The sequence below is a fragment of the Eublepharis macularius genome, chromosome 12 (assembly GCF_028583425.1).
Source record: "Eublepharis macularius isolate TG4126 chromosome 12, MPM_Emac_v1.0, whole genome shotgun sequence".
NCBI classification, from domain to species: Eukaryota; Metazoa; Chordata; class Lepidosauria; order Squamata; family Eublepharidae; genus Eublepharis; species Eublepharis macularius.
In genome coordinates this window covers 32,585,449-33,130,723 of record NC_072801.1, presented here as the reverse complement: position 1 = coordinate 33,130,723, position 545,275 = coordinate 32,585,449, and the positions used below count along the sequence as shown (strand labels likewise).

The 545,275-nt window shown below is 45.8% G+C and overlaps 14 protein-coding genes across 17 annotated transcripts; 12 read left to right on the top strand and 2 right to left on the bottom strand.

The window, feature by feature from the left end:
- Positions 1-42,883: 42,883 nt before the first annotated feature.
- Positions 42,884-45,736, top strand: FZD2 (frizzled class receptor 2). The gene has a single exon (XM_054995273.1). It carries the CDS (start codon positions 43,210-43,212, stop codon positions 44,872-44,874), a length of 1,665 nt encoding a protein of 554 aa, XP_054851248.1. The 5' UTR covers positions 42,884-43,209; the 3' UTR covers positions 44,875-45,736.
- A 70,403-nt stretch (positions 45,737-116,139) lies between these two features.
- MEIOC (meiosis specific with coiled-coil domain) lies at positions 116,140-153,828 on the top strand. The gene is made up of 8 exons (XM_054995216.1): positions 116,140-116,304; positions 117,502-117,630; positions 120,458-120,618; positions 122,652-122,756; positions 123,159-125,007; positions 136,278-136,412; positions 149,148-149,328; positions 153,140-153,828. The coding sequence occupies exons 1-8, from the start codon at positions 116,299-116,301 to the stop codon at positions 153,367-153,369; spliced, it is 2,796 nt and encodes a 931-aa protein (XP_054851191.1). The 5' UTR covers positions 116,140-116,298; the 3' UTR covers positions 153,370-153,828.
- A 6,438-nt stretch (positions 153,829-160,266) lies between these two features.
- CCDC43 (coiled-coil domain containing 43) lies at positions 160,267-168,087 on the bottom strand. 2 transcript variants are annotated; one of them, XM_054995477.1, is made up of 5 exons: positions 167,895-168,087; positions 165,287-165,374; positions 162,949-163,100; positions 161,732-161,837; positions 160,267-161,002 (listed from the first exon to the last, which is right to left on the bottom strand). In XM_054995477.1, exons 1-5 carry the CDS (start codon positions 168,057-168,059, stop codon positions 160,815-160,817), a joined length of 699 nt encoding a protein of 232 aa, XP_054851452.1. In that variant the 5' UTR covers positions 168,060-168,087; the 3' UTR covers positions 160,267-160,814. The 2 variants fall into 2 exon arrangements, with proteins under 2 accessions (XP_054851452.1, XP_054851453.1); XM_054995478.1 differs by having other exon boundaries at positions 161,732-161,805; positions 162,965-163,100.
- Positions 168,088-174,495: 6,408 nt separating this feature from the next.
- On the top strand, positions 174,496-183,361 carry LOC129339090 (protein DBF4 homolog B-like). Its single transcript, XM_054993693.1, has 6 exons — positions 174,496-174,523; positions 177,026-177,195; positions 178,272-178,466; positions 180,444-180,494; positions 180,979-181,051; positions 183,282-183,361. The coding sequence occupies exons 1-6, from the start codon at positions 174,520-174,522 to the stop codon at positions 183,359-183,361; spliced, it is 573 nt and encodes a 190-aa protein (XP_054849668.1). The 5' UTR covers positions 174,496-174,519.
- A 1,900-nt stretch (positions 183,362-185,261) lies between these two features.
- On the top strand, positions 185,262-192,545 carry LOC129340345 (uncharacterized). The gene is made up of 6 exons (XM_054995072.1): positions 185,262-185,323; positions 186,865-186,910; positions 187,463-187,570; positions 187,812-187,926; positions 189,905-190,029; positions 190,866-192,545. Exons 1-6 carry the CDS (start codon positions 185,284-185,286, stop codon positions 192,151-192,153), a joined length of 1,722 nt encoding a protein of 573 aa, XP_054851047.1. The 5' UTR covers positions 185,262-185,283; the 3' UTR covers positions 192,154-192,545.
- A 4,612-nt stretch (positions 192,546-197,157) lies between these two features.
- ADAM11 (ADAM metallopeptidase domain 11) lies at positions 197,158-266,522 on the top strand. 2 transcript variants are annotated; one of them, XM_054993007.1, is made up of 26 exons: positions 197,158-197,263; positions 198,635-198,846; positions 218,798-218,874; positions 224,495-224,561; positions 227,751-227,836; positions 230,759-230,825; positions 235,916-235,982; positions 237,362-237,429; positions 238,479-238,553; positions 239,955-240,026; positions 240,405-240,571; positions 243,972-244,056; positions 244,590-244,680; positions 245,387-245,438; positions 247,244-247,343; positions 249,646-249,717; positions 250,514-250,606; positions 251,918-251,998; positions 253,204-253,254; positions 254,052-254,115; positions 254,530-254,629; positions 254,782-254,901; positions 257,379-257,547; positions 258,176-258,290; positions 260,084-260,174; positions 265,703-266,522. In XM_054993007.1, exons 1-26 carry the CDS (start codon positions 197,200-197,202, stop codon positions 265,746-265,748), a joined length of 2,352 nt encoding a protein of 783 aa, XP_054848982.1. In that variant the 5' UTR covers positions 197,158-197,199; the 3' UTR covers positions 265,749-266,522. The 2 variants fall into 2 exon arrangements, with proteins under 2 accessions (XP_054848982.1, XP_054848981.1); XM_054993006.1 differs by having other exon boundaries at positions 198,629-198,846.
- Positions 266,523-282,890: 16,368 nt separating this feature from the next.
- Positions 282,891-378,263, top strand: SCN4A (sodium voltage-gated channel alpha subunit 4). The gene is made up of 26 exons (XM_054992505.1): positions 282,891-282,981; positions 303,888-304,208; positions 306,790-306,908; positions 308,659-308,748; positions 310,006-310,134; positions 311,831-311,922; positions 313,606-313,908; positions 316,426-316,489; positions 319,022-319,163; positions 320,883-321,095; positions 327,482-327,637; positions 330,111-330,234; positions 331,396-331,634; positions 338,836-339,009; positions 339,967-340,323; positions 348,576-349,148; positions 361,398-361,530; positions 361,783-361,937; positions 363,170-363,343; positions 363,653-363,775; positions 364,389-364,667; positions 366,424-366,477; positions 366,799-366,936; positions 367,418-367,522; positions 370,439-370,709; positions 373,276-378,263. The coding sequence occupies exons 2-26, from the start codon at positions 303,942-303,944 to the stop codon at positions 374,559-374,561; spliced, it is 5,760 nt and encodes a 1,919-aa protein (XP_054848480.1). The 5' UTR covers positions 282,891-282,981; positions 303,888-303,941; the 3' UTR covers positions 374,562-378,263.
- Positions 378,264-381,151: 2,888 nt separating this feature from the next.
- CD79B (CD79b molecule) lies at positions 381,152-396,686 on the top strand. The gene is made up of 5 exons (XM_054995270.1): positions 381,152-381,266; positions 391,401-391,697; positions 392,080-392,198; positions 394,741-394,782; positions 396,412-396,686. The coding sequence occupies exons 1-5, from the start codon at positions 381,206-381,208 to the stop codon at positions 396,508-396,510; spliced, it is 618 nt and encodes a 205-aa protein (XP_054851245.1). The 5' UTR covers positions 381,152-381,205; the 3' UTR covers positions 396,511-396,686.
- Positions 396,687-408,880: 12,194 nt separating this feature from the next.
- On the top strand, positions 408,881-417,124 carry LOC129339089 (somatotropin-like). Its single transcript, XM_054993691.1, has 5 exons — positions 408,881-408,890; positions 411,546-411,712; positions 412,379-412,495; positions 414,368-414,529; positions 416,837-417,124. The coding sequence occupies exons 1-5, from the start codon at positions 408,881-408,883 to the stop codon at positions 417,032-417,034; spliced, it is 654 nt and encodes a 217-aa protein (XP_054849666.1). The 3' UTR covers positions 417,035-417,124.
- Positions 417,125-421,043: 3,919 nt separating this feature from the next.
- RUNDC1 (RUN domain containing 1) lies at positions 421,044-431,746 on the top strand. The gene is made up of 5 exons (XM_054995457.1): positions 421,044-421,397; positions 425,508-425,666; positions 425,793-425,991; positions 428,010-428,123; positions 429,276-431,746. Exons 1-5 carry the CDS (start codon positions 421,056-421,058, stop codon positions 430,139-430,141), a joined length of 1,680 nt encoding a protein of 559 aa, XP_054851432.1. The 5' UTR covers positions 421,044-421,055; the 3' UTR covers positions 430,142-431,746.
- An 8,673-nt stretch (positions 431,747-440,419) lies between these two features.
- RPL27 (ribosomal protein L27) lies at positions 440,420-444,051 on the top strand. The gene is made up of 5 exons (XM_054993312.1): positions 440,420-440,509; positions 440,916-440,998; positions 442,675-442,844; positions 443,033-443,143; positions 443,962-444,051. Exons 2-5 carry the CDS (start codon positions 440,918-440,920, stop codon positions 444,008-444,010), a joined length of 411 nt encoding a protein of 136 aa, XP_054849287.1. The 5' UTR covers positions 440,420-440,509; positions 440,916-440,917; the 3' UTR covers positions 444,011-444,051.
- A 2,148-nt stretch (positions 444,052-446,199) lies between these two features.
- Positions 446,200-456,722, top strand: IFI35 (interferon induced protein 35). 2 transcript variants are annotated; one of them, XM_054995307.1, is made up of 10 exons: positions 446,200-446,250; positions 446,829-446,885; positions 448,681-448,755; positions 448,994-449,146; positions 451,187-451,303; positions 451,863-452,016; positions 453,504-453,613; positions 454,378-454,567; positions 455,818-455,924; positions 456,085-456,722. In XM_054995307.1, the coding sequence occupies exons 2-10, from the start codon at positions 446,871-446,873 to the stop codon at positions 456,343-456,345; spliced, it is 1,182 nt and encodes a 393-aa protein (XP_054851282.1). In that variant the 5' UTR covers positions 446,200-446,250; positions 446,829-446,870; the 3' UTR covers positions 456,346-456,722. The 2 variants fall into 2 exon arrangements, with proteins under 2 accessions (XP_054851282.1, XP_054851281.1); XM_054995306.1 differs by having other exon boundaries at positions 446,201-446,443.
- Positions 456,723-464,315: 7,593 nt separating this feature from the next.
- On the bottom strand, positions 464,316-496,212 carry VAT1 (vesicle amine transport 1). The gene is made up of 6 exons (XM_054992461.1): positions 495,663-496,212; positions 480,715-480,922; positions 480,018-480,188; positions 479,184-479,273; positions 477,846-478,087; positions 464,316-469,116 (listed from the first exon to the last, which is right to left on the bottom strand). Exons 1-6 carry the CDS (start codon positions 496,068-496,070, stop codon positions 469,012-469,014), a joined length of 1,224 nt encoding a protein of 407 aa, XP_054848436.1. The 5' UTR covers positions 496,071-496,212; the 3' UTR covers positions 464,316-469,011.
- Positions 496,213-517,380: 21,168 nt separating this feature from the next.
- RND2 (Rho family GTPase 2) lies at positions 517,381-544,336 on the top strand. The gene is made up of 5 exons (XM_054994594.1): positions 517,381-517,560; positions 518,044-518,131; positions 534,411-534,520; positions 537,410-537,544; positions 539,490-544,336. Exons 1-5 carry the CDS (start codon positions 517,459-517,461, stop codon positions 539,736-539,738), a joined length of 684 nt encoding a protein of 227 aa, XP_054850569.1. The 5' UTR covers positions 517,381-517,458; the 3' UTR covers positions 539,739-544,336.
- The last annotated feature ends 939 nt before the right edge of the window (positions 544,337-545,275 follow it).

Genomic DNA, 545,275 nt, shown 5'->3' with positions numbered 1-545,275 from the left:
TAGAACAATTAAAGTTGGAAGAGCCAAAAAAAAGTTAAAATAGCTCCTTGTACGCAAAGACCCAGAATCATGATGGAATCAACGAAAGGTGAAAAGTGGGTCATGGTGTGCATTGCATTGCATTGCACCAATTATGTTTCGTACGTGGCAGTCCTCTAGTCCATGCTGGGCTTTGATGTCTGATGTTCTCCTTGCAGTGAAATCAAAAGTGCAATAAGTAACAGTAAAAACAAGAACAAACACAGGATGGCAACAATCAGTATGCGATGGTGGTGACATCATTATTTATGCTGTTTCATACCCTCTTCCCCTCAAAAGGTGGCAGCATATCCCAGGAGGGACAAGCAGTTCCTCCTCCAGCCCACCTGCACAGCCCACACTATATCTCTGTAGTTAGGATGGCAGCTGTGCCCACACAAGCACTCTTTCAGCTGGATTTAAACCTTGGCAACCATGCTACAAAGAGCCAGCTTCTTTTGCTAGGGACATTACCAGGGAAACAATAAAAAGGAAGGGGCTGCCACAAGAAAGCCTTATACTCTGACTAGGAGTTATGTCCTTTGGCTCCCCAGCAACAAGGATCAAGTCCTGCTGTGAGACGGCGCACCTGAACACTCCATACAATACACATCAACCGATGCTTAGGAGAAGAGAGCACACTTTTGCAGAGTGGAGAGGCAAAGCAAGAACAGCAAGCTGCCTGAATGCTGGGGGCAAGGTCTGAATTCTGCCCAATGAGCATTGTGATAGGTGACTCAGCATGCCTTGGACACTGGGGGACACAACATTGGGTGTACATTTTACTCTCTGGATAAGTAAGCTGTTTCTCATTGTATAAGGTAGGAATGCCTCTTGAATCCTCCTCTCTCTTTCTGTTTCCTTTGAGAAATTCTCTCTTGTTGCCTCATAACCTTCCAAGGGGAAGGAAGGGCCTTTTCAGAGCTCCTACAGGGAAGGCTTCATCCACATATCTGCCTACAGCCTTGATGCTGAACTAGTCAGCCATGGTTACAGGGAAAATAATGGTTTAGACCAGGACTCTCTTTCTTCTACAAGAAAAATTGCTGTGAATGGAATCTGCTTCAATAAATGTAACTTCTATCTTTTCTACAATTTAATTGCCTGAAGATTAATTACTGCACATTGGGGAAAATGCTTCTGACTGGGTGACTGCTACTAAATGAAATATGATTATTTCTATTAAGAAGATGGAACCCTGACCTTGCCCCAGTCTGACAGACAGTTTTAGATGGGAAAGGGAGATACAGCAGGAAAGAAAAGTTAGCTTTATTGTAATGTTTCTTTCTTTCCAGCTCTGTGGAACACAGCTGGAAAAAGCAAAAAGCTTCCCTCTGCACTGCAAAAAGCCAGGCCAATAAAATCTTTCAGGAGCAAGAAAAGCCTTCGGAGTCTCATGGCTTGCCAACAGCTCCATAGGAAGAAAATTGCCCTAAGCAAGAAACTGCCATGTAAACTAGTTCCTGTGTGGGACTCTGAGGGGTGAGGAAGACAGAGAAACAGATTATTCTGGACCAGACCAGTAAAGAGGGGGAACATTTTACAGCCTCTCAAAAGGAACATAAACCCAGCCTGCTCACTCTCTCAGCTCACGTGGCTGAACTGAAAGGAACTTCCTATCAGAATGTGGGTGGCTGCAAAGGGAAATCAAAAAACAGTAACCTCTCACACACTGCCTTAACCCCAGTGAACCGAATCTGCTGCAGCCCCTGAGGGCTGTCATCTGGGGAAAAGGAGTCCCTCTTCTCAAGGTGGATTGAGGGGGCAGGTAGTAGACTGGTGCTGAACACAGCAAAATAATAATGATAATAACAACAACATTTGATTTATATACTGCCCTTCAGGGCAACGTAACACCCACTCAGAGAAGTTTACAAATTACGTTATTATCCCCACAACAAACACCCTGTGAGGGGTGGGGCTAAGAGAGCTCCTCGAAGCTGTGACTGACCCAAGGTCAACCAGCTGGCTTGAAGTGGAGGAGTAGGAAATCAAACCCAGTTCCCACCGCTCTTAACCACTACACCAAACTGTACTCTCCGTACCCAAAAGAGCTGTGATCTGGCCAATAGGAATGTTAGGCCAAGGCACTACGCTCTGTGATCCACCAGCCTAATGGCCATCTTTAAATAAAATATTAGATATTGGATAACCTAGTATTTTGGAGACTCGCAGGTTGATCTTGAGAACATGATGGGCATTGAGTTTAAGCTATCACCTGCCTAGACTGAGGTGACTTAAACTGAGTAACCCAATTTCTGGACTACAGTGGAGAAAAAGAAAGGATTCACTAAAGGTAGGAAGGAAGGTCCAGTGCCTGCAACAATACAGCTGTGGTAAAATCATGTCTGCCTTTCCTTATCCCTTAAGCTGCCTAGCCTAGGTCAGAGTTACAAGGAAAATCACCCCCAAATGAGTTCCTGAAGGGGAATAGAATGAAGTGGTTCAAAGGGCAAGTCTCAAGATGGAGGAAAAGCTATGGACAAGAGGAGGACAGATTAAAGAGGGAAGAGCTTTGCACTCTGCTGCTTATACTGTGCAGTAGCCCATGCACTTGCACTCTGGAATGCTTTCCCATCTCCCACCTTGCAGATTTTGTTGGAAAATCTGCAAGAAGCTAGTAAGGTCTTAACAGCTTCTGAAGATTCTCCTTTTTTCTTTTACTTGTTCAGTTATTTTACTGTCTTTTACTTCTTCAATCCCCAGGTATTGTTCTGGATAACTCTGGTAGCTTTCCTACATCAAATAATTTTACTCTGGGCAAGAGGTATGTCACAAATAACATTTTAAGTTTGTTACTCGATATAGTACATGAGTACCTAGCCAAACTGGCCTGGGGAAAATTACTACCTGACCCCAAGCTGGTGATCAGCATTACCCTGGGCATGTAAGAAGGGCCACAAGAACTAAGCACTGATGTAACCCTTCCTGCCCTCCCTCTCCTGATCTGCCGAGGTTCATGGAATAGGGATGAGTACAATGGCTTCTCCTGTAACAGCTCTGTAGTGCAAATAGAGTAGAACTCCCAGAAGAAAAAAAGGCACACTCTTACAAATTATCAAAAAGTATTTTCAAAGTGCAATGTGCTACTAGTTTGTGACAACAGTGCAAATCAACAATTCCACATATGAATGAATGACCAAACCGGGAAAGAACAGAGTCCCAGAACAGAGTCTCTCCCCATGGGTATGTAAACAATATTGTATCTTCTTCTGTCTTTTTGTTCTCCTTGTTAGCAGCGAAAAGCAGAACGGATGGAAAACAGTTCCACGCCCAATTCAATTCCACGCCCTATCTGGGGCCGGCTCATAAGCTCAGATTTCGTCTGTCACTTCCTCAGGGGCATTGTTTTCCACTGTAGTCCTAATGGAGACATTCATATTTCCAGAAACCTGGACAGTGGCGGCTGTACATTCTCTCACGCCAATTTGCACTGATTTGCACTGTTGTATAATTGTCACAAACTAGTAGCACATTGCACTTTGAAAATACTTTTTGATAATTGTAAGAGTGTGCCTTTTTTTCTCCCATAGGTTCATGGAATAAGCATTGCTGTCAGACGGCCGTCTAGCCCCTGCTTTAAAACTTCCAGCCTATCAAGATTATCCTGTATCCTGACTCTGTCTTCAGCCATATTTGCTACCCCTCCCAATTTAGTATCATCTGCAAATTTAACAAGCATTCTCTCTATTCCTTCATCCAAATCATTTATAAAAATGTTGGACAGAACAGGTCCCAGGACCGATCCCTGAGGAACCCTTGGGTGCAATTCATCTGACCCTGAGAACTTAGAGCCAAGCTACAAGTGACTTTTTTCATGTGGAGAACACTTGATTGTTTTTGCAAATTTTCCTGAGAACTGAAGTCCCAGTGTCCTTCCCTTCTCTGTTAGAATCGCTGCCTGAAGAGCTAGAGAAAGCCACCGGCGGCAGCAGCTTTTGCAAATCGTTTCTCCAGTCACAAGCCTGCTGCTCTGGAGAAAGCCGCTGTGTCAGTGAAGCTCCCTGGGAGCAGGATGCCCAGGAAGAAAGTAGCAGCTGCCCACTCCCAAACGATCGTTGAGAGCCCTCTTGTCCAGCAGGCTTGTGACTGGAGGAACGATTTGCAAAAAGGAAGGACACTTGGACTTCAGTTCCCAGGAAAATTTGCGAAAACCATCAAGTGTTCTCTACGTGAAAAAAGTCACGTAGCTTGGCTCTTAGTTTCATTTAAAGAAATTAACAGTGCAATCCTAAGAAGAGTTACTCCAGCCTAAGATCATTGATTTCAATGGGCTTAGACTGGAGTAACTCTTTTTAGGATTGCACTGTAAGTGTTTATGTGCTACCTCTATGCTGATCCTAGGCGGTAACTCTCTTCCCCTTTCATGTGTTCTGTCTTGTCTCAGGTGCTCTACCACTGAGCCACAGCTCTTCCCACCAATGTGATGTGAACCAACAGTGGTCTTCAATCTCCACATAGGGCAGACAGGTCAGTCCTAACATTAAAAAAAAATCAGTCCACACAAATCTGACAGCAAAATTGTAATATGCAGTTGGAGACCAATCTTCTGTGACACACTGTTGCTGATCTCAAGTCCCTGTTCTTCAACAAAAGAATTTCAAAGGGCAGCTCCAGTGTGAAATTTCTGAATTAGAATGCCTCAAGAAATTTGACAGCATTTTCTGAAGCCTTATCAGGGGGCTGAGATTCCTTAGCCATTTCGGGGGTTGAATGAGTTGTTTTATTGCCTATTGGTGCCATTGTGAAGAGTCTCAACTTTTCTAGAGGACATTTGAATTTGACGTATTAGGAGCATGCCCAGTACTGCCTGCATTTCATGGCTCTCTGACCCTGTCTTGGACACCTATTTCTTCATTGCATCTTTTGTGTCTGTGCCCTCACACTGACCCCTGGTGGCCAGAAGAAGCCCCCAAAGTGAGCTCTACATCACAGGAAAGACCATTCAAAGCCTTGATGTACTGGTGGTTTCCCTTGATGAGGAAGAGTACTCGGTTTCAGGAGCTGACTGGTCAGTTAACTTACAGGGAAATTTCTTTGGGACGGCGGCCACTACCTTTGAATGCTATTTTCCCGGTCAGTATGTTCCTGCCTGGTTTCTTTGTTTATTCTGTTTCTCTTTCCACTTTACTGCCAACCAGGGCCGGAGCCACCATTGAGGCACTGAGGCAGGCACCGCGGGGTTGGAGGGGGTGCCAGAGGGGGTGCTGGGGGTGGAGACGTGCACCACGGAGCTGGCGTGCCTGGCCCGTGGCTGCTACAGCCGGCCAGCCCCACGTTGCTGCTGCCGCCGCCGCCACCACCACATGCCCCTGGCTGGGTGCAGCAGCTATGGGCCAGGCACGGCAGGCGGCCAGGGTGGCGTGCGGAGCACGGGCAGCCTCCGCGCACCACCCCAGCCACCCACCAGCCAATGGGCCCGGCTTTTGCTGCGTGATGATGTCATCACATGATGACGTTATCACGCAGTCTGGGGCACGCGCGCAGTGCATATGGGGACCGCCGCAGGCACCAGAAACCCTAGAGCCAGCGGTGCTGCCAATAGACACTCAGTGCAGCATTACAGTCCAACATTTTCAGTATCCGTGATGTCCACAACAAACTGCAACATGAAAACAACTGTCCAGACAATCTCAAGATGTGCATCAGATCATGTTAAAGACTTGGCAAAAGAACAAAGTCTTCCAATGCCTTCATGGAAATTCAAAGGGTTTGGGCCAGGCAGGCAGCCCTGGGATGGGAGCACAACCAAAGAAGCCCTTCTTGGCACAGATGCCATTCTAGCCTCTGATTTCAAAAGCACAGGGAGCAAGGCATCTCAGGGAAATCGACACGGCTGTGAGAGGAGCAACTCCTTCTGATGCCTTTCTCCAAAGTCATCCAGGACTTTAAGGACTGAAACCAACACTTTGAAGTGGCCCTAGGAGCTAACTTGCAAGCCATGTGCCTCTCCGGGATGGGTATGACATGTTTCCCAACAGCAAGCATCAATTTCCAAGGCAGCCATATTTTGACCCAGTGGCAGCTTCTGAATAGTTTTCAGTGGTAGCACACACACTGCATTGGGCTTAACAGTGTTTTAAAATCAAAAAGCCAAGCGATGTCAAAATTCAGAGCAAGGGAGCTGTAAGCCGTCAGCTCGGCCTCCACCATTTTAATAGCAGTTTTATATATGGCTGCTTGTGATATTGAAGATGTTCAGGCCTCTGGGATTAAAATGGCTGCGGTATTGCCACTAGAGAGCTTCTAATAGTTGCTGAGTCCCACCCAGGAGAACCAGGCATGCATGGAATGCTGCACAGGAATGCGGAGTGACCGAGAGGCGATTGAATTTACTATCCTTCTAGCCCCAAAGGAATCCAGTGCAACAAAGGTCTCGCAGAGTCATCCCCACTTAGCACATTCCTTTCCCTCCTTCTGTGATGAGATCTCCTGTCCTTGATTGAGGAGCTAATCAAATGACATTCGTAAGTATATACAGTTGTTCCTGAGAAAGTACATTCCCCACATACATTCATCAACTCAGCAACTACATTCCCCACCAACATTCATCAACTCCAGTGAACTTCATTAATAAACGACCCCTTTTGTGCAGTGCTAGAACAAGTTTTACATTTCCTTTCACACACCCCAGCAGCTACCCATCAAGGCAATCAAACCTTTTGTTAAACCCAGGAATCGACCGTTGGAGACTTTGTTCTAACGGCTAGGTGGGCTATCCCACCTCAGGGCACATTTTACCTATAAAAGTAGAGCCCTGGCCTCATTCAAATTGTGCGTGCTTCCTGAGTCCAAGCGCTGCTCCCTTAGGGTCACTTTCCTAAGCCTCTCTCTCATTGTACATGCTTCCGTATCCATAAGCGCTGTTCCCTTGAGGTTTGCCCAAGCCTCTTGCTCTCTTTGCCGAGGATGCTGGCCGTTCGAAGCTACTCTCTTCTCCCACGGACTGGACTCCTCTTCAGGATAGGTAGATATATTTGCTCCCCCTCTGTATTCCCAATTTCTGACTGAGCTTCCTAGGACTCTGTGTGTACAAGAGATTATTTTTACCTCTTAATTGTGAGTGTACGTGCATGTCATTTGTTCTTAATAAAAGTTATTGTTGTACCTTAAGAACCAGCCTCGTTTGCTGTCTTGAGAAGGGACCTGGTAGAAACTGGTGACAGACTCCTGCAGTTACCGGCCTCCTGCATAGCCATTCTCCTTGCTCGCTTAATTCCCCCACAAATCTTTTTAATGCATGGAGACCAGTTCCGGTAACAGAGCAACAAGCAACTGGTATAAGAAACAGGAAAATACAACTTACTATTATTGATATATGTTGATCAACATTCTATAAAATTTGTGCAGCCCAAACACTGGTTGTTACACCTTTTTGACCATTTGGTCCTGGCTGACCACCTAACCTCACTGGAGAAAAGAGCCACCACCTTACAATGGTTTGCCTCTTTCTTCCAGGGACACTCAATGAAGGCAGTCATTGGGGATGATAGTTCATCCCAATGGGAACTACACTGAGGGGTCCCACAGAGGCCGATGCGCACCGTCTACTGGATGTTGTTAGGTTTGGGGCTGGATGCCAACAGCATGCTGATGACACCCAACTCTACCTTCTACTTGATAAGCAACCAGAAGCGGATCTCTCTTTCTTGGTCCAATGCCTGGATGCCATAATGGAATGGTGAGGGGTAGCTTGCTGAAGTTAAATCCTTTGAAAACAGAGGTCCTGTGGCTGGGAAGGACTTCAGCTGTGGGGAATTTGTCACTCCCATTACTCTATAGAGCCCAGCTTTCTGCTGCAGGCTCCGTGAAGTTTTTTTGGGGGGGGGGTTGACTTGTTTCTAAGCTTTCCACAGACAAACAGGTGTCCATGGTGGCTAGAACAGCATTTTCCCATCTTCTCCAGGGCCGACGACTTTCCCCATACCTATCTCAATCTGACCTTGCCACATTGATCCAGGCAAGTCACCTCTTGTTTAGACTACTACAACTTGCTGTACCTAGGGCTACCCTTGAAGATGCTCCGGAGACTTCAGGTGATGCAGAATGCGGCTGCTCAGTTGTTGACCAAGTCACAATGGTCAGCTCATATAACACTGATTTTGAAGCAGTTGCACGGGTTACCTATTAGCGTCCAGATCCAATTCAAGATGTTGGTCCTCACCTTTAAAGCTCTTCACAGTCTGTGACCCTCATACCTTTAAGTCTGCCTCCCATTATGAACCCCCACACCAGCTTTGTTCATCTTTGCAGGGCTGGCTGGTGGTTCCTGGCCCTGTGGTTGCACAACGTTCTTCCACCAAGAATAGGGTCTTTACAACTGTGGTGCCCTCCCTCTGGAATGTGCTGTACTGTTGGAAGGCACTCATGCTCAGCAGGACCTGTTGATGTTTTGGAAACTATAAGAAAGAACTATTCCAGTGTGCTTTTGCTATCTACTTGCAAGTTTTATGTTATTTGCAGGGTTTTATAGACTGAGGTTGGTACTAGAATGGTTTTTAATTATTATATTAGGCTGTTTTATTGTGATTTTATTGAATATTATATTTTTGTATTGTTTTTAACCATTGTAATTGTGGTGAACCGTTTCGAGATCTTAACAGAAGCGTTTATAAAAATTGAATAAATAAATTTTATTAGGAAGTAGCACAACCAAGGCCTCACAGTACGTACTAATAATACAGTGTGCACCTTGCACAATTTATTGCATAGACTGACATGGCTCACACTTGGGTGACTGGTGATTGCTCAGTAAAGCACCTGTAAACCATCTCTTTAGACACATAACCATCTGTGCCGGTTAAACCCAAGACCATCTGCATGCCAAGTAGAGGCTCTTCCACTGAGCCTTGTCCCCTTCCCTCTCCACCTACCCCTCCGAGACTCTTTAAAGTGAAGATTACATTTTCTTTATCAAAGGGACATTATTGGGTTTTTATACTGAGCCATAGGTTGCAGATCTCCATGATGGTTAGGGACGTCAGCTGGTTGTTTGGGAAGCACCTAAAAAATATGAGTTTTGACCCCTGCTTTGATCATCCTCCACTGTAATTCATTTTTTAAAAAATTAAAAATGCAAAAATATGCTCTGTGCACATGGGCATGAGGAGGGTCCAAAACTTTTGGGAAGTGTGTACATGTGTGTGTACAATGCTAAGCATAAAACAATGTGAACAACTGCTTCTTCCACTTGAGAAGGAGCCCACTGGATTGCTCAGCTGCTCCTCTTTGGTGCCAACCTCCCTCCCATTATAGGACAGAAGTGGTGGGGAGCAGCGCGAAAGCTGTGGGAAGAGAGGAAGGAGAAGTGTTTTGTAACATGATGTGCTCCCCTCCCCACCCTTACCAGCCATTCTAGACATCAACCACCAGGGGGCTGCATTCACCCATCATGGAAAGCCCACGCCTCTTCAAAGCTGCCACCACTCTCAACCCCTTGTTTTGAGTGAGGATGGATTGGTGTGCTAAAGACTCAGGGCAAATTCGGTGACTCTTTTCCTCATAACTGTCTGCAGAAACAAGGTGAGGCAGTCCCCTTCCTGGGTAGACTTTGGGTGCCCACAAGGGCAGCAGAATGAGACACAGACGGATCTGAGAGGGGCAGGGTCATGGCTCAGTGGCTGCCCCTCTGCTTGGCATGCAGAAGGTCCCAGGTTCAACCCCAACGTCTCCACTTAAAAGTGGGAAATGATGTGAAAGGCCTCTGCCTGAGACCCTGGAGAGCTGCTGCTGGTCAGGGTGGGCAATACTTGGATGGGCCAGTGGCCTGATTCGGCCACTGGCCCATTTCATCAGACATTTCATCAGGAAATTCTTCCTGTTGAATTGACCAGGAGCTACACCTGAGTACAAGACTCCTTACAGTAGATTGTGACCCATTCTAATTCACAGAAAGAAGGCTATTTGATTTGGTGCACCAGGCACTAAGATATCCTGTGAGCGAGATGTGATGGGCAATCTCCTTTTAGGTCTTCCTCTTGTCCTATTACCTTCCACTTTTCCTAGCATTATTGACTGTTCCAGAGAATCTTTTCTTCTCATGATGTGACCAAAGTATGATAGCTCAGTTTTGTCCTTTCAGCTTCTAGGGAGAATTCAGGCTTAATTTGATCTAGTAACCCACTTATTTGTCTTTTGAGCTGTCTATGGTATCTGCAAAACTCTCATCCAGCACCACATTTCAGGATATGAGCAAGTCTGTTAATAATAGGACATTTTGGAGGTCTTTCATTCATAGGGTCACCATAGGTCGGAGGCAACTTGGCGGCACATCACACACACATACACACACACACACAGATGTGATGGGATAGCTGTGTGATCCTCCTCACCATGTACACATCTTGCAACACAACCTTGGTTTACTTTGCTGAAAGGAGGGTGGGCAGTGGGAGTCAGGCATAGAAAACTAGCTTTGATGTACAGGACGCATGTTGACTGGCCGCTTTACTGCACACCAAGGTGAGTACAGATTTGCAACACACCATTTGGCCACCTTCAAAATGCTCTGGATAAGCATTGGTGGATTGGACAGATAACAGCTACCCTCCTGCCATTCACATCCAGCTTCACCTGTTGGTTTATGTTTTTTGTAGAGTTGTTAACCACACTGGAACTGATGGCAAACACATGGCAGCTCAGAGCTTCTGGCCAGCCATATCAGACAAGATCCTAAGAGGAGATGCTTAGACTGCTGTCAGAGGGCCTCGTAAATCAACATGCTCATTTGAAGTTCCCTTTTCTTACACAGCTGTTCCTCAGGTTGCTCTCTGCCCCATGTCCACTGTGTTATAGCATGTTTAGTGTCAGACTAATGGCTAAGCTACAAGAGACGAATTACATGAGGACTCACATATGAAGGGAGTCACCATGCTAGTCGGGAAGCTGAATTTTAAAAGAGATCGGAAGGCTTTGTCAATTTCCCCTCTCTACAGAGCCTGCAAAGATGGCTCCTCTGAGGGTTTATTTCCTCTTCACCACCTAGAAGGGGAGGTGAAACTGATAGAGCTTTCTGGAGGTGAAGAGGAAATTAACAAACCCTCAGAGGAGCCATCTTTGCAGGCTCTGTAGAGAGGGGAAATTGACAAAACCTTATGATCTCTTTTAAAACTCAGCTTCCTGGCTAACATTGCAACTCCCTTAACTGGAGCGTCCTGGTGTAATTCGTCTCTTGTAGTTTAGCTCTAAGTTCTGGGAGACCAGATTCAAACCCTATGCTGATGTAGAAGCTTGGTGGCTGACTTTGGGCCAGTCACACACTCTCCGTGTCACCTACCTCACAGGATTGGTGTGAAGATAAAGTGGAGGAGAGGAGAATCAAGTAAGCGGCTTTGGGCCCCCACTGGGATGTCCACTGCAGGAGCTGTCTGCCAGACACATGCTGGGAGTTCTGCACTCAGAACTTGAATTTGGGGGTAAACAGGAGCCCATTTTGAATTAGGACAGCTGAGCACAGGCAGAGGAGGTTTAAGCAGCGTTTTTGCCACCTGAAATAGCTGGGGAGCCATTATTTGCTCACATGGAGGTGACATGCATACTACTAGGTCACATGTCAATTCCCCAGTGACTCGAAGAACCATGAAATAGCAGCTCCTTGGGACAATTTCAGGTTGGGGCAACCCACTCTCTGAACTGGATTCCTGCACACCTAAGAATCTCATTGCAGTTGGGAACTCCCAGCACAATTTGGTGAATAGGACCCATGGCTAAGGGGGAGGGGTCGAGGACAATATCTTCTGCGGTTAGGTCCCCAGCTGTGGTGGGAGATACAAATGGCTCCTCTTTGCTGTGTTTCTGTTGGAAGAAGGTAATATTTCTCCTGCAGACAGACAGGAAGACACACACAGTTGGAGGTAGCCTGCCTCTGAATATTGGTGTTCATTTTTAGCAATCTCCTTGGAGTGTGCTTCCCCTTGGATTTATCCCCTTCTTCCTTAAAGTCAGTTGAGCTAATGACCTTATAAGAGGAGCCTTTTTTTCCTGCCCTAGACAGTCAGTTTCGTTGGGTTCCTTAACACCCTGATTGTGGGTCAGCCTTTATGAACTGGATTCTAACCCACAGAGGGGAACACATTAAGAAATCTGTTTCTTTTTCAAGTGACGCAAGAAGTGTTGCTCCCTTTCTAGTAGCAGCAGAAGCTAAGAGGCCAGGCTGCTCTTTAGGATGCTGTGAGGGCAGCAGCCATCCACCAGGCAGGAGGGTTTTAAGGACAAGGCAGGCAGGAGGAGCAGCAGTGGGTGCCCTGACAGTCCTTGATACGATTTGTTCCACAACTGGGCAGAATGAGAGGGACTAAGCTAGGTGGGAATTGGGCCAACTGCAAGTCTGGATCCAGCCTGCAGTGGCGCACAGTCAGGAAGGGCTGCCAGTCTGTGATGCACCAGCACTCCAATCAGTGGTTTGGGCAGCTTGGTTGTAAACCAGGCCCAATGGCATGCCTCAATCCTTTGACCGCCCCCCTCCAAGACGGGGGGGGGGACCCCTCTGGAGCCTTTCCCAACCCCAAGTCTCCCTGCCCCCAGGAGAGATGTCCCTCCTGTACGTGTCCCCAACAGCAGCCTCCCTTCCAGAATGGTCCTTAGGGCTGCCATCCTCCAGGTGTTGCCTTGGAGATCTGGAATTACAACCGATCTCCTGGCCACAGAGATCAATTCCATGGAGCAAACGGCCGCTTTGCACCCTCTTTGATATTATACCGGCTGAGGTCCCGCCCCGCCCTCTCCAGGCTCCGCCCCCAAATTCCCAGGAATTCCCCAACCTGGAGCTGGCAACTGTCGCTCTTGGCCGGCCCACGTGGCTGGCAAGCGCGCCTCCGTGCGCCGTCCTCCGACGGCCCCTCCTGCCTAATCCCCGGCTCTTCGCCGCAGGAGGCCCTAAGCTGCCTTTTCAGGCGGCGGCGGCGGCGCGCTCTGGCGCGGGCGCTTTCAATGGCCGGCCCTGGCGGGAGCCGTGTCGGACAAGCGGCGGGCTCCGTCCCCTGCCAGCAAGGTCAAGGTGCGCGCGACGGAGCCAGGCCGCCGCATCCTCGCGCGCCTCGCCCGGGCACCTGCCTGCTCTTCTCCGGCAGCGCTTGGAGCCAGGCCGCCGCCAGCCGCGGGGTTCCGACGGCTGCCGAGCCATCGCTGGACGGCCGCGGTCTTTCCCCCGCGGGCAGCAGCAGAACTGGCGTGGATTTGCTGCACCGTCGGAATCGCGACGCGCGGTGGCCTTGGAATGGCTGCGAAAATGGCTGCGCGCCGTGCGATACGTGTGCGCACACGCCTCCGGCTCGCGGTCATTTTTGAAGACCCCCGCCCCTGCGTGTGTCAGTCAAAAGCAAAGCTTGGTGTGTCCTGACCGAACCAGGGAGGCGCTCTTAACCACCTTCCCCCCATATCCTTGTAACTGGTTTGCAGCACTACTCGGCAAAACTAAGAGGAAACAGTGTCACGGGGAAACACCAAAGCCCCCCCCCCTCCGCCCATGCTCTCGGTGGTGGAGGAAAGTACCATCAAGTCATCGCTGATTTATGGCGACCCCTGCTGTTGTTTTCAAGGCAAGAGACTAACCGGTGGTTTGCCATTGCCTGCCTCTGCATAGCAACCCAGTGGTTTAACAGAATTAAATGCTGTACATATTTAGCAGTGGAACAATATCCTGGTGGAACAAGAGGTCACAGGAGAGAGGATGTCCCCCTAAAGAAGAGCCTCCTCTTCCTCCCTCTGTCTGCGGTGGGAGCAGGATGGCTGGCTGCTTCCACACTGGGTATTCTCTGCTGTTATCACTGCTGCACATGCAGAGGCATGCAGCATGCACGCTGGAAACAGAGTGCCATAGGTGGAATTTTCTGCTCATTTTCCTCTACCTGTTTCCAACTTTTCCCTTCCGTACAAGCTCCGCTGCAACTCCTTGTTGGCTCCTGGAGGTGCAGTTGTCAGGGCTGCCACTGTAACTCACCACTCTGCTGTTTTTCACGCATGCACTATAGTAGCCATATTAAGATTAGGAACAGAAATAGGTGAGTGGAAGCAGGTCATTTTTGCGTTATACTACTATAACACCATGGCAGTTACCTTTTAAAAAATTCTCAAAAAGCCATCTGCACAGCTGGGAAAAAATGCTGGGAAAATGACACACAAGGCCAGGGAGACGGGAAGAGGTGGCAGAGGGGTTTTGCCTTTGGCAGCCACAGGGGGTATGCACAAATTACCATTGCATGCCATTGTGCAGTTCCAAATTTCCCCAGAAAAAAATGTCTGCTCTTAGCCATCCTATTACAATTGCTCCCAGTAAGCCGTAGAGTGGATCGTCACTGCTGAGCTTCTAAGGACTGCTGAATTGAACGATGAAAACAGAAAACAGACAGCATCTTTTGCTTGAATACCTTTGCCAGTACTCTACCCTCAGTGATAAATGTGGGTGAAATTTCAAGTTCCACTCAGTTCCCTGTGCATCCATGCACATGAACATCCAATGCCCATCTGCCCTGTGCCAGTAAAGCCACCCTCTCCTTTCTGATGTGTGGGAAGGGGGTGGCCTACCCCCTCCCCAAGGCTAGGCTGGTAATCCATCCTCTCCCATTCATTCCCATAGCAATGAGCCTCTCTTTCTCCTGGCAGGAGCTAGCCAAGCCTTTTTGAGGCTGGTTTTAATTAAAGGGTGAGACAAAGACAAGGCTGAAGGGGGTCTGCGCTGGAGAAAATGGGGACGGGGTTCTCCTTTCTTCTAGCCTGGCATGCAACCAGTAGCCTTAACCCCTGCCCCAAACCACTGGCCATTACTATGCCTCTCCAAACGAGGACACAACAGTGCTCTCAGGCCTAGTTGCGTGCCATGGATGGCGCTGGTGGAGTTGCTGACCAAGTGGGGAAAAGAGAGCAGTGAATGGTGGGGGGTGGGATTACGCTTTGAAGCATCTTTTCATGCAACAGCCCAGCCCAACTGTGTGCGTCAATGGAACCGTCTCCCCATCTTTCTTGAAAGAAAATCTAAGGGTGTGGGGTTTTTTTTGCAATTAGAGCCAGACACATTTGCATGCGAACCCTTTACTCTGTGCTGAGTTCTCAGCTCTGGGCCAGGTGTCACATGAAAGTCCATCATCACCAAAGCACTTTGTATACCTGTTCTCTTTTTAAAGTGGAGAATGCCCTGAGACTGCGTAAATCCATTTGCTCAGCCCCAATATGGTGTATTGGTTAGACCATTGGACCTGGGTTCAGTTCCCCACATTGCCATAAAGTTCACTTGGGGACAGTTATACACTCCCAGCCTAGCCTACCTCACAGGGTTATTGTGAAGATAAAATGGGGACGAGTCCCCCTGAGCTTGTTGGAGGCATAGACAGGGCACAACTCAGCACATTTAAGCCTTAGTACTTAACTGTTTTTCCTGTTGAAATCAATGAGACCTGAAAACATTTGAATTCGTTGACATCATCCTGTTAAAAGTTGCATACCATTTTATAAGGTTGGTTCCATTCATAAAAGCACTATCTATTAAAATATATGTTACACAAACAGTCACGGCATACTTTACTGAAGGATGGGAAATCAATGCCTAATCTTATAGTTTTCGAGGCTGGAGCATGAAGCAGGCAAGAAGAGCATTCAGATCATAGAAGAGAAGCACGGCTATCCACCGACACCCGCCCCCCTCCCCAGAGCTGTATCCTCATCTACTATGTGAAAATAGAATATCATACTGAAAAGATGGATGGAGTATGCTTGGAAGTTTCATGACCCAAGCAGAGAGGCCCAGGCACTCTTGAATAGGGCAGGGTAGCAGGACAGGGTGCATAGCCCCTTGACAAGTCAAAAGGAGCCTGAAGCCTCTTGCTTGATGGAAGGTGGGTGCCAGCAGCCCCCCACCTCCCTACCTCTTCTTAAGGGGGTGATCCTTGGACTGCGCAGTGGCTTTCCTTCCTTCTCTAGCCCAAGCATTCCTGATAAGGCTCAGACTCCTTGAGATGCCTTAAGACTGTTATGGACAGCAGAAGGGGAACTTTCCATCATGCCCTAAAATAGCTGTTTCCCTTCCCACATTTTTTACTGATCACTCTGATAAAGAGTTCTAGAAAATGTGGAAGGAGTGCACTGCTTACTACCTTGTGGTGGTCCTGATAAAAGAGCCAGCATGGCTACCTGAAAATCTGTGATGAATTTAGTGAATTCCCATTGCAACTAAATTAGCAAAATTGACAAGTTTGATTAAGATATGGGAAGGTCTAGAAATTCTGACTTGCAGGAATATGTTAACAGTCTTACTTTTGACTTGAATGCGATGTTGCCTTAAAATTCTACTTGAATTATGTGTGTAATAAATGCTTTGTTCTCCTTCATTTGCTTTAATCATGTAAGAACTGTTTATTCTTTGGGAATCAAATCAGGAATCCCACTGTGATTTTTTTTTTCAATCTCATCCTATTTAGGGGCTAGGGGACCATTTCACAACAGAAAACTGGAGGATAAAAAAAAATATTTACATTCTCCCAGCTGAACCCACCCACTCCCAGTCACCAAGATTTGTTTCTTTCATGCATGGCAACCAGAGTTTGCTACCAAATGCATATTTAGAGATAGGCCAGTCTCTGGCACTGTGCCATTGTGATGCCTGTATTTGCATGTGTATGCATCAGTCAATTATTATTTTGTTATGCGTGTAATTCATCATAGGTGAAATTTGGACACCCAAGGATACAATATATAATGAGAGAGCCAGTATCCAACAAGACCAGGGTCCAAATCCTCGCTCTGCAATAAAGCGTACTAGGGGATCTTGGGCCCAGGAGTGAACCGCGAAAGTGACTTCAGTTTCTTGCAGGTGCAGTATCTTTCAGAGAGTTTGAAGTAGAAAGTGGAAGGGACCACACCTACCATTTTGTTAGGGATTATGCTCAGTACTGGCTTGTACCAGTCTAGTTTCACCCCTGCTTGGGTCAGACCTTCTCACCCACAGAATTCTTCACAAAGACAAAAAATGGGGAGGGGGAGAGAACCACATATATCACCCTTCTGAACTCCTTTGAGGAACACTGGAAATTGGCACGCATCACAACAGATGCTTTAGGACTCAGCTGTGGCAAGGCAGCCCTCTTTGTCCATCCACCTTGCCGGGCATCCCTTGAGTAAAGCAGCAATCACTCATATGGCGAGCTACATTTAAACACATCCACAGTGTTGGCATGAGCAACAGGAGGAAACAACATTGTGTATCCTATTACACAAGTCCCAGTGATATCCACAGGAAATTAACTGTGCATATCTGGGCACAAGCCTGTGTCTAAAGATGGTAGATGGAACGTAAGGAAGGAACACTTGGAGCTTGCTGGGGATATCAGCGGTCAGAGCAATGCTGAGTCATCTTCAGTTGCAATAAGATAAGTCTTGTTTCCTGTATTCCTTGGGAAGCTCAATAACAGCCATTCTCCTCAGCACTTTAAGAAAAGCATCTTCAGCTCTGGACTGTGGCATTTGACAAGGATGGTTAGTGACAAATGGCTAGTAGCCGCGGAGAGCCCTATCCCCCACCAATCTATGTGTGTCTGAAGTGCTGTCAAGTCACAGCTGACTTAAGTGCCCCCCCACCCACCCCGTGGGATTTTCAAGTAAAGAGACATTCAGAAGTTGTTTGCCATTGCCTGTTTCTGAGTTGTGAGTGACCCTGGACTTCCTTGATGGTTCCCCATCCAATTACTAACCAGGGCTGACCCTGCTTAGCTTCTGAGATCTGATGAGTTTGGGCTAAACTAGGCCATCCAGATCAGGGCCCATGAATCTACAGGGACCATTTATGTATGTACTGAAGTGGATTTTTAATTTTTAAAAAATGTTCGTCATCTTGAGAGCCCAAATCAGGCAGAAAGGCAGGATTCAAATATTTTAAATAAATACATAAATAAAATAATATATGCATCTGTCCAATCTCTTTTTAAAACCGTCTATGCTCATGGCCGTCACTACAAACCTGGTCCCAGTTTCGTAGAGCAGGGGCCCCCAGCCTTTCTGATCCTATCACCACCTTTGGAATTTTGAGGGGATGATGAGCGGCCCTCTCAAATGGCTGCCGCAGGAGATGAAACCCAACCCCAAATGGCTGCTGCAGGAGGTGAAGCTGAATGCAATAGCTCACTTAGCAAAAGAATCACAGGATGAAAAGAAATGAAGGAAAGCTGGATGGAGGCAGGGAGAAAGGGGAACAAAAAGAAAGGAAGAGGGAGGCAAGGGGGAAAGAGATTGGGGAATAAAAAGAAATGAAGGAGGGAAGGCTGCACACAGGTGAAGTCAGCAGCAGCCCGTACACGGACTTTCTCTGTGGTGTCCCGTATCCTGTGGAATGACCTGCCTGAGGAAGTCAGAAGAGCCCCCACTCTCCTGGCTTTCTGTAAATGATGCAAAACCAAACTATTCAAAAAGGCTTTTTACTCAAATGGGAGGGCTGCATTGTAGGGATGGGGTTTCAGGTGCTTCACTAGCAAGTTGGGGATCATAGACTTCATCACCATTTTTGCCTCATATATTATCTGCTGCTTTAAATATGTACTCCTATGTACAACCATCGCTCCATGCTATCTAATGTTAGTCCTAGAACTGATGATGTTTTGCTTCAGTATCTCTACTATGTCTTGGAGCCTTGCTAATGCTATGTCTTTAAACTTGTATATGTTTACCTCATGGTATTGTATTGAAATGTACTTACTTGATACTGATTGTATTAACCTCATACTGTGTAATCCGCCTTGAGTCTCAGTGAGAAAGGCGGATTATAAATAAATAAATAAATAAATAAATAAATAAATAAATAAATAAATAAATAAATAAATAAATAAATAAATAAATAAGGTTGTTGTGGATTTTCCGGGCTGTATAGCTGTGGTCTTGGCATTGTAGTTCCTGACGTTTCGCCAGCAGCTGTGGCTGGCATCTTCAGAGGTGTAGCACCAAAAGACAGAGATCTCTCAGTGACACTGAGAGATCTCTGAGTGACACTGTCTTTTGGTGCTACACCTCTGAAGATGCCAGCCACAGCTGCTGGCGAAACGTCAGGAACTACAATGCCAAGACCATGGCTATACAGCCCGGAAAATCCACAACAACCATCGTTCTCCAGCCGTGAAAGCCTTCGACAATATAAATAAATAAATAAATACATACATACATACATACATACATAAATACATAAATAAATAAATAAATAAATAAATAAATAAATAAATAAATAAATAAATAAATAAATAAATAAATAAATAAATAAATAAATAAATAAAGAGAAGGGAGAATGGAACCATGTATTGTCTAAGAGCAGAACCACAAGTGACAAAAGGCACAGATTGGACACTTGTCTGCTTCCCTCAAGTTTTGATGGGAAATGTAGGCAGCTTGGCGGAATGTTGGACAAGTGACAGTTGAAAAGTCCATTGGACAGCAGTCGGAGAGCCAATCTGCAAGACCAGGACGCCTACATTTCCCATCAAAACTTGAGGGAAGCTGACTAGTGTCCAATCTGTGCCTTTTGTCACTTGTGGCTCTGCTCTAAGAAAAGCCTGGGTGCTTAGCAGTCCTCCTGATCATTCCTTTGAATACTAATACTAATACTAATACTAATACTAATACTAATACTAATACTAATACTAATACTAATACTAATACTAATACTAATACTAATACTAATACTAATACTAATACTAATAACCACACATATATACCACTCTTCTATATAGATTAATGCCCACTCAGAGCAGTGAACAAAATCAGTGTTATTATTAACCCCACAATACAGCTGGGGCTGAGAGGGCTTAGCCAAGGCCACTTGCTGAGCTCATGGCAGGAGTGGGATTCAAACCAGCAGAGTGCCGATTGGCAACTTGACCACTTTGCCACTATCCTACAGCAGCTCTGTAACCAATAACAAGCCCTTCCTTGCAGTGTCCCCATCTACTTTCCAAAAAGCTCGATGGGCGCCAGGGAAAGTATTGGTGGGTGCCATGGTGCACCTGGGAGCCACACTGGGGAATCCTGGGCTAGAGCTTGATGAATAATAACCAGCCCTTTTGAATGTGGCCCATCAGCAAACCAGGAGCCAGCAAAGATCTTTTAAAACCACTGAGATGTGCTCCTTAGAGCTTACCACTGCGGGGAGCACAGTTACATTCTGAATCACTGGAAGCTTCCAAAAATTTTCAACAGCAGCTCCATGCAGTGGTGCAGTTATGTAATTTTAGACCCTGGATTTAATGGTCTCATAGGGCACCCTTGGATGTTAATACATACTTCAAATGCAAAGCTGCAGCCTGCTGGCAAAGGGGTGCTGCTTAGCTGTGTGAGCCAGGGTCCCAGACTTCTTCCCCACAGTCCAGCCTTCACAGCTCCATTGGCTCCATTTGGTCTGCACCAGGATATTCCAATCAGTGCATGGATAACTGGGATCATATCGTAGCTCTTGAAGAAGGAAGGGCTGTACTGGTAAAAGGCACCACAAACCCATAAAGCTGCATTTCTTAACTTCTGGGTACCAATCCAAAATCAGGTCCCAAACCTGCAAAAGCGAGTTCCAAACTTTTGCAGTTTTATTGTGCATGCTCTGTTTTTTAAGCTATTCACTTATGGTTGCCAACCTCCTGGGGATCTTCTGGAACTACAACCAATGTCCCGACTAGAGACATCAATTCCCCTGGAAAAAATGTCAGTGTTGAAGATAGCCTCTATTGTGCTCATCCCTGCTGAGCTCCTTCCACTCCCAAACTTCACTTTTCCCAGGCTCCATCCCCAAATCTCCCAGAATTTCCCAAGCCGGAGTTGGCAACCTTAGCATACCAAGTACATTTGGACTTGTGGGCCACTAGGAATGTATGGAACAATGGGAACAGATAGGAGATTTGCACCACCATCTGCAAGTCCAGTTCTAATAATATCTCTCACACAGAGAGACAACAAACTTGCACCTTAAGCAGGAGAGCAGGCCTGCCTGGAGCGAGCTGACTTGGCCGTCCTTGTTGGCCTTATTATCTATGGACTCACTTATCTGAAGTGAGTGTCAGTTTATTGGCCCTAATCCTTTTCTGACTCCAGCCATTCCCTCACCCATTGGAATTGACTGGAGGACCTCTTTGCACTTCAGAAGGGTTGTTCTCCAGCTCTAAAACCAAGATCCTTACCAGCCTAGGTGGACGCGGATGGTTAAGAGCAACCTAGAAAGATTGGGACTCTCACCTGCCGACCTACTGACTCAGGGCAGTGACCAGACAAAAAATATTGCTAAACAAAGGGTGAGAGACATAGAGCGCCAACGAGATTTAGCTCAATCTCCTCATTTTATGGCCCCTAGGGAATCTAGATATGTTATGGGCATGGCCAGATATCTCACTCATTTGGATGTCCCATCTTATAGAAGAGCTTTCACCCTGGCCCGATGTGAAGTTATCCCCTCAATGGTCATTGAAGGGAAATATAGAAAGATCCCATATGAGGACAGACGCGGCCATTGCACCATTGGTGAAGTGGGATCACTTATTCATATGTTCTTTCGTTGTCCTTTCCATCAATTCTATAGGGACAAGTTTATTTCCCCACTCTTAGACACACCAATTGCAGACGCAAATAAGGCCTGCCTGGAGAAACTCTTAATTGATGAAAACCCAACTATCTCCAGGCAAATAGCCAAATTCTATCTCTATTTGGTTAAATTCCATAATAAAAAGAATAGCCATACATAGTCTCCTGCTCTTTTTACGATTTTAACTATTTTAATGTCAATGTTTTAAATATTAGAATTCCTGCGGTTCCCAGAGAACTATATACATTTTAAGATAAGATTTTAAATGCTAAATGTATTTTTATGTCCTTTACATTTTTACGCTGGGTTTATTTTATTGATTGATAAGGATGGATTGTCATTGTTATGGTCTCTGACCGCAAATAAATTCATTCAGTTCTCCAGCTCTAATGTCAAAGCAAGTTGACGGCAGTATTTCCATGCTGTGGGTGAGACATTCCTCCACTAATATTTCACAATTCTGTATCCCACAAACCTGGCAGTGCATTTTCAATCGGCAGGATCTCCGATGTCCCTCAACCAGGTAATTTTTTAAAAAGCTATTCAGTTGCATGACCACCAACAAATATTCTCTTTGGATTTGGATCCCTGTCCAAATATCCATATGCAGATGCTCACAACACAACCACACCCGCTTAACTGCCTCTTCCATACACAGGGGCTGGGCTAGAAAGTCTCTGGACTGGAAGCAAGAAGGACAAATGGGGGGATTCCAATTTGGTGGCCAGTTCCAAAGGGAGCTGGTCCAGAGATTGTCATTCCATAGACTGCACTTGACATTTCTCTTCACTCCGATTTGCTTCTCTTCTCTTTCATCTGCTTTGATATGAACTCTCCGCACACAAATATCAGCCCCAAGATATGTGCCCTGATTGCATGATGGTCTTACTTTACTCAGCTTTGGTTAGAATTCATTGAGTTTTGGGCACTGCAGTCTAAGAAGGATGTTGACAAGCTGGGACATGTCCAAAGGAGGGCTACAAAGATGGTGAGGGGGTCTGGAGACCAAGTTCTACAATGAAAGGTTCAAGGACTTGAGCATATTTAGCCTGGAGAGGAGATATGATAGCACTCTTCAAATTTTTGAAGAGCTGTCAGATAGAGGAGGGAGTTTTCTGTTGCTCCAGGGGGTCAGACCAGAACAAATGGGTTAAAATTAAACCAAAAGAGTTTTCGGCAAAACCTTAGGAAGAACTTCCTAATAGTTAGAGCCATTCCTCAGTGCAACAGGCTTCCTCAGGAGGTGGTGAGCTCTCCATTGGAGGTTTCTAAACAGAGGCTAGATGGCCATCTGTCAGCAATGCTGATTCTATGACTCAGTATAAATTTGGGCAAATCGTGGGAGGGAGGGCAGGAAGTGGTGAGACAGGACTCAGCTCTTGTGGCCCTTGCATATATGCCCAGGGAAACAGGGCCAGTTCCAGGATCTGGGCCCCCCCTGGTCACAGAGTGCTTAGCCTGCCTCCCCCCACTACTAGGCTCCCCCCCTTCTTGCTCTCCCATCAGCATGCTCCTACCTGCTCATGTGTCCATCTTTTGCCCACTCACAAGCTCTCCCACCACTACTATTCACAGCTGCCCATACTACATGCACATCCTTTCCCTGATGGTGCTGGGTGGTGGGTGCAGCTAGGAGTGCCACTGCCATGGCCATCAGGAACGGTGATGCTTTGTGCTCCACCCCCATGCCCTTCTCCAGCAGCACTAGGCAGCATATGCAGCTGGGAGCAGAGGTGAGAAAGCACTCGTAGTGAAAGGATGTAACTGCAGGCATCAGAGAAGATGAGTGAGTAGGGTGTCAGCAGCAGTGGGCCCCACCAGAAGCCAGGAGCCCTGGCAGCTGCCCCACCTTGCCATGTGTTGACGCCGGCCCTGGGGGGTCAGGGGGGATTTTCCTCCAGGCCAAACTGGCCAGAGATCCTGGAGGTTTTTTTGCCTTCCTCTGGGCATTGAACAGGGATCACTGGGGGAATGGGGGGGGGGTCACTGTAAATTTCCTTCAACGTTCAGGGGGTTGGACTAAATGTCCCTTGGGGACCCTTCCAGCTTTGTTTCTATGTTTCTGTTTCTCACAGAGTGCCACATCTGCAATTACCATTAACCCAAAGAGCTGCATGACTAATGTATGCCCCTGTGCATCACCCCACCAAACAATATGATAAGATGTATTAAGTATACAACTATAACCTTTTAAATTACCAAATTACTTCTGAGGATTGGGGAGGATTGTGTCTCCCGGTTGCTGTTGAACCTTAGCCAGCCCTTGTGTATCTGGAGTGAGGGGAAGGGCCTCCCCCTCCCTGCCTTCCCACTCTCTCCTCCGCATGAGGCAATGCAGGTCAGGCAAGACACTGATTGCCAAGGCGCCTGGAAGAGGGCTGGCTGGTCCTGGAGAAAGCGGGGCAAAACACCAGCCCCACAGTGGCTCTCTTGCTCTGTTCTTTTCCCAGGTGTTTGCCATGGTGGTGGTAGGTTTTCCTTTCCTTCTCTGTGGCCAGTTTGCTCTCCTTCCAGTAGCTACCTGGGTGCTGAGAAGAGACTGCAGAGGCTGTCAAGAAAGGTAGAGGGCTGTTTTAGAGAGTGGGCACTTTACTGCCATCCGGCAAACAGCTCAGGGAGGCTCTCAGCTTTCCTGTCCTCTGGTGGTGGCAGTTTCAAGGTACGGACTGTCTGCTAACCAGAAATCCTACAGGGCAATGGCCTCGCCCCCTTCCCTAGAAAATGGGATAGGTGCCACACTGGGAAACAGTGCCCAGAAGGACCACAGCAGGCATGTCAAAGAGCCACTTTAAGAAACTAAGCTCTGCCTCCACCTCCTTGGCCAGCTTAATCTACATAAAACCTCCTTTTCCTCCCCAGAAGCCTAACCCTGGATTTCCTCCTACCCCCTAGCAAAGTGGCTGCCCCTCACCTCCCAACTGGCAAACCCCTCCATTCTTGGCCTCTGTGTCTCCACTCACGGATCTGTTTTCAATATCAGAACTGAATATAGATGGAGAGCCTAGAAAAAGTCACCTCTGCGGTCCCCTTCCTCCACACCTTTCCAGCCAGAGGAGGAATCCTCAAAATAGGAAGCAGAAGAATGGCTTGGTAGATATTGGATAAGAACTTTGGCTGTTTCCTCTGCCCCCCCTCCTCCAACACACATGCATGCACATACCCTGTGTCCTTGGAGGCAGTAAGCAGAGTCAGGCTCTGGGGCCACACACACAAGGCTCCACGCTTTCATCGGTAAGCACCACCCCCTGGCTGCTGGTCTCTACATGTGCACACAGCATGCCAACCTTCAGGTGGTACTCAGAGAGCTTCCTGAATTACAACTGATCTCCAGATCACAGAGATCAGTTCCCCTGGAGAAAGGGGCTGGTTTGGAAGGTGGAACGTATAGCATTATGCCCAACTGAGTCCCCTCCTTTCCCCAAGTAGGGTTGCCAGCTCCAAGTTGGGAAATTCCTGGAGATCTAGGGGGTGAAACCTGGAGAAACCTGGAGAAAGTGGGGTTTGGGGAGGGAAAGGACCTTGGCATGGCAGAATTCCATAGAGTCCACCCTCCAAAGTAGCCATTTTCTCCAGGTGAACTGATCTCTGTGGCCTGGAGACCAGTTGTAATTCCGGGAGATCTCCAGCCACTACCTGGAGGCAGGCAACCCTATCCCCAAGCCCATTCCTTCCCAGACTCCACCTCCAAATCTCCAGGAGTTTCCTAACCCAGAGTTGGCAACCATAACACATGCTCCCCATCCATTAGCCTACTAATCAGGAGTTGACCTGACTCCCCCATCTCCCTCCTTGACACTCAGTAAACTGTTTATGGAGTCACTTCCCTCCCACAGGGACATAACTCTATGAACTACACTGGCTTACTTTATATGGCTGTTGTTTATATGGAGATAACAAAGGTGAAGGAGTGTAAAACGCTGTACATGTATTTTTATTCACATATCCTCTTGCTATTTCTGGATCCTGCAGCAATTAGATCTTCTGGGTTAGGCTTCTGGGGAGGAAAAGGAGGTTCTAGTGCAATGCTGTACACTTTGCAGATAATAAGAAAAGAAAATCCTTGCCAGGTAGCAATGTATAGAATTTGATTAAGAAGAGGAGTTTGCTTATACCTCTATAAATTGTTTCATCAAATAAACAAATAAAAAGCAATAATAAAGAAAGACTAAGCTCTGAAAGGAGGGAAGATAAAAGACATATGGGGGGGAGCTGACTTTGCAGCCAATTAGCTGGAAAAGAGTGCCTCTAAGCCTGTGCAGAGTGTTTTTCATTCACCATTGAGTAACTAAACCAGCTTTGATGCTTCTAAAATTCCAGTTCTGACGCTTCCTAACTCTGGATTAAAAAGTGTCAGCACTACAATATTAAGCAGAACTATAAGAGGCAGAGAGGAGCATAGCAAGTAAAGGAGGAAGGAGTGGAAATTGCTGCCTCCAGGGTGTAGAACACAGCTAATTATTTCCCAGGCAGCAAAGCTCTTACATGGCATAAAATTTGTTGCAGCAATCCAGGAAGATCCCAAGCTCTATCAATAGCTGTCCCCTTTGGCATTGTTCTTGCCATCTGCACATTTGAGGGGGTGGAGGGGAATTGAAGGGGAGCTCTAGCACAAGGCATTCTCCCCTATGCTATTGAGCATTCTTTTTGCCCCCTTCTTTGTGCACCATGCTTCTCCCATAGAAATCTGGGCTTGTTTCCAGCTGCCCCATCCATTGGGCACATTTCTCTAAAATTTGTGGAATCCTATTGGATTTGATTTATCAGGCTTCCCATGATCAACTGCAGGGATCAGAAACTGAATCCTGCCACTCCAGCAAACACACACACCGCAGAGTCAGGAGGCTTAAAGGGATCAGGTTACAGAGTATTTGATGTTGTTGTGACTGAGCTTGAGCCTGGAGCCTCCTGTTCTCCTTTCAGTACCAGGGCTCAGGCCTGGAACATGAGGAGACATAATTCAAAGGGTGCCTTTGAGCATGTGCCAAGTGCACCACCCTGACCATGGAGTAAGCTCGTATCTGGAAAGGAGACTTTATCGGCCCTACACTGCCGAACCTAGACACGTTGTTTGTTTTGCACCAAACACAAACTCCCCAAAAGGAGAACTAATTTAAAAAATGACTGTGTGATCTGGCCATCAGGCTTGGGTTGCCAGATCCAGGTCGGGAAATTCCTGGAGATTTGGGGGGCGGGGTTGGAACCTAGGGAGGGCAAGGTTTGGGCAGGGAAGCAACCTCAGCAGGATCTCTTTGGCATGGAGATCAGTTGTAATTTTGAGAGATCTCCAACCACATCAGGCTCTAAAAAAAAAGGTGCACATTTTGTGGAACCAGCCTATGGACTTCATGGTTGTGTCTCTGGATTGCCAACTCTGGACTGGGAAATTCCTGGAAGTTTGGGGGTGGAGCCTGGGGGGAGCGGAGCTTGGGGAGACCAGGGACCTCAGTGGGATGTACCATAAAGCCCACCTTCCAAAGCAGCCATTTCTTCCAGGGGAAGTGATCTCTGTCATCTGGCTATCAGTTGTAATCCTGAGAGATCTCCATTCTCCATGTCTCACCTGGAGGGTAGCAACTTTATCACATTTGCTCATTAGCAAGATTGGCTCGGAAGGAGCATGAGAGGCGGCCTGTAAGACTGGTCTCTTCGATGAACTGACAACTGACAGGTCTCTTTGATGGAAGGACAATCAGATTTGGTTTTTGGAAATCTCTCAGACAAAGCCAATGTGTTGTGCAGCCAAAGCAACCTGTGTTCTGTTAAAACAATTTTCAGGTGTGCAGAGCTCGCCTGAGGGGTTGGGGGTTGACATGGGGAAAACACTGGACATGCCCCTGTCAGGAACAGAGTGCAGAACTAGGTGGGCCTTTTGCACATGACAGTTCACATCTGGGTGGTTGGATTCTCCAGAGAGATCGTGGAGATGGCCAAGGATCAGAGAGCAAAATCCTTAAAAGGCAGAAGAAAGATGCTTCACTTGGGGAGGCTGGGCTTTCCTGGACACTCATTTCCATTTTGCTGCATACCAATCCAGCCATTCCCCCTTAGAACCTGCCCACTATATCCACCATGCATCACGGAGGACGGGTAAACAAGGTCCCTTGCCGGCAGTCTGTCTGCCATTGCTGACCTGCTGACACCTCCCTCCTCCAAGCTTCCAAGAAATCCTTCTGTGGAACAAAGGCTTTAAAGCACTGGAGCAGGTGACCGCTTTCCAGTTCCAAGGGCCTACAAAGAGACGCTTTGGACAGCTGGAGAGTCAGTGAGCTTCTGGGCCTATGCTGAGCACTCTCCCGAGCACAGCAGCTTAATGGTAAATCCCAGTCATATGAGAGTGCGAGAGAGAGACTTTGCCTCTTTTAAGGAGCAGCAGACCACAGCAGGCCGAGACCCCTGCTTGTCCTTTCAATTAGTCCTCTCCAGGCCCCTCCTTTCCCTGCAGCTTTGGCTTGCTTCTAAGGAAGCTCCCCCTCCTCCCCTGGAACGAGTGAGGATTCCAGGAAGGTCTAGGCTGACACGCACAGCTGCAGGAGCCAGACCCAGAGCTGCTATCTGCTGGACTTTCCTTTGGGCAGCCCCCCTCCAACTGGGTCATATGAGGGCCGTCAGCTGTTCTTCCTAAGCAAGGGGACAGCTGGAGGGGGGTGGTGGAGAAGGCTGAGGCAGGATGGTTTTGTCCACCAAGTGTGTGGTGGTCAATCTCCCCCCGCCCCATGAGTCACAGTCTCGGAAGTCAAGGCAGGAATCAGGTTTGTGTCTTGCCCCCCCCCCCAGCCGCCAGCTCTGCACGAGGGCTTCTCCAAGGATGTCTGCCAGGTTCCTTAAGGGCACCACAGGAGTCACCAAAGCAAGGGCATGAAAAATATGCCCAGTAGAGCTTGGACTAAAGGCAGAAGACCGCAATCCCACGCAGATCCCCTAGCTGCCCCCACCCCTGCTCCCCACTACGCTTTTCACTCCCTTTCACTTCCTCCAGACTTTTCAAGCTTGGCCATCAGCCTTACCGTGCTAAAAGCAAAAGGAACTGTAACATCTTGGTCCGCATTATCTCAAGTAACCAGACACCCCCCCCACGCTATCTGCAACAGAAGCTAAGGTTCCTTGCCTGGGGCAGGCAAAACTCATCAGAAAATGAAGCTAGGAGTTTCCAGAAGAGCCACCAGCTTCAAGGTGATGATGAGAGTTACAGTGCCAAAAATGAAGGAAATCGGAACATCCTGGCACAGATTAGCTACCCAGCACACCCTCGTATTTGCAATGGGAGCAAAGGTTTACTCATGAGAGGCCAGAAAGGGCAGGCAGCACAGACAGGGAAATATCCCCTCTGTTATAAAACAAAGTGGGGGGGGGGGTAACAACTTTCCTCACCTATCAGTGTCTGCTTGGTGTAGTGGTTAGAGTGGGTGACTAGGATCGAAGAGACCCGGGTTTGAATCCCCAGTCTTCCAGAAAGCTTGCTGGGTGACCTTGGGTCAGTCACACATTCTCACAAGGTTCTTGTTGTGAGGATAAAATGGAGGAGAATGATGTGAGCCACTTTGGGTCCATATTGGAAAGAAAGGCAGCTCAGACAGGGAAATATCTCCTCCTTTACAAGAGAAAGGGAGTTTAAGAACCTTCCTGAGCTCTGAGAGTCTCTCTACACAAGACATCTTACACGGGATGCTCAAGTGAAAGATCTTACATTTGTTCTCCCATTGTGAATAAACACGCACTGCTACAGAGTACACTTGAATATAAGAGTCTCTCTATACGAGAGTTCATCAAGCATAGGGAGATGCAATGTCAGACGGGAAGCGTAGTTTAAAAAGACCGAGCAGGTGAGATCGCTCCTTAGAGGGTCAGTTAATTTCATCTTTGCCTCCCTGAAGGCTCTGTCAATTTCATTTTTCCACTCTAAAACTGTGAGGGATCATAACCAAAGGGCACTGAGGAATGGAAATGGGATGGAGCTGCCTTCCACAGCCAGGCTTGGACCTGGAGAGGTTATCAGTAAGTCTCTTGAGTGTCCCCACGTAAGATGTCTTGTGTAGAGAAACTCTCAGAGACAGTTTTGTCTAGTGGTCAGAATTATTATTATTTATTACATTTCTAACCCGCCCTTCCCACAAGTGGGCTCAGGGCGAGGTACAGCAGTTATAAAAATATAATACAAATATTAAAAAAATAGTTCATCATAAAATCAACAGATAATAACTGTCCCAAGATGGGGTCAGTTCCAGATTCCTGCCCATCAACATACAGGGGAAGGGAAGCAGACAGATAATGTACTGCAACCCATAAGTGGGTCAGCAAATGAATGGGCACTACATAGCCCTGTGCTGTATCCATATGTTAGGCAGCCAGCCGGTGGACACTGTATAACCCCACACTTAGTGGGAGGCCGGTGGGAGGCTCAGTGAGGATCTCATGCTGGCCTCAACCATACGCCTGGTGGAACATCTCTGTCTAATGATAGAAGATCCTGACGGTCCCAGGTGTCCTCAGACATAGAGTTCCACCAGGGCCGTTCCCACACGGCTTACCTGAACCTGGAACACTGCGCAGCATGCTGAAAAAAACACGGAAGATCGCATTTTCTTTCGCAAGTTTTGCGCGATGTTGTGCAAAACTTGCAAGAGAAAAAGCGATCTTCCACATTTTTTTTCGGCACGCTGCGCAGCGTTCTGGGTTCAGGTAAGCCATGTGGGAACAGCCCTGGTTGGGGCCAGGACTGAAAAGGCCCGGGCCCTGGTTGAGGCTAACCAAGCCTCCGAGGCCAGGGACCACCAGCAGATGTTTTCCAGCTGATCGGAGTGTTCTCCAGGGCACATACGGAGAGAGGTGGTCCCTTAGGTATGAACTACAGACTAGGGTCAAGGAAGTCCAGGTTTGATTCACTACTCTACTACTGAAGGTTGCTGGCTGGACTTGGGCCAATCATACACTCTCAGCCAAATCTGCACAATGGTTGTGGTGAAATAGAGGGGAGAAGAATGGACGTATGCTGCTTTGGGTTCCCATTATGGAGAAAGGCAGCACAGACAGGGAAGATAGAACATATCCCTTCCCAGGGCTTTTTATCTGGGAAAAGAGGTGGCAGAACTCAGTGGGTTGCCCTCGGAAAAAATGGTCACATGGCTGGTGGCCCCGCCCCCTGATCTCCAGACAGAAAGGAGTTGAGATTACCCTACGTGCCGCTGAGTGGCGCGGAGGGCAATCTAAACTCCCCTCTGTCTGGAGATCAGGGGGCGGGGCCACCAGTCATGTGACCATTTTCAAGAGGTTCTGGAATTCCATTCCACCGCGTTCCTGCTGGAAAAAAGCCCAGTCCCTTCCTTTACGGAACAAAGGGAGTTTAAGAGACTCCCTGAGCTATCACAGCCAGTGTCTGACTAGGATCTATTAGACCTAGGTTTCAATCCCACCTCTGCCCTGGAAACTTACTGGGTGACCTTTGGCCAGTCCTGCACTCTCAACTACAACTTGACATGGTTGTGGTGAGGAAAAAATGGAGGAAAGAACAGCGTAAGCCACTTAGGGTCCCCGCTGGGGTGAAAGGTAAGATATATTTGTTATGAATCTTGTTGCATCGTCAAGGATTGCTGCAGCTGTTTTGGCAGGAGGCAGAAGAACTGCTCATTCGGCATTCAAAGTACCATGAAGTATCATGAGTGCAGCAAGCTACAGGGTTGGTAAGCAGAGCTAGCGGGCACGGTTCTAGTAAATAAATAAATGGCGCCTGCAGGGAGTGTCTTTGGCAAGAGGAGAAGTATGTATATGGTCAGTCAGGATCAAGAGGAGCCTGAGCAACTCACTTTCCCTGTGGCTATCAGTCCTTTTTAACATCCATGAACAGCACACAACTTTTGTGTGACTTAAAGTTTTGAACTGCTCAGATCTTCATTTGGGAGTCGGACACCACATGCTCCCCCCTCCCATTGTTGCACATCTTTTTAAAAAAGCCCTGATTGGCAGGGGCTGCACTGATTCTCAGCTTTACATGATGGATGCTTCCTGCTGAGATTAATTTGTAAATATTTGGTAGATCTTCAGTTACTGAACCGCTAGGTGGGAAGCAAATTCAGGACTCACACCTCCAACTGCCCTTTTCACTTCCTTGACCCATCGACCCCCCACAGACCTCCAAAGTCTAGTCTCTCCCTGGCAGCAGCTTAGTGCACCTCCCACACCTAAGTCCTATGTGCCTTTTTCTCCCCATCCACTTTCTCCTTGGCCCCTAGTTCCTACCTCTCTGCACCTACTGCATCCCTCTTTCCCTTCACTCCCTGCTTCTGAGGTTGCTGCCTCATCTGTCCCACGTCCTTTTATAATCACTGCAGCAGAGCCTCTCCTGTGGTGGCTCCCCAGCACACAGCTCTGGAGTAGCCAGAGTGCTTGTGCCCCATGTGGAAGCTTTGGGTATTGAGCTACCACTACATATGCACTAATAAAAGAACTTCCAAGGAGCTCTGGAAAGAGGCAATTCTAGGGGCAATTCCAGAGATGAATGACAGAGGGAAGCATGGGGGAAAGGATTCTGTTGCCCCTACCAATGCCTTTGCATTGCAGCCCCAAGGAGCGTGTAACAGAGAACTGTTGCCCTGTGAAAGAACTGGAAAGAATGGAAGCAAACAGGGAACAGGCATTCAGCATCTTGCCCAGAGGGCAGAAGGTGAAAACGTAAGAATATCTAAATGGCCCTGCTGGATCAGACCAGTAGTTCATCTAGTCCAGCATCCTGTCTTACACAGTGGCCAAGCAGTTACTATGGAGGGCCAACAACAGGACATAGAGGCCGAGGCCTGATGTTGCCACCTGGCACTGGGTTTTGCGCCTGAGCGTGGAGGTTCCCTTTAATCACCACAGCTAGGAGCCGCTATCCTCCATGAATCTGTCTAATCCCCCTTTAAAGCTGTCTTTAAATTCCACGGCCAAAGCCCATCATGGGAAAGAGAAAGGGTGAAGATGCGAACTAACGTGCGGCATGAATTTCTGTCTGCGAAAGGCACAGGAAGCTTGTCAGGAAAAGGGTGGCCATTGGAACAAGCACACAAAGGCCTGCGGGATTGCTCTCCCTCTCTGCTGCCCGGGGTTAGGTTGGGGGAAGCAGATCGGCTGTCTGGTGGGCAAGAGGACCACAAATCAAAGTTTTCTGGAAGGGTCAAGTGATTCCCGCAGCCGCCCGGGCGGTCTTTGATTCCGGCGCCCCCTCCCCTCCTGACAGCGCGATGGTTTCAATTACGCCCTGAAAGGCAGCCGGGCCTCTCTGCGACGCGGCCGGCCCTTCTCTACTCTCAACAAAAGCTTAAGTTACAGGAAAAGGGGCGAGCGAGCGAGCGAGGGAAAGAAGTGCACAGAGAGAGGGGGGGGGCCGGGATGGGGGCGGTGGGGACTGGGAAGAGAACCCCCAATGGGGGGAGGGAGCAAGGCAGGGAGAAAGCAGCCGGGTGGGGCGAAGGGGGCTTGACAAGGCCGGACGTCGAGCAAAGACCAGGCGTAGCTCTCTGCCAGCAGGGCCTCTTGGCCGGCGCATCTTCGACGGGGCGAGCCGCAGTTCTTTATCTCCGAGCGCGCACGATCCCCGCCTGCCTTCTCGGCAAAAGCGAAGCGCCGCGCTGCAGGGCGGCTCATTGAAAGCGGGTTGCTCCCTGAGAGGGGCTGTGCGAGGTGCCCCGAGGAAGCGCCTTTTGCCTCGCCGGAGACACGCTGAACTCAAGCCCCCCACCCCGGGGAATCGCATTCATTTGCAGCCAGGCACGTTTCACGAATCGCAGAATCCTCGCATTTCCCTCCCCCCCCCCCAAAGTCCGGCAATAGGAGGGGCCCAAGTTTTGCAGCCGGAGTGAAAGTTTGCAAACTGGTTACATATGCACATTTACTATTTTACAGCATGAGATTCCTTGGTTTTATTTGTACTCAACATACTAGGCACTGAGGCGCTGCTGCTTCCCAGAAATCCGACCTCTAAGATTCACTTGTCCTTGCTTGCAAATGTTGGAAGCCTACCGTTACAATCTTGCAAACCAGAAATGTAGCAAATGTCTGCAATTGCGGCTTTGGAAAGGGGGGGGGGGGCGGGAAGGGATTGTGCGGTGCGGCATTACACTTGACAGCTCCTGAGGAATCTGGGTGGGGTGTGCAGACAGAGCTGGGGAGGGCAGGGTGAAGCCCAGCAAAAAAAATGGTCGGAGGCCTTCGAAAACGCTTTCAGCATCCAAAATAAAACACCTGTCTCAGGTGCTTTTCAGGGGTCCTGCCACTAAGCAGCTCCAGCACTAAGCACCGTCTAAATGCCCAGCTCAAGCAAGTGAGCCCAGCAGTAAATGTATCATCTATGAATCTGCCCAGTATTTCCGGAAGTCCACTCTAAAGGACTGCCTTTGGGTCCCTCAGCATCTGAGATCACAGCTCTGACTGGACAGGGAGGCCTTTTCAGTAATGATAATGATACCTCAGTTGCAGGCAGAACTGTGAGGCACAGCCAAATTCAGGCCATTTTCTTTTATGCTTTGTTCTTCAATGGAAGTTTTACTGTTTTTCTGATTTCAGCTAATTTGATGCTCCCGATTAATAATTTTATTGCTCTTCTGCTGCTTCATTTAGTTTTTGGTTCCGCTCTCAGCCATCTGGTGAACTTTTAACGGAAAAACAAGCAAGGCATTTTCTTTAAAAAAAAATAAACAGATATCTATAGAATATAGTTTCAGGTGGGTAGCTGTTCTGGTCTGCACTCCATTGGCTCCCCTTGCTTACTTAACTCATATTGAGGACCATAAGCTCAGGAGAGTTTTCACAATAGCTAGGTGCTCAGCACTTCCCTCGGCAGTGCTAGAGGGTCGGTATAAGGGGATCCCACTGGCACAGAGGATGTGCCAGTGTGACGCAGGGGAAGTCGAAACCATAGAGCACATGTTTTTTAGGTGCCACTGGTGCCAGTCTGCTCGTGTCAAATATATTTCACTGCTAACAAAGGCATGGCCAGGCTGGCCAGAATCAAACTGTATCAATTATTTGTTATTTGATGAATCTCAGACTATTACTGTCAATGTAGCCAAATTCTATGCTGCTCATTACATAACTCAAAAAGATCATGTAAATTCCCTCATGTTTGCTAATGGATGAGGCCTGGTTGCAAGTCTCTTTGGGGTATTTTAACAACAGCACCTTTTGTCAGATACTTTTAGAAAATATTTACACATTTCACAGACTGGGGACTGCAGGTTCATGGCTGGAATGAGTCGGCGATTCCCTCCTTACAGCACAAGTATTCTGTCCATACCTTCATCTGTCCTAGGGCCCCCTCCCCAGCAGGACAGTGGTTTTCGGTGGCCCCTAGGGCACTTTACTGGCCTCTGAGAACCCCTGAGTCTCCATGGGAGGAAGAGCCAAGGGCCAAGGATGGCTGCCTAACACTGGCTCTTTCTTCCCATCTCCTGTCCTCATCCCTGCTCCTTAGCAGTCTGCCTTCTTTCTTTCTCCCTTCTGCCACCTCCTCTCCCCCTAATATCTCCTCTTCTTCCTGCTGCTCCCCAACTCTCACCTCTCCTGCTCCTGCCCTTTAAATCTCTGGCCTCCTTTGCCTCCTCAACCTCTACCCACAGGCAAGGGTCATCTGCTTCCTCTGGCTATGATTGATGGGTGGCCCCGCCATGGGCCACCTGGGTGGTGGCTTGTGGCAGTGCCCTTCCGGTGCTGCCACCCACTCTGCCCCTTTGCAGTTGCCGGCCTCCCCATTTCCACCTGGGGCAGCTCCTTCCAGGTGAACTGGAAGACCCCAGGAAGGCCAGAGTCTCTTGCCCAAGGACAGTGAAGGAATCTATGGCAGAGAACTCACATATGCGGAACAGATGTCTGGCAGAGCGCGTAGCTCAGGAAAGGGAGCCAAGCCACAGGCTACAGACTGAGTAACACGCATGCATTCTATCTTGAAGGAGATTGTTTATATTTTATTTATTATTTAAAACATTTGTATGTCACCTTTCTATCCAAAAACGGATCCCCAAATTTAAACAGTTTAAATTTAAAACAATGTTTAAAATCGTATTTTAAAAAAGAGAGAGAAGGTAAGCCTCCGGGAAACAGTTCCCTAAAATGGGAAATAGTGAGATCAAGATGATCCACTCTCTCAGGCTGCAGAATCCACAGCAGAACATTCAAGCCCAGCCACCCCCAAAGTCGGCTACAGTTGGACAGAGCATTGCCACAGAGGCAAGAAGGCAGGTCAGGGAAGGACCCCACACGACAGTCACCACCAACAGGGAAGGAGTCGCCGTTCTTCAGCCTCCCTCTTCCACTGAGGTGCCTCCTGATGCTGTACCACCCTGAGCACTCCAGCCTGGCCAGAGTGGCAGCCCTTAAGCCAAGCCAGCCCAAAGAGCAACAGGAAGGGCCCTGCTGCCGGTATCCTGGGAGGAGGGTGAGAATGAGATTGGCCCGCTTCTGCTTCAAGCCCCAAGCAAGCAATGCCCATCACCTCCTGGGTCTGCAGTGCTGCCACTGGCTGGATCAGTTTGGCAGTGCATAGGACCAGGAGAGGCTGTCCATCTCCTTCTGTGCCACTGACAGCTGTGAGCAAGCACAGCTCTTGTGGTGCCACAGCACCCTCTGCACTGGGCCACCCCAAGCAGTTCCTCATGTGGTTTGTCCAGAGAACCAGCCTCAGATTGTCCTCAGTCTTCCTGCTGCTGAGCTTTGCTGTCTGTCTGGACATCACCTCCACCCTATAAGTTGTATTTAAACAGCCACCTGCTTTCTCCAACTCCTCCTCCTCTCTGGCCTCTTCTCCTCCCTGCCACTGTAGGCCCAGTTGCCACCAGCCTCATTCCACAGTGGTGCCAGGAACAAGTGACCAAGAGCTGGCTTCTGCTCACGCTTCCTTGGGGAAACCAGGCTGTGGGCTAGTTTAAATTCTGCACACACAAAAGCCCCATCTTCCAGAAATTTGGACTGACCTCCCTCATGCTCTGTAATTTTTTAAAAAAGCAATGGTGGAGGAAACCAGAGCAGGAAACAAAATCTGGCTTTGCCTCTCAGAGAGACCACTCCCCCAGTTGGCAGCTGGCCCAGGCAGACCAAAACCGGACTGTTTGGCAGTCCTTTTTTTCTAGCTTCAGTGTTTGTGCACAAATACACAAAACCACAGAAACACAACACAAGAAGTTGCTTAAAGCCTGGCATGTAAAGGCTGGATGTTAAAACTAGTCGTGAATGTGGTGCAGTGCTCAGAGCCGCTCACTCAATGGTCTCGAATGGCACAAAATTTTCCTGACATTATAGAGATGCTTTTTATTAAAACTCCAGCAAGAACAGGGAAAGCCCCAAACCAAAGTGCAATAGAAAGGAATGTACATTAAATTTCAATACCAGATTCATAACTGCTTCCCAGCAGTCTGTAGATCAGAGCCTGGCTGCATTAAATTGCAACGCTTTTGTTATTTAGGATTTAATGTCTAGAAGTTTTAATTAGTCTTTAAAAGTTACTGTTTCTTTTGTTCTGTAAAAATAGAATAGCTCCATGTTTTATCTTCTGGGAAGGAAGATAAAAACAGCAAAGAAAGAAGAGAATTTTAACCCCCCACACATCCCTTCAATTCCAGAAATATTCAGTTGCCTTCACCCAAGAGGCGGGAATACCGTAGAGCAGGGCCCACAGAACGGCTATGTTTTTAGGGTGATTAGCCAGCCTATAAATTTACATGAACAGCCACAAGGATCTATTGCAAAATATTTCAGAGGCACCTAATAAAGAAAGTGAAGTGTGAACCTTCACATGTGGCTGCGTTGATTTCTCTCTTTGCCCTGGGAACGTTGAAAGATGAGAAAGCAAAGTACCTGGGTCAGATATGAGACTTGATAGAAGATTCCCATCCAGTCCTCACTCAGAGAATTCTGCAGTTTCCAAGGCTCAGGAAAATTAGAGCCTGCACTTATCCTAAGGGACAACTCTTTCCCACAATGTGAATCAGCTTCCAAATCGCATCTGGTTAGACTGTAAGATAAGGCTTTGTACTTTGCAAAACAGTAGGAACTTTTGGCTCTAGATATGATACAGAATAAAAGGGAAGCTCTGTGTACAAGGGGGAAGGGGCAGGGAATTGCAACCACCTGCAAGAAAACAGGACATCCCAGGCGGAGGGAAATCACCAACCTTTGTGTTTCTGAGTATGGAGTTCCAGTGTAACTTGCAAACCCCAAAGAATCATAGACGCTTAAATGCTTTACAAAACCAGTTCATTATTTTTAACAATACCAACCCTATAGATCAAGATAAGTCATCCCCAAATGCAACATTGGATAGCCCGGGCTTGCTTTCATTTAGAAAAAAATATCAGAGATGGCCTAAAACAGAGGAATCAAAGAGTATTCTGGGATGGGGCAGTCGTTGCAGCAGGGACAAAAGCCCAGCTCTGGGCTAGGTATCAGAGAAAACTTGGAAGGGGAGGGAGGGAAAGCAGAGAGGGGAAGGGATAGGGGGAGAAATGCTTTAAAAGGGTCAGATTGCATGGAGGGGGAAAATGGGCTCAGATGAAAGGCCAGAGTCAGGCAGGAGAGAACTAGGAAGGGGGGGGAGTGTTTAGAAATATGGCAGGAAAAGAATTACAGCCACTAGGAGAGAAGCTGCAAAGGGTAAGTGGAGATGGTAGTGGTGAGTGGGGGAAGGAAGGAGAAGGGAAGCAAGTGGTGGTAGTGCGGGGGGGGGGGGTAGGGTCACTTGTTTAGAGAGAAAGGCCACCTCCAGGCAGCAAAGCAGATGGCTGGTTCCTCTTGCACATGCTGGATTCCTCTGTAGTGTGTGAGTGTGTGTGTATTGGTGGGGGAGGATTCCTTAGGGCAAGAAAAAGACAGAAACTGAACTTGAAATAAAGAAAAATGAATGCATGAGATGTTAATTGCATGGGCTGATTTGGGTCGGGGAGGGGGGATAGCTGGTTTTGGGTTCCGGAGACACAAGCTTTGCTCTGAGGGTCACTTTCATGATTCCTTTGCAGATGTGACAAACTGCATGCACACAGGCACACAGGCGCACACAGGCGCGCGCGCACACACACACACACACGGCCTGAGCTCCTTGAATGTAGAAAACGAGCACATCCAAGAGAAGGGCTTGCCTTTTGTTCTGCTGTTCTGTCTTCCTATGTACTTTTTTGGTTTGTTTTTTGTTTCCTCATGGGAAACCAGTCAAACACACACAAAGCATGAAGACGTTCCTGGCAAGTAGCATAAATGACTCCAAATTCTAGAATTCAGGTAAAACAGGGAGTGTGGGGGAGGGGTAGGATGTGCAAATCTGGAGGCTTGTATCTGCCCCAGATGTGCAGTCTGAGGGCATCTGTGCAGCATGTTGTCACTGTGGCAGGATGAATCAAAGGAGCTGCCCAACCAACCCCAAAGCCTCCTGGGATGCTGAAGCCCTGCCAGCCGGTCAGCGGCAAAAGCAGCCAGCAGTGAAACCTCTGAATGCATCTCCATGGGGTCAGGATTAGAGAATGCATTCCTCTTGTACCGGATGCATCGGTTCATTCTTATTTTGCTCCATATAAAAAGAGGATGATGGATTCATTTATTTCAACAGCGTTTACACAAGAGATCATGCCCCAATCTATATCACAAGGAGCCATTTAAAGAGATTGTGTCATGCTAATGACCGTCTTGATGATTTGATCTCTCTGTCATTTGAAAGAAAACAAAGTTAAAGAATTGCCTTCAAAGAAAATAAAAACTTCTCCGCATCTTTTCAAATGTCACAGTTTCAGTATAGACAAGAACAAACAGAACTGAATCAAGATTCATGAAAGAAATGTTTAGTCTTTTATTTTAAATTGTGGTTTTTCAGTTCAAAATTCTTCTCCTACCATACCTGGTTTAGTATTTGAATCTGCCCGGCCCCTCTCCATAAAACACTATAAGACCACAAGATCTAATTGTTCTAAACAATTACAATGTCATTAGCTTTGCTTTAAAATCTCCTTGTTAATGGCCAACACATTTTGCATAATTAAGATCTCTCCTCCAGCTTCTCCTCTTCCCATCCCATCCTAAATCTTTCTCTCCCAAATAAACCCTCACAGCAACACGTGAAAGACTTTTCTCGCTTTGAGGTGCCACTGAGGGAAAAAAGGGGTCATAATGGATTTCTTTGTTAGTGAAAAGGGGCAATTATATGCAAGGAGCAACCTAGCCATTAAAGAGACCTCTTAAAGGGACAGCCCAGCTCACCGAAGGGCGGAGGCTACACACTTCTAAGTTGATCTTTATCAGGTTTGAAAAGAAATGCCCCTACAATGATGAGCTCTTTGAAAATAAACCCAGAGGGAATGAGAAGCATAAATCAAGAGAAATACCATTTCCTGGACCAGCCAGTCTTTAAAACATTGGAAGCAAGATTAGAAGGAGTACAAAATCTCATCTGCAGACTCTTGCTGTTCCCTGACAAGCAACTGTGACAGCAGGTTAACCATCAGCTTGGCAGTGTGATATGCGTATTTTCTGATGCTCTTTGCATTTTTAGAATTGGGAGAGTAGTCTCCAGATGCTGTGCTCTTTCCTTCTGCCTTTTTGGGGAGAGCCAACACCATTATAAACCTATGCACAGTGTTGGAGACCCAAGTTCGAATCCTCCCTGTCATGGAAGTTCTCAAGGTGACCTTTTTGAGATGGGGTGACCTGTAGACATTATTTCAAATGTGACCACCCCCTAGATGTAGACGTTATTGGTTATTTTGTTTCTTAAAACCTCTCCTAATACTAAAGTTTGCCTTTTTCACCACTGCTGTGTGATCCTAACGAAGGCTGCAGGAAGTTCTTCCAGCCTGATAAAGCCTCCCTCCAACTTAACTGGCTCTTCCTCCAACCTCTCCTTCCAGCGTTGCTCCATGGAGTGGTGGGCTCCAAGCTTGGCATCTGCCACAGCCCCAAGATCACTTTCCTGCTCAGTCTTCCATTGGACCCCATCAGCATATGCATGAAGTGAAGATGTTGTGCTGCAGACAGTGTCTCTTCATGGTGACTCCCATGCGCCAGGCTGTTGTTGACGCACCATGTCTGACAAGACTCTCTTGGTGTTATGACGAACCTGCCTTGGCTTTCACCTTTTTTCCAAGTCCTCACTGGCAGAGACTGTGCTGCAAGTGGCTTGCTCAGAGCCACACAGAGCAAGGACTTGAACCCGGGTCCCTCATTTCTGCAAACTCCCTACACTTGACCACATGAGACTACATTATCTTATAAGATCGTGTAAAATAACTGAAACTAAATTGGTATCATGCCAACACGCTACAGCTTCACTAGGCCAGCCATTTTGCAAACTAAACACTGGAAATTCACAGGACAGCGTACTATTCCTTCCAGCGCTACCAAAGCCAGAAACATACCCCAGAGGAAGACCACCCACTCACCAGCATTCCAGGCATCAATCAAATCAGTCCTCCACAGAGATGATGGGAACTCTCACTTCAACATGATTCCCACCTTGATCAAATGCTCTCGGTTCCATGCAAAACAAACCCCTGAATGGATTGCTTCAACATTGTCTCAAGCGCTGTGCCAAGGAACTTTGTATCTGCACAGACTGTGCCTTAGTAACAGGTAACAACAACTAAGCATCACCCCTTGAGGGCCACTTTTACACTTGCGCAGCCTTGATCACTAAAGAAGAGCACATTTTCCTCAGGGTCATGGTTGGGTCATTAAAGTGACCTTCTTGTCCAGGTGTAACTCGAAGCATCCTTCAAAGGATGCTTATTGTATATGGAATAGTGTTTTAATGTTTATTTATAATGTTTTAATTGTTTTTAAACTGTATGTTATTAATTGTATGTTGTCACACCACCCTGAGCCCGTCTGATAGGGAGGGTGGTTTAGAAATGCAATAAATAAATAAATAAATAAATGGACCTCTGGAGAGGATACATGGTCTGTTTTTGGCGCCTGTGCAGTCAGCAGCATCTAGCTTGGTAAAATGGCAAGAACAGACTGTGAGGTCACTGAGAGATGGTGAAGAGGAATTCCAAAATAACAAGCCTCAGTGCAAAAATCTCAAATGCAATCTTTTCCTGTTAACTATGTGTCTTTTAACAGTGTAAGAAGATTTAAGGTGATAAGGCAGGCTACAAATCTTTTAAATAAACAATTGGAGATGGGGGCTGCTGCACAAAAGCAGCCTGTAATCATACACATTCTGAACTGTTGGGGTGCAGACAAAGAGCCCCTGGAACAACCGTTTCACTGATTGTGGCTGGCAAACAGGATGTGAGCTGAGCTGGCAGGCAGGTAACCAAGTATCCCCGGTCTTCCATGTGCCACGAGAAGCGAACAGGCACCCTGCAGAACCCTGGGGGCAGAGCAAATGGCACCAGGTGACTCACACGAGCAAGCAAACCAGCCAGCCAAGCCCTACCCTGAAGAGGAAGGGTGAACATTTCCATGGCTACCAAACCAGCCTAACCATGGAGAAAATTCTTGGGGTACAATTAAGTATCTGTTGGTGTTATTCAGAGTCTCAAAGCCAGGGCTTTTTTTCAGGGGGAATGGAGTTCCGGCACCTCTTGAAAATACTCGGCAATAGTGCTTGAAAATAATATGATGTCAAAGAATCCCGTGTGTTTCTTCCTCATTTCCCTCTTGAGAGTTCCGCCACCTCTTTTCCCAGAAAAAAAACCCAGCTCAAAGCCATTCCCAGTTTTTGTCCCTGACCAAAGATCACCAGTTATGGTAGAAAATTCCTTCCTATAGGAGGAAATGAAGTAGCAGATGAACTGTTAAGAGTGCCTCTGAGTCTAAGTAGAGTGCATTCCCCTCAACATCTATGCTTCCAGGAGACTTAAAATCTCTCTCACCTTTCTTTTCAAATTAGGAATTGAAGGGGGGGGGATTTTTTTGGACACATTTTCATTGGGTTTGAAAAAAAGTAACAGACTCGAAAATGGGTATTCATTCACATAAAACTCCCTCTGCTGAGCAGCAGGCAGTTGCATTTTACTTGGAAATTGTTTGCATGGAGTAGAGAGAAGCAGCGCCTTGTGCTTTGTCTGTTAGAACTTGGAAAAGCGGGAGGGGGTTCTGCTGCCCACACAGTCAAGGTAATCGGGCTGCTAATAATTATAATAGGGCTGGCGGTGAATAATCATCATCCAAAGTAAATTATTTCTCTTTAAAAGCAGCCACAGGCTGGGAGGGGGAGGTGGCCTCTGATTCCCGATGTCGGTTTTTTTCCCTCTTGGGTGGCTGACCAATCCCTGGGAGGGGGAGGAGGGCTGGTCCCTGGGTTTGAATCTGATTGGGCAAAAGCAAATTTTGGGAAGGGGCTTAGTCCAGGATTCTTTGGCGGAGGTGGGGGTGGGGGGAGGCGGCCTGGAATTGATTAAGTTGGGAGGAGAAAGAAGGGAAGGCTGGGCGAAGCTCGCCTCAGCCCGGGGGCCCTCCTTTGAAACCGACTAATTGGGGAGGGAAGACACAAAGGGAGGCGAAGGGCGCTCCGGAGAGGCGAGCGAGGCAGAGTGGCTGGCGGGTGAGTGGAGTCGCCTCCCGCGGATCACCGGGGCCGATCCCCCCCGCGCCAAGCTCGCAAACTTTTGCCAGGACTCGGGGCGCCGAGGGGAGGAAGCGATCCCCGGCCAGCCTCGGGGAGGGGACCAGGCGGCCGGGCGCCCGCCAGAGCGGCGGCGGCGGGGAGGGAGGCGAGCACCATGCGCCGCGCCGCCGCGTCCTGGGCCCTGCCGCTGCTGCTCGCGCTGGGGGGCTGGGGCCGGGCCCAGTTCCACGGGGAGAAGGGCATCTCCATCCCGGACCATGGCTTCTGCCAGCCCATCTCCATCCCGCTGTGCACGGACATCGCCTACAACCAGACCATCATGCCCAACCTACTGGGGCACACCAGCCAGGAGGACGCCGGCCTGGAGGTGCACCAGTTCTACCCGCTGGTGAAGGTGCAGTGCTCGCCGGAGCTCAAGTTCTTCCTGTGCTCCATGTACGCGCCGGTGTGCACCGTGCTGGAGCAGGCCATCCCGCCGTGCCGCTCCATCTGCGAGCGGGCGCGCCAGGGCTGCGAGGCCCTCATGAACAAGTTCGGCTTCCAATGGCCCGAGCGCCTGCGCTGCGAGAACTTTCCCCGCCACGGGGCCGAGCAGATCTGCGTGGGGCAGAACCACTCGGAGGAGGGCGGCTCGCCGGCGCTGCTCACCAGCGCGCCCCCCGCGGCCGGCCACGGCACGGCCGGCCCGCCGCGCTACGCCACGCCGGAGCACCCCTTCCACTGCCCGCGCGTGCTGAAGGTGCCCAGCTACCTCAACTACCAGTTCCTGGGCGAGAAGGACTGCGCGGCGCCCTGCGAGCCGGCGCGCCCGGAGGGCCACATGTTCTTCAACCCGGAGGAGCTGCGCTTCGCGCGCCTCTGGATCCTGGTGTGGTCGGTGCTGTGCTGCGCCTCCACCTTCTTCACCGTCACCACCTACCTGGTGGACATGCAGCGCTTCCGCTACCCTGAGCGGCCCATCATCTTCCTCTCGGGCTGCTACACCATGGTGTCGGTGGCATACATCGCCGGCTTCGTGCTGGAGGAGCGCGTGGTGTGCAACGATCGCTTCCAGGAGGACGGCTTCCGGACGGTGGTGCAGGGCACCAAGAAGGAGGGCTGCACCATCCTCTTCATGATGCTCTACTTCTTCAGCATGGCCAGCTCCATCTGGTGGGTCATCCTCTCGCTCACCTGGTTCCTGGCGGCCGGTATGAAGTGGGGCCACGAGGCCATCGAGGCCAACTCGCAGTACTTCCACCTGGCCGCCTGGGCCGTGCCGGCCGTCAAGACCATCACCATCCTGGCCATGGGGCAGATCGACGGCGACCTGCTGAGCGGCGTCTGCTTCGTGGGCCTCAACAGCCTGGACCCGCTGCGGGGCTTCGTGCTGGCGCCGCTCTTCGTCTACCTCTTCATCGGCACCTCCTTCCTGCTGGCCGGCTTCGTCTCGCTCTTCCGCATCCGCACCATCATGAAGCACGGCGGCACCAAGACCGAGAAGCTGGAGCGCCTGATGGTGCGCATCGGCGTCTTCAGCGTGCTCTACACCGTGCCGGCCACCATCGTCATCGCCTGCTACTTCTACGAGCAGGCCTTCCGGCAGCACTGGGAGCGCAGCTGGGTCAGCCAGCACTGCAAGAGCCTGGCCATCCCCTGCCCGCTGCAGTACGCGCCGCGCATGAGCCCGGACTTCACCGTCTACATGATCAAGTACCTCATGACCCTCATCGTCGGCATCACCTCCGGCTTCTGGATCTGGTCCGGCAAGACCCTCCACTCCTGGAGGAAGTTCTACACCCGCCTCACCAACAGCAAGCACGGCGAGACCACCGTCTGAAGCCGAGGAGCCTCGCCAGATCGGGGCCTTGGGGGTTTCGCCCGGCTGGGACCGCCTGACAATCAGAGATCGAAGCACGGGGCACTGGAGAGAGAGGCCCCTGGAGGAAAACCGAAGTATTTAAAACTCTTCTAATTAAAAATCTAATTTTTTTTGCTCTAGGTTTTTTTAATTAACTATTAAAGGGTGACTTTTGTAATTAAAATTGTAAATAGTATTTGTAAATTGAATTATATATTTCTATTTAAAAGAGAGAGAGAGAAGAGAACACCAGCAATGATCCCCAAACTTATGGAGAGAGTCGGGAAAGAGGGGAAAAAATTCCCCTCCCCCTCCTTTGGATACTATTTTTTTTCTTTACCTCTACCCTCCCTTCTCCGTGGAGCCCGGGGGACTTCGTGCTGTTTGGCTTGGCCCTTAATGGGACATTTTTGCCTGAACTTTTCATAAGAGCCAGGTTTGTAATCACTCCTCTACCCCCCTCCACACACCTCCCACCAATCCCTCCTTTGAAGACCACAGATACTGGTCTAGTTCCAGGAAGATTTCTTCACGGCTCCTCAAATTTTCCCTCTGCACTTTGGAAGGTTTGCAAGTAATTTTCAGTAATCTACAAAATGGGGAAGAGAGGCTGGGAGCCTCCCCCACTTGCTAAAATTTGGGCCCTGGCTGTGAGGATCTACTTATGATGGTTAGTTGTCCTAAAGAAACTTCTCCTCCAAGGAAGATTTTCCTGCCTTAAGCTGCAGAGTTCTCTTTGTTCCATTTGTACATTTATATTTTTTCCCAAAAGTTTTGTACAAAAGATTTCTTTTTAAAACTACATTTCCTTTATTAAACAGACTTGTTCTTTGCACATTCAGTTTGAGCTTTTTTGTTTTTTAAAACAGCAGCAGCTTCAGATTTCTTTGAGAGGCGCCCCTCAGTCAAATCAAGCAGTTTGATTTGCCAAAGGGATGGACATTTGGGGGGAAGAAAGAAAAGAAAGAGTGCCTACCCCGTCACTCCACACACATGCACAGATAAGAGCTTTTGGTGTCACTTTAGTAAGATGTTAGGGATAAGTATTTTTTCAAGACTGAATAAGTTATTTATGTTTCAGAAGAACTGAAATTTTATTTTACAAAGAGGTTTTTCTTCTTGAACAAGTAAGATACAGAGAGAGGTGTTTTTTTTTAAAAAAATCTGCTTTCAAGGGAAAAGCCCCCTAACTCTTTTTCTACCTCCCATTTTAGCTGTTCTAGTGCTACTGAGTAATTTCAAAAATATTGAGGGGGAATCTTAAATGCCTTTCAGCAGCTTTAATTTCATTTTATTCGATTTTTTTTAAAGCAACACAATGGCAAAAGAGCATTTGTATCCTAACACTGAATTCTAATTTTTATTTGGAAGCCAGTTCCATTGATTTCAATTAACCCAGATTCCGAAAAGTTGAGTGAAATGTCTTTGACCAAATAAGAAGATCAAAATTAATGTGCAGATCTTCCTATGTGGTAATAGCTATGCTTTCCCCTAACACACACTGTTTGCTGAGGAGCTACTGCTACTGGTGCTGTATTTCCTTTGTTTCTTAGCAAGTAAACCTGTTGCAAATTCTGTAGCTTCACTTGGGGAAATGGAAATACCTGATTCTGTGCTTTTTAAAAGAATTCCGACATGAGTGCCATTAAACTTACTGGATCTTATTCCCAAACAGAGGAGAGCAGCTTACTTTAAGAAAGTGCTCCATTGTGAGAAACCAATTTCTTGTATAAAATTTTCAAACCAGTGATTTTTTTTAAAAAAGTTGCAAATTTGTAAATTTGCGATAATTTTTTTAAATGACTTATTAATATCACTCTTTTCTAGCCTTATCCCTCCTCTTTTAAAGGGCTTCATGGAATTTTGATAATTTGATTGATCAGAATTAAGCCACAAACAGAGACACTACTCAACGCCTCCTCAAATTTTTGCGTTAGTGTCTAAAACAGTTTTACTAAGCTCGCTCCAATCCTAGCCAGAAATTAACTAGAAAATTCCATCCATTCTTGTGGGATGGTAACAACTCTGGTGATGTGCCTCTTTAAAGCTGGGGCAGACTGCTGAAGGGTCAGTCTTGGAGTGGGTGGGAGAGACAGCAGAGATTAAGAAAAGAGGGAAGGGGAAATGGCCATTCTAACTTTGCAGTGTTGTCTATATATTTTACACACACACACCCTGCAGCCAAGTTTCTTGCTTCTGGCAGAATGATGCCTGGGAAGTGATACGGTGGCATTTGTTTTGCTTTTGATTCAGTAGATTTTGAAAACTTTGGTGGGGGAGAGAGTGCAAGAGAGCATTGTTGGTGGCAGAAGCATCTTGCAATGCTAGCATGGAACAAAGAGGAGATGACAAAGAAAGGGCATCTTAAAGTATTGTGGAAGTGGGGAGGAGAAAGGGGGTACAGCTGCAGATTCTCTATTTTTTACCTGCTTAATGGAATGAAGGTGAAAAAGGCAATTGCCAGTCCCCCCTCCCCGCAATCTTCTGCTTCTGAGAAGGGAGTGTGGTTGAATGCCAAAAGTCGGAGGGTGACTAAAGCAAACCAGATGGACCCTGCAAGGCTACAATCGTGGGTCTGGTATCAAAGCGGTTCCGCTAGAGAGAGGAGGAGCAAATTCCATCTGGTCTCTTGCGGGGGGGGGGGAGATACACAGTTGAATGGGATGCCACTCTCTGGATTTTCCCTTGGTGTCTGGATGCTTCCTGCCATGCAAGCAGGGACCACTAACGACCTGTGTCAGGCCAGAGAAATCCCTCTACTCCAAATCCACATTCTAGTGTCCTCCCCACACAAATAAATGGTGGTTTGGGGAAAGTCTGAACATTGGGGTGTTTCTCACAACATTTTAAAAAAAGCAGCCCAGTACTTTTGGCTACATAGGCCCTTTATCCAACCCCCCACCCCACCCCCACCCCACAGAAAAGGGTGTGTGTGAGTATGTCTATCCCAGTATTTATTTACGTGACCCAGTTTTGGGATTCCTCCTTCCTTTCTTGTTTGACATCAGCGCCACAAACATCACCCTCCAGAGGAGCAGAGTGTCATCAGACCAAAGGATCAAGGCCTCGAATCCTCTGCTGCTTTTTATCCCCTTCATTTATTGAACAAGAATGGTGTGGACTCTCTTCTGAACCGCTCCTCTTCGAGTGCTTTTACAAACCCAGCCAGAGCGTGGACAGATGGATCTCATTAGTTTCCTTTCTGGCAAAGGCATTTCAGCCGCTCGCCCCACACAAGAAGGGACTACACCCAAACTTTTTGTACACCGCCCCCCCCCTTTCTGGGGCCTGTGCACAGAACGCTTCAGCACAGACCCAAGGGGAGGGAGAAGGGACTTCCTTTGCCAAGGAATGTGGGGGCCATGGTTTGGGCTCCCCTCCCCCTAGTTGGTTGTTAATTCAATCCTTCTGGTTCTGCACGCTTAGAAAAACAAGACCATCTCATGTCAAGACAGTTTATATCAGGCGGGTGCCTGGGTGCCGGTGTTTTTTTAACAAAGGCCTAAAAACATTCCCTCCTGCCCAGCACTGTATGTGTAGCAGCCCACCCCTCCCCTCGCTCCCCCTGGCAAGTGTGGCTCTCGCTGCCAATTTTGAAAAAATGCCTGCAGGGATCTAGTTGGGAAGAAAATAGCTAACTGTCCTCTCTTTAGGACCGATTGAGATTTTTGCCAGATGGCTAAATTTTTAAAAGCGTTTGTATCGTTTTCTTCAAGTTAAAATGGAATGGTGGCAAAACAAGAGAGTAGTTGGGGTGGGGGCATTCTTGCTTAAAGTTGACACCCAGGCTTTGAAATGGAGATTTCTCCCCAGCAAAGAAGCAGCATGCTTAACACATTAAGAAGCCCAGCTGCCGGTAGAAGGGAGAAAAGCTTGGGCAATTTGCAGAGGATTTCTCTACTCCTTTGCCCCCGCCCAGTTCCCCTCGTCCTCCATTTGTGGAAGACAAGAGTGTGTAGCTGTCCATGCAGTAAACTGTTGCAGACCTGGAGCTATTTGGAGGTGGGGGAGGAATATGAAATTCCTCTGCAGCAGACGGGAAGGCTGTCCAGCCCCGCAGACAAAAAAGCCCTTCTTTAAATGACTCACAGTTGCAAAGAGTCCACCAGAGCCTTTTAATGAAAGAGCATAAGGGAGGGGGCGGCTGGGGAGCAACTGGATTCCCAGCCAGGCCTTTTCTTCCAACTCCCTTCTGGGGCTGGAGGTGCTCTTGATTTTACCTCCACATCCTCAGCAGCCACTTCTGCAAAGCCTCCACAGCGTGCAGGACCCCCTCCCTGCAAGAGACCCTGAAGGCTCCTTCGGGGGGGTACTCGACATTCAGGCATGGGCCCCAAGAGCAAGAGACCAAATCTGTCCCAGCAGGGGAGAGACCAGAATAGCACCTCCGCCTCACAGCTGCCAGGCTGGATCCCACCCCTTCAGCACTTGAGATGGGGGAAGTGAACATTTCCAGTGCCTGGGTTCAACCCTGGAATGTATGAAGGGATTGGGGAAGGTGATGACAGACAGAGGAGAAAGAGGAGAAAGTGCTCAGAGGGAGGGCTTCTCCCTCCCGTCCTTGAGGGCAGAGTGATGGGCAGCAGTATTAGCCAATCCAAGGCTGCTTCGGCTGCCAGGCTTGGCCCCTCCTAGGTTTCAGGTGGGCTATCCACCTTCTTGGGTGTTTTAAAAGCACCACAAGAACATTTCTCTGTTTACCCACTCATTCATTGCTTATTTGGAAAATCAAAGGGAACTTATTTTTCAAAGGAAAATTGCTCCAGGGCTTTGGAGCAGGGGAGGTGTCTGGGTGACCTCAGAGGGGATTAGCCAACCAGCTCTGTGCATAGCTGGCCCTCCTGTCATGCTCGCAGAACTGCACCTCCCACCCTCCACCCCCCCATGCTCAACTATAGGGAGGAATCAAGCAATGAAGGGCAGCTTCCTTGCTCCAAAAATGTCACCTCCCCTTTCATCCAAGGAGTTGTCTTTCCACTCACTGCTCATTAACCATAGCAAATACCCAAACATCAAGACCTCACCCCCTGAAACTTAAGCGGAAAATCTACTCTTTGCATTTTAATGTAGCTGTTCCTTTTGGGAAAGTGTGTGTTTAAAAAGTAACATTCACAGAGCGATCATATCCTTGGGTTACACTCACTGGATTGTTTCTCAACTCCCTTGTGGCAGCCTTCAGAACGCTGCGCTGGTGGGACAAAATGACACCAACCCTCATGCAGCCAGGAGGCTTCACTGGTGAATCAGGAAACTTGGCAGAGCTGGGGGCGTGCAAATGAGTCGCTCACAGGTCAGTCCTGCCCCTGATGGTGGTGCAACAATGTACCTGCTAAAGAGATGACACGGGCGGGGGGGGGGGACACCCATAGAAAGCAATGGAGAACTTCAACCTCTGTCCCACTTCTACCCCGCAAACAGAGCAGAGGATTGGACTCTAACCAATTCTACAGCTATCACTGGCAACTCCACCAGCGGTAATGGTGAAATCAAACTTTGTACAATCAGGAAAGCTTGAGGGGGTTAAAGGCAAAGAGTTTTCTTCCCAAACACCCAGGGTTTTTTTCCAGCTGGAAAGCGGTGGAACGGAGTTCTGGAACCTCTTGAAAATGGTCACATGGCTGGTGGCCCCGCCCCCTGATCTCCAGGCAGAGGGGAGTTTAGATGGCCCTCTGCGCCACCGAGCAGCACAGAGGGCAATCTAAACTCCCCTCTGTCTGGAGATCAGGGGGCGGGGCCACCAGCCATGTGACCATTTTCTCCGAGGGCAACCCAATGAGTTCCGCCACCTCTTTTCCCAGAAAAAAAGCCCTGCAAACACCTAACAAGTATTCCTATCTCAAGGCCCCGGCTACAAACACCAAGAAGAAGCTGAACTGCTTTGCTGCAAGTGCAACTAGAATAGCAAGAAGACAACACCCCAGAGAGCTAAGGAAAGGGAGGGACACACAAGCAAAGGGTAGGCTGGGCCTCAAACCACTTCTTCTATCCTCTCCCCCAAAATCCCTCAAAAAAACGAGACGGGAGAACACTCAGCTGCTCATAGACATCCGGTGACTACACTGGTGGGAACTTCATAGTGTGTGGTTCCTTAGGAGAAGATGCTGGTGTCTGTGCCAAACAACTTGCCCAACGCTCATTGAGAGATGCCTCTGAAGTTCAGGGCAGTGCTTGCATGCAGAATTTAGGAGCACACATAGACAGACAGACAGAAATACTAAAGTTGCAGTTAACCATTCTCACCCTGGTAAGCTTAAAGGGAAGCTGTCTCCCAGAAGGAAGACAGTTAATTTGGGCTGCCATCCGAGTAGTTGGGCGGGAATCTTTTAATCTTGTTTAGCTGATCATTTGGAATTTCTATCTTATTGTTATTGGGATTGAGTCAAGGAATGCCACTCCCTCTGCATTCTGAGACTTCTGGGTGATCAGTTGTTTTCATCCTATTAAAATGGAAGCCTGACCTTGAACTCAATTGGTGAGGACCTGAATTCCCCCCATTCCTGGTCTTTTCATGGGTCTCCTTGGGGGCTGCACAAGCTACTTTTTAGCAGCTGGTGAGCTACCAATAGCTCTCAATCTACTTGCTGGAGACTTCTCGTCTATTTTATAATATCATCTCTCTTACCAGGTATCCTGTGTATTAACTTTTGAGGATTTGTCCTGGGTCATGAGGATCTCAGGTCATCCAACCTGTTGCCCCCTAACACACTTGAACACATGAAGCTGCCTTATAATGAATCAGGTCATTGGTCCATCAAAGTCACTCTTGGCTACTCAGACTTCCAGCTGCTCTCCAGGGTCTCAGGCTGAGGTCTTTCTCATCACCTGCTTCCTGGCCCTTTTAAGTGGAGGTGCTGGGGATTAAACCTGGGGCCTTTTGCATGCCAAGCAGAGGTTCTACCATCAAGCCAACCATCTCCCTTCCTGAGTTGTCTTTGCTGGTCTTAGCATCGATGCTTGAGACCCCTAGGTTCTTGGTCCTGGGGGACTTTAATATCCATGGGGAGGTGCTGCTATTGGGTACAGTTTATGACTTCAAGCCTGGAGGAAAAACCCTGGCCAAGAACAACGGAACATAAGTTGCAGCTCATTGGAAGGCCTAATCTGTGGTAATGATGTCAGCAAAGAAACAATACTTTTCAACCACCATCATGTTGGCACAGACCCATCCAACAATGCTGTTTGGGGTGGTCAGTGGCCTTTTGCATGCTCAGCCCCAGGAGCAGGAGCAGAAGCAGAAAAAGCAGAAGCAGAAAAAGCAGAAGCAGAAGAAGCAGCAAAAGCAGAAGAAGCAGAAGCAGAAGCCTTACAGCTTCTGAGCAATTGACTAGGCACCTTGTGGATAGGATTATCCAATCCTTTTTTATTTTGTTTATTCTCTCCTTCTTACTGTCTTCTATTCCTTTTTCAATTTTTGTTTTTAAAAATCTTACAACAAAATCCAGTTTAAAAAAAGATAAAATTATCTAATCCAATGTGGATTCCATATTAATGAGAGTTACGATGCATTTTCCTGAATTTTCCATTTGCCTGGTGGTGGCCAAACAACTCCAGGCATTCTTGGAGGAATTTGAGTATTTAGATTCAGACCAAGCGATGGCCCAGAAATTGGCTTGGCTGCCGTGTCGGATGCCCTGATAGACTGACAGAAGATCATGGGCTTGTTGGTTCTCTAGGACACCTCAGTGGGCTTTGATACCATTGACTCTGGTATTTTTCCCAAATGGTCTGGCTGGTCTAGGCCAGGATGATTTAGTGCCACACTGCTTCTACTCCTTTCTTGAGGGCATGAAAGAACTTCTGCTCAATCCTGTGACTGTAAACCTATGGGGGTGCCACAAGGATTATCTTGTCTTTGATGCTTTTTAACATCTATAGAAAGCCACTGGGGGAGATTATCTAGAGATCTGAGGCATGGCACCATTGGTAATGCGCAGCTCAATCTCTCTCTATCTCTCCGTTCCAAGAAAACTCAGGGAGAGAATAAAAATGCTAAACCAATATTTGGAAATGGACTGGATGTAGGTTCTAATTAAAAAGGTAAAGGTAGTCCCCTGTGCAAGCACTGAGTCATTACTGACCCATGGGGGGGGGGGGGAACGTTGCATCATGGCGTTTTCTTGGCAGACTTTTTGTTACGGGGTGGTTTGCCATTTTTATTTTATTTATTTTTATTTACGTCATTTATTAGTCTGCCTTTCTCACTGAGACTCAAGGCGGATTACACAGTATGAGGTTAATAAAGTCAGTATCATAAGTACATTTCAATACAATACCATAAGGTAAACATATACAAGTTTAAAGACATAGCATTAGCAAGGATCCAAGACCTTCCCCAGTCATCTACAGTTTACCCGCAGGAAACTGGGTACTCATTTTACTGACCTCGGAAGGATGGAAGGCTGAGTCAACCTTGAGCCGGCTACTTGGACCCAGTTTCCGTCAGGATCGAACTCAGGTCGTGAGCAGAGCTTGGGCTGCAGTACTGCAGCTTACCACCCTGCTCCACAGGGCTCTTTTAATAAATTGAATTGAATCTTAATCCAGACAAGACAGGAGTATTTTGGGGTGAGCACTATGGTTGATCCAGGAACAGTTCTCCTAATCCTGGATCAGGTTGTGCTCTTCTTGAAAGATCAGGTATGTGATTTGGGTGTAGACTCAGTGCTATGTTTGGTCAAATGTCGGAATGTGGCTAGAACACATTTTGTCAGCCAAGTCTTGTTTGTCAGTTTTGACTGAACATTTTGAGGAAGGCTGGCTTGGTTGCATTCATACAGGCATTCATTAGCGTACAGACTTGACTACTCTAACACGTCCTAAGTGGGGCTGCCTTTGGCAACAGTTCAGAAACTTCAGTTTGTTGAAAATGCAGCAGTTACGGTCCTTATGGGATTGCAGTGATCTTATCAAGCAGGGATTGCAGTGATCCTATCAAGCAGTGATCCTATCAAGCACAATTGATCCTATCAAGCTGCACTAGATTCCAGTTTTTTCTGTACTCAATACAAACTGCTGGCTTTGACTCTTAAAGCCCTACATGGCTTTGGCCCACAGTACCTAAAGGACCACTTCCATCCATATTATCCAATCCAAAATTTGAGGTCTGCACAGGGTGGGGTGGGAGGTTTCCTCTGGAAACCAATGCAAATTTATCTGATAAGGAACTACGGGAGGAGGGCCTTCTCAGTTGCTGCCTCCCAACGATGTTCTGACAACAACTACATTTCTGCAGGCTTCCGGCAGGATCTGAGGACCTGGCTTTTCCAGAGGGCCAGTGAGTTAAATGAATTTGTCAGATGGCCTTGAAGGAGGGGGAATTGAATGCAGACCCTAGGGTCTTTATACTGTTGCTTTTATTTTACACTTTAGCAAAGTGATTTCACTTTGGTTCTGTGGTTTTAGAATATTTTGTAAGCCTCGCTGAGGACCATTTGGTTGAAAGGTGGTCTGTAAGCACCACTGATGTTTGCCTGATCTGCCTGCTGGTGGGGCTTGCTCTGTTCCCATCTTCACAGAAACATTCTTGGTGCAGCCAGCCACAAAGGGTGGTGCATGGACCATGCATTATTGGTTGTATGCCTATACAATCACCTGTGGCCACAGTGTGTCTCCTTTTCTTCCCTTGCAATCAGGGATAACTGACCAACCATCTGGTACTCATCCTGGTACTCATCCATGGTAGCAGTAGTAGGTAACAGTGTCCCCCATACAGGATGAGGATCAATTGTGCCAAACTTCCCCCCCCCCAGCCTGAAATGAGGAATGGCAGGAAAGGTGGGTAAGAAAGTGGCCTGAAAAAATAACCAGATGGGGCAGTTGTGCCAGCCACTTCAGCACTTTCTTGGGTGTGTGTATGACCAAACTGCCACACTCCTTGGGACAGAGGGGCAAACACTGGACCTCTTACATGCTCCACATGAGCAGCTTCATAATGCCCCATGAGTGAACCATATAGTGTTAGGGTTGCCAGCCTCCAGGTAGTGGCTGGAGATCTCCTGGAATTACAACTGGTCTCCAGACCACAGAGATCAGTTCACCTGGAGAAAATGGCTACTTTTGGGGGTGGACTCTATGGAATTGTGCCATGCCAAGGTCCTTTCCCTCCCCAAACCCCACTTTCTCCAGGTTTCTCCAGGTTTCACCCCTACAGATCTCCAGGAATTTCCCAACTTGAAGCTGGCAACCCTATATATTGTCCCCGTATCATTTGCCTGTTGCTGCATGGAGTAGGAGCCTTGGATCCTGGCATGGCTGCTGACATCTTTTCCCTCCTGTTATTCACAGGACATCTGCATGCAGTAGGCAGTACCCTGTGGAGGTTACCTACACATTTCCCAGGAGAGGCTGAAAAACCACCTCCTATTTTTCCCTTTCCTTTTCCACTGCAAACTCACAGGGCTGATGGTTTGCGGGTTCATTCTTCCTTGTGCTCTTACTCTCTTCCCACTTGGCCACAAAACTCACCGGGTGACCCAGGGGCCACTCACATGTCAAATGCTTACCTTGGAGGATTGTTGTGAGGATAATATGGAGGGAAGACTGTGTATAGTGGCACCTGGAGCTCTTTGGAGAAAGGGCAGGAGTAAACTTTTTTTCTTTAGCTGCTTGCTTGCTTTTGGCATTTGGAAGTTTTCATCTTATCCACCCCTCAGCTAACCATTTTTAATCTTATTGATCTTCTTAACCCTGCCTCTTGTATGCAGCCACATTTTAATCCATTAGCTGACTGCTTACCAACTGTACTACATGTGAAGGAAACAAACTAAATATAGTACAAAATGAGAAAGAAATTTAACTATTGTAATGAAACTTGCTTTAGGCACAGTGAAAGGACATCAATGGATTCAAAATGTAAGTAATAATAAACAATAAAGCAAACGTTGCAACAACTCAAGCCGCTGTTGTAAATCAACAAAGTATGAAGTCCTTATGGTCAAAATAATTCACAACACCAAAGTCCACGTGGACCTGATTGTTGGATGGATGGGTTATGTCCTTAGGGGTGTCCCGACTTTCTCTGCACCACTTGTAAAAGAATAAATAGAACAGGAAGAAATTATCAATCAATGTATGGATTTGATGGTTACTTACCTTGGAGACTTACCTGTGGGATGTTCTTAGGGTTGCCAGCTCTAAGTTGGGAAATTCCTGGAGATCTGGGGGGCGAAACCTGGAGAAAGTGGGGATTGGGGAAGGAAAGGACCTTGGCATGGCATAATTCCATAGAGTCCACCATCCAAAGTAGCCATTTTCTCCAGGTGAACTGATCTCTGTGACCTGGAGACCAGTTGTAATTCTGGGAGATCTCCAGCCACCACCTGGAGGCTGGCAACCCTAGATGTTCTCCTCATGTGGACTTTACCGCTGTGAATTATTTTGACCGTAAGGACTTCATACTTTGTTGCTTTACAACACCTTCTTGAGTTGTTGCAACGTTTGCTTTATTGTTTATTATTACTTACATTTTGAATCCATTCATGTCTTTTCACTGTGCCTAAGCAAGTTTCATTACAATAGTTGAATTTCTTTCTCATTGTGTACTATATTTAGCTTAATTTGTTTCCTTCATGTGTAGTACTCTACTCATTTGTATACTTGCTGTGGGTGAAGGTGCCTCTCTTTTTTGTTTGCTTACAAACCATGCCTTGCTTTAAGACTCTATATGCAGAGTGGGTGAAGTTTTGCAAGGAATCTGGATTTAAAAAAAAAATATTTTATATAGTGTAATCAGGGACGATGCTTTGAATTATTGTTCTTAAAGTGATACATCACTGTATCTTAAAAAAAATTGAAATTTTAATTGAAAAGAAAAAAAGCCTTGTAAACAATAAAAATAAACATATGATAACAATAGTGTCTTATATGGTGTGGGGGGACACCACTGAAGGAGGGTTGGGGTGGGGAGGAAAGGAAACGTGATCTTTCTTTCTCCATAGTGGGCAGGGGGCTGTTAAGGAAATGCTGGCCTTGCCTGGCTTGGGATTTAGGTGAGGTGACTGGGCTTTGATGTGAACAAATTCCCCCTGCTATGTTTTCCCAGCTGGCCTGGCCTGGCTTCTGGGAGAAGTCAATTAAAATGCAGAAACTGTCTCCCCTTGCTCCTGCTGCCACTATCAAATCACTGCTCCACCCTCTGTCCAACGCCCAATGTGTCATTTCTCAAGACTGGCAAAGTAGTGAGAAATGTCCAGTTCATCACACTTTTGGCCCTGCATAAAAAATGTCAAGTAGGGCGAGTCAGAGAAGATGCAACTGGTTTTGCACAACTGAATATTTCCCTGATGAATGCTAATTTGGGAAGGAGAGAGAGGGTATGAGAAGGGGAATCAGGGTGTTCTGCTAGATGGGGTCACAAAGTGCAGCAGAGCAAAAATCACCAGGCAATGTAGACACCACCCAAGGGCTGCAGTTTCTCAACAGAAGCTTTCCAGTCACCCTTTTGTTGTGGTCAGAAGTCATGTGTGATTCCCTCTCCCTCCTTCCTCTTCTAAAAAGAAAGAGGAAGAAAGAGAAGATAATGACAGTACAATTTATGTTAAAAAATACAGGCTGCTAGCATCCTGGGTATACTGCTATGATCCACCTCTTCCCTGAACAGGCTATGGGCAAGCGGTCTCAACTTCAGTTTTCCATCTGGAATATGAAGATAATGATATTGTATGGATTTACAACAAAAGTACAAATATTAGTAACTTTGAATATAGGAAAGCATAATATAAGTAAATATTATTTAGCACCTTATTTTTGTTATGATATTATAGAGCTGAGCAATAGATTTAAATCTTTATAGTTTTGTCTTGGGGATTTTCTGTTTCACTTGCTATGAAGAACTTACTAGAAATGAATGAAAAAAAGTTGCTAAAATTGAAGGACCATATTACTCCAATTTAAGATCTTGGAAGCAGAGATTACGAGGCAGTAGAGATTGTGTGGCTAGATTTAGGCAAGGCAACTCATTTGCAGAGGAGTCCAGCAGTCTTGCCTGGTTGCAGAGGAGTCCAGCAGCGTTGCAGTGTGCTGTGTTTTCTGAGCTCTTTACTGCCACTTTAGAAAACGAAGATAACATCAACAAAAGGGCAGATTGAAAAGGTGGAATGGGGGAAGAAGTCAGTGTTAAAACTGGTGCCTCCAGTTCAGTACAGAAAGGTTAGCACGTGGGGATGTGGGAACTAGTCTGCATTTGTATATCAGAAACTGAAAGAACGGCTATGAACAGGCCCACAATGAGGTGAAAGAGAATGACTCAGCAAGCATGGAAGACTCAGAGCCAGACTACAAGTGATGCCTGACATAGGTTGGACACTTGTCAGCTTCCCTCAAGTTTTGATGGGAAATGTAGGCAGCTGGGCGGAATGTTGGACAAGTGACAGTTGAAAAGTCCATTGGACAGCAGTTGGAGAGCCAAGCTGCAAGACCAGGACACCTACATTTCCCATCAAAAATTGAGGGAAGCTAACACGTGTCCAATCTGTGTCAGGCGTCACTTGCAGCTTGGCTCTCAGTGTTAATGGATGTCTAATGTCTAATGGATGGAAAGCTGGACTGTGGTTCCAGCCTCACCACTGCCTGTATCCACAGAGCAATCTGGGCCACTGTTTCTCAGCCTCAGAGAGCTAGCCAGTAAAATGGCAAGCACAGGGCCCTGCTACACTGCATTCTGGAGAGGGCAAAGCAGAGACAAGAAGAGAAAGTCTACAAAACAAAAGCAAATGGAAACGGCTCTGAAAACAAAGGATATCTCCCTGAGTTCTTTAATGGAAGAGCAGGATAATATAAGTGCAACACAAACCTCTTCTTGCCTTCTGTTCTGTCAAATCCCATCAAGCTGTTCCTTCCAGGTACTATTTGCAGGGGACAAGGGCCCTAGAGAGGCCTGCGGAATGACGTCCTTCCTGTGGAGGCTTGTAGAACTCCATCTTGGTTAGGCTACCTTTCAACTGGTTAAGGAGATGTGGGGACCCTTTTGGTCCATTTTGATCTAGCATATTGTTTTAATCATGTAGGTATGAACACCACACTTGGGATAGAGCGAGGTACCAGACTGAAGGTTTGGCAGGAGCTCTGTTCATAAACTGAATGAGAAGTTGCTGTTCCATAAATTTCGAATGGGATTGCACTCCCTCTGAAAAATGAGTTTTGCAACATCAAGATACTGTTAGATCCAACCTTGCAATGGCATGTCCCAACAGCATCCACAGCTCAAAGCTTTTGCAGTTTTGCCAGACTCGTGGCCCTTCCTAGTGGCCTTGTTCTAGCCAAGTGCTTTTCAGATTAGACTGTTGCAGTGTGTTACACATGGGGCTGCCCATGAAGACTGGAAATTTTCATGGATAAAGAATTTGGGTGTCCAAATCTGCACTGGCTACTGGTTTTGGACATGATTATAAATGCTAGATTTGATCTTTAAAGCCCTACATTTATTTTTCTAAAGCATTTGTATGTCAACTTCCCACCCAACTTAGGGTACTGTGGGAATCCTGTTGATGTTACAAATCACCTGTTCCCATATTATCCTTCCTCCACATTAAGCCCATTCCCTGAGGCCCTTCTAAGTGTGTCCTCCTTAGTGGGTGGGGGAGGGAATGGCTGAAACAGCTAGACCAGTGGTACTCACCTGGCACCTCACAGAGAGCCACATTCACAATGGTCATTGACCAAAACAGCCATAGTTACTCCCATCCTTGGCATGAATCCTGCCCCTCAGGTAGGCTGGCAGCTTACCCCTTCCTCTGGCTGCAGTAGTTTCAAGGTGAGACCCACCTGCCAATCAGAATCCCTACCAGGCAAGGGCCTTTCCCACTTTCTTGAAACACTGGCTAGGTATCACACTGGGGAACAGTGCTCAGAAGAGCCACAAGTGGCATGTCAAAGAGCCTCATGTGGTTCCTGAGCCACCAAAAGAGTATAATCAAGCTAGACCATTTGACTTCATTCCAAACACTGTCTCCCAGGCCCCTGGACTGTTATTTTTGGCATCCCTTATAAAAAATTGTTCTTTAGCCAGGTCCATTTGATTTAACTTCTATCTTTTCATTTGCCTTGCTGAAAATTCTTGATAATCCTTATGTTGCTTTTTATTCTTATGTTTTTTTTTAACTTGGTAAGCCATTTTGAGTAGGTGTTTGGAGAGGCAGCATATGCATTTTCCAAATGTATAAAAGTAGCTTGATAATGGGGTGGATCTATCTACGTTTTAGTTTTTTTGGGGGGGTGAGGGATTTGTTATAGGTTGTTCTTAAACTATTTTATGAACCTTCTTGGAATTCAGGTTTGATAGAGAGGCAGGATATAAATGTGGGGGGAGTAGATAAAAGACCCCCCTCCCTTTGGGGTTTGCAGAATGTGAAGATACTCCAGTTGCCAGAATAGATATGCAGAGAAATCTGGCGTCTCCCAGGAAAAGGTCATGACCGATAACAAAAGGGCAACGAGGCCAGTTCCACCCCACAGCCAGGGTGGAGAGGGGGCTTGAGACAAGCCTTCAGGACTGGCTGTCCCCCCCTCACCTAGAAACAATGTGGGGGCTGCTGTGTCAAGCAATTATCACCCCCAGGCCCAGGCAGTGTGATAAAAACTGAAGCAAGTGGGAGAGCAGAAAGGCAGCATCCACTGCCCTTGGTCTCCCATCCAGACTGCAGCGGCTGCCCTGCTCCCCCTCAGCTGAAGGAGGTTGCAAAGAGAAGAGGAGCCGCTGAAGGCAAGACTCCATGGCAATGAGATCAGTCCTGCCCAGGGCTTTTTTTCAGCTGGAACATGGTGGAACGGAGTTCTAGAACCTCCTGAAAATGGTCACATGGCTTGTGGCCCCGCCCCCTGATCTCCAGACAGAGGGGAGTTTAGACTGCCCTCCGCGCCGCCGAGCGGCATGGAGGGCAATCTAAACTCCCCTCTGTCTGGAGATCAGGGGCAGGGCCACCAGCCATGTGACCATTTTCAACGAGGGCATCCCTCTGAGTTCCACCACCTCTTTTTCCGAAACCCCCCCCCCCTGATCCTGCCCCTCTGCTAGGTCAAGCTGGAAGCCGTTCTTCTTCTAAGTCAGTGAGTCCCAACTATATGGGTATGGTGGTGACCCACATTAAAAACCCTGCACAAATAAAACTGCAGAAATGTGTAACCCACTTTCATAAGGTTATTATGACCAACTTTTGGTTTAGGAAACACTAAGTGGCTCGAAGAGGTGGAAGAAGGTTTCCAACTTGGCTGGGAAGAGTGGTAGGCAGTTACTCAGCTCCCCTTTCCAGTATTGTGGTGCCAGATCCAACACATAATTTTGGACTGACCATACAGCCATGAACTAGGATGTTAGACAACTAAAACTTGATTGTTGGATGCATGTAGCACACAACCAGGGCTCATTTTGAGGGGGAGCGCACAGGAACGCAGTTCCCGTAGTTCCCCCAAAAGGTCACATGTCAGGTGGCCCTGCTTACCTGACTCTCAGCCATTTGGGGCCTGTTTCGGCCTGGATTAGGCCTCTGATGGGTGGTGGTGGATCACTCTCCCATTCAGCAGCGGCTGGATCCTGACCATTTTGGGCCCCTTTTTGGCCATTTTCATCTCCTTTTTGCTATTTTGGGCCCAATTTCGGCCCTGAATGGCCAGGATTGGGTCCAAAACAGCCAGGATAGGTGATGCCAGGGGGTGTGGCATATGCAAATCAGTTATGCTCATGACACATTTCCGGTGATGTCAAGGGGTGTGGCACATGATAATGAGTTATGCTAATGAGTTCCTCCCGCACTTTTTCTATGAAATGACCCCTGCACACAACACATAAGTAAGCTATTCCAACATACCAAGGCAGATTCCTTCCCCTTCTCAATAACTTGAAAAAAAAAACAAAAAACTATTCATACATAGTATGATCCATCATGGGGCGAATCCACATTACTCATTCTAAGTCGCATGTTCCCCACATTCCCCACGCAATCCCGAGTGCCGGTCACATTACCTCATTAAACAGACGCATTTCATTCGCATTTCTTCCGAATATGTGGTCACAGGTTTTCAACGGGAGTTTCACGGTGGCCGTGAATGGGCCAATGCGCAATTTACGCGGTTTTTTTAAAAACCACCCCCCTTCCTGTCTCTCCGGCCGTTCCGAGAGTTCCTATTGGCTGATTCAACTTGCAAGTGCTCCGTAGTCTGCAAAAGACGGTTTTTGACTTCATAGCATTGGATTTATGGATTATGCTGTTTCTGAATCAAATCTGGTAGTTTGAAAAATCATTTTGGGGTGAATCCATCCTCAGAATGGACTCGCGAAACTTCCTTTTTAACTGTTTTTTATTTTTTTTAATTTTATATTACTGTAATATCGAAATTACAATATCCTTATAAGGAAATACAATATCCTTATAAGGCAAGATCAAAATAACGGAAAAGTAATTTAAAAAAAAAAGGCAGGAAGATTTGTTCCCTCCCTCAAAAGCGGAAAATGCGGGTGTGAGGTGAATGCGGATTCGGCCAGTGACTATTGGGAACATAATGACACTCCAAGGAAGTGAAACGTCAGTAAAATTCAGGCACTGAACTGTCCTGCATAGGAAATGCCCACGAAAGCTTCCTACATGCTTCCAAATTTCCAAAAAAGAAACGGGAGAGAGCCATCAGTGCTGTCAGTGGGGGAAAGAGAGGCATCATTATCTTCAATGATGTTTCTTTATAAGGCAAGATCAAAATAACGGAAAAGTGCGCTCAAAAAAATTTAAAAAAATGGGCGGGGGAAAAAAGGTCCCGCCCAAAAAAGTGGTTTTCGAGCGGCCGTGTGACCGGAGGGACGCGCGAGAAAGATGGATTGGAAGCAGGAATGTGAACGAAGAGGAAAAAATCGCGGATTGGAGGCAAACGGAAGATATTCGATAAACATGCGGGTAATGGGTGAATGTGGATTCGACCATGGTGTCCTGGTTAAAGGAATTAGGACTAGGGAGACTCAGGTTCAAATCTCTCCTCTGTCGTGAGGATTGCTGGATTGTCCTGAGAAGAATAAGCAGGAAGGGAGACCCAGGCATGCCCAAGTTGCTTAAAGGACTGGCAAAAGAGAGAGAGAGAGAGAGAAAGATTGTACCATATCCTGATACAGTAGACCAATCGTAGGCTGATGGAATGGATTAGGCATGTAAAATCACCTTTTTTCCAGGCTAGCATTTTAGTATTTTAGCTGTGTTGTGCCATGTTAGGGATGGCACAACACATAGGGAATGTTATTGTTTGCAAATCCTCTTTGAATTTTTAGGAAAGGGCAAGATATAAATTCTCTTAAAACAAAGAATGAGTACTAAAAGAAACTGGTATTTCTATGGAAATGGAGAATGTTTTGACTATTTAAAATAACCTTATATAGCCAAGCCACAATTCTTCCTAGCTCCCTCTGGGCCAAAAAGCATGAGGGTGTTAAGGAAGGTTGATTTACGCTACACCCCAGGAAAGGAAGGCCAATCCAAGAACTGTTGAGACTGCAGCAAGCACCCCAAGAGAGGGGTGTGGACATTGACTGTGTCTCTGAAAGTGGGGGCAGCAGTGATGGACTATTGGATTCCTGTCCAGCGCCTTGCTCTTCTTTTTATTCCCTGTCCTCCCCCAATTTCTTTTAACCAGCTCCCCTCCTTCTCCATCAATTCCTTCCCCCCTTTCTGCTGCACCCCTCAGTGCCAAGACAACAGGGGAGAGGGAAGAAGGGAGAGGCGGGCTGAAGTCCTAGAGAACAAAGCTCTTGTAAGGGGGGGGGTCTATTTCCTCTCTTCAAACAACTCCAGATGCGGGGAGACAGACTGGGCCAACAGCTGAGGCCTGGGAGGAGGCCAGGAAAGGGGGGGAGGGTGCTGGTGTGCGTGTTTGGGGCGGGAGAGATGTGCAGGTGAAAATGAAAAAAAAAAGAGCAAGCAAGGAAAAAAAGTGTAAGATGACGGAAGAAGGAAAGAGTTTAAAAAAAAAACAGAAACAGCAGAGGGAACAAAGACAAAGAGCCAATCCAGAAAGAAAAGGGGGGAAAGGCCCAGGTCTGTGGGGAAATGAAGCTATTGGTGGGGGGGAGCGTGAGAGGGAAGCTAGAAAGGGGAGGAGGAGTGAGAGAGGGAAATGTGGTGCTATGTATAGAAAGGGGTGATTGATGAGTGCCCAGCATCGGAATATGTGTCTACATTCCACAACATTTTCCTCAGGCGAGGAGAAGCCCGGAGGGAGGGAGGGAGGAGGGGGCTGTGGCACATGCAGCTCTCCCAGAGACGTTTACAGCAGGAAGGGAGCCTAGGCTGCCAGCACACGCTCACACACAGACACACAGCTCACGCACAGGAGGCCACAGGGCATGTGGGCACCTCATGGGGGGGACACACAGGCCAAGCTAGGATAGACCAAGAATCCTTACTATTCAGAGTGGCATTAATTTTAAATTGTAAGCCCCCAAGCCAGTCTTTTGACTGTGGTTGGGGAATAAATACAGAGCAGACAACTCCTCTGATCCGGCAGCAGAAATGACAACAAAACACAACAAAACACTCTTAGGCTCAGGACAGGCCAAAGGCACAGGAAGCTACACCAGGTCACAGAATTTGTTTCGAATCAAAGATGGGCGACAAGGTAGCCCTATTGTCCACTTAAGATGGCAGCAGCCCCCACCCCTGACCCTGACAATTCCATCACTATCCAAAAGTCACAAAGATGCTCCTGATGAGTCCATATTATTGGCTGCCAGGAAAAGCCTACCAATCAGGTTGCCAGCTCCAGGTTGGGAAAGTCCTGCACCATTGGGGGTGGAGCCTGGGGAGGGTGTGGTTTGGGGAAGGGAAGGACTTTAGCAGGTTATAATGCCAGAGTTCACCCTCCAAAATAGCCATTTTTCCCAGGGGATCTGATCTCTGTGGTCTGGAAATCAATTGAAATTCCAGGAGATTTCCAGGCTCCACCTAGACAATGGCAACCCTTGAGTGCCAGCTCTACCACCACAGGCTTCCATAGTTCAGTCATAAAGGAAGAGAGTTCCCAGGTCCCTATACCTTCCAAGGGAAACAAGGTACAAGGTGGGATCAAGAGCTTCCAGGCACAGAGGCACAGGTCACAGGGAGTGGCGAGCTAGGTTGCTTCCATGCGTCTTCCTTTTATCCTTGCACTCAGGTAATAGGCTGCGATGCAGGTATTCCCTCTTCGCCTGATGGCAGTGCCTCGCTCTCAGACCTCAGTCCTGCCTGGTGCTGAGCTTGCAAGCGTGCACTCCTACGTCTTTCCCAAACAGCTGCCCTTGCTCGGTTCCTCTGTCTTGTGGCTGACTTGCGGGGGCTCAGGCCTCCCAGGTACCAGTTTCTCCTCTGCTAGTGCGAGCCCTCATCCAACGGCTTCCTCAGAGATCTCTGGCTGTGTTACTTGCCGCTCCATCGAAAGCTCTTCTGGAGCCGCGGCAGGCTCCGTTGCAGGCTTCTCTGGTATAGAGGCTGGCTCTGCCAGCTCCTCTAGCTCCTCGTCTTCCGAAAAGGACTCAACCATGGGTGGTAAGGCGATGGGCCGAGGCTGGCCCATGACACCATGTAGGATTGCCAGGTCCCCTTACCCTCCTGACGGAGGGTAAAATGTTCTACTGTTTTACTTTGGGAGCAATCCTGCTCAAGCAGATCTCTGGAGAGGCAGCCTTAAACATGTTCTAAATAAATATATCGAGCCCCATTCCACACCCTCTGGCATCCAAGATACAGTTTCCATGGCTAGAACTTGTATCTTGCTTGAGGTAGGCTATAAAGGCTGTAGATTTCATGAGGTTATTAGTCTCTGACTTAGCTGAGAAGAAAAGATTAGGATGTCCCAGTTATCTTGGGCTCACCATTCACTCCAAAGAGTGCACATTTAGTTACTAGAGCTACTTTGCAGGCATGACTTAATAAAAATAAGAACGTAAGAAAAGTCTTGCTTTCGGATCAGACCAACAGTTGTCTAGTCCAGCATCCTGTTCCATATAGCAGCCCACTAGTTGCCCTAAAGGGCCAACATCCAAAACACATAGGCCAAGGCCTTCTGCTGCTGCCGCCTCCCACAACTGGTATTCAGAATTTGACTGTCTCTGAATAAGGAGGTTCTCTTAATTCACCATGGCCAATTTGGTGTAGTGGTTAATAGCAGCAGGACTCTAATCTGGAGAAGCAGGTTTGATTCTCCACTCCTCTACTTGAAGCCAGCTGGGTGACCTTGGGTCAGTCACAGCTCTCTCAGAGCTCTCCCAGCCCCACCCACCTTACAGGATGATTGTCATGAAAATAACAACAAATTTTGTAAACCACTCTGGGTGTGGCATTAAGTTGTCCTGAAGGACAAAATATAAATCGAATATTGATGTTGTTGTTATTATTCCACATTTTAATCACTCCTTTTTGCCAATAGAAGAGGAGGGACAAGCCCTGGGAGGATGGCAGCTAGGCGGGGCATTCTTTTGCTGCTCCTTCTCCTGACACGCACCCTGAGCTCTTGAATCCCAGATGCCATCATACTTATAACTGCCTTATATTTAACATACAGTTCTGAAGTCAAAGCCCCCCTACCTCCCTTTCACTCTGTGGGTGCTGCTTGGCCTTGCTGCATCTTGATGACCTAAGGGCATGTCTGGTTCTCCTTGCATCCTTTCTGGGCCCACTGCAAGGCATTTTCCCAAGACTTGATTTACATGTTCTGCGCTTGAAGCTCAAGTCGGAAAAATAGTGCAGTGGGGAAGTTGAAGCCCCCAGCTCATGTGCTGTGGTCGGTCCCCAAACGGGCCCCACATGTTTGGGCATTGACTCCCGCATACAAAATCTGTATAACATGTTTGATCAAAATTCTCCTTGGCAGACCTGGGGAGGATGCAAGGATAATGGAATATATAATTAGGTCCTGAGTTGCAATGCTCCCCAAGGGTTTTTTGGTTCATTTGATTGTCTTTTTGCATGCAGGCTAGAAAGGAGATCTAAAGTTTTGAATACATTTTGCGATGGGTACATGTCCTACACTGCATGCCAAGGAGAGGGACCCACCCACAAAGTTAAGAAACATTGAAATGTACATCCAAATCAGAGCTAGAAAGGCATACTTAAAAAGAAAAAGAAAGCTAGGACACCAAGGAGCAGTTTCTGGCCTTCTCCAAGGCATGCAGCTAGTGCTTAATTGACATGGGCCAATGCTTAGTCTCCAAGAGTCCTTGGGAGCAGTCCTTGGCTATTGAGACATAAGCTCCTGAGCCTGTGCTATGCTTGTGACACTTGCCAGTTTGGTGTAGTGGTTAAGAGCACGGGACTCTAATCTGGAGAGCCGGGTTTGATTCCCCACTCCTCTACAAAGCCAGCTGGGTGACCTTGGGCGAGTCACAGTTCTCTTGAGCTCTTTTAGCCCCACCCACCTCACAGGGTGATTGTTGTGGGGTAATAATAACACTTTGTAAACCACTCTGAGTGGGCATTAAGTTGTCCTGAAGGGCAGTATATAAATCGAATGTTATTATTATGTTATTATTGCCAGTATAGGCCACAAAGACAAAGCTCAGACAAAAAGCTCTCTTGCTCCCATCCAAAATGTTTCCATCCTGGGGTTCAGTAGGTCATGCGAACACCTTTTTACCCTCCACCCCCACCTTCCACATGTTTCTTAGCATTGGATAAGAATCTGTTTGAAAGCTTTTCAAGTTCCTGGACAAATCCCAGAAGAGATAAAGAAATTTGCTGGCTGAAAGCAGCTTGGAGGAGGAAGGCAGAGTGGGGAGGAACCAGGATAGGGATGGAAATCCTTCTCTTTGGGCTCATTTTTGGACTTGATTTTCCTTTCTGCCATCTATCTGAACAGAGAGGGCATCTCCCATGCCTGAGGAAGGCTGATGAAGTTGTAAAAGCATGTCCCTGCCAAGACAGCAGCAGCAAGGGGTGTGGGTGCAGGTTTGAAGGCTGTCTATGCACACTGTTCCTTCACCCTTTGCTGCTGACACCAACCCAAACTTCTCCCCTCCTGCCTTGTTGAGCCTGCACAAAAGCAGACACAACACCAGTTTTGCAGGCACCCCTGTGGCCTAGGAACCACCACCCCTTCCCCAGTGCCCAATGCTGTAATGTTTCAGCACAGCTCAGCAGGGAAATGATAAAAATAGCCCTTTAAAGGAGTAATGGGGGATGATACATGGCAAAGAGGAGTCCCACCATGCCATTTTGAAAGCAAAGCTTAGCCCTCTCCTTCCCCAGGGCGCCTGGTGGTGAATCATCCATCTAAACAGACCACCTAAAGCCATCTTGCAGTTCCACCTTTACACCAGGAAAAAAAACACCCAGTTTTAGTTCTTCTTCATCTTAAAAGTAAAAGATCCGTGATGTCATACTTGAATTAGCGGGACATCATGTGACTGCACACCTTTAATCCAGGTGCTTCCATACAGAGGGGAGTCCCCCTAAGGAAGCAGCCTGGGAGATGTTAAATGGGGAAAGAAGTACTTAATTGTGGGAGGCTAATATGGCTGGGTGTCACACTCTGTGTAATCCCAGATTGACAGAGTCTGTTATGAAATGGGGAAGGAAAGGCACTCTACATATGCTTCAAATACCTTTATGTTGTCACTTGTCACTATCTACATATGGCTGGAAAGAGCACTGCCAATGAAGCCAGGTTCCAGCGTTAAACCATCTCCAAACCTGACAGAAAAACTGACACAAAACCAGAACACTTTGGGAAAAGTTATTCTTTTTCCACAATAAGCTGCAAGCAGAACTGGAATTTTGCACTGATCTTAGTGTTTTTAACATATTTCCCATAAAAACCCAGCAATGCCTGCCCCCATCAGCAAGATCGTACAATTACATCATCTTGAAAGTAAATTCTATTGGCAAAGATTCTGCTTTTCTGTACAATTCTTGTTTTGCCTAATTCATTACTTCCTGGTGTTTCTCTGGCCACTCCTGAATTAATTGTTCATTAGGAGGGTGGAGAGTGGATTAAGTACTTCACGTTGTAATCACAGCTCATACTACTATTATTATATTATCTCTATTTTCCACAGTCCACTAGATGTTTGGGCTGGAATTTTTGGTTCCTCACTGACTCCGACTTTATCCAAGAATCTAGCAGTCAGTGAGGTATCACCCGAGTATGTGGTATGCTCCAAGAAGTGTAGCTGTTTGCAACTGGCCAGTTGTCCATGCTGATATTGCCTAAGTGTTTAGTTCTTTTGGAATCGCACCTAGCACTCCTGGATGTTTCCCCCAGAGACGCTGAACTTCGAATCTTAGCTCTTGATATTTTGTTATCTTTTCACTCTCTTTTTCCTCAATTCGACTGTCAACTGGGATTGTTACTTCAACCAGTTTGACTGTGGGCTCTTCCACATGGTGAACTTTACATCAAGCTTTCTGCGCATTCAACCCATAAGGATTGGCTTGGCTTTATTCATCATTTCTGGCCCCATACTGCTTCGATTCTTTAATTCTACACTTTGAGGGAGTTGAACTGGGCTCTGTCTGTTTTTTTATTTCTGCACTAGAAAAATGCCCTGATTCTGCAGTAGGCTTTGAGGACTCCTCAGTTTCCTCAGCAGATTGGCTGAGGAAATTTACAAAGGTTTTTTTGGGGGGAGGGGTCTTTTTAATGGCACCAGTCTTGCAACCTTGCCATTTAATTTTTTAAAAAATCAGGAAAAAATTGATTGGTTGCTGTCCAGCCAATCAGGATGCAGGGGGATAAAGGGGAGGGCAGAAGGCAGGACCAGGGCCAGGCCTCACACCAAAGAAAGCATTCTGCACTTCAAAAAAGCTACAGTTTGACTTTTCTGGGGGGGGGGGGAATTGGGTACGTGAGCAGGGAGAAAAGCTGCCGAAAATCCAGAGAAAGATTGATTCTGTGGTAGCTGCAGCCATTCTCTGTGCAAAAAAGGCTGAGAAGCAGTTTGAAGACTGAATCCGGGTATTTTGACTGTGCATGCAGAAGGCTGGAGAGAATCAATGCAGCATGGGGCCATAACCAATGAAAAAGCCCTGTGCAGAGAGACTCTTTTTAGTTTCAACCATATTACTATCTGGAGTATTATGTTCTAGCTTCTTATCTGTTTGGATTCTGAAATCCCACAAGATCTTAAACTTTCTCATTTTCAACAACTTTCTCAGGCTAGATTCCCACCAGTATTTCATGGACAGTAGCTTGTACTTTCTGCAAAGATTCCAGTGCTGCATTGCAGCTACTTTCGGTCCTTTGCCTTTATCTTACATAATTAACCCTGTTTTACCAGCTATCATCTGGTTGTCAATTGGCTGATTGCAGCATGGTGATAAACTGCTGGGCTAATCATGGGTGTAAGTTGGTTAATTTTTTTTTAGTCAAAACCGATCTCATTCATCTTTTCTTGTGGCTTTCCAATTTTACCTCTCTTTGCTTGCTTTGCCACAATTTCTGTGGTAATTATCAAATCCTGCATATTCCTAGACTTCAAGTCATTCTGAACTTGATCAATCCATGGTACTTGTGCATAATGCTTCTTTGGATTGTCTCCTAAGCCTCGTCAAAAACACAATGGTGTCTTTTTTCTCAGGAAGCATACTACTGCTACTACTACATATTTCTGCTACTACTACCAGTCAGAGCTTTGTAGAATTGCCTTTATTACGTCTAAGTTGAGTGTTCAGAATGTACTGCCTTATATGGGCCTTGGACCTGGATGTCTTTCACAACAGCAGTTATCTTCAGTATCTCCAGCACTCCATTGTTCTTGATTTCAGCAGGTATTTTTCTTCCAACATCTTGATTTTTTTGCTTTAATTTTTCATGTTTCAAACTTTTCAAGGAATGTAAGTATGCCGGCTTTGGTCCGGCATACCTACGGGACCACCTCCCTCCCTATGTTCCTCCACAGCGGTTTCGATCATCTGAATAGGATCTCCTGCAGGTGCCAGACTGCACACAGGTGAAGTCAGCAGCAGCCCGTACATGGACTTTCTCTGTGGTGGCCCCTATCCTGTGGAATGACCTGCCTGAGGAAGTCAGAAGAGCCTCCACTCTCCTGGCTTTTCGTAAATAATGCAAAACCGAACTATTCAAAAAGGCTCTTTACTCAAATGGGAGGGCTGTATTGTAGGGAAGGGGTCTCAGATGCTTCACTAATGAGTTAGGGACCATAGACTTCACCACTATATTGCCTTACATATTGGCTGCTTCCACACACATTGGATAATGCACTTTCAATGCTCTTTAATGATAATTTGGAACTGGGTTTTCATGTGTGAAACACAAAATCCACTTCTAAAGGATTACTAAAGTGCATTGAAAGTGCATTATTCAACGTGTGTGGAAATGGCCATTATCTGCTGCTTTAAATATGTATTCCTATGTACCACCAGTGCTCCATGTTGTCTAAAGTTAGTCCTAGAATTGATTATGTTCTGCTTCAGTATTTTTTCTACTCTGTATTGGATTCTTGCTAATACTATGTCTTTTAAACTTGTATCTATTTACCCTATGGAATTGTTTATGAAATGTCCTTGATACTGATTATACTAATCTCATACGGTGTAATCTGCCTTGAGTTTCAGTGAGAAAGGCGGGCGATAAATGACAAATAAATAAAAATAAATAAAATAAATAAACGTGCTGCCTTCCAAATTTCATTGAGCTTTAGATCAAGGCAAAGTTTTTATTTCAGTATCTTTCCCAATATGTTTTCATTTGTCAATGTCATACCCAAACTCTCTTGTTATATGACCATGGCTGAATTGTATTGCAACTGGTTTGTTTGCTGGGTGGTGGTTGGTGGTATTGCAACAACAGCAGAGTTGATATGGTTGATGATTTCCTTTATTTTTCGGGACAAGCGTCAAACATCTTTGCCTACTCATGCTTGCCATTGTTTCAAGGATTCTCCTTCTTAAGTCTTCTTTCTTCCTTGTTAAAACTGGATGTCCTTCCACCATGTTATGAATATTGGCTTGATGGCGAGGCATTGGTCTCACTGTTTCAGTTCCTACTGTTTCACCTTGAACTTCCTCCATTTCTTCATGTTTTTCATTTATGTTTTGGTCTTCTGGCTCAGTTGTTTTTCTTCAATATCTGAAGATATCAATATCTTCTCGTTTCTTATTATGAAGCATTTTTGGTCACCCAAGCTCTGCTCCATTAATTAAGTCAGGAAACCTCTGTTTCCAGATAGCAAACATTCATTTTCGGTGGCCTCAAACTGAAGGATTTGCTCTGTAATAACATTCCATTATTGCCTTATTTTTCGATGTCAATTTCTTTCTCTATGGTTGTTCTTCCAGTAGCCTTACGGTGCCCTGCCCAAGTTGCCTAGCAGAGGTCACTTACCCACCTGATGTCCAGGAGCTGCAACATCCAACATGGTCCTTGTTGACCTGGGCAACGACTGATCCAGTATGGATTTATTTTTTGAACCTTTCACCGTATTGAATGGGCTTTGGACACTTTTAGGCCTTTTTTGCACGGGCAATTTTTGCTATGTTTGGCCTCATATTTCTTCAGGTTTTCTTCCGAATTCTGGATGATGAAATCTCCCTTCAAATTTCAATGCAGTGTTTCAAGGGTTCTTTTCCAAGTTTCTCCCTGCACAGAAAAAGCACAGGCAGAAAACTCAGAAGAGAACCCCTGGAACGCCACATTGAAATCTGAAAGGGGAGTTAATCATTCAGAATTTGGAAGAAAACCCAAAGAGGTATGGGGCCAAACATGGCAAAAATAGCCCATGCAAAAAGACCTTAGTCTTGATCTTCAGCCTGGCTTGGGTGACTCTACCAGTAGCCATGCGACCATCAGCATTGTCTTTTGCCTCACAGAAGCACACAATCCCCACCACAACAAAAAGGTTGTGTCCCATATTATTATGTGATGTTATCAAGTCCACCAGATGTGTCGGCTGGAATTTTTTGATCCTTCACCGACTTGGATTTTATCCAAGAATCTAGGAATCAGTGAATCCTTAGTAGGTGACATGTTCCAAGTAGTACAGCTGTTTGCAACCAGCCAACTATTATCCCACCTATACCAATATCGCCTAAGTGTTTAGTTAGCCCTTTTGGAATCGCCACTAGAGCTCTTACGACGATTGGAATAACTGTTGTATGTTTTTCCCAATGACACTGAACTTCAAATTTTAGATCTTTTGTTTATCTTTTCAATCTCTTTTTCTTCTGACTGTCTCCTGTGATTTCCACATCAATCAGTTCATTGCTGTTGTTGTTTTGGCTGTAAACTGAAGGGGACAAAAATATAAGAGCCCTCCTGGAACAAACCACTGACCCATTTAGTCCAGCATACTGTTTCACACAGTGGCCAAGCAGTTGCTGTGGAGGGCTAAATGAATATGACATAGAGGCCAAGTCTGAGGCTCTCCCCTGCTGCTGCCTCCCATCTAGTACTGTTATTCAGAGTCAAAAAGAGTCCAGTAGCACCTTTAAGACTAACCAATTTTATTGTAGCATAAGCTTTCGAGAATCAAGTTCTCTTCGTCAGATGCCTGATCCAAACTGGCCACATACAGAAGAGGAGGGGAGAGAGGGAAAGAAGGGGACATGTGGCCAGTTTGGATCAGGCATCTGACGAAGAGAACTTGATTCTCGAAAGCTTATGCTCCAATAAAATTGGTTAGTCTTAAAGGTGCTACTGGACTCTTTTTGATTTTGCTACTACAGACTAACACGGCTAACTCCTCTGGATCTGTTATTCAGAGGTTTGCTGTCTCTGGATATGGAGGCTCCCTTTAGTCACCATAGCTAGTAGCCACTGATGGACTTCTCCAATATGAATCTGTCTAACCTTTCATTTTCCACCTTCAAGTTTTGATTATTAACATTTGACTCAATAGCATTGTGTAATACGTTTATTAACACTCATGAAGAACTCCAAAAGATAGGGGAGGTAGGACTTCCCTGTGCAGAAGCTATGCTGGATTTTCCTCAGTTTTTCCTGGTTTTTTTTCCTTTTTAGTGTTGCCAACAGGCCTGGAGAAAAATGTCGGTCTCTTTAAACACCAGCTTAATGTGTGGAAATGGACAGCTGAAGCTTTTCGAGACGCGGAGGTAAATAACACCGCCTGGATAAATAAGAACTCATTAAGCCTCTCTTAAAGGGACAGGACAGCAACCCTATCTTCTGTGCACATAATAATTCTGTCTTTAATAACTGTTCCTACCAATTTACCTAGAACAGATGTTAGGCTAACTGGCCTTTAATTTTCCAGTTCCCTCAAGGATCCCTTTTCAATAATACTTGAATCTGCTATTTTCCAATCTTCTGGTAAGGAACCCAATTTTAGTGACAAGTTTTATATTTTGTTAGGATATCAATAATTTTGCATTGGTCTTGCCTCAGCTTGTGCTCCTCTGTGTTCTTTCAATTTTGAGAAAGAGTTCCATTTTTAAAAAGAAGTCTGTGTGCTTTTAACGGCTGCAGCCACCTAGCAAAGATGCTGCATTTTCCTTGTCACGGCCCCACAAATACAGAGGCATTCACACTGACAATAGAGCACACACATGGAAGAAGATTTGTGTCATTTTCTATTAGAAGCTATCTGCATTTTCCCTTCCCACACCATTGGGCATCTTCCACACCAAGAATTTCCAAAGTTGAGCAGGTGAGCTGGAGTATGGGTGCGCTTCCTGCACAGAAGAGCTCTGCAGAACTTTTTTGCTTCTTTCAAGAAGATCAGGAGAGAGACTACAAAAAGAACAGAAAGAGAAAGAGGAGTTAGCAGCTTCCAGATCAGACAAAAAGAGGCATCTCACAAACGCCCAGTTTGCTTGTAATGTAAAGGGAAACATAGTGCCCCTGCTAGTGTCTAGGCATGTGGAGTTGCTTCTGTTCCAACATTCCTCACCTCCATTTTATCTTCACAGCAACCCTGTGAGAGAGCTTAGGCTCAGATTGTATGACTGGCCCAAGTTCCCCAAGCAAGCTTCCATGGTAGAATGGGGATTTTAACCCGGGTCTCCGAAATCTTAATCAATACTCTAACCACTACACCACACTGGTTCTACAATGAAAAGGGCTAGAGACTTTTAAAAAAACAAAATATGGGAAATCAAAAGAACTAGTAGATTGTGGCAATAGATCAATATGTTGTTGTACTATAGCTCAACAACAATTGCCAATTTTAAAAGCCCCCAAATGCCTCCTAGTAAAGTGAGGGGGGAAAACGGCAGCCATGAAGGGCCAACAGATGGAAAATGGTGCCAGTAAGTGTGGGACCATCCAAACTGTGCATCTTCCTGTGCAAACGGCTTGCTAATGGGGTTGGACTGCATTATTTCCAAAAAGATCATACCAAACCAGATTTGAAGAACATACCAAGGACAGCGAAAGCTTGGAATTTAGACAATTAGAGCAAGACTACATCGTGTGGGTGCTCAAAAAAAACCCAAAGCAAAATACAATGCTGCAGATTGGAAGCCAAGGTGAAGGAAAAACTCCACGTGGGTGGAGCCTGTGTCTTTGTCTAAGGGTGACCTGCTGTGCAGGGCTATTGTGAGGAAATATGCAGTCAAGATTCTAAGGCACTTTACTCATTTTGCAAAGCTGCTCTGCAGCTGAGAAAGGAATGGAAGAGGGGAATGGAGGTCCAGGATGCCTCAATAGGAGTGTCAGCAGCACATCTCTTGATCCAGTTGGATGTCAACATTCCAGCTCCTCCACTTGCATCTAGTATTCTTTCCCCACCCCACAGCCACTCCTTACGGGTCAGTGCATGACCTCTCCTTCCACCCCAGCCATATCAACTTCAGGTTGGGGCCAGCTTCACTCTCGCCATCCCATTAGCACTAGCAGACACAGCCATGCCTCCTGCCCTGATTCCTGCAGCGCCGCCTGTTGTAAGAGGGCAGAAGCGGAGCAGCCCACCCAACGTCACTGCTTGCCCTCTAAGCCCATACAGCGTAAGCATTCCTGCCTGCCGCTTGTAGCCGTCCAAGGAAGCTGAAAGAGCTACTTCTAAAAGCCTTCCCCAAGACCTGAAGGGGAGCAGCCAGAGGCCCAATCAGCTTGCAGACGGTGGTTTTGGCAGGCGCGAGGCCCAGCTCCCCTTTCCCAGCATGCACCTCTTCCTCCCATGGGCTCTCACCTTAAGCAAACAATGTCCTAATGGAAAGTGAACCTCTCCAGGCTCACAGACTTGGTGGAGGGAAGTTCCGGAGCAGCTGTCACTGAGTTTGTGGCAGGGGTGGGGGTGGGGAAGGTGGAATTTGCCTTGATTTGAGTGTTTGGGAGGGAGGAGGCTTCTGGAGACAGGGCTGGCTATGAATTCTGGGAATGTTTATGCAGCTGGAGTCTATTAAGGGAGGAGGGAATCTTTCCTTTTATTAATCCCAGCCTTACTGCTCAAAAGGAGCCGGAGTCTCCGAAAGGCAGGCATGCATGCATGCGCTTGCTTGCTTACCCACGTGTGTGCTTGGGTGCATAACGGATATATGGGGATCTATGGGGCACACACTGCATGTGTTTATACAGCCATCTTGAGGTGTAGCTGGCTGACCCTTCATTTCGGAAAGGATTGGAGCCTCAGCCTTGAAGCCCTGACTTTGAATTCCACATGTTTTGGATGGATCTATTTCCGTGGCTGAGTAGAGAAGGAAGGCACACACCCCATGCTTAAAAGCAATCTTTGTTCTTATTCACAAGTGGAGGCCAGTCATTGGGGGCATAAAAACAAAGGCTTCTGTGCCTGAACTGAAGTTAAACAGTAGACTCAAAGTAGTTTTACTTCATCACTTGGAAATGAGAACCAGCCATCAAAAACGGGCAAAGAGTGATGGCCCCAGTACCACTAGCTGTGGCAACAAGTGGTCATTCCCATGCAGACTTCAGGATATGAGCAAAAGGAATGCCCACGCCTCCCAGAACTCTCGCCAAATGCATTTCAGCTCCAAGCACAACACACCCAGAATTCTACGCAGCAGCAGCAGCAGCAACAGCAGCTTGTGCCATTTGGAAAGGGCAGGGACCGCCAGCCAAGATATACCCCAGACACGCCTGCAGTCAAAGTCCAAAGAGCAGGCTGCAGAGACCCTCCCTGCTTTGCCTGCTGCCGGGGCATGCCCTTCCCCTGTGCCTCAGCAGGGACTGGATCCCTCACATTGCTGCCTTTCCTTCTTTCAGACTTTCCACGTGGAGCCCAGCTGTTGTACCAAGGCTTTCTCTCGGGCCCAGAGGCCCCTAGCGGCAGGACTTTGTCATGGCTGGAGCTGTGGGCATTCAGAAATTTAGCACTAGTTTAGAGTGTAGGAATTAGTATTCTGCAAATATCACTCCTCTTCCTTCAAAATCAAAAGGGCTTTCCAGCCCTTATGGGCTTCCTGACACTGACCACTAGCGATGGTGTGGAGGCTGTCAGGCTTTTTACGGAGACGTTTTGCGATCCGAATTAGATGCCATTAGCAGTGCTTAAGCAGTGCTTAGCAGAGCCCAAACCGGAGCCCAGGCTGGAATCTTCTTGGAATAACAAGAGCTCTTCTCTGGAATATCTAGGGGGAGTAGTAAGGAAGAATGTCTTGTAGGGAGTGAAAAATGCGTTTCCTTTACAACTGAGGGATAAATGGGATTGAAGAAGAAGCTCCTGGAAGTCAGCCACTGGTTTATTGCCTTTCAAAACGAAGCCCACCTACCAGAAGATGTTTGCATTTCATCTTTAAACTTTTATATCCATGCCACATGACAGATAACAATTAAAACAATGTACAACAGCAAAGCCTACAAAATACAGTAAACCAATCCAGACCCCACCCCCAAAACTTGGCATCAATCAACACTGAAAAAAATTCAGCAGATCCAAGAGGGCTAAGAAAAATAAACAGCTTGCCCCATTTTCTTGGATGTTGATAACAACAGCATCCCTCTGATCGCTCCCGGGCCCACCACTCAAAATGCCTGTGGCCAAGCCAAGGACGAGCACAACAGCACACTAAGAAGACAAAGGGACTCATCTCACAAGAGACACATGTATAGGTCGTAAACAGCTGTACAGTTAAGAACCAACTCCTTGAACTACAGCTGTTTCAGAAGAGGTATGCTATCTTCGTAGAAGAAGATGAGGAGCTGCTATCGGTATTAACCAAAGTCTCCGAGCTGTCTTTAAGGGCAGCCTCACGCAGAGTATGTTACAACAGTCCAACCTAGAAGTTACATTAGCATGAATTCATTGACTAGGAAAGGCTGTCTAGTTTTTATTCTCCATGCACAGTATATTGTTTACTGGAGAGTAGCAAGACACCACTCTCCCTTAGAGAGGAGCAGAAAGAAACAATCATCATCATTTTCATTCATGGAAAATTTGGCATGGCCACGAAGTCTTTAAGTCAAAGGCATTTTCAGTCCAGTGCACTGAGTGGATTAAAGGATAACTCTACTAAAACTAGTCCAGAAGATGCTGTTTGAGCAGCACTGGCCATCAAAGAACCGATGCAGACTATCATGTGACCCTCAGGGAGTTTTCTTGGTCACCCATATCATCCTGGCAAGGAACCTGGAAGATTTCACATACAGAGGTGTGGCAAGATTACTGTTTTATCTACAAGGAGTGATTTTATACTGGAACACCACTGAGATTTCTTTCTAATTACATGAGACCACTTCTCTCTTGTTTACACATAAACACAGATGTGCCCATATGGAACCTGGGCAGCCTGGCAGGCTCACCATCTTGACTGCTTTCTATGCTTGCAATTTTTTGGATAACCCACCAAGAACTCTCCCCTGGGGAGATCCGGTCCAGGCTTTGTGGGTACCTCTTTAGGCTGGGTTGTCACGTGAGCTCCCAATGGAAAACAATGTCAGTAGGAAGGGGCCACCATAGTCAGCCAACAGCACTCCAACCTAGTGGATTAGAATTATGTGCACCACGGAAATTGAGAGAAATATTTCAGCTAAGGGCACCAAAATCTAGATATGTACTACATTTCAGGAAACCTGCCACTGCAAAAGATTAGACTAGATCAACGGCCTTCAGCCTTTCTACATCCAAGACCCACTGTCATGTGACAGGAAGAGGGGGAACCAACATTATGACCTCATGAATGTCAGGCCAGGACTGGAGACCGCAGACCAAGAGAACTGGGAAATGGTCTGCTGAACTGCCTGGAAGTGTATGCCACAGTGAGGAATTAGCCAAGAGTCAGAGTCGTGGAAGAAACCTCACTTTGCTGTCCGGCCTCTCCTTTCAGTGTGCATGCAAAGGGGAAGTGGGAGCACCCTTGCTGTCTGTGCAAGCATTCTACCAACAGGTCTTTCCAAAAGGGGCTGGGGGAAAACCTGGTGGCTTGAGGAGAGGCTCCACAACCCACATGAGGATTCTGATCGAAGGCCTGCAGATTGAGGAATCCAGAGGATCTCTGTGGACTATTGTGGTCCAGCCATGGAACCAGCTAATCCTCTTGGGCCAAGCCGCAAGGCACATAAAAGTTATATTTGCATTTGGTTTCCTTTGCTAACCCTTCAGATCTTAAAGGCCCCTATAAAGCTAACATGCAATTATTCTATCAGTGTAATGACTGACAATAGCCAGGTCATTTGCCATTAAACAAGACCCACTACCACCTTGTTACAACCCCAACTTTCCCTTTTTAATAAGTGCCCTGTGGATAGAGTCGCCATGCCGTAAAACCTAAACAGGCACACTTTGCGTCCTTGTAGAAATTCCTTGTTCACCATAAACATTTATATAAATTTGCACTGAGAAAGTCTGCACAGCTTGCAAGGAATGTCTCCCAATTCTTTATAGATCAGGACATGGGAAAGGAGAATAGGAAGACTCGAAGAAAGCAGGTGAAGAGGGAAAACCTGAGTTGCGCAACACAGCCAAGAGAGGGATCAGAGCCAACAATTAAAGCTGGAAGCTCTTCCCTTGGCTGGCAAAGGCATCCGCTCAGAAATGGCCAAGGGGCAAACTGGATGTAGGAAATACACAACTAGGCCGCAGGACTGATAGAACATTTCTCTGTTCAGAATTTCTTTGTAAAGTATGAAGAAAATGCTTTCAAGCCTCACATTAAAAATAAACTTGCCCTAGACAGCATAGGGACTATTCAAGGTATTTTGTCTGTCGCCCCCACCTCCAGCAAGGTGCAGCAATCCCCGGTGCTGGGCTTTGGCTTAGACCCAGCTGGCGATGATACAGGCTCTGGAGGGGATGCCAGTCCTCTCTTATCTGCCAGTTATGGTTAGGAGTGAGATGCAGAGTTCTCTTCACTGATCTGGCCGCAGGGAGGCTTAGCCAGAGAGCTAGTCCTGGTATAGCAAGTAGAGAACTGACCTCGACTTGGGACAGCCAGGTTCAGTCATCATTTCTGCATTGCTGCGAGGTCTTTACAAGTCACTCTGACTCAGTTCCGCAGCCTCTAGTGTTCTTCAAGTGATCAGTAATCTCCTTAAGCTTTACAATAGCCTGGCAAGACAGTAATATGGCCTCAGGCCATATTACCCCATGTTCTAGTGAGGGAGCGCTGAAGTTGAGAGAATAGTGGCTTCCTTAAAGCCATGAAGTGAGGGTGTGACTGAGGAGAGATCTAATGCTTTCTAAGATCTAAGCCAGGGAGTACCTGGCCTATTCTCTTTGTTGCTGTCCTGTTCCCAGAGCCAAAATAATGCTGCCAGATCTTTGTCCCCTTCCCATCACAACTCCTCTATTCTCTCATGTGGTTACTACCAAATATGAGAAGAAGTGGCATCTCATGCTCCCAGGCTCTCCAGTAAATGTATGGATTAATAAAACTGCCCAGCATAAACCTACTTGGCCTCTACAATGTGGTGGCTCACTGCAGCTATTAAACAGCCAAGCAAGTCACTGCAGTACAGATGACTCTGCAAAGGGAGGGACCAGACTGTCCGATCCGTTGAAACTCCAGGAGCAATTTCAGAAGAATGATACTGGTGTATTTGGTGCTTGTCCAAGATGTCCTAAGTGCCAACAAAATGCCTAGGGTACGCAGTGTTCAGCAACACTGGAAAGGGACTGGAGGGAGGACTTCATTGGAACTAGAATTTACTGGGTCTTTACTGGGACTGGAATTTCATGGTCCACTGTGGGTTTCTTGCATGACCCAAATAATCCCATTAAATGCCTTGTGGAGCCTTACTCCATATGTTCTAAGAGCCATCAACTCTTCCAGAGCCAGGAAACACTTTGGCTGCTTCCACATGGGATTTCTTCTCCCGAATGGAAAGCAGCATGCTCCACATTTAAAAGAGCTTCCACATGGCATTGTGCTCATTGCAAGCATCACTGGTGGGACTCCCAGGGCTTTTTCCTTTGAGCCAGATCAAAGGAAAGCCTCCTTTGATGCAGATCAAACAAGCGTGGCTATGGGTGGATCGTCCATGTGGACCCTCTGCCCATAGCCAACAGAGGGAGGCGTGGAGCTAAGTTCAGCGTCCATCTCCACCCTTTGAATGGCTTTTGCACCACAGCTAGCTGGAAAGCGAGGGTGACAGACAGGAAGGGAGGTGTCCCAGCATGATTGACATTGCATTGGCCAGTGCAAGGAAGACAAGGTCAATAGAGAGTAACAATGACAGCAGCAAGCTCAAGGGGGACACCATTCTCACCTGTTTCCTGGCTACTGGCTGCTGCTTCCACAGCAGGGGTATCTTTGCCCACCCCTGTGTGGAAGTAACCCCAGTTAACCTCAAATTTTAGCTCTTCACACCCCCTTTTAAACTTCAAGACTGCATCTGCCCAGGACTTCCTCCAACAAGCTCAGAGAGCATCCAAAGCCTTCTCCAAACATCTCTATGTCAAGATTCTGCATGTGTCCTGCACCTGGTCAGTTGTCCACCTCTGGAGCCAGTCACTCACTTGGCCAGCTGACCTCAGAGGCACAGAGGGGCTGGAGCTGGGGTTGGATGCTGGGGCACAGGGCTTGGGCCTAGTGGACCAGATGATCCAACACGGCAGCTCTCTCAAGCCTCAGCCCAAATAGACTGAGAGGTGATCTGGCTCAGCAGCATTTGCTGGCAGATGTGGAGCTCCGGAGGCTCTGTTGTGCTCTAGCCAGGATCCCGTGAGGAAGTATCCAACTCAGCAGTCTGTTCTGAGTCTTCGGCAAAATGGTACGTTGCCAGCCCTGCACTTCACCTCCTTTGTGCCACTTCTGCCTGGGCCTTTCACTGATGTTGTTTTTCAGAGGCTATGAGCCCAGCTTTGTGTCCTGCCTGGTGGAGGCCTAGTGGTGATATTTGAGGCAGGTGGCAAAGGCTTGCTTGCAGGCTATGGCAGGATAGTCTTTGGTATTGCAGGGGCACGATCAGCTAGACCCTGCTGGTTCTCAGGCTCTTCCTCTGAGCCCTCCAGGTCTGGGTCTCTGGCCTGGTCAGAGGAGGTCAGGACTGTCCACCTCTGGCCTCCATACATTCAGCATAATGTCTGAACAGAGCTAATGCAAGCTCAAACGAAAAGATGGAAGTCAGTGTCGGGACAGCACCAGGTTTTGAGGTCCCCTTACCCTCCCAGCAAGTGTGTGTGTGGGGGAATCTGGCATTTTCAGGAAACTTGTTCTCGTGTGTGTGCTGTGCACAGGTGCACTCTCCTGGAGGGCACAATGACATCACTTCTGGAAGTGACATCATCGTTCCTGGAGTCAAACATTCTGCCACGCTTCACAGAGGCCAATTTGAGCCTCTGTGAAGGGCAGGACAATGCCCACAGCCAGGCGTGATGTCGCCCCTGGAGGAAGTGACCTTGTCATGCTCGGAAAGAGTACAACTGCTGCATGTTGGCCCAGGAGGTTTTTTATCTCCTGATTCTGTTCCTTGGGCCTTTTCCCAGGTGAGTGGAAGTAGCGGCTGGGAGCAGGGGATCTCGCACCCCCACCAGGGGACCTGGCAGTCCTAGGCAGCATTCACGATTATGACCGCTCCCAGCCCTGCACTCAGTGTTCAGATATATGGTCACAACTATGGGCATTCTTAGTAATTCTGAGGCCATGGGTTGAAGATGGGACCCCAGAATCATGCAAACTGGGGGTCGGGTGTTCAAGTTGCAGTTGCCCCCCCAACAGTTGATTGCGCTCCCACCCCCACACTGCCTGAGCCTCAGGTAGCCCAGGCAATCAGCTGCAGAGCAATGGCGGTTCCCATCAGCTGCCCCAGTTGTCCCATGGCTAAGACTGCCCCTAGTTCGAACGTGGCTTTCTTGGAAGAAAAATGGTGTCACATCTCTGCAGGTCAGAGAAGGTGCAATGCAACCATGGAAGAGCAGAGGGCACTGTGCACCCATCAGCGCTATAGGCCACAGGCAAAGCATTCACAGTCATTCCTACAATTCATCATCTTGACTACTTCACCGACTTTTTTACTTACATCCACAACACAACTCTTCCAGTTTACTTTTATTGTCTGATTACAGATGAAGAAGTAAGGTTTAGGCTTGAGGTTCACTGGAGGTGAGGCCAGAAAACCTATTTTCCACATAGATCTCCATTTGGAGGCTTAGAAACAATGTTTCTGAGCATGTACAGAATGACTTTTCTGTACAGTAGACTTGCCAGTCCCATAGGCTCCCAACAAGAGAGGGCACCTGGTACTTACTGGAGGTTTGTTCTTTGCACACATGTGCTCCCAGCCTTGGAGTGATGATGTCACTTCTAGAAGTGACATCATCCTGCTGGCCTCAGAGTGCTCCCAAGCTTCACATGGGCCCAATTCTTTCAGAATTGGCATGCTTGGGGCCAAAATCAGCCCCCATGAAGTGTGGGAGCATCCCCACGGCCACTGTGATGTCGTTTCTGGAAATGGCCCTGTTGCGCCCCACTAAGAACGCTCCTACCACATGCTGCCCAGGTTGCCTTATAGTTTGTATAAAACAGGTAGCTAACAAACAACTTGACAGCAATCAAAATATATAAATATATAACCAGCAGGTGCCAAAAATCAGCAGGTACATCAAACCTGTTTGTAAACAATTCAAGGTTCATCCTCCCTTTTCAGAATTAGGCTACCTACGTCCAGAAATAGAATAGCATAATGAACCCCTGTTATTGCAGTTGTCTCCTTCAATTAGCAGTGTACAGACATCATCTCCTGCAAGAGCTCTGAAGTGTGCAAACAAAACATTATCTTTTCCAGTGTCTCAGCAGTGAATAAACAAATACTAGCCACCAAGAGACCCACTTGATTCAAAAAATCTGCACAAGTGTTAAGCAATCTAGAAAGCAAGCATATGTGCATAAAAAGTAAGGCTTCTGTTACTACATGATCATACCACCAGTTTAAATTTTCTGCCTTCAATGAACAATATGCTTCTTAAGTCCTTATACTGTCAGAGGATAATTTATAAAATAAGGGAAGGGCTGCCAATAAACGGCACAGCATAGGCACGCTGGACAAAGGTACCCTCTGCCCACTTTTAAAGAAACACAAAATTAAAAGGGAAGAGGAAAGAAAGGAATGAGGGAGAAAAGGTGTGAAACAAGCACCAGTGGAATTCATGATCTTTCACCACTTCCTCTCAACATAAATTAAACCAAAGAGAGGCAGCAGGACACATCAAACCCTTATGGAACAGAGCAGGAAAAATTATCTCTAAGAATCAAGAGTCTCTCACTTGCTCTTAACCCTTTGCTTAACTGGAAAACAGAACGAGCTCTCCCGCTACAGAGCAACAATTATTATGGGCTGTATCCCACCTGTTTTTCCACTAGCTAAAGAGGAAGGAGGGGAGGCCCTTTTTGACCTGGCTACACTAGGAATCTTGGGATCCAAAAGCCATGTGGGTGGTGACTATAGTTAGGAGGGGAATCAGAAGAGATCAAGCAGGAAAGATGGCAAGATCCAATCTGCTGGCTTTCTGAAGAGGCATCTAGCATTTGCTGAATCAGCTGCTCCCTTTCTCTTGTGGGGTCAAGTGGCAGAGCCAAGAGAAAGAAGTGAGGTGGTGGTGGCGGCAGGGGCGGCTGTCTGGACTCCCTGAACAACATGAGGCTGGGAAATTTTGTACCCCAGTCCCATCCTCAGTGGCTGTGCCAAGAGGCTCCAATGCGGCTTGACTGGCCATTCCAGTTTCCAAGCAGCAGCCCCTAGATAAGGCTGCCCGCTACAAAGTGACTCCCCTCCTCCAACTTGTAGCCCTGCCACCTGTTTGTCTGTTTGTTTGTTTGCGATTTTTATTCCACTCTCCCCGCACAGGCAGGCTCAGGGTGGATGGAGCTGTGCATCTCTAGTCTTTTTCTTAAATTGATGCTCAGGGCTCCCTCAAAGTTGCATTTTCTGATACACAGACATACTGCCATGTTTGTTTACATGGAACACTGGTGCTTTTCTTAACCACACATAGACTATTGCACTAATTGCCATATGTAATCGGGGGCTGGAGCACAGGAAAGTCGAAAGTGTCCCTAGAGCACTGGCATTGGAAGGAACTAGGACGTAGGGCAAAACCTTGTGGCCTCATCTGTTGCCCAGACTTTCTCCTGAGTAATAGAAGCAATGAAAGAGATCACTTTGTATCCTTCTGCCAGTGAGGTCAGCTGTACTTCCTTCCTGTACAGATTAGAGAGAAATGCTGGAAGAACTTCAGGCAGGTCTTATTTTCAGCCTGGGTTTAGCTCTATCAAAAGTTGCAGTCCCCAAACAGGTAAAATGACAAGGAAGGAGAAAACCTCTGGGTATGTGCAATGTCGATTTCTTGACTGTTAAAACCATCAAACACAACTGGCTCCCATGTGTGCATGTGGAATGCAGTGCCCAGGAGTGCAACTTCCAGGCAGCCTTTAGTCCAGAAAGTGCGCTGTTTAGAAGGGAAGCAGCAGACACTATGGACACATCTGTTCACTGTGGTGGGTCTCAATGGCTGATCTCCAAGTTCCATCATACAAGCCAGGAACCCAATCCCAAAGACTTACAGGAACAGGAGCCCAGCCTTGAGCCAGATGAAGCCCTGCATACTAGAGGCTCTGCAGGGTCAGTAGCCTGGGAAATCCCATCTTTGAACTTTATCCGATCCTTGCTCAAAATTATTCTCCAGCATCCCTCCTACCATGACTCAGAAGGGATGGTTGCCTCTCATGGGACACAGCGCCTGCCAAGTGTGGGGAAATTGTGGCATTTTTACAAGCTATGTGTTCCAAGACTACAAAGAAGGCACATTCCTATGTATGCTCTTATCACTTGATGCGTAAATAGGGGGAGGGGGTATACAAAACCAGACAGGGAGTCCAAAGTAACTTGAAAGAGAATCAGATGTCTGGCTACAGTCAGGACTTCTTGCATCTTTCACCCCAGGATGTTACCTCAGGAACAAGAGGAGGGTGGCTTGTTCTTCTGAGTGAACTTCACAGTCCCCTAGAGAAGTTCAGTGATCTCTGAATGACCCAAGGAAGACAGCAGGGGTATGGACCAAACCTATTTACATTCAGTAAGATTTCTCATCACATGCTTCCAGGTTACATCCTGGCCCCAGTACCAACCCCCTGCCCAGTGCAGGATCAGCCTAAAGCATCTCTGACAAATATTCATCCAGCCTCTTCTTGAAAACTGTCAGTGAACGGGAGCTCACCACCTCCCTAGGCAGCTGATTCCACTTTTGAACTACTCTGACCCTGGAAAAGTTTTTCCTAATATCCAGCCGGTACCTTTCTGCATGTAATTTAAGCCCATTGCTTTGGATCCTATCCTCTGCTGCCAACGGGAACAGCTCCTTGCCCTCCTCCAAATGACAGCCTTTCAAATACTTAAAGAGAGCAATCATGTCCCCCCTCAATCTCCAAACTAAACATTCCCAAGGCCCTCAGCCTTTCCTCGTAGGGCTCAGTCTCCAGACCCCTGATCATCCTTGTCACTCTCCTCTGCACCCTCTTGATTTTGTCCACATCCTTTTTGAAGTGAGGCCTCCAGAACTGCACACAATACTCCAGGTGCGGCCTGACCAAGGCAGCATAGAGAGGGGCTATGACCTCCTGCGATTTCGATGCTATGGCCCCTTCGATACAACCCAAGATTGAATTGGCCTTTTTTGCCACCACATCACACTGACTGCTCATATTTAGTTTACAGTCCACTCTCACCCCAAGATCTCTTTCACATATATTACTGCCCAGAAGTGTATCCCCCATCCAGTATTTGTGCTTCCCATTTTTGTGGCCCAGATGTAATATTGTGCACTTGTCTTTGTTGAATGGCATCCTATTCAAAAATAAAATGGTGCTGGGGTAAAGCCAACATCCAGTTGCATCTTTGGACTTCTGTGAAGAAAGAAACAAAAAGCAGTATTTTATCATTGCTATCTGAAGAGAAGCTGTATTGTATAAAGTTGTTTTAATGTTATTTGTATACTGTTTTATCTGTTTTTAACTGTATTTATATAATTTGAAATATTGTACTCCGCCCTGAGCCCGCCCGGCAGGGAGGGCGGACTAAAAATTTAATATAACAAATAAATAAATATCTAGCTTCCTTCAGAGTCCAGCTATGGCAGTAGGAGCAGCAGCAGAGAAGGAGCAGCCCTACCATGCTTGGCTGGCTGACTTGTTCTGCCTCAAGCAAACACTATTAGGACAGCCGTCCATTGCTAGTCCAGGCAGTGGGCCCCGATCTGGGGAGCCAGACCAGTCATCTGAGAAGCCAACATAGGTGGCTTCTGGGCTTCTCCCTGGATGGATCCCAGAATTGCCAGTTTTTGGGAAGCAGAAACCTGGCAAGCAGCAAGGCCCAGGTAGCTAGAGACAGAATAGAGGGGTCAAGAAGTAAAGCCAACAGAGGAGATAAATTCCTCCCAGGTGTACAGCTCTCCCTTTGTATGGCTGAGGAGAAATGAGGAGGGGGAATGAAACAGGAAGGGAAGCCAAAGGCAGCTGCAGAAACTGCTTTTGAAGCACAGAACAGCCTGGCCTAAAAAATAAAGTACTGCTGCAGAGGTCTTAAAGGCACAGAGCAGCAAGCTCCTTTGTCTTCAAAGGCAGCAGACAAAACCTGGCCTTTCTCCTATTCCCTCCATAACATGTCCTGGCAAATGGGCAGAATGGGGGGGGGGAACATTTGTGCCAGTGGGGAAATGGCCATTTGACAACACTCTCTGGGTCTCAGGCTCTGCCCCTTGACCCCAGAGGGCTCTGCCTAGGCACTAGAATTCTGTTGTTCAAGCAGCATTGGAAACGCTTTGCTGATGGACCCTCTTCTGCTGCACCAATCACTCCCCCCCCCCATCTGCTATATGATGCAGTCCCTGCCCCACCAGGACCCATCAACGAATTTAGAAGCAGAAATTAGTATATTTAAATGCAGAACAGATAAAACATCACAGAAGATAAATAATCTTGAATTTTAGACTTCAGGAATATTTTCCCCTCAAGCCCATTATTTTTAATTAGTTCATTCTTAAACATAAAAGATTAATCGTGTTGCCGATGACACACATTTTAGCCTGGTGCACCTGCGCAAGAGTACCAGGATAAAAAGTGCATCGTGGCCAATACAACCTCCAGAGGTGGAGGTTGGCGCTGCGGTGGGACGGCCAGGCGAGCCAGCCCATCCCTCCAGAGGCCGCACTGTTTTCTAGGGCCCATTTTTTAAAAAACGGGCTCTGTTGCTAGTATTAAAATAATTGGCATAAATCACCTCCTGGTAAATGAAACACCCTGTTGGGTTGTTCTCTCCTCCATGGGCAAGGTGAACCACTGTCTCCCCCTCATAGCCCGTTAAAGACTCGAGCATTCTCTTCCGCACACTCCCTGCCTGCAGAGAGCCTCTTTGTTCTAGACAGGCTATACACATATCCACTTCCTTCAGTTGGGCATTTCAGAATTTGCACTCAAGACCTTTCTCTGAATTCTTTTAAAATTAATCAGTGTTCTTAAGAGTTCCCCCACCAATAAACAGTAATCACACATATTGCCTCGAAACACCCCAGAGTCTGTGTGTGTACTCTTTAGGGGGAAAAAAAAACCAGGTTCAAATCCCCATCTAGCAGTGTACACTAGCACAGTATTGACCCAACCCATAAGTGACCCTGGTAGAGCCATCAACTGATCTTCACAGGATGCTGTAAATGTAAATTACAGCCACAGGGACCCTGAGTTCAGAAGGCACAGTGGGGGGAAGAGGGGGTTTTAACCCCTCCCCACCCAATGCATTTTGGTGATCAAACCACCACTACTATTACTATTAGCCAGTTGTATGCCTTTATCCCTTCCAGTGTTAATAACAGTTCCATGGAGGTTATTAGTATGAAACCACTTCTTCCCCTGTGCTACAGCCTCAGTTAGAATGCAGAGGAGTTAGCTGTGTTAGTCAGTAGTTGCAAAATAGTAGAGTCCAGTAGCATCTTTAAGAATAACCAACTTTATTGTAGCATAAACTTTCAAGAACCACAGCTCTCTTCGTCAGATGCATCAGTTAGAATGGAAACTCTGCAATTTTCCTTCTAAAAGTGCTGAGGAGAGCAGTTCATAGAACTCTCAGCACTGCATCTTGTTTGATCCACAGCATCTAAGAGGATTCAGCCACAAATCGAGAAGACCTTGGTTCCTATCTTGCATGAATGCACTTGGAGCAAACTGTGCTTTCTCTTCTTCACCCCATTCCCCTCTCTGGAATATGGGGACTGGCCTAAGAACTGGCCCACTTCACGGTGTCGTAGAGTCCAAAATATGGTAAGGCACGTGAAAGCAATTTGAACACTTCAAAGTAGTGTCTAAATGCTAAGTAGAGTTAGTGTGGATTAAAAAAAAATAGCTGCTGAACTATGAATCTGAAAACCATGCTGTTAAATCTATGGTGAGACGTGTTGGGGTTCCCTAGGTTTTACATTTTGTAAGCCACCTGCAGAAAGGTGAGGAAAGACAATATGAGGGATTTGTGGCCAGAATGGTGCTCTTCTTCAGTATAAGTTTGCATACTGTGAAAACCAGTAGAGTTGTGCATAGAGTATTGGGCTAGGAACTGAGCAAATCCATGTTTGACTCCCCATTCTGCCGTGGAAGCTTGCTGGGGGACCTTGCGTCTCACAGTCTCCGCCTTATCCACCTCAAAGGCTTGTTGTGATGATAAACTGGAAGGGACAAGAATGATATAAACCACTTTGGACTCCAATGGGGAGAAAGGCAGGGTATAAATGAAGAAAATAAATTTAAAAATAAATCAATATTCTAGGGACAATTTTGGCAGTGAAAACTAGCTGTGAGGCTTAAATGGAAAACAGACCTCTGTGTATGCTCAGGGATACTCTAGCCTTCTTATTATTGCTTCACACCAGCATGGGAGGTGCAGAGCATTCTAATAGTTGACTTGCCACATTTTCGGAGTGTACAGTTAACAAATTCCTTGTTGAGTTTCAAGCCACCACGGTTTTCTAAGTGGCAGCTTACAGGAAATGGTCCTCTGTATGTAAGTCATGCAACTGGGAGGGGGTCTTTTTCAGCATTGGGGTATCTTTCTTCTCTCTCCACAGTTCTGCAGACTTCCCAGTTGGAGCCAAATGTTTTATTTTTTTTTCTTTTCCCCCTAAAGGCAAGCCAACGGAAAAACCCACAGGGGTGTGAGAAGTGGGAGGGGAGAAGGGAGAGGAGGCCTACCATGGCCTGGACACAGACGTTTTTGTGGGAATTTCCAAGCATCTCCTTCAAAAACACTTCATATATCAAGTGCCCAGGAACAAGGAATCAAAGGCAGCAGTGGGCCAGCAGAGTGGGGTGACCGAGAGGAGCAGGAGTCTTTGACTACCTCCCCCATCTTCCCCTCTCCCCCTTCCTGCCAGTCACAAAACACCCTTTGTTGTAACCTGATACGTCCATACCACAAAAAAGGTGGCTATGGTTCCAATCCTGATGCTTGCTTTCACTGAAGTCAACAGGGCTGAAGGATTGTTTTTGTTTCACTGTAAGGAAACAGGCTATGTATGTTTGCCAAGCTTTGGTACTAGATGACGGATTAAAAGGGTGCATCTCATTCAATGAATCACATACTCCTTTCGAATGAAATCTGACAAAGTCCCAGTGAACTATTTAACAAAGTACAGACTAAAGTTGCTAACTTCAGATTAAAAAAATACCGATACCTGAGTAAGACAGCGAATGGAGCCAAGGGTTCCCCCGGCAGACTTTTGCAGGAGCAGATCTATAAGCCAAAGGGTCTGTGTCCCCTCCTCTGGCTGGTGCCCCCAGACAGGCGGCTCAGCCTGTGTTTGCATGGTAAAAGAGTGATGTAAGCACAGGTGGGTGCAGATCTCTGCTAAGAACTGCAGTGCTGAAGCAGGACCAATCCGTTTGGCTGTCACTGCCAAGTTGTCATATTGTTCTGACATCACCACCTTTCTCGGCTCACTAAAACCTGTAAAGCACATGCATGCGCTCTGCTGTTTCTCTCTCAGCAGTGTGTGACATTGTGTGCTGTGACTGAGCCAAACAACCATTATTTCATGTTGAAGATGTTTTACAAATAGGTTTGTGATCTTATTATTGCAAGATGCCTAGGACATTGTTGAATGGAAAAGCATCCAAATGTAATGCGGCTGTACAGTTCAAGTGTTCACAGTATGATGTCTTTCAGGCAGCCTTATTGCTGCAGTTCTGGTCCTGAACTGAATTTTTTTTCACAAGCTTCCACATGGCTTCATTTCAGTTATGTAACTGTGCCATGTTTTCCTCATGTTTCTCCCAAGGTTTCGCAGATCTCCTTTGCTCCTATGTTTTCCTTGAAAACACTTTCATTGCATTTCCCCCCTTCCATTGAAAAAACTTCCATTGCATTTTCTGCTCCATTTCCAAAGGTTATTTCCTCTCAGTGCCATTCTTTGGTGCCAAGTCACAATTTTTAAAAGTTTGCATTTAAGCAATATATCATGGCCAAGAAATATCATCAGTGGGCAAGTATGTATTTCATTTTGGCTACCGCTTAATTGGTTTTTTTAAAAGGCCACTTTTTGTCAATTGTGTTTTTTTCCTACCTCCATGTTTGAGGTAGGGGTTGGGTGTCGGTCTGTCTTGTGAATTGCTCTTGTCCCCATCCGAGTTGTCAGTTAAGCATTTACACTTCTCAGCTCCCAGGCACCGTTTTTAGGTGCAGAGAGCCTTTCTTTAAAGATTGCATTTTTTCCGCAATATATCGCTGCAGAGAAATAACTAAACATTGCTTTCATCTTTCCAGCATTTTATTTTTTTAAAAGACCATAAAGAGAGAGAGACCAATAGAAATAGGTATGGGCCAGCAGGAAAGGAGACATCCAGTCATTACAGAGACCCATAGACCAGGGAGCGGGCGGGGAGCTGGAAGGAGGTGTTCCTTTGGAGTTCCTTGCTGATGCTATCCTGGCATATTGCTACAGCACATGAGCATTAAACATTTCTTTAAGGGAAATGGTAAAGAGTCCAGTAGCACCTTTTAGACTAACCAACTTTATTGTCGCATAAGCTTTCAAGAGCCACAACTCTCTTCGTCAGATGGGAAATGGCATCAAGTCGGGGATGTGTAATGAAAATGTTGGAAATCACACAGGGTACTACACGTTATGCGGAACTGCTGTCCCTGAAGCACTGCCGAGAGCCACCTCCACAGTGAGCTAAATGCTGAAGAACGCTGCAGTCTGGAAAACACCTAAGACTGTGAAAACGATCCTGCTGCTGAACCAATTGTAGCAACCAGCCCAAAATTCAGGCTTTTATATACAATGTTCAGACAACAAACTCACAGGTCAAAAAAATGGCTGCTCCCTCCCTCCACTTATTTTGCAGACCTATACATAAATACAGCTATTTCTGTTTTATGTGTGCATGTTGTGTTTGTTCCACATACAGAAGAGGCTGGGGAAAAGAATGGCGGTGGAGGAAAGCGCTGTCAAGTCATAGCTGACCCGTGCTGGGGTTTTCGCGGCAAGAAACTAACAGAGGTGGCTTGCCATTGCCTGCCTCTGCATAGCAAACCTGATCTTCCTTCTGACCTCCCAGGACTTGCCAGCTGTTGGGTTTCCTGCCCTGGTCAGTCAGTTGCTTCTTCTGCCTCTTGCTCTGGACTCTCCCCTCTCCCCCTCCCATGCCTATGCCTTGGCTCTCTTGGCCTACACTTGAGTAGGACTTTACTCCCAAGGCAGCCTTTACTCCTGAGGAGGCTGCTACTGGCCATCTTTGCCCTACTTGCTTTTTAGGTGCCGTCAGGGCCCAGTTCCCACCTGATATGGACCTCTGGGTTACAATTTGGCATTTGAACCTGGAGTTCTTTTATTGCAAGCAAAATGCAAAATAATCCACAACCTTAGCTGTCCCCTGGGGGAGGGGAGATGGTGGCTGCCTTTTATTGGAGAAGGATGGAATGCCTGGGCAGAAAAGCAGCCCCTGGCCCTTGGGGTTTGAAAGGGGGTAACACTGGTGTGACATTGCACAGTGTGGTGACATAGTGCCAGCACTTCTGTCTTCTCTGTGTCCCCCAATTTGCTGTCTTCTGCATATGGGCCGAAGGTGTCAGGGAGGCACTGTATCAGTGTGCACTGGCTGGATGTTTCTATCTGCCTGTCACATGGACATCATTGGCATGCTGCTCCATGATTGGTGGGTCAGGTGGGATTACTACGGACTCTGGTCCGACTCCTATGATTCTGTGCCTTGGTAAGGAGTCTTCTTTTCACATATCTCAGGAGCCAATCCTCAGGAGCATTTTGGGATGGAGCCTGATTTGGGGGATGATGTCATGGACATTGTGGAACAGAATTCACATCACAGCAGCTGCAGCACTAGGAATTTCCTCAATCTCTATGTTAAAGACTGTAGAGATTTGAGGATGCTCCTAGAGAGTCTTAGGCACTATGGCTTCTTGGTGCATCCAACCCATTGTCCTCCCATTTTTCTCCTACTGCTCCATCAAGTGAGTATGAGGGACAGGAGCATGAATGTTGGATGTTGCCTGCCACAGGTGGGCAACTGGCAAGACTGTGTGTATAAAGTGCCATCCAGTTGCAACTGCCTTATGGCAAACCCATAGGGTTTTGAAGGCAAGAGACCATCCTGCTTCTGCATAGCAATCCTGGCTTTCTTTAGTTGTCTCCTACGTAATTATTAGCCAGGATCAGCCTTGCTTAGCTTCTGAGATCTGATGAGATCAGACTAGTGTGGGCCATACAGGTCAGGGCAGGGCACTGGCAAGATTAGACAGGAGCAAAGGAATAAATACCAACTAGCAGCATTTAGGGGTTCAGGAGGGGGCTGCTCAAAAAGTATGAAAGCAGCAACATGTTTCCTCAACAAATACTGGTTTCCAATCTTGTTTCTAGGGGAATACAGAGAATGCTTCTGCTTTGTGTTCTTGTTTGCCCTTCAGCTGTGCTCTGAAAGCCTGCCCTCCCGACAGCTGGGGCGGGGGGGGGGGGCATCTGGAGCAGGGAGAAGGAAGCAGCAGTCAGAGGAAGGGTTAACTGATGCCAGCCTGCCTACTCTTTGCTTATCTGAAAATGTTTCCTTCTTCTTGCATTCCTCTTCAGCAACACACAAAAACATGGAATGTGTAGCTTTGACACAAGAGAGATACATGTACTATTATGCACAAATGTGTAACTTACCATTTTTTAAAAAAAAAAACCTGCCACCTAAATTCTTAAACCTGCCCCTCAAACTGTAAAAAATGGCCTGCTGAAACATTATAGGAGAAGGAAAAACAGGCGTTGTACAGACAGAGATCCACACGCAGAACTCACGGCAGGCCAAGAGGGATGATGCATGGGCCAGTCATAAAATACAAGGAAAGAGAACATACTGGAATCGAATCAGTGAGGGCACAGCTTTACGAGAACTGACTAGCACGTTTGCTGGCCATGCTGGAATCCAGCCAGACTTTCTGCAGGTTGCTTAAGAGCAGTCTTTTTGAAGGAGCCCTGTCATTCTGGATTCAGAAACTGAGACCTTTCGGGTTTGGAAGGCAGATTTCTCAGAGGAACAACAGGCAGGAAAAAAGTTCTTTGATTTTTCAGAATGTGAAAAGGAGCCAGCATGCCTTTTGGGTGATTTAGGTTTGGCCTTTCTTCTGAAAGATCCCAGAATAAATTGCTTTGGACACATTGCACAATGTAGGAACTTGGGTATCTGGCATCCTGAATATTGGCAAGGTTACAGTGACAAGCCAGAATTTAAAGGCTAAATCAGAAGCTGGGCCTTCCATCTATAGAGCTTCCAATACGCGTAGGAGCATTTGGACCAGGGAGTTTTAAGCCTCGCCTCACCACCATCCTAAACCCAAAATGACCCTAAGGGGCTGCTATTTGCCTGCTGGAACAAATATAAAGGCCCTGTATTAGCCCAGGTTGTCCCCATATCTCCAGAATAAATATTGTTCAAAAGGGAGATGCCTCAAGGGTATGAAATCATCTAGCAAAGGAAAGAGTAGGAAGTTCAAGTTATGAAAAACCGCCAGAACAGCCAAGTTCTAAAGGAGGGAGAATGAGACTTCTTTATGGGCCAGGGTTCTTACTCTTTGCACAAGGGACATATTTCCACGTGCAAAAACTTGGAAGCAGACTGCTGAAAAGAACCAACAGGAGGCAGATTTCAGGGCACTGCTCCTCCTACATGCAGAGCCCACTGCCAGTCTAAACTCAGCTGCAAGAATCATTGTGCAGGTTAAGCAATAGTATTATTTCCTGATTTTGCACCAACAGAAATTATTTTTAAAACTCCACACATGCAAGCAAAATTAACAACAAAAAATCAAGCATTCACTCCTTCCCCCTATAATCAGCTTTTGATTAAATATTTCCTAATCTTGTTTCCTTTTTGTAATTGCAACTGTGAAAATAAAGGATGTCATCATCCTGACCACACCTGCAGTCAGATGCATCAATAGCATTCTGCCAAGCCACAGCTGGGCAAGCTAGCGCTGCAATTTTGTTCAGTGCCAAAAATCTCACTAAACACACCAGTATGTGACACAAAAAATGCTGTACGCTTGCCTAGATTGTCATACTTACTGCATGAATGAAATTATAGTTATTCCAGACACAATGGTTAGTGTAGGAGTTACCAAATAATGGACAAAAGAGGAAGGAGGAACCAACTGTCAACTTGGCCCCTTTTCTTAGGAAATTCATCTGAAACTTCCAGTACTGGAGCTAACTAGACTTCTCATGCAGAAGCAGGTCTCCAGATCCCACTGAGCCAGCTTCCATGAGATTTATATTTTTCTCTAGTATGCAGACTTTCTAGAGTTTTCACACACACAAGGTACAGCAGGTGTCTGCTCTTACTTTTAAAAAAATCCCTAGTAAAACAAGATCCTATGATGTGCTAGAGGCATAGAACAACAGGTACTTGGTGCTTTTGGGTCTGCCTTGGTCTACTGAGGGAAATTCCAGACACTTTCTTCATTTATTTTAAAAGACTAACTCTTTAAATTATTTATTTGTGGAAATATAAGGAACAGCATATAAGCAAGATTCTGCTCAATGGGAATAAAACCAGTTTCCACTCTCTAGTTTTTCTGTCAAAGGCACTAGAATAACATAGGCATTTATCTGTAAATCTGATATATCTCAGTTTTATTATGTTAATATTTAACTTCAATAAATCCCTGAAAACATATTAAGTTACTAACTATATTTGTGCTCTTTTCTGTATAGACCTCCCACCCCCCAGTGTTAGGCCCTTTATCACAACATTCCTGGCTCCGGAAGTCAGCAACCTGGAGGGAAAAAAATGTCTCTTTCCCTTAACAGAGGCTTCATATGTAGAAATGGGCAACTGAAGTTTTTCATGGCATGGAGGTGCATAACATCACCTCATAAATAACATCCCATTAAGCCTCTCTTAAACAGACATGTCATTTTCTTCTCCAGGTTGTTGGCAACCCTCTATGGGCCTGAAAGTTCTCTGTGCATACAGCAACTCTATGGCATGCAGGAGGCAATCACGGAATTGGGCCCCGGGTCTAAGGATGAGAAGTATCAGTACTGAGAGAGCATCTTAACTGCCCCCCCTTCCTCCCTGCATCTACAGCCACAGCAGTATCTGAATAGTTCCAAGTACCTAACTAGGCTTTGGATTTCACCCTGGCAAGTTGCTCGGTAAACTTGGGGAGTTTAAACAGCAGTTTGCCATAAGGCACAATGGGGAAGGGGTCTCCTGCCCCAATGGAACAGAAGTATAATTGGTGTACAGAATCAGCTCAAGCTGCTTTCTGGGTTGCAGCCAATTAATATTTGCGCATATGAGCGGGCGCAAGATATACTTGTATTTAAATCTGACTGCTAACTTTTCATAGATGAAATTGTAACATTTACTCTTTGGACAGGCAGTTCCAGGGTGTGTGCGTAAAAGTGAAACTGGCATTTTATATCTGTGTGCACATGTTTACAAGTGTGTGCACAAGAGTCAAGATGTATCCCTCCCCCCACTGTGATTTTCCAGAGATCAGATTTGGGGAGTGGGGAGAGTGACGCCTGAAGACTTCTAGAGCATAAGTGTGCATCCACTAAAAATGGTTTTTATCAGGCGCTCCATAAATCTTTCCAAAAGGCAAAAATGGGGCAAAATACTATCAGGGGCAGTATAAAAAAGAAAGGGCTTCCCTAGTCAACAGAGAAAGTTGGAGATATGATATATCATCATGATATTGCTGCCTAGAAATTCCCACAAGGAGGTGATTCTTAAGAGGGAACACTATTTGACAGGACTTGCATTCTGAGAGAACTTGACAAAAGTGTTTAAAAGTTCCTAAAAGCTGCAGCAGATTAGGAACAGAGAGCTCCTCCCACCCCCAAACTAACAATTGTAAGATGGACCCCAGAAAGCTAGGGACATACATGGCAACGATGCAAATACATTTTATATGAGAGGGGAGGGGAGCCACACTTGTAACCAAGCCATTAAACTGCTGGCTTAGGACTGGGGAAAATATTTGTGCGCCTGAGCTCTGATTTGAAAGTTTGGGGGTCATGCAGTGCTGAAGTGATGGAACAAGGCTGGAAGGATTCGACCCAGATCAAACCAATCTGCACCAAAGCCCCAGAATGTAAGCTTGGCTCAAGATGCAACCAGCAACATTACAAAGGAGTGCACTGGGATAACACTTCAAGAGATGGAGGGGCTGGGGAAAGCCTGGAACTCATTAAGGAGAGCTTGAACACAGCATTCCAAGATTACAAGGAAACGAATTGTGAGGGGAAGGGCTGGGAGGAATCAGGCAGGCAACAGGATCCAGGTCAATCTTCCAATAGAGACCGTCTCTAGTGGGCATGCGAGTCCTGAAAGCATCAAAGAGATCTGGGACAGTCAACTGAATGCAATTAAGAGGCTGCATTCTTCAGGATCTAGTAGAGCAAAAATACTATCTGCATCTGCTACTTTACCGTTTCTTTCTAGATTCACTTAACGTGTTATGAGGCAGATATATTGCGATGAGGGGGCAGAGCAACCAGAACCCAGACAAGACAGTAGCCTGATACATCATAAATATTAATATCATGTAATTTTATAAGGTAATATATGTCCCATACATGTTTGGTTATCCCAGTGCCGCTGCATGTAATATTAATAAAATATGGGAAACATGGGGAAATGGGGATTTATGTACTTATTTTATCTATCTATATACCCCCACCTTTCTCCCCAATGGAGATCCAAAGCAGCTTACGTCATTCTCCTGTCCTCCATTTTGTCCTCACAATAATCTTGTAAAGTAGATTAGGCTAAGAGGGTGCGTGGGCTTCTATGGCAGCGGGATTCAAACCTGGGTCTCCAAGATCACAGCCCAACACTTTAACCACTACACCACACTGGGATTGCTTATTAAAAAATTGGATATAATGCAAGCTGCACATTTTCTTTATATCTCTGCAAGTAACTGGGCTAGAGAGTTACTTTGGGGGAAATGAAAACAGAATGTTCGGGGAAGGCTCCTGAACTCTTCCAGAGATTAGACCTCATCTGTTACTCTGGGCAGAAGCAGTGTCTTTAATCCAGTCTGCAGGGGTCATTTCGTAGAAAAAGAGCTGGAGGAACTCATTAGCATAACTCATTAGCATATGCCACACCCCTTGCCATCACTGGAAATGTGTCATGAGCATAACTGATTTGCATATGCCACACCCCTTGGCATCACCTATCCTGGCTGTTTTGCATCCAATCCTGGCCATTCAGGGTCAAAATTGGGCCCAAAATGGCAAAAAGCTGAAAATGGCCAAAAAGGGGACCCAAATGGTCAGGATCGGGCCGCTGCTGAGTGGGAGAGTGATCCTCCACCACCCATCAGAGGCCCAATCCAGGCCGAAACAGGCCCCAACGGCCGAGAGTCAGGGGGGCGGGGCCACCTGATATGTGACCTCTTTGGGGAACTACCAGAACTGCGTTCCTGTGCGTTCCCCCTCAAAAGGAGCCCTGCTTGACACAACCAAAGGTCTATTACCAGAAGCAACATAACTGAATTGGGAAGGTAGAAACATTGCAACATAATGGGCCTTTCAGGGATAGTTCCCTCATTAAGCCAATGGGAACCTACTGATTGAGGTATCCTCCAGGGTAGCTTCACCAAGAGAAAAGGCAGTATCAGTTAGGGTTGCCAACTCTGGGGTGAGAAATACCTGGAGATTTTGAGGGTGGAGCCCGAGAGGTGGGGGTCGGGGAGGGGCAAGAGCTTAGCAGGGTAGAGTCTAGCAACTGAAACAGCCAATTTTATCAGGGGAAATAATTTCTACTGCCTGGTTATTGGTTGTAATTCTATGAACTCTCCAGGCCTCACCTGGAGGTTGGCAACCCTAGTATCAGTTTTCAGACTGACAAAGGAGTAGAGTATGAGGTTTAATTGTAAAGGAGGTGAACCTTAAAAGAAGCTAAATCTGTTCCTTTTAATTTCCTGGGAATGTTGCTGGTGAGCCGCTGGCTAACAGCAAGCCGCCACAAACAGTGCCTCAGCCAGGTCCACTCACCTCCAGACAGCCACTGAGACCACAGCAAAAGCTGTTGGCTGGTCTGCCATGGTCCAGGCCTTAATTGAGCAGCCCCTGTGGAACAGTGAGCAGTGCAGGGCCCATTTGCCCCTGCCCTGTTCTAAGGCCCCAATCTAGCTCTCTTTAAAGTAGTTCTATTTCTTGACTGAAGTACACCAAAAGCCAGTGTGGTGAAATGGCTAGAGTGTTGGACTAGGATCTGGGGACCCAGGTTTGAACCCTGCTCTGCCCTGTAAGTTTGCAGGGTGACCTTGGGCCAGCCACACATATGCAGTCTTACCTACCTTAGATGTGGGTGTGCAGGGGTCATTTCGTAGAAAAAGAGCTGGAGGAACTCATTAGCATAACTCATTAGCATATGCAATGCCCCTTTACAGCACCAGCAGTGTTTTATTAGCATAACTGATTTGCATATGCCACACCCCCTGACATCACCTGTCCTGGCTGTTTTGGACCCAATCCTGGCCATTCAGGGCCGAAATTGGGCCCAAAATGGCAAAAAGGGGCTGAAAATGGCCGAAAAGAGGCCCAAAATGGTCAGGATTGGGCCGCTGCTGAGTGGGAGAGTGATCCACCACCCGTCAGAGGCCTGATCCGGAACCAATCCAGGCCCGAAATGAGCCCCAAATGGCTGAGTCACGTGGGCGGGGCCACTTGTCATGTGACCTCCTTGGGGAACTGCTGGAACTGCGTTCCTGTGCATTCCCCCTCAAAATGAGCCCTCTGTGTGTGTGAGAAAGAGAAGACCAAATGAAGATGAAAACAATGTAAGCTATTTTGGGTCCCCACTGGGGAGAAAAGTGGGGTATAAATGAAGGAAATAAGGATTTTTTTAAAAATCTCATGTAGGGGACATGCAAATCTCATGTAGGGCAGGGCTCTTTTCGAGGGGGAACGCACAGGAACGCAGTTCCAGCAGTTCCTCAAAGAGGTCACATGTCAGCTGGCCCCGCCCTCCTGACTCTCGGCCATTTTGGGCTTGTTTTAGCCTGGATTGGGGCCAAAACAGCCCGGATCGGGCCTCTGACGGGTGGTGGATCACTCTTCCGCTCAGCAGCGGCCCGATCCTGAACATTTTGGGTCTCTTTCGGCCATTTTCAGCCCCTTTTTGCCATTTTGGGCCCAATTTCGGCCCTGAATGGCCAGGATTGGGTCCAAAACAGCCAGGACAGGTGATGTCAGGGGGTGTGGCACATGCAAATCAGGTATGCTAGTGAACCACTCCGGTGATGTCAAGGGGCTTGGCATATGCTAATGAGTTATGCTAATGAATTATGCTAATGAGTTCCTCCAGCTCTTTTTCTACAAAATGACCCCTGATGTAGGGTATATGCAACATGAAAAGAGTGCCAGACAAGGAAACTGGGAGCACTTCAGTGAATAGAGAAAACTACTTTATGCAGCACCTTTGGAGGCTCACCTGTTTAATTTTTATTCAGCAGTGTCAGGTCCCCCTTGCTCACTCTTGGTCATTTTAAGCTAACAGTTGCCGATCTGTAACAGTGAACTGCTGTCCTTGGAGAGATTGCAGTAGTGATGAGAATTAGCCCATTTTATGTACCAAGGTGGCCTAGCATTTATATATTTGATATTTATTTAAGGTAAAAACAACAAATTACTATGCAAAAATAATTTTCTATTTAAAAAATTAAGACACACAATTCAAACAGTAAAGCCAGAGTCCATCTCTATCAGCCTCCATGTGGGGCCTGGAGATCTCCCAGAATTACAACTGATCTCTTTGGAACATGGGCTCGGTATCATTATTTCCCACGGAGGTCCCTCTTCTTCCCAAACCCTGCCTTCCCCAGGCTCCCTTTCAAATTTCCAGGAACGTCCAGCCTTGCTGGAAAGTTCAAAGCACAGGTGCCCACCTCACCCCTTTTGGGAGGCTCTTGGCCCACAGCAAGGCAGTAACAGAAAAGTCTGTCACAGACCATATCCTCCATGGGGAGAGGCCTCCTAGGATCCCTCGGGCTGAGTAGCGCAATCGCTGGGCAGGTTCATATTGGCAGAGAGGGTCCTTCAAGTCTTCCAGCTTCAGGACATGATATGGGAAGGGGAGTGCAAAGAGATGCTGGGCATGCACCCTCCCCCGGGGGCCGTGCAGTTCCTTTCCCGCTTTCTCACATACATCATCTGTCAGAATGTCAAACAGGCTTCTCGGAAAATAATAATAGATAACAGTCTCGTTTTTTATTTCACCCTGTGATAAGTTCTTAATTATTTCACCCCCTGGCAACTTCTGACAATGCACATGCTTGTACACAGCTGATGGTAATTATAGCCAATTTCCTCCCTGAGACGTAAATAAATCTCTCTCCTCCCCCTCCTCCCAGTTTATCTATCATCTTTGCAGATGAAGGGAGTCTCAGTTCTGTCTTCTTATGAAGACAAAAAAATAAATAAATTACAAGTTCATTCTCCCACCCCTTATAACCTGGTCCTAGGCATGTTTCTCAAAAGCAAATGTCACTAAGTTCACTGGGGCTTAATTCAAGGTAAGTATGCAAAGAATTGCGTTGTTAACTTTCTTTCCCCTGACTGGACCATGGCCTATGTGTTTAGCATTCCAAAGTCCTGTATACGGTACACCTCTTGAAAAGGTGCGTTTCTGCTGTGCTGGTACAAGGCATTTTGCATCCATGTGGAACGAGGATCTCTAGAAAGGAGTACCAAGTCCTGTATAATAAAACAATGCCTACTACTGGAAAAGAGCTACAGTTTAGCTAAACTTTAGTGATTTCCTGACCAAAATAATATATTGTGCTTTACATGAAGGTGGCCGAGAAACTGCAGCTCATATAGAATGATGTTGCACAGATATACTTGTTCTGCAACATAAATGTTGGGTACTAGTTTGTTCCCATGGCCAAAGTGTTGTTTTGGACCACTAAAGCCCTATGTGGCCTGGGTCCTAAATACATCTGGGTGCACCTTCCCCTATATGATCCCCTCAGAATTTTAAGATCTGTGAATGAGGACCTGCTTTAGGCTCCAGCTCTTTGGGAAGAAAGAGCATCATCTACCAGGAACAGGGCCTTTTTTGTGGTGGGCCAAGAACTGTGCATTTAAAGTTGCCAGCTGGGCTGGAGATAAATATCTTGTCCTTTTAATTGAGTCTTGTCATATGGAAACAGGCAGTTGAAGTTTTTCATGGAATGGAAATAACTTCATCTGATAAACAGCACCCCATTAAACCTCTGTTAAAGAGGACACAACATTTTTCTCCAGCCCAGTTGGCAACCTCATGTGGAATGCACTCCCATGGGAAATGTACCAGTGTTTTTTTTTTGGCTTGTTTTTCAGGTGGATAAACAAATTATTATTACATCAGCAGGGTTCTGGAAATCAAAGAATATTTTCCCACTGCTGTTTTTATGTTCTTAATTCCTGCATCTAACAGGTGGCCTAGAAATATTACTAATAACAAATGAAACAAGGCAGCAGAGTCTACCAGATAACCACTGTAATACTTACTTGTCAGTCTGGAATGATTTGCTGCAGTATCAAAGCAGGGTGCTAAGACAACTCTTTGGCAACTAGGCACTCGAGAGCCAGTGTGGTCCTCCAGGCCAGGTGTCTGGATCTGGAGTGGACTCCAGTAAGAATGCAGGATTGGTTGGACTGGCTGGGGTTAGGAGGGCGACTCTTTGCCTGGGCCTCCAAAAGGGAGGGGTTACAGTTGCTGATCTTACTACAAGAACATGATTGGTAGCGATGAGGAGGAGGAAAGAGTCCAAGGGGAGGATTTGGAACAGCTGGGGGATAGCCTGGTTAGGGGAAGAGTGACTGAGGAATTTGTGGGCTGACATGATGTGCCTCACACTGCATAAGATTGTGCCTCCAATAAAATCTGCTTTTGACTGTAGTGTCCTCGGAGGCATGATGAGTAAAGGGTAAGCATAACTATCACAGCACCCCTCAGTCTTTCTCAATAGCAAGCACACAGAGGACTGTGGTAGCTTCAATAGCAGGTCCCTTTATTACTTCCATCTGAGAGAGAACACTTGCCTATGGAGAATACTAAAGACAGGCATTGAAAGACTGCACTCACCCAACCAACACACAAAGAACAAGACCTAAGTGAGGTCTTTCCCATACAGGTCTTTGCTGGTGGGGACTCTTAAAAGTATATGCATATAAATACTTCACAGAGAACTCTTCAGAGCTTTTTGCTGTGGCAAAGGAGAGAACAGAAGGTCTGGGACACGTGCTCATTTTTATGCCTACACGTTCCCTTTGCTTCCAGCACCCTCTGCTGTCTCTACCAGTTCACAGCTAGTACATTCACTCCCTCCCCCCAAAAAACATTCCTGGCGTGTGTGTGCACATGCAGAAGGTGCCATCCAATCATAGCTGACTTATGGTGACCCCTTATGGGGTTTTCAAAGCAAAAGATGAACAGAGGTGGTTTGCCATTGCCAGCCTCTGCAAAGTAACTCTCAACTTCCATAGTGGTCTTTCACTCAAGTACTAAGTGGGGCTGACCTGAGGTCTGACAAGAGGAGGTTCAGCTGGGCCATCCAGGGCAGGGTACATTTAAATTTGTTGTTCCACAAGGAAACTGACTTATAGGTGGAGTAGATCCCAGCAGAATTTGTTGTGAATTTACTGGTCAGTGAACATTACTATGCATCAACCGGTCTTTCAAATAAGATGTTTTTTTGAATGAGATGATGGGGGTTTTGTCACATGCAGATATATCATAAAATATGTTCCAATTTCTATTTCATATATTTTGATACAATAGATCATGCCATCCTGTTGAGGTCTTTAGAGGCAGAAGTAGGTGTCAAGGGATATGCCTTACATTGGTTTAAATAGTTTCAGATACAACAAACTCAAAAGGTTGATATTTGGAGACACACTGTGAGAATTATCTTGCGGTGTTCCACAGGGCGCAATCTTATCCACCATGTTATTCAACCTCTGTGTAAAGTCTTTAGGAGAAATAATTTGTAGCTATGGAGTTGGATGTCATCAATTCTACCAGCTCTATATCTCACAATCTAAATCATTGGTTGATGCAATACATATCTTGGGTCACTGCCTGACAGCTGTGGTCAAATGGCTGAAAGCAAACAAACTGAAACTGAACCCAGTGATGCTGGTTGGAAAGGCAGATATATCAAATGGCATTGTGTCCCCACTTTTGATGGGGTTCAGTTGACCCTTGCAGACTCAGTTAAGAGCCTAGGAGTTATAATGGATCCAGCACTACTGCTAGAAAAGCAACACAGCTGCAAAAAATGCCTTCTATAAACTCAGTCTAGCCTGGAAGACGGCCTCCTACTTTGACATGGACCGTCTGGCCACCTAGATCAATGGCATGGAAACATTGAGACTAGACTACTGCAATGCATTCTACATAGGTCTCCCCTCAAAGTCAGCTCAGAGATTCCAGTTGGTGCACAACACCACACTTTGTTATTGTCAAGAGCTAGACAGAGCATGCATATTACTCCCTTTCTGCAGTTACTGACTTGGCTATCCATCAGTTACCATCCTCATTTCAAGATATTGGCTATCACATACAGAGCCCTTCATTGCGCCCTCATATCTGTAGGACTGCCTCTATGCTCCACCATGGGAGTTTCGCTCGTCTGAACAAGATGTTCTGCAGGTGCCACCCTGCAAATGGACAAAACCAACAGCTGCGTGTACATACATGTTCCCTGTAGCGTGGCACTACATAACAGTCTGCCTGAAAAGGCTAGGAAAGCTCCTGCTCTCCTAGCTTTCCATAACTGTGTAAATCAGAATTGTCCAGCAGGGCTTTCTTACACAAGGCTGTGCTGTAAGAAAATGGTTCAGAGAGACGTGGTGGTACAGAGATAGGATCTGTAGATTCTACTGCTGTGTACTGTCTATTGCTGTGAATATGCTCCTACTGGATAGTTCCATGCTATTAATATATGTCATGTCAACCAAATTTCTGCTATCCGTACCCTATTGTATTGTATATTCAATGTCTCAGCCAGGACTTTTTTTCTGAGAAAAGTAGTGGTGGAACTCTCAAGAGGGAAATGAGGGAGAAAACACGGGATTCTTTGAAATAATATTATTTTCATGTGGTATGGACTTATATCAACTTTAAAGCATTTTCCAAACTTTAGACATGTCACCAACTTCCTGAGTTCTTTTTCGGGTCTTGCTTTTGGTGTCTAGTGCTGAATGATGACCTTGAAGCAACCATGTTTTAACATACTTTGTTGGAGCAAACATTGTCAAGGGAGGTCTAACAATTCTTATAAACAATAAAGATGCTATGGTTTTGACTGACAAGGAGGACCTTTCTGGAATGACAATCAGGTTCATCTGGGGAGATCCCCTTTCACACTCACTGGAGGAAATAGCTGTGGTGTTGAGAGTGCGCCGAATCTGAGACAGTTCCTTGGGCATCTCTTCTCTGAGTTTTAGATGTTCTCTGAAGGCTCAAATGGCTTCTCTTTCATTGAGCTGAAATCTTCTTGCCAGTGTGCTTATTTCTTCTTCCCCACAGAGAACGTTGTCCCTTGGGTTTGCTGGCCAATTTTTAGAATCCGGAACTCTTCCACACCTTGACAGTTCTGTGTCTTCCTTTGAAAGCAGTCTTTTCTGAAGAGAAATTTTAAGTTGTTCATAAAATGCAACTGGGGAGATTGGTGGGTCATCGACTCTATTTTTTCTATGCAGTGGGACACCCTTAAATTGCAGATCTTCTGTTGCGTGCTTCCTTATAGTAAGGACCTGGAAAAGTGCCTTTCTTCCCACAAATATCAACAAGACACTCAGTCTTTCAGAGGTTTTTGTAAAGATCATATTTCTCCCCTGCAAATCTAAACTCAACTCTGACAGTTCTTGCAAAGCATCACAAATCAATCCGAGATCCATAATAAATTCAACCAATGTGATCTTTCTATGAAGACCTTCATATGTGCTCTTCTCCTTTCTGTCTTGACCATCTTTTGATCTACCTTTTTCAAAATGAAAGCACTAGGGCTTCATAATCCTGCCAAACAGTCAAAACAGTTCTGTAGCTAGATGCAACCCATCTTGTAGACAGAATCCTTCCAATATTTAAAATGACTTGAGCTGCCTTGCATTTTTGGTAAATGAATGATACATGACATACAGCTTGTCCAAAATACTCTTAAATCTATGGATGCCAGAAACTTCTTTGACAACATCATGTACTGATAACTCCAGCCTATGGCTAGCACAATGCCATACAACAATGGCAGGGAATCTGTCTCTGAAAAGTTTCGAAACTCCTCCACAGGATCCCAGCATCGCTGCAGCACCATCACATGTCAATGAAACTAGATTTTCTTGTAAGAATTCTTCAGTGAACCCTAGTGACTCAATATGAGACATCAAACTTTGGTATGTACCATTTGCTGTTATGTCTTCCAGCTCTATCAAACCACTGAAGAGATTTACAAGCTATTTCCTCAATGTAGGTGCGAATATATACTATCAGTACAGATTTCTGACTCACAGTTGTAGATTCAAGTCTCAGAGCCAAGCTACAAGTGATGAATGACACTTGAACAGCAAGTGGATCGAGTGGAGCGCAAGTGGAGGGCAAGTGAACAGGTAGAAATACACTTGCTGTTCAAGTGTCATTCGTCACTTGTAGTTTGGCCCTCAGTGAGATTTTACTCTTTGAATCAGTAATCTTTCTGATCAATGTGGTTCTCATTTCACTGCCAATGTGATTTATTATATTTACACAGCCATTGGTTGAGCACAAAATTCTCCTCATATCAACATCATTTAATTCCGATAAATCAATTTCAGCTTCAAAATCATTAAAAGACTGGTTCTTTTTAGCCGCCTTATACACAGTACAGAATATCTTGGTAATTTCCTTCTCTTTAGCTAGTGAATTCAGATATACTGTCTTGAATCTTTCCTTTTTTCCTTCTTCATTTATTGTAAGTGGAGCTTTATGATCTGCACTTTCTCTGTGGTCAAAAATCGTTTCCCTCAAAGACATTAGCTGCTGTTTCCTAGCTTCACCATAAGATGTTATCTCACAATTTATCCATTCTCTAGAAAGTCATATGCCCACTGTTAAGCATTGCTTGAGTAGAACTAAGGCTCCTGAGGGTTTGGATACTGGCACGGCCAATCAAAACTGTTGCTTTGTAGTCCAATTGCTGTGCTCAAAAGTAGATACTTGTATATAGTTCATGCAAACGAAGGATTCTAGCTGCTTACATTGTATTGGTTGTTGTAAAAGTGGGAGTGGTTTCTACAAGTATAAATTGGTTACTGTTGAGCCTGAGTCTTCAGTCTGTCTGCTTCCAGTCTCCAATAAAGATGTTTATTATAATAAAGAGCTGTTAATCTCAATATACAATACCCACATGTGTCTGTGTCTAAGCATCCAACATTTTTGCACACTGAGCAACCTAACTTGCCATCATGAAAAAGTAACCAATCATTTTTTTCACACAATCATTCCCCCGTGGATTTCAATCTGCGAGCACAGCAGAAATATTTGTATACTCTCTCCACACACATGCACGCACACACCTGTATTCTAATACCGCAAAGGCCTCCTCCCTCTCTCCCCCACGTTTTCCAAGCTTCCCTCCTTGAGAGAAAGAGCTAGAATTAAAACTGCCCTTTGCCAGCCCACTTGTTTGCAGCTGGGGGAAAACTAGGCATTCAAACAGCCTGGTGGCAACATTGAGTGAAGTCACTATGCACTTATGCAAAATGCCACAGCACCAAGAAAAGGAAAAGGAAAGAGAAACAAGGCAGTGGTGCTTTCTCTCCAGTTGGAGCAGAGCATGAGGTGGAGGCAGTAGAATGGAGAACCAGGGCTGTTGGTGTGGTCTTGCAGGCCAAACCTATGCACACTTCCACGGGAGTAAGCACCATGGAATAAAATGTTGCTTGCTCTCCATAGACATGTGCTGTGGAGACCCAAGATTTGAGTCCAGTAGCATCTGAAAGACCAACAAGATTTCCAGGGTATAAGCTTTTGCGAGTCAAAGCTCCCTTCCTCAGATACAAGTAGGAATGGAGCTCCCTGAGCCCTTATATCCTAGTCAGTGGGAGGGGTGTTGCAAAGAAGGGAGTCAGGATGCAAAGGAGCAAGATTTGGGTCTCTTTGCATCCTGATAGTTTCAGGGTAGCAGTGTTGGTCTGTAGTAGAAGAGCAAGATTCATCCAGTGGCACCTTAAAGACCAACCAGATTCCCAGGGTATGAGCTTTCCAGAGTCAAAGTTCCCTTCCTCAGTTATCCTCAGAAATTGAGTTAGTCTTTAAGGTGCTACTGGATGAATCATGCTCTTCTACTACAGACCAACACTGCTACCCTGAGACTATCAGGATGCAAAGGGACAATGCAAAATGTAATCAGCTTGACTGAAGCAGGGAAGAAATGTCCTGGGATCGGAGACCGGGTCTCTGTTTCTTCAGAGATCTGACTCTGCATGCTGTTCTCTCCCCTTTTCTCCTAGGGTCTGAAAAGCGAAAGGCAGGGCTTTTTTCAGACAGAAAAAAAAGGTCCGGCGAAAGGACTTGGGGGGGGGGATGCGCCAGCTCTGCAAAACACCAGTAAAATTAACAAGCATCCCTGCGTTCACCTTTGGGGCCGGGCTTGTACCTACACTGCCACTTGATTTTTTTTCACACGCTTCTAATCGCATTAGCACACGGTGCGCACCTGCAATAATAGCCTTGGCGGGGGGGGGGGATGCTGTCCCCTTGCGGTGTGTGGGGGGTGTTTTCCTTTTCTGGTAGAGAGAAGGAGTCCCGCTGAGGATCAAAGGAGCGGGTCCCCAGCCCACTTTCTTCAAAGTTGGTGCCTTTGGAATCACTTCCACACTGGGGGATGCAGGGTTGCCAACCCCAGGCTGGGAAATTTGTGGAGATTGGAGGGTAGTGGAGCTGAGAGAGGGCAGGGTTTGGGGGAGGGAGGGACCATACTGGAGTATGATGCAATAGAATCCCCCTTCCAAAATGGCCATTTCCTCTAGGGGAACTGATCTCTGTCTGGAGATCAGTGGGGGCAGAGCCACTAGATACGTATTTTCAAGAGGTGCCAGAATGCCGTTCCACGGCATTCCAGCTGAAAAAAGCCCTGGATTGACTTATACTATGTAATCCACCTTGCATCTCAAGGAGAAAGGTGAACTATAAATAATGTAAATAAAAATGAAATAAAATAAATATTATCTTCTAAAGGCTGACACTGATAGGATTGCAGGTCAGAGGGAAAGTGAGACTTCAAGGACTAAAAGATTGTGATGTATCTATACAAGAGTATCTATACAAGAAACCAATTGATAAAAATTCATTCCTTAGATATGATAGCCACCGTCTACTTTATCTGAAGAATAATCTGCCACATACTCAGTTTTTAAGAATCAGGAAAAATGTAGTAATTTAAAGAATTTTTACTGGGAGGCTACTATTCTAGAACAGAATTTGGTATCCAGAGATGTTGCAATCTGCCTATTCCAAGGCCACTGCTTGAACAAGGAGAGAGATGTTACAAAACAAGAAAAAACTTACCTTGGGAGACTCACAGTCAGTCTGACCTTCAATACATATAAAACTACCACAGTCTATATTCCCATTCAGCCACAAAAGCAAGAATTAAAAGGGCATCTTATTTAACTAAAGGATAGCACTACGGTAACTGATTTACTTACATATATAATACATATATTCAGTATAATTTTAAGGAAATTAGCATCCAGCATTCACAACACATTCTGGAAAACAAATAAACAGAAATCGCTGCCAGGGCAATCCTAAACCTGTTGCCTTCCGTGTATTTAGATGAAACTCTTCTTAAGATTGCACTGTGTTTCAGCATAGCACTCTGATGATATGGACCATCAGGGCCACAAGTTGTGGCTGGGCTCGATAGCCAGTCATGAACTTCTGCAAGCCAGCTGTAAGTTACCACTCTCACCACAATATTACCTATAAGACAATTCTAGACTAATTGGATGTTAGTAAGTGTGGGCCAAATTAGATGTGACGGCATCCTTGTAGCTGCCACAAGGACACCACACCACTGAAATTTTAAAGTGCTTCAAGGTTAGTGCTATGTGGTTAGACATTCTTGTCCCCCCACCTCCTTATCAAGCGCTGAAACAGCTGCACCCCGACCCCGCAGCTGTTTCACCACTTGAAAAGGCATGCCGGGGAGGGGGGGCACAAGAGCACTACAGGCTAACTCAGCATAAGGCAGTCAGAGCATTTTAAAATGACTTTAAAATGGCGGTGGCTTTCTCATTTCTCAAAAGCTTTTGAGAAATAAGAGACTCCTGACACTGGAAGGTCATGACCTGAGATTTGGATGGCATGCCTATTTGTAGTATGACAAAGGTCAATGCAGACTTTAAAAATCTTATCAGGAGAGCCATTTTGAGAACCTGGAACAAATATAAACTGAGACTAACACAGAAGACACCACTTTGGATTTCAACACAGGAAGCATTTTATAGAAGAGAGTTAGATCCAGAGGAGTTAGCCGTGTTAGTCTGTAGTAGCAAAATCAAAAAGAGTCCAGTAGCACCTTTAAGACTAACCAATTTTATTGTAGCATAAGCTTTCGAGAATCACAGTTCTCTTCGTCATGCATCTGACGAAGAGAACTGTGATTCTCGAAAGCTTATGCTACAATAGAATTGGTTAGTCTTAAAGGTGCTACTGGACTCTTTTTGATAGAAGAGAGTTGATTTTCAAACAGGTATGATTGACATGGAGATTTACTAGAATTCTCACAGGGAGATTGCAGATTGAAGGGAGGATTTAATAGCTAAAGGTTATAAATTTCAATGGTTTTCCTATGCTCAACGTTTAGAAAGATTCAAATTTGATAAAAAGTTATGGGGCTTTGAAAAGAACAAGACTGAGTTGGAAAAAGAGCTGTGTTTAAATGATGAACATGTTATTTCTAAAATGTATAAGCTGTTACTGAAATTTGAAACAGAAGAAGAATCTGTGAAAGATTGTATGGTAAAATGGGCTAAAATTTTTGGGTATAATATAATGATGGATCAGTGGGAAAATACATGGATAAAGGGTGTTAAATTTACTTTGAGTGTTAGACTTAAATTTTTATAAAATGATGTAGCACAGGTATATGTCCCCTGACAAATTAGCTAAAATGAGTAAAGGTATGTCAAATAAATGTTGTAAATGTGAGAAACAAGAGGGAATATTCTATCATGTCTAGTGGACTTGCCGTTAGGCTAGGAAATTTTGGGTTCAGAACCATATGATAATACAAAAAAATTCTAAAGACCACTATACAGTTTAAGATAGAAGCCATTTTATTGGGATTAATGGACAAACAGCTGGAAAATCAGCATGGGGGATTAATTTTTGTATATGACTACAGCAGCTAGGCTTTTATATGCACAAAAATGAAAAAGCACAGAATTGCCTTCAACTGAAGATTGGATTATGAAAATGACGTTAGCGGAGATGGCTAAATTTACAGCTTTGATCAGAGATAAAAAATTGTCTACTTTTTTGGCTAACTGGTATCCCCTTATTGACTTTATGCATGAAACAAGGAAAAATGATTTGATGATATGTGGCTTTGATTTTTAAGAATATAAATCTGGGGAAAAACAAATAGAAGGAAGGCAGTAGTGGAAAATAAAATTTTGGAGAGATTAAATATTAAGTATTATGTTTGTTAAAAAAGATAACTGTTGTAGAGAAGAATGAAAATGAAATATGTATTGTTTTCTTTTGTTTCTAAGTTCTGTCTTTTCTTTTTCTCGTAAGCTTTGGGTATTATCCTTTTCTATATTTTTGCTTTCTGCCCTTTTATTGGGCTTTTAATTCTATGAATAAAATAATTTTTTTAAAAAAAAACACAGTTGGAAGTTCCATAAAAAAAAAAAGGTTGGGGTCATTCTCAGCATGTCTAGTTTGCCCATGTTAATAAAAGAATTATTTCACAACCTGTATTTCCAGTTTACCACAAGCACAAAGTATAAGGTTGAACAAAGTCTGCTAGCTATCTTTATTTTTTTCTGATGAACATTTGAAATTATTTTTATATTTAAGCTGTACTTAATTTTGCAACTTTAACGTTTTTGCCCTTTCAGAATTTGACTTTCCCCCAGCAAATGCTGCGTGATTGCATCATTTTATATTCTGCAATCCACTTTGTGTCTCAGTGAGAAAGGCAGGCTACTTATTTCATATTTCTTTCTGGTGTAGATAATTGCTTTAAAAATGTGCAAAGTTTGAACAATCTGTAACATAGATGGGATTTTGTTTTTTTCTACAAAATGTACATGCAGAAATTTGGTATTAAACACATTTGAGTTTTTTATGAGCACGATGTATTTGCTGTAGAAGGGCCAGTACAATGCTTAAATTGCTATCCAAAATAATATACTGTAAACATTTTCCAAGAACAGACTGTGTTGTACGTTAAAGATTATCATGCTTCTGTTGGCAAAAGCTCATTTAACAGAGCCTGCTTTGGTAGAGCACATGCATAGGGTTGCTAGCTCCTGGTTGGGAAATTCCTGGAGATTTCGGGAGTGCAGCCTGGAGAGGAAGGTGTTTAGGGAGGGAAGGGACATCAGAGGGTATAATGCCATAGAGTCCACCCACCAACGCAGCCATTTTCCCCAGGGGAACTGATCTCTGTGGCCTGGAGATTAGTTGTAATTCCAGATCTCCAGCCACCACCTGGAGGCTGGCAACCTTAGCTTTGAATGCAAAGAGTTCTCAAGTTCAGATGCTGGCATGTCCAGGTATGACTGGAATGACCTCTAGTTGAGACACTTAAATCCATTGCCAATCAGAGTAGACAGTGTTGGGCTGGATGAACCAAAGGTCTGACTCAGTATGACAGCTTTGTATGTTATGGCTGCAATAGAGTAAGTCATTATCCCCAGTTAAGGTTACCAGTACCCCGGTGGGAGTAGGGAATGTCTCCACCCCCCCACCCCCCTGGACAGCATGGGGAACAGGCCCAGCAGCTCCCGAGTGCGCTCCTGCACGCTCCAGAGTTCTTCCTTGTCATGTTGGGAAGGACATCCTGGTCATGTGACAAGGAAGAGTTCTGGAGTGTGCATGCGCTTCGCACGCATACGAGGTAAATTCCCCCTGTGTGACCCCCTCTGTTCCCCAGTTTGGGCTACAGGGGTTCTGACAACCCAATCCCAGTGGGACTTCTGAATAATTATGCATAGGATCAGACTGAACATCACTGAAATTCCTTGGCCACTAGGTTCAAATTAGATTTCTGTTTTTTAGAACAACACTCTTCTTACCTGTCAGCCAGCACAAAATCAGGGACAAAACACTGGTCCTGTACTCTCTCCAAATCTTGTTTTAATCTGATACAGAAAATATCTGGAAAAACAGAGCTTACTTTTGAGGCAAAACCTCCAATGAAAAATGAAAGTAAAAAAACCCAAACCCACTTGCAAGGCCAGTTTGCAAAACTCCTAGTGGCAGAGTGCAGCAAATTCCTGTGTGTTCAAAGTCACTGAACAGTTAAAAACTGGTCCCACTTTTTTTCTCAGTGTCCGATCCCCTGGAGCCCAAACCGGGAGACAGAGGGGGTGATATGAAAAAAATTCATCTGGCAACCAACTAGAAAAGGCAAAGTCTAGTCCTGTCAATGGAAAACTGTACAATTGGCAGCACAATATTTGAACAGTATAAATAATCATTGGAGCCATTTGAGCATTCCTTGGCAAAGTGTTCCAGAGGTTTGGTGCTCAATGCAACTGGAGTGGGGCCTTTGCATAAGATTCGGGAAGGCTGTCAGGGAAAGAAGGGAACTTCAAATACCTTACTGCCAGGGCACCAAGAACTTTATGAGTAGGAAAAATAATTGCCAGCAAGGTGTGATAACTGTTGCATGGTTTCACTGAAATAAATACTTGCTAAAATGCTCTCTCTTTTTTACTGGTATTCTAAATTCCTACTCTGCCATGAAAATTCGTTGGGTGATCTTGGGCTAGTCACACTCTCTCAGCCTAACCTACCTCACAGGGTTGTTGTGAAGATAAAACAGAGAAGAGAATTAGGGAAGTTGCTTTGGTTACCCATTGAGGAGAAAGGTGGGGCATTCATGAATGAATGAATATCTGATGATTGAGCTCTGACACAGAAAAACAATTGCTGGGGCTGTGCTCAGAGAAACACATGGAGGGTACTCTTTCCTTTATTGTCAATATATGTCCCAGGCGCTTAGATTTGGCAGATTGGAAAAATGAGTTATTGTGCTCAACTTCATTTGCTTGATCTAGATTTCTGCCTTTTGTGTAGCCATAGATGCAAAAGTTTGCTTCACCCATTTCCTGCCTCTTTTTTGCAGGCTACAGCTGAGTTGCGTACTAGCAATCCATGTCTGTAGCTAAACACAAGTGGAATATTTCTTTCTCTTTCTAGTTAAACAGAAATATTTAATTCTTATTCATGATTTTTTTGAGGAAAATACTATTATTGTATTGTTTTTAAATGCATTATTAATATTCATGAGACATTGATTTATTTTAAATTAAATACAATATTGGGAAAATGTGTTGCTATATTTAACAGGCATATATTAAAGAAAAAATTATACCGAGTTGGATGTGGAGAAAGGGACAGTGCATGGCTGGTTTGAATCTACAATTATTATCAAGATGTATGAAGGATTGTTCATTTGTGAAAACAATTGATAATAATTAAATAAATTATTTTATTGGCCATTTAGAACAGCAACAATAATAAGACATGAACTTCCTCAGCCTAATATCCAGATAAATTATTATTATCTGGATATATGGCTATTATTAATATACATTGCTATTGTTTATTACAAGGAATCACATAATAACAACAATAATACTCTCCTGACAGGGTTATGTGGAGGTCATTTATTCCATTGCCCACCCCCTTCTTCTATCTTTAGCCAATAATTTTTCGAATATTCGCGTCCTCGCACCAATCAAGAGTCTCTCCTTTTTTTGAGCGGGAAAAGGGACGAAATCATCCTATCCTCCTTTTACTTATTCTTGTCTCCGGGTGAACGCAACCATTTCCCGTCGTATTTCCAATTGGTTGTATCGTACCCAATCGTCGGCCCGGATCAGCTAACAAGATAGGTAGCGAGAAAACACCGAGAATAAGAATCGGTTGTGAAAGCAGCCTAAAGGAGAGCGTGAGGAATTGCTGTTAAAAGCAGACAAGAAAGGGGAGGGAGCCGAAACGTTAGGGCGTTCCTCATTGGTTACCCTGAGTGATACAGTTTCTCAGGACTCGAATAGGAGAGAGGGAGGGGAAAACCCTAGACAAGAAGGTGGGGAAGCGGTCTCTTATTGGCTGTCTCCTCATCGGCAACAACCAATCTCCTACCGGGGCAGGGAGGGAGGCGAAGTAGCGCTCTGCGAGTTCCCTCCCCCTCGATAGTCAGTCAGGAGTGGTAACGGCCGTTCTGGTTCTTCTTTTTCTTCCCGGCGCTGTCTCAGTTTAGGCCGGTTGCGCCCCCTCCTGCCCCGACTCCGGTCATGGCAGGGACTCCGCGCCGCTTTCCCGTGGTTCCTGGTCTCCCATGAGGAGAGGGAGTGAGAGGCACCGTTAAGCCTGTGTAGGGGAGGGGATGGAGGTGAGGGGGTGGGGCTGGGGAGGGGAGGGGAAGGGAGGAGGCGACAAAATGCTGGTCTGAAGTGAAAAACGTTGGGAAGGGAGAAGAGTGAGGGGGCGGGGGGAGAGAAAAGGAAGGTGAGAAGGGGTTTCCTCCCCGTTCAACTTTTGTTCTCTGTTTTATCCTCACAACTGTCCCATGAGACAGGTTGCGAAAGGATTTCTCTTTTATCCTCACACCAACCCTGTGGGATAGGTTAGACACAGCGAGAAGGACTCCTCCGTTTTAACCACTTATTTTATCCTGAGAAAGACTTCTCAGTTCTATCCTTACAACGAGGTAGGTTAGGCAGAGAGAAAATGACTGGCTCAAGATTATCCAGTATATTTCACAGCCAGTGGGATGTGTACCTCGGTCCTTATCTGGTAGATTAACTAGCTCTCCCATATGATGTAAGGCAGCTCTTAGAGTGCTTTCAAGCAATGAGAAAGAGGGGTTAAGAAAATTCGGAGAGCCAGTGTTTGTGATTAGAGCAGTAGAGCTAGGAATGGGGGAGACACAGGTTTAAAGTCTCTGCTGTGAAGCTCCTGGGGCAGTTGCACTTTCAGCCAGTGTGCTTCACAGGGTTGTTGGAGGGGAGAACTATACAAGCCACGCTGAGTTCCTTGGAAGAGGGGTGGGGGATAGAGAAGTAAAATAAATTGAGAAAGACATAGAACAGGAGGGAAGAGAAGAGGGAATGATGGGACTGAAGATTGATTACAAGGATTGAAAAGATAAAATAATATAAGACAAGGTGTGAAAATAGGACGGGGAAGGGTGATACTTATATTTGTCATGGAAAACCAATGCCTATACACACTCACCTGTTTGCTAGCTGGCTCCTCACTTTTTCTCATGTGCCTGCTGTTTCTCGGTGGACAAGCATATTCTTTCAGCAAAAGTTTGGTTGTGAGAGACCATATTTCCTGTTTTGTGTAGTACAAAAGAAGACCAGATCCTTGAAGATATAAAGACTATTTACACACTTTCCATGCTTCATGAACATGACTGTAGTTAAGCCTTTAAACGAGAATCTAAAGGCTTTTATTGGTATATCAATTCCCAGCATAGTGGGGTGTGCAAGAAATCCGAAGGGCTAAGGATTTGGTAACAGTATAAAATAATTTAGATTAAGATGTAATTCCTTATCTTTTCTACATTCCTGTTTTGTCTCAGCCTAAAATAGCTTTCAGAGGTACCAGTCGCTATTGGAATAGTGCAGAGCCCACTGGAAAACTGACAGATGTGTTCAATAACGTTATCATGACAGGTTGCAGCTCCTTCTATGATTGCTACAAATTGCAGGTTCATTCAGTTACTACATTTATTTATGTGTGCATTTTTAAGCTGAGATATTTTTCCTTTAGAAATACACCAGGAGTATAATGAAACCTTGTGCAGCGATAATATGGGTTTGTTTGTACTTGATAATAAACACTGCATTTGCAATGCATTATTTTGATGTGATTTCTGTGTTGGGGTTGATCCTGTTTCTATCTGTTTTCTGTGCTTCTCTTACAATTGCATCATATGGTGATTTCGCTGCAAACATACAGGCTCTTGTCATGCACTGAAGAGCTAGAAAAGTGCCTAAATAAAAGATCCATGTCTCTCTTCCACTGCGCTTCTACAGGCCTAATTTTATTCCCAAACTCTTATTACTCCACTTCTGAGAGAGCCATACAGAAAGTCAGTATATATGAGCTTTATCATCAGAGTGGACTCTGAGATAAGGCCTAAATGAGCCTATCCCAGTGTATGAATAAAAGGTGATTTTATTTGCTTAAGATAGTGTTTATGGACCTTGTTTATGAAGGAATCCCTAAATTAATTTTTTCAAATCCTGAGGAGCCCCTACCTATGAAAACATTTACAGGCCAGAAAAAATTTATGATTGAGAGCGCAATTAAATTACTGCTAAATTATTGTCAAGAAAATTTGTTTGTAAAGGAGCCTCCCTCTCTCTCATTTTTTCCTGTCTTTTTGTATTATCTTCCCTCCCCCCAAATATAAAAATATCAATTAAAAATAAAGTTCATATCCAAAGTCAAAATAATTTTACTTCCAGTGTGATTGGATATTTGAAATTTTTTGCTGTATTTCAAAAATTTTATTTATTTTGTAGTTTCTTGCAGAACCTCTGAAGATGTCCTGTGGAACCCCAGGGTTCCATGGAACTCTGGTTGGGAAACACTATTTTAAGGATTTCAGAATAGTATATAAGCATTTGAGGCTATTTGTGTCTCATCCAGACACTGACCATGCTCAGGCTACTTAACTTAAAAATGAAAGTACAGGTGGTTGTGTACATTCAGTGATTTAAAAAAAATCCTCTTACATTAGTGCAGTATCATGTCTTTGGATATGATGAGCTGATGCAGGATATGAAGGTGCAGCCATGTATGTTGAACTCTGCATACAATTACGTTGAAAAGTTAATATATATTTTTTAAAAATTAAACTTACGAAGTACCGAAGTACTCAATAATCCTCCACTTGCTTTTAGCTAGCCTTCATTTTTATAGATTATTTTACAGCATCCTAATTTATGAAGTGATTTAAAAGGATGCAGGTTTAGTGAGAACTAATAGGTCTCATAGCCTCTATAGTACATAAAGATGGCTATATGCTTAGATATACTACTAATCATACCTTAGATGATGTGCAGCAAGGGCCGTACACAGTGAATTCTGTCACCATAGCTGCTTAAAGCTATGGATATGAAACTATATCCTCGCTTGGCCATGAACTGTAGGTGATTTGGGGCAAGTCTCGTCTCTTCAGGTAGATTCTCGGAAGTCAGTAAAAACTTTCAGATCATTTGACTGGGTTGACATCACATTGCCTGGACAGCTGAAATCTGATGCTGGTATGCAGGCTAGGAAATAATTCAGTTGCTGTTATAAAGACAAATTGAAGATAATGGTAAAGTTATTTGCTCATTAAAGGTACCCTGTGATGAATAATAATATATTTCAGCGGAAAAACATGTAAAAAGAATAAAAACATCACGGCAGCAATTCATATTCCAAGCTTTAGACATGATCTCAGTCTTCATCTTGATTGATGTATGTGTAAGATGTTAATCTTAATATATTTCACAGTGCCCTAATGTTTAATATTTGAAAAATACACCTAAATTTTTCTAATCAGAAACAGCAGAAGGTTGTGTACAGACTGACATTTGTAGAAACAGTATGCATGGTGCACAAACCTGTATACAAAATCAAAAAGAGTCCAGTAGCACCTTTAAGACTAACCAACTTTATTGTAGCATAAGCTTTCGAGAATCACGGTTCTCTTCGTCAGATGCATGACATCAGATGCATGACGAAAGGTGCTACTGGACTCTTTTTGATTTTGCTACTACAGACTAACACGGCTAACTCCTCTGGATCTAAAACCTGTATACAGGCTTCCTCATAGAGTAAGCCAGACAGCTGTATATGATTTCCCTCTGGAAGTGGCTCTAAGCAGCAGTCTTTCATGTACTCAGTATAAAAATAATTTGCTTATGTGGACTGTGTTTGCTGGATTAGTATCATATAGTGCACATTATCACTTATTGTTGTGGAAAGGGTGAAGGAATAAAGCATAACATATTAGTTGCACACAGCACACTTAACTACCTCAGTGGTAAGTGAAGTAGAATAGACTAGTAAGAAGTGCTAATATCAATAATTTATCCAAAATGTTGGAAATACTTTCTGCTATTTCTAGGATTAATGAGAACAAATTAGATCACTTACTGTTCCCTGTGCAGACTGTGAATCAGAGACTTAATTATTGGAGGTGTGAAATAATATCACTAGAACAGTAGGAATAAAAAGTGTCAAGGGCTTTTAAGACAAGAGTGATACATTTGTGAGTGATTTTTGCTGGAGCCCATGAAGACTTCTGCAGAGATCACACTAGCTGATTAACAAAGATATAGTAGTTTGTGACAGTGGCTCATTTGTATCAGTCATATGAACCTACCTAGTAAAGTACTATCTTGTGTCAAGGTATTGAACCTAACAGCTTTTGATATTTTCCAAGCCATTGATTCTCAGTTAGCGATGACATTGTATATTAAAATAAATAACATGCTGCTTTTTATAATTAACAATCTCTTCTTGTATTTAAAATACAGAGTGAAGAGAATATAGATTTGCGTCAGACTTACAGCACTTCGCTTTCTGCAGCTTCTGAATGTTCAAACCATGCTGACTCTTCTCTTTTCTATGTCCCATGGTCTACGTATACAGATGACATTAAACAACCCCTTAGTTCTCAGATTAATGTAAAGAACAGGTATATGAATTAACTGAATAAATAGGAAGAGAAAATTACATGGTAGATTGGTTATTGGTTGGTAAATCTATAGGATTGAAGGGTTCAAATTAAGAAAAATATATAGTTACCCAAATTAATCCAGTCACTTAGTAATTTTTTTTTAACCACTGTCAGAGGCCAGCCAGTTTCCTTTTATTTGTGGCTGGAGTGGAATTCTCAGGTCAGATTGCCTAGCAGAACTGACAGAATGCAGCATTGCTCTCTTTTAGCTATCTGGATGGTTTTCCTAAACGGTCTTCCCAGCAGCAGGAGACAATGTGTTCTATTCTTACCATCTGTTGTAGCAGTCTGTGTTCTGGAAGATGTAAGTTATATCTGGAAGAAGGTTAATGTGTGGAACGTGTTTTAGACCAGGGGAATGTGATTTAGATGATTTTGAGATTCCTACCAGCCCACTGAATCCACGGCTTGGTTTTGATGTAACTGCGAAGCATGAATTGGCCCAATGTGAATGAGCATAGTTAATTTGGAGGCTTGTTTGCTCTGCCCTCCTAACATGGTTTCCAGGGGCATTTTGGGCAGCTGCAGGAGAGGGGCAGGTGAGAAAGTCATGGTGCACAATGGAAATCCTTGTATTCTAAGAAATGCTAGTCTGGATCCAAGTCAGTGGTTGCCATTATATCTGCATCAAGTCTGAGTGTTCCATCTGTCAATCAGGCACTTTCTTCTGTCTTTTTTTACTACTTGTTCAGTGTGTTCATTATTTCATACCTTGTGGGTATGCTTTATCCATTCATTTTTCCTTCCTGGTGAGGCAGAAATATTGACACAAAAATTGTTATTGATGTTTAATATAGAAGGAATCACAAGATACAGCTCAATGTCTGTGACAGAAGTCAAAGCTTCGATAGGGTATTAAATAATTAATTTTTAATGGAGTGACTTAAATGCATTTCATTTGGAATCACTTCTGAAAGATAGTACATAGCAGAGCAGACTGGCCATTAAGGCCACTGGGGAAAGTCCCAGGTGGCTGATGGCAATAGGGGGTTGCTTCCTCCTGTTTGGGCCACCCCAGACCCAAATGAGTACCATCCCTCTTGGGGTGATATTTGTAGCTGCCACTACAGCAAGCTGGCATCCTTGCAGCTGGGGCAGAGAGTGAGCTGTTTGCCCCAGTCTCGTACAGGGTGGGCGAGCAGCTGCCACCATAAGCAAACTGGCTGCCCTGACTGCGCACTTACTGTGCTGCAGCAGTAAGCAAATGGGCTTTTGCTCCTTTCCCCTCATGTGTTGGGGGGAAGAGCCCTTTACAGGGCCATTTTTGCTTCCCAGTTCACTGCAGTACACAGAAAAGCTGCTTGTACACTGAGAGTTTATTATTTTATTTATAATACAATTACATCATTTTACTTCCCTATGAGATTGTGTTTCTAATCTCTAAAAAGATTGGTGTGTTGAACTCTCTCAAGCCTTGTGAGTGTAGCTACAAAAGAGGTTAACATTCTATATGCCAAATGCACATGCAATGAAACTAAGCTGAAATGGACAAGTTAAATCATTGAACTATTCTTTGATGTTACTTTCTGGCAGCAGGTGGGACATATACTAATCTACGTGGATTCTTGACAGTACTGTCTGTTGGTATAAAATGTATTAGAACAAATCTGAGCAAAACTAGATTTATCAGGCTTCAAACTGATTATAAATTGAGACTCTGGCTGTTAGAAAGTCAGGACTGTCCAGTTGTCTAAATGATTTGGATCTCCATTTCCTTTTTCGTAGATTAGGACCTGTAGTTTTCTCACAGCTCTGTCCTAGATCTTCAAGAACATATCCATTTTTTAAATCTTTTATCTTTATCTGTACTAAAGCCCTCATACACAGTGCTGTGAACAGTGACATCTCTCTGAAACATGATTGGTGCTAAACAAATAGTATTTCAGGGTATATCTTCATATTTTGTGTGCAAGTAATACACTGGGAGAATACTTGTGGATATAATAAAATAAATTCTTAGCTGGTACTTACCACACTCTATTTGTTCTTAGAATTCAAGCAGAAAGAAATGACTATGGCAGTGAAACAGACTTGTATGGACTTGTGTCTAACATCTTGGAAGAACAAGATAAATCGCAGCCATATTTTGCAGAGGGGTTAGTATAATATTGGGCTAATAATCTCTGTTTCTCAGACACACATACACAAAGCTCTCATGCATTTGCCAGCAGTGGACGCTTGCAATATTAACTCCCAATTCCAAGACAGTTGTGTTATATGTTAACAGACATACTTGCTGTGGGCAGACCTTGGAATACATTGTTGTGCTGCCCATGTGCTAACTAAAATCTTGAGAATCCTCCTAAAGGCTGCAAACCAAATTGTTTCTTTTGAAGGTTTTAGTACTGAGGTGGCTTGATATGTGTCTGTATCTGAAATTCCAGTAGCTCTGATAGCTCATTGATTGTGGGACTTATGAAAATTAAGACATAGTATAATTTATTGGTATAAAAACCAAGAAAGGAATTGTACAAATATTTGTTTCATTTTTTTTGTAGGGCATGTGCCTCTAGTTTAAAATCGGTATGGCCTGTGAACACTACCCGATTTACAGACCACCCTGACCTGCTATCAGAAACAAAGAGGCCAGTAGATGGAGCTATCCCTCAACAGGCTTTTTATGGTGGAGAAAATTTATCAGTTTCGGACAAACAGTATCTGCATGCTGGTAACCTAACCTTGCAACAGAAAGTGGATGACCTTTACCATGGGCTCACTAACATGGACCTTGATGAACAATGGCTGTACCCTTGCCGGAGCGATAATGTCAGCAGTTATAATATTCAGACCAATGATAATGCAAAGGCACCATTGTTTCAAGATTTTTCATATGTGAAAGCATGTTTTACTCATCAAACCAGTCTTTCAGAAGCAATAAAAGAATCTGGAGCAGACACTTACACTTATGGAAGGGATAAGGTGGGCCCTAAGGGGCATGATGCACAGGTGAGCCAAAAAAGAGCTGAGATATTTCTACCACAGTTTAACAGATACAATGAAAGTGCTGATTATTGTAGATACCCGGAATATTCTCATCCAAATAAAGCAAAGAATAATAAAAATGTAAATTATGGTGTGCAAGAGAATAAAAAAGTACCAAGTGGAACACCTGAGTTACCAGCCTTAGATACGGATAATTATAGTAAATTGTTTCAGAATAAACCAGCTGTTCAGAAGAAAATGGAAGATGCCTCTATGGAACAGCAGAATTTTACATTTCAAAAAACTGCAGGACTCATGTCAGAAAAGCAATTTGTGAATGAAACTTCATTTACCACGGACCTTGGTTTAAAATCAGATTTTGCTCTAAAACCTCACACAGCTGTCCCAGGGAGTGGTGATTTTACAAATGGTGCAGAAAATTCTGAATATTTTAAATCACTGAATATTTTATCAACAAACACGGTAAATGCTTCCTCAGCCACAAATACAAGGCCAACATGGAACAGCATCCAGACAAAAGTCAACAACTCTGTCCCTATTCGAAATCAAGGCACCTTGATAAAGCTGAATAATAATTTATCTGCAGGTTCAAAAGTTTCCAGTCATTACGATTTTTCTCAGTTACCATCAACCAGTGTAAATTTAAACAATAATTTGTTGCTTCAGAAATATTGTCAAGAAACTCCCACAGTATTTTCCAGTTTTGATTTCAACGATGGCAGTGCTTCAGATCGAGTTCAACCTGCTAGTCAGACAGAAGGACTAAGTAAAGCGGGAGAAGAAAGCCTCTTTGAGTCCATTATTGAAAAAAAAATGAAGTCATCAAATGGTTTTTGTGATAACTATTCACAGCAATATGGGACCATTGAAAATGTGAACAAGCACAGTTTTCAAGCTAAGCCACAAAATGGATATTATGATGCTGAGGAAGGAGAAAAGCATTTGGATGGACTGTCACAAAATACTTACCAAGATTTAATAGAATCTCAGGGCCACTTCAGTAGCCACAGACAAGGAAGTGGTGACAGTAATACTGTCAATAATCGTGTGAATCGCACTCAGCCTTCATGCTTTTCAAACAATTTCATGATGGGAGACTTGAGGCAAAGTCCAGGTGTCTCACAGCTTGGTTCCAGCAGGTTTCCTTTGAAATCCACTCATCCATTTGGACACTCAATCATTCCCCTAATGGACTCCTATGATTTGTTCTCCTATGATGATTTAAGTCACTTGTATCCGTATTTTAATGATATGATGTATGGAGACAGTTCTTTCACAGGCTTCATGCCAACATTTGGGTTCCAAAGACCGATGAAAACTCGGAGTGGACCAGCGAGTGAACTTCATATTAGGTTGGAAGAATGTTATGAACAATGGAGAGCTTTGGAAAAAGAACGGAAAAAGGTAAGGGACATATTAGAAAGGAGTTGTTAATTGTAACTATACATGTGTGGGTAGGAATAAGGAAAGATAAATAATTGGAAATCTCCTCTCATTTATCCCAGATCTCCCCCTCCAGGATTCTCAAAGCCCACTTCCCTGATTCAGGCTTATAAAAGTCGCCTTCAGGAACAGTTCTCAGGAGACTTCTTTGTGTTTATTCTTTTTCTGTTTTAATTTTGGTTAATTTACAAAGCAGGTTTTTTTCTTGTATGCTTCAGAAGACTTCTTGAGTATTTTGAAACTTCACTCTTCTCTGTGGGTGGGTGGTTTGTTGCTTTTGTCATCAGCTTGAGCCACCCAGTTTTCTGTTATATGTAACAAGCTATATATGATAAACTGGCTGCCTATAAAATTTCTCAGGACGAGGAACAATTTGGAGACATCCCCCATCTCTCCCACTAGGAGATCCAGGTACTTGAGCAGGATAATTTCCCCCTCCCCTCACACTTTTGCCTTCAGCAGACTCTCAGCTGCTAATGATACTTTGTGTCTTCTGGAGTAGTTTCAGTCCCTGTCAATCTGTATTTGGGTTCTTTTTCTTCCTTTTGATTAATCATGTCATTTTCCCATATACCCGAGGAGTCCTTCAAGAAATGCCTCTATTTTATCTGTTGGTAGCCTGGTTACAGTGTTTTCATGATGATAATATGGGCCACTTCACTATGGGATATAGGAGTGGTGATAAAAACTGTGACAACTGCTAAAGTCTGGTCACTGTAATATAATCAATGAATCCAAAATTGAACTAGACAAGTAGAACCAGGATTAATTCTCATAGCTGAGGTGAGGAGTTACAAATTGTGACTGGGCCTAGTAGCCAATAAGCACTTTCTACTAGCAAGCTGGAAAGTCCAATCTCAACATAATACTGCAACAATATATAAATTTATCAAAAATTGCTTTTAATATGTGAGTTTTTCCATGATTTTTTATACTTTTTTACTTTTGAATTCTTATAGCTGATTGCACCCCATGTACAATTTTTATAAAAAGCTTGAATATTATACAACATACTACATTTTGGATACATAAGTCTGAATTATGAGAAAGTATGAATTGGGGCTAATAGGATGCCTAGTTTAGTTTCCTGTCCAATAAATGTAGTTTTAAAATTTATGAATTTTTCAGGAATAAGGAGTCTTGTTGCTCCTTAAAGACTTAACAATTTTTGTGATGAATTTTCATAGACTAGAATTTTCTGCTGTAATGTGATTTTTTTCAAGCTAGATCACTGAAGCTCTTCTCACATGAAAGAATGCTCTGGGATTTATTTTTAAATCAGAATTCATGATGGAAATCAGACTTCTGGCATGTAAGATCTCATGTTTAGGACCTTTAGATTGATTTATTTCTTCTTTCAACTGCTTGCATGACAACAAATATGATCCAATTTATACCAGCATAAGTAAATACCACTTTACTCATAATTATGGAGAAATCTGTAATTTGGCAGTAAGAAGCAGAACTAACCTACACAGTTTATCAATCAGTCAAGTTTAACACCTCCATTAGTGCAAAAATGTTTATTTTGTATTTCAGTTGTAGCACTTTCTTATTTTCCAGCTATTTTAATTAAAAATCTTGCCTCCAGGTAGAATTAAAAATGTGGACAGCTTTCCTAAAAGCTCTAGTAGAACATTGGTCTTCTCCACACAGGGTAATTGTGTTTGATGCTGTTGGGAGCCCTCCCCTTTTTCTTACAGCATCATGGTATATTGCTGAATTTCCCAGAGTTTCCAATCATTCCCAAACTTGCTTTGTTGCAGAGTTTTGGGGAAGTTTGCAGCATGCCATCTGCATGGGAAAGTATCGATTTTCCTAGTCCCACCCACATGGCAGCCATTTTTCTTGCAGCCTCTCCTGTCACCGTGGGTGGGGTGTTAAAAAGTGGTTATAACAATCTGTGTACTAGGTTCTTTGAATTTTCAGCTGTCATTTTAAATAAAGTAAATCTCTAGCCCTTTATGTTGCAGAGATATAAGAGGAAGGCATATCTCTCCAACAAAATGGGATAAAGACTTACTTTTTAAAATATGAACGGTGCAGATTCAGCGAATTGGTTACACAGATTGTTATATTGCTATAACAATATTCAGTGCTTTTTTCGTTAAAAAAAGATGCCAGCATTCATATATAAGCTTGTGCTGACTTCCACAAATACCTCCTCCCCTTCCCTCTGCAGATCCTCACTTGGCTGTTCCTGAGGGTTCACTGAGTAGGGCAGGTTGGTGCATGAAGATCAGGGCTTGAGAGAGCCCCTAAAAAGGTGCCAGTACTCAGTAGTGGCGAGTACCATCACAAAAAAATACTGTCAGTATTCAGTTGATGATTAAAAAAAAAACACTGGAAAAAGCCCTGGCAGCATGGGGGTAGGATGGATGGCCACTGCTGGTGGACTGGGCCTGTGAAACTGCCATGTTGAAACAACATGAGGAAAATACATAATAAACCTGTCCCAATGTAGAAAAAACTTTGTTCCGCACGCCTTCCTTATTGTGTTTTTCTAAGACTGCAGTTCTGTGCACATACCTGGAAGTAAACACCGCTAGAAACAGTTGGATTTGCTTTGGAGTAAACAGGCGTAGGATGAGCCTGTAAAACAAATTGAGTATTTGCTTAACAAAAGCTCTTCAGCCAACTGTAATGCAATATTTACATTTCTACTACGATACTAAATCTTATAAAGATGTATCACAAAATTACATTGCTTCATCTGTTCTAAAATTTTAAACTAGTGTGAGTTTTAATGAATAGTTTTAATGTATTATGTTTTTATTATGCTTTATTTTGTAAGCTGCCTCACACAGTCTCCCAAGAGAGGTAGCATAATTTTTTGAAAAATAGATTATTTTAGGCTGAGCTAGGGGCTTTTTGAAAGAAAGAGAAGTATCTGGCCAACCTTGGAACCACTCAGTTCTCTTGGTCTTTTCATATACTAATTGCATGGTGCCTTGACAGCACAAACTGTTTCAGGTTATGATGATGTGCTGGCTTTTAACTTTGCTTGCATGAAGTACAATTCTTACACATTTTGATTGATTGGATCTGTTTCCCACCATTTTGATTCAAAAGAGCCTATGGAATCTCTAATTAAAATTAACAATACACAACAATATTCCTAGCATCGCTAATTAAAATAAGTTGAAACACCATAAAACATTTAATAGATTCAGAGGAGTTAGCTGTGTTAGTCTGTAGTCGCAAAATAAAGAGTCCAGTAGCACCTTTAAGACTAACCAACTTTATTGTAGCATAAACTTTCAAGAACCACAGGTTTCTTCGTCAGATGCATGAAGGGTATGAAGAAACTGGCCAGAGATCTATAGATGGGGAGGGGAGGGGAGGGGAGGGGGGAGTAGATGCAAATCAGTTGCAAAAGTCATGAAAGAGGTGGAGTGCACAATTCAAGCTGGGTGTGACCCCTCCCCTCCATAGCTGAATCTGAATGGAATGCTTGAAAGGCAGTTACTTCTGATAATGAGATAACCATCCAGAGTTTCTAGTCAATCCAAGTCTGTACATAGGATAAACCAGCCAACCTCTGTGCAAAAGAAACAAAATGGACGCAAATCTGACATTAAAAATGGCAATATCCAGAAACCAGTAGAACACTTCAATCTACCAGGACACTATCAAGGACTTAAAGGTCACCATAGTTCAACAGAAACATTTCAAAAGCAGAATCCAATGGGAAGCTGCTGAATTGGAATTCATATATAAATTTGACTCAATCAGACTTGGATTGAATAGAGACTCTGGATGTAACTGACTTTCAGCCATTCTATTCAGATTCAGATGTAGAGGGGAGGGGTCACACCCAGCTTGAATTGTGTACTCTACCTCTTTCATGACTCTTGCAACTGGTTTGCATCTACTCCCTGCTCCCTTCGCCACCTATATATCTCTGGCCAGTTTTTCCTTACTTTACATGCATCTGACGAAAAGAACTATGGTTCTTGAAAGCTTATGCCACAATAAAGTTGGTTAGTCTTAAAGGTGCTACTGGACTCTTTGCTAATATAAAACATTTAAAAACTCCATTAAAATAGAAGAAGCAAAACATGGGTCACTTGCTAGTTGTCAAAGCCAGGTGGAATTTAAAAAGTTAGCATTTCTAAAAACTCCAATAGAACAAGCCTACATTGTTCTGGGTAAGTATTTCCTACAGGAGCCATGGTTTATTTATTTTATTTATTTATTAGATTTATATCCTGCCCTCCCTGCGAGCAGGCTCAGGGTAACTCACAACATCATAAAACCACAATTTCAAAAATATATGTACAATAAATACAATAAATTACAGTTTAAAATCATAAAACAATAAAATATCAATACATATCATTCTGGGTAGGTGCAACAGATCTCATTAGACAGTGGAGCAGAACAAAACAGGCAAGGAGCCAGAAGGATAATTCGCCAGCTTCTCAACACTCTTATAGGCCTGGTGGAACATCTCAGTTTTGGAGGCCCAGTGGAACTGTGATAAGTCCCGCAGGGCCTGGGTCTTGACTGGGAGAGTGTTCAACCAGGCCAGAGCTGAAAAGGCTCTAGCCCTGGTTGAGGCCAAGGGACTATCCTTGGGGCCATGGACCACCAGCAGATGTAGGTCTGCTGAGCGTAATGCCCTCTGGGGAACATACAGGAAGAGGCAGTCCCAAAGATTTGCAGGTCCCAGTCCATTAAGGGTCTTAAAGGTTAACACCAACACCTTGAACTTGACCTGAAATTCAACCGAGAGCCAGTGCAGCTGGCACAGTACAGGTCGAATATGTGTCTTTAATGGGGTTTCCATGAGGACATGCATCGCCACATTCTGGACCAGCAGCAATTTCTGGGTCAGTTTCAAAAGTATCCTTGCATAGAGTGAGTACCAAAGTTCAAAGAAGGCAGTAGTTTAAGAGAAAAAACAGAATTTGAATTATTAATAAGTGGTGACCTGAAGCATCTATTAGGGAAAATTTACAAAATTTTATTGCAATACCACACAGAAATGGAACAAGTTAAAATCTGTATGTTAAAATGGATGAAAAACTTTGGAGAAACTATCCCTATGAACCAATGGAAAGATATATGGGCTAAAGATATTAAATTTACAGATTGACAGTTGTTAAGAGAGAACTGGTATAAAATGTTCTCTAGATAGTATACTACCCCCAAAGACATCGTGAGAATTAGTAAGGACTATAGTGGACAATGTTGGAAATGTCAATGCACGGATGCAACATTTTATCATATGTGTGGGACATGTAAGAAAGCATGAAGATATTGGATAAAGATACATGAAGAGATGCTCAGGTTTGAGCTAATCCAAAAAATTTGCTAGTAAACATTTTACCATACGCTATTAAACATTTTACCAAATAATGTAACAAAAGAACAGGGAGACCTTTTCCGGTACATGGTGTCAGCTGCAAGAGTATTCTATGCAGTGAAATGGAAAACAAAATTATGCCCTAACATGCCAGAGTGGATAGACAAGATTTATAAATATGTATCAATGGCCAAATTAACTTCTTATGTGCACAATAGACCAGTAGCAAAATTCTGGAAAAAATGGAAATATTTCTTCGACTACTTAGGTTAAACTAAGATAAATTAAGGTAATATGATACAAAGATAAAACACAGGTGAAATGATTGATTAAATATTATTGATACTAAAGTTTGGGTATAAGCAACTAAGGAGAGGGAATGAGAGCTATTATATAATTTAGTTCTGTTGTTATTTACTCTGGATATATCTTTCTATTAGCCTAATTTAAATTCAGATGTAGTGCTTGTATAAGTTCTTACACACTTTCAATTGTTAAATCTTTTTAAATAAAACCTTAAAAAAATTTTTTTTAATGGTGGTGGGTCTGGAGACCAAGTCCTATAAGGAAAGGTTGAAGGAGCTGGGTATGTTTAACCTGATGAGACGACTGAGTGGTGATATGATAGCCATCTTCAAGTATTTGAAGAGTTGTCACTTAGAGGATGGAGCAGAATTGTTTTCTGTTGCTCCAGAGGGGCGGAACAGAACCAACTGGTTACAATTAAACCAAAAGTATGTCCCGCTAAACATTAGGAAAACCTTCCTGACGGTTATCGCAGTTCCTCAGTGGTGTGTATCCAGCCATTCATGGAGTTTGCAAAGTGTGACTTTCTCTCTTCTCCCACCCACTGCAGTCCACTGAACCCCTCCCCCCCACAAATTAGGGAATAAAGCGGTAATCTGCAGTGAGGAGGAAATCGATCAAAATTGCCACCTCCTCTCTGGAACTGCATTGTTGCATAATGCCATTGTCTGTTCTGTTTTTCTTCTCCCATGCTCATAGATGAACGCTGCATGCTTTTGATTTATGCAGTATGCTAATTACCTCTTTGTCTGCTATTTTGAACCAAGAAGTTTTGCATAACTTTCTCAGAGATTGTATCTCCCATTCGCTCTTCACTGGCATCTAGCTAAGCATCCTCTGCCAACTGGCAAAAACAGCCATAGAACCAGAAATTTGGCTTCCACCTCTGCCACCTTGAGTATTTCTGTTACTGATTTGTGTAAAGCTGCCACCTAATCCATGCAGTTGTGTTTGTGAAACATGACATGTTGGATGCGCATGCAAGAGCAGGTGTTATGTTTGGCAGCATAGTCTCGCATGCATTTTTTTGATGACTCCATCTTCCTTAAAGTGTGTCAATCACTATTGTGCAGCAGTGTGTGGAAATCATAAAGAGCAAAGACAGCTTGCTTTCCCCGCAGTTGATGTTCTTTTAATCTGTGTGCAGTCACATGACCCGTCCTCTTTTCCCACTGCATTTATTTATTCATTCATTCATTTCTTTCTTTATTGTCCATCTTTCTCACTGAGACTGAAGGTGGATTATATAGTGGAAGTCAGTGTGATCTACATCTGGGACAGTCAATAAATAATGCAATAGGGTATTAACAATATTTGAAAACAAGCAGAAAATGATACAGAGCTAAAAGAATGTTGAAACAAAGCGTAAGCAAGCAAGAAACTGATACAAAGCACAAGCTATTTAAATACATTAAACAATGCAGAAATGATCTAGCAGGCAATGGACAGTACACAGTCCCTATCCCTTTACCAAAGTATCTTTCTGAATACTTTCATTAAAGTACAGTCCTCCTACCTGTGTAAAAAATCCTCCTGAATAATTCAGCTTTGCAGTTTGCAGAAAGCCAGGCAGATGGAAGCCTTCGTAACTGAATCAGGCAAGCCAGTCCATAAAGTGGGGGCCACAGTAGAGAATTTGTTTGTACAGGCAATTCTTGATTTTGCACATTTGCAGGGTGGCACCTGCAGAAGGCTCTGTTCAGATGAGCAAAGGTGCCATAGCAGAACATAAGGAGAAAGGTGGTCCCGCAGATATGAATTCTGATAAGACAGAGGTTCTGTTGGTTAGTAGAAAGGCAGACCAGGAACTTGAGATCTCTCCTATCTTGGATGAGGTTATACTTACCTTAAAAAGCCAGGTTTGCAGCTTGGGAGTACTGCTTGACACAGCAGCCATCTTAGAAAACCGGGTAGCTCTGGTGGTTCAGAGTGCTTTTGTCCAACTTTGGTTGGTGTATCAGCTGCATCTGTTCCTAGTTCGGTCAGATCTGGCCACAGTGATCCAAGCCTTAGTTACATCTAGACCAGACTGTTGCAATGTACTCTACTTGAGGCTTCCCTTGAAGATTGTTGGGAAACCTGCAGAATGTTGCAAGCTGGTTAGGGCCAGCTTTCAGGAGCATATGACCTTGATATTACAGCAATTACACTGGTGGCTACCTATCTTCTCCTGCGCTCTAGTCAAGGTGTTAGTTCTAGTCTTTAAAGTCCTACACGGCTTGGGACTGTGGTATCTGAAGGACTGTCTTCTCTCCTATGTTCCTGCCCAGGAATTAAGATCACAGGGAGAGGCCCTTCTGACAGTCCCATCAGGTAAAGAAGCTCACTTTGTGAGTTAATGACAGAAGACCTTTTTGGTGGTAGTCCCACAATTATGGAACAGCATCCCCAGGGAGGTACACCTAGCCCCCTTATGGTCCAACTTCAGGAGGCAGCTGAAGACAATTTTTATTTAGGACTGCTTTTAATTAACTTTGTTTTTATTTTTATTGGTAGTTTTAAATGTTTGCTTTTATTCATTTTATGATTTTCTTTATATTGTAAGCTGCCCTTGATTTCCTGCAAGGAGGGAAAGTGACAGATAAATGTTGAAAATAAATAAATACCTTGAATTGAGCCTAGTAACTGATGGTGTTACCGGGAATAGGGCTCCTTGTGAGTAAGTCGGGGGAATTAGCAGCAAGGAGTAAGGATATGTGAGAGGGGTTACTGCGAGATAACTCCACCAGTACTGGGGTCCTTTCCCCATGGTAACAGATGAGAGTTGGTGCTTTTAACGCCAAAGAGTGTTTTTATTTAAAGAGGAAAAAACAACACACACAGAAGAGGCAGTTAAAAATTGTTGGCACGCACAAACACACAGAGTCCTAAGAAGCTAGTCAGAAATTGGAATAGAGTGAGAGAAGGGGGAAGTATATTTACAAATCATGGAGTAGAGTAGTCCACAGAGGAAGAGGACTTCAAATGTCCAGCGTTCTCGGCCAGAGAGAGACTTAGGGAAGTGACTCCAAGGGAGCAGCACTTGGATCCAGTAAGCATGCACAGTTTGAATGGAGCAAGAGCCCTGGTTCTTATAGGGCAAATCATGTCCTGAGACTGGGGAGCCCCCTCAGCCATTGGAACAAAGACTGACCATAAAGGTCAGTCTCTGGGAATTACAAAGGTTTGATTACCTTGATTACTTGCTGCCAGGGTGTGTGAAAGGAAATGCAATGTCTCTCCTGCTGTCTCACAAAAGGGCAGTTTCGTAATGAGTCTTCTCAGAGCTGAGTTGATGAATTTAGATATGAAAATGCCTGTTTCCAGAGACAAACTTATCAGTGCTGATTGATTGATCCTCGATCTCAGGGTGGGAATTTCATTATGGAAGGAGAGTATTGGAATGTGCTAAGCGGGGTGACACGAGACCCTTTCTTATCACAGCTCATGCCCGTCTGCAAATCACCTCAGTCCTCTGCATTAGCATGGCATTCCATTCATGCCTTAATCTCCTGGGCAGGACTCAGCAACTCTTACTAGAAGTCCTCTGCTGCAAACCAGGCTGCATTAATCCAGGGGCCTTGTGATTTTTATATCATAGGCAGCTATCATACAGCTATTAAATATGGCAGAGGCTGGGGCCGACTGCTTACAATGGGTAGCCAATCGAGTGACTGCGGAATGGGAGTAATATGCATGATCTGCCAAGCTCCTGATAATTAAGCTGTGGCATTCTGTACCAACTAGAGTATCCAAGTTGATTTCAGTGAGAGAGACCTATGTCGAGTGCATTACAGTAATCTAGTCTTGGAAGTTACCGTGGTATGGGTCAAGGTGGCCAAATTGCCAGTGTCAAAGTAGAGGGACCATCTTCTGGGCTAGACTGAATTGGAAGAAGGCATTTTTTGCAATGCATAAATTTTCTTCTCTAGGAGCTGTGCTGGATGCAGTATAACCACTAGGCTCTGTACTGTGTGAGCAAGGGTCGTTTTAACCCCATTGAAAGTGGGGCCCACAATCAAGATCTCCCTTTTCCTAACCAGCATCACTTCTGGCTTGATTGGATTCAGTTTCAGTTTGTTCACTTTCAACCATTCGACTACAGCTATCAGGCAGACCTCTACTGCATCAGCAAGGGATTTGGATAGATATAAAGCTGGGTGTCATCTACATATTGAGGACATTCAGTTCCAAAGCTGTGAATAATTTCTCCTAAATGCTTTAAATAAAGATTGAATAACATGGGGGATAAGATTTTACCTTGTGGAACCCCACAAGATAATTCTCACATTGATGATGGCTGTTCTCCACTCACAACTCTTTGTTTCCTTTCCATGAGGCACACATGTTTATTTCCTCTTTGCCTTCCCAAAGGCTCTGTCAATTTCACCTCCCCTTCTGGGAGGCTGAGAGAAAATAAACCTGAGCAGAATCTTTGCAGGCTCTGTAGAGGGGGGAAATTGACAAAGCCTTCCAGTCTGTCTTTTAAAACTCTGTTTCCCTGCTAACACTGTGTCTCCATTCACTTGAGCATCCTTGTGTAAATTAGTCTCGTGTAGAGAGACTCTTTGAAGCATGACCTTTGTCTACATTCAGATAGAAGTCATCCACTAAAGCTACTAGAGTTGTCTCTGTGCTGCTTCCCATTAGCATCCATGCTAATCTAGAACAAATCCTGAATGTAGAAGCAAGTTGGTCTTTCTGTTTTGCTGACAGAGAGAAGAACAGAGCTCACCAATTCAACTTCCACAATTGCATACACATCCTTGTAGTGTATTCAGATACTTCCCCACTCCTACTAGGCTTCAAATCACTGAAGGAGAATTTAAAAAACAGATAATGCAAATTTGAGAGATGTGTGTGCATGTTATTTGTGTGCTGTCAAGGTGCTTTTGATTTATGGCTACTCTGTGAATTAGAGTCATTAGTACTTGTGGTGGTTATTAGATCTCCACAATATCCTATAATTGAGAGATACCAAACATAAAACAGCAGTTCTCATTGAACTAGCAAAAAAAGAGGATATACATTTTCGAGCTTACATAGACAGCATTATATAGACAGCTTATTATATGTATATATTATATAGATAGCTTATTACATAAAACAGCTTATATAGACAGCATTTTCAAGATTTTGTGAATGTTGAAGTCGCTAGGGAAACCACCCATTGCCCTTAGTGGATTTGAGGTGTACCCTTTCTGTGTAATTCCAACATCTGTATTTTTCTACATCAGTGGTGGTCAAGTTGCAATATTATTTTACTCCTATAATAGATGTTCTCTTGAACAATATGGCAGTACCAGTAAATACCATACATTAGTATTATGTAGAATAAAGTAGCACATTTGACTGAAGAAGGGACGTGTATTTTATTAAACTTGGAACCATCTGAGATTTCCTTAGCTAGAAATGTAATGTAGATATGTGCTGGAGGACCCAGACTTTTTATTTTGAAATTCAAGAGCATAGGTGAATGGTTTTACTTCATGATCAGAATCTAACTAGTAACTATATTTATGGCTGATAATGCCATCTTTTGCATCCCAAAAGAAGAAAGAAAATAAACTTCCTCATCACAGAAAGATCATCTATCATTTTAATTTGACAAATTAATTATTCTAATATTTTTCAGACCGAGTCAGCTCTTGCCAAGATTTATCCAGGGAAGAAGGTGTCTAGTACTAATAATACTCCAATTCCCAGATTGACATCAAATCCATCCAGAGTTGATCGTTTAATTGTTGACCAGTTGCGAGAACAAGCCAGAGTGAGTTATTTTCAATGTCTAAATAATAATAACTGTGCTTATATACTGCTCTTCTAGACCGATTAGTGCCCCACCAGAGCAGTGAACAAGTTAGTGTTGTTATTATCCCTACAATACAGCTGGGGAGCTGGGGCTGAGAGGCATGGCTTACCCAAGGCCACCTACTGAGCTCATTACAGTAGTGGGATTCGAACCAGTAGAGTGCTGATTTGCAGCTGAAAACAACTGTGCTACAGCAGCTCTGTATTTTGACAGATGTAACAGTCCAAGTCAGGATCAACTCTGCAAGTCCCATAAATGGCACAAGCAGTCTTCCATTTCAGCTTCTCCGTGGTATTAGTATTCTGATGCAGATGCTTCAGCACACAACTAAGCTCTTCTCCAGCCTCTGCTAGTTGATCCTTTATTTCCTAGGGAACTCCAACAGAACTTCTGACTCTAGACTATTTCGTGATGAAGAAAAAGAGTTAAAATGGAATTTCTGCCTTCATAAAGATGTCATGCTCCCAAATTGGCCATGGGTAGAGATCAATCTGAAGCCCCGGATATGAATGCATTACTGGCATAGCAGCCAGTAGGCTCACTCAACAGGGAATATCAATAACATGTTTCCTTGGAGGAAGGTAGGAATAAGGCAAACCTCACTAGATAGTCAGAAACAAGCCAATCAGCAGCAGAGTAGCAAAAAAAGAGCTAGAATATAAAAAAAGCCCTGCTGGACCAGACCAGTGATCCATTTACTTGAGTATACTGTTTCACATAGCAGCTAATCAACTTACCTGGAGAGCCAACAGACAGGGCTGAGGCCTTCCCCTGATGTTGCCTTCTAGCTTTGGTATTCAGAGGTTTGTTGTTTTGTATATTTATATGTTGTACATATGTATATGCTCTGTATATCTGCAGAAAAACTATCTTGCATCTGGAGACTGCTTTATCTGCTGTGACCCCATAATTCAACATTTCACTGGTTTGCACTTTGAGCAATTTGTAAGAGTTGTGCATAGGTATAGTACAGCTTGTCAGGTTTGAATGTACTCGATCAGTTCATTAGATCCTTCTCTTGTACTGTGAATGTTTCTTGATTGGCTAATGGATTAATACTTTTAAATTGTGATTTTAAATTGAGGTCTTTTATGTATTTTATGTATGTTGTAGGCTTCCTTGTGTACTGTAAGGTAGAAAGGTGGCTAATAAATGTTTTAAATAAATAATAAATATGGAGATTCCTTTTAGTCACTATGGCTATGATGCACTTTTTCTCTGTGAATTGCCCATTACCCTGGTGTTGAAATCAGGGTAGGAGGGAAAGGAAAGGTATAGGACTGTGGAACAGCATGAAGTCTTCAAACCCTGTCTGACGCTAGCTACAAGAATGCTATGAAAAGAGGTTCTAGGCACCATTGAGCTTTTGCACCATCACAACATTATAATAATAACATTCTATTTATATACCGCCCTTCAGGACAACTTAATGCCCACTCAGAGCGGTTTAAAGTATGTCATTATTATCCCCACAACAAAACACCCTGTGAGGTGGGTGGGGCTGAGAGAGCTCCAGAGAACTGTGACTAGCCCAAGGTCACCCAGCTGGCTTCAAGTGGAGGAGTGGGGAATCAAACCCGGCTCTCCAGATTAGAGTCCCGTGCTCTTAACCACTACACAAACTGGCTCTCTTACTTAAGCCTTTGTTGGGTATCTGTGAATATGTGCAAAATTTATTGGCACTGAAGTAAATTGACAATATAATCAGCATTTTCCACAATCAATCCTCTAAGATAAGCCCTTTTAATTATAATCATATTATCTCTTTTATTTTCATATTTTGTCCAGTAGTTCAAGAAGTATACTGTATAATGTAGTCCATTGTTCTTATCCCTGCATCTTCCCCCTCAATTGTAAGTGGTTTATGATAGTCCTATCTCTGCTGTCACAGGCTTTAAAATGCATGCAGAGCTGATCACTTGAGGAAGTGAGTATATTACAATTCAAGTTACAATATGGATTTTCAAGTCAAATTATTAAACACGTAGAAAACATTGAATTTTATAAATAAAGATTAGAGATAGAATAGCTAGATGAAGGTCATTTTGCATTGCTGAAGGACTAACTGCTCCACAATCATCTGGAAGCAGTATTATAGTTGATTCCACATTGCATTTTAAATAATAATAATAATTGTGCTTATATTTTTTTAAGAATTTTTATTGGATGGGTTTACAAACATAAACATAAAAAACATTATCATTATCCACCCCATTACATTTTCCCCCATCCTTCCCCCCCTTTTTTTCTGGTGACTCCCCGCAGTTTTCCATACCCAACTTAATCTAAAAAGTATATTATATACATTCTTAAAATCTATAATATATATCTATATTATACATACTAATCAAATCTCTTTACTTATCTTAACTACCTACACTAACTATATTGCTTATCTTAATTGAAAATATAAAAATCATATAAGTACATATACTAACTAAAGCAAAACTACATATATATATATATAACCTACTATTCCTTACATACCAATTAACTATATTGTCTATATTTCACATATACTCCCTATAACCTTATTACTCATACTTATACTCCCCTATAAATATAAAAATACAGTAAAATATACCCCTTTTTAAGCTTAAGTAAGTTACTATCTCCCCTAATTCTCCAAAGACCACAATTTCCCCTTCATGTCCCACTTTTTCTCCACATATTTCTTGAATTTTTCCCAGCTTAATGTATAGTCCAATTCTTCTTGTTCTTTCAATTTCCTTGTTAGTTTGTCCATTTCTGCCATGTTCAAAACTTTCAAAATCCAATCTTCCATAGATGGTATCTCCTGAGTCTTCCACATCTGTGCATAACACTATACAACATTTTGTATACATTTTCACGCACAGTGGTACATACTGAAATCTTAACTACATTTTTCCATACCTTTTCCCAAGCTTCCATTGAAATTTCCTTATTACAATTTATTGCCCATTTGACCATCTGAACTTTAACAACTTCCTCCTCTGTAAACCATTTCAGCAATATCTTATATATTTTAGAAATTATTTTCTTCCCCCCCTGAAGCAAACAGTTCTCAAACTCAGAATTTTGTAATCTAAAACCATTTTTCCTTTTGTCCTTCTCATATAAATCTTTTATCTGCATATATTGAAACCATCCATATTGGAATGGCAATTCATCATTACCTTTAAGCAAATAATTGTTCTGCTTTATCTCAAGAATCTCTTTATATGTCAACCAGTCTTCCCCTGCATATTCTGTTCTTGGGTTTACTACTTCCGCAGGGATAATCCACATTGGTATAGACTCTTCCATGTATTTCTTGTATTTGTTCCATACAACAAACAAACTTCTTCTTACATAATGGTGTAAAAACATAGAGTCTGCTTTCACTTTGCCATACCATAGATATGCATGCCATCCAAATAATTTATTGTATCCTTCCAGTGCTAATAGCTTCAAATGCTTCAATTACAACCATTCCATTAACCAGTCCAAACATACCGCATCATGGTATAATTTAAAATTTGGTAATTGCAAACCTCCTCTTTCTTTTGCATCGTACAATATTTTCATTTTAACTCTGGGTTTCTTTCCAGCCCAAACAAAATTTAAGATCGTTCTCTGCCACTTTTCAAATTGTTAACTATCTTTAACAATAGGTATTGTCTGTAGTAGAAACATCATTCTTGGAAGAACATTCATCTTGATTACTGCAATACGACCTAACCATGACAAGTTCATTTTATTCCATCTAATCATATCTTTATCTATTTGTTGCCATAACTTGTCATAGTTATTCTTATATAAGTCAATATTTTTCAGTCACTTCCACTCCCAAGTATTTAACTTTGTTCACTACTTCACATTCCACCTTATCCATCAACTCCTTTTGTTGTTGTTTAGTCATATTTTTACACAGTATTTTGGACTTCACCTTATTTATTACAAATCCCGCTAAATCTCCAAAGTCTTTCATTTTCTTCATCAATTTAGGCATGCACTCTATTGGATCCTCCACTATCACCATTATGTCATGAGCAAAAGCTCTCACTTTATATTCAAATCCTTTTGTCCTCAGTCCTCTTATTGAATTATCTTCTCTTATTTGCCTAAGTAAAATCTCCAGTACCATTACAAACAGAAGTGGGGAAACCCTTGTCTTGTTCCTTTTCTTATTTCCAGCTTTTTTGTTACATCCGAGTTAACAATTATATTTGCAGATTGGTTTTTGTATATTGCCTTTATTGCTTGCATAAATTTCGCTCCCAACTGCATCTTCTCCATTGTTGCAAACATAAAATCCCAGTTCAAATTGTCAAACGCTTTCTCCGCATCCACAAAGAAAAAACCAACCTGCTTCCCTGGATTTTTGTCATAATACTCAATGGCATTCAGCAATACTTGTAGGTTATCTTTTATTTGCCTTTCCGGTAAAAAGCCAGCTTGGTCTTCATCTATGAATTCCACTAGCCACGCCTTGAGTCTTTCCGCTAATATCTTTGCATATATTTTATAGTCATTATTAGTTAGAGATATTGGTCTGTAGTTCTTAACATTACTTAAATCTAATGTCTCCTTCGGTATCAGTGTAATATTAGCCTCATTCCATGTATCTGGCATCTCAGCCCCTTCCAATATCTCATTCATCACTTTTTGCATCAGTTGTTTCAAATCCTCCGCCATCACTTTATAAAATTTTGCTGTAATTCCATCTGGTCCCGGAGCTTTACCAACTGTAGTAGCTTGTATTGCTTGTAAAACTTCCATTATTGTTATCTCAGCACTAAGCTTCTCTCTCAACTTCTCCGGCATTTTTGGTAAATCAATCCTGTCAAAGTAAACTCTTTATCTTTTCATAGTCCACTATTTTTTTCTGATATAGCTTGGCATAGTATTTATAGAATGCTCTCTCAGTTGATCCTTGATCATATAATCCCTTCCCCTCTTCTATAATTCTACTTATTGTTCTTTTCTCTCTTTTTCTTTAATTGCCACACCAAATATCTCCCTGGTTTATTAGCTCCTTCGAATGATTTTTGCTTCATTTTCTTCAGCTCCCACTCCACTTCTTTATTTTCCATAACCCTAATTTGTTCTTGCAATAACTTTATTTCATACAACAATTTCTTTTTACCTGGCCTCTTTTTCAGTTGTTGTTCTACTTGAATAATTTCCCCCTGAATCTCTTTTAATTTCGCTTCTTTTTTCCTCTTCTCTCTGCCATTTAAGTCCATCAACACACCTCTAATTACAGCTTTATATGTGTCCCAGACCATGTGCATTGGCACCTCTTTGCCCACATTACACTGAATAAAAAACTTCGTTTCTTTTCTCTGCACCTCAACGCATTCTGGGTCACTCAAAAGATCCTCATTAATTCTCCATCTCCGTTTCTTATGTTTCATTCCAAATCTCCCCATCACAGGATTATGATCCGAGCTAACTTTCGGTAGTATGTCAGTCTCTTTTGTAAACACTACCAGTTCTTTAGACGCCCAGATCATATCTATTCTAGAGAAAGATTGGTGACTAGTTGAAAAAAAAGTATACTGCTTCACTTTAGAATTATATTTTCTCTAAACATCTTCTAAATTTTCTTGTTCCTGAATTTCAAAAAAAGACTTTGGTAATTTCCCCGTCCTTACTTTACTTGTTGATGAACTTTTATCCAATTGCAAATCTACCACTCCGTTAAAATCTCCGGCTATAATTACCTGATCATAAGTCCATTGCGCCATTTGTTCTCGTAAATCTTTAAAAAATATATCCTTGGAACCATTTGGCACATATAGTCCGAGTACCAAAGTTTTCTTTGCATTACATAAACATTCCACAGCCAGGTATCTTCCATTTTTATCAAACACTATTAATTTAGGTTGCAATTCTTCCTTTATATATATAGCAATTCCCCTATTTTTTTGCTTTGTTGCCGAAACAAATTGTTTTCCTAACTTTTTGTTAATTAAATATTTAACATCTTGATCCCTAATGTGAGTCTCTTGTAGACAAATCAAGTTACTTCTTTGTTTAGATAACCAATGTAACACAGCTTTGCGTTTAGAGGGTGAATTAAGTCCATTAACATTCCATGAAATTAATTTGTACTCCATAATTATAATCTGGATGAGCTAGGAAAGTCTTTTCCATTCTCCATCAGAAAGACATCCATAGCATATTTCGATTTAATCACTTGTCTCCCTGATTGAAATTCAAAAGTCACTCCTTCCGGTAGCTCCCATCTATATCTAATTTCCGCTGCCCTCAGCTTTTGTGTTAAATCTCTATACTTTTTCTGATCCTGGAGTACTTTACGTGGTACTTCTTTCATGATTCGAATCTGTGTCCCGGCTATTTCCAGTGGAGTTTCAAAGTGTCTTCTAATAATTTCTTCCTTCATTCTCCTTGTGGTCAATTGGACAATAATATCTCTTGGCATGTTCTTTTGTTCTGCATATTTTGAATTGACTCTATACACGATATCCAAATGAGTCATCATTTCCTCCTCTGTTTGCCCCCAAAATTTTGCCAGTATTTCAGCTACTTGTTTAAGAGCAGATCCATCCATTTTTTCCGGAACTGCCCTCATATGAATCTGTTTGTCCATTGCTTTGCATTCCATCATCACAATTCTTTCGCCCATACTCACAGTCTCATTCTGTATAGCCTCTGCTTTTTCCCCCCATCCTGCACCATCTGTTGCATTTCTTGCACCTTTTGTTGGGTATTCTGTAAATCTGTTTTTATTGCCTCCATCTCTTTTTTAACTTCCATAATTTCCGATTTAATCGCTTCTTTCATTTCCGTCATTAAATTTTGCTGTAATTGTTGTATCATCTCCCGAATTTCTTTATTTCCCTCTGTTATTTTCTTATCCAAGTTCTCAATGGCAACCTGCCAGTCCTTTTCTTTTTTGGAGGCCATCGGACTTGCCTTGGGTCCCCACGAATCAGCTCTCTTTCTTAACTCCGTCTTCTTTTTAATGCAAGTCTCTATTTTTATATATCAAAATTTTTAAACATTTGCCCTCAATTAAAATGGCAATTGAGGCTTCCCTTACCCTTAAAATGTCGGGCGATGTTTCTCTATGATTTAAAATGTCGGGCGATCTTTCTCTATGGTAATGCTGTCACACCGATGATCTTCCCTTACTTTCAATGGTGAATCCTTTACTTCCGTTTCCTTTCCCTTACTTTCAATGGTGGGTACTTCACTTCCTCTTCCAACTTTATTTTTCTTCCGGGTCCTCCTGATCTTCCTGACCTCCCTCGCCGCTCTTTCTCTCTATCTCCTCTCCGTCTATTGTCCTCCACTTCCTGTCATGCGGCACGCCTTTCAATTCCCACGATCCGCCCACCGCGTCGCTATCTCCCCAACCGCAGGTATGCAAAACAATATTCTTCTTAGCTCTTTTTAACTTTTTCTCACTCTCCAAACTTCAATTAAATTACTCAGTCTTTTAATATACTTTTTCAGCTTGGTAACTCAGTCTTTAGTTCTTTTAAAATTACGGTCTTTATTTAGTAAAACGGTCTGTTGGGGGAGATAGTAATCTTAACTTAACACAAACGTCTTGGGATGTACTCACTGCTTCAAACGTCCAAATCTGTTCAATTCCGTTCCTGAGGCTTGGGGAACGACGAGCCTATGTCAATTTAATGACTCCCAAAGCTGCTGCAGAGATTTTGGCCGCCCTTCTCCGAGGAGGATCTCAAGGCTTGGGAGGAAAGCCCTTAATTCAGAGTCTCCCACCCGCCGAGACCCTTCACTCTCAGGGCTAAAAGCTTTCCTGCCGGATTTCTAGCTAAAATCTGGGGGCTGTGGGCGATCTGAGAGCCCCACCAGCCCAAAAAACAGCACCTCGGATGATCCAGAGCTCCGAATCACATCGGTCTCGCCATTACCCCAACCAGAAGTCCTCTTAATAATAATTGTGCTTATATACCGCTCTTTTAGACAGATTAGTGCCTTACCCAGAGCAGTGAACAAGTTAATTTTATTATGATGCCCTGACTTGCATAGCCCAGGCTAGTATAATCTCATCAGATCTTGGAAGCTAAGTAGGGATGACCCTGATTAGTACTTGAATGGGAGACCAGGATCATTATGCAGAAGCATGCAGTGGCAAACTATCTCTGAACATCTCTTGCCTTGGAAACCCTATTAGATTGCCATAAGTCACTTGTGACTTGATGGCATTTTCTACCACAATATGTTATTTATAGTCTGCTTTTCTCACTGAGAATCAAGGCAGATAAAGTCAATACCATCAACAGCTGGGGCATTCAATAAACAATACAATAGGGTAAAGATAGCAGAAATCTGAAAACGAGAAATCTGATACATAGGTGAAGTACAATGTTGAAACAAAGCATAAGCAGATTACTATGACATATTAAACATTGTGGAACTATCCAGTAGGACCATACTTACAGCAAAAGATGGTACATAGTAATATCGTCTCTGAACCATTTCTTTACAGCACAGCCCTATTACCTGTGTAAGAAAAGCCTCTTGAATAATTTGGTTTTGCACACTTTGCAGAAAGCTAGGAGAGGGGGAACTTTTCTGACCTTCCAGGCAGACCATTCTATAAGGTGGGGGCCACTGTAAAGAATGTGCATGTATGTGCAGCTGTTAATTTTGCCCATGCACAAAGTGACACCTGTAGAAGGTCCTGTTCAGATGAGTGAAGCTGCTGTGGTTAATACCGAGGCAGTCTTTTAGAAATGAGGGTCCAAGGCCATGAACTGCTTTGTATGTGATAGCCAATAACTTGAATTGGGCCCAGTAACTGATGGGTAGCCAATGGAGTGTCTGCAGGATGGGAATAATATGCATGCTCTGTCTAGCTCCTTATAATAGATCAGCTGCAGCATTCTGCACTAACTGGAATTTCCAGGTTGATTTAAAGGGGAGACATATGTAGAGTGCATTACTGTAGTCCAATCTTGAGGCTACCATGCCATGGATTCAGATAGCTGAATTGGCCATGTCAAGATAGGAGGCCATTTTCTGGGCTAGACTGAGTTGGAAGGAGGCATTTTTTGCCGCTGCATTAACTTGCTTTTCTGTCGCTAGTGTGGAATCTAGTATAACCTCTAGGCTCTTAACTGAGCCTGCAAGGGTCAGCTGAACCTCATTGAAAGTGGGGATCATGGTGTCCTTCAATATCTCCATCTTCTTAACGATTATCACTTCCATCGTGTCTGGGTTCAGTTTCAATTTGTTCGCTTTCAGCTGCTTGACCACAGTGACTTAGGACTTCTAGTGCATCAGTAGGGAATTTGTATAGGGAAATATAGAACTGGGTGTCATTCATATATTGATGACATCCAGTTCCATAGCTATGAATGATTTTTCCTGAAGGCTTTACATAGAGGTTGAATAACATGGGGTAAGATTGTACCCTGTGAGCCCCGGAAGATAATTCCCACCCTGAACATATCCGGTCTCCAACAGATAGTTTCAGGTGGATGGTCTGTAGTAGTTGAGCAAAGTTCGAGTCCAGCATAGTATTGCAGAAGGCCTGGAGTTGGGCTGCCATTGCTCTCTTGATCAGTTTGCCTAGAAAGGGTGGACTAGAGACTGGGTGATAATTGGCCACAGCTCTCAGTTCCTGGCAGGTAAATCCCTCAGCCCCTCTCCAGTGAACACGCATTGATTCCAGTAGAAAAGCTTTTATTAGGCTCTTTACAGTTCAGGTTTGAACTCCATCATGGAGCTTGGTAGGAGTGACAAGGCAAAACAAAAAGTCTATATTATACTTGAGTTTCCCACGCTCCAGCAACTGTTAAGGTTTTGGCGCACAAGGTTACATGGGTCCTGTGAGAACCCTTTATAGTTATGGCTAAACAGTGAGTACACAATAATAGGTTCCCAGCGTCTGGGCAAAGTAGCAAAAGCAGGCGTCTGGAGTCTCCAAGGTCGTCTCTAGTTGGGAGATGCATAGTTCTGTGAGATAACATGAGAGGCCCATCCTGGCTAGAGGGTCTGGAGAAATAACAGTTACAATATGGAAAGAACATGGCTAAGGAGAGAATACATCAGGTTAGCATTAAACATTCAATATACTATGGCATCAGTGACATAACCAAACAATCATGGCATGGCTGTACACAGACATAACATAATTTTTGTCTAGGGATGATTTTTTAAGTAGCAAGTGGCTGGGGAAAGGCAACTTGAATTAGACTGATTTATGGTAGCCATCAAAGGCTCATTTGTGTGGTGTTTACATAATTTCAGCAGCCAGAATGGCGAGGATGCAATCTATATCCGTGACTAACTGGGTCAAAATGGTCCATAGGTGGACCAGACAGTGTATTAAGCATTTCTCCCACCTTGGCAAAATTTAAGCCAGCATCCAGGTAAGAGCATAGTCATGCTGTTTTGTCAGCAAACAGCTTTGCAAAGGTGTCACACCTAATTGTTTGTTGTTGAGACAGTAAAGGTTCAGATTTATGAGGCAGAAGGTGTTGAGATACCTTAAATGACTGGGATGGTTGTAAGCCAGCTGATCTACCGGTTGCAGAGAAAGCACGTTTCTTTGCCACTATCACTGTCACTTCATAGGTGTTCTAGTAGGCTCTGTAGCATGTTGTATCTGATTCAGTGCAAGTTTTTCAGCAGCATCTATCTAGATGTCTTTAGGTCACCCAACTTTGTGGTAAATTGTGGGACAGACTTCTGCCCCAAGTGTGGGAGAGGCCAACAAGGAACAGTTTTGTCAGTAGCTTGGAGAAGCTTCGTATTCCAAACTCCCACTGCAGCCTCAACAGAGAATGTGTTAGGAATTCTAAAATCCTGCAGAACATTTTGGAATCCAGAAAGATCCATGAGCCTCTGTGGGCAGATCATTTTAATGGATCCTCTTATTTCAGCATGTCAGGGTCATATTCACCTTTGCCTTCAGCAGACAAGGGTCAGACCATGGTTCAGGTTGAATATCCAGTTCTGAAAGAAGACCTCTTCTTAAAGGCTCAGTGCAAAAGATTACGTCCTCTTTCATTTCTGGGGCTTGTCACTGTTTGAAAGAGGCTCAGGGCAATCAGAGAAGCTATAAAATCTTGGGCCAGCCCTGATGAGGAGTATTTGGCATGAATGTTGAAGTCACCACGTCCAAGAGCACCTCTGCCAACTCAAGAAGGGTGCCTATTAGGGAACTAGGTGGCTGATAAACCAGCAGAATACTTAATCTATTCTTAATTCCCTATATAAGGAGTGTACAATCAATGCTAGCTATAATCTGCATCAGGATTCTAGAGAAGTTAAAAGATTCACAGAAGATAATAGCAACCCCTCTTCCCCAGCCATCTGTGTGTGGGTTTGGTGGAGGATTGCATAACCAGGTGGTGTTAATTGGGATAGACACACCACATCATTTTCTTCCAATTTTCTGGCATTTCATAGTATGAAGGAGTGGAGGGAAGAGGGGGACCTGTACTGTCAACTCTAGGGATGCTGCAGAGGTTAGGTAGGCCACGAGCATCCTTGTCTGATAATGGCCGTCTTTGATAAAGCCCACTCTTGTATCTGCCAGCTTCCGTCTGCAATGAGATAGTGTCTTCGCCATATATTCTAGTTCAGATAAAGATTGCCCCTACAACCACAATAGTATGCCACAAACACCTTACATTCAGCATGCTAGAGACCATAAAACAGTACAAGACTACAGCTGTAATGTGTTGATGTTAGCACTGTCCAACAGGTAGCGTTTCTGTGCCAGTTGTTCCTGATCTCCACAGATGTAAGTGGTGAAGCTCTTTTTCTCCTGGGCCATTTCCAGACGGCTTACCTTCTGCCGCTCCATGCTGCAATGTCGCAGCTCGTGCTGGGGTGAACGCGAAATACCGCGTTTTCTCGCGCGAGTTTTGCGCAATGTTGCGCAAAACTCGCGCGAGAAAACGTGCTATTTCGCGTTTTCTCCGGCACGAGCCGCGACGTTGCGGCATGGAGCGGCAGAAGGTAAGCCGTCTGGAAATGGCCCTGTAGTGGGGGACTTTCTTCCAGTCAGTGTGTGCCGTGGTTGGGCTCTTGGCTGCTTGTCTCAGGCTGAGTCATGGGCCAAGAGCCATTGTGCTCTTGCCCTTCAGGTCACACCAACAGTCTTGAAAATGATCTTTTAATTTATTAATCATATTCTGATCTCCCCCTGCTTGGAGGCTCATATACTTCTTTCTTGCCAGCTGCTGCCTCCCTTCCTCCTGGCAGTGGAGCAAACGGATGAAATTAAGAATTTCTGATTGCTTTCTCTTCCCAAGCTGGACAAAAGCATACAAACACACATCCTTTGCTCTCTCATTTGATCTCTCATTTGCACTCATGCATTCTAATGCTTTTTACAAGACAAAAGAGCTTGTGTTCTCCACTCCTTAACTGATTATTTCCCTATCTTCTTTCCCACACCACCACACACTTTTGCTTGCTGTTGCCTCCCTACTTGCAGCAATGGAAACGCCAGGCAAGGCAACTAAGGACCAGCACATACTTCAGAGGGGTTAGTATGGGGGATTGCTGTCAGATAATGGAATCTCAGACCAGCTTAGACCTACAGAACTAATTGTGTACTACTTTTGCTTAAATTAGAACATTCTAGTTGGTGACTAGGTCATGAGTGTTAACTTTATTCTAATAGCTGCCTTTAAGAAAGAAAGATCAGCTTTTTTCTTCCTGACAGCATATCAGAATTAGAGAACTTCTGTCCTTTAATATTTGTAGGTTGTGACTTTGCTAGGAAAGATGGAACGTCTTCGAAGTTCTCCCCTTCATGCAAATATATCTACTGCTCTTGATAAACACCTGGATGCAATTCACATTGTGCAGTCCCGTAGAAAGGATGAAATTGTCAATGCTTCACATCGACAGAGGCAAGGAGCTCCACGATGTCAAGATGACAGAGGTGCAGTTTTCTTTTAGCACTTGGTTTATCTACAGCAAGACCAGATGAGACAGTGGTATCTATGTATATTTATGTAGGTGTTCACATGGTGTCTAGCAGCACCGTCCTCCTTTCCACCACCCCCACCAGTATTGCAACAACAAGCGTCTTCCCAAAGCTCTGTACTGGTCCCTTTGTTGGTCCATCAGCTGCAGGAACAACTGCAGAGGCCCAGGCCACCTTCCATGCTGGAAAAGCAGCAGCTGATGCTCATGCCCAACCCTGGGCAGCATCTCCCAACCCTGCAGCTGACTCACCTGCTTCTTGCAGCAGTACAGGCAGCCCAGTCCCTGCCAGGGCCACAGGAGTGTTTTGGCAACCAGGACAGGGCAAGTTCAGACTCCAGACCGCCAAAGGAGCCACTGAGGAAGCTTCAGCAGCAGCAGGGACAAGCAAGGCAGAGAGCTGAGCAAATGCCCCACCCTAGGCTGGGGTGGGGAAGGTGGTGCCAGGGAGCTGCAGAGGCTATCCCACTCTCCTTCTGGATAGGCTGGGAGAAGCAATAATCAGGAAGTCTGGGTGAGGACTAGGAGGAAAGCCAGGGAAGTGTGGGGAGGAATCCCTTAAAAGCTGGTTCCTGTGAGGGCCAGAGAGGAAAAAAGAACAAAGAAGAGACAGTTGGAGTGTGCTGCTGTTGCTAGGGCAGGAGAAGGAACAAGGTGGTGCAACGCCTTTCCCTTCCCATCTGAGGCCTGAGGACACCTGCCTTGGGCATCTGACTGGCCAGCTGATAGCCAGACAGGGTCATTGGTGAGGGAAGAACCTCACACATGGGAAGTGTATGTGTGCATGCATGCATGACTATTCTTTTGTACAAAATAGAGTGCATGGATGAGGTGAGATAAACTCCTTGCCTTGCCACACTTCAGTGTTTTAAACATTTTTCTTTCAGCCTTGCTCCAATACCAGAAGAGAGCTGGGCTGACAGAAAAGTTCTTCAGACCATGAAGGTCTAGTAAAGTAAGACTGGGGAGACTTCAACTCCCTAATCTGCACTCTTTGCTTTGAGCAATAAAATAAACTCTCCAGTCTTCATTTTACACGTGAACAGGCAGATGTGACTTACTGTACAGTTGTAAGCAGATTTACACCTGTCTAAGTTCATTGGACTTTGAAGGTTGTAACTCAGTTTAGGATTGCACTGTTAGTTTTTGGTTCTTTGTTTCTTAGTGATTATCGGTATAAAAGATGTTTTGTTTATTTTGAGACAGTTTGGGGATTCTGCCTAGAGGAAAGGGGAATTTTTAAATATTGGTTTGTGACTTGCAGAATAAATTATATATTGAATGGCAATTGATTTACAAAATAGTGTTGTATTCAGTAGGCTTTTTGCAAGATTACTTTATAGTACAAGATTTGAGAACTGCAGTCCAACTATAAGACTTGCTAGTGATATCTCCCATTTTGGATAGAGTTACACTCCCTTTGAAAAGTCAGGTTGACCAGATTATTGCAGTGTGCTCTATTTGGGGCTACTCTTGAAGAGAGTTCAGAAGCTGCAGCTACTGCAGCATGCTGTTGCTAGACTGCTGGTTGGGGCCAGCTACCAGGAACATGTGACCCCAGTATTACAACTATTATATTGGCTACCCATCCACTCCTGAACCGAATTCAAGGTGTTGCATTCTATCCTTTAAAGCTCTACATGGCTTGGGACTAGGGTAACTGAAGGATCATGTTCTCCCATACATTCCTGCCCAGGACTTAAGATTACAGGGTGAGGCCTTCCTGACCGTTCCATCAACCAAAGAAACTCAGTTGTTGGGTACATGAAAGAAGGGCTATTTGGTGTCAGCTTCACAATTATGGAACAATCTCCCCAGAAAAGGGCACTCTCTATCTTCAGGAGGCAGCTGAATACGGTTTAATTTAGGATGGCATTTGGTTAGCCACTTTTTAATGTATGGGTAGTGTTTAACAATGTTTTTAATGTATTTTTGTTTGTTTTTGTTTCACACTCTAAGCTGCCTTGAGCTCCTCTAAGGTGGAAAGGCAGCCAATAAATGTTTAAAATAAATAGTCTAGTACATAATTACTTTGGATAAAATGCACTAACTCCTGATTGCTGAAGATGTTTTCACAGATTTTTTACTAGCATGTCAAAAGTTTCATATCAGAGCTGAACTCCAATGTAGAGTTCAGGGTTGGGATACTAGCCATAGTGATTTCAGTGCCCTACGTCTCTTTCCCTTGTTTTCTTCTAAGCCATCATTATTTAAATGTATTGTTAGCGGTAGATTGTGATTGCGCACATTTTGCAAGGTTTTCCTGCAGTGCATTCATCATTTCTGCAAATGCTGATGCCTTTGTGTTGGCAATGGAACTCCGTCATATGGGAGGGAGTCTTCTGTGCACTTTCTTCAGTCTTTTTCTCCATTCCATGCATGCTCCCCAGTGACTCAGCTTTGGCTCCTGGCAGTGTGGTCATCACACTATGGTGACTTGCTAGACCTTTTGTAGAGTTCTTTTTTCATGCATGTGCTATAATTGTTTGGTTATAATTTTAAATAGATAATTGGCAGTAGGTAGTTATAGTGCTATATTAATATAATGCCAGTTAAACATTTTTCATTCTTTAATAGAATCTTTATAGTGTTATAGCAATAGATGCTTAAGGGTTTTATAGTGCTATAACAATTACTGATTTTTTAAAAATGTGGGGGGAAATGGCACCCATGAGGAGCTGACTGCAAAAAAGGGCACCATGTGGGTTGAACCTTTATAAGACAGCAAAACATGCACGGTTCCTTCCAGATGGTATACTTACACACTTGGACTGTGTGCTTTCCTAAAATATCTGTCTTGCAAAACAGTGTATTGAGGATGCAGAAAACCTGGAAAATGGGCTATTACAACACAGTCTGCTGTGGAAGCTCAAAAAAAACCCCAACAACCCTGCTGCAGTTTGAAATCCAAGGTGAAAAAATGACTATTCTCAGGCTATTCATGACCCCCATTCATGACTTCTTTTACAAATATCTTGACACTGAATAGAATTGCAAGATACCTCATGCAGCATTTAGTCCAGCCACATATGATATGGATTACCAGACGGTTATTTGTGGTACTGGGGGAAAAAAAAGGATTGTGGCACATTAAAGACTAACAGACTTATTATGGCATACACTTTTGCGGAAGAGAGCTCACTTCATTAAATGAGTATGCTTCAGTTGGCAGATAGAGCCATATGTGGGTATAGGAGGCCAGAACTGTCTCTAACATTTTCATGCAAAGCTGAAGAGTATGAGAACAGTAGTCATTCACAAAAGCAGTGACTTGTAATAACACAATCTTTCTAGCTATGTTAAACTAAGGAAGATTTATAGTGGGGAAGAAAATCTTCATCTGCATTCACACCTAGATGAATACAATAAAATCTCCTGATAAATACTGAACCAGCAATTTCACATTGGAGTCTGCCATGGGTTCACTGTCGCCATTTTAAAATGTATTTAAAATTCTGCGAGGGTGCAATCCTGATTGAGCTTATGGCATGGAGTCCCCCTCCCCCTTTAAGTTCCAAAACAGCTGTGAGAGGTTGCCATCACATTTAGTTTTGCTCTTAAGGAAGCTCCCAGGGGAGAGGGAGAATTGCCATACTTTTGTGAAATTCACCATATGGATTCTTGCAGATCTGCTACGTGCTCAGAATGCCAGACATTGCTTTTCCAAAATCCTAGTGAAAATAACCAGATTTGTTTCCTAAATGGTGATGCTATGAGTCAGTTTATGAGACTGTAGGAAAATAAAATACTTTTTCCCTACCCCACAGATGTTTTTGCTCTTGCACTGGCCATTAAAGAGATGTGCACAGGAACACGCAAAGCACGCACTACTCTGTGGTGTGCTCTTCAGATGACCTTGCCAAAAACAACCCCTCCAGCTGGACCAGTGGAGATGGAAAAAACTTTTCAAGAGATAATGCAGCCTGAAGATAAGACCTATGAACAGATTAATAGTGGCCATCCTGTGATCCAGAGAGGAGAAACCAAAAAACATTGAGGAAAAGTAAAGAAAGTAAACAAGGATGTACTGTCACACTGTACTAAACATTTTAAATGAACAAAGCCTTCTTCCACATTTTAAGTAGAGATAGGGGAACAGAAGCTTGCCTACCCTAATTCCAGCCACTATCTGAGTAGCTGTTACCACAAGACGATATTAACAGCTGCCAGAATCAAAATACTGATGAGGCAGAATTAATAGGTTAAATAAATCAAAATATTTTAACTGCCAAAATAGAACTTATTCTATTCTGTAATGCAGGCATGTGCCAGTGGAAATTTTGCCTGTATGAAAAAGGTTTTTTTTTAGGTTTCATTAGTAAATCTGTTTTCAAATAATGAATTTGAATTACTGTAACCTACTTCTGGCTGCAGTCTAGTACTATACTAATTTTGATTGTGATTTAAATAACCTGTTTTCTGTAGACTGTGCATATCTGGAAACAGGAAGACAGAACTAAACAAACCGAGTATGAATGTTAAAAAAATATATTTAAAGTACTTATTTATGGATTTCAAGTCTTAAGAATTTAAATGTAAGTAAAGAAATTGACCAAATTTTCTTAAATTAGTGATATTATAATAAAGCCATTATCCAACCATGCATGTTAGGGAATATTACAAAAACACCTTCTGCAATCATTTTTCTCTATTCTTTTAAATAGCATTCAGTAAAATATTGTCTGTTTAAAATATACAAATGTAATCAAAATTACATTTATATAATCTGGATCTTTGACAGTTGCACTGCAACTGAAATAATGAATATTATTTTAATACCCTTTGTTTACTATTTTTAAGGAGGGTATCAAGAAGTTATAAAGCGCACTTTCTTTAAAGTTATTCTTCAGCCAGTTTGGTTTGAGATTGTTTGGTGTATACTTTGTTATCTTGGTTTTCTTCTGCATTCTTTAGCACTGTTGAATGCTTGGGGTTTTTTTTCTGCATTTCTCTTAATATCTTTTTATTACATGTGAGTAATTTATTCAATTAATATGTTGATATTATGTGGCTCAGGAGATCTTGGGTTTTAACAATCTAGCATGAAGTTAAACTATATAATGTCTGGATAAAATTTACGGTCCTACCCTTGGCTCAGTACATTGCTCTTTTAAGTGTGTGTTCCTCCAGCTTTTAGAAATCCTGGCATGCTGAAAGATATAATCAAACCACATGAATTGTTGTAGATGATGTAAGGAACTGATTGATGTTGCAGGAGAAACCATAGGGAACCCTTTTGATCATTGATACAACTTTGCATGCTGCCAATATAAACTGTCTCTGGCAGCAGACTTTTACCACCACACCATTACAGCCACTGCACAAAGATGGGTTGAGTTTGACATTGAGATATGTTATGTGTTATGAAAATAAAATATTGTACTAATTTTAGCCTCTGTCCTAATAAACTTGCTTTTGTTGCTTAGATTGCTATGATTTTCTGTGTTTGAAGTCCAGTTTTCTTCCAGATACAATTCAAGTTTTTGACTTTGACCTCTGAAGCTTTAAATGCCTGGCATCTGGCATAGCTAATATAATCTCTCTGTAGGAGCAATGTCACAGTCTCCAAGACTGACAACCAGTCCCTTCTGTGATTGGAGTCTTACTCCCTGCTAGACACACATTGGTTCTTTTCTGTTTGCAACCACATGTAGGGAGAAGAATCTGTAGCCCCTCCCCTCCGGCTGCTGCTGTCCTCCAACAGTCCTGGAGCTGCTGTTGGCTGCACTGTAAAAATCATGTTCCTTATATGGCTACATGTAAGTTTCACAACAGAGCCCGTAGTGGCTCCAAGGGGCAATTTGTGGTTGCAGACAGAAAAAAGCCAGCACGTATCTGAGAGGCACAAAACTCCCATGACAAGTGATACCAAGTCCGTGTGTGGTTCCCCAACAAACATATGGACTTTGTGATGTGTAGATGGCCTGAGTACCTGAGCACAAGTGGTGTGAGACATTGCTGTTGCAACTTAATTTGGGAGTACAATTCAGTCTCAAGCAGTATAGCATACAATGGTGTTTAAGTGCTCTCTCTGCTGCAGTGTCTAACCCACTATTCTTTGGAAAGGTCTACTGTGCTAACATAATGTGGTCCTTCTGATGATCCTTCTGTGCTGAGCTTTCCTGTTCTTCCTTGCATGACACACTTTGCCTGAAATCAGCTTCCCTGGACAAGTACTTCCTAGAAAAGAAGTAACTACAGCCAGTGTAAGGTTCTTGGGCAGAAACTTTCCATAATGGTAATAATCTCACATACTGTTCATGAAGAGAGGTAAGGGTACATCCCATGACTCGTTCAGAAAACTTCCAGCCTTCAGATGTTCTTTAATTCCATTAAAATATTTCCTTTATATTTCTGGTCCGATGATCCTCAATTGAATTTCCTAGTCTACACCTTTGGTTTATGTAAGCTAGGCACGTATGCTATACTTCAGAAATAACAGGTTCACTTTGTATACACGGAGGTTTCTACAGAATGCTTCCACAGTGGTAACTTTGAGACACAGGGTTCTTCCATTCCTAGTTTGTTCCTTTCAGGCACTCTTACGTTCTTAGCAAGAAGCCAGCCATTAAATGGTCTTGGTTGAACCCAGATATAAGTCACATTACCTCCTATTTGTTGCAGTTCCTGTCCAATATGAAGTTCAGTTTCAGACCATGTAGGGAAATGTAAAGTCATTTATGTTCCAATATTTATTGTACATACTGATCATTGTAACTGTGAAATCACAAGGAACCAGAAAATCCGTGACTCAGATCCCTTGCTGAAATCTGCAGTTGGCTGCAACAGTAGACAGTCTGATGGAGTGTTAAGCAACTCAGTGTGTCCCAGCACCAGACCAAATGTGGTGCAACAAAATGTAGTGTGCTACAGTGGTTAAAGTCTCACACTAGGATCTGGAAGACCAAGGTTCAAATCCCCACTGTACTTTGGAAGTTTGCTGGATGATTAGACCAGTTGCACGTGCGTGCACACGCAACCTAACCTATCCCACTGGATAGTTGTGAGGAGAAAATGGGAAAGGGGAGAATGGAATATAAACAAACCCAGCCGGTCCCTGAACCTTGGCACTGTAGCACAATTGAACCGTAGAAGAAAGCTGGAGGCCTACGGGGGGGGGGGGGGAATGGCTTTGAAATAATGGAAAAGCAGTTAAAGCTATATTCAGAATTAGTCACGGGAAGTCTCCATTTGAGTGCAAATACTGATATTTTCCAAGACTACTGTAATTGGTACTGAGATAATGTGCTTGAACATCATAAAAACACTTAGTCACTTTAATACCATATTCTGGTACAATGATTTTTAACCTTGAAGAACATGAAGACCCCCCCCCCCCATTTGTATTTTAAAAAATGGTTAGTGTGCCTTCCCCCAAGCATTCCCCTCCTCCCTCACCAGTACATGCTGGCCAGCCCCTTTTCAAAGTGCAGCAAGCCTCATGTGCCCTCTGGAGGCTTACATCCTCACTGCTCAGCTACATTTTTAAAAGCACGTTTGAGAAAAATGTCTTTATTGTCGGGCCATGGTCTGTGAGGTCAGCTGTTAGAGGATTGCTGATTCCATAGGGCTACAACTCAAAAGGCCCTGACCCAAGTTCTAATTGCTACCACCCCTTGATAAGAAGGGACCTCATGTCGCAGACAGGAAACATTCTTACTGGTTAACAACTTTTACATAGAGGAAAGTGCCTGCAAAAAAAAATTTCAGACATTTTCAAAAATAGGCGGGGGGCGGGCATGGAGGATACAACCACATCTCAGAAAACTTGAGTTTGACCTTTATGTCCCCACCCCCCACCTATGGTAGCTCACTTGGTATCAGAGGCTGTGGTTTTTCCATCATAGTTTCTGTTGAATAGGTTCCCTGAGGAGGAAAAATTTTAGGAGGCTCTGCAAGGCCATTCCATTGGGCCAGGTATTTTATGTGGGCTGTGTTTTGTGTGTTTTAAACTGTAAATTGTATGCCACCCTGAGCCACAAAAAAGGCAGGATAAAAACATTTTAATAAATAGTAAAGAAAATGACCATTGGCTATTACTGTCTATAGATGCACGGAGGGTCCTCTCTCCTTGCAATTCTTTGCATTGGAAAACGGTGAAAAATGGTTCATTTATACCCGAAGAAACTATGACAGCTTTATCAGAAGTGTATTTCCTCAGGGCAATGGGACCAGCTAGTTCCTTGGGCTGAGATACTGGATCCTAGCAACCAATATGTGCATTTTCTAGCTAGTCCTCTAAGGTGACCCAGAAAGTAGGTGACTAGATGACAACAGTTCTGTGACCTCCCACCCTTTGAAAAATAGGGAAGCCAATTCCCCTGAATTCACCCCCACCTCCATTCCTAGAAAACGGTGGGGGCTTCATTTCCAAGTTAGCTGAATAGGCAAGAGAGAGGCTCACCCTTGCAAAGAACTCACAAGCCCTGAAGTACTTCCATAGACTGGAAGTACCCCAGACTCTATACTGAGGTGCCCCCATAGACTGGAAGTACCCCAGACTCCATGCTGAGAAATGCTGTTTGTATACTAGATAAGTGACTCAGCCATCTTAGTCTGAGAGATGCAGACTGTAAATAAATATTCTAGACAGACGGAAAAGCCTTCTTTAGGAAGCCAGAACAAAAGCTAACGTGAAGATGCTAAAAGTATTTACAATGGATAAGAACAATTCCTCTTGCTTATCCCTCCACCTCTCTAGGCTTCCAAATTCCCATCTCTTGTTTAGTTATCCAACAAAGCTTAAACCCTGAAAGGGCAGTCGTTTCAAAAAACAAGCGTCCATCCTAACTTATCTGCACGTCATGTTGTAAACTGCAAGTAAGCTGCTTGCAGTGTGCTGATGTCCTGAAGTTGAGGGGGGATATGGCCTTGCCAAGCCCTTTGGAGAGGATTCTTACTGCAGATTATCAGGCAAGTGGCTGTTATTTCACAGGGGTATTGTGAATATGCCATCTTGAGATACAAGCAGAAAGTTGAGAAATAAATATTAAGTTGGAGCTTTTTGCCTTGCCTGTGTGGAGATCCTAGCGACTGTGCCACATTTGCACTGCTTGAGATTCTGCGGATAAAACTGCCACAGATGCAGTTTGTCTGCAGGGCTCATTGGGAAAAAAATAGGAAAGACTTTTGGGCCAAGGACAGCGGTCATTGCTACAACCTGCAGAAATGCTGCCTTCTTCCCTTCCCTCAAGCATTCTGTTTATTTTCAGAGCTAGCCACAATAGGTAACAAGTAAGTCTCCACCCGGCCCTATATCATCCCAGTCTGGAAAGGAGGCAGAGGGTTCTAAAATGGGATGAACACCAATAACCTGATACATCAAGAACCTGGCTGATCCATTCCAATCAATATGTAAACTTCAGTAACCCCTGCCCCCCCACCAACTCCTCTATAAGCTCCTGACTACAATTTTGGGTTCTCGTACCCACAACTTTCAAGATATCCCTTATGTTCCACTCCATTTCATTGATACATCACATCACAGAACTCCTATCCAAAGGCTACAAATAACATTTTCCTTCACCCCCTTTTCCCACAGGCTTACTACCCTCAGTCCCCTGAGCTATAAACTCTGTTTGGGTTTGGATCCCCCCAGCACACAAACTCCAGCCCCACACACAGAAAAAACATGCCCTGCAAGCACAAACTTTGACCTACATTTCCAATGTGGGGACTGAGTCCTTTAATATGCATGCACAGTATGCATCTTCCTCACTACTGAACAACTTACCTATATCTACCCTATGCGCACACAACCCCCACTAAAGATGCAGTCTTATGGGGCCTACAGCATGCCTTTCACCCTGGCCTTAGCAGCTCTGTTTTACTCACCCACCTCCCATAGCGTCAAATGAGCAGAAAAGCCAGTTTTCATCTACAAAAAAATCCACTCCTGGCTATCCTGCTAGTCTCAGAAAATTTCTTCCCCAAAGAGATGTCCTGCCCCACCTACTACTGTTTTGCTCAGGGCTTAGCTTAGAAACCAGTTTTTAGTGCAAGGCATAACCGTGCATCTCCAGGTATCACCCACCGCCCTTTCATTCTATCCAGTGACAACTGTGCAATCAGTCCCAAAATATGCTTCTCCCAAGCTCGTCCCAAAATCAACTGAGGAAGGATAAAACTGGCTTGGTAGGAACTTCAGTTGCCCCAGGAAGAGAAAGCTGCAGATAAAAGATCTATAGACTGGGGAGTTAACCAGCACTACTGAGATGGGAAGATTTAAAAATGGCCCAGCCACACCATGGCTGACAACATCAGCACAAGCTCTTTGCTTGTGTGTGCATGTGCATGTTTATGTATAGTTGACACGAAAAGCATTTTGGTCAAGCACATCCTTATTCTCAACTAGTAGCCTGGATTATTTTTTTAGGGCCTAGCCTTGGTGTGGTTCAACAGCCTTTCAAACAGTGATCCATGCCTGCTCTTTGTAAGAAGGGGAAAAAAGGCTGGTCTGTTGTCCAGTCTGAGTGTGGTTTCACTCACTGACTCTCACGGCTCTGTCTTCAGAGAGGAAACAAAGCTAAGCTTTGCTTGAGCCCCAAATCCTTTCTTCAGAGCCGTATCTCCCACCGGCCCTTCCCTTGAGTTCACATGCCCCCTCCCTCTGTGTGCTGTACCCCTTTCCCTTTAGGCCTTGGCATCTCTAACCCTTAGGGATCACTAACTCCTGAAAACCTCTGCCCACTGAGGAAACCAGCCTGCCCGCCCCCAGCTCCTTCTTATGACAGCCATGCAACAGGGCAACTCTTGAAGTGGGATTGTAAGCCTTTTGCTGTGCACAGCTTTGCCTTGGATGCTCTGTGCTGTGGAGATGCCTGCAGACATGCCAGAGGCATAACCCTCCCCACTTCCCATGCCACACATGAGAAACAGCTGCATGGGTGGGAAATTCCCTAAATTCACAGAACTTTACTTAGACATCAGTATCTGAGGCTGGTGGACATCAATCGCTCAATTTACTTGCCCCATCCCCACAAGAAGAGAAGTCTGGGGTGCTTTTTTGGCTGCCGAGGAGCAAGTGGGGTGTCCCTGGCTCTGAAGTCAACTTCAAAATGTCTCCCTGGCTTTTGCACACCGAAAATGGGGTTTTCTTCAAGGCTCCAAAGCAGCTGCTGTCCAGAGGGAACACTTCAAGCTTCCCCTCACCTTTATGCTTTCCCCTGCAGCAGCTAATAAAAATAGAAAAGGAGGAGGGGAGATGTAGCCACCATATAATTCTTTGGTTACAGACGTGGCCACGACCTTGAGAGTCACCTGCTGCTTTATAATCCCACAGCCAAGTGTGAAAGTGAGTTCCTTGCGCTGGGCTGGGAAGAGGTGAGTGGAGAACGTGTGATGTGGCAGCCTCTGGCCCATGCTGCTCTGTAGACTCAATGAGAGGAGCAAGGGGAGGGGCTGTCCAGCAGGTGCAGAGAGGTCTCCGGCAGCTCTGCCCAGCTACCGCTTCCTCTCCCCTTTCTGTGTCCTCTTCTTCTCCTTCTCCTTGCGCTCCTGCTTGGCCAACTTGTCCTTCTCCCTCTGGAGCTTGTCTTGCTCCTTCTTCCGCTGTGACTCGTCCCGCAAATGGTCTCTCTCCAGCTTCCGGGCATTCACCACATCTACAAGGTTGGTGTTTCTGAACAAGGCTGATGGGAAGGAAATTGAGGAGAACAAGGAACTTGACAGCCACACTTTCAAATCAGCCTCTCCGGGGACAACAAACGGGGGGTTCTCCTGAACAACACTCTCTCTCCTCCACTATACACCTAATCAGGGCAGCAGAGGTACAAAAGTCAAGCTCATTTCTCAGTAGAGAAAAGGGATCTTGCCTCACCCTAGGTGAGGCAGCATCAACCCTGGTGTATGAGACTTTTGATATGGCTTTGTTCTAGTATTATTCCTTTTTGAGGATGGATGCTATTACTAATTTTTCTTCTATATTATTCTTAAATAAATAGACAGGAAGTACATTTTTCTATACCAGATAAACCTACATGGGGCTTATCTGAGGAGAAATACCAAAACAACAATGGAGCAGTTTACACATTACAAGGGCAGTATATGCATGATTGGTTGTCATCACATGATCTAAAGCTGCCCATCCAATATGTCTCATTTGTAAGGTGTGAAACAAGCAGTCCTTTCATGCAAAAGGGTACTCCACAGCTCAAGAGCTCCCCAACACTGCTGCATGTGAGACTAAAAAAAAACCCTGCCAGAGGTCCCACACTATGCAAAGACCCAACCCAATAGTCTTTTCTCCCACCACAGTGCTGTTTTAGCTCTCAAGCCAAATCTCCCTCCTCACATAGGAGATTCTGGAGCTATGTGCACTAACTGCACATAGCTCCAGAACATCAGCCCAGAAAGGATACATTGTTCAGAGTTGATGGTCATTACTGCTGCTGCTGCTGCTGCTGCTCCAGATCCATCTTGACCGTCAGCCTCGGTGGGATGAGTTAAGGACATCCAATAACTAATCTGTTTACAATGGATAAAGAGTGCTGTAATGGAAAGGAGGTTATGGGTGAATGGCAGCACAAATACAGCTCTTGGGGAAGGTGTAGTATCTGAGGTCCCCAGGTCTACCTAGGCTGTGCTCCAGCCATTCCTTGCATCCCTGCATCCCTCCAGGCCTCAGTCCAAGAGGGAACAGAGTTGCTGGGCACCCCGCTTCTCTTTCTCCCACCAGCTTCCATCATGCACAGTCTGGAGCAGGCTCATCTTCCTCCAGTTTTACAGAAGATGTGCCAAGCCATGCATGCTCTTCATTCACTGCTGACGTCTTGTGAGATTGCTAGCTCTCACAACAAGTTTCTGCTGACCCAATGGCAGTCACAGCCATGCACACGATGTGCCTGTTTCTTGGCTGCCACTGTCCAGCAGACATGATGACACCTCAAAGGGAACTGCTGGTGGATCAGCCACTGAAACACAATCCCCGCCTTCCCCTGCAGCAGTGTAGAGAAGCATCCCTTGCAGACATAAGGAGCATGAATATGGTGAGGCACCAAAGTTCCATCGCCCCCCCCCCCCACTCCTGGCTTCTAGAACATTCAAATTTTTCCCAATTCCATTTGCGGTTACAATCAGGACAACCTGTTTCATCTAGCACTATGAACACAGAAGACCCTTTACCAAGTTGTCCTGGATAACCCATGAATTTTTTAAAGTCATCCTTGTGAGTGGCCAGCACAACATCTTATAGTAGTTTCCTAGATCATTTATCATTTCATGACTTCATCCTACCTGATGTAACCTTGTTGACTTTCATTCAGAACTCGGCTTGCCCCTCACATTCATTATAAACATAGCCGAAGGCCAATCAGCAATGGCTGTTCTTGTATGCACTTCACTTGAGAGCCCTTGCATACAAGGACCTCATGCCATACATTCTGCATGCTCATCTGCCTCCCCCTGGCCCATGGGAGGAAGTGGGGAGGGGGGGTTCTCACAAATAGATCTCTGTATTTCAGACTGTTATTTCTTACCCATTCTGAAATACAAAAATGAGACAAGAATGACCAAAGGCCTTTGGCCCCAGGAATGATCTGACCACCACAAGAAAGACTAAGAGAATATCAGAACCCACAACACAGAAAGGATATTCTTCTTCATCAGTCACTTCAGCATACTGGGCTAGAAGGGCAGCTTTCCGGAGCGTCTCCTCCTTCGAGACCTCCTTGGGCTTCACCACAATCTGTGCTTGCTTCTCAATCATGCTAGCAATTGCTTGGATCTCATCTGCAGAGGGAAAGGGATGGACCAAAGAAGGGAGTTTTGCAAGCAAGACCTCAGGGCAGATCTTGCCTTTAGAACCAAGGTAAAAAGGTTGTGAAACAAACCTCATTCACTCCCAACTGACAATAGCTTGTCCCAAGGCTCTCCAATCATGGCCAGACCATGCTTTGATGGTGGCTTGTTCAGAAGACTTCATGGCACTTGTTACCAAGGATCCCACCCTCCCAACACTTGCTGTCTGCCTCCATCTTGGCTCAACTCCCACCTCTGCAACCGTTTTAAGAGCTAACACCACCTCACTTTGGAGAAGGTGAAGTCACAGCTCTCTTTACTCAGGCTATGTTAATGAGTGGCCAGAACCTCAGGTGGGAGATCGAGCCACTGATAAGGCAGCTACCTGTCTCTGTGAGGGCTTGCAAAACTGGGCACCCACCTCAGTCTTTCAATGTAATTTCACCAACAAATGCAAGTCCTCCTGATTTCAAAATCTAATTACTATTAAGTCACCGAACGGGCTTGATTACCTTCTACTGACCTTGCCTGATTGTCTCCTACCAGCCTGCCTCACTAAAGCCTAGGCCCTTTTCTTCACCCAGGATATTCCCCTGCCATTTGATGCCCTCCTGAGAAGACACCCTTACCCATCCAATCAGAGGCAAGAAATCCATAGATGCTCATATCCTGGACTCACCACAAATTCCTGCCATTTATGATCTTTTTTTTAAATATATTCTTTTATGCTGGCTCCTCTATTGTTGCTCCACCATCCAAAGTGTAGTCTTATCCTCTCCACTCATTCTGAGATTGCCAACTCTGCTTTTCTTTCTTTAGGACTCTGGGATGTTTCCTTGCCATACAGAAGCATCCACCCACTGCCTTATTTTTTATTATTTTCTTGGGTCATTTGGATGCTCTGACAGTTTGGTGTAGTGGTTAAGAGCGGCGGTGGCGGGACTCTAATCTGGAGAATTGGGTTTGATTCCCCACTCTTCCAGTTGTAGGCAGCTCAGTGACCTTGGGTCAGTCACAGCTCTCCGGAGCTCTCTCAGCCCCACCCACCTCACCGGGTGATTGTTGTTGTGGGGATAATGATAACATAATTTATAAACTGCTCTAAGTGAGTATTAAGTTGTCCTGAAGACAACTGTATATAAATTGAATATATTATAATACTATTATTATGCCTAAGTCCCCTATGCCTAAAATTGATGAGTGTAAATCTTCTGAGCTAGCCAGGCTGTGGAAGCAGAAAAAGTTTTCTCATGACACTGAACTTTAATTCCTCCAAACTTGCCCACAGTTTATGGGCAAGTGATCCAAACCCAAGTTACAGAGTCAACACATGTCTAGGGACACACATGAAAGGGAACACATGTGGTAACACATGTGTATCTTTGAAGGAGGACCAGCTAGGCTTCACACTGAAGAAAGCATTCTGCACTTTAAAAAAGCTCCAGTTTGACATCATTGGGAAAAAAACAGGGTGCGTGCGCAGGGAGAAAAGCTGCAGAAACGCCAAGGGAAGACTGATTCTGCTGCAGATACAGCTTTTCTCAGTGTGGAACACAAAAGTCTGGAAAGCAATTTGGACACTGAATTGGGATATTTTGACCATGCATGCAGATCCCTGGAGAGAAATTGATGCAGTATGTGGGCAGAACTGATGAAAGAGCCCCGTGCAGAAATGATCCACATCAGGAACTCAGTCATCAAATTAAATTACTCTTTTGTCATACAGACTACATGGTTCCTCTCTTTCAATCCTTTCCTATCCAATCCTGGATCTAGCATAAAAAACCTCTTCCCAAAGTACTCCTGCCTTTGCACCTGCCATTTCACCACCCTTGAATCATCCAAAGATCTGTTGCTCCTGTAAGCAACTCAATCTTCCTCACTTTTTGCACTTTATATCAGGAACAGCACTCACCCGCCCCAAAACACCAACATGACATTGCCTAAATCCATCCTCAGAATGTCTTTTCCTTGGATACAGAAACAATCTGGAGAAGGTATTTCAAAAAGGGCACAGGTGGCATGATTAATAGAGAGGTAAGCTGTCTCAGGAAAGTGTGAGAAGGGAATTAATGGAAGATGGAATAGGAAGTACAGACTTTTTTGACTAGGCACTTGAAAATAACACTGAAAGCAATTGTCAATCATGACAGCAATGTTAGAGTGGCATGAAATACCTTCTTTCTTCTCTTTGGTTCCAACATCCTGGGCCTCTGACCACCTTTGTACTATTTCCCTGCAAACTTCTTGCAGCACATCTTCATCCTGGTTAAGAGGAGAAAAATGTTTGCAGTTGAAAGAGAAAGGCTCATCCAACATGAAAATAATAAGCTCTTAAGCACCCTCATGGGGATTCTCAGAAGCCTACAGGCCAATTTCCCCAGATCCTGTGGCACTACCCAAGGTGAACTAAGAGAAAGTCAGAGGCTTGACTCCAGATTCTGCTATGAGGAAACAGAAGTTGGTCTTCAATACTTGTAAGAAATACAAGAATGCCATTCTTAAATTTTATATCACTCTTTCTGACTTGGTCTGTAACTTTTAAGTAACAGGTAAGTACTCATATTTGTGTATAAGACTATGGCTTAGCAAAGAGGTTCTCTAATCAAGTTGACACCTTGTAGCTCTTAATGTTAGAGTATGACATCTTTACTAAAGAATCAGTGAAGGGACCAGTGTGCAACAGACATACCACCCAGCCCACAGCCTGGAGAATACAAAGAAGTCTGTCCTCCAAGCTCTCTAGACTGAAGATCCAGAAGCATCTAACTCATGGACATACTTCCTAACAAAAGACAGTACTCTGTTTTTTTTTAAAAAAATACAAGAGCTGGTGTTCACAGTCTATCTGTGAAACGTATTGCAATGGAAACTGGCTTTTTTAAAGGACGGGAAAATACAGGAAGGAGGATTTTAGGCTGTAAGCCTAAACATATTTACTAGAGAGTAAATTTAATTGAACCTGGCTGAACTTTTGAGTAACCATGCTTAGGAGAGTCATGTTGTTAAAACAGTTTCATAGATAACATATCCAATACAGTACGTGCAAACCAATGAAAAGTCATACTGCAATTAACAAGCTGGCCTTTAAAATACCACAGTAACAACCTTTCTGTGTGGCATTTGTATAGAATTTTGGAGCATTTAAATAAAGCGTTTGACATACATTGCAGTAATCTTTACTGTAACCCCAGAGATGGGTCACTGTTCTGGCTGGCTGCAGCAAAAACAAACAAGAGTTGGACACCTAACACATTTATACACTAGCATAAACTTTTGTAGACTACAGCTCACTTTGTCAGATGCATATTGTGGGTCTTCTTTAAGCAGACAAATGCACATACAATAAGGAAAAATGTGAACTGCAGGGCAAAAGGCCATGTCAGACAGGTCACTGTTGCTGATGGGGTGAGAGACAGAGAGAGAAAAGATGGTCTTTGATCATGTAGTGAAGTCATGCCAGAGGCGATATTTTAACTACAGACTTTCTAACTCAACATTTAGCATCTTAGCTAAATGCAGATCCCTGGAGAGAAATTGATGCAGTATGTGGGCAGAACTGATGAAAGAGCCCCGTGCAGAAATGATCCACATCAGGAACTCAGTCATCAAATTAAATTACTCTTTTGTCATACAGACTACATGGTTCCTCTCTTTCAATCCTTTCCTATCCAATCCTGGATCTAGCATAAAAAACCTCTTCCCAAAGTACTCCTGCCTTTGCACCGTTTCAAGTAGGTAGCCATGTTGGTCCACAGTAGAACAGCATGATATGACAACAGCAGCACTTAAAAGATCAACACAATTTTCAGGGTATAACCTTTCAAGAGCCAAGAATCTCAAAAACGTATAACTTGAAAATCTTGTTGGTCTCTAAGGTACTACTGAACTCAAATCCTGACATGTTACACAAAATTCATTAGTTACTACCAAGCCGGTACAGCAGACGGACACAACTATGCATTCAAAATCTGTATAGCTTTAAATATTTCAGTTTAGAAAAAAAGCAACAAATGAGAAAACATGACAGACAAAATTATACAGTATGCTGAAAGCTGATAAAAAATTTCTCTCTCCCTGTCCCAAAACGCTAGAACTCAGGATTACTCTAAACCGATTGGCAGTAGATGGAAGACAAACTAAAAGTAGTCTTAATTCACACAACGGGCAGTTAGCTTGGGACCATGAGTTCCGCAGGAGGTAGGCACATAGCTTGGTGAACTTTAAAAGTAGAGTAGACAAATCCATGGCAAATAGATGCATCAGTGGTTTCTTGGCCCCAATGATTAAATGGAACCTCTAAAGACCTGTTACCGGGTAGCAACAACAGGGGAAAGCTTTGGTCTGTGTCTGACTAGAATCAGAATCAAAAAGAGTCCAGTAGCACCTTTAAGACTAACCAATTTTATTATAGCATAAGCTTTCGAGAATCAAGTTCTCTTCGTCAGATGCCTGAACTTGATTCTCGAAAGCTTATGCTATAATAAAATTGGTTAGTCTTAAAGGTGCTACTGGACTCTTTTTGATTTTGCTACTACAGACTAACACGGCTAACTCCTCTGGATCTATGACTAGAATCAGGATGCTGGACGGGAGTCCAGTGGCTCGACCCAGCCCTGCTGTTCCTTAATTTGGCATATGAAAATGATCCCAAAGATGGGGGCAGTTCCTCTTAGAGCCTGGGAAAGTGCTACAGGGTCCCCTCATGCAGCAAAGGAAAAGAGGGATCCGTCGCGTACGGGTGCCGGGCGGGGACAATCTCTCCCCGTTCGTTCCAGCTCTCACCAGCTCCCCCGCCGCCAACGCCGCCTCTAGCCCTTCCAGCCGCTCTGCGTCGTTCTCCGCCTCCCGCAGCAGGCCTCGCACGTATCCCCCGTACACGTCCCCGTCCAGCCCCAGCGCCTCCAGCCGCCCCTCCAGCCACGGCTCGAACCCGCAGGGCGCTGCCATCTTGGGTCGTCTCCAGCCCGAAGGCGAGGAACTGTCCCTCCGCTGCGCCTGCGCAGTCGTAGAGACGCCGGGCCGGCTGCACGCAGGCGTAGTGGGGAGGGAGACAGTGCCTCAAAGATGCGCACGCGCTCTGGAAAAATCATTGCAACTTGGGAATTTAAAATATTAAGGGTGAGGGTTGAGGGACGATAAGGAGCTCGGTCTTGACAGTAACAATTTTATATAATTATTTTATTCGGGTTTTTCCTTCAGTGTATGTTTACATTGCTTCTTTAAATTACTAACAAAAAGCAACACCTAAGAAGACGTCGTCCCATGGGTCAGTAATGAGTCGGTGCTTTACCTTAAGAAAAGAATTTCGTAAGCACATAAGAAGAGCCCTCCTGGATACTAAGGCGTGTTTGCCAACCTTCAGGTGGTGGCTGGAAATCTCCCGGAATTACAACTGATCTCCAGGCAGCAGGGATCAGTTCCCCTGGAGAAAATGGCTACACTCTGCTGAAGCCCTTCTGCTTCCCAAGCTCTGCCTTCCTTTGGCTACACCCCCAAAATCTCCAGGAATTTCCCAACCCAAACCTGGTAACCTAGAGGTCTTGATCCTGCCTCACTCAGTTAGTAGTCAACCATTTGCTATGGAGGGCCAACAATGGGGCATAGAGACTGAGGCCTTCCCCTGATGTTGCCTCCTGCCACTGGTGTTCTCTTTAGTCACCATGGCTAGTAGCCACTGATAGACATCTCTTCCATGAATCTGTCTAATCCTATGCTGCATATGCCTGTGGCAATCATGACATGCTCTGGCAACGAGTTCAACATTGTAATAACTTCTTGTGTAAAGCAGTGTTTCCCACCCTGTGGGTCGGGACCCAGAAGTAGGTCAGGAAGCCTCTGAAAGTGGGTCACAAGCCAGCCCTCTATGGTTGTCAGTTCCTAGGATGGGCGTGGTTTGGGGAAAGAGGGACCTTAGCTGTGTATAATGCCACAGAGTCCACCTTCCAAGACAGCCATTTTCTCCAACGGAATTCAGCTTTGTGACCTGGTGATCAGTTGTGATTCGGAGAGATCTCCAGCCACCACCTGCAAGCTGGCAATCTACAGCCCTCTCTAATGGCCATCCCTGCCCTTTCTCTCCCTCCTTCCAAACTGTTCACATTTTCATCCCCCTCTCCCTTTGTAACAATAAGGGGGCGGGGCATCCAGAAAATAGTAACGTTACAGGTATACACATTTCCCTTATAGAATAATATTTCTGTGGGGAAAACATCTTGTGGGGAAAACAGACACCAGAATACTAAACCAATATAGTGATAAAAGAATCTCACTCCAGTCACAAAAATGTCCTAATTTTAGGCTGTGTTACTAAAAGGTAAAATGCCAGTGACCTGGTTATGTATGGGTCCTTATCTTGTAAAAGAAAAGAAAGGCTCTGGTTAATATTTGTGTGCTCATTCTTCTCAAGTATCAAAGTAATCCATCTTTGTCTCTCCTCACTGAAAATTGGGCATTCAATTACTAGGTGAGCCAAGGTTCCTATCTTCCCTGTATTACAGAAATATTTACGTTCTGAAAAGGGAGTTTTCAAAAAGTGACCTTTCATTTCCAGAGTTAGTACAGTGTTCAATCTAGCAGCCAAGAAAATATCTTGATATCGAGGTATTGTCAGGGACTTTAAATATGCTGGTAAAGTATCTGGAAGTTCGAGTCCATTATAGGCAAGAGAACAGACCCTTCTTACTCGCTGATTTGTGCTTCTGAAATCTAGCAGCAATAACTGCTTTTTGACCCTTTGGGATACGGTTTTCTCACTTCCTTCAGAAAGTAGTAAAATTGTAATAAAGTCTAATTGTTCCAGTCTCTGGTTAACCAGCCTCTTCCATTTACTCTGGAAGGGATCTTCTCTTAATCTAAAAAGTAGTTTAGATCTGTAGTTAAAGAGGATCTTGATTTGAAGTCTAAATGCATCCAGCCAAGCTAGTGATTCTAATGAAGAGATTGCAAATTCTTGATGGATAGCTATACTGGATACCCACTTTGGTAACCCGGTTATTTTTCTCAGGAATTTTAATAAAAAGGAATCAATAGTCTCAGATAGACCTTTGACCCACACTCCAGCACCATAAAGTATTATTTGATTAATTTTACCCCAAAAGGTCTTTATAGCTGCTGGGTAATATTTCCCTCCTTCTGTGCGAAAGAAACATGTCAAGGCAATTAAATATGGTGTTATCTTGTAGGAGATGGATTGGAACTGATTTTTCCAAGATAGGTCTTGGGAGAATATAATGCCGACTCTGTGACCCATCAAAGGGTCAAATCCACATTCACCCATTACCCGCATGTTTATCGGATATCTTCCGTTTGCCTCCAATCCGTGATTTTTTCCTCTTCGTTCACATTCCTGCTTCCAATCCGTCTTTCTCACGCGTCCCTCCGGTCACACGGCCGCTCGAAAACCGCTTTTTGGGGCGGAACCTTTTTTTCCCGCCCATTTTTTTTTATTTTTTTGAGCGCACTTTTCCATTATTTCGATCTTGCCTTATGAAGAAACATCATTGAAGATAATGATTCTTTCCCCCACTGACAGCACTGATGGCTCTCTCCCGTTTCTTTTTTGGAAATTTGGAAGCATGTGGGAAGCTTTCGTGGGAATTTCCTATGCAGGACAGTTCAGTGCCTGAATTTTACTGAAGTTTCACTTCCTTGGAGTGTCATTATTTCAATATTTCGTAATTTCAATATTACAGTAATATAAAATAAAAAAATTAAAAAAGTTAAAAAGGAAGTTTCGCGAGTCCGTTCTGAGGATGGATTCACCCCAAAATGATTTTTCAAACTACCAGATTTGATTCAGAAACAGCATAATTAATAAATCCAATGCTATGAAGTCAAAAACAGTCTTTTGCAGACTACGGAGCACCTGCAAGTTGAATCAGCCAATAGGAACTCTCGGAACGGCCGGAGAGACAGGAAGGGGGGTAGTTTTTTAAAAAAACGCGTAAATTGCGCATTGGCCCGTTCATGGCCACCGTGAAACTCCTGTTGAAAACCTGTGACCACATATTCGGGAGAAATGCGAATGAAATGCGTCTGTTTAATGAGGTAATGTGACCGGCACTCGGGATTGCGTGGGGAATGCAGGGAACATGCGACTTAGAATGAGTAATGTGGATTTGACCAAGGTCAGAAGCACAATGTCCTTCAAGATCTCTGCTTTTCCAACCAGCATCACTTCCATCTTGTCTGGGTTCAATTTCAATTTGTTTGCTTTCAGCCAACTGACAACAGCTGTCTTGGGGATTTCATATCTCATAATCGCATGGATTATTTTTAATACTGGGGTCTAGAATTTCTTGGCAAATTGATCAACCCTTCATGCCCGGCACTGCCATCATGCTGGGATCTTATAGGAGCAGGAGTCTGCGTGGGGTGAAATATCATCTAAATATCATTTCAACAAAAATGTTCTTTGTTGTTCTTTGAGGTCAGTTTCCTTGGGCCTGACCCCCTCCCTTTCTTTCTCTCCCACCCCCATTTGTGTTCTTTTCCTTTGATTTTCTTCATTCAAATTTTCTCCTAGTTTTAAAAAAGGTTTTAATATTTGTATTGGGACTGAGAGTTTTAAAAATGGAGGGTGGGTGGCATTTTAGGGCACAGATGGTTGGGAACAGTGAGCACCTGCCAGCAAACTGGAACCTTTGGTGCTTGTGGTGGGGATTGTAGCTTTCAAAGAAGAATGGAGCACAATGAGGCCTGAATGTGGGGGAGGAGGGGAAGCTAAAAGAAAATTATTTTGTGTTCCTTAGGTCTTGGGGTAAATGAATGGTGCAATCATGAGCCCTGGATCATGATGCATTGCTTGGCACAGCACCAGAGTAGCTAGCGGATAACCTGTGCCTTCTCAGCAGAGACAAGAAAGACCTAACTCCATAGAGCTGAGAGCATGGCAACTGAATGGGAGACCACCACAAGACTACACAACACATGCCAATGTCAGCATGCCATGCCTCTCAGAGACTGGCAGGTGCCAGCAGAGTTGCTGTGTGCACCAGTGCTTTTGCTGTGCTCTCCATTCTTTGGAGTTACATGTTACTCTGGGGCTGGGAGGACCAGATGGGGCTTTGGTTGAAGACAAAGCCCACTCCTTCCCCAGCATGTGCCAGATGCTGCCCATCTCTTTCCTAAACTGATGCAGCTGTTCTAGAGCCAGGTTTACATCTGCATGGTGTCAGACACTCTGCCAGTGTAGCTCTTGAACTGCACCAGAGTATTGCTTATTATGTGGGTAGGGGACTTAGCTGCCATCTTACCTAGTTTATAGATTGGCATAAGGATTTCACTAATTTGGTTTTTGCTTTTGAAACTAACAACATCTCATTCAGGATTTCTACCCATTGTGTCGCTTCCCAGCATAGCTGCAATAGCAAAAGGACAAGTTTGGTTTTCTGGGAAGGATTAAAACACAGCTCCAAGCCAGGCAGGGGTTGTCAATTGCCAATGCCAGAACTGGCACTGAGTGACAAACTGGTCTAAGTGGGGCAGGGGTTGGGAGACACATTAGAAGTGTATTTTGGAATCTGGACTCTGTTTCTGGATTACTTCTGCAAGGCTTAATCTAAAAACCACCTCCATGCTTTAGATAGTTTAATGCTATAGAAACTACTATACTGTGACTGAGAGAGGAAGCAGCAAGAGGCGTTGTGAGAAACTGGGGGTGTGTTTTCCCAAAATCCCTTTAGAGTCATCCCCAAAGAGGATAAACATGCTTGAGCTTCACCACGCTCATGGGTGATGCAATTGCCTCACTTTTTCTGGTGCTAAGTCTAGTCCACACCAAAAGACATGAGCATGTTGGTGCCTGTTAGGGCAACTTAGTATGACTGCTGGGACTGTCAAAATAAGATCCTACGGAATTCACTGCCACAGGATGTATTGGTGGCCTTGGACTTAGATGGCTTTAAAAGGGACTTACACAAATTCGTGTATATTAATGATGATCACAACAAAGCTAAATGGAACCTCCATGATGAGATGTAGTATATCTCTGAATATGAGCTACTGAGCTGATGCTTAGGAAATCTAGCTTGCCATTGCTGGAGACAGGATGTTGGACTGGATAAACAACAAAATCTGCTCCAACACAGCTCTTTAAAAAAAAAGTTCTTATGATCAATAGAATGTCTTGTCTAATCAATACTGTTATTGTTTGGGCTGTTGAGCAGGGGACAGCGGATGTGAACTCAATGGGACTTGCATAGGACGGGGCTGTTAAGGTATTTGTCTTTGTAAACAGAAAGCATGAAACATCGAATCACTAAGGCAGCAGCTACTTCAGAGTTTTCAGTACTGCAATCAAAGACTGGAAGTGAAAACTTGCCTGCTGCCCAAACCTGACCTGTCATTAATGGACAAATGAGATGAATGTTTAACCCTTGTCCTGTCGACACTTCCCCCGTCCACTCTGAATAATTCACTATCAAGGAAAGGAAGAGGCCTGACCAGGGCAAGGCTAAGTCTAAAGGCACTACTCAGATTACCCATTTAGAAAACATATCCTCCAGATCATTTAGCATAGATTAGTTACCCTTTAGCACACCTTAACCTGAGCCCCTTATCCCCTTTTGGGTGACAGTCTGAAATCCCAGTCTGAAAGAGCAACACTTGTTAGATCTCTGCCTCCCATGCAACCATGAAAAGCACAGATGCCCACCCCCACTCCTCACCCCCATAGTAAACCTACTTACAAACTTCAGGGTTGCCATCTGACCAGAGAAAAACTAGCTGGCCTACTCTTGTGTCCTCAACAGCCTGATGTGCATGACCAACAAGCGAAGCTTTTCATAGAACAGAGCCAAGTGTGATGCGCAGAAAGCTGCCCCCCAATGGGGGGGTGGGGCAACATGACATGCAGGTCCCCTGGAAAGGCAGCATTAAATGCTCCAAATAAAATAAACGAATAATAAATGCACACATAGGGCTTGTTGTATATGCAAGCAAAGCAAACTTGCTAAAGCTCTTAGGCAGAGAAACAAAACAAAACCACATATGGAGCTTGTTGTATATGGAACCTCTCATCTCACAAACCGAGCAAACCAGCTAAAGCTCTTAGGCAGAGAAATAAAATAAAATAAAAGCACACATGGAGCTTGTTGTATATGGAATCTTTGATCTCACAAACCGAAGCCTGCAGGGCCCCGTGGCATCCGGGAGTCCATGCTTTCCCACCTCCACTTCTAAATCTGTCTGTCATCCTACAGATGGGGGCAGAGTTAGGGTGGTGTAGCTGCGCCACTTTGGGAGTGGGGAGGAAGGCTCTGGCAGACGCAGAGCGCGTTGCAAGCTTCCGTTTGGACCTCTCCGCCTGCCGTAGCGGATCAACTCTTACGTCGCCACCCAAGGCAGGAAATTTAAATCTGGTTCCGCGTCAGCTCGACGGAGAGTCCGGGGAGTAAAGAAGGCCGTGATGGGTGAGGCGGATTTGAGAGTGCTGCCGTGCTGGGGGGGGGGGGGGGACGACGACAGGGTCCCTTTAGGGGTGTGATTCGCGTGCAGAATCCCTGCTGTGTGAATGCAGTTGCCCGTCTTTTTGTAAGATCGTTTTGCTAAACCGCTCACGCGCTGTCCCCGTTCAGGAGCATAGAGCCCAGAAAGAACTCAATGGGATGGTATTGACCAGGCAGTGTTAACTGACTTCCATGCCACGAGAAAGTTCCAGCTGCCCATTTCCACACGAGAAACCTCTGTTAAAGGAAGAGACACTTGTCTCCAGGCCTGTTGGTGACTCTGCCCAGAAAGGTCATAAGTAGGGTTGCTAATCTCCAGGTGGGGCCTGGAGTTCTCCTAGATTTACAGCTGATCTCCAGACCCATAGAGATCAGTTTCCATGGAGAAAATGGCTGCTTTGGAAGGTGGGCTCTGTGACATTTATTTATTCTTATTTTATTTTTGTTATTTATAGTCTGCCTTTCTCACTGAGACTCTAGGCAGATTCCTCAGTGTAAGTCAATATGATCAACAGCTGGGACGTTCCATAAGCAATACAGTAGGGTATGCAAGTGCAAAATTTGCATACATTTGAAAACAAGCAGCAATCTGATACAGAGCCTAAGTAATTAAACATGACATTAAACAGTGCAAAAATTACACAGTAGGAACATACTTACAGCAACAGACAGTATACAGTAGTGTAATCTGTAGTCCCTATCCCTTTACCAAAGCATGGCTCTGAACCATTTCCATCCTGTGTAAAAAAAAAAGTTCTCCTAAATAGTTCTGTTTTGTAGTTTGCAGAAAGTCAGGAGAGTGGGAGCCCTCCTAACCTCATCAGGCAGGCTGTTCCATAAGGAGGGGGTCCACAACAGTGAATGTGGGGGGGGGGGCAGCTGCTGATTTTGCCCATTTGCAGGGTGACCCCTTCAGAAGGTCCTGTTCAGATGAGCAAAGCTGCCATGGCGGAGCACAGGGAGAAAGGCAGTCCCATAGACCAAGGTCATGAGGGGCTTTGTATGTGACAGTCAGTACTTTGAATTGAGCCCCATAACTGATGAGCAGGCAATGGACTGACTGCAGAATGGGAGTAAAATGCAGGCTTCATCTAGCTCCCGAGAATAAATGAGTTGTGCTGTTCTGCACCAGCTGGAGGCTCTGAACTGACTTCATAGGAAGTCATATGCATTACAGTAGTCTAGTCTTGATGTTACTGTGATGTGAATCCAGGTGACCAGATTGGCATTGCCATCTTCTAGGGAAAACTGAGTTGGAAGAAGGTCTTTATGGCAGCTGCATTATTAACTTGCTTCTCTTACAGCTGAGCTGGATCCAGTATAACCCTTAGGCTTTTAACCGAGTCTGCTAAGGTCAACTGAACCCCATCAAAAGTGGGATGCACAATGTCATTTAAGATCTCCACCTTCCCACCCAGCTTCATTTTCATTTTGTCTGGGTTTCGTTTCAACTTGTTCATTTTCAGCCCTTTGACCACAGCTGTTGGGCAGCAACTGAAAACCTCTACTGCATCAGCAGAGGATTTGGATAGCGAGATATAGAGCTGGGTGTCGTCACTCGTCAACATATTGATCACATCCAATTCTAATTCTAGGTAGATCTGGATTATGAAAATTCTAGTAAGATTGGGAGCAAAATGGGAAAGAACGTATCCTAAAATGTATAATCTCATAGTGAGGGGGATACTTCGCTGAGATCCCTCCCCAATCCCAACCCCCATAGTTTCCAGGAATTTCCCAAGGTAGAATTGACAACCCAAGTCTCAAGGACTGTTTCTCCAGGTGGGCAGTTTACCTCTGAATGGGGTAAGTACAACACATGGCTGCATCCATGTGTTGTTATTATTGAGCTATATTAATCATTTTCAACAGCCAAATGAATGTATCCATCTTAAAGTATCTGGCAATAGGAGGGGGGATCCATCTATAGATCTTTGGGTACTGCACTATTGTTCCTGTATAGCTGTCATTTCCAACAGGATTTTCCTGTGCAGACAAGCCAAACCAGTTGTGAGTGATTGCTTTAGCATACTAGCTAAGGACATGTGGCTGCAGCTTTTGTGTATGAGAGAAGGTAAAATGCCCCTCCCCCTTGTCAGACTGCATCACTCAGATTTGGAATTAGCTGAATGACTCCATGCTCACCTATCCACAAGGCTCCATAGCCGGCACTAGAGGGCAACTATACTGTAGAAGAAGACCAGTGGTGCTGTCCTATAGGGGCTTTCCAAATGTCTCCTTGCCTCTCTTGTGATTCCTTGTAGGCTGCCAATTTGCTGTGCCATACCTGGCTCCCAAAGCACACCCAGTGTAGCGCATGCCACTGCCCAACAGATCTGTCTGACCTGTACTAAGCTCTGCTGCTTCATGCCTCTTAGAGGCAAGGAAGCAAGTGGACCCTGTTGGTGGGTGCCTTGGAGAATTGCTGTCCTACAGAGTCCTTTTTCATATCTCTTAACTTAACAGCTCGAGTGGATGGCACAGCCCAGAAGATTCAAAGTAAACCAGCTTGGAAACAAGTTCAGATAGGGGAGTCAGTTAGGAGCCAGCCTTTGGCTGGAAAATCTTTCTACTTGGACCTTCCCAGTGGCAAGAACCTGGAGTTTCTGGTGAAGCATGTGAAACGACTTGGCGGGGTAAGTATTTCGCTGTCTGGCCTAGAGGGGAGAACCTGCAATCGAGATCCAATTAGGTATAATAGAAATGAGAATGGTACGGGCTTGACTGGGAGCAGCCTAATGGAGAGGGCTCAAATAAGCATACCCCTGACCCCAAGCAGGATTTTTCCTTCTCCAATAAATCTGAGATCAAGTGGGTGGCTGGAAGTCTGTGACAAACTCACAGGAGCACAGTTCCTCTTGCTTTGCAAAACGAGCGCTTAATACTGGGCCTTCAGCTTTTTTTCTTTAGCCTTGATCTTAAACACACCAGCTTGCTGTTGTTGATCCAGAATCTGCCTGCAATTCCAGCAGTGCTGAGCACCCTCTTGCAACTTCTGCAGAGGAGAACCTGGGACAAGAGGTCTGGGGACAGGGTCTGAACATCACATGCAGATCTTGTTGTGGCTGCCAAGCTGATCCTGGGCTATGTTATCGTGGGCCAGGCAAGAAGAGGCTTTGCCCCAAGGGCAGATCAGCGTCTGTTCTGCATCATCTTTGTAGGTGGCAGGGGCACTGTCTCTCATGGCCTGCCCCTTGCAGCAGGCAAACAGCTGTAAGCCAGAGAGCTGGCTCCTTGTGCCTTCCCCTTCCACCATACGTCAGTTCCTTTTCTGTTTTTATTGTGAACCGCTTTGGGAACCATTATGACTTCTGTAACTCTTAAGTTCTCAAATAACAGAGAAAACACCATTTGTTTATTTGAGTTCTTTGTCTTTTGCATGAAGCTAAAGTAGGTTTGAAAGAAGATGAGACAGTTCCATGCAACTGTTTCCAAAAGCATCTTATTTGGAAAATTTGACGTTCTGTAACTAAAGGTTTGCTAGATCAGTTGCAGAGATTGCTGTCTGTAGCCATACTGAGGAGCAATTCTACTTGGCCTTGTGTGAGCATGGGGCAGACTCAGATCTTTCCCCTACCCCCTCCCTGGCTTTGGGCAGCCTTGCCAGAAGAATCTGAGGGCTCCTGCCTGCTGTGTCCCCGACTCTGCCAAGTAGCTACTTAAACACTATTGTCCTCTCTCCTCTGTTTGCTTCCTTTGTTTCTGGCTGCAGGTTGTGGAGAGTTTTCTCAGTAAAGAAGTGACGTGTGTTGTCTCTAATAGTCAAGAAGCCAGAAAGGAGAGATGGGGAAAAAAGCAAACTGCTGCTGTCTTAAGGGATACCCGAGCAGGAAGACATACCACTGTGGGACTTGAAAGAAGATATAAGGATCCCTTGTGCAAGCCAGCAGATGCTATAAGAGATACTGTAAGAGGACTTGCATGGAAGGGAATGTGTTGGCAGGGCTTTGCACACCTGTGCGCTCTCTCTCTCTCTCTCTCTCTCTCTCTCTCTCTCTCTCTCTCTCTCTCTCTCTCTCTCTCTCTCTCTCTCTCTCTCTCTCTCTCTCTCTCTCTCTCTCTCTCTCTCTCTCTCTCAGTCTACATTGGAGGTGTACTGTGTGCCTTCAAAGGACTCTACACTTTTGTGTTTCTGCTTGAGTCACTGTTCTGAGCATAACAGGAAGAAGGCCAATCCAAAGCAGTGACTCTTGCTGGGACACAATGGGAAGCCGCCTTTGAGGGCAGGTAATTGTTGCATTGACAGTGTTCATATTGCATCCAGTGCCAAGATGTGGCCTAATTGTCCACTTTCTGTATTTTCTCCCCTTTTGCCTCAATTGTTCTCAAGCCTGCAAGAGGGAAATCAAAGCACCTTGTGTGCTGTGTGGAAGGGGAGGTGCATATTTTCGGTAACTGATGCCGCTATAGATTAAAACCGGTCATTGACATATCGCTATAGCTTAACATTATAACAATATGTCAATTATTCTTTAAAGCCCCCCTCCCCCAAACCCTCAGTTGGCAGTAGCAGCTGTGGGGGCAGGGGCAAGGAAAGCGGTGGGAGAGACTGTCGCAGAATTTCTGTTGCTACTGCAAATACTTCTATATTTGCAGCAGCAGCTTAAGAAACATAGAAAATCCTTGCCCTGTGGATGCAGTCTAATCACAAAACAAACCTGTGGCTCTATAGCCCTTGAGCGGCAGAATGCTTATTGAATAAAGAGGACACGTCTGCAAGCAACAGACTGCCTCACTTACGCTCGTCCCCAAGGCTCTGTTGCCTGGTGGTGCTGCATGTACTGAATAAGGAGGGCCATTGGGCTTCGAAGGCCACTTCAGCCCCTTCCACGCTTCTGTTCCCAACTCTGTCATGCCCTTGATGCACCCCCATTAGACCCTTGCTGGTGTTCTGGTCCGATGTCTAGGGTGACACAGCCTGTAGGGTGGGCTCCCAAGCCTCTCCTCTCCTTTCCCAGGAAGGCCAAGATGATGAAGGGAAGCATGGAGGAGCTGCTTTCTCTGCTTGGTCGTCTTATTCTCTCCAATGGGGAATCTTTTCCAAAGAAATCGGCAGTTCTGTACTTGAAATTGATTGGCACGGGGCATGCAGCTTGCAAGCTTTCTTTTTCTTAAGAGCTGATGTGGTGGTAGAAAATAAATGATGGGATGTCAAAATAGGAGCTGGTGCCTGAGTGCTGCCAAAAAAGCTGAGGAGGAGTATTGGGGTGGGTAGCTGCATTGCCACCCCATTGCGGAGTCTAGCAAAACGTGGTTCTCTACCTGTTCCCAGTATAGCAGAACATAGGATTGAACTCTGGTCAGTATTTGCACATTTTGTTCCAGAGAACATGCTTTTGCTCTTGAAAATAAAGGTATGAACAATGAAGTCTTAAGATTTTCCATCTCTCCTTATTTTTTTAGCTTTCGATGGTTAGTTCAGAACATTATGCAGTTTTTTTCTGTTACCTTTGCCTTATGAAATTAAGCTAATTGAGACTTTTTTTTTTTGTTCTGAACCAGTGTAATTTATATCTCTGTGATCAGAATTGCAGAAATAAGAGCAGGAATTTGTAAATCTACCAGTAGTTCTTTTGGTTAGTAAACTATTTCTGGTTTTGAGTTAATTTTTATGCAAGCAAATTATATGCGGATGGATGCATTTAAATCTTGTTTTCTGGGAATAGTGTGAACAAGTTTTTTTTTTTTTTTAAAAAAACCTGCATTGGCATAAGTAGCATGATGTGTCAACTCTTTTGGAATTTGGACGTGTTCTTGTCTTGGTCTTAATTGGCATACAATGGTATATATGCTTTAAAATATGTTTTAATTAAAATACATACGTAAATGAGGACGAAGTGGAACCTTATGGGAGACCCCAACCCTTCCTCCCCTTTTTTTACAGATCCTGGTCACCCGTGGGAGGGAGCTGTTGCAGAAGGCTATCAGGAGTCAGGTGAGCTTGGCAGAATGCCCACCCCTGTCCTTGTGATGGACCATTAGAGACGATGTAAAAGCAGAGTGGGTTTGGTACCCTATAGCTCGTTAGTCTGACCTCCCTGCTATAAGACAGATTATCTCTCTTGCTCCAGGGAGCAGACACAGTGCCCAGAAAGATTCCTACTGATAGGCTCCAAACAATGAAGCTGGAAACTGTAGGGAGAGGCAGAACATTCTAGGGGTAGTTTGCAAAAAGAACTGGGTAGGTCTGAGCAGTTGATGATCCGGGGAAAGTTGGTGAAGGGGAGACCCCTTCCTAAGACAGCAGAAGGCAGGCACCAATGTAAGCTCTCAGTTCTGTCTCCAAGCTAATGAGTTCCCCACTCTCAAAACTTTTCAAGAAAGAGCATCCTTTTTCCCTTACACAAACTGTTCCACAAACTCTACTCCATAGGTGTCCTTTATGTTATCTGGATTTCCCCCCTTTCCCTTTCTTTCAGAGTAAACCTTGTGGCAGCAACAGCATCCTTGCCAGTGCACGATCCTGGGGAGTACAGATTATGCATGCAGATGGTATCTTTTTCTAATGAGGTCTGGGGGAGTGGGTTTGAACAATGAATCCTGTGTGGAAAAAGAAGCATTCTGGCCAAACTTTGGAGGTATGTGTTCTCCCTAAGGTCTGTTCTTAAATTAAAGGATGGTTTTCTTGTCCACTACATTCAGATGACATGACAAACGGAGGTTGGTCCACAATGGGCATGAACACAGCTTATTGTTGTGCTTGCTCCTCCCTCCCCATCCTTGCACACAGTACAACTGAAGACTTTAGGTTTGGGAAGGTTTGAGTCAAGTTCAGACATCATGGTAACATGATGTCTGAATACAGCCCCCTAGATACATTAGAGCCCCCCTGCCCACAACTGCCTAGGCATTCTAAGAGAGCAAACCTAAGCAGATGTACTTGAAAATAAGTCCCATTTTATACCAGGAAAGTGTTATTAGCCTTGCATCCTAAATCACAATTTAGAATAGTGGGTTGTGGAGAAGATACAAACTCTGGTGCACTCAGACATTTGTGCTTGGACATTCTTCTGTAATGGAGACCAATTCAAAGTTTCTCATACTCAAAAGCTGTGTTTTGTGTACAAAGAGAAGATGGGGAGTGTGTGAACCCACTGTGTCTCAGAGAGTCGCCTCTTTGTCATGTAGCGGTTGTGTCAGTGGGCATTCTTGCAGAATTCTGCCTATTCCTCTTAAAACCAGTTTTCAGGATTCTTAAGCCAGTTTAATACCTATTCAGGTTCCAGCTTTGCTGCTTGCTCAAAAATAACAGAAATAATTTGTTGCAATTGTGCTATTTTTTTCCTGTGTGGTCGGAATATATAATTATGTGTTTTTCCCCAAGTGCCCTTTACTCAGGGGTAGGCTAAGATTTATCCTTTCCATGGCAACTTGGCAATAATCTGTGAGGTCAGGTGGCTCCTGCTTGGAACTACCCAGAGAGCTTTGTAACAGAGTAGAGATTTGAGCTGGGATTTCATGCATCGAGGTTACCTTGGTTCCATACCCTGATTATAACCCTGAGGTGGGCGAACAAGAGAAGACGAATCAGATTTCGGAGCTTGCAAGCTGGTAGAGAGTGAGCAACCAGAGACTCAGTCCTGCTGAAACAGAAGGCACTGGTAATCTAGATGAACAGCTCCTCTTTCTGCCAAGGGGAGTGCAGTGCTTTCATCAGACCAGAAGGTGATGTGTCTGAGCTCCCATCAATCAAGGTAGTTGCTGAGGGAGACGCAAGTTCCTCCCTCACTCCCCTCTCTGCACAGCTTCAGGAAGGTAGACAACTTCATTGTTCTTTGCTCTGATGTGATAAGCTTTGCCTACTGATTTGTGGCAAAGCAGGCAGCTATTAAAGTCATAGGAGCAGGTCAAGCTTTCTTGTCAATGGGCAACTGGAGTTTTAGGCCAAAAGACAGTGTTACAATCTTTCCCCCTTATTGTAGAAGATGCTGTCACATGGACATACTTAAAAAGGGTTCCTGTGGTGGGAATGTGGAAGGAAAGGCCTCCCTTACTCACATAAACACACAATAGTACAGGGGAGTGATGTGGCTTCACGTTTAGCTAAGCTTTTTTAGTGACAGCTCTGTGGAGGACATGTGCAGCCAAGCCAGTGGTAATGAATTAAAATTGCACATTCCACTTTAAAAGGAATCTCACATGCAGCCGCTAGGATTGCCAACTAACTTGCAGGTGGGGGGGGGGGTGCACAGCCAGGGCAGAAATGGGCAAACGAAGCTGCAACATTTCATAACGTGGAGATGTGCAGACATGAGCAGTTGACTGCTGTTAAAGGCACAGCTGCTAGGGCTGACTGAATCACTGTTAGGTCTGTGAACTTTTCAGTTTGTGAAGTGGATGCTTTCACTCTTGTGCTGCTCAGTCATTCCTTTCCCACATCTAGCTGAAGGTGAAATTGAAATTGGGGTTCCACGCAGCACAATATAGCCAATCTCCAGAGGCAATATCCTCCTCTATTTACTCAGAAGTAAGTGGCTTTCAACAAGGTTTGCATTGGGTTGCTAACAATGTTGTCTGGATTCTCTGTTAGAACTGAGTGGAGGGCAGCTGTTCAGCATAGCTCTGCCCATGGGGAGTGTCCAGCGTGAGCCTCATCTCCCCTCCCATCGCTTACACATACAGGTGTAGCTTAGGTAGGTTTGCGTTTTTTTGTCTTTCCCCCCCTGCCTTTTCCTACAGGGCTGAATTTACTGTTGGCTCCTTAATGCTGGTACTTGCTCAGAAATGTTCGCGTACATACAATGGCAGGAAGAGAGGCATCATTCCACAAGACAGGTTGGTGGAGCGGGGAGTGCCGTTTAATGGGTCCTATGCTCTCTGAATCCAGGTAGGACTCACTAAGCCAGGCTTAAGTTGGAGGTGGCCCGCTTCAGATCCTGTCACAGTGGGAAGGGGTTACATCACCTCCTGACCGACCCTCAAGCGCCATGGTCCTCCCTCCACCACTCGGGGAGAGACAAATTAGCAATTAACATCTGCAGAAAGAGCTGCATGGCTACTGTATGTCCTGTGTGCCACCCCACCAAATACACATACACTACATAGGACTATTAATATTAAGCAAGTGGGGAGAGGGAGAATCATAGCGGGGAGGAATCCCATCCTCATCCCTGGAACTTCTGCTCCCCCCTTCCCTACCCACCCGCTTGCAGTGCCTCTGCCTGCCTGATTCACATGATGGGGTCTGTGGGTCCCTCTCCTCCTCCCCTGCCCTCCTCACTCAACATGGCAACTCAGAAGATGTGATGTAGCATCGCAAGAGCTCAATCGTTTCATGATGTTTTTAAAAAATCTTTTTGCATTTTAATGCAAGTGTGTGCGTGCATGTGCGCATTCCCCTGCCTCATATTTGTAGAGAAGTACCTCCTATCTCTTTTGTCCCCCTTCTCTGGACTTTTTTGATCTGCGTAGAGGCCAGGTTCAGAACAAGATATATGGTATGTAAATGTAAACTTTTTTCTGCATATGTAGGAATGTGTCTTCCCACTCATGTTGATCCTTAGCCAGCCCTTGTGTATCTGGAGTGAGGGGAAGGGCCTCCCTCTCTCTGCCTTCCCACTCTCTCCTCCGCCTGAGGCAGTGCAGGTCAGGCAAGAGAGTGATTGCCAAGGCGCCTGGAAGAGGGCCGGCTGGCCCTGGAGAAAGGGGGACCAAACCACCAGCCCCACAGTGGCTCTCTTGCTCTTTGCTTTTCCCAGGTGTCTGCCATGGTGGTGGTGGGTTTACTTTTCCTTCTCTGTGGCCAGCTTGCTGTCTTCCCAGTAACTAGCTAGGTGCTGAGAAGAGACTGCAGAGGCTGCCAAGAAAGGTGGAGGGCTGTTTTAGAGAGTGGGCACTTACTGCTATCCCTGCCATTTGACACTCAGCTCAGAGTGGCTCTCAGCTTGCCAGTCCACCAGTCCCTCTGGTGGTGATTGTTTCAAGATGTGAACACTTGCCTGCCACAAGCTTGACCTGGCACAGGCCTTCCTCGCTATTCTGGAATATGGGGGGTATGCCACTTTGGGAAATAGCAGGTGGCTCCCAAGTCACTGAATAAATGTAGCTCAAACAAGTTGTCGTCTCTGTGGTTAGCAGACATGTTTTTTTTCCTGGAAGGGCTAATGCCTGAATGATTAGAACGATCATTTACTTATTTCTTAAACTATTTATACCCCTCCCCTTTGGAAATGCATCAGACAGCCAGGTTTTGCTCTGAAGTGGGGCAGCAAATTCAGCTTACGGCTCTCCGAGGCCCTCTTCTAGCTACTCGATGGCACAGTACTGGGTACCTGCCCAAGCAGTTGCTCTGGCATAGACCAGTGAAACTTTTCCCTCCTCTTCACGGGCTCAGGTTCTTTGTGATCTTGATAGTTTGCAGCTGGATTTTCCTTGTGTGGGTGAGACAGTCCGGTGATGAATGACTGCTGTGGAGCCATTATCCAACCATGATCAGATGCCACTTGGGTCCCCAAAGCACAAACTAGTTCCCTGTTTGGGTGCAAGTGTGAATAAAGGCTGATTCTACACACATTGGATAATGCACTTTCAAAGCACTTTATCAGTCGTTTGAGGTGGATTTTTTGTTCCGCACACAAAAAAATCCGTTCCAAATGATCTATAAAGAGGATTGGAAGTGCATTATCCAACGTGTGTGGAATCACTGAAAGTCTCCTAGCTTTCTTAGTGGTGGCAGCAAGTGTCCTGCCCGTCCTTCTCTTACTGTTTCGTTCTCCTTGGTTTAGATGGAACATTTTCCTTCCCGGTCGCAGTACGCTTTGAAAGGTGAGTGTGGTCATTCTCTTTGCCTCTCACTGTTTGAAATCCTGGGCCTGTGCTGTGACTTGCTGCCTCCCATTGTGTCATGTACACTCCAGCATTGTGGCTTGGTTATGTGCCCCAATGTGTACGCCATGTTTAAATGTATTTTTCATGGCCAGCCCAAGACATTCGCTGCTCTCTATGTGTGAGACTAAAGAAGTGGGTCTGCCAAGTGCTGGGAATGTCATAAAGGGTGCTGGGGACAGAGCTCTTGATTTGGGCATGTCTGGGTAGGCTTTGCAGTCCATAAGCAGAATTAGTGACTGCTTGGCTCATATCTGCAGCTGCAGCTCCAAAGCTAAGTAAAGATTAGAGTGGCAGGTTGGCTTTCTTCTGCATTCCTATTAAGGCAGCAGAGCCATGGTGTCGATTAGGGGAGAATCTCTACCCACATGCTTAGGGGTCGAGCCCTATTTATTGGGCGCTGGCCACCATTCAAATGCCCATGGTCACCCAGGACCAAGGGAGTGCCCATCAAACTGCCTTGGCCACCAACCCCTGGGCTGAGCCAGCCCTAGCAGTCCATTCTGTCACTGTTGGAATTTTGTACTCGTTTCCGTGCCTGAGACTCAGTGGCTGTCCTCTGCCTACTGGGCTAAACCCACCCCCGTGTCTCAGCCTCGATAATGTTTTGGGTGCACGTTTCTGTCGGTAACGTGGTGTGGTCTACTCACTGAAGCTGTTTGTATCCCACCTCATTTCACTGAACTGAAGGTGAAACGTGTCCCTCCTTCCCTTCCTCACTGGGGGTCACAAAGCAGGGCCTGCAGCTGAATGCGCCTCTTTGCACAGAGGTGTGCCTGCAGACAGTCTGCTGTATGTGGCTCTCGATCCAGCCAGAGAATTTGCCATGAGAGCTGCTGGGTCAACGGAGGGTGGTTTTTGTTGGATTCAGTTCAATCCCTTCTTAGCTATTTCCTTTGAAGACCTCCTCCATATAGGACTAGAAGAACCTTGAGTCATGGCCTTGATATGTCTAGGCCTTCCCCCCCCCACCCTTTACCTCCCCTTCCCGAAATCCTAAACATTTCTCTGACACTTGAAACTGCCGATAGACTCTCTTTGTGTAGCTAACAAGGTCTGTCTCCGGCTCCAGTTCCCCGGAGTTGCTGTTGCAGGTGCCAGCCCTGGACCGCATCCCACTTGCTAACAATGCAGCTTTGGCACCACACTGGCACTGTGCCCACTGGGTAGACAGGCTGTCATTTTAATAGAATAATCGCTTTGTTGCACATGGCTTAAACAACAATCACCGGCAACAGCTTGCGGAGCTCTTTTCTCACGCAGCTGGCTGCTTAACAGCAATACTCCTCACAGTATTCTCCACCCCTTCAAATTTTCTGTGCTGATCTTCTGAGGAAAATTGCTTGGGTCGAAAAGTGACCTGGAGTTGCCTCCTTTGACCTTCACTCTAATCCTAGAAGAGGTTATGTGGGTTTTTTTTCTTTTGTGTCTTCTTATAATGCTGATAGTTTGTTTTCCCCACCCCCTTGTTTCCTTCTTAGTTGTGAGGCTGCAGTCACCCTTTCTGAAAGTTGAAGATGAGAGCCGGTAAGGGCCCCATGGTAGTGTCTAGGGGAGGGGGCCATTGCTCAGTGGAAGAGCCTTTGCAGAAGGTCCCAAGTTCAATCCCTGGAATCTCCAGTTCAAAGGAGCAGGCAGTAGGTGATGTGAAAGACCTCCACCTAAGACCCTGGAGAGCTACAGCCCAGTCTGAGTTGACGGCACTGACCTTGATGGACCAATGGTCTGATCTGTTATAAAGCAGCTTCATATTATTTGTATATCTCCCAATGTGGAATTTCTAAAAGTTGGGCTTGCCTGAAGTCCTTGCCCCTTGGGCTAAGAGACTTCCCTTGCAGGATGAAGTTAGTTAGTGGCAAAAGCAAAGGACTCTGCACATGGTTGAGGGCCCAGCCCTCTTCTTTGGTGTTTCATTTGTTGTGCAGGATGGACCTTGGTATTGGTTCTGGGGTTCCAGCTCCAGTTAAATCCTGGCTGCCCCTCTGTGTCCCAGCTTAAAAATTCTGCAGGCAGAAATACACCCAGGCCTTCTGCCCTGTCTAGCTGCCCAAGACTGATCCAGACTTCTTGTTCCTGTAGGCAGCTCCGTCCCCTCCTTCAGCAGTTCAAGAACTTCCCTGAATTGTATTTCCTGGCACTACGAAGACACAGCCCATTTGACCCTCCACGATCCCCTGCCATCACAGAGTAAGTGCGGGAGAGGGTGGGGGAGACACACAGAGGGCAAGAGGCAGCTGTACCAGTCAGTACAAAGGAATCAAACTTTGCATGTGTGGAATGGAACCGGAGCTCCACCGTTGGCAGGGTTCCACATTGCAGTCTCTTTGTAGGACTTGCCAGACTTGGGGGAATGAAGTAGCAGGTTTGGGAGCAAGGGAATGTCCCGGATTCACGTTGCTCCTCTTTCCCTCTCTCCCACTCTCTGCAGAGCACCTGGAGGCCAGCCCGTCCACAGCGATCCGTCCTCTGATTACTGTCGAGTCCCCAAAAGGCAGAGAGGCTACTGCGAGTGTTGTGAAGAAGCCTTTGCTGAATTGCAAACAGTTACTTACCGATACGATAATAGATGTTCTCCCTGCCCTTCTAACTTTGAAATAAATTATTGGGGGAGGTTTAAAAAATAGATTTTAACATCCTCAACAACATTTTACAGAAAAATACAACATACTAAACCATAAGCTCAAAGGACAAGTGACAAAAACAGTATTTCAAAAAGAGAGAGCCTAGCTTAACTAAAAATCTTACAATGTATATCCCCTGCCCTCCACCCAGTAAAAGAGCATTCCCTACAAGAAGCAGAAAAATGAACCCTGGCACAAAGAATCAACTGGTGGGGTGGACAATTTAGTCCTTTTTAAAGCTCTTGGAAAATTATTGATTTAACTGATCTACAGAAAGCCATCCAGGTATTCTAAAGCCTTGGGCGGGGGGCACCTGCTGCAGATTTGACATACAAAGTAGACCAGCCTTAGAAGATTTTAAACTGCAGACAGGTTGGTACCGGCAAAGATAATCCCTCTGATGGTTGTTGGGGGTTTTCCGGGCTGTATTGCCGTGGTCTTGGCATTGTAGTTCCTGACGTTTCGCCAGCAGCTGTGGCTGGCATCTTCAGAGGTGTAGCACCAAAAGACAGAGATCTCTCAGGTCAGGTGAGAGATCTCTGTCTTTTGGTGCTACACCTCTGAAGATGCCAGCCACAGCTGCTGGCGAAACGTCAGGAACTACAATGCCAAGACCACGGCAATACAGCCCGGAAAACCCCCAACAACCATCGTTCTCCGGCCGTGAAAGTCTTCGACAATACATAATCCCTCTGAGCTTGAAAGGTCAACAACCAGCACTTCGAATGGGGCCCAGAAGCAAACAGGAAGCCGTGGCAATATGGTGGACCTAGAACTTGACCCCAGACCTTCCCCATCAAGGCCCAGTTCATGTACTGGTTGCTTCATTCTGCACCAGATGTGGCTTCCAAACCATTTTCAACTGCAGCCCTATGTAATGCTCACTACAGTGGTCTAACCTTGATGTTAAAAGGCATTTGTGATTGAGGTTTGTCTCCTCCGCCCTGGCTGAGTTGACTTAGAAATGCCAAGGTTCCTCTAAAGGAAGAGGCCTGCTATATGCTTCTGTTGGTTTCCTGGCCACCAACATGAATTCTTAGCTGCATATACTCAAGTGGCCTTGACAGTTTTGGTCCTGGAGGATGCAACTTTTTGATTTCTATGGTCTGGTCTGTTATTTATGGAGTGTGAAATTATGTGCAAAGAAAAGCTGACCTTGGTACATTTGCAGAACTTCCTCCTTTTGCATAATTCTGCTTTTGCTAGACAGGGGATGGGACAAGGAAAGGTGTAAAGCACCTGTCATAGTCTTGTTCAGTCACTTCTGTAACATCTGAAATAACCAATCTGCACACTTCTTGCAATCGTGAGGCAGAAACTTAAGAGTGTGTCTTTAAACAGAAACGGAACTTTGTGACTAATACTGCACTCGGTGCTCCTGCAGAATTACAGTGCATGTATAGTTCTGGGTCCTCCTGCCTGGAAGGCACTGAGGCCTTATTACACTTGTTGGTGCATAATCTGGGGGTGGGAGTAGCTACCTTTACCCTTCCACACACTGCAGAATCTCATAGCTTCCCAGTGTTCCCTTGTTTGGATCTTGTTAGCCAAGCAGAGTGAGTTGCTAGATTTCATGGTGATAGAAACCTGGGGATGTCACAGTTCCTTGGATATCCTCATATCTAGCTTTAGTAGGGCAGCTGTTTAGAGCAAATTCTCCTTGGGAAGTCCAGGAGTTTGTATGGCTGTGGCCTCTTTTTCCAACTCCCCAGAAAAGCAACTGTGCTTGGTTGTCGCAGGTGCCAAGGCCGTATCAGACTTTTTGACTCCCCAGTAGAAGAGGGTGTCGTCCCTTGCTAGTGGGAACCAGTGCTGTTTGCTGGCTCTTTGCCCATGCCTGCCTTCCCATCTCTGAGCCTTTTGTTCCACTTCATGCCTTCTTACTTATGTTTCCTTACAGCACCTTCAGAGCCCTCGGCATACAGCATTTAGTCTGGATGCCTCCCACTACGCTCTGGTGGACAACCTCATCTCCCAAATGACCAACGATTTCGCAGTGCCCTCTTGGTTGTCGCCGACACTGAGGTAAAGTTTTGGAAGTGGTGCTCAGGAGTTCGTGTCAGGTGTTCCTAGCAGTGAGCTGTTGGATCGCGGCCTACTGGCTGTTGCCCTTCTGTTAGGGAAGCTGACTTACACCAATGGACCTGCCAAGTGGGTGTTGTGAGGGTTTATCCCTCTCTCCCCCTGCAAAAAATGCCTTTTGCCTCTTCAACCTGTGAGACTTGTTCAGCTTGGGGGAGGTGTGAAGCTAGGTGGAAAGCGCTGAGTGGAAAGTTTATTCCAAAAGCTTAAAATACCCCAGAGATCCATTTGTGGATCTCCCAGTGTCTCCCCTGGCTTGGCCCTTTGAGGTGTTGGGAGTAAACAAAGGATGACTATTTCCCATCATGCTTTGAGAGTTTCCTGGAGGCAATGGGCCAGGACCAGTTCAAGTTGTTTTGGAAGTTGAGTTCAGCACCCTCTCGTTTGTGCAGCTGCTTGGATGGGCAGGGCAGAGGAAAGTCTGTGGCTGTTAGTGACCACACAGAGTGTGTCTGCCAAGCCACTAAGTGTGGTGATGCATTGTGTTCATTGGGTGGGGCCGCAGGAGTTAAGGGGGAAATTATGGTACCTGACCTAAATTGTGTGTGAACAGGTTCCTCCTTCAAAGTCTTTTCCTGGTGGACCAATTGGGGGATTGGTTCCCACCTCCTTCTGTCATGAACTTCTTCAGCAGCCTTTGGTAGTTAGCTGACTTTCTCTCTTCAGCCTCTGTCTTCAGAGGTGCTCAAAAGGGTGCAGAAGAGCAACAGGACAATGATGCGTGTGAAATGCTTTACCCGTGTGAGAAAGTATACACTTGAAGCCTTTTCCCCCCACAGGGTGCCTCCACCTGCTTATGGTGACCTTTTTGGATTTCAAGAGGACATTTTGGAGAGAGCCGATGCATCTGGCCAACCTGAGAGATACTGTGTTTCTAGTGAGGGCTCAGTGGCACAGCCTGTGAGCACAGGGAGTTCGCCCCACTTGCTTGAGGACCAAAGCTCTTTCCAGCAGATCAAACTCCCACAGGAGACACTCAGCACCGCAGCACCGCTCACCTCACAATCCTTGCAGTCTCCATCCGGCTGGGCTGGTGGCAGCAGCTGTGCCGAGCACCATGGAAGAGGAGGAGGGATTGAAGACGCTCCTCTGAAGACTGCAGCCTCCCCTGATGTTGGATATTGGCCTACCTCACAGCAAAAGCAGCTCTGGACACCCCCCACCATCCTGCCCCTACCGCCTCGTAAACGCAAGCTCTCATACAGCCCACGTGGGCAGGCCAAGAAGAGGCCTGCGGTGACCACAAAGTCACCAAGCCAGCTGCTGCCAGACACAAACACAGTCCATAGGATCCCTGTTGTTGGTGCAACAGAACTCTCCTTTTCTCATGAGTGCAGCACCCAGACAAATCCAGGACACCTCCAGCTGCCTGCAGTTCCAGTTGTCAACCCCCAACGTCTTCATGCCCCTACTCAATTCCCTCAGGAAGGGTCCTCTTGGCTCCCTCAAGAATGCTCTGTTAAGGACACCGGCTGCCTCAATGGGCCAGTGCAGCAGCTGGAACATAAGGAGGGGCCTGCTGTCTGTCCCAGCGAGGAACAGCACGCATGGACTCCTTGCAAATTCCTTAGTATGGATGCTGAAATGAGCATGTCCGGCTTCCCTGTGGGCAAGAGCATGCCCTCACAGCTGCTTGGTTCTGAGGTCCAGCCATGTTCTCGTGGCATCGCCCCCTCTGAGTTTGTTCAGGTGGTAGAGCGGTTAGGCCCAGGCCAGCCTCCCCTTTCCTGCTCTGAGGAATCCTCTTCCTCAGAGTCAGAATGGGACAGGCCACTTCTGTGTGCTCTGGAAGGTGCCTCCCGTCTCCCTTTTGAGCGCCCCATAGATTCTGCACTGCTGGGGACCTGCATCAGCATGCGGGACAGTGGCTATGAATCTCACCTTTCTTCTGTGCTCTGGCAGACCCTGGAGCAGCATGAGGCATGCAAGAGAGACTCAAATGGCAGCCACAGCCACATGGAGGTTGCACCAACTCCCTTTGGGGCCTGCCTGGACAGGCTAGGCCCTTTTTTAGAAATGAACATACCCTCTCCCCGACTCTCCTGGCTGCCTCCACCACTTAAGTAATGTACCCCTGGCACCAGGGTACTCTCTGGATCCCCTCTTTCCCTGGGGTGGGGGAGGCGGGGGAGTCCAGCCAGTGGCCAAGGACAGCATTTGCAGCACTCGGCTCTTCCTTCAGGTGAGAGAAGGTCAGCCTGGTGAGGGTGTGTGTGACCCTCTGGTCCAAAAAAAAGCCAGGGTGAGATTTGCAGTCACCCTCTGCCTCCTCACCTGCTTCCCACTGATGGGTGGGAAGGGCACAGTTGCCAGGTAGCAGCCCCGGCTGTTACTTGAATATGATTTTCCTCCCACCACCTTTTCTGTTTTCTGCCAAATGCCCCCCTCCCACACGCTCATTCATAGACAAATGAATTATTTTTAACTGCTCTTTTTAAAAATAAATTTCTAAGCTTCAAGGTACTGTGTGGCTGTCTTCTTTCAAGGAACTCAGGTTTGAGCGCACAGTCTCCCCTCGTTTTAGTCACAACAATCCTATGAGGTAGGTTAGTGTGTGTGTGTGTGTGTGTGTGACCGGCTGTAGGTCACCTACAGTGCAGTTGTAAGCAGAGTTACACCCTTCTAAGCTCATTGATTTAAATGGATCTAGAATGGCATAACTGCTAAAAAGTGCACTCCAACTACTATATTACCTATAAGCGGCAATTTGGTAATTGTGGGGGGTGTTTCCTCTTCAGAGGTGGTGCCTGCCACCTGCAATTTTCGCCAGTACTGTATTTACTCAAAAGGAAGATGAGCCTGAATGTAAGATGACCCTTTTAAAATGTTACCTTTTGAACTAGTCAGCCTCAGCATTTCTGGTCTTAAAACATTTTAAATGCTTAATACTAAATACTTAATTCCTTAACTCTCACCTGTTTGAGATGCTTTTTTAGTTCTTGCTTAGTGTTCATGGCAAAATAGGAATTTAGCTTGTGGTATGTTGACCTGTTAGCGGATATTGTTGAATTTCTTGGTGGGCATTGTAAACATGTAGGATAGCTGTGCACCGTGGCAGATTGGAGCATTTTCTGTCGGCCCTGCCCTCTTACATGTCAGCTCTGCCCCAGACTTCCAGCCCTTCATTTCCTCTGGGTGTGTGGGACCTGGATTACACGCCAAGGTGGTTGATCCACACCATGCCCCTTGCCAGCTTTGTGTCTTTTAAGGTTTAACAACCCTTTATATGCCATTTCCTGCATTAAGTAAGCTCTCCAGAATGCTTTGTGTCTTTTACTTGCCAATTTGAGTAAGCAGCAGCCTGCATATGGTTCTGAAGGATGGTGCTTTTTATGTCATTGAGCATATAAAATCCACCCCATTGCCTCGCAAATACTGACCACTAACAACTGATTGTTTCCTCCTAACACAAAAAAATACCAGCTACCCTTCACTAGTGTAAACTGATCCTTTAAGTTATATTTACAGAGGGTCTTTTATCCTTAGCCTAAAAGGGGCAAAATCCCATGTTAAAACCAGACACAATCCAGATATGATTTAACAATTTTATTTTAGCAATACCCTAATGAAGATTTTAAGGCAACAAGGTTTATTCCTTTAATTCAACTTTTTATTGATTCCTCAACCCAAGAGGAAGTTTCTTCAGAAACTTCAAAAAATTCTAATACATTTTACCTCAGTACTTTATCTTAATGCTAACTCTTTACAATACCAGATTACAATAATCTCACCAGTTCTTGAGAGCAATATAACAATAGAATGAGTTGGCCACTTCTCATTTAACTGGAAGAGTCAGATGAGAGCTTTTACGCCAGTGTTCCTTAAACTCATTTAGACGGATGTAGAGGACAACATATAAAAAAGGAGAAAGTGAGGGAGGCGCCATAGGCTTTCTCTCCTGACATTCGGGACGTTGTAGCTAAGCAATCATACCACTAATTTTGGATTGGCACTCATTTGTTGAGCATCTGCTGGTAAGGATAAATTTTTCTGAGACTTTTCACAAATCATTAACTTTCGTTCAAACAGGCAATATTATAAATGAAACAGTTTCTAGCACAAGCTATCTCCTGCTCATAGCTGATTTGTTTTTGGCAATCAGAGTGCCCAACTCCTGTTAAACTTATAACTATACAAGATTACTTTTATTTTTTTTCGTTTTAAAATGTCCAATTTAGATCTGAATTTTTCTGCCTCCTCATGGTACAAACTGGCCCTTTGCCTCAGCTGCTTTCAGTTGTACTCTTGCTTGCCGATTCTTGACCATCCCAGCACCCCGGGCTCTTTGCCCAAGTCTCTAGACAAGCCTTCATTCTGGGATCTCTGCCCAGACTAATGACGGGTCAGTGGTGGTCAGGTAAAAGACAATGTTCTCATCGAAACAGGCGTTTTCAAAAAGGCCTGAAATTCCATATATTAACGTGGTCTTGAAAGACCTGTAATTCTACATACATACATTTTCTATAGTTTAATATTAGGGGCATCCTGATCTCTGTAAATAACAACAACATTCGATACCGCCCTTCAGGACAACTTAGCACCTACTCAGAGTTGTTTACAAAGTATGTCATTATTATCCCCACAACAATCACCCTGTGAGGTGGGTGGGGCTGAGAGAGCTCTGGGAGAGCTGTGTCTGACCCAAGGTCACCCAGCTGGCTTCAAGTGGTGGAATGGGGAATCGAACCTGGTTCTCCAGATTAGAGTCCCACTGCTCTTAACTACTACACTAAACTGGCTCTGAAGGGGTGGGGAGGGGGACTGTACAAAATCCTTTAGATCCTAGAAAAAAGGAATCTTCTCCGTACATTCTACACTGACCCCCCGCCCCCTCTCCTTGGGCCGTGCACAGCTGAACTAGCAAGACTTTTGGAGATGTGAGTCTAACTTTAAGTAGGGACTGTCAGAATTGAAACTTTTTCTCTTGTTTTGCCAAGCATCCTTTTCCTCTCAGTGCCTCCCCCCACCCAATGTTTATGAACTCCAGAACGTCTCGGCCAGAGGCAAAGAGAGGGTTCAGTGAGGGTTGCCAATGCCACCTTGGGAAATTCCTGAGATTTGGGGGCAAAGCCTGGGGAGGGTGGATTTAAGAAAGGGGGGGAACCTTAACCGAATATTAATACCAAAAAGCTCACCCTCCAAAGCAGCCATTTTCCCCAGGGGAACCAACCTCTGTGATCTGGAGATCAGTTGTAATTCCAGGAGATCTCCAGTCCCCAAATGAAGTTTGCTAATCTTAGTACCTCCTGCAACACCTATAACTAGAGAATAAGATTATTTCAAAGGTGGACAGTAAGCCAGAACCCTACTTCTAAAACTTCAAGAAGCTCTGTTGCAAAACATCTCCAAACCATTCGGATGTTGTCTCAGTTTATCTATGTACCAGATTCCTAGCAGCCACAGCTGGTGGTATGAAAGAAGACTTAACTAGACAGGTGTAACTTAATAATAAGAAAAAGAAGGCCAGGTGTGGTGTACCAATGAAGGGGCCCAGCAAAGGTTTTGAGTCGTTGGAATGGAACCCTGTGAAGCTTAGGTAATTCAGTTTTTAGCCTACTGGGGGAAGGGGCCAAAGGCTAAACATACATGGACTTACCACCAAACATACATGGACTTACCACCATAATCAGGCTTGAGCTAGGGCACAGTTATTCATTTACCTCATTTATACCCTGCATTTCTCCCCAATGGGAGGCCCCAAAGAGGCTCCCATCATTCTCTTTTCCTCAACTTTATCCTCACAACAAACCTGTGTGGTAGGTTAGGATGAGAGCATGTGACTGGCCCAAGATCACTCCGTGTGCTTACACCTTGAAAATCTTCTAAGTCTCTAAGGTGCCACTGGACTCAAATCCTGCAGATCCTAGTCTGACCCTCTAACCACTACACCAAGTAAGACAAACAGCCCAAACTTTTCGAGCTACTGGGTTACATGCCAGAGGGATTGAAAAGCCACTGGCCCTGATGCAGTAGCAGCTCTGCCAGTCTCACCATACTGAGAGCAACAGCCTGCAGCAAGAGCAGGGTTTCTCAGCAGCTGCACCCAGCCAGCCTGAATTTCTTCCTGCCCTGGAGACATAGCTTCAGTGAACTGGGGCACATCAAAAAGGAACGGCCCAGGGGCAGTCCTCAGAATCAAATGATAAGGGTTGCCAACCTCCAGATGGGGACTGGACATTCCTAAAAATGCAACTCAACTCCAGACTACAGGTGTCAGTCCCCCTGGAGGAAATGGCAACTTCGGTGGGTCGACTTAATGGCATCGCATCCCCACTGAGCTCCCACCCCACCTAGAGCTGGCAACCCTATTGCTATGGGTAACTCAAGCAAGTGAGCCAAGGTGCAAGGGGGGAAACACATACCCACTCTGCCAGGCTTGCTAACTCGTTTGACTTCGCGCCAAACTGCCGGATTTGGAAGCGCCAGGTTTCCTTTCCGGAGTGTCAGTCCCACAGGTGTGCAAAGCAAAGGGCGTGGCCTTGAGGACAAGGCCCTCTGCCCACGGCGTTAAATACCAAGACTCGATCGCCTAGAGAGCAGCGCTGGCATAAATGAAGAAGAGGCTCCCGATTTCTCCCTCCGTACCGGCTGCCCTGTTTGGCCCGTGCAAAGGGGCCTCTCGCGCGCAGGGAAGGTTGTTCTACTGATGCCTTCCTGTTGCCTTCTTTGATCCCGGTCTACAGGGAAAGAGTGCGAGCGGGGGAGGGGGAGGCAGAGCCCTCCCTTGCTAAAAAGGCTGGAGGAGGGATCTTCGCCGCTCACGTGCTCTTTTGCTTCCCCCTCCCTCACATCATGTTGGGCGCTTGTATCCATCACTGCCGCGCCAGGATGAAGAGGTTGCAGGCGCCCGCCAGCCCACTCCCAACTCTGCCCTGGGCTTGATTTGGCTTGGCAAGACGCCCCCCCCTCCCCTCCGGCCGCCGCGCCGCCGCTTCTTCCTTCTCTCGCTCAGCAACAGTCCCCCCAAAGGGAAGAAGAGCGGCCGAGAGGCGACCACCCGGGGGAATCCCGCACTCTCAATGCAAAGCAAAAGAAAGCGAAGAAAGGGCACCCCCGAGATCCGTCTGCCCAGCACGCCGCGCCAACCGGTGCCAAGACGATTATGAAGGCAGTATGAGCTGCCCGTTGCAGAACTGGGTGTTGACAGCCGCCTTCTCTCTGCTGCTTTCTCATTCAGGTGAGGGGTGCCTCTCTTGGCCTCGAACCCCTAAGTTTGCTCCCCCCCCACTTTGTTTCACGCGGGGCAACATCTGGGGTGGAGAGCTGGGCACAAGCAGGAAAGAGCTGGCATGGCATAAGGAGTAGGTCTCCCCAGGGCGAGCAGGGAGCGCCCTACCCACAAGAATGCACGGTTACTCCACCTTGCCTTTCTGAATGGGGCTCTAGGGAGGAGAGCTGGGGTTTATGGATGGTAAACAGCCCTCTGCTTTGCAGACCCCCCACCCACCCTTGCCAAGCACAGGTTTCTACACCACCTCAGTGGGGACTGCAGTCTTTTCTGCTGCATCGACACATTTTTCTGCAGTTCCTCCCAGCCCCAAGGTGGAGATGGTTGAGCAACAGCTGGAGGGGGGGGGGCTGCAAGCTCTGAGCTCTGAAGGGGTGGGGGTGGGGTGCCCCTGCCGGGAGAGGACAGGACTGTCTGCCTGTGGCGCCAGAGCACCAGAGGCCAATATTTTTGGAGGGGATGTGGGTTTGAAAAGGCTATGAATGAATTTGCTATGGGCTACTGAAATGCTTGTGATTAAGCCAGGAATATTTTTGAATAGTCTCAAGAATATCTTCAGTCCAGAATGACTTATGCTAGGACTCAGCTTCTCATGACAAAAGATGAACAGGTCCTGGAGCTTGCACAGAATACGTTATCATCGCCATTGTGCAGGCCCTGCGTACCCTCTCCAGGACTGTACAAAGGGGCTTCCAGGTCAGGGGTAGTGAGCTCTAGAAAGACTTGAGCCCCGGGGCCTCTTATTTTTAGTTATTAACTAAGTCATTGATCCAGAAAAGGAAGGCACATGCCCATTGCAAAAGGATTTGTCTCTTGGAAATGGGATGGGGGAACTCTCATGAAGGTTGCTGAGGCTCTTGAGGGGTGTGTGTGTGTGTGTTTGAGTGCTCCCTGCCTAAGGGGTTGGACCCTCTCCCTTATGCCTTCTGGATGCAGGTATTCCCGTTGTGTACTAAATTCCTTTTCTGATATCCATGGCCAGGGCTTTTTTTCTGGGAAAAGAGGTGGTGGAACTCAGTGGGTTGCCCTCAGAGAAAATGGTCACATGGCTGGTGGCCCCGCCCCCTGATCTCCAGACAGAGGGGAGTTGAGATTGCCCTCCGCACCTTGTGCAGAGGGCAATCTAAATTCCCCTCTGTCTGGAGATCAGGGGGCGGGGCCACCAGCCATGTGGCCATTTTCAAGAGGTTCCGGAACTCCGTTCCCCCATGTTCCCCCTGAAAAAAAGCCCTGTCCATGGCATAATTTGACCCAGAATGAAGTTCGTTTTTTCCTTTTCCGTACTGTGCTGTGATTACTGATCTTCTTTCCTAGGAGCAGGTTTCGTTAAGGCGGATTTGGAACCTGGGGATTTGCAGAGGCGGATCTCGAACACCAGCTGGCATGAAAGATGGGGTGCTTTGGAAATCACCTACCCTGCCAGGCTAGTAGGACAAAGTTCTGGGGGAGAGATCCAGAAGCATCAGTTGGACACAAGGGTGCGAAAAGAACCTGGTGGCAAAGGAGGAGGAGGCGGAAAAGGAGAAAGTCCTGTAAGTGACCCCCGCTGGTTCTTGTTTCACTCTTTCTTTCTTTTTTCCACTCCTGGGCATTGTGCCTAAGCTCTCAGCATTCTCTCAGTGTAGGGGGGGAGGCTAGACTTCCAGCTCTTCCAGGAAGCCAGGTGGCATGCACACATGCCCATAACAGTTGTGTGGTAAGGGCTCCTTCCAACTTTTTAATAGGATGCTGTCATTCAATGACACAGCAGAGCTGGCGTGCCTGTTGGACAGCTGGGGTGTTTGCCTGGAAAATTCTCAAAGTTCTGAGTATCTCCATCTTGGCTGGCATCCCTCCTTAGTGCTCTGGGGGGGGGGGCATCAGTTTCCCCCACTAGAATGGTGAAGAGGAAAAAAGTTAGAATGTCCTGATAGCCCAGAGGACATGTGCACTCCCAGGAGATTAGGAAATGGATCCCCATCCAGCTATACTATACTTTCTGCACCCTGTACCTGCATGGCACAAGCAACATGGTCCTCCTGGACAGGTAACTGATCTACACAGGTGACCCCTTGGCTAGTAAGAGGAAATGGGAGGTTAGGGAGGGGTAAGCAGTTGTGCAGGATCCTGCCCATGAGGGTTCCAAGGAAAGGAGGGCTCAGAAGTGTGGCGACTGTGTTGGAACAATGCTGTATTTAAGGAAGCTGTTTGTATTGCAGCCCTGATGACTTCTGCGCTTTGAACAGGAGGAGACCCCCCCCCCCAATTTGAATCTTGAATGCTTCTTTCCACCTTGAAATCTGGTCTCTTGGATTTTCTTTTCTCCAAGTCTCATAAAGAATTCCTTGCAAGATTCTTCCTGTCCCCATATTAATTTTTAAGATGACCTTTACTAAACCTGACTTGCCAGAAAGCAGGATTCTAAGGTTTTGCAAGAGATCCTTACAAGACTTTAGCTCTTTTGCTGGCATAGATAAGTAGAATGAAATCTATAGCAGAATTTAAATTTGCAGCAAACTAATAAAGATTCACACCATTCTGCCATTTGTCTTTAAAACATGGTGACATGAATCACTGGCTTGCTGTGCTGGCTTGCTCTACAGCATGTTTGGAATCAATACTTAGGTCAAAACATCTGCCTTGGTTTTCCAGGGAATGGTGGGGAGTGGAACATTTTGGGGCGGGGGTTGATGTGCTTGTGAAGGTTCTTAACTGATTACTAGAGAGACGAAGGACCAGTCTGAGACTCAGGGGTGGCTCATCAAATGGGGTTCAGCAGATAGCACAGTCAAATGGAAGAAGCCACAGAAATGCAGATGAGCTTTTCACAATGTCAGGGCTGAATGGCCCTCTTCAAAGGTCCCTTTCAGTCATGCTCTTTCTGTCTTTCTGCTGCCTCTCTGCTTGCTTTCCCTGCTGCCCGTTCACTGTCTTCTTCTCTTTCCGGTCCCTCTGTAGTTCTTTATCCACACATTGTCTGCTCCTGTTCAGTGTTTGCTCAGGTTAGGGGGGTCAGCATTATATGTGGCCACTCCAAGGTCAAGACTTGCTTTTAATCCCAGCGTGCCTTCAGTCTCCTCCCCTCCGTTTTTTGTCCATCTTTTCATTTTTCTTTCTCTCTCAAGGAATCTCCTGGCTGGTGCAGTCTCCATCACCACCAGTTGTAGGCTGCAAACCATCAGTTCGATATAACTGGTGGAGTTGGGGTAGGGGGCACAAAGAAAGGCTAGAGTCGGTTTTATTTGAAGGACAATTGCTGTTCAGCTATGGGAAAGCTAGTTTAGATTGCCTCTCAGAGCTGTGCACTTTCAGTGGCAGTATTTGATCAGTTTTATGCTCATGATAGCCATTAGGCTCATACTGCAAGCTTCCCCAATGTGCCAAGCAGAGAGTTCCACTGGTTCACCATATGGACTGTCCTTGTACCATTGCATACTTTGAATACTGCTGTTTTGATAGTGGCATGTTTCATGAATGGGTTGATTTGTATAGTGCTGAAGGTGGCAGAGCGTTGATTTGATTTTTTGTTTGTTTATTTATTTATAGTCTCACCTTTCTCACTGAAATCCAAAAGGCATTACATGTTGCAATTGAATACGGCATAACCAATACCTAGGACATTCACTGAACAAAATACAATATGATCAACAGTTAGAACGTTCAATGAAAAGAGATACAATAGGGTATGGGAGTAAAAAAATTGTAACTAGCATAATGAAACTTTTCTAATGTGGTAGGAGAAAGTGCTTTAATATGCTGTGGTCTTTTCTGCATTTCAGAGCTAAGTTAAACGTTCCCTGGGCTGATAGATGTTCCCTGTAAACTTTCTTACCTGTCTCTGTTGCTCCATGTTCTTGGATTCTCTTCTAACTTGGATAATCCAGGTCTTCTTGCGATATACAACTTAACTCGCGGCAACTATATGCAGTAATGGCAACTGGCTTTAGAATAGCAGATCAGACAAAATCGTGAAGGACAAATGTATCTATCAATAGCTATTAGCCATGGTAGTTTCTCGGAGCGTCCAAATTCAGAGGCAGGTAAGATGCTATGAAAAAACATTAGGTGACAGCTGTTCTCACCATGCCCTACTGAGAGCTTCCCAAGATGGGATCGAGGTGATTCTTATCAGGGCTTTTTTTCTGGGGAAAGAGGTGGCGGAACTCAGTGGGTTGCCCTTGGAGAAAATGTTCACATAGCCAGTGGCCCTGCCCCCTGATCTCCAGACAGAGGGGAGTTTAGATTGCCCTCCGCGCCGCTCAGCAGCGCGGAGGGCAATCTAAACTCCCCTCTGTCTGGAGATCAGGGGGTGGGGCCACCAGCCATGTGACTATTTTCAAGAGGTTCTGGAACTCCGTTCCACCGCATTCCTGCTGAAAAAAAGCCCTGATTCTTATAGATCTCTTAGTGTGCGAAGCTGTGTATTTCACTGATAAATTTGGGGTTATTTTGGCGGGGGGTTGTTTTGTAAGCAGAAGATTTCATTGTACCAAATACTCCCATGAAATACACTTGAGAAATACAAGTTATTCTCATGAAGAATAAAAAGATGTTAATCAATGAAAAATCATTGGGGCCAGGAAGCAGCTTCACACAGGTTCTCACATTGCAGAGGTGCATAAGCCCACCCCGCATCACCAAAGCTGTGTCTTCATCTTGGTTGCTCTCCAGATTTCAAATGTAAGCAAAATGTTCTTTCCACTCCACCTTTGGGTCTCCTCATGTTGCACTTGTCTCTTTCAATGGAAGCTGTTCCAAAACTCTTTGTCAGGTTATTAATACCTGGGGCTGCCAAGCCTCTGGCCTTTAGAGTGAGTTCTGGAGTATATTTTTGCTTAGCCATCCTGGAGCAATAAAAAGATCTAGTGGGAGTTATTTTCTGGGAGGAAAAGGCACTAGAGATCCCTGGCCAGCAAGATTCCCTGTTTTATTTCTCCTCCCTCTGACATGGCAGCCACCCAGAAGAGCTGCCCGAAGAATCAGCCCCTTGGAAGCTGGAGGTCTGGCCAGTCCTCTGAGGAGAAAGAGGGGTACAGGCTGTGCCATACCTGACAGAAGAATGCCTGGGCCCCATTCCCCATGCAAAGAGGCACTCAAAGGAAGGCAAGGGGTTGTTGACCAGACAGAGCATCTTTGGACGGGAAGGCGATATCCTCCCTGAAGACAAGACATCCCATGGTCTCTTCTTATAGCCAAAGGCCAAATGAGATTTGAAATTCAGGAGGTCTGCAAATGGATCTCCTGGCAGACTCCCCAATTAAGACTGGGACCACAGTGCTGAGGGAGCCAGATTTGGCACCGCCCTCACAGTGCCATTTTCCCTACCTCAGTCTCCTCTCGCTGTTGATATTTTCCCAGTGGGAGAAGTCATACAGGTATACCCTCCCATGCACCTCGGCCTGAATCTGATCTGGGCCCTCTGATGGCCGTTGCAAACTTCTTAATAAAAAAAGTAGAGATCTGACAATGGATCTCATTGTGCCCTTACACTCAAAGAGAGTAAGAAATGCCCTCTATGGAGCCTTCTCTTTGCCTTTCGTTATTCCAGGCATGCCTAGCAGAAACTGGGCTGGTTCAAGGTAGACAATGTTTTATCTCTGATCAGGGCTGTAAGTTTAGCCATCTCTGCTAACTCCATCATTTTCACAATCCAGTCCTCGATTGAAGGCAATACTGTACTTTTCCATTTTTGCGTATATAAAAGCCTGGCCGCCATGGTCATATGTAGAAATAAGATACCATGTTTATTTTTCAACTGTTTATCCATTAGTCCCAGCAAAAAGGCTTCTGGTTTAAATTTTATATTAATGTTCAATACTTTTTGTATTACCATATGAATTTGTGACCAAATTTTTTTTGCTTTAGGGCACGTCCACCAAAGATGATAAAATGTTCCTTCATGTTGCTCACATTTCCAACATTTGTTTGACACACTTTTACTCATTTTTGCTCATTTATCAGGAGTGATATATCACCAATACATCATTTATAAAAATTTTCTTTAACTCAAAGTGAATTTGAGTCCCTTTACCCACGTATTTTCCCACAGGTCCATTTGTTTATTATGCCCAAATTTTTTAGCCCATTTTACCATACAGTCTTTCACCTAGTCTTCTTCCATTTCAAATTTCAACAAAAGTTTGTACATTTTGGAAAAAACATGTTCATCATTTGTACAAAGCTCTTTTTCAAACTCTGTCTTTTTGTAATCGAAGCCCCATAATGTTTTATCTGATTTATTTATTTATTTTATTCCATTTATTCAACTTATGACCCACCCTTCCCGCAAGCGGGCTCAGGGCGGCTTCCAACAAATATACTGTTAAAATACAATAAAAACCTATTCACATATTAATAAAAATCTATTAACAATTAAACCTTTCTAGAAGTTGGGCATAGAAAAACCATTAACATTTATAACCTTTAGCTATTAAATCTTCCCTTGTCTTCAATTTACAGTCTCCTTGTGAGAATTCTAGTAAGTCTCCATGTCAACCATCCCTGTTTAGTAGTCATTTCGCCTCTATAAAACGCTTCCTGTGTTGAAATCCAAAGCGGGGTCTTCTGTGATAATCTCAGTTTGTATTTATTCCAAATTCTTAAGATGGCTCTCCTAATATAATGATTTTTGAAGTCTATGTTGACCATTACTTTATCATACCACAAATAAGCCTGTCATCCAAATCTCATGTCATGATGACCTTCCAATGTCAAGAGCCTCTCATTTCTCGCATCCATTCCTTCATCTACATTAGACCTGTGGCAGCATAATTGGTGTGCTCACATTACTCCTGATGCAGAAACATGGCAGAATTGCTTACCCCAGCAGAGGCCATTTGAGAGGCAACCAGGCCAGAACACAGTGGGCATCCTATACTTGAGAAGGGTGGTATAGGCTTATGGGGCCTTATTTTTTTTCCCTTATGTTACAGTAGTACTCAACCAATACACTAGTTTTTGGGGCCTAGTCAGGGACAAACCATTACCTCATCATACCCCGCCTAATGGCAAGCTACTCAATCCTATAAGCAGAGGTGGCCAAGGCATTTTGGTTCCTGAGGCATAAAATCCAGAAGATTTGTTCCTGCTTCACTAAAAATATTAAGTAACCAAAAAAAGTGTCCCCAAACCCTACCCTTAAGGCTCCTACCTAGAGTGCCTTTGGGGGGGGCGGGTTTGACCCTGACATTGATTTTGTCATGCATGTTTCCTCCTTACTGCCTTGGTGTATTTGATGAGGAAAGTCTGAAATGGACTGTAAGGACCTAAGAGAAATACTCTCCAACCTGGATAGCCCAGGTTGGGCTGAGCTCGTCATATTTCAAAAGCTAATTAGGGGCAATGCTGGTTAATACTTAGATGGCCAGTGGGGAAGACCAGGGCTGAGTCGTGATGCAGAAGGAGGCAGTGGCAAACAACCTCTGTTAGTCTCTTGCCTTAAAAACCACTGCAGGGGTCACCATAAGTCAGCTGTGGCTTGACAGCTCTTTACAAGGGCAACCCTACTGGATCAGACCAAAGGCCCAAACCAAAACAAGTATCCAGGCCAGTATCTAAGCGATCTCTAAGTTATTTTATTTCTTCAATAATACCAGCAATGAGAATTACCTTTAATTCAAGAGAGATTCCTCTGGCTTGTAAAATATTGTCTCTGTCCTTAGTACTTGAAGAATTTTGTACCAGAAGATGGCCATCAAAAGGCATAAAAATAAATTGAAGTACTTTTTCTGTTATTTTACTTTACACACTTTGTGTGTCAAATTTAACTCTAAAGCACGTTCCAGTGCTTCTAGGGTACCTAGAAGATGCTTTGTCAGTAGACGGGCAGCAGGCACATGTGCACCCACTGGGTATCTGGCTGAGAGTGGAGTGAGCAGTGATTCCTGCCTGTTACAATCTTCCACCTCACAGAGCTAACACTGAAAAACCCATAAAGTTGCTGAACATAACGAAAAAAAGCTAATGTTTCAGTACAGGCTGCAACAGCATTAACCCCTCCAAGACTAAGTGAATGGGAACCACAAGGAGAGCTTACCGCAAGTTCATCTGGGGACGTAATGCTGACCTGAATGCCTTTTATCTTCTCTGACATGTTAGAGCCATTATCAAATCCTTGAGTTCTACAGTCATTCAGAGGAATATTATGATGCTTCAAGCTGCGCATTAGCATTTCCGCTATCTTCTCTCCTTTTTAAAGTTCAAAGTTGATAAACTCAAGAAAACTTTCTTTAATGTTGTTCCACCACCTTGTGGTAAATGACAAATCACAGTATTAACACATGTTGTTCATGTTTAGAGGCATTGGAAATGGCATCACACATGAGAGAATAATAAATGGCCTTTTGTTTTTCTGCTAGTATGGCCTTCTTCACATTCTTGCCATATAATGAGAGCCTGTGTGGTGTAGCAGCTAGAGAGACAGACTGGGATTTGGATGACCCAAGTTCAATTCCCTGCTCTGTCACGAACTCTCAGTCAAACCTTCCTCACAGAATTTGTTGTGAGGAATAAATGGAGGAGAGGAGAATGATGTAAGCCACTTTGGGTGCCCACTCGGGAGAAAGGCAAAGTATAAATTAAGTAAAAATTTTTTTAAAAAAACCAATAAACTCATTCTAACACTTCTACAACAGATAATGAGCCTGTCCTTTCAGTGTTCAGCTCTCCACTTGCTTCTGTTTGACTTTAGTCAAATGGTCACAAGGGATGTTGTCATAATAAGGTATAATCTGAGATTCCAGGAAAGTTACCATTATGTGGGTCACCTATCAGATTATTATCTCCTTGAAATGCTAAACCTCTTGAAGCAAGGAATAAGGTAACAGCCAACAATCTCCTATATTTCTTTCTATCTTGTAGCTTCTGTTATTCATTGTTGAATCTCACTGTCTGCTCCATGTCTTCATGACAGTGACTGCCCTAATTGCTTCCATTGGCAGTAACAAGATTTATGTTCTATGCTCTTTTCATGTTCAGAAAGTTTAGTGTATTGTTTATGCCACTTTTTCACAATTGGTGATACCCTTCCTTTTTTGCCGGCATACCATGTTGTTTATACCTCCCTTCAGGAAATAGCTGACATGGAAAACAATACAATACATATTTGGTAGCACTCCAAACAAGCCATTCTCTTGGTGTCTTTTGTCTCCTCTGTTGGAAGTCTTGCAGTTCTGAAGAAATTCAGGAAAATTATGCCCATCAACATCTTTTGGCATTGACCTTGCTAGTTCCGCAGTTCTTCAAAGTCAGCTAGAACAATTTTTTGACTGATGGAATCTGTAATATTTTCAGGCCAGAAGCCTGGGTCTTTGAAAATAAGAGAATCAGATAGTGCAGGACTATTCATTCTTTCCTGCTTTTTGTAAACCTTCTGAATGTGGTGGTGGTGGTGCTGACGATCTTCAGGTTTTACAACGGAGTGACATGATGCATGTCCTGACAGCTTTTCTTTGTTATCAGTTGCCAGTGCCACAGACTGAGTCTCTATATTGAGATAATTTTCATCTTGGTTTTGTACATCTGCTTCCCCCGATACCTTACTGTTGCCTGACTGCAGAAAGGCCTCATCTGATTTGGAATACTGTAGGATAGATTGGCGTCGTTTAGCTTCTTTTTGTTCCCTTTCTTTTACCTCCTTACATTTTCTGGCTGCCTGATTTGTTTTTATAGTAGAGTCACCAAGCTCCGGGTCATGGCTGGAGTTCTCCAAGAATTGAAACTGATCTCCAGACCATAGAGATCACTTCCCTTGGAGAAAATGGCTGCACTGGAGGCTGGACTCTAGAGCATTATACCCCATTGAGGTCCCTCCCCTGCCCAAACCTCTGCCTTTCCAGGAGCCACCCCTGAAATCTCCAGGAATTTCCCAATTTGGAGTTGGCAACTCTAATTAATAGCCACCATGAGACATAGAAGCCAGAAGCATGTGTGTTTGTGAGTGAATTAGATACTTGTTCATATATATTTTGGGCCTGCAGATCCTACTAGAAGCAGCAGCAATATTTCCTCCCACTTTCTTATGGTGCTTTGCTTTGCCCTTCCCACCATGTGTCATTCCCTCCTACCTACGCCAAAAGCAGAGTTGGGACTGTTAGTTCTTGATATGCCAGATCCAGGAGGCCCAGCAGTTCAGCATGTTGTTTGTGATTGCTACTCTAACACAGCATCTGATTGGCTCTAGCAAATCTCCCAAGATCTGGACAATAAATATAAGGGGAAAAAGTTTCCACGTTATCTACTTAGTAGAGGTCTTAAGCCTCTGCCTGACAGCTGCAGTCAAATGGCTGAAAGCAAACAAATTGAGACTGAACCCAGACAAGATGGAAGTGATGCTGCCTGGGAAGGCAGAGATATTAAAGGACATTGTGCTCCCCACTTTGATGTCAATCAGTTGACTCTCACAGACTCGCAGTTAAAAGCCTAGAGTTATTCTGAATCCAGCACAGTTGCTAGAGAAGTAAGTTAATGTAGCTGCAAACATGCCTTGTCTAAGTTCAGTTTAGCCTGGAAAATAGCCCCCCTACTTTGACATAGCCGACCTGGCTACCGGGATTCACACCACAGTAACATTGAGATTAGACTACTGCAATGCACTCTACATAGTTCTTGCCTCAAAGTCAACGCTCAGACTCCAGTTGGTGTAAAATGCCACAGCTCCGTTATCAGGAGCTAGATGAAGCATGCGTATTGCTCCCATTCTGCAGTCCCTCCATTGGCTTCCCAACAGTTACAGGGCTCAATTCACGGTACTGGCTTACTAAATCCTTCATGGCCCTAGTCCCTCATATCTCCAGGGCCCCCTCTCTCCCTATGTTCAACCACAGCAGCTTCACTCATCTAAGCAGGCCCTTCTGCAAGTGCCACCCTATACATAGGCAAACTCAACAGCTGCCATACACAGGTCTCCCCAGGGGTGAAAGCAGGGGATGGGGAGTTTATGGGGTAAGTATAGTGGGCTGACACTCAACTTGCATGTATCCTATGGGAATGATGTCATTCCCAGCATGATGTGGAAGTGATGGGTCACACCTGGGGTCAAATTGATCCTAAATACTAAATTGGAGGCCAATTTTTAAAAATACCCACCCCACCCCCCAATTTAGTATTTGGGATTGGTCAGATCCCCGGTGCGACCCAGTGTTTTTGCATCACTCCAGGAATGACGTCATTCCCAGCACGATGCAGGATGTTCCGGAACGCATGGGAGCACACTTCACCCCCCACTGCTGCTTTCCGGCATCTCCCCCCCCCCACCAGCCAGGAGTGCAGAGGCTGGGGGCAGGGACTGACAAACCTACATGCATTCTCTGTGGTAGCCCCTACCTTATGGAATGGCTTGCTGAAAGGGGTCAAGGAAAGCTCCCATTCTCCTGGTTTCTTGCAAACTGTGCACAACTCAGTTATTCAGTTGAGCTTTTTGCACAGGTAATAGGACTAGGCTGTAAGGAAATGGTTCAGAGAGATGCACTGGAAAGGGATAGGGACTGTATACTATACTACTCTGTATCAGATCTCTGCTTGTTTCCAACTTTCTGCAATCCTTTATTGTATTTTTTATTGACTATCCCAGCTGTTGATCATATTGACCTACTCTGTGTAATCTGCCTTGAGTTTCACCGAGAAACACAGACTATAAATAAGTAAATAAATATCTATAAGTATCCTCAGACCTGATCCGACAGTTTATCCTCAGATTTTCCCTCGTGGTAATGGGAATTGCAGCCTGTGCTTGGCCCCTCTGGACCCCATTAAATCATATCCTTTTACCCCCATGCGGGGGTCTTGCCCACCCCAGCCACTTGTGACAGAGAATCTCATAAATTAAATTATCTGTGTCAGTGGACCAATAATTTCTTTACGGACAGAGCTATTTTTCTGGCTGAACCCCTAAAGTGCAGTGCTGCAGAAGGACACCGATTCACTGAGCGAGCTCAGCTGTCTTCCAGTTGTCCATAGTACGGAAGGTGACTGGCTGGCATCTCCTCCTGGGCTGACACTGGCTTGGCTGGAGTCAGGACAAGTCCTACTGGGGGAGGAATGTACCTTTCTTTGAGGTGACAAAAGGCCTTGGATGAATTCTCCCTGTTTTTATACTGGCATATTTTTCATGGTATGCCTGAGTTTTGTGTTAAAGTATCTGTACCCAAATGCAAACAAATCTGCAACAGATCACCTTTTATAAAAACAGGTTTCTAGTCCTCATGACTTCAGAGAATAACTTAAGCAGTGCGGACAGTGCCTGCAGAAAGCCAGAGAAAGTGCTAAGGAGGCCGGTGGTCTGCAAAACATCATGTCCCTTTGAAATTAATAGCAGAAGCAAAATTATGCATCAGATATGAGAGAGGTGTTATTATTTTCTGGGGCAGAACTTGAGCAGGCAAGGATGTATTTGCATGTTACCTGGGCTTGGATTTCAGTGGCACATGCTTGTCTACAGCCTTCTCAGGGCAGTGCTGGGACTTGAACCTTGCCTTCCCAGTTCTTGCCCAACTCTCTGTCCTGCAGTCTGTATGGCTTTTCCAAAAAGGGGCTGTGCCTCTGACGAAGGCATGGCAGGAGGCTGTGCCATGCCTTATCCCTAACTGCTGAGCCACATCAGTTCCTCTATAAAGAGCTCAGCAGTCCTCCTGATAAAAGCACTTTGTTGAAAGATGTATACAATGCAGTTTGAAGCGTTTATTTGGTGCAGATATTGACTTGGACTGCTTTTGTCTCAGGACATTGAGCGCTGGAAACTCTCTGCTCACAGGAGACTATCGCCCATCCATCCCACATACAACCTGCATCCACTCCTTGTTGCATATTGTGCTATTGCAATCATTGGCCACTGGATTGCCCTGACCACACGATTGCTACAGCACAACAAGAGCTCCCTCAGTGTTTTTTCTCCCTGGTGTTCCAAGGCTTCCATCTCTATAGACGCTTCCAGCCCACACGTCCCTCCTCCCCCTCCCAAGCCCCCTTAATGGATGCCATTAAAATCTGTCCTCAGAGTTTGAGAGTGTTAAGCTAGATTAAATGGGAGGCGTGCAGAAGACCTCATCCATAATGAATAAGATAATCACTCAGCGGTGGTGGGAGCAAAGGTAGAATTGCTGTTCTGCTAGCTGGGGGGGGGGCGGGGGAAGGGAAGGATGGCAGTCCACCTGAGCCGGTGCAACACACAGCTGCCTGCATGAAGTAGGAATCCAAATCTTCAGGTTCTCTTTTGAGATTACCATTCTCTCCCTGCCTGGTAGTTGCCTATCCAAAACTAAATGCTTGCATTATATAAGAGAGGCAGGGAAAGCCACGTTCTGTTCAAATTCCCAGTTGTGCCCAGTGCCATATGGGTGTAGGAAATACTCCGTTGTCCTGATTAAGTCCTGCAGCACCTTCTAGCAGAGATGGTTGAGGAGGGACAGGGAGTTGACCTTGTGCATAGGAAACAGGGTGCCTCTGAGCACGTACCGATTAACCACAAACCAGCCTTTGTGCCTTGGGGATTGGCACACAGGGCTTTTGGAGCCAAAAGGGAGTAGCTTCTAGATAGGCTTGAATCAATCATACCTGTCTTTTAAACTCCATTAAGAAATGCATATTTGTGCAAGCAAGAGGACAGGCAGCATTGTTCTTTTTGACATGCTTTATGTTGTATTGGATGTTTGAAAGTTTTTGCTTGGTTTCGTTTTTGCATTTTGCAAAGAATCTTAAAAAATGTTTGGGGGCAGAAGTAGGTATCGGGATATGCCTTGGACTGCTTTAGATCATTCCTCATGGAACAGACTCAGAAGGTTGCTGTGGGAGACCAACTATCTTCAGTGTGGAAACTATCTTATGGGCTTCCACAGGGTGCAATTTTATCCCCCATGTTATTCAACCTATATTCAACCTTAGCCTTTAGGAAAAATCATTGTAGCTTCGGAACTGGGTGTATCAATATTCGAATGACAGCACTATATCTTGCTATCCAAATCCCCTGATGATGCAATAGAGGTCTTAAGCCGCTGCCTGACAGCAGCAATCTCGTGGCCAAAAACGTACAAACTGAAACTGAATCCAGACAGGACAGACATGATGCTGGTTGGGAAGGTGGAGATATTGAAGGACATTGTGTTCCTTGCTTTCGATGGGGCTCAGTTGACCACGATAGTTAAAAGCCTTGGGGTTATATTGGCTATAACATTGCTACTAGAGAAGCAAGTAAATGCCGCTTCAAAAAAATGCTGTCTTCAAACCCGGTGCCTTCTTCAAATTCCATCTCAAGTCTCAGTGAGAAAGGCAGACTATAAATAATGTAAATAAATAAAATAAAGGTAGGGGGCATAGGAGAAGCAGTGGAAATTTTGAGGACGGAGGCTATAGCTGGTGGCCCTGAAGTAGTGCTGCATTGCATACAGAAAATTTACCACATATCAAGAAAGACTTTGGTTGGCCATGTCTGTGTATGCCTTAATCAGGGCTATGAACTTTGTTTTTTGTTTTAACTTGAAAATTAGATACTCAAAGGATTCCCTAATTTTGCATGTACTGTATTGGCAGAAGATGAGCAGCCCTGGACACGGTTCTCATTTTAAAGAAGAACCAGGGTCTATAGACCGAAGCCCTTGCTTTCGATTTTTTTCAAATTTTGTACAGAGTACCAGGAGACAAAACGGCTTGGTTACGAGTCACATACTAGTCCTGTTTACTCACTGGGTTATCCTAAACACTATATTATGATATGCTTGTATAGGCTAAAATTAGTTGAGACTGATTTTTAAAAGCAACTAACAGAGCATAGGTTGTATGAAGGCCCTTTTCATCAAGCTGACCAGGTGCAAAGGGGTCTAGAGCTGCTGTGTTGTTTAATAAGAGAGAATTCAACAACTACAGCTTTCCTTCCCTTGCATGGCAAATTGAATTTGCTGAAATACACACAGCAACGCAAGTCACAGAAGCCTTCATCTCATTTGCATCTGGTCAGCCCAAACTTTCATCCCAGAATAAAAACAAGAGCCCTCCAAATGTAGTTTGTGTAAAGAAATCTCTCTCTGGTTGCTTCGATGTTTTGCTCTGTCAGTCAAAGAGAGGGGGGCTTTTGGGGACGGGGGAACATCTACGCTATGTCATCCTTTCATTGTCCACCACATCCCATTGTTTCCTGTTTGTTATTCCCTGACCTGGTTTGGTATGATCTTTTTGGAAACATTTCAATTAAAGCATGTTTGTGTGCCGTGGGGATGGGAAGCTGTGAGTTTTTGTAATTCCTGCCCACATCAGCACCTTTTCCCTTGTATCAGCCCTCCCGCTATGGCCACTATTGGTCTCTGCCACAGTAGGGCAATTTGGGGGCTTTTAAAAAGCAAGTGGCAATTGACATACTGCTATAGCATTATATTAAATCTTTCTGCTAGTTCCTCTGAATTTCCAGTTTTCATTTTTTTAAAAAAAAAGTATCTAGCCCTTTCTATTGATATGCCTTTCCCCTTATTTTCCTGCAATGAAAATATCATGTAAATTCTGGACATTCAGCGGACCTAGCAGATAGATAATGTTATAATGCTATAGCAATATGTTAATTGCCATTTTTAGATGCCCTCCAGTGGTGTGGGATGTGGGTGTGGCAACAGTGGGAGCTGAGGCAAGGAAAGGGTGGATGCTGTGTTGCCACTGTGAATGCCCCTATATTTGCAGTGACAATGAAAACTACATGGAGTATTGTTCCCATGTGGAAACAGCTGCAATGTCTGAGCAGATCTACACTATAGTACACTTGTAACAATTTCATACTACTGTAATGGCGCATATCACCCACTTATCCCCAAGTCCTGGCAATAGTACTTTTCATGAGTGAGCACTGAGAATTCTCTGTTAGACATCTGTAGATCTTCTCAAAGGACTGCATTTCTCAAAGTTCCCTGGGAGGAAAAAAAGAAGTGATTGAAGGATCCTACTCTTTGCAGCTTTTAAAAAATAGCTTTATTTTATGCATGTCTGGGATGAGAGGACCCATCTCATGCATATGACAGCTCATGCTAGAATAAAAGTGTGTTAATCTTTAAAGTGCGACAAGATTCCTTTTCCTGTTTCATTTCTCCTCTGCCTCATTTTAGCCCTCCTCCACCTGTAAGCAGATTGGAAATTGGAGCAATCCAGCAAACATCAGACCGTGTATGGTATAGTGGTTAGAGTGCTGGATTAGGTTCTGGGAGACCCAGGTTTGAATCCTTACTCTGCTACGGAAGCTCGCTGGGTGACTGTGGGCCAGTAACACACTCTCAGCTTAACCTACCTCAAAAGGTTATTATGAGGATAAAATGCAGGAGAGAAAAATGATGTAAGCTGCTTTGGGTCCCCAAGGAGTAGAAAGGTGTAGTATAAATGAAATAAATGAATGCAGCCACCAAAGAGAGAGTTAAAAACCAGTGCCTTGTCTTTGGAATGCATTCAGCTCCAGTTCCCAGGCAGTATCCCCTCCAGTCTTGCTTAATTTCACCTTGTGAAGCTCTTAAACAGTGAAATCATCTCATCCGTCTTTTGGATTGCAGCTAAATCTATATCGAGCTCTTGATGTCTCTCCCTGGAAATCTTGTTTTTCAGCCCTTGAAATGTTCTTGTAACTCCACTCTAAATTGTCTCTTCTTCCTCCCTACCTAAAGGAGAAAGAGAGCAGGCAGCAGAGAAACCAGAACTGGATCCAGCTTTTGAGTAACCTTCATAATTAAACCCCAGCCTCCTCCTCATTATAGTACAGCCAAGAATTGCATTAGCCCATTTTGCTGCAGTAGCATCTGCACCAGGGCCAGCACCAGGAGCTTTTAGCCTGCTGCCTACCCTTCCAGGTTTCCTCCAGGCACTCTGCTTCTGATTCCTCTTCCCGCTCAATTGTCTAGTATCCAGCCTTCCTGCCAATAGCATACAGCCTCTCCCTAGATCTTATTGATTTACTTGCAATTTGTCTGTGCCTCCCTTGCCCCAATGTGGGATTCAATGCATTAAAACCCATTTAGAATTTAAAACCACCAATCCAGAAACTGAAGAGGAGCTTACAGCGGGGTCAGGAACAGTGCAATAGCCAGCATGGCACAGGGCGGGCAAGAATAGAAAAAAGAAGAAAGTTACATTGCAGAATGTACAGCAGATAGATCAGAACTTGCACAGAAGGCACCAGGCCGATCTTCCTCAGGATGGAGTTTCATGACTGAAGTGCAACTACTGGAGAAGCCCTTTCCCTCTCAGTGGTGGTAGAAAGTGCCATCAACTCATGGCTGACTGCCTGTGCTCTCCAAACAAGAGACTCAGAGCCAAGCTACAAGTGACGCCTTACACAGGTTGGACACTTGTCAGCTTACCTCAAGTTTTGATGGGAAATGTAGGCATCCTGGTTTTACAGCTTGGCTCTCCATTACAGCTGCAAGACCAGGATGCCTACATTTCCCATCAAAACTTGAGGGAAGCTGACAAGTGTCCAACCTGTGTAAGGCGTCACGTGTAGCTTGACTCTAACAGAAGTGGTTTGCCATTGCCTGCCTCTGTAACCCTGGTCTCCTTTGGAGGTCTCAAACAAGGGGGCATTTGGAGGAGGTCCTCTGAAAATCCTCTTAGCACAATGGTACGGATGAAGCAGTCCTTCAGGCTCATACCAGTGCTATATAAGGTTATTCTCTCAGCCAAACTGCTATTACATTTTCCTGACAGAAAGTATAAATTTTAAATGATGGGACTTGGATCCTGAAAAACATATGCAATAATTGTATTGGCATTAAATTCTGGACTGACAAGAGAAAGTCCTTCACAAGGCATATCATTAACTGAAATTCATCAGCATGTGATGTTAATGTCTGCTCATTGAGAAGGCTTAAAACAAGGATTAGACAAGTTGATAGAGGACAGATTTGTCAGCCGAATTAGCCATGATAGCAAATTGGAATCTCCATGTTCAGAAGCAGTATATCTCTGAGTACCAGATGCTCGGGACAAACAGTGGGCTCCATGCGCATTCTGTGATCCTCAGAAGGCATTGGTTGGAAACGGAATGCTGGGATATGTAGACCTTTTGGTTTAATCTGGTCAGGCAACTTTAAGGACTTACGAAGTGGGATATGAATATGTATGTCTTTATCTCCTGATAGTAATTTCCCCAGACATTACAGTTTGCATTTTAGAGGGATACACATTCACACACAAACACGGAGTTAATTTTTTTTGAAGAGTATATTTAGAATCCGAAACACACAGAGGTATGTGGAGATGGTGGGTTGCATTTAGCAGGTGAGGAAAAGGCACTTTGTATATTCTCAGGAGTATTTTTTACTTCGTGCATTCTTACCCTGAGTTTTGGTTGCTGGGAACTCTGTCTTAGAAGAACTTGTGGTGGCTACCCTTCTAAGATGTCCTAAAGTTTAGGATACATCTGCATTTAGAGTAAATGAAACACATAAGTTGTGCATGTGGATGAGGGAGCGGAACTCGGCACTTCCTCCTCCCCAGTCATCTTATATCCTCTGGTTTGTTGATCGATTCCAGTGTTTTCTTGCAACCTGCTCTAATCCTAGAATTCACTCATTCAATCAGGACCTTTAATGGCATAATAATCCTGGAATTCAGGCAGGTTGAGAGAAAAATGAGGCAACCAGCTAAGCAAGGCTGGGACACAAAAGCAGGGTTTAGTTTCCATTTACTCTGGCCGTTTCCACACTGCTCACCGGCCACGGAACATTGCGCCGAGGTCCGCAATGTTCTGCAGTGCGCTGTTCCGTGGCCAGTAAGCAGTGTGGAAACGGCCTCTGTTTTGTTTAAAAATAAGCTCCCCCATCAAGGATCCTGAGAAAAGAGGGGAAATACACGCCTGTATTCTCTGTGCCCACTTTGCAAATGAGAATATGGATAGCCTATGAAACAGGGACCCTTCCCCCTACCTCCCTGAAATTTGGGAAGGAGGATCCCTTGGATGAAGCGTACAGCTCATGAAAATTGCATCCCAGTTGGGTCGGGGAAGGTTATGGGGGACTTGATTTCTCATTGAAACCAATGGACAAAGAGAAAACATTAAAAATGAATGAAACCAAAAACAAACTGCACTTTTTCCGGTGCACAGCCCTAATGTTTTCCTCAGCAGCAGCTTCATAAGAGGGTTTTTTTTTAATATTGGGAAAACAGCGCAAGGGAGAGAACAGGGCTAACTTCCCTCCCAGCAGCTTTTTAAAAATTTTTAAAACCCTCAAGTCATGGATCTCTCCCTGTCTCTTGTCTAGTTTGACTATAATTAGTCTTTTTTTTTACATGAAATAGAACAAAAATATAATCAGGTAGTGTGAAGATAACCAGGTAAGACTTAAAAAGAAATAATAACTAGCATACTGAATATACTATGAAAATGTGTTTAATTGTATGTGCTAAAGAGTACAAAAATTATAGGAAAAAGTACATATATATATACACACTAGATCATTAAAATAATATCAAACCAAACACATAAAAGATCTTTCACCCTCAAATCAGGCTTGGATTTGGATTTCAGGCTGTAATTTCCATCAATCATTCTTACCTAAGAAGTTTTACTGTGACTATGATACTGAAACCATGATGTTTAAAGACTCTATGAAGCCAAAGACAGGCCAACACTGTTGAAGGGGAAGGCATCAGCAACAGACTGCTGACAAACACCCAAAGTTCTGAGGGGAAGGTAGAAGGTTGATTTGTCCGAGACCAACCTCATACAAGGCTAAACAAAAGGAGAGCTGCATTCTCAGAAGACTACTTTTTTCTTAACAGAAAAGAGGCACTGTGAAATCCAGAAACTTGCAGCATTTTTAAATGACTTTGGACACGTTAACTGCGAACCGCAGTGTCAATTCACATGTGGCAGAAAATATTATTACACGGAAACACATATTATGAATTCTTGAACACCATGGTATAGGCCTAGATGGCTCTGCTGTCCAGTCTCTGTGAGTGCCATCTACCTCTCTTCCTTCAACCCCCATCTCAAGACCTTCCAGTCTAAAATCTTTGGGTTAACCTCCTTCCCCCCATCCTTAGTTGAAATGAAGGATAAGTACTTGTAATTGTTGGGGGGGGGCGCTAGAAAAAACAAACAGCATGCTATCAACACCTTCTCCAGGATCTGTCTTGAAAGCAGGTGGCAAAAACTCGACTGATGCAGCTACCTCTTTGCAATATACATGAAGTTGTACATAAACAGGAGTTGGTTAAATTGGATCACTCATTATTCAATTCTTAAAAACAGTAAGTCAGATGCATGCCCATGAGAAGCCACACAGTGATACAGGTAGGCCAGACATATGCAAAAAACCTAGATGCCTAAAGAGCTGGACCTGCAGCAAGAATTTGGGTTGCATTGTGGTAGAAGACAGGAAGCAGGTTTCTCCTGTTATCTGCCTTCCAGAAAATCTCTCTGGCTCCTATGTAAGATTTTGCATACATCACTGGAAATGATACCATCTCTCTAATTCTGCATTTTCATTGGTGTGTGTATGTCTGTTAACTCTTGCAGCTGGTCAATGGCAGTGCCAACTCACACACACACACACGTTGTTCTGTTTCCCAGCTGCTCCCAAGACCCAGATGCCCAACCTGTGTTCCACATCGGTGTGTTTGACAGATGGGGCATTTGTACTTACCTGCTCTTCCACTCTGTCCCCCTATATTAATCAACTCCATTGTTACACAGCTGGCCTAGAATTTCAGCTAGTAGTGCCTGTCCCCTGCCAAGGCTGCTCTGCTTAGATCATTGCCCAGACCAGCTTGGCCATGGGGCTGGCATGCTCCCAGGAAACCAGTGTTGCCAAGGGGTTCCCATTACTTCTTTTCTAAAATTAGAGGTACCAAGGCGCCACATGGCCTGGAAGTCATGCCCTCTGTTCATGGTTCACTTTTTTTTCAGCATGGCAGGAGTGGCATTGTGTGTCTCTTGGGGGTGTACAGAAGTCATGCTGCATGCATTTAAACATGCATTTTCGAGAGTAGGTGGCTAGTCTGGATTAATTAATCCAGAATATAAAGGAGGTTGTGAACAAATACTGTGTATGTTTTGTGTGTAATGTATTAGTGTTCAGCACCATCTGTGTGTAAGACACTTGAGAGCTGCTGTAGCATAGTGGTTCTGTGGTTGGGCTGTGAATCAGCACTCTGCTGGTTTGAATCTCACTACTGCCATGAGTTTAATAGGTGGCCACTCCTCTCAGCACTAGCTGAGGATAATAATAACACTGACTTTGTCCACTGCTCTGAGTGGGGCATTAATTTGTCTAGAAGAGCGGTATACAAGCACTATTGTTGTGATTGTTATTGACAGGACTGTTACAGGAAATATAGGTCTCTTTCCCAAAGAGATTACAGTGTAATTGATGGGGGAGCTGAGGGGAGGGCTGTGAGAGGCTCAGATGAGAAGGGTGAAATGTACACAAAGGCATTAGTTTGTAGAGAAAACCAATGCCAGGGATGATTTCTCCTTCACACTCAACCAAATGTCCCTGAATGGATCCCCCCTGACCCTCCTCTGTCTGTCTTTGTCCTCTGCAGGTGATGCACTTGGCCCAAGTGACTTTCCTCATCCATGCCTTTGGATCCACCTTCACCCTGGACCTTGAACTCAACCAGTAGGTATTCGGGATGTGTGTGGTCCTTTAAGCTGAGATGTGGGAGCATCACTGGGAAAGGAGGGTTCGGCATTGGCTGGGCAGAACCCCACAACTCTGTGGCATTATATATAAATGGAGGTCTGTAGATCCATCCCAGCCAGATGGAGAGAAGGCCTGGAGCTGCAGGTGTGCAGAGCTCTTGGAGGACTGTGCACCACTTCAGCATCCAGGTGGGAGGATGGCAGGACCCTCCATATTTAAAAACACATGTGGAAACGTGTGTATTGCATTACAGAGAAGATAGGGCTGGCCCAAGGGATTTGGGGTACCCTCACCAACTGGCTTTGCTGCCCCCCATCCTTGCACCATAGGGACCCCCCCCCCCAACACACCACATTCACTGGGGCCTTGGATGTGGCTTGGATGTTGGGAACAGGTTGGGAGATAAAAGTAATGGGCGAAAGAGCCCCACTTCCTGGCCCACCCATCGCCCTGCCACCCTACAGAGGGGGGAGGGAAGAAAAGGGCCCATCCCTGAAGGAGGGAGGGAGGGAGGGAAGAAGCAGGTTTGCTGCAGGAGGCAGCACCTCAAGCTGCCACTTGCTATGGCAGACCCCAAGGCTACAGGCAGGCGTGGGGGGGGGGTATAAGTCTGGTATTGGTACCCTTCCATTTCTGGCATCCGAGGGCCAAGCTAGAAGTGATGAATTGCACTTGAGTGGCAAGTGAACAGACTCACATGTATTCCTCGAGTGACCGAGTGGAGTGCAAGTAGAGTGCAAATGAACAGGGAGGAATACATGTGAGTCTGTTCACTTGCCATTCAAGTGTAATTTGTCACTTCTAGCTTGGCCCCTAGGCAATTGCCTAGGTGTGCCTAATGAATGGGCCAGCCCTGAGATAAGACTATAGACATGTTTTTCTTCGCCCACTAGTTTCCATGTGCAGGGAACGTCTTTTAGGTGGAACATTCGGAGAAAGTCCCAGGTTCAGTCTCTGGTCTCTCAGGCTGACTTGCAAGTCAATTTGGCACCAGGTCTAGGAAAGGCACGTCTGACCAAGACCTTGGAGAACAGCAGCCAATCAAAGTACATGGTGCTGGGGTGGAGGGACCAATGGTAGAAGACAGGTTTCATGCAGCATTTTCCCCTCCAGCAGTCTGACATAGGACAGTCCAGGAGGAGTTCCATGTCACCATGCTCAGCCTGTGGCTTGGCTCTTAGTCTGGAATGCCCCCCCCCCCCTTTTTAGTGCCAGAAGGACTTCGAGATCTCTTTCGTAAACTAGCTTTACTATCCAGGAAAGGGAGCTTTGATGCTCCCTGTAAACACCGAATGAGGGGCAAAACAAGGACAGCTGAATTGCAAGGAAAGGGACCACAAGTTGGTGAAGTGAATATCCTAGTTTCATTATGCAATCTTTGATGTGGCCACCATTAGACTGTTATATTTGGTTGTGGTTTTCCCATCTCAAATTGGTTATGAAACAGACAGAAAAGATGCAGAGGAGGGAAACTGAAATGATCACAGGGTAGAGAGAGTGACTAGAGACTCTCTCTCTTCTCTCTCTCTCTCTCTCTCTCTCTCTCTCTCACACACACACACACACACACACACACACACACACACACACACACACGATTCAGGACAGATGTAAGAAAGCCCTGCTTTGCACAATGAAACGTAAACTTACAGAATTTGTTGCCACAAGTTGTAGGGGTGGCTGCCAAATGAGAGGCTTTTAAAAAAGGTTTGGGGGAGTAGATAAATTCCACACAGGTAGTTTCCTGACAGGCTCCTGAACCCTTTTTCTACATTAAAAAAGCAGGCGCACAGTTTCTCTATTTGAATTGGGGCTGCTGCATGAGGTTTTCCCATTAACCTCTGTGGGGCTGTTTCAGATCAGGTCAGCGGTTCTGGGGGATGCTTACCCCACCCCCCTTCACTGTGATGCTAAGTTGAATTGGAATCCCAGGAACTGTTTTTGTTTTTATTTTTGTTTTGTAACAGAAAAGAATTGGGTACTTGTGCATAGAGCTTGTAGCTGCACCTCAAGTTTTGGCCCTGAGGAGCAAATCCTGGCATAAACTGTAGCACAGTGGTTAAGTGGTTCGGCTGCGAATCAGGGCCGTTTCCAGATGGCTTACCTTCTGCCGCTCCATGCCGCAACGTCGCGGCTTGTGCCGGGGAAAACGCGAAATATTGCGTTTTCTCGTGCGAGTTTTGCGCAATGTCGCACAAAACTCGCGCGATATTTCGCATTCGCCCCAGGATGAGCCGCGACGTTGCGGCATGGAGCGGCAGAAGGTAAGCCATCTGGAAACGGCCCAACACTCTACTGGTTCGAAGCCCACTACTGCCATGAGCTCAGTAGGTGGCCTTGGATAAGCCACTCCTCTCAACCCCAGCTCCCCAGCTGTATTGTGGGGATAATAATAACACTAACTTGTTCACCTCTCTGGGCGAGGCACTAATCTGTCTAGAAGAGCGGTGTATAAGCACAGTTATTATTATTATAAACTATGTGAGACAGTGTTGTCAGAGTCATACCTGCAAAACTCCCAGGCATTCATAAGTTTCTCACTGCCGTTCTCAGATGAGAAAAGAAAATTCAGGGGTCAGATGGATTTTGATTCGATGCTGCCGATTAATTCTGATGCTGAAGTCTGAGCTTTGAGAATGAATAATAGAAGTGAGAGTGCCTCTGAGCAAACACAGAATACTTCACTCTCCTCATTGCATAACAATAACCAACCACTGCACACTGCAACTGAGACGGTGGTGCAGGACTTTCCGGGTCAGAGGTTATGGCAAGCCTTGCTCCTTGTTCGAAAATTAACTTCCTGAAATACCCGTGCAGCTCTGTTTCTGGAAGTTACCTCTGAAGTTGTTATGGGAATGCAGGCGCTGACAGAATGCACTGACTTGTTTTCAGAAACTGAACATGGAAAAAACTGGCACTCCAATTCCACATGCACCACTTTGTCTCTGCAGCAGAAGTCCTGTGGGAGGGTTTTCACCTCCTGTCCTGTGCGGATGTGTGAGGTGGTGTGTACTGGCAGACTTCATGTGGGGGCGTGCAAGGCTGCAAGTTAGTGTGTGCTTGTGTGTACATAATGTTGGCACATAACTGCAGCTGAATGTGACAAGGAGAGGGAGCGACGGGGGGGGGGGGGTGAGTGTTTGCTGGCTGCTTTTCTGTTCCCATTGGCATGCCACAAAGGCGTGGGGGGTGTCTGTGTGATTACATGAAGGAGTTGCATACATTTGTCTGATAAAGTTTTTATTATGAGATTATGCAAGAGAGGAGCTACTGCACATGAATTCCTCTATGTTTATTGATGGGGGCTGTTTAGGAGTAAAGCGGTTGTAGATGGTAGCTTGTGCGTGTCCCAGAAGGGGACTGGGTTCCAGCATAGTTCTGTGCAACTCTTTTACTATGTTGGTGGCTCCTGATATTAGTCTGAAACAACCAGAAGATATTTAAGAGGACAATCAGTGCTTAATTCTCCAAGGACAGAAGGTGAGGCTGGCCAGAATCTGTACCTTTGGCTCCTTAATCCTGGAGACTTTCTGACAGGCTGTGGTTGCTCAGCAGTGTGGGAATATCATCCTGCCCATGTTAAGAGGCTCTCTGGTCTTGATACTTCACATATATTCTAGAGCTGAGTCCTACCAATGGAAACAGGTTCAACAGGTAGAGTCTTCACATTATACCCTCCACCTTAGACACAAACTGACTTAATGCACAAATGATTGACATACGTATGTGATCATGTGTGTAGATGTAGGCATGTAAAGCACAGTGCATAAAGTTTAGTGGCTATGATAACTTTTGTGTGGTTGTATTTTTGCCAGCGTTCATGAGGATTTATGCATGTGATTGTGCTAATTGATTTTACACGTGTGGCAGAATGTATGCCTTTGTGTGTGCCTCTGTGCGCATGCATGTGTAAGACTAAGTGAAAGAGGCTGTGATTGTGTGCATGACACCATGTTCAGATTTGTAAGATGAGCATTTTTAGGAGACGTGGTGTGATAATACACGTGCAAATATTGCATGAGTCTGTATAAGTGGCAATGTGTGCATAGATGATAGGGTGTCTTGTGAAACTGTCTGAGGTTTTGTGTGCTGATTCGATATTCCATAATCCATGTATGCCATTTTTTCATGGCAGTCAACAGTTATGTGTGAGTATGTCTGACTGTGGGAGGTGGTGGAGTCCCTCTTCCCCCTCTGAACAATGGCATTAAGTGAGTGTCCTTGAATATTTAATGGGGCCTCCAGAGCCATTTCTGTCTCCCCTCTCCCCGACAAGTAAATTAAACTCAAGGCACACGGTTACCTGTAAAACGAGGTGGCTGCTGAGTCTTGGGTCGTAACCAGAGACGGTGTGATTAACCAGAGTGTCTGGTGATTTTATTTCATGCCTTGCTGTGCCTGCTTTTGCTCTGGTGAGCAGCTGCCCTGATACCTAGGGAATGCCTGTTTTGAGTGCTGGGATTCAATCTTGGAATATATCAGATAATAACAAAAGAATGCCTGTTAGGCATGCACAGAGTACATTTCCATTTTCACCAACCAGCCTTTAGACATCTGGAAAGAGCGCATAGGACCTTGTTACCCCTAAATTAGAGTTGCCGAGGAAGTAATTTTATATCTCAAAGGCTGAGTTAAATTAACTCATCCATCCCCCAACCTGAACTTTCTATGTCTGTTCAAAGGCCACCCTGGGTGAGGCCCAGAAGTGTTACTTTGCATCTTGGGAGGTTTTTATTTATTTATATTTCAATTTATATACCGCCCATCCCAGGGGCTCCGGGCGGTGAACAGTTTAAAATCGATAAAAACAAAAAACAACAATACTAAAATCAATATACAAAACAATAATGAAATAAATTAACCAAGTGCATTGGTGGGGAGAACCCTCCCCCACCCCAAAGGTGGGAGGCCGACATGGCACCGCCCCCTTCAACCACCGAACGCCTGGCGGAACAGCTCTGTCTTACAGGCCCGGCAGAACGATAATATGTCCCGCTGGGCCCGGGTCTCCATTGACAGAGCGTTCCACCAGGCTGGGGCCAGGACTGAAAAGGACTGAAAAGGTTGGTGGCCAACTTGTGGGTGCAGCCTGGAGATCTGATCTCCCAGAATTATAACTGATTTCCAGGCTACAGAGATCAGTTCCACTAAAGAATGGCTGCTTTGGAGCATGAACTCTATGGTATTATATCCCACTGAGGTCGCTCTGCTTCCCAGACTCCACCCTCAAATCTCCAGGAATTTCCTAATGTGGAGCTGGCCACCCTGTTGGGAAAGCTGAAGTTAGAGGAGAGCTCCCTTGTGTGGATTCAGAATTGGGGATGAGATTGGGCCTTGCATTTGATGTAGACTGTACTGGAAGGCTCTACAAACATGCCAAGGAGAAACCGAATGCTAGACGTTATCCTGAGCAGTGGGGAAAGGTGAATGGGGACAGGAAGAGGCACGTGAGGAGAGTAGTAGAGAAACTTTGATTTTGTAAGAAAAGGGTGGGAGAGAGGAAGGCTGGGAATGTGGCCCCACACATCTGTGCATATGTTTGTGTTTCTTTCCTTCTACCCACCCCCTTTACCACTCCCATTCCTTCTCTCACCAGCCACCTGCTGTCCTCGCAATATGTGGAGCGTCATTTTGGACAAGACAGAAATATGAGCCATACCACGGTAAGGGGAGGAAGACTATTCTGAATAACGCTTTGGAGCTATGCTAAGTCTCCCCACCCCCATCATGCCCAGAGTGAGTAACTGAAGGCAGCTCCCAAAACGAAAGGCCAGAGGCCCTGAGCTTTTAGGCCAGAGAATTTAACTTCCAGGCAGGGGGAATGCTAGCATGTTTCTTTTCACATTACTTCTTTGTGCCCTACAATCATCATTTATTATCACGTTTTTATCTCACTCTTCCTCCAAGAAGCTCAGAGGAGCATTCTTGGTTCTCCCCTCCCCCATTTTATCCTCACAACCCTGTGAGGTAGGTTGGGTTGAAATAGAATGACTGACCCAAGTTTCATGGCAAGTATAGATTTCAGCCCAGATCTCTCTGGTCCTAGACCAACACTCTTAACTGCTATCCAACACTGGATCGCTCTTCTGATGCCCCTGTAAGTATGGAAAGGGCTGTCAGGGTAGAGAGGAAGGCCTCTGGTTATCTGCAGTTGCAAGTGGAAGAGGGGGCTTGCAGAGACTGAGTAGAAAAGAATGAATGGGCGCTCTAGAAATAGCCCGCTGGCAAGCTGGGAACTTGTGCAAAAGGCAGCTTCTCATATAGAGCATCAATAATGCTAAGTGCTTGCTAAGTGGCCAGACCTGCGCACTCTCCCAGGCCCAGCCCAAGCAGCTTCAACCAGATCCTTTGGGGCCTGTCTTGCCCCCTCCCTGCTTTGCAATGAGCCCCGGCTTCACTCTTCCCTACCTAAGCTAACCTGAACCACACAGTCTTCTATAAATAGGCAGGAGGAGGGCGGGGAGGGGAGTGTTGCTTCTTTGCTTCGCGTACTGCAGCAACCTGGAGCACCAGCCTGTACAGAGGAGGAACAGCAGGCACACCTGTGAAGTGGTGCATGAAAAAATGGTGTCAGGAGAAGAGAGGAGGAATGCCCAGCCATGGAGCAATTTTGTGTGTATCGCATGATTGGGTGCCTCCAGTGCGTACTTCCTTTGTGGGCCGACTGGCTGGATTGGATGGTGGTGGCGTCCTCCATCCATCTTCATCACTCTCTGTTGGGGCATCGTCAGCATCCAGGCGTGACTTGATCCCTTTCTCTTGCCTGCAGCAACAACTTCTTATACCACAGTAGTGCAAAATCCCACCCCCTCCACTCAAGGCTTGGTCCTTGCTCGGACTCTCTCTCACCTCAGCTGCTGCATCTTTGGGGCCCTTCTGCAGCTGCTCCTCAGGCCTCTAAGGTTGATCCAGAATTTTGTCACTAACATCCTTCACCTTGCTCATCACTGGCAATGTAGCACCTCTTCTTAACAGGGACAGTTCTCGGGCCAGGCTTTCCAAGCAGCTGACCTCCCCTTCTGGGCTTCTGCCAGCTGGGTCAGAGCCAGAAGCCAATGAGTGTAGCTTGCTTGGGTTAGCAACATACCATTAATGGGCCCTTTCCCTGTCCTCCTGTTGCTTTCCACATCCCATACAATCACCCTTCCAAGTGCTCCACAGCATGGCTTCTCCCTCTCTTGCTATCTTGTCCTACCCAGATGCCCCTGACCTCATCCTTTACTTCTCCATCTCTGCTATCCTCCGCCACCAGAAGAGCTCTTGCTCTCTTCAGCAACCCCACCCTGCCCCTATGCTTGAAACTCCCCTCTCAAAGCACTGTTGTGGCACCGTTTCTCTCCTTCTTTCCCTTCCTTCAAATCCCTCTTCAATGCCTGCAAAGACATTTGCCCCTGAAATGAACTGAGATCTAACTGAGAGTAAATTGCACATATTCCTGGAGCACTTCTAACCCTTCTCTCCCACCTTCCTCCCTTCCCTTCATTGTATCCCCTGCTGTTGAAACTGAACTTGCAAGCTCCTCGGGGCAGGATTCTGCCTTTCAGCTGGGGTTATTCTTTGAAGCATACTGATGGCACTATAGAGCTAAAGAATGGCCAGTTCTTTCTTAGCAAGCATCTCCTTCATTCGTGGAGCCAGAACAGGCATTAACAGATGGGTGTGGGGTGGGAATGAATGAACATCAAGAACAAAATCTTCCCTCCATCTAAAAACAATGGAAACTCTTGCCAGTTTTGAAGTACAAAACTTCAGCTAACTTGACTTCTGTTCCCCAAAACCATGCTCGGCAAGAAAATTTGTTTATTTGCTTATTTACTTCATTTATACTTTGACTTTATCCCCAGCGGGGACCCAAAGTGCCTTACATCATTCTCCCCTCCTCCATTTTAACCTTAGAACCACCCTGTGAGGTGGATTAAGCTGAGATCATGTGACTGACTCAAGGTCAGTCACCTTGAGCTTTGATGGCAGAGCAGGGATTCGAATCTGGGTCTCCCAGATCTAGTCCAGCACTTTAACTCCTGCACCGCACTGGCTCTCTAAGGGCTGCAGACAATATGGACGGTAACAGCCCAGCCTAAGCCCCAGTTAGAATGACGATGAAGCACCATGTTGGAGAAATGCCAAGTTACACTGGTGTATTCAGAGATACACTCGTGTATCTCACAGATTGGCCTGAATATCTGGAGATTCACCAGTGGAAAGTCATGCCACCATGGCTGCTACAGCACCACAGGCTGGGCTGGGACTGCCTGTCTTGATGAGGAGGGAGGGAGTTTTTAATGAAGAGCAGTCTCACATCAGCGACTGGTAAAAGGCTCCTCTCTCTGTTAAAGGGCCCTCTCCAATCCTTTTGAGGCTCTATAGGTTAAAGCCTGCGTTCAAACCAGAGTGCAAAACCCCAACCTTGGAGACTACAAAGGAATGATTTAGCCTTTGCACACAGGCTTAGCCCTGAATCCCATCCCGTGTTCTATAGAGAAGCCTGGCAATAATAAGCAGAAGGCTTCTGAGCATGTAGAAAGGGCATTTCACCCACTACCAGGCACACCCTTGCTTCAGGGGTCCGGCCAAGGACAATAACGCATCTTCTAGGTATGTTTGGGCTCCAGCACTTGTCTTTCAGGAAAGTAACCATTGCCAAGGATCCTCAAGCCCAACCTAGAGGGCTCCTTGCTTGTGGTACCTCTCTAGGGCAGGATTTAGCCCTGGGCCGAGGGTGCTGGTGCCTCCCCTTTAGCAGGTGCCAGGATAAGGCTTCACTGGACCTGGTTGGGCCATTCTGACTGTATGCCCTTGAGCAGCACAAGGAAAGCTCACACTCACTGTGGCCTGTCTCTGCTCTGTTTCAGGGAGCCGGTGAACACTGCTACTATCAGGGGGCTCTCCGTGGGGAGGCAAACTCTTTCGCAGCCCTGTCCAGCTGCCACGGCCTGCGGTGAGTAGCCAGTACTGCCAGTGGGAAGGGAAACATCAAAGGGGGAGCCATGTTTCCTGTGGTCCAGGATACGCAGGATGCCAAACCCGCGTTACCATTCAGGTGGCCAGTCTGGGAAGCTGGACTCAGAAGGTGCTTGTGTGTTGCCAAAGTACATGCTGCTAAGATGGATTGCAGCTTAGAACTCAGGACTTCCCAGCTCCACAGCATGAACGGTCTGCAGGCTCTGTGTCCTGACGGCATGCTGTCTGTGGTACCATAAGCCTCACCAGATCATCTGGTGGCTTTGTACACAGCAAAGTAGTGCCATCTCTCACAAGCATCTTAGCAAAGTAGTGCCATCTCTCAAGCAGTCTGTCTTGCAAAGGGTTGCAGGGGCATTTAGGCAAAATATCTCTTGCATCCCTGTTCCTGGTGAAGTTCTGCTTCAGAACAACTGGAACAAAATGATTGCATGGCATGGTACGGGTCTAAGGGGCAGGTGTTGAACCGTAGTTCATAAGCTGAGGTTTTGGCCATTGATGGTTGGCTGCTCGACCATTGACCACTGCAGGCCAACGGTGCTGCAGTCAACTTCTGTTAACAGACACCCTGCGATTTCAGCTGGAGCCCATAGAATAGCTTGACCGTTTGGTGCTTTTATAGCAAGGACTTTGTAGTTTTATTTCTATAAAATATTTGTGTTCTGCTTTTTCAAATACAGTGTTCAAAGCAGATCAAAGACCAAATGCATACAATAAAATCAACGAAATTAATTAAGCTAAACTAAAACTTAATCAGTTAAGCTGAGCTTAACATCAGAAAGTTTCCAAAATCATACAAATCCAATGGCACTTTAAAGAGTAATAAAAATTATTCTAGCATTAGATTTCATGAATCAGAACACCATCAGATGCATGAAGGCTACATTCATAATAGGAATATTTATACTTAAATTTACAGGCAACACAAAAGTTGGCGTTGGGGGATGTTAACAGAGACAGGCTGGTTTGAAGAAAAACAACCAAAAAGAAATCAATTAATTCAGAGTAGATGGGGACCATTCCTGACTGTTGAAGATGGGCAGAGTAGGAGTAACATAAAATCAGATCTTATCAAGGAAAGTACAGTGGGAGACAGGATAAGCAGAATGAATGAACATCCATACAGTGTGGGTCATGCAAAACTATTAATGAATGAGGAAACTGAACAAAGCCTGATAGGCGGATAGTGTTGAGCCCCTGGATGAGACCTAATCCAGCACTTCCACTGGGATTCTCCTTGTATTAACATCCTTCTCAGTTTAAAAGCCCACCTTTTCCCCTTTAGAACGCTACGAACAGCATGGAGAACCTGGTTTCAGTTGGAGAAACTGAGTGAGCGTGAAGGGTTAAATGCCCCCATCCCTTCCTGCGCTGCCTCAATCCAAATCCCAGCTGTGCTTCCACACAATTTACCTTTTACATATTGATGGAGGTCTGTGATCTTTGTCTTGCCTCTTTGCACCGTAAAATACATGCCCTTTTTTGGAATCCATTATGGTGCCCCGGACAAAGACGGTTACTGCTTACAGTGAGGTTTGTGGCCCTGTTCACAGTAAGAACCAATTGCTCATTTCCCTAAAATAACCCAGTAGACTACATTATATCGTGCTTACAAACAGTATTTTCTTTAGCATATGATACTTTTATATCCATATTTTCCATCCAACCTATCACTTCTACAATCTGCCTTGTTCTCATCTGCCTAAACCTTTTTGCTGCAGGAGTGACCCTCTTTCAATCTTTTGGCAAAGAGGAATTCCAAAAATGGCAACAGTAGCTGTGATATAAATCTCACATGCAGTGAAAATGAATGTAGTGCTGTTCATATCAGAAGGTGTGATTGGGCATTATGCCCGTGCCGAATAAATTGGATATTTTTGTGATAAAAGACACGGCTCCAAATTAGCTCTGGTTTCAGACATGTGGTTTCTGACTTGACTGTTGTTCTGATCATCGCCATAGGAAATGTCTGGAATCTGTTTATTGATTTATTCGATTTTTATACCGCTTCTCTTCAGTTAAGAGCTCGAAGCTGTTCACATAAATAATCAGTTAATCCCTGTTTGGTCCTGCCCAGCTTCTGGCCAGACCCAAGCCATAAGGACAGAAGATCAGACCAGGGAGGGTCCAACTAGTCCAGAATCCTGTTGAGCACAGAGGTACATCAGTTGCCCTGGAGGGCCAATACTCAGGTTGAGACCTTGTAAAATACCTTGAACTGATGCTGGTACCTTATCAGATAAATATCAAGCACAATTGCCCCATAAAACTGTCAATTCTGCGGATGCAACAGCTTTCTTTTTTTTAATAGCATTTTTCTTTATTTAGACTATAAACAATAACATAAAAATTATAAACAACAAACAGATTTTTTAAAATTCTAAAAAGAAGACACACTAACAATACATAAACAAATGAAAAAAGAAAAAGAGAAAAGGAAAAAAACCTCCTAACACTAAACTACAGATTAAGTTTTGATTTTCTCTGCCACAAATATGGATGACATTCAGAGTCTCACTTATTCCAAGTTAAACATAAGAGCCCTCTATTTTCTATTGTTCATGATTCTTAATCCATAAATCCAGATATTATCAAGTCCTTATTATCCATTTCATGTAAAAAGTCTATAAATGGTTTCCATTCATTCAAAAATGTAACTAATGTCTTTTCCCTAATCAGTGAAGTAAGTTTTGCCATTGACGCGAACTCCAAGAGATGCCACAGCTTTCATAAGACATTTAAATAGGCAATCTTTCTTCTCCTTATGAGGCAATATCTTGGCAAACCAGATGCTAAAGATGCCGTTTCATCACGGTCTGATAGCGGGTGCTGGGATGGTCTTTCCAATAGCTCTGCCCGAGTGATTAACTTGTTATTGTTTCTCTGCACCCCTCCTCAGCGGTGTTTTCTCCGATGGAAAGGCAACGTACCTTCTGGAGCCTCATGATTCTCTTGAGCAACTGGAGGTAAGGCTTGGACAGGGCTGTAATTCCATCACTGCCATGGAGACATCTAACTTGGGTTTCAGGCCCAGAGGTGAAGGGAAGGCCGCGGGAAGTGGAGCATGGATTAGCTTGCCATTTGTTTATTCCCCTCATCTCTAAAGCCCTCTTTGTTTTCCAAATTTGTTTGGCTTGCACTTAAAGTGGAGAGGTGGAGTTCAGTTCCCTACTTTTCGTGATGCTTGCGGGGTGACCACAGCCAATCATTTCTCTCTGCCTGACTTACCTGACATGGTTCTTGTGAAAACAAAATAGGACCACCTCCTTATCTTTGGTGGAATGGTGACATATATGTATAGTACATTTTTATGTTACGGGTTTTTGGTTCGGTGAACCTAAAAGAGGGATGCCAGTTTCGAAAACCACAGAAACAGAATAACCTAAAGGCCATTTCAGTTGATGCTTTTAAAATGATTTTGCTCCCTGTTTTTCATAATACACACTATAGCGTTCAGTTTAAGATTTACATAAGGGAAGTTCGTTTTTTAAATAAGCATTTTTCCTTCCTCCTGAGGGACGTGGTGATCTTATGTCTCTGCAGTGTATGGTTGCAAACCCTCTAACATTTCACAAAGGAGAACAGGTGTCTGAATAAGTCAAAACCTCCAAAGGTCCAGCATTCAGTTACAAAAGCAGTATTTCTCTGAAGCCTTTCCCCAGAGAAATCAGGTCTTTCCAGAGCCATTTAAGTGGAACATCTGCATGATGTGTGTTGGGCGTTCGGCATCTCTGAAGCGGCATTCTTTTCCCCATTCAGCCTATCACATTTCCACACATCCATTTGCACAGGCACTGTTAAGGAATTTCCCAGGATGCCTCCTCTCACTCTGGTTGCCATAGCAGCAAATGGAAGGAGATTCCAATTACATCTTTCCTTCCCTCTTTGGAGAGCCTTAAGCCTCCATGTTCCTGCCCCTATCCGCTATTATGTATGAATATTAAATGCATATGCTCTCCTCTGCTCCTGTATTCAACACTATGACATTTAGTGTGAATATGAAAAGAAGCTTGGTAGAAAATGCAGAATTAATAGCTTACCACCAACACAGGCTGGAGTTGGGGCCTGACCTCAGGGCTTAGACCTGAAACTTTGAACATTAGGGTCCTCTGCGCTGCAATGTTTGAAACAGTCATGCAGGAGGGAATTCCTCTGCACATAAGGAGGTTGTTGCGTTATTACTGAACTAAAATTCAGGGACACTCGGTGCATGAGGTGGGGCAATGGAACTGTGTTCCATTGATCTTGATCTTCTGGTGGGCCAAATTAAATGTGACAGTGACCACAAGGTGGTCATATTAAAGTGATTTAAAAATGTTTTAAGGGCCCGGTCCTGATCAGGCCTGCAGCACAGCTCTCTTGTTCACCTCAGGACTTTTTCAAGTACCAAAACTGCTTTGGGTGGTGCAGCCATTTTGGCACCATAAAGTGTGTATGTGTGTGTGGGGGACGGGGACGGGGACAAAAGCCCCTCAGAGCCAAACTACAAGTGACGTCTTACACAGGTTGGACACTAGTCGGCTTCCCTCAAGTTTTGATGGGAAATGTAGGCATCCTGGTTTTACAGCTTGGCTCTCCATTACAGCTGCAAGACCAGGATGCCTACATTTCCCATCAAAACTTGAGGGAAGCCGACTAGTGTCCAACCTGTGTAAGACGTCACTTTTAGTTTGGCTCTCTGCCCACTGTGTTGTGGGCTGAGATTGAGCATTTTAAAATCACTAAAATAGCAGTGACACCCCTGTGGTGGCCATGAATATGCTGTCATGTCTACTTGGGCCCTAGATGTCTTCTGCATACACTTGTAAGCTCTGTGCAGAGGAGCAAATGGGAGCCAAGAGAAGGAACTCTATCTCTCTGTCAGTCTGCCTGCCTCTCACTCTCTCACAGACATACTTGTAAAACACTCGTAGATTTTAATGTTTCTGTGCAGCACTACTTTCTATAGAATTCCCATTCCTTTATCTACGCCAGTGTTATTCACGGTGCGGCTCAATGATCACCTACCAAAAGAGTCACATGACTACCATACACCTTGTTAGCCACCAAACACAGACATAGAATAGATATAATAATATTAAACAAGAGGGGAACCATGAGACACATGGGGAGAGGGATCCCATTTTCTCCCCCCCCCTTCCTTGACAGTGATGGCAGCTCCTGCTCCCATACCAACTTCCTTTCCGCACCTCCAGCTGCCTGGTTCATGCAAATGGCAGCAGCATGTGTGGTGGTTGGGGGCGGGCAGTTCCCCATCCTTCTCCTGCTCACTTGTACACTGCAGCCTTTGCCTGCCTACTTCCACTGCTGCCTGCCTGGCTCATGTGGTGGCTTCCAGTCCTCCTCCCTTTCCCACCTCCCTCAAAAAGGTAGGCAAGATCTTGGCTGTTTCCACACTACTCACCTTCATCCGGAATGCTGTGCAACGTTGTGAATGTTTCATCCAGAATGCTGTGCAACATTGCGAAAAAACTGCAGAAGATAGCATCTTCTAGCACGAGTTTTGCACAACATTGTGCAAAACTCGCACGAGAAGATGCTATCTTCCACATTTTTTTCCGTGACGTTCTGCAGCGTTCCGGATGAAGGTGAGTAGTGTGGAAACGGCCCTTGTGATGTACTGTTGCAAGTTCACAGTATCTTCTGTATTTTAAACAGAAATCTTCTTTTTGTATTTTTCTGCAAGCCTTTTCTCTGCACGTGTAGGAATGTGTCTCCCAACCAGTGTTGATCCTTAGCCAGCCCTTGTGTATCGGGAGTGAAGGGAAGGGCCTCCTCCCCAACTTGCCAAGCTGCCTGGGCCGGCTGGCCATGGAGAAAAGGGGGCAAAACCACCAGCCCCACAGCAGCTCTCTTGCTCTTTACTTTTTCCCAGGTGTCTGCCATGGGGGTGGGGTTTACCTTTCCTTCTCTATGGCCAGCCTGCTCTCCTCCCAGTAGCTACCTGGGTGCTGAGAAGAGACTGCAGAGGCTGCCAAGAAAGGTGGAGGGCTGTTTTAGAGAGTGGGCACTTTACTGCCATCTCTGTCATTTGGCCCACAGCTCCAGGAGGCTCTCAGCTTGCCAGTCCACCAGTCCCTCTGGTAGTGGCCGTTTCAAGGTGTGAATGCCTGCTAGCCACAAGCTTGACTGGGCAAGCGCCTTGCTCGCTGCCCTGGAATATGGAGTGTATGCCAACCTATATATCGCCTTCACCGCCTGGTTGGCGAGTGTGTGTGCACGCATGGGAACAGGACAAGAAACCCCTGGAATATGCCCCTATGTGCTCCAGTGTCATGCTGGGAATGACATTGTTCCCAGCATGACGCAGAAGTGTGGGGTTGTGCCAGAGGCTGATTTGATAAAAATTGCCTCCAAACAGTAGATTAGTTAGCAAAATCAAGGTCAGAGTTAGATTCAGAATAAACAGTAATCATTTAGTTAATGCAGTTAGAACTGGACTCTCCCAGGCCAGAGTACCTGTAGCACTGAGCTTTTAGCCAGGTTGGGCAGCAGACGTGTCTCCATCCAGGCTGAAGTTACAGAGGGCATACTTTATTGCCAAGTTTTGTCAGAGTCAGGCAGGCCGACACAGAGGGAAGCTGTTCCCCTCACCTTTCCCTCTGCTCTTGCTCTCTATTCTCCTCCTCCTCTGTCAGCTGCCCCAATGACTGCCATACAACCACTTTTAAGGCCTACTCCAACAATCAGGCCCGCCCTACCCAGTGGTCTCTGGCCCGAGCCTGGGCACCACATCCAATTGGCTGTCCTTCAACCCAGAAGCACACTTTCTCCACCCACCACTTAGGTGGAGGCAGCCAACCAGCCATTCCCTATTGAGAGGGTATCTGTCCACACCTGTTTCGCAGGTGGTTTCCCAGCTTCACTCCATTCCTCCTGCTGAATCCTGTGGCCAGACACCACCTGGCCCTGTCACAGTTACAATAAAAGGGGAGAACCAAAACTAAACCTTTCCTAAAGGCTTCAGCAAGCACAGAGGAATCTATTGCAGCGCTGTTAGTTGCTTTTTGTCTTTGAGAGTGCTGGATTTCATATGTTCAAGGCTGTGATCTTGTACACGATTATATAGGAGTGAGCTCCATTAAATCCAGGGGGCTTACTTGTGAGTAAATATGAATATGATCAAGTTGGTCAAGCCCTCATGTTTGGTGTTGAGTCACCTTAGAGGCAAACTCCTTCTGAACAGATGAGAATATAGCAGAGGCTGTGGGGTGGGCTTTCGTCAAGCGATTAAAGCAGGGAGACTTTTGCTCTCCTGGCAATTTTTGGTGAAGTTAGTAGTATCAAACAAAAGTCCAGTAGCGCATTATTAATAATTATAACAACATTTGATTTATATACCGCCCTTCAGGACAACTTCATGCCACATTCAGATCAGTTTACAGAGTATGTTGTTATTATAATAATGACTAACAATATTTGTTTCAGTATGAGCTTTCTTGAGCCATGGTTCACTTCAGATAGGAGGAGGGAAGAGCAAACTGGAGGATATTTTTACGGGAAAGGTTATGAGAGGGTTTAAAGATTGCTGTGCCATAAAAGAAACATGATTATTTCATAGCAGGGGCATTGGTTACCCCCCTAGGAAATCAGCTTGAGCCCCGCTCCTCTCCCAAGTTTACTCCTAGGGGTTTGTTGTTTTTATCCTTGGGAACTGGGGGACTGTGAAGTGTAGGCTTGTATTATGCAGGGTTAGCTTTGCAATGAAGGGTCTTAATGAGAGCCAAGAGGAGTGTTCAAAGAGATTTATGGTGGTGCAGAAAGAGAAGAGTCGAGTGAGAGAGAGAGAGAGAGACATGCTTTCTCTCAGGTGACTTGTGTGATACACCTTTCTTAAGTTAAATTGTAGACATTGCTCTTCAAGAAATTTATATTCTGCATTCCTTCTGAGCCAAGGGATGTGTAAAGTGTGCTTCAGATTCCTAGGCAGAACGCAGGAAATTTAATTTAATGTTGACATTTGTGTGACTATTATCCAGGATGAGAATACCCCCCTTTAAAAAAGAGGCATTCCCCAGCTGAAGCAAAAATGTCATTTTCTTCTTGCCTGTTTCAGGGGCCGCTCCCTCACTGGATCCACCAGGCACCAATACCTCGCTCTGCCCAGGGCTGCACCAAACCAGGTAAATTTGTCTGCTCTAAAGCAATTGTGGGGTGCTTTGTTTGTTAGGATCTGGAGCAAATTTTAAATCTACGCATGGATAACCTTTTCCAGGCCTCTTCTTTCTAATACCTGTTATTCCCAGTAGGAAGGCAATTAGCATAATCATATGAGAAGTACTAAGGTTTTAAAATTTAGCTGTGTTTATAGTTTCTTTAATTTGGATATTGGAATGGAAATGCATGTGGGGAGGGCCAAAGCATTTCTCAGAACTAAAAATGGTTGTAGAGATTTTCATTTCCGAATCCAAGTTTTGAATTTCTTAACGCAATTCTACCTTTGTTTTTCCTAGTGCTTACTTTAAAATAGTAATCATTATTTCTTCAGATGGTTTCAGTGAACTATAATATGTGATCATAAAAGGGGTGACTGTGTTAGTCTGCCATAGCAAAAAAACCAACAAAACCCGACAAAGTCCAGTGGCACCTTAAAGACCAATATTTATTTCAATGACTCACAAAATCTCATATAAAGTTGTTAGCCTCTAACTGGCCACTGGACTTCTGTGGCCTCTGATCATATACAGAATGTCTCTTATTCACCTCTGAGCAGAGGGGCTATTTCAGGTTCTCATTGCCCAGGTGGAAGTGAGGAAGAGAGGGGACAGCTTCATGGCTGAACTTTGAAAACTAACTGCAATTTGAGGGACCTTAGAGATTATTTTTGTTTTCCATAAATAACCACTGTAATGTAACACATGTTCATTTTTACTATAATATAGCAATGCTGGAATATTAGCTTCAGTTCTTTTATATGTTTGTCTCTGGAGTTTACTCCACATTGAGTTGTCAATGTGAAGACTAGAAAAAAGAATACTTCAGTACTGAAGTTGCTGCTGAAATAAACTGTGATTTTTTTGAGAGAGTAGGGATCAACTTCTCCTCTGCACAAGTTACGTTGCTAGCCATCTTGTCTGGAATGCCCTTTTGGTTGTTCTTGAGGTAAAACTACAAATAGTCTGAAATATACCTCTCTGCTTGAGGGCACATCTACTGAAATCAGTTTTTAAACTGTAGGTGTGGGAAGGGGCAGGCTGGAGGCTGGCTTTAAATCTCTTAACAACATTCTCAGCACCTCACAAGATTCTTTGAGGGAAGCCATGACAGTTAAAGTGGGGGTATCAAACTTATGTAAGGTTGCAGCATGCCTATAAATTGCCTGTGTCCCCATACCTGTTTTTCTTCTTCAGGTTGAGGACAAGATGTGACTTCTGGGCAGGCTTGAAGCCCAGTGCCCAGTTTCCTATGAATTAAGCATCTGTTTCCCTTTTTCTCCAGTCCTGCCCTCCTCCTTCTCCTCCCCCCATATCTGATGTGTGCCCCCTTCTTGCCCCCCACCCAGGGTGTGTATTTGCTGCACTGAACTCCTACATTCCTTCCAGGCTGCCTAAACTGCGGCGTCGAAGGCAGGTAGGGTCACGCCTCAGCCAGCTGACTCCGTGGGACCCCCCTCCCCAGGTTTGCCAGGCCCTTCCTCTCCTTAGGGCAGGGCTCACAAGACACCTTGTTTATACAATCACTTGTCAGCAGACAGTCTAGTTCAAGGCACTATGTCACCCCAAACAAGGTACGCCCATCCCGAATTTGAGACCAAGGCAGAGTAGGTTTGCGCAGGGGTGCCAGTCACCTCCCCTGCCACTGATGGCAGGGGGTGAGCTGAGTACTGGTGGTGAATTGGCACCCTCCTGACTGTGCCAGCCCAAGCAGTTCTTTGGGTGGCTTGGCCAGACAACCAGCCCTGACTGTAGGATAGAGCCTGCACATTTGTCTCTCTTTCATTTTACCCAAAATTATGCCACAGATGGGTTTGTGTGTTGTAGGAGTGTCATTTTTTCCAGCCCTCAAAGCGTAATGTTTTTGTACTTGGGGAAATGCAGTTCTTTGCTCTTGGGAAGTGCGTTCATTGCTGTGGGGAATGAACTTCCTATTGGATTGTGTTGGTGACATCCCCTGCTCATAGATCTGAGCAGTGCCATGCACACCCAGAGGCCCACACGCCATTTTGTAAGCAGCAGAAACTTCGCAATCTGTGGGAGTATCATTCTCTAGCTATAATTTTAAGAGGCCAACACTGGCATTGTGATGCCTTCCACATAAACAACGACCTGCCATTTTGTAAGCCTTTCATTAGAGTACATTTAGTTTTATTTGGGAAAAAGATCTGGGGGGGGGGGTCACTCTCTCTGCTTCGACCTATCCAGAATTGTTTTTAAAAGGGAAACAGCAACTTGACATCTGTCTCTCTGGAAGCAAGGCTGCCTCCAGTGCCCACACAGGACGCAGGATTTGGGGGAGCAAATATAGTCAGGGCCTCCTTTGAGGGGTGGTTATGCAGAAAGATCTGCGGGTCCTTCCAAAAGACACTGTTTGCAGAATCTTTCATATGGGTAATCTGATTTCCTAATATGAGGCCCAGGAGGAGATCCCTGTGTGATCTTATCTGCTTCTGCTCACCCCAGGTTCATCGAGGTCACCGAACAGTTCATAGTGAGACCAAATTCATCGAACTCATAGTGGTGAACGACCACCGGCTGGTGAGTGCCTCTCATGGTGGGCTCGGCCTGTGAAGAGTGGTGGAGGTGGGCATATTTTTTTGAAACCCCTTAATATGGGCCAGCATAAGAGATGCCAAGTGGGAATTTTTAAAAAGGCAGCAAAAGTGCAGCTGCCAGCTCTGCTTCTTGGAGCAGGAAATTATTTCTGGGCTGACCTCTTTCTCCATCCCACTGAAATTTGATTTCCTAAAAAGGGGAAGGGTGCTTTTTAAAGTGCTGCTGTTGGTTAGGTCTCCTATACAGTGGTGCTGGCAGCCCAGGTATGTGCAACAGATGAGGGGTTTGCTGAATCAATTGCAGTGCTCCGGGCAGGACATCAGCTCCGTTGCTAGCTAATTAAAAAGAGCCTTGCAAGGCCCAGAGCAGAACACCAGCCAAGGCCTCGGCTCCTTTGAAAAATCTATAGGGTACGTCAAGCCAGAGATCCATGCAGAAACTTCCGAGTGAAGGCAGGGTGGTCATAGCTGGTTCTTTCCCTTCTGTGCAAGTTTGGTGTCACCACTTATATTACAAACTTACATACCAGCAAGCCAGCCTCTGAAGTAACATTATAAATCCTTTGTGTCGCCCATTGTTCTTGTTGATCAGACACGCTCCTGGAATTCTATAGTTGCAGCTTAATTCCCAGGTGTACACAGGCCCAGTTCAGATTGTTCACAGCCATGTTGGTAGAGGGAGTTTAACCTTTTCCTATCTGCCATTTTCCTAACCTGAAACAGCCGTGGGGAGCTGGTATTTGTGCTCTCAGGAAAACCATCATGCAATGAGGGCTCCATTTAAGCTTCAGGCAAATAGAGGCTCCCTGGGAGGCAATCAGTGCGGGGCAGGCTTAAGCCCCTGTCCCTGCAACTGTGGTCCTGATCCAAATCAGGCCCACGCATGCCTGGAATGTATGTTCCCAGCATCGAGTTCCTTTGGCATATCAGTCAACTGGCCACATGGACAACACACAGACTTTATAACATATAAACTGGCCAACATAAATTAGTATGGCAGACCTCTTCTGTGTTGCCTCTTATCTCCTATGATCTGCAGAAATGCTCATCTTAAAACATCTACCTTGGTTTTCACAATTTTAGTTTTGTCTGAACAAGGGCCTTCAGAGGCACCAGGTGGAACTAAAATGTCTGTCTGGGTTGGAAGACAGTGCCACAGACTCAAAGTCCGAATTTGCCTGAGCTAAGTGTGTCTGGGACTTTGATTGTGGTTCCTTTTCCACCATAGGAGAATGGCTGGTTTTTCCCTCAAGGGACAACAGGAGGGAATGCTAGAAGGGGAGTGTGTTGGATCAGGAGCCCTTTGCTTGGCTACTGTGGGCTCTTTTCTTTTAAAAGGGCTAGTGCCCATAGAACCCTGCTTTCTGTGCCTGCTCTGTTCTAGTTCGAGCAACTGCGCCGGTCAGCTGTCCTTACCAGCAACTTTGCAAAGTCTGTGGTGAACCTTGCTGATGTGGTAAGTATGGTATACTTTGCAAGCCTTCCTCCCCATGCCTCAGTGAGATGCAGTGGGACCAGTCTTTTCCACGGGTGGTTCTTCTTCAAAGTCAGTTGGGAAGGAATGCTCTGGCACCCAACTTTCTATGAGGTCTTTCCAAACACAGGCTGGTTTGAGGACAGCTTGGGACTCCCTACTTGCCCTCTGTAAATATTGCAAGGCCTCTTGCAACAATGAGTACCAAGAAGGAAATGCTCTCTGCTTCCTTTTGGATTTGGAGCTCAGTTTCTGTACTGATGGCCCATGCAAGCTGCACTGGTGGGATTGGTCCTCTAGATAAAAGTGTGGTAGTTTCTTCCTTGAAGCTGCACCCCTGATTTCCTCTTCTGGGTGCAGATTTTTAAAGAGCAGCTGAATACGCGCATCGTGTTAGTGGCCATGGAGACGTGGACATCAGGGGATAAGATCCAGGTAGATGAAGATTCCCTTGAGACACTGAATGAGTTCATGAAGTATCGCCAGGACGCCCTTCCTGAGCACAGCGATGCTGTGCATCTCTTCTCGTGAGTTCTGAATGAAAACTTGCCAACTCTACACTGCGGGGTGGGATGGGGGCAGAAAAATTGAAATGTCAACTTTTCAGCTGGCCACTGTTGCTCTCCTTTAAAAGCAGTGTAATGTGGAGAGAGAGAAATGTTAAAAAAACACACACACCAGGTTTTATTAAAAGCTTACCTGGCTGATTCCTGGATGTCAGGTTTCCCTAAAAAGTATAAGGTCAGGCAAATTGAGTTCCCCCGCCTGGCAGAGGCCCAATCCTGACTGTTTTGGCCCTGATCCTGGCCATTTGGGGCTCGATCCTGGCCATTTTGGGCCCAATCCTGGCCGTTATGGGCCCTAAATGGGCCCCAAATGGCCAAAACAGGCCTGAAATGCCCCAGATTGGGCCCAAATCGGCCTGGAATGGGCCGCTGCCGGGCAGGGGAACCCAGCAGTGGCCCAATACTGGCCATTTTGGGCCCAATCCTGGCCTTTTCGGGCCCAATCCTGGCCCTTTCGGGCCCAAAATGGCAGAAATGGGTCCGAAATGGCCCGGATCGGGCCTGAATCGACCTGGAACAGGCCACCTGAAATGGGCTTAAAATCACCAAAATGGGCCCAAAACAGCCTGGATCAGGCCCAAAATAGCTGCCAGGTTGGGGAACCCTCCTCCACCTGGCAGCGGCCAGATCTTGCCTTTTTTGGGCCTGATCTGGGCCCAAAAAGCCCAAAATAGCTGGAACGTTTTAAAAATACGAACGTGATGTGAGTATTTTTTAGAGATACTGGAACACCGTTCCAGGATGTTCCTGCTCAGAAAAAGCCCTGCTACGAATCACCTGATACTGCTTTTTCAGACAGGTGTGATATCCAAGATGGCAGCCACTAGTTATTTAAGATTGGAACCCACAGATGGACCATGCTAAAGCAAAGCAAAAGCTGCCTACAATGTGAATTTTCTGTAAGCGATCAGGAGAGTAGGCAGCAAGGGGTTAACACATGCTTCCCAGTAGAAAGCAGCGCTAGTCCCAGGAGGAGCACTCCCCTCTCTTCCTCCATCTTGGCTTTGCCTTTCATCAGAAAGCTGGGTAGAGTCAGGAGCTCCTTCTAGGGTCTTTCCCGGCCCCTAGCTGCAAGGTCAGGACAGCAGGGTAAGGCAGTCACATGGTCTCACTCTGGCCACTCTTTGCAGAGCAGCTCCAGCTACCAAAGCCTCCCTAGTTAGTAGTGGTTCTGGCTGCCCACCCCCACCCCCGGAAAAGCTCAGTGAGGGGCAAGTAGCCCACTCCTCAGTTGTCCTGGCTGTGAACTCATTCTCTTGGCATCTGTCTGATGTTTGGCCTGGTACAGCCAGAGGGGGCTCCTTGAGTGCATAGAAGATCCTGGCACCCCTCCTGGTACCAAGGCAGCCTCCATTGTCCCTGTATGGAAGCCTCCACTCCAGGGCAGACCAAGTCTACACCTGCAGACTACCCAGGTACAAGAGAGTGCTATGTGGGGCCCCCCATTTGCTTCCAGCCTTAATCTCCCAGGCCTCTCTCAGAAGGAGAGAGTGAGAAGTTCCCACCTAGAGGCCCTTGAAGCAGTTTAGTTCCAGCAGCAACTCCTCTAGTTATAGCCAAAGTCACCTGTAGTTATTAAGCTCTTTAGAGCTCTTGTTGCTGGAGATGATCAGTTGAAGTCAAGGTCTGAAATTGGGGAGATTCTTCTTGAAAGGGATCTCACGTTTGCAACCTCTGCCTTAGACCTTTTCTAGCCATACTCCTGTTGGCTGACCAAATGAGTACCTCATGAAGTCTCATTTCAGTCTAGGTAATACAAATCTCTTCCCCTCCTGGCTTTAAATCTATAACTGTGTATAATGGGTAGGTTGGGAAGCAGATGTCTGATTTCTACCTCAAGGGGAAGAGTTCTGTGATGGTGGACGTGTTCACACATGCAGCAGTGTGGAAATTGCTTGTGTCTCTTCTGTCCTGCAGAACCAGAAGTAATGAATCCCCACTGCTCTGACCCTGCCAGGGCTGTATTCATTACGGTGGCTGCAGCAATGGCACCCACCCCTCCCCATTCCAGAAACACTGGGTGCTGCCCCGCTCTTACCCCTACCCCTTTTTTCTTTGCAAGGAAAGAGGGGGACCTTTAAAGGATTGGAAGAGGTAGGGAATACAGAATTTAGCTGTGCCATTTTGAAGGCAGAGCTTAGCACCCCCTTCGTAGCTGCGGCAGAGCTGCCCTGCAGTATCCATTTTTTTCTGGGAGAAAATTACATTTATATTTTATCCAGGATAAAATGGTGGGGGATGGGAACCAGACAAGCCATGCACAGATTGGGCATGATGTCATCTGGACGCTCTGTTTGATTGTGGGGCTTTGTGCAGACCCTGCTGGGATCAATGTTTGGCTAAGCAGGCTTCCTTAATACATGCTTGCATTAAATCACTTCCTTTGTTCAAAGCAGTGTTCAAAAGGGTGCCATGAGTTCCAGCGAACAAAAGTCAGCCACAGGCAGGAAGTCAGGGCATCTTGGCATACACCTTCTCAGGCACTCTGAATTCCCCAGAAGGTCTTGAGCGCTCAGAGAGGGAGGAACCATCTCCAAACTCTGGAGAAATGATGGTTAATCTGTTCCCAAACTCCTTGGCTCTTTCCTATTAGGGGGTGAAGGGCTCTTTACCAAATAAGGGGAATCAAATTGCCAATTACAAAGGTGTGAAATCTGATAAGAAGATAAGCACAGCCCTGCTGGATCAGATCAATGGAGGGCTCATTCAGTTTATAGCCAACATAGACCTGTCCACCGTGAACGCAGTAAGCAGGGATGAATAATGTACTTGAAAAATACTAAGTTGTTCTTTTATTTGAGAAAGATAGAGGCCGATTCCGCACGGCTTACCTGAAGCCGGGACGTTGTGGAACATGGTGGAAAAAACATGGAAGATTGCATTTTCTCACATGAGTTTTGCGCGATGTCACGCAAAACTCGCGCGAGAAAACGCGATCTTCCGTGTTTTTCCCGGCATGTTCCATAATGTCCTGGCTTCAGGTAAGCCGTGCGGAATCGGCCACAGACAGCTACATCCCCACTGTGGTGTAATTTAGCAGGATAGAAAGAAGACTTCTTAAAGAATTTTATAGCAATTTTATCATGTAAACAAGGAAAGAAGTCTGGTCCCATGGAACTAGACAGACACAAATGGAATTCCACATTGACATACCAGTAAACAAACTCAGCAGTGTAGTGGAGGGAGGCTTTGGTCTATAGACAAAATGGAGCCAGCCAACTTGATCAGTTTTCCAAAGAAAATATAATCCAAGCTGGGTTTTCCAACAGCCTCGTTCCCCTTTTCATCCAAAATCAGGGTTCCTGCCCCCTCTTTCTGACCATGCAACTGTGCATTGCTCCTCTCTCTTTCTTCCCTCCAGTGGGCACACCTTCAGAAGCAGCCGAAGTGGCACTGCTTATATTGGGGGGATCTGCTCAGTCTCCCGGGGCGGAGGTGTCAATGAGGTGAGTTGGGCGTAGGATTGCCAACTCTGTGTTGGGAAACTCCTGGGGATTTGGGGATGGAGCCTGGGGAGGGCAGGGTTTGAGGAGGAGAGGGGGCTTAGCAGGGTATAATGCCTAGAGCCCACACTCCAAAGCAACCATTTTCTCCAGGGCAACTAATCTCTGTTGTTTGGAGATCAGCTGTAATTCTGAGCGATCTCCAGGTCACACTTGCAGTCTGGTCCCCCTAGCTGGGCATGATACCTAGGCCCAGAGCGGCTGGAGCTTGGAAGGCAGGGAACTGCAAACAGCCATGGCCTGTGGCTCTGAGTCTACCTCCCTCCTCATCCCTCCAAAAGTTCTCTTGGTCCCATAAACTTCTCCATCCATTTTGTCCTGCTGTCCCTTTTGGAGGCTGTCTCAACTGGTGACAATGTGGACCTGTTCAACAAGCCCCTCACGAAACAACTCCAGCCCACAAAAGCCCATTAAAATGCTAGACGCTTTTCTGCCTCCCCCCCCCCCAAGATAATTCCTTCTTTTCCTTCTCAAAGTATGGCAATGTGGGAGCAATGGCTGTAACATTAGCCCAGACTCTGGGGCAGAACATCGGGATGATGTGGAACAAGCATCGTGCATCTGCGGGTAAATCTCCAGGGGTTGGATCAAGTGCGGGGGGAGGGGGGCAACCTCTGAAGCTGGGTTCACCAGCAACTCCAAGTAAGCTGCTGAGATCGCAAAGTGTATGCATGGACTTCTGAAATGGGAAAATGTAGTTTTGGAACGGGTCTGCTTTTGTCTTTTTGCACCGAGCTGGCGTGCTGCCACAGACCTGAGTTTGCTGGTTCAAAGACAGGGGCTTTGCTAGACTGCTCTGCTGTTTTGTGATAAATCGCTCTGCCTTTATGGCTCAGCATCTACACACTTTCCCACTTATCATCTGATTTGCAAACAAACTAAAGGTTAACTTGGCTAAACCTTGGTGATTCCTACCTTGTCGTACAGACACTTTTTTAAAAAGCCAGAGTCTTTGTATAGAATAGGACACAGATTGGAATACCTGTAGATAACTTCTATGGAATACATTTACTGAATCCTGCAGCTCCAGAATGGGACAGATAACCCCCTCCCCTTGAGGTTGTCTCAACTTGGGAAAATGGTGCTGGAAGGGGAAGGCAGGAGCCCCTCCTCCCATGCTGCAGTCCTGAGCCTACTCAAGCCCCAACAGTCCTTTCGAACGCTGTTCCCTTCAGCTGCTGTGTGTAGTTTGGCTTGGAGTGGGATACAAAATACAAAGCCCATGTTCGTTCCTGAAGCATCTCCTATTCCTTCTTATCCCGTTTCTCTGCAGGGGACTGTCGCTGTCCTGACTCATGGCTGGGCTGTATTATGGAGGACACTGGGTGAGTGAGGGGAAGAAGGGAGGAACCATGCGGGGGGGGGGGGGGAGAGCATGTCACATTTTAAAGCTGAGAACAGATTCTTTACTAAAGTAGTCCTCAAATTTTTAAAGCTCAGGACTTGCCCTTGCCCCCAACTGTGACATGAATTAGGTTTTTTTCCCCCTTTTACTGTTAGATGTCTTTCTCTTTTTGTCTCTGTTATGGTAAGATGGATCCTGGACCTTTCTTAATTGCATAGGGGACGGGTTTTTGCCAAGTGCTATATGCTAGGAAAAGTTGAAGGCAGTAGGAAAAGAGGAAGACCCAAAATGAGATGGCTTGACTTGATAATGGAAGTCACATCCTCCAGTTTGCAAGATCTGAGTTAATGATACATTTTGGAGGTCTTCCGTTCATAGGATCTCCATAAGTCGGAAGTGACTTGACAGCACATAACACACACACACACACACACACACACAAAGGTGAGAAAAGTTGCATCTACAGAAATTCCCTCTTCTACACAGCTGTGAACAGATCAGGAGATGTAGGAAATAACATTAAAGACCTAATGCTCAATACTTATGCTGTATTCAGATTTCTGCAATCCGGGTCCTATCACATTGTTTATTAGACATCTCATCCTGTTGATTGCATAAACATACACTGTGTAACCCGCCTTAAGCCTCTGTGTGAAAGATGTAGTATAAATAATGAAAATAAATAAAAATAAATAAGAAATTTAGACCGTATGCTCTCCCTTTCAGTGGCTGTTTTTGCTCTTACACACCTACATAACGTCATCTGTCCATCAGGGAAGGGAAAAGGAAAAGGGAAAAGGAGTCTTTCAATACTGAGTTGAATCTGAAGATTTTTTCACAACTAGAAGTGCTCTCCTTGAAGGGATGGGGGGCGGGCAGTCGGGAAGCAGCACTAATGGAGGAAACAGCATAGCCACCACAAATCAGGAAACCACAGAGCTGCAATTAGCCGCTAAAGATTTACAACTCCTTTTTGAAAACCGCATAAGACAACAGGAAGGGCTTAGCTGCAAACAAGAGTGGGAAATTGATTGTCTTATTTTGGAAACTGGGTCAGTTCAAAGTATTTTCCCACCCCAAGCAAGGTATGCTCATCACCTCCCTGGACACATGCTGGCAGTGGCGTGGGCCCAGGTGGTCATGTCAGTGACCTTCCAGAACAGCCGCCCATCAGGAACTTTACTGGTAAGGTAAAGGTCCAATTCATCCCCACCTCAGAAGCATGGAAGTTGGAAAAGATGTAAATAAATGGAAGGAAGTAAAAGCTACAGCCAGCTGCACACATTTCAACCCCATGATTAAGCTGAGAGATTCTCCTGGTTAAAGTGAAAATTAAAAGAAAGGAGTACAGGTTCAAGCAAACTTAAGACCAGTAAAGGGATAAAACTAGGAAAATCCCCTACATACACATTTTATTTAGAAATTGGGAATCTATTGGATGGGACCTCTTTAAAGCTGTTTAATTCTTTTTATAATACTTTTAATGCCTGGTAAGTTGGGGAGCCCATAATTATGCAGGAATCATTAGGAAATTTCCCCTGACTCAAGTAAGATTGAAGAAGTCTGAACAGGCCCATTTTTGCCTCCCCCTTTCACTTTTTTTCTCCCCAAGTAACTGTTTTTCAACTGCCCTCTGAAAGTAGAGTCCTCATGTTGCTGGTTTATGTTTATTTATATACTTCATTTATAACCCACCTTTCTCCCCAATGGCTTCCCTTCTTAAATAGGGCCACAGGTTTTTTTTCCCAATGGCCCTTTAACTCTCCCCTTTGGCTTTCCCCATAGATATTACCTGCCCCGGAAGTTCTCACGCTGCAGCATTGACGAATACAATCAGTTTCTGGATGAAGGTGGAGGCAGCTGCCTCTTTAACAAGCCCTTGAAGGTAGGTCTGGCCGCCTCAAGCAACTTGCCAGAAAAACACTGCAAGTGTGTGTTCTTTCCCTCTCCTTCCCAGATGGCTGTGGAGCGTCTGTTCCCTCAGCACCTCCCATTCCTGGTCACAGACAGGATCCTCCCATCAAGCTTTCTTCTAGTAGGAAGAAGTCCAAGCCTTAGCCACAGTGATCAAGCTGCTGTCCAAGATCCCCATAGCCATCTTTTGGCCCAGGCCCAAACCCAGCTAAAAACCTCCCAGGCAGAAGAAATGGATGGCACTCCTGTCCTAGCAGCCAGCTCTTGGTCACCCCATTCCTCTCCTCAGATAAGCAATGGGCTGAATCTGGAGTTCTTCACAGTAAGAGGAAAGAGATTCCTCTGTGTGGGTACACAACCAGAGCCAACTTGATTCTTGCCACAGAATTCTATGCCAGGTTCCTAATGAAGGCTTTGAGCATTCTTTGTCACCTTAGCTGACAAAGAGATCTTTCTGGGGCCTTTGACTCAAGAGGTCAGCTTTATGTTTTCCCTCCGGGCAAGAAGTCAGTTGTAGAATTTTGGGGAAGGGTTGAGTGGGACAGCTCCCCTTGATGCATCATGGAGTTGTATTTTTGCCCCAGGAAATTCTGGAATGTTTAAAGGTTTCAGTAATTGATCCTCTGGTAGCAACTGTCATCTCTAACGTGCTTCTTCCAGCCAGGGCTTTTGATTGTTTTCAGTAGCAGAAGGATTGAGGCAGCCCTCAAATAAAGCTTTGGAGGCCTCAGGGATGGCTCTTAGAACTTCAGTTACTAACAGTTGCCCCAACGAAACGCACCCGGATTTTTCATGCATCCAATCCACTTATCCAGTTAAGGATTGCAAGGGAGATCAGCCCAAGTAAAATATTAACAAATAAAACCCACTTGTGTTCCAAAAGATTTTCTTCAAGACAACCTATTTCAACTGCCACCATTTTCATGGAAACCAAGCAGTTTAGTATTGCATGATGCCAAGCTAATTGGTTTTCCCAGAATCTACCATCAGGTGATGTCAGAACAGTTGGCTCTAGAAACTGTCCCATGATTATGTGTGGCAATGCTCCCAAGAACCAGTTTCAGGTATCCCCAACGTCCAAGTCTGTTTCTGTATGGAGGCAGGACGTCTTGGACATCCCTTTCAACTTCTTTCTGCATCCCAGAGAATTGCAGGCAGATGCATAATCTGTATGGGCCCAATGGAAAAGTTGAGGATAAGAGTGCCATTTTCAAAATAAAATAAGATATCAAAATAAAATAGTTATACTGCTGCCATTTGGAAGGGAACATAATAGCATTGATTGATTTGACAGAGACATGTTTGATTTGGCTGAGTCACTACAACTCCACAGGTTTGCTTACAACCCCACGTTCTGCTGGTTCGATGTTTTGCTGTTTTGGTTGTCTTTGTTTGTTTGTTTGTTTGTTTCATTTATATACTGCCTCTCCACCATATTTAGTGCTTGAGGCGGTTTGCAGCATAGAATTCTACAATGAAGCCAGTGAGATACAAATTGTGGGCAGAGAAGAATATGGGGTCTCTTCAGATGGAACATGTGGCAATAGGCTTAAATGAGTGGCTGAATTGTGAGACTCTGGTCAAGGAAGAGTGGACATTAAATCTCCCAGTATTCCAGAAAATAATTGGACTCATTGGGCATCCAGAAGTGGACCTTGCCCTCCAGTGGGCCCCTTGAATAGGTCTGTCCTGGATGGGACCCAGGCAGCAGTGTACAGAGTATGCCCTGTACATATACTTGGCCAGGTCAGTTTCACTCGGGCAGCCCATACTTCTTTCTGACCACCAGAGTGCTACAGAAGATCAAGGGCGGTTGAGTGGAGGTGCTGCAGCTAGTTGTTCTTCCCCAGCCTTGGAAGACGCAGTTCGTGGATCCATCATTATAACTTGCCTGGAGAGTTCTGATGTATTCAGACTCTCGGTCTCATCTGACACATTCAAAAATATTTCTCCTCCTTGAGGTTTAACCTCCTGGATGTTGAGGGACAGTAACTAGAAGGTGTTAGTCCTTACTTGCTATTCTTCAGGACTCCAGAAGAACCTAAACTTAAAGGATTTCAAAGGAGTGCCGAACCTGTCTCTGGGCTTTTCTACTTCAGGTGGAGGGTGGTGGTGATGGTTACACCCATGAATCAGGCCTAGAGTGAAATGTCCTGTTCCTTTAATTGAGGCTTAGTGTGTCTATGTAAAAGCATGCAATCATTAGCATGATGCAAAAGAGAATATGGCTTGCAAATTCCTAATGATTCTCTATCACCCCTCCCTTTCCACAGCTTCTCGACCCCCCTGAATGTGGCAATGGATTTGTGGAGGCAGGTGAAGAATGTGACTGCGGGTCTTTGGCGGTAAGCAGGGAGCAGAAGTGCCATCTAGCTTGGGATGGTGGCTCACCCAGGAGGCTTTACCTGGGGATGAGGATGGCTTTACCAGATTTTGGTCCCATGCTGGGCTTTGGTTGGGACAGTGTGGAGGGATGGCCCAGAGCCAGTGTGGTATAGTGGTTAGTGTGTCGGAGTAGGATCTGGGAGACCAAGGTTCTAATCCCCACTCTGCTGTGGAAGCTAGCTGGATAACCCTGGGCCATTCACACATGCTCAGCCTAACCTACTTTACAGGTTGTTGAGATGATAGAACGAAGGAGAGAAGAACAGTATAAACCTTTGGGTCTCCAATGGGGAGAAAGGCAAATGAACAAATGAATTGGGTTGAAAAGTCAGGGTGCTTCAGGATCCAAATCCTCCAGTTAGTGGCTGTATGACGTCAGCATTCGCTGTGGCTTGGCCCTGCTGGAGTTGGAAGCAGCAGCAGCAGCAGCAGCAGGGTGGGGTTGGGTGGAACAGGCCGTGAGCAGGAAAGTCATATTGGTAGGAGAGATTCAGTACTGGGAATAGGAGAGCAGGTGGGGGTGTTACTTGGAGGTCAGACATTGTTCATCTTCCTGGCTCAGACCCTCAAAGATCTCCTGCATCTTTAAGGGAAAATTCTCCTCGTGCAACTTTTCTCATTGGTGATGTACCATGAAGCAAAGATGCACCTGCCCAAATCCTTCCAGACCATGCTCTGTCCACCAATCTCAAACAACTTCCCATCTGCCTCTTCTCTTCTTTCTTCTTCTCTCTGCCTCCCCCCCCCCCCGCAAAGGAGTGCTCCAGGGGCGGAGGAAACTGCTGCAAGAAATGCACGCTGACACATGACGCCATGTGCAGTGACGGCTTGTGCTGCCGTGGGTGCAAGGTAAATGTATGTGTACAAACTATGGATGGGGTGGATGGGAGGGGGGTGTCCCCCATCCTGCTAAGTCCATTTGGCACCACTTTTAAACACCACACCTTTACTGGGAGGCATGTAGAAAAGGACAGTTGGCCAACAGGCTGCCAAAATCTTAGACGGGCCAAAGTTCAGAGGTGATCAGTTGATACATGAGTTTGGGGGTCAGATTCCATAAGAGTACAAAGTTTTCTGCAAAATACCTTTGGGCTGCTAAAGCATCACACCTTACACAAGTATGTGTTTAATATATAATGCGGTATTTCCAGGTCTGGTGTCAGGAGTAAGTGTCCTTGGGCAGCTGCTGAGAGCCTCCCTCTGGTCGTGAGAATTGATGCCACCTTCTAGCTTTAGGCAGCAGCAAGAATTAACCCCCCTCTAGCTTTGCCCTCTGCACCCACTCCTCTCTGACCTGCTCCTTCTCCTTCTCCCTCTAGGGCAGGTGTCAGTTTCTGCTTCTTGCTACCAGCTTTTGCCCTCTTATTCACTCCTGGGCATGCAGTTGGTAGTGGGAAACTGCTGCCCAGCCAGAGGGGGAGGGCAAAAGAAGGAGAAGAGGTGGTTGCTCCTCTTCTTGGGCATCGGTGCCCTCCTCATTATGGTGCTCCAAGCAAGTGCCTGGGAAACTGGCCCTGACACCTGGAATCGGAGCGCAAATTGCACAAAGCAAAACGGTAAAGCACCTCCCTGCCCTGAAAGCTTGTGTTCTGATCTAACTTGAAGCTCCCAGTGGTGGTTTAAAAAAACAAATAGAAAAGCCTGGCTGTCCAGTCATAGATCTGCATTGCATCTATTCTGGCTTAGAATTGGCACTGCAGGCTCATCAGGAACAAAGATGGCAGTGGGCCATTCTGCTCTTGGTATGGTGAGGAAGGAATTTGTCTCGGAGCTGGTGTGGCTAAGAGTTACTGCTTGCGAAGTTACAGCCCTGATCAAACCTTAATTCTGGTAGGACCATAGTTTGTGGCCTTTAGGAAGCCTCTAGTGAGCAATATGACTATACCAATGCTGACCTACCTTACTGGGCTGCTGTTACAATGTCATGCTTGAACACTAAAAGCACTACATAAAAGGTTACGTGTCTCCATCAATCATCTTGTTCTTGTCTGTTTCTACACGGGCGGTGGCGGAGGAGGGAGAGCTGGGCTGGGCAGTGGGCCAGTGCTGCTTTCACCCTCTAGGTCTAGCAAAAGGAGGTCAGATTGCTTCCCACCTGGCCTCTCTGTCTACCTGCCACCATTCACCTCCGCTGCTTCTCTCTCATCTCCTGTCCTGCAGTATGAGCCACGGGGCGTCATCTGCCGAGAAGCTGTGAAGGACTGTGACATTGCTGAAACCTGCACTGGGGACTCCAGCCAGGTGAGAGAGGAGGACTATTAGGGGAGGGGAACTGCTCCAAAGTCCTGTTTTGCTGGCTCTTGTTCTCCATAGCAGACGCAATGGGGCCCTCCAGAAGTGGTTCTTTAGGCTCTGGATCCCGAAAACGAGAGATGCCTGAGCCAAAATTCTCCAAGGGAGCTGGGAGGCATTTTTTATTATTTATTTTAGTTTACAAATATACATACAAAGTAAAAACTATAATCATTTATATTCAAAATTCAAAATCATACATTTATATAGAACTTACTGAAATATTACTATTAATATTTCACTTCTCTTTAAATATCTTTATTCTATCCTTTCCATCTGTCTTCATATCTAATAACATTTTTGTTATAATCATATATTATCTGACTCTTTCCATCATTCTCTGTTTTAATTCAAATTTTGTTCTTAATTTTCAGCTATATACTTAAAGAAAACTTTCAATTTATTTTGAAATTCTGAAGTCGGTCTGTTATGTATAAAAGGTTAATTGTGCCATTGTCACATATTCATTTAGTTTATTCTTCAGTTCTTTCAGGTCTGGGCATCCCTCTACCATTTTGCTGCAAATATTAGTCTTACTACTGTCACCATATACTTAAATAATTCATTGTGTATTTTTGTATATCTAGGTATAATATTTAATAGCATATTTTTTTGGATCCAGCACAAACTCAAGTTTTAATATTTTTGGCATTTCTTCATGTATCTCTGTCCAATATTTTCTTGCTTTCTTGCATGTCCACCACATATGATAAAATGTTGCATCTCTGTACTGACATTTCCAGCACTTCTCATTATAGTCTTTATTTATTTTTGCTATATCTTTAGGGGTAATATATCATCTAAAGAACATTTTATACCAATTGTCCCTTAGTATCTGACATTCAGTAAACTTAATTTCTTTAGCCCATAGATTTTCCCTCTGACTCATATGTATGTTTTCTCCAAAATTTTGCATCCATTTTATCATACAGTTTTTACTTGCTCTGTTTCCATATCATATTGCAACAACATTTTATAATTTTTTTCCTAATAGATGTCTTATATCCAGTGATTAATTGTTTAAAAGTTGTTTTCTTTCTTGGGAGCTGAGAGGCATTTTGAATTTTTCACTGTACCATATTCTCTCTCTCTCTCTCTCTCTCTCTCTCTCTCTCTCTCTCTCTCTCTCTCTCAATTTGTGTATGTGTGCCCAGTGTCCACCTAATCAGCACAAGCAAGATGGTTATTTTTGTGACAATGAGCAGGTAAGGCTTGATAGCTTAGCATCATGCTCTCTCCCTCACATAACAGGTGCTCAACATCCCTTGCTATGAGTGACAAGTTCCTGGCCCAGTGAGTAGGGAACCCAGCCAGGGTCCCTGGGCTATGCACTTGCTACTGGTGGTACAAACACTACCCTATATATTTCTCCATGCCAATCAAGGTGTTGGGGGAGTGGGAATTTGGGTAGGATCCAGTACAAGGAAAGGAATGGAGCAAAGGTGTTCCTTTCACATCCACCACATATGATAAACTGGTGCTGCTACCTGAGCAAAGGTGCACAGGACATCGAGGCACAGTTAGGGCTGACCAGTTTAGGCTCAGGTAGGATTTCTCTACTGTTTGGAGGCGCATTGCAGGTGGGCGGTTTTCCCAGCCACAGTTTCTCCCTGCACTGCAGTGTATCACAGCTCATGAACTGCTGGTTTTGGAGGGATGACCTGGGGATGCAGGTGTTACATTTTCCTTTGCTGGAGAACAGGCCTTATCCTCTCCCTGCCCTTCTTTCCTGTAATACCAAAAGAAATTTTAAAACACCTATCTTTTCCAAATATATCAAAAAGCCCCACTGGGAAACCAGAGCATGTGCTCTGATTTAGCTAGGTCTGTGATCAGGAGTAGCTATTGTAATGGTTAACACAACCTCAGTTTGCCAGAGATCATGGACACTGAACCCACACATTCAGATCCCATAAGTTAGAGTTGTCCTGATGTCCATAAGCTCATGCAATCAGCCAGGGATTTTGTGACTCTCTAGCAACTTCCACTTTCTATTCGGCAGGGACGGTGTTACGGTGGGCGTTGTAAGACCCGGGATCGTCAATGTAATGCATTGTGGGGACGTGGTAAGTAAGTGCACAAGTTGATGTAGTATGGGAAGGGGAAGAGGGGAAGGGGTTCCTGTGAGTATAAGGTGGTGATGGAGAAGGCTGGGAAAAGTTTGAATGGCCCCAGACCATCTCTAGGACTTACCCAATCCAGAACTGGCAACTATGCTCATCTGCTATGGTTCCAATTGAAAGGTCCCCACAGGCCTGGAAACTGACTTTCCATCATGGAAAATCAGGTGCCACGTGGACTTGGTAATGTGTGAATCATCTCAGAAAGACAAGAATGGAGAGAAAGAAGTACCAGGGACAGAAGCTGCAATACTGGGATAGGTAGAGCCCACCGGATGTTTGGGCAGGCTCTAAGTGTGTGGAGTCTGCCTCCTTGGGACCTTTCCTGACATCTCCTTTCTCTCCTCCTTGGGACCCAAGTGTCAGCAGAACGGTTTTGCTATGAGAAGCTGAATGTAGAAGGCACAGAGAGAGGTAACTGTGGGCGTGAGGGAAACCGCTGGGTGCCGTGCATCAAACAGTGAGTAACCTGCAATTTCTTCTTCCCCATCATGCACTGCCTTCCCTTTCTAGCATGGAAGCAAAGGGCCACAGTGCCACAAATGATGAACTAGCCTAAATTGCCACCCTCCTTTTTCTTGCATCGTTCTTGCTCTTTCCTCCTCAACTCAGGGACGTGTTGTGTGGATACCTGCTCTGTGCCAATGTGACAGGATCTCCCCGCGTTGGTGAACTTCTTGGTGAAATCACCACCATGACTTTCTACCACCAGAAACGCTACATCGACTGCAGGTGGGTGGGTCCTTTACTCCTAGACCCATCCCTTCTCTCTTGTGCCTACAGGGAGGTTTGTGAGTACTGGGGCGCATCCCCAAACAGGCCGGCAAATTCTCTTTCCCATTCCCCCCAGGTACGCACAGCCAAGTAGCATAGTACCTCCTCAGGCACGTTCCTTTCTCCGCTGAGAAAATGTATGGCAGCTGTAATGTTGCCTGCATTTTTCTAAATGTGTAATAGAGTCAGATATATATTTTTCAGAGGAAAAAACTCAAGCACGTTGAACCAAAAAATGTTGTTTTCCATTGAAAAAAAATAGAATTTCAATTTGGCATTTAAAAACCTAGAAGTGGCATCAACAGCATGCATATCTGGTGGTGGGGAAAAGTGCTGTCTAGTTGCAACCGACTCATGGCAACCTTGGAGGGTTTTCAAGACAAGAGATGAACAGCGGTGGTTTGCCATGGCCTGCCTCTGGGTAGTGACCCTAGACTTCCTTGGCTGTCTTCTATCCAAGTACTAGCTTCCAAAGACATACATCTACCCACTTAAATATTCATAGGTCAGAAATATTTTGCCCACACAGCTTGCCGCTCCCAGAGTGGCGGGGAGTTCCAAGGGTTAGCTGCGACGGGGTTGGTTTCTTTTTGAGGACAGAATACTGAGAACTGATACTGTGTCTGCAAGACCTATAAATATCCAGCTTGTTTATGAGGGAACTTCCCGTGCCTCCTCTTTGCAGCCAGCAAACCACCATCCCCTTTGGGGGCAACATCACAGCTCCCAAACATCTTCCAGACCCTCCCTCCAAGTGTGTGAGGGTGTTTGCATTCAGTCGCCAGCAGACCATTAGAGTTAACTGAAGAAGCAGTTCTTAGCCATCTAAAGCAAGCATCCGTCAGCCCCTTCCAGAAATATTTTCTGCCCATAAGCAGTGTTTGAAGCACTCAAGGCAGAGGGTAGAAGGGTGGGCAGGTGGGATACTCTTCCCCAGGGCTTTTTTTCTGGGAAAAGAGGTGGTGGAACTCAGTGGTGGAACTCAGGACCGCACAATGACGTCACTTTGGGTTAGCTGGAATAAGGGAGGAGTTTTTAAAAGTTTAAATCGCCGTCGGTGCTCGGCGCAGAGGGCAATCTAAACTCCCCTCTGTCTGGAGAGCGAGGGGCGGGGCCACTGGCCATGTGACCATTTTCAAGAGGTGCCAGAACTCCATTCCACTGCGTTCCTGCTGAAAAAAAGCCCTGCTCTTCCCTCTCCCTGCCTGCCTGCCTGCCCATCTGCTAGCCAGTTGGCCCCCTACTGTGTGTCATCTGCACAACAGCAGGAGCACCAGTGGAGTTGTGGTGGAGAGACACAGGGAGAGGTAGAGGGTTGGAGAAGGATTTGGGACAGCTGGGGAGGCTTCCCGTGATCTCATCGGGGTCCTTGGGGCATTCCAAGCATTTCTGAGACTTGGGCATCCAAGAAACCCAACTCCCTGCTAGTTGTATGCGAACCAGGTCAGTTTACTGGGCCCAGTTCTGAATGGAGATTGAAGTGCCTATCTTTAAAACCAGTTTTTCTCCAAATTCTTTCCCAGTCTTTCGACCTAAGACTTCAGCCTTGCATGCCAGGGCTTGATTTAAAGACGGTCTCAAGCCAAATCAGGCTTGATGTGGATACAGCAGATCTCCAGATCTGACTGGCTTTGCTGCTGCTCTTGAACAAGCGGCAGGAGATCCATGCCCTGCATTGTCTGTTTGTGTCCTTGAAGCCCCCTAGGGTGTGATGTGTCTAGCAGTAGGGTGGGATATGAATACACACACAGGAGCAAATGCAATGAGAGTGAATGTAGGAGAGTAGCTCTTGCAGAGGGTAACGTTTGCAGAGTCTGCTCTGTTCTGCACTGAGCGAAGAGAATGGCCCTGAAGTAGTCAGTGGAATGGGAGAACAGGAGGCTGGGACCCCAGTGACCCTTTCTGAAAAGAAAAATAAGTTGTTAGATGCTACATAGGAGAAATTGTGTCTCATCTCTTGGGGATGCCTGCTTGGCCACATCTGGCAGTCCTAGCAGCTACACTAGCCCCACACTTGTGTGTGTGTGTGTGTGTGTGTGTGAATGCCTCTGCCTAAGGAAGAGAGGCATTACCGAAGACAAGGGCAGTGCTGGTTCAAGATGTTTTGTTCCCCCAAGCAAAATAACCTTTCCCCTCCTGGTCCTGTGGCACTGCCAGCTGAGCAGTTACCTGGGAGCAAGCTGACTTCCTGTGGTGCATTGGCACCCTATTTGTTGTGGCTCCTCCCCAGCAGGCACTTGTGTGGCTTGGCTGGGGAACTTGGTAATACCTTGATGTCACTGATTTGGAGTACAAATTCCCACACTGGCTTGTTAGCCCCAGTGCTTCTGCAACAGATCTGTCTCAGCTCTTCTTTGGCATGATTAAGGAGGCACATCTCTGCCATGTGCTGGGCACTGTGGCATGCACCTGAGCTCTTTTTCTCCCTCTTCTAGAGGCGGCCACGTGCAACTTGTGGATGGCACTGACATAAGCTACGTGGAAGACGGGACGCCCTGTGGGCCCAGCATGCTGTGTCTTGATCACAAATGCCTTCACGTGTCGGCCTTTAACTTCAGCACTTGTCCAGGCAGCTGGGGTGGCCAGATCTGCTCTGACCACGGGGTAAAGCTTTCAGAGCTGGCGTCAGGCTGTGTGCTGCTGTCAAACCCTTGGCTATGTCTTGCCTTTTGTGCACACGGAGGAAGACGGGTCTGCATGAATGCAGATCTTGAACTGGTTTCCTGGATTTCTTGTTCCTTGTGGGTCAAGGCACCAGGACCAGGGCAGAAGATGTGAGACCAGGGGTGGGGAGGAGATTTCTTTTGGCATAAATCATGTTGGAAGTATGGCACATCCCAGTTCAAATATTTATATGGACATAATCTACTTATTATTTATGCCCAAATGTAAAATGGTGGATGAGCTATAGCTATTTTGCAATAGTGCCACAAGTCAGCATTAAAAAAAGTGAACCATCCCTTGAGAACTGTTGACAAATATGCTTTTAGAAAGCTAGAAAAAGCAGTTGGGAGGTCTTCTGACTATTCATTCCTTGTGCTTCTGAGGAAGGGGTTGCCATCTCAAATTTGAACTGTGTGTGTGAGACCACAGGAACTAGGAACTTACTTTTTAAAACAGCCTTTACAGAAATGTTCAGGATTTCAGCCAGGCACCAGTGGAATGCCCTCTGGGACTGCCAGATGCAGCCTCGGTGGTTGTGTCACTACCACTTCCATCTCCCTCCCTACAGGTCTGCAGTAACGAGGGCCAGTGCATCTGCCATCGGGAATGGACAGGCAAAGATTGCAGTGTCCCTGACCCCACCCCGGAGCCGAAGACTACAGGGGAGACAGAGAAGTACAAGGGTGAGTTGGCAGGATGAGGCTCTCGAAGCTGGCCAAGTGCTTTCTCACTTCACTGCTTCCTAGGTTCTGGGGCAGAAGATCTGGAATCCCAGCAGAGAGGCCTTGTTTTGTTTTCCTTTTATAAAGGGCTCCCCTCCTCTCTCCATTGGAACTCCAGCCCTTTAGGTGCTCCTCAGCGTCCTGTCACAGTTTACGACTCATGTTTGTGAAAACGCCCCCCCCCCAATTACAGACAGTGTAGGTAGCCACGTTGGTCCAAATCCAAAACCAAAATCCCCACAGTACCTTTTATTAAGGACAACAAAATACCATAAAACGATGTGTGAGCTTTTGAATTTAAAAGAACTTTTATTCAGGCTGGATGTTAAAAAAAATAGTGGGAAGAAAAGCAGGTGTTTCAGGTAGGGATGCTGGAACCCACTCACGTCCTATTTGGTCACAAACTGGGATCAGAATCTTTGAAGATTGGTTTGATAGTTCATTGATCTGTTTGTCTGTGTTCGATTAATTATTTCACTGCATTCCTTCACCATATTCCTTATTTAACCGTGCAACTGGCTTTTAGCACATGTGTGTTCTCATACAGCCTGGCTGAGTTCTGCTACCCCCATCCTTGCTGTAGCACCTTTAATACTAACCAACTTTATTGTAGCATAAGCTTTCGAGAACCACAGCTCTAATGCATCTGACGAAGAGAACTGTGGTTCTCAAAAGCTTATGCTACAATAAAGTTGGTTCGACTTAAAGGTGCTACTGGACTCTTTACTATTTTGCTACTACAGACTAACACGGACAGCTCCTCTGGATCTACATCCTTGCTGTGTGACTGTTCCACTCAGCCAGCAATGGTTTAAACAATTAGGCCACTTACACATTATATAAATCCGTCATCAATAAATGCTGTGTTCCAATAAAATCCCAACCCTTGTCATTTGTTTAAGTTTCCTTAGTGACTCAGATGGCTGCTAATCAGTTTGAATCAGCAGCGTCTTCACACATGCTCAATTTGGTGAAACCCTGATACAAACTGATTGACAAGAAGGCTTTTTGGCACCAACTGAACAGAATGTGCAATCGATTTCTGTTTGACTGATGCCTTTGAATGCAATAAGTTCAACTGTTGAATGTGTTTGTGGTGAAAGTCACAGCATCCCTAGTTTCAGGCCCTGACCTTACAGCCTCTTGTAAACATCCCAGCAGGTTTGCCTAAAGATGGTGTCAGGTTGAGTGGGTGTAAGGTTGTACCTTTGATATAGCTGGAAGAAGCAGCCAACATGGAAGCTATAAAAACCTGGAGATAATGGTCATTTCCACACGGCTTACCGCTGCTCATAACAACCTGGAAGATCGCGCAAAAAACACGGAAGATTGCATTTTCTTGCGTGAGATTTGCGCGATGTCATGTGACATCGTGCAAATCTCGTGCGAGAAAACGCAATCTTCCGGGTTGTTACGAGCAGCGGTAAGCCATGTGGAAACGGCCAATAAAATGCTCTTCTAAAATTTGGCATCTATTATATTTTAGAATTGAGGGACCCTTATATACAAGATCGATTTCATCAGCTCATCCAGCTCTGCTTTGAGCACAGTGAGGTTCCTGTTCAAGAAAATTCCAGATCCAGCTTTTTTAAAACTCAGGATGAGTTCCTCAACCCCCAGCATAGATTTAATTCAATCTCTCTCCCTCACTTAGGCTGCTCTGAGTGAAGATGCCACCCATCATATTGTCAATCAACCTCCCCCATCCATTCCCAGACCACCCTTGACATTTTCTGCACTCTTTTCCTCCACAGGTCCCAGTGGAACCAACATAATTATCGGCTCTATTGCGGGAGCCATCCTGGTTGCTGCCATTGTCCTCGGTGGCACTGGATGGGGCTTTAAGTAAGCAGCGTCGACATGCACATGATGTGCCTCCTGGACTGATGTGCCCTTGCGCTGTGTTGCCTGGGGGGGCTGTCTCTCGCATGCTCTGCTCCAGGCGCTCTTTGCAGGGGGCCCCTTCAGCTCCTCGGTTCTGGGGAGGAGTGGACCAAGCCCCGATGTGGCCCACTGACCCCAAACACCAGCTTTTGCAGTTTCTCTCAGGGTGGATTCACACAACCATGGCTTGCATGCAGCGGTTGGAGTTGTCCTGCAGGAGGACACTCACCAAGTTATGCTGCCTCTTCCCTGCGGAAGGTTTGGGAAATCCCTACTTGACATGATCGGGCCACGTGTCTGGATTGAAGGCAGGGGGATTGGTCTTGTTGGAGGCATGGGGATTGCCTCGCTTTTCCTTCTCTGCAGAAAATGGGAAGCTGGGGGTTGATTGAAAGCTTGGCTAAGATGTTTTCCACGCAAGGCCTAGTTCTTCACAGCCTGTGCAGGAAGCAGAAATCAGAGGGTGGTAGGAAAGGGAATGCTTCTCAGCAATACCTTTTATCATCAAGGAAATGGGGCACTGATTGGTTGTATGTATCCACCTGTAGGCACGTAAGGGATGGCTGCCACATAGACAGGGGACAAGCCTGGGCTGTGGGCTTGGGGAAAGTAAAAGTGACACCAAGCTTTTGGGGAGGCCAGCTTATATAGATATTTTATAACTTCACTCCCCCCTCACCTGTACCAGGTGTGGCCATCCCATTGAGGTTCCAATACAGGCCTTCTAAAAGCCAATTGTCAAGTTTATTTCAGGCATTTTGTTTGATGTGTATTTATATAGACAGAAGGCAATGCCTTCTAGCAAGAGCCAGAATTTACAGCAGCATGGCTTAGTTGTTCCTTTTCTACAATCAGCTGGAAGCAGAATGAAAACAGTGATTCCATATGACATTTAATGACACTTTCTTCCCATAAAAATCTGGCAGTGACTGTCCCCATAGGCAATATCCAACTGTATATTTACTCTGAACTAAAGCTTGTTCAGCTAAAGTTCCACTTCTCCCTGTAACTGTCCCTTTTAATTTCCTCTTTGCTTTTTCTTTTAAACAGAAACTTCTTCTGTTTCTCAGCTTCTTAAGAAGCTGTTTCCTTTTAACTTGCACATCTGTAGCATTCCTCAACTGGCATGTAATTAGTCCCTTGGAGTGGGCAGCTTTAGAGATTCTTGCCAAAGCAACTGCCTGTTAATTTTTTCCTTTTCTTTTTCGTAATTGAAATCATAATAAATAAAAAGTGGGGAAAGGAATGAGAAATTGCTTTGACTATGGACAGTAATTGAAGTCTCCCTGGGTGGAAACCGGAATGGACTAATTACAAGCCAATTCAGAAATGCCACTTGAGTTCTCAGGAAGCAATTAAGTAAGCTGAGAAGCAGAAGTCACTTATTTATTATTATTTATTTTTATTTATGTCATTTATAGTCCGCCTTTCTCACTGAAGCTCAAGGCAGATTACACAGTGTGAGATTAGTACGGTCAATATCAGGAACATTTCCATAAACAATGCTATAAGATACACGTTCACAAAGACATTGCATTAGTAGGAATCCAATACAACATAGTGATGATGTCTATGGTTCCTAACTCATTAGCAGATCATCTTAGATCCCCTCCCTACAATACAGCCCTCCCATCTTAAGTAAAAAGCCTTTTTGAATAATTCAGTTTTGCATCATTTGTGGAAAGCCAGGCAAGTGGGGGCTTTCCTGACCTCCTCAGGCAGGCCATTCCATAGAGTGGGGGCCACCGTAAAGAAAGCTCGTGTACGGGCTACTGTCGATTTCACCAATGTTCAGGGTGGCACCCGCAGGAGACCCTGTTCGGAAAAATGGAACTTTAAACGGACAGTACTGTCAGGAAGCCTTAAAGGCGATCTGGTAGTTCACACTGGACAGACAGGTGCTGCAATTACATTTTAAGTTTTTTTGAAAATGCTACAAATCAAGTGTGATGAGGGATGCCGGGGAGGGGGAACATGAAAACAATGCCCAGGGAAGTCCTTCCTCCAGCAGTCAACATGTAGCATTGAAAGGGGAAGGGGGGAGTGGTCAGGCAAGCAAGCAGGCTTCCTCGTGTTCCTAGAAGGGCCAGGAGTACAGCTTTCCCTGCCTTTCCAGTGGGGAACAGGCATTGCAGGATTCTGCTCGGAATATTTCCTGGAATTAAGTGCCCTGTGGAACCCCATTTACGATTCTGCTTCCCTCGATGCAGTAGCAGTACTGAAGGATCCTAGTGAATGATGTGTCAACATGACCAAGTGGTGACTTTGCCAGCTGTATAAACAGCACCCCATGGGGAGTGAGAGGTAGGGCAGGAAACCAGGAGCCTCACCAAGAACTGCCTGCTGGGAGACGCTTCCACTTGCAGGGCAGTTTTGGTGTATGGGTAGAGTTCTCTCCACCCACACCCCAAAAGGTGGGGTTTGTCGATGACTGACATTTAGTGATGGTGGTTTCAAAGCTCTTATCAAGCTTGTTCTAAGAAGCTCTTCTGCTGGCTGTGAGCATCCAGTTAAACTCCACGCCCTGCATGCCAGACTTCAGACTGCTCTTTGGCTTTGAACTGGAGTATCTTTCAACGTCCCTTTTCCCTTAATGAATGGGGCTGTCCTGGCTGCACTTTACAGGGAGAGGGAGACACAACGTCTTGTGGCTGTCCCTAGAGAGGTCCTTGTGGCCTCAGCTACAGGCAACGCAGTGCCTCTTGTTGAGAGAGGGCTACCTGGAGGCAGGTGGCCGTCACCCAGTCACAGGTGGCACCGGAGTTCCCTCTAACCCATGCCATACCACTTGTTTGTGATGTTCTGCATGGACTGATTCTTGCATGGATGGCAAGGGACCATGTGATATGATGACAGATGCATGAATCTTATCCTGATTGGCTCCACAGTAGGGGTGAGAGATGCTGGCATGGAAGCTAAGCGGGAAACAAGGGAAACCTGAAATCTGTAGTAGGTGGATTCTCCAAGGCACACAGCAAATACCAAAGGCAAGAACGGTAGACCCTTAGATCTGGCGCACACAGAGTACAGCCTGCCCCGCTCAGACCCTGTCCTCCAAGACACCCTCTCGTCCAGGGTTTGTGAGCAGGATTACATGCCCCTGTCTACATCCATGCACTTGAAAGCAGGGCCCTGTCACCTCCTGCTGCTGCGCTGCTGCTCTGGCCTTTTGGGGAATGGAGGTGGCTGGCGGGTGCTGTAGGCCTTGATGTTTCTAGAAGGGTTAGGGGGTGGCATTTGTGGGGGGCTGCAGCCTTCTTTGCTGGAATTATAGACATCTTCAGATCTCACTCCCACTTTTCCCCTCTTCTATTAGCCCCAGTTCAGTTGCTTGAGGGGATGATCAACAACTGCAAATTCCTTCATTTTATCAAAATGTGCATTGAGGGAAGCCATGGTTATGACATGTGGATCCCCCCCGTCCTTGGCCAATTAATTTACGTCCTCTCTTGGGGGAAGTCAGCTAGAACTGGGGTGGGGAGGTGAAGGTGGCACAGGGGAGCAAGAGGTAGAGACGTGCAGTTGGTCAGGATCCAGTCAGCCCAAACCAAACACACCCTGTTCTTTAACGTCATTATAACTTGCCCAAATTGAGAAGATAATGACAGTTGGTAATATTTGAATATAGCTGGTGCCTGGCTTAGAGATCAAGAAGGCCAGAGAAAATGGGCAAGAGTGAGGAGGGACCGGATATGGGGCAGGTAACAAAGTTAACACCCAAGTTGTGTATTCATAGAGTGGTCTTCCAAAGTGTTGCTTATTCCCATCACTATGAGATGGGGTGTGTGTGTGTGCTGGCTTTGACATAGTTGTATGCCAGCAAAGGGCCTCTTATATTGCTTGTTCTTCCTGTGTCTACTCGCCACAAGGGCAGATGTTTTGCTTGAGAATACAGGCATGCCCGCAAGTAGTGCTGCAGACAGGGTGGGTGGGTGGAGGTTGTAGTACTCTTGCTCATCACCCTATGAGAGGCAGTGCTTGCCTTGCCATCTGAATGTGCATGCATTGCAATTGGTAGCACACAGAAAGACAGAGGAACCGACCTAGGTGAGGTGCCAGGGACAAGAACCAATCTGAGAGCTCTCCATGTCTTTAAGGACCTCGAAAGCAGCCATTGGGTAGGAAGAAATGTCAAGAGATTAAATTTCTTTGAGCAAAATCGTAGGTCCTCCCATCCCTGCTGGTTTTACCGATATTAGCCTGGTAGGGAAACAAGGCAAGCAATCTCCTGTTTGCATGAAAAGAAAGGGGAATTAGTGGAGGGGGCTGTTAAAAATGGACCCCAGTTTTTTTTAATGGAGCATGTGGGTGAAGGGAGCTCAATGAAATCCCACATTGTATTTTCAGTGCACTTTTTTTTCAAATTCTTCTCCCAGCCGTGCTCAATGCTGATATTAGAACCTGGCTGGGAGAAAAATGCTATATTCCCTGGAACACACCAAAGTATGGAGTGGAAGAGGATAGAGTTTGGTTCCCCTTGCCCAGGGGCTCTGCGTCTGTTTCAGAACGCACGCGCGCACGCACACACACACTGCTTTCGATGGGAATGGATGGGCTCCAAGAACGGGACCCCTTCCTTAGGAGCCGTGGTTTGAGCCTGTCTACTTTCTTGACTTGCCAGATGCTTGCCTCTGCATGCTCTGTAGGCAAGAATTTTAATTCTCTATAAAAGGAGAAGTCTTTCTCCTGTTTGCTTGAATGAGGCACAGAAGATCTCTTAAGTGTGTGTGTGTGTGTGTGTGTAGGAGGGGGTAAAATCTCTTGGAATTGCATCCCATCTGGATGCAGGGGAAACATTACAGGCAAAAATAGGGATCTCATTGAAACAAAATAATACAATGAAGAATGCCTGTAATCATAATAATAATTCATCTTTAAAAAAAACAACTAAAATGAACTGCTATCCCCACCACCATCATTGTGTATATGTTGTCTAACGTGGCAGAGGCCCAAGAACTGTAGGTGTGGCACAAGGAAAACATGGGGCTTTTGCTGTGTGGAAAATCCTTTCTTCTGAATCTTTGGGGAATTTCTGCCGGGTGCACTTTAGCTTCTGAATGTTTAGACCTCTTGTATAATTGTTCAAAAGTCAATGAGAGCACTAGAAACTTCTTTTAAAAACTGAAAGCTCAGATTGAATGTTCCCAGTAAAACCTTAGGTCATATATAGGCTGGGCCCCTGCCTCATGGAGACTGCGCAGCGGGAGAGGCTCAAATGAAGATGTTTTGGCATTTCCAGCCCCCCCCCCCCTTTTAAGTCCTGGCAGGAACTGTGTGATCTACTGACACTGCCTGAGAACAGCAGTGCCTGGACCTCTGCACAAAAGCTGCCCTGGATGGTAAGGAGATGTTGCATGCATGGCTGCGGTTTGCATTGCCGATCACGGCATGTGGCACCAAGACTGGAGGCTGTTGACCACGATGTGCCCACCTGGAGTTACCTGCTAACATCCTCCCCCTTTCTTTCCTTCTCTCCTCGGCTTGCAAAGGAACATTCGCAGAGGAAGGTACGATCCAGCTCAGCAGGGGGTATAGCACCCCACCACCTCCATCTCATCCTCTTCATCGACTTCATCCTGTGCTCATCGCTTGCACAGATCCTTTGGGTGGCTGGGCCAGATCCTGCTCCCAAGGAGGCCCCCTCACCCAGAAGGATCTCCTTGGGCCATCGCTTGGTTCCACGCACCCATCCATGCCAGTTGCTGCTGCTGCTCCTCATTTTCCTGATTAGTATGTGTGTCTGTGTGTTTGGGGCCAGGAGCAAATGATGGGAAGGGCTTTTATCACACAGTGATTGAGCCATCTACCCGCTCAGGTTGGCTGAGTTTTCACCTATTGCTTCTTTTTGCTCTCATAAAAGCATTCCGGTCTCCTGAAATGTCATGTGAAAAGGGTGTCTGTCATTCTAACATGGCAAATGTCAGCTTTTACTACAGACTGACTGGCACATTCACATAACCCTCCTCAAAGCTGCATGTAAATCACTCATTGTGTTTCCAAGGCCAGTGAACGATACTTTACCCAACTCTATTTGAGCTTACTACCCCCATCCTCTTCCTTTCTTAATAAATATTTCCAAACCTTAGTTGTAGTCAAGTCTCTCAGCAATGCTGCAAGGCAGAGCATTTATTTCTCCTTTATTGAAATCAAGACAGTGTGACTTGTTCTAGGCAAACCCATCAGTAGCTGGGCTTTAAGCCCTCATCTCCCAGGCCCAGCCTCGCTACCACTGAATACTCACTGACAAAACAGAGACACTTTTGTGTTCACTTGCCAACCTTGTCCTCTGCCCCTGTCCTGGCATGCTTATTCTTCCTCTCTTGGCACAGTGCTGCCCAGGGGAGGGTTTGTGTGGCTTTCCTCCACAGAACTTTTTCCTTGAATTAAGGCTGAACTCATGTGATGCTCAGTCACAACCACCCACCCACCCACCCCACAATTTCAGATCCCTCTCCCATGTTTACCCAGAGCATATCCAAAGGCAACAGGACTGATTCCCCTTTTCAATCCAGGCCACTTTTCTGTTTTTCATCAACCTGTATAGCTCAGCTGCACAAAGATCTTTAAAGCAGAAACCAGTAGGAAGAACAACTTTTGAGTGAAAATTTTCAAGGGGAGGAGTCCTACTGCTATCCTACCCAGGATTTTAAAAATTCTTCCTACATTTGGAAAGATTTGGGGAGGGGGGAAAACTGTTCTGGAAGAGGAGCGCTGAATCATTAGTGCCTTCAGCTCCCCCTGGCAGTTGGCACTTTGTGAGAATGAGGCCTGGCAGGCATATTTGTGTTAAACAAGAGCTGGTGGTTGCTACCATGCACATTCCCTGCGAGGCAACTTAGAACCTTATTGATATGCCACTGAGAGAAGCAGGCAAAGGGCTGAGAGAAACCCTTTGGAGCTTCTCTAGAATTGGCATGATTTTCTCCAGTACTGTCTTAAAGGCATTATTATCAGCTTCCCCGTTTTGAACCCTAAGATCACTGGAAAATGAGACAGGCTTCTCCCTGCTGTGTGCTAGATCTCCATCCCACCCTTCCACATTGCTGCCAAGCTTACCTGCTGCTCTCTGTGCATTAAGTGTTATTTTTGCAAGCTGGCTACATACATGACACCCTTTCCATCTACATGGCTTCTCTGCTTCTTGGGAGTTTAAAAGAGCCAGGGTCTTGCGGGGAGGGGGGATTGTCTCTTCCTAGTGGAGGACCCAATGAAAGTTGTTTTTTTTAAGGTGGAAAAAAAGTATTAAGTGTACTTAAGTGCTCTTTGCCTTCAACATGGTAAAGCTGTGGTAGCATATACCAGGGAAAAGTTCCTGACAAACCATCCCCTTTTCCAGGTTATAATTGACATGTTAAACTCGGTCTTAAATATGTAAAACAGTAGGAGATGCCTTTGGGCATGTGCAGGGGGCATTTCCTCCATAACAAGCACTACTCACATATGTTGGATTAAGGGACAGGAATTCCAGTTCAAGCCCCGTTCTCATGTTACAGTAAACACATCTTGTCTATGTATGTGTACACTTGTTTGTAAGAAAGAAAGCGCTGAGTGTTTACTTTACAAATGAAACCAGGCACCTGTACTTGGATAAATGTGCCATTTCAATCACACATTCCAGGTATATGTGGGGTAGAATACAACACAAGAATCACTTGTTGCACATAAATGAAAAATCATGGATTATACTTGCATTCATTGTAACTTGTGAACAGGGCTTCAGAGGCAAAGTTTTCCAGGAATTCTTCAGCACCTGCATTTCTTTTTGGAGAGCTTCACCACAGTGAAGTGCCTGAAAAAACACTTAAAAGGGCTGTGGTGACTTGTAGGCGTATGTTCTTTGGCAAATCATTAATGTATATGAAAGAAATACGTTCCCCCTACTACCTACTCCCCTACCCATGCTTGCAAGGCTTTTGTACACCCCATTCGGTCTTTAAAAGGAATTACCTCCCCCACTTTGGGTAAATGATAAGACTGAAAATTGGACTATGACCGATCACTTTTTAAAAATAATGTTTGCAGGGATTTTGCAACACATAATTTCCCCAACGATCCCCATTTTCACACTTATGTAGCATAATTGTGCACTGCTGTCTTGCTGTACAATAAATCAGTAAAGTTTTGAAAAGTTTGAATTTCATATGCCAAGGGGTGAGGTCCAGTTCCCAAGCAGGAGAGCTTTTTTTTGCGTCAGTGAAGGATCTATAGTGAACAGGTACAAAGTGAGGGTTAAATGAAAGTAAGCTAACTTGTAAAAATTCAGGATTGGAAGGGTACTTCCAAATCTGGATCTGGTCACAGGGATAAACTTCAAGAGGAAAGCAACTAAGCCACAGAAATCTAATTTTTTCCCCTACTGAAATAGAGCTCAATGGTAAAGAAAGAATCAACTTTCAATTTGTGTGAAGGAAGACCAGCAACAAAAAGGGTAACTTGAATCTGGAATTTTGTATCTTGCTTCCCTAACCAGAAGGACATTCCTAACTGGGGACATTGCAAAAAGTAAGAAAAAATGAGAAAACGTGAATTTTTGCACACAAATTTGACCTGGTAATTTTTTTCTTCGGGAGGCTTTTAAAAAATTCTGTTTAATATGCATCAGCAGTAGCAAACCTATACAAATTGTTAGTAAATAGATATTGGCATCTATCAAATTGCAATGGTTAATTTCTAGAAGTAGGGAATTTTGGAATAGTTGCTTATCTCTGCTATTAGCAGGAACAAAGGATGAAATTAATTCAATAAACGATTAGGTATAGTATAAGGAACTATAAGGAAGATAGTTTTTCTCCCTATTTCCATACCACATGTACTGGGGAGGTCGGCTGTGTTGTTCCTTGCTGCACTTTCTAGCAGCCTGTTTTATGTGGTAACTTCACAACATTTTGGTAGCACTGTGATTCTGCAAGAGACAGGCAGTGCTACAGTCACCAGCTAGCTGCTGTTCCATCTGTAGGGGTCAGAAGTGAGCTAAGCCTACAGGCCAACTTGGAAACAGAGAAGTGCTTTGACCTGTGAAATCAAGTCCAGTTCCATGTTGCTGTTTTTGAGCATCACTCCGATGCAGTCTTCGCAGAGCCTTGGTTGCTAACAGCAATTCTTCAAACAAAATGCAATTCAGCCTCATGCTCCTGTACCTCTCTAGTGTGGGAATGAGCAACCCAGAGCTACTCGACTGGCTCTCTCTGTGTGGCCCTCCTTGCAAGCAAGAAACACAGAACATGGCATTCATTTTGTCATGTTGCCCACCACAACTTGAAGGCATAGATGGATTACGTGGCTCTGTTTAATGAAGATGCAGCATTTGATGACGATGACCTGACTTCTCAGTGTTTTGGAGCAAGTGCACGTTGATGGAATCTGGGTGATGGATTTTTCTCATATACGATGTATACTAAGACTCCAAGTTAAATTTGGCTCAGGGAAGGCAGCACTGGAGTGCTCAGTCTTGAACCCCATATAAGCAGTTCTGAGGCAGACCAGCCAATTCACAACATTATGAAAGCAGCTGGGTCTTGCACTGCCCTCACTGGCTTTTGGGGTCTCCTTTTAAAGTGGAAGTCCTGCAGGATTCTAGACAGGCTTGGGCAAAAAAAAAAGCCTTCAGCAGGTCAATTGATTCACTGTAAGGGGACAAAAAACCAGCAAAAGTCTTAAGTCCCAGAAACAGCACTCTCTGGCTTCCAAGTACAAAGAAATGAAATTAATTCAGCCCTTCAGTCCCAGCTTAAGGTGGTGTCTAAGAGCCAAGCTACAAGTGACGCCTTACACAGGTTGGACACTTGTCAGCTTCCCTCAAGTTTTGATGAGAAATGTAGGCGTCCTGGTTTTACAAATTGGCTTTCCATTACAGCTGCAAGACCAGGATGCCTACATTTCCCACCAAAACTTGAGGGAAGCTGACAAGTGTCCAACCTGTGTCAGGCATCCCCCTATCTACTCCAATGCCGGCATTTTAGCAGCAGGAGGATGAGAGGATAAGAAAACCCTTCCCTTTCCATGTGGTCTCCAAAAGTTCTCAAAATTTCAGGGTAATTGCAGCCAGGAAGATTCTGAAGGAAAGTTAGAATGAACAAAAGAACTAAGATGACACTTCTCTATTTCCATCTTTGTCTTTGGGACTAGGTCTGAATATCACCTCTCTCTACAGAGTCTGTTAGATCGCTCCTCAGAGGGTTTGTTAATTTCACTTCTCTACAGAGGTGGCAAAGATTGCTCCTCAGAGGCAGTTGGGGAGGCAGCCTTTGGGGAGGCAAAGAGGAAATTAACAAACCCTCTGAAGGGCGATCTAGCCAGCTCTGTAGAGGGAGTTGAAATTCAAACTGCGCTTCCCAGCTAACATGGCATCTCCCTTCACTTGAGCATCCTCTGTGTAATTCGTCTCGTGGTTTAGCTCTGAGAGCATTTTAAAATATGACCCTAATGCCCTTTTCATGTCTCCCACATCTGTAATATAAATGTGTCTTATATGGGCCAGACTGCACATCTGAGTTAAAAACAGTTTCCTTTAGCTCCCTGTGGCACATTAACAATGTTTCCCTTTGCGCACAATGCACCCCAAAGTGGTCCCACACTTCAGTGATCTGTGAGAGAATGACTAGAGCTCTAGGCTGTCGGGTGGAGCACTTAATAACCCCTCGCCTGCCATTGCACCATTATGCATCAAATGTCACTGCCACCACCTCATCCCGCCAAACAAATGAACCCTACAAGTCCCTGGTAGGAGCAGATGCACCACAAAACAGTAACTTTATAGAACAAATTGCTACAGATGGCTCCAGAATTGCATTGACCAATCCGGGAAGGAATACTTCTGGCTCTTTTAATCATGCTAGGGGGTCATTCCATCCATTTCCACCTTGCATTGGTTCTTCACTGTGCCCTGCCACTAAACTGCCCCCCTTGCTTCTGTGTTTCAGGTCGGGAGGGGCTTAGCCCCAAATCCTTACCCTGACCTTTGTGCTGCTGGGTCTGTATTCTCGCCGTGGGGTGGGGAGGAAGGTAAACGTGCCTCTCTTGCCTCTTCCTGGTCAGCAAATAATCAACTAGCCACCACGTCTTCCTTTGCCTCCTGGACGGACATGCACAGTAGAGACATCCTCCTTTACAGGGGCAACTGGCACTGCACTGCCTTGTGGGAACAGACCCCTCATGGAGGACCACCACAGGCTATTTGGTAGTTTCCCAACTGCACTGTGTCGTCTCCTCATAATCTTTCTTGAGAACAGAGACCAGAATAAGGATATCACAGCCACTGTCAGAGGACTACAATGGTGCCTCACTTTGCCAATGCCACCAAGGAAAGTACCACATCGGAATCATGAAAAAAGCCACATGGCACATGAGCATAGAAGGCTCGTCTCCTCAACTCCTGTGGCTAGAAGACATGTTGGCTCCTTCCCCTTGGAAGAGTGGGCATCAGGGGCCGCTCGTGCGCACGTGGACTCAGCTGGGCCAAGCTACCTTCTGGGGTTTCTCTTCCACACAGGGCCACCTTGGCTTTTGATAGCCTCTTGCTACTATTGGGAAATGATGAATTCATTCGAATTCCTAGGCAGTGCTTGCAAAGTCACGTGGATGGTGGAAATACCATGTGCCTCGGCCATCTTGTTGCCTTCCACACAACAGTTCCTAATCCTGTAGGATTATAATGTTCCCATTGTGCTGTTCACAGGCCCAGCATCCTCACCTTGACTTGGGGGTGGGGTAGCCATCTATAGGAACCACAAATGTCATAAATAGGCTCAGTTAAGAGCCACCTTAGACAAGATGCCAGAGATCCATAATTAGACCTTCCAATTTTCCCTTAAAATGATTTGTGAGTGGGGTGGGGGTAGATGGGTGAATTCTATCTGTATGTTTTTTTACCAATGGAGCAAATAAGAGCTGGGAGGCACAGATTTGGAAAAATGGCATACCGTGAGCTAATCCTCCGCATTGCCCAATCGAGTTCAGAAGCCTCTTTATAAACAGATATAGTCACTTGGGGAGATCCAGTGGCGGTTCTCCTGCATCTTGTCTAATGTGGCCCTTAAAGCTAGGTGGGTTTAAGCAGTTTAATATGACCTATTCCTATTCCTCCCTACTCCCAATCCCATCTCAAGGTTTCCCACATGTTATTTGATAGACATTGTTTCTTCTTCCATATGACAGTTATGTGTTCATCAAGACCCATATTTGCAGGCTACTGTGAGAAACACCTCAGGATATACCCCACTCACCCACTCACACTCCATTCACACATAAATGTAGCTCAGTGACGTTGGTCGGCAAAACAGCTAAATTTTAGTGACAAGAGTCACATCCTGGCTTCCCCGATGCTGTGCTTATTCCAGGCCCAAAGACTCATGAGAAATCATCTCTAGGAAGTGGCAGCAAATGCTTTTTTAAAAAAAATTAATGCTTGATTATTTCTTAATCCATAGTCTGCCATATAATCTGTGCCTTTTATTTAGCAGAGTTTCATATCAGAGGCTGAAAAAATAGTTGCACTTAATCCTAGAGAGACTAAAAGATACACTCTTGTCTACATTTTCTCATGCATGAGTGTCGATTGTCACACACACATGCATTCACACGCCGGCACACATGATTATGGGAGACTCATCCCAATCTCTCCCAGAAACAATTTTCTCTGCATGCATTAAGAGCTTGGAGCAGAGATTCTCTCTAAGCATGTGCTGAGTTCTTTTTGTTTGCCACTAAGTAATCTTGCTTTGGGGATTAGGTGATTTCTGCAAGAGAGGTTGTGGCAGACATTTCTCTCTCTTTAAATCAGACAGTATAGGAATTCGGGTGAGTATCCTTGAAGAACCGAGGAAAGTGGCTTCTTAGAGGAGAGCAGCTGTTGTTCCATGGATGGGCACATGTTTTCATTTAGAAGGTTCTGGGATTAGTTAACGGGTCTCTGAGATCAGATCTGAGAACACCCTCTGCCCAGGCAACCCCCAGCCCAGGACGTTGCCAGGTGCCTTGGTCCCCAAGATTTGCTCTAAAATGGGCTGCACCTCTCCAGGGGGAGCCTCTGAAATCTGACGGGCCCCATCCAGTGGGATTGCGTGCTCTTGTTCCTTGTGCAGTTGGGGCCAGTTCTGCCTGCTTGAGAAGATCTGCCAGTCAGCAGAATGCACAATATTGACTAGACACCCCAATGGCCAGACTCTGCAAAAAGAATCTCCCGTTTCTCTCTAAAGAAGCAATCCTTAAACCATGTGGCAGGATAGAACCAAGGAAATCTTGAAAGTATGGCCTGGCTTCCTTCCTTCCAGTTACTCCTCACTGGTGGAAGTTCACTGTGCCCCATCTCTGCATCAGACATGATGAAATAATTCAATCATTCCAGATGCAGAGATGCATCAGATGTGTATGTCCTTAGAGGAGGTGGCCTGTTGTGTCTCTAGGCATATATGCTCATATGAGTGTTTTACAAAGAAACACTTGAGAAAAGCTTCCTTGCAGGTGGAAGTTTTTTACCTTAACAGAGATTAAAAGTAAATCTTTTCTGATGTAAGTGAGAAGCAAACATTCCATTTTAATTCGGAAAAGGGCCCCAGCCTGCAGAGATTTGGGAAACCGTGGCCTAGTGTTTGCCGCTGTGCCTGTCTAGCACATTTTAAATACATCTCTGGTGGCTTCCACAAGGAGAGGTTGTCTTCCAAACTGCAGTGCCATTTGTTGGGAACATCCACATGATGTCAGGACGGTTCTGGTTATGTGCCAATCGTCCTTTCTTCATCCTCAGCACACTTTCCCCAAACCTGATCTTTTTGTAAAGAGCATAAACCAAGCCATTAGCAGGGCCGTTTCCAGACAGCTTACCTGCCCCCGGAACGTCGCGCCATGTTGCGGGGAAAACGCGAAATATTGCGTTTTCTCGCACGAGTTTTGCGTGACATCGCACAAAATTCACGTGAGAAAACGCGATATTTCGCGTTTTCCCCGCAACATGGCGCGATGTTGCGGGGGCAGGTAAGCCGTCTGGAAACGGCCCAGGTCATGGAAGGGTGAGCATCTTTTGCCTTGCAAATGCCCCGCCCATATTGGTGTCATTTTCCCTGCTGCACCACCAGAGGGCTTTAGAGGGCCTTTTCCCCCAATAAAAGGGTAATTGATTCAGTGCTATAGCACTCAAACACTTTAGTTTTTAGCATGTTTAAAGCCCTTTTAAAAGTCCTCTGGAGCTGTGGTAAGGAATTAGGGGAAACGGTGGCTGACAGAGGAAAGTGTGCAGAAAACTCCTGTGCCAGGGTGCATGTGCCTGCGCTCACGGTGGGTGACGAAACGAAAATGAAGAGTCCTCGCCGTGTGGAAGAAGCCACAGTTTATCTTAATTTTTATGGAGGTAAAATGTTCTTCTGGGTGAAAGTTACAACCTGAAGGGAAGAAAAGAGGGCCTTAAGATTCTGCAAACATTTCTTCTGGCAAGGTTGCTCAACATCTCCCATTGGGAAGAGCAGGAAATAGACTTCTAGCTTGAGAGAGGCCAGACCCTGAGACGGGAGAAAGCCCAGCCTCCTGCCTCACACCCTCACCATCCCACCTGTTCTCCCCCCAGCCCACCCCCCACCCCAGTGCACCATTTCAGATTTCAGTAGGGTGGAGGCAGTCAGAAGATCCAAATCTCGGCTCTTGAAAATATTCATGATTAAATGGCTTGAAGCTATGTACAGGGAGGACGTTTTTAAATAGTACTTCTTACAGTGTAGAATACTTAGCAGAATTTAGTTTATAGGGCAGTCTTCTAAGCAGAGCTACACCCTTCTAAGATTTAGGTGTAACTCTGTTCAGGATTGCACTCTTCACCTTACAAAGACTGTGCCTGGAAAACTGCCTGGGAGCACACCTGGGCAGCCCCAGCTGGGCCCTCTGCCAGATGCAGGAGCCACCAGTTAGCCCCTGTACTCATCTCAAGGGTGGAACCTGGACTGCCAGCAGAAGACATGCCTAAGTTTACTACATCTCTTGGCTGGGAGAGGAAGAGAGAACTGCACTTGTGGGGAGGGGACAGCTACCCTTTGCAAAACCAAAGTCCTCTGCACAGTTTGCTCAGATCCCAGAAGTTGATGACAGGTGAGGTGGGGGGGGTCTCCAAAATGTTTCCAGACAAAAGCATTTCATTCACTCTGTGTTCACCCCTCTACTGGCCTACACCTTCCTTTCTCCATCCCCTTCTACAGCTTCACTGACTAAAAAGCTCTGCAGAGTAAAAGCCAATATTAATGGACCAAATCTACCCCAGGGCCTGTCCCAACCCTTTGCTACAACTCCTGCCCTTCTCACCCGTAAGGCCATAACAGTAAACTGAGACAGAGGGTTGTAGTTTCCTTGGGACCCCACTGGCTGTAGGCAAACTGAGATACAACACAGGTAAGTTTTTTTAAAATGGGACCAAAGTCTGTTCATGTTAGGAGCAGGCAAGCTTTTGGATTACACAGAACAGTCAGGCTGGGTGATTTTTATACCTGGGCCTTGTTTGAGTGTGTTGTGAAGTTATTTGGGGCAAGGGTTTAAGGGCACTTTGCCCGCTGAAGCACTACTAATGTGCGTGTGTGTGTGTGCAAGACAGAAGGAGAGTGGATGTTGAGGTGTGTTTGTTTTGTATATGAGGGTGGTATGAGCGAATGTGCACAAGCTAATGGCAGGTCTTGGTGCGATGGGCAACTTGAACCATTTTTTAACATTCGCACAGTAGCAAAGACCAAGGCTCCTAAAAGCCCCACGGCAGAGCAGTGAGGAAGAGGAGGAGAGAAGGCTGCCCTGCCAAGAAGAGCACAATGACACAGGGAGCCCACTTTGCGCTGCGCTCACCTCGAACTGCCACCATCGCCCAGCAATCGCCAGCTTCCTGCATCTCCGACTGTGATTTCTGTTGCACATGGGTTGTTTGTACACATCAAAGGGCCTCCCTCTGGGTGAGGAGCCTCCTGTGTATATTTGTGATGTGCCCAAAAAACTCCAGTGCCATTTTGGGACATTCTTGTAGATTCACACTTTACTTCTGTTGCACACTCTGAATGTTGAGGCTGGGCCAGTCGGCTTCCAACCCACGGAAGAAAGAACTTTGGGTCTTCCGCTCAGACAAGTGCTGCCGACGGCCTTCTTGTTTTGCATTCTCTGCTACGCTGCTGCGCACATATTCACCTGCCAATGTTTGCTAAAATTCAAAGAGGGCCATTTCAGCCCATTCCATGACCTGGAAATTCAGGCCGTTGATTAAAGAAAAGACAGTTGAAGATCTGAATACATTCTATGAAATGAATACATTTTAGTTAACCTGATGTATATTGCGAGAAAAAAGCCTCTGAGTGTTCAGCTGCCATACTTTCAGACCAAAAAGTAAAATCTTTCTTTGTTCAACCCTCACAGACATGCCTTCTATTTGCTTGTCTCTATTAACTTATAGGGGAACTGAGCTCTTTCAAAGACATCTGGTTTGAGCAGGGTGTGTGTGTGTGTGTTTTGCACAGCCTAACTAGCAAGTGCTCTGTCCTGATTTAGCAGCCCAGCCCCTGCAAGCTGTATCTTGTGGGATATTAGTTCACTCACGAACTTCAAATGTAATCCCATAGCCTTTGAATTTGATCTTGCAGGTTCTTTCTGACAAAGTTTGTTTTGCTTATCTTAGGCTAAAATCGAACATACTGTAAAGTGAAAAAAGATTGAAATGCAAGTGTAAATCACTCTTCCAGCATAGTCAGCAATAGAGTTCAACACCTGGTTAGAACTGCCAGACTGGTTAGAGAGAACTCAAACTGGTTAGAGAGCCAGTTTGGTGTAGTGGTTAAGAGCGCAGGACTCCAAGTTTGATTCCCCACTCCTCCACTTGAAGCCAGCTGACCCACTGACCCACTGACACTGACCCACTGACCTTGGGTCAGTGTCACAGCTTCTAGGAGCTCTCTCAGCCCCACCCACCTCACAGGGTGATTATTGTTGTGGGAAAGGCATCAAAATAAACCTGCTAAGCCGTAGGGAAAGGGAACTACGCTCATTCCAGCAATTCCCTAGTGTAAGTTTTAGTACCCTACTTTCCCCATTTTAAAAGCAAAAGAGCCGCTGAAAATTATGCCCTTTGACTTGGAAGCTCTTTTATCTAGTTCACAGATGTGGGAGGATAAAGTTATTCAGTGGTGAAGGAAAAGCAAGTTCTTTAGCTGGCTGAGAAGAGCACTCTGCTTATGCTCAGAGGCACTTTCTTCTATATCGTTACTTCACATGATCCAGAACTGAATCCAAGAATTTATAAACAGCAAGCAAGTCAAGACAGGCTGTGCAGGCCTGCCTTCTGCATAATCACAGAGATAATTCTGTGCTTCCTTTTATAGGCTTGCCAGGTCTTTCCTGGTGGGCGTGTACAGGTGGGATGTAAGGTGTGGGGATGTGTAGGCATTTACTGATTCCCTCCTTCCATGGTGCACTCCAATGATGTCACTTCCAGTGTGACCATTTTCACTATGGGGATGATTCTGGTCCTTATGCAATGCCATTGCTTCTGGTCACACTGGAAGTGACATCATCAGCTGGCACGTTGGAACGCACGTGTGGCCACTTCCGCAGTCTGCCTGCTGATCCTAGGGAGATTGCCTGCCACTGGTGGCACCTGGGAACTCTATACTAGAGTAGAATACTGGCTTTAAAAAGAGACTCGAGGCACTCCTTTGAGTTGTTCTTCAGATTTCACTCTGGAAATGTATTTATTTGAAACATTTTTATGCTGTCTTTCCACCCAAATAGGGTCCAAGTAACAAGCGGGTTTCTACAACAGGTGCTTCAGGTGGGCAGTGGTCCTCTTCCAATGACACAGGAAATGTCTCAGGCAGCAGTCACCTTTGGGAGTTGTGTTGATTTTTATATTATTATTTATTTTCTTTAAATCCCAGATAATGTATCTGATGAAGACCAAAGGGGGAGTACGGTGTGTGTGTAGGGGGGCGGGGGGAGTATAATGTTAAAAAAATCAGTCAAGTGAAATTGGCTGTTTGCTTTTTCTGTATTTGTGCAGCAGTTCTAAAATAACTATAATCAATGACATAATACATAGGAGCAGAAATCCATGGGTGGCAATAGCTCTGATCTGAACAAGGCATGCACCAGACGGTCCAGGGTGGGATGACAATGCTATTACTCCTAAGGGGAAAGGCAGAGGCAAGTCCAAGTTGGCAGGAAGAATCTGGCACTCTTTCAACAAGTCCCCCTCTGGTGCTGGTGAGTCTTCAAGTCAAAGCATACCAAGAAGAGACCTTTCATACAATTGATTGACGTGACATCAAACCCACCCATCAGCAACCTGGTCTGTGTATGAGTCAGGCCCGATAACTTTGGACCTCACTCCTTCCAGTGCTCATTCAGATTCTAGTAAGGTACTAACTGGCTGCAATGGAAGATATTCAGATGAGACAACTATGATTTGAGCTTTGCAACCATCTAAAAAGGCAGCCAGCGGCTGCAAGCAGCATTGACTTGGGTCAAGGAGGTTGCAAAGGCTTCATACTTCTGTCTGCCCAGGGGCAAGCATCAGAACTGAGATCCGTCATGTAGAGAGATAGTAAGGAAGGAACCTGGAGGAGGTGGGAATTAGCGAAGCCATTGGCAAATCGCAGCAATGCCTGAAGATGGCACTGTGGCCCCATATCTTTCTGTGGGGCTCTGATATGGCAGCCAAGAAGGGGCAAACAGCAGCATTGCCTTTGAGGAGAGGAAACAGGCGCCTCCATCCTCTGAAGAAGCACCTGGGAGCCACCAGGAGATTCTCTCTACTTTAACTTGGGGTATCTAAAGAAAATGGATGGGAAGAGATTTGAGAGCACCTCAGAAGTCAGCCTAAGGCAGCCAGAGGTTCAAGACCAGAGATATAATCTGAGAGGGGGCCATTCAATCCCACAACATGAGAATAACAGAAAGAGTGCCTCTGAGCATGTGCCGCTGTGTTAGTTTCTTGCACACTATAAAAAAACTCCACAGTTAATAAAATTCAGATGTTCTTGGAAAAATTCAAGGGTTATTAAGGATGCCTTGGTTCTGTTGCATTGGGATGCAACAGGGACTCATTTTCACTGCTTGAAATCAAATAATTCTTTGGATCCTGAAATAATAATAACAACAATAACAGCAGCAGTAGCAACAATAATGCCTTCACTTTAGAAGAAGCTTGGCAAAGCTTGCTGACTTCTTTCCACCTACTCCCAGAGATCTTCTAGCACAGAACTAAGCTGGATCAAGGCCCTGCCCAGACAAAGCTTGCTCCTTTCTGGCTCCACCCCTCCATTTCCAAAACACCCTGGGCCCTTTTCACACTACATACCTGCTTCCAGCAGCACAAAAAACACAGAAGATGTTCATGTTCTGTTCAGTAGTCATGAACAGGGAGCCGATTTTGGACTGTCCTGTTCATTGACCCTTCATGGCTTCAACTATTCCTGCTCAACATCCAGCACAGCGAAACTGGCTTCCATGCATGTGCATTCTCACACAGTCCAAGTCAGGTCTACTCTTTACACCCTTCCACACACACACACTTCTAGGATTGACACCCCTAGTGTCAGGCCTGGCTAGGGGATTCTCTCAGACTCTCCACTTCATCAAACACCGTTGTATGAGTTAAAGGTCTTTATTAGGGATTACTCCCTAGAAGTGTACTTGTACATAGTAATTGTCTGGAATGCCAAAGTAAAGTCTTCCCAGAAAGATTATAACCCCAGTCTCCTCCCCCTCCCCCAGTTCAAATGACAGTCAGTTAAAGCTGGCCTGGAGCTCAGAAGCGCGAAAGTCCTGGAAAAGATGCAGAGCTGAGTTTCCCAAGGTCAGTTCACAAACACTCAGTACTGATAACCCAAACAAAGCATAGCAGAGGTACAGTGACGCAGGAAAGCGACTACACTTCTCTGCACTACTACCCATTCCGCCCCCCCCCCAGTAGATCTAAATTCACAGGTATGGCAGACAGGTTGGCTTGCTTGTCTGACACCTAGGTGGAGCCTGGAGATCTCTGGAGATCAGCTGTAATTCTGGGAGATTCTAGGTTCACCTAGAGGAAATGGCAGCTTTGGAGGGTGGACTCTATGACATACTCCTCTGAGGTCCCTCCTCTCCCCAAGCCCACCCTCCCAGGGTGTGCCCCAAAATGTACAGGAATTTCCTGACCCAGAGTTGGCAATCCTACACACTCCTATCCTTAATATGCCACTGCTCTGCTCAACAGGTGGTTGTTTAAGTAGACAGGGGGCAAATCCACACTCACTCATCTTCTGCTTATCTTGCAATGTCATGGCAATCGCCTTCATTCCGCTATCAGGCTGTGCATCCTCACATCCACCCTTCTGGTGCGTTTTCATGGCGCAATCAGTTCTCCGCACGCCACTGAGTAAAGCGTCACAGTGGGCGGTTCCATCCTCCGCCGTTAGAATTGACGGCGCTCGTCACTTCCCTTTTTTTTTTTAAAAAAGGGTCAATTATCCGGTATATCGATATCTTGACTCCGGTGACCGTTTCTTCCCGTGCAAACCACTGCTCACTACAGTTGGTTTACCAGTATACCGACCTTTATGCACTGTGGAAAAAAAGGGGAGAAAACGGATTTCCGTGAATATCACGTGGTTTGGAGGGAAGGCGCAATAGTGGCGCGGTGATGGCAGGGAACACGCAGAATGAGAAAGTGTGTGAGTATCTGCATGAATAGCGTGCCAATTGCGAAAAAGCCGTGGAAACAAATAGGTAGTGTGGATTCGGCCAGTTTTAATCAGTTACAAATCATATAAGCCATTCATAAATAAACAGTGTATTTTTAAAAAATCCTACTATTCTGTGTTCATTGAAGCCGTCCTTAGCAACATTAACTACTGCTAATCTGTTTGCCTTGGCATCATCTTCACACATGCACAATTTTGAAAAAAAATTGAAACTGATGCAAAACTGTTCAGCAGGCATTTAAGTTGTTTGGTGCCAAACTGAACAGACCCAGCACGTGGACTCCTGAAGACCAAATAGCCCAGTGGTGGTTTGGCCACAATGCATGCTTGGATCACATCCAGGTTGGATTACTATAATGCACCCTCCATGAGGCTGCCCTTGAAAACTGTTCAGAGCTTTCAAAATACTGCAGCCACAGAGAACAAGATTATACCAGTCCTGAAAGAACACCAGTGGCTGCCTATTTGTTTTCAGGTCCAAATCAAAGTGTTGGTTGTTACCTTGAATACCCTAAGCAGCCTGGGTGGCCTTATTCCAGATTTTCTTGTCCCAAAATCAGGGCTTTTTTTCTGGGAAAAGAGGTGGCAGAACTCAGTGGGTTGCCCTAGGAGAAAATGGTCACATGGCTGGTGGCCCCGCCCACTGATCTCCAGACAGAAGGGAGTTTAGATTGCCCTCGTGCCATGTGACCATTTTCAAGAGGTTCCGGAACTCCGTTCCCCCGCGTTCCCCGAAAAAAAGCCCTGCCCAAAACCAGTCCCCCCCCCCTCCTGTGGAAATAAGGTGGGTAACCACAAGGGGGAGGAGATGACCCCTCCCTCTTCTGATTCCCTCCCAGTGCAGGCTTGCTTGCTGCTTTGCACTGCTAGTTTACACCCTTGCTCCTTTTCACCCAGGCATTTAACTGAGGTTCTCTCTCTTGATCTTTTTATCTTGTATTAGTATGATATTTTCATGACGGCGAGTGTCTCTTGATACTATACAGGCTGAGAGTATAGGACATAATTTTTAACCAATAAATAATGCCAACAACCTTTTGTAATGTGTTGGACGAAAGGCCTGGGAGCCATTGTGACCTCTGTTTTGTCTAGTCTGAGCCTAAGTTGAGTGCCCCAAATCCACACGCCAACCGCGGGCAAAGAACTGGAGGGGGTGGTATTGAAAAGGAAGGCAGAGTGATAGGCAGTCCAGAGAACATGGACGCCACTAATACCAATTGAACTATTTGGCAGCCAGAAGGCTGCCTCTGGTCCCCAAAGCTATTTTATCTGAGCTCCCTGTGACCCTATTGTCTTTCATTCAAAGTAGGGTAAATAATTGGTAACTATATATGTATGTAATATTTCTTTGTGTGTGACTTTGTGTATATATAAAGAGGGGAGAAGGAGGTTTATAAAGATATACGAAGTCTGGCCAATATATACATTTTCACTCCTTTTAAAAAAACTAAACCTGGATCCAAAAGCGGAAAGTTTTACATTTCATTGCTCTTTGGGTTTTGTATGCAATGTCCCCCTCTGCTCCAGAACTGAAAAGCTTGTAAGCAATGCTGATAAACCAGTTTGTGGAGTGGAAAGCTGCCTCCTGTCTCTGGACCATGTTCTGGTGGATGCAGCAGACCCTTCCAGCTTCAGACCATCTTGCCCCATGGATTCTTAGATGTGGGAGAAATGGGGGTGGGCATTGCAGGATTCAGGCGAATAGAAGGCTGTTCAGGCCTAACCCCTGCCAATGCGTCCTCTTTCTGTCTTGCTTTCGAACATGCAAATGTTCCTTTTCTTGTGCATTCTTGGATGGCTGTACCATCCCCCCAACACGACAAGATGGAGCTGCAGAGTTGCAAGAACCGTCTGACACTTGACCAGCTGCCCAGAGGGGCGAGTGCCAAAGCAGAGAGAGGGCGATACTACCTGAAGAACCCTCCGGTCCTCAGGTTTCAGCACGACCATCTGACGGCAGCAGCTGTTCTGCCAACAGGCAGCAACTCGGCCTGAGGCTCCCACACTTGGAGAATCTCTGAGGGGAGTGAAAAATTGGACCCTAAAAGGGCCTTTCTTTGGGATCTTGCTCCTTCCATCAAACAGTAAGTAGGCGATGAAGCCCCCAGGCTGCTGCCTTGCTGGGTTTTTACGTTCAGAAATGTCTCTTGGTGCTTTCACCTATCGGAGGAAATTGAGTTCATTGGAAACCTCCCCCCACCCATTTGCTCATATCGCTGCTTAATTCATTCTGGTTTTGACTGACCTGTGGAGAGCTGTGTGCTGCTGGTGTGACACCTTTGGCAGGAGTTTGGTTATAGATTTGAGATCATTTTTTGCTAAAACCAGGTGACCTCAAATCCTTCAATTCCCAGCCTGTCAAGTTAGAAATGCACATAAAGGCGGAGGGGGGTGGGCTCAGAGGACAATCTTGACTGGAGTTTGTGCGCGTATATGTATGTGTGGGGTACATGGGGCCATAAACAAAGCTGACAGGCGGGACCCCGTGACTGAGCCTTGTGACAGCATTAGGATGGGAACAGCAACGAGTCTGCTGGGGCTTTCCAGCGTGGCACGGCTGTAAGGCGAGAGGAGCTAAGAGGCCATCTTCTTCATGCTCGAGAGGACGGCTAGAATCTTGGCTTTCAGACCAGAAATGCCCCCAGCTCCCTTGGTCTTCATCTAGCACTCTAAATATAAACTCAGGCCAGGCTACACGGGGGTAACATGAAAGGACTGTGAACTCTTACTCGCACGGGGAATGCCTGGGCGGTGGAAAATGTTCTTCACTCTGAAAGTCAGATTTGGCCCCATATGGAATTACACCAATACTATGAAAAGCAGAAGTGGTGGACTTCTTTGGTGCCATCCACCTGGACCTCTTCCTCCCCAATGGACCAGCAGTGGTGGCTTCAGTATTAGTGGGAGAAAGGAAATCTGTTCATGCTCAGGGATTCGGCCCTGTGTGTTGTTTACTGTTCTTGTTTCAAGACTGAGGGCTGACACTAAAAGCAGGTTCTTAAGACTGAGATCTGACTCACTTGGAAACATTCAAAAATGTGCAAATGGACTTCCCAATTTCTGGCTAGTAGGGATTTTTTCTCCATTGGTGTTTCTCAGATTTCTTGGCACTTTGATCTCCCACGCTTAAAGTAGAACTGGTGGATATAGACCTATTTTCTACCACCCAGCAGCAGAGGGAATGACACGCCTAACCCTTGCCTCTTGGCCCCATCATAGAGGAGAGATACAATTTCTGTGTGTTGCGCAAGGAGCATGATGCGCTATGCCAGGAGAAGCTGTATTTAAAGCTGAGCCACTGATGTAAGCTCCCCCTGGGTTTAACAAATGGGTTGGGAAGGGGGAAGGAAGAAAACATCTTAGAGTCCGTGCATGAAGGAGGGGAACTAGTTACCTTGCCCAGGGTCTGCAAGATGTCCCAGCAGGCATGCTGGAACCAGCAACTGGGCAGAGTGGCAGGAATAGCAATAGTCATGCTCCAAAGTCTCCCTGTTGAATTACCGCCTGCAAAGATACTAAACAGAAACATATGCAGTGATTGCAAATAGCACAGATGCTGTGCTAGCCACAGATGCCCGTGGTATCCCAGCAGGGTCCACAGTCCCACCTCCATGTAGAGGCCATTTGCCAGGAGACCTCCCCCCCCCCCGAGTCACATGCTGTTGCTATACAAATGACACCAAATCAGTGAGGAAGTGCTCTGCTACTGCAACTGATCAATCTACCACTGGTGATGCTGCCACATAGGGCCTGCAAGGCAGTGGTCCCGAGGTTGCTTGGTCAGCTGATCCACAGAGCACAATGCAGCAGCTGCCGGGCACCCCAAATCACAATTGTGCCCTGTCCCCTGCCAAAGTCTGACCCCTTTGCATGACATGGGCCATGGTGCTAGAAGGGGCTGGCTCAGGCCACCCCACATGAATACACCACTAGTCTTGGATATGGGAGCTGACATTGCTAGGAAGTGCCCAGCCTCAAGTGATGGAAATGGACAAGGCAGATGAGGACTTCTGGGCCAGGGCAGCTGGATCCCCACCCCTGCTTACCTGCCTGTGCTTGAGGCTCTGGAGGAGGGTTTCCAGGTCCCCCCTACATAAAAACAGCAGAGAGAAGTTCAGGAGTGTGCAATAGGTACTTATCTGTGCATGCACGCATCCCCTGGCGATGACATCATTTCCAGCATGGCATGGAAGTGTCTGGTTGCACCAGGGCTGATTCAGTAAAAATTGATCTAAAATATATGCATACCCACATCCCTGACCTGCCATAGTGGGGGACCTGGCAAGCCTGCTCCAGAGGGATGTGGAACCTGTTAGGGCTCTGTAAGACACGTCAGCCACACGGTGTGGACTTTGTTCTCCCCCTTGGGTGTTACTGCTCATTGCTCCCCCCATAGTGTTAAGTGTCCACTCTGTGCCTCTCCTGCCACCATAGTGCAATGCTGCACACTCTAAGTCTGCATGGCTGAGAGTTCTGAGACAGAGTCCCATGCCATACACCCCACCTCCTGACCTATGGAGTACTCTGGCTGGGATTTACGTAGTGCTGGGGAGGGGGTTTGTCTATCGATGGGCAGGAAGTTCATTGGTTGCAACTGCAGCCAGCATTTTGTGCTCTGCTGGGCCCTCTGGGTGGGGCCACGGTGCGGGGGGGAGGTGGCTTTCTCCATTGCATTGGTGCCTATGGGTTATGCCATGTTTGGGGACATTCCCAGGCAGGAGGCTGCAGCAGGGCTGTGCTGGCAGCCAGGACCAGCATGGTGGCGCCAGGATGCTGCATCGATGCAAATCCATCTTCTGCTGGCATATCCTGGAAATATGTTGGTGTATTACCTACTCAGCTCCTGAGTGTTCGCCCACCCTTGCCTGGTTTGTTCTGAAAGTGGCTTATATGTGGGGTTGCCTGGGGAGACTGCTTGGAAATTACAGCTGTGGTAGCTAGCCTGCTAAGCATGTATAGCATAGATGGGGGTTTCTCTAAGGTTGCCAACTCTGGTTTGGGATATTCCTGGTGATTTGTGGGTGGAGCATGGGAAGGCAGGGTTTAGGGAGGTAAAGGACATCAGTAGGGTATAATGCCATAGAGTCCACCCTCCGAAGCAGCCATTTCCCCCAGGGAAACTGATCTCTGTCATCTGGAGACCAGTAGCAATTACAGGAGATCTCCAGGCCCCACCTGGGCCAAATCCACACGCACTCACCATCCGCTTATCTTGCGCAGTCATGGCAGTTGGGTTCATTCCGCTACCATGCTGTGCATCATCACATTCACCCTCCCAGTGCGTCTTCGTGGTGCAATCAGTTCTCCACACTCCACTGAGTAAAGCGTTATAGTGGGCAGTTCCCTCCCCCATCGTCAACGTTGATGGCGCATGTCACTTCCCTTTAAAAAAAAAGAGTTAATTTTGCGCTATACCGATATTCCGACTTTTAAGAAATGGCAAGGCCCCCTCCCCCTCATCTTTGATTGGCCCATTTTTTGCTCGTCACAGACCACTTTCTAACAATTGGCTGGTTGTTAGGGCGGGCAAATTTGAACATTAAAACATTCTCCGGAAACCCTGTCGCTCACAGTGGTGTTCTGCTTGTAGTAGTCGCCAACATGGATGCTCAGAGCTTGATATTTCTAATGATGGCTCAGATTGTGGTTGGCATGCTTCGCAGCACAGCCAATATGTTCCTAGCCTTTCCCCATGCAAACCGCTGCTCACTAAAGTAGGTTTTGCAGTATACCGACCTCTCTTTATTGTGCAAATGCGCTATGAAAGCCCATTTTTTTTAAAAAAAGGGCCGGGCAAAAACAGATTTCCGCCATTATCACGTGGTACGGAAAGGAGGCGCAATTGTGGCGTGGTGATGGCAGGGAACACGTGGAATGGGAAAGCGTGTGAGTATCTGATTGAACAGCACCGCGGTTGTGAAAAAGGTGCAGAAAAAAAAAGGAAGTGTGGATTCAGCCCTGGATGTTGGCAGCCCTGGTTTTCTTTTGCCTTGTAAATTAGGGAAGCAAGAAGGAGTGTATTTAGGAGATGAAGCCTTACACAGTCAAAAACAATTGTAAGTTAATCCTTATCAAATTTCTGCCTGTTACGCATTTTATCCATGGGAAAATCCATGTGTAGGGAGAGGGGCAGAGCTCAGCTGTAGGCTTGCCAACCTCCAGGTGGGAAACTCATAAGGGCAGATTTACAAATTGATTTAGACACCAACAACCAGCAACCATTCCTCCTGGAGCTCATGTAAAGCTCATATAATAGCTCAATGACCCAATAAATACTATTACAATAAATTACAATAAATAGTCATACATCAATAGAAAAATAGTTTAGGGTATACAAAATTTCTTTTTTTCAATAGTGCACAGAAAAACAGACTGATAAAGTTACAGTACAATCCTATGGAGAGTTACTCCAGTCTAAGGCCATTGACTTCAATGAGCTTAGACTGGTGTAACTCTGCATAGGATTGCACTGTTAGTCTTGTAAACAGTCCCTTCAGGAAAAGTTCCTTTCAGGAAGTGTTTACAAGACTAACTTTATCGGCCTGCTTTTCTGTGCACTACTGTACTCTTCAGGAACAGTTCCTTTCAGCTATGGTAATCACAACCAGTTGGTAATGATCAATTCTAGTTTGGAAGCAAGGTGGAAATTAAGTACTACTTTTCACTCTGCTGGGCAGGCAAACCCACTAATTTTTAAAAATTCTTATTATTGTGTTATTGCTAGTACAATAATAAACAATAAAATTAAATATAATGAGCTGTGAATTTGGCTGCAAAATGAAAAGTGGCACTTAATTACCTTCTCCCCTAGCTGATAAATAACAATTAATTTATGAACGCTATGCTTAGGAAACCATGCATTAGGTCATACAGCAAAGGAGAATGGCAAGAAGTGCAGAATCTTTGTCAAACAGAACATGCGTCTGCCTCTGATTAAATGTATAGTATGCTCTTGGTAACAAGGGCCGTTCCCACACGGCTTACCTGAACCCGGAATGCTGCGCAGCATGCCAAAAAATGCGGAAGATCGCGTTTTCTCTCGCGAGTTTTGCGCGATGTTGCGCAACATCGCGCAAAACTCGCAAGAGAAAACGCGATCTTCCATGTTTTTTCCGGCATGCTGCACAGTGTTCTGGGTTCAGGTAAGCCGTGTGGGAACGGCCCTGGACAGGTTTTTATGGGGAATATAGATCTATACTGAGAGCTAAAAGCGGGTACCATCTAAATTCTGCTGGCAGGTGATTATTTAAAATTGGTAAATTTTATGCTGCTCAGTTGTTTTAATGTTAAAGCTGCTCCATTTTATAATAATAATAACATCCAGTTTATATACTGCCCTTCAGGACAACTTAACACCCACTCAGAGCTGTTTACAAAGTATGTCATTATTATCCCCACAACAATAATCACCCTGCGAGGTGGGTGGGGCTGAGAGAGTTCCGAGAAGCTGTGGCTGACCCAAGGTCACCTAGCTGACTTCAAGTGGAGGAGTGGAGAATCAAACCCGGTTCTCCCGACTAGAGTCCCGTTCTCTTAACCACTACACCAAACTGGCTCTAATTTCCTTCCGCAAAATTACAGCAAAGGGCCTTAATTTCAGGGAAGGAGAAATGGGAGAATGATCAGAGAATGGGGGGAGAGATAGGAGGAAAGTAAGAAAGAAAATGAGATCATAAAAAATGGAAGCACTTCAAAAAGAATGAGGAAATAAGGGAGCACTCCCAGGGCTTTTTTTCCATGGGAACACGGTGGAACAGAGTTCCAGCATCTCTTAAAAATGGTCACATGGCCAGTGGTCCCGCCCCCTGATCTCCAGACAGAGGGGAGTTTAGATTGCCCTCTGCACTGCTGAGTGCTGAGCCAGGCAAGTGTAATTCGTCACTTGTAGCTTGGCTCTCAGTTGCTACCAATTTCTAGCCTTCAAAGAGCATCTCTTGCTTTAGCACTCTTTAGCCAGCATTGCCATTAAAAAGGGCTCTGGTCTGTGAGTGCGTCTCCCATTTGGCTCTTTCACTCTTGCCACTGCAGGGATTAACAGACACGTACGCACTCAGGGATTGGTGGGACCTCACCTCCCTTCCCCTAGTTTCTCCTGGGTAAGGGTGTCCAACAGCATTGGGTTGCAGGAGCCATTGGGCATGGAATGATTACAGAAATCAGGCTGCCAACATCCAAATGAATAAAGAGTTGAATAAAGTCATAGAAATGCATACACGCATATTTACCCAGCAAATCTGAGCAAGATCAAATGAAGAACAATATAACTGCAATCCTCTGGTGCTGTTTTTTCACTTGTCCTTAAAATGTTAAAGTTAGGATAGTTTCCTTCTCTTGGAGTTGCAAGCATTCAGATGATGTTCATACCTCTGGTTCATGTTGGGTTTCAGTTGCATGTGGTCATCACAGCCATTGAAAAAGGTGCTTAAGTAGGTCTGTCAACTACTGGGGATCTGGGGATGGAGTCTGAGGAGGTCAAGATTTGGGAGGGGAAGAACGTCTGCCAGGGTATAACACTAGACATGGGCACAATCTGAATTACGATTTCAAAAAAACCCCGATTTTGGCGTTTGCACCATTGTGACTCAGCTAATCGGTTCCGTCCACGGCAACCAATCCAGCAGTCAGGGGTTTGCTTGTTCGGGACTTGATCGGATATATCGGTTTCTGTTCGGAATTGCAGACACTCTGGCGCCAGTAATTTATTCCTGGGGCAACGGAGCCAGGGAAATGAGCTGTGTTTGCCCTCCTTTTGTCGCCCTCGAAACACGAATGGAAGCCCAGCTTTCCTTGATTAGCAGGCTTCCTTCCAACCACGGAGCAGCAGCCCAGGGGAGGGAGGGGGAAGGGGGTGTTCTGAAGCCATGGGCACAAAGGAAAGGCAAAAGGCAGCGCGGGAGGCTGGGAGGCCGCCTGCGCTGTTCGCCTTTCCCCAGGACAAGGGGCGCATGGGCAAGCCAGCCGCCCCTTGTCTTGCAGGGCAGGTGAATGGCGTGGGCAGCCGCCGAGCCACTCGCGCTGCCGCCAGCTCCGAGCGCGCCGGGACAGCCGGCTTGCTGCATGGGCGGGGGGGGGGGGTGCGACCCAGGAGCGTGCACGTGCACGCACGCGCAAGAGCCTGACTACAGTTGCCCTGGGCGCTGGCAACCGTAGATCCAGCCCTGGGAATGTCCCCTCCCTGAAGGGAGGTGGCTCATCGCTGCCTCCCCCTGCCCGCCGGGCCTGGCGGCTGCTGCCACCAACCACCATTCCTATATCGCTGGAAACAGCGGGGCGCCCTCCCGCTTTGGCCTTCCCGATTCCGGATCGGAAATGGGACTTGATCAGTTAGAATCGGTGGCCTGGGTTCGGCAGCGGCCCGGATCCACGAACGGCTTAATCAGTATTTTTTTTTTATCGTGCCCATCTCTATATAACAATATAGCGTTTATCCTCCAAAACAGCTGTTTACTCCTGGGGAAAAGATTTTGTGTTGTCTGAAGTTCAGTTGTAATTCTGAGGGATCTCCAGGCCACACCTAGAAATCGGTAACCCTAAGAAAAGGTCTGAGATAGCTCCCTATCTGAAACAATTTGCTAAGGACAAAAAATAAAAGGCCCTTTCTTTTGTCATTCTGTTTAACATCTATATGATGTTTAAGCTAGACATGCAGGTTTTTAAAGAATTCCCTGCAGCTACACAGCAGCTTTGGGGAATAGAGGTTAAAAATAAAGGAGATCCTAAATTGCCTCAGAACGCCTCCTCCCTCCCCCTATGTCAAAACAGAGGAGAGGGAGGTTTCCCCCTGTTTTTTCTGCTCTGCATGGAGAATTCTGTGCACATGGAGAAGTAAAAACAGAGGGGAAAACCCTTCCCGTGCTATTGTTACATGGGGAAATTCAGATGCTTTGGGGGCTTTCTTTTATTTTTTAACAGCCATTTACTTTTTAACTGCTGTGTGGCCGCAGAAACCTGAGTTGGGTCTGGGGATAAATACTATCACAATTCTTCCAAAAGGAATTAGTTATCGGAATCTACATCAGTTTGGCTAATTTATGTCAAAGGGATTGTCAATGGTTACATGAGAAAGGATTGTTTGGAACAGGGTTTACCCAGAAACCCATAGTATGTATTAGTATTTAATCAGATGTCTATGATGATACATTTAAAATTGGTGACTTTTTAAGATTGTGGGCTTATATTTATTAACTGTGACTTAGCTGTGCTTCATGGGTACTTTTGCCTTGGGGCTTAGTTCCTGATCCTCTCTGTGTTGTAGGGTCACCGTCTTAGCTTTCTTCTGTCTTCTAAAATTTAGGTACAATTTGTTCTGTACCGAGAGGGCTATGCCTGGCTGGACTATACATGGCTGTCACTTTTTAAACCTGTGTTCCGGATGGGCATTTTAATACAGGCTCTTGTTTCACCTCCCAGGATAAAATTCACAACAGCTAGCAGCAAAATCAGCTTCCCTCCGGGTGTCAGATAATCCTGGAAAGTGGAAGGATGTTCTTTGTGCAAGTTTCAGGGCAGGAAGTTAGAAGGAATAATGTATCCCATTTCCCTCTGTGGTTTTGATGCACCCTGCCAAATAGCATTGGGTTGCAGGAGCCATTTTACGGGTAAAAGAAGCCAGCTTACTATCCTTAGTTTTCAGCCCGCTAGCTACAATAAGAGGTGCCCTGGGTTCAATCAAGCCTGTCTGCCCGGAAGCTCCACCTCTAGCCCTAAGCAACTCAGTATGGGGGTCTGGTAGGGCTCATACATGTAGTGGGCAGGAGGGAGGGAGATGGTTGGGTCTCTGGGAACATGCAGAGTGCTCCCTCTTTCCCACAGCCTTACCAAAGGCTTTTACCTTTAGCTGCACCAGCAAATTCCTCTTAGGTGACTGGCACAGCAGGAGCAAAAGAAAGCCTCAGTATCACCAGGGAACAAACACTGAGAGCCTGCTGAAGGCAGGAGGCTATTGCACAGAAAGGAGAATCCAGAGAGGCATTTTTCAATTCAAAACGAAAAATTGTGAGTTTGAAATCTGGTTGCTGTCAGTGGGTCAATTCTCTAGACTTGGCCTAAGGGGGCAGGAGCCCATGACAAATAGAAGGGGATTGCTTCTTAACAATGGTGGATACTACCCTCAGTGGGTCTAAATTATTAGGAAATGGCAGCTGTCAGTCCTGAAAAAACCCACACACATTTAAAACATTCTTGCGTTACCTGGTGCCAGATCAGATTATTTATTTATTATTTATTTATTATATTAGATTTTTAGTCCGCCCTCCCCGCCGAGCAGGATCAGGGCAGAGCACAACATTTTAATTTACATAAAAGCAGATAAAACATTACAATAAAATGTAAAACACTACATACAATAAAAACTTCTCAGATGGCGATGGAAGAGTTACTTCATTTCAGACGTGGCCCATATATCCATATCTATAGATATATATAGGGTGATCGACAGATCTTTTCAAGTCAAGTCAAGTATGGCCGGTGCGGGCCCAGATTAAAATCCAGACAGAGTCCTTAAGATCCTTTGTTCCCAAGTGGTCCCAGAAATGTGGCTTCTCTGTCTTGGAGGAGATTCTCACACATGCAGTCCCCATAAGGACTGCCAAACTCATCCATTGTTAGGGGCCGTTTCCAGATGGCTTACCTGAAGCCACTCCATGCCGCAATGTTGTGGATCGTGCCGGGGAAAACGCGAAAACGCAGTCTTGGCCCCAACCTGGTGGAACTCTCTGTCAGAGGACACCTGGGTCCGCCGAGACCTCACATCTTTTTGGCGGGCCTGTAAGACAGAGATGTTACACCAGGCATATGGTTGAAGCCAGTCTTTGATTGTATTAGGAGCCTCCCTACTGGTCTCCCGCCAGAAAGGCACAACAAAATCATCTGCCACCCCCCCCCTACAAGTGCAGTCATAGAAATATTAACTGTGCTCCCCTCTTTTGTTTATATTTGACTGGGGAAATTGGAGGGGACCACCATCTAAGATGTTGCTCTATATGCATTTTGGGAGTTTGGGATTTTAAATGTATTTATCTGTTTTATTGTGTACCGAGCATTTTATTGTACCCAGCCATGAGCCCATTCGTGGGGAGGGTGGGCTAAAAAACCAATAAAAATCGAATCAATCAATAATAAAGGAAATGACAGCTTTTGAGAGTGGACTTCCTAGCATTATACCCCATTGAGGTGCCTCCCCTTCACAAACCCTGTCTTCCCAGGCCCCACCCCCAAACATTCAGGAATTTCCCATCCTATCCATTGCCCTAACACCTAGCAAACTTTGCAAGTGGGTTGAATTCTCATCCTTTTAAGCAATGATAGATAGAAGCAGGACAGCTAAACCAATCTATACCAGTCACCTGTGAACAGGTGCTTTGACTGGTTGATGGGGACAAAATATTAATTGTCTAGGTCTACAAAGGAGGCAAAGATCCTTTGACAATTAAGCTAGGGAAGGAGATCTGGCCACTGAGAGCGCTAGATGCAGGGGAATGTAAACAGTTTGGCCTGTCATTAAAGAGGCCTTCTGTCAAGCAAAGACGTCTAGCTTAGTTTTAAAATAGAGTCTGAACCTCTTGAAACACTTAGAAGCATAGAACAGTGGTAGCAAGCTTCCCTTCTGCTACAGCAGAGAGACAAGGAAAAGACACACGCTGAAACTAACTGGGCAAGTTCCACAGCTGCTTGACCAGAGCAGATTGCTGTTCTCTTTCCAGTTGCTTACGGTAAATGTGCTAAAGCAGAGCTGGTCTATAGCCCAGATGGAAAGGTTTACAAGGAGGCTGCGACTCTTTTGCCAGGAAGTTAATGAGGAGACGTCTGGACTGGAATTTATGATGAGAATAGAATAATAAGAGTGTTAATCTCTTGTAATGTAGACATCAGGAAGCATTTTGTGGTTACAGTTATGCATAGTATTCCCAAGCTGATCTCTAGACCTTAAGACAGTTTTCAGGGTTGGAGTCTGGCTCCAATGTAGCCCAGATGGGAATAATCACAAAATATTTAGGTACTACACTACAGGACATTGGGGTAGGTTGCCACAAGGCTCAATGACTGGGAAATGGTGTCTCAAATTGTGGATGGTTTAGATAGGGACGTGGGTCCTCCCAGTATCAGCTGTGTGGAAGAGGGAAGCTCCTGAAACGATCTGCAAATAGCAAAAGGCAGAAGGAAAAGGTGACTGACTCCAGTCCTAAAAATGGATGGTACTGAAAAAGCCAACAGTTGTTCAGGTCTTTGGAAGAGAATATGAGAATGGGCCCAGCCTCGGAAAACAGAAGCTACAGAAGGCTTCTTTGAATATTTGGGGTGTTTTTTTGTATTTTAAAAACCACCTTAACTACAATTACTTGTCATGTGCAACAAAAACCTTTAAAAAAATAACTTTTCTCATGTAGATGTAATAAAGTAGAAGAAAGGATGGCTGCTGCTTCCTTACCCAACTGGTGGTTCTTCTCTGCTACCCATTGGCTATGCTGTCATGATGTAAAGCAGGGATCCTGAACATGGTGCCAGTGGGCACCATGGCACTTGTCAGGAGTCTCAGGACCTTTCCTGGTGTTTGCCAAGTGCTTTTAGAAAGTGGGCAGGGCCATCTGGGGCTTTTGCCCAAGAGACCTTCTGATTGGCCATTAGAAACCTGATTAGCTCAACAGATTTTTAAAAATATTGCTTTGGAAGCAGCTGCCACAACAACACAAGGATTTTCACTCAGTGACTGAAGGTAAGCTGTATATGCACAAGAAAATGCTTGTAAACAGTATGTTTATTTTAAAAGGAATTCTGTTAAATGGAGCCTCTTCCTAAAACATTGAAGTTACTAGTAGTTATGCCTAACCTCATTCCCTGACATTTTGTGGTTGGCTTTGCCTCCTGTAGTGGCCATTTTGTGGTTGTGCCCACCACTTGTGTTACAAATTCTAAAGGCATCTACAGACTCAAAAGGTGGGGGGCCCGATGCAAAGGAAAGTTTGTGAAGACGTTGAGTGCTGTGATGGCTAGTTGCAGAAAGTTGAAAGCTGTTCAATAGCATGTCCTGTTTTCAAGGCAAGGGTGGGGCTGGTGGTCCCCTCCAGGCCTATGGATGCTTTGCCAGAATTCTTAGCATCCTGAACATTACCCATATTTCCTGCACCCTTAATTCAAAAGGAAGTCAGAGAACATGTGGCCAAAAGCGCTGCCTATCTTGGACAGTTTGGCACATGTTTGGTAGCCAGTTTGGCCTGAGAATTGACCTTTTTGTGTGTGTGTGATCACTAGAAGCAATAGATGTCATCTGTACTGGTTGACAATTTCTGGGTCCAGTTTCACATGCTGGCAGGGTTGGCAGGTCCCCATACCTTCCTGGTGGGAGGAAGGATCTGGCGCTTACCTTTTTACCAATCTCAACATGCTCCTTGCATGCACACCCCTGCAATGATGTCTCTTTCAGGACGTGATGTCATTGCACAGGCACAGAGGTGCGTGTGTGCTTTGCAGTGGACCAATTTGAGCCCAAAACGGGCACAATTTGGCCCATTTGGGGGGGGGGGGTGACACAATGACATCACTACCAGGAAGTGACATTGTCACACCACCCTGGGAGCTAGTCTGTGAAGCCCATTCCTGCAACTCTTCTCCCACACTGGCGAGAGGCGGGGGGGGGGGGGCAGAGAATGAAAGCGGGGGTTCCCTTTCCCCACCAGGAGAATGGGATCCCTACATGCTGGTAATTCTCTTGAAAGTTCTAAAGTGAATCTCCCCCATATAGATATCCCTAAGTCCTAAGGTCATCCCTGGAGGTCCAGCGCTCCTCCACGGGCTGATCAACTGAACCACCAGGCAGGCAAAGAAGGCACTTCTCGAGAGAAGTACCACAACAGGGAAGTGCCCTCCTAAGGGAATTTTACCAGCTCACATCTTTCTGGGTAGTCCGCTTAGAATGCTTTTGGCTTAGAAATAGTTTTGCATTGTGGGAATTTTTTTAAGAAGCTTTATACTGATCTAGTATATGGATCATTTACTAATTTGAACTATCTATAGAACTGGATTATTTATTTATTTGACATTATTTATAATTCTCTTTTCTCATTGAGATTCAAGGCAGATTACACTGTGTGATTCAATACTGTCAACAGCAGAGAAATTCAATAAGCAGTAACATAGGGTATAGAAGGCAAACATTTAAAAAACAAGCAGAAATCTGATACCGAGCTGAAACAATATTGAAACAAACATAAGCAATTTGACATGATATAATAACTGACAGTAACAGACAGTGCGCAGTAGCATAGTTAGTCTAAAGTTGCGTGCTACCCCTTTACTGAAGCATCTCTTTGAACCGTTTCCTCACAATATAGCCCTATTGCCTGTTTTAGAACATCCTCCTGAATAATTTGGTTTTGCACAGTTTATGGAAAGCCAGGAGGCTGGGAGCTTTCTTGACTTCTTTAGGCATGCCATCCCATAAGGTGGGGGTCACTACGGTGAATGCTTGTGTATAGGCAGCTGTTGATTTTATCCATTTGCAGGGATGCACCTGCAGAACGCCCTGCTCAGATGAGTGAAGCTGCCATTACAGAGCAAAGGGAGAGAGGCTTTGTAATGATTTTAAGTAAATAGGTGCATGTGTCATTAAATGCTTGGTGTGATATAGGTGAAGAGTGAGGTTGAAAGAGAGGGATGAGTGAGTGATATGATTGGTTGATGATTGAGAGTGTGGGACGAGTGAATGCAGTTTGAGACTGAGAGTGGGGAAAGAACGTTCAGTCAGAAAAAGAAAGGCTAGCTGCGTGCTGCCTGAGCATGTATTACTGAGAGAAATATAACCTATGTGGAAACCTGATCTGAGTATGTTTGTGAAAGATCATTCAGTCAGAAGAAAGCAGGCAAGCTGTGTGCACCCTGAGTAACTTTAAACAGTTCTGTGAATAACATTCAGTCAGGGAAAGAGAGGCTAGCTGAGTGCTGCCTGAGTAACTTTAAGCACGTCTGTGAGAAATAGTGAGTTAGAGAAAGAGGCTAACTGTGTGTGAAGCCTTAGAAGAGATCTGTGTGTTTAAATGAAGTAACTTTAAGAACCAAGAACTACTTTTATGAAACCGATACACTGCTTGAAAAAACAAAAGTTTATTTTGGTTTTGTTATATCCCAGAGTAGCTATCATTGCTATATCCCATTCCTATCCTCAGGTTCACACAGAACCATGAAGGAGCCTGATGCTTAGGCACATTACTAAAGGGAAAACTTAAATAAAATATCTTGGAATATAATATTCCTGGTGGCAGCAATCTACCCAGAGGGTGTAAGGGAAAGATTAAAGGCAAAATCTACCCTAGAGAAAGTAAGGGTCATAACAGGCACCCCCCTGCCATAGATATAGGGGACCAAGGCCATAAAGGGCTTTGAATATGATAGCCAACACCTTGAATTGAGCTGGTAACTGATTGGGTAGCTAATGGCGTGGCCACAGAATGGGAGTAATGTGCATGCCCTTCCTAGCTCCTGATAATAATTGAGCTTCTGCATTCTGCACCAACTGGAGTCTCTGAGTTGACTTTAAGGGGACACCTGTTTTCCATTCCATTTCCATTTATAGCCCACTCCCCTCACAAGCAGGCTCATTATGTAGAGAGCATTACAGTAGTCTAGTCTCAATGTTACCATGCCATGGATCCAGGTGGCCAGGTCAGCTGTGTCAAGATAGGAGACCATCTTTCAGGCTAGACTGAGTTTATGGAAGGCATTTTTTGCTACTTCATTAACTTGCTTCTCTAGCAGGACTGCTGGGTCCTATATGTCCCTCAGGATCTTAACCAAGCCTGCAAGGGTAGCTGAATCCCGTTGAAAGTGGGGAGCCCAATGTCCTTCAATATCTCCGCCTTCCCAACCTGCATAACATCTGTCTCGTCTTGGTTCACTTTTAGTTTGTTTCCAGCCAACTGACCACAGCAGTCAGGCAGCAATTTAAAATTTCTTCTGGATCACCAGCAGATTTGGATAGAGATATATAAAGCTGTGTGTTATCCGTATATTGATGGCATCTGATTCCATACCTACAAATTATTTCTCCTAGAGGGTTTATATAAAAGTCGGATTACACGGGGGATACAATTGTGCCCTGTAGAACCCCAGAAGATACCTCCCCCCCTTTAAGATAGCTGGTCTCCCACAGGAATCCTTTGAGTCTGTTCCATGAGGAACAATTTAAATCCATCCAGGACACATCCCCCACAATTTCTGCCTCTAAATGCCTCAACAGGATGGCATGATCTTCTGTTTGGTGTAGTGGTTAAGGGCATGGGACTCTAATCTGGAGGGCTGGATTTTATTCCCCACTCCTCCACTTGAAGCCAGCTGGGTGACCTTGGGTCAGTCACAGCTTCTAGGAGCTCTCTCAGCCCCACCCACCTCACAGGGTGATTGTTGTAGGGATAAGCCACTCTGAGTAAGTGTTAAGTTGTCCTGAAGGGTGGTATATAATTCAATTATTATTATGTGGTTAATATATCTTTTAAATGTAGCTGATGGATATGTTATTGAATTTGGGAACTTGAGGATGTTTTATATCGGTTGCTGTTTCTTTTAAGTGATTGTTATTTTATTTTATATTGTTTTAAGTGTATTGTACCCACTTGGAGAATCAGTTCTTAGGATGGGAAGGTCGAATAGGAATGCTTCTGAACATTGTTTAAGCACTTGTTAATGATAAGTACCTGTTGAGGGGCTTGTAGCTTGAACGGGTATTCTCATGAAACGACAGAGTTTCCACAAGGAATGCCCATCCATCAGATCCTCTAATTCATATGTATGTATGCATGTTTTTTTATGCATGTACTTTTTAAATATTTGCATATGTATGTATGCATGTACTTTTTTATGCATGTATTTTCTCCTCAGTGGGAACCCACAGTGGCCTACAATGTTCCTTTCTCTTCTGCTTTATCCTCATAACAATCCTGTGAGGTAGGTTAGGCTAAGTTTGTGTGACTGGCCCAAGGTCACCCAGCCAGCTTCTATGGCAGAGTGAGGACTTGAATCTGAGTCGCCTAGATAGAGTCCAGTACTCTAACCACTACACCAGCTAGAGGCAGATGAATGTTCGTTCTATGAAGTAGATTAGTGAGTCAACCAACACTTTACATAATAGGCAAATATCCCAGGGTCTTTAGCCATGCAGGTCCTGGGAGTGGGCTGGACCTAACCAGATTTCCTGCTGGTGAAAAAGGAAATTGGGTCCCCTTTGACCACCAGAAAAAGACTATACTGGGGATCGGGGACCTGCATGCACAAAAGTGATATAATCCAGAGTGTCTCTTATTAGGAGTAGATTGAGATGTAGATCAATCCCAATGGACGATGACTATTATAGTGACTCTCTTAGCGGCAGCCAAAATTTCCATAGCCTTTTGCTGGAAAGCCTCTACTGCCCCAACCTTACAGATGTGGCATACGTGATTATGGAATCAGTATGTCTTAGCTAGACTTACTTTTAATTTGAACCAGACAACATCAGCTAAACCCTTCTAATTTAAGAAAATTTGGTCACCAATTTTAACTTATCTTTCTGAACAGAAGGAGATTCCAAAGGAATTATATCATAGTTATGTTTAGTATATTTCGTTACACACTGTATAGTTAATTGATACATTCTCAATTTATATCCATCATTCCTATGTTTCTAATTTTAATAAGATCTGTATGAATCTATTGGTGTTTTAAGAGGTATTGATATATTTTTATGTATTGTTGTTTCTTTTATGCTCTGTATTTAAATAAAACATTTTTTAAAATTTAAAAAAAGAGAGATAGGATGGAGGCTGTTGGGAGACAGAGTGAGAAATCTGGCTGGATGCAATTCCATCTTTTCAGATCTCAAATATGACACATGACCAAACCAGGGGCAAAAATGTATGTAAAAGTCTTCACTAGCCCAATCATTTACTTGTACAGATTTAGCCTGATGAGCATGTCGTTGTTGGCGATGCTTGATCCTGCTTGTTCACTGAGCCAGGCTGCGGGAAGTGTGCCAGGTGCCAATCTGTTTCTAAGTGTGGCCAAATCAGTTGAACTAACAGAAGGAGAAGAGATTAATTTTTATCTGGCCTAATGGGCTGAAGAGTAGATGCGGCTAATTATCTGTGCAGGGAAGGGCTGAGGAGTGGGGACAAGAGAGAGGCCCGTCTGTGGGGCTGGCCTCTCAGGCAGTGGGGCCAAGTCTGGCTTCTTCCCCCCTTTTCCTTGGGAGGAATGGCCTGAGTCATCTTGTTGCTGAAACCCTACCCCTCCTGTGATGGCCCAGGGCAGCTGGAGAAACAGCCAGATTCCAACTGCCACTGAAACATCTCTACCTGTATTCTCTCTCTGTGGGGTTAAGGGCGATCTGTAGTGATTGAGAGAACCGCATGGGGAGGGTTAAACACTGTTGCTGTCGTGCACACAGTTTCTCTGATCAAATCTGGAACAACCTCGTGCCTGTTTTAAGGTACAAACAAGTAAATACTGGGGCATGCGATCATGGCTCTCTCATGTCACATGTTGTAATCAACTCTATTTTGAGGCAAAAATGATAGAGAGAGAAAATGGGTCTGCCTTATAGAGTTGTAGTAAGGATTCACAAAATTAGTGGTGAGAAAAGTTTTGAACACTCAAGAACATCGTATAAAATGATTGAATAATTATTATTTATCTGTCCACAAGGCAATACACTTATGGCAGACGTATGTTGTTTTCTAGACTAGGGTTGCAAGCCTTCAGGTGGGGCCGTTTTAGATCTCCTGGAATTACAACCAATCTTCAGGCTCAAGAGATTAGTTCTTCTGGAGAAAATGCCTGCTTTGGAGGGTGGATTCTCTGGCATTATACCCAGTTAAGGCCCCTCCCCTCTCCAAGCCCCTCCAGGCTTCACCCCCCAAATATCTAGGAATTTCCTGACCCATATTTGGCAACCCTATTCTAGACACCTGTATTTTTTACCTCAGAAAATGCTACACCTCTCCTCCCTCTCCAAGCACCACACCCCCCCAGGCTGCACTACCAAAATATCCAGGAATTTTCTGACCTATATTTGGCAACTCTATTCTAGACACCTGAATTTGTTACTTCAGAAAATGCTACACACCTCCCCTCCCCCTCCAAAGACCACTATTTCAATTACTATGTGGAATGGAGAGCCCGTGTGGCCTAGTAATTGGACTAACACTGGGGAGACTTGGATTCCAAACCCTGATTGCAGGAATACTCTCTCAGCTCAACCTACCTCACAGGATTGTTGTGGAGATAAAATTCAAAAGGGAAAAAAATTGTGTCGTTTAACCTGACTACTTTGGAATAAAGATGGGATAAAAAAAAGCTAGGCCAATGAGTCAAGAATAGTATTTGAAAATTCTGAATAGCTTTAAAAAATGAGTAAAATTATTGAAGAAAAAACTGAACAAAATTGAAGGACAAAAATGGCCTGAATTAGAAATGTCTGAGCACTATTTAATGGCAAAAATGTGCATATTTCAAACTTCCTACCCGTGACCTTGCTGAGAGGCCTTGAGGCCTGTGATGGTGAATGATATGCAGGTTCATAGGGGCTTGAACCACTGCTCTGTTTAGGGTTGCCGGCTCCAAGATGGGAGATTCCTGGAGATCTAGGGGGTGAAACCTGAAGAAAGTGGGGTTTGGGGAGGGAAAGGACCTTGGCATGGCATAATTCCATAGAGTCCACTCTCCCAAAGTAGCCATTTTCTCCAGGTGAACTGATCTCTGTGACCTGGAGACCAGTTGTAATTCCGGGAGATCTCCAGGCACTACCTGGAGGCTGGCAACCCTAACTCTGTTCTAGCCTTGAATTCATGTCCACATAGTTTATGTTCATTGACTTTCAAAAGGCTGGGTTAAAATCAGAGTGGTGGGGTGTTTTGCAAATCTCTTTGCCTTCTGGGAAAAGCACCTGCCATCCCTTTGATCTAATGATCTCTTGTTCTTTCACCTGCTTTCCTGAGAAGCTGCCTTGCTCAGGGCTTGGCAACTTGATCCAGCAAACTCAGCTTGTGGGTTGTTGACGTTGCTTAGGAAAATGCAAAAGGAAATGAACTTCAGCAGGACAAAGGCCAAGCCAGGGAGCTGCTGGGTCTGTCTAGGACATGTTTATCCCACAGTTCCCCCAAGGAGCACAGGGAGACACATGTGACCCTCTCTTCCCCATTTTATCCTCATAATGCCTCCAAGAAAGTGTGACTGGCCTGAAGCAGCAACTCACAAAAGCTATTGAAATAAATGTTGTTAAGTAAGTCTCTGAGGTGCCCCATTGGACTTTGTTTTATTCCGTTTAGGTCAACCAGCAGCAACCTTCATCCCCAAGTGGAGATTTGAACCTGGGTCTACCTTAGCCTAGCCTGGTTAAGTGCCATACGCACTCCTCCGGGTCTTTAGGTTTCAAGGTTTCAGCCTCCTCTTTGAAGTATCCAGGCAAAGGAATAAAATCTAAAGTGGAGAGCCAGAACAAAAGGAAGTGAACTATTATTCTCATAAGGATTCTCCCTATTCTGAAGAACTGTATGCCAAAAGTGTTCAAGGACTGCTTTTACTCTTGGTTCTGACTCCTTTCCCATTGGGCTTTACATAGAGTTTCCAACCTCCATGTGGTGGCTGGGGGTCTCCCGGAATTACAACTGATCTCCAGACAACAGAGATCAGTTCCCCTGGAGAAAATGGCTGCTTTGGAGGGTGGACTCTATGGCTTTATACCCCACTGAGATCCCTTTCTTTCTCAAACTCTGCCTTCCTCAGGCTTCTCCCTCAAATCTCCAAGAATTTCCCAACCTGGAGCTGGCAGCTATGGTTTCACCTTTGACCAAACACTGCCAGCTTCTGCCCGATTCACAAGGCATTCGTTCATGCTGAGCACCATAAGATTTTGCCATAGGAGGCAGCCCCTTTCTCTGGCAACCCAGGGAGAACAGATTTCATAGCAACCTGCAGGGATGTTAAGAGGCCTCTGGGCATCACCAGCCACAGATCTAGGATGTGTATGTGGTAGGGTTGCTGCTAATTCCAGCTTGGGAAATTCCTAAAGATTTGAGGGAGGAGCCTGGGGAAGGCAGGGTTTGGGGAGGGACCTCAGTGGGGGAGTCTATCCTCCAAAGCAGTCATTTTTTTCCAGGGGAACTATTCCCTGTAGTCTGGAGACCAGGAAATCAAATTACAGATCTCCAGACCCCACCTGGAGATTGGCAGCCCTAGTCATGTGGGATTAGCAGACAGGATTAATTAAACAAATGCAATTTCTTGGGACATGAATCAGGAATGAAGGGCTCCATCAGGGTGCTGCAGAGCCAAGAAGAGATGGCAGTGGATGGAGAGAAGGCACTGAAAGCAATTTTGCTGGTATGCTCTTCTTATGCAGGGCAGTGCCTTTAGCTGGAAGAAGGGCAGAAGGGGACTCAGTTGGGTATAATGCCATACAGTCCATCCTTCAAAACAGCCATTTTCTCCAGGGGAACTGATCCCTGTCATCTGGAGATCAGCTTTAATTCTGGGAGAACTCCAGGCCCACTTGGAGATGGGCAACCCTAACCACATGGCTGGAAGATCTAGGTTAGATTTCCATGTGGGGCAGAAGAATAGTGGGACGGTGGTGGTGAGGAGCAAGGTGCTAAAATGAGCTGTGCCACTTCAGATTGCTAGTATAGATAGCATTTTTGCATCTTCCCAATATAAATAAACAACTCCTTGTAAGAGAAATTTAGTACAGCAAAGAGGAGGGCAGAGCTAGAAACTTTTGCCCACAGGAGCTAGTTTTGCATTTGGACTGCTGCTTGGTTTTGTTTTTCACATAAGACAGCATTCTACCACCACAGGACTAGTATCTCCTATGTGTCAGTCCATCTATAGATAACCACCACCTCGTCTGGTGATGTACACCACTTGGTGCTTCTGAAACAGCTGTTGCTTGGTTGTCGGAATCCATCTAAAGCCCATTATGAATTAGCATTGGTACAGTCAACCTCATGCTTTGTCTCCTTTATCCTTCTAGCCTTCTCACATTGTGTGAGGCCAGGCAGAGGTGGTCCAGGAGCAGAATGCCGAGATGGCAGTCGCACCCCACATCCCTGGTCCAGACTGCTTGCGCCGGTTCACCCGTGAGTCCTTGGCAGCGATAGAGAAACGTATTGCAGAGCAGGAGGCCAAGGACAAGAAGAAGCAACATGAAGAGGTTCTCGATGAAGCTCAAGAGCCCAAACCCCGCAGTGACCTGGAACAAGGGAAAAACCTCCCGATGATTTATGGGGACCCACCCCCGGAGTTAATTAGGGTGCCCCTGGAAGAGCTAGACCCCTTCTATAAGAATCAAAAGGTGAGTGGGAAGTGTTGGGTGGGAAGGAAAGAGAAGTATTGAGGCCCTGAAGGACTGGCCTTAGGATTGTCAGATATGCACATTCTAAGAGCACATTATGGCTTTCTAAAGTCCTTTTGACCTGACAGTGGCCCCATAAGCCTCTCTCGGCTCTTTCTTGCTGTTAATCACTAGTTTCTTGATGACAGCAGAGAACAAAGATGGCTTTTTGATAAATGCAATGAAAATGGCCAAAGCATTGTGTTGGCAGCATGGCTAGGAAGAATGAACCCATCAGGACAGTCAGTCTGGTGGAAGCAGATAGTTAGAGCTGAAAAGCAGGGGATGGGGGAGCAGTCTGGAAGCTGCTCATTGTTTATCCAGTTGCTCACAAGCTTGTATAGGACATGGTGGAATTATGTTGCCAACAAAATGGAGAGTGAGGGGGGGAAGGATGAGCAAAAATAGAGGGGACTGTGAAAAATAAGTACCGCATTAAATGTAATGCAAATGTGGGTGTGCTTGTACTGCATGTACAAATACATAACAGAATTATGCAGAGAGTCCAGCTTTTTAGGGCTGCAGTCAAAGGTCCAATTTTTCTAATCAGATTGCAACTAAAGGTTACCTTATCTCTGGAAATGCACAGTATTGCTACAATTTTGTCTATCCAGTTTGATCTTATTCTTTATGAGCTTTACAATTCCATGTGTATTTCTGTCTATACACATGCTTTGGTATTATATTTAGTGCGCTGGTAATTTTTCACTCCCCTCCCCTTGATGGAACTATCTTGGCCCATTGCGTCACCTGACTCCAACTGAGCTGAGAGTGGTAATACCACCATCCATCCATCCACCCACCCACGCACCTGCACTGATACAAAGCAGAAAGCACATCTGGTGCTCCTGCCTAGGGCTGCCAACCTCCAAGTGGTGCTTGGAGATCTCTTGGAATTACAACTGATCTCCAGACAACAGAAATCAGTTTCTCTGGGGAAAATGGTTGCTTTGGAGGAGGGACTGTATAGCATTATTGCTCTCCAAGGTCCCTCCCCTCCCCAAACCCCTCCCTCCCCAGGCTCTGCCCCCAAATCTCCAGGAATTCTCCAACTTGTAGTTGACAACCTTGCTCCTGCCACTGGCAAAATAGCACAGTGGTTGAGAGCACAAAGGACCCTTTTGCCCTCCCAGTGTCAGAGTCCCAAGTGCCTTCATCTTCCATCCATAAAATGCCAATTGCAAGCACGTGAAGCCTGGATTTGCCTCAGGGCACTGCAGGCAACTGGGTTTAACTCTTCATCTCCAATGTCCTGTGTTCAGATTTAACTTCTTGGTAGCCACGGAAAAATATACCCTCCTCTAATCTGCTGCCCCCTCAACTGTGTGAAGTTGGAAAAGTTTTAATTCCTTCCGCTTGGTCTTGGAACTCAAGGCAACAGGCCCTGGAAGTCGGCATCTGGGCGCTGACCACAACCTGCGTAGAATCAGCGTTTTTGCTTTCCATCCATACCCTGCGAATAGAACTCCCACTGCCCTGCAATCTACCCCCACATGTGTCTTGGCTGGCTGTTGACCACTCTTTTGAAATTTATTTTACTTATTTAAAATATTTATATGCTGCCTTTTCACCCAAATAGGGTCCCCGAGGTGGTGAATATCACACATTAAAACATTAACATTTAAAATGTCTGTGTGTCACCAGGGCACCTCCTTTCTTCTACCTGCCTCCTTGCTCCCTTCAGGGAAGCATGAAGGATCAGGGCAAGGGTAAGCTGAGGGACAGGGCCCTTTTCCAGGGCTGTTTTGCTTTCCCCATCAACCCCACAGGGGATGCCAGTCACCCTCCATGCCACTGATGGCTAGAAATAAGCCAGACTCCTGTGGGGCATTAGGACCCTCTCTCACCTTACCCCCGTGGTGTACAATAAATCTCAGTCAACACTGATAAAGCAATATATTACAAACAGTGCAAGGAAAAAGTGCAAACCTGCTAAAGTGCTACTCATACAATAAATAATCTTCCTGAACTCTACTTGAATGAATGTATTCCTTTATCAAATTGTTGACTGAGATTTATTGTACACCATGGGGGGAGATTCCCTTGCATCATAGCCAGGGATTTTTTTCTGGGAAAAGAGGTGGTGGAATTCAGTGGGTTGCCCTCAGAGAAAATGGTCACATGGCTGGTGGCCCCGCCCCCTGATCTCCAGACAGAGGGGAGTTTATATTGCCCTCCGCGCCGCTGAGTGGCGCGAAGGTCAATCTAAACTCCCCTCTGTCTGGAGATCAGGGAGTGGGGCCACCAGCCATGTGACCATTTTCAAGAGGTTCCGGAACTCTGTTCCACCACATTCCCCCTGAAAAAAAGCCCTGATCATAGCTATTTATACTCATGGCAGTTTCTCCATTGTACACCCTCCTCACCTTGCCAGCCCAAACACTCTCATAGCCTGCCTTTCTCACTCACTGAGATTCAAGGCAGATTAAAAAATATAAAATGATTCAATCTAGATATAAGAGACAGATGATTCCTTGAAGATAATTTGTAGTTGGGCTGGATGCTACTAGAACGCTTTTTCTTTCTCTCTTCACTTTCTTAGACGTACATCATTCTCAACAAAGGGAAGACCATTTTCCGTTTCAGTGCTACCCCTGCCCTCTATATGTTAGACCCTTTCAATATTGTCCGGAGAGGTGCCATCCAAGTGCTGATACATTCATATCCTTTATGCTGGTTGGGACAATGATATGGGTCCAACTGGGGAGGTCACTATGGGGATTTGTTTCTAGAGAATATAGACCTTGACAAGATGTTGGTAGGGTGGTGGGAGTGCAGATTCAGGACCTCAGCTTCACGTTTTGTGAAGGTGCCCTTTACAGCAGCAGTCTTCAACCTCTCCAGATCTGGGACTCGCTGAGCTGCAAGCACATGACAGTCGTGTGACAGGAAGAGCGGGAACCAGATTTACGATCTCACCAGTGAGAAGGCTGGGCTGTGGGCAGCCGACTGAGAGAGCCCAGAAACACAAGCTGGGCACCAGAAGGTGTACCATAGCAAGTAATGTCCAGGGCCAGATCCATGGAGGAATTGGAGGAATCTATTGCATTGCTCTGTGATCTCACCTTACTGTCCTGCTTGTTGCAGCTTGCATGCATGCCAAAACTGGCAGGTGGCATGGGCACCCTTGTTCTCCACAGAAGATGTTCTTCTGAAAAGAAGCCCCTCCCAAAAAAGCAGCTCTAGAGGACCTTGTGAACCAGCCAGAGGTCTCCACAACTAGGCTTGCCAACCTCCAGGTGAAGCCTGGAGATCTCCCAATATGATAACTGATCTCCAGATGACAGAGATCAGCTCCCCTAGAGAAAATGGCTGCTTTAGAAAGTGAACGCTCTGGCATTATACCCTGCTGAGCTCCATCCCCAAATGTCCAGACATTTCTGAGCCTGGATTTAGTAACCCAATCCACAACCCCGCTGAGAGTCTCAGTGCATGAACTGAAGACTCCTGGCTTAGAGCTGTCTTTGTCTGACCCTGAGATGTTGGCCATTAATGCTGGGAGGGAGTTTGGAGACAGCTACTTCATGCCATTTTCTTGACCAACAATTTTTGCTGCACTGTCTTTAGTAGTCTTCTTGCTAACATTTGCCCATGTTTGGCAAATGGTGATTATTTTTAGGGCCACACGTGAGAGCTTTATCGTGGATAATAATGTTATGTGGCATTTGTGCTTGCCTTGTGCCATCTTGTGCAGGTGCTTGGGGAAGCAAGGTGGGTCGGATCCAGTCGTCAGAAAGGCTGATTTGCCTAAACTATCAGTTTGTTCCCCGTAGAACTTCAGACAGCTTTCCTCTGAACAGCAAGCTAGCCTGCAGTTTTTCAAAATCCCTTCAGTTGTAAATGCTGTTTGCCTTGAGTATGCTTCTTGAGAAGTACTAGCCCAGGGGTCACCCCAGGTGGTGCCTGTTGATACTTTCTCTGGTGACCACCTGCCAAGTGTTTTTTAGAAAGTGTGTAGGGGCAGGATGGGGCTGCTGGTTTGATTGGATGTGCACATTAAAAGGCACCCTGTTAAATAAAGATTCTACCTGAAATGTTGAAGAGGTACTATTAGATTGAGGCATTGCTCCCTGATATTTTTTGATTGGCTCCATCTCCTGTGGCAGCCATTTTTTGGTTGTGCCCACCATCCTGTGTCAGAATTCTAAATGTGCCTGCAGGTTCTAAAAGGTTGACTAGCTCAAAGCCACATGGGGGGAAGAATAACAGAGTTACACTGCTTTCTTCAGCAGTGTTGCACCCTTCTATGTCTATTTTGAAGTGTATCTTTGTTTAGCATATCACTGTTGCTTGTGCTCCATCACTTGGAATCCCTGCTGGCACCAGCACTAATGTTGTCCCAAGTTTATCAAATGGGTTTGTCATAAGAATTCCAGTAAAATTCTAGTGCATTTCCTTGACTTCATTCCAAATTATTCAGCATGTTTATAATGATAACCATCTTAACCAACTGTGTCTTCATGGCCATGAGTGACCCACCATCTTGGGCCAAGAACGTGGAGTAAGTATTTTCTTTTTCTTCCCTCTCCTTCCCTTTGTCCTCTACAGATTCTTTGCCTAGTTCCTATAACTTCAGGTGGAGGAATAAAGGGAATCTGAGTGGAGCAGGAATAAGCAGACAATTCAAAAAGGGGATGATTGACCGGATGAAGAATTCTGTATGGTCTGAACGCTTTTAGAAACTATAATCACCTTGATCTCTGTCAAAATTTCAGGATAAAGATCTGGATAGGAATTCTATGTGAAACAGCTAGGGTCTAATTATGTAAGATGATCACGATGAGCTGGGTTAGGGCAAACCCCCACCCAACTTACATTTAACATGTGAACACTCACCTTCAAAATGATGCAAGGGGTGGGTGGGTTTCTGAGCATGTGGGCGCAGCGCTGCAGAAGAGCTTTCACTGGTACCTGCTTTTCATCCAGCATGCTTTTGCAGGTAAAAAAAGGAACATGGGGGCAGGCTATTTGTCTTATTTGCAGATGAATTGGCAGGCACTCTGAATTGGCAGTAAGAGGAACAGCCCCCTCCATGGACCTTTTTATATGCAAAAGCACACTGGGTGAAAAGTGGAGACCAACGAAGCCTCTTCTTCTTCCACACATGCTTTCTTGAATGCACCCCTCCCCCCAAACCATTTTGAAAGCGAGTATGGTCACATATTAAATGCAAGCTAGGTTGGGGTCTCCCCCAACCCAGCTCACGTTGACCATCGCATGTAATGAAACCCCTTGGGTAAGGAGGAGACAGGAAGATGGCTCCCCTCCCTCCAGCTGCTAGGCACATGGACTTTTGGGAATGTGTTCCTTGTAATCTCAGATGGTGTGTGGGAAAGCTGTGGTTATTCAGAGGTGAACAGAGGCCATTCTGCAGCATGAAAATATATTTTTAAAAGAACACAGCACTTCCTTCAGCCATGGGCTGAGGCTGGTTTTGCAATGGAAATGACATGTGTGCATACCAACAAATCAAATTTGGGCTCAGCTGTCTGGTTTGTCTCTTTCCCCGTTCTTTGGGTGGGCTGTTTGCCTTTGTGGGCAGAGCCCTGCAAGGCAAAGCTCATAGCACATGACCATGCCAGGATGAAACAGTATTTTCACCTGGGGTCTTTAGCAAGCAAGCAACCAAACAGGGAAAGGGAAAATGATGCAAAATGTTTACTAGCAAGCTGAAATGTAATTTTCTAAAATGAATATTTTATACATCATGTGATTATTTCTGGCTTCCCTCACTTTCTGACTCTTTCCCTACTTACAGATATACTTTTACAGGCATCTACACCTTTGAGTCCATGATCAAGATACTTGCTCGGGGATTCTGCATTGACAACTTTACATTCCTGCGAGATCCATGGAACTGGCTGGATTTCAGCGTCATTGTTATGGCGTATGTTGCATCCAGACTTGAGGGAGGAGGTGGTTGCATTTTCGCACAGCTGGGGGTCCTGGGTGGATGTGGCCTGGGTTGCAAGCCCCCTTACCATTATATGGCTTGTTCATGTAATGTCAGGAATAAAATTGAAAACATTCCTTCTTGACTCAGAATAAGGTAGGTGGGATGGGGCAGTGTGCATGGGAGGGTACATCTGCACTGAGCCCACAGACACACTGCTTTGGCCCTGCTTGAAGGATTGCCAACTTTGGGTTGGGAAATTCCTGGAGATTTGGGAGTAGAGCCCGGGGAGGGGATGGACCTCAGCAGGTTATAATTCCATAGAATCCACTCTCCAATGCAGCCATTTTCTCCCTGTAACATCCATTCAGGCCTATAGATTTAAAAAATTGGGCTATTTTTGCTTTTTCATGCATAGCCTGTGTACTGGATGCTGGGACCTCATTGGTGTAGTGGTTAAGAGCGGCAGGACTCTAATCCAGAGAACCAGGTTTGATTCCCCACTCCTCCCCTTGTAGCCAGCTGGGTGACCTTGGGTCAGTCACAGCTTCTTGGAGTTCTCTCAGCCCCACCCACCTCACAGGGTGACTGTCATGAGGATACACACTTTGTAAACTGCTCTGAGTGGATGTTAAGTTGTCCTGAAGGGCAGTATATAAATCAAATGTTGTTGTTGTTGTTATAGCATCTGTTCTCCCTGTTTGTAAATAAGAAAGTTCTCTCAGAAACCTTGCATCCCTCTGCCTGCAATGTTCCCTGTTGGCCAACAGCCAACAGGGGCAGCTGCTGTGGGGGGCCCAGACCATCCATCGCCCTGCACCCCCAAACTGAGGGAGGGAAGAAGAAACAGAGCAGTTTCCTGCTGTCACCACTCACTCCCACTGTGCCCAGGCTCCTGCTGCCACCACTCACACCTGCTCTGCTCAGAGTCACCCACTTGCAGTGATAGTCACTTGCACCCCCTCCATTCGGGGCTCTGGCAGCCAGCTCAGAAGCAGCTATTGTGCCTGTTCCACCAGAGGCTTCAGCAGCTGGCTCCTGGAAAAGGCTTCCACTAGTCAAGGCCTGCCTCTTGTTTTGCCCATGCAAGGGGCTGGGGTTGCCCAAGGGAGGGGTGTCAGTGATTCTGCAGCCCCATTCTAGATGTTTGCCTAGGGCCCCAGAATCACTAAGACCAACTCTGCTTCAAAGGAAACATACCAACAGATGTCCTACGATGGGGGAACAAAGGTGCAGGTCCGTGTCCCTAATTTCCCTGTGAATTGTGTGCAGTTCTGTGCATTTTCAGCCAACCCAAAGAGCTGATTAAAGGTGGTTCATTACCCTGACCCAGGGCCAACCCAGATGGGACAGGAGTCTCAGTCAAGTGGGGATCTGATTTCTAACTATAGAAAGGATGTGTTTGTGGAGAGTTCAGCTAACAGAAAAGCACAAGAGGAGAGGCCATGGGCAGGTAAGCAGCAGGACAGGGCAGGGTTCTGCTCTGATTTTGCTGTTAACGTTGGACATATGCCCATCTGTTCTACATGACTGGAGCAGATGCGGGTTTTAGCCTTAGACTGGTTTCACCTGTCCAGCTTCAGAGCTGTTCTTCCAGATTTGCAAAAAAACTCAGCTATCTTGACAGCTCTTATTACCCCTTCTGGATATTGCCTCTTAAGTAATGGCTATCTCACCCCTTCTTTTCTAGTTATGTCACAGAGTTTGTGGATTTGGGCAATGTCTCTGCTCTACGGACGTTCCGGGTTCTCCGAGCACTTAAAACTATCACAGTTATTCCAGGTGAGTGATCCTGGATGGGCACATGGAGACTGTGTTTCTAGGTTTAAGAATTGCTACATGACGGAAGGCAGATCTTTTTTTCTGCGAAAAGAGGTGGTGGAACTCATGATGATGTCACTTCCAGGAAGTGACATCATTGCACAGGGCGCAGCTACCCCTGGGAGTGATCCCGCAAGGGGGGGAGTTTAAATTGCCCTCCGCGCTGCTGGTGATCTAAACTCCCCCCTTGCTCCAGCTGACTGGCGCCAGTCAGCTGGAGCAAGGAGGGGATTTTAAAGTTTAATGGTCACAGGCCGTTCTACCACATTCAAGCTGAAAAAAAGCCCTGAAGGAAGGTAATGACAAACCACTTCTGCACCTCTCTTTCCTGGAATATCCCAGGACTGGAGTCCCCCTGAGTCAGTTGCGACTCAATGGTATTCTCTTCTTTTTTATTTTATTTACATTATTGATCATCTGGCATTCTCACTGAGACCCTAGGCAGATCACACAGTGGAGGTCAATACAGTCATCATCTGAAGCATTTAATACATTCTTACTCATTTGTGCAAGTCAGTTTTCTCTTTTAGGGGTGTATCTGCTGTGGTTGCCCCTCATCCAGATTCTTTCTTGCAGAGGCCTCAACTTAAGATTTGGTTTCCATTTTGTTCCAATTGCTTCTTGTTTCCTTTAAGGGTGAAAGAGAGAACATAACCTGTAGAACACGTAACCAACCAAAACACTCCTTTTGGAAGGAAAAGGGAAATACAAATAGTGAAGCAGAAGTAAAAATTCAATATTCGCACAAACTGAAAACATTTTCAAAATTGAAATCCCATATTTAAAATTTAATTTAAAAAACTTTACAATTCCATTCTGTAAGGAACTTTTTAAAAAGCCTTACTCGGCTACTATTATTATTGAGAGGGGAAAAGAAAGGACAGTTCTTTCAGAGCATCTATCAGTATTCACACCAGAGAGAAGTGAGTTTTAAAAGACTCTTTCATGAGTTTCTGATGCATGCAATGTAATTATTTTTAAATTACATTGTATGTCATTTTCAGAACAGGGGAAGGTGAGAAAGAAACCTGAAGCCCCCCTGCCTCCCTTTTTCTCCAGTGTGGGTGGTAGCAGTACTTCTTGCCACTCTCCCCAAACATCCTTGCTGTGCTGTACAAGGGATCCTGGGGGGCCAAATAGGGATGCACTCAGCTCAGGAGCCATTGTCTAGTTTCATCCCTTGTAGCAGGGGAACCACCAGAGCAGCGTCTGGAGGGGGTTACACAACCTGCCATCCTGCAGTTGGTGCCCAGCAGGTGGGCTGGGGTACATGGCACCATTGAATGTCAGTTGGGTTGTTCAATGGCTGGATCTGCACCCTATGTTGCGCCAGTGCTCCAGTGACGGCAATCAATGAAGTTGTTGCATGTTTTACCCCAGATATGTGTACTTGTCTTCTTTGCTCCAGCGCTCAATGCCTCACACCACTGATGCCACAAAAGCTGCTAATGCAACTGCAGATAGAGCCTTTCTTTTGCTCAAAATATTGTTCCCTGCTGTTTAAAAGAACAAAGAAAAACACATTCACCAAAGATTGACAGAAGACATAGCTGAACATGTAATACATTTAAACTGTCGGAAGCCTTGTCTTATTGGCTGTAACCAACACCAGTGCCTGTTTCTCTTCCCCCCTCCCCAAACTAGGGCTGAAAACAATTGTGGGTGCTTTGATCCAGTCAGTGAAGAAGCTCTCGGATGTCATGATCCTGACTGTGTTCTGTTTGGCTGTTTTTGCCCTCATCGGCCTGCAGCTCTTCATGGGGAATCTGAGGCATAAGTGCGTCCGATGGCCACCCCCCATCAATGACACTTTCCAAGAGGATGCCTTTGGATATGATAGTGACCCCTTTGGCAATGGGACCTTTGGCATGTTGGCGAATGCAACTCTGTATAGTAATGTGACGGTCAACAACACTTTTGAATGGAATGAGTACATCAATGATGAAGGTAGAGCTGGTGTTCAGATGGGGGACTTGATTTTTGTCCTGGCTTAGTACAGGTGTTGAGTGGGCATATTCAATCCTACAGCCATTTGAGCACAACTCTAGCCCAGGTATTCAGGTGTACCAGGTTATCACGTGACTGGTTACTTCAATGTATTTTGCCGCCCCAAGCATCCATTACCTCTTGGGTCTTTGTTGCTGCCAACCAGGTCCAAGCCACATCTCTGTGGCAGCAGGTGACATCAGTCACCTCTCATGCCACTGTTGGCTGAGCACGAGCAATGCCCCTGCAGAGCATCAGTCCTCTCCTCCCTATGCCACCCCAAGCAGTTGTTCAGGAGTGGCTTGACTAGAAAGCCGGTAGTTCTGTTCGCACACCCGCTTTTCCTCATCCAACAGATCCTTTGAGCTGTGCAAGCTGTTGGGCAGGCATCCTTCGCCATTTACATAGTCCTTGGGGAAAGGGGTATTTTTAATCAGAAGTTTTCCTTCCAGTCACAATTAAACTCCCTCAAAGGGCCATTTAAGCTGGTTTAGAATTGTGGGGGAGGGAAAATGAGGTGGGGATTAACTGGCACACCAGCGGAGTTTCCCAAGTATGTAGAAATCCCTGGCTTGTGCGTGGGAGAGGGGACCCAGTTGTACTGTGTTCATGTTCATAATATGGGCCAGCAACTTTACTACTGCAAAAAAAACCCCCAATCTGGAGCCCTGTGAGGTTATTTTATTTATGTATTTAATACTTGGAGTCCGCCTTTCTCACTGAAACTCAAGGTGGATTACACAGTGTGAGTCAATATGATTGACAACTGGCACATTAAATAAACAGTACAATAGGGTATGCAGAGCAGTAGCATAAATTTGAAAACAGGAATATAGAAATGAAACATTGCTGAAACAAAACATAAGTAATTTGACATGAGCTATTAAACTACATGGAAACTACCCAGTAGGAGCATATCTACATCAACAGTAGCATAGCCTCAGTACACAGTAGCATAGGATCGAACCACATGAGACAAAATACACTTGAATTACGCTCAAATACGCTCGAATTACAAAATGCACTCGAATTACCTGTGTAATTCGAGTGTATTTTGTCTTGTGTGGTTTGACCCATAGTCTCCATCCCTTTACCAAGCCATCTCACTGAATCATATCCTTCCAGCACAGCTCTTTTGCCTAAGTGAAAAAGCCCTCCTGAATAGATGCTTGTTTTTATGCCTTGATGATAAGTAACAAACAGTAATGGAGAAGAAGAATATATTCCCCAGGGTCATGGTTAGTTTATTAAAGTGACCTACTTGCTGAATGACAAATTGGACACAGTTCACTCCATCTACACATATGCATTGTCAGATGCATCCTTTAAGCAACCGATATGGGATACATTGCGTTGCCAGTCAGTAGTTTGTTTTTGTGAAGTGGCTGCAAGAACTGAGCTCTAGATTAGCTAGGTTCACATGCAGACACCAAAAGCATACAAACATATCTAAGTAGTACGTTTCAATTCAAAAATCCATAAACGGATTTGTTTTCCTTTTAACAAGTGGAGGCAATGGTGACAGGCAAGTGTGGGGTTGCAGAAGCTGCAAGAAACCAGTCTAATTATGCAAAAGAACACAACCAAATTAGTTTAAATGCATCCAAACAGCTTGGTAAATGTTTGGCTGTCTAATCACAGCCAGCAAGCATGATGTGAGCTGAAGGGGTAGATGATCAAGCAGAACTTATTTTCAGCTGCTTTCAACATTCCATGCCTGGTTTAAGTACCCTCCGTTATCATCCTGCCAGTTGCTTTTCAGAAAGATTCTTTTTCTTTCTGTTAATTTACAAATTACATCTTCCTACAAATCTGGTTCTCTTAAGTAGGCAGAGATACCTGCCTTGTTTGTGGTCTGGATAAAAATGTCCTGTCACTTTAATAGAAGCTTAAAGGGATGTTATTTTCCAGATAATATTTTTTACTCCCATGCCCTGAAAAGTTTCAGTTGTCCATCCCCAAACTTTAAAGGCTCAAACTGGAGGTGACAAATCCCAACCTGAGTCATTCCCTGCAGTCAGATGGCAGCTATGGAAAACTAATTTCCCAGTGTCACAAGGGCCTGATTTGGATTGGGACCATGGCCCAGGGAGAGAAGGGCCAGTATCCCAAATAGTGTAAATAATACCCTTGGGGCCATTTCAGATTATAAAAACAGCAGGGGGATGAAGGCTGAAGCCCCCCTCTCTGTACATACTCTCATCTCAATCCAAATCAGGTCTGTGTGCAACTTAGTAGCTCAGAACTCCCAAATGACACCTATCAGCTAGGTCTGGGGACATACACAGGGAAAGCATATCGAGTAGTTAGGCCCTGAGTAAGTGTTCAAACACAGAACTTCCCTGGTTAAGCCCAACACGCTAGCCACTGTACCACACTGCTTCTCAATACCTGCTGTCTGGAAGGTCAACTAGCCATTGCTCCGAAGTCTAAACTTGCATTTCCCCCCTCCCTCTTTTTTATTTCTTGCTTATGAAGCCAATTACTACTTTCTGGATGGCGCACTTGATGCCCTGCTCTGTGGGAACAGTTCCGACGCTGGGTGAGTGAGGTCTGTCCTGACTGTGGCCCCTCCTTTTGGGTCAGGGAGGGAGTCATAGGTGGAGAAGGAATGCTCCATGCTTGGATCTCCCGCTGTTCGTTTGGATCAGCTTGATAATGTAAGGAAGGGCAGATCTACCTAGTGGGGTGGATCCTTTCTCCAAGTCCCATTGGCCTCCAGGCTGATCAGACAGCACATTAAGGATCCATAATAAGATTTTCTGATGAATATTTCAATTGCAAAAACAGTCTGTGGTTTGGTGCCATGTGGATTGGTGGTAGAGAAGGAGGGAGTTCGTTCTTCTCCCTGTCTCCTGTATCTGAAGAAGGGAGCACTGGCTCTTGAAAGCTCATACTCTGAAAATCTTGTTGGTCTCCAAAGTGTCCCTGGACTCAGATCTTGCTGTTCTAATGCAGACCAACCCAGCTACCTACCTGAAACCCTCCTCTCATGCTGTCTTTCCCAATTGGAAATTGCCTACTTTTAGCTCTGAAAAAATGCAGTTATAGTGTCTGTCTTTTCCCCTGCCAGGGCTAGAAGCAGCTGCAGGGGACATTTTTGTTTGGGAAAATGGCATGGCGGGGGAGTTAACCCTCTCTTCCTTAACTGTACAGTCCTCCTGATCCATTTTCCCCCCACTCACAACTTCTTCTTGCAACTAAAGTTTACATGTCAGAGGATTTCAGTCCCAGATCTTTAGCATCAAGAACTTAAGTTGATCAAAGCTTAGGGTGTTTCCACATGGGCTATTTGCCCCACGTTCAGTGCTGTTGGGAAGTGCATACCCCATAGCATTGTGGTGCACTCACGTACCTCTTGGAGTTTCCCCTTTTCTCTCAACCTTCTCCAACCTGCTTTGCTGTTTTGGGGGAAGACCCAAGGCTGGCTGCCCTGTGGGTGGGAAAGTTTGGATCTTCCTGTTCCTGCCCACAGCAGCCGCCATTTATCTCCCTACTGTCGATGGTTTTTCTTTTTTATTGCCAAATAGCATTACATCAATATACCACTATGTCCAAAATATGCATCTGAATTCCCAGCTCTTGTTTTCAAAGAAGAATGTCTCTATCCCCGTCTTTGTGGAGATATGGGGGAGGGGAATATCTCCACAGTGAAACAGGCTTGAGACTTACTCTTTTTTTAATGAAAGCTGGGAACTCAGAGGGCTTGATGGATATATTAGTATAATGGTATATTGATATGCCATGACCTGGACAGCTCAGGTTAGCCCAGTCTCATCAGATCTTATAATCTACACAGGGTTGGCACTGGTTAGTACTTGGATGAGAAGCCATCAAGGAACACCGAGGTCCCTACGCAGAGGCAGGCAATGGCAAACCACCTCTGTCAGTCTCTTGCCTAGAAAACCCCGATGTGTGTGTGTGTGGCGGGGGGCGTGTTTCATTATAAGTCAACTAGGACTTGACAACACTTCACACACACATCTCAATAGAACAACCTGGATAGCTCAGGTGAGCCTGATCTCATTAGATCTCAGGAGCTAAGCAGGGTCGGTCTTGGTTAGTAATTGGATGGGAGACCTCCAATGAAGATGCAGGTTGCAGAGGCAGGCAATGGCAAACCACCTCTGTTAGTCTCTTGCCATGAGAACCCCACCAGGGGTCTCCATGAGTCAGCTATGACTTGAGGGCACTTTCTACCTATCTCCAAATCACCAATTAAAAGAAATACACCAGGGAAACCTGCTGTGTGGAAGCCCAGTCAACTCTACACAGTATTAGCAGCCATAGCTGCAACAGGGAATCTACACAAGCCTGTCCTGTACTTGAGCACCAGCTTAGCCGGGGCTAAGGAACACTGTCAGGAACAGACACTGAGATGGCTTCTGTGCCTTTAAAATTGGCACAGAAGGAAGAGTTCTGTGGGCTTGAGGGCAAGAGTTGCACTGAAAAGAATTCTCCCTTCTGTGCAGCTTTTGAAAGGCACAGGTTCCTTTCAGGGCCTGAAACAGCCTTATCAAGTCTTGAGGCTAGGGTTGCCAACTTTGAGTTGGGAAATTCCTGGAGAAATAGGGGTGGAGCCTGGGGAGTGCAGCTCTTTGGGAAGAGAGGGACCTCGGTGGAATATAACGCCTTAGAGTAACCTCTCCAAAGCGGCCATTTTCTACAGAGGAACTAATCTCTGAAGATCAGTTGTCATTCCAGGAGAACTCCAGCCCTCTCCGAGGGTTGCCTCGTCCCCTCATATAAATACGGGGCAGTGGGAGCTGCAGCTAATACAGAACATTTTTGCTGTGTTTTGAGCTGATTTTACTGTTCTGCCAAAAACAGAGTCATTGGCTGGAGATGTGGGCAGGCACAGGAGTGGAATCTGTGGGAGGAGGTGAAAAATCATAATAAAGATAAAAGCGCCCATTAGTTTGTCATTCCCTCACAACTGACAAGCCATACCCACAACCCCGGGATCCCAGTTCTGGGCATACTTCTCATGTATAAATGAAGGCCAGAGACTTTTCAGGTGATGGTGGTAGAGCATATGCTGATATTTTCTTTTTCTTCCCATGACCCCTGGCAGACAATGCCCAGAAGGCTACCTCTGCATGAAAGCTGGTCGGAACCCAAACTACGGCTACACAAGTTATGACACCTTCAGCTGGGCCTTCCTGTCACTCTTCCGCCTCATGACTCAGGACTACTGGGAGAACCTCTTCCAACTGGTAGAGCAAGTTTGCATGGTTTTTCAATAAAACAGCAGTTTCCAGCCTCCAGAGAGTGGTGAGGGTCATCAGAAGGGACTTTCCAAACAGAAAATGAATCACACTGGAGAAATTTCTCTGGCATTGCAGGCAAAAGCTGGCACAGGGTGATTATAACACTCCCCCCTCCTCTAGGCCTGATCAACACTTCAGGTGAATTAACTCTGCACCTTTGCATGTTTTTCCATTACTAGGGGCAGACAACTGGATGTTGAAAAGGTGCCTGATGGTAAAAAAAGAGTGGGAAAACACCATCCTCATTCTTGCCAGATAGTAGTCGTACAGTTTGCCTTAGAAGAAGACCCAGCAGAAATTTGGATGCACATTTAATTTTCAGTTTTCTGATCACAAAATTAGATTTTCCTTCCTGCAGAACTTCTGAGAGATTCTTTAATTCCCCACTTTTCCTCCCTTTAACAAGAAAAAAAGTACGTTTTGACAAAAAGCTTTCTGAAGACACAGCACATTCCTCAGCCACAGGCTGACACTGGCTTTGCAATGGAAATGACGTGTGTGCATACCAACAACTCAAAACTCAGGAACAGCTGTCTAGCAAATGATGCTGTTCTGCAGATCACAGTGCCAGTTGGTAGCACTTGCTCATTATAATGGCATTTTTCAAAAGGCATCAGTTTGTCAGGTGAAGAAACTCTGGCTCCCTACCCCATACCCCTGTGTGTTGCAGAGGGTTATGGAACAGGGGACTGTGCTTGAGCTCATGGTCATTTCATGCAGAATGCAGGCGAGGCATGTTGAGTTGCATCATTATCTTGTACAAAAGGCGAGTGGACCCTAAAGTTCACCATGCACACTCCTTTGCAGCTATGAATTTCAGGGGGAGATGGGGGTGATGGCAGGGTGCTTTGTTGCCCCGAACAAGGCATAGCCATCTTCTCCTGGGCCCATTTGGTGTTGATGTGGGCCAAAGAGGGGATACCAGTCGCCTTTTGCACCACTGAAGTCTGAGAGTGAGCCATGCTTTCACAGCACGTTCATGCTCTCCTTATTGAGGCCAACAAACATGTTCTGCCATTGCCTGTGTTTGCCCCTGAGCCCTGTAGGGCAGCATTTCCCAACCTGTGAGATCCAAATATGGGTTGCAAAGTGTGTGAAAGTGGATCCCAGGCTTTCGTAGTTTTATTGACTTCTGCATTTTTTTAAGCAGTTCACCATACCAAGAAAATTTGGACTGGAGGGTCACTATACCAAAAAGGTTGGGAGCTGCACATCTAGGACACACAGAGAGCTTTGGAGGGTGGGTGGCCCTTCTTTCATCTGCACCGGGGTATAGAGAAGGTATCTCTTATTGCTCTGAAGAAACTCCTTCTGTTTCTTGCCTTTTTCTAGGAGAGGATCCATTTAGTGATGAGTGTCTCACTCACCAGATGGTCATGACTTCTGATGACCTGGCATGGAATACCTGTTCAAATGTATTTTGAAGTTCTGGGGTTTCAGCCATGCTTGCAAATGCCTCTGAGTATGAGCAGGATTGCATTTACCGCACCAGAAAAATTTGACCCCAGAACCTTGTCTTTGAATGCCACAGAATATTAGTAGTAGTAGCCCTTGAGCATATGCAAAGTATTTCTGAGTAATCAAAGAAAGTCCCTTGTGATTGGGTGTCAGGGCCAGCTTCCAGGTGAGGAGGGTGACATGTGCCTTTTCTTCTTCCCCCCACAGACCTTGCGAGCCGCTGGGAAGACCTATATGCTTTTTTTCATTGTGATCATCTTCTTGGGCTCCTTCTACCTGATCAACTTGATCCTGGCCGTGGTGGCAATGGCCTATGCTGAGCAGAACGAGGCAACGCAGTTGGAGGAGCAGGAGAAGGAAGCAGAGTTCCAGCAGATGATGGAGCAGCTGAAGAAGCATCAGGAGGAACAGCAGAGGCTGGTGGGCCACTCTCTCTTTGTTCCTCCAACTTTTGAGTAGGGTCTCCAACCTCGAGTTGGGGCCTGGAGATCTCCCGGAATGACAACTGGTCTCTGGACAGCAGAGATCAGTTCCCCTGGAGAAGATGGCTGTTTGGGAGTGTGTGTGTATTTTTGCCGTGTTTACTGTTTGGGCAGATAGCAGTAGGCAAGCACACAGACCTAGTAGTACTAGTTTCAATGGGACATTCCATTGATGCCCACTGTTGCCTTGGCAGGAAGAAAGGCCTGGCGCACCAGATGTCCCTTCCAGTTTAAACTGGAAGTGACATGAGCATGCTGGCACAACACTGGCATCCCAGGTCCCTCCCAGTTGCTCCCAGGGGTTGCTAGCTGTGACCTGGCAACCTTATTTGCAACCCTACTTCCCTCAATAACACTTTTAGACACTCCACCCACCCACTCCAGAATATGCACAATTGCTTCCTTTTTCTGATCCATTGGCAGGTGTTCCTTTTTCTTCAAGCCAGGCTTTCATCCTCCAATCAGCCAGGTGGATGTGGCATTCTAACCTGCTTTTTTAGTCAAAGAAAACCTCAGTGGTCCATTGATGATCAGATCTTGCTGAAGCCAGGCAGAGCAGAGGAGCATGTCAATTAACAATACAGCTCAGACCTGTATTAGACATCAAACACAGCCCAGAAGCTTAGGCTATTGGTCTAGCTTCCACCCTCTGCCCCCCTCAGCCCCCCATATCCACATGGCAGAATGATGAATAGCTGGCATTTGTACTCAGGATGAGGAGATACTATAGACCTAAGGGGGGGGGCAGCTGACTGAGAGCTGATTCTCCCTGGAGGTAGAGTTAGTTGGAATGTTGTACTGGGGGTGGAGATAGGGGTGGTCTTGGTGATTCTGGGACCCTGTGGAAAAGCCCCAGAATGACTGCCACCCCTACAGCTGTTGCCAATAAAGGCATGGTCCTCACTTCTTGCAAGGTGGATGGGTACCACTGATGCCTCCAAAAGCCAGCATTGAGTTTGCTGTTCTTCTTGAGCCTGCTGTCCCCCCTCTGCCTTTGAGGAGGCAGCACTGTGGGTGGTTGGGCCCCCCCAAATATGGGGCTCTGGGTTGCTGTCCCTGTTGCCCATTGGCTATAATTACCCCTAGCTGGAGGACTTTAGAATGCCAGCTAAATCCCATTCCTTTTCTGATACATACACAACACTGCCCAGTGTTGAACATAGCTGAAGACATGGCACTCCCTTATATCTACTGGTATCTCAAGTTCATCAGGGTCTACTTTGATGGGTGGCGGCTCTCCAGAGTCTCAAGCACAGAAAGGTCTCTCTCAACACCTTCTGCTTATGATACTATAATTAGAGACACCAGGGACTGAACCTAGGACTTTTTCATGCAAAGCATGCCTTCTTGCACTAAGCCATGCTTCTCTCTCTGGTCCCTTGGGTGATGCAGTTGTAGCAGTATGTTGTATATAAGGGCGTGGGAGTCCCACCAACATAACATTATGCCCCTTACCCCTCTGGTGACCTCCTTTCTTAAAATTCTTTCTTCCAGCAGATTTTGAACTTATGCCAGGGCTGGAGAATCTCTGTCCTACAGAACTCCATCCAGTGTAACTAGAGTCTAGGATTGCATTGTTAAGAGTGGCAAGAGGTAGATTACCACCACACTCTTTCAGCTGGAGGTATTGCAAAGTCTGCACTTCAGTTGTGGACCAGAGTCTCATTCCCTCATTGGGCTGGCCTTTTGAGCTCCCGATTTGGGATTTCAGTCAAACTAGGCCTTCAGTTGTGAGCCTGAACATAATCTCAGAAGTGCTGGAAGACTTTCTCATTCAGGCTGGTGTTCACTTGGGCGTAAACAGTATAGGATAGTTTTTAGTGTCAACAGGGCTTTTTATATTTAAATGCATTCAGTTTATTTGGTTGGCTTCATTTCATTGCCATTTTAATGCCCCCCCCTTGTTTCAGGAGGGGTTGAAATTAAAAAAAAACTTTGAAGGGAGTAGGTTCCATGTTTAGAGTTGTGGTTGTAAGGCATTAGCATACGATGAGATTGAAAACCAGTTCTCCACCTTGGAATCTTAAGCATGAAGCTCTGAGCCAGCACTTTGCAACTTCATTCCTGAAGAGTGACGCAGTCCCTCGGCCTCCCAGCTTTGTTTACTGACAGCAGAAATACACCTCGGTGTTGGCAAGGCTTGTCTTTTGCTTCCTGAAGCCCCACTGTGGGACTGTTTAAATTGAACAGATATAGAAAGAGCCAGTTCTCCCTCCATCACTGACGTAGATGAACACACCCACACAGGCCCCTCTCTCTCAAACACAGACTGGGGCCAGGCAGTCATGTTTAAGAGAGCTGAAAGTGCTGTCATCTGTTCCCAAACAAGTTCAGTGAGATTTTGAAACAATATAGACTCCCTCAAATCCTACTTCACCAGAGGCAAGTTAATACATACCTCTTTCAAACCATCCCGTCTTTTAGAAAAATTATGGTCCCATGTCTGCCCTCGCCCCCCGCTACCGCTGTGCATGGAGACATGCTCTTGGGTTGTTTCATAGCATCCTATCAGACCCTGTCAGTTGTAATTTTCATTTGGCTGCTGAATTCCAGACACATTCACCTCTGGAAGGGGAGTTTGATGTATGCTTGCATGGACTAGCTTTTGCCATCTTACAGATATTCATAAGGCAGCACTTGCAGTGGGATACTCCAAAAACAGGATAGGACTGAATCCACTCAACTCAAAGTAGAAAAAGGCCAGCAGTACATGCAAAGAGGAACATACGCCTAACATGTTTTGAACCTGAAAGTTCTTCTTCAGAAGAAAATGTAGAGGGGGCTTTTTAAAAAATCAGTGGTTGCTATTGGGCACTTTTACACAGGAGTTACCACCAGTCACTCACCGCTGCAGTATAGCTGCAAGTCCCCATAGCATAACATGTAGGTACTTTTCTCACTTACAGTTTAAACTGCCATTTATGAGGATTTGCCCCGTGTCAGCCTTGATTTTGCATCTGAGAGCCAAGCTACAAGTGACGAATGACACTTGAACAGCAAATGAAAAGACTCACATGGATTCCTTCCTGTTCTCTTGCGCTCCACTTGCTCCATGTAGTGATCAAGTGGAGTGCAAGTGAACAGGGAAGAATACATGTGAGTCTGTTCACTTGCCGTTCAAGTGTCGTTTGTCACTTGTAGCTTGGCCCTCAGACACAATTTGAAGCCTCAGTGCAGTTTTGGGTTTTTGGGGCTTTGAGGTACACGTCAATTTTTTTAAAACTGCACATGCATTGTAATGTTGTGACGTTGCTACCTCATCTGCCCGACAGGATCCCACACACCCCATGCCAATCATTCCTACATTGGACTGAAAGAATCCCACCAAAACTGAAACAGCGAAGATTGGCTGTAAACCTTTGGCAGGAAATATGCCATATAGGTACTGCACAGCCTCCTCAAGGTGCACATCATCTTTTTTTTTTTAACTTTGCGCAGGCGTTGTAATGTTGTGATGTTGCTACCGCATCTGCCCAACAGGATCCCGCCCCTCCCATGCCAATCATTCCTTCATTGGACTGAAAGAATCTTTGATCTTTGAGCCACCGTGATCAGCAAAATGGGGCTGAGGGGTGAGAAGAACGGATTTTCCCGTCCTGCAAATAGCAACTCACCAATGGTCTCAAGCAGTCACATGAACTCTTTTGGGGTTGAGGAGGGATATTTCCTCAGCATGAATGCAGCCGGCAGATGTTCTTCAGGCTGCCATTTTATACGTCCTTAGAAAACTGATCCCCCCCCTTAGAAAAATAGGAAGCATCTAGCAGTAAGCATATGTGTAGAAAGCACTCCCCATGGGAAAGAGCAAACATCGGGGAGTCTCTGCAAAAGCTTTTCCTCCCACTACTGTAACGCTTCAGCGTTGCTTTCTCCCCACACATTTAAAAAGTAAGATTCAGTAATCACTGAGAACAAACCTGCTTGAGTCTCACCGTTTGCTTCTGTCTTCTTAGGAGACGTGATAATTTAAAATTACCTTCTGACATTGCAATGCGGCAATGCTACTGTCCTTTTGAAAACCAAAAAAAAAAAGGTGGAAAAAGCAGTCCAGGAGCTGTGGAGGGTAGATGTGGTTAGTTCCGCATGGACCAATCACCGTGAACAAACCCGCTGGACTCCAACCATTTACTACTGTTTTCTTTAGGAAACGTAATAATTTAAAATTACTTCCTAACATTGCAATGCAACGTTGCTGTCCTTTCAGAACCCGCCACCCCCAAAATGGCGGAAAAAGCAGTCGAGGAGCTGTGGAGGGTGGGTGTGGTTAGTTCCACATGGACCAATCAGCTCCCGGAGTAAGGGAGAGAGGGGAGAAGAGAAGCAGAATGGGAGTATAAGCGTTCACACTGACATTGTTCGCTTTAGCTGCGACTTGCCTGTGGTTCCAAAATAAACTCACAGTATGTGCGCAGGGGGGGGGAAATCGGGGATACCACGGACAATGTTCAGTTCTGCGTCCCAAGTCATGCAAACATGGGAAGCAGAAACGGTTCTGAAATGATTTAAAGTCCCAATGTGAAAAGTATCGTAGTTTGGTGTATGATGCAGTAGCAATTAGCAAACTCCTCCAAATGCCTTCTGGTGGCGTGGCAGGGAAAGTGCCAGCCATGAGGTGCTGATGGAAAAGGAAATAATGCTGATGTGAGAGGGATTTTAAAAAATGTCCACCATCCTGTCCAGCCAGTGTGCTAATGTGCTTGGACGGCATTCTTTCCGGAAAGATTGTACCAAACCACGTTTGAGAGGAAAAGTCCTGAGGATGGGGAAAGTCTAGCAAATGGATGATTAGAAGACAACTTTATGCAGATGCTGAATTTAAAAAAACATACTGCAGTTTAGAAGCCCAGGTGAAGGAAGTCTTCCCTGAGGACATAGTCTGTATCAAATAACGGCCGTGCAGGAATGTCAGCTTACAATCTCATCCTAGGCTTCCTGCACTTTGCAACGCATGTGTGATTTTGGCATTAAACGTTCAAAGAATGTTTCCTTTTGCCTTGCCATAATTTGACTGAAACCCTGGACAGTGCCAAAAGTGCCTTATGAAGAAGCTTTCTATCATGCATCTAAGCACCAAGGTATATTTTTCAAGGTGAATTCAAAGTGACCCCTTCCTGGCAACCTGATTTACATATCTTTCCCCTTATGGATCCCAACCTGTTATGTCAACTTCTCTTCCGGTCTTCGGTGTCCTCTTCTGTTCTTAAAAAAAAACCTACAGGGGAAGGCATCTCCAGCATGCTGGTGCTCCATGACAGCTTCTTGCCTGGCCAGCTGCTTCCGCCTTCTTGACCCTGAGCCACCCTTCCAAATCTAATTTTCAGGTTGAGCAAACAATGTCCTTATTTATAAAAGGCATGTGCAGAACTGTGCCTCTATAATCTACCACTATTTGGATGTGGATTTTCTGTTTCCTAACAGCGGATATCATCTTGGGCTGAGGGGGAAACTGGGCTTTAGGCTTGAAGCAAATTGTACAGATGATTCATATTTTACAGAACTGCAGTTGTATTAGACTACACATCACAAAGTCCTTGTGTTTGTTGTTGGACAGCACGAGAGCTTTGAATCAGACAATCAGTGGAGTTTTGTGCCTTGCAGAATCACGCAAGCCCCTTTCTCCCTGCAATTGGAGTGCACGAGGAGGGGGTGGGGCTGAACCCTTCCCCTCCTCACTGTTTTCTTCTCCTTAAACTGCTCTGTGGAGTTGCTATTGGTTTTACTCAGGGGCCCCAGTTGCGAGAAAAGAGCTCCTGTGAGCCTAGGTGGCATGAACTCCCAGTGGACATCACTCTCCGTCAGTATTCTCTTATCATCACTCAACAAATACAAGGATTTCATAACAATGCAGATTGTATGGAAAAAGACTTTGAACAGGGTTATAAAATTCCTCCTTGTTTTCAGAATTCATGAGGTTTTACTTCACTCCAATATTCAGTGGCTATGATTGGTCCTTCAGTTTGTTAAAATATCCATTGAATTGGTGTATGTTTTATTTTGATGTTCAGTAGCTGAGAAAGATTTAGGATTTGTTCAGTTGCCAAAATGCCCATACCATTTTACAGGACAAATCATATCACCTTCCCGTGGAAGAATGGTGCTGTAGGATTTAGGATATGTTGGTTTTTCTTTTAGAGACCAGATTTTTAAAAATACGGTGATTGTTTGTTTTTTTAAATTCATTAAGTCTAGTCACCTATGTTAGAAACATATAGACATATACAGTCATTCTTCTCGGCTTGGAAGAGCCAAGAAGTCAGTTGTACTCAACCCCCAGAAGGAACTGTCAAATGCGTCTTCTAACTGAATTCTGTGGTGTCTCCGCAGCTTCACGAACAAGCAGCAAACAGCAGCTCTGCAGACAGTATCATAGCAGAGAAGAAAAAGAAGGGGGAGTCAGATCAAGAGGCACCCAGTGACCAGGAGTGTAATGGTCGGGTCATCCCACGCTTGGTGCTGGAGCGATCAGCCACAGTAGACGAGGTGCGTTGTTTATGGAGGAGGAATAGAAAGGCCCTATTACAAATGTGAAAGGACTGTCTTCCCTTCCTGCTACTTGCTGGGAAATGAGAGAAGTCCTGTTTTTATGAGCAGTTCAGTAGCGGAACTATTTGTCTGAGTTGTCATCAGGGAATTTTGGGTTGCTCTGTGATTGGAGAAATATAAGAATCTCATTGAGAGAAATGGCAGAATCTGAGCTGTTGTTGGTAGAGATGCCATGAATTTCTCAGTGAACCTGTTCAGCAGGTTCAGATTGTGTCAACTTGAACAGCTGCTGGATGAGTTTGCAGCTGTTGGTCAGAAGCCAAATCACAGCTGATTGGGATGACCAACAAGCAGTCTTGTTGGTCAGAAGCCAACTCACAGCTGACTGCGGATTACCAGAAAATTAGGTTTTGATCCATGCATGTGTGCGCGCATGCACACGCACACCCTCCAGTAAAATAGGGGTGAGGTTGCAAAAGTTAAGTTGCAAAAGGGAGAAGAGAAAGAACCTATTTTTCTTCCCTCCAAGCTGGATAGGGACACAATGTCATTAATCTCTGTTGCAAAAGGCAAGAGACGAAAAAGCTCCTTTCTCCCCTCTCCCCCCCACGCTGAGCAAGAATAGATGCAATGCTTTTAATAATCTGTATTGCAACAGAAGCAATACTTCTGAGCTCCCATTGTAAGAGTGGAGAAAGAATTCCTTTCTCTCCTTTTCTTGCAGCCGAAGTGGAGAGCTTAGGGTGGGGAGAAGAGAAGGGAAATCAGCTGAGCTTCTGATCACCTCCCCTCCCAACACACACTCTCTAACAGTGAAATCCTAAGTGGAGTTACTCCAGCCTAAGCCCATTGGAATCAATGGCCTTAGACTGGAGTAACTCTGTTTAGGATAGCAATGTAAATTTGTTGTGGCAAGTATGGCAGGCAGCAAAGTATCCAAGATGGGAGATTAGAAGAATCCAATTTCCAGCTTCTGAGAGTCAGATCCTGATTCTGTCCCTGATCCATCATCAGCTGGGAGTCAGCTTCTAATGGCTGCAAGTAGCTTGTTCCTGCAAATACATACGAAGAAGTTGTAACCCGTCAAACAGCCTATTGATTAATTGGTTGCCTGATCACCACTGGAAATAGGAAGTAATCACACTGGCAGGTGTTTGAGTGACCTTAGAAGACCTGAAATTTTCTTTATGGGAGATGTGGGGTGTGTCTCCGTGATGTAATGGGAGGGGGAGATGGGTCTGGCTGGGAGAATTACTTGTCGAGCAAGTATGATCAACACCTGGCAACGGTAGGTAAAATGGGTAGAAGGGCCTGACTGTGTATTCCGTTAGGCTTCTGGAGAAGTCTACATTGGAAAGGCGATTCCTTAGTGATCTGAGAGGGTAAGCTGTTGTCCTGCAAGGCCTAGTTGTTAAGCATCATCAGAAAGCTGACGAGTTTCCGAGGAACACAGAATAGACCCTTTGGCTAGGGTTGGTCAGTGTTATCAGGCGAGTCAGGCCACTGCGCCTAATCTTAATTCCCTAGCTTTAACATCAAAGCATGATTCTTTCCTGTAGCTCAAACACCGTAAGCTCTTAGAAGTCTATTGGTACCAAAAGTAGGCTTTCTAACATGAGGTGCAGGAATGGGGGTATCAGGATGGGATAAAAATGAATGGCTAGTCTCACTGCAGTTTCTTCCTTTGGCCAGAGCAGGATGGTGCCACACAGGCCAAATCCCCTCTCATCACCTGTTAAAGACCCATATTGAGCTTTAGTCCTGACACGCACCAGAGGCAGCCCTGTTTCTTTAGTGAAGAAATTGAATGTTTAAAACTATTTGCTTTTAAATATTTCTACAATGCCTTTCCATCCAACCCTGGGTCCTTAGGCAGTCTTTTTCCTACTGAGAGCTAAACTACACAAGATGCCTGACATGTGTCAAGTTCTTGCAAGTTTACCTGGGTAGTGTAGTTGGCCGCAGGACAGGAGGGAAAAAGTCAGCAAGGGAAGCCTGAAGCTGCCAGGTGACTAGCAGCAGCTGAAAGAGCTGATTTATTTATTTTATTTTATTTTTTTAACCCGCCCTCCCCACAAGCGGGCTCAGGGCAAGGTACAGCATTGCTTAAAATACAACTTAAAATCAATTTAAAAACAGATAAAATACTGTGCCCCTTTTGGGGCAACCAGCGGGAGTGGACTCTCCATACCCCTTGTAGAGGGAATCCGGTGGAGTGCTCACTGCTGCTAGACTCTACCATCCCTTCTCACAGATGGTTGAATCTAGCAGTGGCAGTGGTAGCAGCTCCTTCTGCTGCTGCTAGCCTCCTGGCAGCTTCAGGCTCCCCTTGTTGACTCTTTCCTTCCTGGCCTGCTGCCGACTACACTACCCAGGTAAAGTTGCAAGAACTCAGCAACACGTGTCAGGCGTCTCATGTAGTTTGACCCTCAATTATCCTCTTACTCTGGATCTTGTTTATTTCTTGCAGTCAGGTTCTTTGGAGGAGCATGAGAAGTCCAACCAGAACCACCTGCAAGTAGGCAGTCAAGATGGGACAGGTTTACAGAAACGAGCAGAGAGTGCACTCAGCATTGTCTCCAACACCCTGGAAGGTAAATTCCTGCATGCGTTTGGGCACTGCTGGATTGATTTGGGTTTTTTTTAAAAAGATTGTTTTTATAACATTTATCATTTTGAATATTAGTCTGATAAAGATGAAGAAATGTCAATTAATTTAACAATAAACAGTAGAAATAGCAAAGGAGAATAGGATCTCTTTTAGATTTCTAAGGCTAGAAGCAACAAAAACTCCTAACACCAATTTGGCCACTGTGTCTGCCCCATTGCCTTTTGTTTCATGCTGTTTCAATGTCCTTCTGCACCTTTTTCATCTTTAATTCTCATGTGTGCCTCTTTCTTTCTCTTTTTTAAAAAATAGCTTTTTATTAGTTTTCTCATATAAGAATAGGGGAGGACAAGGGAAAAAGTAGGGAGGGAATATCAAATATATATATCATAGAGTCTGCTCGCGTTAGAATTCTACTTATCGATGTCCTTTCAACATAACATTTCATCAAACATTTGACTGTGATTATTGATAATACATTACAGTAGTGTCTTCATATAGTTACTACATTCAAGTCAATATACTTATTTTTTATCCATTCATAAAATGGTGTCCATGGGGCTGCAAAATCTTCTTCTATTTGTCCTTTCATTAATGAAGTTAGTCAATTTCTGCATTTTCCATTATCTTCGCTATCAATTCTTCTTCTCTGGGTATTATTGCTCTTTTCCAGAAGGATGCCAATAGAGTTCTTGCTGCTGTTATACGTCTTTCTCTTAGTGGTTTACTAGTGCCTAGTCTCACTACTGGCATGAAGTTCACCCAGGGACAATCACCATCAGTGCTTTTTATAGCTAAAAGGAAACAGTGGCTTTCCTGTAAGATGAGAAATACGTTCTAGCTTTGGATATGAACCGAAAGCAAATATAATTTGCCTTTTCATTGAATTCAGAAGGAATCCAATGCATCTGTGGCAGCCTCACAGACGATGGCCTTCTTAAGTCTTGCAATTCAATCCAATTCAAATACCTTTACTGGCATACAAAGATCTCTTAAGTCTTGCATCAGCATCCCTGTGTGAAGTCAGTTGGAGAGGGTTTTAATCTGCAGTTACAGCTTTAAATGATTGACTTCACTGACCTATTAATTGAAAGTTGCCCTTGGTAACTAGTTGTTTGCACTTAAGTCTCTTGGTTTTTGCTTTCAGAGCTGGAAGAGGCACACCAGAAGTGTCCACCCTGGTGGTACAAGTTTGCCCATGCGGTCCTTATATGGAACTGTTGCCCACCATGGGTAAAGTTTAAGCAATTTATCAGGCTCATTGTCATGGACCCCTTTGTGGATCTGGGGATCACCATCTGTATTGTCCTCAACACTGTCTTCATGGCCATGGAACACTACCCAATGACCGAGGAGTTCAACAACGTGCTGAGTGTGGGCAACCTGGTGAGAATGGCATACATTCTGTTCTTTACACTTTGGCTTGGCAGCCAGGGAGTTTGGAAAACTGGAGGAGTGGGCACTGGTACCATAAGACAGTAAGAATTGCCATGTGGTGGTAGCTCTACCCTATCATTCTGTCTCCATCAGTAATCAACTAGATGCCCTTGAGAAACTCTCAAGTGGAGCAACAAAGAGATATTTTTTTAAATGGAAAAGCCATCTGTGCTAGCTACCATTGTCCATTTTGTAAGTTAATTAGGCATTGTTTGCAGAAATCCTATCTGAGTCCGTTTCATTGAATGACCCACTGCTCTAGTGGTTTGAAATTAACAATGAGCTTTCTTTTCACACTATTTATAATTCTGCAAACTTCTATCATGCCCTTCTTCCAGTACTTTTATTGCTAGGCTCAAAACCCCCAACTTCTTACACTGTCTGCCTGAAACATGACGACGCACAAAACTCGCGCAAGGAAACGTGATATTTTGCATTTTCCCCGCAACGAGGCGCGACGTTCCGCGTGAACGTTAGCCATCTGGAATCGGCCATGCTCCGTTCTACATTAGTGGCTGCTATAGTTCTTGGACAGACTCTTCGGAATAAAGGGACAAGCAATGCTATTACAAAGCTTGAGGAGGTACAGAAAAATCCTAACTTGTGCACTTGATAAACATTAAATGATAATGAGATAAAATTCTGCACCATAGAGAAAAGATACTGGGATCTCCCCCCCCCCCCACCTTAGACAAGTAGCTGAGAACTGAGGGCAGGTAATGTACCACAATCTCTCTCCTGGATCTCCAGCTGATCACTGATGCTTAATAATGGTTATGTTTTCCTTGAAACAGTATGTAAAGTTCATAGTTTTAATGATCAGCCTCCTATAAAAGAGATGGCATTAACAAGGTAAAATAAGAAACAAACCCAGCTTTTGACTGCTTTTCACCCCTTTCCAATTGCTGGCTTGCCTACTCATATCTGACTGCAAGGGAAGTGATAGGCATCCATCCCACATGGCTCTAATGTTCAAAGAGATTCCTCACAAGGAAAGCAGTGGGAGCTGACCCAACTGATTCAATGAGGCTTCTTCCTCACAGGGATTGCACCCCATATGGATAGTAGGAAACTCATGCGTTTGTGGACTTCTTGGGGCTTCCCTTTCAAACTAGATCAGACAAAACCCTCTTTGATCCATTCAAAGGGGGGACTGCAGACAAGATGTCCATCTAGATGCTTTACCTGCAGCTGATATGCAGAGAGGAATCTCAACTCTGCTTTCAAAATAAGTATAAGGCAGCTCAGCCACATGCCAGACACACACCCATAACCCTTTGAATGAACTGGACCTTCCATTTTCATATTGTAAAACACAAAACAAAACAGTAGCATCTATTCAGGGCTCATTTCGAGGGGGAACACACAAGAATGCAGTTCCAGCAGTTCCCCAAAGAGGTCACATGTCAGGTGGCCCCGCCCTCCTGACTCTCGGCCATTTTGGGCCCATTTCAGCCTGGATTGGGGCTGCAATGGCCTGGATCGGGCCTCTGACGGGTGGTAGATCAATCTCCCGCTCATCAGCAGCCCAATCCTGACCATTTTGGGCTCCTTTTCAGCCATTTTCAGCCCTTTTTTGCCATTTTGGGTCCAATTTCGGCCCTGAAAGGCCAGGATTGGGTCCCAAACAGCCAGAATAGGTGATGTCAGGGGGTGTGGCATATGCAAATCAGTTATACTAATGACAGACTTCCGGTGATGGCAAGAGGCATGGCATATGCTAATGAGTTATGCTAATGAGTTCCTCCAGCTCTTTTTCTACAAAATGACCCCTGCATATATCCCATTACTTTGTTCAGCCAAAGTTGAAACCTTCCTCTGGCCAAGAAGCCTTCCTCCAATGGGCTTCTGCAAGTGGAGATGCAGCTGGTGGGACCTGCAGGAGACCTGCTCTTTCCCCTCTCCTGACTGTGGACCTGCTTTTCCCCTGAAGTCCTTCTGGCTGGGTCTGAACTTGACCCACCTTTCTTGGAGAGCCTTTGAGTTGCATTACTGAGTAATGGCATGGGGAGTGGCAATTGCTTTCACGACTGAATTGTGGTTTAATGTGTGATTTTTTTTTGAAGTAGTTGTATTGATTTTTGTTGATTTTGCAGAGTATGTTGTAAATTGCCTTGGGGGCTTTCAGGGTCAAAAGGCAGTTTTTAAATAATCAAAATAATAAATGCCTATTTTTAAAGATGTTATTTAAAATTTAGTTTTCTAAACCCAATGGGTTGGAGCTAACCAACCTTTTCCACTGGTGAAAAAAAGGTGGAGGGGGCCACAAAAGGGCTTTGCTGAGGATTGGGTGGCCTGAATGGACAAAGGCTATGCGGGATGGAGGCTGTAGCAAGGTGAGAAATCAACTGAGATGGAGTCAGAGGTTAGCTGGATCTAACCCACAGTTAGCACAACTAGGAATCTTCTTTACAAGGCTTTGAGTTCTGCCACAAAAGTATTTGATATCCTCTTTACTAGTGGCATAGGAGCCTCGTGGCGCAGAGTGGTAAGCTGCAGTACTGCAGCCCAAGCTCTGCTCACGACCTGAGTTTGATCCTGGCAGAAGCTGGGTTCCAGCAGCCAGCTCAAGGTTGACTCAGCCTTCCATCCTTCCGAGGTCAGTAAAATGAGTACCCAGTTTCCTGGGGGTAAAGTGTAGATGACTGGGGAAGGCAATGGCAAACCACCCCGTAACAAAAGTCTGCCAAGAAAATGTCGTGATGTGATGTCCCCCCATGGGTCAGTAATGACTCGGTGCTTGCACAGGGGACTACCTTTACCTTTTTTTTTATTTGTGGCAGTTAGACAATCTCTCGCTCCATAGTGGAAAAAGGCTGCCCTCAACAGAAAATGTAATATGGAAGATCTGGGACACATGCCTGGCAAATTAGGCTTGCGAAAGACCAATCCAAACCTGAAAACTTCATGACCACATGCTATTTTTCCCATAACTGTACAGATCAGTTTAACAGCCTGCAATCTCCACCTTAGCTATGCCAAGTGGTTCTTTCAGTGGAGATTCACTGTCATACATTTTTGCTGTCTTCTCCTCCCCCTTTCAATTTTCATTCTCTCCTGCCCATTGTACTGTCTTATATTTTCTTTGTTTATTTAGAAGTTTTCTATCCCACACTCCAGAATCTACCCTAGTCACTAGAAACTATCAGCTAGGAAAGGCAAGGGATGAGCCAAATCATGGTGGGTCGCACTCTTCTAAACAGCCTGTCCACCTTGACAAGCTTCACCAACTAAAAGTCAGCCATACAACTAGGACCACATTGTACTCAAATAGCTGCATTAACGACAGAGCCCAAGTTGTGACAGATGCAACCCATATTTATCCACAAAATGACTCACAAATGAGTCACAACCAGCTGGTATATTTTCCAGATCCATTGTCAGGGACCTGAGATACAAGTCCTCTGGCAACCCAGAAAAGTTCTATCAGATGATACAGAGGTGGCAGAGAAGTGAGCCCACTAGGGGTGTGAACCAAGAGCATTTCCATTTCAGTTTCAGGCGTTCCAGAATTACTCTGTTCCATTACTAGTTTGTCATGGTTTGGCTGTTGCCTGCTTGGAATTGATCCATTTGGTTTTTTTCACTTTGAGTTTTGGTCCATTGCGTGTGTTGGTCACACATGTGCAAATGCACTCTGTTCTTTTCAGGGAGGGTGGAGAAATGAGGCTCTGGGACAGCTTTTTTCATGCTTAACCAAAAATGACATCAACCGTTAGTCCCTGCCCTAGTTTAAAAAGTGTCACTCCAGCCAGGTCACATTAGCTCTGAGTTCTCCTCTTCTCGTGCTCTAGCCATTTGCCTAATTGATTCATCTCTCAAAGCTCCTTGGTAAACCAATGAGCATTCTACACTCTGTAAAAAGAGAGCTCAGGAGCAATCGTGTCTACTGCCTTGCTCATCTCTGCCTTCGAAAGTCAGACCTGGGGCTTTGACTAGAGCACCAGCTTTGCAAACCAGAAAATCCCCCAGAGCCATGAGGAAGCCCTCCAGATCCTCTTAGAGCAGACCATCTTAATAGGTTCCCCAGAACTGTTGAGGTAACAGATGTATGAGTCAAAGCCTCAGCAAGTAATGATTGGTTTTATATCTATCAGGTTATTAATGGTGTAGTCCTAAGCACGGTTACACTATTTTAAGCCCATTGACTTGAATGAACTTCTATGTAACTCTGATCAGGATTGCACTGTAAATGGACTTTTTTGTTTGCAGTATTGTATGCTAGTATTTATACTTCAAAATGTTTTAAAATAAAAAAAGTTTCAAAGATAAAAACAAAAACAATTAAACTAAATACCAAACAGATCAGTGTAGTTGAGTTTAGGCTTTTTCATTAACTTCTGATGGCTTTCCCAGGATACCTCCAGGGCTGCTGTCTCTGCTGAGTTGTTCAAGTTGGCTCCACAGCCAGCTTCCAGCTGCCATTAGGAAATGTAGTAGACAGACTTTGTCTGATTAATTCCCTTGTATTTCCTTAATGAAATCCGATCCAAAGCAGGATTGCCTGGTGGCATCTGCCAGGTCCCCAGTAGGATATCAAGTTATTAACACTTCACCAGCTTGGGAAGCAGATGCAAAGGTATGCCACTATTGTTATTTACAAGGCATGCCTGATGTATGTGGCACTTTGCAGGACAACGTGAAAGGGAGGTCCCTGTCCTGAAGAACTCCCAATCTAAGTTGGGTGGGGGGTGGGGGGCAACAGAAGGAGAAGAAGGAAAAATGCAGTCAAAGACCACAGAGGGAAGGATGAGCATAGATAGATTAGACTTCATTTATATAGAGGATGACCATTAAAGTCATTAAAAACACACGCATTAAAGACAAAGTAATTAAAACAGAAGTATTAACCCTCCCACACACGCCCCAAACAGGCTATTGAGGTGGATGCAACTAGGCAGTTAAGAAAGGGAGGTGCATCTTTAGCTTCTTGAACCCTCTGTATTGTTGTCATTGCTTTGGGAATGGCATGAGCTGTAGGAAAAAGTAACATGAACTTCTGCAAGTTCTGTGGCTGCATGAATAGTTGACACCTGGTTGCAAGGATGGCTTGAAAAATTTTCCTGCAGAGTTGCCCTTACCAGAACAATATATCAGTGTGTAATCATAGCCTTGGAGCCGCAGCATCCAGCCTTCAATCTGAGCCGGTGGTTGGGAGGAAACACTGGTGAACATACGCTCTGATGGCTTGTGATTAGTGATGATCATGAAGTGATGTCCATATAGGTACAAATGAAAATGTAAACAACACAACATGACTGCCAAAGCTTCTCTTTCAGTTTGCAAATAGTGACATTTTACTGCTGAGAGTTTTACTAGTGTAGCAGGACCTTTTTCTGAGAAAAGAGGTGCTGGAACTCATTGGTACCATATGTGCACACACAAAGCGTGCATGTGCTCTTGGGACCCCGGGATGATGTCACTTCCGGGAAGTGATTTCATTGCACAGGGCGGAGCCACCCCCCAGAGGATATAAAAACAAAAGATAAGGAGGCCAGTCTTAGCTCTAAAGAATTAGAAGCAAGATGGCTGGGTTTAAATGCCCCTTTCCATGCTGCTGCGCAGTGGCACGAAAAGGGGCATTTAAACTAGAGATGGGCACGAACAGGAAAAAAAATGAACATGATGTTCATTGTTCATTGCCATCCACTAACAGGGATTCATGAACATCAACAGACATGACATGTTCATGAACATGTTCGTAGTTGGAGGTTCGTGGGAGCCAGAATGGCCCCTTTGGGACTTAGCTGAACTTGAGCCGGGGAGAGTCTATGGGTCTCCCCTTTTCATGTCATTTTCTCTTCACAGTGGCAAAAACTGGACTGTCTGCTGGAAGCTAATTGAGGAGTTACAAACTGACCTTCCCAATGTCCAATACCCACCAAATTTGCAGGGGGCATAGTCCTTACTGTCCTCTGAAGACCCCCTAAGTTTCAGAGAGATTGCACCCCAGGAAAGGCATGATCCATGGGTCCCTCCCTTACCTGTCATTTTCTTTTCACAGTAGAAAAAATTGGACTGTCTGCTGGAAGCTACTTTGAGGGGTTACAAGCCAGAAGGAAAGCCAGGAGTTCAGACAGTTCATGCCTATGTTGCCAGGGGAATTGATTGAAAGGCGCCAGACTGTCTGGCTTTACGAATGGCTGACAAACGCCATGAAGAGGGCTTGGAATGAACACATGTTCACCGGGAATGGGGCCTCACGAACAGCTTGCTTGCAAACAGCAGATTGGACTGTTCATGGCTTTTTTTTGGTTCGTATTGCTGTTCGTGCCCATCTCTAATTTAAACCTCAGCTTTTCAGATGCCTGGTGGGGACTTTCCCGCCAGGCACCTGAAGCGAGCTGACTGGATTTAAATGCCCCTTTCCATGCCCCTGTGCAGCAGCATGGAAAGGGGCATTTAAACCCCCGTGTTTCAGCTACCTGGCGGGGACTCTTTGGAGAACACATGATCTCTTTGTAGAACTGCTGGAACGCCATTCCACCACGTTCTGGCTGGGAAAAAAGCCCTGAGTAATACTTGGCCATTCAAATCTGTTTTGTCAGTATAGCTCCAGGCCCCACTAGGCTGACGTCCACTATAAGATCAGTGTTTTTATGTGGAGCCAAGTATACCATTGTACTACTAGAGGGGAACAACTTAAGGCAAGATAAAGCTGCTTGATGGTTAGCCGTCCACTCCTATGCTTTATGCTTGCTTGTGAGTTCTCATAAGGGATGAGTAATGGTTGTGAGGTTGGAGATGAAACACTCACAGGATGTAGCAAGACAAAGTAAACTTCTGAGTTCAGAGGAAGTATTTGGAACTGTAGCTTCCTGTATAGCTGCCATTTTCTTTCGATTAGGAGAAACACCGTTCACAGAGAACAACGTATCCAAAAAAATCTCATTTATCCTCATTATAGTCACACTTCTCAGAATTTAAAGTGTGATTGCACTGTTGTAGCAAATCTAGAGCAGCTTCAAGTCTGCCATCATGTTCAACAGCATCCACAATTGTAAATATTAGGATATTAGGAAAAGATAAATTTGAATTTATGCAAGGCCATGTATATAGGAAGTATTTTGCTTCAGGAAATTTCATTATCCCTCTTCTCAGTGCAGTTCAGCTTAGTTTCTACTACTTCCCGATGCTTTTCTCTCCATAGGTCTTCACGGGGATATTCACAGCAGAGATGGTGCTCAAACTGATTGCTCTAGACCCCTATGAGTACTTCCAGATAGGATGGAATATTTTCGACAGCATCATTGTCACCCTGAGCTTGGTGGAGCTTGGCCTTGCCAATGTCCAGGGGCTGTCTGTGCTGCGTTCTTTTCGGCTGGTAAGTAACTTTGCTCTGTAATGTTAGTCTTTTGCAAAGAACCTGTGTTCAGCTCTTAGCATCAGGCCTAAGCCAAGATCTCACCCTCTTCCCATGCCCCAGGTACAGTGAGACAATAGTGTTCTTCTTGAACAAACTGAGAAGATAGTCCAGAACTCCCCGAACATAGCTGGGCATGTGCTCTGCAGGGAACTGGCCAAGGCCAAGGAGGGTCTGAGAACCTGGGCCAATGGTGCCCCTTAGTTTTGCGCCTACTCTGCTAGTGCCCTGAAGGTAGTAGGTAAGCAGGTGCCATACCAGTCTCATTTGTGAGCTGTGTGGCCCCTCCCTCTAGAGGAACCTCCTGGCAAAGGTGTCATGGCAGATCCGTGCTCTTTAAATTCTAAGAAAGCCTTTCTTGTTCAGAGGGCCTTCTGCGGATATATTGATTTGTGTGATTATATGCTACTGAGGTCCTAATGAGTTTTTCTCTGCAAGCAGTTTTTATTTGGGTTGGGGTTGGATTGTTTTAAATATTTATTTTTCAATATGCTTTTAATGTTTCTTTTTCAGAATGCAGGACCTATGTGTAGTAGGTCACCTTGGCCCCTTTTCAATAGGGAAGGTGTGGTGTAAAATATTTTAAATAATAAATAAGGGCTGCAGGGTCCTCGTACCTGCTAGGCGCAGTAAGGTTCACGGTCTGGGAGAGAAATCCAAGAGAGTCAGGGGAGCCTGTGGCTGAAAGTCCTGCTTCATGTACAGTGTAGACAGTCTTCTGCTTCAGGATAACTAGGCGCAGGTGATAATTTTTGGATATTGATCAGCTAAATATTTATTTATTTACAACATTTGTAGGCTGCCTTTCTTCTCAGTCATGGCCACCAAGCCAGCTAACAACTAAAAATATGTATAAGACTTAGATCCTCTAGGGCAGGGAGTTCTGTAGGCTAACGGGGCTTCCTCTTCCTCTCCCAGATGAGAGTTTTCAAGCTTGCAAAATCCTGGCCGACCCTCAACATGCTGATCAAAATCATTGGCAACTCAGTGGGTGCCCTGGGCAATCTGACCTTAGTGCTGGCGATCATTGTGTTCATCTTCGCTGTGGTGGGCATGCAGCTGTTTGGGAAGAGCTACAAGGAGTGTGTCTGCAAGATTTCCTTGGACTGTGAGCTGCCACGCTGGCACATGCATGACTTCTTCCATTCCTTCCTTATCGTCTTCCGCATCCTTTGTGGGGAGTGGATCGAGACCATGTGGGACTGCATGGAGGTGGCCGGGCAGACCTTGTGCCTCATCGTCTTCATGATGGTCATGGTGATCGGGAACCTGGTGGTGAGCTGCTTTTCCCAGCAAGGGAATACTATCGTGGTAACAGCACAAAGCCCCTTCCGGGTCTCATTCTAGAAAGCACTTCTGGTTTCCAGCTGAAGGTACACAGTGCCAAGCAAATGGAGACGTGATCACAGAGATCCAGCAGTGAAGAGCAGACCTGCCTGTCTGGTTCATGGTTTGTGCCTCAGGTTCAGGGCTGGGTGGTCTTCATGGGGAACACACTGCTGGCACATTTTCTCCTGCTGGCCCTGCTGTTAGCTCTCTTCCCGTGAGTTCCACCCAGGCTTGACTATCTCCAAGTTCCTCTCTCTTTGCCTTCCTACTCTGCCTGCAGTGTTTGCCATGGCAACAAAAAATACTGCTTGAAACTTGGTGAATTTTTTTCTGCAGCATGTGCCCTTGTGCAGATGTTATATGTTAACTATATGAGAGGGTGAGTCCCAATTAAGGATCTTTTATTAGGTCAGGTGTTTCTGCTGACCAGGGCTGTTTCCACACTACTCACCTTTATCCGGAACGGGGCACAACATCGCGAAAAAACCACGGAAGATAGCATCTTCTCGCACGAATTTTGTTCGATCCTGGTGGAAGCCGCGTTTTTTTCGCGACGTTGGGCCCTGTTCCAGATAAAGGTGAGTAGTGTGGAAACGGCCCTGAGTGTTTCCCCAGGTTTACAGAACCCTAAATCATAGTTCTGACTGCCCCTATTGTGCCAATCGGCCTGTTCTCAGAGGGGCCAGCCTTTGCTATTTGAAACAGGGACAGTTAGAATTAAGTCCCACACAACTTTTAAGTGCACCCCTAAAAATGTAAGGTTGCGAAGATGAGAGACATTGGACTGGAAATGCATAATACATATATGCTTGTGAGAGAACCAGTCAGTACCGGTGACTGTAGCTCTCTGACAAGTGTATACTTGTATTGCTTCCACACAACAGTTTTAATCTGGTTTGGAATCCCAACTGGAGGGTTTTTTTCCTTTTTAAATATCCACATAATATTGTTCCCTAACTGTCCAATCCCTGGCCTGGATAGCCCAGGTGAGCCTGATCTGGGCTGTTTCCACACTACTTACCTTCATCCAGAACGCTGCGGAACATTGTGAAAAAACACGGAAGATAGTGTCTTCTCGCACGAGTTTTGCACGATGTCACGCAAAAGTCGCACGAAAAGATGCTATCTTCTGCGGGTTTTTTGCGACGTTCCGCAGCGTTCCGGATGAAGGTAAGTAGTGTGGAAACAGCTCTTGTTAAGTCTCAGAGGCTAAGCAGGGTTAGTAATTGGATGGGAGACCTCCAATGAAGACCAAGGCTGCAGAGACAGGCAATGGCAAACCACCTCTGTTAGTCTCTTGCCATGAAAACACCACCGGGGGTTGCCATAAGTCAGCTATGACTTGAAGGCACTTTCTACTCCATTATCTTTTTTGAAGAGTCCCGTGACGCAGAGTAGTAAGCTGCCATCCTGCAGCCCAAGGTCTGCTCACGACTTGAGTTCGATCCTGGTAGAAGCCGGGTTCAGGTAACCGGCTGAAGGTTGACTCAGCCTTCCATCCTTCTGAGGTCAGTAAAATGAGTACCCAGTTTCCTGAGGGTAAAGTGTAGATGACTGGGGAAGGCAATGGCAAGCCACCCCGTAACAAAAAGTCTGCCAAGAAAACGTCGTGATGCGACATCCCTCCATAGGTCAGTAACGACTCAGTGCTTGCACCTGTACCTTTTTTAAACTGTCCGATATCTAGATTTTCCTCCATTCTGCATCAGTCTTTCCCAGACTAGGTTTGATATGGTCTTTTATAAAAAAGGGTAGTCAAACCATGTCTGCACATCATGTGAGTGGGAGTCAGTGTATTTTTGCAGTTTCTGCTTACATCATGTTATTTTTTTTTAACTCGTTCTCCCACAGCTGCCATTCCCCCTCCCATGCACCACTGGATGGCCTCTTGGGGATTTTTAAAAAAAATTGGTAATTCTTAGAGTGATACAGCAATTGCCAATTAAAAAAACAATCTGTAAGAAGTTGTACTATGTGGGGTAGGCTTAGGATGCTATCTGCTGCCATGTCCTTTAGGGGGTACATGTATATTAAAAGGGCCATTACAGCCAAGAGACAGGGAGATAACCACACGCCAGTGTACGAAATGCTTATATGTATGTGTACTAGAAAACTGAATAGTGCTTCCAGTGACATTTTAATGGGCAGGTCAAGCTGTGTAGGAGAAAGGAGGGTACCTCCCTCCCCACTGTAGCCAAGCATCAAAGTCCATCCAATTCCCTTGTGTTACACCAAGAGCCTCTGAGAATGTACAGAATGCATCTCCATCACCACAAAATAAGTGCATATGCACTCATCTGGGATTGGGGGAAATAATTCCACATCAGAATTTGTTGCTTTCAGCCTGGCTTCAGCCCCTCCCAACTCATTTTTGGAATTTTGTGTTCTCTGGCCTCAACACTTGACATATTTTTGGCGTCACTGATCCAGTCGTCATTTTTCTTTTGGCATTTCCGTTGCAGGCTATTAAGAGGAAAGATGCGGAAGTCACTTGGTAGAGGAAGGAACCAACTTGAACAGCCTTTAGGGTTACAGACAGCAGCAATTTCTTGTAGCTGATGCTTAAGAGAAGCATCCAAGAACTGCGATGAAAGCAAAGGGGGTTATATAAAGGTCCGAGTTAAGTCATGAGGCATGAGCCATGTGCAAACAGCCATGACCTTGAATATCAGCAAAGCCCCGTCTCAAATGTGCTCCTGGCAGGGGAGAGGCACAAATACTGACAGCTGTGGGAGGGCAGGACTCTGGCTTCTCACAGCAAACACATTCCACTTTCTTGCTGATGTTACTGTACATGGTAGACCCAATGGTGCCTGTTGTGACAGTGATGGGGGCAAGCAGGGGGAGGGATCTTTGATGGGGTGGAGAGGGAGCCTGCAGTTGACCTCCAGCACCTCTGAAGAACTAGCCTTGCTGGTCAGACCATGGTGCCTCCAGGAAGTGTCCTATTGGCAACAGGAGGGCATAGTACTCTCCTATAGCTTGCCCCACCAGGAGTGTAGAGGCTCCATTTAGCGGTCATGGCCAATAGTAATTGCCAGATGTCTTGTCTGCCATGAATTTGTGCCAGCATGATAGCCCATATAGGCCAGTGGCTATTGCCCCTCCAGTATGCATTGTGTGAAGGACTGCATATGTCTGCGCAGAATCTACTACCCAATGATTTTCACTGGATGGCCCTGAGACCTGGTGAGAGAGAGAGAGAGAGAGAGAGATATGCTATGTTATCCACTCTCCTTCTATATCAGCCGCACTGCCATTCTTACTTCCATGCCCAGTTCTCTGGCATAACCTTTCCTGCATTGGCTTGTATCCTACCACTCTGCTCAGCCAAGCTGGGACACTTCCTCCAATGAAAGCAGTTCTTCCACAAATGGAACAACTACTTCTGTTGGAGGGATGCTACTTAGGCCAGAGGAGAGTTCCAGACTTGGCTGAAGGTCACTGTACACATTACGTCTTTTATGAGTTCTCCATAGAGCCACCCATGCTTTGCACAGGCACACATCAGCTCAAGGGGAAAACTACCCGCCCTGTGCTGTTTTTGCATAGGAGGGGGGACTTGGGAAAAAGGCAGGAGCTCTCCCTTCCCCATAGGCAGCTTTCTGAGCCCATTTGTATGTTCGTTTTTTTCTAGAAGCCAGTCTCCTGAGGTGACATGTTTGTGTGGGGCATGGGTTGGCTCTGTGGAGAACTTGTAAAAGAAGTAATGTGTGGAGTGACCCTGAGTGAAGTGGCTGGATACTGGCCGCTGTATCCCTAGCCTCTCCTTTCCTGCTCTTCCATTGCCTCCTGTCCCAGTTTATTCCTCATTGTCACTTGCTTGCTCTTTGTCTAACGTTGTATAGTCTAAGTTCTCTGGACACGGACTGTGGACCTTTTATATTGTACAAACAGAGAATTTTGCTTAATACTAAATGAGCTGGGGTGAACTTAAGCAGCAATTTCTGTTCCTGCCATCTCAATGTACACAGCATAAGTTAATGCGACATCTAATAAACAATGCAATAGGCTTTGGATAGCATAAAATTCAAAAACAAGCAGAAATCTGATACAGAACTAAACAATGCTGAAACAAAGCATGGACAATTTAAACATGGCATGTTGAATGATGCAGAAGTTACCTAGTTGAAGCATATTAACAGCGACAGAGGGTACGCAGTAGTATAACCTACAGTCCCTAATCTTTTACGAAAAATCTTTCTGATCCATTTCCTGCCAATACAGCTTTTCCTAGGTAAGAGAAAGCTAGTCCCCTGTGCAAGCACCGAGTCATTACCGACCCACGGGGGGATGTCGCATCATGACGTTTTCTTGGCAGACTTTTTCTTACGGGGTGGTTTGCCATTGCCTTCCCCAGCCATCTACATTTTACCCCCAGGAAACTGGGTACTCATTTTACTGACCTCGATAGGATGGAAGGCTGAGTCAACCTTGAGCTGGCTACCTGAACCTGACTTCTGCCAGGATCGAACTCAGGTCATGAGCAGAGCTTGGGCTGCAGTACTGCAGCTTGCACCACGGGGCTCAGATGACTGGGGAAGGCAATGGCAAATCACCCCATAAATAGTCTGCCAAGAAAACACAATGATGTGACATCCCCCCATGGGTCAGTAATGACTCGGTGCTTGCACAGGGGACTACCTTTACCTTTACAGCTTTTCCTACCTGTGTAAAAAAGCCCTCCTGAATTACTCAATTTTGCATAGTTTGTGGAAAGCCAGGAGAGTGTAAGCCTTCCTAACCTCCTCAGGCATGCCATTCCACAAGGTGGGGGCTGCTACAGAGAAAGCGTGTGCATGACCAGTTGTTGATTTTACCTATTTGCAGAATGGTACCTAGAGAAGGCCCTGTTCAGATGAGCAAAGCTGCTGTGCTGAAGCATAGGGAGAGGGGCAGTCCCATAGATATGGGGACCAAGGCCATGAAGGGCTCTATAAGTGATAGCCAGTACTTTGAACTGAGCTCAGTAACTGATGAGTAGCCAATGGAGTGACTGCAAAATGCGAGTAATATGCATGCTCTGCCTAACTTCTAACAATAATTGAGCGGAGGCATTCTGCACCAGCTGGAGTCTCCAAGTTGACTTTGTAAAGCGCATTACAGCAGTCTAGTCTTAATGTTACCATGGTGTGGATCCAGGTGGTCAGACTAGCCATGTCAAGGTAGGGGGCTGGGGGCCATCTTCTGAGCTAGACTGAGTTGGAAGAAGGCCTTTTTTGCTGCTTCGTTAACTTGCTTTTTTAGCAGCAGTGCTAGATCCAGTATTACCGAGTCAGCAAGGGTCAATTGAACCCCATCACAAGTCGGGAGCACAATGTCCTTCAAGAGTTCAGTTTTCCTAACCAGCATCATTTCCATTTTGTCTGGGTTCAGGTTCAGTTTGTTTGCTTTCAGCCATTTGACTACAGCAATTAGGCAGTGTCTTAAAACCTCTACTGCATCACCAGGGGATTTGGCTAGAGATACAGACAGAAATACAGCTGGGTGTCATTCACGTATTGATGACATCCAGTTCTATAGCTACAGATTATTTCTCCTGAAGGCTTTTCATACAAGTTGAATAACACAGGGGATACGATTTTGCCCTGTGGAGTCCCTTCAGGTCCATCTTCCTTCTGCGTGCCCTCTGCTATGTGCAGGTTCATCTACTGTCAAGCCCCTTTGGGTCCTTTCTCCTACTCTAATTTTGTATGCTGCAGGTCGGACATAGTGCACACACTCTCTGAAGTTACAGAGCTCCAAATCCAAGTCCATATTCACACAGTGAAGAAAAAGCCAGTAGTCCATCAGTTGTACATAACCCCATACTTTTTTCTCAAAGGAAGTGCTTTATATTGCAACAACTAGGCTTGCTGCAAGCCCTTGCCTCCTGCCACCATTCAGAAGTCCAGCAGAAAAAGATTATAGGAAAAACACCTGGACTGGACCTTCACATTCAATATTCCTAAACCTGGAGAACTGTCTGAAAGCATTCTGAATCTGGAGCTTAGAACCCAAGGGGCTGCTCTGGATGGAAATCTGCTAGGAACTAGAGGGTGCTGAAAATGGGGCTTGGCGCTCTTTCTTTTAAAAAAAAAAATCTTGTGAATGAATCTGGCTTTCCTGTAGAGTTGCCAACCTGCAGGTGGGGTCTGGAGTTCTTCTGGAATTACAACCAATCCCCAGACTATAGAGATCAATTCTCCTGGAGAAAATGGCAGATTTGTGATAGTTTTGGGGAGGAACACAAATTTGATTCAACAGACGCTCAAGTACAAGCATCTATGTATTCCACGCAACTACTCCAGTCCTGCAGAGGAAGCAAGCTTCTAGTCAGGAACGAATTTGGTTGCCTGATAAAACTTCAACTGTAATTGTTTGTTTTAAATGTGTGTCTGGAGTATTTTATCCTTTTGACAGTTTTTATACGTGCTTTAGTGATGGATGGATGGCTGCCTGAGAGCCTCTGGCTGACAAATGAGAACTAAATTAATGCACAGAATACATAATATAAGACTCATGTTTATTAACAAAGTGCAGTGTCTGGGGACGCCCCCAGCCCATGCCTCAGCCTCCCAGGACCCTCAGCCCACCCAAAGATGCCCATGGAGGTTCTGACTCATCTGTCAGTCCCACAGAAGAGCTCTGACAAAGGCCTGGGCAGCAAGCAGCAGCAAATGCTCACTGCCCACACAGAGTCAGTAGAGTTGCCAGCTCCAAGCTGGGAAATTCCTGGAGATTTTCAGGGTTCGGAGCAGGGAGGGACCTCAGCAGGTTATAATGTCATAGAGTCCACCCTCCAAAATGGCCCTTTTCTTCAGGAGAACTGATCTCTATCACCTGGAGATCAGTTATAATTCTGGGAGATCTCCAGGTCCCACATGGAGGTTGGAAACCCTACAAAATCAAGCAAGCAGCCCCCTCATCAGGCCTCTACATGGCAGTAGAAAAGCCTCCAACTTCTGCCTAGGTTTGCCAGGCCCCCTGACTCATCTGGCGGAGATCCGGAGCCTGGCCTTGCAGCATCCCCGGTTTTCTTTTCCTGGAAGTGACATCATCGTGCGGGTCAAAGGGTGGCCTGGAAGCACAGCTGTGCTAACCAGGGGGCTGAATTGGTCCGCTGCGAGGTGCGATTCGACCTGAATTGGGCGCAATTTGGCCTGAATTAGGCCACTGTGGGCACAGGAGCATGCCACCCAGGGGCGCACTGCGCCACCTGAAGGGGCGCCCCGTGCCACCTGAAGGGGCGCCCAGAGAAGTGTGCCTGCCCACCAGCCAAGTAAGTGGGGGCGGGAGTGTGGGCGGGAGCAGGGGATCCCCACTCAAAGTCCTGGTCTGTCAGGAAACATGGGGTGGGGAATCCCCCTGAAGTTACACCCGTCCTTGACCATTCAGCTGACCCAGACCTGAGAGGGGGTAGGTGGATGGGGTTGAGGAACGAGGGGAGGATAAAAAGAGGGCTCTGGGGAGGAGTGACAAAAGAGCAGCCACAGAATAGAGAGAGAGAAGGTTACTGAGACTGATCTCAGGCAGAAGCAGTGTAGGCTCAGGGTGACGCAACCCACCCCTTCTCTCCCATTTCTGAGGCCTGTGGTGAGCCCTCAGGAGAGGGTAGACAGGACAGCAGGTAGTCAGGCGGAAGACTCCCCACTGCTCCAGAGGGCCTACATGCAGGATTCATCCTGAGAATATCTTTTTCCTTTTTTAAAAAAAAATAACACTTCTAGTCCTTATGGCTTCAATAACGAATTTGAACAAAACTGATATGAGATGTCTGAGATGAGGACACAACTTCTAGAAACATAACTTTTGCAAAATAAGCAGATGCATTCTGTTTTGCATGATGCTTACAGATTTTACTAATGAAAGAACAAAACTTTCAGTATAAAATGTGTAGCACTTGTTACCTACAGCCTTGCTTGTTCACAGTCGTATGAGGCTATGAGGACTACTGATTCAGTGGTGCTTCCCTGCATGTTTTTCACATGAGCTTTGACTCACAAAAGCTTATACCCCGTGAAATTTTGAACTTCTTTAAGGTGCTACTGGTCTTAAACGTTTGTTCTGTGTTTTCTATTACTCTGGCCTTGGTGGTTTCTCTCTGTGTGTCTCTCTGAGCTGTTGACCACAGGATCTGATTTTTGACATGGTCCTGATTTCTAAGAAAGCTTCTTTCCCGTTTTTAAAACAGCGTCTCTTGTGTGTGCCCCCCACAGGTCCTCAACCTGTTTTTGGCTTTGCTGCTCAGTTCCTTCAGTGCTGATAGCCTGGCAGCCTCTGATGATGATGGTGAGATGAATAATTTGCAGATTGCAATTGGCAGGATCACACGGGGGATTGATTTCGTAAAGCAGCAAGTCTTCCGGCTACTTCACCGGGAGTGGAAGGGGAAGAAGGAACCAGCCAAGGAGCAGGATGACAGCAAGAAGGAGAACTTTGTCCTCAACAACATAGAGATGGGCCAGGACTCCAAATCGGACTACAAGGATGGCATAGCCAAAAAAGAGTCAGTCATTGATGATCTGAACCATGTGGACATGAGCCAGGACTCCAAATCGGATTATATTGATGGCATAGCCAAAAAAGAGCCGGTCATTAATCGGTTTCAGCAGGACTCCAAATCAAATTACTTGGATGGCATAGCCAAAAGAGCACCATTCATCGATGAGTTGGATCACATGAACTTCATTAACAATCCCAACCTGACAATTCATGTCCCAATAGCCTCTGAGGAGTCTGACCTTTATGATGAAACAGACACCGGGGAAGAGACTGCCGATGACACCAAGGTGAGTCTTGGATCCCAATGGGGAGAGGGGAAGAACAGGATGAGGAGGTAGGATGTTCTGGTGGTTCTTCAATTGTGCTCCTTGGAACTGGGTTCCTTGGGTGCTTATTGGGGGTTCCTTGAGATTCCTAGTGAACAAAGATGCCTTGCCTATCCTTACCAAGCCTCCCATGTGATCAGGGATTGGCATATTCAACCCACTGCCAAGGGCCCAGTGCCAAAGCTAAGCCCACTGCTGACTCCTAGCAAGCTTCATTTACTACCACCCAGTTCTAGAAATGGCCACTTCTCAGCCCTTCCTCCTCTGAGTAGTAGCAAGGATTGGGTCCTCTCTGAAGACTGCCCCAGAAGCCATTCCCCCTCCTTGATGTCATGCAAGGGGGAGAGAACAGATGATGCCAGTAACAGGCAGCCTCCCGAATTGTGTGGCACTTCCAGGGTAGGTATCAGCATTTGCTGCCAGCAGCAGCCATTCACTCTTCAGGAGTGCCAACTCTTCCTTCTCCACTACTTAGGTGGGCATCAGCTCCAGTCCTTGCCATCTCCCCTCATGGATGGACAACCACTGGATCTATGTTCACCCTTTAGGGCAGAGAGAGTTGCAGTGGGTTTTCTTCTGATTCCCTTGAGGAGCACACTTGAGAGGGGGCATTCTTAGTCTTATCTAGGGTCCAACTATTTAAGACTTTGACCTTTGAATTGAACCTAGAAAATAACTGGTAACTAATTCAGCCAGGAACTGGGAAGTGAAAGTGGCTTTGGAGCAAGGCAGGCTGACTGGCCCCTGGGGTTCCTACAGGCCAGTGCTGCAGGAGTTACAGCAGTGCAAACAATGGGGATTAGCAGACCTGTTGCTCGCCTGGAAACTGGCAGCAGAGCAGGAAAAGACAACTGGTGAACTGACACCAATTTCCATTGCCGTTTCTTGGTCTGAGTTGAGGCTCTGGAAGACTCACTAGAACTTGGGTGTGCTTGCTCGTGGCCCTCCACGGCAGTGGTCCAGTGGGAGCATTCCCTGTAAGTTAAATGGCCAGCCCGCCACCTCTTGGGGACCCAGCATGTTATGAGCAACTTTGCTGCTGCTTTCTGGACCAGCAGAGGTTTCCAAACCCTTGTTAACATTATGCTCTCGTGGACCTTTTGCTGAGGCCTTCAAGGTCGGGGGGAAGAGCCTAGATTTCTCAATTCGAAAGCTGGCAAATCCACTGCTGGAAATCTTGCAGTGCCTCCTGGTCCTTACATTACAGCCCGCTCCCCTATACAGTTCCCGAGACCCGTTCCTAGCACTCTGCCTCCTGCCCCAGCAGGTTCAGTCAATGCCTTTGAGATTCAAGGGCTGCGTGTTCAGGCCTCACTGCCCAGACACCTCCCAGGACCCATCACATGCCCAGAGATGATCCCCACCGAGGTATTAACACTAGATCTAATTGTAGGGCCCTCAGCAAGTTTCCTCATCCCACTGGCCTCCCTCTGCTCCTCCCTCCAGTCAGTTTTAAACAAGCCTGAAAAGCTAAAACACTCACACGGGTTACACCCAGTTGCCTCTCGGCCAAGTCCTCCTTTCTTTGTGGCCGTGTCATGTTCCCTGTTACTGCCTTTGGACTATGGAAGTGTACATTATCAACTTCTCACATGCAACCCCTCCTGTGTCTCACCCAATAGCAGATTAGGGTTAAAATGAAGACCTCCAGCAACAGCCAGTTTTATGGAGAGAATGGCTTTGAGTCAGGGACAATCCTCTCATCTGACCTTGGTACTCTGTACCTGACACAGCCCTGAGAGCCCTGCATTGTGTTAGATCTTCTGTGTGGTACATACCCGCAAAGAGCAGCTGTTCATTAGGAAAATGCAGAGGAACCCATGGCCTTTTCACCTCCCAACATGACGTGATAAATTCCTCTGCTAACCACGCCAACAGGGCATGAAGACAGTAGCCCTTTCCCATTGTTAGTCCCCAAGCAATTGTTGTTTACAAGCAGGAACCTGCAATGACTTGTAGGGAACATCTCATTTTCCCCTCCTCCACTGTTTTCACTTTCATTTCCCTGAAGGCCCTCATAGACTCTTCCCGTTTCCTGCTTTCTCCTTTTCTTCCCACTCACCAGCCAACTTACCTTTATCTGCCCCCTGCCTTCAGCTTTCCCTCCTTGCCCTCCCCCTCTACCTGGGAAAACTGTGGCCTCATTGTGTGGTGCCAGCTGTGAGGCCAGCCCACTCACTCAGCACTGACCACCAGACTGGGCCCAGTTTCTTGGTAGGGAACCCCCAAGGACTTGTGGGAGCACCTCAGTTGCCCCTGTATCCCCTTCTCCACATTGAATTTGAGTCAAGTGGCACATAAGAGACCAAGATGTACGCTTTCAAGAGTCAGAACTCCTTTCTTCAGACACCCAGAAAATCTTGGGGGTCTCCTCCCTGGAACCCCCCCCCCATATGCTCACCTTTCCCTGCTTACTTCTCTTCTTCTCACCCACCCACCAACATACCTTTTATTTGTCCTTCATCTTCCACTAGATATATTATTTATTCACTTTATTTATATCCACCGTTCCCATAATGGCATCAAAAGCAGCTTACATCATCCCTCTTGCTTCCTTTTTATCCTCACAACAACTGCGTGAGGAAAGTTAGGCTGAGAATACGTAACTGGTCCAAGGCCACCAGCAAGCTTGCACTACAGAGTGGTGATTCAAACTTGAGTCTCTCAGATAGGGCAGCACAGGATCCCCTGCTCCCAGCCTCTAATTGCCCCCCACCATCACCCACTTGGCCAGCAGGGGGGAAAGGCCTGGGGAATGTGTGGAGTGCCTGCATAAGATGCCTTTGAGCATATGCAGAGTGTCTTTCCCTTTCTGCAGTTTTTATGATTGACTCCGTGAACACCCAACCCATCTGTCATTTAGAGTAGGACTGCCATATTGGAGGGCCTGTCGTCGCTTGGTGCTCCAACGCCTCTCTTTTCACAGCACCAGAACCTGCTTCTAGTGCTGATCATAGGAGGAGGATAGACTGTGTAGGATAGGGCTTCCAGGAAGACACAAGCCCTAGCATCACTCATGTTAGAAATTCCTCTCCCCTGCTGTTGACAGCTGAAGGTTCCCTGCCAGATTCCATCATGATGGGACTGTGTTAAAGCGGCCTCTAGTGGCAGGTTCCTATCACTCCAGGCAAAATTTTCCTACAAAGGTAGCTCAAATTTTTTACATTTGAGATTCCCCCGATGCTTGAAAAACAGTGGCAGTCTTTGAATTTGTAAACTGAGCTTTGGGTATGCTCTAGGAGTCTTGGTCTCCTACCTTAGTTTCTGTTTGCAGCAATGAGTGCTTTTTAATACACTCTTTGTTCTGGAGAAAGGATTTTAAAAGTTACCCAAATATTCTGATGATCTATTAGCATGGACTGCTACTCAAGGAAACTTTTGGACTTGTGACTCTCAAGCAGCCACCCCTCTCCATGCCACATTGTGAGTTCCTTTGGAATGGTGAGGAATTTTTGAAGCTGTTTGTGATAAAGGAAGAGGGAATCAGTTGCTCAATAGGTAAAAAGAAGTCAAAAGCCAACTGGGCATATACAGGCTAGGACAGTTAAATGGCACCTCAGCTGCAGAGCATCTTTGGCACGTCCCTTCAGTGTCTGAATATCTTATTTTTTAAAATTCCATCTGTAACCCATTTCATGACCCTTATACACTATTTCACACAAGCTTTGGCCCTGTAAATGTAAAATGACGAATATTTTGTTGCTGTGGGTTATTTATTTATTTAGAATATTTTTATCCCACTTTCTCCCGTATTGGGACTCCCACGTGGCTTACTAAAGGAAATAAACATAACAATACAAGTTATCAAAACATATATACCCCCAACTGCCCCCTCCCCAGTACATACTTCAAGTAGATTATAAGCCTCTGCCAAGATGATGCTAGTTCTGCCAGAACAACACACATGGGCCACAGACAAAGAACCAAAGGCTTGCACCTCTGGCCACACCTCGGCTTTGCAGAATGGGAGGGACAAATGCTCAGCCCAGGAGGTCTTATTCAGCTGCCTTTGGTAATCCTGCAGCCACTCACATCCAAATCGCTTGTTGAGATGGCACAGAATTTGCAACATGCCTGGTGAATCAATGAATGGCCATACAATGCTGGATGTGCAGGTCAGGGATGCCCCACTCTGCAACTGAAGAGGAACTCTTCTGATGTTTGTTTCAGCTTGAGTGGATGGTTGAGTGGATGTCACTCTGAGAAGTAACCCTCCCTGCACCAAACCCAGCACTAAGCATGCGCCAAGCCTTTGGGCACGGCTAACGTAGTCCTCTGAAATCTGGCCATGACCCGTAGAACCTGAGGGGACATCCACATAGCTTAGATTTTCAGAGTCAGGCACCTCCAGCCCCTGCAGTCTATGCACCTGGGACACTTCAACCTGTCTGTCCCTATGGCTGTTGGAGATCAACAGGGTTCCAGTGCCAATTCCAGCTGGCTTCCAGCTGGTTTCCTTCCTGCAGGGACTATGATTGTGTCTCTGGGGAAATAAGACCTAAGGGGGATAAAGAGTAAGATGCATGGTCCAAGCTCTGCACTCCTAAGAGCCTTCCATACAATGGGAAAGAGCTCAGCTCAGCTCTCCCACTCCCCCAGCAAATAGGGAGGCACTACTTCCAAAGCTCAGCATACTGATGCAAATTACAGAACATGGGCTTAGATTTAGCATGGATCTTCATGCGCACATCCCCTACGGAGACTCAGACGTTGGAAACCAGTTGCAGAATGGAGTTCTAGTAAGCACTGTTAAGGGACATTTAGACTTACCTTGGATTCTTTCATTATTATCGAAGCGGGTTTTATAAAAAAACCTTACCACCCCACCAAAGGCTCAAGACAGAAAGCAAAATTTATTTTAAAAAAAACAAATTGAAAAAAGGCCTTGTTTACATTCCTAGTCATTAAATGTTTGTCCAAATTTTAAAAGGATTTATGTTTTTTGGTTAGATGACCCCACTAAATCATCCCTTCCAAGACTCTCTTGCTGGTCCCCTGGCTTTAGCTTGATTCTGAGTTTGCAGCAGTTTAAAGTTTCTGAAAACACAACTCCTTGGCATTCTTCTAGGACTTTCTTAGGGGCTGTTGGGGGAAGGAATGGCAGATACGGGTGATAGAAGTTTATGGGCTCTGAAGTGGGGCCAATGGTATCTGCACCCCAGTTTCTGAACTGGGATAAACTTTGACCTAAAAGCTCTTCAGCGTAAGATGAGCTGTAAATGTTTGAGCTAACCGAGCTCCTTGGAGCATGGATCTTGGCTCTATTAATTATAACTTGGGTCATTTGGCATGGATCATGCTGCAGTTTGTGGCTAACAACAGGCCAACATAAAAGGAGCAATGAAGGCTGGTGGGAAAAATGGATTTAGGAAAAAGAACCTGGCCGCAGAATTGGTACAGACACAGGTGGAAATAAACCATATAAGTGCATAAGCTGAAGGGTCACCTGTGGGCTATCCAGACTGATGCAATTCACAGTTGTTTCGACTACCTTGGATTACTGCTCTGCCAAGTTCCAAAGGACTTGCACAAGACTCTGCACCCCAGTATGCTGCCTACATATTTGCCAGCAGGTGGTGGTATTTCCCAGGAGTATAGCCTGTGGAATCCAAATGGGGGAAATGTAGGCCACACCCAAACCTTTTATTTATTTATTTTACAAAATTAATGTCCTGCCTTTCTGCCCTCATAAGGGCCAACAAGGCAGCTAACCAATCAAAATATACATACTAAAATCCTATCCTAAAACCATTAAAATCAACGGAAAGTTATTAAAACAGTTAAAAACAGAGCTTAAAAACCTACAAAGACATAAAAACAATTAAAACATTCAAAACAATTAAAACACTGAGCACAAAAGAGTGATCACTGAATGTACACCAAATGAAAGAAAATACTTCACTCACTGGCAAAAGATGACAACAGAGGGGGACAGACGAATCTGCTTGGTGAGAGAGCTCCAGAGTTTTGGTGCCACAACCAACAAGGCCCCCTCCGGGGTTGCTACTCATCTCAGAAGGCAGGGGCAGTCAAAGTAGGGCCTCTGAAGATGACCACAGTGGTAGGGTAGGTTTATAAGGGAGTAGGTGGTATGCTGGTCTCCAACCATATCGGGCTTTAAATGTTAGCACCAGTACCTAGAATTGTGCTGGTAAAAAATTGGGAGCTGGTATAGATGAACCAAGACCGGAGTGATTTGTTCTCTGCGGCCCACTCCAGTGAACACCGTGGCTGCAACATTCTGCACCAACTGAAGTTTCTGAACATTGTTTAAGGGCAGCCCCACGTAGAGTACATTGCAGTGATTAATCTAGATGTAACCAGGGCATGCACCAGTGGCCGGATCTTTTCTGCACAGGAAAGGTCACAGCTGGCTAACAAGTTGAAGCTGGTAAAAGGCATTCCTGGCCACAGCTGCCACTTGCATATCCAGCAGTAGGCCTGGATCCAAGAGCCACCCTCAAACTATGAACCTATTCCTTCAAGGGCAGTGCAATTCCATCCAGAATGGGTGACACTTTAAATCTCAGGTCAGACCTTCGGCTCATCAGTAGCACTTCTGTCTTGTCCTTGACATATACACAGACACAGCTATTTAATCTCAGCTATTTTGATGAGAGGCAGAATACAAATATGTCAAATAAATATGTAAGATGAGGAAAGCAAGACTAAGATCATAATTGTTGGACAGTTAGGCTTGCCAGTCCCCTGCCCCCCCCCTTCTGCTGGCCGCCAGCCTCGTTCACCTAGGTGGTGGTGGGAGAAAAGCACCAGGGGGGAGTGCACATGCGCACACTCTCACACATCATGCTGGGAAAGTGACATCAAAAGTGATTGATGGGGCCAAATAAGTGGCTCTTGCAGGCCTATTAGTGGTGAAGTAGTGAAAGGGGGGGGGTATAAGGGTGTCCAAGAGGCTGTAACTGTGATGGGACATAGTCACTGAAGGACTGACAATACTGGCAAGTACAGGATTTGTGTGCCATGTTAGCAAATGATAACTTAAGGAGAACACATTGACATCTACCCCTGAAAGACCAGCTCTGCAACCCAACCAGACAGGCAAAGAAGAGGACAGAAAGCCCACATAAGAGTGATGAAGTCTTTCAGCCCTTTGTTTGAACATGTTCACAAATGAGAGATAGATCCAGAGGAGTTAGCCATGCACCATTTGTGTACCGTGTACCGTGTCTGTAGTAGCAAAATCAGAAAGAGTCCAGTAGCACCTAAAAGACTAACCAACTTTATTGTAGCATAAGCTTTCGAGAATCACAGAGAATCACATCTGACAAAGAGAACTGTGATTCTCAAAAGCTTATGCTACAATAAAGTTGGTTGGTCTTAAAGGCGCTACTGGACTCTTTTTGACAAATGGGAGAAGCATAGAAAAATGATTTGCCATCAGTTTCCATTTAACATATTTCATATGCACTAAAGGGGCATTCTGGTGGAGTTTATCTTAATGCCCATTAAAACTGAGTACACCTGTGTTTCCAATGACTTCCCCATCCTCCAAATATCTAATGTACACTCCAAGGATATGCATCATGCACTTGCCATTCATCTACTTTGCCAGATATGTACTTCATGTCATCAGTTCCTACAGAGGAAATAGTTGGTTATGTAGATCAAGCAATGCTCTTTGCAGCTGTGCACAACTGCTGATGTCAGCACCGGCAAGCCTTACCCTGGGCTAGGATGGAAGATGGTTTCTGTGGCAAATGTGACTTCCAGCCAGCATAGCAAAGGATGGTCATGCCAGAAGCTGAGAGTGTTTTTGCCACAGGGCACATACTTTATCGGGTTTTGGAGGAAGCCATGAAACTATATCAAAACTTTCCTGAACATCATACTGTGAAGTCCTCTTTATGTAGAATGATAGTTTATTGTGGTTCCAGAATATTTGAATACCAACTCCTTGTCAGAACTAACTACATTCTATAACTCATCTCTAATAGATCCAGAGGAGCTAGCCATGTTAGTCTGTAGTTGCAAAATAGTAAAAAGTCCAGTAGCACCTTTAAGACTAACCAAATTTATTGAGGCATAAGCTTTCAAGAATCACCGCTCTCTTCGTCAGATGCATCTGACAAAGAGAGCTGTGATTCTCGAAAGCTTGTGCCTCATCTGTAATGGAAACTGCACCATTTGTGTACCTTCTGGATTGAGATCTATATCTCATAAATGAATATGATGACAGGAAGGTTGAGATGAATTACATCGTGTGGACCCTATCCAAGCTCAAGCTGTCAACTGAACACGATGGTGTAGTTCCTGAGGGAAGCCTGAAGCAAGACATTCTGTCATGGTCTGCTATCAGTTCCTTGATTTCAGAAGCCAGTGTTCTTCAGAGAGCAACATGCCTCCTTCCAGTCCTCCCACACCCTTTCACGGAATATACAACAGTACACTTAAGCGCTTTCAAAATGTACTGGGCAATTGAAGCACACTTACTAACAAGAGGCAGGTGATGGTGGCATTTATGATGTTATGAAACAAATCCAGTTATGAAAAGTACATTCAAAAAATGTACTGCTTCTCATGGGAACAATCAATGTGAGCTGAAGTGTGTAGGGCAATACAGGAGAGGGACTGGTGGTGAAAATATGACACTTGTTAAGTTGCAAACTGATTTCACGCCACTGTTTGAAGTCTGTTTATACTGACACTGATAAATATGTTCAAACCAGAGGCCAAGAGCCTTCATCACTAGAGAGTGGACTGTCTGTCCTTTTCTTTGCCTGTCTGGTTGGGCTATAGAGGTCTGCTTTTTCAGGGGTAGACGTCAAGGTCCTTACAGTCATCATTCGTACTGTGGTACATGAATCCCGTGCTTATCAGCAGTGTTAGTCCTTCAGTGTTTATGTCCTGTCACAGTGAACAGTGGCAGCCTCTCTGACACCAGTGTGACCCCCTGCCCTTTACCACTCATGGGCCTGCAAGAGCAACTTTTTTGGCCTCATCAATCATGTTTGGGGATCTGCCTCATCCCCTCCATTGCTGTGTCTCTGATTTTGTGCTGCTCCACTTGCCTTAGCCATCTCCTGCACCTAAAACCAAAGAAACACATCAGAATTTGAGGAGATACATTCCTCGTTCTGCAGTCAATACCCACAGTCAATATCCATTATGTCTTGGTCAGTAGCTGTGATTTGGCACTAAAACTACACATAATCATTTGAAAATCTGGGCCGTTTTTAAAAATGTAGTATACCAGGAAATATGTACAATACGAGTGACAGCCTTATAAGCTACCCACTTTTACAAGCCTGTCCCCTTCAGCTTTCGGTAATGTGATACATTATGGAAAGTAATGGAGATGCTCTACTTTGTGGCTGCCACCAACCCACGTCTCCCCAGGACGTATGATGAAAGAAACATGTGACATGACATCATTGCCTCCCTTGCAATGCCTCCAGCTCTGTTCCAGTGCGTTGGCTGTAGCTTTCAGTGCAGGTCATGGTGATTACACATTGCATGTTGCTAGACATTGCAAGGGAGGTGCCTGTGAAGGAAATGGGTTGGTGGCAGCCACCCATCCTCTGTAATATCCAGTTGGTACCGTCCTAAATAGTGTACAAGTTTGAAGACAAACTTGCAGGTGGTAGGTGTATGACATTTTTAAGAGGTTTTGTGCACTTTGTCATGAGGCTAGTTGGTTTCAGTTCCTTTGCCAGCCCTCACCGTTGCTCTATTCCCAAGATATGCACGATGAGAGTATCACTGTTTACTACCTAATAGGTACCAGTTTTCTCATGCTCCCCTATTCCAGGCAGCTCTCCATAATAACTCAGGAAAGAGTTGCTTTTTCCCAGCAACAGCTGATTGTGATTCAAATGCTGGACAAGTGTGATAACCTTGAAACATGGGCTCTTTTCCCCTGAGGGAAGAGATCTAGAACCCATGCAACAAATTAGCAGCCACTGCACACTTCTTATGCTATGAGCTGATTATCTCACAAGACATTCCATATTTACTAACAGAAAAAAACCCTCCGGTTTCATTATTCCCATGCTTTAGGATCCAAAAGGAGTTGAAAGAAGACCTGTAGCTAAGTAAGGGAACACCTGCTGGGCATGCTGAAGGTCATGTACCCTCTCCAGTTAAAAGAATCTTGGTAGCAGGAGTAGGGAAGAGGTACTTTCAGTTCAAGTAGACAATGTTATTGACGGTACCAAAGTTCAGAAATAATGGGCGGGAGCGACTAATGCTGAATTTATGAGTTTGCTCTCCCTTGCCCCACTGAATATGACCTAATTCGGGCCAGCCTCATAATCAGCTTGCCAGTCTCACCAGAGCGCGCGCACACTCTGCAGTGGCAACATGGATGGCTCACTGGAGGCCTGAGCCTGCCCTGAGAAATATACTAATAGAATCAGTAAAGACTCTTTAAAGATTTCTGAAAAACTTACTGTTCTCTAAGGTGCCACTGGACTCAAATCCTGCTGTTCTACTGTTGACCAGCCCTCTAAAATTAAAGATTCTTGTGGGCCTAAAGTATCAATTCACAAAAGAAGCTGTTTGCTGTGTCTTGGTATGGTTTTTTCCGCTTTCCTTATTCCCTTACCTTCTTCCAATCAGACTCCACCTAATCAGACTCTACCTCTAAGTAGTTAATTCTGTTGCATCCCAGCTTTGGGATCATTTAAACACTCTCAAGTGTAAAATTACTTTCTCCCTGAAGCGGCTGCTTGTTGAATGTCTACATGAGCCTCCATATGCTGCAGTGGTTCCTGTTTATTAAGGACAGGCCCTCATTTGCTTAATTTTCATCTCATGGCACACAGCTGTGCTCAGGCATACAGCATGGGAGTTACTCATATAGGGGTTTTCCGCCCAGAGTTCTAAAAGCAGTTCTGGCCCCATACGGCTTCGATTTATTCCCTGTTTTCTACACACATTTGTTTTGCCTTTTGTTTTTGTTTCTTTTGTTGATGTCGTTTTCCTGATTTTTTTCTCAGTTCTTTTGACACTACTTTTACCCCAATCTTTTTTTGAAGCTGATTGAGTCACCTTTGTTCCTCCGCATTTTGTTTGTCCCACCCACTCCCACCTACCTCCAACCCACTTTTTGATGGTTTGACATTCATCATCATCATGGAACTACTCTTCCCCCCTTCGGGCCTCCTTTACCCCTCCCCTCCCTTGGTTTCATTTTTGATCTTTTTTTTAAAAAGATCATCACTTCCATATCACTGTATCAATATACTGTTGTAATAATAGATGCAGCAGGTTCTCTGAGTTGCCATCATTCATTTTTAAAAAGTGTCTAGACCCTTTCCTTGCAGAGATACAAGGGAAAAGGCATATCTCTGCAATGGAAGGGGATCGAGACTTACTTTTTATATTGAAAAAAAATATGAAAGCTGGAAATTCAGAGAACCTGCTGCATCTGTTACTACAATGGTATATTGATATAGTGATATAGAAGTGATGATATTTCTTTTAAAAATTATTAAAGCCCTGATGGCCCAGAGGAGGGGGATGTGGCCACTTCCAGTGCCAGAAAAAGTGGCATGTGGTTTGAAAGGAACATAGTTGCTGCTGCTTCAGGCTCCATCCCCACAGAGTTGAGTTTGCCCCTCTGGTATTGGCCTCCACTTCCTTGCTCAGGGTTGGCCCAGGCAGGGTGCTCTGGTTTGGACTGTGGGGGCATTTAGGGATGAGTGGAGAAGCTGCTCCCCTTTTAAGTTTCCCCATGCAAAGATAGGCAGTGTTCATTTTCAAACTTTCTTTTTTAAACCCACTCATATACTGATATATCAATATGCACGTGCAAAAAATAGGGAGGGGTGCTGTGATGCCACCAATGCTGAAAGCACCCTTGCCTGAAAATCCTGACTATTTAAGGCATGTGAGGAAGAAAATAAACCAACTCTGCAACTGTAAAAATGCAGAGAGATGGCCGCTATGCAGCAAAACTGTGCCCACACTGATTCCCATTCTTGCAGAATGACTGCCAAGAAAATAATGGAATAAGTCAAGTGTGAGGAAAAGCCCGTAATGAGGTCCTGAAACATTTAGCTTTTGATGGACACATCGATCAAGCAACAGCTTGACACATTTTGACAAATTCAGTGTCCTTATTCCAGCTTTCCAACTCTAACTTTTCGCTAGCCAGGCTTAATGTTTACAATGGATGGGTTTTTTTGCTGTCTAGCTGCCCCTTTCTGAGATGGTCCCATTTGTCTCTTCCTTTGTTACATTTAGAAGCCACTGTCAGATGGGACAGAGTCGTCTATCTGCAGCACGGTTGATTACAAGCCTCCAGATCCCTTGGAGGAGGAAGCCGTGGCTGAGGAGGCCGTGGAGAACGATGAGCCAGAGGAATGCTTTACTGAAGGTAGGTTAACTGGTTAGCAAAGTCCGGCAACTTACAGGGAGGTCCACTCTTGAGGAGACCAGAGCTTTACAGGACAGTCCTAGAAGCTGTTTTTGGTGTCCAGACTCAGCCCCAGAGCACATGTGCCAGGGCCATCTGTGCCCCCATCTGGGTCTAGGGGGATGGGGCTCCCAGGCCAAGGTAGCAGAAATGCCAGGCTGGGGCCTGGGCAGCTGTGTGCCTACTCTTGGCCTGTCTATTTCCCCACTGCAGCTTGTGTTCGGAGGTGCCCTTGCCTCTACGTTGATACCAAAACGGAAAAGGGGAAGAGATGGTGGAATCTTCGGAAGACATGTTTCAAGATAGTGGAGCACAATTGGTTTGAGACCTTCATCATCTTCATGATCCTCCTGAGCAGCGGGGCCCTAGTAGGTGCTACTAGTAGGGGAACTTGCTACAAGTAGGGGAACTTGTTTTCTCATTGCTGATGTGCCCCAGAAGCAGAGCTAAGTGTTAACATTATTTATTACAGTTCCATCTACTTGGCAGGTTTCATAAGCAATAAATATGTTCCTGACCTCAAGGAGTTTCAAATTTAAATGTTGTCTTTGGGAATCTGACAAGAGGGTTGGGAAGGAGAAGGAAGCAAGATGTGAAAGAGAGCAGAGGCCCCAGATGTATGGATAGCAGGCCCCTGCTTCTAAATAGCGGCCTCCTCCAGGAGTAGGCTGGCCTGTAGCCACTCTGGGTAAGCATTTTTCTCTCTAAGGCAAGCATCTCCTGGGACTGAAGCTCAACAGGGAAGAGAAGCTCCAACAAAAGCAGAGCCCAGGGCTGTCGGCTGTGAGCTCTGCAGCCCTTACCTGCAAGCCACTACTACCCTCCCTTTCTGTTTGTGTTTATACACATGGATCTGCCTCTGTTGTGCCTACTTTTATCCTCTGCTTTTCTTCTTAGTGGGACTTAAAGTCACTTACAATACATATAAATAAACCAGCAGACAAGCAAATAAACAGGACCTTCTCAAAATGTAGTTGATGGACTCATTGATTGGTTTGTCTGATGACAGGCAACAGGCCATGGGCTAAGAGCCAAAGGGCCACGTGCCCTTTGGGTTTTGTTGCTTGGCATGTGCCCAAGGGCTGAGGTCTCTGGCAACACCCAAGCTGTAGAGCTGGGATTCCCAACCTGGGGCTTGCGGGTGCCATAGCACCCACTGACACCACTTCTGGCACCTACCAAATGTTTTTAGCAAGTGGGCTGGGCCAGATGGGTCTTTTGCCCAACAAGGCTTCTAATTGGTCAATGGAGATTTGACTGGCTGTGCAGATTTTAAAAAAACATTGATTTGGTAACAGCTGCCATCACAGCATAAGGGTCTTCACTGTATGATTGAAAGTAAGATGTGGCAGCCATTTTGTGGCTGGCTTCACCTCTTGTAGCCATTTTGTGGCTGGCTCTGCACTTGCAGCAACCATTTTATGGCTGTGCCCACAACCCTATTTTGGAACTCCATAGGTGCTCCTGGGCTCAGAAAGGTTAGGAACTTTTGCTGTAGAGGGTAGTTCAAACAAGTAGGGAAAGACCAGTCCTCAGCAAGGATGATAAATAGCTGATGAGATGTTTCACCTCCTCCCACCCACCCCCCTTCTGCTTTCAGGCTTTTGAAGACATCTATATTGAGCGGCGGCAGACAATCCGCACCATCTTGGAGTATGCTGACAAGGTCTTCTCCTATGTCTTTGTGATTGAGATGCTGCTGAAATGGGTGGCCTATGGGTTCAAGGTCTACTTCACCAATGCCTGGTGCTGGTTGGACTTCCTCATTGTTGATGTAAGTTGCAGTTTGCAGGATTTTTTTTTTTTGCGAGGGAGCACATTACGGCATTGTGCTAAAAGCTAGTCACTAATTTCATTTAGTCAAGGGATATTTTATGTCTTCATATCAAACGCTGATCCCAAAATATGGGTTGGTTGAATGAGAAACATGTTCTGTCAAGGGCATGGTTAATGACTGGAATCTGGGAAGCAAGGAGGTGGGTCGGGATGAGCTAACCATCTCCTAGGGAGATTGTGAGGAATACCAGCCCTACTCCTGGCATCTTGGTTAGATTTACCACTAAGTTCTTTGATTCTTTACCAGGTATCTCTCATCAGCTTGACTGCAAATTGGTTGGGCTATTCAGAACTAGGAGCCATCAAATCTCTTAGGACGCTCCGTGCACTGAGACCTCTTCGGGCCTTATCCAGATTTGAAGGCATGAGGGTAGGTTTGTTGAGAGACCTTTGGGGTTTTCCCCTCGGCATTTTAAGAAGCCAGGACCATTCCTTGTGCAGTTCTGGAAAACATGTCATTGTGACTGTCCATTTGTCTCAATTGTATCCCCCCTCCATGGGCTCTCTAATTTTATCCTCACAACTGTCCATGGAAGATAGATTAGGCTGAGAAAGTGGGATTGGCTTATGGTCATCCAGTGCACTTGGCAAATGGGGCATATGAAGCTTAATGTCACTGATCCAAGCCTAGAGCAATAATCTGGGTCCCATAATCCCAGTTTTGTGAGATTTAGATGCAATTCATCAGCAGACGGAATGCCATTGTACACATGTGCACATCTCCATCTCTTCCTCTCCCTCTTCCTCTCCCTCTTCCTCTCCCTCTTGCATTGGTACTGAAAATAGTTTCTCAAAACCCTGTAGAATTTGGGGGCCCTGGATGCTTTCCATATTATGGCTACTGCAGCATTTAGTTTTTTGAATTTGGCAAGCCATTGCCCAACCTTGCTACCATTTGTAGACTAAAAGAAACCTAACCTGAAAATGTCCACATCTGGCCTCAGTTCTGTTAAAGCCTGAATCCTCTCTTTTCTGGGCACCAGGTGGTCGTGAATGCCCTTCTGGGGGCCATCCCATCTATCATGAATGTCCTCTTGGTCTGCTTGATCTTCTGGCTCATCTTTAGCATTATGGGGGTCAACCTCTTTGCAGGGAAGTATTACCGGTGCATCAACACCACCACCGATGAGCTCTTTGACATCAGTGTAGTGAATAACAAGAGCGAGTGCATGGCCCTCAACTACACCAATCAGATCCGCTGGGTCAACGTGAAAGTCAATTTTGACAACGTGGGCCTTGGCTATCTCTCTCTTCTTCAGGTGGTAAGTTTGCTTGCTTCCCTCCCCTCCCACAGACCTCTTTTCTCCATAGGAACACCTTCCCCCTATATGCTTAAAAACTTTTGAGAATATTCCTTCTAGAAAGCCTGGCATGGAGTAATCCTTCTTTCTTCTGTTTCCATGTCATGAACTTTCCTTCAGAATATGTGCACGCACACACCATCACGCACAGTGATGAGGCATGCTATTGACCACATCTAATAAAAAAATTCAGACACTCTGGGACATGGTAAGTAAGTACCACATGTTGATACCATGGCCGTTTCCACACGGCTTACCTTTCCTCAGAACAACCCAGAACATCACACAAAAAACACAGAAGATCGCGTTTTCTCGCGAGAGATTTACGCGCCGTCATGTGCTGTCGCACAAATCTCACGCGAGAAAACGCAATCTTCCGCGTTTTTTGTGCAGTGTTCCAGGTCGTTCCGAGGGAAGGTAAGCTGTGTGGAAACAGCCCAAGAGAACCATTCAAAAGATGCATTTATCCTTTGACAATGACGGGGAAAGCCAGGTTGACATGGGATTTTGGAATCCCCAGGGTGTCTTCCACACTTAATATGAACTCCTGGAATGCTTCTGTTGTGTCCTGTTTGCTTGCACACTCTCTCTCAAGTCATGACCAAAATAGACACGGCATGTCATTTGCATGACTGCCTCCTTAATATCTAAAGCACAGCGCGGGAATATAACTTTAAAATAATGAGCTCCCCCCCACACACACATTTTATCTCCACAGAGGTGTCCTATTGTTACAGGTACTATTCGCTTGCCCTAGCTGCAGAAGGAGTGGGGCTGGGAGAAGTGTCTAGATAATAGAACATGGGGGAGTTAAGGAAGGGGTTCAGTTCCTCTCACTCATGAGCCCCTTTTGATATAAAAATCATACCCCATGCAATCCATTTTATAGATGATTAAGCTGGACACTAACCAAAATACAGCTGCCCTGATCACATCTAGTTTGAGTAAGAATGACATATGCCCGTTTCTAATAGACGTTCTCTTGCTGAAAGGCTCCTCTACTCACCCTCACCTCAGGTGCCAACAGGAGAACAGTGGAGGGTGTGTGGAAATTATATCCCATTACATGCTGATCTCTTGTCTGAGAGCGGGACCACAAGTGACGCCTGACACAGGTTGGACACTAGTCAGCTTCCCTCAAGTTTTGATGGGAAATGTAGGCATCCTGGTCTTGCAGCTTGACTCTCTGACTGCTGTCCAATGGACTTTTCAACTGTCACTTGTCCAACATTCCACCAAGCTGCCTACATTTCCCATCAAAACTTTAGGGAAGCTGGCAAGTGTCCAACCTGTGTCAGGCGTCACTTGTGGTCCTGCTCTGAGAGAAAATCCGAATATCAGCTGATGCACTAGAACCTCTAATTGCCATACTATGAAGTTTCTAGAGATTAGCTAGTGTGCTGATGTCATGTCTGGATTTTTACTCAGACATGTCATCAACATGTAGTAGAATGTCACATCTGCCTCTTACTCTGCCCCCAAAGCTCCCAGGGATGCTAGGCCACAGCTGGCACCCCTAAGTTTGATCATAAGCCAGTGCCCATGGTTGGCTCTTTCCCTTTCCATTTTATTTTTTCAAAATATTTCACCTGGCTGGTCTAAAGGGAAATTTCCAATATTTCTCCGTATTTTCTGTGTGTGTTCATGGACTCAGTGACCCCTTCTAAGAGTTCAGTCTACCTATGAATGAATCTGTTCTTCTGTGTTCCCTTCACAGGCCACTTTCAAAGGCTGGATGGACATCATGTATGCTGCTGTGGACTCCCGTGAGGTAATTGGGATATGCCAAACCCCTTGCTCTTCCTTACAAACATCTTACCGAAGTGACCAGATCTGGCCTACTTGGTGAGGGTAATGAGGGGCCCCATCCCTTCGTGGGTTCACATTACTGTTACCTTGGCTTGGGCTCAGGGAGGAGCAGTGCAGGCCCAAGAAGGGATGCCTCTGATGGCTGGGAGTGAAGTGTTCCCCCTAGGTGAACTGGCACCTTCCTCCTTGCACTGCCCCAAGCAGCTGCTCGTGTGGCTTGACCAAAGAACCAGCCCTAACTGCAAGAGAGGGTCTCTTTTCAACCTCTTCTCTGCCTTCCCAGCTGGAGGAACAGCCCCAATATGAAGTGAACATCTACATGTATCTCTATTTTGTCATCTTCATCATCTTTGGTGCCTTCTTCACCCTCAATCTGTTTATCGGTGTCATTATTGACAATTTCAACCAACAGAAGAAAAAGATAAGTGTCCCTTGGCTTCTGCTACCTGCTGAGAACAGAGGGGTGGGCGTCTTCCCGTGGCATGAATTGCCTTTGAAGCATAAAGGGTGAATAGGTCTGGTCTCTGTGCTGGGGCATGTGACGTAATAATGAAGAGAGACCTGTTGCGTATGTGCACAGTAGAGGGCTTGAGCGCCAAGGCTCTGGATGACCTAGGGAACAACACTTGCTGCATGGAGCAGCGCAAAGGCCACTAGCGCCTGCTCAGTGGTGAGGAAACTGCACTCAGCACATGCTCAAAAGCATTTTTCTTTATCATCACTGGACGTATTCCAGGACATGAGACATAACCATTAAAAGGCAGTTTCTGTGGCTCAAATTAAGCCCTGGAGGATATGAGGGCCAGTCAAAAAGGAGTAGATTCTGGAATCCTTGTACAAGTCTTGGGTGTTGCTACTTGAGGAGTTCCTCCCAAGTCTAATAATAGCCATTCCCTTTTTACTTTGGAGGAAAGGACATCTTCATGACAGAGGAACAAAAGAAGTACTACAATGCCATGAAGAAGCTAGGCTCGAAGAAGCCAGTGAAGCCCATCCCCAGGCCCCAGGTATGCCGTTCTGAGGTGACAAAGTGGTGCATGAATGCACCATGATGCTGGGGGGGCGGGGGCAGGGCAGAGGGACCTGCTTCCCAACATGACCGAACCTGGGGTTGATAACCTGTGTTGAAATGGCCAGAGTGTGGCATTATTTTTTGGGGCTCCATTTGAAACCCCTTGTCTCTGTTTTCAAAGTATTCTCATAGCATCTCTTTTCCCTAACTCTGTCCCTGCAGTGGTCATTTCCTCCCTCTGCCTGAAAGAGGGAGGCTTTTTATTTTTTTTAAATTGGCACTATAATATCGTTATATCACAGCTGGGTGAACTGAGAAAGACAGAGGCTGAAATTCTGTTTCAGGTGTAATTCCAGAAGAGCTCCTGGCCTGAACCCCACTTCAACGGGTGGTCTGGCATTTCCATGCAGAGGTCTCCACATGTAGACCCAAACCCACGCAGCTAGCCTGTGGACACATTATCAAAGTTTCCACACATTGGGGCAGATGGGCACAGAAATCCCAACCAAAGGGGGCGGGTGGGCAGGAGGCTGTGCCCATGGACTTTGATTTCTTTTCCGAAGTACTTCTTCTGCTTGGTCATAAGATTATCCAGGCTGCACAAAAATGACACATTTATCCAAGGGCTACCCAGTATGTTTCGAGGCCAATCAGAAGATTTATTTCCAGCCATAAAATGCAGCATCCTTCTAGCCTCTGTGGCTACAGGCAAATACGTTGAAAATGGGTTTGGCCCAGGCTGGCTGAGATCTCAGAAGCCAAAGCAAGCAGATATCTAGACATGACCACCAGATATCTGTTTATTTCTGTGTTTATTTCTTCACTTATACATAGATCAACCTCCTCCCCTCCATTTTATCATCAACCCTGTAAGGTACATCTAGTTGAGAATGTGTGACTGACCCAAGCCCAGCCAGCAACCTTCAGTAGGAGAATGGTGATTCGAACCTGGGTGTCCTAGATCCTAGTGTGCTACAGCATGCTGGCTTTGTATAGAGACCTTTGCTCTTCCCCAGAAGTAGAATAAGGCTCCTTCTACATAGGGATATTTCCCCAAGTGGAACACAGCATGCCACTTATGACATGATATTCTTCTAAGCACAATGTGTCGAGGTCCCCAGGTTTTTCCCTTGAGCCTGGAGCAAAGGAAAAACCTCCTGTCTCCAACCTGAAGGGGAAATGGCAGGATAGCTGTAGATAGAACCTCTGTTTAGACATTTGGTCTACAGCCAATAAGGGGTAGATCTCAGCTCCCCCTCAAAATAGTGAAGCTGGGCTCTGCTTTTCTCCCCATTTCTTCAGCTTCCTTTTTAAAATTCACAGCTGAACTACAGCTCACCTGGAACAGAAGGAGAGTGGCAATTGGGCTGCAGGGGAGCCTGCCAGGATTCTTGGCATCAGTGTTTGTACCCCAACAAGATGGAGGGCCGGAGCCAGAATGGATGTGTGTGCGCGCGCCATCCCTGCTCCCCTCCACCTCATTTGCTGCAACTTCCACAGCAAGGGCAGCTATTTCCACCTGCATATGGAAATAACCTAAATTATGCAAGAAACATAATAATATGTAGATTTGCTTCACACACACAAGGCCCAGAATTTTGACTTTTTAAAGAAAAAATATATTTGTATCCCTTTTCTTCTTCAAAGGCGTTCAACGTGCCGTATGTAGGGTGTTCTCCATTTTATCCTTACAATAACTCAGGGCCAAGCTACAAGTGACGAATGACACTTGAACAGCAAATGTATTTCTCCCTGTTCACTTGCCCTCCACTCAATCCACTTGCCATTCAAGTGTCATTCGTCACTTGTAGCTTGGCCCTCAGGCTGAAAGACAGCTAGTTTCCCAGAGTTGCTCAGGGAGTTTTACAGCTGGGGCAGGATTTGAATCTATGTCTCTCCACGGAACGGCCAAAGTAAGGAGATGCTAAAAGATTTTAGCATCTAGCACATTTTGATGCTAGATAGCAGCCACAATGAGCTGCAAGTAGAGTTGCCAATGCCAACTACCAGATGGGGCCTGGAGAGCTCCCAGAATTACAACTGATCTCTATATGACAGAGATCAGTTTCCCTGGAGAAAATGGCTGCTTTGGAGGGTGGGCTTTATGAATTTATACCTCACTGAGGTCCCTCCACAAACTCCATCCACTCCAGGCTCAGCCACTAAATCTCCAGGAATTTCCTAACCCAGAGCCGAGGTCCCTCGCACTACTTTTGCAACCCCAGATGCTCTCTGCAATCGATCTTTGTTCCATTGGTGAAATATGCAGGTCACCTTACGTTGCCTGCACGTTTTCTCTCAGTGAATCAAGTGGAAGCTCTGGGGGATCCAGAAAATCAGGAAAATGACAGAGAGAGTTTTTGAACATCTTTCCTCTTCTTTGCTCTCACTCAGAAGTGAATTATCCTGCTGCTGTTATTTAGCAAAAAAAGGCTGCTTGGAAATCTGATAATAGATTTGTCTCATCTAGTTTTAGGGGTGCCAAGCAGCAGGTGGCTGGAGATCTCCCGGAATTGCAACTGATCTCTAGGCCACAGAGATCAGTTTCCTGGAGAAAATGGCTGCTTTAAAAGGTGGAGTCTCTGGTGTTATACTCTGCTGAGGACCCTCTCCTTTCCAAACCCTGCCATCCCCAAACTCCACCCTGAAAATCTCCAGGAATTTCCCAACCTGGTAATCCTAGTTTAGCCAAATTACAGCACAGTTTGTCCATATTACAACACAGCGACTGCATGGCTGTTGATGGTTATACTCCATGTGTTTCAGTTCTGGGAGGCTCTCTGCAGTGTGACTTCCTTTCTCAGCCTTTTATCTCTTTTTTTCTTCTTCTCTGTTCTCCCCTTGTTTGTCTTTATCTCTGTCACTCGCCCCCTTGTTATGTTTCTCTTATACACCTTCCATATTATTAAAGAACAAATTTCAAGGGATCATCTTTGACTTTGTGACCCAGCAAGCCTTTGATATAGTTATCATGGTCCTCATTTGTCTTAACATGATGACGATGATGGTGGAAACAGACGACCAGAGCAAAGCCAAGGAAGACATCCTGTTCCAAGTCAACCTGGTCTTCATTGTGATCTTCACAGCTGAGTGCTTCCTCAAGATGGTTGCTCTGCGGTACTACTTCTTCACTATCGGCTGGAACATCTTTGATTTTGTTGTGGTCGTTCTCTCCATCATAGGTGAGAAGAATGAGGATATGTTTATAAAATCCAATGGTATACACCCTCGCAGAAGGGATGGGAACATGGGCATGCTGGTCCTTCCCCACTCATGACAAGCACATGGGACCTCACTCTCTCCTACGCATGCTTACCTGAATGTGGGCACAGCACAAAAACTGTTGACCCACAACCTCCATCCATCCCTGTAATCAGGATGGAGAGCTATGATGGAAGAGAGTGGAGTGTTTGGTGTAAAATGAGGCCATAGTTTAGTGGACATTTCAAAAACCTTGTTAGATGAGGAAAATCATTGGGCTACAGCCAGGGCTTTTTTTCTGGGAAAAGAGGTGGTGGAACTCAGTGGGTTGCCCTCGGAGAAAATGGTCACATGGCTGGTGGCCCCGCCCCCTGATCTCCAGACAGAGAGGAGTTTAGATTGCCCTCTGCACCGCCGAGCGGCGTGGAGGGCAATCTAAACTCCCCTCTGTCTGGAGATCAGGGGGCGGGGCCACCAGCCATGTGACCATTTTCAAGAGGTTCCAGAACTCCGTTCCACCGCGTACCCGCTGAAAAAAAGCCCTGGCTACAGCTTACCCTGGATATAAACTATATAGGAAGGACAGGGAACAATGTATTTGAAATGGTGTTGATTTGTATATCAAAGAGGGCATAGAGTCCAATAAACTAAGAGGAATAAACTCCCTACAAAGTCACCACGGGTAGAGATACCAAGCCTGAATGATAACTATATGCTGAGGACATACAAGCCCTCATCCAATCAGAATTCTATGGGTGAAACGGAAAAAGAGATAAGGGAGGCAGCCAAACCAAGTAATGTAATAATAAGTGGTTGGATAAATTGAATATCTGGGTCATGACAATGAGATAAAATTTCTAGATGCAGTAAAGGGCTTTGCCTTAGAACAGTTAGTCATGGAACCAAGAAGAGGGAGGCAGCTCTGGACTTGGTCTTAAGTGCTGCCGCACCATTTGGGAACAATGACCACAGTGCTGCTAAGTCTGGTATTGATGCTAATAGAAAATTATCTCAAAGCCCAGCATGGCCAAGTTTCAGAAGAGGAAACTTCACAAAAATGAGGGGTTTAGTCAAAAAGAAGTTGAAAGGAAGAGTTAAGCAGGTAAAATATGCAATATGTGAAGATTAGATATATCTGAGCCACAAACTAGACAATACCATGTCCCTGAATCTACCGTGGGGATGTTGCACCATTTTAGAGTTCGTTTTTTAATGGCAGCCTTTTTAATGGCTGAGGTGGTGGCAGATGAGCTCCTCATCCCCATCATGCTGTGTCCCTGGGGCAGATTTGGGGACATGGTATCGTCTAGTTAGGCCCTGTGATTAGAAGACGGCATGAAAACTAAGAGCTAAAAGAGATGAAACAGAAATCACAGTTCTCCACCAATCTGTAAAAGGTAAATAGCAGGAAAAGAGGATGTAACTTTTCAAGCCTAGCTCAGTTTTATAATTAATACTGAGCTCCTCATATTGTTGTCAGCAGTTTTAAAGTGAAGCAGGGCAGGGCGGGAGATGGGTCATATTAAAACCTGATCTCCTTCATGGCTGTTTAATGAGTATGGTTAATATAAAAGCCCTAAATAGCAAGAACCTTCGTTTAGAAAGTGGAAGCCTTCCTCAAAGGAGGAGAACAAGGAGCACAACTTTGGCAAAACTTAAACCTGTAAATGTGGAATTGTTGATCTTCTAACAACAGCCCACAGCTTGTCACTAAAATCAGTCTTCCCAATAGGAATCAGAAGGTAGCAAGTATACTGCTGTTTTTTAAAAAGGGATATAAGGTGAAGGTTATATTGTCAGAGAATCAGCATAGGTGATGCAAAGGAAAATCTTTCCTCACCAACCTTTTGGAACCCTTAGAGAATGTAAATAAGCATGTGAATAAGGAGAAACCAGTAAAAATTGTATACTAGACTCAGGTTAGGAGCTTCCAGTCTTGCTACATAAATGCCTGTTCCTTGAGTTCCTTTCCAAGGATGGCTGGTATTCCGATTTCCTCCTATGAATCTTTGGTTGTCATTTTCTTCTGTGTGTTCCACATGACCCTGGAAGTGCCAAGCCATCTAACATTACAGTTCTCTCCTCTTGCCCCCATCTGCTCCATGCTTTTTAGCCAGGCAGAGTCTTGTATTATACCCTGTGTCCCATTTTTCTCCCCTCAAAAGGCAGATCCATTGTGTAACTTCTATATCCCAGCAATTTTGCAAACATTTCAATTATGAAATGTAAAATGATTTTTGCAAACCATTAACGAGGACGCACCGTACATATTTTCTTCCATCAGACTGTAATGAATTTGTGTACTTTTTTTGTCCTCATGGAACTACAAACATTTTAAATTCAGATGGTTTTAATTCTACCTGTACTGTATGAGATGGTATTTTTATCTTTCTGTATTTATTGAATGGCTCTAATTTATATGAGATTTGATGTTGTGACCTGGCCTGAATCCGCTTGTGGGGATGGCACGCTAGAAATATAATAAATCAATACACTAGGAAGAATTAATTTTTGAAAAGAATTAACTCCTTTTTCCTTGCCTTTCAGGAAGTGTGCTCTCAGACATCATTGAGAAATATTTTGTGTCCCCCACACTCTTCAGGGTCATTCGCTTGGCCAGAATAGGGCGTGTTCTCCGGCTGATCCGGGGAGCCAAGGGCATCCGGACACTCCTCTTCGCCTTGATGATGTCCCTGCCAGCCCTCTTTAATATTGGCCTGCTTCTTTTCCTGGTCATGTTTATCTATTCCATTTTTGGGATGTCCAATTTTGCCTATGTGAAGAAGGAATCTGGCGTTGATGACATCTTCAATTTTGAGACTTTTGGCAACAGTATCATCTGCCTTTTCCAGATCACCACCTCAGCTGGCTGGGATGGCTTATTGAACCCTATCCTGAACAGCGGGCCCCCAGATTGTGACCCTACTCTGGAAAACCCTGGCTCTTCCGTCAAGGGTGACTGTGGCAACCCCTCCATTGGCATCATCTTTTTCTGCAGCTACATCATTATCTCTTTCTTGATTGTGGTCAATATGTACATTGCCATCATCCTCGAGAACTTCAATGTAGCCACAGAAGAGAGCAGTGAGCCACTGTGCGAAGATGACTTTGAAATGTTCTATGAGACATGGGAGAAGTTTGACCCAGATGCCACACAGTTCATTGAGTACAGTATACTCTCTGAATTTGTAGACACCTTGCAAGAGCCACTGCGAATCGCTAAACCCAACAAGATCAAGTTGGTCACTTTGGATTTGCCCATGGTTCCTGGGGATAAGATCCATTGTTTAGACATCCTTTTTGCCCTTACTAAAGAAGTATTGGGAGACTCTGGGGAAATGGATGCCCTGAAGGCATCCATGGAGGAGAAATTTATGGCAGCTAATCCTTCCAAAGTGTCTTATGAACCCATTACTACAACACTGAAAAGGAAGCACGAGGAAGTATGTGCCATCAAAATCCAACGGGCTTTCCGACGATATCTGTTAAGGCGATCAGTGAAGCAGGCCTCTTATATGTATCGGCACAGCAAAGACGAGGACACACTGGCAGAAGGTGCCCCAGAGAAAGAAGGGTTGATTGCAGATAAAATGAATTCAATGTACGGGCTTTTGGCAACTCAGGCAGAAACTGAAGTGTCATCCGCAACAGCCCCACCTCTCAGCCTTGAGGCAGTCACTGATCCAAACACTGATCCCAGAGAGAGGGAGGGTGATGATCCTGGGAGAGGGAAAGAGGATGATCACAGACAAACTAAAGCGAGGGAGGATGATCCTGGAGAAACAAAGGAGAGGAAGGCCACCAAACGAGGCGTGATAGAGTCATTTGTATAATGCAGAGCATTCTTGACTGATGATCGCTTGCCATGTGGCCCTGAAAGACTTCTCTTGCTTCTTCCTCTCGTACACAAGGACCCTTCCGTAACTTGTGCTGGCGTGGGCTAACCACCTGCTATTGCCAGATGTCAGGTACTCCGCTCAACGTCTTAACTTTAGAAGGAGAGCCACTTGTGGATTCTGACTTTTCAAAGACATCATGATGTGCCAAAATATTTTTTTTCCTTAGGAGGTAAATGTGAATGATCTCTATTGCTGTGACATCTAATGTAGAATGTTCCAAGGCTGGTTCCAATGCTCATTTTCCCTTCTTGAGTTTTCAAGAAGCAGAATGGTGGGGAGCAGAATGGTGGGGAGAGAGGGGCAGAGATGCAAGCCTTCCTCACTTCAGCTCAGCCAGAATCAAGCTTGCGTTGCATATGCAGGACTGGCAGGCCACCTTAGAGGAGCTGAACTAGAGCGGTGTGTATATTCACAAGTAAGAATATTGATTCTGCCTTAAGAAGAGTTTGGTTCTATGGCCTGTGCATGTGTATTCTACATAAGGCATTCTGCTTGTCGTAAGAGGAGAAAAGAGCTTCTCAGCCCACTGAACCCTCACTTCTGTACCAGTGGAGATCCTTCTCAGCACACACGAAGAGACACAAGGCTTCTGAGATCTGAGCAGACATTAACCTCACACTTTCAAGCACCTTTAAGAGCTAGAAATTTGCTGCATTTTAAATGAAAGCTAAGGTCAGAAGGAGGCTGAATTCTGTGTCCGATCCAATTTCTTGAGCTCTGTGGTAGCATTGTGAAAATGCAGTTTATACGCAGCCCTGCACTTAACTAGTGGTGTGTATCAGGCACCATGAGATGTTTAGGCTGGGTGGAAGTTTGAGCTGTTGTTCTCCTTCGCTATGCATGTCTTGCAGACATTAGCAATGAACATTGCTGTCTGTACTGGTTCTTGGGCATTAACAGCTGCCTAGTCATCTCTAGCTTTAAAATTATTTCTTGATGTTATTTCCTAATAATAAACTGATCCACTTTGGGCTTAAGATTGTTTTCAGTGTGTGAAGGCAAGGGGGGTGTTGAAATAATGATTCAGTTTTGTGAACAAAAATATGCAATGTCTTATGAACTTCTGCCTTTTCCCTTTGAGCATTAGAAAGGATTTCAAAAAGTTTTGTTACAAGGAATTTAAAGTTCAATTAAGTCTTAACTATTTGTATGCTTAGTTTCTTTACAAAGAAAAAAGTGCAAGATCTGTTCTCAGGGTTTTAGTGTCAGCTTTTGGAACTTTTCTGACTTAATTCTCAACTCCATGGAACATTGTCAGATTCTGGGTTGTGCTTTTTCCATGCTTGCCATGTTGCTGTTTTCCTCTTTAGGGCACATCTAGACAGCTTCAGGCTACTAGACATGCTGCATTCTCTGACCCCCGCTCACAGTCCAGAAAAGTGTAGTGTTTTGCCTTTCCATCTGCTGATCTCTCTGCCAGTCTATACAGGGAAATAAAATCTGGAGTGAATGGAGTGTTCTGGAACCCTGAGAGTCACTCTGTCCTGGGACACTCTCCACTGTGGCATACTACATTGCAGAGTTAAAGCGGGGGAAACCGGGGTCTGGATTGTCCAGTAGGGCAGGCCCTGAACATATCACTCTGAAATAAATGGGGCATCTTTAAATGCAAAGGATTCTTGCACCTCTGTCCCCTACATTTGTGCAGAAGACAATTGTGTAGAAAGATGGTTTGCATGTCTGCTGTCTTGGAATCAGATTTTTAAAATCAGTACAAGCACAGGGGTATTAACAGAAGGCAGACAGGCATTCCCTCTTCTCTTGCCCAGCCTCTCCCTCACAATGTTAACAAGACACCTTGGATTTCCTTTTCCTGTGTCTCAATCTACCTCTGAGGCTGCCATTACTGTCCATTGTTGGAGACTGGATAACGGGCAAACAGGGTCATTGTCTCAATGTGGCTGTTTGAAGATGCAATCTCCCTAAAGCAAGGAATCTGCACGTTTTTGTGCGCTAAAAGTTTTATTTTCCTTTACTCACATATTTTATGTACTCTTTGGACAGGAATGGTTCCATTCCCATACCTAGAGAAAGGCTAATTTTTACTCTAGAGGGAATTAATGACTTCTTGAACAATTTCACAAGAACCAGCAAATATCTGATGGTGCCCAAATTTTGATGAATCATAATAACTGCCTGAAAGGGCTGAAGACTTTGAGCCCGTTCCCAAAATAAGGAGTGGGCAGCTACAGACATGCCTCCTTGGAGATGGAAATATCCTTGCCCTGACTGGGTCCAATGAACAGACCCTTGAACTCAGGAAGAACCAGTTGTGAGTTTCCAGTAGAACCCTAACCCCATGGTTCTTGGAACATCACAAAGCCACCTCTGCTCTTCTCCAGAGCAGGTTTTCCAGTTTTTTTAAACCTGATTTTATTAATAGCAATAAGGCATCAAGCAGTTACTAAAATAAACTTGCAAGTTTTTTGAAAAGTGTTTTTTTAAGCAGCCCATTGAAGCATAGATGGATGAGCATAAAGGAAGAGGAAACCAAGTGTTCAGCTTGGAGTCAGATGCTTGTGATGTGTTCGTGGCGCATATACGGGAGGTGGCTGCGTTCACTCTGCAGGAGAGAAAAATGCACCAGCTCCATAGGTACACCAAGCTTCATGCATAAGTTTGGAACTCACAGGGAACTCTTACAGACTTCCCCTACAAAACAGTGCCTTTATTACTCCATTGAAGGCTGTGCCCTCCCTCAACACACGCACACAGCTGGTTTGTTTGCACCCAGCATAGCAAATCTGCCGCATTGACGGCATTGACTAGGTCAGGATGCCTGTTCATGTGGTTGGGCCAGCCCCAGGTTCTGAATCCAAAAACAGGTTCTTGATGAGCAGCGCCTCAAGTTAATCCAAAACACATCCAACTTTATAATAATCTGGGGTTTTTTTTAATACAGATTTTTTTTAAAAAATGCTTTAAATTTTTGCAAGTGAATTCCAAATAAAAAAATATCCTGGAGAACTCTTTGTGTCGTAAATTCCCTTTACTAATAATAACAACTGCGCTTAGATACCGCTCTTCTAGACAGATTAGTGCCCCACTCAGAGCGGTGAACAAAGTCAGTGTTATTATTTCCTCAACCACTTAACCACTATGCTATAGCAGCTCACCACCACCACCGCCACCATCATCATCATCAGAAAAAAGCTACATGTCCCTGTCAGAACTGGTTCCATTGTGCACGTGCCTTTTGGGGAAAGAGAAAAAATGCTGCTAATAATATTTTGTTCATTGTTCCTGTCAAGTTCATCTTTCTCTCTGCTAAAGGTGATTTTTGACAACTCCCCCAAGCAGAGAGCTTTTAATTCTTCAGCAGCTCCTTTCAAGAAATGTTTTTGGGGTTAGCAAGTTGTTGGGGGTGCTTTTCCTTGCAAATGGCAGGACTGGGGCTTTCCTGCTGTCACTTGGCACACCTCAGTTTCATCTGCCAGGCAAGGGTCCCTCCACAAGATGTGTTGAGACATGGTTTCCAGCTGCGTTTACATGTGAACAACTGTGGAACGAGGACTCTGCTTTGTTTCAAATCGCCTCCGTTGTTTGTGCATATGTAACATTCTGTGATGAGAGAAGGCTTCACTCTGTAAGCTCATGTGATGTTTCCTTTGTACATTTCTTAAAATAAACTCTGTAAACGAGCAATTGTTACATTCAGAACTATTTGCCTCTTTTTTCACTAATTCACTTTTCCTCCCCTCCCTTTCCCTCCTCCTGCTTCATTTTTAAGAAGAGAAGTTCTGGGACTTAAACCTACCAGGGAGACACATCTTCTGGAATGGACGTTCTTTTCCCTTCCTTGGGACAAGAGCCAGTATGGTATAGTGGCTGGAGGATAGCCGGAGCCTTGGGTTCAAGTCCCCACTGTACTATGAAGCATGCTGGGTGTCCATAGGCCAGTTACTCTCAGCCTAATCTACCTTACAGGGTTATGGTGGCATAATTTGAAGCTAGAGTGAACCACAAGTAATATCCTCGGCTCTGTGGAGGAAGGACAGGGTAAAATTGTGATAGAGATTGTTGTAGTTTTTGGAGATGAAGCAGAGGAAAGGAAATTCACTTTTCTTTGTTATTTGGTTATGTCTTGGGTTGAATCCAGAAAAGTAGTTCGTGGCCTCAGTGCCAACTCAGTTTAAATCCAGCACTCTCCACATGCTCAGAGACCTTGTGTCCCTGATGCAAATGAAGCCCTGCTAGGTAGCATCTATCTGTTCAGCTCTTGAGTGCTGAGAAGGAAGGGCGTGGCACTAAGAGTGGGCTTTGGCTTCATTTCTGCACAATTCTGTTGCACCCACCTTCCAGACTACAATCCCCTGCCCTTAAGGCCAACTTGCCATTCATTTCCCTATTTTCCTTCCTCCAATATTCCAATACTGGCCATTTAATATATTTAACAAAAACTAACAACTTGGTCATCTTGCAGAAGACCTTAACAACAAACTAGAGAGCCAAGGTTGTATTGAGTGGATTTCTCATCAAATGATGAATGAAAGAGAAAAGATTGGGCTTCTCATAGAGGTTTGGCAAGGAACAAAACAGCATGCCCAAAACAGCACACCCTCTTTCAAAGCCCAACCTCAACAGCTTTGGGCACTGGCTTTTTGTGGTACCACTGGGAATTTTTTCAAGTTATTTGAGAGCTCTTTAAATGTAAATCAGGTTTGTTTTTAGAACCCCTCACACCCATGCCAGATCAGTAAATACATCCATGAGGTTCTGTTATTCCACTTGTGAGAACGGTTTGTTCCTGTAGCACATTTATATGTATGGGTTTCTCCTAGTGGAACATCATTTCCAGGCACTGGCACAAGAGGAAGAGCTCTGTATTTGGTCAGATGCCATGTTTGTTTGTTGGCCCAAAGATGATGGTGTGAAACCTGATTCTCTGATGAATAGTAATGGGTGATGAAAGGACTCACCTGAGAGCATGTCAAACTGACCCAATGGCAGGTTGCTTTGCTTAGTGAGTGTGAGCGGGGTCTGCCTTGCCATGGGCAAAATTCCTTTGGCATAATTCTGCATGCGGCGTGGTCTGCCTCGCCAAAGAACCACAGACATGGACCACCCAGAAAGCACACCCTTTGCTTAGCCCTAAAATGGGCCCATAGGGGGTTGTTCCTTTCATCAGAATATTCTGCATGGTAGGTCTGCTGCGGAAAGACCAAAGGTGGCTAAAACGATGTGCAGAGAGTGAAAAGGGGGGCATTTTAAAGCTGGGGAATTCACTATTACAGGAAGTGGTGACAGCCACAAACTTCAATGGGGCTAACAAAAGATCAGATAGAGTTATGGAGGACAGGTCTGTAAATGGTTAGGGGCCACGATAGCTAAACATAACCTCCATATTTAGAGGCAGATGAAAGGCTGCTCTGGGTGCAAACAACAGGGACAGGCTTACTGCCTTGCTTGACAGCTTCCTGGGGATCTGGCTGGCTACCGGTGAGAACAGACAAGATGCTTCCTTGATCTGATCCAGTCGTTTATTTTCTTGTTCACACGGCCACTCTGAGCTTTGCTTCTTGGGTGTGGCTAGCTGGTCGTGTGCTGTCACGGCCAAATACAGATTTCAGCAGGAGCAGGCCAGAAAAAGGAAATCTGTGACATTCTTGTTCGCTGACTCTTTACAGGCTCTCCAGCTAGTCAGGTGCTGGATTTCAAAGCACTTTCCCTAGAAGGGCCACCGTGCTTGTGCAGGTTGATTTTATTCCCCATCTCAAAGCCCCAGAAATTGGGGTAGAGGAGAGGCAGCCATTCTGATTGTCACCTTGTTCCTTGACAAAACTCTTCTGCCTTTAACAAACAGCCTGCCGATGAAGCAGCAGTCTGACAGAGGCCGTTTCCCCTGCACTGCTGAGAAAAACTCTGGAATCTGAGCTTCTACTACAGCTATTGAGGGCATAGGAGACCAGCCAGGAGAAAAGGGGGCAAACTGTCTCCCAACATTATTTATTAATTAATTTATTTATTTATTATATTAGATTTTCAGTCTACCCTCCCCACCAAGCAGGCTCAGGGCAAAGCACAACATTTTAATTTACATAAAAATACATAAAAGCAGATAAAAACATTACAATAAAATTTAAATCACTACATACAATAAAAACTTCTCCTCAAATGACAATGGAAGAGTTACTTCATTTCAGACATGGCCCATATATCCATATCTATAGATATATATAGGGTGGTGGACAGATCTTTTCAAGTCAAGTCAAGTATGGCCGGTGGGAGCCCAGCCTAGCCTCCGCCATATGCCTGGCGGAACATCTCTGTCTTACAGGCCCTACAAATTGCCATGTCCCCAGCATGCATTGGTCCTGCCTGACAAGCCACTCAACCGTAGCTCCCCAGCCACATGACACATTGCACCCGGTCCAAGGCCAAGCCCCCAAGGGGCTGCCCCCACACCGCTGTATTTACATAAGCAGGAAAAGGAGCCTCAGCTGAGGACGGGGCGGGGGGGGGGCCTCAACACTTTCTGTTTTTCAGGCTGAGGGAAGGCTGGTGGTGTTTTTGTCACGGCTGCAGGCAGGCGGACCTCAGTTGCTATACGTGCAGCCGGGTGTTTTTGTCAACCAGCAATGGCAACGACTTCTTTCCAGGTGTTGTGGGCCACGCTTTGGATCTGTTTGGTCACCTCAGGTAGGGGTTTGTCTGTTTCTTCATCCAAATAGGCTCATCTGCTGTTCTACAGGGTAGGGTGGTTTCGGCAAAAGAGTTTGTTTGCCTGTCTCAGGCCAAAGGCTGATTTCTACAAAAGGGAGATAGATGCTCAAGCCAAGTCCTGCCTGGATTCTCATGCTCACTGCGGTAGAAGGCCAGTTCTCCAACCCTGGACAGAAACTAGTGCTGGGTCCTGAAGGAGGTGAGGCAGATATTCTGCACGGGTTCAAAAGGGAAGCCGTCCAGGTAAGAGAGTTGGACCCCAGGTATGCTAAGCCCCAACATCTTCATTTTAACCAAAAATTGGACTCTGGTCCTCCTTTTGTGTTGCTCAGGAAGGGCTCCTCAGGCTCCACCCTGAGCCAAGGAGCTTTGTCCCTCTTGCTGACATTCATAGAAACAGGAAAGTGGAGGGAGGTGGGGTGTGCAGTGAGGTGGATCAGCACAGAACACAGTGTTTCCTGCTGCTCACTTCCTCTGCTCTGTGCGCAGAAGGTGGGCAGGGACACCTGTGCAGCAGGGCTGAGGGAGAGCATCAAGGCTCTGGCGTCCTCAGGGGCAGCTTTTAGAGTAAACAAGATAGTGCCCTGGGACTTTGGGCTTTGTGACCCAACAGCTATTTCAAGTCTGAATCTGACAATGCTTTGTTTCTAAAAATAATGAGCCCTGGGTAGAGGCTGCTTGGAGAGGGGAAAACATTCTGCACACGCCTCCAAGCACACTCAGTTTTGACATTATGTCCTTTAAAGCTAGAGCTGGGCAAATGAAGCAGGTTCTATGGCTGAGTGCTGTTCAATCTGGCAACCTGCTGAAGACCAGAGAACTGTTCAAGTGTAAAAATAATGATCTGTTTCTGCTCACCTGTTGCTTCTGCCTGCCCTCCAGGAAACAGAGGGCAGCCTACAAGCCCCACCTTTACTTATGAAAGGATCACCCATAGTCATTCAGTAAGCTTTGCAGCTGAAAAGCAATTCAAACTTGGATCTTAAGAGCCAAATTACGCATTACGTAGGTGATGCATGACTGGCTCTCAGGGCATTTTAAATTATTTATTTATTTATTCCTTGCCTTTCCCACAATAGGGGCCCAAAATGGCTTAAGTCCTTCTCCTCTCCTGCATTTTATCCTCACAATAACCCTGTGAGGTAGATTAGACTAAGTGTGTTACTGGCCCAAGGTCACCCAGTGAGCTTTCATGGCAGAGTGAGGATTCAAACCCAGGCCTCCTAGAATCTGATGCTACATTTTTACTGTAATTTAATTGTGGGGTGTGTTCAAATCTGGGATAATCAAGGAGGCTGGAACAACAACAGAAATAAATATATATCAAATTGTTGACGATAACTAAAAATATAAACTAAAAACACCAGTATGATGTTTAATAGGGACATATAGTTCAGATTAAAAGCTTCTTATAGTTGTACATATATGTACTAAAACCTTGTATAAACTTAAAATAAAATCATTAATATAATATATAAAGTTCAAGATGGAGTGCTGGATAGCTTAGATGTGTAGGCAAGTTTTTGTTTCATTTGTGTGTTTCATTTTGACCTGGCTATAAGGTAAATTTCCTGTCTTTCATTTTGTGATTTGATCCATTTCTTTTTTTAAAAAAAAATTAATTGGGATCCAGTTGACTGTATCTCTTTTTTGTAGATATATGGGCAAAATAAGGACACTTCCTATTATTATCAGTGCCTTGACTTCTTTTCATGATGCTCCGGGGTAGAATTCTAAGGAATCCACTCCATGTTATTTAATTTCATCTCAGCATTTATTAAAATGCACGTTTGATATTGGTTTTACACTCACTATTATGATATTAACCATCATACATCTTGTTTCCCGCCCATCTTTTTTTCCACTCCATTTCAGGTTCAGTATGTGCTAGGCGATGTATGTTTTATTTATGATGGGGTGCTGTCTTTAATATTTACGTACTATTGAGGAAGGCCTTTGGGCCAAAATTCATCTGGTTTTATTGGTTTTGTACATATGGCTATTAGTTATATTTTATGTATATAGAAGGCTTTAGTACGTTTATGTACAACCATATGATGCTTTTAATATAATCTATGTATTCCTCTTAAATTTCATACCGGTGTTTTTAGTTTATATTTTTAGTTATTTTTGACAGTCTTACATATATTTATTTCCATTGTTCCAACTTCCTTGGGTACCCTTAGTTTGCGAGGCTGTTGTTTTTCACTCCCCGTTTTTGTTATCTTTACCAGTGTGTTCAAATCTGATCAAAGCAGGTACAGCACAAAAAGTGTAGTTCAACTCCCCACCCCACCCCAAAAAATCCTGCGTGTAAAGAAAACGGCAGAAAAGTTTTATTTTTTTCATTCCAGCATTGAATAAATAAGCTCCTGTTCTCTACAAACATTTGATGTAAATTGCATTCTCTCTCTCACTTTGTCTACTAATGTTGCGAAAACTGAAGATAATTATCCCCTTCAGAGGAAAAAAAAAACAGCTTGTTTTGTTTTGATGCCAGAATTTTTTTAAAACATCAGAGAAGCAGAGGCATTATTTACAGTCTTGGAAGCACACCAGTTTTACACCGTGTGAATTAAGATTTTAGACAGACAGACTTTATTTAATTTATTTATTTATATCATGTATAGTCCACCTTTCTCCCTGAGACTCAAGGCGGATTACACAGTGTGAGATTAGTACAGTCAATTTCAAGGTCAAGGTCAATTTCTATAAGCAATGTAACCAGCACAAGCTAGACATTAAAACAGTTTAAAAGTTCATAAATAGATATACAAATATAAAAGTAGAAGTAAAACATACCATAGGTTAATTATTTACAGAGCCAGAGCACTTCCAGACTGCCATAAGCAATTTACGGTACTTATAGACCTGGACACAAAATCTCACTACCTGGCGTGTTGTCTGATGATTCCTATCAGACAAGAGGTAGTCAAGTTTAAGTTTGTTCGATCTGCCAGGGAACCTATTTGTGGACTAATAGTTTCTAATTGAATTTTCCTATGGTGTGGACAATTGAAAAAAATGCTCCATTGAATCAATTTCTCTTAAGTGTCAGGAGCAAAGCCTGAAAAAGTAAGGAGTTGCTTTGAACTTTCCTTCCAAAACAGCAGATGGCAAAATGCCATAGGGTAAAAAAACCCACAATTTTACAAAGGCACAGCATTAGTAAGACTCCAATACAGAGTTGAAGAAACGCTGAAACAGAAAATAAGCAATTCTAGGGCTGACATTAGACCACATGAAGCATAAGTAGCTCATAGGAGCAAATATTTAAGACAACAAGTAGTACGTAAGGCAACATGCTGGTGAAGTCTATGGTCCTTAATCATTAGCGAAGCATCTGAGACCTTCTCCCTACAATACAAAAGCCTTTTTAAATAAGTCGGTTTTGCATCATTTGCGGAAAGCTAGGAGAGTGGGGGGTCTCCTGACCACCTCAGGCAGGCCGTTCCACAGGGTAGGGGCTACCACAGAGAAAACCCGTGTACGGGCTGCTGTTGATTTCACCATGTGCAGGGTGGCACCTGCAGGAGACCCTGTTCAGATGAGCGAAGCTGTGGTGGAGGGACATAGGGAGGGAGGTGGTCCTGTAGGAATGCTGGGCCAAGGCTATGAAGAGTATGTGATAACCAATATCTTGAACTGAGCACAGTAGCTGATAGGTAGCCAATGGAGTGCCTGCAGAATGTGGGTGATGTTCATGCTCCTGCTCGTTCTTGATAGCAGCCGCACTACAGTGTTTTTGCACCAATTGGAATCTCCTAGTTAATTTGGATAGGAGACTTATTTATTTATTTATTTATTCTATTTCTAGCCCGCCCGCCCCACAGATAGGCTCAGGGCGGGTTACAGTAAAATGCTCAATGAGCATTAAAACATATAAAATACATTTAAAACCAGTGTCTGCACGGGTCAAACAAATTCCATCAAAAGTGGGGAGTACCATGTCCTTCAAGATCTCTGCCTTCTCAACAAGCATCAATTCCATCTTGTCTGGGTTCAATTTCAATTTGTTCATTTTTAGCCATTTCACTACAGCTGTCAGGCAGCAATCCAAGATTTCTACTGCATCCTGAAGGGACCTGGATAGCGTGATATAGAGTTGGGTGTCATCTGCATATTGGTGACATCCAACTCCATAGCTGCGAATGAGTTCTCCTAAAGGCTTTACCTAGAGGTTGAATAACATGGGAGATAAGACTGCACCCTACAGAACCCCACAAGAGATAGCTGAACTCTGACAGAAACCCTTTGAGTCCGTCCCATGAGAAACAATTTAAACCAGTCCAAAACACATCCTTTGATGCCCACTTCTGTCTGTAGATGCCTCAACAGGATGGCATGGCCTACAGTGTCAAAAGCTGCAGACAGATCCAGGAATAAAGAGGCAGGGCCTTTGTCTATATTTAGCCGGAGATCATCCTCTAATGCTACTAAAAGCTGTCTCTGTCCCATGCCCTGGTTGCTTTTACTTGTCCAACATTTTAATCATTTGCGTGCAAACCTGTAGAACACACTGGATTCTTCATCAGACAAAGGTGTTTGGAACAAAGCAAAAAAAAAGTCATGCAAATTTAGCAACTAATTCCTGTCACCTTCCAAGACTTACTGGATTCACATGGCCTCTCCCCCACAAAGCAGGATTATATTTGCAGTCATCTTGAAGAAGAGACCATAAGAATTTTGGTCTTCTAAATAGGATCCAGGAGGAGTTTGGTGACACATGGTTGCAAAATCTTGCTCCTTGTTCTTTTTCTGCTCTGTATAGGACTTCCTCCTGGCAGAGGTCCTATGCCTTTAACTGCTGTATGGTAGGAAGAAATTAAAGATGATTCCACTATGCAGAGCACAGTCTGAAAGCTAATGAGATCCATCTTTTTGCAGAAATAAGAGAGCATAATAAGAAATAGAAGTGACATTTCTGTTACAGCAACTGCGAACAGGGAAAACTTTGCCTGTTGGCTTTATGCTTGTGGAGTCGCAGTTGAAGGCACAGGAGCCCTGCCAAGCAAAAAGGTAGCAGCTCTGAAAGCAGTATTCATGGATTCAAACTGCACAAGCTTCCTCCTTATCCCCACAAGAGCAAACCAGTCACATTGGATTACAAAAGAGGGAACCGACAAAAATGAGGGTACTAGTCTGAAGGAAATTGAAAAAGATAATCAAGAGGGTCAAATCCCTCTAGGATGCTTGGAAGGTATTTAAAACCTCCCTAATCCAGGCCTAGAGAGAATGTACCCCTGAAGTTGGGGAAAGTACCACCAAGTGTACAAGGGCTGCCTCTGTGGTTAAAGGCCCAAGTCAAGGAAGCCATAAAAGGCAAAAAGGTTTCCTTTAAAAATAGATTTCCCCAAATAAGATGAACAGAATAGAGCACAGGATGACAAAGGAGTGAAAGGATTACTTTAAAATGCCAGAACCACTGCTTTTGGGAAAGGTGTCTGAAGAAGTGAATCAAAATAAGGCGGCAAGAGATTAAGTTCTAAGATAACACGGCTATCGGAAAGGCCGCCTCCCTTCCTCCTAATTCTGAGCACTGATCACAGCCACTTCAGCAATCAGGCAGGTGGGACACGTTTCCTTTTGTTTCGTGAGACTGAAAGCACTCCCTTTCCTAATGGCCTTAGCTTTCCAATCTCAGGTTCGCTCCAGGATGTACCCACACCCAAGTCATGAATTCCAGACTCAGCTTAAATAAAAATTAAGTTTAAAAATTTTTAAATAAAAATAAAAATAAAATTTTTAAATAAAAATAAAAATTTTTAAATAAAAATTAAGCTTAAAAAGTGTTTGCAAAAAGCATAAAGCACTCTTACACAGGCAACAGACATTGCTACATGATAAATTCTGCCTATTTAAAAACATGAGAGCTAGCAACCTAAGCATCTCTGTTTGGCATCCATTTGTTGTTTCTCTCACCTGTCCATTAGAATGGAGGCCCTCTCCCATGCCTCGCTGGTTCAGCATAGGGACATGCTGACATGATGAATGGCATGTAGCTTTCAGCTTCTCTCTGGCATACTTGCATCATGGTCAAGTGGAGCGCAAGTGAATGGCAAGTGAACAGGAAGGAATACACGTGAGACTGTTTCACTTGCCATTCAAGTGTAATTCATCACTTGTAGCTTGGCTCTCAGAGAGGACAAGAATGGGAATGGGGTGAGCTGAGAAGCCATCTTTTTCAGGACTCAGGGCATCACCCGACAACTCAAGAGCCAATCAGGGCTGAGCTGTTATTTAGCATTTCAGTTGTGTAAACACTAGGGAGTGAACATGGAGCCTCTCTGAGAATAGCCTCCCAAGGTCAAATCACTGGGGAACTCAGACTGCTCCACAGGTGTTACTAATCAGCCCAGCCACCACATATCTGAACTAGGCCAGAGGCTGACAACACTTACAATTCTGAACTTAAGTTCAGCCATTTTTACCAAAAAAACTGGCTTTGGGCTGTCAGTTTCTTTACAAGGGCAAATTAAAGACTGTTAAGTCTCTGGGTCCAGCAGGTGTATACACCTGAGGGTGAAAGAATTCAATTGTTGTTTTGCTAACCAGTGGGCCATTTCCACACGGCTTACCTTATTCTGCAAAATAGCGAAATCTCGTGAGAAGACGCTGTTATCGCGCGAGAAGACGCGATAACAGCGTCTTCTCACGAAGTTTCACGTGAGATTTCGCTATTTTGCAGAATAAGGTAAGCTGTGTGGAAACGGCCCATCATATGTACCTTGTTGCTAAGATCAGCCACTGTGCCAGACTATGGAGAATATCAAATGGTACACTGATTTTTAAAAAGGGATTCATAGGGGAAGCAGGAAAATTCCGACCAGTTACACTCACATCTGTTCCAGGTAAATCAGTAGAAACTGTTGTTTAAGGTAGGGTTACTAAACAAAAAGAGGAACAAAGCCTGCTGAGGGAAAATCAGCTTGGCCTGTGTAATAATAATAACAACATTCGATTTATATACCGCCCTTCAGGACAACTTAATGCCCACTCAGAGCGGTTTACAAAGTGTTATTATTACCCCACAACAATCACCCTGTGAGGTGGGTGGGGCTAAGAGAGCTCAAGAGAACTGTGACTCGCCCAAGGTCACCCAGCTGGCTTTGTGGAGGAGTGGGGAATCAAACCCCGCTCTCCAGATTAGAGTCCCGTGCTCTTAACCACTACACCAAACTGGCTGGAAGTCCTACCTCACCAGCCTTTTGGAGTTCTTGATCTGGTCAACAAGCACATGGATACATATATACCTGGACTTCCAAAAGCCTTTTAACAAAGTCCTTCATGAAATACTTGTGAATAAGCTTAGTAGTCATGGGATAAGAGGATGGGCCTTCTTATTGATTAAAAACTAGTTAACTGACAGGGAAAAAGAAAGTTGGAATAAATGGGCAGTTCTCACAATTGAGAGAAAAGAGCCACAGACTCTCACAAGGACTGGTATTGAGAGCAGTGCTATATAATTGGTTCATAAAGTGTTTGGAATCTGGGGGGGTTGGGTGACCGCTCTAGTGGTCAAGTTTGCAAATGATACCAAATTGTTCAGGATGTTGAAAACTAAAGTGGATTGTAAAAAGCTCCAGGAGGATCTAAATTGGGTGAGTGGGCAACAGCATGGCAAATGAAGTTCAGTGCTGGCAAATGTAAAATGATGTACATTGGAACAAAAAATCCTGACTTTAAATATACGTTGATGGAGTCAGAGCTGGCCAGGATAGGGGGAAAGAGATCTTGGAGTGGTGTGGAAAGCTCAATGAAAATGTTGACTTGGCGTGTGGCAGGAGTGAAAAAGGCAAACTCTGTGCTGGAGTACTGAAAATAGGATAGCTAATATTGTAATGCCCTTATATAGTTTGATGGTGCAGCCTCATTTGGAATACTGTGTGGAGTTCTGGTCACTATATCTCAAAGAGAATATTGCAGAGCTGGACAAAGTGCGAAAGAGGGCAACCAGAGTGATTAAGGGGCTGGAGCTCCTTAGCTCCAAATATTAGCGATTCTGGGATTTTCAGTTTAGGGGGGAAAAGACTACTAAGGGGGGTACATGATAGACACATTAAATTACATGTGCAGTAGATGAGTCGGAGAGATTCAGAAGGGCTTTTCTTATTATCTCCTTGTTGGCTTTCCTTCTCGCTCCCTTTCGAATGAGGGATGCCTCTGTTTAAAAATAATAATAAACCTTTTCTTTCTTTGCTATCACTTCTCCACCAATCCTAGTCAAACTTTGTATCTATATTTTCAGGGAAACCCTTCTTGTGAATGCTTCCCCAGACCAGTGCATATGGGAGGGGGCAGTAATAGGCATTCCTGGGCACTGGTTCTGTACTATCCAGCCCCTTTCTGCTCCTCTCCTGCTGGCTTCCTTTCTCATCCATGCCTGTCCCCCCCCTTTGCCATCTAGCCTAGTGTCCCTGGGCAGTTTCTCCAAAAGCCCAGCGGCTACTTCCCATTCCCGTGACTTCTATAAAGTCTCTCTATATGAGACCTCTTACACGAGGACACTCAAGTGAAGGGAGATGCAATGTTACCCAGGAAGCATAGTTTTAAAAGACAGAGGCTCTGTCAATTTCCCCTCTCTACAGAGAGGCAAAGATCTCTGTTCAGAGAGGGTTTGTTAATTTCCTCTTGGCCTCCCCAAAGGCTCTGTCAATTTCACCTCCCCATGTTTCTTCCTAACTTCTTCAAATATTACTTCAAATTCCTTCACATGTGTTTATTTTTATTTATGTATTTAAAACATGTTTATGCTGCCTTTTGAACCAAATTTCAGTTCTATGAGCTTATAGAGTGTCTGTTGCAGGTGTGAATGCTGAAGTAAGCAAAGGAGCCCCCCCCCCCCGCCCATGTGGCACAACAACTTCCTTTATGGATGAAAAAATATTCACTTGACACCTTCTATTCTGATCAACAAATGACACAAAAACATTGCAAGCTTTGAAGCTGTCCAGAAGTTTTCATCAGGCTGAATACTTAATAAACAAAAAGGGGAGCGAAAAAACAAGGTGTTTCTTGCCTCCTTTCTTAAATATTCAGCCTGCTGAAGAGTTTTGGAGAACTCAAAGCCTTGCGTCTTATTTGGTGCTATCTTCATTGGTCTTACTATTACAGAGCTTTTATTTTTGGGTCTTTCTTTGGACCAACACAGCTACCTGGAACTTCTAACTTATTTACGGCTGGTTTTGCAAATTATTTCTTTCTATTTTCTGCCCTGGAAATTTCTATGTCAAATGTTGAGTAAGTGAATTGTCTCTTTTCTGCTTCCTCTTCTCTGCTGTTAGAAAAGGGACTGTGAATAAAATAGGGTGGGAGGCTAAGGGGGGGGAGCATAATAGAGATTTATGAAATTGTGCATGGGATGGAGACAGTGGATAGATCATTCTTTCTTTTCTATAATGCCAGAACTCAGGGGCACCAAAAAAAAGGTGATGGGCAATAAATTCAGGAGGGAGAAGAGGAAATACTTCTTTACGCAACAAGTAAATTGTGGGGTCTGTTGCCAGTGGCGGTAGTGGTGGCTGCTAGCATAGATGGCTCGGAAAGGGGGTTAGACAGATTCATAGAGGAGGAGTCCATCAATGGCTATGAGCCAGGCTGAGCAAAGCGAACCTGCACAAGCAGAGTCAATACACCTCTGAATCCCAGTGCCAGGAGGCAGCCTCAGGGCAAGCTTTGGCCTCTGTGCATCGTTTGTTGGCCCTCTGGGGCAACTGATTGGCCCCTCTATGAAACAGGATGTGGGACTAGATGGGCCACTGGTCTGGTCCAGCAGAGCTCTTCTTATGTTCTTAACAACCTCCACAGGGTGTTCCAGTCCCAAAGGCTTTCTTTGGCATTGTTTTTAGTTACTTTACTGTCCTGTCAAAGTTGCAGCTCTGGAGCTCTATAAGATTTTTCCATTCCTACAGAGACTTGGGAGACTTTTTTTTTTAAAGGTACTCTAGAAAACACATTTTAAAATGGAACTGGGAGCATTTTAAAAATCTGGAATTAAATTTCAAAAATGTGTGAAAATTTTTTTTCCTGTTAGAAACTAAAGCCACTAGAAAGCCAGAGACATTCTCCCTCCTCATCTCCACTTGGTGGTGTGCATCTTTTCTTCGGCAGAATCACGTGTTGACCGTCTGAAGAACCCACGCTTCATTGCTGTCAGGTGGGGCTCCAGGGTCTCCTTCAGTTGTGGTTCCTCTTCTGTGGTAAACTGGTACAAAAAGATTGGTCAGGATCCGCGGCAATTGCTGGAGAACAGTTCCAGAGTCCTTGTGATCAATAACTCATCAGTGTCAACAATCAACATTGCTAAGCTCCAGCATACAGACAGTGGCATCTACTACTGTGAGAGCAGTGGATCAAATAAGAGTATGAGCATGCAGCAACACTGTGGCACCGAACTCAAGATCATGGGTAAATCTTAATCTTCTCCTAAAATCCCTCTCTTCCAAGGCCATGTGTATGCAGAATTCTGCCTTCTTTGGTAGGTCTGCAACCATACATTCCCAGGGAAAATATGACGTGCCTCTTGGATTTCATCAAATGGTGTTTAAAGGGTTATATAGAAGCCCAGGGTGATTAGGTACATTCCTGGATCACGTGCAGTTGTGCTGCATCATCAGTTTTGTAGTCCAGTGTAAATCATACCTAGAGAACTGTGCGGTTTCAGTGATGGAAATGAAAATTATAACCACATCTGGATGCATCTGAAAGTTCAGTTGCCCCAGTAAAACAGCCCAATGTGATAGGGTGTTAGAACAAAGAACTGAGATGAATCTGGATTTTCTTTTTTAAGGCATTAGCACCTATCAACAAGTGCAAGATCGGAACACCATGAAAGACACCATCATTTTGATCCAGTCCATTCTTCTTTTCATGTTTGTCAGCTTCCCTGTGTTCATGATCCTGGGGAAGGTGAGTATGTTGAGAGTTTCCACTGAAGTGCCACTTTTAATGCTGCTAGCGCTTGGAATGGAACATACAAACTGCTGCTGTGTTACAGTTATGTTCATTGGTCTGAAGTATTCAATAATATTTAATGCCCCAAATATAAAAATGGGGATATATAATAAAGCACAACCACTACCAATAATGTGACAAATACATCTGCCCAGACTCAGCCCGTCATCACTGCAGCCTGACCTAGCATCCCTTCTCCAGTGACTGCAAAGCTGGGCTTAAGCTATTCACAGTGGAGAGCTGAGTCCACAAAGGTAGGGGAACAAGCAAGCTTTCCTCTCCACTTTCCCTGGAACCTCCATGATCAGTCCTCCAGGGCAGCACTTTGCTCTGTGACAAGCAGGGCATTGCAACCGTACTTGAGAAAAAAGATCAGACACTATGACTGAGCTGGGAGGTGGCATGCAAGGGCTTTAGTGAAGCTACAGTTTCCGCCCCAGGAAAATATAGAATTTTATTCACACACACACACACACCATGGTCCCAGATTGTTGCATAATGAAAACTGGTATTCTCTGTTAGGAAGAAAAAGATCCCTTGCCAGGTGCAGCGTGTGTGAAAGGGAAAATTGACTGTGTCCACATAGAGCAGGAAAGGCACCCTCTTGGGCAGGTAGCAGTGGACCTAGTGGGAGAGGGCATGGATAGCATCCACACACTCCATCCCTGTGTCACTCACTCCTCCTATCCAGCTTGCCCCCTCCCTTCACTTCGTCCTGTTGGCACAGAAGCACTACCAAGACAACTGCATACCTCGACATGCTCAGCAACTCCCCCTTTTCCACCTGATCCACTGCGGTTTTATTTTGCTCTGGCTCAAAGGAGAATGTCCTGTGAGCCCCATGGGTTGCGCACAGAGTATGATGTCATATGGGGGGCTCCTGCTGTCCACTTGGTGTGTGTGTGAGAGTAACCCTGTGAGGAAGCAGCCGCTGTTCAACAACCAGTCTGATTTCTGAGGCTGAAGACAGATAATAGTTTTTAAAAGACTTGGAATTGGTTTGAAAGAAGCTCCTCTTCTTTTGGCATGTGCATATATTCCTTTCATCTCAGGATCACCTTTGGTCAAACAGGTTTTCAGGACTGATTCTAAACTATATTTGGGGCTGCCCATGAGAAATTTTTAGGAAACTTCAACTGGTGCAGCATGCTGCAGCCAGCATACTAACTGGAGTGGGTTGCAGGGACCATATCACTCCAGTCTTGGCCCATCTACACTGGCTCCCAATTGGTTTCCAGGCACGTTTTAAGGTATTGGTGTAGACACTTTACAACTTTATATGGTTTGGGACCAACACATCACATTATGAACCTACCCAACCACTACAGTCGCCTTTGGAGGCTCTTCTTTGAGTACCCCCACCTTTATAGGGCCAAGCGACAAGTGACGAATTACACTTGAATGGCAAGTGAACAGACTCGTGTATTCCTCCCTATTCACTTGTGCTCCACTTGCACTCCTCTCAATCACAATTGAGTGGAGTGAAAGTGGAGCGCAAGTGAACAGGGAGGAATACATATGAGTCTGTTCACTTGCCATTCAGGTGTAATTTGTCACTTGTCGCTTGGCCCTGAGATTTGGTGGTTGGTGACCTGGAAAAAGGCTTCTCAATAGTAGCACCAACATTCTGGAACTCTCCCCCAGGGAGACTCTTCTGTCCCCTTCCACCAGTGAGTGAAGATTTGCTTTGTTTTATTCAGGGCTTTTTTTCTGGGAAAAGAGGTGGTGGAACTCAGTGGGTTGCCCTCGGAGAAAATCATCACATGGCTGGTGGCCCCACCCCGATCTCCAGACAGAGGGGAGCTTAGATGGCCCTCCGCACTGGTGGGCCCCTCTGAGCTCCCCTCTGTCTGGAGATCAGGGGGCGGGGCCACCAGCCATGCGACCATTTTCAAGAGGTTCCGGAACTCCGTTCCACCGCGTTTCTGCTGAAAAAAAGCCCTGGTTTTATTTCATGTTCCTCAGTGAGTCCTCCTTCGTACCCAATTTTTTAATTGTTTTAAAAGTTTTAATTGTTGTTTTTAAGTCTTTGTATGTTTATTAGCTGTAGTTTAAAACTGTTTTAAAGAAATGATGTTGTTTTGGTTTAGTTTCAATTGTTTTAAAATGTAACATTAGCCACCTTGGTGGACCTTATGAGGGCAGAAAACGGGATATAAATTTTGTTAACTAAATAAATAAACACAAGTTTTCAAAAATCTCCTATTAGAGCAGGAGTGTGGGATGAGGGCACACACTGTGAGTAGCAGTCACTTGTTCAAATCACCTTCTGAGCTCTCTGAGGAAATAAAAAATGATAGACCTTCTACCTTTAGCCCACCAGTTGTTTACATTTCTTTTGTCCATCTGTGGAGAATTTCAAGACTTTCCTAAAGTGTCAGTGGGACTCTAAAACGGAACCAGCAGGTACTGAAAGGAAGAGGAATGCTTGGCTAAGAAATCTCAGGCAGGCAATAAGCAACTTGGGATGTGGTTCTAATCCCCTTTCTCTTTTTAGGGTGATGGTAAGGAAGCCCCCGGTGAGGACCACACTTATGAGGTGAGCAACAATAAAATGGTTAGACTGCCAAACTAGAATCTGGGAGATCTGGGTTCAAATCCCCACTCTGCTATGAAGCTTGCTGGGTGACCACATGGGCCTGTCACATACTCTGACCACTTCACATGTTACAGAGTCCATGTGGCCAGGCACAAAGACTTTTGATCAGATGTGCTCTGGGAGTTTTGTGCTTCCCCGGTGCTCATGGGCCTGATTCAGATTGGGACTGTGTGGAGAAAGGGGGCTTAAGCTTGCCCCACATCATTTTCCTGACCTGAAATGACCCCAGGCAGCCACTGTATGCTCAAGAGAAAGTGACATATACCGGTGGCTGCTCATAAGTTTTCCCAAGAGGGCAAACAGCTGGCTCTCCAGGGCAATTTCAAATTAGAGGGATGGCATGGTGGGGGTTAAGCCCCCTCTCCACAACTGCTAAGTCTCCATACAAGTCAGCTTCCTCTCCATAGTCTTCAATTTCATTTCAGAATGTGTTTGGTCAAGGAATCCTCCAGGAGACTTTACAGGGGCTATGATGGCTTTGTAAAGTGTGGCTTAAGCCTCAGCTGAGGGTTCTTGGGAGGATAAATGTGGAGAGAGGAGAGTTAGGCTGCCCTGAGTTTTTTTGAGAGAAGTAGAGGGTTAAATGGGCTTGTCAGATAGACTGATTTTCAGAACCGCCAAGCAATTTTTTGTTGGCAGAGAAGCAGGGCTTTTTTTCTGGGAAAAGAGGTGGTAGAACTCAGTGGGTTGCCCTCGGAGAAAATGGTCACATGGCTGGTGGCCCTGCCCCCTGCTCTCCTGACAGAGGGGAGTTTAGATTGCCCCCTACGCTGTGGCGCAGGGGGCAATCTAAACTTCCCTCTGTCTGGAGATCAGGGGGTGGGGCCACCAGCCATGTGACCATTTCCAAGAGGTTCCGGAACTCCGTTCCACCGCGTTCCAGCTGAAAAAAAGCCCTGCAGAGAAGGAAGTTGCAAAAAGGTAAGCGAGGTAGAGACATAGGAGGCCTGGCTCCAAGCTGTTGGTGAGAGTGGCTATAGGGAAAGGCTTGTCTCAGCAATGCAAGGGACTAGAGACTCACTTTGTTTTAAAAATGAAAGCTGGAATGTACAGAACTTGGTACACAGATTGTTATAGTGTTACGACGATTCCATTGCCAATTTTCAAAACAAATCCCCCCAAAAGTGGTGTGTTGAGGGGAGGGGGTGGCTGGGGACTGGAGCAGGGAAACTATGGAAAAACCTGCCATATGGAAACCCCATTGCCACTGCACTTTATCAGCAGACAGAGCAGCATCTGAACAGCATCTAAACGGGGCCTTCTGTAGGTGCCACATTGCTTGGATCCAGCAGCTTAGGTTTTGGAAGGCTGGTTTTGTGTAATTCACAGAGTAGTTCAGGATTGCAAAGGGCTTTGTTTGTTTGTTTATGTTTTCTGTAATGTTTCTCACCAAGAGCTGTAAGTCAATATGACTAGTAATTTGGACAAAGCATTTTGCTTTGGTCTCTCCACCTGAACCCTTAAAAAGCTTTCCTTAATAGCAAGCAACTACTAACACCATCCGTGAAATCATTTGGGAGGTGGGATTTCACTGCAGGAAGTCTTCAGTCCCGCTGTGTTCTTCCTCAGGGCCTGGCTGTGGAACTGGCCGATACCTATGAAGACATTGGTACCTACCAGGACAGAGCAGAAAAGTGGGACCTTGGAGAGCACCCAAGTGAAGAGTGATGCCTTCTGCAGATTCCTGCTCTGGGCATGACCCAGTGTGAGTTTGCCCTTGGATGTTAGAAACTGCCTCCTGGTTCCTGGAGACACTCTGGGGAGACCACTTGGTGCTGGCGCTCTCTCTCTCTCTCTCTCTGTGCCTTGCTCGCTTGCCTATCTATCTTCAGCTCAACTGGACAGCTTCAGCACCTGCGATGCTCTGGATTGGGGGTTAATGTTCACAATGGGGGGCGGGATGGACTCAATTCAAGATGAAGAAAGAGAAATGGGGGGTGCAGATTTCAGACTGCAGAGGGATTTGAAGGCAGGAAGGAATTTCTGGCAAATTCATCTAGCTTGGCTTTTCTTGCAAACAAAAAGGGCATTCTTTTAATTTAGTTTTACCTTCTCCATTTCCAAGTATGGAAGGACACAAACAGGCCCTGTATCTTCTTGGTGATTTTTAAAGAGGCTAAATTTATATGTTAATTTGTAAAATCCAATATTTCTAAACTTAATTCTTCTAAAATCTTCTAAGTCCAGACATGACAAAGAAGATCAGGACTCCCTGTCCTCCAAAAACAGCAAATGGTTTGCACAGGGAGCCCCAAATCACAGAGAGGGGAGATATTTAACCCTTCATTCCTTGGCTCCCTATGCTGGTATTAGTATTTCAATGTAAAAAGGAGCAGCCTTTTTTAAAAACCCTCTTTTTCCCCTTTAAAACACTACTAGCAGTGCAAGGAACCTACTTTTGGTTAGTAGGTTGAATCCCCTTACAGTTTGGTTACCTTTCACAGACTGATAAAGATACGTGATCTCCATCTTGTTTGGTTGTGGATGAAACTGTAAGATTTATATTGCCCTCCGAGGAAGAGTTGCATCCTTCTAAATTCATTGACTTCAAAGGTCTTATGCAGGTTTAAATTCTGCTTTGGATGGCACTGTTCAAACAGTTTAAAGAAAACTGAGCTTAAGAGTTTCAGGTGGATAGCCATGTTAGTCTATAGTAGCAGAATAAAATTAATGTCCATTAGCAACTTAGGGTGGAAAAGTACTTAGGGACACTCATGCAGGATTGTATGTGTAGTTCTCAGTTCATGTGCAGGCTGTTCTTGCTCTGTGCACATGAATGCTGCTTTCATGGAGCTCCCCAAGTATTGTAGGCTTTTTTGACTGGCCAATTTGCATTTCTTTAAGGTGTGAGAAAGTGTTGAGATCTGCATTTCAATGAATGGATGTGGCGGAAAGTGGGATACTTTTAGCAGTTGAGAAGGAACTGATATAGAATGTGTGAATGTATTCACACAGAGCAAATTGAAGTGTGACTGTGCACAGAGTGCATGGGAAGTTTAGGGGCAGGGGGGGTATGTGAAATGGGATTCACTTGAGCATCCCTAGGTACTTAGTAACATGTATTTCCACCCTTAGAGACCCACAAAATTTTCCTGGGTATAAGTTTTTGCATGTCAAAGCTTACATCATCAGATACAAATTAGAATGAAAATCCATCTTTAAGAATATAAGAATGTGGAATTTGCCAACCTGCTTCCTAATATTTGTGCCCTTAAATTTCACCAGCAATACCTGAAGTACGAGGCCCAGTCTAACAAGAAGTACAAAGCCACAGTTCCAATGAGGCTCATGCAGGAGAACTTCCCGGTCGATTTCATCCTTAACATTATTTTACAAGCAATCTTTGAAATCTTTCAAACTTGAAAAAAAAATGTATTGTCGAAGGCTTTCATGGCCAGAGAACGATGGTTGTTGTGGGTTTTCCGGGCTGTATTGCCGTGGTCTTGGCATTGTAGTTCCTGACGTTTTGCCAGCAGCTGTAGCTGGCTTCTTCAGAGGTGTAGCACCAAAAGACAGAGATCTCTCAGTGTCACACAGAGATCTCACAGTGTCTCTGCCTGTGACACTGAGAGATCTCTGTCTTTTGGTGCTACACCTCTGAAGATGCCAGCCACAGCTGCTGGCGAAACGTCAGGAACTACAATGCCAAGACCACGGCAATACAGCCCGGAAAACCCACAACAACCATTGAAAAAAAAAAGATTTCTAGTACTGAAATTTTTGTGGAATTTTTGTTAATGTGAATCTTCATTTCAGCTCACAGCTGGTAAGCATTATGTTCCATAGATCAAAGTCTCATCAAAATTTCAAGCAGCTGTTTATCAGAACAGCTTTATATATATTAAGGCCTCACTACATGGGAAGAGCAGAAAGCTGCTGATTCCGGGCAAAGTGTGTTTAGAACCTTCATCGTGGAGGAAATGGAGGTTGGCATATACTACTGACAGCTTGTTAAATGCAATCCTCTTTTCCTTCTTCCCTTTGCAATATTCGGTGGCTGTTTTGCGAGCGATCTTTGTGCACCCCTCCACTAAAGTAGTAGAAGAATTACTCGTAAATCCTTTGTGAAGCAGGCAACTTGGTGCTTATTTTGAGCAGAGCCCCCACCTGCCCTTTGCAACGGAATCCTTCCCAACCTTCAGATCATCTCCCACTGGACTGGAGCAGGGGCTTCACTGGCTGGGAAGCCTCCATTTCTAGCAGCACTCCTCCTTTGGCAAAAGATCGGCTCCTATGATTCCAGAATTTCTCTCCCTGGAGATTTACTATTCAAAGGCTACACAAGCACCTGCATGACCTGCTCAGCCTCAGCTCACATAGGACAAAGACCATGTAGCAGACATCTGGACTGTCAACTAGACATGTGCTGGTAGTGCAAAGGCAGGCTACCCTTGGAAGGCAGGGGGACTGGCAAACCTCCCCTTTTGCAAACCAAGGCTGGAAGCTTCAAAACAGGAAGAAATGCAACAGGTGCTATTTTCTTCAAAACAGGAAGAAATGCAACAGGTGCTATTTTCCTCAGCACGAGCTTAATTTGCTGCCATTTCTTTCTATCACACAGTTTATTCAAAGGATTGGAGCCCAGAAAAAGGTGGCTCTTTGCTTTCCAAAATCACACCCTACCCTCCAGAAACCACAGAAGATAGTGGTATAACATACTATGCTGCAGAAACACACACACACACACACAGAGCTTTGGATCCCTCTCTGGAAATGAAATTACATCCATTCCAAGAATCCTGTTGTACAGTTTTTCAGTGGTGAAATGGAAACTGACCCAAATTCATCATGAAAAGAATTTTCCATCTCTGGGTCCAATCAGAAGCTCAGATGGGTTAACCAGGGCTAGGCCTATTTGGCCCCATACTTGTTTTTGCTGTTTGCAACCTTCAAACAGGCAATGAAGCTGCCCCAGGAAACCCCAAAGCTCAGTGAGGGAGGAAAAACCAGGAAAGTAAATGTGTTTATTTGTTTGATCGAACATTTCTAGACTGCCTTTCCCCAGTAACATAAAGCCCAAAGCAGCTTATACAAACATGACTAATACAAGTATTTCCTGCAATAAATATCTGAACCAAACAATATCACAACTTTAATTGCACAAGAATCTACTGCAGATGCAGCACCAGCTTCAGGAGTGAAAGTTATAGAAAACATATATACATATTGTCTCTCAGAGAAGAAGGCTGCCCCAGAAGATAGGAGGGACTGCTTCTGCCCCTTTTTTGCCTGTACATGCTTATGTTTACCCATGATCATCATAAAATGTTATGCCTAAACCACATTAAGAAACTAAGGACATAAAAATAGCAGTCCAGTTGAGGTTACTTTTTATCTAGGTACATTTGTGACATATGCATATAACAACAACATGGACTTCAGCCTCATAACAAAGAGAAGAGTGCAAAACATCTGGTGGCTGTCTAAAGCCATTGCGTCTGGGGAGAAGGGGCTGCCTCTGATCCCTAATCCCCCCCTTTGCCCTCATGTTCTGAATGCCCACCCCCAGATTTACAGATTTCCCCCCAGGGGAATGTATGATCCTTATTATCACAGCTGTTTTAAAACAATACACTCTAATATGATGTAACTAAAGGCCTTTACAGACAGAGCTCTCCCTTGCAGGCTCTGTGAAACAGAAGGCAACTACAGAGTACTGGAGTCACCACCAAAAAAGCTCTGCCCTCTAACCTCCCTATAGGAGGGCATAGTAGGAAGCCACTGAGAGGCCAGAGAGAGCTCACATGACATGAGGCCAGAGCAAAAGACCAACTGAAAACAGCATCCGTAGAATTCACAACAGTATCTAGAAATGTGATTATCCCAATGTAGCTTTGAGATCTTAAATGTTTTCATGGGGCCATTGATACTTTCCCAAAGAGGCACTAAGGGTATAACCATAACTCCAAGCATTAGCCAAAGCCAGGGTGGGCTAGTAGTTGGATAGCAGCAATAATGTGTGTAGGATGTATAATGTTGGACTGTGGATTTCCACCCTTTTTCCCTGGCAGGGCTCTGAGCTTTGTATGTCTGCAAAGCAGAAAGGAATTCATCAAGTGAAGCTTTTCATACTGAGGAAAGTGACACCTGTTGAATGCATCTGGCCAGAAAGCTGGTCAAGAGGTCTGCTGCAACAGAATTCAGAACTTCCCCTGCCACACACCACCACAGCTTCCGCCCTACAGTTCCCGTTCATCCTATAGAGTTTGGTTTCCTTTTCTCCAGTTGTCACTTACCCTTTCATATAATTCAGCAATTTTTCAAAGGAAGCACATACCGGCAGGTGGGGGTTGAACACTTGGGAAGATAGGAAATGGACTCTGTATGCACTCAGAGGAACTCTGCTGAGGCTTAACACGACCTAGTGCTGAGCTCTGGTGCTGAAAGGCGATTCTGGGGCTAGCCGAAGATCAGCTGTGGTTCAAACAAAATTGTTGGTTCCCAGCATACCTCCCCCAATCCTGTTTTGCTGGCTGTGGGATCTCTCAGGTGGTTGCAGGGGAAGAGTCTCTGCTGGGGTTCACTTCCCATAGCTGTGGCTGGTTTGAGGCTTCTGTTCCCTCTCCCCTTCCTCCAGCCGGCCTTTCCTGGCACATATGAAAATAAAATGGTCATGCATTGCACATGGGAGAAATGGCTGGCTGTTTGCTTAAGCTTCACTCACCTGATAATGATCCGCTCCATGGAAATTACATGCCACCCACACTGTCCTCCCCCTCTTGCCTGAAATAAGATACCATGTGAGTGCATGATGAGATTCAATCAGAAGTCATAGATGCAAGGAAGCAGATGGACAGGGTCTCCAAGCAGATGGGAGGGCAGCAACGGAGCACCCCCAGCACACAGAGGACTTTGAGTCGGAGGTGGTATGGGGTCGTGGGCACTTTTAGGAAAGGAGCTGGACGGTCTGGCAGATTTAAAATGTTGCTTTTCATTGTGCCTTGGAAAGCGGGGAAGGGCAGCTGACAGCCCGTGGGCATGATGAATTCTCAGAAGAAATTACTTAGGACACCCAGTAGCCCAAACAAATTTGAGTCAAGAGGCAGTGAGAATTTTGCCTACCTCTTTTCGTTTGTCAAATGCCCAGCAAGCACTTCACACGCATTGTGTTCTAGTGTTCTTTCCTGGCCATTCTGAAAAGGGAAAGTGTCACTGCTAACGTGACTCTTCACTTCCCTTGTGCCCCCCACCCCACCCCAGGATGGGGTTGCCCACCCCATGGGAGTCCATTTGCTAGGAAGACAATTATATTAGGGATTCAGTTTCTACCATTTATGAGCAGGCTGAGATCTTCTGGCTGGCTTCTACAGTGGCCCCTCAGAAGATAGAGGAAAAGACGTACACAGGAGAAAACAGACAGGGGTCTGAAATCCATGCTGGTGGCAATTAGACTGGCATTTCTGTGCTTTCAACTTTTCTGGGTTTTCACTTTGTTTCTTTCAATAGATTGTGTTATTCCTTTTAAGGCTCTTTAGTTTGCCATCTTGCACACCATTTTCCCTAAGCAGAACCTTGTGTGGAAAGTTGGACAAGAGCGTCAATAAAGAAACCTGGACAACATACAAGTTTCTTCCCTTTTCTTTCTGCCCCGCTGCTGGAGAAGGGAGCTCTGCCTCCCAAGTGGGCAACTCAGCTGCTTCTGCTTTCCCCCAACTTATATCTCACCTGTTGGATTCCTGCTGGATACCTGGCACAAGGACTAGGGGATCACAATTGTAAGTGTTGGCTTGTCATAAGAAGCTTCATGACTGGCTTGAGTGCATCTGCATAGCAAATTGCCCAGGCTGTTTGGCGCTTCAAATGCATGTGGGAACAATGGCCCTTTTCTCCAGGTCTAATAGGAAACATGCTGGTGATATGTCCACAGCACCATTCTCCTTCTTCTTCCTTGCTCTCTGCACAGCTCCACCTGCTTTGAGAACAGGCAGGAGATCAACACAGGGTGACATCTTCAAGAGGAAAGAGGAGCTCTAGGCATGCTCAGTGGTACCCTAGTCTTTTTTTTGTCACATGAGTCGGAATGGAATTCAGATCCCGAGCTGAGCCCAGGTTAAAATTTAGTCCTGACTACATTTTACAAAGTTCAGCTATCAAGTGAGCATGCTCCACTATGTCAGCTAGCACCTATTTGCACAGTTAAAGGGTGTCATGTTATTAAGCTGCCTGATCCCAGGCAAGACAAAAGTAATGCTGGTTGGGAAGCCAGAGATCTTGAAGGACCTTGTCGTGCAAAACTCGCACGAGAAAACGCAATATTTCGCATTTTCCCTGCAACATGGCGCGACGTTCTGGAGGCAGGTAAGCCGTCTGGAAATGGCCATGGCCCCCTACCTTGACATGGCTGATCTGGCCACCTGGATCCATGCCATGGTAATATTGAGACTAGAGTACTGTAATATATGCTACGTAGTTCTCCCCTCAAAGTCAATTGGGACACTTCAGTTGTCAGCCCAGTAAGGACCTTCATATGTACAAGCCAAAGGGGCCAAATCTGAAAGGAAAAGCAAAGCTTTTAATGCATTAAGAATGGGGAGAAACATTCCAAGTTTTTCCTGAAATGACTAAGTTGCTCACAAAGATTATATACAGTTTAAGTCTACATTGGAAGGTTACAAAAAAAAGTAATGATTACTCAGTAATGATTACACACTCCTACACATTCCGTATAAATATAGTAGTTATACACAAACTACAACATCTTACTTCATCTGGTTAATACATCAACTACAAACTCCTACTTCATTACTTGAAGGAAGAACAAGTTTCCCTTCATCTAATATTCTGTACCAAATAGCTATGTTTTAAAGTACAAAGACTTATTTGATCTTTATTTAGAGTCTCACTTGACCTTTATTATATTTGATCTTATTTGTCAGTTCTTGAGGAAAAACGACCTGGACCAGTTTTTCGGCTGGTCAGCATCTTCCTTCTACCCAGAAGCCTTTATGGCCTCTACTGAAAAAGTGAATTATTCAGAAGGGGTTTTTTTTCATTCAGGTAGTAGGGCTGTATTGTAAGATAATGGTGCAGAAAGAAGTTTGGTAAAAGGACAGGGCCTATAAACTATACTACTACGTATTGTCTGTTGATGTAAGTTTGTTTGTACTGTTTGTACTGTTTAATTGCCTGTGCTTTGTTTCAGCAATACTTTAGCTCTGTGTCAGATTTCTGCTTGTTTTCAAAGGTTATGCTATCCGAATCCTATTGCATTGTTTATTAGATGTCCCATTGACTTACATTATGTAATCCACCGTGTCAGTGAAAAAGATGGTCTATAAATAAAGTAAATAAATACAAGCCTCAGCTTCGGTTTTTCTGCTTCTCCAGGATGTAAAAAGTGGATCAGGCAGAGGTACATCTAGTCCAGCCCCCTCTCTCCATCAATAGACACCCAGGGGCACCCAGGAACAAAGAAGTGAGGCACGGTGTTAACAGCTGTCCCTTCCTGTAGGCCTCCAGTTCTCCAGCCAAGTCATGCAAGCAACTGCTTGTGTCAGCGCAGTGAGGAGGACACCAATTCACCACAGAGGCTCGGCTGGCTTCAGCCTGCAGTGCTACAGCAAGTGACCAGCAAGCATCCCCTCCTGGGCCTGCGCCAGGTCCAAGCCCAGGCCCTGTGATAATGGGGCCCCAAAGAGGATGGATCTACCTTAGTTGGGGCAACAAAATAGCTCTGGTCCCCAGTATCTGTCATTGAGGTGTACTGCTTCTGAACAAGGAGGTTCCACTTAACCATTGATGGGCCCATCCCCCATATATTTGTCTTTTTTAAAGCTAGTGGCCACACCATCCCTAGCTTTAAAATCCATCATTTTAAATTTGTATTATGTGAAGAAAAAAAGCTTCCTTTTGCTCATCCTGAACCTTCTACCATTTTGAGATAACACTTTTCCTCCATCTATTCTTTTCACATCATGAACAACCTTCTAAGCCTCTAAGGGGTACCCCAAACTTCACTGTAGGAAAGATAGTCCAACCCCATGTAATTTGAATGGTCTTTTATAGTACTATCTCCAGCACTGAGCGTGACCGGGTGTCCTGCAAGATTTTGTAAGGAAATGGAGGCAGGCGTTCTGGTTTGGGAAATGTCACCAATGGAGAGATTTTTAACTCCTTCCCCCATGTAGTCTTTTCTCAATCCAGACCGTTCCCCCTCCCAACTGCCATTTGCCATTGCAGAGGAAAACATTCAAGGATATATATCCATTTTCCTCTGTGGGACCAACAGCAACCTCAGGGGAGGTTTAGATCAGGGAAATGGCATGGGAGGACAACACCCCTAATTCCTTGACCCAAGGTCAGATTTAAGGATAAATCAGATCAGGGATTTTTTCTGGGAAAAGAGGTGGTGGAACTCAGTGGGTGGCCAGCACAAGGGGCAACTCTTGGCAGAAGGTAGTGCCCCTGGTACCACATGCGCATGCGCAAAGTGCGTGCATGCTCCCAGGACTGCACAATGATGTCACTTTGGCTCAGCTGGAACAAAGGGGAGTTTTTAAAAGTTTAAATCACCCTTGGCAAAAATGTTCACATGGCTGGTGACTCCGCTCCCTGGTCTACAGACAGAGGGGAGTTTAGTGTTGCCAGCGGCGCAGAGGGCAATCTAAATTCCCCTCTGTCTGTAGCTCAGGGGGCGGGGCCACCAGCCATGTGACCATTTTCAAGAGGTGCCGGAACTCTGTTCCACTGCGTTTCAGCTGAAAAAAAGCCCTGAATCAGCTTCAGTGTAGGCATTCTCTTACTGAGGGGACGATACCTCTAAATAAAATTAAAATGGTTCAAATTGCTGGGGCAGCCAAGCAAAGGAGGTAAACCAGTTACAGGATCCCTTCTGCATGCTTCCTGGTTTTGCAATCGTGAACATATTTTAATTGAAATTATTGTACAGTGATTTTAGTCAGATGATATTTTTCTTTGTGCCTTCCCATTGTACATATGTAAAAACAAATCTTTCCTGTTTACACCTTCTACAAACGTAGTAGAATATTCTTTCCATTGTATGGAGCTTCAACATGTCATCATCTAGCCCAATATGCCCCCTGCCATGGAGCCAGTTTTCACTTTTTATGAAAACGTTGACTCAGATCTGCCCTCTCGTTTCATTTGCTGTTCTTGAGATGTGAGTAATTGGAATGTAAAAACAGTTTGGGTGTTACCTGGAAAATGTTAATGCCCTAGAAACAACTCAGAGTTAAAGGGGAGAAAACACACCCAGATGTTGGTGCCTCTTTGGTTACTGGATACCCAATCCGGGCAGAAGGAGAATGCATCCCCCCCCCCACAACACACACACACAACATGTCTTTCCTAGGAGTTGACCTTTAAATGATGGTACCTCTCTGTCCATCTGAGGCAAAGCCCAGAGGGGCTTCTGAGAAGAGGCACACAGTTCACCTTCCCCAAACCATGTTTATTAATAGGGTGACATCAAACCTTTTCCCGAAATGTCACCTACCTTTAGGCTCTCCGAGTGGGTTTCATAAGCCCCTGCTGGTGTTTCCAGGATGTCTAGAATGGATGAGCTGTGGGCCATACTTAAGGTTGCCAGCCTCCAGGTGGACCCTGGAGTTCTCCCGGAATTACAGTTGCTCTCCAGACTGCTGAGAAAGTGACAGGTTTGGAAGGCAGTCTTTATGGTATATCATAGATTCTAGGTGAAATTCCTCCCCAAACTCCCTCCTTCACAGGCACCACCTCAAATCTCTAAGAATTTCCCAGGTCAGAGTTGGCAACCCTAGTCCTACCCCTCCCTTGATGGGTCAGCAAGGCTACAGTCCTGACACAAAGAACTTCTGCCTCTTCTTGTTTTGCCAGCACAAGGATCCCCCCCACACACACACCAGAAGGAAGCTGGCAGCCTTGCCCCTCAGCACATTTCTCCCAAATACGAGCTATCAGCTGCTGCCTTTACTGGCTGTCTAGAGTTTGGCCAACCATCCTTAATCATGCCACATTTCTAGAGCCCAAATCCTTATTCTCAGCCTCAAGCAGCTCATGTGCTTGTCTGTGAATGGCCCAAGTGTTGTTTGTATACCAGAATCTGTCACTAGACAGCCAAAGCCCCATGAGTCCACCTTCCATCTAGTAAAAATGTCTAGTAAAACAAAAAAAAAAACCCACTTCAGAGGTGTGAAACAACTCTGTAGGTAGGGTTGCCAGCTCCAGGTTTGGAAATTCATGAAGATTTGGGTGGGGTAGAGTCTGGAAAGGACAGAGTTTGGGAAAGGGATTATCAATAGGGATAAGGTCATAGAGTCCACCCTCCAGAGCAGCCATTTTCTCCAGGGAAATCAGTCTCTGAGGCCCAGAGAGCAGTTGTCATTCTGGGAGATTTCTACTACTCAGAGGCTGGCAAGCTGAGTAAACTGTCCCTATGAATTTGCTTCCACACAGCATTCCAATGTTGAGGGTGGGTGTCTCCATCTTTTTTTGGACCTGATTTGGGGCAATCCCAACCCCCCAGTGGTGTGTACTGCCTCTTTTTTCCCTAAAAACTTCCAGTTCACTTCCTCACTCAAGGCACTGGAACCTCACACCGCTCCTGAATAGGAATTTGCAAGAGGCTGTTCTCTGTGGTGCTTAAGGTATTATTTCCTGTCCACTCATGGCGCCCTGGAATAACTAAATGTATTTTGAATTACTTCCTTTTTCCAGGGGCAAGGAGAGAAAAAAGCATTAATAATTGCATTTATTTTTGGCTACAGTGTGCTCATCAATTTAAAAAAATCATCAGAATTTTATAATTATATGATTATGATAACATCATTTTAAAAACAAATGAATAGTCACTGTTGTGCCAACCACTATCCTGCTAGGAAAAGGAAGGGATTAAGAATCTGTGCAAAACACTGGACCATGAGCAAACCAGAAGTAGCAAATTAAGCACAGAACAGACGAGGCTTATAGGGTCAGTTGAGGGCAGAGCAGGACTGTTGCTGAATAGGGCTTACTCCCAGGTAAAGATAATAGTAGAGATTTCCCCTTGAATGTTGCCAGTTCTTGATGGTGAATGCAGCACTGTGGACAGCAGCCAAGTCTCCAAAGACTGCATTTTAAAATTCTATTTGCAGGTGACTGGAAAAGGTGTGGAACTGCTCAAGGGTGCCTAATACAAGATTGCCTTCATCTAGAGTTTTGAAACCCTTATTCTCCTACCATAATGGGCAAGGTTTCAGTCTTTGATCCCGTTCCTCATTGGAAAAAATCTCAGTCTCAGGAAAAGAGACTATGGGACTTCAACTGGGGCTTTTAAAGAGCCCGTTGTTGGCTTGGGGAGGTCCTCTTTGGGAAAGAATCAGTACTTTTCCCACTGCCTATCTAGATTTTGCTGAAAGCCAGAGATGACACGAGACATATATTGACACTTCATTCTGTAATAACTGGAGAACATTCTGGCAATCATATACATTTCGGTGCTACCAAGAAACACCAGAAGTCCCAGACAAAGAGTCCCTCCAGAGTTCCCTCCAGAGCCTACAAAATATTTCTGTGGTAAATCTAACGAAACATATTTTTTCTGCTTTTAATGTCCCCCTAGTTTCCTATTTTTTTCATCTTTTTGTTTGAACGAATAAATTTATAATATATTCAATTTTATAATAAATTCAATTTCCAACTTTGTTGCAGTCCTACACTCTGATTTTTCAAGCAATGCCCTACTCTTGCCTGTTCTGTCCCACCCCCTGGTTTCATTTCCTAGATAATATTTGGGTAGGTTCATAAGGGAAATGCTAAGCAGTTTTTCACAACTTTCCATATGTTTTTGACCCCTTCAGCTCAGAGGCACGGATGGAGGTGCGCAGAAGGAAAGAACAGGTGCTACAATCACCATGTGGAGCAATCAACACACGTGACCTATACATATATTTATCAATATGATGCTGACCAGCTAAACCCTCCCCCATGCACATGGATGCATTAATGCATTGGGATGCAGACACCCCCTTGATGTATAAGAGCAGCGTACGGGGGGCAGGAGAAAGTAGACAAGAGGAAGAATACTTTGCTTTCAAATATCCTCGTGATTTGGCAACAGAATATGGCTGCAGGTATGCTTTTCTGTGTTGAGAAGGGTAGCGTAACCCCTTTTTGATGGACAATCTTTTAATGGCCATCTGGCAGGCAGAAATTCAGTGATATAGTTTTACCTGTCACTCTGTTTTCATCCTGGGAAAATGCTTACCTGTTAAATTTCTAGCTGCTATGCAGCCATCCAAGGTGTGGAACTTCTGTGCTTAATACAAGTGGCAGCCCTGGTGAAGACCGGATCTGCAGACAGGGTGTAGGATTGGTTCTCATTTTTATTCTTGTGTACTGGTGTTCAGCTATGTCTAGCAGGAATAGGGTCCCTTGAAAATGAGTGAGATCCAGGCCCACCAGAAAAAAGGTTAGGGTGCAAAGAAGTTTGAGTATATGAGGTAGGAAATCAGTCCAGCCCCCTGACTTGGACAGTCTAAGCCTCCTGAAATATTTCATGTCCCCCTTACAGTTCCTTCCTCTGAGCATTCAGCTTTTATTAATAAGCAGCTCCATAAGGACCATATTGTTATTTTATCTCCCAGCTCAGCAAACTTCTGTGGTTGGAGAAGCCACTCAGCCTTACACAGCCACACTAATGGGTTAGGACATCTCCGCAGAGCAGTTTTGATGGACCAGTGTTTGTGCATGTGGAAACAGGGCCAGCCTCAGGGATTGGCATCATTGGGCAGCTGCTAAGGCCCAAGAGTTTCAAGGGGCTCTCTGCCAACTGCAACAGTGCCACCACCACTGTGCAGTGATGGCAACAGGATCAGGTCCCATGGGGCAACTGGGCCCCCTCTGAGTTTTCTTGGGTGGATCAGCAGTGATGACAGCTAGGAGAAGGAGCACCATTGCTGCCTCCCGTCAGTTCCTCTACTTCTAGCAGTTATCCTGCTTCCTTGCCATGCAGCAACAGCCAGCCGGAAGCAGGGAGGGTGGAAGAAGTGCCAGTGATGATTGATAGCTGCAGTGTACTTAGTGGCGGGGGGGGGGGCGGCATCACTTCAGGGCTCCAGATCCCTGATGATTGCCTCTGACACCTACCCATCCTGGATCTGTTTACACAGCATATGGAATCTGGATGAGCGGTCCAGTGCACATTCTGGGAGGGGCCCCGTCTCAACTGCCGGTTTGCAGGAAGTGCTTTGTTCAATCCCAGCACCTGAGGTTTAAGAATCTCAAGCCTTGAGTTTAAAATGGCTAAAAGTCCTAGAACAATTCATCCGGGAAGGGACACTCTCCAAACCTACCAGCAAGAACCGTCATTTGTATCATAGATGGGGTTGTAACTTTAAGAAGCCGTCTAATTCCTCCAGCTCCTCTCCTGAATGAATGAATCTAGGGGTCAGTGTTGAGCCCCAGGCTAGGCTGGTTTCCTCCCATGATTAGAACACAGAAGGTGAGAGGAGTCAGTATAAGTAGAGTGATCATATGGATCACTCTAGAGGCAACTTGCTCTGCCATCCTAAACAGAGTTATACCCTTCTAGATCCATTGAAATCAATAGACTTAGAAAACTGTAAGTCTTGGGGCTGTTCCTAATTCTCAGGACTGTACCATAATTCCCTACTGCCCCAGAAAGCAAAAATCTACAAGACTGAGCAGCTCAAGTCTAGCAAAGTTTGGGATTTAATTAATCTGCAAAGAGGCAAATTCTTGTAGAGTACTTGGGAAACACTGCTAGATAATACAACAGTTCAGATTTAATGTCAGTGAATAATTAGCAAAGGAACCTTCTAAGTACTGGGCCGTCGTCACACGGGCATCTCTTCCGTTAAATTTACAGCATATAGCATCTTATCCGTTATCGGCACAGTAACGTTTCTTTGGGTCACCTAACGGCTCTTTGCACCACCAGCTGTCCACACCAAAGCACTCTGTTCTGTTCTCTCTAACCGTGCAGAAGCAGCTCCCCCCCTTTTTTTTTAATTATTCTGGCGTTTAATTCCGCTATAACGGAATAACAGCATATAAACATTCCGTTAGAGCAAAACATTACATTGTTTTTCCAACTTTGAAATTATATAAATAGCCCTTTGCCCGCAGAAAACTCCCTGTCTGGCGTGATCCCCATCGCTGAAGACTCTGCCATGGCGATTGAGTCATTTTTACTTCAGCAGAAAGTTTGCATTGTGTTATGTCGTTATGGTGTTATAAGGACATAATAAAATTAAAAAAAGGGGAGCCGCAGGAAGAAATGGATTCTGGGATTGAAGGGAGGGCATAGGACGTTGCGAGGCGAAATACATCGATGTGAGGCATTCACACTGAGGCACAAAATAGCGCGACTATCAAGCACAAAGCAGAAGAGAGAAAATCGCTACAGTGTTGGAATAAGGTGGGTGTTTGCCAGGAAATAGCGCCATTTTAGCGCTCAATAAAAGCCCGTGTGACGACGGCCCTGGTTGCAAGATTTAAAATCTGAACTATGGAGCACTTCAGGCTGAGTGAAATTCAGCTTCATTTCTTGAATGACTGTTGCAACGTTTCATGACCGACTTACCTAGCAGTTTGGCTTTAGCAAAACATACCCACTTGCAAAGGATCCTCAGTCTTGCAAGGACCTTTAATTTAGCTGCTGCAGTCTTGCCATGCATAATCTCAGGAGCTTTCAGAGGAGCTGAGGTTGTGCAGAGGACTCTACTTGATCTGATCAGCTCAGCCCCCTTCCTTGTCTTTTGCAGGATCGAGCCCTTCTCCTCAGTTTGCCCTCGCTCTGATTATCCTGGTCCTGCAATGGCCGGAGGGAGCCGTCTCCTTCCACTCAATGCCCCTCTCCAGCCTCTTTGCCAACGCAGTCCTGCGAGCTCAGCATCTGCACTTGCTCGCCGCTGACACTTTCAAGGAGTTTGTAAGTACTTGGGTTTGCTCCTTGGGAACTTCAGCCAGGAGCGTTAGCCTTTGAAAACCAAATGAAGGCAGACAATGGCCCTTTCCCCCATCCCATGCTAGTTGCTCAAGTTGGACTTGGCACCCATTGGGCAGATAGATATTTCAAATGCGAGCTGGTAGGTGGGAAGTAAATCAACAGCATGTGCAGAGCGCAGCTTTCATAGCACAGAACGTGCCTCTGAAGCAGAGGTGACCCTCCTTATTTATTTACAGCATTGATACCCCACCCTTCTGCCCAGCCAGAGCCACCAAGGAGCCAGATCAGGTGACAGATACTAGATACCCAGAGGGATGGGGCCAGTGGGGCAGGAAAACAAATCTGACCGACAGGATGCAACCCAAAGGGAAGCTCTCCTCTATAAACCTTGCGCAACCTGTGTGGCTCCTTTACCAGCCTCATGCACAACTGCTGTTCATTTCAATAGAGTTTGTGCAAGAGAATTTCCTGGTGGACTGTGCCCTGTAAGTGCTGCAACTTTAGCATGGCCTGCTTTTAGCTCCCAAACACCTTTGGCTGGCTCTGTGACCAGCTGACTTGAGCCCTGTCTCCTTTTTCCTCCTCAATCCCAGGTGTTCTGAGAAGGGAGAGTAATTTCTTCTCACAGCATTTGTGGAATTTTTACAGGAACGCTCCTACATCCCAGAAGACCAGCGGAACTCCAACAAGAACTCCCAGTCAGCAGTCTGCTACTCTGAAACCATCCCAGCACCCACAGGGAAGGATGATGCTCAGCAAAAATCAGTAAGTTGCCGCACAGAAGACTGGACCGGTTCTCCAGATTAGAGTCTAATGCTCTTAACCACTACACCATACTGGATAACCTGCTCTATCATGCCCTGTATTAAGACTATCAGAAAACCTGATTCTGAAGAATCACCCAAATTTCAAGTGGGAGGGAGGCTGATATGAAAGCCTCTAGGTAGGCTGCTTCCCACCATTGTCTGCTTGGAAGTGCCTGGGGGCTGTTGAAAGAGTTACTGGAACCCTGCCCCTTTACTCTTACTGCAGTGGCTGCTGGTTTCAGGGGATTCATAAAGTCTGGTTTGTGCATGTACCTGGAGCATTGTGGGATTCTCTGGCTGGGTCCCCTTGGCTAGGCATCAGTGCCCTCTGCCCTCAATGCCAAAAGCACAACCAGCTGCAAAAACTACCTTTTCAGCCTCCTGACATGTTTCGGCTTCCCCGTTTTGTCACAACTACCAGCTACCTATCAGCCAAGCTACCTTTTGGAGTTCATTGTCAGTTAGAAAAGTCTTGGACAAATAGTGTTTCTGCTGTACCCACAGGGGGCTGATTTATGAAGTTTTCTGCTAAAAATGAAAGGGCTACTAAATACGTGGCTTGTCTTGCTGGCAATTTCATCATCCAGGAAGTGGAGGAGGAAACAAGGGGGTCTGCTATCTTGGATCTGATTCTCACCAACAAGGGAAAACTGGTTGATGTGAAAGTTGTGGGAACCCAACTAGTGGCCACGTCATTTTGGAATTAAGATCTTGGGGAAAGAGAAAGCTGAACACAGATATATTAATTGGACTTTCAGAAAGCTAATTTCTTTTTTTAAAATTAAATGTATTTAAGCAATAAACAGTAAACATAAAAGATAAGGAAAAAACACACAATAATCTAAAACCCACACCATACTAACTATGCATTGTTAGTTTGGTGAGGGTTTTTTTAAAAAAAGAAAGCAAATTTCAACAAGCTTAAATAAACGCTGGGTAGAATCCCATCGTTAGAAATATTCAAGGAGAAGGGAGTTCAAGATGGGTAGTTTTATCTTGATTTCAGTAAGGCTTTTGATAAGGTTCTGGCTGAAATTCTTGTTGACAAGTTGCTAAAATGGGGTTTGGATACTGCTGTTGTTAGGTGGATTTGTAATTGGCTGACAGATTGTACCCAAAGAGTGCTTGTAAATGACCTTCTTGGAGACAAATGACAAGTGGAGTGCCTCAGGGAGCTGTCCTGGGCCCTGTGTTGTTCAATATCTTTATAAATGACTTGGCTGAAGGAATATAGGGGATGCTTATTGAATCTGCAGATGATATTAAACTGGGAGGGGCAGCTAATACAGTAGAAGATAGAATCAAGATTCAGGATGATCTTGACAGGCTGGAAAACTGGGCTAACAAAATAAATTTAAACAAAGACAAATGTAAGGTTCTGTATTTAGGTAGAAAAAAATCAAATTCATACTTGTAGGATTGGTGAGTCTTGTCTTGGCAGTAGTACATGTGAAAAGGACCTAGTTAGTAGACCGGACACTGACCATGAGTCAGCAGTGTGATGTGGTAGCTAAAATAGCAAATGCAATTTTGGGCTGCATCAACAGAATTATAGTGTCCAGATCATGTGAAGTGATGGTATCACTTTGCTTTGGATAGACTTCATTTGGAGTATTGTGTTCAGTTTTGGGCGCTACAGTTGAAGAAAAATATTGAGAAACTGGTACATGTCCAAAGGAGGGCTACACCACTCCAGCACTCTAACAGGTTCACCATGCTAGCACTTTGCCATCTGGTTCAGCACATAAGTATATTTTAAAAAAATCTTTTGACAGTGAATGCAATTACAGTTCTTTTTAACTTCTATCTCTCTCTTCATTCATCATTGCAGGACATGGAATTGCTCAGGTTTTCACTCACCCTCATTCAATCATGGCTCAGTCCAGTGCAATTCATAAGCAGGGTATTCACTAACAATCTAGTCTTTGGGACTTCTGATAGAGTCTATGAAAAGCTCCGAGACTTGGAAGAAGGTATCCGGGTTCTCATTCGGGTAAGCAAGGTGGCCATCTCACCTCCGAAGTATCAAATCAAAAGGAACGAAAACAAACAAAAAAAGCAACTGAAATGAGGCCATCTTTGTAATGAAAGAAAGCATAAGAGGCAGGCGCTCTTATTCTTTGGAAAAATAAGATACAAGTAGGGGACCTGGAAGTATCTCATTTCTCCTCCCCTTCTATCTCTATTCCCCTCCCCCCTTTTCCTTTCCACCCACCAACCAAGCTGTATTTATCTACCACTCTATGTTCAATTTTCCTTCTCCCCGACACCTCCTGGCAGCTTCAACTTGGGAAAACTGCAGCCCAGTTGCATGGTGTCAGCTACCAGGACTAGCTCAGTTGTGTAGCGGAAAACCAACAAGGACTTACGGAGGACACCTCACTGTCCCCTGTATCCCCTTCTCCACACTATTTTCTCCTTCCTCCTGGGAGCCCCCATATTCTAAGCCTTCCTGCTTCCTTCTCTCTTCCCCACTCACCCACCATTTACCTTTTCTCTGCCTCTCCATCTTCAGCTGGAATGATTAGTTTACTTTATATAACTACCTTTCTCTGCAATGGGCCTCAAAAACAGCACCCATCATTTCCCTCTCTTCCATTTTATAATCTCAACAATCCTGTGGCTTAGTTTAGCTGAGGGTGTGTGACTGGCTCAAGGTCACCCAGTGAGCTTCAGAGAATAATAAGGAATCAACCTTGGATATCCCAGAGTCTAGTCTAGCCTAGTCTAAAATTATAATCATTACACTATACTGGTTTTTGCAGGGTGGCTGGTGTAGAACAATAGAAAGCAGCCAGTCGGGTTCACACAAGTTGTGTGATAGCAAGTCACCCAAGTGGTAACTCCTGATAGCTTTTCCTTCAAAGGCCAAAATAGCCCTGGAAATGGCCCTGCTCCCTCCCACCTGCTTTTAATGACAGAAGCAAAGGCTTGAAGGCTGGAAATATTGTTGCAGTTACCAAGCAACCCCACAGTGGCTACTGCAGAGGCCATACATTTGTTAAAGCTATAGGTGCTGCTGCTATTATTTTGTTTTTTCTTAAATCTCCCAATTTTTTTTTTTAGATTTCAGATTTTTTTGGAAACCATAGGCTTGTCTGTTCATGGTGCCAATCTCCAGATTTAAGTATCCACAGATTTGACCATGCTGAGATTAGATGTATTCATGACAAGCAAGGGACCCACAAGGACTGGATTTGGCTGGATTTGACTGGTCTGGATTGGGCTGGCAAGTTTGGCATGGAGGAGAGGGGCTTCAGCCATGCCATTTCCAGAGCCAAAACAGCCACAAGAGGGTCCTGTTTGCCTTGCTGTGGGGCTCCATGTGCAAAGCAGAGGTATCCCTCCCAACTGGAGTAACTTTAGCCGCAAAACCTCAGCAAACAAGTCACAGCAAGCCATTGAATGTTCTGAGTGACTGGGGGTGCCACTCTGGATAGCCCTAACTAGTTCTCTGTCATCCCCCACCACCAGCCACACACAAATGTGCTCTCTTGAAATGAACCTTTCCACTCGTCACCTAGCAGCACTTATTATGGAACCAGATGCATTTAAGGGCAGCCCTAACTAGCAGCAGTTACGCTTGCTGTGGCAAAAGCAAGTTCTGGGAGCACAACTCCCTGCATCCAAATTATGGGGGGAGCCTTTTGCAACAGCCCGTACAGCAACTGTGGCTAGGGGCAGAGGCTATATGTTGCCTCCTTGATTTTATTCAAAGGTGGGCATCAGATAGCTGAGCATGTGGACTTCTTGCAGGACTTCTTCCTCCCCCACCCAAAAAGCTGATTTTCTACCCTGCCCTCATGTACATATAATAGCAGAACCTATACCAGGGGAAAGGAGAGGTGCTTCCTTCCCAACTTGTTCCAGTGGAGTGGAGACTGCTTCGGTGCAGACTGGGAAATGGAGTGCCCCTGCCCTGAAGGAGATTTCTGAACAAAACAGGAGAGGTGCTGGGAGGAGCATTTAAATGGCTTGACTGGCATTGTTGATCTGTCTCCTCCTGGAAGAGGGAATGGATTCAATGAGAACTTTTTCTACATGGAGAGACAAAAACCCCTACACAGGCAAAATGAAACAGCACATGCTGCCCTCCTGCAAGGAAACAGCTCAAGGGACTGCTGTGACTCCACACACAGAGAAGTCCCTGCATGCAGGGAGGGGGAGAAATGTCGAGTGTGAAGTGGCTGTAAAACAGGGCCGAAGGACATCCTCTTGCTGGCAAAATCGGCTACATTTTGGATGCTTTGCAAAATTTGATATATATGTCTTCCCAACTCACAATATTATTTCCCCACAGGAGTTGGGAGATGGGAGCTCACGGGGCCATCTCCTCATGCTCAGCTATGACAAGTTTGATGCCAGCCCCCAGAATGAAGCCTCGTTGATGAAAAACTATGGCCTTCTGTCCTGCTTCAAGAAGGACCTGCACAAAGTGGAGACCTACCTAAAAGTAATGAAATGCCGGCGTTTTGGGGAAATTAACTGCACCTTCTAAGGGCAAACAAAAGACCACTCCCTGCCCATGGTCTAAATTTCACGCCATTCTCCAAGGTCTGGTGAAGTTGGCGTGCTGCTGAGACCACCTCTGCTGCCATCTCCTGCAAGTAAGGAAATACCGAGCCAAACGGAGAGCAAAGCCTTCTGCCTTTTGTAGTTCTGCTGCTTGTGAGAACCCTCAAAATGCCCCTTTGTGCTTGGAAAGATAAAACCAGTTTTGTCTAGGAAAAATAAACCTGCTATCAGCCTAATCCTGTGTGGTGATGACTACTGCAATTTAGAACTTGACACCCCTATCAGGGAATGAAGAGCATCCTCTGGGGCAAAAACGAGCTCCCCAATTTTCATAACATTGTCTAAGGCCTGGTGATGATGACCACTAGCTTGGTTTTTTAAAAAGATTGCCCAAGAATGGACTCTAGTGGAGCCTCTAGTTCTAGAGGCAATGCCTCAAAGGTTGATGTGCTATGGACAAACAAGGGGGGGTTCTGATTGTGGGTATCCCAAAGGCAACTTGCAGGACATTCTTGGAAATATATGAACTAAATGGACTTTTGGTCTCTTCCAATAGGGTTGTCTCATACAAACCAGTACATGTATCCCCTGCCCCATATGCAGTTTCCAGGGCCAGTTTGGAGCAGCACAGAGGGAAGGGCATCGGTGCCCCACAGGAGCTCGGCTCGCTTCAGCCATCAGTGGCAGGCAGGGGGAACTGCCTCCTCCTCTGGGGCCTGCACTGCCCCCAGGCAGGACCAAGTCAGTCCTCTGAGGCATTGTTTGGGGCCACAAAGCACCATGAACATCCCCTGTCCATTCCTGTGTGCAGAGAAAATGGAGGGGGGGGCGGTCATCTGCTGTTAGCAGCATAGGAGAAGATGAGGGTTGTTCCTTTCTAACCTGTAAGAGTCTGGAGTTCAACTATCTTGGAAATTAGGTCAGGGAAACACTTACTCCAGAGGTGTATACATAGGGGCACCTGCTGTTATTCATCTCTGAAGCACTCTGCTTATGCTCAGAGGCTCAATCTTATTTATAATTTATTTACTTCATTTATAGTCTGCTTTTCTTGCTGAAACTCAAGGCAGATTACACAGTTCACAGATTACACAACTCAAACCACGCAATAAGTACATTATAAAATAACCAACAATAAATAAAACAGGATCACAAAATCAAAAAAACAATGCAAAAAGGAAAATATGCAAAAGACAATGAAAACCACATGAAAAATTCACAGACGTTTACTAAAATGTTAACTAAGAGGGAAACTTTAAAATATCACATAGTTCAGGGATCTCTGAAGTTTTTGTGTTAGCCATATTGCAGCCTTTTTCCCTTTCAGCTGCAAGATTTTTTTTTAAAGTCATAAATGTTGAACAGTTGCTGTTTAAAAAAAATAAGGAAAAGAAACTGGATTGTTTGCTGCTCAACCAATCAGGGCACAGGGGGATAAAGGGGAGCACGAAAGGTAGGGCTAGGGCCAGGCCTCACACCAAAGAAAGCATTCCGCACTCCAACAAAGCCACAGTTTAAATACACTGGAGTATGTGTGCGCAGGGTGGGGGTGGGGAGCTGCAGAAAAGCCAGGGAAAGATCAGTTCTGCGGCAGATGTAGCCTTTTCCCATGCAGAATGCAAAAAAGTTTGGGAAGCAGTTTGGAGACTGAATTGGGGTATTTTGACTGTGCGTACAAAACTCAAGAATAAACTCGATGCAATATGAGGCCAGAACTGATGAAAAAGCCCTGTGCAGAAAAGAGCAAAGAATGCAAAAAGCCCACAGACAGACCAATTCTTGCTTACATTTTCCCAGGAAAACTGGACAATCAGAATTGGCTGGAAGCTTGATAACAGCCAAGGGGACAAAGTGTTAAAGACAGTCATAAGCGTCGTTTAAGTCAGGATTCAGAACACGGGCTGTATCCATATGTAGTTGACTTTTGTGCTGTAGCAATCAAAAACCTCCTGGATTGTCTGGCTCACATAGCAAAATCCTTTTGTTATTGACTACTGTACAGCAAAGAGACCACAATGTCCAAGGATAAACTAGCCATTTAGTTTAATGTGAGGCCAGAATTGGCTCACATGTGAGCCAGAACTAGACTGCACACATACACAGACAAGTTGCAGTTTTGTCCTCTAGGTAAAATGGAGCTGTTTGAAGTGGCTAACCAATTTTTTTAAAAAGTTATTAACACCGGTAGGGTGTGTGTGTGAGAGAGGGAGAGAGAGAGGGAGAGAGAGATCCTTGCATCTCATCTCATCTCAAGCTGAGATGCAAGCAATGAGCTCCTTAGTTCACCAACAGCAAGAGAGGCTTTTCCCCAAGCCCTTCCCTTGTCACGGACCTCTGCTGCTCACTCTTATTCACAAACTGGACCAGAAATGGTACTGAGCAAAGGAGGTACCCAAAGGAAGCTTCCCTGCTGGGGAAGAAGAGGAGGGCACAGGAGCTCTGTGCCCATCTCTCTTCTCAATTGCAGAAGCTGACTGACTTGACTTCGTGCAATTCTAGCCTCTCTAGTAAAGGGGGTCATCTCAGACAGCAAGCCTGGTCCATAGGAACATGTAGACTGCCTGGTCCCTCTGCATGTTGGCTAGCTGTTGAATATGTGGCCTTGTGCCATGGGGAAGTTGAGCAGTTAAGAAGTTGAGTCCATGCAGTTAAGCTAGGAATGTGCGTATGAACCAAGCCCTACCTCAAGATATAAAGGCTGTTTCCGACCAGTCTTTCTCCATGGAATGCTGTCAGGCTCTAGGCTGAGAAGGAACTCTGCAGTGACAATAAAGCCACTTTTCGGGTCTCTTCTCTTCCTTGCACTTGCTTTTTCTCCTCCTTTCTGCCCAAGAGCTCCTGCTGCCTTCCTTGCTCTCCTTTGGGAAACACCTCATTATCTTCAAATTATTTCCCTTGGCCTTAACTCTAGTCTGGCCTCTCTAATTTTTTTTATGGGACACCTTTTAAATTCTATTTATTTCCATTTTTATGGTCCAAGTCAGTATAGCCAATTTCAAAGATACATTTCAATAAACAACTTCAAGGCCTGGTCCAGCCTTTGTGCTGCTCCCGGAGCATTTTGGCAGGGAAAGGGTTAATAAAAGCATGCCAGTTCAGTGTTTTCACCTCTAAAATCCTGTTCTGCAGTGTCTTTAACGTTTACCAAATTTTTGTGAGCCTATCATTTCTTTAGTGTCCATTCAGGCCTGTTCCCTGGTGTTCCGGGAGCATTTTGGCAGGGAAAAGCATGCTATTTCCACGTTTTCATTTCTAAAATATTGTTCTCCAGTGTCTTTAACACATCCCACTTTCCGGTACCACTATTTTTTTTTTTTAGTAAAGAGTCCAGTAGCAACTTTAAGACTAACCAACTTTATTCTAGCATAAGCTTTTGAAAACCACAGTTCTCATCTGACGAAGAGAGCTGTGGTTCTCGAAAGCTTATGCTCCAATAAAGTTGGTTAGTCTTAAAGGTGCTACTGGACTCTTTACTGTTTTGCGACTACAGACTAACAGGGCCAACTCCTTTGGAACTATTTTTTTTAAAATGCCCGTTCCGGGCTGTTCCAGCTTTTACCCCGTCCCATAAACAACTTAATGGGGTAGGCAAATACAAATTTGAAAAGATTTAAAAACAGCAGAAATCCAATCCAGAGTTGAAGAAATGCCACATTCTTAATCAGAGGCATTACAAGTTTTGCAGTTTTGGGTTTGCCGGATCAAGCCCTTCCCTTCGCGCCGCCCTGATGACTTAAATCCTGCCCGGAGAGGGCTTCTAGTTGCCTCGCGGGAAGGGGGGGGGAGCTCCATCTGAGAGCTGTCACAACGGCCCAATCAGAGGCAGGAAAGAAGAGGCCTTTCGTCCAACCAGCATCTGCTTCCTAGTAACGCAGGCCAGCCTTTTCCTAGCCCAGACCGGCAACTTGCTCTTCCGGTCCGATGGGGGACTGGCCGGAAGTGGCGTCACCACCACCACCCCGCCTTTCGCGGTGTCCTGGGAGGAGGTGACGGTTGCGGTGGCGATGGAGCTGGAGCTGGAGCCGGCGGCCGCGGGCGGGCCTGGCGAGCGCTGGGCGCCAGTGGGGGCGGTGGCCGAGCCGGGCGGCGAGGAGGAGGAGGAGGAGGCCGAGCCGGGCTCCCCGCGGTCGCTGAGGGCCGAGCGGCGCCGCCTCCACTCGGCGCTCCTGGCCTTGGCCTCGCACTTCGCACAGGTCCAGTTTCGTCTCCGGCAAGTGGCGCGGGCCGGCCCGGCCCAGCAGCAGCTCCTCCTCCGGGAGCTCGAAGAGTTCGCCTTCCGCGGCTGCCCCGGATCCGGCCTGGGCTTCGGCCTCACGGTGGCGGACAAAGTCAATGGCGACCCCGAGGTGAGAAGCCACCGGCGGCTCGTTCCTTTAGCGTCCGGCCGAAGCTCCAGAGTCGGCGGAGGCTTCGCGCAGTGAAGTTGAACTTCGCCTCTGCCCCGGACTTCTGCGATGGCCTTAGGCGAGGCTTCTTTGTAACAGGCGGGCGGTACTCTCCTACCTTACCGGGCTGTTGTACCGGCTGTAGTCGTTGAAGGGCGCTGGTGAAGCGCTTTGAACGCTTGAAAGCGCCTTACAAATACCAGGCGGTGTTCTTTTCGCGTAGAAGTGAAAGGGGGCAGCAAAACCTTTGTCGGTGGAGGTGGGAAGAGACAAGACTCGCCAGTTGCGCTTGGTGGGTGGCCTTGCCGTGGCAGAAGACCGCGGGGCGACGTTCGGGGGTTTCCTGTCTCAGGGGTTCAAGGTGGCCTTGCCGACGGCGCGCGGAATTCTTTTGTATTAGCCTTATGTTCATAACAATGTGAGATATCAGAGCGGTGCTGCTGTCAGACCAGCATCTTTCACCTTCTTGAGTTTCATCCAGCGGCTAGCCAAATGCCCTGTGGGGCCAAGGAATGAGGCTGAGGCTTTCCCCTAATGCTTTCTTCCAGCACTGGCATTCAGAGGTTTGCCACCTCTTGCTTTCAGTGGGCATTGATGGATCCCTTCTCCATGAATCTGCGTAACTAATCATAGAAGGAGAGCTATCAGTCAAAGGGGGTGCTAGTATTGTTTATTCTCATGCTGTGGGTGTTTGCGGAAAGAGGAGTGGGAGAAGGTCATCTCAAGAGCGGAGGTGTAGATGAATGCATCAGTACTTACTACACGCCTCTAATAAGGATGATGTTTGTCAGGCACTGTTTCTGTGAGTCGCCTGGAGCTAGGTGTAATTTATTTATTATGCTTTTTTATTATTTTTCCAAGCAGCTCAGGGTTGTGTACATTTATCTTACTTGTTTTAGAGTATTCGTATTCTGTGTCTCCAGAAAGCCTGCTTGAGGTGCCTTACAGAGTAAAGCATGAGAACATAAGCACCATGAAAGTTGCAGCAGTTAATTAGCTCTTAAATGGCCATCTTGAGCTCAAAACATGAAACAATATCTTAACCGTCAGTCTCTGAAAACAGTTCTCAGACTAGAAGCAGGCTGGAAAAATGAGTTAGATCAGCTCCTTAGTAAAGCCTGATTGAAAAGAAAATTTTTAGCCTGCCACTTATAAGATAGTGGGGTAAGCTTCAGGTCTCAAGAGGAAGGCATTCTGGAGACGAGGTGCCACCACTGATGTCTTCTCTCTTATGGCAACCCAGCTCACCTCACTTCTGCAGTGGCACAGAGAGAAGGGTTTTGAGGAAGATTCTTCTTTCCCTCTCCTCCATTTTATTTTCACAAGAACCCTGTTAAATAGTTTGTTAGAGGAGACAGTTGGTATAGTTAGTAGACTGCTGGTCTTTAGCAGCAGTCTACTACTTTACCACCTTTTTGGTAAAGTTCAGGTTCCCTAAGTAAAGACTTTTATCATCTAATGTGAAGTCTTTATGGAAAGGCTTTGTTGACTTTTCTACCCAATTAACTGCTTGTTCCATGAGCACAGGGAACAGTGTGTTGCAGTCATTTAAACCTTAAGCTGCCTTGACCAGGGATTCCTTGATAGGAACTGATATTACATGCATTTATCATGGGAATGGGATGGGGGGAGGATTGGAGGAAGCAGTGGCAGGGCAGATGTCACGCTCAAGACACTTCTGTCAGGTTTGGACATGTCTAAAAATTGTTTTCTATGCACTGCATAAATCCTGGCCTAGAAAATGTTCCAGCCACATAATAAATGATACTTTATGCTTAGAAATATTTTTCAGCCCTCGATTAACGTGAAAAATAACTGGAGGGAGAGAGAAATTGTCAATTGGCCATGAAATCTAGAAATGTGCCTTCCACAATCAGGAACAATATATATTCTGACACAGTTGCTAGGGAATATGACTAGGAAGTAGACATTGCTATTATGTGTTGCTTGTGAACTTCCCTGAAGCACCTGATTGGCTGCTGTCAGAAAATTGGGTGGTACTTTATAAGCAAAATGGACTTGATTCACCCTCTGCTCTGTGTGGAGCTGCCCCTTAAGACAACATGGAAACTACAATTGGTCCAGAATGCAGCAGTCCAAGTACTGTTGGAGGCTAGCTGCTAGGAACATCCACTGCCCATGTTGAAACAGCTACCTTGGCTGCCATTCCTTGGCTGTTTCTGAGCTCAGTTCAAGGTGCTGCTCATGAGTTTCAAAGCCTGTCATAACCTGGGGCCCACATATTTGAAGGGATATTTGAGTTCAGTAGCACCTGTGCTCTCCCAACACCATTAAAACAATTTATTTACTTTTAACTCAGACTAACTGGGCATCCTCTTTTTATTATCTGTGCTTTACATTTGGAGGGGTTGGTAAGTGCTCTAAACTCTCTTGAGAAATAACCACAAGAATACATTTAATTGGCTTTTGCAGTCATTTAGAACATTAACTGGAACATGTGTCGCTGAAAAGCTCCAGTTGACTAAGGAGTCATTGAAGTATGCAGGCTACACTAGTGTATTTGCATTTTGACTTCATAGTGTTAGCAAAGTGTACATATGTTGAGTGGATTTGCACACCTGAGCAAAAACACATTTTATTTTCTTCATTTATACCCCACTTTTATTCCTGATGTGGACCTCCATGGTAGCTTGCAACAATCTCCCCATCTCCATTTTATCCTGAGAACAACCCTGTGAGGTAGTTTAGGGTGATATTGTGTGACTGGCCCAAGGTGGTTAAAACAGTCAACTGAAGCTGAACTCTGTGAAGACAGAGGTCCTATATCTGGACTGCGGGTTATCAGGTTTGGGGATCCAGTTCCCAGCCCTTGGTGCAGTGTCTCTTGAGCTGGTGCCAACAGTAAGGAGTCTGGGCATAATTCTGGATGCCTCCTTGTCAGTGGAGGCCCAGGTTACCAGGACTGTGTTATTTTATCTTCATCAGCCCAGGCAACTTGCCCCCTTCCTGTCAACCTGTGATCTAGCGACAGTGTTCCATGCAACAGTCACCTCCAGGCTGGATTACTGTAACTTGCTCTACACTGGGCTGCCCTTGTGTTTGCTCCAGAAGTTACAACTGGTCTAGAATGCAGCGGTGCATGTATTACATCTGTACTGCGCCAGCTGCTCTGGCTCCCAGTGCAGTTCCAGGTCAGGTTCAAAGTTCTAGTCTTGACTTTAAGGCCCTTAGCAGACAGGGACCAATATACCTATGGGACCGCCTCTCGTACTATATTCGCCAGAGGCTGCTCCAATCAGCAGACAAACAACTACTGGTGATCCCTGGCCCCAAGGAGGTTTGCCTTGCCTGAACCAGGCCCAGGGCTTTTTCGGTCCTGGCACCTACCTGGTGGAACTCTGTCTGTGGAGGCCCAGTCTCAGCAAGATCTGTTATCATTTCACTGGGCCTGCAAGACGGAGATGTTTCACCAGGCTTATGGGGGTTGAGGCAGATGAACCATCCAAAAGGCCCCTCCCAGAGAGGAGGGGGATATGTACCCAACCCTACACTGATTGCATTTCCAAAATGTTTATTGCGGTACATAACCAGCGCAAAACCAACCTTATTGTATTTTAACCACCCTGCCCTGTGGGCTCGAGGTGCTGAGATGTATGGTGCAAAATGAGCTGCCTTTTATGTTTAATGCTGTACCTGCATGATTGCTACCAATGTTTTTAAAAAAAATTTGTGCATTTTTGTTGTAAATCTGCTCTGAGCCTACTTGCGGGGAAAGCGGACTATAAATTGAATAAATAAATAAATAAAAGAAGGTCACCCAGCAAGCATCTGTAGTAGAGTGGGGATTCGAATCTGGACCTCCCAGATGGCTTTCTGAACTGATGGACAAAGCATGATGTGGCAGGGGTAGTAACTCATGTGTCAGTGCTCAACAGAAATGTTGCCATTTTGATGCACAGTTGAGTGCAGGTATGCAGGTTGCTCATGGCACCATTCTTTCTTCAGCTCTTGGGTATTTGCTGGATATGGAGTTAATTAAAAATGTCTCATTGGATCCTTGCTCTCAGTTCAGAGAAGGAACTGATATGAGGTGTTTTCTCCTTTTTTCAGAGTGAGCATGAGAAGCAGGAACAACTAGAAGCTCGGAAGGAGAAGCAGCGCGAGCTCATCTTGCAGCTGAAGGCCCAGCTGGATGACCTGGAAACATTTGCCTACCAAGAGGGCAGCTATGATGCATTGCCCCAGTCCATGGTCATGGAGAGACAGCAGGTGGGACTTGAAGCGCACAGCCAGACCAAATCCTGCCTTGCCCCTAAGTTGCCTTCCTAGCTGAGGGCTAGTGTTTAATTAGGGCAGGAATAGCACTATCAACCTATTTCCTTTGTGGCTTTACAGGTAATCATAGAAGAGCTGATCAAGAAGCTGGACATGAACTTGAGTGAGGACATTGCCTCACTATCCCCAGAAGAACTGCGCCAGCAGGTGGATGTTGCTGTGGCACAGATTGTCAACCCAGCACGTGTGAAAGAGCAGCTTGTAGAGCAGCTGAAAACCCAAATCCGGGACCTTGAAATGTTTATCAATTTCATCCAAGGTCAGTAGAGGCATGTCTTCTGCATGTTGTGGGCTGTGCCTTGAGGGGTAGGAGAAGGCCTGGACTGTGGATGTTTGGGGGGATGCAGGACAGCCTGATCTCTCTAGAGGGCTGATGATGGGGCAGTGAGATCCAATTCACAGGCATTATTTCATTAACATATTGTTATGACTTTCTGAGAGAGGAGTTTTCTCTTTAACAGGGACACTGCCCCCAGTCTTCACAAATTCTGTCACCATTGCAAGGGTGCCTTCTCCTTCTGAAATCTGACTCACCTGCATAGTTCCTGCTTCTTTTTCCGCCTCCCCCTAGCACAAATTGACCCTGAGCACGTGAGCTGCTGTCTCGTCTGCTTTCCAGCACCAGCCAATGCAGCAACATACAAGGCACCTCTGCCAGTGCATCTCAGCCTGTTCTAGCCAAGCAGATCAGAGCGGGGTACTATGCCTGACCGCCAGGAAGTGCAGGGAAAGGAAGTGGAGGTGGTAGATCACCTCTTCAGAACTGTTGGCGCTAGCAGGTTAAGGGGCGGGGAGGTGGCTCTGGCCGAAGAAAGAGGCAGGGGAGAGCAGAAGGAGTAGTTACGAAATGATAGGGAGCATTTCTTTTAAAATAAACGAATGGAAACTAAGAGCCCTTTTGTCTGTTTTAAAGCAATGGTCTAACAGTTAAACTGCAGAGCTGTATTTAAGACAAGCTGTTGTCTTCCACAGCTGTCAAGGACCTGCACAGGCTAACCCATGAGCTCCCCCAGGGTACGAGCACATGAGTAACCAGACCAATGGTTTTTAAAAAAATTATATAATTTATTGAATAGATAAACAAATTAATAAGACTATAGCCAGCAGATATCAAATGTCACACAGAAAAAGACAATAAAGCTAACTTTTTACTACCTAAGACTTTCCAAAAACCATCAAGTGGTGCCAACTTACATATAAGAGCGTGGTCTATAGCAGCAGATCTATCTGGCATGGATTCGGGCCTACCCATAAAATCTCAGGAACCTCTTGCCTCTGGGGCAATTCTACTGTTATAGTTCTTCACTCCCAGATCTAATCAGTGTCAGTCTAATCAGTCTTGAAATAGTCAAATATACATAGATCACAAATATACAAATTTCTCTTTGTATATAAAAGAGATAAAATAAGCATACATGTTATAATCCTTTATCCTAAATATCTTTGATCTAAAAGCCTTTTTAAGAATCTCCCCAAAGAACTTTTTGGAAGATTAGATAGTTTCACACAACCCACATCTGAGAGATTGAGAAGTCTTTGGGTGTGGCTATCTAATATACATTCAGTGATGTACAACCCACGTGATCATACCAAATTCACTATTTTGTCACTTCTGATGGCATGTTATGAGTTCCTCTTTGAGCTATAATAGACCTTTGTCGTGGAATGTGTGTTAACAAACTAAGTAATTATGAAGAACAAGCTGATGAGATTATTCTGGGCATAGATCTGAGTATTGTTACTTATCTCCAAAGATGAAGCAATGAGACCTTAATTGGAGGAGGGGGGACACGTATAAATAAAATAAAGCAACTGTCAAGCCTGCTTCTTTTATTCAACCATTTCAGACCAGGATCTGCGGCAGAATTCTGTCAGTTATACTTAGGAGAGCATTTCCTGAGCACAGCATGACACGGATGATCTATCACTCTTCCTCTAAGCTTGGAGATGGAGGAGGCGGTGGCAGTGGATTGTCCCTAAGTTTGTACTGCACTTTAAAGGCCCATCTCCGCATCAGGTGCTAGGTCCTGCCCTACTGGAGGAAGGTCATCATGGCCCAGTCAAATCTTGGGCCAACGGTTAAGACTAAACCCTGATGCTTCTGGACTTCTTTCATACATCTCCTACCATTATCTACAGCCTGCTGGACCCCCTTTCAGCATATAAAGAGTTTCCAAGTACAGCTTAACCGGGAGTGTCGCTGCCAAAATGGGTATGCAAGTCTTGACTTCCCTTTGTTTTGTGACTCTTGGTCTCTTTCTTGTTCTGGCTTTGCAGAAGAAGGTAGCAGCCCAGGCAAACCAGAGGATGGACATTGTAAGTGTTCCTGTGGAAAGGCTGGAAGACACACCTGTAAGCCAAACACTCGGCAGCCTCACAGTTACAACAAAGGTGAATAGCTGGGCAGGGCACTCATTCTTTCCTTACAGCAATTGCATTATTGTGAGCTTGTTTAAGTTCAGTGGTGCTTGAAGATCATCAGTACTTCTAATCACTAGCATCAGATTTGCAGGTGACATGAAGTTCTTTAGCATCAGGGCAACAAACCATTTTGTGTCTTTCCCATCTTGATCTGGGCTGCAAATACTGCTGGTATCAGATGTTGCTGCTTGATATTAAACCCCAACTTTGTAATCTGTGGGGTGTGAGTCTGTGGTTATTTAGGGTTTTTTGTTTATTTAACCTGTATGCTGCCTTTACTGCCAGCCATGGGAAAGGGGATGAAGGAGTTTACTGGATTTAGCCGTCAGTTCAGTGCTGAGGCTTCATTCTCTCCTTTTTGTATTCCCATGCCTGCTTGGCTGGATGACATGGGTCCTTCAAATTCCCATCAACCCAGTCCTTTTTCTAGAATCTGTTCCAGTACCAGAAAACAATATTCATCTCTCTATTTCCTCTCCACCAGCTAGCTGCCCATACAGGGTGGAAAAGTGGGTTCCTCTTGCCTACTCCATTATTGCAGCCAGGGAAACATTTCTTGCCACAGACTGCATGATTGACATTGTGTTTCCTCCTGCCCCCCAGTGGGGATGCTCCCACCAACTGTCCTCTTTCAAGGGAGAAAAAAGGCGACTTCTGAAACTTCCCTTTCCTAGACATGGTATTCAAAGGCACTCACTCTGTTGAGCAGAATGCTAGGGTCTTGGAGTTTTCGTTGCAGATCCAGTGGCTGACTGAATGTTATTTGGGATCCATATTCCAGCAAAAACCTTACAATATCCCTTTTGTATGGATCTGCAGCTTTCCATGTGCAGCTGCACATAGGGACCTCCACTGTACATATGGTTGGCATTGATTGGAGTGGGCTGAAATTGAACATATATGGAAGGGAGGTCCCAAGTTCAAAAAGTAGGAACAGTGTAGTATTGGTGCCCTGTAGGTGCCAGTGGTGCAGCGTTCTACTTTCCAGCAGGAGTGAATATTGCATGACTGCCAAATCAGCCCATACCACAGCATGTTTCTCATTATAGAGTGGATGTAGATGCCCTTGTTCTAGTGAATCTGCTCTTCTGAGGAATGTTCCTTTTTTCCCTCATTTTGCAGTGAACCCTGAAGATGCCCGGAGGATGCGAGACGCAGGACTGCATCTAATGCGGCGCATGCTTGCTGTGTTGCAGATCTTTGCTGTGAGCCAGTTCGGCTGCGCAGCTGGGCAGATTCCTCACCATCTGTGGCAGAAGCACCAAACAGACAGGGAATATTCACCCTTGGTGAAGAAGCTGGAAATGGCTGTGACACACGTGAGGCAGCTGGCCCAGAAGTTCCAGCTAGGAGAGCCAGAACATGTCATCAACTTCTCGGGGTTGCAGAACTTGGGCAAGTGGGATGAGCTGACACTTGCTGTGCGGAAGGAGCTGACGATTGCTGTGCGGGACCTGCTGGCCCATGGCCTCTATGCCCCATCTCCTGGCATGAGCCTGGTCCTGGCTCCGATTGCCTGCCTCCTGCCAGTGTTGAACTCCTCCCCTCAGGCCCTGCATCCCTGGGAGCTCTTTGTGAAGTATTACCAATCCAAGAATGGCCGTGCCTTTGTGGAGTCCCCAGCTCGTAAACTCTCTCAATCCTTTGATCTCCCAGTGATGGGTGGGGTCCCTGTCACACCCAAGCAGAGCCTGCTGTCAGCCATCCACACAGTCCTGTCAGAGCATGACCCGTTCAAGCGTAGCGCAGACTCAGAACTGAAGGCGCTCGTGTGCCTGGCGCTTAATGAGCAGCGCCTCGTTTCCTGGCTCAATCTCATCTGCAAGTCTGGGGCTCTGATCCAAGCCCACTACCAACCCTGGAGCTACATGGCCCAGACAGGCTTCGAGGGAGCCCTCAACCTCCTCAGCCGCCTCAGCAACCTGCACTTCAGTCTGCCTGTGGACCTGGCCGTACGGCAGCTGAAGAACATCAAGGATGCCTTTTGAGCAGCCGAATCCCCACCTCAGCCCTTGTGAGGGCAGCACTTTTAGCTCCAGCCCTGGAGGCCACCTCTGTTCTGTGCGCTCACAGGCACCAGTAGTGATTTCCTCTTTGCACAGCTGCTGCTGGCAGCCTCCATTACATGCCCTAAGCCACATGGCATCCCTGCTCATAATCTAGTAACTGTCGAGAGAACTACCCTAGTGCTGTGTGGAAGAGGCCTGTGGGCAGAATTCTCATGGGCCAGTCATTGACCTTCATAGTGGCACCAGTAAGGCTTAGCAGCAGCAGAACATTAAGAGTATGTCATCTGCAGATGGGTGTTGTATGACCAGCCATTAAGAACCTGTTTCTGCCCTGAATCCCATGGAGCTTGGGCAATACGGCTTCCTGAGGCATTGGTAGCATCTTCCTTCCGAGGCGTTGGTAGCAGAGATGTCACCCCTGGCCTGTATTAAAACTTCCCAAGTCTGAGCAGGGGGCTTCCTGTGCAAATGGCTTTGAACTATTGGACTCTCATGGTGCAGAAGCAGTCAGTGGAATGGGGCTTTGCCAGAAAACCACTGAGCAGTATGATGTGGGTTTTACTGGGTCTGCCTGAGCCTCGTGCTCACAGCTGGCAAAGAATTAGATGGCAGGATGCCACAAGTGGACGGTTGAATCAGAACCAGCATCACAGTGTGGTAGAGAGAGAGTGTCAGGTGATGTGAGAGAAAAGGGGATGACCTTTACTGCAGCCAGAGGGTGAGCCCTGGGATCTAAGGAGTCACAAAAAGCATGCTGGTCTGTGGGGGGGAGATGGGTGGAAGTGTCCAGCTTTATTCCCATTACAGAAAAGAAGCCATTTGAACAATCTCATAAGAAGTCCCTTGCCTGGTTGCTGGGTGCCTTCAGTATTGGTACGTCTGACGTGCTGTTGGGGATATTGTTTGTGTTCATCCTGATATCATCTATTGTGAAAGTAGTTAAGCTGGGTGGGACTACCCTCTCTCTTCTAATTTTCTTCTGTGGATCAGGCAGTGGGTTGTTACTAAAAACCTCAAACTTCCAGACACTGCTTGTTCCTTTTAAGGATGTAGTAGACTGAAGAATACATCAAAAGGTAATTGACACCAAAAGTTTTTCACCCCTTTGAACATAGGACTGCCAGTGCCATACAAAGAATCACAGCAAGCCTGTTACCAATTTCTAGATCCAGATACACTCCTCCTAGAACTCTACACTGTTTCATGTTTCTCAGAGGCCAGAGAAAAAGGTGAGATAAAACTATCATCTTCAGATCTTGATCTGACAGCCCAGCATAGAGGAGCTCCAGTGCTCAGCCATGCCCTTGTCTGTTGCGTGATGTCTGTATCTCTGCAAATAACTTGCCCTGTAAGATGTCTATGACTTGTTCTGCTCAAACCCCTCCGTTTAATGTAGGAGCCCTCCTGGGGTTGCTCCGTTTTGGTTTACATGCTGATGCGTTTAGGAAACTGTGCCCTAGTCCCTGAGGGATCTTCAATTTTAATAGTGTTTCATTTGTTCTAATGCCAGTTCAGTGTAAAGGAGAGTATGTCCATTGACAGTTTGTGTGTCTTGCTGGTAATAAATTATTTCTGGCACTTGTTCTTTTTTGTTTGAGAAATGAGCTTTTTTTCCTACAGTCTTTTTCACAACTGCTGAGCTTGCCTTCTGTACACTGTCAACACCGTACAGGTTGTCTTGGGGGTGAAACTTCTTGCAGGATTCAGAGGAGTCTGACGAAGAGAACTTGATTCTCGAAAGCTTATGCTACAATAAAATTGGTTAGTCTTAAAGGTGCTACTGGACTCTTCGATTTTGCAGGATTCAGTTAACTTTTGTTTTCCCTATGGAGTTTTGAAAAGCTACATATAACTAGGAAATTTTTTCTTAGCTAAGGTCCTTAAAAACACACTGCTTCTGGAGGGAACTCCAGTTGCCTACAAGCCCATATCCCAGAGAACTGAGCTCTGGGAACTGAGCCAAGTTTGCCTGCCTTGTTGTCACATGGGGAATGCCTCTCTTTTTCTCAGCAAGGAAGGAGGTGCTAGGCCTTCCTGCAGACCAGGGCCTGTGTCATGCCTAGGCTACTCTTTCCTTTGGAATAGTAGAAGAACCAGTGGATCTATCTTGAAGGTTTGGAAAGGGGGCCTTTGGTTTTTTGCAGGCCATGTGCAGGAACACTTCCAAGTGTGATGTGAACAGGCCAGAGTATTGGCATGCTTCATTGGATTCTTCATAGATTCCTATCTTGTTTTCGGAGTCTCTCCAATTGCATGGTATGAATTTCATGGCTGAGGTGGGATGAGAAGCTTTCCAGAGTTCAGTACAGGTAGAGTCACCTGCTGTACTATTCTGAGCATCCAACTTTCATAAAAATTTTGTGCAAGTGAAAAGCTGACATACTGCTATGTGAACTCTTGTGTGTTTAGTATTTACTAAAAGACTGCACGCACTGCAATATTGGCTGATAGGTCTGCAGCATCCCCCCGCACACACACATCCTGTCTCAGCTGTCATCCAGTGGAAAAGATCATAACTTGGATCTTTCAGAACTCCTGCCCGACTAGTAGAAACGACTAGGGAACAGCAGTTGTCTTTCACACCCTCCTTTGCTACTTTTGGGTGGACAAACTGAAATAACTGCTATATTGGGGGTACCATATGTCAGAACTGTGGCTAGATAAAATCCTTACTCCAGTCTGCCTTCTGCAATTAGACAAAAGTCCATTGTTTCCAAAAAGCATTTAATGAAGAAAAAGATTATTATAGTCCACTGGCCTGAATGCAATATCCAGGTTGGTACATATGCATTGTTACCAATGCCAGGCAAAGCAAGAGATACATATTAAATATCATAGCTGACCCATCCTCCCCCCACAGTTCTCATAATATTCCCTTTGAAGCTGCAAAAGCGAAAGCTTCCCCAAGGCCGGTTCTTGGTGGAACGTCGGTAGCCAAAACAATGCGGGTCTGTGAGATAGCTGCCTGGGAACCTCTGCACCTGGGGAAGAAAGCACTGAACACTGAAAGGATTAAATATGGAGTCGGTTAAGCATAGGTATACAAAAGAGCGTTCTGATCCTGACATTCTGCCCCCCCTAAGAAGCCCCCCCCTGGTTTATGTGGATAGCGAGAGTGGAACGCTTTCACTAGTCTAGGGGCATGAACATGTACAGCACTGACCCACTCATCAAACCCAGAATCAAAGTCCTTCCACCTAATTAGGTAAAACAGCTGGTTTCGTTTAATTTTTGAGTCCAGTATTTGTTGTACTTCGTAGTGGGTCTGGTCATCGATTAACGTTGGAATAGGGGGGCCTTTGATGTGCCACTGGTTATCTGTTGGAGCCCTTTTTAGGAGGCTGACATGGAAAGTATCATGCACGTAGCGTAGGTTCTTTGGCAAATCTAGAGCAACAGTCACTTTGTTGATTACTTTACGCACTGGGAAAGGTCCTAAGAACTTCAGAGCTAGTTTTCTGCTGGTTTGGGATAATTTTAGGTTTTTTGTGGACAGATAGACAAGATCGCCAGGTTGTAAATCCCATTCCGCCGCACGGTGGCGGTCTGCATATTTCTTGTAGTCCTGTTTGGCTTTGTCGAGGTGTTTTTTGATTTGAGCCCATTGCTGAGCTGCTTCCCCCCACCACTCGGTAACGTCTTGAGAAGCTGTAATAGGAGGGGGGAGTGCTTCGAACGGGAACGGCTTGAAGTGGAAGCCATAAATTACTTTGAAAGGAGTTTCTCCGGTAGACGCGTGTACACTGTTATTATAGGAGAACTCTGCTAACGGGAGTAAATCAATCCAATTGTCTTGTTGGAAGTTGATGTAGCATCTTAGAAATTGTTCTAATATCTGGTTAGTTTTTTCGGATTGTCCGTCTGTTTCTGGGTGGTGGCTTGAGCTGAGCCCTTGTTCAATTCCCAGTAGTTGCAAAAGCTCCCGCCAGAAGTTGGCAACGAATTGCCCGCCGCGATCCGAAATCACCTTGGATGGAAAAGAATGTATTTTCACAATGTTTTTTATAAAAATATCAGCTAGTTTTCTAGCGGAGGGAATGGTGGTACACGGTATAAAGTGTGCTTGCTTGGAAAACAAATCGACCACGACCAAAATACAATTATGTCCTTTAGAGGGAGGTAGGTCAGTAATAAAGTCCATAGAAATAATCTCCCACGGTCGACTTGGCGTTTCTAAGGGTTGCAAAAGCCCCGGCGGTTTGCCTTTTCGGGATTTGGCGCTGAGACAGATGGGGCAAGAGGCTACGTATTGGGAAATGTCTTTGCGCATGCCTGGCCACCAGAATTGGCGTTGCACCAAGTGCAGCGTTTTTAGGTAACCGTAGTGTTCCGCTGTGGGGGCATCGTGACATCGTTGTAAAACATCCTTTCTCAGACATTTAGGCACATAAAAACGGTTTCCCCAAAGCCATTCCCCCGTGGCGGATTGTTGTAGTTTGTCTTTGGGCGCCTCCCCCCCCTCCTTCTCCACTTCGGCTTTCAGCTTTTCTCTCCACCCCTGATCGGGTGAAGGGGAGGGCTTAGCGCGGCTGCGCGTAGTCATCACACCCCCTAATTGCGTAGGCGAAAACACCGTGTCGACTGTCTCCTCCCTTTTGCTTTTATGTTGGGGCATGCGTGATAGAGCGTCAGCGAGGAAGTTAGTTTTGCCTGGTAGGAAGTTTAATGTAAAATTGAACTTCGAGAAGAATTCCGCCCATCGCAATTGCTTGGCGTTTAGTCTGCGAGGGCTGTGCAGGGCCTCTAAATTTTTGTGATCCGTCCAGACTTCGAACGGATGTCGGGCTCCTTCTAGCCAATGTCTCCAATTTGTGAGCGCCGCTTTAACAGCGAAGGCTTCCTTCTCCCACACATTCCAATTTCTCTCTGCTTCAGAAAACTTTCTAGAAAGGAAGGCGCAAGGTTTGAGATTCCCGTCCTCTCCTCGTTGCAATAACACACCCCCAATTGCCATATCGCTGGCATCGACCTGTACTATGAAGGGGCGGTTTTCATCGGGGTGTTGTAGGACGGGTTCTGAGACAAATTGCTCTTTTAACTGATTGAATGCTGCCTCGCATTCGGGTGTCCATGAAAGCTTTGCACCAGGTTTCTTTGCTTGCTCCCCCTTGTCTTTCGTTTTTAACAGTTCAGTTAAGGGGAGCGTGGTCTGGGCGAAATTAGCAATGAATTCTCTATAGAAATTGGCAAACCCTAGAAACGACTGCAATTCTTTTCTGGTGGAGGGGACTTGCCAATTTAATACCGCTTGTATTTTTTCTGGGTCCATTTTCAAGCCCTCTGACGATATACAATAGCCCAGATAATTGAGTTTTGTTTTGTGGAACTCACATTTGGAAAGTTTAATAGGCAGTTTGTTATTCATGAGTGTAGTTAGGACCTTTTGTACAAGTTCCACATGTTCCTCCTCCGTTTGCGAGTAAATCAACACATCATCAAGATACACCACTACACCCTGGTACAGAAATTCATGTAGGACTTCATTGATCATGGACATGAAAACTGACGGGGCGCCAGTCAAGCCGAAAGGCATTACTAAATATTCATATTGTCCGAGTGGGGTATTAAACGCGGTTTTCCATTCATCCCCTTCTCGGATACGGACATGGAAGTAAGCATCTTTTAAGTCCAATTTAGTAAAGATCTTACCTTGGGCCACGACGTTGAGTAGATCTTTGATGAGTGGAATGGGGTAGGCGTTGCTAGCGGACACAGCGTTCAGTCCCCGAAAATCAGTACACAGTCTCAAGCCCCCATCCTTCTTTTTCACGAACAAAACTGGGGCTGCATGGGGACTATTAGCTGGGCGGATGAACCCCCTTTGCAAATTGAGATCAATGAACTTCCGAAGTTCGTCTCTTTCATTGGGGCTCATAGGGTATAACCGACCCTTTGGTAGTGAAGCCCCTGGTAAAATTTCCACAGCACAGTCTGTCCTCCTATGCGGAGGGAGAGTATTGGCCTCTTCTTCTGTGAAGGCTTGAGTGAATGCCCTATATTGTTTAGGTATTTGGTTAATTTCTTCTTGGGTGAGTAGAGCTGAATCAGATATAGTGGGATTCCTTCCCCAGTTTTGATCCCAACGATGATTTTTGCAAGACTCATGGGTGAAAGTAATACTCCCTTCTGCCCAATCGATGTGGGGGTTGTGATCACACAACCATCGGCTTCCCAGTATCAGGGGATATTTAGCTGTGGCACTAATGACAAAGGATCTGATTTCCCAATGTGATCCCATGCCGGTTATGATCGGAGCAGTCTCTGTGGTAACCGGATTCATGTTAGTGCCATCCATTTGTTCAAAAATGACAGGTATATCCAAATCTTTCACTGGAAGTACTAGTCCATTAACTAAGGCAGGTGCAATAATATCTCTAGAACAGCCCGAATCAATAAGGGCTTGCACATGGATGTGCATCTTCTTGTCCGCATTTACTAACGTTACAGGAATGAACAGTATGGACCCCGGGGGTCGGTTTAACACCGGACCAGACTTACGTGTGATCTGCCGTTTGGGTCCTTTTACGACAGATCCATTTCATTTCCCGACTCCTGGCTCTCGGGATTTCCTTCCCCGATCAGGGCTGTTTGATCGTCTTCGGTGATCTCCTCCAACTCCAGTCCTCTATCTGGGAAACTTTTTCTGGGCGCTCCCCTACTCCTCGGGGCAGCTCTGGGTACCGGAGAAGGACGCGGCAGCGCCGGGCTGGTTAGGGTAGCTGGGCGTCGTAATTGGAGCGGAGGTCTTTGGACAGGCCGATATGGGCATTGTGCTGCGAAATGGCCACCCTGGCCGCACTGTAAGCACAATCCCTGTTGCCATCTAGTATCTCGCGCTCCCCGGGTGGCATACCCAGTTCCCCGGCTCCCTCTCAGAGACAAAGGTGTGGAGGAGCGTCTTTGACTCGGGGGTTGCTGATGTTGTTCCGCTAGGCGAACTTCCAGGAGTCTATTTTCCACTTCACAAGTCAACTGTATCCATCCTAAGAGTGTGGGCGGATTGTCTTGCATGAGCGCTCGGTCTAGTAATTTTGGATTCAATCCTTGTTTATACAAGATGATCTTGGTGGACTCCTCGCACCTCGGGCATTTGGCAGCGAGCTGTCGGAATTGTGTGGCATAGTCTCTAGCCGACATGCTGCCTTGCCTAATTGCTTGCAACTCCGTTCTAGCCCGAGTTTCCTCCAAGGGATCTTCATATTGCGCCCGAATAGCATCCACTAGCCCTTGGAGAGTTTCTAACTCGGGGGCCCCCACATTATATAGTCCCATGTACCAGTCAGCCGCTTTACCTTGGAGACGCGATCCCAGATGCTCTATCTGGCTGGCTTTGCTTCCAAACAGGTGTCCCCAACGATTAAAAAATTGCACCACTTGTACCAGGAAAAATCCCAATTTGGAAGGGTCTCCATCAAAAGTAGCGTCCAGTTTGACCCATCCCATGGGTAAATCTTGTCTGGGGGTTTGGTCTGGCATGGGATAAACGTCCATTGGCCCCAGTTGCAGCAGAGGCTGGCGCGGGTGGGAATGCGGTTGAGGTTGGGGGACCGGTTGCCTTGGCGTTGGCTGTGGGTGCAGAGGTTGTAGAGGCGGAGGGGCCACCGGCCCCGTTAGCGGTATCGACCCCGGAGATGGCAGGGGTCCCCTCGGTGTCGGCTGGCGCGGCGTCGGTCGGGTTGGCGCTGGTCGGGTGGGGCGAGGTCCCCTCGGTGAGGTCTGCGTTCCTTGAACCACCCGCGGCGTAATTGGTTGACTTGCTTGAGTTGTCGGTGGGTAAACTATAGGGGAGGTCGGCCCGCGTGGTTGTGCCGGCAAAGTTCCTGGAACCACCGTCGGTGTGGTGGGCTGACTCGCTTGGGTGGTTGGTGGAGGAATTATAGGGGAAGCCGGTCTGCGTGGCGGTTCTTCCTCCTCCTCCTCCGTCTCCTCGCTGCTGCTGGTATCAGTGGTTGCGGGCTGGTCTGGGTACCGGTCATCCGGACACGGTTCACCACCTTCTCCCGTCAAGAGGGATCCCCCTCCAGTGGCCCCAATCTCCTCACCCGTTTCCGACGGTTGCTGCGGCCATATCTGTTCTTGCAAGTTAGCCAGACTCTGGCTAATGCCAGACAGGCCCGTTGGCGGGGCCCGGTCTCTGTCTCCCACCACTAAAACTGAAAGCAGATGTACAGCGTTGGCTAGACTCTCTTCCATATTCTGTAGTCTATTCTCCAATCTCTGTACTCTGTCTGTGGACTGCTGCGGATCCCCCGTATCCCCAGTAGTTGGAGGGGTTGTCGGGTGGTCCGTGCTCAGCGTCTGTTGCCATGGCAGGGGTGCTTCCACCCCTTGTTCCTCCTGCGACCGCGCAGCAAGTACCCCTTTGGTTAATCCAGTGATTGCTGAAATCCCAGAATCAATGGCAATGGTTCTACTCTGGAGCTGTGCCCATTGATGCTCTCCAACATCTGGCTCCCCCGCTCTCGGGGTGACTTCGGCATAGTCCCAGCTCAGAGCACTTCGTTGGGAAGTATCCCCTTCCGTTCGCTCGGCCGTCCGGTTCCAGAACAGCCATGGACGGCCCTCAGCTTGCTCCGGTATAGACCCCAGGCTACGCCGGCTATCCAATTGTATTTGGGTAAACATCGCGCTGATCCTCCGCTCCCTCGTCTCTCTGGGCCGGGCGCCCCACTGCGTCGGGGTCGGCACGCTGAACAATGGAACGGCTGATGCGCTGGGCCTCGTTCTCTCCGTACTGGGAGCGAGGGTAAAAATAGTTGTAACCGTGGACCCTTGTCTCCTTGGCACAACTTGAGAAGATTCCGAGCCTCGAGGACCGGGAGAGACATACGGATCGAACAAAGGGTCCCGAGGCGGGACAGCTTTGGAGTCCGTTTGATCCGGTTGAGGCATTGGAAAGAGGATTGGTAACAAAATGTCAGAACTGTGGCTAGATAAAATCCTTACTCCAGTCTGCCTTCTGCAATTAGACAAAAGTCCATTGTTTCCAAAAAGCATTTAATGAAAAAAAGGTTATTATAGTCCACTGGCCTGAATGCAATATCCAGGTTGGTACATATGCATTGTTACCAATGCCAGGCAAAGCAAGAGATACATATTAAATATCATAGCTGACCCATCCTCCCCCCACAGTTCTCATAATATTCCCTTTGAAGCTGCAAAAGCGAAAGCTTCCCCAAGGCCGGTTCTTGGTGGAACGTCGGTAGCCAAAACAATGCGGGTCTGTGAGATAGCTGCCTGGGAACCTCTGCACCTGGGGAAGAAAGCACTGAACACTGAAAGGATTAAATATGGAGTCGGTTAAGCATAGGTATACAAAAGAGCGTTCTGATCCTGACACCATAAAGCATTACAGCCTTTTTCAACCCCTTTTCTGTGTGCCCCTCTTCCTTCCAGTTCTGTCACACTTCATAAAGCCTCTCTTGAAAGTGTGGAAGCAGAATACTGGATTGCAGTGAACTTAAACTGCCATTCCTGTTGCCCTTTCAGAATCTGTAAAGTCAGTGTTCTGCTGAATGCAGTGGTGCTCCCATTCACTTGCATGAAGACTAAAGCCCTGTTGGAACAAAAATCTTGAGTAAAGCAGCAATTAAAGTCTTGGCTTAGTCTTATCATTATGGTGTGTGACAGGGTGGTCAACCGTATAGCTAGAAAAAAAGACTAGAGTGAAAGACAACCTGAACTGGCAAAAATAAAAATAGAAAGCAATGATTAGCATAATACTGCCTCATTTGGATTATGAAATTGTGTATCCCTGGGAATTCATTAAATAGTAGCTTGAAAGGCTGCAGAGGGAGAGAATATTGGGTTCCTAGGAAAAGGGTTTAATTTGCAGCAAGTACAAGCTTACTAAGTTGCCAAGATAGTCTCACAGGTCCCTTCATATCCAGATACAAAAGGCCACATGCGTGCAAACATACTGTGCTTTTACCTTCGACCCCAGCATAAAATGAAAATTCCACGTGCAACTGAAAGCCAAGTTATAGAAAGCTAACGTTTGTTTCTCAGCAGCCCTGATTCTTTTACAGGGTGCAGATATAATAAGACATACAGATATATTAAGCAAATGCAACAGTGACTATAGTTTTATCATATTTGTCAAGTTAAAAACGTCCTGCCAAACAAGCCGGGCGTGGGTGCAAGCGTTTTATTTTTGCAATTGAAGCCGTTCTGCGTTAAACCAGAAGTTCTATTTCTCGATGCCTCATCGGGATACTCTGCGCATGCGTACAGCCCTCGGTCCCGCCAGTACGCATGCGCTTTCCCAGTAGCTGGGCTGCCTGAAAAGTTGGCGGAAATAGGTTTTTTTCCTCTTCCGGGCCGGGCACCATCGCCGTCGCCAGTCCAGTAAGCTTGAATGGAGGGGGGGTTAGTGGCATCCGCCGCCATCCTCGGTGGTGGGGGGTTTTCCGGGCCAGTGGGAGGGTGGCGGGGCCCGCGGGGTGGCTGGGCTCCGGGACGGGGGACGAGCTAGCTCGGGGAAGAAGGGGAGGCCGGACGTAGGGGCGCCGGAGGAAGGCCCGACGCGGGGCGAGATGCTAAGCACAGCCAGGCCGCCAGTGGTTGGCAAGACGCGCGTCGGGCTCTTTTTCCCGTGCAAAAGGAGCGTCCCTTCCTTATCCATAGCAAAGGGAGAAGGGCGGACTTGCCCCTCAGAGCCCCCAAGTCTGTCCCGGGGCTGGCGGGCTGGTTTGGGGCGAGGGAGCGCTTGTGCTCGTGCGCTTGACTGTCGCCTTCTGCCGCTTTTCCCTAGAGATGGGCAAGTTTATGAAACCCGGGAAGGTGGTCCTTGTCCTGGCCGGGCGTTATTCAGGTCGGAAAGCCGTTATCGTCAAGGTGAGAAAGGGGGGCTGTGGGAGCAGGGCGGCGGGAGAGGGGCTGACTGAATACAGCCGCCGTGGAGGGGGTTTAGGCTTCGAGACCTAGTGGAAGATCTTCCTGTGAGGGTATTGATGCATCTTTTACAGATTTTGTGCAGTATGTTTATTTAAAACATTTTATGCTAACTTTCCACCCAAATAAGGTCCCCAGGTGACAAACGTGAAAACATCAAAACAGCATTTAAAGTAATATGTGAAGTAATTCAGTAAAAACATAAACACGTATAAATAATGCAAATAATTCTCCAAAAATGTTAACTTTTGCTGCCTGGCCAAAGCGTAAAGGTAAATTACAAAGGGCCTGTTTACAGAGCTGTGCCTTTGCACAGAATTTATTGGTGGTGAGCAGCTAGTAAAACCAATATTTTTAAGTGTGTGTGTGTGTGTGTGTGGCCGTTTTGATTGTTTGTAACTTGACTGTTAAGTTTGGGGGCTGAGACTTGTGCTGCACATACTCAGGTAGTGGGTTTGCTATGGTAATATGAACCTAACTAGTCACTGCAGTTCCTTTCAAAGGCTGTGATTCCATGCAGGTTTGGAGAGTTTCCTGTATCTTCCCTATCCTTAGGGATGTAGTAGAGATCTTGAGCCACAGCCTGATTGCTAGGGTGAAATAACTGAAAGGGAACAAATGGAAACAGAACCCAGACATGACCAAAGTGACTGGAAGGCAGAGATCTTGATGGATGTAGCACTTTCCACTTTCCATGGGATTCAATCAGCTGACCTTTACTGACTCCATTAAGATCCTAGAGATTATACTGGATCCAGCATTGCTACTGGAGAAGCAAGTTAACGCAGCTGCAAAAAAAATGTTTTCTTCTTACCTTGACGCAGTCAATCTGGTCTCCTGGATCCACACCACAGTAACCTGGAGACTAGACTACACTAATGCACTTTTCATTGAGCCGCCCTCAAAATCAACTTGGAGACTCCAGTTGGTGCAGAATGCCATGGCTCGGCTATTATTAAGAGCTAGACAGAGCATGCATATCACAAACGGGGCTATCCATTAGTTACCTGGTTCAGATCAAAGTATTGTCTACCACATATTGGCCATTACCTCTCATTGATCCCTCATATCTGCATGAGTGCCTCTTTCCCTATGCTCCACCATGGCAGCTTTGCTCATCAAAACAGGGCCTTTTCAGGTACCACCCTGCAAATTGGCAAGATCAACAACTGCCTGTATAGGCACTGTTGATCCCTACCTTATGGCCTGATGAGGTTAGGAAGGCTCTCACTCTCCTGGCTTTCCCTAAACTGTGCCAAACTGAATTATCCAGGTGGATGCTTTTAGTCAGGTAATAGGACTGTACAGTAATTAAATGGTTCAGAAATACGCTTTGGTAAAGGGATTGGGACTGGGAATATACTACTGTGTACTATCTGTTGCTGTTAGTATGCACCTGCTATGTAATTTCTGCGTCATATAGCATGTCAAATTTAAATGCATATGCTCTGTTTCAGATTTTTGATTGTTTTCAGATTTTTGCAAGCTTAACCATTTCACACTGTTTATTGGATGTCTCATCCTCTTGACTGTTTTTGACTTATACTGTGTAATCCACCTTGAGTTTCAGTGAGAAAGGGGGGACTGTAAATAACAAATAAATAACTCTCTCCTTGCAGAACATTGATGATGGCACATCAGACCGGCCATACAGCCATGCTCTGGTGGCAGGAATTGACCGCTACCCACGCAAAGTGACAGGCAGTATGGGCAAGAAGAAAATTGCCAAACGGTCCAAGATCAAGTCCTTTGTGAAAGTTTATAATTACAACCACTTGATGCCCACAAGGTGAGTGAGAGCCCTTAAACATGAAGGAAGGAAAGCAGAGGGCTTCCTCTTTTTCTGAGATGGGTAAGAGTGTCTTTGTTGATTCTTTGCTTCCTTCACAGCTGCTGCCAGGTAGGGTGGCCAGGCCAGCAGGGCACCAGTACATCCCGGGATGTAACGTGCTCTGCACTCCTTGTGTCTTTATGCAGGTATTCTGTTGATATTCCCTTGGACAAAACTGTTGTCAACAAGGATGTATTTAGGGACCCTGCGCTGAAGCGCAAGGCACGACGAGAGGCTAAAGTGAAATTTGAAGAAAGGTGAGTCTCAAGGGAGACATGTCCATTACTGCCAGTACTGATTTGTGTCCCCTCTTATTTCGTTTAATGTTTCTTTCCAAGTGAGAGAGGCTGGAGAAGAGGGAGATTTTTCCAGTGAATGGAAATACTAAAACTTGATTTGTTCAGCTATCTAATCCATGCACAATATCTCTCGCTTTAAGAGGCTGCAGCTGGGCTGAGTCTGCAGTTACTTTTGAGAGAGGGCAGCAGGCATTGTTGCAAACTGGCTGTCAGGGGGAGAGAAGCCAGTCACAAGGTTGGGAATTTCCATGGCAGGTGCCCCCTTGCAATAAAACCAACAGCTTGTGATTGGGCATTCTCTACAGATGCAACAGTGATGCCTCTTTGGCTGTTGTGAAGTTCAGTAAGGTGGAGGAAAACTGACTCCCTTGTTTGGGGAAGAGAGAGTTTGGTTTCACTTTCTAAAGAAAGAGGTGGGGTTAGTGCTCTACTCCACTATAGGGAGAAATTGCCAAGCCCAAAGACATGAGGTGGTGTGTGAAGATAGCCAAACTGCAAGTACCCGGCTGTGATAAACTTCCTCAGAAAAGCTCAGAGTTCAGCTCGCCAGTCTTCTGGTAGGAAGCAACCTGAAGTTCCCTGTTTATTCTATTCAAGACCCTTGGGCATGCCAGCAGTCAAACACATCAGTGGCTTCCATGCGAGGGGTAGGTGGGTGGATTTCACTGGTTAAGTTGGTTACTCCTCTTGTACTCAGAGCAAGCAGAGGATATTGGGATGGTGTTTGCATATTGGTAGTGGTGATACTGTACCAGTCTGTTTTCTCTTTCTTACAGATACAAGACAGGCAAGAACAAGTGGTTTTTCCAGAAGCTCAGATTCTAGATTGCATGTAGCTGTATCAATAAATGCTTTTGAAAAACCGCTTTCTCCCTGGATTGCAAATTTTCTCCTTCTGGATTACTTTGAGTGTGTGAGCAGTGGTGGGGAAAAGGTCATATGATATTCTGTAGCTGAAAAACTTATCCTGCATAATGTTACCTGGAGAGGGATCTTTAGTTGATTGGGGGAACGGTCTGGACCTTTGGCTTATAACTGAGCCTGTTCTTGGGTTTGGCTGGGTCACACAGGTGGCATGCTGTGTGCTTGCAGGTGGCTCCCTCATTGGTATGAAAAGCTGCTCTTAGTTGGAGTGACTTCCTCACTGTCCTGAATTTCAACAGTTTGTACTCCAGGAATTAAAGCCTTGCAGGGGCTGGTGGAATACAATGATAGAAGGGACAGAGTTCCCTAATTTTAGTGCCTCAGTTGAGAATGCCATTTCGTGAGTTGCCACCAGTTTTGCCTCAGGAGGAAGGGACAATAAAGCAAGACATCTAAAGATGACTATAGCAGTCGGGGTAGGTTCATATGGGAGGGAGTAGGCAACCCTTAAGGTATGTGAATTGTTTGGCCTTTCCATGAGACCCGAGCCATTTCCCATGCAGTCACACATCGCTCCTCTGGGGTGGGAGAAGAAAGCAGGCTGTTGTGAGAATCTGAAGGTTGGCTCAGGCTCAAGTGGGGCAAGGCATCCTTTGAGTGAGGTGTCCAGACCATAAAGGGTTTATGTTGGGCCTGGAATTAAGCAGGGAGTCACTGCAGCTGCTGCAATACTACTATTATATGGGGAATCTGACTCACACCTGTCAATGGATGGGCTGCTGCATTCTGGACCGATTGCAGCTACCAGGTCCTCTTAAACGGCATCCCCATGGAGAGTGCATGAGTAATCCAGGGGCCTTCCACATAGGGACAGGTGTGGTCATTTTCCTTTGCCATTACAGCTCCTGATACAGCACAGTGGCAGCAGGCTTCTGCCCAGCTGGTTTCCGTACCCCCATGCCACCATGAACCAATGTGGCTGGATAAGCTTGGCCCCCAAAGGGCCAGATGTAGGGAAATGAAGGCACTCTGCTACAACCATTTATAAGGTCTGGTCTAGGACTGGCTGCAAGTTTGCTGAATCTCTGAGCTTCAGTAGCACCATGGCTAACACAGGAAACAATTCCCCTGTAGGATGCTAACATTCATGACCAACATCCCTGTTGTACCTGGATTTAACTTTAGGTAGTTCATCCTCAACCAGTTGACAGCAGCAGTTGAAAGTTTGATAAAGATGCATAGTTTGTTGTCTGCATATCACTGCCACTCAACTCCAGAGTTACAGTTGATCTCATGCCCTTATGTAAAAATAGTAGCTGGTATTGGTGAGAAAACAAAGTCCTGGGGCATCCCTTATGCCACTCTGCAATCAAGTCATGCAGAAAAAGGACAAACCAGCAAGTACCTCCCCCCACCCCCCAAAAGACCATGAAGCTAGGCAACAGTATCCAGAACAAGGAAAGTGAGCCAGGAGGCCTGGCCTCAGTCCAGTTGTAGTTGGCCTTGAGCACCTGGTGCGTTCTGAGATCCACTCCCCCCACCCCTCTAAAGAGTCAGGGAGCATGCGGGTGTAGGATGGAGTTTGGGATTTGATTCAGTGATATCTTGGGAGACTTGATGGACATGAGGGGAAACTGTTGAGTGCCTACAAGTTTGATCCAATAAAGCATATGTTGCTTATTATAATTTATTTCTAGCCTGCCTTTCTCTCTGACACTCGAGGCGGATTATACAGTGTAAGTAAATCGATGCAATCAAAAGGATGAGGCATTTCATAAGCGATGGAATAGGATTAAGGAATGATCTTTCGGTATTGCGACGCGAGAGGAGCGGGCCTCCCGCTTGCAGGAAGGGCGGACTATAAATTTAAAAAATAATAATTGAGATGGCCATGGCTGCCTGTGACAAATGTGGTTGTCTCCTTCCCTCCTGGCTTCCTCGGCTGCGGGTATGCAGCACGACCATCCGGCGGGGCGAGCTGCACCCACACCTAACTCCCGGGCACCCTTCGCCGAAAGAGCCTCTGGCTGGGCTGGGCTGGCGGGCCCGTTTGTTCGGGGGGCGGAGCTCGGCTGCTGGTCCTCCGGCTCAGGCGCCCCTCATTTCCCGGCAGGGCGGGGCGAAAGACGGCAGAGGCAGGAGCCTGGAAGAGAAAGCGAAAGCGAGAGTAGCGCCCCGGCCGAGCAGCCCCGAGACAAGCGGTGAGTCTGCGGAGCTAAAGGGCGCCTGTTGCTCCAGGCCGGCTCCTCGCGGCAGGGCGCGGCCCGCCTAGGCTGGCTCCCCTCGCCGTGCCGGGGCTTCTGGCTAGCTGCAGTCGCGAAGTGTCGGCTGGTCTCGGAGTTCAACGCGGGGAGAATCTGGAACGGGAAAGTTTCTGGTGCTGTGGCTGCGCAGGTAGTGGCAGTTCTTGGGGAGGTACCTGGAGAAGACAGGTTCAGGCGGGGAGCCGGGTTGGTCTGCAGTAGAAGAGCGAGATTCGCGCCCAGGAGCCCCTTAGAGCCCAACTAGATTCCCAGGGTATGAGCTTTCGAGCGCCAACGGGTCAGTGTATCTGACGAAGGGAGCTTTGACTCTAGGCGCTGCTGGACCCGAGTCTTGCTCTTCTGACTGAAGAAAGGAACTCTTGATTCGCAACAGCCCGTACCTCCGGGACTGTTGCTGGCCTCGAAGGCGCGGCCGGACTCGACCTTCGCCTTCCTACTGCAGACCAACGGGTACACCCGCCGGAAACCACCTTACAGTAACGTTATAACCGCAGCCTTTCCGCTTTCCTTTCCAGGGAGGTCGCTTTCATTCCGCTTTCCTTTCCAGGGAGGTCGTGATGGATCTCGATGAGGTGAGCCTGTAGGGTGAACTGGGAGGAGGGGAGGGAGGGGCCTCTGGAGAGGCCCTCCCTGTTGGAGCCAGTGTCCCGCCCCGTCGCTGCTTTGGCGGCTGGTCGGCCCCTCCCCGGATGACTCCTGGGGCATCTGCCAAGCAGGCGGTGCTTCCCTTGGGCAACCTTCGCCGTGCAGTGCCTGATGGAAGGTGCCAATCAGACCACTGTTTTCTCGGCCTTCCAAGCAGCCGCCGGCGCCTGTGCTTTGTCCTGGGGAAAGGACTGTTCCTCCACTAAAGCAGCCCCACGAGTTGGTGCTGGTCACAGCCAAGCGCCTGCCTGCCGCCTGTGGTTTTGCCGCCTTGAAGCTGAAAAGGTTGTTAGGAGGTTTGGTCATGGCTCTGCCTGTTCCAGCCTTGCAGATGGGTAACCTGATGTAACCCACTGCATAAAGAGCCTTTTCCCAACTCTTAAGTACAATAACACAGTCTGTCTACTGATCTCTCACTTGTAGCAGCATCCAGGTTATGTTACAATAAGAAGAAGAAAAACAGTGTGGTTATACCTCTGTAGCGCTTTTGGTGGGGTGGGGAAGCCCAGGAAGGTTCTTTGGGAACCTTGGCTAGTTTAGGATGCAGCTGCAGGTCGGCCCAGTGCTTGAAGAACTGCAGAGGCTGCTAGTTTGCTTCTGAGCACATGATAATGATAATAGTAGTAGTAGTAACTGCTTATATACTGCTCTTCTAAGATTAGCGCCTCACTCAGCGCAGTGAACAAACTCAGTGTTGTTATCCCACAACACAGCTGGGGAGCTGGGGCTGAGAGGGGTGGCTTACCCAAGGCCACCTACTGAGCTCATGGCAATAGTGGGAGTTCAATTAGCAGAGTGCTGATTCACAGCCAAGCTGTTTAACCGTGGAAGTGAGGCTGTTCCTGCTGCCCTCCCAAACTGCCTGGCTGGAAGCGCTCCTGCCTCCAGAGTGGGGAGATGGGGGGGGGGGCGTGATCTCCAGGGCCTTCATGGGTGCTGCTGCTGCTCTCTGGAATGCCATCCCCATATCCCTTCATTTGGCACCTACTTTGCAGAGTTTTTAGGTGCCGGGTTAAAAAAAAAAAGTCTTCATCCAGATGTTTTGCAGACTGGACTGGCTTTTGTTAAGTGTTCCTATCTGATGTTATACTCCTTGCTTGTTTGACCACATTTTAAATACTTTGTAAGGGCTGCGTGTAGGCCAGAGTCAAATTCTAAACCAAAAGCCAATTTTTCTTAGGACCAACCATAATAGCACCCACCTGTCTGCGGGCTCTTGAGTTCTCCAGAACTCTTCATCTGGTTGGATATTCAAAACTTAAAGCGGGGGTAGGGGGGGTGCTTCCAGGCCATCTGCAAGTTCTGAGCCTGTTTCCTCCCCTCCCTAATGGCTTGGATGGAGAAGGCTCAACCTCCCTTTTGCATCAAGGGGGGATTTATTTAGCAATTCTCACCCATTCTGCAAATTCTATGGGGTTCCCACGCTTTTCCAAAACAACAACACCAATTTAGTAAAATGCGAATAGACTAATGTTTTAGAGAAACAAGTCTCATGTAAACAGACTGATCTGTGCAAGTGATCCATTTGACCCCCTGAAGAGCACTCCCCCCCAAAGGGGTGGTGTTGGCATGGGCCCCTTTGTGTCAGCTCCCCTCTGCCTGTTCTTATTTAAAACCTTTATATCCCACCTAATCTCAGACTCGAGGCAGTTTGTAGAGCAGCAAGTGACGGGGACTTGCTTTGCTCACGAGGCCCTGAGGTGTGGACTTTTTTTCTTTCAGGAGCCTGACGCATCAGCAGGTGAGCCTTGGGTGATGATGCCAGAACACATCTTGTGGGAAATTGAGAAATATCAGGTACTCCTTTTTGGGATATCTTCCATCTCTACTTTAAAGGCCCTTTCCTCATGTGCTGGGGCAGCCTTTGGCAGGAGAGATATATTTACTCTGCAGAAGCTCAGAGGCACTTTGTCCCAGGGTTGATTTCTTCTGTCCAAACGGGTTTTTCTGGGTGATGCTGAGAAGCTCTGGCTCCAGTCAAGGCCTGGTGCAGGATGCCTCCAAGGCCTGGGATTCTTTTCCTCCTCCTCTCCAGGAGAACTGTAACGCTTTGGAGGCTGATGGACTGTCCCTGGAAAAGGGCAGGCAGGAAAGTGAGCAGGAGGCATCCAGGCTGCGGGCAGAGGTTGAATTGCTCCATGAACGGCTCCAGCAACTTAAGACGGAGGCCCAGGCTGTGGCTTTCCAGGTAGGGAAGTTTGTATGCCAGGCTTCATAAACCCCTTCTGCACCAGGGATATAACTCCTGACTGTCCCTGAAGTCAAGCTGAAAGGCATGGAATCGGCTTGTAAGTGGCCGTTCACACCTCTCATGGTTGGTTGGCGTGGCCTCAGGGTTTGTTTTTTTTAATCCGCACCATGCCAAAATGAATTGGGATCATGAGTGCCGGCATTATTGTCACCAGTGCTGTTATTTGTGATGTCACAGCTCCAGCCTTTCTTCCAATTTTTTTTGCGCATGCGCTGAATCAATGTATCACAGGAGCACTGGATCAACCTATTTCCTGGATTTCAGCCCCTGCACCCTTCCCTTTGTTGATCATGATTTGCTGATTTTCTTGTGCACCAATTTTTCCTGTTAAGGAACTCGACATATGATTGGCTGTGAGAATTGACTATTGGCCAACTAAACAGTGGAAATAATAGAAGAAAGGTGGGGGGTGGGAATTCGCACATGCACTTGAATCACTTGTGCGAACTAAGAAATGTTCTTTCCCAGAAACAAAAAGAAATAATATTTTAAAAGAGGAATTTTATTTTTAAGTGGTCATTTCATTGGAGCAGCGATGCATTTCTGGCAAAGATGCATTCCTGCCTCTGGCTCTGTTGCCCCCAAGCACCTGTTTCTCCAGTGTGGGTTAAAAAGAGAATCTAAAACTTCATATTTAAATCTTTATTTCTGATATCCAGATATTTAGCCCCCTAAACAATATTCCCACCCATGCCAAAGCAAAAAGAATAAAAAGGGAACTTCCACCTGCATGCTTTCAAGCCAGAAATTCATTGATCCTGCGCTGGACTTAAATCTGTTTTTTAACAGAACAGGAAAGAGGGGAGGGGGGAAGGATGGAAAGGTGGGAAGAGAGAGTGGCTGGATATATGAGAGTAGCCAATCACAATGCAGTGGGCTGGCAGGGGCGAGGGGGGGGGAAGAGGGTTGAACACCAAAAAAAGGAATAAATGCGCACAGGTAACAGCTGACTGCAAAACTGATTTTTAAAAAAGTAAGGGTATAAGCGCTTCCAGGAAACGTGCGGCAAAGTCACATGGTGGGAGTGACTACTGCAAATCTGGTGCAGATGGTCACGAAAAAAGCTGCAGTATGGGAACTGAACCAGCAAAATTTGCCCATGCAAAAGGGGTTAAAGAATCCTAGAGCTGGAAGGGACAGCAAGGGCCATCTAGTCCAATTCCCTACAGAATGGAGGAAATTCACAGCTACCCCTTCCCACATCCCCAGCGACCCCTGCTCAATGCCCAGAGAAAGACAACTCCAGGACCCCAGGCTAATTGCGGACAATCACTGCTCCGCCCCAATCAAAGTATTCCCCAAGACCACTCAAAATTCCACACCAAGAAGCTGAATTCTGCAACCTAGGTGGGGAGTTGTGCTGGCCATGAATGTCCTGACCCTTTGAGAGCTAGCAGACCTCTTTAATGCTCCGCCTCAGACCATTCAGGTTCTGACATTTCCTCAAGCATTGCCCTTGTATTTTTCTTTGCATCTCAAGGGGTTAGAAACTTACCTTTTAAAAAAAGAAAGAAAAATTGCACAACTGAGCTTTGGACCCTACTGTGAAACTGCAGGATGCATGCCACTGTGCCAAGCAGCAGATTTCTTGGGGGGTGGGGGTAAAAAAGCAAGTAAGCAAGCAAGGCCCATTGGTTCAACAGCAGGAGAGCTGGGCTGTGAAGAGCCCCTTTGATTGATTGGTTAACAGCAGAAACTTATGCTCAAGTTCAAACAACAATTTGGAGGAGGGGCTCCAGTCTCCAAAATCTGCTCATCTCTCTCCCTCTCCGTTCCCTCCCTTCTGAAATTTCCTAGACAGACCCCCCTGGAGCACGGGTGACCTCTAGCAATACTTGGCCTGTTCGGATGGTGGGTGTGTCTGCATCTGCCTGTATCTAGACTCATCAGTGAAGAGTCCTAGGCCCAAGACCCTGCAAGAGGGAGGGTCTGCTGTAGCATCCCCCTCCGCCACACCTTTCATTCTTTCTCTTGCAGGAAGAGCTTCAGTTGGCGATGGAAGAGAGAAGCCAGTTGCTTCAACAGAAAACAGCCTTGGAGAGTGAACTGGAGCAGCTGCAGAGACTGCAGGTCGAGCAGGAAGAACAATGCAAGGTACTTGATCTGCTCTCCCCTCCACCACAGGGAGAGGGCCATTGAGTGTCAGAATTCCTCCTGAGGAAAGCTGGGCACCGCTTAATTTCTCAGTTGAGGGCTCAAGCCTGGATGTGTGGAGGATGCCGGTGCTTGTAATGGAGCAGCACATCTGTGTGGGTAAGGTGGGGGGCAAGTGCCGAGGGCCCTTCAGCGCCAAAAGCCGCCCTGACCCATAGCTGGCAGCAACAAACTCTTGGACAGAGGTATGTCAGCAGGGAAACTTTGTCCAAGAAGTGGTGAGTTCTCCAGGAGACCTCTTGAACTGGGTCTTCGTGTTGGCCAGTTCAGTTGCGAGGGGCCCATCTGGGCTTCTGAGAGACAGTCCTGAATCGCAGAAGCACCATCATAAAAAAGGCAAAAAGCCCCCTGCTCTTTGAAAGCACTTCTTGTGTATCAAGCTGAGCCTTTAAAACATCTTAAATTGGAGGAGAGGCTCTCTTCTTGGGGTGCTCTGGATTTAAGGTTGGCATGAGGCCTGGCAGGAACAATCCACTGTCTTCCTCGTTTACCATTCCAGGTGCCGCCAACCCCTCCTGAGAGGTTTCTGGTGTTTAAAGGCCGCACAGAAAAGGACGTGGACGAATCTCTGCTCGACACGCTGTCTGTCAAACCCTGGATCTGCTATCCCTTGCCTGGTGGGACAGCGCTGGTCACTTTTGAAAGTGCAGAGGGTGAGGGCAGAGCCAATCCTGATCTGGCACTGAAATGTTCCTACTTGTTGAACACCATGATTGATGGTCCCCACAGCTGGGGTTGAAGGCAGAAGATCAGGATGGGTGGGAATGTGCTTTTTTATGGCTTGCGTGTTAGAGACAGTTTGGTTCAGTGCATTGGTCTGACCTCAGATCCATGAGAGATGGATTTAAGTCCCCCAAACCCTCCCCCTTTCCTTTGGGCAACATACACACTTGGCCTCAGTTCCCTCCGTCTGTAAAAGAGGCCTGACTTACTGGGTAGGTGTGAGGACCAAGCCCAACAGACACTACAAACCTCTTTACAAATGAGGCAAGCTCTAAAAAGAAGCAAGTGTGATGGCTTCTGGAGACTGAAATTAAACAGAAAACGGGGAAGAGAAAGGCAGCCCGGGAACAGTGTTTTGTCCCCAGATGTGTGAGATTAGAGTGCACAACTATCCTGGGGGAGAGGGTTGGCTCATGTGCAGGCTGGTCCCTCCCTCTCATTGTTTCCTCTTTGAGCCAGTAAAGCTGAGTGTGGCTAGTACCACTTGAGTCTGCAAGGCATAAGCACTTTGTTGCTTGCTGCTCCACACAGTTTTATCCTTGGTCTTAGAAAACTAGCCTGTCAGGGAGAAAGGTTCCAACCCTCTCCCCAACCTCTAATCTTCTGTGCAGAGGGAATTCTTTCTATGGAGAAAGGATTGTTCTGTGGATCAGAACACCTCCACTAGGGGTTTGCCACCTTGAGTGCAGTCAGAAATGAGAGAGAGGTATGGGGTTAGTGAGGTGTCAGACTTCAGCGTGTGGTTTGCCTGACCAGCATATTGAGAGGGAGAGTAATAATAGAGGTTGTGTGGGGGGATAATCGGGTCCCTCTCTGTGCTAGCAGCAGGAGATCTATATAAAATCCCACCTGACTTCACCTCCAGTGATAGTGCCCCTCCCCCGAAAAGGGAGCATTCATTTAGGATTCCTATTTCATGGGTCTAGGCTAGAGATGGGCACAAACCGGGAAAATACCAAACCATGTGGTTTGTGGTTCAGCACATTTCACAAACCATGAACTTGCCGTGGTTTGCAAACCGGTTCATTTGGTTCATGAAAACGTCACTTCCAGAGCAGCAGCAGGTCTACAGAAAGCCCCCCCCCCGTTGCCTAGGAAACTGATTGAATGGTGGCAGGCTGTCTGCAGTGATGAACCAAAAAACAAACCAAATGAACCAGGCTAAAGTTCGAGGTGGTTCGTGATGAACTTTAGTTTGTATTTTGGTTCGTGCCCATCTCTAATCTAGACTCCCAAACGTCTGTTCCATCTTCTTTGCAAAATCGCCAGCGATGAAGATTTAGCAACTCCTTCACCCTCCCAGGCAATGGCATGGACAGAAAATTTTGCTGTTTGTGTAATTTTTTGCTGTTAAGCAGGGGAGGGAGGAGAGGTGCTGGGGCTGACTCGGTCTTAACGCCCCCCCCCCCCGTATCAGTTGCTCAGAAGATCATCGCTGCACGGAACCATCGGGTTCAACTGGACGAGTGCAGCTCCATGCAGGTGAAGGCAGAACCGGTGGAACTGCTGATGCCATCCTCCCTGGAGGTGGGTTCTGCTGCCTTTGATGGGTTTGGGGGGGAGTTGTTCAGATCGCTGGCAACTGTGTTCTTTCCCACTCTAAGCTCTGCAAGAGGAAAGGCCAGCACTGGTTTTCTTCTTTTGCTGAATTTCTTTTGCACGTTCTTTGAGTGATGCAGTTTGGGGTGGGGTGAGGGGGCAAGCAATGTCGGTACATGTTGTACTCCCTGCTGTATCGTCTTTTTTTCTGTAGGCTTGTGAGAAAATGCCCTATTCTTAGCAAATCTGCATCTGACTTTGCAAGGGCCGGGATCATTTTTTGCACTGAGGATTTTCATTTCCTAGCACTAAATACTTAGATACTTCCTTCAAACATTCTTGGTTTTCCCACTCTCATGCTAAAGTAGAAAGAACCACCCTTGTAGGAATGGGGCTCCTGGTGTCTCTTGAAGAGTTCTGTGGAGAAAGGAATTTGGGCAGTAACTTCTTGGCCAGTTGCCGCATTGCAGGGGGGCTGACAAGCTGCATTTGGCAACATTCCCAACCTCTGGACTGCAAAAGGGAATTCTGTGATCTGGATAAATTCTGCAACTTAGCAACATTCCCCTTACTTGGGCAAGAGGTTTGCTCAGCACCACATCAGTGTTACAGCATAGAGGTGACCCTGACAAACAGAAAGGCCAGCCATCCCTGGGCTGGAGTGTTGGGCTAAGGGGTGGACTTTTCCCTCTCAGCCACCCTGACAGGTGACCATCTGGGGCCCTTTGGCCTCTTCTTCCTCCTCCCCTCAGGTTGTCTTGGAACGAAGCCCCCGGCAAGTCCTGCTGTCCGGACTGCGCTTCCCATCCCTGACTGAGGAGCAGCTTCTGGACAAACTGGCGCTGTTCTTCAGCAAGCGTCAGATTCAGGGTGGGGAAGTAGAGGACATACAGCGGCTGAGCGGCCCTGGCCATGTAGCACTTACGTTTCTGGATGATGGAGGTAGAGTGGGACGAGGGGGGCTGTTCCTCATGGAAGGGAGGGCCACCCGTTTGCTCCATTGGGGAAGCCAACCGGGGTCCCTGGGATATCAGAAGAGGGGATTTCCTGACTTGTGAGTTTATTGAATGCCATTGATTGTATTGACTTACGGTTTGTAGTTTCTCCACCTACAAAGGCTAAAAGCAACTGGGGGAAGAAGGGTTAATCCACCCATCCAAAATCAAGGTGGCGGGGCATTAACTACCTTCTGAATTAAAACAAGCCCTGGAAGATCCAGTTGCAGATTCCCCACACAAAGTGTAACTTTGCTTTAACTCAGGGGTGGGGAAGGGCCTCTGAACGTAGCATTCCGTAAGCCACACTAGGGAAACACAGGGAAGCCATGGCTGGGGTGACTTGGATTGCAGCTTCCTTGTTCACCAAAGCCTAGCACCCCAGAATCGGCTTTGGAGCACCACAGAGCATATGATTCTACCTTACGGGTCCATGCGGTTCCCTGGTCCAAGGCCCACCTTTGGCAGCAAGAGCTTCAAAGTGGGCTGCTCCCAAGAATCCCATAGGATTCCAGTGGGAAGATCTGATGAATAAGGGATGCAGCTGCCCCAGTTATTTATAAGGCTAAACATAGTTGTCTATAATACTGAAAGACTAACCTGCAGGTTCCTAGATCTCACTGTGTGGACTGCCATGGGCTGGCTGCCTCTCAGTCCCAGGAGGTCCTCCTCCTTTGAGGATTAATGTTTCCCTGTTCACTTTTTCTTGTGTGTCAGTCGTGGTTTTAAAAGCTTCCCGTAGAAGCCCCCCCCCCCAGGCTCTCATTTGTCCAATGCTCTAAAAGTTCAGATAGTGAAACTTTTCTTCACAAGAGCAACCCACTTAGGAGGCATGCAGTTTTATTTTCATTTCTTGTTTACTTCTGTATTAAAGAGTTTTTCTCTTCTTATTTTTTCTAAAGACCACTGTATTCCACAAACTGCAGGTGAAGGGAGAGGAGGTTAAGAAACTGAAATAAAGCAAAGCAAAGTTGTAACAGGTCCTGTACAGAACACACAAATCACACTTTCCCTTCCTCTAATTTGGGACATTTACATTCTTCCATTTTGCCTTTTGAGGGGATCAAACTGGATTGCACAGCTCCAGCTCCCCCACCTCCAAAAGGTAGAGAGCAATTGCCTGGCAGCTTCAAGGGGCTGGTCACCATTTCTATGTCTTGGTCACAAATATTGAACATGGTCCCTTTAACTTTCTAGTTGCTGAGCGGCTTATCCAGAAAGGCCAGTTCCAAGTATCCCTTGGGAAGGAGACAAGCAAAGTCAAGGTGTCACCCTACTTAGATGGAAAAATATCAGATCTGCAGGTAAAGGAAGAGGAGAGAGAGAGCTTCAAGTGCTCATGTAGGGATCTGGGATCTTGTTACTGTTTGGAGCTGCTGCTTGGGCTTGCATTCATCAGAAGCCACCGTGGGTCTCTGGCTGCTCTCTTCATTCACCACTCTTTGTTTTTTCTGTCTATTCCAGCTCTGTCCTTCAGTCTGTCCTCGGACCGTCCTGCTGTCAGGGATTCCTGGTGTCTTGGATAAGGAACTGATGTCTGAAGTTCTGGAGATCCATTTCCAAAAGCCCAGCAAGGGTGGGGGAGAGGTAGAAGCCATTGCCTATGTCCCACCTGGCCAGTGTGCAATCGCTGTCTTCGAAAGGGAAGAGAATGGAGTGACTGGCCTTTCTAGCACCGGGCCTGCTGGTCACTCAGATACACCTGAGAAGGACAATCTAGAATAATGCAACCCTTGTTTGGAGTTTTGGAGAAAAAGGAGAAAGTTTTGGTAATCTGATTCATAGGTCGGATCAGGAAAGTAGTTGTTGCTGAGCAAATCTCACCCAAGTACACAAATGGAACAGATTTTCTTTTGATACCAAGTAACCCAGGTGGGTGTGAGCAGCCAAGATGGGGGTAGCAGAGCCTCTGTGCTCTGGAATAAAGGCAACCTCTTTCCTGGCTCTTGGCTCTGCTGTGCTCTCGTTCCTATCTTTTTCTCTGCTGGGTAGGTGTTTTGCAGTTCCTCTTTGATAGTCACATTACTTGACAGATGTTTGCTTGTCCCCAGAAAGGGCAAAAAGAATCTCAAAAGTACAATAAAGAGAGTGACAGAATCATATTCATGTTGTCTATGGAGAATTATTTTGGGGGTGATTATGGTGAATTTCACTTGCTGACATTTTACTGTTCCCAAATGGTTAAACCTGAGCTGGATAGTCCAGATAGCCCAATTTCATCAGATGGTCTCCTTAATTCTTGCAAATAATTGAGTTTGTTAAAAGGATGGAGATGGGGCAGGGGGATCAGATATGATTTCACAGTGTACTGACAGTTCAGTAGTTGCCTGGATCCTCCTTTTTCCCATTCTTGAAAATGGGGACATTTGCCCCACCTTCTTTAGTACCCTAAGATACAATTCACATGGCCCTGAGGACTTGATTTCATTTCAAGACAGGCTAGGAACTTTCCACTCCCATTTTTTCCTGGGAGGTAGAATTTTCATTTCAGGTTTACTTTATATGCCCTGGGCATTAGATTTATTGGACTGCCCTCCTCATATGTCTCTCCCAGGAAAAGTCATCCATCAGGTGAACCAAAGTGGTTTCCATTCCAAACTGAAAAGGGATCTACACTGGACCATACAAGATAGTCAAACAGCCACTGGAAAGTTGCAAAGTCTTTCCAACCTGCTTGTTATGAAAGTGACTGTCATTCTGTGTTTATCCTTAGCTGGAGCTTGGAGGGATGCTTCCTCCAAACATGAAGGCTCCATTTAGCCGTCAAAGGTGTGAAAGATCTAACCTGCAGGATTTTTAACTGGTTTGTTGTGTAAAAAAGTTCGTTTAAAAATGCATGTGAAATTATTTACTTATTTGTGTTATAATCTGCCTTTTTCACCGAGACTCAAGGCGGATTACACAGCGAGGCAGTACAGTCAGTATCAAAGACCTTTCAATAAACATGGGCTTATACGTGCAAATTTGCAAAGATTTAAAAACCAGCAGAAATCAAATACAGAGCTGAAGAAATGCTGAAACAAGAGCATAAGCAATTCTGTGGCAGACCTATTGAACAACATAGGGAACTGCCCAGTAGGATCATATTTATAGCAGTAGTAGTGGAGTCTATGGTTCCTCAATATTTATAGCAATAGTAGGAAAATCTGTAGCCCCTCCCTATACCATAATCACTCCTGCACTGACTTTGCACAATAAGGGAATGCACAACCAAGCATGAAATTGAAGTCACTTTTTAAAAACTGTTCTTGAAATAGTAGGGCAGTGCTAACCTTCTAAGTACCTCCAATGACGAAAATGAATGTGCTCTCCTAAGAAGTGGGGAAAAGAGTGACACCACTGCATTCATTGGTCTAAATATTGGCCATGGCAAGACTCACTACCTTTGCCTGGCTATGGAGACAGGGGAACAGACTGTGTAAGCTTCAGCACATCACTATAAAGTGCATTTCTTGTGCCCCATGTGAAAATCTTCAGGGACTTTGACTTAATAGTGTGATTTGGTGGTTAGCAGGTTGCCTTGAGTCAGAGAGATCCAACAACAAACCCTACTTACATGTGAGCCAGGAGATTGGGTCTCCCCTAAATGGCTAAAAGCATCTGGAGGTCGGGGGGGGGGCTGATTTGGGTTGAGCCTATAGTACTGGGGAACAAGTTCTTTAAGGCCTTCCTCCAGGCTATTTTCCCGTCTTCACTCTCACCTCCACCTATAGTTGCTACTTGCCCCATGGAGGAAAATGTAAGCTCCAAATATACACGTTCCATACTTTATTTCCTGAAGAGCAAATAACAGTTCGGTGAGGAGGAGAAAGAAATGGTGTTGGAAACCTGGCACTGTGCCCCCTCCCGGTGCTGCAGTACCACCTGAGATATTGAAAAAAGCTCCAGAAGAGTTCAGTTGCAAATCTCTTTGAGTATGTCATTAGTCCTTGCCTGACAGGTTTGTTGTAAGAATGAAATGGTATGAGGTACTGTCAGCTGCCCAGAGCCCCTGAGTGGAAGAGAAGGAAGGGCTGGCCTGGGCTGAGGGACTTGAACAGCTAAATTACTCTGTAGTTAGGAAAGAAACAGTCATTACCAGCTGTGGCCACAGAGAGGAGGCAGCACTTCACATTCTGAAGAACCATGACAGAAAAGCTGTCCTGCAAAAAGCTAGGCGTGCATAGAAGGTTTTCCCAATGTTACTGAATAACCATAGTAAAATCCTGCACATGTGGGATTTAAGGAGAAACTGACAGATGTGCCTCCTAGGAGGTCAGAACCCGTTTCTTAAATGTTTGGAGGAAACATAAGAGCCCTGTGCTGAATCAAACCAAATCAGACCCACACTGTGGCCAACCAGTTGCTATGGAGGGCCAACAACAGGGCATAGAGGCCTTCCCCTGAGGTTGCCTCCTGGCACAGATACTCAAAGGCTGACTGCCTCTGAAGACAGAGATTCCCTTTAGTCACCATGGCCAGTAGCCACTGATAGACAGATTCATAGAGGAGAGGTCTATTCTCCTTTTAAAGCTGTCTGTGCTGGTGGTCATCACTACATCTGGAAGAGAATTCCACATCTTGACCACTCATTGTGTAACAAAGTATTTCCTTTTGTCCTGAATCTACTGTCCATCAAATACATTGGATGCCCTTCAATTTTAGTATTTTGGGAGAGGAGAAAAAGTTCTCTGTCAACTCTCATGAATAATTTTATAAACCTGTATCATGCCCCTCTTGTCTGTTTTTTTGAACTGAAAAGTCCCAGACTCTTCAGACTCCCCTCATAGGAAATGTGCACCAAACTTTTAATCATCCCGGTTTCCCTCCTCTATATTTTTTCCAGCTCTGCAGTGTCCTTTTTGAGATACGGTGACCGGAACTACACACACTATTGCAAATGAGGCCACACCATATGGGCATTATAATATTGGACATTTTATTTTCAATCTGTTTGCCTTTTTCACTGCTGCAGCATACTGAGCTGACATTTTCATTGAGCTATCCATGGCCGTTGTGTCTTTGCATCGCTCAAAACTCATGGAACAAGGGCGTCTTCATGGCACGATCTCTGATGTCATTGCACCACGAAAATGGAATCATGACAGGGTAATGTCAGAAATCGCACCACAAAGACGCCCTTGTCCCGTGAGTTTTGCGCGATGTAGACGTGTGAAAACAGCCCATGACAACCTCAAGGTCTCTTTTGCTCTCAGCTTCAGCACATTCAGACCCCCACTGGCACATACTTGAAGTTGAGATTTTTCGTTCTAATGCATACCACGTTACCCTTTCCTACACTGGACTTCATTTGCCACATTGTTGCCCATTCACTCAATTTGTGGAGATTCTGCAGGAGCTCTTCACAGACTTTGTTTTCCATCCTGAATAGTTTTGTGTCATCTGCAAACTTTTTTTTAACTTGCAAAAATGGTTATTTTTGCTTTAATTGATAGATAGCAACAGTACAAGGTAAGATTAAATGTCCATCAAGATAAAATTAATTTTTTAAAAATGAACATTTTCATAGAAAAAAATAAAATTCAGAATAACTATTTAAAATATCTTGTAATAACGCCCCCCCCCCATACAATCCAAAGGCTAAGGACCCACAGTAGAGTGGTTAGCATACGGGTCAACCATGTCCGGTTTAGCACTCGACAGTCTTTTATGATGGTGGCCATGTAGAGACAGTGGATTTGTTTCTATCTGCCTCCCTTTCTAAAAAATCAAGGCTGTGGTGTAGGTACATGTCCCACACATTCCACAGGGAACACAGATGTCAAGAATTCATTTGAGTTTTTCTGCCATCTCCCCATCTTCCTTTAGCAGTCATTTTTTTTCCTTGGTCATCCAAAGGCCCAACGGGCTGGTTTTCTGCTCTGGATATATTTAAAGAAGTGTTTATGGTTTGTCTTGATGCTTTTAGCAATCTGCTTCTCAAATTCTATTTTTGCATGCCTAATTATTAACTTACACTTATTTTGACTGACCCTGGTGCTCTCTTCTGTTCACTTCACTGGGGCAGAACTTCCACTTTTTAAAAGAAGCCCTGTTGCTTTTTACGGCTTCTTTGACTTGGATGATTAGCCATGCAGGCACTCAACAGCAAGCCCCTGGTGCTGGCAAGCAGGGCTGCCCTAGTGAACCAGTCACGGAGGCCCAGCAGGGGATACCATGTGGGTTCCATCTGGCAAGGGACGGCAACAAGAAGAGATGCCGCTGTAAAGCAGAGAGGCAGCTGCCTGGCCTGTGCCCAATTCACCGCAGGGCTTTTCCGCTTCAGGAAGCGAAGGTGGCCCACAAGCTGAAGACAGCAAGGAAAGAACTCCAGCCTAAGGAAGGAGATCATTTGCAGGATCTGCTTCTTAACAGACATCCTCTCCAGAACCTGCTGCCCAGCCCTCTCTGTCATCCTTGAACGCTTCGCCGCTACAACCATGTGAGTCAGTCGCCCTGGGTATTTCCAAGATCTGACACTCAAAATAACCTATGACATTCCTGAGGCAGTACAACAGGTAAGTACTTGGGTCTCCCTCCCTCACATGTCTCCATCCTGCCCACCAAAAGCGGCAGCCAGAAATGCCCTTGTGATTTTGTGATAGGCTATTTAAATCCCGCAATATGCCGTAACAAGAAATAGGTCACTTCAGCTAGTGAGGACTTCTTAATTCTTGTCCTCTGAAAGTTCCACAGTTCACATACCAGTAAAGAGGACTGCTGCCAAAAGGGGGGAGAGGTTTTTTTCTTTCGCTTCAAAATGGTGTTTGGGGCAACTCAACCAACCTCAGAATGGTGATTAAAGAAAGCTGTACAAAAGAAACATGGCCTTTGCTAGCTAAAGCCTACTGTCTGTGGCACTGCTCGGTTGTGCGACGGGCAGTCACTCTCTTTGCTGGCTGGCTATTCTGTAGCCTCGGTCAGTCTCTGGCTTTGGACTTGGGGTCTGGCAATTTCAGAAAACAAAAGACTAGAACAGGCATTCAGGATGGTGTTGGTTCTGCCCTGAACTGTATTGCCCCAAATCTCAGAGACCCAAACAGGATTTCCAAGGGCCGAGCTTTCCTCCGTTGCAGAACTTTTCTCCTTTCCCAGGACCAATATAAACAGAACAAATGAGGCACAATCCCCAGAGGTTTTACAATTCAGTTTTTCTCAGGGGAGAATCTGGGGAGTCTGCACGTCCCTTAATCCTATTGGCTCCTTGATGTCCCATTTCCTTGAGCATTACTCCATCTCCTACCCTCCTCCAAATGATCGGGATGAAACCCTCATTCTTGCTGGAATAATTAATATGAATGGGCATGGCTACAATGTGAAGAATTGGCATTGGCCCTTGAGTTCCTTGGAGCCCAAAGAGTTGTGATCCTCCTACTTGTAGGCGCAGAGAGACGGTCTGTCTTTCCAGGGGAAGTGGTGGATAGGGCTTGCGTTGAACACAAGACTAATCTCAGCTGTGAGGAGCTTCCTTGCCACCCGTAGTGACAACTGCAGTTTCTCCCCGACCTAGTTGTGGACTCCTTTCTTGCCTTTGGCCTTGCAGTAAATGCCTCCTGCTCAGATGTTCAGCCCTGCTCTCCTTCCCATAGGCTCAAGGTCCTTGCCCAGGGCACCTGTATGTGGGAGACCACTTCAAAGCTTTCCTTCCCAACAACTCAGAGGGAAATGATGCTTTTGTGTTTGAGCACAGTCTGACACTCCATATCCAGAGGAGAAGGTAACTAATGATCCATCTCCCACAAGACCTCCTTGGAGGGGGAGCCATGACAGACAGGTGACCCAAAGTCTGCACGGAGTCAGCCAGTGGCTTTACATAAGCACTTGGGTTAAAAGCACCAGTGTTACATTGGCAGGAAAACATCAGACACATGCCAGAAGTTGAAGAATGGAAGCACTAAACAGCCAAACTTGCCCAAAGGCAAGAGGACCAGTATAATTTTTGCTGGGAAGGAAACACTGATGGAAACTGTGAAAGGGTGCTGGCTGAACAGGCAGAGAGAGCATCTCAGAAGCTGAATTGAAAGAAGCACCCATCTTTGGCTACAGGCAGGTTTGCAGTGCCTTGATTTTTTCGGTTGAAGGAAAATGACATTCAAGAGAAGGTTCAGCTTTCTCTAGGAGAAAAATGTTTCTTACTCTTCTGGCTGTGGAGATAGTGATGATATCTCCAAGAATCCCTGCTGCCAGACAGATAGCTGAATAAGATTTCCAGTAATGGGGGTGAAGCGTCAGCATTCTGACACTTTCCAGGAGCCGATTAGGAATGTATTATGCAACTATGCTTAATTTACATAATGTATGCAAGCTATAGAACTGGGATTTGCCTAGGCACTCCATTTTGTATTTTATTTTAGCATGGTGTGCAGAAGCTCTGGCTATGATGTTTAGCTCCGATTTTTATTCCCCAGAAAAATACCATAAATTCGTAGAACAGGTACCCTATTTCCATTTGCACTTTGCACAAAGATCAGCAATTTTTTCAGCAATCTTCATTTAATTATGCAGAGATATTCTGATGTCTTTTGTCATACTTCTGATTTCTAGTTTTAATGTTCCTTCGTGCCCAATTTTAAATCCAAAGCTCAGAGAAGAAAACTATAGGAAGAGTGTACCCACATACCACTGCACCTGGGCATAAGCACTGCCTTGCCAAGCAAAAAGGGGTTATTGGGGAGAAACTGCTGGGGTAGCCGTGTAGGACTTCACATTCAGCAGCACAACTGATCCTTGGGGTTGAGTGGGAAAGATTCCGCGTTGGCTGTTTGACTTCTCTTTTTGCTTTGCGTTTTGCTGGATACCCATATGCCCAGTACCTCCAGGACGTCAGGCAGATGACAGACTAGATGAAGGCGGACTCCCCTCCCCTTTTACCTTTGCTGGGAGCATACTTAATGGCCAACAGCTTTCAGCCGATTTTACCTCAAATTAATGGCATTAATGTGAAGAGACCTACTGAATGTTTTACTGAATCCTTTGGATGACAATAATAAATCCTTTACTAAATCACTGGTGTGAAATCTCAGTAACTACACCACCAGCTGGCAAGCGCAGAGCCCAAAAGCCGCCAGCAAGCTTTGTGCAGATGAATAAAAAGCGTTCAGGATCACTTTTTTTTTTTGTTATGCTTTTAATGAACACCAAAAAAACCACACATAAGGCATAGGGTAACATTAGGCAGACGACTGGTTCGCGTCTGAATTTGTGTAAACAGCCTTGGCACATGAGCTTTCTGATTTTTGATACACACACAAGCAGCACAGCACTGGCTTCTTTTCAAACATAAGGAAGTGGCATGAACTGGACAGATGTAGAAGCTGATTCCAAATCACCAAAAGAGGTCTTGGGTCAGGACGGACACCAGCGTGTGCCGGGAGGTGACAGAGCTGCCTTTTGCCTGTGCTAGATTAAGCCCCCTCCCAATAAGAGCCCCTCCCAATAATTCAACATCTAACTGCAGCAGATGTTTGTAGACCCACTTCTGCCTGGACATTTATCACAAGTCATTCAAGTGTACACCATAACACCATTAAAAAAAAATCAAACATGCAGGTAAGACATCTCACCCAGACACAGGCAGGGCATTCTTCCTCCAGTCATTCTGGCACTCTGCCTTCCACCATCTCTCCCAGTGATTGTTGCATAATATACCTTCACATTATCTAAGCCAAACCCAATAAAATCTGAAATGAGCTTTAGGGTTTGGGATTTTTTTTAAAAAAAAGGCAACAGCAGACTGATGGCAGAGGAGTGAGTGTTTCATAAAAAGCTCCTTTTCTAACAATATGGGCTAGAACATGGATGAAAATCAAACCAAAATCCAGAGTCGATGGAATTTTTAAATCTGAACCCATCATTCTAAACTGTTCCACTTTGTTGATCTTTTTGAGAATAATGTTGCATATCAATGAGATGAACTCAATGCATTTGTACCCCGAGTCTCCCCATCCTGGCAGTGCCCTAAATTAGATAGCATTCATACTTAAAAATTGAGTAATTTCAATTGCATTAGAAGAATATAAATTTGAATTCTTGAAAGGAGACTAGGGTTAGGAGGATTTTCACGAGCTTTAGCAACTGAGGTCCAACTGGACCATGGTAAAACGTTCTTTAAAGGCATGCTTCTCCTGACCCTTTAATGCTCTATAAATGGGTCCTGAAGCAGTGGGAACTCCTATTGGCTACACCAGGTCAAAGTGCTGTAGCTAGAACTTGCACGAAGGAAGCTGCTCCAATTTCACAGCACCTGAGGATGCAAAACTGGCCTGTCTCTTGGGCCTTGGTGTTTCCAAGAGCCCAAAGGGCTGGAACACTTCAGTGCCCCAAGCCCTTTAGAGGAAGCAGCCTGTTCTCCCATATGGCACCATTTTTAAGATCAAGTGCCTGGGCACCTACGATTGTAAACTAATTCACTAAAAACAGAGGCGCTAATATCATATTCTATACTAGAGATGCTAGTTCACAAGGCAAGAAATAACAAAGTTACAGTGCTTCAAACCTGATGTTTCACGATTTAAAAAACTCACAAGCTACTGAGAAGCACGGTATCAGTTTTAAATCCCTAGCAGAAAGGAAAAGATCTTTTACTGTTTGGGAGAAGCAATTCAAGCCTTTCTGACCTGCCAGAGAAAAACTGCAGGTAAGACATGGGACATGACTCATGAGTCGCAATAGCTTTTGGCAGGAAATTGGCCTCACCCTGCTTCCAGTGCTGCTTGGCTTGCTCCTGACGGCCAGAGGCCCATGAGGACCTTACACAGCAAGGCCTGCCTTGGGTGGCCTCTGCAACTGGTGCTTTCACTAACACAGCTAAGAATGGTATTTAAATTCTTCACATCCATAATTCAAAAGAGGCATATGGAGTTAAACACACACCGCCTTTAAAATATAGCTTTTTTGAATACATTAAGGAAATCTTGCCACAACACCCAATAAAGCTTTCTCAGCAACAGTTTTCCATATGCTGAACTGCAGGGACCAGTTAGTCCCGGTTAGTGTTCAAAGATACACACTTGCAGCAAGAAGTGCCATGCTGTGCTGGCTTCCCCGCCGCTTGTGAGAAACACCACCATGGACTGTTGTGTTTCTCGGTGCTGCCCTTATTTTTTGGCAATTTTTTAAACAAGCCAGATTTCTTTAAAAAAAGGCTTCTTGGATTGGATCTATCTAATTCTGTTGGGAACAAGGCACTGGAAAATTGGAGGGGGCACTTGTGAGACAATGCGGCAGCTGACAAAGGTCTCCCCAAAGACAAGGCTCCTCTTTGTAGTATCAAGGACAAAAACCCCGGATGATCAGGCTACAAAAGTTTTGGAGTGCCATCCAGAATAAGGCATCAGGCAACTGCCAAGAGGACAAATCAAGGCAAGTCTAGGAAGATCTCCCACGTGGAATCCTGGTGATGTGCACCCTTCTGTCAGCCCATGGGACACTTGTGGCAGAAAATGAGCACTCTGGCTTTATGGCAAGGCAGACCTGGGGAAACTCCAGCTTCTTGGGCCAAGCAGGGTGGGTCTGTAAAACCTGAGGACATTGTCTTGAGGAGAGAAAGCTATAAAAAGTTTGACACTTGGCAACCTGATACTCCTCAGAACATAATAGAGCAGGATCCAAATTCTTGGGCCAAGGTAGGAGAGCTAATTTGGAGGAGGCTAGAAGGAGGAAAGTGCAAGTATGCAGATGCCTCAATTCAGAGGCAGACCATCTCTCCAGGTAGCCTAATAATAGCAGCATTTTTCATAGCTGTGCCAGCCAAGAGCTTTTCCACAATGATTACCATTCAAACTTGGCACCTTCCATGTGCAAACCATATGCTCTGCCAGAGAACAGTGGGTCGCCTTCTAGCCGATCCCAGATTTACAATGCAATCCTATGCAGAGTTATTCCAGTCTAAGCTCATTGAAGTCAATGGGCTTAGACTGGACTAGCTGTGCATGGGAATGAACTGTTAAGACTTTAGGAATTAGTTCTAAACCGCTCAGAATATTCACAGGGCGGGTTCAAGAATTCTTTGGGTAACTGATCTATACAATGGAAACCTCACTTTGCACCAGCTGAAAACGGGCAGTTTCCCAACGTCTGCAGCGTCAGCTACAGTGAATGACAAGAAACCCCCAGAATAACCCAAGAAAAACAGCACTTTGACAAAGGCTTTGCTAGGAATTGCTCAGAGCCAATCTGCCCAACCAATCTGGCTCTGCTGGCCTTCTGTCAGACCAAGGAGCTTTTCTCACAAACTACCTGGACCAAAGACACCCCTTCCCAAAGTTCCCTCAAGACTCATTTGCTGCACATGCGAGAAGCCCAAACCATGCTTCAAAAAGGCATCTGCCTTAGCGACTGGAGCTAGGCCCCAAAACAGCTGCATGCTGAAGGCAAGGGGAGTCTTTTGCAGGATCTGAAGTGCACACAAAGATCCGAAGCACCCCTGTAAAGCTGCCTCAGGGCCCTTGTAAGGCAACCTGATGAAACAAACAAACAAAAAACCCTCAGATGGCAAAGGATGGAGTGAACAAGGGCTATCTCATGGAGGTTCCCTTCAAATAATGGCCGAAGTTGGCCTCTGCCTTCTAAGTTGCTCAAGGGAGTCTTTGCCCTTCCCCATCGAAGACTTCTTGGGGAGAAGAAGGCCAGAAATGCATAGGTTTCTCCACCACCCTCTTCCCTGCTGTCCCAAGAAAAGACTTCGTGCTGCCTCTGCCATTTGGAAAAATCATGAAGGCAAGGGGAGACCTGGAGGCTCAGTATAGCCCTGCAGCCGGAGACCTGAAAAGGTTTAAAAGATTGGCTAGAATGGGGAAAGGGGCCTGGATTTTCAAGGAAGGGCTCGGGGCCCAGAGAAGCAAGAAGCTAGACAGAAAGGGGTGCTGCAGAACTGCTGTCATGGCAGAGGAGCTTTTTGGCACACCTTTTGAGACGATGTATCCTCCGATTCCCACAGCAAAAGAAGACACTTTGTATGCACACCCAAGGGGTGGCCTTCTGCTTGAGAACTGCTAACATCCTCCTCACCCCAACACTGCAGACCCAAAGGCAATGGCTAGTCAGTTGCTCACACACTCTCAAGCACAAAACACAGCATGCATATCTCACAAGAACCAAGACACAGCTACAGAGTTTGGGCTTCAGAGAAAACTGGTACTCGGGGTGGCATAGGTCAGGTGCCACCAGGCATGCCAAAAAAGAAAGCCAAGTTTGCCAGCAACAACCCAGTTTTGAGATGATCAGGCCACCCCATCAACCAGCTGACTCTTTGGCAGGGTTAAGGATGAGCCTGCACTGCCTGTTGAGGCAGGAGGAAGTTTCCAAAATTCTCCCCAAGAAGGAATGTGAGGACGGTGGGATCTGAATGTAAGAAAGAAAGAACTGCCAACAGCAGCAATTCCCACGGCTCTTTGGTTGAAAGCCGTGACAATTAAATGCATTTTAAAACGGCTCAATATGTAGGTGCCCTGACCTGGATAGCCTAAGTGAGACTGATCTTGTCAGATTTCAGAAGCTAAGCAGGGTCAGCCTTGGTTAGTAATTGGATGGGAGACCTCCAACAAAGACCAGGGTTGCAGAGGCAGGCAATGGAAAACCACCTCTGATAGTCTCTTGCTACGAAAACCCCACCAGGTGTTGCCATATGTCAGCTATGACTTGAGGGCACTTCACACACACAACATATAGGCTGGGGTTGACTTTAGGCCTGTGAGCACTTAACAGGTCAGAGAGAATGGGCTGGGGGCGCGGCCGCCCCAATGGTGTGTCTTGAGGCAGCAGAGACACCCTCCGCTCCCTCTCAGCTTCCTGTTCTTCTCTTGCACAGCTGAACTGCAACCATCTGGCATGTTCCGTGCATTACACATGCCCCTCAGAAGTGGCAGGTTTGGTTTCTATGGAAACAGTCAATGGTGGCTGGAACAATGGGAGTCACAGGTGCCGTAAAGTCATTAGTCGCTAAGGGAGCCTGTTGGGAGGGAGAGGGAAGATGCCCGAGGGTGGAAATGTAGAGGGGCGTGTGTGAGCAACAGAGAAAATAAAAACATCCAGAAATACGGGGAAATTTTACTGGTCTCTCCCTCCCTACCCTTTGTTCAAATGGTGCCTTTTTGCCCCTTAACTGAGCAAAAGTATTGGAATTACAGGAAGGGAGACGCAGGGGAAACAAAGACTTTTAGTTTATAAAAATAACGCAATCTTCTTCTGAGTTTCACCCAATGAAGAGTCATGCGAAAATCAAAAGCTTGCGTCATTTTTAAGACTACCAGCTGACCTTTGCTGACCAATCCTGTCACTTATCCCACTGACAGCAGTGACAGATTTGTCCATTCCCACTTCCCTCAGAGTCAGAATCGGAGGGGGAGGGGCTGAAACAAAAACAGGGGCTGAGGACAGACACACACACATTCTCTCTCTCTCTCTCTCTCCACTTCAGTTCTCTGTTGTCTTGCTTTCATCCTTTTGCGGCGCTTCGGGAACCAGTACCACTTTCCCAATGTTCTTCTTCTCTTGCATCCGCTTCATGGCATCCACCACCTGTCATGGGTGAAGGAACAGAAAGAGATGAGCAAAGTCCTTCACTGAAGTTGGTCCCTAACTAATCATCTCAGGGGCAATGGTGACGCCAAGAAAAATCAGGGGGGTGGGGTTCAAACCAAAGATGCTCAGCAATCGTCCATTCTTACTTGGGGTCCCTGACAAAGCAAGAGGGATGGAAAAGATAAACGGCTTGGAAATTCCCTTCACTTCCCCAACTCACTCCCAAATCTCCCCCTCCAGGTTTTTAGAGGCTGCTTCTTTCTGCATCTTCCTCTGTATTTTTTCCCCTTTCACCAACTCAGCATTCTATACCTCTTAGAAGAATGCTCAGACTGCTTGAGAGCAGCTTTCTTTCCTTTTGCTTAATATACAAAGTTGTGTTTTGCTACACAGCCAGGGGCCTCCCTCCCCTGCCCAGTATGTAGACCCTCCCATCCTTGGCCTGGCTTTGTTCTCTTGTGATCGGTCATGAGTTGCCCGTTTGACTATTATTACAGAAACAAGTGAGCACCTGTAGCATGTCAGGCAATCCTATGTGGAGTGTTCATCCAGAGAGATTCTGCTTGGAGATGCTTTTTCTTCCACCCCCCAAAACAGCCCCCATGCATATCTATGGAGAGGCTGCATCTGGGACCAGAGGTAGGAAGCTGTTACAGAATCGAGGTCTCACGGAAGTAGTAAACCCAAGAACAGAATATGCAGGGGAAGACTGGTTGACATATAAAGAAATTCTTGAGATAAAGCAGGACAATTATTTGCTTAAAGGTATTGATGAATTGCCATTCCAATATGGATGGTTTCAATATATGCAGATAAAAGACTTATATGAGAAGGACAAAAGGAAAAATGGTTTTAGAGTACAAAATTCTGAGTTTGAGAACTGTTTGCTTCAGGGGGGGAAGAAAATAATTTCTAAAATATATAAGATATTGCTGAAATGGTTTACAGAGGAGGAAGTTGTTAAAGTTCAGATGGTCAAATGGGCAATAAATTGTAACAGGGAAATTTCAATGGAAGCTTGGGAAAAGGTATGGGAAAATGTAGTTAAGATTTCAGCATGTAACACTGTGCGTGAAAATGTATACAAAATGTTGCATAGATGGTATTTAACACCGAAGAAGTTGGCCAATGGTAATAGTCAGATGTCTGATAAACGTTGGAAATGTAAACAGCATGAAGGTTCATTCTATCTTATGTGGTGGACTTGTGATAAGGCTAAGCAATTCTGGGGGGATATAGTTAAAGTTATGTCAGATATTTTACAAAGGAATATAAATAAAACCCCGGAATTGCTGTTATTATGTATGAACCTAGAAGATTTTGATAAAATGGACAGAGTTATGGTGTTTTATATGATTACGGCGGCCAGAATGTGTTATGCACAGATGTGGAAGACTCAGGAGATACCATCTATGGAAGATTGGATTTTGAAAGTTTTGAACATGGCAGAAATGGACAAACTAACAAGGAAATTGAAAGAACAAGAAGAATTGGACTATACATTAAGCTGGGAAAAATTCAAGAAATATGTGGAGAAAAAGTGGGTCATGAAGGGGAAATTGTGGTCTTTGGAGAATTAGGGGAGATAGAAACTTACTTAAGCTCAAAAAGGGGTATATTTTACTGTATTTTAATGGGTTAGTATAGTATATTTACAGGGGAGTATAAATATGAGTAATAAGGTTATAGGGAGTATATGTGAAATATAGACAATATAGTTAATTGGTATGTAAGGAATAATATGTTATACATATATATGTAGTTTTGTTTTAGTTAGTATATGTACTTATTATTACTTATATAATTTTTGTATTTTTAACTAAGATAAGTAATATAGGTAGTGTAGATAGTTAAGATAAGTAAAGAGATTTGATTAGTATGTATAATATAGGTATATATTATAAATTTTTAGAATTGATATAATATACTTTTTAGATTAAGTTGGGTATGGAAAACTGCGGGGAGTCACCAGAAAAAGGGGGGGGGAGGATGGGGGGAAATGCAATGGGGTGGATAATGATAATGATTTTTATGTTTATGTTTGTAAACCCATCCAATAAAAATTCTTTAAAAACAAACACAGAATCGAGGTCTCACTCTAGCTGGATTATTCCTGCATACCAGCGCTTACCAACAGATAAACCATCAAACAAGGGTAGACCATCTGGGGTGGGGTAACCATTACGGTCAGTTTAAAGTTCAGACTGTGATTTGATGGAGTTCCCCCATTTCCTGCATTACAGCTAAAGGTGCTAGCATAGCAGATCCAATTGTGTTCAAACATTTGGTCTTTTATGAACTGTCAAGTAATACTGGACAGATGTCATAATCACCAACTAACTTGTTCATATAGAAAGGACAATTTGTGATCAGATCTGTCCACTTAAAAATTGCAATGAACAAGACTATTCCTGTGACCTTGGAGTCAATGCCCTTGTTCTTGGTTGCTCAGGGGCCTTCTCCAATGGCATTCTTCCATCATCACCCTGACTAGATCAGGCAAAGAGTTCTGCCCAGTCCAACAAGGAGTGATTCCGCACACATTGGATAATGCACTTCCAATCCTATTTATAGATCATTTGGAATGGATTTTTTTTGTGTGCAGAACAAAAAATCCACCTCAAATTATTGATAAAGTGCATTGAAAGTGCATTATCCAATGTGTGCGGAATCAGCCAATGTCTCAACAGATTGATACAGCTACAAATAAGCAATTTAAGTCAGCTGTTAGCAAGCCAAAGCCAAGAAAGCACAGCTTCTTCGGGGAAACCATAAAAGAGAAATTCCCTGCTAAAAAGCATGCCTATCAAGAGCTGTTATGAATTATATTAAGAATTTACAAAATTAAATATTGTTAAACTTTATGGAAGTTGGTGAACTGGGGTAGCACTGGTGTCTTGTGTCTCCAGATCAGTTTGAGAGGCCCACTTCTTCACTCTAAAGCTCAACTGCCTCCACATTCTCTTTCTAAATTAAATTCTCTTCCCTTATGAACTCCCCTGAGGTCAAGGGTTTGACTGACAGTCCTCTCATCAAATAAGGCTCCTGGGGACGATGGCAGTTGAGCAGAGAGTTTCAGACATTATGCCACCAGGTGGGTACCACTTCTATGTAGACTTTTTGGCAGCATAATCTTCACATAAAACACTCTACATGAAAAGAAACTAAAGATTCTTGTCCCAATTCTTCATAAAAGGAGTAACAAATGTCTCCCCTCATAAAACAGACCTACTGGACTGCTGGACACAGTAGCCAAATTCAAGTTATCCCACAAAATCTAGGGTTTAGAAAATGGGATTCTTGCTGAGAAACAAACTGGCATTCAGGCTCCCTTTTATCATATCAATATATTTTTAATTACATCATTTATCTCTATCTTTGGTCAGTTTAAAAGCAGCTATTGATGCTATCAGGGGAGAATTACTTTGAACAAAATTCTCTAATTTTAATCTGAACTGGATTAGAACTGTTGGAATTCATTTGAATTGTGTATTTTAATACTGCTGTTCAAGTTAAATTTCCCTGATTAGCAGTCTTTCAGAAAGGGTACCAAATAGGAGAGGTGTGAAACAGGACTGTATTCTCACTCCTTTCCTTTTTAATCATTTTATAAGTGACTAAACTAAATGGAGGCAAGTTCTTCCCTGCCGCTTTCTTGACATTAGTTGAAGAAAAATATGCAATTTCCCCCTTTAATCATGATGTTACTAATTTCCCAGTGCAAACTAGACTGCTCAGATGATAGGCAGCATTGAATATTCTTCACAACCTTCACCATCAACTATGACAAAAGTTACTTCAGAATTTAATTCTTCTAAATTTAAGTGACAGATTCATTCTTATAAAAGTCCAGCAGGGCACCTTGAAGATTAACAACACTTATTTCAATGTGAGTTTTTGTGACTCAAGGCTCGCTTATTTGGATATGCGGGATTAATTCTTACAATACAGAACAAGTTAAGAAAGCTTTCTTATTTGGGGGCGGGCTTCTTTCTCTTGCTCCAGAGGCTAAACTAATCCTATTCTAATTGTTACACTCAGCTAGAACAAACTATATTGGCAGCACTTCACTGCTGGAGGCTGTCTTGAGGCAAACGGATTTCAAACAAGATTTGGAAATTTCAGCATTTCCACGGGGCAGGCGCTTGGGACTTTCAAGGAAGTAGGGTCTTAGAGGTATTTCCAACTAAGTTCCATGAGGCTATTTCTGGGAATTCTTCAGTTTTCCCACAGCTTTTTTGAGAAGAGAGTCTGGTGTTACTTCCACAGGTGCTAAACTAAATATGTAGTTTTTTAATGATAGGACATCACTTCTTTCAGTGCCAGAAAGCAAACTTCTTAAACTGTACCTCAAGGCACACAGTTCTCTTTGGTTATTGTAACAATCAGCCTGGTAGAGAACCTGCTTCATGTTTCTTAAAAATAAATTTTTAACTCTGAAGACAGGTCTGGCTAAATTAGAGTTTAAGTTCAGAGTTGTGATGTTTCTGACATGGTTCTAAGCGGGCAGCAGGGCTCGTTTTGAGGAGGAACGCACAGGAACACAGTTCCGGCAGGTCCCCAAAGAGGTCACATGTCAGGTGGCCCCGCCCCCTGACTCTCAGCCATTTGGGGCCCGTTTTGGCCTGGAATGGGGCCGAAACGGCCTGGATTGGGCCTCTGACGGGTGGTGGATCACTCTCCCACTCATCAGCGGACTGATCCTGACCATTTTGGGCCCCTTTTCATCCATTTTCAGCCCCTTTTTGCCATTTTGGGCCCAATATCGGCCCTGAATGTCCAGGATTGGGTCCAAAACAGCCAGAATAGGTGATGTCAGGGGGTGTGGCATATGCTAATGAGTTATGCTAATGAGTTCCTCCAGCTCTTTTTCTATGAAATGACCCCTTGCGAGCAGCAATGCCACAGTGTCATTGTTTGTTATGCTTAAATACCAGTGCTTCTTGGGAGACTCTCTTCTTTAAGCCAGTGGCTATCCTTCAAGAGCAGTTTTTTCTGTTAAGGTTTAATGCTCCCCAGTTGGGAACTCAAAGCAGCTTAGAACATCGTTCTCCCCTTCCCCATTCTCCCACAACAACGACCCTGTGAGGCAGGCCAGGCTGAGAACGTATGACTGGCCCAAAGCCACCCAGCAAGCTTCCATGGCAGAAGTGAGGATTCAAACCCAACTTTCCCAGGATCCTAGTCTGCCACTCCACGCTACTACACCACGCTACTGGCTTAATTTTATTCTCACTGTTGATTCTGGAAGGCAGATTTGTTAATATTCCATACATCTCCCAATTCTGTCTCAGTGGAATACTGAGGATCTTCCTCATTATCTTTCTAAATGCCCCGTTCATACATCAGTCAAGGATAAAATTTCTTCCCCAGATGCTGATGGAAAAGAAAATTAGTCTGATCTTCAGAAGAACGACCTTTTCTTAGCTAATAAACCTAAGAAAGTAACAATGTAGTCTGCCGCCCATGCCTCCTCGTGGTTAAAAACCTGGCTGCGTTTGCTCAACCTCATGTCTGTCATCAATGGTTTTTATGATGGTCATGATGAAAGACATTTTTTTCTTCTGAAATGACTGTTTCTCCTTATGAGCTCACATCTGAATGTGAACCTGCATACCCAGGCACTTTTACGCTCTGTCAATGGCACTTACTCCTAGGTAAGGAAATGACTGTGACAGCAGAAGCCCTCTCAAATCTCAGTTCAGCAGTTCTAAGGGGACATTTCCCCCAAAGGGCTGCTGTTGATGAAAGATGGGAGAAGGCAGGGCACTTGGCTCCTCAGCAACCTCCGCATGCCACCCACAGCTTATGGGGAAATGTCCCTTCAGGATCAGGAACTGGAAGGGTGGCTGCCCTTCAGAGGCACTCATCCACAGATCAGTAATTCTAATGGGCTTCTTGTATAGTGAGCTGGAGACTGGATCTTGTGGTTCCCCATCAGCTTAAAAACAAAGCCTGGATGCACTAATAATCTGGAGAAATTATTAGGAAATTTTGCCTAGGCTGAATGGAAGGAAGAGGCAAGAATGCCTCCTGTCCATTTGCCTATCACTGGGCAGAACGAGAACTGCATATGCACAGTTTCAATTTTTACGAGATGAGGCCCTGGTGGTTCTGCTTATCTTGGGGTTCACGCACTGCTTTTGTGAAGAAGAGAAGGGCCAGCCAGTTTACTATCGGGGGTATCAACTGGGGTACCGTGAGGGAGATAAATGATGGGGGGATTAGCAGTTTGTTCATGCCAATTGTCCTATTATTTCTTTTAACTTTCAGCTGCTATCAGTATTCTGTGTGGCCGAAGGCATGTATGGGCCAGGGAGCAGGGGTCACTGGGGCGGGGAGGCAGTTGTGAATTTCCTGCACTAGATAACCCTAGAAATCCCTTCCAATCCTATAATTCTATGCTCAGTCGCCATCAGGCTGTTTTTGAGTTTTGTGTTATTTCAGTTAATTTACAAAGCCCTATCTTCCCCGTGTAACTGACAGGCCCCCCATGCTGCCTCTGCATTCCCTCATTCACAGCCTTCCTCTCCCCACTCTTGCTCCAGTTTACTTCCCTCCTTCCACTCTGGTTTCACTTCCTCTCCCTCTCCCCTCCCCCCGCATCTTCTGTCATATCTTTCCTGCATGCTCACTCCCTCTTGCAACACTCTTCAGGTTTCAAAATGAAACTACAGTAACCATTTTAGCTTACCTGGGCAACCATAAGCAACAACAGTGAATGTTTTCTGTGGTTGCCTCGTGATCTAAAATAGCTGCCCAAAATTACGGTGTAATCTTGTGAGATCTTTGCATTTAAAATGTTTTAAATTTACCCCCCCCCTTTTAATCCCCTTTTAATCCCTTTTTTAAAATTATGATTTTTCAGCAAACTTGTGAGTTCCCCCAGATTTGCAAAAACTACTCCCTTTTCTGTACCCAGCCCCATTGTGCAATTTTTTTGATCTGCGTTATGGAACCATGGTTCAAAGATATATAATCATTGTAGCCACTGATAAACTCATATTCGAAGAGTTCGTCGAATCCTTCAACACCGTATTTGTACTGTTCTGTTTGGAGTGTCTTTATTAGATGCACTTATCCTCATTTTAGCCTGTTGTATGTTTTATGTGCAGTCAAGTCAGAGACCCTATGAATTAACACCTTCCAAAACATCCTCTCATTGACAGCCTTGTTCAGGACTTGTAAACTAAAGGCCATAACTTCCTTTATTGAGTCAAGTCATCTTATATTGGGTCTTCCTCTTTTCCTACTGCCTTCCACCTTTCTCAGCATTTTTGTTTTTTCCAGTGAGTCTTGTCTTCTCATGATGTAACCAAAGTAAGATAGCCTCAGTTTAGTCATTTTAGCTTCTATGGAGAATCCAGGTTTGATTTGATCTGGAACCCACTTATTTGTCTTTTTGGCTATCTATGGTATCTGTAAAACTCTCCTCCAGCACTACATTTCAAATGAATCCTTTTTTCTTTCCATCAGCTTTCTTCACTGTCCAACTTTCACATCCATGAATAATAATGGAAAATACCATAATATGAATTATCTTGATCTTAGTCCCCAGTGACATTTCTGTATCTTTTAAGGATCATTTCTAGTTCATTCATAACTGCCTTTCCAAGTCTCAGCCCCCAATTTCTCGACTGCAGTTTCCCTTTTGGTTGATGATTAACCCAAGGAATAGATAATCTTTTAACAATTTTAATTTTTTTCATTGTCAACCTTTTGTGTAATTCTGTATCCTGTTATAGTAGTGAATAAAGCTTTAGCATGAGTTGAGACTACACTTTATCCTACTCTGGGCCAGTGTTCTTTCACACTACCTCTTTCTTCCAGTTTGGTGTCAGTATCCCTCCTCACACCAAGGAGATTTTTCATAACATAAAGAGTAGTGGCAGGTTCATTACTAGCCCCCCCCCCCACAATGTTTGTAACAGTTTGGGGCAGCAGAGAATAAACTCAGGTGGAAAGCTCAGATTTCTTTACGTAATACCAGCCTTCTGGATAAACTTGGCTCTCTCGGCTGCTCTCATTGGTTTGTACAAGTGATCGGGGCAGGGGGCGAATCTCCGCAGCGCTGGAACATTAGAATCAGAGAGTTGGAAAGGGCCTTACTGACCATCTAGTCCAACCTCCTGCCCAATGCAGGAACAGCCTAAAGCATCCCTGACAAGTATTCGTCCAGTCGCTCTTTGAATACTGCCGAGGAGAACCTACCACATCCCCAGACAGCCAATTCCACTGTCTAATTATTCCTAATGTGAAGTAGTTTTTCCTAAAGTCTAGCCGGTACCTTCCCTCCTGTAGTTTAAACCTACTGTTTCGAGTCCTATCCTCTGTTGCCAACAGGAACAGCTCCCTTCCCTCCCCTAAGAGACATCCTTTTAAATACTAAAAGAGATCCATCATGTCTCCCCTCAACCTCCTCTTCCCCAAACTGAACATTCCTGTCTCTCAATATTTCCTCGTAGGGCTTGTTCTTCAGACCCCTGATCATCCTGGTTGCACTCCTCTGCACCCGTTCCAGTGTGTCCACATCCTTTTGAAGTGCACATAATACTCCAGGTGGGGCCTGACCAACACGGTCAGGTGTTACATACCTAGTGCACCAAGTAGTGTCCCTCCCAGCCCCTTCAGATCAGGAAAATGGTGTGGTGGAAACAATTCAGCCCTTTATCTTTGCACTCTGTGGTCCTGATCCAAACCGGGCCTGTGCTGCCGTTCACACTCACCTGTTCAAAGGGCCAGACGGAGTCCACCTTGGGCTTGATTTTGCCTTGGCTGTAGAGGGCAATGAGCTTGGTCACCACACTGCTTATGAGCTCCACTTCTTCATCCAGATAGCCCAGGTGGTAGCCACAAACAGCCTTGTTGAGGTGAAGCAGCTGCAAGGCGTTGATGCTGAACTGGTTCCACCAGGTCTTTGCCATGGCCATCAGGTTCTTCCTCTGCCCAGTTAGCAAGTTGGCGACCCCTGGCAAGGAGACACACATGGAATTCAGCACCCAGCAGCATTATGGGCTATGCGTAGGGAAATCAGCTGTGCCCTGGAAGATTACTGTATCACACCCCTGCTGCAGATAGCAGCCTTAGCATCTTTACCCTTGACACACTGCCTCAAGAGCCACACCACATGTCCTGTGTGGCCCTCTCCCCACCCCCCAGCAAGGGCTGTCAGTGGATCTGTTAGACCACACCATCTCTATTATGGAAAGAAGTATTTTATATTTTTCTTCCCAAAGCTTCTGGTTTTGTCCTTGCTTGGCCATGTGAGAGGAAACTGGAAAGAACGAGGAATCTCTTTGGGAGAACTGGACTCACTTCTATGTTTTCTAGAAAAGGAACTCAGTTTCTGCCAGCCAGCCAACTGCCCAGGAGTCTGGAGATAAAACCCATAATGAATCTGACCAGTCACTCTGTTTGGGTCAGTGGAGAGTGACCCTGGCTTGGGTTCCTGTTGAGGATGTCCTTCCCATGGTTTCTTCAATGGTTCCACCTCTGATACCTGATCTGCAAGCACTTTTCTGCAAAGCATCAGCAACTGGCCGGGGCAGAGGGTTTTCTGGGCCAGCCTGGCTGATGGGCCCACACTGAAGTGGGGGGAGGGCCTCCAGAACTTTTCTGCCATGACTCAGAATGGGAAGAGACCCAGAGCCACTTGAGACACAGCCTTGATCTCAGGAGGTCCAGGAGTTCAACACTGGGCCATTGGTACCCTCAGGGCCAGGTCTGACATTGCCCCCTCCCCACGTCACAAGACTCCCCTCTCCCCTCCTGCAGAAAGTTTTGTCTGCAGGCAGGCACACCAGCTCAGCATATCTGCTGCCAAAGGAGGAAGGAAGAACTCAGCTGTTTTTGAGTTTGCCTCCCACTCACCCCAGAGGAGAGAAGAAAGCTTCTATTACAGCTGCAGAGTATTTTGTTGACCCAGACAAAGGGGAACATGTTTCAGTGGCACTCAAAAGACTGTGCATGAACACGTATACATACAAGGAGCAGCAGCCAAGATCACTGGAGTACCTACCTCCTTTTGACCCCAATGTGATTGGATAGGATATTCTATTACTTACCATAGGTGACCAGTTTGCCCATGGGCTTCAGAAGGTTAAAGCCTTTTGTGGTATCTGATCCCCCCAAGGGGTCCAAGACAACATCTACACCTAGGCAGGGAGGAAAAGAAAGTCACCACCTGGATAGATTTAACCGAATCTCCAGCAGAAAGAAAGCAAGACTTCAAACAAATGCCATACCAAACATTTCCATACTGCATGTTTTAATGTCTGAAATGTTGAGGCCCATGTCAAATGCTACAAATATGTCTTGATTTTTTAAAAAGTGTGTAATGTGTTCACTTGGCCAAGTTCCATTATCCACAGTGTTTTGTGCGATCTGCTCATCCAACAACATCTATCTGGGGACAAGTCAGGAAAAGGGCCTCAAATTAGGAGGGCTGCCACCACCCTACTATTTAGTCCAGCTGGCTACTCAATTAAATTAAGCATATTCAAAATCTTTTGATTGAAAAGCATCCCTGAGCAATTCAGTGGCAGCCCTTAGGCTAGAAAAAGACTTTAAAAATCAGCTTTAAAAAGACAGAACCATTCAGTTAATTGCCTGGGTAAAAAGAAATGTTTTGGCCTGGTGTCCAAAAAGAAGATAAAACAGGCACCAGGCAAGCCTCAAGGGGGAGAGTGTTCCAAAGGCAAGGTGCCACCACTGAAAATGCCCTGTCTCTAGTTTCTTCACTTGCTCAAGTGATTTAAGCCCTTAATATGGTGACAATCAAGCAAACTAGAACCTAAAGTTCTCCACCAGAGCCATCCATTCATTTTAACTTTAAATTGCCAGCCCATGTTGAAAGTTGAAACCCAGAGAAGGATTCAAGGAAGCCCCCCATTACCGACCTTTTGGAGAGATTTTTCGGACTTCCTCCACATAATCAGCTGTCCGGTAATCAATGGGATGGGTGACCCCATTCTCCCTGAGCGCATCATGCTTGGAGGCAGAGGCTGTGCCAAAAATGGTGACATTTTCCACTGTTTGGCAGAGTTGGACTGCAGCAGTTCCCACCCCACCTAGAAGGGAAGGCACACCATGTGAGCAGATGCACCCAGAGCAACTTGAAGCTATTGACAGTAGAGTACAACATGCAGAGCTCTGACAGGCTCTCATCCCACTCCAGGCCAGGTGTGAAATATTCTCCCCGTTGCATAGAAAGTTCACCGTCAAATTTTGCCAGCAACAGCTGCTGTATAGATGAAGGCCAATGAAAACAGACATCCACTTGGCTGTGTTACTTCTAGGCCCACCTAATCTGGCCAGCCAAGAGAGTCTCCTAAGTACTTCAAAGTGACCTCACCATCAGAAAGAATTCTATCACACAATGAAAGCTGCCCCACCTGCCACCTCTCAAGAATCCTGGGAGCTGAGAGTTTGAGGGGGATGAAAAGGACCCTTTACAGAGTTCCCACCCTGTGCTGTTCCCAGAGCCTGTGATCCATGAGAGTTAATCAGGGCTAGCATTGATGGAAATGCCTCCAAGAAATACATCAGAACCCAAGGATCAGCCCAAGCTGCCACAGAAGGGCACATCCTCCTTACCTGCTGCCATGTGGACAAGGACACTCTGGTTGGATCGCAAATTGCCAAAATCAAAGAGGACCATGTAGGCTGTGATATAATTGACCAGGAAGGCAGCAGCTTCCTCAAAGCTCATCCCTTCTGGCATGAGGAATGTCTGGTTGGCTGGAACGGTCACCACTTCCTGCCAGAGCCCTGATCTGGCCAATACCATCACTTTATCGCCTACCTGCAACAAGAAGAGACATTTGGCAGGGCTGATAAGATGAAGACCAGAGGCTGGCAGGCCAGCCCCAACATCCCTGTCAAAGAAGAGGGGCCCTTCAAGACCACAGTGGGATACTCTTTCAATGGGCCATTAAACACACATGGATAGAGGCAACTCCCATCAAAGCATTTTGCTTGTTTCCAATAACCTTTCCTGACACACAGTAGGAAAAACTGTGGATTGTGGCCCTGCAGCAAATGTTTGCTCATAAATCAGAAGGCAACTCAGGAGCAGTTTGCTGCATCATATCAGCTCTACCTAAATGTTGAGAGAGAGAGAGAAATAGACAAAAGCCCAAGTGACCTCATCCAAACTGCAGCTCACTTCACTCCAACTTGTTTCTAATGGATTCAGAACAGAGATGCAGAGATGGAAGGTGGGGTTAAATTCAAAGAACAAAGAATTTGCTATATTACCCCCCCCAAAAAAACCATACATCCCAATATTATGGAGGACAGGGAAATGTGACCGTTTGCAAATGCCTACAAGGATCTCTGGAGAACAGCTATTCTGCCATCATCTAAGGATGGATCACCCACGAGGAAGAGTTTCAGTCTGTTCCTACTGATTCCTAAGTTAGCTTTAAAGGGATCACCAATGAAAAACTGGTGTCTAGGGGAGGCACTTTAGTTTGAGTGGCAGTCAGGGGTTCAGCTCCTTGATGGTTCATTGGCAGTCCTTTTTGGAAAGCAGTTCTGCCTCTTTGAACCTTATGCTGCCCACGGGTCCATGTGAGCTCATTGGGCTCACTCGGCTACACTGCCCTGGCCATTAGACTGAATGATCAGGAGACAGTAAATTATTTTTAAAAAATTATTTTTTAAAAAGAAAGGGGAAAAACCCCTACCAGGGCTTGGAGGGCTTATAAGGCATTCTTTCAAATCTAGAAACTTACAGACGTTGGTGGCAAAGGACTGACTGTAAAGTTCACATGGCCACCCCAAGTACTTTGGATCAAAAAGGCACCTTTAGTTTCTAGTTGAGAACTTAATTTCTAAGTATTTAAGGGCCTGATTTGGAAAAAGGCTGCAGCACATGGGAAGACAGCACATAAATCTCCCCACCTCCTTGCCACTACCATTTTCCTGACCTGAAGTGGCCCAAGGAAGCTGTTAGGGAAATTTACTTCCAGCCATCAGTAAATGAAAGTTTCCTCATGAGAAAATAGCAGCACCCCAGAGTAATCTCTAGTTAGAAAAACAGCATGGGGGAGAGTCTTGAGCCCCTTCTCGCATGCCATAGTCCCAATCCAAACAGCCCCCCCCCATACCTGAGAATTAAGTTTCCAGCACAGAACTCTGAGAATGCATCGGTCAAAAGTCCTTTGCGGGGGAATAATGTGGACTTTATTGCATGAATCAGATCCCAAGGGTTAGGGAAAGACACAACATACACTCAGATCCTAGCTATGAAAAAGAATTGTGAGCCCAATTAAATCTTGTTTGCCTGGAAGAATTTTGCACAGAGCACTTCCTTTTCACAAATGAAAATCTCTGAGTTCTGAAACACAAACATGGAACCTTTCCTGTTCAGAGGCCATATTCCTATGAATACCAGATGCAGGGGAGACCAATTACAGGAGAGAACCATTTCCCCTGCTTCACTTGCAAGTGTCCTTGAGGCTCTACTGGAAACAGGATGCTGGGCTAGATGGAGCTTCAGACTGACCCCTGTAGGCTGCTGTTTTCCAAGGGGAACATGATCACCATCCTAGAATACTTAACTGGGGAATAAGTCCTATTGAACTCAGTGGGCTTTGCTTCTCAGTAGATTTACTTGAATTGCTCCTTGTGAGATGGACCTTGGTACACTTGAACTCTTTAACCAGCATGAAAGGGGCCTGTGCTCTATCAAGGAAAAGGAGCAGGGGCGGGGTCTGGCCTTAATCTTTAAAAGCAATAGCAAAGTGAGTATGTCAAACCGGCCATTTCCATAGGGTACTCATCCTGAGCATGCCAAAGAGCCCCGTTTGGCCCAAGTGTGTTAGGGAGCTACGTAGGGTTGGTCACCATCAGTACATGGGCGGGCGACCACCAAGGAGGCCTGGGGTTGCTGCACAGAAGAAGGCAACAGCAAACCACCTCTGCTCATCTCCTACCTTGAACACCCCATTGTTATGGTCTGCACGAGTCAGATGTGACTTGAATGCACATTCTTCTTCTTCTATTTGCCCCGGGGTTTGATGCTGCTGGAAATCAGATTCTTCTCTTACTTCTCCACAGCAGTGTGGTGTATTCATACACCTCCTGGAGTTTCTCCAACTTAAACCCACTTTTATCCAAAGTTTGGGAAAAGATGGCAGCAAAACCTGGGGGGCTGCCATCTGGATAGGAAAGTTTGGGTTTTTCTAGCCCCACCCACAACAATCTTGCCTGTTTTTTTTTAATTAGCAACTGAGTATCATTGTAGCAATGTGTGACAGCCGCATGGCATGTTGGACTAGGAACTTGAGAGACCTGGGTTTGAACCCCTACCTCTACTATGGAAGCTCTCTTGGTGATCTTAGGCCTGTCACAAACTCAGCTTGGCCTACCTCACAGGATCATTGTTCTGAGAAAATAGAGTGGCAAACAACATTCTAAGCTGCTTTAAATTCCAACTGCACAGAAAAACAGGATATAAATAAATGCAAAATAAGTGCAGCGTAACAGGTGTTCTCCATTCCCACCTTCCATTTAAAAAATTAAGTCCTAAGTCTCTATCCTTTCATTGTGGAGACACAAGGGGAAAGGCATATCTCCATGATGAAAGACACTAAATACTTTTTTAAAAAAAATGAAAGCTGGGGTTTCAGAGAACTTGTTACACAGGTTATATTGATATAACAATATTCAATTGCTGATTTTTAAAAACTAATCTGGAAAAGCCTTAGAGGTGTGTGGAAGGCACTACCAGGATAGCTGGGAAAGGAAACCTACCCTGTGGGAGCCTCATTGCCTGTGCTCAGTATTGCCAGCTGCAGCACTAACATGCTGCACAACACAACTACACAACTACACAAGCCTGTCCCCATGAAGAAAACTCCATTGTCTCACAAGCCCTTCTACCCAATGCCAGCCGTGTGTGAGCTATTTGGCTTCACTTGCCATCAAAGCGAAGGCACTCTGCCCATGCTCAAATGCACTTTTCACCTTAGAAGTGCAATAACTCTAACATGTCCCAGAATCCTCTACAACATGCATCTTCTGCGACAACATTGCAGGGTTCCTTGGCCAAGTCATCCATTTAGAAAAAGAATCCTCTCTAAGAAAGAAACTTTGAAAACTACTGAGTATTTTGCCTGCTCTTAAAGTGGTAGTTTTTGTGTTAAGGGAGCCAACAAAATGTGCATGGCTAAGACAGGCAAACAGTACACACCCTTTTACATATGAAAGGGAGATTGATTGGGTGGGCAGGCGCTTGAAGGAGAGGGCTATGGAAACAATGCAGCCTTCTGGAACCACCTCCAGAGTTCTGTTTCTCCCCTGCTGAAAGAAAACAGCCATATCCTCTGCAGAGAGGAAATCCTGTGTTTATCTGGCTCTAGTATCAGGAAAAGAGTATCACTGTGGCTAAACAGCCTTCACCTTCTGTATGAACCCTCCTCTCCTGCATGCCTGCGATGAATATTTTGCACATGTGTCTGCCAGGCCAAAGAGGCTTGTGCAAACGGATAAAAGGAGCAGAACTACATAATGGAGTAGATGATCCGTGGTAATTCACCAACACAGGATAGTGGGGTCATGGGTGAAACACTGCACCCCGGAAGACCCACATTCAAATTTCATCCCTGCCACAAGTGTGTGTGTATGTTGGCGTCATTCAGACACACTCTGCTTCTATCACTCAACTCCCAGAATGCTCTTTGTTAAAAATAAGTGACAAAGCAAGGTTCAAATCTAAAACGACATGAGAACAAGTCCCAGCGAACTCTGCAGCATTTACTTCTGGGTACACATGGCTAAGATTAGACTCCAAGAGTTCTGAATGAAGATACCTCTCTCAGCAGTTTTCCTTGCACGGATGAAATACATGGGCAAAGCAGACTAAATGATCTTGCAATTTGCAACATTTTAATACAGCTTTTCCACTGAACCATGCCAAAGCAGTTGTTCGCTTTGCTTGAAGTTAACAATCTCACACCCAAGAGGGGGAACCTGCAACCATGCCGTAACTGTGGCTCCTAATTGTGTGTGGTGTGTGAAATAGCTCATACAGATGCTGGTAGAGGCCAGTGGGTTGCTAGCCACTTAACTGGCTTTCTAACAATATAACAAGTGAATTCAGGTGGCATAGCTCCAACAAACCTTTTTGTTACAGGTCTCTAGAGATAACCTCCATCTCATGGGCTCTGCCATCCACCTCCCCCAGGCGTTCCCACACTGTGGCAGAGAGACCTTCAAAGGGGCTAAAATTTAAATAGACACGTTGCCCCCATGTGGAATCCAGCCACCTTTAACTGGAATGTTGCAGCTAGTTCAGAATACAGAGAATCTTCGTTTTCACTGTGATGAAACGCCTCCCAAGCCAGCTCCCTCCTTCCTAGGCGGTGCTTACTCCCCCTCAGTCCCATGACCTTCCGCCCACCCATCACGCGCCAAAACCACATTAGAAATGCAGTTCAAAACACAGTGCTGGATTTTGCACTGGGAGCAAGTTAGAGAGAAAAAATGAATGATTCATATATACAAGCTGCCTGCCCCCCACCCACACTCTCTTGACAGATCTACTGTGATATGAATAAATTTTGGATAACAGTTCAAAGGTTGTGAAGGAGAAAGTCAGCAATGGAACAGAAGCAGAAGGCAGAAGGAACAGGGTACAGAAAGGTCACGGCTGAACATCACAGGGATTTAAAGAGCAGACAAAGAGCAGACATCAAGGACCCCCCCCCCCCAATAATCTGAACTTGTAATCTGACCCAGAGTAGGGAAACATATAAAAATGTTAATCGCTGACAACATTAGCACCATGGGTTTGCCTCTGGCAAACTGGGAGATTGTAAGTCTTGCTGAAGAGAAAGAAAAAAAGAAGTGAACAGGTATGAAAGGCAAATCGACCCTGGCAGACTGTTGGCAACCAAGAGCCTTCACCCTTCCAAGACTTTGTAAGAGCTACCAGAACGGCACAACAAATGCCTTTGGCAGTAATGGGGGGGGCGGGGCTTGGTGGCAGAAGGCTGGCCAGCAGCACAGCAGAATCCCACACGTTAATCAAACACTGCAGGTGCCAAGTAGCCTGTTGTATTCTGAGGATTTCCCCCTCCAAACACACAATGCCTATGAGGCACTGATAGTGTTAGAAGGAAGAGGAGAGAATGGGAACACATATGGAAAACTTTACAGGTACCACATAAGGTTGCCAACATCCAGGTGGGGCCAGGAGATTTCCCCCCAATTTCAACTGATCTCTGACTACCAAAATTAGTTGTCCTGGAGAGAAAGGCTGCTTTGGAGGGTGGAATCTATAGTATTATATCCCCAAACCCCACCCTTCCCAGGCCCTATCCCCAAATTTCCAGGAATTTTCCAAACTGGAGTAGGCTATCCTAGTACTATTGGGGGGGGCTACAATTGCCCCCGGCTACCTGCAGCGTGTACAGATATTGCACATGGGGTGGGACGAGAAAGGCTATTCACTGAAAAAAGATCTAGCTTTCCTCTCTGAAACACAAGGCAAGACCGGTGTTAACTGCATGGAAGAGCAGCTTCCCCCCCCTAAGAAAGCTTAGAGGGAGGAATTAAAGTGGAGCCACGGGAGGGGAAAGAGTTAGTCAGCAACTCTGCTTCTCTGCTCCAATTCCCACTGCTGCAAAGGTGCTTTACTTAAAACAGCACCACCACACACCATCAAGTTTCCTGTCACATAATGGCCCAAAGCATGGTGTTATTTATTTCGCTAATTCATAGCTCACCTCTCTCACTGAGACCCAAGGAGGATTACAGAGTAAAGAAAAAGAGGGGGGAAATAGCTTGGAGGAAAGGCAAAGTAGAAATGTTTGAAAAGTAGTAAATGCAACAATAAAGTTACTCTTTATACAAGGACACAAATTGGGTGCATTCCTTTTGTCAGAAGCCAGCAGCATGTTGAGAGGGGAAGAGGACAAAGCGCCTGCTCACACTGAGGATGCTGCGTTCACAGTCCCTACAGGGATGCCGTGGGTGTGGGTGTGGGTGTGGGTGTGGGTGTGTGGGTGTGGGTGGGTGTGTGGGTGTGTGTGGGTCTCTGTGCCCAGAGGAGGAACTTCATAGGACTTCTCAGGGGAAGGGAGCAAGTTTTTTTAAAAACGAACTTGACAGACATCTCAGCTCTTCCCCTCTCCTTGTAATCTTCCCCCTAAGCAGAATTCCCAGTTTGATCTCCCTCCACATACCTGAAAAAGTGAGCCGTGACTCACAAAAGCTCCTATTGAAATAAATATTATTAGTCTTTTAAGTGCCCCACTGGACTTTTGTTTTTTGATACGACAGACTAACATGGCGACCCACCTTTGTATTCTGAGTTCTTGGCCACTTAGCAGATAATGTGGTTTCTGGCATGACTCCAATATTCATGCCCTTCATTTTCAGGTTTTTGTGTGTCTCTTAAGTGACAAATTAAAGCTACTGACACATGCAAGAGACTACTGATAATTGGTATCTATGGCAGAGGGGAGAATGTAGCTTTATATCTGTAACACATTTTAATGCATTTCTGTGATTTCAGGCATCACAAATGAGCAGCAAGTGGACTTGCACCCAAGCAGACAGCAGACATCATGTACCAAAGAGCTGCCTGGCTCTTGCAGGCCTGTAAAGCGGTCAAAGTGATCCTAAGAGTGGCACCACACACAGGCCTTAAGAGGACAGTACAGAACTGCCCATGGCTTGAAAGCCTGGAAAGGGCAAACCAGGGGGAACCCATAGCAACTCTTGCTGTAAGAGGTATGCCCTGAAGGCAACTCAAGAGTGATTAATTCTGCAGCCCAACCAGGCAAAGGAAGAGACTGTTCCTCACGCAACATGGCCTTGTTTCTCCTTGGCACTTCTGACCATGCAGATGGGACTTTCCCAGATATTGGTGGAAGCCATGATACCTTAGCAGCTGGGCAGCTGGATTTCTGGATGTCAAACAACAAAGTCCCAGCTATCTGAAACGGCAGTTTCAGTTGTGGTTTGGCAAATAAGCTCTAATCTCCAAACTAACATATCCAGGACTGTTTAATCGCTTTGTCTACAATACCACAGGGTGACTCTGCACACTAGAATGCAAAAATCCATGAGGGTGAAACTGTCACCCCGGTTGTAGTTTTGATTTTATTTCACTGTAGGCAGACAGGAGCTCTTCCTCATAGGATTCAAATTGTGTTTCCTTTGCTGCTTTACTGGCACTTTGACAAGCATCCGTAAATGCCATAGGTGTGGTTAAGCAGATGAATGGCAAACACATGATGCACATTCTTGGAGTGTATATTGGTTTTTTGACGGGTGAAGTCCTTCGAAACAAACATGCTTGATTGCAGTCAGATTATGACAGGTGTTAAGATAAACTCCACCAGATCTCACCTTTTCTGCACACAGATAACAAATCACTTTTTCTATCCTTCTCCTAAAGTGGCATTTGTGAACATGTTCAAACGAGAGGCTGAGAGCCTTCATCACTAGACAGTAGATTGTCAGTCCTCTTCTTTGCCTATCTGGTTGGGCTGCAGAGCTGCCCTTTCAGAGGTAGATGTCAATGGGTTCTCCTTCCAGTTATCATTGCTAACGTGGTACACAAATCCTGTACTTCTCAGCTAACGTGGTACACAAATCCTGTACTTGTCAGCTTCAGTGACTACGTCCCATCGCAGGGGCAGCCTCCCTGGCACCCTCATGACCCCTCCCTTCACCACTTACGAGCCTGCAAAAGCCACCTATTTCCTTTCATCAATCACTTGTAAGGAGCCGTATCATCCCCTCCACCACCCTGTATTGCTCCATTTGCTTCAGCCATCTCCTGCTTATATGACACCTGAAAACACATTAAAATGTGAAGAGATGCATCCCTCGTTCTGCAGGAAATACTCATCATGTCTTATACAGATCAGTAATTGCAATCTGCCGCTAGGCAAGATACACACATACAAATACGGGAATTCTATATGCATTGCCTCTTTTGCATGGTGACGATTTTGGGTGGTTTCCCCATTTCTAATATAACTGTTAGTTTAGTACAGCGGCAATGTGGCTTCCACACAGAATGTTCCCCCATATTTTCTATGCCCCAGTTCCCTTTGGCAGCTATCCCCACCCCATGAAAGCGGCAGGGAAGCTTTTTAAAATCACTGACATATTGATGTTATAGTGCTATGTTAACTACCAATTTTTTTAAAAAAAAAATTACCCCAAAAAGTCCCCTGTTGATGTGGGAAGCAGTGAGCCTAGGAAGATCCAGGCTTTTCCACCTGCATGGCAGCTACTCTCACTTCGCTATGATCTTTCCAGGAAGACTACAGAAAAGTAGATTTTAGGAGGTCACAGGAAAGGCAGGGAAAAGCCAAGAGGTGCATGAAAGCACCACGATGCTTTGTGGAAGCAGGGAAACATCCCCCACTTCCCAAGCAGGGAAAATAACCCATGCAGAAAAGCCCGTATCATGCGGGAAATGTATCCTTCAGTAATGGTAGTAAATGGCCAAGAGTCCTGCCCTCAAGCAAGTTTTTTCAACCTTCCTACCTCTCCTTTAAGTGCCTGCATCCACAGCAGCCATAGGACTGGAGGCGCAAGGTGCCAAGAATCACCAACTCTCAGCTGGGCCTCTTGCAACCCACCTGAAGCAGATATTGCTGCAGCTGACTAAGCCCTAGTAATTCATTTCTCACACTTGTGGTTGGTTCATAGAAGATGCGTAACATTTGAAGACTGCAGACATTGTATCTGCAGCTAGAAACATTGCAGGATGTATTTTGTAGTCATGGAGCTGGCCACTGTAGTCTTGCATGTGCCTCCACCTCACACATTAATTTCCCACATCGGCAGAGGAAGAAACGAAGCCTCTTTCAGAAGGCCACATCAGCACTGGCTTACAGAAACCTCACCCCAAGACACTGGACTTTTCAGCACCCCTCATATTGCCAAATCCCACCACTCCAAAGAACGCCTTGCTTTGATAAATGAGAATGAAGCAGTGAGCTGTGCAGCAAGCACTGAAGGGGACGAAGGCTCCACAAACACACATTTCAGCCCTGCCCGCGGATGTCCCGTGGCATTCTTTGAGCTAAGCTTTGAAGCCCATTTTCAGCATCAAAGCTCACCCCAGAATATGCAAAGCCATTGTGCTCTTCCTTCACCACACACAAGGCGGGCAAATCTGTGTTATCAACAGCAAACATCTGTAAAGCAGGGGAAAGGGCCAATTACAACAGCAGAGTGGCAGGCAGGAAAGGCTTATGAGCCTGGCTGCCACTCCCCCCAGCTCCTTCCTTCAGCTATTTTTATTCTATCTGAGGTCCAAGACCAGAACTGAACTCATGGGTGAAGACCACCCTAGGGCAGGAGATGCAGGGCGTGGGGGGAGGAGGCAAAGAAATACCTTCCTCCCCCTCTGCAACTAAAATTGCCTTCCCCCATTTTACAGTTCTTTGGCAACTACACATCTCTGAAGCCCTGGGTCTGCCATGGCAGGCTGTGCCCTAACATGTTCGGGATTAGGTAAGGGTACATGGGTCAGCGAGGGCAATTTCCACACCAAATCAGCATCTTTACAAAGCGCGGCCTGCATGTGAGGCTCTCACTTTTAGATGCATGTTTTTGAAGTATGAGGAGCATGAATCAGAGGATAAATTCATCTACACTTAAGTGAACAAAAATCTCATGTTTAACCAATTTCTAGCAAAAAAAATAACATTCTCGGCTTCTACAAAGAATTTCTGGCAAATCTCTGAGGTCAATATGATGAACCCTCTCTAATATTATGCCCAACACCTCCAGCCAGACTCTTATCCTTTCTTTTCCAAGCATTCCAAGCTTTAAAAAAAAGAGAGAGACCCCTTATTAGACTGGTGGAGAGCTGCTTTGGGGCAATTTTCAAGGCTCAAATGATGACGGAAGTGGTTTTATATTGGCCTGGTTGGTGTTTTAAGTTGAGGCTCTGCTTATTAGAATACTGTTCTTTGCGCCTTTGAAAAACAAAGGATGTTGGTTAAACACATACACCCCCAAACCTGAGGGCTTCTTTAAAAACCAAACAAAATACATCACCCCCATCAGACATTTATACTCCTCATCAGGGCTTTTTTTTTCTGGGAAAAGAGGTGGTGGAACTCAGTGGGTTGCCAGCACAGGGGGCAACTCTTGGCAGGAGGTGGTGCCCCCGGTACCACATGTGTGTGCGCAAAAGTGTGCACACGCCCCCAGGACTGCACAATGATGTCACTTTGGGTCAGCTGGAACAAGGAGTTTTTAAAAGTTTGAATCACCCTCGGTGAAAATGGTCACATGGCTGGTGGCTCCGCCCCCTGATCTCCAGACAGAGGGGAGTTTAGATTGCCCTCTGCACCACCGAGCAGCACAGAGGGCCATCTAAACTCCCCTCTGTCTGGAGATCAGGGGGCGGGGCCACCCGCCATGTGAGCATTTTCAAGAGGTGCTGGAACTCAGTTCCACCACGTTCCTGCTGAAAAAAAGCCCTGCTCCTCATCATGGCCATTATTCAAGTGGGAAGGAAGATTTACAGACCCATCCAAAGCTGCAGCTCAAACAGAATTAGGATGACAACTAAAACACATTCAAGCATAATCCAGATTTGCACCAGAGTATCTCCAAGTTATACTGGTCAATCTTGGCGGTATGCCAGCATAGCAATGGAAAGCTCCAGGGGCATGCTGTGGGCAATGCTGGACTAAGGCCTAGCCACCCTCTCCCAGGACAGCTCCAACACTGGTATAAAGTGTTGCTCACAGGGGCTCACAGGGTGTTGACCTGAGTGTTGCTCACAGGGGCTCAAGCAAAAGGAAATTCCCCCCACACCTCCCCTCGATGGTTGTGCTGGCCCACAACCAATCTCAAACAGGGGAGGGGAATGCTCACAGTCCTTCACCTGATATTTATGGCGCACAGTGGCCAGCTTTGTGCCTCATGCAGAGGGCAAGGGGCAGGTATGGGCTCTTGCTGGCATCTTGTCTGCCTAGCTCACCTTCAAATACTTTCTGGCAGTGGTGGCCTTGATTTGAGGAGCCCCAGCCGGTTCTCCTGGGGGACCTTAACATTTATGCCTAGGTTGTCTTCAGGGCCAACACCTGCAAAGGGACATCTGCTAAATTTACTTTTCTGTACCAGAAAAATTCTGGTAATCTGATTAAGGGGTGGAATAAAGCCTGGTATCATGGTCAGATCGCTTACACCCTCCTTCCACAGGGTGATGGACTGGTTAGGATGGCTCAACCTCAGGGAAATAACCACAACGAGTATCTAATTTGCCTTCTGGAGTGCTTTGGGTGATTTTGGTAATCTCAACAATGACTCTGAAGAAGCCCTGTTTTATTTTATGAAATAGGGAACTACTGAGGGCTATAAACAGAGTTGCTCCTTGCTGCCCTCTCCTCCACATCTAGAGGAACTCCCTCCAGCAGGTTGGCCAGCAAAGAGGGTTTGGGAGAGGGCCTCCCCAATGCCGGTGGAAGACTTCAGCAGGATCTTGTCCAGCCTCTCTCTCCAAGGTGGATTGCGTTCTATTAACAGAGTCAGCCCCTTGATCAAGAACATTTGGCAGAGCACTATGACATTTTTGCAAGGTTATTTGCTAACTAGCAACAAAGCCCGTTGTGAGGAAAAAATACAACGGGCTCTAGAAAGGGCAGGGTGGCCAGGCCCCCTCTGCCGCGACCCAGTCTGGGCAGGGGGAGGGCAGGGAAGCAGGGCCTGGCATTGCCCCCTCCCCAGTGCCAGCTGATCACGGAAGGGAAGGTCTGGGAGGCAGGGCCATTTTTCCTGCCGCCTCGTCGCCCCAATTGGGCTGTAGAGGGCTTGGCAGGCGGGCGGGCAGGCCCCTCCCGCCACTGGCCAATCTCGGGTCTGATTTGGGCCACTGCAGAGCCCAAGAGCACTGCTGGGGGTGGGGGGAAGGCCCTGGAGTGCTCCTGCACCCCACAGCATCCTGATTCGGTCCCAATTTGGGCCACATCAGGCCACTGAGGAGCCCAGGAGCGCTGCAGGGGAGGGGGCAGAAAGGGCCCTGGAGTGCCCCTGTGCTGCACAGTGGGTTGAATTGGGCCCTCTTCAGGCTGAAATTGCCCTACTGTGGCACGCAGGAGTGCTCTGCACCATCAAGGAGTGCGCCTGGGGAGCTGTGTTTCCTCGCCTCCCCCCGCCCCCATCAGCCTGGCCTCTGAGAGGACAGAGACCAGGTTTACCTGCATTACAACTCTATGGCAGGTAGACCTGGGCTCTGTAGGTCAGGAAACCAGGTCTACTCTTCTTACAAAACCATGGCAAATAGACCTGGCCTCTGCTTACCCACATTGTAAAGTCATGGCAAGTAGACTTGGCCTTCCCATGTCTGATTATCTACATGGGGCTGCCCTTGAAGACAACTCACAGAACATGTGTTTGCGCATTATGAATGTATGACGCTGGTCCTGGAAAAGTTGCACCAGTTACCTATATGGTTTCAACTCAAAGTGATGGTTATTTTTAAAGCCCCTCATGAGCTTAGACCCACGTTGCTTGAAAATGGCCCTTCTGTTTTTTAATGCACGCACTAGCTTCTTCCCTCACAGCATTACCTTTGACTGCTCCCCCATTCAGGCCAGTGTGCTCCTCCACGGTCCATCTTCATACTTTCCCCAAGGTGACCCCAACTGCATAGCAACTGTTTGCCAGGACTGAAGCACCGCCTCTACTGGGTTTCTGGAAGGCCTGCAGGGCAGTCTCTGTTGCAAGAGGTCTTTTTGCCTGCTGTTCTCAACCATCTGACAACTCTGTGTAGTGGTTAGAGTGTTGTGCTAGGATCTGGGAGACCCCGGTTCATATCTCTACCCTGCCATGGAAGCTCGCTGGCTGACTTTGAACCAGTCAGAAACTCTCATCCCAACCTACCTCACAGGGTTGTTGTGAGGATAAAATGGAGGAGAAGAGAATGATGTAAACTACTTTAGGGCCCCATTGGGAAGAAAAGGTGGGTTATAAAAAAGTAAAAAATAAATTTCAGTTCAGGTACTAAAGACTTTTATTGTTTTATTGTATGGCGTTTTTAATACTCCTATAACTATAAGCTACCTTGAGCTTATTTGAAAGGCAGGATTTAAAAAACAAATACGGAACAATTTCAGCAGAAACCACTGGGGCTTTCAACCCCAAGTGAGCTATTTGGAGGATCAAGACAGACTACATCCAAGTCTTAACCGCTATGAAGTGGAAATGGAGAAACTGGTTGCACCTCTCCCAGCCAGGGGCGAGAAATCTTACTGCAGTTTAAACGCTGGGCCATTTCATAATTGGCCTCCAGCGGCCTTCTGGCAGGGCTAATCCCACCACTAGCTAGGTGATCACCTACAGTGCCAGATTTTGAGGTAGAGCAAAAAGGCAAGACGGGCCACCTCTACTGGCTTGAAGGGAGGCCTGGCCTTCACTGGCCTCTAGAATCTCCATATCCAGTCTTCTGTAGCTGCCACAATGAAACAGGGAGGGCCTCTGAGGAACCGATCTAGTTTTATTTTTACATTGTTCATTTTGAATGCTCTGTAAACAAGATGTTCATTCAGACTTCTCACTTTTCCTTCGATGGGAGGGAGGGGGGTGCAGAGTCGTATTTCACCTAGAGTGCTAGAACACCTTGGACTGCCACTACCTGGCATTAAGCCACTCCAGGCTTGCAGGGCAGTGCAAGGCAGTGCCATGGTAAAGCAATGACTTGCATAGGAAAGCCTGCCTGCCTCTTGGAAGCATAACCCTGAAGGGAAGCCTCTGCTTTCTTCACTGCTTACTCCGAGAGGGAAAGGGCCGGCAGGTGCTTGGAGCTGCCATATTTCAAATCTATACACGCTTAGAAAACCCTTCAGAGGAAGAGGGCAGCCCAGCTCAGGGCTCACAGAAAGTATCTGGGGCTGGGACGGGACAGTCTTCTCACCTCTCCCCCAAACGCGAAGCCCCCGCCAAGGGCAGGCGTCGCTCTCTCACTGCCCAAGGCCTGCCCGGCCTGCTGGCCACGCCGCGCCACCCCAACTGAAGGCTCGCAGAGCAGAAGGGGGGGGGGCTTTGGCGGGTGTGGCTTCTCGCTGGAGTCGAAGGCAGCAGCGCTCAGCTTGCCCCTCAGTCCCAGGCGGGGTGGGGAAAGGATCTGAAAGCCTCGGGTGGAGCTCTGGAAGGGGAAACCAGCGCCGAGCCCCCGGGAGGAAGCCGCTAGACCGGGGTGGGGCTCCGAGGGAAGCAGCGAGCCCCAAGCGCGGACCACGCACCCGCCGGCCTTCCGCCCCTCCTGCTCCCGGCCCACCAGCTCCTAGCCTCTCTCCTGGTTGCCTGGACCGGGGGCGGGGGCTTGCCTTCGGGAAGGGGAGCCACTGCCCTGCCTCGGCTGCAAGAGGGGAGATCCCCCCCCCCTTGCTTGGCCCGGCTCCTCGAGGGAGGGAGGCTGGAGGGAGGCACGCCCCCTCGCTTCCCCGGCCTGGGCCAGCCAGGGCTGCAGGCGCGCCCCTCCCCGCCAGCCCCCCCCCCCCCGCTTTGCACCGCGCCTCGGCGCCCTCCCCTCCTCTCGAGCCCAGACCCACCTTCGGGCTGGCGACGCCCTCGCCGGCGGCCACGACGGTGCCTGCCGCCTCCATGCCGGGGCTGACGGGCGGCGGCGGGAGGCGCTCGTAGAGGCCCTGGCGGGCCAGCAGGTCGGCGAAGTTGAGCCCGCAGGCGCGCACCTGCACGCTCACCTGGCCGGCCGCCGGGCTGGGCTGGGCGCCGGGCAACTGCCGTGTCTGCAGCTTCACCTTCTCGTAGCCGCCGAAGCCCGTCAGCACCAGCGCCCGGTATCGGCGCCCCTCCGCCGCCGGCGCCTCCCCGCCAGCCTTGCCCTCCTCGCCGGCCGCCGCCACCGGCTGCTCCTCTGCGGGAGCGGAGGGAGGCGACGCCGCGGCGCCGGGCGGCGGAGAGGCGGCATCGCCCACGGCAGCGCCTTCCTCAGACATGAGAGCGGCCGCTGCTCTTGCTGCTGCTGCGCGGGGAGAAGGCGGCAGGCCAGATGCGCTCAACAGCTGGCGAGGGAGGGCGCCCGCAAGACCCGGAGCGGAACAGCAGCGCTGGGAAGAAGAGCCGCCGACTCCGCCTCGCTCGCCGCCAGTCCCCGCGCAAGCTCCGGCCGGGAAGCGGGGCGGAGACGAGGCAGGCGTGGCTCGAGCTTGGCGCGGCCGCTGAGCGCAAAGTCCTGTAGTGCTGAGCTCAGTGGGCCTTACTCCCCGGGGAAGGAGGCGGGTGGGGTCGCTGCCTACGCAGCCCAACCCACCCGCTGCCTGTCCGCTTGCCTTGAAGGCCGAGGGGCCCAACGCCCAGCAAAACCTGCGCAGCGTGCAAACCGCTATCCTGGGCACGCTGCCTTGGATGAAAGCTCGGGCGAGCTTGGTGGGTCGCGCTCTCCAGCAGGCGAGCATGCATGCATGCGAGGGATCGTGGCCGCCTATCACGGATTTCTTTTACTGCCATTACTGGAGTATTAGCATTTTTCTTTTCTCATTTTTTTCTGATCCCACGATTATAATAGTCTCATCTGCTTTGTATTTCACACTCTTTCTGTTTGCATTTCTCTAAACCCTTTTTCGCAATAGTCATAATTATTCTGGCCCTTCTCTGGAGATCCAGTGTGGGGTAGTGGTTAGAGTGTCAGGCTAGGATATGGGAAACCCGGGTTTGGATCCCACTCTGCCATGGAAACTTTCTGGGCAACAAATCATGCATTCTCAGCATAACCAGCCTCACAAGGTTGTTGTGAGGATAAAAAGGAGAGAAGAAGAGCATAAACTGCTTTGGGTTCCCACTGGGGAGAAAAGCAGGGAGTCCATAAAGTTAATAAATTCTCATGTTACTGATCTGACCTTTGGTAGTCAGAGGTTGTCTGTCTCGGCTCCAGACACTAAAAATAACCAGTGATTCCAGAACTGAATATTTGGGACAGGATTCTCAATGAACATGGTGTGTTTCTTGCTGCCCATCTCACATTTTGTATTCCCTGAGCACAGGGTGGGCCCAACAGCCTGGCCAGTGTACCAGGGAAGAAACCTTCTCCAGCCTCATCCCTGCCTGGCGACTGCTGGGCAGGTCCGAGGCAGCTCAAGCTCCCCAGGGGAGGGTCCTTCCTCTTGTCCTTCTCCAAGATAGCAGAATCCCCCCTCCCGCCTCCAGGGCCCATCACCTGCTAGCCAGTACGGAGCAGGAGGGGCCAAAGCTGTAGCCTGCTGATGGAGGACCCAGGATTCAGCCATTTGTGTTTGTTCAGAGATTTGATTGGTCAGCAAGCAAGATGTGCATCATTCTGTGGAACTGCCAATGTCATGGTTGTGGTGAGAGCAGCAGAGTATGGGTGCCATCCTCCAGGTGGAGCCTGGGGATCTGGAATCTCAACAGATTATAGAGCTCAGTTCCCCTGGAGGAAATAGCAGATTTGGAGGAGGGACTGTATGGCAATGCTGTCTTATATACATACACAAAGATACGTTTAAACCATACTCAAATTTGTCAGTTGCAGATTAGGCATCTTTTATCAGCTGTTTCTGTACTTGCTGTCAATGAGTGGCAAAGGACAGTACTTTCGTTCCCAGTACATGTTTATGGGTAGAGTGTGGGAGAGTCAGCTCTCCGTTAGCAGCTGTGCGGACAGAAGTCAAGGGAACCAGGAAGTGGCAAAGCAGAGAGTTCCATGCACTGCTACCCTCCCACCCCCCACCAGCCAGCCCTTACAGAACCGCATTTTAGGTGGGTAGCCGTGTTGGTCTGCAGTAGAAGAACAAGATTCAAGTCTAGTAGCACCTTAAAGACCAACCAAGATTTTAGAGGTATAAGCTTTCAAGAGTCAACTCTCCATCAGATACAGAACTAACTTCCCTTTGAGCATCTGATGGCTACAGGTTGAGCAGGTATCACAAGAGTGCAGAAACCAGGCTCTGCCAGTCCAAAAGCAAGATCAAGTCCAGCAGCTTCACAAATAAAGTAGTGCTTTTTGACTTCCCCCTGCATTTTAGATTAGAGGCAAAATAGGCAAAGCCATTTGGATCCCCAAAGATGGATGTGACTCAGCTGGAGGGAAAGTGGTGAGGGCAGTTTTAGACAAGGAGCACCACCTTGGCTCCTAAGGGGATGGCCCTAGAGCAAATGATTCATCAGTCTCTGAATGCTAAAATTAATGGTGCTGGGGGTGGGGGAGGGAACAGGGCTTCTCTCTGTGAGAAGGAAGGCTTCCAACACAGCACTCAAGTTGCTCCAAACATGAGAGTGCAGCCCAGCCCAGGACCTGCATGCTGCCCTTGTTCCCAACAGGTAGAGCAGACCCTAACCCTCGTGTGGTAGCTCCCTCTTCACACTTGCCTCCAGTCCAGAGCCAACCAATCCAATATCAGCCAACTGGGCCATACAGGAACAGGTTACATTTCCTTCTTGTATGTTCTATGCACATGTTCACTGGGGGGGTGCAGGTCCTCAAAGTAAGGCTGCAAACTGGCATTTGGCTTGGCAAATCCCCCAGGACTGGACACACAACATTGAACAAATAGAGCAGCAGTTTCTCACTTGGGGGTCTCCTCTGCCACTTTCTGCTCTCCTGTTCTGGACTTCTGCAGTTCTTCATTCCTCCTACTGCTTGTTACTTCCCAAACAGAGATGTCAGAGCTGATTCCTGGCTCAAACTAAGTCCTCTTCTATCCACACCTCTAAAGTTACAACAAAAAGCCCTTTTAAAAAAATCCTGTGGCTTTCATACATATGACTAAGTGCGATGTGTAGCACGGCACTCTCCACTATTGCTCCTCGGTGCTCTGCCCACAGATTGGCTTTTTTCCTCCAACAGCTCTTCTAAAATAGAAGCATGTGGCATAAAGAGAGAGATTTGTTTGCAAACACTGTGTGCTGCAGCCATGTGGAGCTTGCAGAGTTTATGGGTTCATTCATAAATACTTCCCTTGGAATGCAGAGGAAGACATTCATGGTTTGAAAGGAGGCTTGCAAAATGTAAGATTCTGTCCACACAGAATGACTGTAACTAGATCAGGCCTTGTGGAGCTGCTGCTTGCAAGGCTGACCTCCAGAATCAGATCCCTGATGCATCTGAACCAGAAAACTGTGACACCCAATGCTTTCTAGTTTGAAGACAGTCTTAAGATGGAGGCAGCAGAAGGGCCACAGATAGGGAGCTGCCACTAGGAGGTGTGCATGTGTTTGAAAAGGGGCCTCTTTCCTGGGCTTCCAGCCCCATCCTGCCCCTGTTGCAAACCCCATTTTCGAGCAGCTGGGGAGGAGGTTGGCATGAAGAGAAAAGGAAAAGGTTGGGGCTGAGAGCGCCATTGTTTCCTTGGAGCTTCCGGCTCCATTTGAACACTCAGAGCCAAGCTACAAGTGATGCCTGACACAGGTTGGACACTTGTCAGCTTCCCTCAAGTTTTGATGGGAAATGTAGGCATCCTGGTCTTACAGCTTGGCTCTCCATTTAATTGAAGTTTAAGAACACCCCCCCCCACACACACACACGTCCAGTGGAGGGGAAGGGGGGTGCCCAGCGAGAGCCTGATGCCTGAAATCCCCTCCCAACCGCATGTTCTCCCTCCCATAGATTGCCGCTCTGTAGACTTCAATTAAATGGAAAGCCAAGCTGCAAGACCAAGATGCCTACATTTCCCATCAAAGCTTGAGGGAAGCTGACAAGTGTCCAACCTGTGTCAGGCGTCACGTGTAGCTTGGCTCTCAGTGCATAGACAAGATTACAAAGGAGTTGCACCCTTTTTAGCCCACTGATTTCAGTACCCTGAGGAGGGTGTGATTCTGCTTAGGATTGCCCTGAAAGGCCAGAAAGCAGCCAGTGCTGCAATTGGACCGGCTCCTGAATCACTGAGGCTGCTTGAATGATATGCGAGCACATCTAGGGCAAGAAATGGCGTGCCTGTCCTCCACGGAATCAGAGGCAGCTCCATGTGGCAGCTGGTCGTGGGGTGGGGAAGGGCATTTTCCTTCTGAATGCTTTTTAAAAAGAAGTGCATGTGGATGGTAAGTGGTACCTAAGATCTCGGATGCTGGGAGGGAACTCTTGTTTCTATCCCCTCAAGTGCTGGAGCACAGATGGCCTCCCTCTGGTTGCTGCTGAGGGCTCCTCCTCTCCTTGGAATGTCCTGAGTTAGCAAGTCAGCTCCAGCTCTGGTGGTGTTGGAGGGAGGAATTTATTGGCAGAGCTGCTTATCTCTGGAGACAGGATACTGCAGCTAGTGACTAACAGGAAGTGCTGGCCAGGAGAAATAAACAAGCATTTCCCTCTTTCTCTTGGCTTTTGGCTCCTCCGTTTTCTCAAAGGCCCGTTTGTGATGACTGAGCCGTTCAGAGGCCACAGATGTGGGACCAGGGCTGGCCCATCCATTTGGTGTGCCTAGGCTTTCTCCTAGGGCATCTGAGACAGAAGGGAGCACAAATCTGCCCTATTGCTGCCTACCTGCCCATAGCATTGGGGCTGCCTGGTAAGCGGCCACACTGGGTGGCACTGGCACCCCAGCTCCAATGAGCAGCCTCCTACTCTCAGGGCAGGGTCACGTCCTCTTCTTCCTTCCCTCCTCCCTCTATTGGGGGGCTGGACTCTTTTCCAGTACTGTTTTTGCCTCCCAATCTGCCCCTTTTGGGTGGTGTGGAGGTGTGGCAAGCCCCGACCCCACACAGAGCAACATGATGCCGGAGTGAGGGGAGGAGCTGGCAGCAGCTTCTCTGTCGTGCAAGGGGGTGGCAAAGGCATTCACCTAGGGTGCCAAAAATCCTTGGGCTGGCCTGCACGGGGACTTGTGCTCATACATGTGGCCAGGCTCCCCCTTTGAAATGGGCCCTGTTCTTGTGCCTTTACCAGGAGCCTTTGATGAAGGAAACAAAGTCTTTCTTTCCTGCTTGCATAGTGCTTGAGGGTCCCTGAAAGATACTCCTGTCTGTGCACTGAGAGGATTGATCAAGGCTGTGATCCTGTATATGGCTAGAGTGCAATGGGATTTACAGCCCAAGGTTATCCAACTTTATTCAGAAGTAAGCCGCCACCATAATCAATAGAACTTACTTGGAGGTGAGCATAGGTTTGCAGCCTAAAACAGCCTCTGTATAGAATTGCAGCCCACAGCTGGGCACAAGGGGGGGACACCTGTGCATTCACAAATATGATTGCCGCATCCATCAGAGGTGTACCATTTGCACTGCTCCGGTTCTGGCCCTGCGTGGCTGCCCAACTGACTCTTGGCAATTTTAATGTTAACATTCCTTGCATTACAAAAGCACACTTTAAAAAAGAATGTTTCCATTTCTCCATGGAAAGTTATGTTATTGGCACTGAATTTCTCCTGTGCTGGGTAAACCCTTGTCTGGATGAGATACTCAAGCACAGCGTCTCAAACAGGCTGCTGGAATAAATTTCAAGAGGCTGGCGGCTGGCCAGCTGATGGCCTCACAGCCAGCTGCTGAGCAGAGGCTGCTGGGATGTTTTCTTGCACAGGATGAGGGGACCGGCTATCTGCAATGTAGACTGCCAAAGGGTGGGGTTGCTCTGGAAGAGAACCGTGTAGGCTGGCCTGTTGCCTGCAAAAAAGAAACCAAGACTGTGCAGTTGCAGGATTCCAAGCTGGGAAGAGGGTGATTCCGACTGCCCTGCCTAGGTTGCCATGCTCCAGGTGGTAGCTGGAGGTCTCCTGGAATTGCAACTGATCTCCAGGCTGCAGAAATCAGTTCCCCTGGAGAAAAGGGCTGTTTTGGAAGGCGGCCTCTATGACATTATACATCACTGAGGTTACTTCTGTCCCCAAACCTCAGGGTCCATCCCCCAAATCTCCAGGAATTTCCCAACCTGGACCTGGCAACCTTAGTCCTGCCCCAGCTAGAGAAGGCGAACCGAAGGTGCTGAGCCCCAAGTACACCTCCACAGTGTTCTCTCTTGACCTGAAAGCCCTTCCCTCTTGCATCTCATGGAGGAGACGTCTATCAGTGGCCACTAGCCATGGTGATTAAAGGGAACCTCCACATTCAGAGACAGCGAACCCCTGAAGACCAGTGCCAGGAGGCAGCATCAGGGAAGGCCTTGGCCTCTATGCCCTGTTGTTGGCCCTCCATAGCAACTGGTTGGCCACTGTGCTGGACTAGATAGACCAGTAGTCTGATCCAGCACGGCTCTTCTTACGTTCTTACTCTCAGGGCTTTTTTTCTGGGAAAAGAGGTGGTGGAACTCAGTGGGTTGCCCTTGGAGAAAATGGTCACATGGCTGGTGGCCCCGCCCCCTGATCTCCAGACAGAGGAGAGTTTAGATTGCCCTCGAGGGCAATCTAACCATTTTCAAGAGGTTCCACCGCGTTCCAGCTGAAAAAAAGCCCTGCTTATGCTCTTATCTGTGCCAAGACACCTCTGCCAAGGATGGGGCAGGGTTTCATGGGTGCCATGATACCCATAGGACTGTCTTGGTGAATATGTGCTCAGTTGTACACTCAACTGGTTCAAAACAGGAAGCAAGTGCTCTGTTGGATTAGGAGTTTTAGAATAGTTCCTTTGTCATGGTAAGTTCACTGCCTGACTTATGGGTACTCAGATCCTCTGCAGGGGAGGACGAGGGCCTATTAAAATGGATGTCCTTAGCAATTGGTGAGTCATACTGGTTTCTTGATGGCTCTAGGAGAGGAGCCCCTAACATGGTTAGCAAAAGCTCTGGCCAACCTTTGAAATATAGAAACAGAGTGCTTAGTAGAAATTGTGTGGGTAACACATTTTCTCCTAAGCATTCAGCCGTACAAGGAACCCTGCCTCTGTGGAGAGGAAGGAACACTAGGCTGATGGTGAGAGAGGACTGCTGCTGAAGGCAGCCACAGACAGGGTAGAGCACCTTTTAGGCCGTCCTTCAAGGATATCAGCTCCAGGCTTTGCAGGTTGTAAACAGCACCATGATACTAATATGGCAATGTTGTTCTGGACTGACCCAGGGCCACATTTCCCGACAATATCATGTTCACAGTTTGGGGCTACCCCTACACACCTTTGTGTAGTTCGGTGATGGAGGTTGGCAGCAACCATTCCTGAAAAAAAGCTCACTTGGTCACTGTCACATATACCTTCAGCACATCCAGACTAGACTACTGTAATGTGCCATATGTGGGGCTACACATGAAGACAGTTTGGATATTCCAGAACTCAGTATGTGGCTGCTGGAGCCCTGACTGAGAATCCCTGCAATTAAACAGCAAGCACCCTTTCAGATGCACTGGCATCCAGTTATTTCTGGGGCCACATTAAGTATTGGTTTCCTCCTCAAAAGACCTCAAAGGTTTGGGTGGAATGGAACTGCGTGACTGCCTCCACTTATGTTGGCCTGCCTGCGTATGGTGACCAATGAACAGAACCCTTCTGTAGGAAACCTGCCTTATCTCAAGTTAGGCTGGCTGGGGCCCACAGTTTTCCAGTTATGGAACTACCTCTGGCAGGAAGTGATATATATTTGTTCATTCTTTTTGTTGCTGTAAGCCATTTTAGGAGGCCCTAGAGGGCAGAAATATAAACTAACTGGAATTATCATCCCATCTAACCTGGATGTTACTAACCTCTGTATCAGCATATGGGAACATGTTGACTCTTGATTTTTTCTGGATGAGACTGTTCTTCCAGTTCCTCCTTAATCTGGTTTCCAGCCAGAATCCAAGATGGAAGCTCCTTTGCTCAACATGGCTGATGCCCTGTTCTGTGCAGATAGCCCTGCTGTTGCTAGGGGTGGGGGGGCTTTGCAACTTTTGATCCCTGGCATCCTTCTGCACCACCCAAGAGAGATGGGGGGCACTGTTTTGCAATGGCTCAGGACTTTCCTGGTAGGGACTCTTTCTTATGAAGGTAATGCTGAGAGGTGACTGCTTTACCCCCCAGCCACTGGCCCAGGACCACTGCACAGTTCCATCTACTCTCCCATGCGACATAAAACCACTGGGATAATTCGTCTAGCAGTCTGGAACGCTGTGTCACTGTGAGAAAGGTGGACTGTAAATGATGTAATTAAATAAATAGGCTGATGATGTTCAACTCTGTCTCTTCTTTCCATCTAACTGAGCCAGCTTTGTGGTCCTTGGAAGACACTGGAAGACAGCAATCCCAAGCAAGTCTGCTCAGAGTTCCAGCATAGTGTAGAGGTTAGAGTGTCAGGCTCGGATCTGGAAGACCCAAGTTCATATCTCCAGTCTGCTGTGGAAGCTTGCTGCATGAACTTGTTCAAGTCACTCCATCTCAGCCTAACCTACCTTACAGGATTGTTGTGAGGATAAAATGGTGGAGACCCCATTGGGAAGAAAGGCAGTAGATAAGTAAGTCCCATTTTCTTCAGTGGGGGGTTGTTCCCAGGGAAGTGTTTTTTTTATAGCTGTAACATAGTGGTTAAGGGACTGGGCTGCCAATTAACAGTCTGCTGGCTTGACTCCCATTACTGCCATGAACTCAGCAAGTGGCCTTGGGTAAGCCACTCCACTCAGCCCCTGCTCCCCAGCTGTATTGTAGGGATAATAATAACAACACAGACTTAGTTCACTGCTCTGCGTGGGGAACTGATATGTCTAGAAGAGCTGTATATGTTCAGTTGTATTATCCTCCTCCTTCTCTTCCTCATCCAGCAAACTTGCTGAAGCTAAGAAGTCCGGGGACAGGTCAATATCTGGATTGGAAACCTATTTACTCTGCTGTGAGTTTCACAATGGATGAAAGATAGGATTAAAGGTCAATCAGTCAGTACAGAGAGAAAGTGGAAACTCTGAATCACAGTGTCTGGAGTCAGGAAAGAACTTGATGTGGGCAAATAAACTAAAAATTCAGACAAGATAGTAATATTGTAAAACAGAGATAAAGCAGAACTGGGATTAAATGTATGGCCACTATGAATGGCGCTGCTCTCTTCCTGGTGGTGGTGGAGAGTGCCCTCAAGTCATAGCAGACTTATGGCAACCTCCGCAGGGTTTTCAAGGCAAGAGACATTGCCTGCCTCTGCAACACTGTTCTTAATTGGAAGTTTCCCATCCAATTACTAACCAAGGCCAACCCTGCTTAGCTTCTGAGATCTAATGAGATCAGGCTCACCTGGGCTATCCAGGTCAGGGCACTGTCTTCCTAAAGGACAAGATTAATATGGGGAGGGGGAGGCGTTTAAAGTGACCTGGGGTGCTTCTTGCCTACTTTGTCCCATGCAAGTCTTCCTATAGAGAGCAGACCTAGCCTTGTTTACACACAGTGTGGTAATATTCAGCTGGAACCAATGTGACACCCTTTAAATGGGGCTGCCTTTGTGAAATGTTTAGAAGCTTCAGTTAGTTCCAAGCATATATGTATGTAGAAAAGTGCCAAGGAATTCCAGTACGGTCAAATGTGACTTCAAAAGAGGAAACCACTCTAAAATGAGTAATCTAGTAAAAAGGAAGTTGAAAGGAACTGTCAAGTTGGTCAAATCTTAAAAAGACTCGAGGGTTCCTCAGAACCTCAATATCAAAGGCTCACTTAGAATGTACACCACAGATCAGGAAAGGTAGTACAAAGTCCAAGAGGTCACCAGCATGGCTACGGAGCAGGGTAAAGGAAGCTATTAGAGAGAAAAGGGCTTCCTTCAGAAACTGGAAGGCTTGCCTAAATGAGGCAAACAAAAACGAACACAAACTTGCACAAAAGGAATGCAAGCAAACAATAAGGGGTGCAAAAAAGGGGTTTGTTTACTATATCACTAAAAGCATCAAGACCAAAATGGAGGAATTCTTTAAATACATCAAAGCAGGAAACCAGCTAGGGAAATAGTTGGACCATTAGATGATAATAGATTTAAAGGAATACAAAAAGAGGATAAGGTGATTGCTAAGAAGCTAAACAAATTTTTCTCATCTGACTTCACTGCTAAAGATTTGGGCAGGTACCTGTACCTGAACCGATGTTTTCTGAAGGGGAGACTGAGAGTTGCAGCAAATAGTGGTAACGAGGAAGGAGGTTCTAGAACATAGACAAATTGCAAACTAACAAATCACCAGGACCAGATGGTATTCATCCTAGAGTCCTTAAGGAACTCAAACATTAAATTGCTGATCTTCTAACTAAGGTATGTAACATGTCCCTAAGATTAGCTCTGTACCAAAGATCTAGAGAGTGGCCAATGTAGCACCCATTTTTAAAACATTATTAATAATAATAACAACAAAATTCGATTTATATACCACTCTTCGGGACAACTTAATGCCCGCTCAGAGTGGTTTACAAAGTATGTCATTATTGTCCCCACAACATACACTCTGTGAGGTGGGTGGGGCTGAGAGAGCTCCAGAGAGCTGTGACTAGCCCAAGGTCACCCAGCTGGCTTCAAGTGGAGGAGTGGGGAATCAAACCCAGTTCTCTGAACAAGTCTTCTTATGGATTGGAAATTGGCTAAACAACAGGAAACAGAGCGTAGGACCAGTTCTTGCAATGGAGGGATGTGAGCAGCTGGGGTCCTCAGGGATCCATGTTGGGACTAGTGCTTTTCAACTTGTTCATAAACGACCTGGTGTTAGAGGCGAGTAGTGAAGTCACCAAGTTTGCAGATGACACCAAATTATTGCAAACCACTCCAAAAGGATGCCTGAAAACTGCGGGAATGAGCATTACAATGGCAAAAGAGATTTTAGGTGAGCAAGTGAAAGTTCTACACATTGGGGTGAATGTTGTATGCCCCTTTATGTCAGTTGCTGGGGAGCATGGGCATGGAAGCATGCTGTTGCAGTCATCTTGCATGTGGGCTTCCTAGAGGCAGCTGGTCAGCCACTGTGGGAGCAGAATGCTGGAATGGATGGCCCTTCAGTCTGATCCAGAATGGCTCTTCTTACATTCTTAAGTGTGGCCGCGCAAGTCAAATTGAAGCCCCATCATGAAGAATGAATGACACTGAAGTCGCGACCTCTGAGTTTTTCGGCCCAGTTCAGAGTGCTGGTGATGCCTTTTAAATCCCTACATTACCTGGGACTAGCATATCTGGGGGACCACATATTCCTTCCACCCATGGCTTGTCATCTGCTGAGGGTGCCTGTCCTATGGACACCCTTTAAAGGAAGCACACTTCATGGCTTGCAGAGCTTGTTAATGGTCAGACTTGCCCTCATGATATTAAGAATATGACTATGCCACAAGCCCCTTCTCTGCATGTGTTTCAAACACAAAATACTACCCAAGCAGGCAGAAAGATGGAAGCCAGATCCTGGCCAGGAGACTGAATGTTGTGAGCATGTGAGATGTCAGGCAAGGCCACCTTTCAGCCCCTGGTCCCCAGAGATGTGCAAAGATCCTAAAACAATAGGGTCTTCCCGCAGTTCCTGAATTAATCACCGCAACATACCCTACCAGTCTTCCCTTATCCACTCTCCTATTCTCAGGTGGCTCAAGGCTCTGATAGCCCCACACACCCATACATCATGGGTTGTCAACCATCATTAATAACTTCAGTTCCACCTGGGAAAACTTTATCAAATCTTTCCAGTCCATAATCTCATCCCGGAAACAGCTTCCCAGTCCTTTGTCTCACCCCGGGAACAACCATTAAGCCATAGTTTTGGGGCAAAAGATGCAATCTTGCCACAGGGTACATTCCACAGGATAATTGGACTATCCCTCTGTCATAGTTGTATGCATGCTCTCGGATCCAGCATCCACCTTTGGGTCTCCGTCCAAGCTCTTCTGCTCAACGCTCTCTCCCCGGACGCCCTCTTCTGAATGGTAAATATCACCCAATCCCTCAAACTCTATCCAGTTTTCACCACTGCTTTCTACTTTGCTCTGAGTGTGTGTTTTGGGTGTTTCTGTGTGTTGTTGATCTTTATTATTTTTCAATAACAAACATCTTTTTGACTGAAACATCTGTCTGTTCTCTAGTTGGGACAATCCTCACATACACAGGTGGAGATCCCGAAGTTACCTGCCCCTCCCTGCCTCTCTTTGCACATGAATTCCCCCAACTCACAAGGAGACCTCATTGGGTAACAAGCTGGGCTTTCTTGACTGGGGAAATCCTCACTTCTGGTGGTCTGTTTGATTCGGCAGGGCCTTTGGAGTGAGTCTTTATTGCCTTGCTGTAAATACTTGGTGGCTTTTGTTATGAGTGTTTTATCAGGAACTTTTACTTGTTTGAATAGTGGATATAAATCACTGCTTGTATGTGCTATGCTTAGTATTATTCTGCTGCCTTTAGCTGAATTGGTTGCATTGTTTTGTAACGCTTGATCCATTTTAACATTTTTAGCTGTTTTATGTTAATTGTTGTAATTGTTATCTGCAATCCATCTAGTTTCCTCCTAGTTAGCACGTATTATGTCATTACCATCTATCAGCTGACCCCTCACCCATTCTAGGATTTAACTAGAACAATGATTTTTTCACACTTTCTACCTTTAAGGAGCCCTTCCAGTTCCACTGCAAAGCATATTCTGGGATGCATTTGCAATTCACACAATAACCTGAATAATTTCCTGCAAGGGAAGAGAGCCAGTTTAGTGTAGTGGTTAAGAACGCAGGACTCTAATCTGGAGAACCGGGTTTGATTCCCCACTCCTCCACTTGAAGCCAGCTGGGTGACCTTGGGTCAGTCACAGCTCTTCTAGAGCTCTCTCAGCCCCACCCACCTCATTGGGTGATTATTGTTGTGGAGATAATAATGAAATACTTTGTAAACAGCTCCGAGTTGTCCTGAAGGGTGATGTACAAATCAGATGTTATCAAAATGTTATTAGTAGCAGTTGGTGGGCTGCCTTTCAGGAAACCATGACTACTATTTGGTGGTAGAAAGGTGGGATATCAAGTCCCCCTCCCCCCCCAAAAAACCCAATCAAATCCAAGTCATGTGGACGCTGGTGGACATGGACTCCCATGTGAAGTAGTGGGAGAACTTTTGTGTGTCTGTGGGGCACACTGTCCTTTGAACAGTGGCTTTCTACATTCCAGGATCAAGCCCCGATACTGAACACAGATTCCAGGGCAAAATTCGTGTGAAAGCTTCACTCTGACTCAACATTTTTCAACTATGTTCCAGGGAATCCTGAATTTCCTCAGGAGCTTCTCAAGAGTTCCTTAATGAAAAGATCGGAAATGGTAGACCTGGTTTACTGAAAGGCAGCTCACCCACTGCTACTAATCTTCCCTTGCAGGAAATTTCTCAGGCCGTTGCGTGAATTGCAAATGCATCCCAAAATATGCTTTACAGTGGAGTTGGAAGGGCTTTTTGAAGGTAGAAAGTGTGAAAAACCATTCTCTAGTTAAACCCTAGAATGGATGACGGGTCAGCTGATAGATGGTAATGACATTATATGTGCTAACTAGGAGGAAATTAGGAAACAGGAAGGGTGCTATTTCTGGAAGGAGGCCATCCCATCAACAATGATACAGAAGAAGAAACCAAATGGGTTCAAACATGCTGACCCATCTGAGCTAGGGGAATAGCCTTTCCTAGCCCTGACCTCAGATACAGTGTGTCAGCACCCACAGTAGTGATGGAAATGATGATTCTCTCCAGTGTCTGGCTTGGCTTGCTATCTTGAGCCATCTGGAGCTGTTTGTTTTGCAGGCACTCATCCACAGTGCACTTGGCTACAGGCTGCATGGGTGCATTGGGAAAGGAGAGCCAGGGCTGGCTGGCCTTCTGTCCCAACTTTGAGAAACTAGAGCAAGAAGATGACCTTTTGGTTCCTTCTAGAGATGCAATATGACATTTATACATTTGTGCTGAAACTCACCTGCCCCACAGAGCTGTCTTCCTTCTCTCTTGTTGCTAGGACTGAAACAAGCGTGATAGCAGGTGTCAATCCAAGCTTCTCCTAGGTGTGTTATTAAGGCAAACCTGGCAGCTGCTCTAGCTTCTTTCAGCTATTTGAGCATAATGCGGTGAAGTTTTCTCTGAACACAGAGGAGGTAGGTTGATTTATGTCAAATTGGGGAGTGTAATTGAATACATGTTATATAACATGCACAAGATTTCTAATTCTAGATTAAATGGACTCCTGTTTTAGTAGTATCAGTCTAAGCCTTGAAAATATGCCTTTAAGCAGGAGAGCTTAACTGGTTTAGATTCCTTCCTTACTGTCCGGTGGAAAAGGATTGCTGTTCAAAATTCTGGCTCAGGGATGTGGAGCCACATTCAGGAGGAAACAGCCTGGGAATGATGGGAGCTGGTCTACTCAGAAGTCAGTCCCATTTTATTCAATGGTGCTTACTCCTGGGAAAGTATTCTTAGGAGTGCAGCCAAGGGCTGTTGACCGAACCCGTCTCCCCGATCTCAGCTTGCTGGAGCCTCACCAGTTAACATGCTAGCCCTATTCATGTGTTGCCTGTGTGTGCCTACATCTGTTTGTAAGAAAGAGACCACATGCATTCACTTTACAAATGAAACCGGGGACTAGATAAAGGTGGGGTCTGTATCAGATCTTCAGCTCCACATGCACTGGCCGTAACATGAGAATTATTCACTGTACATACAAACAACAATCAGATATTCACTGTAACTTGTGAACAGGGCCACTGTAAGCTTGTCAGCTCTTTTAATTTGGCTTCACAAACAAGCACAATTTAAAACAGATTCTGAAGCAGAACTCAAGCCAGTTAAGCCCACCTAGAATTGCTAACTATAAAGAAAAAAAGGGGGGGTCCACCTAATGTGTTCCTATGCCTGTAACAGCTGCTTGGTCTGGAAAAAAAACCCCTGCAGATGAAGCTTTTCATGGCATGGAGATTGTAATCGTTCACCACCTGACTACTGCACTACTCTGTAGCAATTGGAGAAGCTGCCAGAGCAACCACCATTCACTGCCACTAGAGGGCTTGCCAGCTGGTAAAAGCCGAGTGAAGGCTTCAGTTGGCTCTTTCCTTGCCCGGTGCCCCTTAACACCCAGAGCACAAGCACCTTACACTGCCCTTGTGGCGGGCACACACGGCATTCTACTCCACAGGCTGCTGCCCCTCTTTTTGCAACACCTGCCTGGCCACGGAGCTTCATACTACAGCCTGTGAGGCAAGGCCCGGCAGTCAGGATTCCAAATGCTTCTTCAGCAGGGTGGATCAAGGTGTTTCCTCGCCAGCTCCTGCTTCTTTGCCTGGACTCGCATTCCACACCTGGCCCCATGCTAATGGGGGCCTTAGCAATATGGGTGCCAACCAGCCTGGGAAAAAAACATCCTGTCCCTTTAGTAGAGGGCTGAACGTGTAAAAATTGGCAGGTGAATCTTTTCATAGCATGGGGTAAAGAACGTTACCTAGTAAAGAACATCCCATTAAGCCTCTAGTAAAGGGATGGGATGATTTTGCTCCAGGCAGTTGGCAGCCTTAACTAGCAGCCATCTCCTCAGGCCTAGAAACTCTGGATCTCTGAGAAGGGCAGGTAGAGCTAGTCCGTGCGGAGGCAAAACATCCTGCCCAAAATCAGTTTCAAAACTATATCCTTATACAGTTAGACTCTCCCCTCCTTCCCCCCCTTCTTAAAAGAAGGACCTATATTGATAAAGGCTCGCCACTTCTCAGCACCACAAGCAGTCCCTTCAGAGACATACCTGTGGTGTTTTTGTAATATTTGCTCTTCTCATGTAGGCATAAGGACACACTAGAAAAAACAGGACAGGGAGCTTGATTCTCTGTGATCTTTATTCTGCTGATCCCCTTCCTCTGGTTGTGTACAGTGCCAAAGAGACACATTCAGGGCCATGCGTTAGGCTGATACGGTTCTGAAGTTATCTGTAACTGGCAACTTTAATTTACTGCAACACAGTTGGGATCTGAACAAACCAACCTTAAACCACAAAGCAAGCTCAGTTCCAGCTATGAGCCCCTGATGCTCAATGTGATGGGCCAGATGAAATGTCTCCAGCATGCGTCTAGATCTCACTGCCTCTCTTCTCTTGCTCAAAGTAACTGCAGGTATTTATGGGCAAACTTAATAAAGATGGGGCAGAGGAGCTGGTGAATGGAAACCCTCCATATGAACTTGGTAATTCTCCAACCATTTTTCATCTTCCTACCACATTATGATTTCCCTGAAGAAACCACCTTCTGTTGTCCCTTTCTCCATCCATTCCACCTCTCCATTCCCCACAAATGATAGCAATTTTATGTCGCTACCTGAACCTCTGCTTTGGACACAATAACCCCATCACTGCTTCCCAGTCCCAGGACAAACTTGTACTCAATCTGGACTCTAAATGGAACATAAAATCACTAGTCCCCCACCCCACCCCATGCTCATCATCATCTCAGTTTCTGCTAAGCAGGGGCAGGAGGCTTTGGTAGGGCCTCAGCCAAAGCTGAGAAAAAGTGAAACACTTGGCCAGGGAGGAGGGAGGCCAGGCTTGGCCATGCTGTAGGGCTGCCAACTCTGGGTTGTGATTTTTCTGTTAATTTGGAGCTGGAGCCTGGGGAGGACACAGTTTGGGGAAGAGAGGGACCTCGGTATAATGCTGCAGAGTCCACCAGTTATTTTCTGCAGGGAAACTGATCACTGTCATCTAGAGATCAGTTGTAATTCCAGGAGATCTGCAGGCCCCACCTGGAAGGAGGCAACCTGAACTTACTGGCAACAGCACAATCCAACTACAAGAAGGGGAAAACTGTAGCTAAACAGGGAGAGTGTTTTAAAGAATGCTTAGGCAAATTTTATCAACATACTACGTTTTGTTTTTCAGGGGTGGGGGTCCTGACCTTGTGTGATTTGCTGAAGTGAATCAGAAAAAGGCAGCAATAGAGCAAAGCAAGTGCAGCCCTCTGAAGAAGGAGCTGCTGGACCAGTGGAGGGCCAGTCGCCAGAGCCCCGCTAGCACCTCACTGGGAATGGTCTCCAGCTGACTGACCGGAGTACTAGAACTCCCTCTTTTTTATTTATTATTTATTTATAATCCGCCTTTCTCACTGAGACCCAAAGTAGATCACACAGTATAAGGCCGAATCCACACTCACTCACCATCCGCTTATCTTGCACAGGCATTTTTAAGAGCCAAGCCAAGCAATCCTGTATTTCCCACAACAATAGTCTCCAGTAAAGGGCAGGTGCGGAAATCAAATATATTCCTGAAAGCTTAGGACACAGGTGGGAGATTCTACCATGTGCGAAAAGATGAGGTGGAGGGTAGATTGCCATTTCTTAAAAGTTGGAAAATTGACCTTTTTTTTTTTTAAAAAAAAGGGTAAGTGACGTGCGCCGTCAATTCTGATGGCGGAGGATGGAACCGCCCACTGTGACGCTTTACTCAGTGGTGTGTGGAGAAATGATTGCGCCATGAAGACGCACTGGAAGGGTGAATGTGAAGATGCACAGCATGGTAGCAGAATGAACCCGATTGCCACGACTGTGCAAGATAAGCGGATGGTGAGTGTGGATTCAGCCCAGGTTTATTGTGGGGCAATTGACATTCTTTCCTTTACTCAGGACGCCATTGCTCTCCAGTTAGTTAGACCGTTATCTTCAGGATGTAAGGATGTAGGAACTAAGTTAGCTCTTCTTTATTTTATCTCCAGTGTATCCTTTATTTTTTCCTATATGTAGTTAACATTTATTTTAGAAGCTGAACACAGATACGTCTGTGATTCTTTATCTGCTGTGCAAATTTTCTACTCTGCAACAATACTTATCCAAGAACAAATCACTTCTGGAGACAAAGCACATCTAGAGGGGTTATTTCTGGTCAGCTGGCACTTCTGTTCAGATGAAAGATTGTGGGTAGCATTACCAACCTCCAGCTGAGACCTGGAGATCTCCCAGAATTACAGCTGATCTCCAAACTACAGAGATCAGTTCCCCTGGGGGAATATGGGTGCTTTAGAGGGTGGACTCTATGGCATCACATCCCTGCTAAGCTGCCTCCCCTTCCCAAACCCTGCCCTCCCCAGGCTCCACCCCGTATCTTCATGAACTCTCTAGCCCAGAGCTGACAACCCAAGTTGTGGTCAAAGGCCATATCCGGTAGGGTGCACAGAAGAGAGGCTGCAGGATGCTGCGCTCTGTCTCCATGTTGGAGAGTTGGGGTATCGTTCAGATTTTCTACCTGTGCCCCCAAAGTGCCTTGGCATGGCCTTTTTTCTCCATCTGAAAAATGTTATTCAATTCTTACTTCATTTTCCGCATGTGGGAAATTTTGCAAAAGCTATTTGTGTGGGGACTGATCCCACCTAGCTGCATCTCCTTCCAGCCAGAAAACAGCTAATATTTATTAATGATAGATGAACCTGCTTTGAAAAATAAAGAATTCCACCAGTAATAAAGGGCCCCATTGGCTGCCAGAAACGGTTTCCTCTCCACTCTGTCAGTGTCTCTCCCCTTCCCTCCCTCCCTCTTTTTTGCTTTGCATTTTGTCCTCTCTTTGACAAATGAAGATTTAGCATTACGGTAAATCTTTGGCATTCTCTGGCTTTTGCTCCATGACTCAGCTGGCCAGATGCAAATTCAGAGCTAACCCTCTCCCATCCTTCTTTCAAGAAAGAAATAGTGCAGTGTCATTTATAAGAGCTAGAGTTGCCAGTTTCCTGGTGGGACCTGGAGATGTCCCAAAAGTATAACTGATCTCCAGACGACAGAGATCAATTCCCATGGAGAATTTGGCTGCTTTGGAAGATGGATTCTGTGGCATTATAACCTGCTGAGTTCCCTCCCCAAACAATGCCTCCCCCAGGCCCCACCTCCAGGAATTTCCCAATCTGCAGTTGGCAACCCTATCAGGAGCAGTTCACAATTTCTAGAAAGAGATGGTATTACCATGAAGCAAGGTTGAAGCAAATTGCTTTGGGCAGATTCCAGGGAAGGCACATTGCCATTTTCCTAACTCTGGATTTTTATTCACAAAAGTCCTTTGCCCAGGGGATGGATCTATGCAGGGATATGATTTGATTTTTTTTGTAACATCCACTGCAAAAATGCTTCTGAGTAACAAACAGCACATCAGCAGTGGAACTGGCTGCCAAGGGATGTGGTGGGTTCCCCTTCACTGGCAGTTTTCAAGGAGCAGCTGGACAAATACTTGTTGGACATACTTTAGGCTGTTCCTGCATTGGGTGGGAGGCTTGGACTAGACGATCTGTAAGGCCCCTTCCAACTCTATGATTCTGTGATCCTGAGTCACAGTCCTGCTGGGAATTAGCTGGAACCAGGCAGGCCTCTAATTTTCAATGCCACTGCTGTACCCTGTAAGATATGACGTGACAGCCCAAATCAGAATGTCTTTGGCTGTATGCAGAGTGCAGGTTGCTACATCTAGGATTCAAAGGCCTACCCTCTAGGGCAGGTGTAGTTAAAAATATTTATGCCCTACCTCTCAATCAAATTTTCCAAGGTGGCTTCCACATAAAATCAACATTTAAAATTATTCAATAAATAAGTAACAATTAAAAAACAGTAGTAAAAACAAATAAACTTCTAAACCAGCAACAGCATAGAAAAGGAAAAGAATCTCAAGCATGCTGCAAATCAATCAATCAAAGCCTGAGTGAATAAAGACAGGAAGTTTGGTTCCAAAGATGAAGGAAAAATGGATGGATGGGGGCGCCTGTGTGTGGGGTGAGGTCCACAGTCAAGGTGCCACCCCAGAACAGACCATGGCTTTCTCATACACGGACCCGAACACCTTAGTCCACAGATGGGCCATAGCCTCAGACCCATAGCCTTTCTCCCTGATCTCAGATCTGGGAGCTTATGCCGATTTCAAGACACACATTTCTTGGCAACTAACTGCCTCTTCAAGGATGTGTAGTTTAGCAGCATCCAGGTGGCACAGGTATCCCTTTGAGAGGTAAGATCTAGATGTCCTCAACAGGGGCCGGGAAAGATGTTGCAGTGTTGCTGCCGGGGCATCCAGGGTTCAGGTGTTTTTCTGCCCTGCTCAAGGCACTGTTTATTCTCACTCCCTTCACTGGAAATTGCCAACCCTAAACCAGCTGCTCATAGAGACATAACGAGAAGCCTCTTTGGAGGGTGATTTATTGAACTGACTATTACAACCTTTCTGGTGTTTGTATTTCTAGTGACTGGACAAATAGTGGAGTCATCAAATGCTGCCTCTTCCCAGGAAATGCGCCCAAATGTAAGACAAGCCATAAAGTTAAACTTTGCACCTGTGGGCATCTCACAGAGGATATCTGTAACATCCTGGCCTTAAAAATCTGCTTCCTGCCCATCTATCTTTTTCAATTTTGTAACATCCAGTCTGATGAAGAGTTCTGGTGAGCTTGAAAGCTTGCACAATGTTTTGTGTCAATTTGCTTTGCCTTAATAAAAGGGATAAAAGCAAAACCTGATCAGCTTATCATCCCAATGTAAAGCAGGCACCCTTCTTCTGAGGCTCACAGCGCACAATTTGGAGATGCCTGAATTATGTTTTTAATGTTATGTTATTTATTTTGTCGGCTGCTTTGAGTTGCAGGGCAGAAAGACAGGCTGTAAATGTTTACATCTGTAATAAATTAACCATCATAATACCTCACTCATATAGAAAGGTCAGACTTCCTGTGAAGGGTTCTCCATTTTACCTGGAGGGTCCATAATATCTAAAGGCTACTGAGTTCACGTGCGTGGCTAAAAGCAGACGACACGTAAGTCATACGCACGTTTGCGAGTTCAAAGTCACGTCTGAATAGTCATTTCCTGGCCCTTTACCTTCGTTAAAGGGAAGAGTAGCGCTCAGCTCCCCCGGGTGGCCAAAAGGAAAAATGGCCCGCCAAGATGTCCCTGCGAGGGAGGTAGCTGGAGAATCTTTTGCCGTCTACATCGGGGTCTTCTGGGGAGTTTTTCACTTGCAGAAATATTTTCTCACACTGGATTTGGTCCCGGCTATCTCTGCGGGTGAATGTTTCATTTAGGGAGAAGTTGGTTTGGGAGAATATATTCCGGGCAAAAAACGGTGGGAAGGGGAGAGTGAGCTTTCGCAAGAAATGTGCCCCTCCCGTATGTTTCGAGAGGGGTCTCATGCACGCGAACTTTTCTTGTGCCAGGTCCGGCCGGAGTCAACCGTGAGGGGCCATCACGAGGGGCTTTCGAGGCCAAATCCCAGAGGCTTTGCTGACGTCGTGGGTTCGAGTTCTGCCGCTTGCAAGAGGCGCGTTCTTTCAGGACAGGCACTGGGGGCTCTGCGGCTCGCATGCCTGCAAATGCACGGGGGAAAGAGCCGGGCGGCTGGGCCGCTGAATCGCTTCGAGTCGGGCAGCTCGGCAGCGCCCCCTCCGGAGCCTGACTGCGTCGCCCGGCTGCCCGGGGCGGCTCCGGAGGGCGGAGCTGGGGGCGCGGCGCGGCGCGATGCAGCCGGGCGGGGAGGAGGAGCCGGCGCCGCCCGGCGGAGAGGAGCGATGCCGCGGCTGCAGCGCCGGGGCTGGTAGGCTGCGGGGCGCCGCGCCATGGAGAGCCCGCTGGCGCGTTGCAAGATCGTGGTGGTGGGCGACAGCCAGTGCGGCAAGACGGCGCTGCTGCACGTCTTCGCCAAGGACGCCTACCCCGAGGTAGGCCGGGCGGGGGGCGCAAGGGGCCCGGGCTGGAGTTCGGGCGCGGGGCGCAGCAGGGCGAAGCACCGCAGTGCAAGCGGAGGCTGCAGCAGCCTCCCCGTGGCATTTTGTGGAAAGTGGGACGGGCGTCGGAGAAACTTGGGGGCCACAGTCGGGCTGAACCTGGCAGGAGAGTCCTTGCCCGAGAGCAGATCCGTGGAGCCGCGGGAGCAGGGAGAGGACCGGGGGGTGGGGTGGGGGGCAGCCAGCACGGCTTGGTCGAGGCCGAAAACTCTCGGGGCCGAGCTGCAGAAGTTGGTGCCTGCCCTGGACTCGGCTCTGGGCTAAGAGGGGGGCCTTGAGCGAGCGGCTCGTTTTGGAGAGGGGCGTTGCGGGGGAGAGAATCAGGGTCCCGTTGCTAGAGGGGAGAGCCGGGGGGGGGGGGGCGGCGCTTTCCCTTGCAGCACCGGCTCCAGGCGTTCTCCTCTCTCCCCACCGTAGAACTATGCCCCCACTGTCTTTGAGAACTACACGGCCAGTTTTGAGATCGACAAGCAGCGCATAGAGCTTAATATGTGGGATACTTCAGGTAAGCGAGCACAGTTGTGTGTGTTTTGGGGGAGGGGGTGCCTGGGCTTGAATGCCAGCTCAGCCTTGTGCCAGCTGGATGGTGGAGGAAGGGGGAGGGAATTGGAACTTATGTGCCCCTGAATTATACTTGTCAAAACTGAGGAGTTTTGTGATTTTTGTGTTTGCTTGAAAGGAATGCAGCTTCTGTTTATTGGGGGGGGGGGGTAAGAACAATCTAGGACCCTGGGGTCCCCCCCTCTCCATTTGTTAGTAATAAGGGACTGCTTAAAAACAAGAAGATGGTCTGTTTAAAAGTTAAGCATTTTAACCAGACTGGTTGGGGTTATTGAGTTTGGAGGCAGAGCGCTTGACACAGATATCTTCCTATCTGTGCTGGAGAATTTAGTTAAACTCTTATCTGTTAGCTTTTCCGTCTGTACCCCACAAAGAATCATCAGGTTCCTCTTTACCCCATGAAACTGGATTTGACATTCACAGTGGGATTTTCAGTATGTTTTTTGCATGACTTCTTACACCCCTGTCCAGAAATTTCACCCTCTAGTCTGCAGTTCTTGTTCCCGCACTCTCCTGTCCCATGAAGCACCCTTTCTTTTGCATGTTCTGGGCTTAAGCTCTGGCACTCAGAGACCAAGGCTGCGCCTTTGAAAGCTCAGGCATAAATGAAACATTTATTTTGGTCCAAAGTTCACATATTCCAGAGCTGAGCCCTGCATTAAAAATAGGTTCTGGGGCTCAGCCCTGCCTATCATTCCCCCATGGACATCTCCTGCTATAGTATGATGCTGCCCCCAACTCTCCTGGGCAGACTGCATCTCTCCAGCCAGCCCCTTAGTGGCTGGTGGGGGTGGGTGGGATTTCTTGCAAGAGCCTGAGAAGTACTTTTGCAAGGTTATTGGAGGCGTCTGGAGATCCAAGGTGAGATCAGGAAAGAGCACAGTGGAAAGCTGAGGCACAGATCCGGATCCGTGGTCAGGCTTCCTCCCTCGGAGGAATGTGGCTCAGCTTCCGATGGGTTTCCTGGGGGAAATTAACTTTGGCCAGGTCTCTGGAGTGAAGGCTCCAAGCTGTGCTTGATTTCTTCCTAGCCTCATTAGTGCTTTCTACATGATTGTGTTTTTGATTTTTCTCAACCCTCTTGAGCCTCTTTCTGTGTTTTTCCACCTGTCAGAAAACCCACCACATTTGGGTCTGGGCGCTTCTACTGTGGCATTGTGTGTGTGTGTGTGTGGGGGGGAATGTGCACAGTGGAAAAGGGATCATTGGAGCCCCTGGTGCCCCCTCACTCTGCCTTCCTTAACTTGGCAGCCTGGTGACTGGCACAGCCAAGCTCATCCCTTGGCTTGGGGTCTGTCTTCAGCTTGTTGAGTTGTGTGAAGGGCTGTGTTGTGTGCAGCTGCAGCTGTGGTCAAATGGCCGGTGGCTTCTTGGGTGGTGGCAGAAAGACTCTTCTGTCTGGGGAGGAGAAAGGAGCATCTCTTCCTTGGGCTGCCAGTGGAGCCACTAGCTGTGGGAGGAGGAGGAAGCGGGCAAATGATTCTTCGGCTATGGGAAGCCAGAGCAGGGCATGAATTGATAAAAAGCTTTTCAGCGGCTGAATAGAGACATGGGCATTGTGCAGAACTGGGAAATGCTTGAGGAATAACGTGGCTCCGCTAGAAAGCAGCAGCCCAGACTTGGGAAATCTTGCCAAGCAAAACAACCCCTGGAAAGGTTTCGTAATTCTGGTGGCTCCAAAAAACCTTGTAACAAACGCCGGAGGGGTCAGTCTATCAGGGGCTGTTTTCCGGGTGGGCTAATGATTGGAAAGGCCACATTGAGGGGTAGGAGCATAACCTTTGATTAGTGAATGTTGCGAATGAGCAGCTGAGGCTGGCTGCTGCTGTCGTGCCCACCTATGGGCTCCCCTGAGGGCATCTGGCTGGCCATGGGTAGAGGAGAGCCTCGGGTTGGAAGGGTGGCGGTGGCTGCTGCTGCTGTGGATCACCCAAGGAGCTCATGTCAGCCAAGGGGGGCATTTTGATTTCGCACAACAGAGCCCAATCCATGCCGCGTCCTAGATGGCATCAGAAAATCCTCTCGGTTCGAAACACAATTTGTTATTTGGATGGGGTGCTGCTGTAAACTAGAAACAACTCTAAAGGTCCCCCCGTCCCTGGGGCTCACAGAATTAGTTTTGCAGTTCTTTTGTTCTGGGCATCGGCCTCCAGTGCGGCAGTTCTAATTCTCTTGGGCTGTAAGCCTTTGGTTTGGTTGCAACAGATCTACACCCCTAGTACTTTATCAGCTTTGTTTTTGCAATCTGTTTGCAGAGTGTTTCTGAACCACGAGTTGTGTAGAGGTGTGCAGTTCTAGCAGCTTAACTGATTGCCCTTTGGGAGGTAACATGGGATGGGGGGGGGACAAAGTGTTTGATGTTGCCTACTTTTGGGCTTGTAATATGTGTCCTAATTCTTTCTGTCTCTCCTTTTATTCTGTTTTGAGAATTTGAAGACGTCGCAGCTTTGATCTTGCAACTCTTTGAAGCTGTCCATGCCCCACAGGGAGACTTGGGCCCGTGCACTCCAGGGTGGGACAGACGGAAGGGTGTCCATTGGCCAGAGCCCTCCCAGAGGAGCTGGCTATGGGCTGTACAAGCTTGACTCTGTGCCTCTTCCGTCTGGTGGGTGGTAGCTGCCCTTGGGCTGGCCACCGAGATGGCCAGCAGTCTGGGAAGGTATGAGGCTCCACATCTGAAGGCAGCAGGATGCCCAGGATGGACTGCAACAGGCAGGGAGGCAGAAGGAGCAAGGCAGGACAAGCAGGTGCCTGATAGGCAGGGGGAGGGGTGGAAGGAGGGAAGAAGTGGGGCGCAGCCTCACCAGGTGGTGGCTATAAAGGCTCCCTTGGCCAGAGCTCCATTTGGCAACCAGGTTACTGGAGCGAGGAGGAGGAAGTGAGTGAAGTAAGCCAAGCTCTGTCGAACCCTCACAGAAACCAGCTGCGAGAACTGAAACAGCAGTAACTGTACAGAATCACATCCCTCATATGCCTGCCTCGCAGAGCAAACTTTTACTCTTGAATACTTTTTTCTACTTTTCAGAAACGTTCAGGGTTTCTAAATCCTTTTCTTTATTAAAACACCCCTTGCATTTGCCCTGGTGGCTAACAAAAGCCTGATCCTCGGGGAAGTGAGTGAGTTGAATGGGGCCACCTTCTGTCTGTTTGGGGAGTTGCGCTATTCCCCCTGCATCTCCTTTAAAGCTCTGTACTCCTTGCACACTCAGAAGGTGCTTTTTCCAGATTCTCTTGTTTGAGAGCAAACTGAGCAATGAGACAAGGTTGCCAGTTCCGGGTTGGGAAATTCCTGGAGATATAAGTGGGGGGTGGAGCTTGGGGAAAGCAGAGTTTGGGGAGGGGAGGGCCTCTAACTGTGTATAATGCCACAGGGTTCACATTCCACAGCGGACAGTTTCTCCAGGGGAACTGATCAGTTGTAATTCCAGGAGATCTCCAGACACCACCTAGAGGTTGACAGTCCTATCTGAGAACTAGTTCCAGAATTCAGCCCAGCTGTTAGGGAGCCTTTCCAAGCTTTGGCTTCATACGTCTCTCCCCCTATTCCACCCACTTTCTGGAAAAAGGTGCCCTGGTTAGCTTCGTCCCTTTACTGACAGGGCCTGGTTCCCCATCACATAGCTTTTCAGGTGGAGAGGACAACGCCAGCTTTTTTCTGGTTAAAATTCTTCTGCCTTCTTGCAGCTTTTAAGGGGGAAGGCAGGATCTTCCACTACAAGAAGTACCTTAAGGAGACAGTTTCCTTGTGGAGGGACTCCTCCCCCCAAGTGCTGGGAGGCTGTTATTTTCTGGTGGGAGAGGCTTTCTGGCCCTGTGTCTCAACAGCTGCTGTCTGTGCTGGTAGGCCCGGGAAATGGAGCTATGGCCAGGTGCCCATCTCTTCTCTTCATTCCTAGCTGATTCCTCCTGAGGTCAACAGACACTGAGATCCCACCTGCCCTACTGGGGATGGAAGGAGGGCTATGTGTTTTAAGTAAAAATGCACATCTTCCATGCAATTCAAGTTGAATTGTAAAAATTCCGGAAATTTTGAGCCATGGGGAGGGGGGGAATTCCCTAGGTGGTTTCAGGAAAAATGGAAAGATGTGCAATACTTATGTTCAAACTTAAACTTATTTTGCGGCTTTAGCAACATAAAATGCATAATTCCTCACTTAGATGACGTATAATAGTGCATCAGTTGTCATATTTTATGGGATTTAGATGTATAAATGCCAAATTTGGAAGCAAAATTCCAAATGTAGCCAATAGTTGAGAGGTTTTTTCCCCGCTGCTTCCCAAATTTTCCAGTCTTTCCATCAGAAAAATCAGAGAACAAAATATATTGTCAAAGGCTTTCACGGCCGGAGAACTATGGTTGTTGTGGATTTTCCGGGCTGTATAGCCGTGGTCTTGGCATTGTAGTTCCTGATGTTTCGCCAGCAGCTGTGGCTGGCATCTTCAGAGGTGTAGCACACTGAGAGATCTCTGTCTTTTGGTGCTACACCTCTGAAGATGCCAGCCACAGCTGCTGGCGAAATGTCAGGAACTACAATGCCAAGACCACGGCAATACAGCCCGGAAAACCCACAACAACCAGAGAACAAAATGCTCAAGAGAAAAAACGATATTTCTTTTCCTGATTTTTTCCCTGGGCTTTCACATTTCTAAGCCCAAGGGAGTTGTGTAAAGCAGGGATGTAAGGAAAAATCAGCCTGCTTCCTTTTCCTGTTGAGGCCATGTTTAGTATTTTAGTTCATAATACAGTTATTCTTATTGCCCTGTTCCTATACCAGTTGCTTTCCCTGATAATGCCTCCAGTCCCTGCCCCAAGGTGCTCACAGTCTGAAGCTTGGGAATAGGGGATAGGAAAGCAAAATTATGTGGCTAGTGGGGAGTGAATGGATGCCCAGAGGCTCTGGCGTTGTTTTGTCTGTGGATTAAGACAAAGGGCTCTAAGGAAAAGCTGGGTTCCAAGGAGAGGTCTGAAAAGTCCTACACCAGCAGCTTCAGGAAGGTGCTTGTGTCAAAGAATAGAAAACAAAAATGTGGTGGGAAAAATAAGATCTTTTACTGGAACAATGTTGGTTGGAATGTCTGTAGGTTTTCAGACAAGACTAGATAAAGCTGCTTCTCCTGTTCTGGTTTCTTGACTAGGCTGTGGAGATCAAAAAGCAAATGGGAGCAGCATTTGCGCTGTTTAGCACACTAGCAAAGATTTCTGTGATCCTCTGAAGCTTGCACACTTGTGTGTAAGCCCAAGCTGGATCCATAAATCAGACTAATGTGCTTGCTTTCTCTTTCCCCCTTGTAGCCTGTTAAGCTTTTTGCAAGCTGCTGGCTTGGTAGGAGATTAAAATGCCGGGCTCTGCTTTTCTCTGTGCCCTTCAGAGACTGGTGACGAAAGCTGGGCAAGCGGAGAGGCGTATTGATTTTCTCTCCCACTTCCCCCAGAGAATTAGATAGCTGCTGAAATTGCTTGGATAAGGTCTGTGCTGAAGGATGGATGTAAATAGTGAAATGCTGGCGCAGAGGGGAGCGTGGCTGTTTCTCCCGGAAAGAGCAATGGTCAGGAGGATGACTTTTTTGAGGAGGGGAGTGCATTAGAGCAGAGCAAGCACCTGGTCTAACTCTGCAGCCAAAAGGTCCAGTAAGGTTTTAATTTGAGTCAGGCCACTTCAGGGTTTATCCCTTACAAGCCTGTTTGCAATCTGAATGGGAATATGTGAATTAATAAAAAGAAGAGTGCCATTAAGCATGTGTAGAGAGACCCTTAACCAGACACTGGTCATTAGAAAGGGTGTTAGCCTTTCACGTGGACAGTCTGACTTTCAGGTACACTTGAATGTTGACATTTATTATTTAAATGCTGGCTGGGTGGAAAAATTAGCCACAGCGGCATTGGCTTAGGAGCTGCGGCTCCAAGTGACTGTTTGAAATTGCCTCACATCTCATAGTGCCTTCAAGAGGGTGGGTAGTCCGAGTGAACTGCAGGTACCCAATGCTGTATAGAGGTTGGCTGGGCAATCTGCGGTGAGAGAGATGCATCCTGCACGTGCTCAGAGGCACTTCCTTCATCATCATTAACTCCTCTTAGTTCTGTGCTGCGAGCTGGCAGTGATCGCTGAGTTCTGGCTGGTGTCTTCTGGTGGCTAGCAAACTGGTGCAAATAGAAAAGGCAGGAAGGCCGAAAGGGTCCACCCACAGGAGAGGCAGAGTTTCATTCAGTCAAAAGCAAAAATTATGTAAGGGTTTGGGTTTCAGCTGGGGTTTGTCAGGAACTTGGCTCTCTCTCACCTTGGTCTCCACCCTCTCCTCCCCCCCCTTTTATGTGACACTTCAGGGCTGGAACATGTGAAGTAGTAACAATAAAAGATTACTTCTGTAGAGTGTGTGTCGAATTCCACCCCCGCATCACTGATTGATCCAAACGCCTTGTACGTGTGGGAATAGAGGAAGGCAGAAGACTGTCTTCCCAGGAATGCTGAAGCTTGTGACAAGGCCTCACTTTCTGTCTCTCAGAGCAAGAAAGCAGTGGACGAAGCATCTTTATTTAGAATGGCATCCTTCTGGGAAAACTCCAAACATGGAAAAACGTCTGTGGCTCTGGAATCCTCCCTTTCCTCTGTTTGGCACGCATTTAGTGTGGGAACCTGCAGTTTCTGATAACAAGTCCCCATTTTGGAGCAGTGGGGGGGCAGGAATGAAGGAAGTGGATGAGGTTAAAGCAGAAAGACTCTTGGAGGGGAAACTGAGTGTGCGTGCATGGGCGTGTGCATGCACACATGTGCAATCGTTGCTTCTTCCCCCAATTTGGGGGCTAGGACCTGGAGAGTGGTAGAATTACTGTGATTCTAGGAGAGAGGCCGAAAAGGGCTTCTCTTTGCTAAGTGCCTAGCACTGTACAGAATGTAGGTGTGATGCGCTCTGCTCATCATATGCAAAATTCCCAAATCTGGAATTTTGAACTGCCAATTGTGACTTTTTGCAATGCATACATGAAAGGGTAATGTGGTGCTAGGCAAAATCTCTCCACCCATTACTGGAGTTTTGCTCCATCGGTGATCTTGTGACACGGTAACTTCTTTACTCCCTTGATGTCGTCTTCTGGCTTGAGTAAAGAAATGTTGGCTTCTGGCTTGAATAAAGAGTAAAAAGATGTCGGCTTCTGGCTCTTGGTTTGTATTACCCATTGATTTGACTGTTGAATAAAAGATATATGTGGTTACCAAATATTATATGAAGATGACAGCAATGTTGTAGCAGGATTTGATGTTGAGGAGGAAGCTACCTAGCCTGTGATGCCGTTCTCCACACAAGCCCCTGGAACCCAGAATGTCCCTGGATTAAAAGAGCCTCAGTGTCCCCAGGAGAAGCCTTGATTGGCCATCCAAGCCTAATAAGTGTGTAATCTGCGTAGTGGAGTTGATCACCAGCTGCCAGGTAGCATTCTCTGTGGAGGCAGCAGAGCGCGCGCACACACACCCCTGCACCCCTGCACCATCTATGCTCCCTGCTACTCCCCTTTGGGCAAATTTGGCTCCAGGGCTGCCAGCTGGGTGACAGAGAGAGGTTCTGTCCTGAACAGCTAACTGCACACAATACACATGACATATGTTAGGTCAGGGGTGCATGACCGGACTCGCAGTTAGACGTGCATTGGGGAAACTCATTTTTAAAAGCATTCATTTGCGGTGAGAGGGGGGAACGATCTTCTTTCCTTTGCACACTGCTTTCACCAGAGGAAGGGTGACGGAGGGTGTTTGTTGCCCCTTTTCTCTTGGCTACCCATGCCCTAGGAAGGATCTGTAGAGCCAGAGCAAAGGAGCAACTCCCCACCACCATTACTTTTTCCACTGGCGAGAACTGGTGGGAGGGGAAACCGCAGCTCCTCCTCCTTTTTTGCAGCATCCCCACCCGGTGCCAAGTGAACAAATGCTTTCAAGTTCCCTGATGTACATCTGACTGCAAACTCTCATGACCCAACGTATGTCGGGGGTATCAAGTAGTTACACCCTCAGGCAGGAGCCAGCTGGTGAATGTTTCCCCAGCCCTTTGGTGAAAAACTCCTTCCCTTTGGTCTTTGCCTGGGGAAATCAGCAAACCTAAGTGGGTGCCTGCAAGGCATGAATTCCCTTGGGAATTGCTTTGCCAGATGATGCCTGACTGGCTGCTCCATCCATGCCGGATTCTCTGGGATTCATTTTCCCCCTCCATGAACTGCCCTGTTGTTGGAAGAGTCTCTGCTTCTTTTTAAAGTGTAAATAGTAGCAATGTGAAGAAGGGGTAATTGAGGTTGGGTCCACAGTGGGCCCTTCTCTTCTATTCCTAACCTCAGTCCCCTCTCCTGCTGCATTTTTTACCTTGAGGAGGGGAGGAATGGACCTGGATGCTTCTCCCACAGAGCAGCAGTAGTCAGGAAATGCCATGGGAGAGAGGCAAGGGTCCCCGGTGGTTGAAATCTCTTTCTCCTCCTCCCAAAGTGCAATTTACACCGTAACCCCCCTGCCCCCCTCCTCTCCACATCTTCTCTAGCTTGAGAGGCTGTTTTGTTTCACTGTTTTATAATGGATTCAGAATTCCGCATCCTGCAAAATCTCTTCTCTCACATTTTAAAAATAATAACATGGTGCCAGAGAGATCATTGAAACTGTTCAGGCAGTGCCCGGAGAAAGCAGAGAGAGGGGGATGCAGAGAATGTGGTGTAGCTCAGTAAGCAGCCCCCCTTTTTGCTGTCCACACGGTTAGACAAAGAATAACAAGTTAAGCAAAATTATTTCACTTTACTTTATTTTACCAGAGAGCATGATGCTCCAGTAGGGTTTCTGACCTTCTTGTTTGATAAGCGAAACGCTCTCTCGATGCTGCCCTGGCAGACATTATCTGAAGAGGATTGCCTCACTGGATCACACCAGAAAGCTATTCTCTTTCTCCAGCCCTGACAGCCAGATGTCCCCCGCCCCTGCCTGGCACCCAAGAGGGTCATTCTTGGCTCTGATGTCACTCAGTTTCCATTCTTTCTCGTCTGTGCCTGTTCTAACCATATCATACCCTCCTGCAAGGAATACATTCCGACAGATCCAGAGCCATTCTCTGTCTTAGTCCAGCTTCTCGCCTCACCCAAGGCCACAAGGATCGATTCTCTCTCCCCACTTCTGTGTGGCTCTGAAGGAGTTGGGGCAGTCACTGTTCAGAGTTGGTGATGTCCCAGCTAGCTGTCAGCCTGGTGGGTCCTGAACCTCTGCCTGAAGGGAGAAAGAGATGCCGGCATGGACCATGCTGAGCAGCTCCAGCTCCAGTCTCTGGTGACTGATTGGTTGGACTGTCCACAGCCTCCGGGTGCTGCTGAATTCAGGGCCTGCAAGGAGCAGCTTTATGCGCCCTCGATGGCTGCGCAAGTGTGGTCTGGCAGCTCCGAGGAGGGGCTTCTGGAGCTTATAGGATTTGTTTTACATTGGGGGAAATTCCAATGTTTGACTTCCCAAAATGTGAGGATTTTGTGAAGTTTTGTTTTACTTCTCATCATAACTTTCAGAAAACTAAATTAGACAGTAGGACCCCAGTTTTGCATTTTGCCTGTTTCTTTCTGCACTGGAGCGCACAGATGGGCCCTCAAGGCTCTTTGTGCTGTGTGGACCAGGAGAAAATGATGTGGCCGTAATATGGTAGCCAACCACTCCTCACCAGTCATCCTAGTAATAGTTGTTTGAGTCTTGCGTTTCAGCATTTGTGTGTGTCTAACACAAACCCATCTCAGATTGGCACCTTTTGTGGTATCCCCCCCCCACTTCATGTGATCACCGAGGAAGTGGCTTTCTTCAGTGGATTGTAGGGGCACATATAACTGTTCTGTGGCCTCATCTGTGGTTTTTGAAACCACAGCTAATGACTAGCTTGAGTGGTTCTAGGGGCCTCATTACATTTTTCTCATGTCCTTCTTGGATCCTGGCAATCAGACATACTCTGGAAGATGCGTTTGGCACACAGTGCTGAGATGCATGGGGCAGATTTGGATCAGGAGGGCCACAGCACACAGGAAGAAGGGGCTTAAGCTTCTCCCTGCCCCCCCTGCCATTTTTCTGACCCAAAATGTCCCCAGGGGGTGCTGTTTGTTCCATTGGGGGAACTGCATGTATTGATGAGCTGCATGTAAGTTTCTGAACAGGACAAACCAGTGCACCCCAGAGTCTGTTTCAGGTCAGGAAGACAGTGCAGGGAGAAGGCTTAAACCCCGTCTCTTCATACGTGGTAGTCCCAGTCCACATTGGGCCTCCATGCACGAGAATTAAGTTTCACCTAGCATGTGTCCACTTGATGGGATCTGGAACAGACCCGGAACCAGTGTAGCATGTAGGCCGATGGATGCTGTGAATTTCACACTGAATGAGTATGAGAGGAGAATTTATCATTCTGGACAGTGAAGATCAGACGTTAAGCTAATCGTCGGGTTTGCTTGGTTTGGCACTGAACAATTTGAGCACCCGCTGAACAGGTTTGTGTTAGTGTTTTTTCTTTTTCAAAACTGCACATCTGCAAAAACGCCACTGTTCCAAACAGATCAATAGTCACTAAGACCTACTTAGACAAAGACCGAATGGTAAGATTTTTTTAAATGTGGCTTTTTAATGATTAATGTATATAACTTTAAAAATTGCCCAATGAGTGGGACATTTGTGCTGAAAGGGTAGATGGGAGGACCTAGAAGTCCATGAGAATATGAATGCGCATGTGCGAAAAACGAGCTGCGCAGTGCTGCGCTATTAGGAATATTGAAACAACCAACCAAAAAGCCACAAACAGGTCAATGAACAGCTCTCTGTCCACAACTGGCCAGCTTAACCGGCCGGTGATCAAGCACTGACATCCCTCGAGTCTATAGTGCAGCAGAAGTCTTGCTTGATTCCTGATAACTGCCTGCCGGTCCTCTTCTAGTTTTGCATCCACCCCCGAGAACTGCAGGCAGAGAGCAATGGTGGTGGTGCGACCCTTCACGAGCGTGCCAAGCAGCATCAGGTGGTTCTGCTCCCATTTTTGCTGGCAAAGTCGAGATGTGACATTTGCCAACTGGTTGTGCACACAGCTGCTGTTTGTGGTTCCCTCTCTTTGGGGCCTTTCCTGAGCCTTTAGAAACTCTCCTATCTCTTTATTGTACTTTAAGTTGATGTGCTCCTTTGCTGTACCTCTGTGACCCCGGCTGGCATCTTACCTGCATGGCTCTTAATAGTACATAGACTGAGACATCCAGGGGCCACCTTTGTGCCCTGGCAGCTGGGTACCAACTCTGGCAAGGTCTGGCAGTTAGTCTGTTCTGAACTAGTTGGGTCTGCTGCTTAGGAGTTGAGGGGGCTCTCTCTTGGTGCCCCCCTCCTCTGGGAAATCCAGGCTGGCAGCATTTCTTAGACAATGAGAGGGTTGTTTCCCAGGCCTGTGGTGGGGGCTGCCCCAGATTCTCTTGATTAAAGGCCTTTGGGAAAGTTGCCATTCCAATCCCTTTCATTCCCTGACAGCTTTTCAGGCAGCAGTTTAAAAATCTTTAAAGCAAGAGATTTTTTTTATCTTCTCCCTTGGCAAGTTGCAGCAAGAAGACAATAACTTGCCTCTTTTCATGCAAAAATACTGTTTTGTTTGTATGTTGGGGGTTGTAGCAGGATTGGTGTCTTCTCTTTCACCTGGGGGGGTAGTCTTGAAGGCTGCAGGAGAGGTCAGTAGTTTGCTTTGAATTTGGAAATATTGGGCTAATGTGTGGGGTTTAGATGGTGAGAGGATGCCTCACATTTAGGGTTAGCTCTCAAGTGTATTGTCAGTGCTAGGTCTCAGCTCTGGAAGATGTAAAGAGCATCCCTGAACATGTGCAGAAGGCCTAGGGTCCAATCTCATCGTCAGTTATGTGGCTCATACTGAGCGGTTACGTAACTACTTCATTTTATTTTATTTATGTTATTTGTAGTCCGCCTTTCTCACCATGACTCAGCGTGGATTACTCAGTGTAAGTCAATATGATTAAATAGAAATTTGATACAGAACTGTATCTTGGGGTTAAGAAAGCAAAAGATGATAATTGTAAGCTCAAATGTTATCTTTTTAAATAGTTAGGCTGGTAAGCAGCAGGGCTAGGGGAGGGGAATACTGTTCGTTGGAGCCAACAGCACATTTTTAAGAGCCCAAGTGCCAGGGATTTGATTAGTTAACTCAGGAATTAATTTTAAGAGACTCTTTGGGGACCCTTCTTGCCTACCCCCACTCTGAGCACAGGAAGAGTTTTTTTTGTGGTGGCTCCTCAATCACAGATTCCCCTTACCAAGAGGTTTGCCTGGCTGATTCTTTGTTATTTTTTAGACATCTGTTCCAAACAATTTGTCCAAGTTTTAAATGAAGGCCGTTTCTACATGTCTTACCTGCCTGCGGAACATCGCTCAAAAGACCCGGAAGACAGCGTCTTCTCGCACGAAATTGCACCAGGAAGACGCTGTTATCCCGGAGTTCTGTGCAGTTTCGCACAAAACTCCCAGATAACAGCATCTTCCTGGCGCAATTTCGTGTGAGAAGACGCTGTCTTCCGGGTCTTTTGAGCGATGTTCCGCAGGCAGGTAAGACGTGTGGAAACGGCCGAAGTTTCTGCTTCTTTTTAGCGTGCTTATAATGGTTAAGATGTGTTGCTCTGGTTTAGTGTCTCTGTTAACTTCTTTTATTGATTATTTGGTGTTTTTTTTTGTCTTGTTTTATAAGACACCTTGGGAACTTTTTCCAAACAAATGATTTAAATAAAAATAAAATCTTGATCTTGCATTGTTAAGAATAAAGTTTCTGGGCCTCTTGGTTATAAAGCAGCTGTTGGCATTTTCCTTAATTTGCTTTTCTGTTAGATGACAGCCTCCTTTACTTCTCTTTGGCCCGCACTCTGTCCTAATGGGTCTTGGTGTCCATCTGCTTGGGAGCAGCTTCTCCTGCTTTCATTTGTGCTGTAGAACTCTTAGAAACCTGTGAGCCAGCCTAGGAAGTAGTGGTGGGAAGATGCTTCGGGAGGAGCTGTGTAATACTGAGCGCTGCATCTTGAATTGTTTTATTGTACTTGTCATTTTTGCTAGATTTTATTTCTATCGTGGCTGTTTTTATATGTATGGAAATAATACGTTGTTATCTGCTCTGAGCCTGCTTCTGGGGAGAGCGGGCTACAGATTTAAATAAATAAATAAATAAATAAACTAGTGCTGTGAAAGGGTGCCCCCCCCCCATGCACCGACTCCATGCCCGTCTCCTCTGCAGCCTGCCTGTGATGGTGCTTCCCCTTCATCAGGGGAAGCTGCTGGTCTAACCTTCAGGCCCTGGCGGCGGTTTGGATCGGTTTGGATCTGATCGAGCCTGTCACATTCCTTTGAGATGAGATGGATGGTGCCATATCTGTCAGGTGTCCTTGTTCAAGCTTCTGCCAAGAAGATGACTCCCTGCAAAATCCCTCCAGGCTCTTTCTCTGCTGTTGTTAGTTTTGCACCTTGCTTGTGCGATGTGTCTAACCTGTTGTCAGTGGGGCTGCATTTGCCATGGCAACAGGCGCTTGTTCTTGTACCTGCTCCCATCCACACACCTCTAACCTGCAGGTTTGAACTTGGGTTGTCTTGAGGTGAGCTCAGTGCTGTCTCCGTAGGCACACTCTCTTTGTGAGTGGCATGCTGAGGTCTGGGTTGATCTTTGGACGGCTGGGGAGAGGACGGATAGAATCCCACTCATCTCTGTGATTCTTGGAGGCTGCAGTGAGCCTGTGAGCATCCAGCTTCGGCCTGTCTGAACTGGAGATCCTCGCTGTCTGCCAAAATGGAGGACTGCGGACATCAGGGCCAACGTGTAGCTCTGTGTAGCAGGAGGCTGAATCAAGAACCTAGAGGGGGGCAGCCAGTTTGGCCCAAGGAAACGCTTTGTGCTACTTATTAACATTATAACGACATTCAGTTTATATACCGCCCTTCAGGACAACTTAACACCCACGTAGAGCGGTTTACTAAGTATGTTGTTGTTATCCTCACGACAATCACCCTGTGAGGTGGGTGGGGCTGAGAGAGCTCCAGAGAGCTGTGACTAGCCCAAGGTCACCCAGCTGGCTTCAAGTGGAGGAGTGGGGAATCAAACCCAGTTTTCCAGATTAGAGTCCTGCGCTCTTAACCACTACACCAAACTGGCTCTCATGGCAGGTGGTGTGACCGAGGGCAGAATGAGACCTTCTACCAAGCATGCTGCTGCTGTGTTTAGAGTGTTCCCCACTCCTGCACATCATCAGGTGCTCCTTCTCTGAATCCTGACACATAATGCTGTGCTCCACTTGCCCTTCTCAGCAGCCAGTGATGAAGAATGGGGGTGGGGGATGAGGAAACATGGCCCAAACATGTCTAACTGGCTGTGGAGCCTGGCATGGGGTGAGTGAGTGATGTGGATAGGAGGGACATGTATTTTTTAACTGGAGTATCTGTCCAGGTTCTGGTGCCATCACTTAGCCCCGCAACACTTTGAGGTAGTGATAAGTGTCCCTCTGAGCATCTGCAGAGTGCCTTCTCCTCATCCTGCGCCTCCTGGATTATGCCCTGAATCATGCCCTGTTTTCTCATTCAGTTTCCAAGAAACAGCTATGTTCCTGCAGCCCACCTCCAAGCTGCGGAGTTGTGTGTCTGCTTGGTGGCTGTTTATTGAAACATTGACAGTTTGCCTCCAGAAAGTCCCTCGAATTACACTGAAAGGATGGTAGCAATTCTGTTCAGGCCGCCAGAGGTGCTTTCTCTCTTTCCTCTGTGAATTTATTGGATAGCACTTTGGATTTGCAGCCTGTTTTACCATCAGTCATATTGGGGTTAAGAAGGAAGTCTCAAAACTGGATGGGGAGGGGGCAATTTTTTTTTTTTTTTTTTTAGGATTCAGCTTGGCAAGTGAGCACTGCTGGGTAGGCAGGGAGACAAAGACCTTGGGGGTAGTAGTGGATGTGGGGAGGGGGAGGGAAGAAATCTACTCGGCCAGGCTACTTAGGCCAGTTTTTAAGAAACACTGGTGCCCGGGCAGGGGAGTTTTTGCCCTCCTGGACCGCAGGCCCAGCTGTCTGTCTTTCCCCCTAATCTTTCCCTTCTGCACATGGAGGGCCAAATTACACAGGATCCAGCCACCAATTCCCCAAGATGTAATTTAACCTCAAGCAGTAACCACAGGGCCCTACTTCGGATCTGAGCTGTGATATGAGGAACAGAATCAAATCCTCCCTCCTCCTTTAACTTACCTGCTTTTGGCCATGGGAGGGGGGGTGTCCCTGTGCTGTGTCTGTTCCCGCTCCCCCCCCCCAGCTAAGAGCTGCCAGGGGTGGCATGGAAACCCCCACCATCCCTAGTTCTTTCCCAGCCCGTATTAGGGAGGCCCCATCGCTACTTTCTGAGGCTGACCTGTTGAGGGATTGTGATCACATGCAGTGAGCAGACCAAATCCAGCAAGGGAGAAGAGGTGACCTTTCTATTTATTATTTATTTATTTATTTGATTTGATTTGATTTATACTTCACCCTCCCCACAGATGGGCTCAGGGCACCTGGGATTCTGAGTGATCCCAGGTGTCTCCTCCTCCAACCCCATCTAGACTGCCAATCCAGGAGCAACAGAGCCTTGGGGAGGCCCTTGGAGAGCAGAATTGAATGGGTGTGTGTGTGTAAGCATCCCCCATTCTCTCTTACAAATGCCCCTTTTATTATAATCATGGTACCTCCGCAGACAGAGGTTTGAACCTGTGTTGCCACGGTAACATAGTTCTGCCCTCAGGGTGTGCTTGTAAAAGGGAATGCATTACTTGATTTGCAGGCTAAGGAGGGGTGGGAGGGAGCGGCGTGGGGGGGCAGCTGCCCATCGCTGCCTGTTGCAGATGAAAGAATGGCAGCAGAATGCTTCAGGGCTGGTTGCACTAACTCAAGCAAATCGTGCAAAAAAAATAATCGAATTTACCTGGCCTCCACATTTGACACACATCCTTTAAAAACACCTTTCCAAATTCAGCATGGTGTTTGGTTTAAAAACAACCCAACAAAAACTTGGATATATTGTATTTAAACAAAACATTAAGATTTGGTTTTGTGGAATTGATTTTAAAAATTCAGAAATCCGAGATTCTAATTTTTTAAATGTTATCTACTTTCACTGGAATTCTGTTTCAGCACCTTAAGGTGTCTGCATTTGGATTTTTCCACATAAAGATAATTGTGAGTTCAAATGCCGCGTTTCCTCCTGCAGGCTCAACGTACTACGATAACGTGCGCCCTCTCGCCTACCCTGATTCAGACGCTGTTCTCATCTGCTTTGACATCAGCCGTCCTGAGACCCTGGATAGTGTCCTGAAAAAGGTAAAGTTTGATAGTGATGTTGAAATGTTGCTGTCTGGGTCGAGGAAGGGGGAGGCTTGCATTTCAGTGGAATTGAGAGCAAAAGCATTTTTGCACAGCCCCCAAACTCACTGGGTTGGTTCCAGAGGTTTCATTCCATGAATGGTAGAATCTTCCATATCCATGGCTTTCACCCCATCCAGGAAACAGTGAGCAGGGGCTTTAGTTTACTCCAAGATCACAGTTTTGTTGCAGATCGGCTTCCACTGTGCTATCCTTTTGGTTCCTGGGAATTGGGGCTGGTAGCTGTTAAAGAGCAACTTGCAGGCCAGGGCCCTGGTCTCTCAGATGCAGTCCATCGGTGTGAGCAGAATGGCTCTCAGATGCCAAGAGCCCAAGCCCGGCATGCTGGGCTTTGCACAGATGCTTGCAGAATAAGCCAGGTTCAGCTGTGGATCATGGCTGGCAGCTTCCAAAGACCCTAATGTGCATGGTGAGGCAGTGGACGAAGCCTCCTTTGCTTGGAGCCTCTGGCCTTTCTGTTGCCTAACTATTGGCTCTGCCCTGCACTTTGAAGAGCTGTTGCCAGTCTGACTAGGCAGAACTGACCTTGCCGGATCAAGGTTCTGATTCAATGTAAGGCCGCTTCACTTAACGTCTTTAAAAATGGTGCTGAGGTTCAAGCTGTCCAGCAAGTTATGCCATAGGGCCTGGAATCTGAAAGGGGAATTTTTGTAATAGCACTCTGCTGCCAATTATAAATCCCCTACTACCACTTACCCAAATATATTCAGGACACCAAACACAGTGATACAAAGAGATATGAGTTTTATTTTTCAATAAAACCCGGGTGCATACTCTCTCTAGGATATATGCATAAAGACCAGTTACATCAGAGGATTTTATATACCCTCAGCACTGATGGTTTACAGAATAATTGCTAATTGTCTATAGAATAAGAGATCAAAAATGTTAATACAAACCTCCAGAATTACATTTCCCAGGATACATGGCACCGAAAACTTGATTGACAGGACAATCAGATCTCATTGTAATATAAACACCTCAATGCTGAAGTCATACTTTTATTATACTTCTGGGAAGTAACACATTCAAGGCTAAATCTTAGTAAGAGAAACAAAAACAATAGAAAATGTTTGCAGTTAAAAGGAACTTTCTCGCCTCCTTGCATGATTGAGTTGACCTGGGAGAAAGCCAGGGAGAAAGAATCTGCCATCAAGGCAAATTTGCCTCTTGTGTGTGTGTGTGTGTGAGTCTTTTGCTCGAATGTGCTCACATATAGATTCTGGAAGAGGGCTCCTAAAAGTCCCTTAACAGAATCCCTTCCCTCAAATCTTGGCCAGCCTCTGATTGCAGGCCCAGGACCTGATATTGACTGCAGGTAAAGGAGATTATTGGAAGTCGCAGAGGGCTTCTAAATAGAGTGAGCCATCTTGGTTGCTCTTGCAGATGGTTTCTGTCATGGGACTTTGCTGTTTCTCTCTGTTTCAGTGTTCCCAGAGGCTTTGGGGGAAGTGTGTATTGTGTACTGGGGAGCTTGATAAGTGGTCCTCCACTCAGACTTTTCTTTCAAGCACTTTTCCACTTCCCTCCAGTGCATATTGCACACTTTTGTGTGGCACCAGGAGAAACTGAGATTGAGCCTTTTGATACCTGTAGGAGACTTGAAAGGCTTTGCAAGTTGCTGCTGGCCTGCAGTGGAGGGAGGAGAGAGACCAGAGATCATCCTAATTTCGGCCTGATGGATGCAAAAAGAAACTGGGGATGGATTCCCTAGGCTTCAGGCAAACAGTTGTGGTGCCAGAGGAGAGGGGAACTCACCTGAGGCACTTTGAACAATCCTACAGTCTTGGCTTCTGCAGAACCAGGGCTCACAGGAGCCAGCAAGGGGATTTTAAATCTGTGCTAGAATTCTGAAATCAGGACAAGTAATGAAAACCTACAGATTTCCCCTGTATGTGCTAATTTTGCTTGATTTATTCTGCTTCCATTAGTAGCAGGGAGGAGAACTGTAGGCCTCTGACCAGGAGGAATTCAGCTCAGCCGCTTCACTTCCTTTGGGATGCCCTCACATGAAGCCTTTGCAGCCTTGAGGGCTAGAGACTTGCTCTGGCAAGGCTCCATCAGAGACAAACTGAGAAATCTCAGGATGCTGAATGAAGCAGCCAGTACAAGTTTATGCACTTTAGCTGTATGATGGTGAAATGGTAGAACTAGTGTAGCATAGTGGTTAAGTAATTGAGCTGCAACGCAGCACTTCACTGGTTCAAAACTCATGACTACCATGAAGTCAGCAGGTGTCCTTGAGTAAGCCACTCCTCTCAGCCCCAGCTGTATTGCGGGGATAATAACAACACTGACTGTATTCACAGCTCTGAGTGGGCACTAATCTGTCCAGAAGAGCGGTATATAAATGAACTGTTGTTGTGATTGAACCTCACAGTGGCAGAGTGCCCTTGAGCCAGTAGCAAAGCTTTCATCACTGAGTAACACAAACCAGTCTCTGCAAATTCAGGACATATCATTGTCTGAATGATCACAACAGAATTTTTAGCTTACAACTGCACTTTGTAAAGAGTAAAGTCTTGTTTTTATACACTACATACTACCAGGCATGCCCCACCTCCACCCCCCCACCCCCGCCAATCTGGAATACAGGTTTCCTGCGTGGCTGTTGATTTACGGAGTCTGGCTTCAGGCAAGCAGCATTTCCAGTGGTACCTTGTTCCTGTTTAAAGAATAAGATTCAAGTCCTCAATACGGGAGAGAAAAGCATCCCAAAGGGTAAAGGGTAGGAGAGCCGGTTGACTGGGCAGGCCCCTTTGCTGTCAGTGGTTTTAATCTCCTCTTTTTTGTTTTCTTGTATTTTTTCTTTCTGCCTGCTGGCAGTGGCAGGGGGAGACACAGGAGTTCTGCCCCAGTGCCAAGGTGGTACTCGTGGGATGCAAACTGGACATGCGTACTGACCTGAACACTTTGCGGGAGCTCTCCAAACAGCGCCTTATCCCTGTCACACATGAGCAGGTGTGTATTCCACAGACAGAGCATGTACAAGTGCTATTGTTACTGTACACAGGCATCCACTGAAGACTTAGAAGATGCCCTTGAACATGCGGGCAGTTCACAATACTAACATTTCAACTTGCTTTCCTGAGAATGAGCCCCCAAAATTGACTCTTGGGGCTGGTGATAATGATGGAGTGGGTTTCGTAAGTCAACTTGAAACAGCAAAAGCCTAAGTGAATTATATGCGCTGAAAGGTTACTATAGTAATTTGGATTGGATTTGAAATCCCAGGTGCCCAAGTAAACCTAACATTTTTAGTGGGCCACTGACTGAAGGTCTGTTCACAACACTTTTTTGGCTAATTAATTATCGCACTTTGCAAAGGTAAAGCTGGCCACAGCTTTGTAGTAAGGAGTAAACATCGGCATGAACAACAACAACAAAAAAACCAACCACGTGATCCGTGGTTCATAGCATTGCACAGAACCTCGAACCACGAACTTCCGACCTTTTCCCAGTTTGTGGTTCATGGTTTCATGGCATTTCAACCACCCTGCGCCAGCTGCTGAAGCTGGTGTGGGGTGTTTGAAACAGACAGCCCCTTTCTTCTGCTGCCCAGGCAGCCCGAGAATGGGGCTATCAGTTTCACAGACCAGAGTGGCAGGAGAAAGGAGCTGTCAGTTTCACAGACCCTGCACTGGGTTCAGCTGCAGGGTCTGTGAAACTGACAGCCTCTTTTCCTGCTGCCCAGGCTGTCAGTTTCACAGACCCCACGCTGGAACCGATGTGGGGTCTGTAAAACTGACAGCCTGGGCAGCAGAAGAAAGGGGCTGTCAGTTTCACAGACCCCGCGCTGGGTTCAGATGATGGGCTGAAACCGGTGCGACATCTGTAAAACTCCACACTGGCCACGGAACAGCTGGAAAAATTAGTTTGTTCTGGAAAAACATGTTCCCACGGAACGTGTGTTTCGGTGCAAACGAACTGGCCATTCCATAAAGAATTTTGTTCCGTGGTTCGTTTTGTGCCCCTCTCTAGTGAGGAGGTTTCATCTGGTGATATGAGAGGCTTCTAAACAGTTGGAGGAATGACAAGAATGTATGGAGCCACCTGAGAAGAGCTCAGCCCTCAGCAAAAGGGACGGGGCCTAGTAAGGCCAAAGATTATAGGGTTTGTCCTCCAACTATACCTTATTTGGTCTGTAAAATATTGTGTCTTTTCTTTAGGAACTTTATCTCCTATTGCGGTAGAGCTTTGGTGTCCTTTTAAAGAATTTTTAAAATTAGCATTTGTGAAGGGATGGATGTGACGTGAGATGAGAGCAGAATTCAGAACTGATGGGAAAGCCAAGCCCTCAAGTGCATGTTTTGGGATAGCCCAGTAAGAACAGCATTGATGCCCCACAGGGATTCAGCTTGCTCCCCCATGAGTGGCAGGGGAGGGGGCTGGCATCCCCTCCTGTGACTGCGCTGCTGCTAATCCGGACCACTGGCTCAGGAAGGGACAGGTGTCCCTTGCCTGGGGCAACAAAATACTTCAAATCCACCCGGCAGCTCGAGGTTCCTTTGGTGCCAATCCACCAAGGCAGCGATTCCGTTCTTTTGCCTCTTGGCACCTGTGAACAGTGGCAGTCTCATCCCTTTTCTATTATACACACCAGCCCCGTTCCCCAGTCTGTTTTTCACGGTGCCTGTGTCACCTTCTAGGGGAAAGTTTCCATCAGCTGTAAAGTCTGCTCAGAGTAACAGTGTCTGACGGTGGGGGTGATGCAGGGCAGAGAGCATCTGGTACGGCACAGTCGCTCAGTAGCTGTGAAGTGTTCTGACAACAGCATTGAGCTCTTCAGCTGATGATGAGCATCAAGAGGGAGGCAGGAGATGGCGAGTGAATGAATGGGAGAAGGCAAAAGGCTGGAGGTGAATTCAGGAGTGATATTCTGAGGCGACTCTCCCTTCCTCCCCAGGGCAGTCTGCTGGCTCGGCAGCTGGGTGCCGTAGCTTACGTGGAGTGCTCTTCCAAGGTGTCGGAGAACAGCGTTCGGGATGTTTTCCACGTGACCACATTGGCCTCTGTCAACCATATGCACAAGCACCTCAAGCGGAGCAGCTCCAAACGAGGGCTGAAGCGGGTCTCACAGATGTCTGGGCGGACGGACTTGTTGACTGACTCGGAGATCCGCAAGGACCGCGCCAAGAGCTGCTTGTTGATGTGAGAGGAAAGGAGACCCCCCCGCCCTGAGGGGATGAACCTTATAGCATTGCGTGTCTTGTTCATCTCTTTTTGTCAAGAAAATGGCTGTGGGGAGGTCTCTGCGCTGAGGGCTACATTCCTCAGCTCCCTCCCCGACTAGGCAGGGAGGGCTCTGCCTTGTCCCTGAAGTTACAAACACAGCACGTACTGTGGAAACTTCTGGAGGGGTGACAGTTGCTCAGGACTCAGAAATGCTCAGGTAGCAGATATCCTGCAGCAGGAAGGAAGGAGCACATCACTGTGGGTGGCACAGAGGGAAGAAAAATACTTCAGGTTCTTAGAAGCAACTCTTTTAGAGATAGCCTCCAATGTCTAGGTACCCAGGCAACTGGCTGTCTGGTGGCTTTCCAGCTGTAGTGTATGGCAGTCTGTTGTGTGCATGGCATTTTGTGTGTGCGAGCCTGTGTGTGTGTTTTTGAAATGTATGTGCAGTTGAGATGTGGGGCTGGTGCCCGCACTTCAAGCTCGTCATAAAACAAAGAGGAGAGTGGAAGACAAAACGGTTTCCATTGAGGAGAGATGAGAGGGGAATGGTGAAGGACAAAACACAGCTGAGACCCTGAGGCAGTTGAGCACTTCACAGCCTTCTGAGCAAGCAGCCAGTGTGCTGCACAGTAGCCCCTCACAGGGCTGCTGGTGCTGTGGAGGCAAAGAGGTGAGCGCTCTCTTTCCTGTCCCTCCTCCAAAGTCACGTCTGCTAGAGCTGAAACCTCCCCCCCCCCCCGTGTTGCATGACCCCTGTGTCTGTTATCTGCTTCCCAAGAAGCAACGGGGCTGAGGAACTGCTCACCGCTGCAGTGACATGTCAGGGAAGTGGCCATATCTCCCCCTTTCCTGGCCTCTCCTCGCTTCAAACGCTTTTGACTGCTATGTGATGATGCCGAAGTGCCCGCTGGTTGCTTTTGTTTGGTTTGGTTTTTTTCCCCTGCAAAGGGGAGAAGAGGGTAGCGCAGTTTCCTGTGCCACAGATAGTCAATAAATTGTGCTAATTACAAACCAGAGGAGTCTGGATGGTGTATTGCTATTTTTTCCCCCATTTGCAGTGCTGATTTTAAGTGGTTTGGAGGGGGTGTTGCTCTGAAAAATACGCTTTGGTGTTGGAGGGAGGGGCAGTGTTTCTTCAGACATGTTTGCACCTCAAGTTTCTTCTCCGTCATCCTTCTGTGAGGTTTCAAGAGCTGCCAAAACCAGGGCAAGATTGTTGGTTGGTACAGAGGAACATTCCCTTAAATTTCCCTTGCGAGGACTCCATTTGATTTAAATGTGCGTGTGAAGGAGGGGGTGGGGGGAAGTCCCATTGGCATTCATGCTCATGCTGCTGTCTGCTGTGGAGCAGGGAGGGGAGAGTTTTGGGGAGTCTTTTGGGTGGCTGGGAGGATCCCGAGGAACTTGGTAGTGCTTTTCTGCTGCACCTGAGGAAAGTATTTAAGGGCTGGGTAAGACAAAGAGCATTTTTCCTAAAATGGAGGTCTATTAACTTTCAGCACAGCGTTCTCTCTCTTCCCCTGGCAGTATAGAGAACTCTTCTGTGCAGCCATGGTTTGTGGTAAATTTTTACGGCGGACCAGTTCTGGGGTCCAGCCTACCTAGAAGCCATTCCTTCTGGCATGAAAGGGGGCAGCCTTTGCTTCCGCAGTTCTGAGAGGGACATACATATGGTATGTTCAGAAACACTCTGCTGTGGTGTTCCTTTGCCTCTTCCAGGGCCTGGGGCCTAGGGCAGATTCTGAAGCCAAGCCCTGCCTCCTGCCAGACTCTGGGCAAGCGGTCTCCCCTAGCCCGCTTTAAGGCTCTGGGCTTTCTCAGCCACAGTTTGTGGCATTCTGCCAGGCCCCAGATCTGGCATCCTAAGGGAGTGAGCCACTCTCTGCAGCCACTCTCTGCAGGACGAGGGGCTGGGTGCCTTTCCTCAGGCCGAGGGAGGCTATTCTCTTGCCGCATTAGCAGGGGCTGCCTGTTCCTGCTTGCCTGCCAGCAAAAGCACTATTGTCTGCCTGCTGGGCACAGTAGGCCCATTGTCTTTGCCTTTCAGCAGCTGTGCCTTTGGCAGCCTGGACCGGGTCTGGGATTTTAGGCCCGGTCATCCCAGGCCACGGTAAGTCCCGCAGAGGCTGGGCTTGCCTCCAGACCTCAGCAAGATGAGTCCTGTCGACTTCGGAAGGCCATGCCCCCTAATTGTCTGGAGGTTGAAGATGTGACCGGGGGGAGTCAAATGATCACCTCAGGATCTTGTGTTTGTTGGAACAGAAACCTCCATGGCAGCCTTTGTGCAAAGTGACAGGGTAGAGTGTGGTGGTGTGTAAGGGGGAGAAGCAAGCTGGTCCTCAGCATGACGCGTCTGCCACCAGGCCAAATAATTCTTCAGGGTTTAGGAATTTCTTCATCACCACTAATGCATAATTTCCCCTCAAGAGGGCAATTCCACCTCACGGACCCAGTTTTTGCTGCTCCCCCGGCCTAGCCCCTACCTTTTGCCCTTTGCTCTCAGCTTGAGGGATGGTTTGAGGCTGAACAACCCCCACATGGTGGGCCAAATGGGCCTTCTATTTTTCCCTTTTGTTGGCAGATCACAGGATGACATGTCCCACTTTCCAGGGATTAGCTAGATGTCAGATCTGGCCCATTTTAATGCCTGTCCTCTAGGACACAGAGTGCCTCTTAGCATGTGCAGAGTGCATTCTAGCCACAGCTAGTCCTCTCATTGTAGTGGAAGACACATGCCCTTGTCTATCACCTGTTAATCCTGCCTTTCTCCAAGGAACTCCAGGTGGTGTATATGGACTACTGCTCCCTAGAAGTGTCATGACTGAGAAGGAATTTGAACCCAGGTTTCCCTGCTCCTGGCCTGCTTTTTTCTCTCTGAAAAAGCTGATTCTGGCTGTTTGCCTCGCCTGCCCTGTGAATGAGCTTTGCTGTTGAGCGTGAAAGAGGATTGCATCATGTGGCTGCAGTGCTTTTCCTGTCTGTGAAGAAGCCCTTTGTGATGAATTAATCCTGTATTTAGTGTAATGATGCTGGACCCTAAACGAGCCTCAATTATTAATGTACAATTTAGAACGCCTTTATTAATCATTAATAGCATCCTTCCAGTGTGCTGTTTATAAAAGCTTCATGAACTCCAAAGTTAACTAGCAGTGGAAGCCTGAGCCCAGGAAAAGTGATGGCCCAAGAAACTTACCAAAGGTTCCTTTTTCTAAAAGGACAGTTTGCTTCCAAGTTTATGAAGGCCAGCAGGAGACAGGCAAGGGTGTTGTAGGCCATAAGATTGGGTCTCACCAACCGTGGATGGCATGCCCGTGGCATTCAGGTCTTGTAAAACTCTTTTCAATACCCCTTTCTGAGCATAGTGCCTTTTGCCTCTTACAAACCAGGTGGCAGGCTCAGCAAGAGAAAAGAGCCCCTTACGGTTTCTGTGTGGGAGGTGCCCAGTCCCATGCCTGAAATAATTGTGTTTAATGCCTAAAAGTGAGAGCTGGGACTGCTGCATGTGTCCTAATTTGAGAGCCCTGCCCTCTTGGTGCTTGTGACTATCTGAACTTTGCACGAGTCCTGAGAGATTCTCTATAAGCGTTGGCCTCAAGACCGAAAAGAGACAAGTCCTGGCTCAAACAAAGTACCACCCTGGAGAGCAACAAGCATCGAGGTCAGTGACAAGAAGGCACAAATCTGGCAGGGGTGTGTATGTGGGGAGGATCCAGGACTGCAGCCTATCCTGGGACTGGCCCAGCTGAAGAAAGGGTAAAAGGATGGGACCCACAAAAAACTCTTCCTGTTTCCAGCTGCACATGACTGCCAAGTGATACAGTCACACATATAACAGGCCAACACACAAACCTACACAGTCCAGAGTCCTATTCTGCTACAAGTGCAAAGCAAGAACTGAAACAGCATGTAACTCATGCAGATAAATCCATAGGAGAGCACTGAAAACTCATTCAGAGCAGATCTCTCAAGAAACTGAGCCATGCTGCGGGACAGGCACTGAATCCATGGCAGAGTATTCCAAACCCAGGCAAAGCAGCAGCTCTCTCAAAAAAGTGAGCCAAACCACAGAATCAGTGAATCCACAGCTCAGATAATGCAAAGCCTGTGCAGATGTTCACATACACATATTTTCTTTCATCCTGTCCTTGATACACTGAATGACTTGTTCTGCTGGCTGCTGCTTCCCTTCTGTTGGCGGGCCTTGGTGGGGTGGCTGTCCCTGATGCTTACCAAGCTAGCCACATAGAGAAACTATGCAGCCACAAGGCTTCACATAAATCACTCTGTCAGGATGGTACTGGGGTGCTCAGGGCTAAAAGCCAAGGAATTGTGGCTAGGCTTGGTGGCTAACTGTTAGTTTCTACTGAAGGGCCCTTAAGTGAATCACACCACAACATTATGTGTAATAATTCTTAGCCTAATCAGATCAATAACTGATTAATAAAAGCAAAAGCATTCTTCAAACTCAAGCTTTGTTATCTTCAGTCTTATATTAATTACTACAAAATGATTTTTCTTTTATGCAGTGATCAAGTTTGTAATGTCTTGACCATTTTGCTCTTCCAATTTTTTATTTTTTTTCCCTGACAAATCTGTAATGTTTACAAGAAGTTAAAATACAACATTACATTTTCTGGTGAAGAAAAAAATTGGGCCGGTCCATAACTTTACATTTGGGGATTGTTTGTACCACAACATCTACACGCTGTATGGTATTTGCAGTAAAGACAAAGTCAATGCATTTCTGTGACAAGCACCTGAAGAAGTTTTAGCTTACATTCTTGTCCCCCAAAAAATTATAAAAGAGGACTCACGCATTTCCCAAGAATAAGGAGTTCTGTGGCACCTTGAAGATGAACACACTTTTGGTGGAGAGAGTCCTTCAGTTAGAGGGAGACTTTTTGGACATATTTTTTCCAGATAAGGGGAGGGGTATAGTTGAGTATCAAATGCCTGCTTTGCGTGCACAGTGTTTCCAGCTCGATGGATCTTTGCTAGTGTCAAAATCAAAATCCAACGGGAAGCTGCTGAATTGGAATTCATATGTAAATTTGACTCTGTCAAGCTGGGACTGAATAGGGACTATGAATGGTTATCTCATTATCACAGGTAACTGATTTCCTTTACAGAAGCGGGATCAAGGGTAGTCCAGTGGCACCTGGCGTGGGCTTTCTGGGATCACAGTTCTCTTCGTCAGAAGCATCTGGCGGGGAGAGCTGTGATTCTTGAAGGCTTGTGCTGCAGTGGAATTGGTTGGTCTTGGAGGTGCTACTGGACTCTTTTTGATTTTGCTACTACAGATTAACACGGCTAACTCCTCTGAACCTTTACAGAAGCAAACTGATCTCCATATCAGAAGGAGCTGTTTGCATCTCCATATCAGAAGGAGTTGTTTGCATCTACTCCGCCCTCCCCTCTCCTCCTCTATATCTGACCAGTTTCTTTTGGCCCTCCATGCATCTGACGAAGAGAACTGTGATTCTCGAAAGCTTATGCTACAATAAAATAGGTTAG

Excerpts from the sequence above, each read along its gene's own strand:
- FZD2 (XM_054995273.1), top strand. The coding sequence starts at position 43,210 with ATGCGCCGCGCCGCCGCGTCCTGGGCCCTGCCGCTGCTGCTCGCGCTG.
- MEIOC (XM_054995216.1), top strand. Across the intron at positions 117,631-120,457 it reads ATGATTGCTACAAATTGCAG|AGTGAAGAGAATATAGATTT; the intron begins GTTCATTCAGTT and ends TTTAAAATACAG. Across the intron at positions 122,757-123,158 it reads CAGCCATATTTTGCAGAGGG|GGCATGTGCCTCTAGTTTAA; the intron begins GTTAGTATAATA and ends TTTTTTTTGTAG.
- CCDC43 (XM_054995477.1), bottom strand. The coding sequence starts at position 168,059 with ATGGCAGCGCCCTGCGGGTTCGAGCCGTGGCTGGAGGGGCGGCTGGAG. Across the intron at positions 163,101-165,286 it reads AACCAAAGAGAAGAAAGAAG|ATGAGATCCAAGCAATTGCT; the intron begins GTATTTCATGCC and ends TTCCCTCTGCAG. Across the intron at positions 161,838-162,948 it reads AAGAATATCCTTTCTGTGTT|ATTAGTTATTGGATGTCCTT; the intron begins GTGGGTTCTGAT and ends CATTGTAAACAG.
- LOC129339090 (XM_054993693.1), top strand. Across the intron at positions 178,467-180,443 it reads CAGATGCTATAAGAGATACT|ATCCTGGTCACCCGTGGGAG; the intron begins GTAAGAGGACTT and ends CTTTTTTTACAG. Across the intron at positions 181,052-183,281 it reads ACAGATTATGCATGCAGATG|AAATGTTCGCGTACATACAA; the intron begins GTATCTTTTTCT and ends GTACTTGCTCAG.
- LOC129340345 (XM_054995072.1), top strand. The coding sequence starts at position 185,284 with ATGGAACATTTTCCTTCCCGGTCGCAGTACGCTTTGAAAG. Across the intron at positions 187,927-189,904 it reads CCTTTGCTGAATTGCAAACA|CACCTTCAGAGCCCTCGGCA; the intron begins GTTACTTACCGA and ends GTTTCCTTACAG. Across the intron at positions 190,030-190,865 it reads TGGTTGTCGCCGACACTGAG|GGTGCCTCCACCTGCTTATG; the intron begins GTAAAGTTTTGG and ends TTCCCCCCACAG.
- ADAM11 (XM_054993006.1), top strand. The coding sequence starts at position 197,200 with ATGAGCTGCCCGTTGCAGAACTGGGTGTTGACAGCCGCCTTCTCTCTG. Across the intron at positions 240,572-243,971 it reads GATGCTGTGCATCTCTTCTC|TGGGCACACCTTCAGAAGCA; the intron begins GTGAGTTCTGAA and ends TCTTCCCTCCAG. Across the intron at positions 244,681-245,386 it reads CAAGCATCGTGCATCTGCGG|GGGACTGTCGCTGTCCTGAC; the intron begins GTAAATCTCCAG and ends GTTTCTCTGCAG.
- SCN4A (XM_054992505.1), top strand. The coding sequence starts at position 303,942 with ATGGCAGTCGCACCCCACATCCCTGGTCCAGACTGCTTGCGCCGGTTC. Across the intron at positions 311,923-313,605 it reads AACTATCACAGTTATTCCAG|GGCTGAAAACAATTGTGGGT; the intron begins GTGAGTGATCCT and ends TCCCCAAACTAG. Across the intron at positions 321,096-327,481 it reads AGGAGGAACAGCAGAGGCTG|CTTCACGAACAAGCAGCAAA; the intron begins GTGGGCCACTCT and ends GTGTCTCCGCAG.
- CD79B (XM_054995270.1), top strand. The coding sequence starts at position 381,206 with ATGGCAACGACTTCTTTCCAGGTGTTGTGGGCCACGCTTTGGATCTGT. Across the intron at positions 391,698-392,079 it reads CACCGAACTCAAGATCATGG|GCATTAGCACCTATCAACAA; the intron begins GTAAATCTTAAT and ends TTCTTTTTTAAG. Across the intron at positions 392,199-394,740 it reads TGTTCATGATCCTGGGGAAG|GGTGATGGTAAGGAAGCCCC; the intron begins GTGAGTATGTTG and ends TTCTCTTTTTAG.
- LOC129339089 (XM_054993691.1), top strand. Across the intron at positions 411,713-412,378 it reads CTGACACTTTCAAGGAGTTT|GAACGCTCCTACATCCCAGA; the intron begins GTAAGTACTTGG and ends GAATTTTTACAG. Across the intron at positions 412,496-414,367 it reads ATGATGCTCAGCAAAAATCA|GACATGGAATTGCTCAGGTT; the intron begins GTAAGTTGCCGC and ends TCATCATTGCAG.
- RUNDC1 (XM_054995457.1), top strand. The coding sequence starts at position 421,056 with ATGGAGCTGGAGCTGGAGCCGGCGGCCGCGGGCGGGCCTGGCGAGCGC. Across the intron at positions 425,667-425,792 it reads TGGTCATGGAGAGACAGCAG|GTAATCATAGAAGAGCTGAT; the intron begins GTGGGACTTGAA and ends GTGGCTTTACAG. Across the intron at positions 428,124-429,275 it reads GCCTCACAGTTACAACAAAG|TGAACCCTGAAGATGCCCGG; the intron begins GTGAATAGCTGG and ends CTCATTTTGCAG.
- RPL27 (XM_054993312.1), top strand. The coding sequence starts at position 440,918 with ATGGGCAAGTTTATGAAACCCGGGAAGGTGGTCCTTGTCCTGGCCGGG. Across the intron at positions 440,999-442,674 it reads GGAAAGCCGTTATCGTCAAG|AACATTGATGATGGCACATC; the intron begins GTGAGAAAGGGG and ends CTCTCCTTGCAG. Across the intron at positions 442,845-443,032 it reads AACCACTTGATGCCCACAAG|GTATTCTGTTGATATTCCCT; the intron begins GTGAGTGAGAGC and ends GTCTTTATGCAG.
- IFI35 (XM_054995307.1), top strand. Across the intron at positions 449,147-451,186 it reads CCCAGGCTGTGGCTTTCCAG|GAAGAGCTTCAGTTGGCGAT; the intron begins GTAGGGAAGTTT and ends TTTCTCTTGCAG. Across the intron at positions 452,017-453,503 it reads CACTTTTGAAAGTGCAGAGG|TTGCTCAGAAGATCATCGCT; the intron begins GTGAGGGCAGAG and ends CCCCCGTATCAG.
- VAT1 (XM_054992461.1), bottom strand. The coding sequence starts at position 496,070 with ATGTCTGAGGAAGGCGCTGCCGTGGGCGATGCCGCCTCTCCGCCGCCC. Across the intron at positions 480,189-480,714 it reads CCTTGTCCACATGGCAGCAG|GTGGGGTGGGAACTGCTGCA; the intron begins GTAAGGAGGATG and ends CTTCCCTTCTAG. Across the intron at positions 478,088-479,183 it reads GGGCAAACTGGTCACCTATG|GGGTCGCCAACTTGCTAACT; the intron begins GTAAGTAATAGA and ends TCTCCTTGCCAG.
- RND2 (XM_054994594.1), top strand. The coding sequence starts at position 517,459 with ATGGAGAGCCCGCTGGCGCGTTGCAAGATCGTGGTGGTGGGCGACAGC. Across the intron at positions 518,132-534,410 it reads TAATATGTGGGATACTTCAG|GCTCAACGTACTACGATAAC; the intron begins GTAAGCGAGCAC and ends TTCCTCCTGCAG. Across the intron at positions 534,521-537,409 it reads TGGATAGTGTCCTGAAAAAG|TGGCAGGGGGAGACACAGGA; the intron begins GTAAAGTTTGAT and ends GCCTGCTGGCAG.